The sequence below is a fragment of the Rattus rattus genome, chromosome 15, assembly GCF_011064425.1.
Source record: "Rattus rattus isolate New Zealand chromosome 15, Rrattus_CSIRO_v1, whole genome shotgun sequence".
Classification (NCBI taxonomy): Eukaryota; Metazoa; Chordata; class Mammalia; order Rodentia; family Muridae; genus Rattus; species Rattus rattus.
Genome location: NC_046168.1, coordinates 56,656,463 through 57,146,462, shown reverse-complemented (window position 1 = coordinate 57,146,462; position 490,000 = coordinate 56,656,463). Strand labels below are relative to the sequence as shown.

The following is a 490,000-nucleotide window of genomic DNA, read 5'->3' as shown; positions in this document are numbered from 1 at the left end:
TCCTCAGGTTGTGGCGACCCCCACCACAAATTACTTGGCTGCTACTTCACAACTGTAATTTTTGCTACTGTTATGAGTTGTAATGTAAATATCTGATATGTGACACACACCCCCCACAAGGGTTCGTGATCCACAGGTTGAGGATCTCTGCCCTGAGCAGGACTTTTGCCCACTTCCCTCAACACCCAGGGGTCCAGATTCCAGAGGGACCGTCCTTGTCCATGTTGTTAAATTTTTGAAAATGACAACAAACCTTTGAGTTTCAGGTTTACTTTTGGCAGGACGTGACAGGTTTTATCTCTGACCACAGCTAAGTCTATTATTATTATTATTATTATTATTATTATTATTATTATTATCATCATCATCATCATCATCATCATCATCGTCGTCGTCGTCGTCATCGTTGTCGTTGTTGTTGTTACAAAAATATTCTGAAAAATGTCTTCTGTCACTGAGCTGAAGAAACCATGGCAACAAGGGGGACTATTAGGGAATTTAAAAGCAAAAGATCCATGCTGAAGTTCTCAATGCCCCGGATGATGAACCCTGAGGCGGCTGCTGGCTCATGAGAACCTTCTGAGAAGTGAATTAACCTGGGGAGTATTGGGAATTTGAAAAGTATAAAAGCACATGGCCTCTCTCCTCATAGCGGAATCTGGTCAACCATTGGGCAAACAGTTTCTCATCCATGAACTAAATGCCTTTGATTCTTCAAAGGATAGCTCACTTTCTTTTCGTATGGAATTGTAGTTCACTTCTTGCACAGTCCTCTGGACGGCGTCCAGAATGTGCTTCTGACTGGCATGACTCCACCCTCCAAGACAGACCTCAGCTGGCAACCTGGCTGAAGAAAGCCAAATGGATAGCCACCTGGGGAAGGAGATGGGGTGACCAGATGTGAGCCGGTCTCTAGTCAGGAAATAGTTGGTAACCATTAACTAAGTTAAATTTTTAAAATTATGTTTGTTTATAAAGAAATGTGCATATATATATATATATAGCCATGTATTTATTTAGTGTGAGTTGCGTGTGTAAGCCAGTGGTTCTATTATTATTATTATTATTATTATTATTAATTTTATTTGTTTACATTTCAAATGTTATCCCCCTTTCCGGTCTCCCCTCCACTCACCCCCTACCCCATCTCCAAGCCAGCGGTTCTTAACCAGTAGATCATGATCCCCTTGTGGGGTCAAATGACCCTTTCACGGGGTTCACATGCCAGATAACTTGCACACCAAATATTTATATTACGACCCATTACAGTGACACAATGACAGTTATGAAGTAGCAACAAAAATAATTTTATAGCTGGGGGTCACCACAGCACAAGGAACTGTATTAAAGGGTCGCACGCAGCATTAGTAGGAAGTTGAGAACCGCTAGAGTGACCAAATGTCGCAGCTGGAGTGTAGAGGTCAAAGGACAACTTTCAGGAGCTGGTTCTCTCTTCACCCTGTGGATTCCAGGAATCCAACTGAAGAAGCCGGGCTTGCCAGGGGCACCTTCCACCACTGAGGCATCGCACTGGCCCTAAGTCTTCATTTGTTTGTTTGTTTTTTCTTTTAATTCTGTGTAGGTGTTTTGCCCACGTGTATATCTGTATACCATTTGTATGCCTAGTGTTAACAGTTGTGAGCCACCATGTGGATTCTGAGAACCCAATTCCCATTCTCTGGAAAAATCAGCCAGTACTCTCAGCCACAGAGCCATGTCTCTAGCCCGTTTAGCAAAATAATAAAATGGGCTGAGGACTATCTGCTTGACCAGCCTGTTGGTATCAATTCTGTTCCAAGTATTACTTCCCCACCATCTCCTTGCTCAGATATATATATATATATATATTAAGGTGAACATCATAAGCCCCTGTGTCGAGGTAATACTGTGGCTCAGTCACCTAACTAATGATGGTCACAGCCCAGCCACTGTGGGTGCTAGCTCAGGAAATCTGAGCCAGTCTCAGATTACCCACTCGGCAGATGGTCTGTTCTGTGAGACAGTCTCAACCGAGAGGCACATCGATGCCTCTCGAAAAACCTGACCAAGTCAGTAGCCTAGGATCTGACTCTGCTGGCTGGCTCACGGAGGTTCCCCTGCATGGACCTTGGAGAGTCTGACACACGCTCACACCGCTGGGACATGAACGGTTGGCGAGACTGCAGCCAGCAAGGGGCACTCTGCTGTGCTTGACTTTGGATTTCAGGGGGCGATTCTTCTTTGGCCCCAGAGAATGACGCACACAGCTCGGTCAAGTTCAAGGCCAGCTGTAGAGAGGTCACCTGATGTAGAAGTTTAGCCTTGGCTGTCCCTTCTCTTTCCATCTGGAGGCCCTGGGTGGCAGTGCTTTCTCCTCACAATTTAAGCAAGCAAGAAAGCCGTGGGGTGGGGGTGGGGGGGGGGGGGTGGGGGGGGGTGGGGGAGGAGGGGACTGACTGCTCTTCCAGAGGTCCCAAGTTCAATTCCCAGCCACCACATGGTGGCTCACAACCATCTGTTATGAGATCTGATGCCCTCTTCTGATGTGTCTGAAGAGAGCTACGGTGGACTTGTATAAATAAATCTTTAAAAGGAAAAAAAAGAAGAAGGGCAGAGAGATGATTGAGTCATCCCAAACCCTCCTCCACTGAAACCCTGGGAAGGCCTTACCCCCACTGAAGCTAGTTAGCTAGTAAGGAGGTAACAAGCTGGAGTCGATAGCACCCACGTTTCACCCTGGCTCATGCAGAGTGTCACTGTAACTCAATGCTCTGGGGGCATCCCTCTTGACACATGCAGGAATGCAAGTGAGACGCACCCCAAGTCCACCCACTGACCTACTCTCACCTCGGGCACTAACCTTCTCTTCTTAGTAATGACATCTCTTATGTTAAATACGACCAGTCACCGGAAAACCTCAGGAAACGACTCTCTGGAGGTTCCCTAAGGGCTCTGAGAAATAGGAAGTAAACGGGACTTCCCCTGAGCTGAAGCAAATACCAGGACTGAAGAAATTCCTAGCCCCACACTCAAATCCCTTCCATCCCCAAAGGCCATGGTATCTCTGTGGAGACGACATCCGAGGCCTAGTAGGTCCCCAGATCTGCAGGGCAGTTAAGGCCTATGCTCTCTGTTTGGAGGAATGTGGTACGAATGCCTGTGGGCTCCTGCTTGATGTAGACAAGGACCTCCATACTGGGATGGAGCGGTCATGAGTGAGTGTACAGCATCTGCAGTGATTGAACAGACAGAAGGACAGTTTCAGAAAATGGAACCCACCCTTCCCCTCACCGCACCCACCCCAGAATTCACGCCCATCACTCTCCTTTGTAATTCTAACACTGACATCACTTCTTCATTCCTCAGCTCGGGGGCAGCATGGTGCCTCTCTGTGCCTGTGGAGTCTTTGCAGTTCCTATTTCACCATGGCTCAGTCCCACCAAATGCACCTTGACTGTCTACCATGGCTGCCCTTGACCAGATGTTCCCCGTCCCTCAGTCTCATCTTCTGTCTCATGGTCCCTCCTTCACTCCTGGGCTTTTTTTTTTTTTTCTATTCTTTTTTTCGGAGCTGGGACTGAACCCAGGGTCTTGCGCTTGCTAGGCAAGCGCTCTACCACTGAGCCAAATCCCCAACCCCACTCCTGGGCTTTTTTAAGAGAGCACTGGCCTTTGATGACCAACCTACCCAGCACCCTCTGCTGCTATCTGCAGACAACCAATCCTAGCCTAGGCTGGTCCAGCTCAGTCAGTGCCTTCTCTCCCCTCTGCCCAGGAGCCTTGGTTGCTGACTACTTTTCCTGGGTAGTTTTAACAAACAGTACATGCGCTTGGGAGAGCTAAAGGAAAGAATGAACTGGCATTTCTGGGGTTCACAAGGAGTGGACTTTCGGAAAAGGGTTGTTCAGAGTAGGTTACAAGAAACAATTGACCCAACGAAGTCAGATCCTACTTCCTCTAGACCTCAAAGGTCTAGAAGAAAGGAATGGCAGTTGTCCACACTGATCCCCTGAACTCCATTCCTGTTATACCTTAGTTATCATAGCCCTGAGCACCGGCTGAGATACTGACATTCCAACAGGAATTAAGGCAGTAAAAGTCTGTGCTGGGCCCATAGGACAAAGAGTCAAAGGGCTCTGAGGCAAGACAGCAGGAGCCTCTGGTGCCCCTGACCCCTGTGGCGCAGTGGCCGAAGGGCCCACAATGTCCCTGTCAACTTGCGGGCGACTTCACTGTGGCTTTATGCTAACAGGGCTGGGTTAGGACATTTTGGTTCTGATTAGAACTTACTGGTCATAGAATGTGGGGATGTAGTCCTTCTGCTTTTGCTCCCACTAGTTTGCCTGGGGCAGAACTGTAAAGTGAGTGGTTTAGAGTAGAGTAGAGTCCTGGGGACTAGAAGTCCAACATTGTGGTGTTAGTAAGGCTGAGGGAGAGAGAGCCTCTCCCATGCTCTCTCGGGAGCTCCTCGTATTTTGTGGGCAATCTTTGGACTTCCTTGGCTGGTAGGGAGTCAACTGCCTCTGTGTCTCTGCCTTTCACATGGTGTCCTCACTGGGCACGTCCCTTTTCAGCTCGAGTGTAGCTCAGCGGTAGAGCAACTTGCCTAGCATGTGTGTACACGCACACACACACTCACACTCCCCTCTTTATAAGGACATAGGTTGCTATGAAGGCTTAATCTTTTCTAATGACTTAATCCGACTTTAACTGTACCTGCAGTGATATTTGTCTCCAAATAAGGTCACACTGTGTGTGTTTGGACTTTGACGTGTGAAATTCCGGAATGATACAATTCAACCCATCACTGTGCGACTGATCTGGTCCTCCTTAGGAGCTCGCTCATATTGTGTGGTATGTATAATGGGAGGGGCTTGGATATACTTGGTACAGCCCAGCACGGCAGGTAATCTTTTTATTTTGTCAATTATTTTTAATGTACGGAGCATCTACGAGTATGTGTGCACCATATGCATGCAGTACCTATGGAGAGCAGAAGGGGGCGTCATATCTCCTTGAACTGGAGTTACTAACCATTGTGAGCTGCCATGTGGGTACTGGAGGGTCAAACCTGGGTCTTGTGGAAGAGCAGACAGAGCTCTTAAGTGTTGAGCCATCTCTCAGCCCTCTGACTGCACTTACCAGCCAAGTGAGCCAGGGGACCCTCAGATTAAACATTGTTCTGCAGGTACCGTGAGGATGTTTCAGAATAAGGCCTTCCTGAGACTCAGAACAACCGACCAGTCTCTGAGTGTGAGTGGCTATTGTCCAAGCCACACAAAAAACGAGAGACCTTGTCCTGCTTCACTATTTGAACCGGGTCACCTCATCTCATCCTTCTCTCTCCTGGGGTTGGAACTGACTTTATAACTCCCCGAGCCGCAGTTTTCAAATCATTCCAAACTATAGTGCTGGCAGATGTGGGTCTTCAGTTTACAGATTGCTAGTGAGGGGCTTCTCAGCCACCATACTCGTGCAAGCCAAGTGTGTGTGTGCACGCGTGCGTACCTGCATGCGTGCGTACACACATGCTTAACATTTATGCCTAAACTTTATATATTGGCCCTGTTTCTCTAGAACTCTGACTAATGTACTGAGTTTTAAAAAGAGATGTTTCTGCACAAACTATTCACTTCTCTGGGAAAAAGAAAATCTGATCTCCCTGCTTCCACGTCTGGATAAAGTGAGTTTACGGTGGAAGAGATGACGTAAGTAAGCTACTTATGGCTTCAGGAAGCTCCTGATCCTTAGGCACGATGCCCCAGGCTAGCTCCCTTCCAGGAAATGCCCCTTCTCTTCCTGGTTGCTACTTGGCCTGCTGGCATTGATGCTTTGGTGGGAGAGCTCAAGCTATTGTCTTTGTTTCTGGGCTCAGGATTGTACTTGCCTTCTCTGCTCTTTGAGGTAACTCATGGTGCTGTTCCTCATGGGGTCCTGGCCCCTGAGAGTCCACCCAGTAGCACAAAGGAGCAGGACTAATGGCTACCCTGTCCCTTCTCCACCTGAACTGGTTTCTCAACGCTCAGAAATGAAAGTCTTCATAATCAGCTTCCACCCAAGCGGTCTAGCCCAGGATTGATCGGGCTGAGGCTGGAGTGGAGGAATGGGGTGGGGTGGGGTGGAGGGGTGGTTTCAATATACCAAGAAAGATGCAGCCCTCTGGCTGAATCCTTAGGGACTCAGAGAAAACCTACCAAGAGCTACAACAGGCACATGCTTTGCTCGAGGGAACAGATAGAAGCCCTCCTCCTCCCCACTTGTGCCCCACCTCCTGCCCTGCTCCCCCCCCCCCACCCCCTCCTCCTCAGGAGAGGGAGGGAACAGGAAGAGGGGGAGGAGGGGAAGCAGGATGGGGGAGGGCAGGAGGGGGAGAGCAGGAGGAGAGAGTGCAGGAGGGAGAGGTAGGAGGGGGAGAGCAGGAGGGGGAGGTAGGAGGGGGAGAGCAGGAGGGGGAGAGCAGGAGGAGAGAGCAGGAGGGGGGGGAGAGCAGGAGGGGGAGAGCAGGAGGGGGAGAGCAGGAGGAGAGAGCAGGAGGGGGAGGGCGGGAGGGGGAGGCAGGGAGGGGAGGGGAGGAAGGGGAGAGCAGGAGGGGGGAGAGCAGGAGGAGAGGGGCAGGAGGGGGAGGAGGGGAGAGCAGGGGGGGGAGGCAGGGGGGGGGGAGGGGGGGAGAGCAGGAGGAGAGAGCAGGAGGGGAGGGCAGGAGGGGGAGAGCAGGAGGGGGGAGGCCGGGAGGGGAGAGAGGGAGGGGGAGGGCAGGAGGGGAGAGCAGGAGGGGAGGTAGGGAGGGGAGAGCAGGAGGGGGGGGAGAGCAGGAGGGAGAGGTGGGAGGGGGAGAGCAGGAGGGGGAGAGCAGGGGGAGAGCAGGAGGGGAGGGCAGGAGGGGGGAGGAGGGGGGGGAGAGCAGGAGGGGAGAGCAGGGAGGGGAGGAGGGGAGGAGAGCAGGAGGGGGAGAGCAGGAGAAGAGAGCAGGAGGGGGAGAGCAGGATGGGGAGGGCAGGAGAAGAGAGCAGGAGGGGGAGAGCAGGAGGAGAGAGCAGGAGGGGGAGAGCAAGATGGGGGAGGGCAGGAGGGGGAGAGCAGGAGGGGAGGTAGGAGGGGGGAGAGCAGGAGGGGGAGAGCAAGAGGGGGGAAGAACAGACAGGGGAGGAGAGCAGAGGTGGGAGAGCAGCTTCTTTTGGGTGCCCTAGAAACAGCCAAGGAGGCAACAAAAGAGACCTGATGACATTTCTGGTTCTCGAGAGTCCCTGAATCTGCCGATGCCTCTAGCAAGGAAGCAGCTTTGAAGGCCTGATCCCACTGAACCAGGAATCCTGCAGAATCAAGAAGAAAACCAAACCCTCGTCTCCACACTCACCCCAAGGCACCACCATCCACACTTCAAAAGAAGACTTTTGAGACACAAGCAACGTGAAGAGAAACAGAAGCTGGAAAGAATTCGGAATGTTTACTCCCAAGTCCTACTCTGGCTCTCGAGCCCTTTGGATCACCAGCCTCTGTGACCGTGGCCTTTCGTGAGCTGCAGCAGGACAGTCCCACAGCCACATCCCCAGTGTCTCCTGAGACTCTGCAATGTGAACACTCAGTCACAGCAACTCTTAGCCAGCACACACTGTGTGCACAGCCCTGCCACACAGCCAGCTAAGGCCTCCCTGCCTCCGTTTCTCATAGGAGAAAACTCTATGGGGAAGACACTTTTGACCCGGTTTTGGAGGAGGAAATGGAGGTACAGAGAGCTGGGATGACTTGCCCAAGGACACATGGAAAGCTGAGACTTTCTGTTGAGCATCCATGGCTTGACTTCTCCTTGCCCTGGTGATACGTCTTAGAAAGAAGAATGAGTGTTTAAGTCTTTGATGAGGACTTTGAAGGATAAGTCAGTAGAGATGACTGGCTTTTGGTCATAAGGAACGCTGGGGCTTTGTTAGTGTACATTCCGATCGTAATTGAGTATTACACACATTTGTGGGCTTCACTAAGATGATTTCATGTATGCCCACAATGCATTTCAATCTCTGTTATCCTCTCTCCCCCTCTAACTCCTTCCTCTCTAACTCCCCTTTTCTGTTTTCTTCATGTCCCCACTCCCACCACCACCCCATCCAGTGAGTTTCATTAGGAATGTTTGCAAGAAGCTGGGTGGCAGTGGTGTCACACGCCTTGCATCCCAGTACTCAGGAGGCAGAGGCAGGCCGATCTCTGAGTTCAAGGCCACCCTGATCTACAGGACAGACAGCCAGGGCTACACCGAGAAACTGTCTTGAAAAAAAAAGGGGGGGGATGTTTACGAGAACATAGGAGAGGGTCCATTTGCTGGGACATGGGCACTTAACCCCTGGAGATGTTAGTCCCTCCAACAACCATTGACCATTAGAGAAATACTCAGGGGACAGCCATGAGTCCCCCCTCCTTCTATAACAAGGTATTAGCAGTCCCAGCCTTGTGTAAGTAACCACAGCTGCTGACGCTTCACGAGTGTAGTGACCAAGTCATGCTTGGAAGTCAGCGGTCTACCCAGCGTCCTCTGCTTCCTCCAGCTCCTACATTCACTCATCCTTTCTTCAGCAGCCTTCCCTCAGCCTTGGAGAAGGTAATACAGATGTCTCATTTCTGACTGGGCATTCGGTCATTTATTTATTCTCACTCTGACCAGTCACGGGTCTCTGCTGTCACCACGGAGCACCTCGCAAAGCGACTTCTCTCACCAAAGCCAGCAGCAGCACTAAATGTGTGGGCACAAACCCAGCTATTTAGAGGGCCATTTGATAGTAGCACCATTTGCTCTCAGTAAAACAACAATAGTAGCTTCCTCACTAGGGCTTACGTCCTCTCTAGCCACGGGTCTCTGATGGGGTTCACAGTACCAACACCGAATTCCTCGCAACGGGAAGAGCATGAACTCCAGTCCGTGACAGACTAGCCACGATTGCCTCAGTGTGCCTGTCTTGTCTACCTGGTCGGCATTGTCCCATGAAGGTCCACAGCTGAGTTGATAACAGTCCCACTGCCACCCCCCAGTCTGTAGAATGTGTCCCCGCACTTGTTCCACCAGCGAGGCATGTAGCATCTTCAGTAATATGGCTTCACCACCTAGCTCCGGTGGCACTCGGCAACAGCGCCTGTGTTGTTTGGGGGACCTTACTGACCAATAGTTCAGAGGGAGGAGTTTTCATTTAATAACCTCTGGCTTCTAGGAGCAGCTTTATCTGTTTAAATTATTTACTTTTTTTTCTGATCAGGTTATTAAGTGTCGGATTTCTTTATAGCTCTCTCATACGTCATTAATTTTGCCTGACCCCTCCCCCATCTCCCCATCTCTCTCCCCACGTAAACTTTCCACACACCAGTATTTCCCTCCTTCACGGATATTTTATCCCTTCTCGTGGGACTGTTTCTACTTTCCCGAGGTCCACACACACTCACTCCCACATAAATAGCACTTGCGTCGAAGCTAGAAGCCAGGATACACACACGAGAGAGAACATGAGATGTGTTCCTTAGCCTGAGTTACTTAGTGTAATATATTATCTTCTGGTTATACCCCTTCTCCTAAAAAGTATATAATTTCACTTTTACAGCTGAAAAAAATCCATTGTCTATACATATCATATTCTAGCTCCCCATTCATCAGTTAATAGATGTCTTGTTTTATAAATACGAAGAAGCCAGGGATGTGTTTGGTAGAAGCTCGGTATGGTGCAGGCCCATGCTGAGACATCCCTTCCCCCTAAGGGACCAGCCACACAAAGGCAAAGTATAGAATAGAGTTTACTTAGGGGATGGGGAGGGGAGTTGAGGGGAGGGGGAGGGGAGGAGAGAGAGAGAGAGAGAGAGAGAGAGAGAGAGAGAAGAGGAATAGAAGAGTAGAGGCCAGCCATGAGCACATGGAGAGAGGGGGTAGGGGAATGGGGAGAGAAAGGGCAGAGGGGGAAGAGGGTAAGAGAGCAAGGGAACAAGAGAGAGAGGAGAGGACAAGCAGCCCATTTTATAGTGAGTACCTGTGGGGCGGGGCCCAGAAGGAAGGCCAACAAGGGACAAGTAAGCTGTTCCCATCTCCTTGATGCTGAGGGTGTAACAGCAATACGTACAGATGTGCCCGCATCCCTGTATCGGGAAAGTGAGTCCTTTCGGCCTATCCCCAGGGGTGAGACATCTGGGTTTATGGGCGTGCGATCTTTAGGCTTCTGAAACCTGCACACTGGTCTCCATGGTGGCTGTACCAGTCTGTGCTCACACTAACAGGAGTGAGCTCCCTGTAGGTTCACCGACATTCGCTATCTACTTTTACAGTAATCCGATCCGGGTACAATGGGACCTCAGTAGTTTTGGTTTTCATCTGCCTGGTGGCTACGTTTGTTGAATACTCATTTACTGGCCACTGAATCCTTTCTTCTGAGACATCTCGGTTTGGTTACTCAGCCCAGATTTTTATTAGGTTTGGGGGTTTTGTTTGTTTGTTTTTATCTCCTTGTTTTGATTGTTTCCCCATTTGTGTGTGTGTGTGTGTGTGTGTGTGTGTGTGTGTGTGTGTGTGTTACTAAATACCAATCCCCCATTAGATATATCTGGCAGGGATTCTCTGCAGCTCCATTGGGCCGTGTCTTTGCTCCATTAACTGTTTTTCTTTGCTGTAAAAAAGCCTTTTAATCGCGCACGGTTCCATGTCAACCCTCTCCTGAGCGAAGGCAGTCCTGTGCGGAAACTCCTCATCTACATCAGCATCCCAGGAAGAACGCTCTCCTCATTTCTCTCCAGTTCTGTCAGGGTTTCAAGTCCGAGGTCTTTGATCCATTTGACACGGACTTTTGTGCAGCCCGAGAGATAAGGATCCATCATTCTTTCTACATTTGCCGAGGGGACCGTCTTTTCTCCAGTTCCTATCTCTGGCTTCTTTGTCAAAAATCCCATGGCTGCAGCTGTGGGCTTGGGTCTTGACCTTCTGCTATTATCCTTGATCTGTGCGTTTGTTTCTGTGCCAGACCTCGCTGTTTTCCTTGTGGCTCTGCAGTAAAACTTGAAACCAAGTGATCCCTCCACCAGCATTCTTTTTGCTTGGGGTGGCTTAAACTTTCAGGGTCCTTTCTGTTTCCGTGTGGATTCTAAGTTGTGTTGTTATTGTTTTGTTTTGTCGTGTTGTGTTGTTTTTGGGTTTTTGTTTGTTTGTTTGTTTGTTTTCTATTTCTGTGAAGAATAGTTTTGGAGCTTAGATGAGCTCTGCACTGACTCCCTAGGCTGATTTTGGTAGGATGGCCAGTATAATTCTCACGATCCATGAGCGTGGGGTCTTTCCGTCTCCTAGTGGCTTCGTCAATTTCCATCTCTGCTGTTTCGTTCTATTGAGCGTAAAGATATTTTACTTCCTTGGTGAGGTGGGTTGAGGGAGGATGTTTCTGGTTTTTGTTTTGTTTTGCTATTTTGAACGAGATTGTTGTCCTGGTTTCTCCCCCTTAGTGTGTTTGTCATATTAGTTTTGCATCCCACCATGTTACTGAAAGTGTTCAGCAGCTCTAAGAATTGGGTGGGAACTTCGAGTCTTTTAAGTTTACAGTCATATAGTTTACATACTTTTCCATTTCCTGTTTACAACCCTTTCATTTGCTTCTCCTGTCTTTGGCTCCCACCATATTCTCAAACTTCTCAACACTGCGTCTCTTTACTGAGGGGTCCCCAGGAGCCGCAGTTGCTGACCTACCCCAGCACCAGGAATCTTTTAAAAATGGCATCTTGCTTGTGCTCGCTTGCTTCCTTCTCTCTCTCTCTCTCTCTCTCTCTCTCTCTCTCTCTCTCTCTCTCTCTCTCTCTCTCTGTGTCTCTCTCTCTCTCCCCCTCTACCCTCTCAACTCCCTCCCCATGCCCTGAATAAACTCTACTCTAGACTATACAGTTGTATGGCTGGTCCTGCAGGGGAAGAGAAGCCTCATCATGGGCCCTCAGAGACACTCCCTATTTTTATACAACACAACACTTACCAGTGTAGAGCACCCAGTGTGACAAGGGAGGAGCTTTTTTGGGTCATTCTTCTGCCCTCACTATTTTCTGAAAGCTTTTTCCAGCTTTCCTCACATTATTCCACTGAGTCCCTGACGGACCATGCTCAACAGTTGTCTGATGTACCACATTCACCTTTGTTTGCTGACCTGTGTAGGCTGACCTGGAACTCCCGATCCTCCTTCTTATGCCCATGTGCTGAGGTCCTTCTGTCTTGGTTTCTCTAATGAGCACCACTGTGTCCAGTTCTACTGTCTCTTTAAAAAGAGGCTGTTGCTGTATTATATAGTTCACAAGGTGTGTTGGTTTGTATATGCTTGGCCCAGGGAGTGGCACTATTAGAAAGTGTGGCCTTGTTGGAGTAGGTGTGTCACTGTGGGTGTAGGCTATAAGACCATTATCCTAGCTGCCTGGAAGTCAGTATTCTGTTAGCAGCCTTCAGATGAAGATGTAGAACTCTCAGCTCCTCTTGCACCATGCCTCCCTGGATGCTGCCATGTTCCTGCCTTGATGATAATAGACTGAACCTCTGAACCTGTAAGCCAGCCCCAGTTAAGTGTTGTCCTTATCAGAGTTGCTTTGGTCATGGTGTCTGTTCACAGCAGTAAAACCCTAACAAGACACATGGCCAGGTCTTTTTACATTGCTGGACAGCCATCTTTGTCATTTAGCTCCAGAACTCATCTCACAAAACTGAAACTCGGGTCCCACTAGACACTAACCCCGCCACCCCCCTTCGCCTCCCTTCTAGCCCCTCCCTAACACCCCCCCCTCCTTTTAACACCCCCACCCTTATTTTTAACCCTGCCCCCCACCCTTCCTTTTAACCCCCGCCCCCACGCCCCTCCCTTCTAGCCCCCCCCCACAGTCTCTCCCTTCTAACCCTTCAGCAACATTGCTGATTCTTCTGACCACTGAGAGATCTTCTGAAAGTGGTATCACATTGGTTTATTGGTTTATTTCACTCAATATTGAAGGTCTGTCCATGCTGCAGCCAGGCAAACTTTATGTTTTCCGTGTTTGAAGAGGAGGCAGGAAAAAGGCGCTTTTGTTGTAAAGCATGGCGATCTTTTGGTAATTAAACTAACCCTGAGGGACTGAGGAGACGGTTCAGTGGGGAAAGTTCTCGTCATCATGCAAGATGAGAACTTGAGTTTGGACTCCCAGTACCCATGAGAAAGCTGTGTGTGGCAGTGTCTGCCTAAACCCCAGGACTGGAGAAACAGAGGCAGGAGAAGCTCAGAAACTTGCTAGTCAGACAGCAAGAGACGAGCCTCCGGTTCAGTGAGAGACCTGCCTCCAAAAAGCAAGGGGCAGGGCTGGCGAGATGGCCAGGTAAAGGTGTTTGCCGCCAGACCTGACTACGTGAGTTTGATCCCTGAGACCCATGTAGCTGAAGGAACTAATTTAATTGTCTCTCTCAGGTGGTCTTCAGACATCCATACTCACAGGAGGGCAGGCAGGTACATGCACATGCACACACACTTAAAATCAACAATAAATAAACGCCACTTCTAACAAATGTTTGAGTTAAGCAGAGAGGTTAAGGAGGACGCCCCCTATTTCAACTTCTGGCTTCCCCGGGTGTCTACACAGAAGAGCACACCTGTATGTACACACATAGAAATTCAGATCCTGTTTGCCCATTGTCAGCCTCTAGCCTGCGCACCGTTTGTATATAAATCTTCACATGGGCTTAGTGTAATTATTGATTGTCTTTACTAGTGGGGAAACTAAGTAGCCACATGGGTGGGGGCAGGCTTTGAGTTCTTTGCTAGTCCACGTTTGCTCAGCCGATGGATAAACAGAAATAGATATTGTAACTTCATCATCACAGGACAAACTCCAGAGAGGCAATGGGCTTGTTTTTTTAGACCAGGTCTTGTGGGTGGCTAGCAGTCGTTCTGTAGAGCAGGCTAACCTCAAACTCCCCGTGAGCTCTCCATTTCAGCCTCAGAATGCTGGCTGTGTGAGTATGCCTGACTTGTTTTCTCAATAAATTAGTATTTATTGTAAGTAAAATAGACTTGCAAGAGAGTTGCCAAGACTGTAGAGTGAGTTTACAGGTGTCCTCACCCAGCTCTGGCTTCCTTAACGTCCCACCTTCTGCTGAGAGCTTTGTCAAAGCTCGGACACCAATGTTAGTCCATTGCCACAAGCTAAACTCCAGGTGTTGTTTGGACCCCAGCAGTTTCCCATTTGTAGTCATTATGTCCTGTGTCAGGACTCCGCCATATTGCATCTAGATACCGCATCTCTGTCTCTGCTGGTCTGACGCTTTCTCAGACCGTTCGTCTTACACCACTTTGACGGTTTAAGAAGTCCTAGTCAGGGCTGGAGAGATGGCTCAGCAGTTAAAAGCACTGGCTGCTCTTGCAGAGGTCCTGAGTTCAATTCCCAGCAACCACATAGTGGCTCACAGCCATCTGTAATGAGATCCAGGGCCCTCTTCTGGTGTCTGAAGACAGCGACAGTGTACTCACATAAATAAAAATTGAAAAAAAAAATTAAAAAAAAGAAACTAAAAAAAAAAGTTCTAGTCAGATATCCTGTAGAGCTTGTGATGACTTGATTATTTCTTTAGAGTTAATTTTCATAACTAAACTGAGGTTACAGTTGGGGCTTTTTGTTTTGTTTCGTTGTTCTTTTGTTTTGTAATAAGGAGTATCACAGGGGTAAAATGCCCTCACTGTACCAGGTTGTGACAACCACATGGTGAGTGCGCAATGTCAACCCTTGGCTGCCTGCTGAGGTGCTACTTGCCAGTGTCTGAGTTGTTTTTCTCTTCAGTGAAACAAGGGACGGAGCCTGCGGGAGGCACCATAGCACCTGGCTGGCTGTTCCATGTACGAAGCAGATTGCGCCATTCTGATTCCACACTGGAGGACTCCTTCATTTCCAGGCGAGCAGAGGCTTTGGTTTCTGGTCACGGGCATTAAACGATACCAAGTCTCGTTTCTCTGAGCCTGATGTCAGCATCTACTCATCTTCCTGCCATGGTCTTTCTTACTTAGCCAGTTCCTTCACCTCTGAAATGGGACACGGTCACATTGGTCATGTTGGTTTGCGCTAGACTTTACTGCTCTAGTCCTCATCCCTACAGACAGAGTTCTTTTTCTTATCGGGTGCGTCTTGCCTCATCCTTTCATCTTTCGAGACTTTACAGCGTAGTCTGAGATGGGTATTTAATTGCTGCACAAATGGTAGGGCCGGCCTGTTTCTGGGGATCCCCCTGACGTGGAACTCAGGCAGTGACGTTACAGATTCTGTGTCATGGTCCTAATGCTATGTCCCTTACAATTTGTGAGGCAGCATACGGGGGTGCTGGTCCCCACAGTAACAAGGCAGTGACACTGTCTCGAAGGTGAAGGGATCATGAATGAGATTAGTGCCTTTGTAAACTAGAACCCAGGGACATCCAGTGTCCCTTCAGCCATGTGACATTACAGTAAAAACACCTTCAGTTGTCTATACATCAGGGGCTGGACTCCCTCGCCAGACACTGGCATGGCCAGCCCTCTGTCAGAACAGAGAGGAATAAATTCATTTTGTTTGAGCTGCTTGTTATAGTGGCTTGAACACACGAAGATAGTATGGAAGTCAATCTGGGAATCAAAGAAGCCCAAATTACTAATAATCAAGATTCACTTCCCCTAACATAAGCAAGGTCTCATGGGCCACAGCAGGACTGACATCACAGCAGTGGAAAGTCGTGGGCCTATTTTCCCAGACAGCCTCAAGTTATAGCCCAGGCTAGCCTGGAACTTACTATGTAGCACAGGCTGGCCACAAACTCATGATTTTCCTGCCTTCGTTATCCACGTGCTGGGATTACAGGTGTGCATCATCTCACCTAGGTAGAAGCTGCACTTTTTTTAACAGGAAAAGCTAAACCGGGTAGTAAGAATAAGTGTGGCCAGGAGTATTGGTATCTGATATACGCTGTCCTCTGACCTGTACAAGCAAGACATGGCTTGACATGAGCAGACGAAGACACTTATATACACACCCTAAACAAGGAGCATTTTAAAATAAAGTGTTTAAAATAAAGGGCCGATAGGTCAGAGAATAGTCACTTCTGTAAAGACAGTCCATTCTCACTGAAGGAACCTCTTCGTATAAAAGTGCCACTCTCTACCTATGCTATGAGGTAAAATAACAGGTAGGGAAGGTATTAATGTTTACAATTTGCCACTGAGAAAACCAATGACGTCACAACCTTGTTTATGAAGATCGCTATATTTTCCAGAATACGGGGGAAAGAAAATATAGATTTCAAGTGCAATGGTTAATTTGACTAACTCAAGTCACTGAGAGGGACACAGTAAGGTGGCAGGTCTGGTTCTTCCAGTGATTTAAAAAAAAAAAGTGAGGTCCAGGCATGCTGGTACATGCCATTAATCCCAGTACTAGGGAGGCAGAGGCAGGTGGGTCTATGTGAGTTCAAGGCTAAGCTGGTCTATAAAGCAAGTCTGGGACAGCCAGGGCTTTGCTACATACAGAAACTCTGTCTTGAAAAACAAAAGAAGGGAAGAAAGAAAGAAACAAAGAAAGAGGAAAGAAAGGAGGAGGAAAGAAAGAAAAGAGGAGGAGAGAGAGAGAAGAAGAAGAAGAAGAAGAAGGAGGAGGAGGAGAAGGGAAGGAAGGAAGGAAGGAAGGAAGGAAACAGTGACTTGGAAACAGCAGGTGAAGCTAAATCTTTTAAACACTCAGCAAATTTCCATCTGAAAACCGTTTGGTGCAGCATTCTGTCTAATAATGACTGGGACACAGAACACATAATGATCCCTTCCTGCATCCGTTTGGCAAACCCTACCATTCTATGCTGAGTCTGTCATAGAATGCAAACCCCAGCTGTTGCTACAGAAGCAGCCTTTTAGATCTTCATGCAGGTGACCCGGGCAAACATCCAAGCTTGTCATCTAGTCAAAACCTGCCTTCTCTCCATTCTGATACCTAGCAGACACTTGAGGTTTAGATCACACTGAAGAGGGACCAGTCTTCCCAACTCATCCCCTAAGGCAGACGTGAGAGGCAAGAGAAGGAAACGGGATGGGATGGAGTGGGGTTTCCATCTGTCTTAGGGTTTACTGCTGTGAACAGACACCATGAACAAGGCAGCTCTTATAAGGACAACATTTAATGGGGGCTGGCTTACAGGTTCAGAGGTTCAGTCCATTATCATCAAGGCAGGAGCATAGCAGCATCCAGGCAGGCATGGTACAGGAGGAGCTGAGAGTTCTACATCTTCATCTGAAGACTGCTAGGAGAAGACTGTCTCCCATGTGGCTAGGATGAGGGTCTTATAGCCCACATCCACACTGACACACTTCCTCCAACAAAGCCACACCTACTCCAAAAAGGCCATGCCTCCTAATAGTGCCCCTCCCTGGGCCAAGCATATTCAAACTACCACACCAACCATGACCTCAGTCCAGAAGCCAAGAGCTGAGACTTTCCCAGCATACCTTTGGTTCTCCAACCTCTTAGAGAGAGCAGCCGATCCAGTTGATAAGGCTCATTAGGGTTCTCCCACTTCCCCTTCTAGTCTGTTATAAATTTTGACATGGGTAGAATGTGCTTGAGTGCACAAGTTCTTAAGGAAAAGCCCAGAGTATTGAGTTTGCACCTTTTCACAGGAGCCTGGGGCCAAGCATCCAGTAGACTCCAAAACACAATAGGGTCAGCCCTTCCTCCCCAGAAGTTGCTGAACATTAGATCCCCCAGAATGACCTTGGATGGAAACCACTGGTTTCTGTGGCTCTGGCCAAGATAAGACCAGCAGGAAAGCAAGGGTAACAACCAAGCAGAATCCAGGCAGCCCAGAAAGGTATCCTAAGGTTCAATCTGAGCTGGAGTTTGCAATCCTCCTCCTGCCCTCCATCTCTGTCAGGAAGGGCAGCAGGGCAGGAGGGGTGGGGCAGCTGGCCATTTGGGGAACACAGCCAGCTTCTTTAGGGAAGGTGAAAAAGTCCCCGAAGTTCCCACGGTCGAGGGAGAGAAAGGAGAAGCGAAAGTTTTCTTCAGGATTTCTGAGAGAAAGATTTCTGAGGATTTCTGAGACTATCAGCTGATGTCTGGGAAGCTGTGTACTGAGCCCTTCCTTCCCAGCCCAGACAGTACCATCCCTCAGGACTGGGGTGGACTCGGGGCTGGTTGTGTAGAATTATTTTGCCACAGGTGCCTGAGACTGACAAGAACAGGGCACACTCGCTGGTATGACCAACACACACACACACACATATCACACTCACATGAACTAACGCACACATTCACACACAAATGCACACACACTTACATTCACACTCACATATACACTCACATGAACACACACACACACACACACACACACACACACACACACACACTCCAGGACCTCAGACTTCTCAAACCTTTTCCTTGGGACCCCCAAGTTCTGAGGAGGAATTCCACTTCCGGTTTAACAGTTTCCAGCTCAGGGCTCTTTCACCTCCCAGGTCCCCTCAAAGGTACATTTGTCAATTGCCACTACTATTTTCATTTCTCAGACAAGGCCTCCCTCACTCGGGTTGTCCTAGTACCCATCACGTAGCCCAGGGTCATCTGGAATTTACAGTGCTCCTTTGACTCAGCTCCCAAATGCTGGGGTCATCTCGGGAGACACCACACCTGACTCAGGGAACATTTCACAGAAGGACGGCATCCTCTAAGCATTCAGTGGGCACGGTTCACTAGATGGTCTATTTTGCCCAGGACATACCTCACAGCAAAGTGCTACCAGATCAAAATGAGAAGCCTGCACTTAGCCCAGTGTACCTACCGTCTTATAGAAAAGCTAAGACGTATGCCTAAGGTTGAGTCCAGTTATTATCAATGCTAGGAGCGCCGAGCGCTTGGGGGAGGGAATGGTGAGGGCTCATCTATTAGGTGCTTGCTGTGTACTAAGTACTGCACCTACGTGGATATGCTTCTCCCTCAAAGCCACGCTCTGAGATGGGGAGTGAGGATGTCCTGATGTCAGATAAGAGAACGGAGGCAAAAAGGAGCCCGAGTTTCCCATGAAGGTCCATGGTTAACCGGTGCTGAGGCTGGGGCGTGACGAGGGTGGTCCAGTGCGCAATCAGCAGTCTAAGTCCCAGGGCCTCAGCCAAGAGCACCTTCTAGGACCTTCCCTTCATTCACCCCCCGCTTTGCTTCTAAGCTCTGTGGCGGTGTTGGTTTTCAGCACTCCTGACTGGATCTTATATCCCCCATGGTTATTTATAATTTCAAAATACTTATTTTACTGTGCCCAATTTTGTCTGATTTTAAGACAGCCCTAAGGAAAGCAAACAAGGTGCAAGGCAAAAAGAATGAGGCCACAGGGCGGGTGCCCACCAGCACGGGCGGCCCTGGAGTCGTGTGATCCAAGCTTAGTCTTCTTCCTGGGTACGGCCGACTCCTGCTCCACTCGCTCTTACTCAAACCTCAGAGTGGCCGAGGAAGCCAGGTCCTTACCTGTTGTGGAGTGCCCTGGTGCTGTTTGTATTGTGGTCTTAATTCTGTTTCCTCAAGAGGGGCTGCTCAACGAGGAGTGGGTCACATACTCAGGTGAACTCTTGTGAACCTCCTCCCCCCACTTTAACTGATTGAATAAAGGCTAGGGCTGGCGATTGGGCCGTGGTAGGGAAAGGTGGGGCTTGGAGGTTTTAGAGAGGGAGAAGAGAGGAAGGAGGAGGAAGAGGAGGTGGGAGGAAGATGGCCCATAGAAGCCGCCAAGTAGCAAGGGATCTCATAGTTGGGGAATGGAGTAGTGTAGTGGTAAATCTGCCCGATCTAGGCCCGCAGCTTATACGACTGTAACTGGGTTCTATGGTTTTTGCATGGGCTTATTGGGGTTGGAGATTTACTGTAACACTTACCCTCCAGTACGAGCAGTCCCCTGACCGTCTCCGATGTGGGACTCCTTACTCAAATGCTCGTTTCATTAGGCATTTACAAAAGCATACGTTTGCGTATGTGTTTGTTTAATCTTAGATAGCAGGGTGAGGCAATCCGAAATTTCCCAGCGTCATTCCAGCTCCTGAATTGCTTCATCTGTCTTCCCTCCAGCTTCCCGTTCCATTTTCTTGATGAAGATTATGTTCCGTTGTGGTTTTCATTTAGATTTAAAAAAAAAAAAAATGGGCTGAGCTACCAGCACCTGGTGCTTCTGTCCCATCAATAACCATTTACCTCTCAGTAGCCTCAGACGCCATAGTCATTTGGCCCAATCTACAATTCCCAGCCCAGCTCATCTTGGTGGAAATCTCTCCTGCCTGATATGCTGGGGACATATGGGGGACATACTTGATGACAGATTTATTCGGTCTCTATGGTTGCTCAACAATCACCCCCTCATAGAAATCTCTGAACTGCTGATTAAACTCTTCGGGACCAGACACAAGTTTCCTTTGAGGAATGGAATGGGTATGTGGGTGGAGGAACATTAAAGGCAGAAGAACATTTGGAGAGCCCAGGAAAAGCAGGAAGTCAAAAACAAAGGGCATATGAAACATACGGTATGTTGGGGTGTCTTGCTGAGGGAGCTGGGATTCCAGAAAGTCAATGGCCACTAATGCCACCCTAGCTAGTGGGTTTTGAGTTCTTGATTCATGAACCTGAAGGATGATATTCACAGGCTATGAGGGTGAGCTTTAGAGAGAAATTTAGTATAGATTCATAGATAAGAGTGAGGGAGGAAGGGAGAGAGGGAGATAGCATAGGGGGAGCACACTGCTCCTACAGAGTTGAAGGGGCCCCAGAGGATGCCGATGAGCTGTGACTCTGGGCAGAAACTAGGGTGAGAGATGGGGAGCGCATGGATTGGCTGTCCAGTTGGCCACACTAGATGTCCAAGGGTCTCCTCTTGAGTTCAATTTTGCAGATGCCCATGACCTTCTGGCAGAGGTGCTCACTTAGGAGACAATGAAGATGTAAGAAACATTGTAAGGCATACCTGGTCTACAGCAAAGACATTCTAGGAACTGCTGCTTAAGGGTCTGTGATGGTTTGTATATGCTCAGGCCAGGGAGTAGCACTATCAGAAGGTGTGGTCCTGTTAGAGTAGGTGTGTCACTATGGGTGTGGGCTTTAAGACCCTCATCCTAGCCACATAGGGGACAGTCTTCTCCTAGCAGCCTTCAGATGAAGATGTAGAACTCTCAGCTCCTCCTGTACCATGCCTGCCTGGATGCTGCCATGTCCCTGCCTTGATGATATTAGATTGAGCCTCTGAATCTCTAAGCCAGCCCCAATTAAGTGTTGTCATTTGTAAGACTTGCCTTGGTCCTGGTGTCTGTTCACAGCAGGAAAACCCTAAGACAGGGTCCCTGCCCCACTGGACCAGTTTCTGTTTCCTGTTCTTAACACAATACCCAGAGATTCCCAGAAATGGTGGGAAGGAAACTGGATAATCCAAAATGTGTGGTGCTACAGTATCAAATCTTGTCTAAGAATGGAGAGCTCTGCTCAGCAGAGCGCTACACACCCTGACAGCCTCAGTTCTCTCTGACCACAGCCCCAGTACCAAGCCTGAGCCCATGTTTGGGCCTTAGATCCTTGTCATGGTGAGGTGAGGATGAGAAGCAGAAACGGAAATGGGGAACCCCTTCCTGGGGTGGGGGAGGGGTTGTGGACATTGCTGGGGAAGCAGCAAAGGGCCAGGCTGTCTTCACACAAAAAGTTAAAAGTAACCAGAAAAGGTAAAGGGGGAGGAAGATGCTTTATACTACTCAAAGGAGTCAAACTTTATCCTGAGAAGAATGGTCAACATGCTCAGATTTACGTTTAGATTGGTACCTCCAGCTGCCGTAGGGAGAACTGATCAGAGAATGGTTACCAGGGACACAGAGGCAGGACAGAAATTGGGCAGTCAGATGTATACAAGGGACATGGAGGTAGGACAGTACAGTGGACAGCACAGGCTCTCAGGAAGAGGTGATGAGCTGCAGGGGCAGTTCCTGAGGGCTCGTGAGAAGTGGGAGAATTAGAAGCACATTGATAGATGTTGGTGATGGACTAGGGCTCCAGTGTTCCTTAGAGACACTAGGACTGGGATAAAATGGCGCTGAAGTATCTTGCAATGACAGAGAGCAATGCGGTGCTCAGCGTGTACACACACCAGGGCCAAGCACCCTCGATGGTTGAAACTAGACTAATCTGAGGGCAAAATAAAGTAGGTTTGGATTATAAGCCAAAGTCTAAAGTAACACCCAGGAGCTCACACTGATACAGACACTTAGGTCAAAGAGAGGAGATAGATTTCTTGTGCAGGAGAATTCTAGACAAATGGTTTGAGTGGTCCAGCCTCAAGAAGGCAGAGCAAGTTCCCCATTCCTTTGAGAGGCAACGCACAGTGATTTTCATCCATTTTGACAAGCAACAGCTCAACATCACAATCACAGTCAACCTTGGCGCTGATCAACTGTCTTGACACTCCGAGCTCTTGCTGGGCTGGATGACGCATGCCCAAGGAGGTACCATGCATCCATTTAGTGAGTTTTTGATGAACCTGAGTTAGGCATCACTTAGAAAATGCCAGATCATCTTCTGTGCATCAGGCACGTGCCCAGATGCTGGGAATTTACTCTCCTGGAAGGAGACAGAAAAATAAACAATGAAATACTTGATAACCCAGGTGTATACGGGCTATGAAGAAAAGTGCAGCCAGGTATGAATGAATGCCTTGAGGACAGGGCTATTTTATCAGAGGCAGGCATTGTGGTAAGGAGCACAAAAGCAGAACTATGAGAGAAATGTAAGCGTAACTTATTGTCTGTGCAGAAAGAGCATCCCAGGAGAGGTGGGTGTAGGTACTACCCCGACAGAGCCCCAGAAATCCCTGTCTCCTGCTGTTTGCTTATACTTATACTTGCTGGGGTTGCATTATTAAATGGGTCAAAGATGGCTCATTTAACAATGTGTTTACCAAACAAGCATGAAGACCTGAGCGCGGATTCCTGGCACCCATGCAGAGCCAGGCACTGGGGTGAGGGCCTTACTACCCTAGTGCTGGAGAAGTAGAGATAGGAGGTTCCCTGGAGCTCACTGGCCAGTCAAGTTAGCCAAAACGAGGTTCAGTGAGATACTCTGTCATCTGAGAGAGGTGGAAAATGACTGAAGCAGACACCCAACATCAACTTCTAATCTGCACACACAGGATAGCATCTTCCATCTGGCTCTCTTGGGTCTTTTGATCAGAAGGAATCCAACCTTCACGTCCTCAAGACACCCTACTATATGCCCATGAAGACAGGATTCCAGTGTCTATGAGATGAAGCTCCCAAGAGTAGCTTTAACTTGCTATATTAGTCAGGCTTGTCCTCCCTGTGACCAAAAAAAAATCAAGTTACAGGAGGCAAGATTCATTTGGCTTCCTGGTTTCAAAAGGTTCAGTCCATGGTCACTTGGGCCCATGCACTTGACAGAGCTCTGTGGTGGTGGGAGAGCATGGCAGGAACTGTTCACATCATAACAGACACGAGAGGGATAGCACAACGGAAAAGGGCCAGGGGTAATATGTCCCGAGGACCTGCCCCCAGTAATCAACTTTCTTTATCTAAGCCTCACCTCCTAACGTTTTTATAACTCCCCTCTAAATAGGGTAATCATCTGAGGATTAAGTATTCAAACCATAAGTTCGCAGTGGACATTTCATATTCAAACAAACACTCAGCAGGCCCATGGGTGGTGTGTGTCTTTGAAGTAGACCCCCCATCTCAGTGAAGCCTCAGATGACTCCGCCCTACCAGCATCTTGATGCCGCCTCATGAAGACCGTGAGGCCAGAAACATCTGCTAAGCTGCCTCGGGGTTCCCATTCCGCAGAAGCACAGATTAAAGCACGTTCTTAAGTGAGTAGGTTTGGGGGTGATCCGTTTTGTAGCCTCGGATAATAGAAACTCTCGCGTGGTGATTCACGTGTATTCGAGATCATCGGGGTGTGATGGGGTAGTGTACTGCAGAATGAAGACAAAGCATTGAGTGGAGACCACACGGAGAGACCTGTGAGCTGCAGAGGGTTTGGAGAGAAACTGCCTGGCTGTATGTATACCCCTTGACACAGGGAAAGACACATCCAGGGCAGTGTTCAAAGTAGGGCAGCAGTGCTAAGCAAGAGCTGCTGGCGGCCGGCTACAGAAGGTTGAAATGGACTGGTTCAGGCTATTTCTAAGACACAATCAAAGCTTGCCGAGGTGAGGTAGAAAAAGCAAGACCCACTTCTCGGTGCTGGCCCAGATAACAGTTACGGTGGGGCTGCTGTATACTGGGAAAAGTCAACCTAATCTTTGCCATATAATGACATAATTCATGAAACACAAAATTAGCCTACAGGGAACGTAGGTCCCGTGACACAATCACAGTTTTGGATCACAAGCTCGAGGGTCCTTCTTCTGGGTCCTCCTTTTACCTCACCTATAGCATGGGCTTTCCTGAATAACTGTCCCCATTAAACGGTAGAAAGAACAGTGACAGCAGAAGGGACCAATCAAGACAATGTCAACCGATAGGGGAGAGCAGTCGCTTAAGGCCATGGTAGTTACTGTTCCTCAAATTCATGTTCCCAGTTCTTCAAAAACATAGGACAAGCACTGATCCCCGAGGTTTATCACAGCCATTCCCCTTTTCTACTAGAAACTTCGACATCACAAGCAAGAGAAAAATCAGGAAGCCAGGGCCTCGTTTCGAGGGAGGACCCTTAGAGAGTACCAGGGTGTCGCAACCACCATCCTGTTAAATGGAGCTAAATACCCAGTGTTTAAATATCTTCACTCAACCTAGTTCTCACAAGATAATTATACAGACCAGAAACCACAAAAATAGCCCGAGGGTTCTCGCTCTTGGATCACACACCTATCAGTCCTTCCTGTGAATCCATTACGATCCTTTCGATTCTTTCCCGTAACACAGACTTCCCTGAGTGTTTCCTCCGCTTTCTTAACTAAACAGATGGTAGATGGAAGGAGAAGGTCACAGGAATGACAAGGTGGTGCCACTTCTGTGGGTGTCACTACTGCCCCTTCAGCTGCCACATCCGGAATACAGCAACCCTCATTAACCTCTGTTGAGCCACAAAAGGCGGAGGGAGTAACTCACTATTCTCCTTAGTTATGCAGTTATTTCCCACAGCACCTAACCATGCCTGACTCAGAAGAGGCGGTGTAAATGCTTTCTGCTGTAGGTGATGTTAATAATTTACCCACTCATTAATTCCACCAGGAGTCTTTTAGTATTATTATGTGTGCCTCGTGGCTCTAGGCACTAGGAAAATACCTAGCCTCAATGTTGGCCAGAATGTATGTGTGGACTTGAGACCCCCTGAGAGCCCTGTGGAAAGAGGCCTGGAAGCTAAAGGTGGCCCCAGGGAGCAGGGGAGGGAGGAAGGCATTCAGAGGAGAGAGAGGGCTGAGGCAACTTCTACTTACATGAGATCCAGACTGGAGAGGAGGGGAGGCAGCTGGACCAGACATCTGGATCGCTCATGACTGAGCAATTCCCTCAGGATGCGGGATTTTAGATGCTAGAAGGATTGGTGGTCAGCCTAGAGTAGGATAGCAGTAATTCCGTGCACACTAGGTTGACAGTCTCAGCAAGCCACTTAGCCTATCGGAGCCTTAGGGACAGGACTAGAAGAAAATACTCCAGGTGACCACTAAATAAATGGCAACCTTCAACACCAGCACAATCTCCAGTTGGGGGAAAAAACACTTTTCTCTGACCTTCCCAACACACAGTACCTGTGTCATTGTGGCTAAACTTGAAAACAAGGCCACTGTTTCAACTGTCATAAATACAGCATAGGCATTTTCCTCTAGGAAGGATGACTCTCTGCTTTGTGACACTTGATACAGTACAAAGGTGGTCCGGGACCATCATCAGCCAATTAAAAAGCAGCAGGAGGAAGTCACACACACACACCACACAGTGACCTAGCTGCTAGCAAGATCCACACACAGACAGTATTCTGTCTGTACAAGCTGCAGGGTCCCACCTGCTGCCTGCATGTTCCAAGTAAATTAGTCACCATATAGACTCATCCTAAACTAAAAGCCAAGAGAATATCAAGCAGACAAGAACATCTAGAATGTTCTACATACTGCAATGGTTTTGCCCTGTCAGTTCTCAATGGCTCTTGGGTTGTCCTGGCTCTCATTCCTCAAGGCTGCCCTTGCCACACCTGGCCTGGCTCCCACCACACCTGGCCTGACTCCCACCACAGCTGGCCTGACTCCCACCACAGCTGGCCTGGCCTGGCTCCCACCACACCTGGCCTGACTACCGCTACACCTGGTCTGGTTCCCACTTCCTGCTATCTCATACCTGTAGCCTTTCCTGAACAACTGTTCCTTTTTAATTTATTTTTTTCCTAGAGACACAATTCAGCTTTGCCGAAATTAAACTTAGAACTCCAAGTGTACATAATGTATACAAAAATAAAAGTCACTTTACCAATTCTACCAACTAGGAATGACCACCAGTGGAGCCTGGTATCTGTCCTTCCTATAAGTAATCAGTTGACTGGATAGACAGACGGATAGAGTCCATGGTATTTATTTGCCCTGTTTTATGTACAACGTCTTGTTTTGTACCCCCAAATTCCTTGTAACTAGGAACAGCCAGGCATAGTGCTCTGACCTCCAGATTCCACTATTCATTTTCTGAAGAATTCTCGTCTGTTATTTCTCAAGTTAATACTACTTCCTCCTTCATCTTCCCACCACCCCTGCTCAAAATAACTCAGCTGGTCCATAACTTAAGGAAATGCCACACACACCCTGGCTGCTGAAACTTTGCTCATGCCCATGGTGGTTTGAGATGAAAATTCCAGAGAACAAAAGACATGCAAAAAAAAATTTCACACCTTCGATTGTAAAATTCCCTTAGGAATGGACTCACCAGCTGGATTCCCATCAGCAACACAGAAGAATCCTTCCCTCCCCTCTCATGGACCCCTTACTACACGTCACAGAGCGAACTCTCATTTTCCAGAGATGGGCAGTTCGTGTAGTACGGCAGACCCAAAACTCAGATACCTCCCAGAAGCGCCTGAGCTAATAGGCTAAAAATGATGAGTGTCGGGGTTGGGGATTTAGCTCAGTGGTTAGAGCGCTTGCCTAGCTAGCACAAGGCCCTGGGTTCGGTCCCCAGGTCCAAAAAAAAGAAAAATGAAAAAGAAAAAGAAAAAAAATGATGAGTGTCATTGACTGCTTACTAAAGAGAGAAAACCCTACAGGCAAGAAGAAGACTGGAACCAAAGAGCTGGGGCTGAAATAGAGCTGGGCGGGGTGAGAGGGCTGCAGACATATTGGTCAGGGAAGGAAAGGAAGAGTGGGCCGAGGTCAAGCATGCATTGGGACAGTCATTCTTACACAGACCCAAGACTTTCCACTCTAGACAGGAAAGTAAGGAGTGGGTGACACGGGTGGTAAGACGAAGGTTTAGTGAGTGAAGGCAGCTGCCACCAATCCTGACAACTGGCATTTGTTTCCCAGAGACCACAGGATGGGAGGAGAGAAGGGAACTCTGCAAGCTGTCCTCTGGCCCCCATGTGTGCGCCTCAGTACCCACATGAGCACAGAAAGAGAGCCAGAGACTGACTGGAAGAGAGAAAGACAGACAGGCAGACAGACAGACAGACAGACAGACAGAGACAGACAGACATATGCAAGAGAGAGAGAGAGAGATGGAGAGACAGATAGAGGGAAAGAGAGACAGAGATAAAGAGAAAGAGAGACAGACAGAGACAGAGGGAAAACACAGATTTACAGTAAAATTTCAAGATCTACTAGGAAATAGGCTAGAGTCATGAGAAAGAATCAGGAGAAACTACCAAGACAAACAGATTCCTTGGGATTTCTTTTTTTTTTTTAATCTTTTTTTAAAAAAGATTTATTTGTTTGTTTATTTATTTATTTATTTATTTATTTATTATAAGTACACTGTAGCTGTCTGCAGACACACCAGAAGAGGACATCAGATCTCATTACAGATGCTTGTGGGCCACCGTTTGGTTCCTGGGATTTGAACTCAGGACCTCTGGAAGAACAGTCAGTGCTCTTAACCGCTGAGCCATCTCTCCAGCCCCCCACCCCCACTCTTTTAAAGATTTATTTATTTCCTTGGGGTTTCATAGAGCACAACTGCTCTCCTAGTGGTGGCCAGGAAGCAGAGAAAGAAAGAGAAAACCAGAGAGAAGGAAAGGTCTGGGACAGGCCAGGTCTGAAGGCCTTGCCCCACCTCCAAACGTTTCTACCACCTCTTGACAAATCCATGACATCATGAATCGATCATCAGACTAATCAATTGATTAGGTCAGAGTCCTTGTGAGCCGATCACCCTCAGGGGTTGAAGATTAAGCCTTGGACAGGTGAACACTTCAGGTGATAGATTATCAAAGGCGCATCATGAGATTGTTTGAAATGTTTAGCCAGCGTCTCTGATATTGTCAAATTAACGAATGCTATGTAACCACAAGACCACAAGTCTTCTGAGTGTTGATAGCGCCTGGTCAGTGATACTGAAGAGACTAGAGATGAACTAAAACAGTTGGTAGAGTGCTTGCCTTGCAGTCCCAAATCCTAGACTCTACCCCCAGTCTCACAGATGCCGGTGTGATGGTGCACACCTGTGGTCCCAGGACTCAGAAGATGGTGAGAGGATCAGAAGTTCAAGGCCAGCCTGGAATACATAAGGTCCAGTCTAAAGAAGAAAGATAAAGGAAAGGAAAATTAAAAGGAACTAAAATAACAGATCAAGAGTAACAGGGATAAAATTAGTGTGTTCTATATTAAAAATAACTGTAAAGTACAGAATGGAGACACTTGGCTTACAGTAACTCAGAAGGAAGGAAACAGAGGGCAGCATAGAGAAACATAGCAGGTACACACAGAGAAATGTCACTAGTAGCTATTTTTTATTGAGATATTTTGCCTACCATTAATGCAAGTTGAATTTTTAGGTAGTCACATGACTGTACTCCACCCTTTCCCTAGTCTCAGGATATTTTCAACAGCCCCAAAAGAAGCCCTTTACTCCATAGCAGCCACTTCCTCTTCCTCCTCCCTTAGTTTCCCGCAAAATTTCTGACTTGTGAACTTGCTTATTTTAGGCACAGAGAACCATTCAACGTGCAGCCCTGACATCTGGAGAGATGATGGCTCAGTAGTTTCAGACAATGTCGAGAATCTGAGATCATCCCTCAGTGCCCGTGTCAGGGGGCCAGCAACTGCCGGTAACTCCAACTCCGAGGGCATCTGATGCCCCCCTACGCCCTCCCAGACCTCTGAGGGCACTCACATACGCAGACCCGCACACAGACACACAAGTAAAGACAAAATAAGACTTAAAAACAAAGTAAAGTCCTTTATGCCAGGGGTGTTGGCGGGCTTGTAAGACGAGAGCCTCACAGATACTGGATGTGGGGTGCACACCTGTGATCCCTAGCTCCAGGTTAACTCTGGAGAGGAAAAGACAAGAGGATCCTTGGGGCTCACTGGCCAGCCAGTCCAGCCTAATTTCTGAGCTCTGGGCCTATGAGAGACTCTCAGACATGTTCACACAGGTACACACACATACACACACACACACACTCACACACACTCAAACACACTCACACACACTCACACAAACTCATTCACACACACTCACACTCATACACTCAGTCTCACACACATGCACTCAAACACACACACTCACACTCACACACATTCATACACTCACACACACACTCACACAGACTCATTCACACACTCACACACATGCTCACACATACTCACACACACTCATTCACTCACACTCATATACTCAGTCTCACACACATGCACTCAAACACACACACTCACACTCACACACATTCATACACTCACACACACTCATTCACACACACTCACACACACTCTCACACACACATGCTCACACATACACACACATACTCATTCACTCACACTCATATACTCACACACATGCACTCAAACACGCTCACACACACTCTCACACACACACTCACACATTCACACTCAGTCTCACATACCTGCATATACATATATATATATGTATATGCACACATGAAGACATGTAGCCTTTATGTTTGGTTCTTATGTTCAACATTATCTTTAGGGGAATAGCCATGCTGTACTCTATACCAATAGTTTATCCATTTCTACAGGCTAATAGTACTCCAGTGTATAAATATATCACATTCTTATCCATTTATCAGTTGATAGGCATTTGATTATTTCCACTTTTTGCCTGTGATAAATAAGGCTCTTATTGTGAATGCTTGTGTACAAGTTTGTATGCGCAAATAGTTTTTCTCACTCTGTATATTTATAAAACATTTACAGAGCCATTGTTTCTAACCCCTCTACGGAGGAGAACATGGATGGCTTTTGCAGAGGACCCAGACTTGACTTGCCAGCACCCACTTTGGGCAGTGAGGCAGGTCACAGACCCTGTAACCTCTCTAGATCTCTAGAAGGATCTCACACCTTTGACCTCAGAAGTACCCTCACTGCCATACATACGCACACGGAAGTAATGAAGAAATGATAAAGATAAGTGTTTGAAATATTTATGTATCATGTATAGCCAGGAATCAGATGCTGGGCAGCCCAGAGACCTAGAATATAACCAAATACAACTGAGGGAATGGTTCCTAATGATAGTCTGCTATTCTCTTTTCTTTTCCTTTTTTTTCTTTTTCTTTTTTTTTTTTTTTTTTTTTTTTGGAGCTGGGGACTGAACCCAGGGCCTTGAGGGCCTTGCGCTTGCTAGACAAGCACTCTACCACTGAGCTAAATCTCCAACCCGTCTGCTATTCTCATAGATCGGTCCCTAGCCCAATGGTCAACCTATGGAACCAGAAGCAGAAACCCACAGCCAAACACTAGGTGAAGCCAGGGAAGAGAGGGAGGAAGGATTCTGGGTCTCAGAGGAGTAGAGGACACTATGAGGACACGACCCATAGAATCAACTACACAGGGCTCAAAGGGGCTCACAGAGCCTGGAGAGACAATCACGGACCCTGTATGGGCCTGGGCTAGGTCCTCTGCACATGTATTATGGTGGTATAGCTTGGTGTTTCTATGGGATCCTAACAGTGGGAGTGTGGGGTATACGACACTTTTGCCTGTGCTTAGGACCCCTTTCCTCCTACTGGGTTGTGTCATCTGGACTTAATACGAGGGTTTGTGCCCTGTAATACTGTAATTTGTTATGCCGTGTTTGGTTGACATCACTGGGAAGTCTGCTCTTTTTTTTTTTTTTTTTTTTTTTTAAAGGGAAGTTCTGAGGAGATGTGGACCTGGGGAGGGTGCCATGGGACTGGGAGGTGTGGAGGTAGGGGGAGACTGTGGTCAGGATGTAACATACATAAATAATAAAAAATAAAAATTATTACAGTGTATTTATTGGTGTGTTGAGGCCGAGTATCTCTCCATTCACTACTGTGCTGTGTGCTCCAGGCTAGCTGGCTCACGGGTTTCTGGGCTATTTTCTTATCTCGGTCTCCTAGCTTGCTGCAGGAGTTCCGGCATACACGTGCGTACAACCACTTCTGGCTTCTTAGGGTTGTGGGGAGGTACAGTGGGCCTCAGGCGTGCACAACCGGTGAGCTAGTGTTTTTCTTCGCTGAGTCTTCTCCTTCCATGGTCGGTCTTGTCATTTCTTGATGGTGCCCTTTTAACACAATTTACCTTTCGGGAACAGGGGTCATTTGTGCTTCTAGTGTCATACTTAAGAAATCACTGGTTATACAGGTCATACATATACATACCTACCCTCTGGAACAGTTGCTTATCTTCCTGCCTTCCCTCTGGTGCTCTAAATAACCGGGATTGTGTAGAAGGAAGGGTTTTGTTGAAACAATTAAATGCAAGAGATTCCGAAACCTATTTTCAACCACAAAACGACCGCCTTCCTTCCCTTAAAGCAGGCATGTCCTGTCTGCAGGGCTCAGCAGAACCTGGGCCCAGAGCACATCAAGAAGAAAGGACACTGGACCTGGGATGGAACTGAACCACCAATCCCTTTTTCATACAACACAGCACCCTACACATAATGTAGCAGATGTGCAGGTCCGTCCAGGCCCGCAACAACACAGGGTACCTGACTCTGTTGGCGATCCTGTTTCTATATGGATGTCTGTTCAGTGGGAGAGGTTCCCCAACCTGCTTTGCCCTTGGTAATTAATCTCTTTGGGTTCCCCAGAGGTGAAAGGAGGGGTTTATGGTGTGTGTGTGAGCTGGTGATGGACTGAATAACCAAATTAAATGGAAAAAATAGCCATTGAATGGGTTGAGAGTTTATCAAATGCCAGGAGGTTTTCTCCTGAGCACTTCTCATTCTATGGTGAGGTACTGTGTCTATGGCCATTGGGTAGGTGAGGGAAAGCCTAGATAGCTTTGGAAAGATCACACAGTGTCTGGAGAGACAGACGGTTAGAAGCACAGGCTACTCTTACCGAGGACAGAGTTCTGTTCCCAGGAGCCTCACCTCCTATAACTCCAGCTCCAGGGGATCCAACTCCCTCTTCCGACCTTAGGCACATGTATATATATGTATATGTATATGTACATGTACATATATGTATATGTATATGCATATGTGTGTATATGTATGTATATGTATATGTTGTGTATGTATGTATATGTGTGTGTATGTGTATGTATATGTATGTATATGTATGTGTATATATGTGTATGTATGTATGCATATGATATGTATGTATGTGTATATGTATATATATATGTAGTATATGTATGTGTATGCATATGTGTGTATATGTATGTGTATGTGTATGTGTGTATATGTATGTGTATGTGTATGTGTGTATGTATGTATGTATGTGTGTATGTGTATATGTATATGTATGTATATGTGTGTATGTATGTGTATATGTATATGTGTATGTGTATGTATGTGTGTGTGTGTGTATGTGTATATATGTGTATGTGTGTGTGAGTGTGTGTGTGTGAGTGTATGTGTATGTGTGTATATGTATGTATATGTGTGTATGTGTATATTATGTGTATATGTGTATATGTATATGTATATGTATGTATGTGTATGTGTATGTATGTATATGATGTGTATATGTATGTATATATGTATATGTAATATATGTATGTGCATGTATGTATATGATGTGTATGTGTATATGTATGTATGTATATGTATATGTATGTATGTGTATGTGTGTATGTATGTGTATATGTGAACACACAGACACCCAGAGATAGATAAAAAGAAATAAACCTTTTTTAATTAAAAAAGGAAATCACAAGGATTTCATAAAATCATAAGGACACAGACTTCTGAAATCTGGCCCCCCAAAATACAGTTTACAAGCTGAGACTGAGTTCATGGGGGACCCCATTTGCTAGCCCCCCGGAACACTTCCCACGCATGACCGTGAAAGCTTTTCAAGAAGTGAGGGTTTAACCGGAACCACAGGCAGTAGGAAGCAGACTTAGAAGTTGAGCCAGAAAGGAGACACAGAAGAGTGAGGACAAGAGGGTCAAGAGAGGTGGCTTAGCCAGACAAAGCCTTTGCCACCAAGCCTGACAAACCTAGGCTTAAACCCTGGACCTTCTTGACCAGTTTCAAAGGTAGCTGGGGACAAGGAGCTAGAATTTTTGAAATCTGGTTTTTTTATGAAGACTATAAAAGTCTCCATAAATTGCTAAGCCAAGAGTTTGATTTAACGCAGCTCCCATGAAAAGAATAGTAGTCCCAGTGCACTGGCCCTGCCGTGGAGTTCCTGCCTCCTGGTCAGCAGGCCCCAGCGGGTCGTTGGTTTTGTGCCACCTTCAGAGGACACCTGCAGCTAAAAGACGGCTGACTCTGCTCATGGATTGACCGGCAAATGCGAGTTTCAAGTACAACCCGCTTGCGCGAAGGCCTTAAAACCATTTCATAGCAAAGTGGGTCCCATTATATCCCAGCCACGTATACAGTCTGCCCCTGCTTCCTCACTCTGAACTTGATCTCTAACTCTAATTATAATGCAAGCCACTCGTTTAGATTCTGAAAGCATGGCACGTGATAAGAAAGGATTTAACTATCTGCCTGGTGGATCAGAGGGTCCCAGCGGGTGCCGACCTTGTGCCCCCACCCCTGCCATCACCTGAGTACATCTGACAATGGCTACAGACACATTGGATTGCAGCTGTAGGGTGGGGAGCAGAGCTACTGCATTCTATGAATGGAGACCAGAAACCCCTGGGACAAGAAGCTCTGAAACCTCGAGCGTCACTTATGTGGGGCTTCCAGATTGCAGAGTTTGGGAGAGGAATAGGTGGAGGGAAACTGTCTAGATTAATCTAGCAGGGACAGCAGTCTGGCTGCTGCCTGTGGTCCAGGCTGGGGAGACTCTCACCCGGCTCTGAGTGACTTGAGTACTTGAGTACAGGGGAGCATTTATTATATATATTATATATTAATATTATATATATAATCCTGCACCAGGTGTTAGCACATGCCTCTAACTCTATCACTGGGAACGCTAAAGCAGGAGAATGATGAATTCAGAGCCAGCCTGAGCTATAGAGAGAGACCCTCCTGTGTAATTTACACTGCAGAAGTCTGTCTGCTGTTGCTGGGGTCAGTCAGCCTGAGCAATCACATCCATCGATTTCTTCCCAGCCCCACATGACTAACAATTCATCCACGGTGAAAATCCCACATGGTTCAGATAAAGGACGCCCACACCTTCAGGATCCTCTGTCTCTCTTCATTAAGATTGGGACCAGGCGCCATCTCTGGCTGCATAGGGACCTGGCCCACCATCTGTCCTCAAGCCTCTTTACCAGAAGGAGAAGGGTGGCTGGACATAGCAATTCCTAAGGGTGACGTTCTCCATCGAAGGGATTCTTACTCTTCTCCGGTCTCCTCCCAGCCAAAGCCTCACATCCAGAGCTCCAGACCTAATTTCCCCACATTCGAGCCACCTCCTGGCACGTAGAGACATGAAGAGAGACGAGAGATGTCTCCCGGTGGGGATAAACCACAGAGAGGCATTTTCGTGCCTAATCTGTTGGGCAAGTCTATAACAAGGAAGACGGTCAGCTAACTAATAAATCAGGGTCCTTTATGTTTTACAGCCAACTCTGACTTTCTGGTGCTGGGTACTGAACCCAGCACCCTGCATGTTTGAGGCAAGCCTTCTCACTGAGTGTGTGCCTAGCCTCGGTCAACTTTTTTCTTGGTGTCTAGAGCTGATCAGCTGGGCCTCTTTGGGACTTGGTCTCTACCAACATTTGGAGAAGCAGTCTAATCTGCTTGGATGCGTTCAAGGCTGGCATCGCTGTCACTTCCAGGCAGAAGCTTGGATCAGGGCTGGCGTCGTCTTACGTCACCATGCTCCGTGCTTGAGTGCTGCAGGCGAGGGTTCTTGCTCGTTCCAGTTCTCAAGAAAAGACTAGAAGTGCTTTTTCCCACAGTCATTCCCCATCATTCAGTCAGCTTAATGGAGTGCGGGTGAGAAAGAGAGCAGGGCTCTGAGGTAGGGGAGAGGCCCAGCTGTTACACTGCATGGGGCCCTCGGGAACAGCATGTAAGTGGCCTCTGGGAGCTACAGCAGTTGAGCTTTTCTGCAGGTAGGAGTGAGCGGGGAACCAGGGCCACTGCCCAGAGACAGCTGAGCCAGACCACGCCCAAGCAGCAGCAGACCATGTGTGCCCGAATCCCTGGGATGTTGTAGTCGACCTCTGACTTCACGGCAGCCACGGCTGAAAGGAGATGAGAGCCCAGTTCCAGGGCTACTAGAAGTCAGGCAAAGGGAAGAGAGGGCCTTGGCAAAGCAAGTTTGCAAGTAATTAAAGATGTCCGGGAACAAGAGGGCCAGCAGGAATAGAGACATCGGGGCCTTCTTCCCTGACAAGAGGTGGGAGGAGCTGGGGAGAGAGCTCCTTGGGGAAAATGTTTCTAATGCAAGCATGAGATTCCCAGAACCCAGGCTGGTTGTGGCAGCATGCACCTGAGTACGGGGAAAATGGAGAAAGGGGGATCCAGGAGACTGACTGGCTGGCCGGCCCAACCAACCAGTGAACTCCAAGTCCCCTGAGAGAATCCATCTCAAATAATAAAGTAGAGAGTGACAGATGAGGATGTCAGCTTTTGATATAGGAATGGACATGTACACACACACACACACACACACACACACAGAGCATATAACATGCACATATATTACACACATAGTATATAACACACACATACACATTGCACACACATGCATACAGCATATAACAAGCACATGCATACACACATGCATACAGCAGATAGCATTCATGCATACACACATATTACACACACACAAGGTGGAAGGGCCTACGAGTCTTTCTTCCTTGCAAAAAGTCATGGGAAGAACATATTTATGAAAACTGGGTAAGTCAGTCCAGGCCATGATTAACTTAAAATTCCAGTGGACAGGAAGGACACCGTAAGCAGACACTGGATCTGAGTTCCTCCCAGATTCCTCTCTTAAGCCCAGGCTGTGGCCAGAGGGTTAGCGAAAGCAATAGACTCACAGATTGGACTGTCAGCCTCGAAGCCCTGCAGCCCTGCCCTGCAGACCACCGGTCCCCATGCTGTGCCACCCTTCTGGGTCTCATGTTCCTGATTATCTGAAAGGACAGTGACACCAGAACCTAGCAACCAGGGTGGCTGTAAGAATTAGAGGACAATGTGGATTGGTGCCTGTGTAGGGCACAGACAGCCCAGGGCATCGCACCCGGAACACTAGTGGGAAGCCCTGAACTAAGAGGTCTTAGAAACGTGTGTGAGAGAAGCAGGGTTGCTCAAATGTAATTTAAAATCAACCGTAGGGGGTTGGGGATTTGGCTCAGTGGTAGAGCGCTTGCCTAGCAAGTGCAAGGCCCTGGGTTCGGTCCCCAGCTCTGAAAAAAAGAATAGAAAAAAAAAAAATCAACCATAAAAGGAGATGACCCAAAATAGTGGTTCTGGGATATGAGTTCCCTAGCGAAAGTTACAGCTGTAGCGAAAGTTACAGCTGTAGGAAGCAGGGGTTGCCAGGACCAGGGGGGGAGGGTGGGGCATGCGATGAGGGCAGAGTGGCAGTTTCACAAGATGAAGGAAGGCATCCTGGAAAGAGAAGCAGTGGTTAGGCGGTATGTAAATGAACTTGATACAAGCAGGTTACCAACGTCTGGGGAAGAGGGATGGTATGCTAGTTTCAATTTCAAAAGGTGAAAGTATCCTGGAAAGAGAAGTGGGGTGCTTAAGCAGCATGGAGATGTACTTAATGCCCCTGAACTGGATGCTCAGAATAACTAAGGCAGTAATGTTTATGTGATATCTTCCAAGAAGGAAGAGAGTTGACACCCATGGAAGGAGGGGGAAGGACTGATAGGCTCCACTCACCTGCTCACCTCAGCCACACCACCTGCTCACCTCAGCCACACCAGCTGTTCACCTCAGCCACGCCACCTGCTCACCTCAGCCTCGCTCACATGCTCACCCCTCAGTAGCATTCAGTCCTCCTTCAAATCTTTACTTCTTCTCAATCTTCTCTCTCTGTTCTCCACAGCTTCCAATCAGTACACTCCCCACTCCCCATACCCTACACCCCAAAAGGGCTACAGTCCTGGGCTATTATTATGGAAAGAAGCCCAGAACACCCAGGAACACCCAGGAACACCCAGGAGCCTCTCTCCACCTCTGTGGCCTGGGACTGAGTTCTGAATGAGAGAGGCTACTGGGAGGCCCTCACCCAAGCTGAAGCAACCTCCTTTCAGCCGGTGGGCTGCAAGGAGAGGACAGAGGTAACTGACATTGGTTGGTAGGTAGTGTGTGTGTGGGGGGGGTGACAGCAGGGCATGCAAGTGTGTGTGTGTGTGTGTGTGTGTGTGTGTGTGTGTGTTTGAGACAGGATTTTAGTGGCCCAAGCCTTGAACTTGCCACACATTTGAGGATAACCCTAAATTCTTATTCCTCCTGCCCTTACCTTCCAAGGGCAGGTGTACCACCCAGCCCACATCATTCTTTTATATGCTGAGTAGAATACGAGGAAGGGTTAAGAGACACTACACACAAGATCAATGGCTTCTGCAGCGCTAACCCGGAGCTGAGGAACCAGTGTGAACTATCCAGCAAAGGCGTCCCACAATTCCTCAGCTCTTTACCTGTGGCTCAGGAAGCCAGGCCAGGGCGATCGTGGTTTGGTTACCCTGCATATTCTCATCAGGGTCTACAGGAAGGGTTGCAGCAGCAAGTCTGGCTTCCTCCAGCCAGCCTCCGCAGAGATCTTTTACACAATGAGATGCTCTGATGGACTGTCACCTATGTGGCCTTGGTCCAGGCCAAGCAGAACCACGGAAGGTTCCTGCCTCTTCCGTTTCTCTCCAGAGAGCTCTCGAGCTCGTTATCCTGCTCCTCCTCCATCCTCAGGCCTGTGGCTCTTCTTCACCTTCGCCTCTGCCCTTAAAATTGCACTCTTATAAAAAAAAGAAAAGGAAACAAAAACATGATGTTCCAGACCACAAGGGCAGCTGCAGTGTCAGCACGGACCGGACTGCGAAGGAAAAGACAGAGCATAAGGCACAAGTGTGAATGTCACGTGCAAAAGCACAGGAGAAAGACCCAGCCTGGTGCCTTTGCCAGCAAACAATTCCTGCACAGAAAACCCCGTCTGCCCTCACCTGAGGGCCTAAACGGCATCACAGCCCCAGGCATCCTGCACCCCTATATGCTCCCAAGAGGCCACCCTAAAGAAAGCAGAGGACTCCGGGACGACTGGGGCCAGCTGTCAATCAACCTTGGGTGGTCTATAACACGCCTCCCCCTTCTCATTCTGCAAAATGAAACAGATACAAACCCATGGATTTATTGCAGCAAGAGAAAAATGAAACTCCCTGATCTTGGTAATACTGATGGCGATGATTACCCAATCACTTGGTTAATTAGCACGAACTATTGATCACGTACTGTATGCCAGAGACCGTATACAACAGCTCTCCAGGCACAATGGCATCATCCCCATGCTGAGGGTGAGGAGGTTTTGCTTAATCACTTGCTCGAGGTCCCATTGCTGCAATGGTGATTTACATGACATTTAGGTGCATATGGTGGGAGCAATTAGAATCCCCAGAATAGAACCTACTCCCACAGGGACAGTTCAGCCTCAGAGAAGCAGGAGGTGAGACCTCCTCTGGCCTCTCCTGGGCTGGCAGAGGCAGATGCCAGGAGACAGAAGCCTCCTGGGGCCCAGGGGAGACCTGAGTGCAGTTAGGGGATGGGAAGAGGAAACTGGAGAGGTGGGGACAGTGGGATATGGCAGGTTGCAGACTTGCAAGTCTCTAAAAATGGTTTCCTTTCTAGAAACTGATACCCCGCAAGCTCCCACTCAAGGCACCGTCCAGCTGGACCTGGTTCACCTCGATCTTCCCCCACTCACCCCCTGGTCCCTTGCCAGGTCTCCGTCCTATGTCAGCCCCCAGAACTTCTAGATTCCCCACCTCTCAGTCTTCACCATTTGTAAGCCTCTCCTTGCTTGCTCTTAAGGAGACTAGGAGTTCAAAATCAAGGTTTTAGAGACTGGGCTCTCCCTGAAGCTCTTAGGGGAGAATCCTTCCTGGTGGCACCAACAATTCCTAGTGTCCTTTCTTGCTTCATGTTTTTCTTTTCTTTTCTTTTTCCAATTGAGATCAGGTCGCAGCATGTAACTCCCGCCAACCTTGAATTTGCTATGCAGCCTAGACTGTCCTCAAACTCAGGATACTCCTCCCTGAGCCCCTTGAATGCTGGGATTACAGCCAATCTGTTCTTTAGTGCTCTTAGCCTTATAATGCCCTCATCCCAACCTCTCCTCTATTCATATCCTCTTTCTCTCTCTCTTCCCTTCTTTCTAAGACAAGCCCTCACTCTGCATCCAAGACTAGCCTCAAACCCATGGAATAGCTCAGACGACTTCAAACCTGTAGCCATCTTGCCTCCGAATGCTGGGATTACAGACCCTAAGGTTATATTCTGAGACTAGTAGTAGACATGAATCGGGAGCGGGGCACCATTCCACCCAGGATGGCTTAGGGTGAAATCAGAGAGCGAAGAGGCATCAGCAGTCGTAGGGACACATCTGGCCTCTGGCCTTTGTCCAAGGATAGCAATGGAATCCAGAAGTATTGGAGACAGAAAGTTACAGGATAGAATCTGAGCCTTAGAAGGCTCTCCTGGTTGCAGAATAGAGCAGATATGGAGTCCCCACTCCTGCTGCTTGCTGCAAACTAGGGACAAACTAGGAAGCAGATCAACCTAGGCTGTCGTCATGGCGACATAGGTTGGAGACGGTTAGGACATAGAATTGGCAGGCTTTGGCGTTAATCTGGAAGTGAGAAGGCAGGAACAAGATCTCATTTTGCTCAAGTTTCTGACTCGAGCAATGACAAACAAACCCCAAGAAGGCGGGTAAGTATGAGGAGGAAGAAAGTGGGGACCCAAGTGCAGACTCGAGAAGGCTCTGCACTGGATACATTAGGCCTGAGTCCAAGGAGGGGGGAGTCTTGGAGGGGAAGAGTGAGCCCGTGGAAGGGTCTGGTTCCAGTAAAATATCAGAAGATGATTAGTCCCAGCACTCAGGAGGCAGAGGCAGGCAAGTCTCTGTGAGTTCAAAGTCAGCCTGGTCTATATAGCGAGTTCTAGGCCAGTCATATGTGAGGCTATAGGTTCAAACCCCAGCACTATTTCCATAGACAGAGGACAGTCTTCACTTCTGAGTCCTACGGTCTCTAGGCTTTGGAAGGGGCGACAAAAGCTCACCCCTCTTCCTGTGTTTTCATTTTATTTCCAGTAAAGCCTCCCGGCCTTTGTTCTCTCCCAAACGCTGGCAGTTTTTCAAGTATTAAAAACCAGAGATAAAAATTTTAACATGTGTGTGTATTCAAGTCCAAAGCCTAGAATTCTCCCAACATATGACATCAACAAGTCCAGTGGCCTTCAGTATCTCTCTCAGAAGACAATCTCATAACATTTACATTTCCTGTCGACTCCAAAGAAAACCTCTCTCCACTCACATTCCTTAAATTAGAACTTTGTTAATTTGTTTAAGTGTATGGTATCTAGTTTACATACAAGGCAGAAAACTGAAGGGTGCAAAGGATGAGAAAGAGGAAGAAATTGTGTCACCCCAACTCTCACCCCAGCCCAGGCTACTTGTCCCTCATGTCCTCTCAGGGAAAGCAGAGACACAGGTATGGTCATACATGTGTGAGGTTCAAAGCCTTAAAAAAAAGAAATCAAATAGGAACAGACTAGTCCACATTCCACATTCCTAACAGTCTGTCTAGGGGACCCTTCCGTGTCAGTACCTGAAGGCGTGCCTTTAAACTGGCATGAGTAATGTGTAAATAAAAATCATCTTATGAATTCTGTAGTTACGTCCATGAGAAACAGAGCTCAGAAAAGTCTGTTTCTTGCTTCACCAATGCAAGGACAGGAAGAAAGCCACCTGACATCTTTCTCTGTTACCGTCCCAGTAGCCCTCACATACAAAGCAGGAGAAATAATCCTACCGTCCCGGAATTGGTCATGGAGACTGAGCAATCTATTAAAACCGCATTGTATGATGAGCTCAGATAAGTCACAATGGCATCACTACCACTAAAACTTTTGCTCTGAACCTCGTCTAAAATTTGGAGCATCTCCAGCTCAGGATGCCTGAGGGGAAAAGGAAACAAAAAAAAAGCAACTTGAGGCACCCTCATTGTGGTCTTGCAAGAAGGAAAACCCCATTCTAGCTGCCTGGAAGCGCTTCTGAAATTACATCGGAAGAGCCTGGGGAAGGGCATATGAACTTAGGCACGGCACTTTCCCCCAGCTGAACCCTACCACAGGGGAGTAGCCCACTGAGCACACACCATTGCCTCTCCCAGACTGCTCTGGCCCCGAAGCCTCCCCTCTGCTCCGTCTCCTCTTGTGGGAATCAGGTAAGCACAGACCTAGAGCCCCCAAGGACAGGCTCCCCAGGAAGGAGACTCGGCTTGCGGTGCTGAGGCACAAGCGTAGACACTACCTCTGGAAACCTGGACTAAGGTGTGTGGAAACCATTCAGTCTGCAGCAGGGCTTTCTCCAGGTTCTGGGCCAGCAGAGCCGAGGGACGATGGCCACACTGACTCTGTGCTAACCAGAAGCAGGAAGAGACATGAATGACAGACGTGGTGAAATGAGGTTTGACTGGTGTTCTCCACACAGGTGACCTGGTAGTTCAAAGCTCCCTGGTCACAGAATGCTCCGGTCCTCAGCCTTGGCGTCCCCAGATTCTCTTCTCAGGGGTTTCCGTAGCCTCCCCTGACTCAGAGTCTTGTGAAGAAAGAAAGGAGAAAAAAAAATCTTCAGGTAAGAAAATTCAGCCAGGCTGGATCCGGACCACTGGCCACCACCTGGCCAGGTCCAAGGTGATTTTCTGGCTTCTTCAAGATGGTCCTGTAGTTGACAAACAGATAAAACTTCTTAAGCTGTGTCTATACAAAGGTGAGGTTCTCCCAGGTGTTTCCTGAAGTCTGTGAGAGGAGCCATGAGGCCTAGAGCTTCAGAAGGTACCCCATTAGCTTTGGCTCCTCAGCTGGCCAAGCCCTGGGTTGCCTTCAGCTAGTGAGACAGAAGATGGACCACCCACCCTGCTTATAGAAAAGGTGTGAAGAGAGACAGAAGGCAGCTTCTTTATCCTGTCATTCTCCAGCTCAGGGTGCCTGGGAAAAAAGGAAACCAGAAAAAGCAGCTTGAGGCACCCTGATTGTGGCCTTGCAAGAAGGAAAACCCCATTCTAGCTGCCTGGAAGCGCTTCTGAAATTATATCCGAAGAGCATGGGGAAGGAATGGGCTGGGCAGTGCGTTTGGCAACCCACCTGTGGCAGTGGCTTTGTGTAGCAAGAGTAGGGCAGGACATTGATTGGAAGTTAGACTTTGGGCTGGAGAGATGGCTCAGTGGTTAAGAGCACTGAACTGCTCTTCCGAGGTCGTGAGTTCAAATCCCAGCAACCACATGGTGGCTCACAACCATCTGTAATGGGATCTGATGCCCTCCTCTGGTATGTCTGAAGACACACACACACACACATATATATATATAATGAATAAAATAAATCTTTAAAAAAAGGAAGTTAGACGTTTATGTTATAAATTCCAGATAATAATTAACATAACCAGGAAAAGACTGTGCTAGGGTTGCATCTTGTCTGTATGGATGAGGAACCAGTGGAAGCATGAAGTACAAGGCCAGAAGGTTCAGAAGACACAAAGATGGCGGCCACCCGCCTGCCTCATACGTCCCCTGAAACTTAGCAAACTTTGTGACCTCATTCTGTGGCATTTTAAATGCTTCCTTGGGTGTTTTTAAAAATATATCCTTACCATAAAAAAAATGGTGATCCTACTTCTAGAAGGAGTTGCTACCCTCAGCAGAGGAGTTAGTACATGAACAGCCAATGGCCTGTCAGTACCAACACACTGAGCAGACTGTATCGTTCAGCCATGGAGAGGAACCAAGAGATGGTGCCAAGCTGAAGCTTGTGCTAAATGAGAGACGTCAGATTCAAGACATGAATGGCTTCATTTCTAGACAATTAAGGAAAAAACAAATCTGTTAAACACATGGGTTGTAAGGATGGGACTGAAGACGACTCCAAAAAATGTAAGAGGGGACTGGGCATGGTGGTGCCCACCATTAAACCTAGCACACGAGAGGCAGGGATAGGCTGATAGCTAAGAATTGGAGGCCAGCCTGGTCTACAAAGCAAATTCCAGGCCAGCCACAGGTGTGTAGGCAGACTCTGTCTAAAAATAAATGAGTAAATAAAATTAAAAATAACAACTCTGAGTCACCACATGCATTAGCGACAAGGACATGTCCTGAGACAGAGTCCTCCACTGTTTTCAGCCATTGTACAAAGGTCTCCATCCCTCCTACTGAAGATTCATTTCAGCAAAGCATTTTCCTACGCCGTCATTTTATTTTTCCTGGAGTTTTCCGAGCCCCGCTGCCCTGACATCAGCCCTGTCAGGCTTACTGCTCACCTCTGTGTCTCAAAAGAACAGAGATGGAAGGAAGTTCAACAGTTCAGTCAAACTGAGGGAGACTTTTTAAAAGAAATAATTGTATTTATTTGGTGGGAAAGGCATGCATGTGATGGCAGTCACATGGAGGTCAGAGAACCAGTCACAGTTTCCTCAGACCCACCATGTGAGTCCCAGGCATCAGGCTCAGGCCATCAGGCCTACCTACAGTGTCTGTATCCACTGGGACATCTTACTGGCCCCCAGCCTTTCTGTGTCAACACCACAAAGTTTCCGTCATAACCTCACTAACCCTGGTGCTGGGGTAGGCATTAGTGTTTGGTCTCCAATGCAGGTCACCTAACACAGACCCTTCTAAATGTGGGCTCAAAGAAGCAGGCCCTTGGATACCTTCAGTCACTTTGGCCTGCTCTTCCCGAGGCCGGCTATGGCAGAGGCGTGCGTGCTCCCCCTCCCCACCGCCTTAGCAATGACCTTCACTGATTAGCCACCTTTAGTCATTTTTTTATGTCACTTCTGGATGAGTTGCTCAATGTGAATTCTCAATAACAACGTGAGCAGTGGGTTTTGTATACTCAAGGACCACAATGACCAAAACAAAAGACAAAGCCGATCGAGCATCAAAGCATTAGGTGAGCAAGACATGCGGAACCAAGATGCAGGAGGCCATGTTGCTGTGGAAGGGAAGACTTTTTACAGGAAACTGGTTTGTTTTTTTTTAAATAAGTAAAAGGAAAAAATTCTAAAAGGACAATGGAAACTACAGTATAGTAAGTACATTCTTGGTAATACCATCCTTTAGTATCATGATTTATTCTGAGTTGTACAGGCTGTTACACTGTTACACAACAGATTCATTTGTATCAACATTAGTTGTGGATGGCGCTACACTGGTAAGACTGTAACATCACTTTGAGATATGAATTTTTTGACAGGATTGCAGTTTTGTGAGTCACTATCTGTATGTACCTGGTCACTAAATAGAACCTTGCTGGTCCCCTGTGAACAGCAGTGAGGCTGGAGCCCTAGGTCTATCCCATCTGGGTGTACCAGGTCCTGGCTCCTGAGGACCCTCGAGTGCTTACACGGATATTGTTACAGTTTCCTGCTGATCTGGGGAGGGAATGCATGGTTCACTCCCCAACCCCTGTTTCATTTATCTATTTATTTTCCTGAGAGGATCTCACCAAGGAAGCTGTGGTTCCTGGGTGTATTGGTGCACTCTTTAATTCCAGCCCTGGAGAGGCAGTGACAGGCAGATCTCTGTGAGTTTGAAGCCAGCCTGGTCTACACAGTGAGTTTCAGGCCATCCAGAGATGAGAGAAAGAGAGAGAGAGAGAGAGAGAGACAGAGAGAGAGAGAGAGAGGAGAGGAGAGGAGAGAAAGAGAGAGATAGGGGAGAGGAGAGAGGGAGGGGGGAGAGAGAGAGAGAGAGAGGGTTATTAACTATGGAAGGTCATATGAGTCTGTTACCATAGAAACACAAATGGAGGCCCAGGGACAGGAAAACTTGAGGTAAGTTAGAAATGAGGAGTTTGATGGAGAGGGAAGGAGAAAGGAAATGAAAGAAGGACAAAGAACAAGGAGCAAGGACCTCCCAGCACAAGAGCCCCGGATGAGCTATGGCTATGACACTATTCTCTCCTCCTTGCAGCTGGGCCTCCTCATACATGTCAGTTCATCCATGAGAGGAAGAGAAGGGGGACTTCTACATTACCCAGAAGCCTCTTCAATCTCCCTCACATGGGGGCCAGGACCAGATTGCTCCCTTCTGCTCTAGCCAGTTCCCAGGCGGGGGTGGAAAAGTGGCTTGCCCTTTGCTGTGGGCTGTCTTCCTGGTTCGAGGCCAAGGCAAGCAGCATGTGGGCCAGAGAGAAGAAGCAGGCTGTGAGTAGAGCTGCTGTCTTCTTGGGCACGGAAAACAGCAAAGCTGCCAAGGCAAAAAGACCAGTTTTCCAAGAAGCTGGAGGAGAGCCAGCATCCTTCTCTGATGGACTAACTTGGAAACCAAAGAATTAGTCAACAAGCCTGGAGTCTCGCCTACAGAACGCTTAGCCAGGCGCAAGCTGCTCAAGAGGAATGAGGAGGACGGGCACATTATACAAAGCAGGAAACGGACCTCACATGGTTATGATCCCACAAGTAAAACAGGTGTGTTGTACCCACAAAGAGCACTTAAATAATGTTTAAATAACACAAAAGGGGCTCAGAGAAGAAGGGTCAGCGGGCTGTAGGCACAGACCCTTGCCTTGCATGGGAGACGCATTGGATTTGATCTACGGCTTGACAGAGAGGAGAGAGGTAGCAGGAGAATACGGAAATGGTGGTTTCCAGGACCCTTCCCCCTGCCCTCTGCCATACCCAGTTCTTGTGAGTGACAGGCTGTGATCAGTGCTGAGAAATATCTGTGTAATGCTTGCTGGCTTTCCAAGGTCGAAGAGCAATTGAAGACGAGAAGAGTTAAGGAGAGAGGCTTTTCTAAACTAAAATTAGAGGTCAAGCCAACTGTGGTGGTACATACCCGTAATCCTAACACTCCGGAAGTAAAGGGTTACTTAGAGTTTGAGACCAAACTTGAGTTCCTTGGTGAGGTCCTCTCAGAAAAATTAATTAATTAATAATAAATAAATAAATAAATAAATAAATAAATAAAATAGAACAGGAGTTGGGGAGTGAACCATGCATCCCCTCCCCAGATCAGCAGGAAATTGTAACACGAACCCTGTAAGCACCCAAGGGACCTCAGGAGCCATGACCTTGTACACCCAGTTGGGCTCCAGTCTCATTACTGTTACAGGGGGCCAGCAAGGTGCAGGGCATCAAAGCTGTAAAGACCACACCTGCTAGGTAGGGATCACTTTACGGGGACCCATGTGAGTCAGTGATACAAGGCAAGGGAGGCTTTACCCAGCCATGCTGAGGGAGAAGGAAAGCTGTTGGCTTCATTTCTGAAGCTCTGAGATCGACACTGAGCTCTTTGATAGCATCAGAGAATGATATTTCTTAAGAAACAAGATAATAAGTTAAGACGCATCTTCTAGTCCTGAGCGTTGGTCTAGACCAGAGTGTGACTGACAAGCGGAGTTCAGTCTTGCCTTGACAAAAACAGACAGCGCCGGGTGGGACAAAGGAAGGAACAGAGCAGAATGTGTGATTGTGGCCATCCCAGAAAGCAGGGAACGGCTAAAAAATCGGGGTTGCTGAAGCAGAAAGAAACTTTCAAGTCTCTCCTCATTACCAAAACATGTCTGTCATGTCACTGAACACCTACATGGACATGTTCCTGGGCCGCCTGTGACTGGTAAAGAGAAAAGACATGTGCCAGATGCTCCTTCTGATGAGCTCATGAGCTTGTGATAGACCACATCTCAGCTGAGGCACGGATTTAGCAAGTTCTAGTCTAGCCTGGGCTACATAGTGAGAACCTGTCTCAAGTCATACATAATACATCCATCCATACATACATAGTGAGAACCTGTCTCAAGTCATACACATATACATAATACATTCATACATACATATATGTATGTATGTACATAGTTACACTCCCATGTACAGGAAAAGGGCCCATCCAAAGCACAGAGACCCATTTACGAAGGAGAACGTCAGCAAACATCTTCCCAATCTCCCTCTTCGTGACAGCACAACACCCGGGAAGCAGACGAATCGCTGATTTATACTCTCTCACGCCATAGCACAAGCTAACACTGAACTCTATCCGTTACCCAGACTTGGCCCTGAGCTTTTGATCCTCCTGCCTCAGCCTCTAGAGCGCTGGGCTTACAGGCCTATACTGCTACACCTGGCTCTTGAATTTTCTCTTTCAAGAGCCACCTGGAAGGATGCGGAGAGGTCCCTTTCAGATGGAAAAGTTCTCTAGGAATTGAATCCAGGAGGGATGGTAGCATTTGATTGGTACCTAGGAAGCAGGCATTGCACACATTGGAGGGAACACGGGACCCACGGCCTGTGAAACATCCAGATGATATGAAATGGCGGCGGGGGGTGGTGGTGGTGGTGGGTGGACGAGACTGTTAGAAAGACAATACGCCGCCATTAATGGCATTAATGGCAACTGGTGGCTTTTCTCCATGGTCCTGAGCCTTTGGAGCAACTAGGATTCCTGTTTGGAAAAGAGCGCCCTGAATGTGCTCCAGCAGAGCTCCCAATACTTCCAAATGAAATGGCAAGCAGGCCTGAGGAGGGCTGGGTTTTCCCAAGCAGGAGGTGCCCTCACAGAAGAGTTTGAGCCCAGTCATCTAACGTCTCTCTCTAAGTAACCGTTCTTCTTCCGGACCACCTGGCAGCAGCAGACACTAAGAAAAACCCCGGAGGGAAATGATGCATCTTTGAGGACGCTCACAGGGTGTCTTTTTGCCATTCTCAGTTTGGGGCATTTCTTATTTCCTCACAGATGAGAAGAGACAAGGCCACAGCTTCCCCTCTGCCACTTCACCAGCAGAGCTGCTGAGGTCACAGTGAAACTCAAGTGAGCGCCTTGCATCACAGGAGGGGTGGAGGGGGCTCAGGCCGGCCAAGCCAGATGGACTTTTGAGTTAGATGCAGGATGCAGGGAAGGCATCTCCAGGTGCCCTAAGGAGAAAAGAGAGAAGGAAGAGGAAGGGGAGGGGGAGAGAGAGGCAGAGAGGGAAGAGAGAGGCCCAGAGGGAAGAGAATATTCCTTCAGGGCTCCTGGGCAAAAAGTGTTAGTTAACCCAGTCCTGATGTCCCCACCCACCCAACAGGCAGGGGATTGCAACAGGCCTTACCTTTGAGGGTACCAGTGAGCCAGTCTCGGGAGGAAGGTCATTAACCCCATGACCCCTGGCGCTGTATGTAAATGGCAGCTCCCTCTTCTCACAGACCAGCCAGTGCAACTAACCAGACACCGGAAAGCACTTAGGCTTGAAGGCCATCTTTGCATCAATGAGTAAAGGTGTAAACGGAGTCAGAACAGAGCCACACAAGGGACTCCGGGGTGTGTGGCAGTGAGAGGAGCTTTTCCTCCTCACCTTTACCTCGACCTGGTGTAACAGAGATGCTGGTATTGATGGGAAATGAAGGGCTCCCCTCTTTCTACCAAGACTCCTGAGTCTCCAGGGATCGGGTAACAAGAACCCGCTTTGAAACTGAATCACACACCTGCAATTAGTCGAGCAGATTCATAGAATCCACCCTCCGGACCCCCCGGGTTACCTCAGAAATCAGCCTTCTCTGTTGTTGCATTGTACACTATCACACCCCCAGATACCAGCCGGGCTCCTGGAAATGTCCTGCCCACCTTCCACCACGTGACTGCCTTCCTCTTGATATTTTCCTCCGGGGCCCCAGATTTGAAAAAAATAAAGCACACAGCAGGGCTTGCCGATAGTGCCCACCTTTAATCCCAGCACTCAGAAAGCAAAGGCAGCCTGATCTCCGTGAGTTCTAGGCCAGCTAGAGCTGCAGAGTAAAGCCCCATCTCGAAAATAAATAATAAACAAACAAACAGGCACAGCACTGGGCACTTTCTAGAACCCTCCACCCGCCACCTGCATGCCCTGGATACTTCTGGATCCTCCCCTAGACTGAAAGCAGCAGAAAGCTTTTGTTCCTGACTTCCCCATCCCCAAGCAAACAAGGAGCCGGTTGCAGCCCAAACAGCACTTTCTGCCTTTGCTGCCAAGGTGTGCAGCCCAGGCAGTGGGCAGACCACAGCCCCGTCAGGGTGCTCAGCGCCTTTAGTCTTGAAATGCAAATTTCCCTGTGGCCCTCCTGGCCTCTTCTGCGGGGGTCGGGGGTGGGGGGTGGGGCGGCAGACCCTCTGGGAGAAAAGATGAGATTTAAATTGGAAATAAAGCACTGTACCAAATTGGACTCTGACCTTGCTCAGAATTCCGCTGGCCCGTGTTCGCTGACCCGCCACCCCTGAGTCTCCCCGATTGTTCCCCGGAGAGGCTGCCTGCTATCTAATGCCGGGCCGGCCGTCACCAGCTGCTGCCTCCCTGGCCGCCTTCCACCTGGCCTGCCCAGTAAGTCCCCAAAATCAAACAGTTTTCTTTGCCTTTCTAGCTTCTCTTGCCACCTCTGGGCCTGGAACAAGACGAGAACGGTTTGGTTGGGGCTTGGGGCCCAGTGGGGTGGGCCTGCTTGTAAGGCATGGGAAGAGGCAAGCAGGCCCCAGCAGGCCTCTGAGTGCTTTCTTGGTTACCAAAGCAATTCCCAGACAAGGTCTGGAATGGCCAGCGTTGGCCTGGAAGCCCTGATGCACCATGGAGCCAACATTTACATGGGCCAGCCCCTTGTCCTGCCGCCCAAGAACATGACTCTGCTCACTCTGGAGACTAAAGCTTGCTCAGTTTTTCAGTGTGGAAGCTCTTCCGTGTTTCTAAATTCCGCCCTTCCTTCAAGGACCGGGAACATGCACTTTCTGTAGAACCCCACACACTTCCACAATCCTTCCTCTGCCTCGTCAGTTTAGGGTTCAGACCAAGTTCAGAGCCATACAATTACGCCCTGATGTAGCTCATGGTCTCACTGCTTCGTGTCTCACCTCTCCGGCAAGCTGGCAGGCTCCCAAGGACCATGTTTTACTACACTGGCACTCGGTGGGTTTGCCAGGAAGGAAAAGCTGACTGGACAAAAGAATGAGTACATGGGTCATATTGGTCCGGGAATTATTTTCTTTACATAGCCACCAGCGGCGACCTTCCTTGCATTGGCCTTCGTGGATGTTCCCTCTAGCGTCTCATAATCATAGAGAAGCCTGGAGCTACCAGGGAGTCCCAGGAAGCTAGCCTGCACCAGTGTGGGGGTACTACTGAGTGCCCAGGGCCCTTCCCTTGTCCTCTTTGACCCAACGGGGATGACAGACTCTGCCCGCATGGAACGTTAGTTTCCCAACATTGTGCAAAGTAGTAGATAAACGTTGGGAGAAATGGGGTTCAGGAGGGACCAGAGGAAGGTTGCCTTCATCACAGAGCTACTAAATTAAGATGAAGAAGGCTGGATGTGCCTAGGGGAAATTGAGAGTGGAGCACCTTACCACTAGGCGCCATCCCAACCCCAGTTAAAAAAGAGGGAAGACGGGGTGGCGGAGGAATGAATTATCTGTAGATGGTCCATGAAGGGTTTAATAGGAAAGGTCTTAAGACTGACCAAAGGGGAGGGAGAAGTTAAGAAGACTCAAAAGACCAAGAAGATTCACAGAAGACCAGGCAGGCAAGATAGAAAATTTGAAAAGCAAGGTGAACTGTGAGGTTTTTCTCGCAGGAAGTCAGGGGCTGGTGTAAGAATCTATAAATAATCCTGTCCATGAGCTCCATGTCCAAGTCTCAGGAACAAGTCAGGACCCAGGTCCAGGCAGGGAGCTGCCTGTGCACCGTGTGGTAAGCTCCAAAAAGCCCCTTTGTCCCATCTTGCACCCCACACTCCTGCTGTGAGGACAGAAAGCTTCAGACTACAAGAATCCAAAGTGATGCTTCTCTTTCGGGGCAAGGAGAAGGACCCTAGACAGCCAAGATGCAAGGGGTATAGCAACACCTGGCCTGCAGGTGAGTGGGTTAAATGGCGTGAGGGAACCCAAGGGTGTTGGGAAAGTTGGGAGTCACCACCCCGGGACTCCCTGAGAAGTGTCCACACTCGGCTTGCCAGCAGTAGCCTTTCTGTAAGAACAGCCCAAGCACAGTGTCAGCCCCTGAAGTCTGGCTTGGAGCCCTCAGCGGCCTATGCCAGCATCAGCGGGCGCACTGAACAGTTGGCCAATTCTGTGCCTTTCATTACAGGCCGGTTTCCCAGGGGAAGCCAGGACCCAAAACAGAAGGCAGCTACAGTGCCAGCCCTTGTGGGCATTCCTCACAGCTAATTCAGCTGCTTTCCTTCCAGAGGGATTTTATACAAACCCCTAGAGAGCCACCTACAGTTCCACAGGGCAGGTGTATAAGCCAAAGAAGACTGACCCTACTGCCCAGCGGGGCATGCTTCCTCTCTCTGCTCCACACCCTGGGGTCCTGGGAGGGCTTCTCTACTCAGCTTCCTCAGTGAGGGAGGGAGGCAAACAGGGACCAGAGTCCAAAGACAAAGCACCTGTGAGCCATCCCTTCCAAACCGGCCAGTGATGGAAGAATTAGATCCGCTAAGAGTTTCTTCTTTCTCTCCAATTCCACCCATTCCACTCCGTGTCAGAGATTTCTGCCCTGATTTTTATTATTTCCTGCAGTCTACTGCTCCGGGGTCGGGCTTGTTTGTATTTTTCTAAGGTCTCGGGGTACATCATAAAGTTATTTATTTGAGTTCGATCAGAGTTTTCTTTAGTGTACACACTTAGAGCTACAAAGTTTCCTCCTATCCCCCTGACTTCTCTGTATAGTGAAAGTTATGGTGACCATTGCTTTCAGTTTCATTTGAGTATAGCAATTTCAAAACTTCCTGTTTTCTCCCACAACTAGTATAATATACTAATGGTTGAGTGACTGTTGTTAAAACTGTAATTGCAAATTGCAACACTCAGAAGGCTGAGGAAGATGGCTATCAAAAGCTAAGGGCCAGCCTGGGCTACACAATGAATGTCAAGCAAGCCTGGGATTCATAAGTGATAGAATGTATTTGTATATTTGCTCTTGCTACTTTGTTTTCCTTGTATTTAGTTATGATCTGGCAGGATACAAGACATTACTATAGTTCATTTGTATGTCTTAATATTTGCACTGTGTCCTAAAATACGGCTGTATCTTTTGAAAAGGTCCCCGGACTGCTGAGAAGAAACTATTCCGCAGCTATTGGATACTGGACAGAGCGTTTGTTAAATGTCTCTTAAGTTCATGGTATAGTTGAATGACAATGTTTCTTGGTTGAGTTTTACTTCCTGTGACCTACCCATTGATGATCGTGGGGTACTAAAGTGGCCCGTTTTGATTCCACTAGAACCCATCTGCCCCTTTATGCCCATTAGTATTGTTTTATGAAACTGAGAGCATCTACATTTGGTGCACAGACATTTACACTTGTTAGATCTTCTTGGCAAAGCGTTCCTTTTATTGAGATGAGAAACTAGAAAGGTTTTCAAAACTGAGTAGGGAGAATATGTGAGAAAGGCATCCGTTGTGAGCGTCTGAAAAATCACATACACATTTTTATTTTTTCTTTATTTTTGAAATTTCGATACATGAATACAATGAAATGTGATTATATAGCTATTCCCCATTTCCCGCTCCAAAACTTATCCCATATCTTTCCTAATACACTCCCTCCCTCCCAACTCACTTTTTGGGGGCGGGTAACCCACTATGTCCGTACAACGCTACTCATATGGACATGGGCGTGGGAAAACATCTGACAATCACATCCTCAATAAAAAAAATGAGTCTCAGGCCTGACGACTGTTCCTTGCCGATAGCTCCTCGGTGTGTGACTGGGTCTGAGGTCATCTGCGTCAGCTATGCTGGAATCACACACACTTGACCGTGTGCTGAGTGTAATGTTTAGGCCCAGTATTAGCCCTAAGGTGTTCATTTCACAACATGCCGTGCTGGGTTGACGCTGCATCTCCCGTCTCCCTTGCCTAGGTGGCCAGAATCATGTGGTTCGCCCAAGAAACATGAATCTTTTTCTTGGGCCTTACTGCAATCCCTCCAAGTCAGAAGCACAAAGGCAGGAGAGAGACACAGAGAGACAGAGACACAGAGACAGAGGAGACACTTACTTGAGATTTTGATGGCAGGTTCCCCTACTCTGAACAAGGGATTAATAGCTACAAGTTGGTTCTAGGAAAATGAATGATTCCTACTGGAGACCATGAGCAGTCCCAACCCTGGGCTCCAGACATGGATGGACTGAGCAAACCAGAACTACTCGCAGAGAAGTATGACCCAACCAGCACTTTCTGCTCACTCTTGTGGCTCACTTTGGCCCCCCCAGCTGACCAACCTTAGCCCAAACTGACAACTGTCACTCCACAGGGCCTCTTTAGTAGCATTTCGTTATTTATTTCAAAAAAAAAAAAAAAATCAAACAAGTATTCAAAATATTTGATGATGGAGCCTGAATTCCCTTCTCCTTTCTGTTGAATGTTTGTTCCCATCAAGTTCACTTACCATAGATAATGTGAAAAATAGTCACCCATGGCTCGTCCTAGAGAGGCCTGGGCCTCTCAGAAGCACGGCCTTGCTTTTATTAAGCCCGCCGTTTGCCAAAACTGCCCTATGTCCCGCTGTGATGTGATCTGTAATAAGTCTTAGAGCACAATAGCTGGGTGAAGCAAACGAATGTGTCGCCTGTTCTGATTTATTCTGAAGATAGGCATGTGGCCACAGGAGAAAGGGCACAGTAGATGTGTGGGCTCGGCCTAAGCCTTGCAGTTCTTAATCAGGAGCCATCCGGGGCCTCAGCCGCACATGGGAGAGAAATGAAGGCGCCAACACAGAAGCACTAAGCCCCGCCCACACCGACAGGACTGACAGGGAGTGGAAGCAGGACGGGAGGGCGGGAGGTTGTAAAACCCGAGAATAGGAAATAAAATCAAAGGTCACCCCCATTGAGAGAAGTCAGATAGGGCACCGTATGCTTGAGTCTGGCCAATGAGCCAAACGCAAATAAAAAGGAGACACAGAAAAACGACGCCTTGAAGCAGGACAGATGACTTGTTGAGAACTTGGCCCTGAGAATGTGTGGGGCGGCAGAAAGGAACCCAGGGAGCCAGTACCTTCCCGAGTCCCTTACTCAACCTCTCCTTTAGGACAGGCGCTGTCAGCCCTCGATCCCGTTTAATCCCACTGACTATCCCCGGTTTTACAGAAGAGGAACTGCGGATAAGGAAGTTGAAAGTTATGACACGAGATTATAAATCCTGCCGTCTCCTGAGGGCCCCACCTTCAGCAGAGGCGCTACTGGCAGTTAATGGCCGCTGAGAAAGGGCAAGTTATATTTCTTCTGGGGTGTGGCCTTGGTACGTTCCCCATGCTCCAGTGGGTGGCCCTACACCCATGCACACGCACAGACAGCACTAATGGGAAGACACAGTATGGGGAGTCTGGGAGGGGCTGCAGGGGAAGGGGTGGATATGATCAAATATAATAATATATATATATATATTCCTCAACTAAAATATATTTATCTAAAAATGTATTTTAAAAGGAGAGTGGAGGGGTTGGGGATTTAGCTCATTGGTAGAGCGCTTGCCTAGGAAGCGCAAGGCCCTGGGTTCGGTCCCCAGCTCTGGAAAAAAAAAAAAAAAAAAAAAAAAAAAGGAGAGTGGAAATGGCACATTAGGGGGAAGAAAAGGTGGGAAATTAGAATCTGTATTTTCAACAAGTCTCTTGAATATCTGAGAAAGGGGAGAGGGTTACTTTTCCATCCATCAAATTAAATATAATTTGCTTTACTTCTGATGTTCACACCATTTCATTTTTAAGAATTTCACTTGTCACGTCAGCAAAAACTCATACTCATTTCTCTTTGTTATTGGAATGAACACGAAGAGGTCCCCATGCACCATTCTTACAGTTAATGCTTTATTTTTAGCACCCTGAAAGTGGTTTAATTCACGTTATGTTTGTAACGCGCTCTGCAAAGCACCAAGGAAAAAGTAAACAAGTAGATGGGTGAATAGGAAGTCCCATGGTCCCCGGTGCCATCTTGGACTTTGGTATGAGGCTCGGGAATGAATTTCTGACCGGCCTTCACCGGTCTTTCAGAATGATGCCTTCCTTCCACTCCTCTGAGGCACAATCTGTACTCGGTGAGAAGATATTGGCAGATCAGTCCTCTGGGTCAAGAACAGACAATAACCAGGCCATGGGGGATAATTTCACTGAAGAAGGTGATCAGATTGTAATGGTTTCTTTTCTGCCAACTTGGCTAGGCGACAGATAGTTTGGTCTCATGCGACTCTACATGCTTCAAAAGAAAAAGAGGCCTCCTGCAGACGCACAGAGCAGACGGGCCTCTACTGCTGTCATCATAAGGTCCTGCACGGATCGCTGACGGCCTATCTGATCCCGATCTCCCCTCTAAATATATTAGCATATTATTTTGGGATTAAATTGCCAACACATAGACTTATTCAAATTGTTACAATGGCATTAACTGAAAAAAGTGGGGGGGGGCTGCTGGTACTGGACCAATAATCTCAGCTACTCTGGAGGCTGAGGCAGGAGGGATTTTTATTTTATTTTATCTTATTATTTATTTATTTATTATTTATTTATAGACAGAGTTTCTCTGTATAACAGCTCTGGCTGTCCTGGAACCTGCTTTGTAGACTAGGCTAGCCTTGAACTCAAAGAGATCCTCCTGCCTCTGCAAAGATTAAAGGACTGCACCACCACACCCAGCAAGGGGGATTTTTTAAAAGATGGTAGAGGAAGAGGAGGGGAAGGAAAAAAACACAAAAGAATGATTGAGAAAAAAAGAAGGGGTTGGGGATTTAGCTCAGTGGTAGAGCGCTTGCCTAGCAAGCACAAGGCCCTGGGTTCGGTCCCTAGCTCTGAAAAAAAGAAAAAAAAAAAAGAAGAGGATACACGGAGATCACACACACACACACACACACACACACACACACACACACACACACACACACACAAGAGACAGCCACCGCCCCCGAAGTGCTTTCTCAACTGCTGAGAAAATATCTTCGAGTTGGCCCACACCAGCCCACCCTGCCTCCTCAATTAGGTGAGCTACTTCCTTATTAAAATAAACCTCTCTTCATACACATCCTGTTGGTTCTGTTTCTCTGGAGAACCCTGGCTAGTGCACAGTCCAAGAGACGGGGCCTAGGAACAAAGTTAGAAGGTCTCAGTGCTGGGCAGGACCCTGGTGAAGTGCGTGTAGTCCAATCTGTCTGTTGTAAGATGGGACGAGAAACTCTGAGAGGAAAGGCTGAGACTGAGAGTGCACCGGTCAGAGTCAGGACTAGAACCCACAGCACAAAAACCATACAAAAAGAGTAAGCGTGAGAATATGATACACACACACACACACACACACACACACACACACACACCCCTTCTAAGGGGATAGGCTGGAACAGGAGGCATATCTGCAGGCAAGGTGGGTAGGGCGGTGCCTGTTCAGGTGAGAAGTTAGAATGGATACTCCCAATGCAAACGCCTTTGACCTGGAGACAGTCCTTACAAGAATACTGCTGTTTGAGCCATGCATACTGTGAAAGAGAAATAGAGCAAGGAAATCCCCTAAAGTGAATCTGTTGAGCAGATGTCTGTCTCTGGAAACAGGAAGCAGGAAGCATGACCCAGGATAGAGCCGGAGGACTTACCATGATCTACCAGAAGCAGCGTTGAGTAGGAGGAAGAAGGATGCCGGAGGACTTACCATGATCTACCAGAAGCAGCGTTGAGTAGGAGGAAGAAGGGTGCCAAAAGGGAAATGGGAGAGGGGGTGTGCTAGAGGAGAGCAGCCTCCAGCTGACCTTCCAAGGAATTAACCCAGCTGCTCAAAAGCCTGGAGCAGCAGGCAGATGGACTCTGTGCTCGGAGTGTGGGAGGAGAGTAAGAAACGTCTCCACAGGCCCTGGTCATGCTTTGCCAATCTAAGTCACTCGGCAACTCTGTCCCCCCAGTGAGAACTATTTAGACCACACAGTCCCCGATGAGTCCTTGCCCTCTCTCCCACCACTCCACACGCTTCATGGTCTACTTGTGGAATAGTTCCTGGGACCAAGTGAGCTTGACTTCTTCTCTTCAGAAAACTGGGGCTAACACAGGAAGCTGTGGTTGGTCCATTTGTTCCTACAACTCCTCTTGGGGTGCCTCCCTCTCTGCCCAGCCTCTCCTTGGCCATCACTTCTTGTCAAGACCATCTCTGACCTTTTGATCGATGCTCTGCTACAGGGGGTCTCACCTCGGCCAGATCTCGTGCAAACATCAAGATGAGTTCCTAAATTGAGTTTTCTTTCAGGGCATCCTTGAGAGGAGCTAGCCTTAACCCAACCCCAACAGCACGTCCTTATGAAAGCAAGACAAATCAGGACAAAGTGCATACTCAATGCTTATTCTCTGAGGCGGGGAGGGGCGCAATTCTAATCACAGGACTCTTTCTCCCTTCTTCCTTTCCCTCCCCACCTCCCCTGGCCCCCTCTCGCTCTCCTTTCCAGTGACACTCAGGATGACGTAACATGGACACCAGCGAAACCCTCATGCTATAGCCATCCCACAGAAACATCCCACAGGCAGTCAAAAACCCAAGCCATTGACGGGAACGTGTACCTCTTGCTGAAGCTTAAGCAAGGGAGAAACAGAGTGTGCAAACCTGTAATCTCACCACTTGGGAGGCCAAGGCAAGAGGAGCATAAATTTGAGGACAGCCTGATCTACGCAGTAAGCCCCGTACCTCAAAACTGGGAGGGGAGGGGCTGGGGATTTGGCTCAGTGGTAGAGCGCTTGCCTAGGAAGCGCAAGGCCCTGAGTTCGGGTCCCCAGCTCCGGAATTTAAAAAAAAAAAAAAAAAAAAAAAAAAAAAAAAAAAAAAAAAAAAAAAAAAAAAAAAAATTTAAAAAAAAAAAAAAAAAACTGGGAGGGGATGGGAGAAGAGGACAGGAGTTTTTAATCTGTTTGCCTGGGGCATCTGGAAATAACAGCACCAGCTCGAGAAGGCCGTCTACTGAGAAGCAGAGCTGGTGGTGGTTTGTATGTTGTGTAGTGAAGAACGACTGGGCAGTCCCCATGCTCTAAATGTGCAAAAAGGCTGGAGAAGGAGAAAGATCAATGGAGAAAAGTTACTCATTAGGACCTGTGGATGGTGAAATCCAGGACTAGGGTGTCGGGAGGGACGTAACTTACATTGTGACGCAGAGACGGAACTGAGAGTGACACCTCCAGAGGTCAGTGACCAGGAAGATTAGAGGAGCTTCTGCTGTTTTCTTGGTCTTTGTTTTTATTTAAGTCCTTCCTCCCTTCCTCCCGACAGGGAGATTTTTGCCGCTGGCTATAGGCTGTTCTGAAACAGTAGCTGCTTTATTTCAAAAGGGATTGGCATCGACTCTAAGAAGAAAAATTCTTGTCACGACCCGAGCCAAGGCTGAGGACATTATGTCCTAGGGCTACAAATTACTTGGCTAGATTTATTTTATAGGGTGGCTCTAGAAGACCTCAGGGCCTTTGGTCTCCATTGCAGACTCCTGGGACTCACCCAGAAATCTCCTAAACCCATCACACCAGAGTGGGTCCTAAACAGTAGTTATCGGAGCCACCAGGCCTCACGTGTGGCTCTGCTCAGTGTCCTTTTGTGTGGCTTCCTTAAAAGTGAGAATCCTGAACTATTTTTCCCCCCCTTGGAGTGTCTGGGGGAAGTGTGACGTAATGTGAGCCCAGGCTGGCTCCAAATTCAGAATCTTCCTGCCTCAGCGTCCGTGCTGCTGCCACCAGCCTGTCTTACTACACCTGGTCAAGAACTATGATTTTCTTTTCCCCTCTTCCGAATTGTTCTCTGTCTGAAACTGATAGTATTTTACTAAATGTTGCCATCTGTACTCCAACCTTTTGACTCAGCCACCCCTCAGAGATGTTCTCAGAAAGCCATTGCCTCTCCTTTACCTGCTGTAAGTGTTTTAAGAACATAATGGCTTCGGTTTATAACCTACCCAGAAAGGAGAATTGCAGCCCTCAGCTCTTCGCAGAGGGTTTTGGGGGATTTGTAAGCCTCCTGGTTGACTTTTCATTGGCCTACATGGGTTGTTATGCTCCCCGCTTCAAGGAGAAGGTGCAGAGAGATGAACCACATTCCAGCCATGTCATCGCTGGGGAAAGAATACACTACAATAGAGAGAAAGGCAGCCTGACCCTTCTCCAGCAATGGTTTTCCATTGCTGTCCCAAAGGACATCCTGGGAGACTTCGATTGCTCACGGAGCAGAAACTCTGGCAAGGCTTGCAAAGGCTTGGAAGCACAAACTGGCTCTCTCATGGGACTGTGTAGGAAAGACACATGGACAGCAGCCCGTGACGTTGGCTAGAGGATCCCAAAACTGATAGGAGAGACCTTTACATTCAGCAGACCCATGGGGTCTGATACACCTGAGATTGGGAAGACAAAACGGAGATGATTTGTAATCAAACCCATGGCATTTTATCTCATCTGATCCTAAAGCAAGCTATACGGTGACCGCATTGTAGAAAACAAATTCTTAATACTTTCAAGGGTCAATGTGTGTTGTGGGTCTAGGGATGCTCAAAGATTCACCATGACCCGTGAATGAATTTTAACAAGTAAGAGATTTTATTAAACACTGGTCAGGACTATCTTAGCCATGGAAGAGACATATTTTAAGTACAAAGTTTAGAAAGGAAAAGCCACAAAGTTACATAGTTACAAAGTTAACTGCTTTTGGAGGTGACATTAGTTCACATCCTGCAGTGCCTAGCTTTTACAACAGACATCCTGTAGAAGCCTCAGTTTTCTCCAGCAAGCAGGTTTTACAGAAGCAGGACCGGCGGTTAGTTCCCGAGACCCACTGTCTTGCAAGAACAACAGAGGCAGGAAAATCGACAACAATCGGCAGTTTCTTAAGATTACCTCAACTATTCTGAGAAAGTCCTCTATCTCGGGCAATTTCGCTGGAAGAGTACATTTCATAAACTAGCAATTGACAAGAACTAAAGCAATTTTCTCATGGTTTCCTTAAGTCCAGCAGTGTTCAAATGTTACACATGCTATTCCCTATCACACACGAATGGAGAACTGTGGAAAAGGCTTTTACAGATTGCAGTCAGTCATCGAGTGTTTCAGGCCTGCATCAGGCAGAGAAAGATGCAAAACGGCAAAGAAACCCAGGCCTTTGGCAGTACCCTGAGATCCATCTTCCTTTTTGGCTTTCCTGCCTGAAACTGTTAATCCCTAAGACGGGAGGGGGAAAAACCCGCTGACCCAAATCATCATTGCCAAATTAATTAAGGCAAGCAATTAATTAAAGTGAGCCTTCTTATTCATGTACACGCACTGCCCACTACCCCCAGGGTGGGGTTTGAGAGGTCAGCATTGGATGTGAGGAAAACAAGACTTTTATAGCTCATAGGTAGGGGGTTCCAAATGGGGAGTCAGCCGGCAATATAGGCAGAGGTGTGGGAGCAGAACCTCATCAGGATCTCTGCAAACAATGACTGCAAGGTGGGCATAACAAGGTAGCTGTGGGTGGCCATACAACCTTTTGAAACCAGGAGAAGCTTGCAAGCTGGTGATGAACAATGTTTTTGTTTTGTTTTGTTTTGTTTTGTTTTGTTTTGTTTTTTGGAGCTGAGGAACGACCCCAGGGCCTTGCGCTTGCTAGGAAAGCTCTCTACCACTGAGCTAAATCCCCAACCCCGAACAAGGTTTTAAAACAAAGGCATGGTCACCTCTCCTGGCACGGGCAGTCCAGAAGGGTTTGTGGTTGAGGTTGCAGGCAGAGCATAGCCCAGTCCTTGAGATACAGGAACGAAAAGAGTTTATCTTCTCCAAGATGGCCTTTGAGTCTAACGTAAGAGGCAGGCTGGCTCTTCAAGATTTCAAGGCCAGATAAAGTTATGATATGATATGATATGACAAAGCTCTCTTCCAGTCTCTGCTTGACCAAACCTGAGACTTAGCAGTTCAGCATCCCGACCGTGTCCTGGAGCCGATAGAAGGTCCTTCAATGTTCCCAATGCAGGACAGAGCCTGCTCTGTCCCTGGAGGATCTGAGCCGTCAGTATCCGTTACAACTAGAGAATTTTGAATCTCCAGGTGACTGGGCAAAGACTTTTGCGGCCGTGGCGGCACGTCTTCTCCTACCACGACTCACTTGGAAAGCACTAGAACCTTTCTGGCCTTGATGAGGATTTGGGAGTTGGTCAGCGGCACCCAGTTAGGAAATCAACCAGCGACCTGTGCTTCCTCTTTAAGACATAGCCCACTGGGACAAGGCTTAGCATGTATGTGCTACCCACCATTCAGTTTCCCCAGAAACCAACTAGGACAAGGAACTGAGATACATATTTTACATATCAAAGCAGACCTGGCCTCCAGGTTCTTCCTGTGTCTCTCAATCCCTATATGGTATACCCTGATTAAAACCCTGAACTCTTCTGCCCAGGGGCTGAGTTGACTTCTACCCGAGGCTCGCCCTATATAATCTGGACATTATGAGCTCGCTCTCTCTCTCTCTCTCTCTCTCTCTCTCTCTCTCTCTCTCTCTCTCTCTCTCCTTCTTCCCCTCCCTCTCCTCCTCCCTCTCCTACTCTCTCTCCTTCCCTCTGTCTCTCTCTCCTCCTCTTCTTCCTCTTCCTCCTCCTCCCCTCCTCCTCCCCTCCCCTCCTCCTCCCCTCCTCCTCCCATTCCTCCTCCCCTCTTCCTCCTCCTTCTCCTCCTCCTCCTCCCCTCCCCTCACTCCCCAGGCCTCAATCCTTGAGGCCAGTGAACTCTCCCAAGAGCAGCTTCCCAATAAACCTGCCTTTAATGTAATCTAATCTGGCTTGAATTGGCTCATTTCACCAGCGGAGAAATGACTTATCACCCGCGCCAGTTCCAGGAACAAATGACCCAGCTGTTCTGGACAAGTCTATTCCGGAGGCCTTGGGGATCGGCGCACCCTCGGTCACTGTGCTGGGCACTTGACAAAGGATACTGGCTGATTTTATGTCAGCTTGACACAAGCGAGAGTTGACGGAGAGGAAGGCGCCTCAACCGAGAAAACGCCTCCACAAGATCCAGCTGTAGGCAAGCATGTAGGACGTTTTCTTAATTATTGGCCAATAGGAGAGGGCCCAGCCCACTGTGGGTGGGGCCACCCCTGGGCTGGTGGCCATGGACTCTATAATAGGGGCTGAAGCCATGAAGAGCAAGCCAGTAGTAAACTCCGTGGCCTCTGCATCAGCTCCTTCCCCGGTGTGAGTTCCTGTCCTGACTTCCTTTGGTGATGAGCAGCAATGTGGAAGTGGAAGCTGAATAAACCCTTTCCTCCCCATCTTGCGTTTGGGTCATGTTTTGGTCACAGCGATAGCAACCCAGAGTAAGACACAAAGCTTGTCTTCTTTACTCCTCAGAAATCTGATAAGACAGGATTTTTTATAAAGAAGCACGCAGATTTTGTCTTCCTTCAGTTTGCATAACTGATAAAAAGCAAATGTTCAAATGTAGCTCCGACCCGGAAACATCCTAAGGCACCATTTTACCTGCTCCCACAGCCTTTGGTTCTGCTCCTTCTCTCCACACACAAGTCCTCTCACAGGTACCTCACACTAACAAACCAGGAGACACCTCCTCAGCCACAGACCGGTACTGTTACCCCCTTACCCTCCTCCGCCCTGCCCCACCCCCACCCGTCCACCCACCCGTCTCTCCTCCCAGCCACGCAGGGACTAGGCTCCTACTCCAGGCCTTGGGCTGCCGTCACCCCCAGCTCTGCTCTCCTTCAGGGCTTCCCTTCTCTGCCTGGTCTCCTTCAGCTTCAACCTCTTGGTCTCCCCACTCCCAGCTCCCCCCTCCAGCCCATTCTCCATGCTTTGGCCCATTTCCAAACCAGCTCTGGCTTTCCTACCCTCTGAAGTCCTTGCATGTAAGGCATGGGGCTAGGGAGTCGTTTCAGTGGTGAAGAGCGTCTGTTGCTCTTGGTGGGTTTCCGTCCCAGCACCCATTGGTGGTGGTTTAAAACGCCTGCAACTTCACCTGTGGGAGATCGGGGACAGTCTGTGTCCTTCTCAGATTGCTCGTGTGTGTGTGTGTGTGTGTGTGTGTGTGTGTGTGTGCTTGTGTGTGTGTGTGCCTGCCTGTGTGTGCATGTGTGTGAGTGTGTGTGTGTGTGTGTGTGTGTGCCTGTGCCTGCCTGTGCATGTGTGTGTGTGTGTATGCCTGCCTACCTGTGCATATGTGTGCATGTGTGTGTGTATGCCTGCCTGTGCATGTGTGTGTGTGTGTATGTGTGTGTGTATGTGCCTGCCTGTGCATGTGTGTGTGTGCATGTGTGTGTGTATGCCTGCCTGCCTGTGCATGTGTGTGTGTATGCCTGCCTGCCTGTGTGTGTGTGTGTGTATGCCTGCCTGTGCATGTGTGTGTATGTGTGTGTGTGTATGCCTGCCTGTGCATGTGTGTGTGTGTGCGTGCGCATGTGTGTGTATGTGCACTCTCTCTCTGTGTCTCTCTCTCTGTCTCTCTCTGTCTCTCTGACTCTCTCTCTCTCTCTCTCTCTCTCTCTCACTCTTTTTCTCTCTCTCACACACACACACACACACACACACAAATCTTTTTTAAAACTCATTACTTTTTGCCCAGGGCCCTCAGGTCAACCCGCAAACGTTTTAGTTTGAGAGATAAAGCCTTTTGAAAGCGCGCTGCTCTCTGCTTTGTCCATCTCAAAGGCAGTTGTTCTGACCACACCGGCTCAGCCACACACAATCCCAGGGAAGCCCTAGACTCCTCCTGCCCCAGTTGTGTTACTCGGTTCAGGCCTCTCCAACTCTGCCTGTGACCTCTGTGGGCCATGCCACTTTTCAGGCTCAACACTGCTCAGACCTCACCTCCCGGAAGCCTTCCAAGCTCCTCCCTTCCTCCCTCACTGCTTCCCCAGCACACCTCATACTCTTCTGGGGAGAGCAAACTGCTCTATTCCTCCCCCCCATAGGTAGAAATTTGTTCCCTGAGTGGTAGTCTTGCAGCCTAAAATCTCCATGTCCTTCATCCTAGTTGATGCCTGCTAAATATTTGTGTCTCTGTGGCCAGGTACAGTGCCTGAAAGATAGCTGTAGAACGGTTAAGTAAAACACACAACTTCTGCAGGACCGTTGGTCCCGGTGGGAAAGAACTAATCCCAAACGAAATGATAAAGGATACTCAGTTGCAAGACCAAGCATGCTGCCGTAGCTATGAAGAGTGGTGGGCGTTTGGAGGAGGAAGCCATGGGAGGCATGCTAGAGAGAATGCTGGTGGTTGGACGGCCAGAGCTCCACCTACACAAGTTTTATCCACGGAGGCAGGCTCACCCTTTGGGGAAGGATCCCTGTTGACAGGCACTGAGGATTCTGTCCACCTAATTAGCATGTCTCTGGGTCAGGGAGGCCCAAATCCTACGTCTGGAACGGAGACAAAGAGAGTCTGCTCCAATTATGTTAATTGCTGCCTGTCTTGCGGAGGATGGGGCGGGAGGGACTCCAGGGGCGCATGGGAAATTCCTCCACTTCACCTACCAGCTCTACAGCCCGGTCCTGCCCAAGGAAGGAGCAGCCAGACCTTAGCACAGACAGCTGGAGGCAGAGCTGGAGACTGTTACAGAGCCTGAGAAGGAGGTTCTGAGGACTGGTCAGCCTCCTACCTGGGACAGTCCCCTCCCCCAGCTTAAAATTCCACTTTAGGAACAGTGCTCCCCCCCCATGCTGCCTTTGTTTGTTTGTTTGTTTGTTTTTGTTTAATGTAAAACGACCCAAGAGAAATGTCCTGGAAGCTGCTGTGAGCTCAGACAGGTTGGTCTGAGCAGCCTTCCCTCCCGGGAAAAGCAGGTGCTCTGACTTGCAGAGGACACACAGACAAAAAGCACTTAGGTCAGCTCCTGTCCCCAGGGTGCTTCATCTATTGTGCCCAGCAACCCACGGCAGAGCTGGCCCCTATCCTCTGCCACATCCCACTCCAAATCCTCTTCCCTCAAGGACTTCCTCCGCCCGGGATCATGATCTGTGGGTGCACAGTCGTCTGCTGCTCTGGTGAGGTGCAGATCCACGCTTGGGAAGCAATTGGTACCCATCTGCAATGCTCCCCAGATTCCAGAGCGCATCAGATTCTTCCTGGAGAGCTTTTCAGAATAGATGGCTGGGCTGCTGGGGACACAGCAGCTGGAAAATGGGGAAATGTTGATGGTGACCAAAGATAACAAAGTTTCACTTGGGAGGACTATATTCTAGAAGTCTGTTTATAGCACGCTGACTATTGCTAATGCCATATCCTTGGACCCTTGGGAAGCCCTTTAGAGAAAGCTATTTCTCTGGCCTAGGTGGGAACCCATGACCTAAGCAACCCAGAACATAAAAGAGTTAATCCAGTCATGTGATGTGGTGGGTATATTAAATGCTTGGCTATAATAAACATTTCAGGATATATATTATATATATGTAATATATATATGTGTGTGTGTGTGTGTGTGCGTGTGTGTGTGTGTGTGTGTGTGTGTGTGTGTGTGTGTGTGTATAGGATGATGTCATTATGTAGCAAGACGTGTCCAGGATAAGGCGTAGCCTATCACTGGATGAGAAGGAAGAGTAGCCAGGGAAAAGTCTAGGAAGCAGGGAGGAGGAAGAGGAGTGAGAGAGATCTAGATGGCGTCTATGGAGGAGAATGGTTCAGACTTAGGTGAACTAGGTCTGTTTTTATCTTGTCCAGATGGGCGGTTTATACCTTTATCAATTGGCACTGGATTTATTGTGTCAATGAATTGCGGATTGAGAATTTAGCATGTAAATCTAATGGCTAAATTACAAGTTTCTGGAACTTTGATTTACTGAGCTAAAGAGGACAGGGTGTGAAAGAAGTGGCTGAGAAGCAGTTGGAGTGTGGGCCCATAGAACAAGGTGTGTGTGTGTGTGTGTGTGTGTGTGTGTGTGTGTGTGTGTGTGTGTGTGTGTGTGTGTGTGTGTGTGTGTGTGTGTGTGTGTGTGTGTGTGTGTGTGTGTGTGTGTGTGTGTGTGTGTGTGTGTGTGTGTGTGTGTGTGTGTGTGTGTGTGTGTGTGTGTGTGTGTGTGTGTGTGTGTGTGTGTGTGTGTGTGTGTGTGTATGTTTGTGTGTGTGTGTGTGTGTGTGTGTGTGTGTGTGTGTGTGTGTGTGTGTGTGTCTGTGTGTGTGTGTGGGTGTGTGTGTGTGTGTGTGTGTGTGTGTGTGTGTGTGTGTGTTGTGTGTGTGTGTGTGTGTGTGTGTGTGTGTGTGTGTGTGTGTGTGTGTGTGTGTGTGTGTGTGTGTGTGTGTGTGTGTGTGTGTGTGTGTGTGTGTGTGTGTGTGTGTGTGTGTGTGTGTGTGTGTGTGTGTGTGTGTGTGTGTGTGTGTGTCTGTGTGTGTGTGTGTGGTAACTACCACCTAGGGGAACGCACTGAGAGGGCAGCTAAAAGGGAGACAGCCAGGAGAGGGTGGCTTGCAACCGAGTGGCAGAGTAGAAGCTGGAGGGAGTGGATCTGGCTCAAGGGAACTGATAGCAAATGATCCTTTTTTAATTTTTAATATATATTGCATATATATATATATATTACTATGAGTAATTTAATTATTTTTTAAAAATTCCTAGGCTCTTCCCCAAGTGTCTTATCCAGTAGGTCTGAGCTAGGGCCTGAGGCTTTACATCCTAAGAGCACCCATGTGTTGCTGGTGCCCAAGGCCTCCACTTTGAGGACAGCAGCTGTACGGCTTTGCCATTCAAACCCTGCTTTGTGGAGCAGTTGTCCTTTGTAAGCTCCCCTCAAAAGGCTCCACTCTTCTCAAAGACACCCCAAAATTCCATATCAGAACCAGGGCCGTGGGTGTAGCTCAGTTAACAGAATGCCTGTCTAGCACGCGTAGACAGGGATCCTTGGGTTTGATCCCCAGTAGCACATAAAATTGGGCACACCTGGCAGCACACGCCTGAAGTCCCAGCACTTGAGCAGCAGATGTGGGAGGACCAGAGTTCAAGCTCATCGTCAGCTACCTGGATTGTTTAACCTCTCCATGCCTGGAGAGCCTGGAGTACACAAGACCAAGCACAGAAACAGAATCCTCTGACACATGGAGGATACTGTAGTTAACCTCTTTCCCTCATTATGTGTTTCAGGCACATAAACATTATCAATTCTTCCTTTCTTTCATTGCTGAATAATATTCTACCCTATGTATATAACACCTTTTATTTCTGTATCCATCAGGCGATGGACATCTGGGCCGTTTCTATCTTTTGGCTATTACAAGTAGTGCTCCCACGAACATGTATGACTTTGTATGGTGTATGGTTTAATTTTTGAGGGTGTACACTAGGAATGGAACTATTGTGTAGTTTGAAAGCTCCAACTTTTTGAGGAGATATGACAGAGTGATGAAGGTATTCCGAGAAATAGTAACTCACCCTAGAACACCTGTGTTGCCAACAGCAGGCCACAGGTCGTTCAGACCCTCCACACTAAGGGTAGCCCCTTGAAGCGTTAGCGCCCCATGGGAGCTTGCTGGAAATACAGGATTTCAGGCCACCCCAAATCTACTGACTCTGAAGCAAGTTTGACAAGATCCTTGGGTTACTCATCCGCACATTAATGCTCAAGACACAGCAGTGTCGAGTGATGTCAGCTAAGAAGCATCCAAATTATCTGCCCACCTAAACAAAATCTTACCGTAGTGAGATATGGGCTCATTAAATCGTACATTTAGATAATAGACTTCTCTTCAAATGCAACACTATGTAACTCTCAGCCATGCATATCTTAGCATAAATTTGATCGTCAGAAGGGCTTAAACTACACCATCCCTTTTTTTTTCTGCCAGCCAAGTTATGGAGAAACAGAGTTGAGGCTAGATTAGATCTCATTGTATTACGGCTTGTGTCGGAATTGTCCCCTACGGACTTGAGTTTTGGATGCTTGTTCCCCAGCTGGTGGCAGCACTGTTTTTGAGGACTTTGGGGCCTTTGAAGGGTGGTGCCTAGTTGGCAGGAGTAAGAACAGACCTACTTCACACAGGGTGGGCCTGTGAAGGTGAGAGCTCAGATTCAGGTTCTGCTTGCTTTCTGCTTCCTGGTCGGCCGTGAAGTGGACACGCTACAACACGCTACGACATGCTACGACACGTTACAACACGCTTCCACTGCCATGAACAGAGCCCTTCTCCACACCATGAATGCTGGGATGGATGGGAGGTCTCGGACACTATGATCTAAAATAAATCTTTTTTAATCTTTCCTAAGTTGTCTAAGACAAAGAGCTAATGGACATTGGTGCTTGGCACTAAGACTGAAGTCAGGGCAGCATGGAGAATTAGAAGAGGCTTCCCAAACTCTCAGTGTCTGTCCTCCTCACAGTCTTTATACATTTTCTACTGTATGGATGTGCTGCAATCTATCCATTCACCCATCAACGGACCTGTGGCTGTTCCCACACCTTGGCTATTACACAGAGTGCTCTAATGAACATTTATATACACGTGTCTGTCGGAGGATCTGCTTTTAATTCATTGAGCGTATACCTAGAAATGGACTTGCTGGGTCTTGTGATAGCTCTGAGCTTCACCAAACTGTCTCTGGCAGTGCCTGTACCATTTTTTTTTTTTCATCCCAACCATTGTATGAGGACCCTTACTTTCTCCATTACCTGTTTTCTTTGAGACAGGTCTCGTAGATCCAAAGTAGCTATGTGGCTGGGGCACCTCCTCACCCAGACTAATTTCTTGCCATCCAAATTTAAATCAAGTACCATCAACACTTTCTATTTCCCTTCTGTGTGGTTCCTGGCATCCTGGTAGATGTGTTGTTACATCTCACTGTGGTTCTGACTCACGTTTCCCCGGTGACTAATGGCTGATGCTAAGTACCTCCTCATGGTACTCTCTGACCATCTGTGTACCTTCTTGGAGAAATTGCCTGCAGGCCAAAAGAGGGCATCAGATCACATAATAGATGGTTGTGAGCCAACATGTGGTTGTTGGGATTTGAACTCGGGACGTCTGGAAGAGTAGTCAGTGCTCTTAACCACTGAGCCATCCCTCCAGCCCCTGAAGACTTTTTATATTTAGTTCTTCCTTGTGTATTTTTACAGGTCCCTTTTCAAACACATGATCTTATAAATATTTTTATTCCATTCTGTAGGGTTTTTATTCCACTGTCTCGATTTATCTTCCGTGTACAGAAACTTTGATTTTGATTAAGTTTATCCACTTCTTGCTCTTGGGACTCACCCCTTTGTCGTTTTTGCCTAAGGACCGCTGCCAAACTCGTGGTCGAGAACATTTGGTTGTATTTCTTCTAAGACTCTTACGGTCTCTGCACGATTTTTTTTTTTACTTTTGAGACAGGGTCTCATATGTCCCAGGCTGGCCCTGGCCTTGCTATGTAGCAGAAGATGACCTTGACCTCCTGATTCTCTTGCCTTTAGCTCCCAAATACTGTGCCACATTGTACGGTTTATGTGGTGCTGGAACTAGAACACAGCAGGACCTTAGAGATGCTGTACAAGGCAAGCACGCTGCCACCTGAGCCGGGTCCTGTACTCAACTCTTAGTTTCGCCTCTTACATTTAGATTGTTGACTCGTTTTTCAGTTGATTTGTGTGTGTGTATTGCAAAGTGGCGCCCAACTTTATTCTACTTCTTGAAAATGTCCAGTTTTCCATCACCACTTAGTAGAGAGACCAGTACGCTCCCTCTGAAGTTAAATAGTTTTGGGAACTGTAGTAATGCGTTATGATATAAATACCTCTTATATTCTAAGAGACAGGAAGGAACTTTTGCTGGCCCTCACAGTCAGAGTTAAAAATACGCCTTGAGGTCTCTTAAAAATTAGGACTTGTTTTTTTTCTAAAAAGAGAAAAGAGGTGAGGTTGGGTGGGTGGGGAGGTGGGGAGGATCTGGGAAGAGTTAGAAGAGGGGAAACCATGATCAGAATATATCGTATAAAAATATGTTTTAATAAATTATGTAAAATAGGATCTTGAGTGTCCACGTCAGTCATCCTCACCCCAAGCTTCTGTATATGAACATTTCTGCTGAGTTTAAAAAAATGTTTTACGTAAACATGTAAATATTTATTTAGAAATAAAATTAAAGACTGTTATTCTGCTGTGTGTTCAGCCTCTTTGTTCAACCCGAGAACGATGTTACAATTCTCATTTGCCTTGGATTTCTCATGTAATCAGCTTTTACACCCTAAATCCCCAACCCCTAATCAGCTTTTACAGCCTAAATTAATGTGTGTCTGTGACCTTGATTTATGTGCTTCCCCATGTCCCTGACCTAAGAGTAGTGTGTGTTTGTATGTGCGTTAGGATAATCATTTGATTAAAACAGCAAATACAGATCAAAATCATCTTATAGAATGAATACCCATCATAAATGTTAAAAGCAATATTCAGATATTGCTCGTTAGTGTTTGTTTTCTGGGTCAGTTGGAGTCCTCTGTAGAGCTTACAGATTTCTGTAAAATATCTTTCATTCCTACTCCAGGTGAGAAAACAAAGCCCTCTGTTAGAGACAGACACATAGAAACAAAGACAGACAGAAAGACTCACAAGACAGCTTTCAGGTAGGCGTAAGTTCAGACTCATAACAGACATCGGAAGAGACACGGACACGAAGAATGCGGATCTGGGTTTGTTCTTGACTAAATGACACCCAGGGAAAGTGTGTTCATTTCTTTCCTTACTGGGACATTGGAGGATTATGGGTGATTCTGAGTTTATTACTAATGCATTCAAATGGATTGCAGCGATCGTTGTTGAATCTGTTGGCCACGCATGCATTGTGTGTATTCATGCGCATATGCATTTGTGTGTGTGTGTGTATGTGCATGTGTGTGTAATGCATGCAATGTGTGTGCATATGGAGGACAGAGGTTAACCATAGGTGTTATTCTTTGGGTTCCATACACTTTGTCTTTTTGGGCCATGGTCTCCCCCACTACCTTGAACTTGTCTGACTGGGTGAGGCTGGCTGTCCAGTGAGTCTGAGAGATCTACGGCCTCCACCTCCCCAGAACTAGGATCCCAAGCAAACATCACCCATGCCTAGCTTTCTCACATGGGTTCTGGGGACTTAACTCAAGGTCTAGTGCGTGCAAAGGAGTCCTTCAGCTTCCTTCTCCTCAGGGTTTGGCTATGTGCGGCAAAGCAGGAAACACGCAAAGAAATCCCATGTAATATGGAATTCGTCTTCGTCAAGTCTTACATAGCCAACGGGCTTCTGACTAAGTTTGCATTGAATCTGTAGAGCAGCCTAGGGAGGGTGACAGCTTAATAGCATGGGTGTATTTTTTCAGCTCCAGAACTTCTGCTTAGTCATTTTTCATGAGTTCAGTCTCTTTGTTGATATTCCCTACTTGTTCATGCTTCATTCCCGTTGAGCGTATTTAATACAGACAGTTTACAACCTTTTTCTAGTAAATCCAATGTTTGTACTTCTTCAGGAATACTTAAGTGGTTTCTTCTACAAACAAAGCAGGCTGTTCTATTTTTCTCTCTGTGTGCTTCACGGTTGTTTGATGAGACTAGATATTTGGATTATTCTGTGATAACCCTTGGGACCTATTTTTATCGCTTGCTTAGTGACTTTCTCTTTTTCTTTGATCACTCTTTACATGGGAACTGTGGAAGCAGAACTGGAGTAGCCACTTCTGTCACCGTCTACGATGACACCACACTTGTATCATGTAACAGTGTATCGACATATTCAGCAGAAACCAAGGTGCATTACAAACATTGCTTAGTTGAGCATCAACTGCCTTAGAATTGTGAAGTCACTTTGGAACGTTTTAGATTTTCTGACACAATTTTTATATTTAGGTTGCCTTCGTATGTGTGTACAATACAGGATACTTCTACTGTGTTAGGTTTCCATACAACCCCTCAAATAGCTCTAGTTTTAGCTCTCCCTCCCCATATTCCCTCCCTTTCCCCTACTCTCCCCCTCCCCATTTGATCTTCCTGCTCCAGTTCCCACCCTGTCTATCCATAACTGCCTATTCTATTTCCCCTTCTCAAGGAGATCTACCCCTCCCTGCTAGTCCCTCGCTCTCTCCCTAACTTCCGTGCTTATGTGGATAGGAGTTTACTTATCAAGGACTTAACAGCTAACATCTGCTTATGAGCAAAGGCATATCATATTTCTTTTTCTGTGTCTGAGTTACCTCACTCAGGATGATTTTTTTAATAGTTCTACCCATATACCTACAAGTTGTATAATTTCATTTTTAACAGCTGAGTAATACTCCATTGTATAAACATACCACATTCTCCTTATCGATTAATCCGTTTATGGACATCTAGGTTGTTTCCAGTTTCTGGCTATTATGAATACAGCAGCAATGAAGGATCAAGTACTCCTGTAGTGGAATGAAGTGTCCTTTGGGTATATGCAAAGGCATGGTGGTCCAAATAAGAACGATCGTCATAGGCTTATCTTTGAATGCTTAGGGAGTAGCACTAGATGATGTGTCCTTTTTGGCGTAGGGGTGGCCTTGTTGGAGGAAGCATGTCACTGGGGGTTGGGGGTGGGGTTTGAAATGTTCAAGCCAGGTCCTCTCTCTTCCTGCTGCCTGCTCGTCCAGATATAGAACTCTACTCCTTCTCCCCCTCCATGTCTGCCTGCACTCTGCCGTGCTTCCTCCCATGATAATAACGGACAAAACCTCTGAACCTGTAAGCCAGCCCCCGTTAACCATTTTTCTTTATAAGCATTGCTGTGGTAATGGTATCTCGTCACCGTATCATAAACTCTAAGACAAGTGGTGTCGCTAGGTCTTGAAACAGATCAAGACCTGTCTTTCCGAGGAACCAGCATACTGATGTCCATAGCGGGTGTGGAAGTTTCCCAGTACCACCAGCAATAAATGAGTACTTATCTCCTTCTACATCCTCACTGACATGAGCTGACATTTGTTATTGATCTTGGCCATTCTGAATGGCATAAGGTGATGTGGAGGACACGAGGTCTTTGTGTTCCAGATAAACATGAGAGAAACCAGGCACGCTACACATAGTGGTTTTTCTCTTCAGTGGAAGGGATGTATGTCTGTTTTCCTCAAAGAAGGCTGGGAGTAGATGTTGTTAATAGCTTGGTGACCTGTGCTGTCTGTAGGGCCAAGCTTCACCTGAATCCCCCAGACAATTATGTTTACCCCAGACTCGTCCTTCTTAGTCTTTTATCTTGAGCATTGTTTCTCGGTCAACAGAACCCATCCTTAGGGGAGATGCCACATGTGCTTTGGAGCTTGGTGACCTCTACTCTGTCAGTTCGACCGAGACCACACCAGATCCTCCCCTGTACCTTAAGTTATGGACTCCACCTTCATGGTCGAGGTCATATGTACTTTACAGGAGTTTCAGTGTAGCAAGTAAACAATACTGTACATATGGGATTGAGATGACTGTTGACAGGAAACTTTCTTCCAAAACTGTACCATACTTAAACATGCTGTACTGGCTGGTTGTGTGTGTCAACTTGACACAAGCTGGAGTTATCACAGAGAAAGGAGCCTCCCTTGAGGAAATGCCTCCATGAGATCCAGCTGTAAGGCATTTTCTCAATTAGTGATCAAGGAGGGAGGGCCCAGCCCATTGTGGGTGATGCCATCCCTGGGCTGGTGGTCCTGGGTTCTATAAGAGAGCAAGCTTAGCAAGCCAGGGGAAACAAGCCAATAAGCAGCATTCCTCCATGGCTTCTGCATCCACTCCTGCCTCAGAGTTCCTGCCCTGTGAGAGTTTCTGTCCTGACTTCCTTTGGTGATGAATAGCAGTGTGGAAATGTAAGCTGAATAAAGCCTTCCCCCTCCCCCTACTTGCTTCTTGGTCATGATGTTTTGTGCAGGAATAGAAACCCTGACTAAGACACATGCCTAACATAAACTGCCTGGTGTCAGATTCTAGAAGTCTGAACAAGCGCCTGGCTAACTAGGTCGTGTGGAACTAAATTTCCTCCTTGCCACGTGCGGATTGTTTCCATGCAGGCTGCAGTGGGGACCACCCCAACCCCTCCCCCATCCCCAAGATTTAATCTCAAAGTAGCTTTGATTTGCATTTCTCCAATGACTAACAATGTCAAACATTTGAGTTTCCTCTGTTGAGAATTCTCTGTCTGGATCTGTATCCCAATTTTTAATTAAGTTATTCTTTTCTTGATGCCCAGGTTTTTCCATTCTGTGTCTTAGCCTGCTATAGCATGTGTAGTTGATAAAAATCTTTTCCCATTCTCTATACTCACTCTTTGTCCAAATGATGGTGTCCCTTGCCATACAGAAGCCTTTTCAGTTTCATGAGTCTCATTGATTGATTGTTGGTCTTAGTATCTGTGCTCATGGGGATCTATTCAGAAAGATGTTCCCAGTACATGGTCAATTTTGGAGAAGGTTCCATGAGGTGCTGAGAAGAAGGTATATTCTTCTGTGGTTAGGTGAAATATTCTATAAATATCTGCTAGGTTCATTCGGTTTATGACATCAATTAGCATTTCTGTTTATTCTGGATGACCTGTATATTAATGAGAGAGGTGGACTGAAGTCACCCACTATCAGTGTATGAGGGTGGATGTGTGATTTAAACTGTAGTAGCCTTTCTTTTATGAACTTGGGTGCCCTTGTGTTTGTGCATAGATGGGAAGAATTGCGATATTCTCCGCATGGAATTTTCCTTTGATGAGCATGTAGTCTCCTCCCCATCTCTTCTGATTACCTTGGTCTGGTCTCTTTTGTCAACTATTGAAATGACTACTCCAGCTTGCATCTTAGGTCCATTTCCTTGAAATATCTTTCTCCATTTTTCTTTTTGTCCTGAGGTGATGTCTATCCTTGATGGTAAGATGTGTTTCTTGAATGTAGCAGAAGATCCTATTTTCTAATCCAATCTATTAATCTGTTTTCTTTCTTTGTTTTTTGTTTTTGTTTTTGTTTTTAGGGACCATACTGAGTGTTACCAGTGAGCAGTGTTTGTTGTTTTGATTCCCATTATTTTGTTGTGCTAATGTGGGTTTTTCCCCACTCCTCTTGATTTGTTAGTATGATATTACTTATTCCTTGTTTGTTCCCCACCACCACCCTTGGTTATGTCCATCCTCTTCAGGTTCAAGTTTTCCCTCTAGCACCTTCTGTAGAACTATCAGCTTAAATTTGGTTTAATCATATGTCTTTTTCTTTTCTTTTCTATTGTGATTAAAAGTTTTTCTGGGTATGGTAGTCTTGGCTGTTATTTGTGGTCTAGTACAAAAGTAATTGAGGGATTTTTTTTTCTTTTCTTTTCTATGGTGATTAAAAGTTTTTCTGGGTATAGTAGTCTTGGCTGTTATTTGTGGTCTAGTACAAAAGTAATTGGGGGATTTTTTTTTCATCCTGTTTGCTCTCAAATGACAAAGTGTTTCTATGCCCATTCTAGCCCATTTTAGCTCCAGAATAAGTGACACAGAGACCTAGGAAATTTATTAAAAGGCTGCATGCCCTATAACTCATCTATTCTAACCCTCTAAGGCTGTCTACCTCATGATCCATTACCTGCAATCTGAGTTTTGCCCTGGCTCTCTCTGTTCCGTGTGTGTACTCATGGTGACTCCTCCTGGTCCTTCAACATGGTCTTCTTCCACTTTGTCCAACTTCTTTCCCCCTCTACTCCCTCAGGTCTCTCTGGAACTTCTTGACTGGGATCTGCCTTCTCTCTCTCCTCTGCTCAGCTATTGGTCCAATCTGCTCTTTATTAACAAATCCAAGATGATGGAAAACAATTTTCATACAATACTGAGACTGGGGTGCTTGGCAATGCCAGTGTCCGGACCACAACCAGATCTCTGGGCACAGAAACCAGCATCTGAACACACAGGGCATGAAGCAATCCTCAGCGTCTTAGACTTTGTAAAATGTCTGTCCAGGCTCTTCTGGCTTTTAGAGTTTCCATGGAGAAGTCAGGTTTTAGTCTCAAAGGTCTGCCTTTGTATGTTACTTGGTTTTTTCCCCTTGCAGCTTTTCATAACTTTTCTTTGTTCTGTAAAGTTAGTGTTTTGACTATTATGTGCTGTGAGGAATTTCTTTTCTGATTCAGTCTATTTGATGTTCTGTGTGCTTCTTATATCTTGATAGGTACCTCCTTCTTTAGCTTAGGGAAATTTTCTTCTATGATTTTGTTAAAAATATTTTCTGTGCCTTTGACCTAGGTTCTAGGTTTCTTCTCCTTCCTTTATTCTTATTGTTCTTAGATTTGGTCTTTGCATAGTGTCTTGGATTTCTTGGATTTTTTTTTTTAAGATTTAACACTTTTTTCTTTTTTTGGATCAAGGTATCCATTTCTTCTATCTTGTCAATGCCTGAGATTTCCTCTTCTGCTGTTATGTATGGTTGCTGAGACTTGACTTTGGGTTTCCTGTTTGAGTTCCTAAACTTTCGTTTCCAGTTCTCCCTCAGTTTAAGTTTCCTTTATTGATACTATTCCACTTGCAGACATTAAACTGTTTCTCTTCATTTCATCGTTGGTGTTTTCATGGATTTCTTTAATGGATGTATTTGTTTCCTCTTTAAGGACCCCTAACATCCATAGAGGGTTATTTTGTGGTCCTTTTCTCCAGCTTCAGCTACATTGTATTTCTCAGGGCCTGCTGAGGTAGAGTTGCTGGGCTCCAGTGAAGACACTACCCTGGCTGTTACTGTGGTTTTTTGCTGGTGTCTAGGCATTTGTTGTAGGAAGATTGCAGCCAGCTGTTGGTATCTGAGCTTGTCTTTGTTGGGTGGGTGTTTTGTTCCTTGGTTTTCATTGTCCTCTTTGATTCTCAGTAGAGTGTGGTAGCTGTGGATTGCCTGGTAGGGAATACTTCTGAGATCCTGCCAAGTGTGGCCTCTGGGGTTACAGACAGAACTCGTTTGTTGGTATTGGAAGCTGACCTTTAAGAATGGAGATGGGCACGAAGGGGGTCGGGGGACAGTTAAGGGAGTCTATAGAAGGGACAAAACCAGATATTGCACCAGGGTCTGCTTAGTCCCCTGGGAATTAGGGGTAAAGAGGAAGGAGAACCCTCAGCAGGAGGTATGGGACAGGGTTGAGGATATGACTAGTGGATTGGATGTGGAGGAGAGGAGGGAGTATGAAGGTCTGAGGATCATCACCTGTCTCCCTGGCCTGCAGGTTCCCAGGGAGTCGGACATGGCACAGTCTTTGACTCAGGCAGTAGAGGGCCTTTATTTGACCAACATTGTTTTTCAGGGTTGTTCTTGGGCATTCTTACTCTGAGTGTGTACTGAGTTAGGCAAAACCAACAGACAAACACACTTCTTTGAGAGAAAGAAATTGATCTTTTCTTTCTGGAACTAGGAACCAGGGTCTGGAGGAGGAATGCAAGTCTCTCTCTCCTCCTTTTCTCTCCTCTCCTCCCCCTCCCTCCTCAACCCCCTCCCCCCCCCTTTCCCCCCCTTTCCCCCCCTTTCTCTCTCATGTATTGATTATTGTGCCCAAAGTCTCACACATGCTTGGCAAACACTTCCACCCGGCCATATTTATTTATTCAGAGACAATTTTGCTGCCCAGGTTGGCCTTGGTTTTATGATCCTCCTGCCCCTGCCTGGTAAGCACCCAGACAGCAAGCCAGGCCAACAAACTTATCATTGGCTGCCTGAGGAAGATTGTGAGTTCAAGGCCTGCCTTGTGTACAGAGTGAATTCAAAGCCAGCAGAAGTAACTGAACAAGATTCTACCTCAGCACTAAAAACCTGAAAGTTCTGGGGCTACAGCTCACTGTGGGGCACTTGCCTAGCATGAGGCCCTGAGTCTGATCCTGATCCTGAAGAGACATAGTTAAAGAATGCTGCCTAGTGGCAAAGGCAAGTAAAAATATGGCAAAGATCTTAAGTTAGGAAGTTTCCTGGGTCTATTTCTTGCTTGCTGAAAACCACCGATTGTTTCATAGTTCCATGAAAGTTGATTCTGAAATTTTTCACATAATTATTTCATGTTTGATGGAGAAACATCATGGGAACTACTGCGCGCGCGCAAACACACACACACACACACACACACACACATTTATTTTTGCTTTGGAAGCAAAAATTTAATTTAGGTACGAGAGATCTGGCTTGGTGATAAAAATACTTGTCTGCTCTTCCGGAGTACCCAAGGTCAGTTCCCAGTACCCATGCTGGGTGGCTCACAACCTCCTGTAACTTCAGCTCCAGAAGATCTGATCCCCTCATCTGCTCTCTGTGGCCACTGCAGTCACATGTATAAGTCTACACACAAACACACGCATACACACATAAATAAAATATCTCTATGTTTCCCATTACGTCATTTCTTACCAAATCACTACACACATTTTTAAAAACTTCCTTGGTTAGGGCCTGAGGGATCTGAGAACCTCAACTTTCCTTTCAGTACATCTGTGCCAACAATGATACTTTGTTTCCTATTTTGTATCATTCATTTCTACTCTCAAATAAGTCTCACCGCGGTTTTGCTGTTGTTGACACATCATTCAATTAGGCTTAAGGTTTGTTGCCTGTGTTCCTTCACGCAGCCTACTACAGAGCGTTCCTAGTTACCTCACCCATGTTCCTCCCTCTTCATCTCTTTCCCATCCTCTGCTCCTTTTACCTCTAATTATAACGTCCCATGGCTGTAACAAACCACGGACTCTCACGGGATCCCAACTTTCCCTTCTATCGACTTCTCTACCACCATTCTGTTCTTTTCAAAATCAGCCCAATTCTTATCACCCACTCTACTCCAAATCCCAATCTCGTTAACTGAAATCTCAGCGCCCACACTGACTATTCTAGCTACTTTTCTGTTGATTAGATAAAACCGTGACCAGTTATGCTAGTTACTTTTGGTCAACTTGACACAAACCAGAGTCACCTGGGAAGAGGGAACCTCGACTGAGGCACTGTCTCCATCAGACGACTCTTTGGTACACCTGTGGGGCATTTTCTTGATTGTTCTCTGATGAAAGTCCCAGCCCACAGTGGGAATCGCCATCCCTGGACAGAGGGGTCTGGGCTGCAAAGGAGAAGCAGCTGAGCGAGCCAGGAGGAGGAGCCCAGTAGGCTCGCTGTGACCTCTCCTTGAGTTCTTACCTCTAGGTTCCTGCCCTGCTTCAAGTCCCTCCCTTGGCTTCCCTCAATGGCAGGCTCTGATCAGGGTGAGTAAGCCCAAATGAACTATTCTTTCTCCAAGTTGATTTTGGCCGTCGTGTCTTATGACAGGAACGGAATAACCTATCTAGCACGCCAAGGCGATTCTTAGAAAAAAGGGTTTTATTGGGGTTTACTATTCCAGAGGGATGGGAGTGCCTCATGGCAAGGAGGCACGGCAGCAAGACACAGGAAGTTGGGTGCTTACCTCTCAACCAGGAGCACGAAGCAGAGGAAATAAAGTGTGAATGACATGAAACTGTTCATCCTGAATCCTGCCCTCAATGACCTGCTTTCTCCAGCAAGGCTGTACAACCTAAACCTCCCCAAACAGTGCCGTTAACTAGTGACCAAGTGTAGTGGGCATCTCATTCCGGCCACTAGACTGTCCGCGGTGGTTCAGTAGTTACTTGGACGTGACTGTCATTGACGTCAAAGGAGGCACCGTTGATCATTGGCTAATACATTTACAATGGTAACATCCAGACGCTGCGGTTGCTCTTGTAGTTAATATTTCCGCTGGGGGACTAATACAGGATCTGCACCAGACCCGCTGAGCTCCTGGTCTGAGGATCTACTTTCTGATGTATGCACCTCAACTCTACCACATGCAAGTCCCATTTGGACATTGCAAATACTTCAGCTGAAAGGATAGAACTAATACTAACGACAGGGATTGCCAAATAACCCCAAGTGTATAGAGCCCAGTGCGGTGACTAAAACACAAAAAACCAAGGAAGGCAGCACAACCACTCCAGAAACTGTTAATCCCACAGTGAGGTTATGGGAGAGTGAGCTACATGACATCCTGGACAGAGACCTCAAAAGCATGAACACAAGTGTGTATGAAGAGAAAGGGGACAAACTTCTGAATGAGAAAAGAAAAAGCAGCTGAATAGATTATGAAAATGTGGTGTATATGCACTACGGAATTCTATCCAGTCATAAAAAAATGCTAAAGTCATGATGTTTTCAGATAAATAAATGGAACTGAAAATATTATACTGAGTGAGGCAACCCAGACTCAGAAAGACAAACGCCGTGTGTTCTCTCATATGTGCGGATCCTGACTCCGAATCCTTGGATTTGAATATGAACCCTGGACTAACTGCAGAAGCCAGCAAAGCAGAAAGGGAACGTGTGTGTGTGTGTGTGTGTGTGTGTGTGTGTGTGTGTGTGTGAGAGAGAGAGAGAGAGAGAGAGAGAGAGAGAGAGAGAGAGAGGTGAGGCTATTAAAGTGGGCAAGAGGGGAAAGGGAATGTAGTTTAGCTGCAAATAAGGACGAGGGAGAGGGAAGGAAAGACAAGGACGTCTGAAGAAGCTTCAGAGGACATGGTATCCTGTGAGCTTATGTTAAAAACGCATACATATGTGTGTGTGAATGTCTAGACTTTTAATGTAATTATTTCACGTGGAGTGATAATGGTCCCCGTATATACTCTGAACACAGGTACCCAGATACTATTAGATATAAAGTCAAATTAACCCCAACACAGAAATAATGGGTGATGTCAACAAACCACTCATGCCACTATATGGTTACCCTGACATACATACATACATACATACATACATACATACATACATACAAACATACATACAAACAAACATACATACATACATACATACATACATCATACATACAGCATCAGTTAAATGACAACCTAGAACTCGTGGACATGACAAACACCCACAGAACATTCCATCCAAACAGTATAGATTCTCCTTGGTGTTTATGGGACTTTCTCCAAAATGAGTCACATATGAGGACACAAAGAAGCAAGTCTCAACAGATCCAAGATATTTTAATAATTTCTTGAATTCTTCTCGATCACTGTGGAGTTAGGCTACAAGTCAACAGCAGGGGAAACCCTAGAGTGCCACACACAGACTCACAGAGACCAAACAACACACTGCACATAGCCAATGGGTCCTTGAAGAAAGCAAAAGGAACAACTGTCTGATTCCTAAAATCAAATAAAAATGAAAACACCGTGCTAGAACCTAAGGGATACAAGGAAGGCAATCATCTGAGAGATGTTCGTAACTTCGGTAAGAAATCAGAGAGGTCTCTGATTTCTGATTAATAACTTAATAAACCGTAGGCCCTGGAAAACAACAGCAAGCAAAAGTCCAAGACAACAAGAATCCGGTAACTTCAGTTTCTGCCCAAACGCAGAACTGTTCCTGCAATGTGCTCTCGCGCCCCTCCCTGGTGTGATGGGCAGGCGTGAGTTGCTTCAGATGACTCTTACTGCTGGCTGCTGTTGCTTGTTTCTGTCACGTGTGCTTGTCCTTGTGACTGCTCACTTTAACCCTCAGAGGATAAAGCTGTCTGATGCTCTCAAGTAGTTGGCTGTTGCATGAGACTTTAGCCTACCTCATTTTTCCACTTCATTCTCCCAGATTACCAAAACAGTGAAATTCAGAAAATCTCTGGGCCTTCCCTTTAAAGCACCAAATTGGAAAATATAATAAAAGGAATCGATGGATTTTTATTCACATATAAATAGCCAAGATGAAACAAATTAGACAAGCAATTTGAACAGATTTGTAAAAATCAGTAATATTGGGGTTGGGGATTTAGCTCAGTGGTAGAGCGCTTGCCTAGCAAGCGCAAGGCCCTGGGTTCAGTCCCCAGCTCCGAAAAAAAAGAAAAAAGAAAAAAAATCAGTAATATTGAAGCAGTAATTTAAAATTTCCCAATTGAAATTAGTCCAGGCCCAGATGGTCACACAGGTGAATCCCATCAGGCCTTTAAAGAAGACCTAACCCCAATGTTTCTCAAACTATTCCATAAAATAGAAAGAGAAGAAACAAACAAACAAAACAAAACAAAACTGGCAGTGGCTGTGAACACTTTAACCCCAGCACTCAAGAGGCAGAAGCTTTGGGATCTCTGAGTTCAAGGACAAACTGGTCTACAGAGGGAGTTCCAAAACAACCAGGGCTACAAAGAGAAACCCTGTCTCAAAAACCTGAGGGGAAGGGGAGGGGAGGGGAGAGAGAGGGGAGGGACAGAGGAGGAAGGGAGAAGAAACATTAGGAAGCTCTCGTTACAAAGTTAATATCACTCAGACACCAAAAGCAGGTGGAAACAGAATGAAACAAATTGTAGATCAATTTTTCTGATGAACATACATGTAAAAACTCTCAACGGAATATTTGCAAACCGAATTTTAGAAACTCCAAAATGAGCATTCATACACAATTACATTGGCTTCATTCCTCAGATGCAGGAATTAGTCAATGGTGCAAATGGACTCAAGGGCAGAAATCACATGACTGCGTCAGAGGCAGAAAAATTCAACACCCCTCTGTAATTAAAACTTCAAAGAAACTAGGCATAAGGGAAACATTTTAATTGTAAAGGCTATGTATGACAAACCTACAGTAAATGTCATGCTAAGTGGAGAAAACGTCAAAGTATTTCCACCAGATCAGGACCAAGACAAGGGCATCCACTCTCCACATTCCTATTCCCTATGGTGCTTGAAGTCCTAGTTACAACAGTAAGGGAAGAAAACAGGAGAAATATAGTCAAGAAAGGCGGAAGTCAAAGTATCTATATTTGCAGATATTTTAATACAATTCTATACAAAAAGACCATCAAGACTCTACCAGAAAACTCCTAGTGTTGATAAATACTTTTAGCAGATGGCAGGATACGTAGCTTACAAAATCAGTAGGCTTCCTGTATACCAATGACAAATCTACTGAGAAAGAAATTGGGGAAACAATTCCACTTTCCATAGCTAAAACCGTGTCTCAGAATAAGCAGAGAGAGTTTGAAACATGGAAGAAAGAAATCGAGGAAGACGCTAAAGATGGGTCATGCTCATGGATCGTGCCTGTGGATTAGAAAAATCAGTATTATAAAAATGGACATTTTATAAATAAAACAATCTAAAATTTAATGCAGTCTCAATCAAAATCCCGGTGACATTCCTCATAGAAGTAGGAAAACAGCTGTTTTAAAGTTCATATGGAGGTACAAATGGTTCTAAGTAGCCAAAGAAATTCTGAGCAAAAGCGGTACTGTTGACCCTTATTTCAAGTCACACTACAGAGTCGTAGCAATAAAACCCATGTGGTGCTGCCACAAAAAACGCCTGAAGTGCAGCGTTAACTCAAGGCTAGCGTGGGCAACGTCACCAGATTCTGTCTGGAAACAAAAAGTAAAGAAAGAGCTGGAGATAAGGTCGGGCATTGTGTGACACCTGTAATCCCAGCAGTCGGGAGGTAGAGGTAAGAAAACCATCCTTGGATAGCAAGTTCAAGGCTCGCCTTGGCTACATCAATCTCCAAAAAGAAAAGACAAAGATTGGAAATACAGCTCAGAGGTAGAGCTTGTCTGGCATTCAGGAGGCCCAAGGCTCAAGCCCAGTATGGGGGGACAGGGGGGATGGCTAAAAACACATAGACACACATGTATACCTGTATATATACGTACACACACACACACACACACACCCCTATGTATGGACATACATATACACACACAAATATTCACAATGACGGGCAGCAGAGAAAAGGAAAGAGACGGCCGCCAGTTATCCGAGTCCATAAGTATGTAGCTGTAAATACCTTCTGCTTTCCCGGGTTGCTGGCATTCTGTAGGAAATCTGCAGAGCCTGTGGTCTGGGAGGAAGCCATGTGGAACAGGTAGCAATTAACCGGGAAAAAGTGAATCCCTAACCATCCGGAAAGGTGGTGCTTACAGAGGGAAGCTCAGGCAGGTGGAGCCTTTTAACCTAGCGTGTCCAACCAGGCCCCATTTCCCTGGACAAAGCAGGCCGTGGGGAAGAGGCTAGGAGATGAGAACTTCAGCTCCGGCCCTTGTTAATACCCACGGTCACGAAGAACGCTGCCAGCACAGCTACCTCTGACGCAGTCTCAGAGTCTGAACTGCTGTTCCTCCAGGGACTCCAATGGGCTGGTTACACTGGGGAGGAAGGGGTGTCAATCTCAGGGAAGCACATAGCAGCCCTCACAACACACACCACCACAAATTACACACACACACCTTCCAATCACGGACGCAAGTCCCAGTAACTGAAGTTTTGTCTCCTAGTGCTCCTTCCCCTCCTCCTTATTTCCCACTGTCAGCCTTTTAGCTCTCATCCAATGACTTGAAGAAACTATTTTAAAAGCACAGATCTGAAGGATGGGGCAGTGTGTCATTGTAATCAAGATTGCATATTCAATACAGCACAGCGATTAAAATAGAAGACCTGTACTCTGAAAGAACTGGCTGGATGCGGGCAGCCGCTTCTCAGGTGAGTCTGCTACCCCACACCTCTGTTTCCACACTTGAAGCAAAGGCAGAGACATCTCACCTACCAGTACAGTGAGACCTGCGTGTGACCCGGCTGCGAAGGGCCTAGCTTCACAGTTCACTCCTTCTAGAACCTTCGGGGCCTGTGGAACTGATAGCCGGATTATGTCCGGGCCTCACCTCTTCCTTTCTTTCTCCTAGTACATCTCCTCGGTTAACTCATCCTCCCGTAACATAAAGTGGTTCTGCTGGTAAACCCTCCCTAGGCCGTCCTCAGGAACGTGTGAGAATCCGGGCATCCCACAGCAAGCCTGTTGGGCAAGTCTGGAAACCTCAATGACTGCCAGTTTCCCATTCACCTGATGCAACAGAAAGATCATGTCCTCTTCACACTGTCTCAGAAAGTCTTGAAACCGGTGTTTCCCAGAGACGAGAGGTGGCCTGCACATCATAGACAAACTTCCAGTTTATCCGGAAGAATCACTCTCATTACCTCTAGAAGGTAAACCCGTCTGTATTCCACGAAATAACGGGCTCCGTGTGCTCACGGCTCAGACAGGCCTGATCTCTCTATGCAACCCAGGCTGGCTTCAAATTTGAAGTGATCCTTCTGCCTCAGTATCTTGAGTGCTGAGCCACATGAAAGGCAAGCTCTGATTATTATAAGGAAACTCTGTGTGTGTGTGTGTGTGTGTGTGTGTGTGTGTGTATGTGTGTGTGTGTGTGTGTGTGTGTGTGAGAGAGAGAGAGAGATTTATGCCTGCTTTAGTATACATGAACCCAAGCATAAATCCAAGTAATACTGAAAGCCTTACCCCAGTCCATTACGTATGAGGATGAGGCCGAGAGCTACAAAGTCACTTGCTTCTCTGGACTGAGGTACTCTCTTCTGCTGAAGAGAGAAACCTTCTGCATAAATTATTATAAAGGCCAAATGACTTCGTATTATAATTACCACATCAGTCACTATTTTACAAATTATGTAAGTTTGTCCTCATATAAAGTGAAGTTTACACGGGCAATCTAATATTACTTTTAAAAATCCTATTCTAGCCAATCACAGTAGAAACCCCAGCACCTGATAGGCAGAGGCGGGAGGTCATACATTTAAGGTGCACGTGATCTTCATAGTGAGTTCTGTGATGGCCAGCTAGGACTATTTAATGAAATCATGTTTCAATAGTAGCAGTAGTAGTAGTAGTAGTAGTAGTAGTAGTAGTAGTAGTAGTAGCAGCAGCAGCAGCAGCAGCAGCAGCAGCAGCAGCAGCAGCAGCAGCAGCAGTAGTAGTAAGTGTTTGTGTTGGGAGAATTTGTGAGGCCCATGTTTTACAGACACAGTAAGGCAGGATTCATGTCAAGACTGAACATTAGCTAATGTTTGTAGAAAGACCAGTTAGAAAATTCACTCCTGAGATCACACTGGCCTATCTGTACATTCTGACCACTCAGATTTGTTCGGCATCCATGGGTGTGTAAACGTACTTGATGATTTGGGTAGCTATTTGGGTCCAATTTGCTCTTCCTTCCCAGCTCAGGTCCCACCACACTAGTTGGGAGTTGAGAACAGGTAGTTAGTTTCTCCATCTCGCACCAGGGCAGCCCTGGAACACCCTGATTCACTCCGCCCTTTCCCTCTCCCGACTGTCTGATCTTGTCCCCGCCACACGGAAGAAGAAGCTTGCCAGGCAGGACCTTCCTACTCCACCCAAGGTGAGAGTGCTTTCGGATTTCACCGGTGGCGGTGGCGGAACTCACCTCAGTGAGATCACCTACTTTGACTGTTAGCAACAGAGTCATCTGTCTGCTCTCCTGCTTCTTATCCTGGGGCCTCCCGTGTTGACCTTGGGTTCCCCAGTCATGGAGCTTGAAGCCCTTCCGTTATTCACAAGCTCAGGAGGAGTCAAACATCCATCTCAGGCTTGAGTCTTAGCAAGTGTCCTTGGGCTAACTCTCCGAGCCACACCTGCCAGACCAATCTCAGCAGGGATGAGATAGGAGACGGCCGGACTGTACAACGGAGGCCTCATGGATGCCGCTAGGAAGGAGCTCTGTAGCCATTTGGCCCTAAACAGATCTCAAGGCAAAGTGCATATCAATATTCGAGGATAACCATAGTTTTTATTTTTTAAAATAACACACCGATCGTAAATAAATAATTGTGTATTTGTTTAAAGTATTTGTACTAATCAGTAGTGCTGGCTGCTCTTCCAGAAGACCCAGGTTCAATTCCCAGCACCCACATGGCAGCTCACAACCGTCCATACATAACTCCAGTGTCAGGGAATCCAACGCTTTTTTCTGGCCTCCTGGACACTGCACAAACATGATGTACAGCCATGCAGGCAAGCAAAATGCCTGTACACATAAAATTAGAAAAACAAACTTAAATGAGTCTAAAACCTCTTTTAAAAAACTTAAATAAGTAAATATACTTGCAACTGAAACACTACTGATCAATACAAGGTCCTAAATATTATCATAAAGCTATAAAAGTCAAGACAGAGTAGCCAGCATTAAAGTAGACACATAAAACAACCAAATGCAGTCTGTATATACTCATACATATATATATATGATCACACATATTGGATTTTAGGGAAGAGGAGGGGCTGGGGACTGAACACATGCCCTCACAAATCATACATCTGACACCATCAACCGGCTTTGAAATATTACCAAAGTATATCGAGTGAAAGAAAGCAGACAAAAGAGAAAGAAATTACACCATATCTTGTATATAAGATATTCATATTACAATTCATAACAGTAGCAAACTTAAGTTGTGAAGTAGCAACGAAATAATGTTATGATTGAGGGTCACCACACCATGAGGAACTGTAGTAAAGGGTCCCAGCAGTAGGAGGTCTGAGGGCCACTGTACCGTATACATGTTTCCATTATATAAAACCTCACTGCTGAATCGGGTGACTCACGCCTGTAATCTTAGCACTTGGCAGGCTGGCGTAGGAGGATCAAGAGTTAGAAGCCAAACTCAACCTCATAGGGAAAAAAAAAAGACTGTGTCTCAAAACCATAAAAAAATAATCTAGAAAACAGCGAGACGGAAATTGGAGTTGTCTGAGAGGGCAGTAGAAAGAGCTTCAACGGGGAGGGAGCAAACTCCTGGAGGTGTTGGCAGTCTTGATTGCCGTGAGGGTTTCCTAGCTGCATGATGAAGTCATCTACCAAAGTGTCAGACTACACGATTGGCATACATAGTTTATGGTTATGCCGTTACGCCTCAATAAAACTGTTAGGTGAAGGAACCAGGCGTGGTGGCTCACACCTATAAACATAGCACCCTGGAGTCGGAGGATGAGCGATCTGAGGCTCGCTTGGGCTGCTAGCAAGTGCTTAGTTCAAGAAAGGAAAAGAAAAGAGAAGGGAGAAAGGGAAGGAAAAGAGAGATGGGAAAGGAAAAGAGAGAAGCGAGGGGAAGGGAAGGGGGTAGGGAGAGGGAGGGGACGGAGAGAAGAGAGGAGAAGGGAAGCAGAGAAGGGACTGGAGAGGAACGGAAGGGGGAAGGGAGGGGAAGGGAGGAGAAGGGAAGGGAAAGGAAGAGGAGAGAAGAGTGGGAGAGCACTGGATTGAGGACTTCGTAGATCAGAATGTGTGCTCTCACAATCCATAGTTGAGGCTAAACTTCAAAATAGCCCCAGTCAAGTTCCCTTGAGCTAGTAACAAAGCAGAAGGTAACGTAGCTTTTAAAATATTAGGCGAGTAGCACTTAGCTGAACCAGAAGAATGGCCTCAATTATAAGGACAACCTGGGCTCCTTGCTTGGCGAGCACAGTGCAGTACGGCACGGCTCGATGCAGATAATGTAATGTGTTCTCAGCCTCTCCGTCTTCAGGAGACAGTCCCAGCCTCCTTCTGCAATTTTCAACATTTTTTTTCTTTTTTCTTTTTTTTTTTTTTTTTTTGGTTCTTTTTTTTCGAGCAGGGGACCGAACCCAGGGCCTCCTCCGCTTCCTAGGCAAGCTCCTACCACTGAGCTAAATCCCCCCCTCATTTCAACATTTTCAAGATGCACTTGGAGCCTCTGCCTGCTGCTTTGTGTCCCCCAACAGATTCCTGGGAGACAAGTTTGTTCTGGCTGAACGCATTAACATTGATCTGATACCTGTCTTCGCTGCAGACCTAACTCCTAGACTCTTCTGCCAGCCCCCTTTCCACGGAGCGCACTCGTGCAGGGCTATGGCATAGGAAAACCGAGGCCAAATAAATGGTACAGAAATCCTTAGAGCGTTAGGAAAACAGGTGGCTTGAGCCCCTGTTTGTAATTCTATCCGTCTTTGTTTACTTGTTAAACTGTTTTAAGAAACCATCCCCAATTTCTAGACAACTCATGGTCACAAAGGACAGCGGTAACCCCTCCCTCCGTCTCTCCATGGCAACAGTAGCTGCCGTGGAAACCGCAGAGGAAGAAAAGGGAGAGAGAGACAAATGCTAACACTAACTTAAAGGATCCTTCGGTTCCAGAGTGGAGGGACAAAACCCGACTGTGAAAATCAGGAATATTTTAGAAGGCTGCGGGAGGCCCTGCTCAGTCTCCCCCAGGGAGAGACTCCTTCTGATTTTTTTCCTGCTGTCTTGCTGCAAATCGAAGGTTATTTGGGGTCACTCGATGGGTTGGTTAGGTTTTTTTGTTTTTGCCACCTTGAGAAAGGAGAACTCCCGTTGAGAAAAATGCCTCTATCAGATTGGCTGTAGGCAGCTCTCCAGAGCATTTTCCTGACTGATGATTCGGTGAGGGAGGGCCCATGCCGCTGTCTGTCGCCAGTGTTACCCCTGGGCAGGTGGTCCTAGTGATGTAATGGATAAGCCACGAGGAGCAAGCCAGTAAGCAATGTTCCTCTGTCATCCATCGGTTCCTGCCTCCAGGGTCCTGCCTTGGGTTCCTACCCTGACCTCCCCTGGTGATGAAAGAGAAGCCAAAATAAACCCCTTCTTCCCTAAATTGCTTTGGCTCTGGCTCTTTATCACAGCAATAGAAACTTAACGAGGACATCCAGGTTTCTTCTTTCAACATCAAAAACAATTCTGGGGCTCAATGGGTAAAACTGCTTCCAATGCAAACCTGAAAACTTGGGTTTCGAGCACCAGAATTTATGTAAAGATGGGAGGCGAGAACTGACCCCATAAAGCTGTCTTCTGACCTTCACACACGTGCCGTGGGGCACACAGACACACACATACACACATACACACCTATACACACACATATACATGGTGTACATATACATATCGTGCACATGCACACAATAATATTAATTCTGGGTCAGTATGAGTATACAAACCACTGACACGTTAGCAGGACTAAGTTCAGTTAAAAAGCTTCCAAAACATTCACTGTAGAAATGGCTCCAGAAAGAAAGAGAGCTTGGACAGGTGTGTTAGGAAAGTGGATTGATTGAGGATTCTGGGGGGAACATTTGAGGGGCAGAAAAGGAGGCAGCAGAGGAAAGAGGGACCAGAAACAGAATGAACCCCTGTGCAGAGAAGAGCTGTCCACCCATTGCAAGAAGATTCTGCCGCCACTCAAACCCCCGGGACAGTTCACTAGTCACGTAGTTAAATATAGAAATAAGCGGGGTTGGGGATTTAACTCAGTGGTAGAGCACTTGCCTAGCAAGCACAAGGCCCTGGGTTCGGTCCCCAGCTCTGAAAAAAAGAAAAGAAAAGAAAAAAAAAAGAAATAAGCAAGAGACATTCAAAAATATGACAGCTGTGGACATACATAAACTTCACCTAAATGAAAAAAACCTGAGTGGTTTTATATTGCATGTGCATGCGTGCCCACATGTGTGTGTGTGTGTGTGTGTGTGTGTGTGTGTGTGTGTGTGTGTGTTCACATGGAAGTTAGAAGACAGCTTTCAAGAGCCAGTTCTCTCCTTCCACCATGTGAGATCTGGGGATGGCGCTCCGGTTGTCAACCTTGATAGCAAGAGCCTCTCCATGCTCAACTGCCTCATTAACCCCTAATTAGATGTCTTAACTGAGATTGCCTTGAAGTCTTTACTTTCTCCTCCTTTCTTAGAACCTGACCCCTAGACAGAACTCACGTGAGGTCCATCCCTATACTTCATAGCAGATCTAGCAGACTATTACCCTGCTAAAAAGTGTTTTGCCTCCACAAGTATGGAGGGAGACTGGTTGGTGGGTCCTAGGGTGAGCTGGAGAGAGATTGTGGGGGTTTAATAAGATCAAAACACATTTGATTTGTACGCGACGGGTCTGGGTGTACCTGGAAGAGAATGGGGGACAAGGGATGTGAAGAAGGACACCAAGACAAGAGTCTGATCAAGGCGACAATTTTATTTTCCTCCAAGGCTGAATTAATACCATAACAGAGGTAACAGAGGGAGTGGGAAGTAAGAAACATTTACGCAGGCCAAGGACACAATATTCGTGTGGTCAGGGAATCAGCTGATGTTGACAGGATGTCAGGATGTCAGGAAAGTCACAGGGTTGTCATATCTATTAGTCAGCAGGATATTGGTTTTTCAGAAAGGTTACAGGTCATCACATTGGGTATCTTGACGCATCTTATTTGTACTAGTCTTCTACAGGTGCCTGGGGATTTTCCATGAACCCAGTCATACTTAATTCTAACCATAATAATAACATCAACAACGGAGGGCTTCAAGGGCATCGCTCCCAACACATCTGCATGGCCTTTGGGGGAGGCCTGGGACATCAACATCGATCCTGGTTGCCATAGAACCACAGACCCAGACTGCCCTCAGCAACAACCTGGGCCGGATGTCCCCTTGGCCTCAGGCACAGCTCAGGACACTCAGACCAGCATGTCCCACCATGACAGCATGGCCCTTAAATATCTACATGGTCTTTGGTAGCAACCCCAACATCCACTTGGCCTTTGGGGGTAACTAGGGCCACAGACATTGACACAGAACCCAGCTGCAGTAAGACCATGGACCTAGATCTGGCCCTTGGTGGCAGCCCAGAATCTCACTATGGCCTCCTCATATCTATGTGTTTCTCACAGCCTTCGAGTCTTCAGTCCCACCTTTCTCCACAGTGTACAGACCCCTCGGCTTCCCCTTCTCTTTCCAACGCAAACTCCATCTGTATCATCTTTCTATCACACATTTATCCGTCGTAGTGGTGCTGGCAGCAGGTGCTTGGGTGCCTTTCTTCCGGCCTGCCCTGGTCTACTAGTGGGACAAATTCAGCAAGGGAGAGACATGCCCTCTAGCCCTTGCCTCCTGCGGCAGGCAGGTGAGCTGACCCAAGGTCATGAAGAGTGGAAGAGAGCGGAAGAGATGCCCCTGCCCCTCAATGGCTGCAGTGCTCGGGAGAGCAGACCGTGGGTAACACAGTAGAGCTGACCATAGGGTGGCAGGGATGTGAGCTGGACCCAGGGTCATAGGAGCAGGAGAGTTCTGTCAGCTGCAGCACTGGGGCATCTAGCCGAGGCAGTACTGGAGAGCTCACCCTGGAGGTGTGGATGCAGGAGAATTGACAGATTGACCAACTCAGCTACCACCAAACTCATATCCAGGGGATTGAGTCGGCCAACCATAGCATCTACCTCTACTGTGATCTACTGAAGTCCAGGAAAGGGCTGGTCCTGCAGATCAGAAGCTGCAGGGCCTCCATGACACGAGGCCATAATAGGATATCTGAGAGGAGTCCCCTTGAGGATCTAGAATAGATAGGGTAGGAGAAGCCAGAGGCCTCAAAATGGACCAATGACGCATTGCAATGAACGTTTGCAAGTAGAGGTATGAACCAAAAGGGTATGCTGTATATGACACACTACAGCTTCCATGATGAGATACTACTATTATTGTTGTTGTTGTTGTTGTTGTTGTTGTTGTTGTTATCTTATTTTCTTTTGTAGGGGAGGTGGCGAGGGCAGGGGGCAGATATAAAGGAATGAGGAGTGGAGTGAAGTCATGGAGCATGATGGGTTCACAAAGAATCAATAACAAGGACGATGAATAAGTCTGATAGTATAAAGTAGCATCTTGTTGCTGTAATTTATATATCTCTTTGATCTCTGAGTTTGAATTTTGTGCCTATGCCGGGACACTTCCCATATATCTACCCTGCTTTGTGGCTGGAGTCTCGTCTGTTTCTTGTTAGCTTATGGAGTGGCTGTAACACTAGAGACTCGTCTCACCAGCCTCGCCTGCCACAAACATCTTCTCAGAGTCTTCCCTCGGTCAGTTTTGTCTGAATCAGGGGGAGCAGATTTATGAACACAGAATTGGGAGCACAGCACGGGTCTAACGTTGGCCTTGTCACTAAGCAGCTTTGAAAATTTGGGCAGGTATCTAACGGCTCTGAGCCTTCGTACAAGAGGATTTAATAATTCATTACCGATCTTAGTCAAAAGGCAAAGAAACGATGGATTTATTATTTATTATTTATTATTCTAACCCTTAGCCATATAAGACTGTTATAAAATGTAAAATGTACATGAACCTCCAAAGCAGCAACTGGTACATGGTAAGTTTAGTAAATACTAGGTTTTTTTATGAATATTATAATTATTATTGAGTAAAATATATATAATTTCTACATATAAACCAAAAGGTGCTTATTTGTTTTTAGCTTTAACATTGCCTTTCTCCCAATTCAAATACTTGTAAAATACTAAAAATTAATTTTACCACATATATTTACTATTCACATCTCTGGTGGTGTTCTTCATTTTGGGTTGGGTCGGTTAAGACAGGCTCTTGCTCTATAGCCCAAGCTGGCTTTGAACTCACGATCCCAATTCAGACTTTTGTATCTGTTTCTTAAAAGACCAGGCAGAGACTTGAAAAGGTTACATGTAAAGGAATGGTCATATGATTCCGAACAGCACGCCCGGACTTCTGACACCATACTCCGCACTTGCCCTTAACCCTTCTATTGCCTAAGCAGCTGGTATCCTTGTAGGCTTCTATTTTTCAAAACCTACTTTTAATAGGGGTTCTCAAATGCTTTAACCTCCCTTCAAGCCCACCACCCACCAGAGGCAGTGGAAAGGGAAGGTTAACAGGGCAAAGGAGGATGTGGACCTGCTTAGAAAATAGTTCTGTGGAGTGAATCCAATCGGCGGCGGCAGCATATCAGCCATTCAGCTCACAGGAATCAGCAACAGCAGCCCTATCTGGAAGAAACCACGAGCGAGGCTCTGCCAATCAGCAGAATTGGAGCAAGGGGCGAGAAGCCTGCCAGTACCGCACCAGAAGACCTTTGATGCATTTCTCTCTATGAAGTCACGACGAATGGTGACCAGCAAAGAGTGGCAAGGCGAACCAATACCACAGAGCATTGTCAGGGAAGCCCAGCTTCAGCAAAGCCCAGTGATGACCAGCAAAGAATGATAAGGTGTAGTGAGCACACAGCCATGTCCACTCTACCAAAACATCACATGTCCTTTTCCCAGGCTGCTTCCAGAAAAACACCATGTGTCTGTTCTCAGCAAAACATCCTCCCATGTGTCCGCTTCAACAACAAACCCTCTAAGACAGTTTCCAGAAAAACATCACGTGACACAACTGAGTCTCCAAAGGAACCAGAACTCTGTTTCATATCCTTGTACCTGATTTCATTACATAGTAACTGGTCATTTAACACCTGCTCTGTTCTAGATATTGTCTTAGGCTCCATATTTAGAGAATCCCAGAGAGACCCATGGAGATTATTCTAACTCTAATGAGAGTGGATCAGATGGCCAAGTCAAACAAGACACTCTGGACTCACCCAGGCTGCACCTCCGCCTTTTAGCAATTTCAACTTTTTCCTCTATTCTGCCAAAAAACAGTGTCTACCCTTTTCTCTGCCATGTGGCAACCTGGATTGACCCTTGAACTAAGTTAACAATGTACCCACTACTGTCTAATTTAAATCCTGACTGCAATAAGAAACCTGGTTTCAGGATGTCCTTTATGGAGACGGAGGGTGGTGTATTCCATCACTGAAGCTTTTTACAAAGAGCTTCAACTCATCTTAAATGTTTTAAGGGCTTCTCAGCCCTGTTTCAGGGTACAAACCCCATTATAAGAGGGTTTCTCACTCTCTGAATCACAACATTGTCAAATTTCCTAAAGATTAAAAGCACTCATCTTTGATATCTGAGATTTTCGATGGTGGTTGATAAGAAATGAAAGATTTTTCTGGAATTGTGCCAACATCTGGACTTGACAGGCAGGCTGAAATCACTGGGAAAGGGGGTGGGGGGCCGGATAAGGGATTCCTTTTGCTTTTGGGACTTAATTGATATGGGATTGTCTTCTTCCAAAAGAAAGTGGGATCGTTGGGATCAGAGAATCTCTTGAAGCATGGCCGTGAGTGTACCAAGAGGCTCTCATGTAGGCCACTCGACAAAGCTTTCCATCCAAATCAGACAATAGACAAGCTCACGGCTTCTCCCACCATCTTGGCCACAGGGGAGCAGTCCCCTGCTGACAGCCTTGGTTTTCTGATCCAATGGTTGCTAATACTGCAGTTGGCCTGGGCCTAGGTCTTCCCGAAGCTGCTCTGATGTCTCAGACCAAAGGCAGTAAGAAGATCAACCTATTCCCTGGTCATAAGTTTGTGATCAGTGTGGCAGTGAGGGAGATGAGCATTCAGGACAAGTCAGGATCTGCAGCTTGTACCGTCTGCACCACATGCTGTCGGAGGGTCAGATTTATGACCCAAGATGACGCTGATACAGTAGTGGCTGGATTTCAGAATTTTGCATTTGCCGTTCATCACTTATGAGATTTTCCAGCCTGGGCTCTGAGCATACTAGGATCACAATTGGCTCTTTAGCCATTTCCTCTAAAGACGATTTGATAATGAAAAAAAAAATTACTGCTATGCTAGCCGCTGGGAACATGATTGTGCAGTTCAAAGGAAGGACTGGATCAATGGAAGCTTGTGGCTATGGACTCTCAGTTGGTGCTGGTCACATGACTGCCCCTAATTCTGAAGGTCAAGGTACCTTGACATGCTAGCACGCTACTGTAGAAGATACAGTAGTACAATGTGAAGAGCTATCCTAAACCAGCACACACACTATACCCATGTCCCTGGGAGACGCTGCAGCAAAGGCACCATCAAGCATCTCTTGGGGGAACCATCATATATGCTCTTGAAGTTTCTTCAAGGAAGAAGCCTCAAGACATCGGCTAGGAGCTTATAGGGGTGCTCATGGTTGCTTTTACTGTGCAGACTTGACTTTGAAAACTACTAACGACTTTAAACCCAGATGGCGCAGATCCAAGATTAGATATCAATTATATTGCCAGGGCTGAGTATGCTAATATATTCCTCTAGCTGCAGCACTTGGAGGCTGAGGCCGGAGGAGATCAGTCTATATCACAGAGTGAACATTGGGTCAGCTTGGGCCAGAAAGCAAGACTGTCTCACATAAACAAAAACCAACTGCAGACACTGGAATGTAAAACGGAGGAAAGACCTGTGGGGCCCACCAATCAGCTTGGGTTTGGTGGTATTAATGCAACACTGTATTGCTGTCATGTAGGACAAATCATTTGTAACCATGCACTAGCCTGTTACTGTTTTTAAAAATATTTAAAATGTGTCTTAACACTTAACACCAGAAATAACATCCAATTTATATAGTGTGCCTCAATTTAAAGTGCTACAGCAATTTAAGATCACTGAAGATTGATGGGCATGATGGCACCCATCTGGCATCCAAGCCGGGGATTATGAGTTCCGGTTCAACCTGGAATACACACTGAGCAGTGTGTTAAGGGATATACTAAGACTCTATTTTTAATTTTTAAAATATCATAAAAGTAAATGAATACTATATGACCTAAAGTCTGACTACAATGTCTACTATGTCTACTAAATTTTTACTACAAGACACCTCAGTTAAACAGTACTTTGGTTTATTCCTGCCTCCAGGGAAGAATAATTTCTGACAAACAGATGGTGAGATCCAATTTCCCCTTTCACATCCAACAACTGGGCTATCGGCTCGGCCCATGGGAATCCTGAACAGAAGCAGAATTCCCTAGGCTCTCCTATTGAGCTGTAATTGACTTCTGACAACTGTCAGTCAGCCCTTAGAGCCTAGGCTCCTCTTTCTTTTCTCACCTTCTCATTGGTGGAAGAGGACCTGAAGGGAGACACCTTGAACTCTGGGGACGCTATGGCTAGCTCAGTGAAAAACCAAGCACTTGATCTCTGTCTGTCCCAACAGGGACTTCAGCACAATAGAGAAATCAGCCTCCACCCAGTTAAAGACACAGTCACCTGAGCTCATCCAACCACACCCATGTTCTCCAATGTCCTCTGATGTCCCGCCACCCTCCCTGTTCTTACAAACGTTAACCGTCAGGTCTTCTTGCTGCAATTCAGATACCCTTTGTCCCCATCTATTAATAAAGTAGTTGTCCACCTCCTGCCAACAGTAACTGTCATTCAGAGACTACACTAAAGTAATTATGTACCAAGTCCAAGACCTAGGCAGCCATACCGTTTCCAATTTTAAGAAATGAGTTACCAGACAGTTAAGAGCCGTACACTTTTTTTTTATTATTTTACTATTAAACTTTCTGTAAATCTTGAAATTGGTTAATCTTAAAGAAAAAACTAACCATATATTTGTCTTTATACATTATATACACTCAAGAAATAAATAGTGGTCTGAGCATTTTTTTTTAAAAAGCAACAGATATACAAAAAAGGCTTCAAGCCAAATGGATAAATACACGACCCACAGAGGATTCAGCTCTCGAACCTTCCATTACTAAACACAAGCTGGACATCACAGGATGCATGGCCAATAACAAGCTTCACTTTGGCTAGAAGGCAGTCGCAGAAGCACACCCGGGGCTCGAGAGGGCACTTTGTGTGAAGGGTCAACTGGCTATGTCTTCAGGACTTTGGCATGAAGCAGTGATAGAAAATTGGGACAGTACAGATACGAAGAAAGCCCATTACGAACCTAAACACAGCGATCGCTCTCCCACCCCCAAGCCGAGAGCACACTCACAAAGCCTCACCCCTTCTCCCATGTGCTCTCCTGCTTGGATCTTAAAGGAAAGGGTTTGGATTTTAGAATAGCTCTGAAGCTTATCACGCATCGGGAACATATTGGCGGGAAGTGGCTGCAGACATCTCCATGGAGTTACTGAAAGGATTTCATGAACTTGGCCTCCAGGAAACCTTGCCGGGTCCTTAGCTTGCCCCCCCTCCCACCACCACCTTGATACGTCGTCTAGGCAGGTGGCTGGACTTCCCTAAGCCTTGATTTCGTAGAACAAGAATAATGGCTGCCTTGCTCCCTGTACTCTAATTAGGTTGCATACATGCAAGCTGTCTAAAAGCTACAAAAGGGTGTCTCGGGCATCACGTGTATCAGTTCACATGAAGCGCTAGACTAGGGGGGCTTCCCTCCAGGAGTTTAATAGATAAGGCACTGATATAAACAGAAACTATGTTGCGGAAGGAAGAGCACTGTAGCAAACGCCAAGCCAGCTCTGTCCAGCAGGTATGCAGAACTCATGCCATACTGTGTAACTCCCTAACCAGCGAAGACTTTGCTCCACCACTGCAGCCAGCAGGCCGGATTTTCTGCTTGCCATTCTGCTAGAGATCAAGGGCGGCCCTCAGAGGAAACGGTACAGAAAAGCCTCAGAGCCCAAGTTCACTCAGCCTGTAGCCCTCGCCTTGATCCCATCTTTCTTTAACTAACACAGGCACACCCACGGGCCGGTGAACTTGAGAGATTCCAGGGATCTTGATCTCATTGGCTCCAAATGCCAAAGTTGAGTCATGTGTCTGCTGCCTGGTGCTAATTAGGTGAAGTGCCCAATAAATGTTGGTTCAGCCGAAGTATGAATAAAAGGAAAAGGAAATGCCAACGATGTGAACTTCAGAAGGTGTGATGAAATAAGCAGGACCCATCAGTACCTCATGGGGGAGGGCAGCAGTCCCAGCCTGATCTACGGTCCCCTCTCTAGGGAACAGGTATGCCACAATGGCATGAGACAGCTCCTGAGGCAAAGACTTGTCACTAAGGTTCAGCAAGGCCAAGCAGCTGCCAACCTTCCACACAGAACCTGTCTTCCCTGATGCTGGACCAAGCCAGCACCCACCTAGCAACAGGGAGAGCAGCCCAGAGGGTACGGGGGCTGTGGGCATTCCAGTGCTCACACAGCAACCCGGACTCGGCTTCCTGAGGTGACAACAGAGGTTTGCAGTTAGAATCCTCAGCAGGAGCTTCGGCAGTGCACAGGCCTCTCTGGGAGAAGTCCCGGATGTTAGGGGAGACAGGAGAAGCCCAGCGAGCAAGCTCCTCCTGGGGCTCAAGGCTGAGGTCTTCCATCCAGTGGGTCTTCAGCAGTAACGTTCCTCCATGTGCATGGACAGTAGGGTGTGGGTGTGGACATCAGGACTTCTTGGGCCCTCAGGCCAGCTCCGCAAAGGGACTAGAAGGAACCGTGTGAACCCAATGTTAGGTCACTCACCAGCAAGTGGACAAACCAAGGTACATCTACCAAGATTTGAACAAGACCTAGTGTTCTGCTATGGACAGGCTAATTTACTGACTTGGCCTTAGGAAGATAAAAAAGATCCCCCTCCCCCTCCATGAGAAACACCCATAGGCTGTCCGTGCTGCTAGGTGCATATGGTATAGAGTTGATCCATTTATGTGCTTTGGACAACACACACACACACACACACACACACACACACACACACACACACACACACACACATCACAAGATTCCACACAGGAAGGGAATTGAATCAAATCTGGATTCTCTGGGATCTACAAGATTCCACTGTGGTCCCCAGGAAAAAAAAGAACCAAAAAAAAAAAAAAAAAAAAAAGAGATCTGGATTCTATTCTCATCTACAGGAAGTCTCTGAACTTTAGTCTCCTTATTGGTGAACAAGTTCATGTCAGGAGAGAGAAATCTGATGGCAATGCATGTGACCAAAGACACCAGGACTTCCTAGTGCTCCTTCACTGCTTGGGTTCCTGTTGTTTTCTGGGCCTTGGAGAGGAAAGAAAGGGCTGACTTGTTTCCCAAAAAGAAAAAAGCCTGAGCCAACTTGTGCATAAGCTGGAGCATTCTAGAACAGAAACGGTAAGGGATCGAACCTTATCCCTTATATAAATCCTTGTACGGTTTACTGTCTATCAATTAAATTAATGTATACAGAAGCACTTTGAAAGAGAAAAAATTAAATACAAACAAAAAAAGGATTGAGGTAAAGGAAGGAGCCAGCACCAGACTGCACCCCTTAATGGGGGATGGGGTCAGTCTTCAGACCCCACAAGTCTATAATTGCTAAGTGCAGGGTCTGCTGATAACCCTTTACAGAAGTGTGGCTTCCTATACAGAAGCCACATCAGCTGGGGGTGCGGTCAGGCCCACTGGGTTGGCAGATGGCCAATCACAGGGGATCCCTGAGCATGGCTTAACTAAGAATTGGTACCTAAACAGAGGCCGGTGCTTCATCCGAGCAGGTGAAAGCCCTCTACCGAAATGAGCAGGCTTTAAGTATAAAAGACCCATCACACACCGGGCAATCTTGTGGGGAGATACTGCCTCTCCCCATGCCTCGGTTGTCCACAGAGACATGAACACCTGCCTCCTGAGGTAGTCAATAAAATTAAACCATTCCGTAAGTCATTGGAGGCCACATGCTGTGTGTCCAACATTCCACTGCAGGATTAGCATCCAGTGCTCTGCCGAAGGCAAGGGGCAGGAAGCTCGAGTGGCTAGAGAGAGAGCCTCCCTCCTCTTCAGAGGGTGTTCTGACTTAGATGGCATAAGACAGGGTCCATGGAAGATCCCATTACCATACACTACGACATGGGCTTTCCTCCCCCTGAAGTCATGTGGTTCCACGCCAAGCAACGTGATACTATGCAGGAGAGGCTCTCCATGTCGCTTGACTCTACACGCAAGCATTTGTATAACTCAAATTGGGCGAGAATTAGGACACTGACATGAGCTCATACCAACCTGGGTTCCAGGAAATCTTATAAATGGGGTTATATCTTGCCTTCTCACCCTACCACCTACTCCAGCCTAGTGGCAGAGAGGCTAGGAAACCAGACTTCTCCCCAGCCCTGCTCGCCACAGAAAGTACCACCCTACAAGGAGGGATACGGACACTGGTGCTGGGGCGGGGGGGTTAAATACATGTACAGTGAGCACCGAGAGAATTAGACAGAGGGAGGGGCAAAGAGACAGCCACACTCCCCTGAGGCCTCATGGTTTGGCTTCGGTGTTTGTGTTTGTCTCTCACCCTCCACCACGTGGAGGTTTTTTTTTGTTTTTTTTTTTTTGTTTGTTTGTTTGTTTGGTTTTTTAAAGAGAGTCCATCGGTGGCCATGGGCAAGTGGAGCATAGGAAGTACTAGTTACCTGGTTTAGTTTTTCACTCTACAGTCATTCTGACACTTGTAAAACCACAGCTCCTGGCCAGGGGAGATGCTATTCTTCATAGGGTCTTGAATGCAAAATGCCATTCTAAGAGAAAAGAGAAGCGACTGTTGTTAGACAGAACTCTAGACAGTGCTTTCCGGATTCAGCATATACGGGAAAGAGACTTTCAGTGTGCTGCGTCCACTCCAGAGTCCCTGCTCCAGGACCACCCATCGCCCCTGCAGGACTGCCCACCCATTACACAGGACTGCCCAACAGTGCTGCAGGACTGAAACTGCAATAGGGTTTTGAAATGAACGGTCAGTCTTCCCACCATACTTGAGGTCCCTCCGGGACAGTGCCATGAACTATCCACTGACGGGAGCCTTTGGAACTCAACTCCACACCAAAAGCAAAGGTCTGGACTGGAGAGATTACTCAACAGTTAAGAGCACACGCTGCTCCGTGAAGACAAGTTTCTGTCTTTGGCACCCAGGTCAAGGGGCTCACAGCTACCTGTCACTCCAGCCCCAGAGAATCCAATGTCGTCTTGTGAACTTTGTGAGTACCCACGCTCATGTGCACACACCTACACACACATGCATACAATTTAAAATTTAAACTTTAACTCTTAGAAAACGTGTTCAGCACACGGACAGCCCGAAGCATGAGGAGGAATCAAAAGCCTAATAATCCTCGTTTCACAATAGTCTGTGGCTGCACCACAACAGTAGCCTTGGCAGTGTGATTACCACACTGATGACCAGCACGATTGGTCATTTCATCCTGGTGCTGAGACAGGGGGAAAAAAAGACATACTCTAGACCTTTCCTGGGGAGTTTAAGCACCTCTGAGCCTACATGTTTATAAACTTATAAAAGAGGATAGCTTATCTCACACAGGATCAGAGAATGTGAGTTAATACAATGCCCAAAAGACCCGTTCCCATCTCACAGAATGGCAACAGTGTCCCACTGTGGGCAAGGAAGCAAAAGAGGGAAGTTGTGACTAGAGACAAGATGGAAAACGGGTCCAACCGCTCTGGAGAGCTAAGTATCGATAGACTACATCTAAGGTTACTGGATAAATTCCACCGACATCTGAATGCTTAAGAGCAACGTATAAAATAGTAGGTCCAATCCTGGAAAACTTAGGTGCCTCTGAAACAACTCTACATGCTGCTAATGGGTAGAAGCAGAAGTAGTAATGGGCGTAAAAATATAAAGGGAGGAAACACCTTACTGTTAGTTAACGTAAAATTTCCCTTTCCCTCTGGTTTAAAAGAAGGGAGGACGTGAGCAGAGGAAGGATACAGAATTGACTCCAGTGTTTCTGTGACAGATACCTGAACCTAATTTGGGAAATTGCTTGCATTTATTAAGTCTCAATAGTGAGTGTTTACTATGTCTGAAACGTTTTATTATAATAGTTGTGTTTCTGCTATGGCGCCCGTCAGCACAGGCTGCACGTAAGAGTGTGGGGGAGTAGAACAGGTACAGATATGCAGGATACAGGCTGGGTACTCATCACTCCCCCACTCAAAACATCGCCAATCCAGGTCCCTACTCTAGACACGCTAAGGAAAGTCTCACTCCCCTTGCTGTCAGCATGACCAAGGACAATAGACACAGGAAGAATTGTGGAGACAGTGTCAGAGGAAAGACAAAAAAGAGACAGGCAGCTTCCTCCAACCCGAACAGGTGGTCACTGATGCTAAGGGAAGAAAACGGCCCTCTCTGCTTCCTCTACTGAGGAAGCTCTCCGGGGCTTCACTGCCTTCGAGCCCTCCTTGGCAGAGTTAGGGCGCAGTGACAAGAGTTGACATATAAAGATCTGGTATGGTGTTCACAGAAGTGAGATGTGGTCGGCCAACACAGCATAGAGAGCTCTCCGCTAGTGGAAACTACAACCCCAACTGGGACTTGGAGGCTCTTAAGGAGACACAACAATGTTCTGAAAAGTGAGGTCTGGATCGGAAGGCTCCATAGGCGATGTCATATGTGGACCCAGATGCTCCAATCTGCCCCTCAATGCAGCACACCCAGAGAGCCCTGTCCAGGGAAAGTCCACCTCCTCGAGGCTGGCGCAGGACTTGGCATACAGAACAAGTCCTGAACTCCTGGGCCCTTGCCCATCCCCCTCCCTCCTGAGGGCTGTGATCAGGACATAAGACGTATAACAGTTTGTTTCCAGAAGCCCTTATCTGGGAGTCATAGTCCTTGCACAGTTAGCTGAGGTTTCTCTGGCAAAGAGAGCCCAAGTGCTCTCCTCACCCACAGACCAACAAGGGCAGGAACACTTACTTTCGCTGGGTTTCCCCAGACTTGACACGGATGCGTCGGATGTGCAGCTCCCTCGAGGGGCTGCTGGGTTGGGACAGGTAGCTGCGAAACTCATTCCACAGGTTGTACCAGGAACTGGATACTCCCTCCCAGGTAAGTCTGATCTTGAAGAGATCACCCAAGCACTCCTCAGTGTAGACCAGGAAGGTGTTTGTGGCATTCAGCTCAATCTTCTCCACGCTGCAAGGTGAGGGCGAGGCTTATCTCACTCCCCTCCCCCCGTGGGAAACTGCCCACCTCACACCCTCCATGTCCCCACTCCACAGGACCATGCACCGTGACATGACCATGAAGCTGAGTTGTGCTCCACGTGACAGATAACTGCCCAAAGAGCCCGACTTCTCATCAAAACCATTCCTGAGCAGCTCTCTCCCTTTGTGCCACTAACTCCTAAGAGACAGTACCAAGGAAGGGCAGAAAAGAGAAAATGCTAAGTCACCTCCCTGAGGCGAGCATGCTGTCCCTCAGCTCAGAGGCTATAGTCTCACTTTCTCCCTCCCTTCCAACGCCTCCTCCTCTCCCAGTTTGCATGGGCTGCCTTGCCACATCAAGCTAGCAATTGTAGATGGTCTAACCTTGTCTTCCAGCAGGGCTGGAACTTACAAGTATGACCCTAGTGGCCTTCCTTCCTTTCTTATTCCTTACGCTCGCTGACCAGGTCCCACTGTAGTTTCAGGCTGCCCGGGAACTCCCAAGTTTCCTGCCACAGCCTTGCTGGGATTACGGGCTGCACGGCCACCCCTGGCTCTGAGAGTCCTTCACAATGCCAACACCCCTTGGCAGGAGGACGCTTTGCACGTGGTGGGAATTGAACCAATCTCTACAGACGTCTACGCAGCCCTCCCACAGATGATCACCACAGAAGACCCAGGGATGACATTACAGAGTTCAAACCCCTAAAGCCTCCGCTCGGATGTCAGGCGTGGCCTCAGATGAAGCAGCAGTTTCTGGGCAGCCCATCCGGCAGTTTCTCACACAGCTGAATCATCTCAGGAGCTCCCCTCCCTGAAGCCCTCTGAGTCAAGGACTTGAAGGAGAACGCATAGTAGAAGAGAGGAAAGAGAAGACACAGATGCCAGATAGAACCGCCCCCACTCCTCCCCCAGGCAAGCTGGCTTGACTCTCCTGCCCGTCTCAACCTCAGGCTAAGTCGTGAATCAGCGTTGCCCGGAACGCTCACACTTACATTTCCAAGGGCAGGTTCTGGGAGTCTGCGTTGCTACCATACAGGGTAATGTAGAGGTCGGGCTGGATGTCCCCGCTGTTCTTGTGAGAAAACATGTGAATTTTCAGCTGATAATGGTAAACTGCAGAGACAAGAACGGAGGCCTCTGTGAGCCTTGCTTGCATCACAAGAGTCAGACGGCACACTGAATTTTGGAGACAAACATCCTGCTGGCCCAGGCTAGCCTCAGCCTGGCTCCGGTCTCGCTCTATCTAAAAGCATAAGAAATCACTGAAGAAGTAACCTGACCTTGGCGGGCAGCTGGGCAAAGACTCGGAGCGATGTCTTTTCTACTGTGTGACACTGGACCAAGGACGGAAGTATAAGCCTCTCTGAGTCTCAAGGTCTTCCTGTATTAAGGGCTGTTTCGCAAACCATTGTAAAGAGGTTTATAAAAGTAGAAAACATTGCTTCAACCATCTGTGTGCGTTGCTTCACAGCTACGGAACGTGAACGTGCTTTAAAAAACTAAACGCAGGGTAGAACTTCAAGATATTGATACAGATGATTATGGGGTAGTGGTGTCACGAAAGGGTCCTAGCCCTGGGTTTCCAAGGCATGCATAACGTGATCTGATTTGCAATAACTGGCTACAGCTAAGTAGACCACAGCCTCCCTGGGCTGCAACTACACGTTCTGCTTTGCGGGAAAATATAAAGGAAGAGAAAGGCTAAGGGGCACTTGGGAGCCGGAAGGTGAGTTACCTCTGAAAGGCATGCCCGCCCGGGTTTTTAAATACATCTTGCTATTCCTCTTCTTTCTCATTTTCTTAGCATTGTAGCCAATGTTGTTACAACGGTTCTTCCTGCAGCTGAGACAGATGCCCTTTTTGAAGCGGTTGGGGTCCGTACACTGGAAAGCGAAGCTCGGCTTGTCCTGATTCACCAGAGAATCGACAAAGAGGTGTACGGCTCGCTCGTGCTCACATTTCACCATCTCTGAGATTGCTGAGGAAACACAGGACGGAGGACACAGGGGATGAGCCATTTCTGGGTGATCCCACGGCTCAGTAATCAATACACACACACTCAGCGGTCTGTGACTCTCAGCACAGGCTCAATGGTATTCCAAGCTCCTAGTAAGATGCAGAGGGATTGAAGACCACTCCAACCGTGTAACTGTCCACTCCGTGAGAGAAGGCCACAGCACTGACTCCAAGAAATAGAGAGAAAGAGAGTTCACACACTGAGAGTGATCTGGATCCCACAGGACCCATATTTTGAAGGGATGGACATCAGCAGGAGGCTGTCCACCAGGAGCGGTGGCACGTGCCTTTATTCCCAACACTCCAAGGCGGAAACAGGAAAGCCTCTGTGAGTTCGAAGCCAGCCTGTTCTACATAGCAAGCTCCAGTACAACAGAGACTACATAGAGACCCTGTCTCAAAAAAACAAAACATTAAAACAGAAAAGAGGGGGACGAGGAGAGGGGGGAGGGGAAGAAAAGGAGGAGGAAAATCGAGTGTCAAAGGGCAACTGAGTGGTAAACACAGCTGTCCGAATAGAAATACCAGACATAAATGCTGGGCATGGTGGCACATATCTTTAACTCAGAAGGCAGTGGGAGGCAGATCTCTGTAAGTTTGGATCCAGCCTGGTCTACATATCAAGTTCCAGGCCAGCCAGGGCTACATAGTAAAACCCTGTCTCAAGCAAAAAAAGAAAATTAATCAGTATCGACTGTGATTTGGAAGCGGGTGAATGTTGTTAACGGGCAAGCGGTGTGCCTCACCACTGTGGAAAGAGACAGGAGTGATCAATTGAACTCCGATAGCTCCACTCACAGCTCGGGCTGACTCACACGATGGACAGAGCGGATCAAACACGAGACAGATGCGTACAAACTCACTTCCATACGCGAAAGATCCCATGACATCGTTGAATCCGCAGCCCGGCTGGAAGTCACCACCATTGGGATAGATGTCAATGTGACCCACGGGCATCCGAATCCCAATGCTCAAGCCAAAAGACAGCGTGTAGGTATGCAGGACATCCACAAAGTCCGCATCGTCCGGGGACAGCCTCCTGTCGATGTCCACCCCTTCAAACATGGGTCCGGCGGGATCCAATCCTGCAGCAGAGAAAGCCAAAGTGAACTTGGTCAGAAGCATCAAGGCGTTGAGCCTTGACGTAGAGCCCGAGGATGCTTGAGTGGAGATGCTCTCTAAGCCCAGTAGCCAAATCCTAATGTAGCTGGCCTGGAACAAAAAATAGAAGCCCTTATGTGGTTGATGGAGATGCTAGCACCAGAATTAAGTCCTAGAATCATAGAACCAGCTTTTTTCCCTGAAGCCCCCACATGTCCCAGTGCCTCAGTCAACCTGCTACACTAACCACAAGGTTTACTTCAGCTCTGGAGGAGCACAGGGAGTAAAAACTAGCACCGGTCTAGAACACGCTCAGCTCCTGGCCCAAGCCATCCATCCATCCCAGTCATCTGGCTCTAGGCACCTCCCACAGCAGAACTCTCTCTGCCCCAGATTGGTTCGCTCCTACTTGGACTCATTTCTCCCCCTTCCTTTATGGTAGGCCAGGTCAGGGCCCAGGCCCAGGTATGGATGGTCAGAACAAAAGCATCTCTAAAACTCACCACAGTGAGAGACTAAAAGCCAGGGCCTCGGTATGCCTCTCATTTTGCAGCCACAGTAAAAACAAGACTTTTCACCTCCCCACCTTCCATGTTGAGCATGAAAGATGCTCTACTCGGGAAGCCGTTTCTCCCACTCTGGGCTGCTCAGATCATATGAGGAAACTTGCTGAAAAGATTCTACCATGTAGCTCTCAAACAAACAAACAACACTAGAAAGCACTATCCAAGCAAACGGTCATCAGCACAAAGGTGCATCAGAAGGGAACTGGTCAAGTGCACACAACAGGGTGAGACTTGAAACTGGCTTCTCATTCTGAGCTATACAAACACAGCAGCATTGTTTAAAAGAAAGGGAGAGGGGTTGGGGATTTAGCTCAGTGGTAGAGCGCTTGCCTAGCAAGCGCAAGGCCCTGAGTTCGGTCCCCAGTTCCGAAAAAAAAAGAAAAGGAAAAAAAAAAAAAGAAAGAAAGGGAGAACGGGAACCCCCTCCCCAAAGCATAAATGTAGAATTTCTGGGTTCCTGGTCCCAGAGAGTTCAATGGGGAGGGTTAGCATAGATTGGTTCCCCAGATGACCCTGAAGTCATGGCTTGTGGTCCAGACACTGAGAATTTTCCCTATTCTTCAGGACCATACATGAAGTGGGACCTCGGGCCTCAATTTATATATAGCCCGTGTAGAAAATTTAAGAGCTTAAGAACGTGTCTGTGTTCTTTATTATCAGGCTGTGATCATATACGAGCTGGATTTGCCCCCAACCAGAAAGCTGGTTGCTCCATGAATGAAAGGAAAGTGTGGAGACAGTTAAGCAGTGAGATACATAGGTCCTATTTCATCCTGAACCATGTTGGACCCCAGGAAGTGCTTCTGTCACCGAGAAAACATTTTGTTGATTTCAGAAGAAACTTTTGATTATGGCGCTTGTGGGTAGGAGAACTAGCAGCATCTATTGAGGACAAGCCAGAGGTACAGATAAACATCCTACTGTGTGCTGCATGGCCCTGACACACACACACACACACACACACACACACATACACACACACACACACACACACAATCTCCAGGAGCCCCACAGAAAAGCACTTCCCACACTGAGAGACCCCTAGTCTAGAGATACCAAGGCCTGGAGGTGATAAGGCCAAAATCTGTGTCATTTGTTTTGTGTTGTTTATTTAGACAAGAGCCTTGGGAGCTGGCAGAATGCTAATCAGTGCCACATGCAGCAGCCCCCGTGCCTGAAAGCAGGCCCTTCCCTCTACCCTCTCTGCAGCGGGGAACTGGCCTCTGTCCAGTTGCACGCCCCACACGCTTGTAGAACTCACTATGTAAACCTCACTGGTCCTGAACTCTCGGAGATCTACCTGTTTCTGCTGGGATTAGAGCGAGCGTCACAGCACCCAGCAAACCCATGTCTTAGAGAGAGGCAATAGGCAATGGAACCACGTTCCCCAGATCCAGTACAAGGAAATGGCGAGTTCACAGGGATGCACGTGAGAGGGTAACTTTAGGACAAGGACTCCTTGCTCACAGAAACATGTGGAGGCTAAAACCAGAAAGTTAGAGACATTTGGATGATTTTATGGGCTCAACCCTAGCCCAGGACCAAAAGAAAGATGGTGTGAAAGTGTGTCCTTTCCAGGGTAGTCCACAATGTCCTGTTTGATAGGCTGCAAGGCCACAGAATGACATAGAAGCTTCTCCCTGCCTCTCACCATGTGCACCGAAGGGGAAAGGAAAGAAGAAGAGGAACATTATGCTTTGCAACCAATACAAGAGAGGGGCTCTTTGCTTGGTGCAAACAAAGGTCCCCACCAGACAGGCAACTCCATAGAAACGAAGCTGGGCTGGAGGAATGCCGACAGCTGAGGGGGCCTCACAGGCCAGTGTGGGGCCTTCACCTACCCAGACTGAGGCAGCTCCCTGCTCGGACTGTGTGACACACATCTCTGGCCCACAAGCCAAGGCGGAAAGTGACATGATCTATTTTTTATTATACGTTTTAATCTATACTTTTAGATAGTCGCTAAGGGCAGGCCCTGCAACCTAGTAACCTGGCCTGAATCCCAGATCGACTACTTAATATTGTGCAAGATATCGGGCTCATTGTTTAATCATCCGGTCTTCATGGAAGCTGCAAGGTTACGGTGTGGCTTGGAGATAGCATGGAGGAAGTACCATACACTTGAGGATCGGATGTTAAACATCGACTATCCTATAGCCTTCCCAGGAGGCATACATACCTCAGTCGTACTCTTAAAGGAATCTACCTGCTTGGTTCTTGCTGATTCAATTAGGAATGCATGACCTCTCCCCTCCCCACCACAGACTGCTGTCTGAAGCTAGGGAAGGTTAAACTCCTGCAAAACCACACCCTCAAGCCAGGCAAGCCTGGGACTCAAATCTCTTATAGGCCCTGAGCTACCTGTGGTCTCTGCACGGTGGTATCACTGCCCCGAGAACCACACACAAGCTGTGGTCGTCTCCAACCTCTTAGCACTTGGGACTATATGAGAAGAGACAAGACAGGCTAACCCCATCAGACACCTACACCAGTATGTGGCACTCGACTGGACAGAGGCCAGGTCCCTGCTCCACAGAGAGGTTGGAGGGAAGGGCCTGCTCCGGGGACACGAGGGCTGCTGCATGTGGCACTGATGAACACCCTGCCAGCTCCCCAGCTGGTCCCAGACAGGAGGCCCTCTCCTCAGCAGCCACCACCCAAACAAGCAAAAAGCTGAACGTAAAAGCTCTCTTGCGGGGGCTGGAGAGATGGCTCAGTGGTTAAGAGCACTGACTGCTCTTCCAGAGGTCCTGAGTTCAAATCCCAGCAACCACATGGTGGCTCACAACCATCTGTAATGGAATCTGATGCCCTCTTCTGGTGTGTCTGAAGACAGCAATGGTATACTCAGATAAATAAAATAAATTATTTAAAAAAAAAAAAAAAAAAGCTCTCTTGCTGGCCCTATCTCTCCTCAGACTAGGAACCTGGAAAAACAAAAGCCTTGGTTTGTCCTTGCTACCAAGGACACACTGGGCCTTGATCCTGGTAGAGACTACATGTGTGCACAGTTTGTCCCCGGCTGGAACACTGGAGAATGGCCACACAATCACAGCCTCTTTGGACAGTTCAAGCCCCAATACACTACAAGTCAGGAAGAAGGGCTCTCGAGCTAACTGGATGGAATCATTGGCTCTAAAGGAGTTTGTAAGCATGTCTATGTATGTACCCATTAGATGCTGTGTGTGCCCCTACTAGACTGTGCGTGTATCTATTAATCGGTATGTGTGCACACCCGCTAGACTCTGTATCTATTAGACTCTGTGTGTGCAACTATTAGACTCTGTGTGTACCTATTAGTCTGTGTGTGCACACCTGTTAGATCCTGTGTGCACCTACTAATCTCTGTGTGCACCTGTTAGACTCCTTTCCACTTGCGTACTGTCTTAAACTGAAAGAACTACAGGGAAAGCTGGTCATACCTTTTCTTCTAGGTGCCCTCTGTGACTTAAATGTATTCTCCCCACAAAATTCACAGACAGAAAAAGTAATCCCAAATCCATGGTAATTTGGGGGTGAGATGTTTGAGAGCCAATTAGCATCAGAAAAAAAGTCATCAGGGTAAGGTTCCCAACCTGATTCTTTCAGGACTTCTAAAAATAACTTATTTTAATTTTATTTTATGTGCATTGGTGGGAGGATGTCAGATCCCTTGGAACTGGAGTTACGGTTCTGGAGACAGTCGTGAGCTACATGTGGGTTGCTAGGAATTGAATCTGGGTCCTTTGGAAGAATAGACAGTACTCTTAACTGCTGAGCCATCTCCCCAACCCCGATTCTCATGGTCTTATAAGAGAAAGAATGACCTATATAAGCACAAGTGTTCTGGTTAATCATGAGATACCGTCCGCCATGTAATCATGCAGCAAACAGATGGCAGGGAGCAAAAAAAAAAAACCCCTCCTATTATAAGTCATCTAGTCTGTGCCATTCAGTTATAGCAACAGAAAGCAATCTAAGGGGGTTGGGGATTGGGTAGAGCGCTTGCCTAGCAAGTGCAAGGCCCTGGGTTCGGTCCCCAGCTCCGAAAAAAAGAAAAAAGAAAAAAAAAAAAAAAGAAAGCAATCTAAGACTTCATCCTTAGTATATTAGAGATGAGAAGGGAGCTAGGAATAAATACCTGTACATGAATGCTGGAAGGAGAAAGAGGGTCAGGGCAACAAATTCACCAACATTTGTGTGGAGGAAGCTCTCTTGTGTACCTGACAGATGGCCCTCCAAAAACTGCATAAAGGATCTTTGACATTCCCCCTAATCGGCAAATAATTTAGTCCAAATTCAAGCATTAAAAGTTCAATTTTCAATACAGGAAAAAAAAATTTTTTCTATTGAGTACCTGGATACCAGTATCAGAAAAGTCTCTTTAATTACCAAATTCAAGCACTCGTACTGCACAGGTCACTGTCACCGATAAAGAAACGACCTTAACCCTGGAAAGGAGGTGTCAGAGGCAGGACGCAGAGTAGACTCTGCCACTCGCCCCTTTCTCAACTCTCTGGAATCTCAAGGGTGGAAACCAAACCCAACACTCAGAAGCCTGGAAGCCAGGGAGGGCCCTTTGGCTCCTGCTCTAGAGTTCTTAGCTATTTGGCCCTGAGCAAGTTGTCTCACCTCTGCCTGTCTCCTCTCCTCCTGGACTAGACCAGTGGTTTCCAAACTATGTTCCCTATTATCAGAGACCTCGGTATTTCCCCACCTTGAATTTCTCCCAGGAAGGAGAAAGTCAGAAAGGCATGGCTAATACAGCCCATATATACATGTGGAAGGGCACAGCTAACACAACTCATATATATATATGTATATATATATACTTACATACTTATATACACATATATGCATACATATATACATATATTCATATATATACACATATATAATTTATACACATAAACATTCTTATACATATGCATACATATACACATAAACAAATATACACATATATACATACATATATACACATAAACATACTTATGCATATACATACATATACACATATACATATACATACATATACACACACACATATATATACCTATACATACACACACATATATACATATATGCACACATACACACACACATATATATACATACACACATATATATGGTGGAAGCAGATCTTACCAGTGATCCTGCCCACTGTTCCCTTCACAAAGTTGCCGGCGTATCCAGCCACGTGTGCTCCCAGGCTGTAGCCAATCAAGTGAACATCCCCAAGAGAAAACTCTCCCTTCTCCTGCAGAAGATCATCAAAGAGTATGAGCTAAAGAGGGAGGGTAATCCTGAGGCTCCAGGATCACCAACAATTAAACAAGCCCATCGTGATAAAAGAAGGGCTGTAGGGGTCATAGGTGTAGGACTCCCTGCATCACCAGTGTTGCAGCATGCAATGTGGATGGTCCACCAGGGAGGGGCAGAGGGTTCTAAAGGACTCAGTGTGGCTCTTGAAATGCCAAGGGGGTGGGATGGAAGATGTGACTACGGACAACACGCCTGACCTTTCCTCTGCAAGCAAAGAACGGTTTCCTTCCTTTGGGGCAGAATTTGGAGGACACATCATCAGCGTAGAGGTAAAAGACACCATACCTACTGCTGACCAAAGTGCCAGCCATGACTGCAGTGAACTGCGTCCTGCCTGTATCCTCGGGATTTGACCGCTACTCTACCTCCAAGAGCTTTTGATTCCTCATCTTAAGCTACCTGAGGGACAACATATTGGAGCTCAGTTATCCATCTCTGACCTGTGGCTCAGAAAACACTCTCAAAAGTTTGTAGAGCAAAGAAATACTGCTTGAAAATCTTATCCAGGATGCTGCCAGGACTCATAAGATTCCCAGGTGAGAGGAGAGCCAGGCAGGAAATGCTCAACCCCTGTTAAGTCTACCAGTCTCAGGCAAGCAGTTAGCTTATAAAAAGTAAGTCAAGACCTCAAGATCTGTTTGCACATGCTATTTCAAACAATACAGTGGCTGCTCTATTTGAAGCGGCCTCCTTGCCATCCCACAGCAGTCACCCTCTAAAGGGAAGAGCATCTTTCTTTGGCTCCTTCAGATTGAGAGCCAGCCCCAGGCTCCTGGCCACTCTCAACCACCCTAAGATCAGGAGCTCATCTCCCGCAAGGCAATTTTTTTCAAATAGCAAATAACGTAACAGAAGAATCCAGAGATCTATCAATAATTAAAAGTCCCCGATGTGGGCTTTGAAGCAGTTCAGGAGGTGCTTTCGTTTAGCAAACTGTAATGCCAGAGACTTCGATCTCCCTCGAAGTTCACAGTAACAGCACGGGCTCTGCGTTTCCTAAGGAAAAGCGTTGTGGGAGGTGCCTCCCTTTCATTTCCGCTTACCTGCAGCCAGTTTAGCATCCCAGCCACTCTCCGTCCCACCACTCTGGTGTTACTGACGGCATCTATATACAGCTGGTGAGCCAGGGGCAGCCAGTCCACCACCACTATGTTCGCATCTTTCTCTCTCGTCTGCAGGGCTGACACGAGTTTATGCAGCCAGCTTTCAAACATGCCACTCATCTGCCAAGAGAACAGAACGATTATCTTCCTTTTAACTCTTCCTTCTGGACCTCATTAACCCCATGATCCTCTCCCCATCTGACTGATCCTCCACATAGGCTGCTGAGGAAATGAGGATTCGAACATGTGCAAGTCAGCCGGAGGCAGAAAGGCTTGAAGCTTCTCCCCACCCCCACCCCTGCTCCCCACCAATGCCCTTCATGGCTCCAGTTTCCCACCCAAATGCTCACAGCCCCTGTGCTGTGCTCTACTGTCTTGCTCTCTCTTACACGGGTATTGGTAGTGAGTGAATAATGGTGTGGCGTTAGTCTGAATCCCTCTGTCTGTCAGGCAAGTGGCCTGGTCCATCCTTCAAGGAGCTGGAGAAGGTTGCCTTGGAGAATGAGCTCCCCCTCCCCCTCCCACCCCGAGATGCAGGGAGGCACTGTCACTTATGCAAACAGCAAGTTAACAAATGATCCCTTCCCATAACCCATCTCTGCCATCCTCTTGACCCCAGAGTAAGGAAAACCCACCCCTGGAATCCCAAATTAGAACTCAGAACACATTTTCCCACAGAAGCAGCGCTATACAGGGTGACTAGAAGCACACGTACATTATCAAATAAATAGATTTTTTTTTTCCCTGTGCTTAGCCTGGGAACCCAAACACTATTTACAACTTCCTTGTATGGGGAACTACCATTCCTGGTTCCAAACACATTACAAAAGAACTTTCTGGAATGCTCTCCCTCCGTAAGCTCCAGGCAGTTAGTATTTGCATTTTTGACAGGAGGACCTTAGAGAAATTCAGATGTGAGATTCCACCCGTGTCCCGAGGGATGAAGACGGACAGACAGACAGACCCTCAGTCTTCTCTTCATTCACTTTAGGAAGGAAGACTCCTAGCATCCCAACTCCCAAGCCAACTGCTGACGGTGGATCTAAAGACCCAGCAAGAATGTAACGGATATGAATTTCTCATGATTAAGCGGAAGAACGTCCCCTCCCAATTAGTCCAGGCAGAAACCTGTTCACTTAATAGCACCATTTTCCTACAGACTGTCATTATATGAATGAACAAATCCCTCGCTGGCCAAGAGTTTCTGAAGCGGAGTGTTAAAGCCCTTTTTTGTGGAAGTTTGTCATGGGCCTTTCAATGGGAATTGCTCAGCTAGGGCACATAAAGAGACCAGTGCCTTTAAACTGGGCCTTCTCTATGCAGGAGGGCAGCATGCCAACAGAAGCCAGCCAACCAGGCCAGCTGGGCCCTCCAATTCTCTGAGCCAGTTACTTGCTTCAGTTCGGCTCTGCTCTTGGAGTAGGAAGGGCCCCCTCCAGGCGGTGGTTGGCCAACGTAATTAAGCATAATTAGAGCCCCTTCATAGCTAGAGGAGTTGGGCTGCTGGCCTCAAGAGAACCGCTTTCTGAAAGCCCACTGCAGGCCTGCCCTAAATGCCACCCTGCCGAGCCCAGATCACCCCCTCTGAGAAGTACCCATTACATTCTTCACAGCTGTCTGAAATACAAGCAGCCCACAAGGAAAGGGGGGAGAGGATTTGGGATCTGTGAGCAGCACTATTCTTTTTAATTGACCAAAACAAAAGGAATCAAATCTTTTAGAAATCTGCAGGGCCCCCTCCTGTGCTCACCGTCCATCCATGAATGATGAAGAAGGTTTTGGCTGTCATGTTGAAGCCACAGTTTTCTAAGAGTTTGCTGTCACCAAGGGAGAGATTACACCCTTCGTGCTCTGGGTCCTTAGAAGTGCGGATGTTAAAAGTCACCGAGGGTTTGGTGGTTACAGTAACTGGTACTCCGGTGGGTTTATGGTGCTCATCTGGGGAGAAAGAACAGGGTAAATGCTTCTGGTGATTGGAGTAGTGAGATCCAGTTCAATCCTGAGCAAATTCCTTTTCATTTGGGTTTTACTTTTCTTTTTTTTTTTTTTTTTTTTCGGAGCTGGGGACCGAACCCAGGGCCTTGCGCTTGCTAGGCAAGCGCCAACCACTGAGCTAAATCTCCAACCCCTTGGGTTTTACTTTTTACACCTATTGAGTGTTTCCTCCTCGCTTCCTAAGGGACTCTGAAATTATCATAAATCTGACATCCCGACTATTTTCAGTGAGTATTAATTAGTCATTTGAACTAAATCCTATGGCTCAGAAGTAGCTATCTTTCTTACTTTTCTTTATTTTTTTCCCTACCAAACTGATTTTCCCTCCCTCAAATTCCTACCTGTGGAGTGTGGGTTCTTTTCCTGAAACCCTTAGGGCTAGTTGAGTCAAGAATTTAGAAATTTTCAGATTAAAAAAAATGTTTATGGCCAAGCACGATGGTGTGAGTCTGTAATACCAGCACTCCAGAGGCAGGACTGGCTGGGGGCAGGATGATTGTGTATTCTAGGCTAGCAGGAGCTAGAGAGAGAGTTCCAGGTCCCTTGGAATCTGTCCTCATCCATGTTCATTCTCTCTCTCTCTCTCTCTCTCTCTCTCTCTCTCTCTCTCTCTCTCTCCCTCTCTCTCTGGCCTGCTGGCTCACACCTGTTCAAATTACTTCATAATGACTAATCTCAGTACTTGGGAGGCTAAAGCAAAAGGATTACTAGTTTGAAACCAACATGAGCAGCCCAGTGAAATCCAGTCAGCCAGGGATTTATATGGCAAAACTGGGGGAGGGAGAGGGGTTGGCAAGGAGTGACAGCGACATCAAGGGAGGAGGCAAGCATTGAGCAACATACCACATATTGCAGGGCAGCCCCAGTAGAGTCTGAGGTATCCCTCATGGATCAAATGTACTAACACTTTTCTGCAGAGAAACATAGGACAACTCACACTCTAGAGAGAAAAAAAAATACAAAGACCACAAGTAGCTCTCTCTCTCGGGGTTTGCTGCCACAGGAGCTGAGAGCATATAAGGTCAGTTTCTTGCCATACAAGTTCCCAGGTTCCAAGTTTTGTGAGGTTTGGGATTTTGCAACTGGGTGTGAAAGGGTATTGATCCACTGTACAAAGGGCCTTCCCTGACATTCCCATTGCGATCTAACGCTTACTTCAAAGACCTTACACATTCTCAGGGCTCTCTGCAAAGGCAACAGGCACCAGTTTGTTAACTCCAATAGCAGAAGCCACGGGAAAATGCCTCAGAGCAGCAAAGCTGCCCCTTCCAGCTCTCTGTCACATACACTGCTGTCCTTTCCTGCTCCCAGGACGTGGCACCGACGGCCACGTGACACTGTCACTTAAGACAGTCACTAACTGGCCTACACTGTGGCTCCTCCATCCACCCTAGTAAACCTCTCTTGATAGTGGATTAGGAAAGAAGAGTGTACTCAGCTGTTACCCAGAAATCGCGGGGAAATATCAAATGAGCATCCGGGAGCCTAATTACGCCAAGAGTTAAGAAACGGAAGGATGAGCCAGTTCTTATACGTAGCACAAGACTGTCGTCCCAGCTACTTTGAGGCTGAGGGCAGGATGACAGCAAGACCGGAGACCTGCCTGAGGTACAGAGTGAACGGAAGGCAAATCTGAGCGATTTAGCCAGTCCTGGTTTCCAATTCTTAAAAAATAACAAGCACTCATAGTTCGTTGTAAGGGACCAGGGGTGCAGCTCTGTAGCACAGGGTGTTTGGTACACGCAAGGCCACGGATTTAATCTCCAGAATCTAAATGATACACAAGGGAAACAGTAATGAAACTCAAGACAGTCGACAGCCTGCCTGGCGTGCCCAAGACACTGAGTTTGAGCCTCAGCACCACACAAACCAGGTGTGGTGGCACATGCTCGTGAGTTTGAGGCCAGCCAGGGCTACATGAGACATTGTCCCCTCCCCGCCCCCATCCCTAAGGGAAAAACAAAACAGGGAAGAGGGCAGAGAAATGACAGCCATGGAGACACAGGCGCTGGGGACATATGCCAGACATAAGAGGGACGAAATCCAAGAAAGCACAGCTAAAGACACATGACCCAAACACGGGCTCACCGTCATGAAATTAAAGCCCCAACTGGCAGAAATTTGAGCTACCAATTCTGTCCTCCAACCTGGATAACCATTCTCACAGAGAGCAGATGGGGTAGCTTAGGGAAAAGGGGGAGCTGTTGGCCTCCCAAGAGAGCTGAAGCTAACCCCAAACATAGACAAGGAGGACCACCCTGATTCCTGGCTTGCTCTGACCTCACCCCACTGCAATCCAGCTCGGTTCCTACAACTTAAGGACTGGTCACTTTGGCTTCTGGGCCTTCGTGGAGGTTCTTCACCCAGATGACCCTCTCTCTCGGTTTCTTGCTCAGGGGTCAGGTTCTAGATAAGGCTCTCCCTGACCGCACATGGTAAAAGGTACCCCCCCACCTGCTAACCCCCAACCTGATGGCAGCACTTTAAACCTCCCTCGGCTTCACTTCCCTCCCTCACTCCTGAATAGCTTTTGCCTACGTTAGTTTGAAAGGCTGAGATTAGATCCCACGAGGATAGGGACTGCCATCTATTCTGTTCCTTGCTGTCTTCCTCCCACCATCAACAGTCTCTGGTACTGGGATGCAGGGATAACTTTTCAAAGGAATGGCACCGGGGTTGGGGGTTTAGCTCAGTGGTAGAGCGCTTGCCTAGCAAGCGCAAGGCCCTGGGTTCAGTCCCCAGCTCCGAGAAAAAAAAAAAAGAAAGAAAGAAAAAAGAAAAGTCAAAGGAATGGCACCATCCCCCTAAATAGTCAGAACCACCGAACACAGAAAGTTGAAAAAACTTCAGATGCCACCTACCTCAAGTCACCCTTCATGCTAACACTAGCTAGGAGAAGGGAGGTTCGCTTCCCCCCCTCATCCCCCGTCCCCCAGCCCCTTCCAAATTAAGCTCCCAGGTACCGATAAACTAACGTGGACTTCTTGCTCCTGGCGCTATATCTGCAGACTACCTGAAATGATAGGTCTTGGCTTGGGTGCTCTGGGGCCCTGCACTGACACTGGCTCTGGATGACCCCGCCCTCACTCCGCCGGCCCGCCCGCCCGCCCGTGCAGGTTGCCTCCGGTCCAAGAGTTCTATACCGAACCAAAGAAGCCAAGAGCAAGACGCTAGAAGAATGGGGGAGAGGGGAGAGGAAGGACGATTTGTTCCGGGAGGATGTCACAGACCAGGTGTTCTCTACAAGCCATTATTCATCTGAGACTCTCCACGCCACCACCACCGTAATTTCCAAAACACCTAAGCGCTGATGAAGCGGGGCAGGGGGGAGAGGCACCGGAAGTTAGAGCGCTTTCTAAGAATCCTCTAGCCTCACCAACCTCCAAAGACAAGCCACGGTTTAAAACATGATATAATTTAAGCGCGGCTAGAAGGCAGCTCAGCTAGCCGGACTGCGCTGATCAATGGGATGGGAAGGAAGCAAAGAGAGGGCTCCAGCCCACGCACTCTGCTCGCCCGCAACCTCCAGCACGGCTTGCTAACGGATGCTCTTCTCCGAAAGGCCAGGGCAAGTGGCCTCCGAGACCGAGGAGGAGAACACAGACAATGCAGTGGGGGAAGGATTTCGTTGGGATGTAGACGCACTGACGAAGGGTCCGCAGGACAGTAAGGGCCCAGCGCAGAAAAGAAGTGAGAAGAATAATAATAAAATTAAATGCACATTACCTCGCAGCGACCCCTGGGGACGTAAGGTTGTGAGACTTCCCGCCGGGAAGCAACAATAGAGGCTCCAGAAGCCGAGCAGGAAAACGGGGTCTCGCATCCTTCCCCGCCACGCCCCCTCCTCTCAAGCAGGTTTTTTTTTTGGTTTGGGGTTTTGTTTTGTTTTGAAGCCACTAAAACCTCCTGAGCCTAGAAGTGGACAGGCCGGGTCCCGGCCAGAAGGTGATGGGGTGGGCAGGGGGAGCAGAAGTTACAACCTGGAAGGTTGGTAGCGCTGCGAGCGGCGAGGGGGAAAGGGAGCGGGTGGAGGGACACGCTGCCCAGCTCGACCTGTCCTCGCCCGGACCTGCAGCGAAGCCGGGACTCGCCGCTGTCACACCGCGAACTCCAGGAGAGGTACTTTTTAAAAGTATTCTAGTCATCTGACCCATCGCCAGATGGATATTTGCATAATTTATTCCCGTCTCGGGACTCTGATTGGTCACACCTTCACTGACGCCCAAACCGAGAACTCCCCAAAGTTTGAATGAAAGTGCCACACACCCCACCACGTGGACGCCCGCAGGGATAAACTAGCGACACCGCGGTCCCGCTGCACGGGCTGCTGAGTCGCTAGCCTCCCCGGCTTCCCTTCCTATCCGTGAACCCTCAGATCCTCCACTTGCTCCTTGGATCCCGCAAAGGGATAGTTCTCCAAAATGGTACTCCCACTGGAGAAGAGATCCCCGGAGACAACCTGGGGGAGCCAGCAGTGCTGGGGTGGTCCCTCCGCACCCAGAACTGAGGGTGGGGATGGGGGAAAGCCACCTAGTCGTTCGCTCCATCTTTCTCTAGAACAGCTTTGGCCCAAGTGCTAGCAGCATGATGGCAGATCCAGGAGCTGTGGACTGGGGTCTGCATTTTAGGGTCACACATACCCCACCTCAAAGACCTCGTTTCATTACTAGCTGCGACACTCGGGACAAACGTCCCGACGTGTACATGGCCATCCCCTCACCCCTTAATGTAAGGGGATAATGTAGGGATCGTGAGGAAATTGGCTCGCTCGCCTAGGAGAGCGCTTAAGGCGGGTAGGCGCTCTGTTGTCACTGAGGAGTACCACAAGCAGGTGAACCCAGAAAGGGTCTAAGACGTGTGTTCCAACCTCTGCCACGCGCCCAGCTTCCCGGTGTGTGAAAGGAAGCATCCTCCTGTCAAGTTTCCATCCTTTCCTCCCTCTTTAATCTGGATCCTGTATCTGGGGGCCACAAACGGACGAAACTGTAATCCGGAGTCTGTACAGAGTTCCTGAGTCTGGGGCGGTGACCGAGGCAATGCACCTCCCAGCCAGTGGAGACCCTGAGCGCCGGGCCAACTGGAACCCGCGCCGCCTCGGGGCTGCGCGTCACCATCCACTCTTTCAGCTAGGGAAAACTGCTCCACTGGCCACACCCTGGACGGAGAACCCCTCCAGCAGTCCCGCATCCCTTCCTCCCTAGAGTGAGCGTTCCAGCTGGAGGGACCCGTGTGAAAAAAAAAAACAAAAAACAAAAAAACCCGGCCCTAGCGAGTAAGTCCTGTTCCGTGACTCTGGCTGCCAGACAGCACACTTCGTGGCTCATGTGAGCTGTCACCGATTAACAAGAAGTAGATTGACTTTATCTTTTGAGAGTAAGATTCAGTGCGATCGATCTGTGGGAAGGTTGATATCACCTCCAGCGTCCCTCCCACTGGCCCTTTCCCTTGGCAAACTACGAACACAGGCCAGGTGTCACCTGCACTTAACAGATAGAAACCGGCACCAGACTGGCTGCTTCTTTGGAGGAAGTCGCCGTCTGTCTCTACTGCCCTAGGTTGGCCTTGGCCAACTGTCCTCTAGATAGGAGCCTTTGGCAAGCTTTACTAGCTGAATCTTTATAGCCAAAATCAAGGGCTAGCCTGTGGTTGGTTGATTAATTAATTAATTAATTAATAGTTTTTGTCTTCATTGGTTGGGGACAACCACGGGGAAAGGATAGCAGGAGCGCAGAAATCCCCCAGCAGCCTTCTCCAAGCCCCCTTTCTCTTTCTGCATTTTGTCACAGCCATTGTCTAGAGCAGTATGCAGGGTGTGTCTTGGAGACCTTTGTCACAGGAGAGTCCACTAGGGAGGAGTAGGTATCCCTGCTTATTCTGCCCGGTGAAACAAACAAACAACAAAAAGGTTCAGCAAAATCAACCTTGATTTTTTTTTTTTTAATTGAAAAGGCTATGAAACCTTTTAACGTTTCGTCGCTAGTTGTTTAGAGCGCCCCCCGGTGTCCGCATGTTAAAAACACAATGTGAGACGTTTCAAAGCACCTACTGAGGTTACAACCACGGCATTAGAGTGCACAGTTATCAGTTGTCGTTCGTCATACATTCCAGGGGAGTTTTCAGCTGAACTATTCTCATTAGGAACTTCCGTTGGGCTCCAGCCACGATTACAAGAGCTACCATGGTAAAGGATTCTAGACATTTACTTGGGGCAGCCAGCGTCTGAAGACCTTTCTTGTGGTAAAGAAATGAATCCCCTCGTATTCTAAGACCCACCTTCCAAAGCAGGCACTAACGCCAGCCTCCCTTACATGGGTACCCAAGTGCACTTAATGAACAGACTAAACCAGTGAGGCTCGCATCATTCCATCGTGCCGGTTGGTTAGAGCGCCCTCCTGTGTCTCCACATTAAAACAACGGGAGACGTTTCAAAGCACCTTTGGTGGTTACAATCAAGGTATCCATAAAGATACCTTACCTGGTGCAGCACGGAGAGTCGCCAGTAGATGAGTGTGCAGAGAACTTTGGGCTTGCCACCTTCTTCACTGAGCCCTTCAAGCTGGGTTGCTCTGCTCTGAGGGTTCCAAATGCTACTCAGTGCCCCAGGAGTATCCAGAGCTGTTTACATTACTTACAACGAAGAAAATGACTCAACTGTTGTTTGCGGAGCAGCTACTTAGAGACAGAGGGACTCAGAGTGGTCCAGACGCCATCCTTGCCGCCTATAGCTACAATTTTGATCTATAGGTGTTCCCAGAAATTTCGATTGCAGCCGTATTAGTTAACTCCGGTATTAGCCCCGAAAACAGCTTGATTTTTTTTGCTGTTCTGCAAGTCCAGGATGAGTAAAGCAACATTTTCCAGTTCTACTGAAAGCCCTTTACAGCCCTCAGTGTGTACTTACATGGCATAGAGAGCCCTAGTGTCTCTTCTACCAACCATCCTAATCCCACAATAGATCCTACCCTAGAGATCTCAACAAAACAGCCACCTCCCAAAGGCCCTATCCCCTAAAACCGTCACACCGGGGGCTTCAACATATGAATGGGGGGGAGCATGATTTAGTACAAAGAGTCGTGCATATAATCTTACATTTATTTTCTAGTAGCCATATTATAAAAGTAAAAAAGAGACACACGAAATTTGTTTTAGCAATATATTTTATCCCAGTACACTCAAAATATTATTTCAAAATTGTTTCAAGGGCTGGAGAGAGCACTCAGTCAGTCACTGCCTGCCTTGGAAGTATGAGAACGCAGGTTCAATCGCTAACACCTCCCTAAAAGTTAGATTGTGCAGTGTGAACATGCGATCCCAGTAGTGGGGAGGCGGGCACAGGAGAATCTCTGGGGCTCTCACTCTCTGGTCAAATCAGCAAGCTCTGAGTTCAGTGAGAAACTCCTGTCTCAGAATATAAAGAACAATAGAGGAGAGCACCTGACGTTGACATCTGACGTTCCCATCATGCATACATACACACATGTGTGCACACATATGCACACACACACTATTTCAACATGGTGCCAATATGAAAATCATTAATGAAACATTAAAAACTCTTCTTTTGAAATACAGGCTAGCCACGCTTCAAGCGCTCAACAGTTAATGTCTCCCGTGTTAGATAGTACAGTTCTATGCTATCAAAACTAAACCCAATCTTAGAGATTCACCAAGTATGCCATCCCCCTTTACAGATAGAGAGTGGAATAGACAGCAAGCCAGAATTGCTAGCTGAAGAGGCAGAGATGGACCCAGGCATGGTAATCCCTGTACTTAGAAAGCTGAGGCAAGAGGAGCCTTCGTTCAAGGCTAGCCTGGGATACATAGTAAATTTCAAGGCAGCCTGAGCTCCATAGGGAGGCACCGTCTTATAAAGAAAGAGAAGAGAGAAAGGAGGAAAAGGTGGTAGTGAGCCAGGACAAGCAGACTTTGCAGAAAAACTCACGCACAAGGAGCTGGTAGGAAAGACCATGGGTGAAGCCAAGGCTGCAGAGACCTTGATAGATGGGCTTATTCCCCACCTCCTGGCTGGGCTCTTCCTACATTATTTATTGCCTGCAGAATTTGGAATGTGAGCGCTAAAGCTAGGTCGGGAGACTGGCATCCGAGCGATAAACAGCTTGGCACTCCCCCTCCACAAAGTAAGGCCACAAGCTTCCAACCACTGAGGTTCCCATCAGCAACAACACTTTGTAAAGAGACGAACTGGTAAACTGGCTCGAGAAGATCCAGTGCCCGACCCCAGGGTGTTTACATGGACTAAATGTGGAAAAACTGAGTAAAGCAAGCTGAGTCCGGGTCTGGCTTTTTTTTTTTTTTTTTTTTTAACAGCGTTTTTTCTCAGGGGCTTTCGTTTACTTGCAGCCATCGTATGATTTCAGCTTCAAGGTCAGGAACCTTAATGTGGCCGACAACCCCTGTACGAAAGACCTCATCCCATCTCACGTCACGTCGCGCCACATACGTCACGTCACACGTCACGTTGCGTCACGACCCTCCTTTCTCTGCTTCTTTTCGCTCGGTCTTTTCCGTTTCTCTGTACCCAGCTCAGTGCTAGTACTTTGGTCCGCAAAATTCACTTCTGTTTGTAACTCTGCATCATTTGTCTGGCTACTTGCGTAATGCCCATCCCCCTCCTGGGAGAAGTTGCATGAAAGCAGCAGTTGGGTTTGGTTCTGCTTCTGATTTCCACAGATTCCCAACACAAAGCCTGACACACGAAGAGAGCTCATTTAATATTCGCTGAATGATTCTGCAAATGAAATATATTGTGAGTCTCCAAGACAGGAAGAGATTATTCAGCCTCGGCTAAACTGATTTGAGCGCTCGCCCCATGAAGGATTTATTGAGGGGTCAGAATTCTCCAGGAACAGAGTCTGAAAAGCATTGTGTCAGGGACTGCACGGAAATGAAATCCCAATCCTATTTGCTGGATGATCCCAGAGGGCTACGCTGAGGCAGCTGTGGGTGGGTCTGCTGTGATATCTTTCTTATTCCTGTCCCCTCTTTTACACATAAAGACCTCCATCCAGTTCTCTGAATTCTTTTATTCAGATGACACTAAAACCCTTACATGGTGGCGCATGCCTGAATTAAGGGTGCTGAAGCAGTAGGACCAAGACTTCAGGCCAGCTGGGCTACAGAGTGACTTCCAGGCCGGCCTGAGCTATATAAGGATACGTTGTTTCAAACACATCAAAAGGACCTCAAAGTCATTCTTCTTGTAAAGACATCTTAGTAAGAATACATTTGTGCACTTTGTGCATAGTTTTAGTTTTTCTCTTGACTATGTATCCCAAAAAAAGCATATGAAACTCAGTTTTAACTATCTTAACCCAAAGGAATCTTCTAGAAACCAACCCATGCTTTCCTGTCTCTCTGGGGAGAGGCCATATCTGGTTACAGATCAACTCTGAATGTGAGATGAGTGGATAAGAAGCTCTACTCACATTTAACTTCCCATATCATAAAGCACGGTGATGGCTTTAATCTGATGGGTAGTGATCACCTAGCCCCTACACAATACTAAATGAACCCTGATAAGAGATAAGATTAGCGAGACTTTCAGGATCAGAGGAGCCTGGCTTCTGCAGGGCAAAGACTGCAGCCAGATGTGTTCCTGTGCGAAGGAGCCCAGCTGAGGGAGAATACCATGTTAGCCAGCCTGCCCAGACCCTCCCACATACTCTCTTCATCCTAGGGAATGGAGGAGACGACTGCACAGAGGGTGGGGCCAGATGACAAGTGGGAGGACCAGGCCACCAAGATAAGTCCCTCGGAAAGGGTTATGGGTACTCCTGAAACTGTAGGGGAATAGTTAAGCTGGAGCCAAAAACGTTCCATTTCCTCGCAATAACTGGCCCCATCAAGTTCAAAAGCGCTAAAAGAACAGACCCTGTCTTAGGTTTACTGTTGCCGTGATGAAACACCACAACCAAAAGCAAGTTGGGGAGGAAAGGATTTGTTTGGCTTATACGTCCACATCTGTTCATCGTCAAAGGAAGTCAGGACAGGAACTCAAACGACAGGAACTCAAATGGCAGGAACCTGGAGGCAGAGGCTGATGCAGAGGTCAGAGAGGAGCGCTGCTTACTGGCTTGCTCTTCATGGCTTGCTCAGCCTGATTTCTTACAGAATCCAGGACCTCCAGCCCAGGAGTAACACCACCCACCATGGGCTGCCCCCCCCATGGACCACCCCCATTAAGAAGATGCTTTAGAGCAGGATCTTAGGGAGGCATTTTCTCAACTGAGGTTTCCTCATCCTAGATGACTATACGTGTGTCAGGTTGACATAAAAGTAGCTGGCACTGACCCATAACCACAGGAAAAGATATTAAAATAACAGCTGTCGGGGGTTGGGGATTTAGCTCAGTGGTAGAGCGCTTGCCTAGCAAGCGCAAGGCCCTGGGTTCGGTCCCCAGTTCCTAAAAAAAAAGAAAAGAAAAAAGAAAAAAAAATAACAGCTGTCCTATCCAGTCGCTAACCCCAAAGCATCAAAAATATATGAATATATTTATCCTTGGATAAATTTCTTTACACTACCAAACTCTTAGCTAAAATCAGCTCTCTCTCTCTCTTTTTTTTTTTCTTTCACTCTGCTACTTACACAGCAGAACACAGCTAATGGGGGAAAAAAAAATGTGTTCTACTCAATTAAATCTACGACCTCCACATCAGCTGGCTAAAACAGTATCTCCCTACACTGTTTGCCCCTCTTTGCCTTCTCATAAGCCACTCCTAGTCACCCTCTCCTCAGACTTCCACCACCTCGCCATCCTCATTCCCAACTGTTATCCCTCTTCTGGAAAAACAGAAAGCAGGAAAGAGTGTCCATCCATAAAGTTACATTCCAGATCTGCACCCATGTTCTCAGCCTGCTTTCTTGTTACCTAGGAAGACTGTATCTCTGTCTAAATAACACACACACAAAGACACACACACACACACACACACACACACACACATACACACACCCCAGATTCATTACATAAGGGCATTACTACAACTGCTTTTCTGTCTCTGGTCTTTACCACCAACACACAAATTGTGCTGACTCTGTTGTATATAATGAAAGACAACAGAAGTTAACAGAGAGGAGGCCGAGATGAATTACACTTTAGAAGACTGTGGCGTTGTAGCCAAGGTTATGCCGCAAAGGGAGAAAGCAAAAGAAACAAACAAAAACCAACAACAACAACAACAACAAAGTTTCAGAAGAGACAAATGTCAAGAACAGCATGATGGGAAAGGGAAAGAGACCTACCCTTCAGTTCCAAACAAGGGAGTTTCTGATGCTTACAGGTTCTTTCTTGGGGAGCATGGTGGGAGGGGCGGGTGGTCCAAATCACATGACCTAGGCTAAATGCCAGAATTCAGAAGGCAGACCCACACTAGATGAAGTTAATCAAGGTTGTCCTGGGCCTGCTTCCAGCTGTAATGGGGAAGGAGACTGCAAGGACACAGCAGGCTTCCCTTATCTGTCTGGGGAGAGGCTGTGCTGAGAGGCCTGGTGTCTAGGAAGTGGGGAGATGGGAACCTATGACGTAATGTACTCACTTCATGGAGGAAAATAATGTTTCTTGACTCCACTTCCCATTCTACACTCACATGTTTCCCTGCTGTCCTTTAAAGATGTACCTATGACACCAGGTGTGGTGCCTGTGATCTGGAGATGGGGACTGTGAGTTCGAAGTCAGCATGTGCTATCTCCTGATGGGGGTGAGGGTGGGGTTACAAAGGCCCCCTCGGTTCCGGTTCCTCTCTTTCCCATCATCCCTTGTGCTCCCCTCTGACTTGGCCACCACCACCCAACACAACTGTTAGCATCAGGTCAACAGGTCACCAATGGCCTCTACCAAGCCATGTCAACCCCCAGCACTCACCTTAGCTCAACCTGGGCCACTCTTAAGTTCCCTCTCCTCTCTCTAGTCAGCTCTGCTAACTGACAATTGGTGGGGCTCCGCAAGGATCAATCCTTCCAACTTCTTTTTCGTTTACCTAAAATCACATCATTGATAATCTGTCTCCTCTCAGATTGAAAAGTCATTGATAATGTCCTTCCCATCCCATAGCTCCAGCCTGAACTCCCTGCCTGGACTCTGGAATTATTTGCAACTATTTCCTCCTAATTGAAACATCCCCTCTTGGAAGGAAGAGGGAGGCATAAGGCTCAGGAAGTTCATGAAACTTAAGAAGTTCAGAAAGTTACAAGATTCATGAGGTCCCTCCCAAGGTTGTAAACACAGCCCAAAGTTGCTTGGAACAAGAGACTATCCCAGTCAGCCATCTGCTACTAGTCAGGAAGGAAAACCCAAGGATGCAACTTTTGTGAGTATGCACCCATGCTAGGGTGGCTTTTTTGATCCTGCAGCTCTTTTCCTGTTTCTTTACATGAAAATTAGTCATTGGTGATTCTATAAATAACTCCAATAAATCACGGGTTCACTAAACTAGGCTTGAGTAGAATTGTTTATTTGGTCTGTTGTAGAGTGTCTCTGGAGTTGATAGACATTTTTTTTTTGTCTTCCCTAGGAAAAGTCACACAACGCTAACCAGCCAAAGGACATCTGAAACACATTGTGTCCAAAACTGGAACTCTGATTGTCTCCCCAAATTCACTCCTGCCTCCCTCTTTTTAAACCTAGTAAATGACCAACTATCTTTCCAGTCACTGACTTAACAATTAGAATCAACTTGACTTCTTTTGCTTATCCCATATCTAATAAACCCCAGAAACTCAACGCGATGGTTACTTTTGGCTGTCAACTTGACAAAACCTAGACTCAGCTGGGAAGAGTTCTTACAGCTCTCCCTCCTTCGGCATGGCCTTTCACATCCTGGGCATGTTCCCCCATTGGGTCTCTGATCTCGGAGATGATGCTAATAGGGTTCACTCTCTCAGGACTATGCTCGGTACGTCTTTGTGTAGGTCTGTCTTTCTGAGGCTTCCTGGCCACCAGCCTTAAAGTGAAACCCCCTACCTTGCCGTTACCTCGCTTTCCACTCTCCCCTTGCTCTCATAACGCTTACCATCAGCTGACACATTCTGCATCTTGACCGTGTATTTGTTCACAACCTGCTTCTCCCACTAAGGACTTCTGTTTATTTTGATCACTGCCATATCCCTAAAGCCAAGGTGTATCTATTAAATGAACACACGGTAAACTCCTAAAGTACCTAATTTTTTTTTCGGAGTCAGGTAAGAAAGAAAATCACCCAAATTCTTCTCGCCGAGCCAGAATCACACCGATATCAAATCTGACAAAGACTGAAAAACAAAAGAGAAAAAGAAGAAAACTACAAACCGACCTGATTTTAAATAAGTTACATAAAATATTAGCAAACAAAGCTTAATAGCACGTGAAAGGGAGAAAAACATTATCAAGTAATTCCTAGATTCAGTCTAGAAGTGAAATGAGCATAGATCAATACGAGGAAACCTATGAATATCACATTTGTACGTCGACAGAAGACAAACTTTTTTTTTTCAGTAAGTCATTGAGAAGAATCAGAAATAAGACGTTGAATGAGTTAGCAGCAGAGCCCCAGCATGCATAAGGGGCTGCTTTGAATTCCAGTTACTGCCCCTCCTCATCCAAAATCAGCAGGGTGGTGCGTGGTGATGCGTGCCTATAATCTCAGCCTCCAGAAACAGGGAGAAAAGGACGCCAAGCTAAAGCCAGTCTGGGGCTAGAGAGAGCGCTCAATGGCTAAGAACCTGGCTACTCTTGCAAACGTTCAATGTCCAGCACCTGCATGCGTTTCAGGACCCCCTGGGACCCCAGTTCCAAGGAGGCGGATGTCTACTGGGTTCCTCAGGCACCAAGAATGCATATGGTCCATGGCCATCCATAACACACAAGACAACCATACACATAAAATAAAAGGGTTTTTTTTTTTTGATGTTTAAAGAAAATCAGTAATAAGAATGATTGCTAATCTCAACACGTGGGAGGCAAAGAGGCAAATGGGTCTCTGTGAGATCGAGACCAGGTTGGTCTATGTGATGAGTTCCAGGACAGCTACGGCTCCATGGAGAGACCCCATTTCTGCAAACAACACAATAAAAACAAATGATTGCATAGTTAATATATAAAAGGTCTACCACAGTCTCACCAGCAAACCATTAGCAAAGGCTGGCCTAGAAATCCCAGCTATGGTTTCTCCTCCTCTTCCATCTCTTGCGCAGGAAGTGACTCAGAAGGGAGAGCTCCTGAAAGTCACGGCACTTTTTTTTGCTGGAGGGTACTCGCTGTCCAAATATTTCACTGTATCACATAAACTATGAACTCACACAAAAGCACTTGTTTAGCTGAAGCATCGCTCTACATAAATTCACACACCATAAAACACAACGTAAAAGAAAAAATTACAAACGTAGATGATAAAACAGTCGTCCACGCACGACTGGCTAAGATTCGCTTTTTCCATTACCGTTTCTTTGTTAATTGTTTATGTGTCTTTTTATATATATATACTCTTCTGCGAGCCAGCCAATGGCAGAAATCTCAAAAGCTCGAAGAAAAAAATAAAGGCTTTTCTGTGAGCCGAAATCGGTTCAGAGAGTGATAGAATTCAAGCCTGCGGTTCAGCGAGGAGTAGAGTAGCAGTGCTGAGCCTGTTTCCGGTGGTGTTACAGCCTCGTACCTTTGGAGGAGCTGATGAGGGATATACGGAGCTCACTACATAAACAGAACACGAACAGCTTTCGTAACTTCGCTGTGAGGCAGAAATCAGAAACTTAGCACGGTGGAACACACTAATCTCAGCACTCTGGAGGCAGAAGCCAGGAACCAAAAACTCAGCCTTTAACACGGGCGTTCTCTCACAAATCAGAAGTACACAGAGGCCGGGGGACGTACCTCGTTGGCAGAATACTTGCCTAGTATGTGTGAGGCCTGGCTTCAGTTCCCAGCCTCACAACCAAAAGAAAGGCTTTGTTCCTGCTTGAAGCTCACCAAAGGCAACGGTGTGAACTCAGCAGAGACCTGAGACGAACCGAGTGAGCCCATACAACCAAGTAAGGTATCCTCCTGCCCCTGCAGCCCACCCCCACTCCAGGCCCCCTTGGAACCTGGCCTGTGTGAATTCAGAGTTTTTCACCCATTCACTCCCCTAGGAAGAGACCCCATGGAAGACACATTTGAAAGCCAGTTGCCCACCCCATTGTCTTGACGAATGTGGCAAAACCCCATTCACGTATGTCACCTCCTCTTTGAATCCCAACTTCCAGGAACAGATTGACGAGAATTCTGCATATCTGTTAGAAGCAGGATAGAAAGACAAGGGACGCTAGAGGGACACATAAAGGGAAACCATCCCCCCCACCCCCAGGATCTAATCTGTGCCTGGCTGATTCAAAGTCAAGAAACGTTAACCCAATTGATAAAGCCATAATTGTCCACAGAGATAAGGCTTGTTTTTAAAAGAAACTAGAGTCAGGCTTGGTGGAGCATGCCTTTGATATCAGGACTTGGGAGGCACAGACGGAGAAGAAGCTAGAAGCGTCTCCTAGCTGCCTGGAAGACACTCTTTCTGGCTGCCTGTGGTCTGTGGTTTATGAAACAGGTTCCAGGCCAGACAAGGCTACATAGGGAAGCTGTGTATTATTGAAGGAGGAGGAGGAAGAGAAGGAGGAGGAGGAGGAGGAGGAGGAAAGAGGAGGAGGAGGAGGAGGAGAAGGAGGACAAGGAAGGAGGAGAAAGGAGGAGAAGGGAGGAGGAGGAAGAGGAGGAGGAGGGGGAGGAGGAGGAGGGGGGGGAGAGGGGGAGGAGGAGGAGGAGGAGGAGGAAGAAGGAGGTGGGGGGGGAGGAAGGGGGAGGAGGTGGAGGAGGAGGAAGGGGGAGGAGGAGGAGGAGGAGGAGGAGGAGGAGGAAGAGGAGAAAGAGGAGGAGGAAGAGGAGAAAAAGGAGGAGGAGGAGGAGGAAGAGAAGAAGGAAAAGAAGAAGGAGGAGAAAGAGGAAGAAGAAAGGAGGAGAAAGAAGAAGAAAGGAGAGGAGGAGGAAGATGAAGAGGAGGAAAGGAGGAGGAGGATAGGAGGAATAGAAGGAATAGGAGGAGGAGAAAAAGGAGGAAGAGGAGGAAGAAAGGAGGAGGAGAAGCAGAAGGAGAAGGAGGAGGAGGAGGAGGAAAAAGAGGAGGAGGAGGAGGAGAAAGGAGGAAGAAGCAGACTGTACTTACTTGGCCTGGAGTTTTACTGAGTTCACACTCCTCTCTCATCCTCAAATCTAAAGAGCACACCTCATACAACCACCTAACAGGGCTGGAGTGGAGAGATGGCTTAGGTTCAGAGCTCTGGCTGCTCTTCCAGAGGCCCAAGTTTGATTCCCAGCAACCACATGGCACTCAACGATTATCTGCCACTCCAGACCCAGGATGTACGAGGCCCTCTTCTGGTCTCCACCAGACAAGTGATGCACAGACAGACACGCAGGCGAAAACTCATACACATACAATTTTTAAAATGTAAGAATCCTTTTAATTGGGGTTGGGGATTTAGCTCAGTGGTAGAGCGCTTGCCTAGGAAGCGCAAGGCCCTGGGTTCGGTCCCCAGCTCCGAAAAAAAGAACCAAAAAAAAAAAAAAAAAGAATCCTTTTAATTGCAAAAAAAAGTATTAATTTTCACTTATAAAAGGAAATTCCTTCAGATTAGGAAAGTTAGTAAAACAAGTCATATGGTTTGTTTTTTTTTTTTAAACTCAGTTTTTATTTATTTACGTATCATTGTTGTTAGAGACAGAGTCTCTCAAAGTAATCCTGTCTGTCTGGGAACTCTCTATATAGACCAGGCTAGCCTAGAACCCCCGGAGAGCTTCCTGTATCTGTGTCCTGAGCACTGAGGTTAAAGGTGACACCACACCTGGCTTTTTCACTCGATTTTTAAACCTTACTTGATTTTTTAAAAGATTTATCTAACCCTTAAACCTTGGTATAAAGGACACACTTTGAACAATGGAACTTTAAGAAAAAATAATCTATCATAATCATTATAAAGACACCTAAGGACAACTGCCCCCTGACACCCCTGCACACACGCTTAGATGGTTGAGGTGGTGGAGGAAGCAAAGGAGAAGGAAATGGCGGGGGTGATCCAGGTGGAGGTGGTGGTGAAGGAGGCAGAGGTGTGGAGGGGGTGATGGACACGCTGGCGGTGGGTTGATAATAGAGATGGTGGAGGTGGCGGAGACCATGGTAGCGATGGTGGTAGAGGTAGAGGTGAATGGAATAGCGGAGGCGGAGGCAGCGGAGGTAGAGGTAGGGATGGCGGAGGCGGAGGTAGGGATGGCGGAGGTAGGGATGGCGGAAGTGGAGGCAGCAGAGGTAGGGATGGCGGAAGTGGAGGCAGCAGAGGTAGGGATGGCGGAGGCAGAGGCAGCAGAGGTAGGGGCGGAGGCGGAGGTAAGGATGGCGGAGGCGATGTTGCTGAGCTGCATCTTCTGCTTCTCTCCTTCCCCCTTTTCTTCTTCTTTGAAACAGGGTTTCCATACAGCCCCTGCTAGTCTAGAACTCACATCTGGCTAGCGCTGGCCTTTTTCTGGGTGTGCCTCTTTCTCCAGACTTCTGTTCTTAAAGCTACTGGATGTCTGCTTCTTTGTATTCAATAAGCCTACTGATCTAACATCACCCTGACTCATGTGAGGATCCACTTCACCAGAGGGGAGGTCCCTAATTTGGGAGACTCTCCAGGTGACAGGGCTGGGCTGGCTCTACCTGCACACTGACACCCCCATATAGAGTGAAGACACTTGATAATTCAAAGGAGCCCACTCACTCAAAGCTTGTGGTGGTTTGAATATCCTTAGCCCAGGGAGTGGCACTACTGGAGGTGTGGGTTTGTTGGAGTACAGAGTGGCCTTGTTGGAGGAAGTGAGTCACTTTGGGGATGGGCTTTGAAACCCTTCTCCTAGCTGCCCGGAAGTCACTCTTCCTGCTGCCTTCAGATGAAGATGTAGAACTCTCAGCTCCTTCTCCAGCACGGTGTCTGCCTGGAGGCTGCCAGGCTTCCTGCCATGATGATAATGGACTGAACTTCTGAAACTATAAGCCGGCCCCAATTAAACATTTGCCTTTTAAAGAGTTGCCTTGGTCACAGTGTCTCTTCCCAACAACGGAAACCCTAAGACAGAAGTGGACTGTGAGTATCAGGGAGCACGGCCCAACAGTTCTCTGCAAGACCAACGCGCTGACTTTTCCAGTTGTTGAAAGTGTTACTCCTAACGGCTCAGAGCAAGCCTGGAGTTGCTCTTCGCTTAAAAGAATAAAACACTCACTCAGTTACACACATCTGTACACTTATGTATACACACAAGCACATGTATAGGCTCTATCACAGGATGTCTGCAATGGCACATAGACCACTCAGCCGTTGGGAGCTGGAAGTCACAGCATTCCAGACATAGTGAGGGACAAGTATTGCATGGTAAAACAAAATAATGGGGAGTAGCATAGAGACTAGGCAGGCCAACCATGGAGACAGGCACCTGTAATCAATCCCAGCACTTGAGCGGCAGAGGATGACAGACTGCAGCAACTCAGATGCCCTCCTGGTCTCCACAGTATGTTCCAGGCTAGCCAGAGCTCAGGACATTGCTTTGTCTCCAAACACAAATAAATAATAAATAAATAAATAAATAAATAAATAAATAAATAATCTATCAGGTATGTCTTAAACGTGCAAGTTACAGATGAGTATATATGATGTTTAAATTTGTGTCTAGATAACAAAGAAAAGGGCTAGAGGGATGGCTCAGCAGTCAAGAGCACCAACGAGGGGCTGGAGAGATGACTCAGTGGTTGTGCTTCCATAGGATCCTGGTTCAATTCCCAGCACCCACACAGCAGCTCACAACTATCTCTAACTCCAGTTTCAGGGGATCTGATGCCCTCTTCTGTACTGCATGCACACCCTTCACAGACATACATGAAGACAAAACACCCATACACATAAAATAAAATTAATCAATTAATCCAAAGAAAAAGAGCACCAACTGCTCTTCCATAGGACAACCCCGCCCCCCCCCAATTAATTCCCAGCACCCACACGACAGCTAACGACCGTCTATAACTCCAGCTTCTGGGCCTCTGTGAGCAGCACACACACATACAGTCAGACATGCATGCAAAACACATGAAATAAAAAATAATCTTAAAGAAAAAGCAAAGACTGAGAGAGATGGCTCAGTGGTTAAGAGAACTGGCTGCTCTTCCAGAGGTCCTGAGTTCAATCCCAGCAACCACATGGTGGCTCACAACAGTCTATAAAGGGATCCGATGCCCTCTTCTGGCCTACGTGTGTACATGCAGCAGAGCACTCGTACATTATTAAATGAATAAAGTAAATTTTTAAAAATGTCTTAAAAAAGAAAGAAAATACATATCCGCCTTTGTAAACTTATGGGACATTTTTTAGCAGCTTAGAGGAAGCTGGAAACAATGGCACCTCTAAGGGAAGGCATTTGGGTGACTAGGAAAAGAATGGAAATAGATCTTGTTTTAGCTTTTATGATTTCATTGGTTTTTTAAAACTTCTGAAATAATGAAGGTATATCCTCGTTCAAAAGTAGATGAAAGGAAAATACAATAAAATAAATGTTGTGAGAGCTTTTGGTTCGGAGACCACAGCAGTGGATGGTGCTCATGAAAGCACTTTGCTATAAAAATAGAGCCTACTGCTCTTCCAAAGGTCCTGAGTTCAAATCCCAGTAACCACATGGTGGCTCACAACCATCTGTAATGAGATCGGATGCCCGAGATCAGATGCCCTCTTCTGGTGTGTCTGAAGACAGCTTATATATATATTTGAGCCTTCTAGATGTGACAAGGCAAGTGAGGGACAGGGAAAATGACAAGAGGGTCAGCATAGGCAGAGAAGTCTTCACTGAACTGATCCAGCCTCACAAGCAGACATCTGATCCAAGCCCAATGCTGACAGAGGCCTGTGGGAAGCCCAGAATTCCCAACACTGCCATCAGGAATTAACCTGGCTGATCAGACTCTCAACTCAGCCTTTGACCCAGTGAAACGACCTTGTAGTCACCAGTGAGAAGCACAGGAGTGGGTATCAGGCAGAAGTCTAGACCATGAGTCTAAAACAGCAAGCTGTGAGCCTAAAAGAAAAAAAAAGAAGAGGTCTGGGGATGCTGGGCACCTAGCAGCCCAAGCAGGAGGCCATGATTCTCTCCATTGGAGAAGCAAATCATCAGAGAAAGTAGCATCAGAAAATGGCGGCCAAGAGCCATGACTTTCTGGCTTAAGTTTCCTCTCCTACCTTAAGCCCAGGTTCTGTGAGGCCTAGCCCCAGCAGGATTTCTCATGTGGATACCTGGCTAAGTGTCTGAAGCAACCCCTTACCTTAGCATGGCTTTCAGCAAATTAGCCTTCTTGAGCCATGTGACTGATCCACCCAACTGGAGGGACTCACTCATGACAGATTTGCACAGGGTCTCACTGTGTAGCCTTCACTGTCCCGGACCTCCATATGTAGACCAGCTGGATGGGAATTCACAGAGATCCTCCTGCCTCTGCCTTTACTGGGCGTCAACTATACCACCACACCTTGTTCAACTGGATTAACTCTTAACAAAGGAGACAATGGCGTGTCCACCCAGAGGTGGCTCCCATTCTTTTGGCCAGGAGGGAAATCGCTTTCCTTCAGGGGGCCTCTGCTGCAACTGCAACACTGACAGAAAGCCTGATCTCTCTAGCATGAGACAGTTTCCTGCCTCAGAGAAACCAACAGCCTCTCCCCACTGGTCCAGGTGCCTCACAGGCTTACTTCCAGCTGCCCTTCAAAGGCCACCCCTTCAGTGATGCCCTTCCTGCAAATTACACCCAACTTGTGATCCCGCGGTCACCTCTCATCTCTGACACAACACTTGCATCCTGTCATAGAATTAGCATTCAGTTCACATGATTCGGCCTGATGGAGTGCGAGTATGATGTCTCTGTGTCACCGCGCTGCTCATTTAATATCAGCTATTGGAGCGTTGGTGGGAATTGCATTTAGAGTGAGAGGGAGGATAGAAGGAATGACTTCTTATTATTGTACACAAATCATGGCGACTTCATTAAATGATGTCTACCTCCTCCTTGTGGAGCTCCCAGCAAGGCTAGCCTGCTGAGTCAAGTGCAGCTTGGGAACACTGTGACTAGCAGACGTTCCTTGGTAGCTGTAGGCTAGTCACATGGTGAACTTGAGCTGCAGGGACAGTTTTCTCTGCTGTGGGCAGAAACTCCTTGTAAGCCTTTCCCCCTGAGGAGCTCCAGGCCCCCAGACTTCCCTAATGGTCCTAACCCAGCACCTGTGGTAGAGTGGCCAAGCCCCACCCCACAGAATAAAATCACCAATCCCGGAGCTTGCCACTAATTTCTCCAATCCAAGGCCACTCTGGAAAGCTCCTGCCTCAAATTTAAAAAAAAAAAAATCCTTTATGAACCCCGTGTTCTGCCCAGGTCTCCACTGCCTCTCTCCCAAGTAGAGGCAGCTGCCCTTCTAGGTTTTCCCCTCCGGATAAATCTCTTTTGCGAGGCTTGTTGAGCCATGTGACTTTGTGGCATTTCTTGGCTATTCCCAACTACCAGAATAGCTTTCCCCTCAGAGCTGTTCCATGTACAGTGGAAATAGATAACGACTAGGAAAGGTTAGTGCTAGATACCTGTAATCTCAGCACTTCGGAAGTTGAGGCAGGAGGATCATGAGTTCCAGACCAGCCTGGGCTATGTAAACCTTTCTACAAAATGAGGAGGACAGGAGGAGGACAGGAGGAGAAAGAGGAGAAAGAGGAGAAAGAGGAGGAGGAGGAGGAGGAGGAGGAGGAGGAGGAGGAGGAGGAGGGGAGGAGGGGAGCAGGGAGGATGGAGAGCAGGAGAGGGAGGGGAGGAGGAGGAGGAGGAGGGGAGGAGGAGGAGGAAGAAGAAGAAGAAGAAGAAGAAGAAGAAGAAGAAGAAGAAGAAGAAGAGGAAGAAGAAGAAGAAGAAGAAGAAGAAGAAGAAGAAGAAGAAGAAGAAGAAGAAGAAGAAGAAGAAGAAGAGTCAAGAGGAGAAGGAAGAAGAACAGAAAACAGACTGGAAAAAGAAAGAACTCCTAAGTCCCAAACATATTCTTCCTTGTTCTCACTCGTCAGCAACCAGCCTTCTCTCTGTGACAGGATCGATCGCACCAGCTGCAGTCCGTGCCAAATGGCACTTTCATCCTCAATCCAATGAAACTGTATTGCTTCCCACAGACTTCCTATCTTGGAAACCAAGACTTCCAAGCCAACAGAGCCCAAAGTTGCCGGAACTGCAGGCCAAAATTCTGTGAACAAGTTAGGTGCCGTGATTCATGGGGCCTCTTCTACATCCGCCCCTTGGTTCTGAGGCAGGTTAGACACTGCTTGGGAAAAGCACCACCAAATTTTTTGATCGCTGGCTCAAAGCTTGTACCATACCCTGCAAACAGAGGCCTCAGTGTTTCAGGCGGCTGTTCTCAGTTGGCACCAGATCTGAGTCTTTATTTTCCCCCACCCGGGGTTCACAATAGGAACAGTGAGTTATGGGGATCCTTTTCTGTTGCCACTTTTTCCCACTGGGAAATCATTCCGTGGGCAGAAATCATCTTATACAGGTGACATTACAGTGTATAAAGTGTTTCCTCAAGCCACAGGTGCTGGTGGTGTCCACAGTGGGAAAGGAAAATTTATACGGGTACACACCTGAGCCTCCAGCACTCAGGAAGCAGAGGCAGATGGATTAAAAATTTGAGGCTATCCTGGACTATATAGGTAGATCCTGCCCCTCACTAAAATGAAGGAAGGAAAAAGGAAGAGAGGAAAAGAGAGAGGAAGGTTGGTAGATAGGAAGGAAAGAAGGAAAGGAGGGAGGGAGGGAGGGAGAGAGGGAGGGAGGGAGGGAGGGAGGGAGGAAGGAAGGAAGGAAGGAAGGAAGGAAGGAAGGGGGAAGTCAGTCCACATTCAGAGTACTCTCTATCTCTATTGAAACAAATGTGGTCCCTTCATAATAATGGGATCCAATGTCATCAACCTCCACCATCTGGCCAGCTGGCCCCCCACTCCACACTAGGAAAACTGCTAAGGAGGACTCTGCAGTGGTCTCTGCAACCGCCAGGCTGGGTTCTCAATAAAGTAGCACCTACTCTCACCTTGTTGATCAAAAGACTGCCGAGACCTTCCCAGAAGCCTGAACACCCACTTGAAAGGGCTGGACCTCCCACTGTGAGACCTGAGGAGCAGGAAGTCCGGCCTACTCATTCTGAGCTCCAGGTAGCCCCTCTGCTGATACATCATAGCGAGGCCCCTAACCTCCTCTCGTCCTACCGCTCCCAGCTGGAAACTACCCACTGTGGTCTGCATCTCTGGATTCTTTTTTTTTTTTTTTTTTTTTTTTTTTTTTTCGAGCTGGGGACCGAACCCAGGGCCTCGCCCTCGCTAGGGCAAGCGCCTACCGCTGAGCTAAATCCCCAACCCTGCATCTCTGGATTCTTTAAATGGTTTATTTAATCCATTATTTATTCTCTTGTTTGTAATTTGTTGAATGATTTAGTAAATCGTTTATCATTTATGTTAATGCGTGCTTTCATTCGTTCAGCCAATTGGAATCGAGAAGCGGTAGGGAGGAAGAAGGAGTCCACCTATGAGATGCCTTCATTTCTCTTCCAGGCAGCTTCCCCACGGAGGCAAAGGCTCCACCATAGGGTCGCTTGCTGTCATCTTCCCTCATTTACCTCTGACCTGAGCCCGTTAAGGGCTCCCCTCAATAGCTCGTCCCTAAGTTACCTGGTCAGCTCCTGCACCCACCATTGAGTACCTTGGCCCATCCATCACCTGCCTAGCCAAGCCCGAGCGCTCAATTCCCTCTCTCTCACACACAGTGGTTTCCCTTGTGCTGGCTAATCATTGACTATGACACATCCCTTTATTGATGTTTGCCTTTTGAAGGCATGTCTGCAAATCTTCACTGCACCCCTACTGTGACCCGGAAAAAAATCCTATTTCACACTCATACTTCAAGTCTCAGCTGGCTGTACCTTAGTGCTACCACTAGCATTTGCCTGGTGTGACAAGCCCCTGGGTTCAGTCCCCCACACAGGAAAAAATCCTCTTCCTTTTAAAGACTTAAGGAGACAAGAGGTAGTTCACTGTAGGTAGTTAAGGACTGGATGCATAGGAACCCACAAGCTACTAATGCAGTAAGCGTGACTCCCTCCCCAAAATATGTCAGTAACCCTTCTTGCATGCCAAGGGGGTGTGCATAAAGAATGTGTACTCCTTACCCTAGGTGCACTCAAAAGCAACCAATCCCGATAAAGACTACCCCTGTCTCCATCCAACTCCCACCTTTAGACCCATAAAAGCCCATGAGAGAGGACAAAGCTGCATTGTTCCTCCTTTGGAGCCCCTCCCACTCTGGAGGTTTGGTTTTATTGTTGTTAACAAATCGATAATTCCCTCTGCTTGCTTTATCCCTTAGTGTGTGAGACAAGGAATACAGAAACCATTGGCTCACAATGGCTTTAGTGGCCATTGATTTCTGGTGCCCTAGCACCCCAAGTTAAGCTCATCGAGGTCAAGAAGGCTCTGTTGCTCTCAAAGAACCTGTCATTATCCGGGGCCAGGTGGTGGAGGTGATTACATCGGACGCCTTCATTGTGAAGGGACCACATTTGTCTCAATAGAGATAGTGCTCTGAATGGGGCCTGACTTTCTCCTCTGAATGTTATCTCCCATCTATCTGGCCTCACCTCCTCCCTGCCTTCAATCCACAGAACTGCCTCCAGCTGCCCTGACATTTAATTCTGTCATCTAGTCAACAGAGGTTTGTTTTTTGTTTTGTTTTGTTTTTTTTCCTGTGCCTGTCATGACTTGGACTTTGTGGATGGCGAGAAGTAAATTGGGGGCAGAGGAAATGACTCAAGTAAAACTTCTTAACCACACAAGCCTGACGACCTGAAATCAACCCTAGAACCCAGGTTTCCACACCTAATACAGTGGCCTGGATATGTAATCCCAGAATTCCTATGGAGAGATGGAAGGCAGAGACAGGACCATCAGTGCAAAGTGTGTGGTCAGCTCTCCTGGAGGATGCAGTGGGAGGGAGGGAGGAGGAAGAGGGAGGGAGGGAGAGGGAGAGAGAGAGAGAGAGAGAGAGAGAGAGAGAGAGAGAGAGAGAGAGAGAGAGACCCTGCTTTAGAAACAAGGTAGGGGGCTGGAGACATGGCTCAGAGGTTAAGAGCACTGACTGCTCTTCCAGAGGACCTGAGTTCAATTCCCAGCAACCACATGGTGGCTCACAACCATCTGTAATGGGATCCGATGCCCTCTTCTGGTGTGTCTGAAGACAGCATGTGTACTCAAATAAATAAAAATAATAATAAAAATAAACCATTAAAAAAAAAAGAAACAAGGTAGAGGGAGGGAACCAACTCCAGACCTCTGCTTTGACCTCTACACACAAGTACACTGTGGCACAAGTGCCAAGGGACACACACACACACACACACACATATAATTTAAAAAACAAACAAACAAACAAACACACACACACACACAATAAAAAAAAAAAAAAACTAAACTGCTAGGTGTGTCAGTGCACATCTTTAACCCCAGCACTGGGGAGATAGAAACAGCTAGATCTCTGTGAGTTCCCTGGGAGTCAGAGCTACACAGTGAGACCCTGTCCTAAAATTAATTAATTCTGTATTAATTAATTAAAAAACTAAACTTTATTTGTGCATTTCCATGTGTATGCATCTGACACATGATAGATACTCAGTGAATATTGTAGAATGGATTGCATAATATTGATCTTCTCTACATCGAGCCAAGCCAGGGGAGCTTTAAGTGGAGCCTCATCATCTCATGGATGCAGAGTTAAAACTGGGAAAGATGGACGTTCCTGGACATGGGCAGTGGAGATGGGCGGTGGAGACGGCCACATAACAGTATGAGTGTGCCTAATAGCACTGAACGGAACTCTGAGGACTGTCAAGGCCAGACACAAATCTCAACACTAAAGAGGCTGAAGGTGCCTGAGAGTTTGTGCCCAGCCTGGGAGACAAGACGAGTTCCAAGCTACAGAGTGAGATCTGGTTAAAGATGTCTCAGCAGGCAAAAGTGCTTGCAGCTCAAGACTGAAGGCTGAGTTCACTCCCCAGAACTCCCACGGTGGAGAGAAGCAACTCCCCAAAGTTGCGCTCTAACTTCCACATATGTCTCACACACACAATAACAATACATTCAAAAACTTTAATAGTTACAGAAACATACTGACAAGTCATCTTATTCTCAACTATGAAACCAAGTCCTCATTGCGCACCTTCAGTCGTGCTTTGAGATCACACCTGTAGGTTTTCACCGTTGCCTTGTTTACAATAGTAACAAAAGGCATGAGAGGGCCTGGATTGGGTAGCTCAGTGGGGTAGAGATCTCAAGGCCTCCCCAGCCCATGTGGGGCCTGGAAGAGAACAGACTCGGCGGGCTGCATGTTGATCCTCAAATCTCCACAGCCCATGTGGTGGGAAGAGACCAGACACATGTTGTCACACACACACACACAACACACACACACACACACACACACACACACACACACACACACACACACACACACACAGGAGACAAAAACAACTTAAGATGCTTAACATAGGGTTAGGAGGAGAGACAATGTAAACGTCTAGTTAGGAAACTACTAAATTGCACATTTCCTAATATGAAATCCAGTATACCATTGCTGCAGGGCATGGGGACAGAGAATCAATGAGTGATATAGCAACAATGAACAGCATAGCTGAGCATATAAATCTCAGAAATGCTCATGCAAAGCTAAGGCTGCACACCATAGCTATGGCAGGATACCACTTAGCAGGTCATTAACAAAACAAAACAAAAAAAGCACCTATTGCTACATTGTATATCTAGCAAAGTATAAAAACAGGAAACTTTAGATGAGGGGTTAGACTTAAGGAGGGGGAGGTAGGGGAGTTGAATCTCTGGCTTCAGTTGTAATTTTAAGAGTTCCCAAGAAAATGTCATGCATTTGTCATATGAAGTAAAGCACTTGTATAGTTAGTCAGTTAGATTTTTCAGTATTATTTCTTATTGGTTTTGTTATTTGTTTGTCTTCTTGAGATAGGACAGCCCGGGTAACTCTTAAAAACTGTATGTAGTCAAGGTTGACCTTGAACTTGTGATCCTTCTGTGACACTGCTCAAATGCTGAGATTATAGTTGTGCTCTCCCAGACCCAGCTTTTATGTTGATGGGGTTCTAACCCCCAGTTCCGTGTCTGGACTACATCCTAGCCACATTTTTCTGTCATCTTGAAATATTTTATAATGTAAAATCATAAAATTACACTGATGAAACAAGCATGTATACTGTGATACACTATATTCTCTCTGCCTCACCACCTGAAAGCCCAGGCCTTTGTCCGCTTCCTAAAGCATTAACCAGAGATGGGAGATGTGAATAAAAAAACTATTTTAACAGAATGATTTGGGCAACAAGACCTGTTCAGACATGTGGACGTGTGTACAACAACCAAACAGCTAGCTATAGAATACTAAATTTAAAGATCCAAAGTGCTAGATCACTGAGAAGGCTCAGTGGCTAAGAGCACTGACTGTTTTCCCAGAGGTCCTGAGTTCAAATCTCAGCAACTACATGGTGGCTCACAATCATCTGTAATGAGATCCAATACCCTCTTCTGGTGTGTCTGAAGACAGCTACAGTGTACTTTTATATAATAAATAAATCTTTTTAAAAAAATATCCAAAGTGCCTGTAGGAGGAAGGCCTTAGGATAGAAATAGAATTTTTTAAAAAAAGAAGCAAGTAGGTCATTCATGACTTAAATGTAAAATAGCCCCACTGATGACAGCCATCAAAAGCAAGATGCCTGTCCCAAGCAGTAACTCTGTGAGAAGAGTGGAGAGGAACACTGTTTTTTCTTAGCCCAGCTGGAGTTGGGGGTTTGGGGAGTAGTTAAAAGGGGAAACCAAGGTCACTGTGCAGCTGACAGAGGCCAAGAAGAAACAGGGAGGGAGGAGGCAGGAAGTCCCCTGCCCAAAAGTACCTGCAACACACAGTCCTGAAACTCCACCATGGCCTCTAGTGTGTGGAATTCCTAACAGCTAGAGCCTCACAACCTTCCCCCTGCAGAACCCTCTTCCACAGCCACCCCACCCCTGCCCACATCAAGCCTCACTCAAACACTGTAATGCCAGAAAGCCCTCTCACAGTCTTCGTGGCAGCTGACCACATTGCAGGACCACTGCAGTTTTAAGAACATGGGTTCCGGGAGCCATTTGTAATGGGCTCTGATGCCCTCTTCTGGTGTGTCTGAAAACAGTCACAGTGTGCTCACATACATAAAATAAAAAATTTTTTTTTAAAAAGTTGCTAAAAAAAAAAGAGCGCTCTGTGTGTGTGTGTGTGTGTGTGTGTGTGTGTGTGTGTGTGTGTTATGTGTTATATACCAAAGTATTAACATTCTGAAGGTTGGAATTTTGTATTTACTTATATTTGTTGGTTGGTTGGTTGGTTGATAGTTTTGAGGTTTCATCTTGTAACTCTGACCTGACTCTTGCTGCATAGACCAGGCTAGCCTCAAACCTGGCATCAAATCTCTCTGCCTTCTGCCTCTCTGCCTCTCTGCCTCTCTACCTCTCTGCCTCTCTCTCTCTCTCTCTCTGCCTCACCCTCTACCTCACTGCCTCTGCCTCTGCCTCCTCTCTCTCTCTGTCTCTCTCCGCCTCTCTGCCCTGTCCTCTCTCTGCCTTCTCTGCCTCTCTCCCTCTCTCCCCCTCTGCCCCTCTGCCTCTGCCAACGCTAAGATAGCAGGTGTGAGGCACCAGGTCAGCCTCTCTTCCTCTTTTGCCTCTCTGTATTTTCTATAATAAAAAGGCTTTCTTGTGGCAAATTGGGAAGAAATAGAATCACACACTGCTGACACTCTAGGGAGGGAGCTCAGGGTGTAGCTCAGTGGAGGGGCAGCTCTGCAAGGCCCTAAGCTCAATTCCAGAAGTAAACAACAAAAGGTGAGCTGAGAGATAACGTTCTTTGTCATGGTGGTAAAATAGTCCGTCTCCTAGCTTTTTGATTTCTTCCTTCCTTCCTTCCTTCCTTCCTTCCTTCCTTCCTTCCTTCCTTCCTTCCTTCCTTTCTTTTGACAGACTCTCTCTATGCAGCAGCCTTAGTCTGGAACACTGTGCGTCCTTGATCTTTCCAATGCTGATATTAAAGGTGTGCACCAGCGTGCACTAGTCTTTGTCCTGTTGCATCTAGCTTCAAGAGAGAAGTAGGTTCAGGAAGACAAAGTACTCCTGCCTTCCCATGTGCTCCGTACTATACACAAATGTAACAGCTGAATGACACCTGTTATGTCAACACCATGCACAGATGTAACAGTTGAATAACACTTGTTATGTCAGCACCATGCACAGATGTAACAGCTGAATAACACCTGTTTTGTCAGCATTATACACAGATGTAACAGCTGAATGACACCTGTTATGTGCTCAGCACCATGCACAGCTGTAAGGAGCTGAAGCCTGTTCTCAGTTCAGATCCTAAGCAGAGAAACCAGTTTCCTCTTAGGAAAGAGGCACTCGGCTGTCACATTGTAACCAGCCCTAGGCAGAGATACAATGATTTCAGTGCCAGTTCAGCCAGTTCGGGTGAGTAGAGGGATATTCTAAGCTGAGCCCTGCAGGAGAGAAAAATAATCGTAGCACCTAATATTTAGGAAGCTCTTTGAGAAACCCTTTCCTAAGGGCTAGAAATGTATCCTTTGATTAGTGGAATGCATGAAGGTCCTGAATTTGTTCCTCAATATTCCCTAGACACAGAAACAGCTTCCCCAAGGACCATCTTACTTAACTCTTAGCCTAGAATGTTTTCTACCTTGCCCTAACCAAACACATCATGCATTCAAAATATTGCACCTGCCTCTCCAGGGAGGAAGCCAGGAATATTAGGACCACAGGCAGCAAAACAGGGTTAGGCCACAGAATCTCCACTGCTTCTTCCAGTGCCTGCTACCATGTCCTTTGTCACAGTGCCCAGGCACTTGGACTCCAGAGCTCATTTCCCGGGCCTGAAGATGGCCCCACCGTCGCCATCTATCACAGCCTCCTACAGGACCTGCCACAGAGCGATGCAGATGTCAGCTTGCTGGCTGACAGGATTTGCAGCCTAAAAATCCCTCTGCTGAGCATGGGGATTGTGAGGCCTGTCTGCCTACAATTTATTCTCGGTGGCCACTTTGACGGCAGCCAAGTGCCAGGAGAAATTTGAATCTGAATGCTGCACCATCTGAAGTTCCACTAGGAAAGTGGATGGGCTCTCTTCAACAAAGAGCCCGCCTCCCTGGATTTGAACAACCACATTTGGGGTAGAATAAAGACACTCAGGCAGACACTGGCCAATTCAATGGAGCCTCAGGAAACCAGAGGGAGATTAACTTCTTACAGGGAGTTTAAGGCTGCAGAGAGGCAGACAATCCCCACAGAAGGGTCAGATGAAGGCGGAGTGACAAGAAGGGTTAGAGAGAGCTTAAAAGAGGACAGAGTACATCTCTCGGGGTGCATTTGGTGAGTTAGGGTGTATGTGATAAAAGAGTTATTTCAATATTTTGTTTTGTTTTTGAGACAGGATCTCACTGTGTAGCTCTGGCTGGTCTGGAATTCCTTATGTAGACCAGGCTGGCCTCGAATTCACAGAGATCCATGTTTCTGCCTCCTAAGTGCTGGGGTTAAAGGTGTATGCCACCATCCCCTGATCGGTGACAAGCACATAAGCGTATCTGCCAAAGTTACGTTTGCAATAACATCACATAGGCAACAACTTCCAGGTGCCCCACTGCCCAGCTACCTACATACCAACCACATGGCTACAGAAAAGAACCAGGTGGGTCGATATGGGCCAGGAAGTTGAAAGTCACCTTCAGCTGCATTGGTAGTTCAAGGCCATCCTGTGCTATATGAAATATGTCTTTAAAAAAATAAAGCATAGGGGGGCTGAAGAGATGGCTCAGTGATTAAGAACAGAGACCCAGACTGGCTTCCGAGCATCCATATAATAGCTCAACTGTAACTCCAGTTCCAGGGGATGTGATACCCTCTGCCCATTTATTATATCCACCAGAGAGAGATAACATAGAGAGAATGATGTAATGTATGTGTAAATGTATTTTCTATTCATATAAAATGCATGCTCTGTAATGTGCGAACTCTTCACACACATTCTGCCTGCCCTGTTTCTGTGGAGAACCCCATGGAGTATGCCAGAGCCTGAGAACATTTCTGACCTGAGATTTGGGCAAATACAGAAAGAAGAAGGCTTTTGCTCTCTTCTGAGAGATGTGTGGTTCCTGAGAGCCACTGACCTGGGGGATGAACACCAAAACCTCATTCCAGAGGGAATACTCATCAGGGAAGAAGGGAGGTCCAAGCTCAGCACTAGCACAAGTCTACCCTCATTTCCTCGGATGCTTGAAAACTCCGACAGCTGGTAGGTGCATTCTGATGCCCTGGGCCTTCCTGTCGAACTTTCTCTTCTCTCCCCTCTCCTGTTCCAAGTCTTTTCTCTTCCACATCTTCTTCGTGAACAAAGAAACACTAAAAATGAAAGCCCGTGGACAGTCCTGCTCCACACTGGGTTGGATCCTACTTGCCGAGATCAGTGATTATTGGTGGTAACACGCAGGCCAGCAAATTCAGCTGAGCTAAAAACAGGTATCCAATTACTTTGTTTCAAAGACACAACTAAAAAGTCCTACCATTTTCCTCAGCTTTCCTAGTTTGGCTGTGCGATGGCTGTTCTCAGTTGTCAACTTGACTACATCTGGAACGAATTACAACCCAGAAATGGAGGGCCCACCTGTGATGCAGATCCTGAGGTTGGAAGACAACACAGGCTTTTGACCCAGATCTTGAGGCATAGTGGCCATGAGAAGCTTAGGCTCAGGCAAGATAGTACATGCCTTTCACCCCAGGAGATTGAGGCAAGCAGATCTCTAAGTTCAAGGCCAGCCTGGGACACAACAAGTTCCAGATCCAGGTGTGGTGGTATGCACCTTGAATCTGGGCCACTCCTTCTGCTGAAGGCCTACATAAGGACAATGGGGAAAGGAAGGGTTCGTTCTTCTTTGCCTGCTAGCACTTACTTGCCAACACATCTGTTGGAGCCTGCTCCCTCAGGACTCCAGCTTATTCAGAAGTCCAGAAGAGACACCTATCCTCATGGGACTGAGAAACTACTGGATTCTTGGACTTCCCATCCACAGCTGCCATTGTTGAGTTAGGTGGACTGCAGCCTGTAAGTCATTCCAACACGTTCCCTTAATACATAGAGACATTCCATAAGTTCTGTGACTCTAGAGAACCCTGACTAATACAGGCTGTGTAACCCCAGGCAGGACACCGTTGCACATGCCTGTGATTCCAGCACTTGAGAGGCAAAGGCAGGAACATCTGTCAGTTCAGGGCCAGCCTAATAGAGCTCTACAGCTGAAAGGAGTGAACTGGACTGAGACAGGCTGACTCCATGACTGGCTGCTAACTAGCAGTTAGCCAAGCTTGAGGCCAAGAGGTTAAGAGCTACCCTCCTTGGCATGAGCAAGAACAGTTAGTCTGAATCATAGCATCACCAAGTCCCCCAGGGATAGAACCCACCAATCAAGATACAGACCCCCTCCCCCTCCCTACTGTTCCTCTTTCTGGCTTTAAAACTGAATCAGCAAATTCAGTCGGGGTCCTTCCATCCCAGTGGAATTGGACCTCTGCCTGCAGAAATAAGCACTCCTTGCTTTTGCATACTATATGAGTCTGGGTCTATTCTTCAGAGACCCTAACACAGTAAGACTCAGTCTCCAAAAGGCAAAAACGACAAAACCAGGTGGTTCCAGTCAAGACAGAAAACGACACGCATTTTCTTTCCTTTCCCTTCCGGTTTCATGATACACTGAATTATTCGCATCAATTCTGTTATTCATTCTTCTTTCCACTGCGAAAGAAATAAAACGGCCCCACACCTAAGGTTCATGCATTGGGTGACTCCTTTAAATAAGTCTCCTCAGCCATCCACGTCGGTAGGGCTCTTACCTTGAAACCCAGAAAACCCAAAGTCAACCCCTGGAAGTCATGTAGAGGTGAAAGGAGAGAACTGGCTCCCTTGTGTGCACTATGGCACACACGCGCCCAGACACGTGCATATGTAACGTAATGTACGGTGTACATACTACTGCTTGTAACAAACACTTTCTTTGTGGATGGGTGCATGCCCTGCGTGTGTGTACCACATGGTGCCTGGTGCCCTGGAGGCCAGAAGAGAAATCACATCCCTTAGAATGGAGTAGACAGCCATGAGCTGCCATATCAGTATTGGAAACGAAACCTGGGTCCTCTGGAAAAGCACTCAGTGCTCTTCCTAACTGCTGAGCCATCTCTCCATCCCCAATAAAAATAAATAAATAAGATAAAATCTCTTTTCATGAATCCCAGCTGCAATTAAGTGGTCATTCCAGGGCTGGAGAGATGGCTCAGCGGTTAAGAGCATTGACTGCTCTTCCAGAGGTCCTGAGTTCTATTCCCAGCAACCACATGGTGGCTCACAACCATCTGTAATGGGATCTGATGCCCTCTTCTGGTGTGTCTGAAGACGGTGACAGTGTACTCATATACATAAAATAAATGAATAAATCTTTAGAGAGAGAGAGAGAGAGAAAAGAAAAACATTTTTTAAAAAAGTGGTCATTCCATCAAGATAAACTGAGTCCAGCTATGGTTAAGGTATTAGCCTACTTTCTGAAAGGATTCAAAAGAGCTGAAGGAGGCAAGGCCAAGAAAAGAGGCTAAGACACAGCACACAGAGATTAGAAGCAGGCAAAGCAGAGTAGGCTCGGGTGTGGGGTCTGAGGAGAGCAGCTCTGTCAGGCACTGACATAGCTCAGAAGGCTGTGGGCTGGACAAGAGTGAGAGAAAGGTGTTGAAAAGGACTTCTGCTTTAATTCTGTGATGTGCTTTAATCCTTCCGGTTCAGTTTGAGAGACTACTCAGCATGCCTGTGCCAGAATGGTGAGGTAGAGGGGGCTTCCCAAGCCTGTTTGCTACCTGAGTGACACGGGCAAGAATGTCTAGCAAAAAAAACCTCCGAAACATAGAGGAAGGGTCAACAAACCAAGCCGGCTGAAATAACGGAAGGAAAGCCGTGAGAACTGGAGCCCATTCCTGCTTCCCTGGGGTTGAGCTCTCTCTCTTGTTTTCTTCACATCCCACCTCTGCCTGAGAAGTATAACCAAGCATCAGCTGAACCAGGCTTCAAAGGGGTCAGCGAGGGGTTGGGGATTTAGCTCAGTGGTAGAGCGCTTACCTAGCAAGCGCAAGGCCCTGGGTTCGGTCCCCAGCTCCGGAAAAAAAAAAAAGGGGGTCAGCGTTGACCTTCACACCCTTAGCCCCTGTCAGAACTCAGCAGCAAACCCAGTTGGCAGGAGAGAGGGGCTGCTACCTACAGCTGAGGTTCAGGCTGTAATGCTAAACTCCGCACCTGAAGGTCTAGTGTTGTGCAAACCTTGTTCCTTGATTTAAAACTATCGGATAAATAAAATTGGCTCCCAGACAGTTACTGGAGGGATTAGAGGTAGGTGGGCTTGGAGTTTGGAGTTACCTGTTTGGGGGGTGGAGAAGAGAGGAGAGAGGAGCTGAGGAGGAGAAGGAGGAAGAATGAGAGGTGAAGAGAAAGCTGCCATGGGGGGAGATGGACCATGAGCACATGGCCAGGAGAAACAGCAAGTGTCTTGGGTACACCGCTGGGGAGGTAGCCAAGCCTGCGGTTAGAAGAGTAGATTTGGGGTCCCCCTTCTCAGTAATCGTCAAAGCCCAATGGAAGAGCCACACTGAGTCCCGTTTATTTGAAAGCCAGTTGTGGACAAGCTTAGATCGGTTCTACTACAAGCTACTTCTTTCTGACTGACTTCACATCAGAAACTTTAGACTGAAGCAGCATAGCAATGCCGGCCAGCCAAATACATAGAGAGCCTTGTCTTGTAAACAAAGTTATGCCTGGCGCCCCAGAATGTGGTTTGACACAAACTGAGCAACAGATAAAAGAATTGCCAGCAAGACAAGGAGTTTGTTCTGAGGCCATAAGCGGTGGGGCGAGGTATCCACTCAGTTCATTGGTCTGAAGCTTCCAGATGAATGTGGCCCGATCGTGGGGTGACCAGCTGGATACATTGTGCCCGGAGGGGTTGCAACCCCAGCTGAAGGGAGCAGAAGAAAAGCGAGTGTGCCCTGCCAAAAGATATGACTCGGCGGCCTCTACTTTCCCTCCCTGATAAAATCGTGGGCCTTCACAAGGCACTTGGACAGCTCTGCTGGCACTGAGAACTTTACCTCAGTAGATGCTCAGTCGAGGAGGGGCGGGTCTGCGGAGCCTCTCTAGAGAAGCCATGGCCCTTCATAGGTTCTGTGTGAATTGTTTGTCCAGCCCAAGCCGGAAGCAGGGAGGGATGGGAGCCCCTCTGCAGCTTCCTTTGACGTTTTTTACTCAGGCCAGGAACCCAGCCATGAAATGGTACGACCCACATTTATGGTGAGTCTTCTCGTCACGACTAAACTAATCCAGAAAGCCACAGACGGGTTGGGGATTTAGCTCAGTGGTAGAGCGCTTGCCTAGGGAAGCGCAAGGCCCCTGTTGGTCCCCAGCTCCGGAAAAAAAAAAAAAAAAAAGAACAGAAAGCCACAGACATGTTCAGAGGTGAAATCCAAACCCATATTCATTCAGTGTAACGGGACAGTGAATGCCCGATGGGCCTTGCCCAGATCCCTTCGGTGTGCTCGCTTTGGCGAGTCACTAAGCCCTGGCCTTCATGTCACTCACACCACAAGGCTGGGACAGCCGACCACAGAGGCACCGTGGCTGACAGACTAAGATGCCCCTCTGATAGCCGCTGGCTGGTACTCATTCTCACATAATCCCCTCTTGTTGAGTACCAGCATGTGTAGAAGAAAACATCAGCTCTCCTCTCTCTCTTCTCCAACACCACTCCTTACTCATTTCTAAAACCAGGTGTTTGAAGGTCTTGTCCCTGCATGGAGCTGTTCTCCATGGACCCATGGAGTGTCCTGTAAGTTGATTCGGTCCTAACCCCACTAACCTGGCCTAGACTCTGACCCTTACTTCCAGGGTTTGCTCCACGAGACCAATCCCTTCCGTCTCAGACATCAACCACAAATACTTAGGTTGTCAGCTAGACTTCTGACCCCTGGCTACAAGCCGGGGTTCTATGGCCCCCTCCTCAGATCCAGTTATTCACTGTGATAGACCCCCAAACTCAGGAAACACTTTTTTATTATGTTGGGGGTGTCGTGTGTGTGTGTGGGTTTGTGTATGTGTGACAGGGTCTCACAACGATGGAAGGAAGGAAGGAAGGAAGGAAGGAAGGAAGGAAGGAGAAAGAAATGAAAATCTCCCTTAGAAACAAAAGGAAAGAAGCAAAATTTGTACCTTCTTATAGTTGTCTTTTTTTTTCCCCCCGGAGCTGAGGACCGAACCCAGGGCCTTGCACTTGCTAGGCAAGTGCTCTACCACTGAGCTAAATCCCCAACCCCTATAGTTGTCTTTTAAAAGGCCTCAGTTACTCGGTCCCCAGCTCAAAAAAAAAAAGAAAAAAAAAAAAAAAAAAAAAGGCCTCAGTTACTAGGGAGGCCATAAGGCATGTCCCGCCCTTATTTTTATTCAAACAATTGGCTATATTTGGGGAGAAAGTCTTTGCACAGAGAGAAATTGAGGAATAGTTCTTAATCTGCATAATAAGAGGGTTGGGCCAGAGGACCTCTTCAGACCTCCCAGCCCTAATGCTGCCAGGCACTTGAGTGGCAAATTTCCCTGGTGTGGGAATAGGGGTTCATTACTGTGTCATCCTCCCCTGCCCCCCGACAGGCTCAGTTCCCTAGGTCCCTGAGTCCGCCTTCTCAACTCCAGCCGCATTCACAATCTCAGCACTGCAAGGCTTCAAAGCCCACTTTCGAAGAAGCACCTAGTTCATCGGAACAAAGTCGTCAGGTTTGCAAGTTCGGAAAAAATCTGCTGAATGTTTTTCGTATAAATGAAGGCGAAAGCGGTCCAGACGCCGAGCTGGCGCCATCTAGTGGTTCAGATGCTGCTCGGCCACCTGCAACAGGAATTTGGTCGCCACTTAAAAACAATCCCAGGGGCTGGAGAGATGGCTCAGTGGTTAAGAGCACTGACTGCTCTTCCTGAGGTCCTGAGTTCAAATCCCACATGGTGGCTCACAACCATCTGTAATGGGATCTGATGCCCTCTTCTGGTGTGTCTGAAGACAGCTACAGTGTACTTAAAAGAAAACAATCCCAGAGTTTCTAGGCTAGCCCTTTACAAAACCCAAGGCTCTCCTCTCTTGAACTCCAAGTGAACGCATCCTCAGCCACCTATCGGAGTTAATAGCCAGTTTACAAAGCCGTTGTGAGACTGTGGGGGAACACGCAGCAGCTCGTTCCATTCTCACCTCGGCCTCGCTCTGCTACGGGTCTGTGCTATCTTCTCCTCGTGCTCTAGAATTTCTTTCCTGTCACCCAAAATACTCATTTGACATACAAAGGATTCGCGCTAGAGACTAGCCTTCAGTCCTCCATCTACTCTGTAGTTTACAAGGTTCAATAGGCTTTCTTTGTATCATTGGGGTGTAGGGATGATTTGGTGTAACAGGTACAAACAGCTTCCAGTAATTACAAAGATACAGTCAGGAAGTGGTGGGGTGGCGGGGAGTCAAAGAAATTCTAAGCCTTAGATTTAGGGTATGGAAGAGAGTAGGCAGATATCCAGGCGCGAAGTCAACTATGATATGCACATGTTGACCCCAGTCTTAGAGTTATCTTGGAGGGTTTAAAAAGGCATTTATCAAGGTGTGTTACAGGACATTAATCACACTGTGAACCCTGAGTTGTTTACTGGAAAAGCCTTGTTTGTAGTTCTGCTGTGGCTGAGCCTTAGTACACACCTTTAATCCCTCTGGCTGGAATTCAGACGCGCCCTTAATCCCTTTAGTCCCAATGAAGGTAAAGTTAGTTTGTAGAAGGAAGCACCCATGTTTGAAAGTGACACCTAATTGAGTAGCAGACAGAGTGATGAATCAGAGAAATACTTGACAGAATAGGACAGGCCCAACTCTCAGGAGAACGGAGAGGGAAGACAGGAGACTTAAGAGAGAACAGTGCAGCGGAGAGAGGGCAGATTTACTGAGACAGTTGTTCACAGAACAAGCTGGACGCAGGTGAAGACAAAATGAGTCGGAGAATGAGAAGGAGCCAGGAGGTAAGAAGATATGGCCAAGTCAGTATGAGGCCAAGCAGAGGAGTACCCAGAGCCTGTCTGAGACGGAAACTTCTTTATTGTTGAAACCCTGCATATATGTCCAAAGAGATCTATAGCCTGAGAGACAGTTTAAGGTCTTTTCCTGATAACAGGGAGGGGAGAGATTTGTGTGAAGCTGAGGGAGCGTCCAGAAAACTGCTGAAGTCACAAGGACATCCCACATCCACCTGCTGTGAAGTTACATAAGGATCCTACCAGGAAAATCTCACAAATGCACACACACACACACACACACACACACACACACACACACACACACAAGATGTCAGCTTATAACAAAATGAAAAGGAAATAGAACATATCTTTCTGCTGTGCTGTTGTTGTGGTTGTTGGTGTTTTTAGGTGGGATCTCACAATGTAGCTTCAAGCTCCACCCCCTGAACCTCCTAAGTGATAGGATTAAAGTCATGTGTCACCATACCCAGCTAAGAAAATGTACTTTTCTGTATGTGGTCGTGTGTGTGAGGGTACACATGTATGTAGGTGTATGTCGAGGCCAGAGGACACCTTCGGGTGTTATTGCTAAAGCACTTTCCACCTCTGTCTGTCCTTAGACAGAGCCTGGAAGTGGCCAAGTAGTCTAGAACAGCTGGCTTATTTAACTTCTATCTCTGTCTCCTGGGCACTGGACATGGGCTCTAGGGATGAAACGTAAGACCTTCTGTTTACAAGGAGAGAGCGTTTTACTGACTGCGCTACCCCCAACCCTGGAAATGTACTTTTATGGCTCTCCCAGAGCCACGTGTGGTGGCATATAACTATAATCTCAGAACTTGAGAGGCAGAAGCAAGGAGGCGCTCATGTTCAGTGTCAACCTTAACAACAAGGAACTCTTAGCAACATGTTTCCAAAGGTTGAATAATAATAATATTAAAGGTATTATTAAAGATAATAATAATATTAGTATAGTAATGCTATAACATGTTATTAATATCACAATACTATAATATTATCAATATCAATATACCAATATTATCAATATCATATTATTGATATTATAAAACTGTAATTATAGTAATATTATTATTAAAGTTAATAATAATATTATTGTAGTAATACTATAACATGCTATTAATATCACAATAATATATTATCAATATCAATATACCAATATTATCAATATCATATCAATTATCAATATCATATTATTGATATTATAAAACTGTAACTATAGTGTATATTATTATTAAAGTTAATAATAATATTATTGTAGTAATACTATAACATGCTATCAATATCACAATAATATAATATTATCAATATCAATATATCATTATCAATATACCAATATTATCAATATCATATCAATTATCAATATCATATTATTGATATTATAAAACTGTAATTATAGTAATATTATTATTAAAGGTAATAATAATAAATAAATAAAAACTTTAAATGTGTACTTTAAAATCTTTGCACTTCCTAAAACCTCTGCAGAAATGGAGTTATGGTAAAGAATACACTGTAGTGTTGGGAATTAAAGTGTCAGGAAAACAAGAGAGTAGGATCCCTCAAGAAAGCCTAGCTAGGATCCCCCAAGAAAGCCTAGCTAGGATCCCCCAAGAAAGCCTGGCTAAGAAATGTAATTCCAAACACCATCCTAGCTCTGGGCGATGAGGGAAAAACAGACCTGTCCCCAGAAGAATATGAAAGGATCTGACCCCCTGAGGAAAAGATTACATCCCCTCTTGCTGTCAGAAAGGAACCCCCCTTTCCTGGCTAATCAGACTGCAGAGCAGAGCAGATCTCCACCAGGGATTGAGTCTTTTCTCCCTGCTCTCCTGGAGGCCCGGAGACCAAGCTGCTTTACTCTGAAGAACGTTGTTCCAGAAGCAAGGGAGGCCGGTGGTCACTCCACACGACCTAAATATGGAATGTCCACTCTGAAAATCCCCAAAGACAGCCCTTCTGTGAAGATGGGCAGGCTAACCGTCTTGGTCAGTTGGCTTAACGAGGCAGCTGATTCTTCTAGGATCCATTAGCAATAAGAATCAGTTGTTTGGACAGACTGTCACACCTCAGCAGGGTCCACTTGATGTCTGTCTTTGCAGGTCCGTGAGTAGATTCAATGGCTGCTGCTGGGGAAAGGCTGAGGGTCATTGTTTTCTGCTGCTCTGGGGGGAGATCTTAAGGGTAAAGGAGTCCCCAGTAGTCAGTCACTGTGAAGGAAAGCCAAAGGCAGGGAGTGCTTTACTCCTCTCAGACAAGCCCCAGGGCATTTGCTTGCAGCCCATTACTGTTTGCTTTGACCTTGCCATCTCCTGTTGCCTGGGTTTCTCTACAGCTCTCCTGATACTAGAATCCAGACCCCTGTGCACCCCCAGCACTGGACAGAGGTGCTTCTTTTTGGGACCAACTTGAGGACAGCAAGCAGTCGTGGTCGCACAACTGGAGATTGTGCATCAGACCCTGGGGAGCAGAGTGAGCAGCCTAAGGCAAGGGAGGGAACAAAGCCAGCAGCTTGTGACACAGGGTCACCACCAGCCACTTGGAGCAATTTGGAAAGGATGGGTAGGCAGTGAAGACTGTGGGAAGAGCCCAGGCTTCAAAGGTAGATTGACGTTCACATCCTGTTCTTTCTCCTTCTGGCCCCTGTTACGTTCCTTTCCTCCTCCCTCTCTCCCACAGGTTTCTTGTGCAGCCCTGGCTATCCTGAAACTTGCCAAATAGACCAGGTTGGTTTCAAACTCAGAGATCCACCTGCTTCTGCCTCCCAAGTGCTGGGATTAAAGGCCTGTGCCACCACTGCCCTACAGACCCCAGTTTCTGATCCATAGAATGATCTATTAATATCTACTATGGGGCTGGAGAGATGGCTGAGAGGTTAAGAGCGCTGACTGCTCTTCCAGAGGTCATGAGTTCAATTCCCAGCAACCACATGGTGGCTCACAACCATCTGTAATGAGATCTGGTGCCCTCTTCTGACCTGCAGTCACATATGCAGGCAGAATGCTGTACATAAAATAAATAAAATAAATCTTTAAAAAAAAAATCTTTAAAAAAATATATCTACTATGATGAGTTGTCTGGTGTTGGTGCACACCATTGATCTCTGCACCCAGGAGGCAGAGGCAAGTGGATCTCTGAGTTCGAGGGCAGCCTGGCCTAGAGAGCAAGTTTCAGGACAGCCAGGGCTGCACCAAGAAACCCTGTCTCAGAAAACAAAACAAACAAACAAATATCGACTACGGTGGATGCTGACTGTGCTTCCCACCCCACCTTGCTCCTAGTGTCCACTTGCTAGAGTATTTGATAACTGGCTGCAGACAGCTGCCTCACAAGCAGGGGGGGTGGCCCTCCCCTGTAATCTTAGAACTAGGAAGGCTGAGGAAGACTGTGACTTTGAGGTCAGTCTGAGCTACATAGTGAGACCTCAAACTGGAAGACCAAGAAAACTAATCTGATTACACGTCGGCGTGTATCTCCAGGAATTCAAAGGCTATAATAATATGTTTAAAGACACAGTAAAGATGCAACAGGCCAAATCCTGACGTATGGAGACTTTCCACGCCAGTCATTCCGATCTCTTCCACAAATGAGCGAGGGATGAGGGAAAGGGGTGGGACCTGGAAGATGAGAAGGAGAAGCCATCATAGATCAGATAGGGATCTGCCTCTCAAATGCAATATTAGGATTTTGCCTTGATTATGATTTGAACAATCTGTAAAGATTTGGGGGGGGGCAAAAGCTTTCAAACTAAGATATGAGCTATATTAAGGTATTGTTGTTCATGATAGTGGTTTGATATATATAAATGGTATCATGGTTATATTAAAAATACAAAGTAGGGGTTGGGGATTTGGCTCAGTGGTAGGGCGCTTGCCTAGCAACCGCAAGGCCCTGGGTTCGGTCCCCAGCTCCGAACAAAAGAAAAAAAAGAAAAAAAAAAACAAAGTAAAAAGGAGGAGGATGCTTGGAGAAGGTTACCTGGAAGAAAAAGATGGGTGAGCTAATTCAACAGCAAGTCTCAGAGGCCGAAACACTCTAGGGCTAGATTAGATTGTACAGAGCCTAGAAGCTTCCAGGACTGGGCCTGGGTTGGCAGACGGAGGCAGTAAGACTCCCAGACAACAATTACATCGGGGAAATAAAAGTTATTTTTACAGGCCAGGAATCGTGATCCTCCTGCTTCCTCTTCTTCTATTATGTTTGTTGGGGTCCTGGAATTACCTCACAAACCACATGAACAAAAGGAAGCATAAAAATAAAAAATAAAAAAAAAACAAAACACTGTTAAGACCTAGGTAAAATATTAAGGGCTAAATGGATGTTAAGGACTAGGTAACTGTTATGGGCTAGCTTGCCATTATAAGAAAACTTTCTCATATGTTTCTGCTGTTATTAGAAAACTTTCTAGATGCTCCAACATCTAACAAGGACACATGATCCACTATGTTCATAGCAGCCTTATTTATATTAGCCAGATGCCCTTCAACAGAGAAATGGATACAGAAAATGTGGTACATCCACACAATGGACTACTACTCAGCTATCAAAAACAATGACTTCATGAAATTCAAATGGATGGAACTGGAAAATATCATCCTGAGTGATGTAACCAAGTCATAAAAGAACACACATGGTATGAACTCACTGATAAGTGGATATTAGCCCAAAAGCTTGAATTACCCAAGACACAATCCACAGACCACATGAAGCTCATGAAGAAGGACGACCAAAGTGCAGATGCTTCTGTCCTTCTTATCCAATTAAAAAAAAGAAAATTTTCTAATGCCAAGTCTATTATATATTCTGTTATGTTCTGTGCCCTTGGAAACCAACCACGATAGAAGTCAATAGAACTCTTTTGTATAATTATCCACAATAAGTTTGTGGTACAAATCATTTAAAATAAGCCCTCCATTTTGAGTAGTGTATGAGTAAAGTTTCAGTTCCAAAGACCTCCCTGGGAACTGACATCCTGATTGGTGAGTTAAAACGTGAATGTTAGACAAGTCCCACTCTGGTAGACAAGTTAGGACATGAATATTAGACAAGGCAAGTCCCCTGCCACAGTTGAATACCTCAACCAATGGGATAAATGTACAATAAAAACATGTTCCTGGGGCTGGAGAGATGGCTCAGAGGTTAAGAGCACTGACTGCTCTTCCAGAGGTCCTGAGTTCAATTCCCAGCAACCACATGGTGGCTCACAACCATCTGTAATGAAATCTGATGCCCTCTTCTGGTGTGTCTGAAGACAGCTACAGTGTATATACATATAATAAATAAATAAATCTTTAAAAAAAAATGTTCCTAAGGAAATCTTCCTGTTCCTAAATCCTGATTGGTGGGTTAACTTGGCACACATGTTTGTAGAGCTCAGGCTTAAAAAAAGCCCTCTAGAACCTTAACTGGGGGTCACAGTTCAGTTCCTGAATCTGGACCATGGCCCTGGTAGAGCAGTCCTGGGGCGTCTGCTCAATAAACTATCACTGTCTGATGAGATTGGTGTTCGTGTGGTTTGTGAGGTAACTCCAGGACCCCAACAAACATAATAGAAGAAGAGGAAGCAGGAGGATCAGGGGTTCCTGGCCTAACTTTATTCCCCTGTTGTAACTGTTGTCTGGGAGGCTCACTGCTTCTGTCTGCTAACCCAGGTCTAATCCTGGAAGCTTCCAGCCTCTGTATAATCTAATCTAGCTCTAGAATGGTTTCAGCCTCTGGGACTTGCTGCTGAATAAGCTCACCCTTTCTAGATCTTTCTGAATTCTAACTCGCTGGTTTAATCAGCTCAAACTCCTCTTCTAGCTGATTTACTCAAACTGGCTTCTCTTTCACCCTCTAAATTGTTCTTCCCAGCCTTAAACAATCCCTACTGATCTGTTCCAATCTTCTGGCTCCTTCTCATTCTCTGGCTCCTTCTGTCCTCACCTGTATCTTGCTTGTTTGCTCTTCAATCTGTCTCTGCACAACTGTCCCGGTAACACTGCTTCCTCCTTCCACTCTGTGCTTGACTCTCCCTCTCAACTCTACTGCACTGTTCTCCATGAACTCTGCCGTATTCCTCCACTGTACTCTTCCTCCTGTGCTGTCTGTCTCTCCCTTAAGTAGCTTCCCTTTCCTCTCTCTTCTCATGAGAGTTGGGCATATCCTATTCTGTCAAATCTGATTTTCACTTTGCCTGTCACTCGATTAGACTTCACTTTCAAATACAGGTGCTTCTTTCTACAAACTAACTATGCCTTCATTGTTTGAGATTAAAGGTATTTCTACCCTCGAGTAGAAACAGGTTCAAATATCCTATAACACTGGCCAGATAAGAGAGGAAGGAAAAAGACAAAACCCAGACTGCTTGGAAAGTTCAGTAAAGCACCTGTATATTTCTTTGTGCATGTGTTTAAATTTCCCTAAGCTAAAATCTGAAAACAAAACTTTCAGAGAGTAGTCTCCATATATAGTCCAGGCTGGTCTCTAACTCACTGAGTAACACAAGCTGGCCTAGAACTCATGATCCTCCTGCCTCATCTTCCTGACTACTGAGTGGTGTGTGGCCGCACATCTGGTAAGACAAAAGCTTGAATCAGGCCCTACAGACTATTGATTTTATTGCTTCTGTTCCTCCCCTAGGTTCAGTGTATCGTGCCAATCGGTATTCGATTGGGAAATGTGGAGGGCGTCTTTTGGAGGGCATCTTCGTTGTCTTTACACACCTCCAATACCCAGTCTGTTAGCCCCAGCTCCAGGAAAGTCCTGTGATTGGACTCCTTTTGACGACTAGGACCAGCCTAGCATATGTGACCCTCAGAGTTTGCAAAATCGTCCACATCCTTTTCCTTATGTCTGCTCCCAGCCCTCAAGTTTGTTCTCTACAGGGAAGTCAGGGTCATTTTTCTAAAGTATGAATTGCATTATTTCTTCCTTGTCTAGAGTAGTTCAACAGTCCTCCACACACCCTTCCCCCAGTGGTAGGGATCAAAGCCAAGTCTTGAGAAAGTCTAGGGAAGTATTCTACCAGCAAACTACATTCCAAGCCAGAAGTTCTATTTAAGGGTGAGTTATATATTCTCTCAGAGATCCCCAGGAAAAATTCTGAGAAGGTGGTCTATCTCTCTAGGTCTATCTAACTTAAGAGAATAATGTGTTTGGAAGTTTACAGCCTGTAGTAAAAGCTTGTGAAGAAAGAGAAGCACTAAGAAAAACTCTAATATCCAGCATTTGGTACAAAAGGCAGAAGACAGGAGGATCTTTAACATTATCAAGTCAAGTGAGCCCAAGGCATTGTAAGTCAAACTCAGTCTCTGGGAGATTGAGCTGCCTGGACATGGGGCCACAGAAGAACCTAAAGCCAGACTGTAACAGAATCAGACACAAGAAAGCAAGGGAAAGAAAATGCCAACATTTTCTGCCTCCAGTGAAGATCTGGAACTGGCGCTGGGGACAGTAATCTTGAACCAGAGTCCTCAGTTAGCCTAATCTTCACAGTAGACATACACCTGACTGACTAACTCCCCACCTCACCTCACCCCTGTCGTTTCTCCCCCACTCCCCAAAACCAGCCTTCCAAGGACTTTTGTAAACCAGTTTTTCATCTGTTTGTGAAGACAGGGTTTCATGTACTGCTGGCTGGCCTCGAATTTTTTTATTTTATTAAATTAATTAATTTAAAAATTAGATTTTATGTGTATGCATATTTTGCCTGCCAAGCGTGTGCAGAAGAAGACATTTCATTGCCTGGAACTGGAGTTACATATCTGAGCTACCTTGTGGATGCTGGGAACCGAACTTGGTCTTACTCAAGAGCAACAAATGCTATTCACTGCCGAGCCATCTCTCCGGCCCTGGTCTCCATTCTAACTAACAACACTAACATTTCAGGTATGAGGCACCAGGACATATGTCCTTAGGCTGTTTATTTAAGAGAGGATCTCACTATATAGCCCTGGCTGGCTTCAAACTTGGTGAGGTCCACTGCCTCTACCTGCCGAGTGCTGGAACTTAAAGGCTAGCACAGCCATTCCTGGCTCTGGCCTTTCATCTTTTTTTTTTTTTTTTCGGAGCTGGGGACCGAACCCAGGGCCTTGCGCTTGCTAGGCAAGCGCTCTACCACTGAGCTAAATCCTCAACCCCTCTGGCCTTTCATCTCATCCGTCCATTTACAGACCACTTTCAGAGGGTACATGTTGACAATAATCAAATCTAACAACGACCATGGCTAAATTTCTCGTTCACTTCTAATAATTCGTGTCCTATGCTTCAAGATTCTATTTATTTACTGACACCTGAACCCATACACTTTAATTTCGGAGTTAAAGAGAAAGTCCCTAAAGACTCGCTCCTTTTGAAACTTTCTAAAAACTTCCCACACTTCCTTCCTTCTCCGCCCTCCCACTCCTCGGATCTCGTTCCTTGGGCAGGAAGTCTCGCGAGAGGTCGAGGTCTCATGAATTCTCCCAGTAGCCCTCGCGTTTCCTCTTCCTGTAAGCGGCCAGAGGTGAGTGTTACTCGGCGTCGGGCTCTCGGGGCGAATCCTCCGCCATCTCGGCCTTGGGAGCGCTGGCGTCGCAGTCCCGGCATCTGAGCTCGAAGGGCCATGGGTCCTCATCACAAGCGGCCGTGCTCTGTGTGGAGGAGTGGGGGCGCGTCCGACTTGGTGCCCCGGGTCGCGCAGGCCTCTGCAGGCCTCGGAACAGCGTGAGGGGAGGGCATGGGTGACGGGGCCGGCGGAGATGCTCGGATCAGACCGGGACGCCCGAGGCTTGGCTTCTGCGGGGAGGGGCAGCCTAGGCCCGGGTGAGAGTTCTGAGATGAGCGCCGGGTGGAGGCTCAGTGCTGTCCCTTGGGCTGCTCGGGACGTGGGTATGTGGGGAGGCTGCGAGGTCGGGGGGAAGGAGGGGTCTGAAGAGCGCTGTGGCTCCACTGTGCCACGCTGCTGCTAAGTCCCAGTCAGGAGAGGCATGGGGTTGAGAACAGTCTTAGTCCCGAGGGCAAGGCGACATCCTCGTGCTCCCACCTTCATGAAGAAAGAGGAGGTGGGCATTAAGAAAATACTCCGTGCAGGGCCTTGGTGGTGCACGCCCTTAATGCCAGCATTGAGGAGGCAGAAGCAGGCGGGTCTGCGAGTTCCAGGAATTCCAGTAAAACCAGGCACTTAACACAGAGACCATGTCCTGTCCGTCCCCCCCCCCCCCAAAGAAAAAGATGGCTGCGATGATGTCATTTCTTAGGACACCTTTGGATTAATCATGAAAATAGCTCTTCTCTGAGCAGCTGTCGGTAGTTTAAACCTCTTGGGTTACTAGCTGATTTGTGTTAGTTACTAGCCGTTGCGTTCACAGGTGACCTGTGAAGATGGTTCGCTACTCCCTGGACCCAGAAAACCCCACGAAATGTAAGTGACTGAAAAGGGCATGCTTCTGTTTTGACTTGTGGGTTTTTATTGTTTGCTTGGCCTGTTCGTAAATAAAAAAAAGATGTTTTTCCTCTTTGCAGCATGCAAGTCAAGAGGCTCAAACCTTCGTGTTCACTTTAAGGTAAGGAAAATGTTGATGTTAAAGGATCCTAATTTGCTCCTGAGTATCTTTGAAAGGTAGCTGCAGTGATGACTTTCTTAGGACACCTTTGGATTTACCGTGAAAATAAGTAAAATCTGAGCAGCCACCTTTTATATGAGTAGGGCATCAGGTGGGGGTGCTTGAGTAAAACCTGCCACTCTAGTGTGGAGCACAGGTGTAACAATACAAGGTAGAGAGTAACTAAATTCCTCTCAGAAAATTTAATGCTGTTAACCAGACCTTTCTGGCTTCTCTTAGAACACCCGGGAAACTGCCCAGGCCATCAAGGGTATGCATATCCGCAAAGCCACCAAGTATCTGAAGGATGTCACTTTAAAGAAGCAGTGTGTGCCATTCCGGCGATATAATGGTGGAGTTGGTAGGTGCGCCCAGGTGAGAAATCTTTGAAGATGTTGTTGCGAATTGTAAAGGAGTGGGAGAGTGGGGTAAAGTCTTTATAGTCCGTTTGGTTGCTGTGATGACTATCTTAGGACACCTTTGGATTAACCGTGAAATAAAACATGTTCTGAGCAACCTTGGTGTTGGCATGGTTCTCAATTGGGTCTCATTTGATTCATCAAAGAAAGTAACAAACTGCTTACCTGCTTTTCTTTCAGGCCAAACAGTGGGGCTGGACACAGGGACGGTGGCCAAAAAAGAGTGCTGAATTTTTGCTGCACATGCTTAAAAATGCAGAGAGTAATGCTGAACTTAAGGTACCTGGGCCATTGCTGTTCTTTCAGTCTATCCTGAGGTCAGTCTGGTCTACTAGTAAGAAACTCTTAGAAAAAGGAGCCAAGATGACTGCCTTTATGTCTTGTGCCTCTATCTAGTGTCACAGAATTCTGCTTAAAGAGGTTTAGGGTCATGGTGTGCTTATGTCCTAATAGTTCCTCCATCCCCGGATCTATAGAAGAAGCATTTCCTTTGGTCTAGGGGTTTATAGCTTATTGAGTGTAAATCAGAGTGTGGCACCCCAAAAGAAAATTTTTCATTTACTTCATGCTGTTGACCTTGTAATTGCTAGCATTAGCAATGGTGTAGCTGTTGATAGCTGTGTCTAGTAGTAGGATAATACTTTCTCATTTAAAACATCTTTTTCCAATGAGGTTGAGCCTTTTTTACAAAAGGAAAATTTCGTACTGTAAGGGCAATGTGACAACCCCAATGGCTACTGACAGCATGTGTTAAACTACATTTTATGGTAGCTGAATGTCTTAATAATGCCTTAGAAATAAGAGTTGCCTTTCATAAATGATTTCGCTTGAAAATCACTACCTAAAGTGCAAAGTAACATTGTACTCAGGAAGTTGAAGCAGGATAAGCAAGAAGTTAAGGACATCCAAGTTAGAGGCTGGCCGTGGGGTGCTGAAGTTTTATTGACAAACATGTTTTTTGTCTGATTTTTCTTTCCCCCCTTTTCAGGGTTTGGATGTAGATTCTCTGGTCATTGAACACATCCAGGTGAACAAGGCTCCTAAGATGCGCAGACGAACCTACAGAGCTCACGGCCGGATTAACCCATACATGAGCTCCCCCTGCCACATCGAGATGATCCTCACTGAGAAGGAACAGATTGTTCCAAAGCCAGAAGAGGAGGTTGCACAGAAGAAAAAGGTAAGTTGCTCAGTTTGCTGGTGTATACTGCTAGTGAGAGATGGGTGGTGACTATCAGACACAGACCTTAGTAATAACTGAAGGGGAAGCTGTACTAGCAGCCCTTACCACTTTAGTGTGACATAGCACTGCAGATCCTGTGCCCTATGGGACTAGTCAGTCATTGCATTTGGTGTCTCTACAGCTAAATAATTTAACCTTGGCACATGGCCATTTGTCCTTGATCTTATGTAGTCTTCAACAATTGAGCTTTTCCTGTTACCTTAGATGTGGATTTGAGTCATTCTAAGACTTAATGTTCTAGTCTGGAAACTTAAATGGTTCCTTTGTTTGTCTTCTCAGATATCCCAGAAGAAACTGAAGAAACAAAAGCTCATGGCGCGGGAATAAATTCAGCATAAATAAATGCGGATAAAGTAAAGGTCTTCTGGTGGTCTTTATAAGCCGATCGTCTTAGATTGCCTGTTAATAAGCCCCGTTATGAGAGATGCGCTTTAGCATGCAGAAGAACTTTTTACTAATTAAGCAGTGAAATAGACATCTCAACCACAGGACTGTGTAAATATGACTGTCTAGCTTTATTGAATTAGCATTTACTGAGGAGTTCTTATGCAGACTATAGGTATAAAGTAAAAATGGGCAGTATTTTTATGTTTCATTTGTTTTATGTAGTGTAGCCTTGGCTGTCCTTGACCTTAACTCTGGCTTTAGATTATGTCCACCTGCCTTTACCTCCCAGTTTCACAGCATCACCACTAGGTATCTTAGTCTGTTATTTTTAAGGTAGTCTGCAAGTGCTCCCTTAAACATGAGACCATCTTATTGATTTGGAGGGGGAGGCACCCACACATGAAAAAGTTTTCTATACTCTCAGACTTGGAGATTGGCTGGGGGTTTTTTTTTGTTGTTGTTGTTTTTTCAGAGCTGGGGACCGAACCCAGGGCCTTGTGCTTGCTAGGCAAGTGCTCTACCACTGAGCTAAATCCCCAACCCGGAGATTAGCTGTTTTAAGTGCCATATCTTTGCCTGTTAGGGAGACACCCAAACAGATGTGCATACTCTTGAATAGGTTTATAAAGGCTGCAGAGAAGGGTCAACTGCAGACTACATACATACATGCAGTGAACCCATTAAATTCCAGGGACTGATAACCATTCTCTGACTGCCTCAGCCATACAGTACAAGAAACATTCCCAGGCAGTTTATAGTACCTTTCATTACTTCCACATAGCTTACAGCTTGATTTTACACCTGTTAATGCAGATTTTCAAGCCATGCATCCCACTTACTGAAAACATTCAAGTAGTTGCCTATCAGTACTGCACCCCTGAACTATTTTCTGTATTTGCACTCAGAATTCCAGTTAGTATGTAGACCTTTACCACTGTCTTTGAAAACTTTTTAGGTTTTGTGCTTTCCCCATAGTGTTTAGATGACTGGAGGAGTGGCCCAGGGTGAAGGGTCCAAACCTAGATTCCAGGACACATGGTGAAGGAAGGGAAACGAGCCTCCCAAGTTCTGTAATCACTAAAATATGATTACATCTTTTTGAACATAAAACCTTTAGTGTACAAGGCTCTGTAGGAGAGTGGTTTCTTTAGGGATGTTCCAAGGTAGAAAAGTAAGATTGTAAGACATTGCCAAAGAAGCTTTGCGTTTCAACCAGTAGTGTGTAAGGGTTCCAGATTCACAGCTTTATCACCAGACAAGTCTGGTGTAGTGCTCTAGTGAGTGAAATGGGCAGCAGCTCAGGGTTTGAGTGCTAGAAACAACCCAGACCCTAGTTTTTACTCACTCTGCCATAGGGACACAACTATAATTCCAGCTTCCAGGGAAGCCATACCTTGAGAATCCTGACTTCGAGCCTAGTCTGCACATACAGTGAAAACCCAGATTGATTGAGCAAATCTGGGCCTGAAAATGCCCTATTATGTGCCAGCGCCATTCCTATGGCTGGTGAGGAGGACCAGGCAGGACTTATCCCCACTCTCCTGTTTCAAACCTTGAACAGGACAGCCCTGGTTTTTCAGAATCAACCCAGTCAGGTGCTTTGGAAATTGGTTTTCAGCACACCCAGGTACCCTTTGCTTTCCCGGGTTATCAGGCGCTGACTACAGCGCAGCTCCGGAAGTGTCATGAGCTCTGTGAACGTCATCATTACGTTCTGTGCGCCCCTTGGCTGACGTGTATGGCTTTGTCAGTGTCTTGACCTGCAATTGGCTGCTGGCAGCCCGGCCTCCCGGAAGTGCGGACATTGCCCTGGGCGTCTTGGTGGTGGCCAGTGACTCTCGCAGCGGTTGTCAGCGGCTTGACGTCCCCAGACGCTGTGCGGTGCGCCGGTGTACCCCAGGAATTAGGTAGCCTGCATACCTTGCATTTCTGCACTGATCCCCGTCTGTGGACCTCGGTGTCCCCTCCTTGCTTCCCTCGTGGTTTTCCTCTCTTTGGACCCGCACGGTGGGTGCCCCTCCTCTCTGTGCCACTGGACCCCTGCAGCTTCGCTACTTTTTGTCTTTGACTTGCTCAGTCCCTCCTGGCTCTTTCAAGGGAGGCGACTATGGCTCTATTGGGCAGTTCTGGTGGATCCCTCGCTCTTTCCGCTTTCTTCCACTGTCCTCTTGGGCCAAGTTGAATGAAACATTCCATTTTGCTCTCTTTGATAGATTGGATAGTAGTTAAAATAGTAGTCTACCTTATCTTCTAGATTTCCCACCGCAGTTTTCACAGTATAAAATATCTATCAAAAATTACTAGGATTGAGAGACAATACCATAGGCTTACTAGTTAAAAGATCCAAAAAAGTTTTATAAAAACCATGCTGTGGAAGTTGGGAGTGGTGGTGCACTCTTTTTGTCCCAACACAAAGGAGGCAGAGGCAAGTGGGTCTCTTAAGTTCAAGGCCAGCCAAGGCTACGTAGTCAGACTTTGTCAACTAAATATGGTGTCGTTACTGGCACAGGTTCTTGGGATCTTACTTAGAGCATAATATGTACGAATTTCTAGAATGCTAACTACACGTAGAATTTTAAAAAACAGCGTGGTGACAGACAGTTGGATGGATAGGAAAAAGGCCTGAAAGGGAGTTGTAAAATTCTAAAAGAAGTAAAAGTTAAAAAACAAAAAAAAACTTTTAGAGACAAGATCACACTGTGTAGTCCTCGTTTTTTGTTTTTCCATTTTGAGATATGATCTTACATTGTTGATGCAGCCTTGGGCTTGATGTATAGGCTAGGCCGATTTATGTCTTTTTTTCCCTTAGCCTCCCAAACAGTTGAGGTCACAGGCCTGGCCGGTTTGTTTTGTTACATTTCGGTTTTGTACTACATTACACTATTGAGTGCACGCTGCATCCTTGTAAGGTGGGGGCTCCCTTTGTCTGCATTTTCTCATGAGGGAATTAAGGCACAGTCCTGTTTCCAAGAAGCACCTTCAGAAAGTGAAGCAGGTCTCAGCCTCCCTATGAAATCTGTAAAGTGTGCCGTGGTTGGTACTATTAAAGGGGTACAAGACCTAGAGCCTTGTACATTTCCAGCTCATGTTTGCTGAAGAGAATCTCTGCTAATTAACTTTTTTTAATATTTATTTTATGTTCACTGGTGTTTTGTCTGCATGCATGAGGGAGCCAGAGCCCTTGGAACAGGAGTTAAGAGACACTGAGCTGCCATGTGAATGCTGGGAATCGAACCCAGGTCCTCTGGAAGAGCAGCCAGTGCTTTTAACCACTGAGCCATCCCTCTAGTTCTGCTAACTGACTTTTAAGTGCTGCTGATTAAACATGCTCAGCACAGCGGATCTCAGCCTTCCTACTGCTGTGACACATTAATACAGTTCTTCATGTTGCAGTGGCCCCCAACCACAAAGTTATTTCTGTTGCTACTTTGTAACTGTAAATATCTGTGTTTATCTATAGTCTTAGGCGACCCCTGTGTCCTTCTACTCCGAAGGAGTTACAACTCATATGTTGGGAACCAAGGAGTTACAACCCATATGTTGAGAACCGCTGGTCTGGCAGGATGTAGACAAGCCCTACCATTGAGATAACACCCCCCAGCTTCATTGACTGATTTGTCTGTTAGTTTTTTAAGACAGAGTTTCTCCGTATAACTCTGCTGCCCTGGAATTCATTCTGTAGACTAAGCTGGCCTCAAACTCAGAGATCTGCCTTCCTCTGCCTCCTGTGTACCATTTCTGCCCAGTACCTGATTTTTTCTTTTAAATCAAAGGTACGTTTTTAAAAGTTTTGGAGCTTAATCTGGAAAATTCTTAAATTGTTTTAACTAGAACTAATTGCATCCTTTATAAAATATCTAGTCCTTCCTTGATGTAAACTTATACGTGCTTATAGTTTTTGCTTGTAATTCATTTCAGAATTGCATTCAGAACGAATCATAACACTGGAGCCAAGGGGCAGTGGTGCATGCCTTTAATCCCAGCACTCAGGAGGCAGGGACACATAGATCTCCGTGAGTTCGAAGGCATCCAGGGCTACACAGAGAAACCCAAATTAAAAAAAAAAGAATCATGGGGCTGGAGAGATGGCTCAGTGGTTAAGAGCACTGACTGCTCTTCCTAAGGTTCTGAGTTCAAATCCCAGCAACCACATGGTGGCTCACAACCATCTGTAATGGGATCCAATGCCCTCTTCTGGTGTGTCTGAAGACAGCTACAGTGTACTTATATACAGTGAATAAATAAATCTTTAAAAAAAATAATAAAAAAATTAAAAAAAATTAAAAAAAAAAGAATCATAACACTTTCACCTGCATTATGAATAGGTTAAGTTATTTTCGGTGCCGATTCATTCAATAATCAGTGCTATTTAACTTATAGTATTCTGAAAATTAGGATAATTGAAATCTTTGTGTACTGTTCTGAAACTTCCTCTTAAGGTCTTGGGCTGGTTAGTCTTAATTGTTAACTTGGTACACCCTAGCATTCCCCGGGAAGAGAGTTTTAATAAGGGATAATCGAGATCATTTGGCCTTGAGCATGTCTGTAAGGGATAGTCTGATTGATCGCTAAAGGATGTAGGAAAACCTAGCCCTTGTGGGCATCACAATCCCTTAGGCAGGAGGTGAACAGCATAGGAGGAGGAGGCTGCTGAGAGCCAGCAAGCAGGGATCTTTGTGTTTTTTCTTTCTGCTCCTGATTGTTGATGTAATTTTTCAAGTTTCTACCTCAACTTCTCGTCACAACCGTGGGCTATACCCTGGAACTGAAATCCTAGTCCTAAGAGATTAATTTATTTTGTAAATTTAAGAACTCTTTGGTTTAACAGAGAAGGGTCCCTTTCTAAGAGATAGCTGACTTTCAGAACCAGATTTGCCAGTATGACTTTTAATTATCAAGAACATTAAGAAGGCCTGTCTTAGGGTTCTACTGCTGTGCACAGACACCATGACCACAGCAAGTCTTACAAGGACAGCATTTAATTGGAGCTGGCTTACAGGTCACAGGTTCAGTCCATTATCATCAACATGGCAGCATCCAGGCAGGCATGGTGCAGGAGGAGCAGAGAGCTCTACATCTTCACCTGAAGGCTGCTAGTGCCTGACTTCCAGGCAGCTAGGATGAGGGTCTTAAGGCCCACACCCACAGTGACACACCTACTCCAACAGGGCCACACCTCCTAGTAGTGCCACTCCCTGAGCAGAGCATATACAAGCCATCACAATGGCTTTAACCCCAGAACAGGAGGGGTAGAGGAAGAGCTGGTCCACATAGAGAGTTCCAGCCAGGTAAGGGTATGTGGTGAAAGTTCTGTCTAAAAAAGAAAAAATATTAGAAGTATTAACTTAGATATGGATAATTTACTTACATGATAATTCTTAAGTTTGCTATTTCAGTGATGAAATACCGTGGCCAAAGCAAGTTGGAAAGGAAAGGGTTTATGTGGTTTATACTTTCACATCACTGTTCTTCATTGACGGAAGTCAGGACAGGAATGTCAGTGAAGCAGGCACCTGGAGGCAGGAGCTGTGCGGAGGCCATGGAGGGTGCTGCTTACTGGCTTGCTCCTCATGGCTTGCACAGCCTGCTTTCTTACAGAATCCAGGACCACCAGCCCAGGGGTAACACCACCCACAATGGGCTTGGCCCTTACCCCCATCAATTGGTAATTAAGAAAGTGCCCTACAGCCTGGTATGAAAGAGGCCTTTTTAAAATAAGTAAATTAATTTTTGAGACCGTGTCTTCACTATGTAATTCTGGCTGTGCTGGAACTCACTATGTAGACCAGGCTGGCCTTATGCTCACTGAGGTCTGCCTGCCTGTATCTCCCCAAGGGATTAAAGGCAGATACCAGGCTTGGCTATAGGCATTTTCTTTCTTTCTTTTTATTTATTTTTATGTATGAGTACACTGTTGCTGTCTTCAGACACATCAGAAGAGAGCACTGGATCCCATCACAGATGGTTATGAGCCACCATGTGGTTGCTGGGAATTGAACTCAGAACCTCTGGAAGAATAGTCAGTGCTCTTTTTTTTTTTAAATTTATTTATTTTATTTTTGTATATGAGTACACTGTAGCTGTCTTCAGACACACCAGAAGAGGGCATTGGATCCCATTACAGATGGTTGTGAGCCACCATGTGGTTGCTGGGGTTTGAACTCAGGACCTCTGGAAGAGCAGTCGGTGCTCTTAATCACTGAGCCATCTCTCCAGCCCCAGGCATTTTCTTTTTTTTTTTTTTTTTTTGTTCTTTTTTTTGGAGCTGGGGACTGAACCCAGGGCCTTGCGTTTGCTAGGCAAGCGCTCTACCACTGAGCTAAATCCCCAACCCCCCAGGCATTTTCTTAAGAGAAGTTCCCTTCGCTTAGGTGATCGTTAGCTTGTGTCAAGTCGATATAAAGCTATCCAGCATAGCATTGGGTAAAATCTTATACCCAGCACACTTTCAGTTAGTTATATCCTTAAAAGGAATACAAGGGAGTGATGCTCACTGGTTAAGAGCAGGAGCTGCTCTTCCAGAAGCCCCAGGTTCATATCCCAGCTCCCACATGACTTGCTTCTGGACCCCACGGGTGCTGTATGCTTATGGCGCACAGACATATGCAAGCAAACATCAAGACACAAAAAAGTAAATCTTTTTTTTTTTTTTGGTTCTTTTTTTCCGGAGCTGGGGACCGAACCCAGGGCCTTGCGCTTCCTAGGCAAGCGCTCTACCACTGAGCTAAATCCCCAACCCCAAAAAGTAAATCTTAAAGGAACAAAATAAGTTAAGTATGAAATAAAGTTGATCTATGTAGTGGCACCTGTAATTCAGCACTTGAGGGATTTGGGCAAGAAGAGTCCTGGTTCCAAGACAGCCTGGACCAAACTCAGAGGAAGGGGAGCGGGAGGAGAGAGAGGGGGAGGGGGAGAAGGAGGGAGGTAGGGGGAGAAAGAGAGGAGAGGGAGAGGCAGGCAGGGAGGGAGGAAAGAGAGAGAGAGAGAGAGAACGAGAAAGCGAGAACAGTTTTAAGGTTTAAGTTGATGACAGCATTCTTTCTGTCAAGCACAAGGCCCTCAGTCCCCACCCTCCCAATCCCCCCAAAAAATGTAAAGGGAGACTTGGAAAAGACTGATTTGCAAGCCTAGAGTGTGAGTTTTGTATTACAGAGTTTGCCTTAAGCATTATTCCATTGGCAAATTGTGTGTGTGGGGGGGGGCTTTGTTGTTTTGTTTGTTTGTTTAAAGTGAGAATATTCTTCCAGCTGGTAGCGTTAAGGGTTTTTTTGTTTGTTTTTTAAGATTTATTTTATTTATGTGAAGAGCAGTCAGCACTCTTAACCAGCCATCTCTCCAGTCCTGGGTTTTTTTGTTTGTTTGTTTGTATATTTGTTTTTGTTTTTTTCAAGACAGGGTTTCTCTGTGTAGCCCTGTCTGTCATGGAACTCAGTTCTGTAGACTGGGTTGTCCTTACACTCACAGAGATCTCTCCCTCTGCTTCCCAAGTGCTAGGATTAAAGGCGTGTGCCACCACTGTCTGGCCCATTGTTAATTGTCAGTTCCTTATTGTCTTAGTTAGGGTTTTACTGCTGTGCACATATACCATGACCAAGGCAACTCTTATAAGGACAGCATTTAATTGGGGCTGGCTTACAGGTTCAGAGGTTCAGTCCATTACCATCAAGGTGGGAGCATGGCAGCTTCCAGGCAGGCATGGTGCAGGAGGAGCTGAGAGTTCTACATCTTCATCTTAGAGGCTGCTAGTGGAAGACTGACTTCCAGGCAGCTAGGGTGAAGTCTTATGCCCATTCCCACAGTGCTACACCTATTCTGACAGGACCACACCTTCTAATAGTGCTAGTCCCTGGGCTGAGCATATACCAACTATCACACTTATATAATTAACACTAAGGACTGGAGAGATGGCTCAGTGGTTAAGAGCACTGACTGCTCTTCCAGAGGTCCTGAGTTCAAATCCCAGTACCCCCACATGGTGGCTCACAATCATCGGTAATGGGATCCGATGCTCTCTTCTGGTGTGTCTGAAGACAGCTGCAGTGTACTTATATACAATAAATAAATAAATCTTTAAAAAAAAAACACTAAGGGCATACTATATTTTGTTTATAAGTAATATTGTTTTCCTTTTAAACTATTTTACCATTATTGCTATTTAGAACAAAACAAAACAAACAAAAAATCCTCGCCGTGTAGCCCTGTTGACTATCCCGGAACTCCCTAGGTAGACCAGGCTGGGCTCAGACTACTACACATCAAATACTGGAATTACAGTCAGGTACTGACATGCCTGGCTATAATTTATTTCTTTTTAAATCTGTAGAACATCTAGTTTCTCTGATGGTTTCCTCCTCCTCCTCCTCCTCCTCCTCCTACTCCTCCTCCTACTCCTCCTCCTCCTCCTCCTCCTCTTCTCATTATTACTGTGTATCTATTTGGCGCATGTGTACATGGGAGAGGGAGAACTCCACTGTGCTGTATGGAGGCTAGAAGACAACTTACAGGCGTTTCCTCTCCCATCTGGGTTTCAGTGGCAGGCACCTTTACCCACTAAACCATCTTACTGGCCCCCTTCCTGGTTCTGTTAGAAGTAAATGAGCGGGTAAACTATGTAAAGTACCTAACACATATTGTTTTGACCCTGAATGTTCTTTTATTGCATTTTTATTTGTCGTGTGGGCATGTATACCTCTGACATGGTGTCAGGTCTAAGTGATGACTTGATTCTGTCTTTTCACCGGGTTGGTCCTGGGTATTCGACTTAGGTTGTCAGGCGTGGAGGCAGGAACCTCTGTGCACGAAGCGTCTTTTATCCCAGAATCCCCGAGAAAGCCGCGGTTACTGGAAAGGATTGGATGCTGGCATCTCAGCGTTCCTGTCTCCTCACTTGTTCCACTACCTTGCAGAGAGAGCATTTTGGTTTAGAAACCTTTGCTTTCGGCAAATATTTTCCTAGATAGCTTCCACGCCCCGTAGATACAGTCCTATTCCTGAAGCGTCTCTTACTGTCTGTGACGAGCTGACTTCTTCCCCTGTGGTGTCGGCAGTTTCGGAAACTCCAGCGTGGGACGATGGTGTGCATTCCTTGTATCGTCATTCCAGTGCTGCTCTGGATCTTCAAAAAGTTCCTGGAGCCATACATATACCCCGTGGTCAGTCGCATATGGCCGAGAAAAGCTGTACAGCAATTGGACAATAAGAATACGGGCAAGGTAGACTGCAAGGTAAAGCCTCCGAGTTCGCGGGAGACGGGTGCGGGGCAGCGCTGGGGAACCGCAAGCTTCTGGAAGGGCGAGCCTCTGGAATTGGAAGCTTTGTCTCAGTTTTAGTTACTGACATTCGGTCGGAAGATTTGAAACTAGGCTTCTGATTAATGTGTTGTCTTTTTGCCTCCCTTTCCCCACCTGACATGGGGATTGAACCCTGGGCCAGGAGCCGGCCAGGAAAGCCCTGTACCTCGGAGCTGCATCCCTAGGCCCAATGTAAAGGTGGTTTTGTACGGGAATGAATGTTTGGAACACCCCTGTCTTCACTGGTCCCTGCAATATTGACTCTGCAGCTCTCTGAATTAATTAACCTGCATAATTCTGGAAGTTAATGCTAAAGTTTATTGTCTGCTTCTACAAAGATTGTTTCCTAAAGTCAGTACCTTTTTGTTATCATAATTCTGGATTCTTTTTTTCATTCTAGGGTGCAGATACAAATGGATTCTCCACAAAAGGACCAACAGAGGTCTCCGATAAAAAGAAAGACTAGTGTGGTTCTCTTGAAGGCCCTGGGCTGTTTCCAAATGGACCTGATAACATGAAGCACCTTCTCTGTCTCTGACCTTTTTTCTCTGAGACCAGGATTCTAGATAATAGTTTAGCTTCTGCCTGATACTAATCAGGGAGTACAGGTATTTATATTTAAAATTCCAGTAGTTATATTTAATGACCATACCGAAGTTCCCTTTTCATTAAAGTAGCTTTCATTTCTATTATTCCGTTTTACTGCTAGGAACAAATAGGAGGTCTGTGTGAGCAGACACTCAGAGCCCAGTCCTTAGGCCTTTGCCTTCTTTCTCATGAGTTTGCCGTTTTCACTTCCCGTGGGCTCTTGTACCTTGAGTGGGAGGAGTCTTAGCGTGACACAGGGCGGTCTGCGGTGGGATGCGACGTGATTACTGATCACTACCAAGCACAATGGCCAGCAGATGGCCGAGAATAGTCACTGCTCCAAGGAACCTGGGAAAGGAACTAGGGAAGCTTCTTTGAAAGCTCTAACATCGACATCATCGTCAGTCACACAACTTCTAATTCTCTGTACTTCTAGTCCTGACAATGTATTAAACACCCATTTAACTTGTGGTTCTTTCTTTTTGTCTCTTCATATTTGAAAGGGTTTTTTTTGTTGTTGTTGTTGCTGTTGGTTTTTAGTTTCTTTGTTTTTTTTTTTCTTTTTTCTTTGGTTTTGTTTGTTTGTTTGTTTGTTTTGAGACAAGGTTTCTATGTGCAGCCCTGGCTGTCCGAGTTTGTTCTGTAGACCAGGTTGGCCTCGAACTCACAAAGATCTTCCTGCCTATGCCTTCCTGCTGCTGGGATTAAAGGCACACAGCACTGCTGCCCAACAGAAAGATATATCTTAATATATTAATACAATAACATTATAATATAATTATATACATAATATATATTATATATGTATTAAGGTTAACAAGTAAAATCTCAGAACCGTGATGCATGAAGACAGTGGGTGAGCGGAAGTCAGCACCACAGTGAGTGACTTCCACAGCAGCGCCTTGCCTGATTTTGTCTAAAGCAGCTGGGGGATCTGATCTTGGGAAACGTCAATCCTGTCCCTGAAGCCTGTGACCCCAGCTGAGGCAAGAGGATTCCAAGTTCACACCTGGCTTTCACTGCAGAACGAGTTTGAATCTAACTTAGGCACATTTCGTGTCAAAATTTAAAGATGCAAAAAGGGTTGGAGATGTAGCCCAGTGACAAACTGTTTGCTTAACCTGAAGCCCTGGGTCCAGCCCACGCCCTGTGCATCCGTCAGTGTAGCAGAGGATGGTCTTGAACTTCTGCTCCTCCTGCCAGTACCTCCTAAGTGATCCGGTCACAGGTGTGTACTATCATACCTGTGCTTCTGCCCCCACGTCCACACCCCACACCCACACCCCACACACTTTTGTTCTTTTGAAATAGGGTCTCATCACTTAGCGCCGATTGGTCTAGAATTCATGACACCAGTAGCCTCCCAAGTGCTTCCGTTAGAGGCATGAGCCACTATTCCTCGTTTAAAATAGATGTTTGTGTCGAATACACACATGATTGGTTTTATTACACAGCAGGGTTTTTTTGTTGGTTTCTCAGGGACGGGTGGGAAGATTGTGTTTTGAAGCAAGGTCTCTATGTGGTTCTGGCCGCCCTGGGGCTCAGTTCCATTAGCTGGCTTCTGACAGCAGTGCCAACAGGGCTCAGGACACTTGCTGCTTCTGTTAAAGATCTAAGTTTGGTTCCCAGCACCCACATGGTGCCTCACAACCATCAGTAAGTCCAGTTCCAGTGGATCTGATGCCCCCTTGAGAGCTCCTTTGGCACCAGAGATGTGTGTGGTGTGTATGCAAACATGTAGGCAAAACACTCCTATAGGTATATAAATCTGAAAAAAGGAAAACCAGCACCATCTATCACATCATGTGCCATCAATTTATCTTCTTATTTATCATTGCTTATGATCATCTGTCATCTGTCTTTGCACCATCTAGATACTTAACAATCATGTGGTATCCAGAGTATACTTAGGAACACTGTGGCTCTGAATTACATGGTTTCCACCTATCAATGCCCATTCGCTGAACTGATTATAAAATCAATCTAGCTTTCAGTTCTGAAATATAAGGAGTTTAGGGGTGTTAGTCCATGCCTGTAATCTTAGCACTTGGGATCTTGTGGCAACAGCATACGGAGAGTTCAAAGTCATCCTGGGTTACAGAGTGGAATCCTGCTGCAAACAAAACTGAAGAAAAGGACTGGAGAGATGGCTCAGCGGTTAAGAGCACTGACTGCTGCTCTTCCAGAGGTCCTGAGTTCAATTCCCAGCACCCACATGGTGGCTCACAACCATCTGTAATGGGATCCGATGCCCTCTTCCGGTGTGTCTGAAGACAGCGACAGTGTACTCACATACATTAAATAAATAAATAAATAAATAAATAAATCTTTAAAAAAAAAAAAATAAAGAAAAAGAGCGGGGTTGGGGATTTAGCTCAGTGGTAGAGCGCTTGCCTAGGAAGCACAAGGCCCTGGGTTCGGTCCCCAGCTCCGAAAAAAAAAGAACCAAAAAAAAAAAAGAAAAAGAGCCACTCAGCGCGGTAATTTCATAGCCTTGAGCCAAATAGTGTGAGAAAGGCCGTTACAGAAATAGCATACACTTCATGAAGAGAATGGGCCCACAGATATTCATGGCATATTTATCAGGAAAATGCTAATTAGAACCACAGTGAGAACCTACCAGGACAGTTAAAATTTAAGATCAAGTGTTGAGAGTATAGAGTTTCTTGTTTTTTTAACATGTGGAGGTTTTGCCCGCATTTATGTCTCTGCACCATTTGCATGCCTGGTGCCTGAGAAGGCCTGAAAAGGGCATCAGGTCCCCTGGAACTGGAGTGACATACATTAGTGAGCCACCATGTGGGTGCTTGGAATTGAATCCCAGTACTCTGGGAGAGCATTCAGTGCTCTTAACTGCTTGCTGGTCCATCCCTGCAGACCTCCATAGTCCAGATTTATAAGGTACCAGTGGGTTTCAGTTGGGCCCACATGGCCCTAATTGGCTGAACTTGAGCGTGCAAATAGGCCTGACTAATCAGGAAAGGTTGGTCAGGTCTGGTGGAGGAGTAGGGAGGAACAGAAGGCTGACCAAAAGTTGCTAGAGGGTCAATCAAACTTGTTAAAATGTTTCCGTTCAGGCGGTGGCTGCAGACTGCTTGTGGTGTGGCTGCTTCCTTGGGTAGGTTCTTGTTTCTCTGCTGACTTCAGCTGCTGTAGAACTGTCACTATATCGATGCCCCCACTGTATCTGTGCCCCATGTCCTGTTCATAGTAATCCCTTCAATAGTAATCCCTTACTCCCTTCTCTGCAGAGCCTTCCTTTGTCTGGGTGCTTTGGGAGGTCCTCCCAGGGTTTCTGATCCAGGTGACCTTGGCCTAGCTCCTTTGGTGTTAACTGTCTGTCACAGGCTGGTGTCTGTCACCGTCCTGCTAATGATGTGGGGGTAGAAACAATTATAATGCAATGAGAAATGACCAGACGGTCACTCACCAAACTACAGGCATTTCTTCCTGTGACATTTTACTGGTTCTCGGAAAGGCAGTTTCAGCAACCTTGTTGAACACCTCGTGACTCTGGGGTAAAGTGTCCTCCAGGAAGCCACAACTGACTGCACCACACACAAAAAGTACAAAAAACCACAGGACATACAGATATACCATTAGGCCAGCAGTCCATGCTGCTGGCTCCTGGGAAACTCGTTTCTGCCTAATGAGTCTTGCAGCATCATTAAATAATTAAATCCCATTAAAAAATGTGACTGGAGAGGTACCTCAGCACTGAAGGGCACTGGCTACTCTTCCAGAGACCTAGGTTTAATTCCTAGCATCTGCGTGGTGGCTCGGAGCCATCTGTAACTCCAGTTCCAGGGGATCCGATGCCTTTTTCTGGTCTTCTCAGGCACCAGACATGCAAGCAGTGCACAGACATACATGCAGGCAAAATACCTATACACAAAATAGAAATAAAGTCAAACTTTAAAGTAAAGCATGCTCAAGAGCTGGGAAGCTGGCTCTGCCCCTTCCCGGCTGCAGCACTCAGGAGGATGGGCCCTGCACCTTGCCTGGGCAGCACGGTAGAGTTGGCCCTGTTTGCTGGGTTTATGGGGGAGCTGCCCCTGCCTCTGGCACTGGGGAAGCTAGCTGGGGCAGTGCTGGAGATCTCACCCTGGTGGTGTGAGTGTGGAGAGCTGCAGGCTGACCAGCTCAGCTATTGCGCAGGCCCAGATCCAGGGCCCACTCCAACACCTACTCCATTGATGAACTTCTGGAGCACATGGAGGGGCCAGTCCTGCAGATCCAAAGCTGCAGGATCTCGACCACGCAGAGCAACAACAGGATGTCTAAGACTTTCAGTGAGGATTTCTAGTGTAGCACGGTTGATCGTGTAGCAGAGGATTGATAGTGTAGCAGAAGTCAGAACCAGACCAACGGCTCACCGCAATGAACATTTGCAGGTAAAGAAGTGTGGACAAAAGGGTGTACCTGAGACACACTGTGACACACTGCAGCTTCCACAGTGACTTTTTTTTCTTTTGAAAAGGTTCAAGGGTGGAGGTCAGGTATGAAGGGATGGGGAGATGAGTGAGATTGGGGTGGAAGATGTGAAATTCACAAAGAATCAAAAACAGTTAAGTAAAAAAAAAAGCATGATCTAGTGAATAGATTTTTACCTACTTTAGCTCAAAGTCACAAATAACTAAATCTGATTTCAGTCCACACCACATACAGTTCTAGTTCTTCAAATCTTACTAGATAATTTATTTGTATCCAGTGTTAGAGGTCCGCCCTGTCGTGCCTGGAAGGCATCCACCCTAAATACCATCACCCTGGGCTTTAAGGTCTAATAGACAAGTTTTGGAGGGATACATACATGGAAACCATAACATGCCTATTCGAAATATCCTTGGGACCATTATATGAGTCAATTCAGCTGGACATACTAAAGTCATGCCCAGCTTTTAATCATTGAGTTTGTTTGACTGATTGCTTGTTTGTTTTGCTTTTGCAGGCTTCAGGATTGAATCCAGAGTACTGCACATTCACATAAGCAAGCTAGGGTTGTAGATGTGCCCCACCAGATGCAGATGCTGCCCCCTTTGAGCACTCCAAGTGTTCTCTAAGTTGTTGTCAGAGTATTATGACATGGCAATAGGGAAGAAAAGGATAGCTGGGTGTTGCTTGCACAATAAAAATATAGAATGCGCTTATTTATGAGCAAGCTACAGGGCTGCAAGGCACAGGAGGAGAAGCAAAAGCCTTTGCTTTTTGGTCTTGTGGTTGGTTTCTGTTTCTGTTTGTTTTCTTTCGTTGAGTCGGGGTCTTAAGCAGCCTAACCTGGCTTTGTAGCTAGCTGAGAATTTCCACTTTGAACTCCCAATTCTTCCTCCAACTCCCAAATGCTGGCCTTACAATGTTTTTGCCACTAACCACAGTTGGCTTTGAACTCTCAATTCTGCTACCTCTGCCTCCAAAAGAAAGCATTTATTATGAAGATCAGCGGATATTACAAGAAAATTACTTTGATCATATCTAATCATAGACCATCAATGTATCTGAAGCAAATACTGACAGAACCAGAGAACAGATCAATGTCCTGCCATTAGAGCTAGAGGCACTGGACCCCATCACCCAGGTGCTGGGGACACAGCTCAGTGCTGCAGCGTTTGCCCAGCATGTACTGAATTCGATCTTCAGTACCACAAACCAACAAAACCCATCCTTTACCATGGACAGAACAACCAGACAGGACATGGGAGACTTGAGCTACCTGAAAGACTGCCATGGTATTCAGTATTGCTTTTGGAATAGCTTTGTGTGGGTTTGAATGAGTTCTGTTTTAATACCAGAGGGAATGTATCCTTATATCTGCAGATGCAAATTCCACTCTGAAGACGCTGGTGAATCTGCAAATTTCAACATGTTAATTTTCAAAATGAATTTGTTCAAAAGCCATTCCTCTGGGGCTGGACCTAAGCTACGCCAGTCATTCTTTTCCTTCCTGTAATTGAGCACTTTGGTTGTGTGTGTGTGTGTGTGAAGCCTGCAGCTCCACTAGTCCTTGAGTGTCACAAGGTCCGGACTAAGTCTATTGTTTATTATCTCTGCCTATTTGGCTTGACTTAGAATGACCTGGAAGATTGAGAGATTGAGGCATGCCCTTGTGTGTGTTCGTTCAGGTGTTTCTGGAGAGGATTAACTGAGGATTTGGTGTGAATATGAGTGGCACCATTCCAAAGGTCGAAGAGCACACAGTGTTTTCATTTCTCTTCCTTTCTTCTTCTTCTTCTTCTTCTTCTTCTTCTTCTTCTTCTTCTTCTTCTTCTTCTTCTTCTTCTTCTTCTTCTTCTTCTTCTTCTTCTTCTTCTTCTTCTTCTCCTTCTTCTTCCTCCTCTTCTTCCTCCTCCTCCTCTTCTTCCTCTTCCTCCTTCTTCCTCTCTCTCTCTCTCTCTCTCTCTCTCTCTCTCTCTCTTTCTTTCTTTTTCTTTTCTATTTTTTTTTTTTAGACAGAGTTTCTCTGTATAGCCCTGGCTGTTCTGGAACTCACTCTGTAGATCAGGCTGGCCTCAAACTCAGAGATCTTTCTGCCTCTGCCTCCTGTGTGCTGGGGATTATGAAGCACCACCACCCAGCTGGACACATAGTTGGCATAGTTGGCATCTCTTTGCATCCTGACTGGATAGGGAAACAGGTAGGAGCCACCATCTCCTGCTTCCCTCACCCCTTGTTTCCCTTTGAATTCTCTCCTCCTTCTACCCCTCCTCCTCCTCCTCCTCTTCCTCCTCCTCTTCCTCTTCCTCCTCCTCCTTCTTCTCCTTCTCTTCCCTCTCCTCTCTCTCCCCCCCTCATTTCTGTGATTCTTGTGTTGAGTGTATGGTGTGTGAGCATGTGTTTGAGTGTACGGTGTGTGAGCATGTGTTTGAGTGTACGGTGTGTGAGCACGTGTTTGTGTGTACGGTGTGTGAGCACGTGTTTGTATGGTGTGTGAGCACGTGTTTGTGTGTATGATTTCAGGTACGTGCATGGTGTGGTGTGCAGAGGTCAGAGGGCCACCTTGGATGCCTTTGCCTTCCATCTTGTTTGAGACAGGGTCTCTAGTTTGCTATTGTTCCCTGTTAGCTAGTGAAAGTGCTTTTGGGAATTCTGTATCTCCACCCCCAACTCCACCTCACCCGATGCAGACTGTGATTACAGACCAGTGCTGCTGCACGATTGGAGTTCTGGGATTCCAGCCCAGGTCTTCACATACACTAGCACTTCATCACGGAGACCTCATCCCACCCCTAGTGTTTTGGTATTTTAAGATGTCATGTTCTTGTGTGTCTGAAGATAATAGACAGAGTAAATAAAAGACATCATGTAGTGCAGGCTGGCCTTGAACTTGCTACATAGCCAAGGATGACCCTGAATTCTTTGTTCTTCTTTTCTTTGTTTTTTTTTTTTTTTTTTTAAAGACTTGTTTATTTATTCTGAATATAGTGTTCCGACTGCATGTATGCCTGCAGGTCAGAAGAAGGAACCAGATCCTATTGTAGATGGTTGTGTGCCTCCATGTGGTTGCTAGGAATTGAACTGAGAACCCCTGGAAGAGCAGCCGACACTCTTAACCTCTGAGCCATCTCTCCAGCCCAATGGGGAATTCTTTTTTTTTTTTTTTTTAGATTTTATTTTTTATTTAAGTACACTGTTGCTGCTGTCTTCAGACACACCAGAAGAGGGCATCAGATCTCATTACAGATGGTTGTGAGCCACCGTGTGGTTGCTGGGAATTGAACTCAGGACCTAAGGAAGAGCAGTCAGTGCTCTTTACCGCTGAGCCATCTCTCCAGTCCCCAATGGAGAATTCTTGATCCCTCTGACACCACTTCCCAAATGTTAGGATTACAGGTGTGGATAACGGCGTCTACCTTCACAAACACGTTTTTACATAAGCAGGCATCTGTACCATCCTGTGCAATGGCTGGCCCTTGTCAGGCGCCTTCCTATTTTTAGCTAGCTCCCCAGGCGCCTTGTGTTTTAGTTTGCTTTGTTGTTCTGCTGCAAGCTCAGGGAATTTACTGGCAATTGATATTGGAAAGAGAAATGTCTAGGCTGGCAAAATGGCTGAGTGGGAAACGGCGTTTGCTATCAATCCCGGTGAACTGCGTCCATTACAGGATCCGTATGAGTAGGAGGAGGAAAACCTCTTCTACTCTTCTACAAGTTGTCCTTCATTCTCTACACACGTGCTGCGGCATGCGCTATTCCCTCCAATACATGTAAAAGTAAAGTCTAGCATTTGTACAGCACTTTGCAGAGAACACCGGCACAGGGAGGTTGTACAATAAAGCGATCGCTGTTTCATAGGGTTGTTTGGAAAAATAAACACAATATCATACAGCACATAGGAAATAGTCTATAACACGAATGGTTATTGCCATAATGGCCGCTATTTGTAAGAATTTTAGCTGAGGAGTGGTAAATACTCAAGGGTATTAATTTGGTGACCTCAGGTCACTTGACTTCAAATTCCGTATTTCTCTCTAAGACAGTGTTTCATGTAGCCAGGCTAGCTTCTGTATGTAGCAGAATGGCCTTTGCCATTTAAGTACTCATTATGGGTTCAAATTCCATAGGTTTTTTTTTTTTTTTTTTTTTTTTTTTGAGACAGGGTCTTGCTATGCGGCTGTGGCTGGCTTGCTATTCGTTATGCAGCCCATACTGATCTTGAACTCTGAACAATCCTCCTTTAGGCTCTCAGGTAAATCCCATACTTTTGACGCTATACAATATTGATTCTTATTCCGGTGGGACTAATCCTGATTTTATTGCCGAAGAGTCTAGTAGATTTTTCTGTTAAAAATATTTTATTTTTTAATTCTACAAAGCCCACAAAAGATTTGCCATTGGTGTGATTATCCAGCGGGAATTAACAGGCAACTTAATCTCAATTAAGTTAACAGTACAGGCGCGCTCAGCCAGTCCCTGGAGCCTAGAGTTTTTGGTTTCTGCACTTTGCCACGTGGCTATGTGGTTGCCCAGGAGACGCTAGGAGGATGGAACGCCGGAAGGACTACATTTCCCAGAAGCACGCGCGCTCGGCGTGCCCCGGGACCGCCCGCTGCTGGCGCGCGCTTAGCCGTTCGGTCCCCAGCCGCGTCCTCCGTCGCTTCCCTCTTCTCACTTCAGCTCTTGCGTCTCCGCACCGACAGCCGCTGGGGCCGCTGGGGCCGCCGGAGCGCGGTCGGAGCAGGAGCCGCTGAGCTACGGAACCATGGAGGCCTAAGCCAGCGTGCACACCCGGCCCCCTGTGCGCCCGCGCTCTCGCTCCCTTGCTGCCTGCCCGCCGCGGCTGGAAGCGGAGTCCGCGCCGCTGACACAGGTGGGCTTCCCCCGGTGCGGCACCGCCCCGCGGGGTCTGTGCCGGGGCGACCGGCCGCGCGCCGGAGGGCTGCGGTTCGGGAAGGTTGGGCCGCCCGGAGCGGTGCAGAGATCGGCGGGCCTCGTCTGTCCGCCCCCTCGGCGCCCGGGTGTGCAGAACCAAGTGAATTGGACCCTTGGCCATCCCGCCCGGACCTAGGGGTTGCCGGAATGGCTGGAGCTTCCGGACACTCGGGACAGCCGAGGTTGGCTGGACAAATGGGCGTGTGGTGGGCAGGTCCGTAGTGTGTTGCGTGTCTGACATACACGTTTTTATTGCGATTTCATTCTATACCGTAAAAGACATGCTTTGGAACTATCCCTAAAGTACAGCTCACTAGCTTTTAGTCTGTTCACATGATCGTGCCTCCTTACAGCAATCCCTCAACATTTTTATCTCCTCGAAAGAGGTCTGTACCCATTTGCAATCGCTCCTACTCCCTCCTTCACGCCCTGCAACCATTGGTCTATTTTTTGCCTCGGTGGATTTGCTTGAGTCATTGGGTGTTAGCTGAAGGATGAAAAGGGCCACACTGGGTGTGAGGGAAGTGGGGTGATAAAGCAGGTGGAAGAAAGTACTGGACAACAGTGAAGGGATGGCTGTAATAGGGCTAGCAAAGCCCTACCCTGACTGGGGATAGAGGAAGTGGAATCCTTGGAAGTCTAGAGAGGAGGTTCTGGGCAGGAAGATGAGGAAATGGGAGTGGAGTTGATGGGGAGCAGTGTAACCTTCCCAGAACCAGGTGCTTGTGCCTGAGTTGAGGACTCAGTTTGTAGAAATAGGTGAATGGTTGCTGCAGAGGATGAAGCTCATGGGTTTCTAGAACGACTGTCCTGCTCTGGGGTTTTTATTTTAGATAATATTCTTGGCAACTCAGAGAAACTGTACAAGGGTGAATATCCCCATCTAGAAAATGGGGTACTTGGCTAAGCTCCCAAAGTAGCTGAGAGTTCAAGATCAGCCTGGTCTACGGCGTGAGTGAGTTTCGGTACAGCCAGAGCTACATAGAGAAACCTTGTCTCAATAATAAAACAAAACAAAACAAAAATCTGTGTCAGACTATGTTAAGCAGTCTGTACTTGGTTTGGTAAGGTCTTACTGCTTTGTGGAAAGGTTTAGACAGGCTGGTGCAGTGGTTCTCAACTTTCCTAATGCTGCAACCCTTTTAATACAGTTTCTCATGTTGTAGAGACCCCCCCACACACCATAAAATTATTTTTATTGCTACTTCACTGTTACGAATCGCAAAGTAAATACCTGTGTTGTTTGATGGTCTTAGGTGACCCTTGTGAAAGGGTCATTTGACCCTAAAGGGGTTCTGACCCACAGGTTGAGAACCACTGGAGGTATTAGTAGTAGAATTAGAATCCCTGCCTGGCATGCACAGGGCCCTGGGTTTGATCCTCAGTGTCATGAGGAAGAAAAAACAAACAAACAAAAAAGAAAACAAATATTGAACTAAGATAGTGTAGTTTCACGTACCATTCTGAGCTCCAGTGATGCCAGTTTAGTTCTCTCTACCTTCCCACTCATGCCCATTCTCTCATAATCAGCTTTTCAGTAACACCTGTAGGAGGTTGGTGTCCATCCCTCTTCTTTTAATATCTGTACAATACCATCGGCAAACTTACAAGGCTTACTTCTCAGTGTCATCAATGTCTAGAAGGACTTTGTTTTTAAAAGTTGTTATCCTTTGAAGTTTTATTATCTTTGTGGAAGAATAGAGTGCACGACAAGGGAGTGCTGGGCTGGGCAGGAACTGGGTACTGCTCTCCTTAAAATCTGTTTGATAGAAGGGGACTGAGCAGTCCCCAAAACGCATCCGTGTCTCACTCGATGAAGTAGAGTTTCCTCCCACACTGGAACATGGAATTCGGGGTAACCTGAATCTGTGTTCCCAGGTCTTGGTCACTCAGAATGGCTCCAGAATAAGGTATCAAATTTTATTTCCTTGAAAAACAAGCATTCGGTGTCTGCAGGGTCCCAGGAGCTCCTGCTGTCCTTCGATTCCACTTTTACAGAAGAGTATGGCTCATTCTGTGCAAAACAACACAAGGTCGCCACAATTGACCGTCTTTTGTTGTTCTTGTTTCCTCCTCCTTTTCTTCCTCCTCCTTCTTTTCTTCCTCCTCCTCCTTTTTGGATTTTTGAGACAGGGTTTCTCTTTGTAGCCCTGGCTGTCCAGGAACTCACTCTGTAGACCAACCTGGCCTCAAACTCAGAGATCCTTCTGCCTCTGCCTACGGAGTGCTGGTTAATTAAAGGCATCTCCTGCTCCTAAGAATCCATGTGATTGGGTCAGTTCCATACAGGTTATCCAGGTAAATCTCATATAGTATTGCTTGTTTTTAAAAATAGTAATAATAATATTAATATTAATATTATTATTGCTATCGATTTTTACTTGGGTGCTGGGGATCTGAGGTCAGTTCCTATTTGTGTGGCAAATACTTTTCCTGGCGGAGCATCTCCCCAGCCCCCACTTTCTTTGTCCTTAATTCAGTCACATCTTTGAAGTCTCTCCACTTCCCTTTAACTTCCCTAAAACCTTTTTATGCCACAGCCTCCAAAGTACGGGCTCAAGCCACCGTGCCTAGCTTTTATGGCAGCAACATAAACTTGAGTTACACAGATGAAATGTGCTCCCTCTGGAGCCTGTTATTCTGCCTCTCACAAACATGCTTTGGAATATTTTGCTCTGCTACAGATGTAACGAGAGTTCAGTATTTAAGTCAGGGATGCAGCTGATGGGCTAGTCAGAGAATGCTGGCCTTTGACTTTTCAGAGACTGTAAACAAACACTGAGAAGTACCTGTGGCACTTGCAGTGCCACTGTGGTAAATGAGCTCTTTAAGTGAGTAAGCATAAAGCAGTCCAACACCATGTGACATTCCTCCCCTCCTTCCCTCCTTCCCTTCCCCTCCCTTCCCCTCCCCCACCCCTTCCTCTCCACCCCTTTCTTTAACAGGGTCTGACTACATAGTCCATACAGGCTATTCATCATAGTTTTAAAATGTTAGATGCTTATAACCAGAATACACACCTGCACACACAGACTCACATGTACATACTCATACACACTTGCATACACACAATCTCTCTCTCGGGCAGTGCTTGTTCTCATGTACAAGGTGAGAAGACTAGGATTCTCCAAGACACCCCAATTCAGCAGGAAAAGAAGGTGCTCGAAGAGTGGGACTATTTGCAGTCGGGCTGAGTGGCGGGGTATTTGGACTTGAAGTTCCTTCTCAAGTACTATGACTCAGCCCTACACGGGTGAGTGCATGTGTCAGAAAGCAGAATGACAGGGTGGCAGCTGCTCCTCTCCTCCCTGGGACAGAGGTGGAAAGGATTTGTGGAAGTCCTCTGGTGTGCTGCCCTGCTCCACATTGCTAAAGAGCTGTAGAAATCACCCTGTCCCAGGCGTGAGGCACTGGCTCCTGATGATGACGCCTCTGAGAGGCTTTTAGCATCGAGGCAATGGCAATTATGAAGAGCTGCTCCTGTCTTCAAGCTTAATGTCCTCAGTATAAAGCAGAGCTTAGCTTTCTGAACTTGATGTTGTACTGGTGAATAGTTTACAGGTTATCTTTATATTATTTAAATACTTATATATCTAAATTAGAACTGATCAAGAGGATCGGGAATAAGCCTAAATATGTATATGTGTGTGTGTATATATATGTCTTTATGTGTGTGTATGTCTTTATGTGTGTGTATGTGTGTATATATATGTGAGTGTGTGTATGACTGTATGTGTGTATGTGTGTATATGTATGTATATATGTGTGTATGTGTGTATATATGTGTATGTGTGTATGTGTGTGTCTTTACCAAAAGGCCTATTCTTTCTCTTACTTTTGTATTTTGAAGTCTTTGGGAGAAAAATGTTTTTTGAGACAGAGTCTTATTGAGTAGCCCTGCCTGGCCTGGGTTTGGCTTTGTAGACCAGGCTGGCCTTCAACTCGAAGCGATTCTCCTGCATCTGCCTCCCAAATGCTGGAACTAAAATTGTGTGTCACCACACCCTGCCAATTTTATCCCAGTCTTTCAAAATTGTGCTCTAGAAGTGGCAGTCCCTCCTTGGGGCAGGTCATCACTGAAAAACCTTTTCTTCGTCCTATGATAGTATATTTCTTTTAAAAAATTATTGTAGATTTTATTTATTCTTACGTGTTGTATGTGGAGTTTTGTCTGCACGTATATCTGTGCACCGTGTACAAACAGTGCCTGCAGAGGTCAGAAGGGTGTGGCATCGGATCCATAGGGGGTTGTGAACTGCCATGTGGGTGCTGAGAACAGAACCCTGGGCCCCGGAAGAAGTCGGTGTCCTTATCCTCTGAGCGTCTCTCTGGCATCCCTGGCAGTGCACTTCTTTTCCGGTTGAGTTTGTCATTACATTTTATTTTATTTTTTTTCTAGGCAGGTTTTCACTGTGTAGTTTAACCTTGCCTTGATTTTGGAGCAGCTGCCCCAGCCTTCCCAGGGCTGGGATTACCATCCTGAAAAACTTGTCTTGGCCGGAACACTAAACCAGTAGTTCTAACCTGCGTGTTGGGCCCTTTTGGCGGGAATCAAATGACCCTTTTATAGGGGTCACTTAAGACTATCAGACGACACAGATATTTACATTCGATATGATTCATAACAGTAGCAAAATTACAGTTATGAAGTAGCAGTAAAAAATTTTATGGTTAGGGGGTCACCACATCGTGAGGAACCATATAAAAGGTCACAGTGTTAGGAAGGTTGAGAGCCACTGCTCTAAATGCACCCAACCTTGCTAATCTCAGAAGCTCTGCAAGGTTGGGTCTGGTTAGTACTTGGATAATCTTGACAACTCTTCTTCAACATATCTCAGGCAATCAGTTCTCACTTTTTTTCTTATACTTTCAAAGCCATCTGCTTACCTTTGGTTTTTCGAGACAGGGTTTCTCTGTGTATCAGTCCTGGTTATCCTAGAACTCAATTTGTAGACAAGGCTGGCCTCGAACTCACAGAGATCTGCCTGCCTCTGCCTCCCAAGTGCTAGAAAGAAAGGAGTGGACCACCCCGGCCAGCTGCCTTCTGTATCTTTTAGGATTGGGACTTAGTTACAGTAGAGGCTTCCACATGACACTGCAGTGCCTCTCCCACGATCTAAGTTCAGAGGCACACAGTAGCGGGTATGACAGTTTATGGTCTTGGGGCTGAGTGGCTTTTTTCTGTCATCTCTAGGGATAGACCTTGATCTTTAGGTCCTGGAGGACTTCCAGAGTTGGAGTAAAATATCCAGTAGCAGGGGATGGAGGTACCAAGAAGTGGCTGTCTACTTACTAGGAGACACTATTATAGAGATGCTATGTCTAGTTAAGGCAGTTTCTCGTACCAAACAGAAGAAGGGCTGGGGCAGCCTTGGGCAAGTAGTACTTTCTGCCTTGCTTAGTGAGCCTCCAGGCTAATCTCCACACTCACTGCAACCCCAGTCCTGCCATTTGTTTGCTTTGGTGTGTTATTAACAACTTAGTCCTCCAGACAGGGTCTTAATTAATAGCCTTAGCTGCTCTTGAACTCTTGATGCAGTCTTGAAGATTGATATCAAACTCTAGGAGATCCTTCTACCTCAGCCTCCTGAGGTTGCAGGTGTGAGCCAACCACAATTAGATATTCAACCCTTTTGACTTTAAATTTTCTTATCTGCAAAATGGGACTGATGTTCACTTTAGCTGCCCAGAGAGTAGATACTTTTTAAAAAAATATTTATTTTATGTATGTGAACACACTGTCACTGTCTTCAGACACACCAGAAAAAGGCATCGGATCCCATTACAGATAGTTGTGAGCCACTATGTGGTTGCTGGGAATTAAACTCAGGACCTCTGGAAGAGCAGTCAGTGTTCTTAACTGCTGAGCCATCTCTCCAGCCCAAGGGAGATACTTTTAACATCAATCAACCAATCTATAATCAATTACTTCTATATCTGTTTAATCATTCATGTGTCTGAACATGGAAACCTGACTAGGTGGTGTTGAATATATCTCTTCATTTCAGAATTGGGGTGTTGAGTTTGAGGTGTTTTGGGGACACCAGTGAACAATCAGATAATGTACCTGGCACTCACTAGAGAGTTCTGGACTGGGTTCATCAATATTTAAGAGTAGAGTTCACTGATGTAGAACTGGCAGGGATACATGAGTGATATGGTTATATTGTTTGGAGTAAGAATGCATGATCACTTTGGGTGTAGAGGCAAATGCCTTAATTCCCCCACAAGTAGAGGCGGGCAGATCTCTGTGTGAGGCCAGCCTAGCTTATGAAGTGAGTTCCATTCCAGGCCCTGCCTCAGTACTACTGTTGCTGCTGCTGCTGCTGCTTGCTGTGTAGTAAGTCTCTCTGTAGAGCACCAGGATCAGCTGATGGCCTTTTCTTTTCCCTTTAAGACAGAGGAGTCTTTCTTTGTAGCTCTGTCTGTCCTGGAATTCGAGGTGTAGATTAGGCTGGCTTTGAACTCACAGAGATCCATCAGCCTCTGCTTCCAGAGTGCTGGGATTAAAGGTGTACACCACTTGCTTTGGCTTCTTTAGAGTTCCACTTTGATTCCCACTAGCTTCTCTGAACTCTTTTTGGTCCTAGGATGTCTCACCTATTTTTCTATTCCTTCCTTCCCTGCTTTCCTGAGACAGGGTTTCTCTCTGTAGCCCTGGCTGTCCTAGAACTCTCTGAGATCTATCTGCCTTTGCCTCCCAGAGTGCTAGAATCAAAGCGTATGCCACCATGCCTGGTTCTACCTACTTTTCCTACTTCGGACTTGCCCGACACTTCTTTTCTGGTTTGGAGGTTTCTGGACTTGCTTGGGTTTTCTGGCCTGACCTTGGGGCAGTTTTCCCCAAGGTCAGCTATGGTTGGATCTTGAGTATCTCCCCCTCCATAGGTTAGAGGCTTTGTCTTCAGGGTGGTATTATTGGGAGGTTGTGGAACCACTGAGATCTGGAGCCTTGTGGGAGACCCATAGGTCAGTGGGGTATGCTTGTGAGGGTGATTATGGGACCTGGACCCCCACTTTGTCCCTGTGCTGTGACAGGAGCAACTTTGCTCTGCCATGGGCTCCTGCCATGATGTGCGGTCTCGACAGAGGCAGACATCAGAGGGTCTCTGAACTGGAACCTCTAAACCTGAGCCGAAATAGACTTTTCTTTTTAAGCGAATTATCACAGGTATTTTGTTACAGTGATACAAAACAGACGAACACTGTTTCAAATTGTTTCCACACTGTAACTTGTTTTCTTTTGAGAAAGGATTTGGAAGTGCTAATCCTCCTGCCTCAGGCTCTGGCTTGCCGGGATGGCAGTTAGCATGTACCAGAGTGATAGTCTTTATAATTAGTTTCTTGTGATTTATCTGATTGTTTTCCAGGTCAAATATCTTCCATTTTTATCAAACCAGTTTCTTTGAAAAAATACCTATTTTTGTATGTATGAGTGTTTTCCTGCATAAACCTGTGTCCACCATGTGTGTATCCAGTGCTCAGGAAGGCCAGAGGAGGGAGTCAGATCCCCTGGTACTGGAGTTACAGGGAGTTGCAAGCTGCCACATGAGTACAGGGAACTGGACGCAGGTCCTCTGCACAAGCAGCAATGTTCTTCTCTGCTGAGCCACCCCTCCATAATACTGTATTCTTGACAGTTTTAATCGTGGTCCTTGGTATATGGCTAGCCACACAGTGGGCACGCAGATATTTGTTGAACATTGGCAGATTGCTTTGTGTTTACACAAGTGTCTTGTGATGGATCTTGGGTACTTTGTTTGGTTTTCTAGCTCTGTACTGTTAATGGTTTATTTGAACTGTTTATTTGGATCTGTGATTCTGAAATAGTGAACATATTTTTCTCCAATTTATTTAAAAGTTAATTTTTTCTAATTAAACTAATACTTAGGTCTCGCTAGAAAATAATACTAAACTGAGCTGGTGAGATGGCTCAGCAGGTAACAACGCTTACTGCCAGAAAGGAGCCCACAGTGGAAGGAAAGACAGACCCTGAAAGGTGTGCTGACCCCCATGTGCATGTTTATACATGTGCTTCCCCTTTCTCTCTTCACACACACAGCACACACTGTACACATGGTGTGATGGTTTGTATATGTTCAGCCCAGGGAGTGGCACTATTAGAAGGTGTGGCCCTGTTGGAGTAGGTGTGTCACTGTGGGTGTAGGACCCTCATCCTAGCTGCCTGGAAGTCAGTATTCTGCTAGCAGCCTTCAGATGAAGATGTAGGACTCTCAGCTCTGCCTGCACCATGCCTGCCCAGACACTGTCATGTCTGGACCTGTGAGCCAGCCCCAATTAAATGTTGTTCTTTATAAGAGTTGCCTTGGTCATGGTGTCTGCTCACAGCAGTAAAACCCTAACAAGACACACAGTAATAATAATTAGAAAACATTTAAAAAGGAAATAATACTAACTAGAAGATAAATTATTAAAAACTGTATTCCTCTGATTTGTTGACTTTTGAGCACACCTGTGACCTGGCGGTAAGGTCAGAGGAGACTCTTCTGGTCTTCCTCGATTAATTTAGTGTTTACATTATCATCAGACAATGTACATGGGCGAATAGTTCCCTTCAGTCACAGTACCCCAGTTTGCTTAGTTTTCCATAAACTTACTCACTGAGGAATCCTTGGAAAGACCTGTGAGATCAGGCCCAGGAACGCTGTCACATGGTATGCAAGCTGCTGCTGCTTCTGTTCTATTGCAAAAGGTAACAGTCTAGAGCTTCCTGTCAACACTGATGGTCTTATAACAATTACTTAGAAGGTAAAAGCCTGGGGTTGGGGATTTAGCTCAGTGGTAGAGCACTTGCCTAGGAAGCTCAAGGCTCTGGGTTCGGGTCCCCAGCTCTGAAAAAAAAGAACCAAAAAAAAAAAAAAAAAAAAAAAGAAGGTAAAAACCTCGAGTGTCTTCTAACCTTCCACGTTGTTTGTGTTTATTATTTGCCTTCTGTTTTCCATTGCTTTCTTTCTTGACTGTGGACTTTCACTGGCTTTATCTTTTCTCTTTACTGTTGAATTTTGTTTCTGTTTTGTTGTTTTTCCAGGTTTTCTCTGTGTAGTCCTGGCTATTCTGTTCTTTTCCAGAATTTTTTATTTTATGTATATGAGTATACTGTAGCTGTCTTCAGACACACCAGAAGAGGGCATCAGATCTCATTACAGATGGTTGTGAGCCACCATGTGGTTGCTGGGAATTGAACTCAGGACCTCTGGAAGAGCAGCCAGTGCTCTTAACCTCTGAGCCATCTCTCCAGCCCAGTCCTGGCTATTCTGGAATCTGCTTTGTAGACCAGACTGACCTTGAACTCACAGAGATCCCTGCCTCCCAATGCTGGGATTAAAGGGATGGTCCACCACTGTTTGACTACTATTGTTTTTTCTCCTCCTTTTTTTTTTTTTTTTTTTTTTTTTTTTTTTTTTTTTGTTATTTTGCTTTGATTTCTGAGACAATAACTTAGTATGTCTTCATGGCTGGTCTGCATTAAGTATCCCTGATGAGCCTCAAACTTTTAAAGATCCACCTGCCTCTGATCAAAGCTCAGCTTTTTATTCTGTTTTTAATGTTAGGGTCCTTTTTTATTTATTGGTTACTCCTCGGCCTGCATACGCCAGTGTTTGCCTGTGTGTACTGTGTACGTGGACCACCCGTCTGTCTCCGCAGCACTGGAGTTATAAAACATTCACCCGTGCCTCTGGCTTTTCACACAGGTGCTAGGAGTCTTAACTCGGGTCCTCACCTCCTTCGTGGCAAGCACTTTCCTGACTGAGCCGTCTTCCCTAGACTTGGATGTTCCCATTTTTGCTGATACCCTGTTCTTGGTTGATGGAACAGTGTGTTGTTCTGATGCACCGTGACTGTGGTGGTTGAGAGAGAAAGCTCTTTTGCACCTTTCCTGCTTGGGTCTGACATCTGCTTTGATACTTTATGGTTCTGTAATTTTAGGGAAATTAATTAAGCATTCATTGCTTTAATGTTTTTTAGGCTAAGGAGTGGTAGGTATTTTGAAGAAAGGACCAGGTTATAAATATTTTAGTGTTGTAAAGGTAAATTGGAAGTTACCATACTAAGAGAGAAGACATTTCTATAAGTTTTTATTGAAATTTAAAATGCAATATCAGGAGTCGGGGATGTAGTGTTGGCATAGTGCTTGCCTAGCATACGGATGGTGCTGGATTCTGTCACTAGTGCTTTATAGCTTATAGCACATGCCCCCATCCCAGCACTGGAGGGGTAGAGTCAGGAGGGTCAGAAGTTCAAGGCCACCCTTGGCTACATAGCGAGTTTACGGCCAGCCTGGGCTGTGTGAGACCCCGTCTTAAGGATAATTGTTTTTTAAAGCTGGGTGTGATGGTGTATGATAGTAATCCTAGCCCTCAGGAGACTGAGGCAGCCAGATTACTAAATATTCAATTAAATACTGAATTCAAGGTTAGTCTGGCACACTGAGGCTCTATCTTCAAAAAGGAAAAAAGAACTTTTATTACTTTATTATCATAATCTCTTTTTAGATTGATTCTGTATGTATATGAGTGTTTGCTTGCAGGTGTATCTGTATATCATGTGTATACCAAGTGCCTGCAAACAGCAGAAGAGGGTGTTCTGTCCCCTGAAACTGGAGTCATAGGGCTACCATGTTAGTGCTGAGAACTGAGCCATGTTCTTCTGCAAGAACAAGTGTTCATAACCACTGAGCAATCTCTCTAGCTTATCATCGTCGTCACCACCACCACCACCACCACCATCATCACCATCATCACCATCATCACCATCATCACCACCACCATCACCACCATCATCACCACCACCATCATCACCACCATCATCACCACCACCACCACCACTACCATCACCACCACCATCATCATCACCATCATCACCATCATCACCAATCATTGGCAGTAAAGACTGTCAGTGATACAGGCTGGAGTGATGGCAGTGCAGTGATTGGAGTGTCTGTAAAGCACTTTGGGCCATCTACTGCTAGGCTGAGTTCATGAAGACATAATACCAAGTCTGCAGACTTAGCACATCTTGCATTTCTTCGGGTTTGTAATTTTCTTCAGCTTTGCCTCTTTTTGCTCCCCCCATGTCTAACACGGTCCGTTGTTGCACATCTCTAGAGGTTCTATTTCAGGTCGTCTCTGCCTCTCCGTGGATTTAGTTTTTGATTTTTTGTGATGCGTGTGTGTGTGTGTGTGTGTGTGTGTGTGTGTGTGTGTGTGTGTGTGTGTGTGTGTGTGTGTGTGTGTGTGTGTGTGTGTGTGTGTGTGTGTGTGTGTGGTGTGTGGTATGGTGTGTGTATGTATGTGTGTGTGTATGTGTGTGTGTGTGTGTGTGTGTGTGTGTGTGTGTGTGGTGTGGTGTGTGTGTGTTGGTGTGTGTGTGTGTGGTGGTGTGTGTGTGTGTGTGTGTGTGTGTGTGGTGGTGTGGTGTGTGTGTGGGTGTGGTGGGGGGTGTTGGTGTGTGTGTGTGTGGGGGGTGGGTGTGTGTGTGTGTGGTGTGTGGGTGTGTGCGTTTTGGGTGTGTGTGTGGTGTTTATGTGTGTGTGGTGTGTGTGTGTGATGTGTGTGTGTGTGTGGTGTGTGTTGTGTGTGTGTGTGGTTGTGTGTGTGTGTGTTGTGTGTGTGTTGTGTGTGTGTGGTGTGTGTGTGTGTGTGTGTGGTGTATGTATGTGTGTTGTGTGTGTGTGTTGTGTGTGTGTTGTGTGTGTGTGCGTGTGTGTGTTGTGTGCATGTGCATGTGGCGGTCAGGACAGCTTGTAGGATTCAGTTCTCTCCTTCGACCATGTAGGTTCCAGGGATTAGGCCGTCAGACTTAGTGGCACGCATCTTTACCCACTGAGCCATCTCACCAACCCCTGAGTTAATGTTTTCCTATATTTTTTCGAAAATATTCATAGCTATTGTTTTCCACACAGAAATTTTTGAGTAACTTTTCACTTTAAAGAGTCAAATGTTAAATTTTTCTCTGGACACAGTTCTTAGCTCTTATAATCCAATATAGTTTAATTGACTCACCATTTATTAATGCCTTTTGGTGGCGGCCTCATTCTCCCTGGTTATTTTTGGGGAGACATTGTGCTGTTAGTTTTCTGGTCCCTACTGACCCTGCTGAGCGCTGTGCAGTGGTGCAGGTTGTGGTATTGCCACAGACGCTCAGTCTGGTTACACCTCCCAGACCGTGCTCTTCTGTCCCTCAGACCAGTCTGGTAACACCTCCTAGACTGCGTGCTTCTGTCCCTCAGACGCTCAGTCTGGTAACACCTCCCAGACCGTGTGCTTCTGTCCCTCAGACGCTCAGTCTGGTTACACCTCCCAGACCATGCTCTTCTGTCCCACAGACGCTCAGTCTGGTAACACCTCCCAGACTGTGCTTCTGCTCCAGCTATACTGTGATGGCAAACAGAATCCTGGCGTCGAGTGAGATAACAGATATGGAAGGATGGCTCAGCCTATGAGAGCTCTTCTAGCTCTTCTAGCTTTCTTTTGAGACAGGGTCTCACTGTGTAGCTCTGGCTGTCCTGGAACTCACTATGTAGACCAGGCTGGCCTTGAACTCACAGAGATCTGCCTGTCTCTGCCTCCAGAGTGCTGGGTTTAAAGGAGTGCACTACCACATCTGGCCACTTCTGTATCTTTTTGACCCAAGGTCAAGATCCCATTACCCATACTGGGCAGCTCACAACTGCCTGTAGGTTCAGTTCTGAGGGACCCTTGAGACCTCTGGCCTCTAAGGGCAGCTGCACACATGTGATACACAGTTCACACAGTACACATAAATAAAATTTACAAAGGGGTGGTGGTGGAGAGATGGCTCATTGGTTGAAAGCCTACACTGCTTTTGAGGACTTAGCTCAGTTCTCAGCACCCACACTGGGAGGCTCACAGTCACCCATAACTCCAGCTCCAGAGGTCCTCACACCTCTGGCCTCCACAGGCATTGCACACATGTGCACATACCCACACATGTGCAAGTACAGACGTGTACATAGTTAAAAATAACAAAAAAATGTTGGAAGAACTTTAAAAAGGGGTATGAACTTTAAAAAGTGGTGTCTGTTTTCTTTTCTGTGTTTGTGAGATAGCCTCATTCTGTAGCCAGACCAGGGGCTCACACCCGCAGCAGTCCCCCGCCTCAGTTTCTCTTTGTGCTGGGCTTATGGGTATGAGCCATCACATCTGGACCTGGAGTAGCTGCTGTTGCTGTGTGTGCTCCATGGCGGTTTGTGCTGTGCTGAGTAGCAGGAAAAAGGGACAGCAGTGTCGCAATAAGACTCCACCTGTGGACCCTGAAGTTGTGATTTCATGTCATAACCGTGTTCGCTAACTCTTGGTAGCCACTTACAGAGTGTAACGTTATTATTCAGGCAGCGGGCTAGACTCCACTCTCGCAGCAGTTTGTCCTGGAGAGCTGGGATGCAGTCAGTCCTGCTTCACTGAACACTGAAGAGTGCAAGTCAGTGTGAGTGCACAGAGGACCTAAGGCACATAGAAGGCGCCCTGAGGACTTTCCTGTCATTACTGTGACTGCTTAGCATCTTTATCTCTTGGAGCATCTTGATTTAGATACTAAAGTTTCTCTCAGAGCAGGGGGTGGTGTTGGTATCGGCACATACCTTTAAGCACTAGGGAGGGAGATGCAGGTGGATCTCTGAGTTCAAGGCCAAGTCTGGTCTATAAAATGCATTCTGGGACATCCAGAGGGACATCCAGAGGGACATCCAGGGATCCACAGAGAAACCCTGTCTTGGAAAACAAAGCAAAACAATTTTTTTTTTTTGGTTCTTTTTTTCCGGAGCTGGGGACCGAACCCAGGGCCTTGCGCTTCCTAGGCAAGCGCTCTACCACTGAGCTAAATCCCCAACCCCAAAACAAAACAATTTTTTTTCTTTCAGAACGATCTGCTTCCTATGATTGCTTTCTCTGGTGTGTGTTGGTATCTCTGTTTTAGGTTAGAGGTCTTAACAGAAGTCTAACATTTGGTTGTCTTTTCCTAGTTAAGACTGAGACACCCCTCACACCCCCCCACCCCGCCCCCAAAATGATCGGAAGCTTGTTGTGTGTGTGTGGTCTTGCTGAGAGTGGGCTTCGCTGTAGGGGTGAGCAGTGGTATTGTGTGCTGGAGGAAAGACTGCTGAAGACTCTTGGTCCTGGGTTGCCATTTAGAGTCTTGAGTTGGGCTGGAGAGATGGCTCAGCGGTTAAGAGCACCCGACTGCTCTTCCAGAGGTCCTGAGTTCAATTCCCAGCAACCACACGGTGGCTCACAACCATCTGTAATGGGATCTGATGCCCTCTTCTGGTGTGTCTGAAGACAGCTACAGTGTACTCATATATAATAAATGAATAACTATTTAAAAAAAAAATAGAGTCTTGAGTTGAATCGTCCAGTCCCCTGCCTTGGCGCCTGGGACGCCTGTCGTGTAACTGTGGAGCCGGCAGGCTTCATCCTCCTGCGTTTACCCTCTACTCCATTGCCCTCCCCACCTTTGGTCTTAGAGTGTTAGGTCCTTGCCGTCAGCCTTCTGTCCCCATGTGTAGGCCCTACACCTTGTTGGGACTGTGACGCCATGTCTGTACTTCTGGAGTCCTCCCAGGCTTCTGGGTGGTGGGTTGTCTCACTCACATCAGTGTCCCTTCTGGCAGACTCCTGGGGTGGGCTTCCTCGGCCATGCTGGGTAGGGCTCTCTCCCCACTCTCATCCGTGTTGGCCGATCTGTTGGTCGTCATTCTCTGTGGGAAGACTACCCTTTACTCTAATGTCGCACTTGGAGCAGTCTTCAGAGACTTCCCCATTACTCCATTTCCCTAGTCACCTGGGTCAGCTATGAGATTTCTCTTTAAAGTCTCTGGAGTACAGATGGTGGGTGTGCACGATGGGAACTGACTCACTCAGGTTGTCCTCTGACCTCCACGCATCTTCACAGCACGTGGCCTTTCCCCATGTGCACACACACAAATGTATTTACATTTAAAAAGCATGTGTTTCATGTGTACACATGTGCCCGAGTGCATGAATGTGTGTCGTATACAGACAGGTACTGACGGAGGAGGCTCCAACAGGGTGTCGGGTGCCCTGGGCGTTACGGGTGGTTGTACTGCTTGCTGGGCTTGCTGGAAACCAAGCCTGTGCTCCCTGCAAGAGCAGGAAGTGCTTTTAGCCACCGAGCTATCTCTTTGCCTCAAAGTAAATACATAAAGAATGTAATTAAGAAATTTGGTTAAGGGGTTGGGGATTTAGCTCAGCGGTAGGGGCCTTGCCAAGCGGGCGAAAGGCCCTGGGTTCGGTCCCCAGCCCCAAAAAAAAAAAAACCAAAAAAAAAAAAAAAAAATAGAACCAAGAAATTTGGTTAAATGAAAGTACCAATTCCTTTGACCTCAGATTCTTCCATATTCACAGCCTCTTGCGTAGAAGTAGCTCCAGGAGGGATTCACCCAAATCCCCCGACCGACCGTCATAATGCCTTTCACATTAGCGTTGCTTCCTTGGTGGCAGAGTCCTGGTCTTGTTCTTAGTCACCTTTGCCCCCAGCATTGGCTGTCCGTCTATAGTAAGCGTTGTGGAGTGAATGCTTGGCTCTGAACGTGACATAACATGAGCTTGGAATGTGGATAGCACTGACAGAGGTATGGATGTTTGGGTCCTCATTTTGGGGTGCAGTGATGAACTTAATATTTATAAGAGCCAGACATCAAATCAAATATCCACTAAGTAAAGGTTTATGAGGTTAATGATTGACTTTTGATGAGAAGTCATGACTATGTGTGTACCCTTGAGTTGCTCACTCAGAGACACCAGCACAAACTGAAGCACACTGGGCTCTCCCAGGAGAGCACAGAGAGAACAGTTGGCTTCCTTTTTAAAATAAAGTGGTAGCGCGTTTGCTGCTGGGGGAAAGCAGAGCAGTGTGGATGGACAGAGTAAGAAGGCTTTCCTCACCCAACAGATTGTCAATCATTTGTCCATCTGTCCGTCCTCCCTCCCTCCCTTCCTTCCTTTTCTTTGCAATAGGGTCTTATTATGTAGCCATGGATGACCCGGAACTCAGACCCACCTGCTTCTGTCTCCAGGTAAAAAAATTAAAACGCAATTTTATTTCTTTATTTCTGTATATTTATGTGTGTGGTATGCACATGGACCTGTGGGGGTCTGGATCTCAGAGGACAGCATGGGGAGAGCCAGTTCTCTCCTTGCACCATGTGGGTTCTGGGGATCAAACTCGGGTGGCTAGGCTTGGTGGCAATGCCTTTACTAGGTCCCATGTTGCTGGCCCCTAGTCCTGTTCTTTAAAAGTAACCACTTTGGGGCCTTTGCGTTTCTTACAGGCAAGTTCTAAGTATCCTGTAAGAACTGGCATGCTCATCTGTATTGTAGACTCCTACTCCTGCCTACCTTCCTCTTAAACAAAAGCTTAAGTTACTGAGGTATGTGTCTTAGTCACTGAGTCACTTAGTTGCTGTGAAGAGACCACGGCCAAGGCAATTCTTATAAATTGTGGGCTGGCTTACAGTTTCAGAGGTTCAGTCCATCGTCATCATGCTGGGAGCATGACAGCGTGCAGGCAGATAGATAGACACAGAGAGATAAGCAGTGACAGACAGACAGAGACTAGGCCTGGCATGAGATTTTAAAGCATCAGGCCCACTCCCAGTGATACACATCCTTCTACTTCTAATTCTTTCAAATAGTGCTCTCCAGTGACTCAGCATTCAAATGTACAGGCCTGTGGGGCCATTCTTCCCGTCTACCACAGAGTATCCTCATATCACTGCACACGTAAGATCTGTCTTCTTTCCGAGTGCTTACCACTGTTTGTTTATACGGTGTAAGTTATACCGTTTCACTAGGCTCCGCACATCCTGTACTCAAGGTGGGGAGAATTAAGCCCGCAGAGATCTACCCATGCCCACATGGGTTTAGGTGACGATGTCTGTTGTTTAGGTTACTGTTGTAAACATGGTGTGATGGATTCACAGAGCTTGTCAGTTTATCTGTGAAGCCGGTGTTGCAGAAGCAGATGGACGGACAGCTTCTCCTTTATGCAGCTGGCCTGGAAGGCAAGTGATAACACACAAACGAAACACTAGGTGTCAGATGGGGACATCCCTTCGTCCTTGTTCTGCCTCTCTCCATCTACACATACACAGATCTCCAGCATTGGGGTCCATGCCCTCCCTGCCCCCTGCCCCCTGCCCCCTCCAATCTTAGTTTGGTGCTTCCTGTTATGAGCAGGGCTGGGGGAGGTCTAGTTTCCTGTCTTCCTTTGGGCACTGGCGGTGATGGAGTATGCAGGTAGAACGGGAGGGCAAGTGGACCCTTTGTTAGATTTTCTGGAACCCATGTGGGCATGGGTAGATCTCTGCGGGCTTAATTCTCCCCACCTTGAGTACAGGATGTGCGGAGCCTAGTGAAACAGAAAGGCTGCCTCGAGTTGTCACATTGATTGGTGCTGAGATCCCAGGATTCCAGGTAGGAGAAGGCCCGTGTCATCGTGTGTGGCCGTGGGAGCCTGGCCACCTGCTGAGGATGAGAGAGACTGTCCAGCCACTGAGCCTCCTCCTCCTCGGTGCCTCATAGGAGTTCTGGGAGCTAATCTGCTGTTGCCTGGGTACTCGAGTGTGGCCCTCTGTGTCCAGGGACCAAGGGTCTCTGCAAGGATGCTCTGATTGTTACTTACCAGGTCCTCACGCTGTTAGCAGTTGGAAGCCTTTACTAGTCTGATGGATAAAAATGGTGCTTTGTGACATTTTATATTTTTATATTTGTTCTTTTAATTTTTACTTACAGATGTGTTTATGTGAATGTATGCTGCCCATGTGTGCCTTCAGAGGCCAGAACATGAGCACTGGGAACAGAACTCAGATCCTCCGGAAGAACTCTTAACTGCCGAGCCATCTCTCCAGCCCCACTTTGTTGTTTTAAATAGCAGATTTCACTCTAATTTGAAGGTTTTTCATGTGTTTATTAACATGGGCCATGTCTATTTCAGCAAGCGTCTTTCTCTTTAGCAGAGTGCTGCAGGTTAACAGGGAGAAGGAAAAAAAAAAAGAAAGGCGTGATTCTTGGCTCTCAGGAGAAATCCACCTAGGAGACACATTTATATAATGTAGGAAGATGCCATTTCAAGCCCTGTTTTACATAATGAGAGCCGGAGGGGAGGGGCGGGATGAGGAGGTGATAGGAAAGCTGTGTGGGGGAGATGGAGTCGTCTCTGTGTGCAAATGGCGTTCTGTCGCTCCTTTGACAGACCGAGTGCCGCAAGAGCTTCTCGTTACCATAGGCACAGTTGGCAGCCTTTCTGCTCATCCTATGTCATAATGGAGACCCTACCTTGGATTTAGAGCAGCTTAGGTTTCACTGGAGAGACGGCTTGGTGGTTCAGAGCACGTGTTGCTCTCGCAGAGGATCTGGGTTCACTTTTATATGGCAGCTCACATGTATCTGTGACCCAGGACAGCCCTGCGAGTACCAGGCATGCCGTGGTGCACATCACATAGGCAAAGCACTCAGACACATTTAAAAATCTTATGGAGGTTAAGGATATTGATAGAAGTGAACTGGTCAGAGTTTGGGGCTAGAAGGAGAAGTTGGAAAGTATGAACAGTGTGGAAATAATTGGTGACACAGAGGACAGAATCGACCACTGTTAAGGTTGTAGAAGGAAGAGCTGAACACTAAAGTCTGGGGCATAGAGAGGGGAAGGAGCCAGGCCTCTCCTCTGATTGAGTGGTGGCGCTTTTCAAGTTCCATCTCTGTCTGTTTCTCCCCGGTAAGGGTTTGGGGAGTCCAGTCATAATAGAAGCGAGTGGTTACATATATGTGTGCACGTGTGAGTGTGCACGTGTGCATGTGTTTGGAATTCTTGGCCTGAGTCGTGGCAGAAGAGATGCCAATGGAACTCAGTTTTCAACTTCGAGTTCATTGGGCTGGGAGTAGGTGGGCCCTTCTGCAAGGCAGAGCGTCTTGGTGACCAGTTCTCTTCACGGCTAGCCTTGATCCTCCTTAGCATTAATCTGCCGTGCCCATTGCCTCCGCTCTGGTGAAGCTGGCGTGGCAGGGACAGCTGGTGAGACTTGGCTTTCACCCTAGGGCAGGGGCAACTCTCCAAGGCTGCGCTACCCAAGCTTCTGATAGTGGGGCTCTGGCTTCACTGTCTCCAGCTTCTGTGGTGCCCTTGAAGCCGCAGATGCTCTGGAGTCCCATTTCTCTTTAGCCCTTCTCCAGTTTTCTGCTTTATGGAGAGTCTTTGAAGCCTCTTGTGTCCTACGAGTCTATTTTTACTTTTTATTTTTAGTGTGGCTATGTAATCACTGACCTCTTCCTTCTAGCCAGTGTGAAAACTTCATGCTGATAACCAAGCTGGTCTAAGCAGTTTTTTATACTTACCTTTGGCTGTTCTGAAAAGTGTTTTCCTTTAAGTCAAAATAAAACCACACACACACACACACACACACACACACACACACACACACACACACAGATTAATGGTCTCATGATAGGAGACATACAGATAAAACACACTCTGTAAAGTACTTTAAAAAATGTAGTAGTAAGCATCAAATGGTTTAAATGGTAGTGTTTAACAGTTCAACAGGCTGTGGAGTGAGAAGCTAGGCATTGCTGATGCTAAAAGTCGGTACAACTGTAAGATAAAAGTAATGATCAGAATATTTATAAAAAAAAAAAAAACCCAACCCTATAAACTCCTTAAGTGCTTGTCAGCATAAGGGCTACTTAGTTAGCATTGGCCTGCTGTACCACTTGAAAAGGAACGGAGAGCTTCATACATAGACAGAAAATGACTTCCAATGGTTTCTGTGCCAACAAAGTAGAGGGGTTTATAGCCCAGGCAATGTAAACAGGCCCGGTACACACTTCTCTGTATGTGGAACAGTCCAGGACCTCTACCCAAGAGGAAACTGATGCTCTCTGACTTGAGACACTAAATGGTCAGGGAGTGGATCGATGATACCCTGTATTGTATATCCCTGAGACTTTGTATTTGCACCGTGTGTGTGGAAGAAGGCCGGCTTTCACTAGCAGATTCCACAGTAGTCTGTCTTCCCTGTTGGCTTGTCTCACAGGGAAGAGGATAGGTCTCTCTGTGAAACCTTGTTCTTTTGAAGATGAAGTATTCACGTATCTGATAAACTCGCAAAGTGAACTGTTTTCTCTGATTACTCTCCTGAAGCAGAGCCTCTCACAGCCCAGGCTGACCTGACAGCTGCTCTGCGTCTTGAACGACTTATTCTCCTGCATCCGCCACTTACAGTGCTGGGGTTGGCTACAGATGTGAACCACCATGCTTGTTTTATACAGTGCTGGGGACTAGTGTGAGCCTTCTGGCTTGCCGTGCAAGCAGTTTGCCAGCCATGCTCGCTACTGCAGGGAAAGAGAACTAGCATTGTGTTTCGTGGGAAGCACACCGGCGTGCTTCTCATCTCTTTTGGCCTGACATTATCTTCATTAATTTAATAAACCAGGGGTTGGGGATTTAGCTCAGTGGTAGAGCGCTTGCCTAGCAAACGCAAGGCCCTGGGTTCGGTCCCCAGCTCTGAAAAATAGAAAAAAAAAAAAAAGGCTACAGCACTACTCTTGAGTGGGTAGAAGAGGACAAGAGCTGTTTTCCACAGCATTAATGGCTAATGGTTTGAGAGGAGAGTTCGAGTACATATTTTCGGAGACCCCAACACATATTTTGCTTTCTGGAGAGGATTGTTTATTTTATTTTATTTTTTTTTTTTTTGGTTTTTTTTTCAGAGCTGGGGACCAACTCAGGGCCTCTTCCTAGGTAAGCGCTCTACCACTGAGCTAAATCCCCAGCCCCTTATTTTATTTTTTTAAAGATTTTATTTATTTTATGTATGTGAGCACACTGCAGCTGTCTTCAGACACACCAGAAGAGGACATCGGATCCCATTACAGATGGTTGTGAGCCACCATGTGGTTGCTGGGATTTGAACTCAGGACCTCCAGAAGAGCAATCAGTGCTCTTAACTGCTGAGCCATCTCTCCAGCCCTGATTGTTTAGTTTTTAATTAGCAGTGATCATGTCTCAGATGAACTGAGCTGGTCAGTGGGCTGCCATTGTGCAGAGCCGTTGTCTACCATTGTCTCCTCCCTCCAGATCTGAGTGAGATTGGAGAGGGTTAATTCATCTGTGGCCACCTGTGAACTGACAGGACAAGGTGTCCATCCTCAGGTACTAAGTGAGTGGCATGTAAGATCCTAGTAGCTGATTATTCGATATTGTGGGCACTGTGAAATGAGCTCACTGGTGTGTAAGAAAGTACTGATCATGCGATAGTGATGGCACCGTGCAATGGACTTAACTGGTGTGAAGGAAATACTGATGAGTCTGATTTGTTGGTAGCTTTCTGGGAATTACAGATTAGATTTTTTTCCTCTAAAGATTTATTCATTTTTATAATATATGTAAATGTGTTTAGCCTACATGTAATGTATAGATCACTTGTATGCCTGCTGTCCACAGAACCAGAAGAGGGTATCAGACCTTGGGACTGTATGATTATGTCACCATGTAGGCGCTGGGAACCAAACCCAGAGCCACTGCAAGAACAGCAAGTACACCTATCAGCTGAGCTACCGTTCCAGCCCTTGCAGGTTAGATTTAGCCCTTTAGAAAAAAAGCCTTTACCTGGAAGTAATTATAGGCTAATAATACTTTTAAAACACAATAGAGAAAGTCCTGGGTACTTTTCACTTTTCATCAAGTTTATCCCTATGTTAATTAATATAACCGTAGGATTAGCATGGTGACATACATCTTTAGTCCCAGCACTCTGGAGGCAGAGGCAGGTAGATCTTTGAGTTCAGGGCCGGCCTGTTCTGCAGAGTGAGTTCCGGGGTCACGTTTTTTTTTTTTTTTTTTTTTTTTTTTTTTGCCGAGCTGGGGACAGAACCCAGGGCCTTGTGGTTGCTAGGCAAGTGCTCTACCACTGAGCCAAATCCCCAACCCCAGACAGTCACGTTTCAAGAAACCTGTCTTGAAAAATTGTGTGTGTGTGTGTGTGTGTGTGTGCGCATGCATACACACATACTGTTAGGAAGTATAATGCAGTGAGGGGTATTTGGTGGGTTCATGCTTAGGTGTGCCCAAGTAATTATGCCATGTAATAGATCTGGTGTAAAAGGAGTTAATTTGGGGTGAGGGGGTGAGGGTCTGGAGAAAGGGAGAGGCAGACGAGTAGACATACAGACAAGCAGACTATGGATAGGAGCAGAGCCATGAGGGCAGAGAAGAGGATAGGGTACAGAGAAGGATGGGCAGAAACGGGGGGGGGGGGAGACAGAAAGAGACAGAGAGACAGAGACAGAGAGCACACTAGGGTGGGGAGGGGTCCTTTTATCCAACTGCACACACCTGGTGGCAGTGGTGACCATCACTAGTTGCTAGGTCCCTGAGGGGCAGCCTAGTGGAATCACCTGTCAGCTAACACATACCAAGCACACATATGTACACATGTATATTTTTTCAAACATGGGACAAGTAGCTGAAGTGCCTATTTAACATATCAGAGCACACCTGGCCTCCCATGTTCTCCCAGCATCCCTAGTCCCTACTTGTTACAGGGTGTGCCTAGGATAGCCCTGTCCCCTATCCTGAACTTTCCAGCCCAGTCCCCTGGTCTTCCCTATATAATCCAAACATTTTGTTACCTTCTCTTCTCTCTGACCCTATCTCTCTCTCTTCTCCCTCTCTGTATCTCTGTCTGCATGTCGACCTCTTTGGCCTCATTTCCTGAGACCAGTGAGCTTGTCAGGGAGCTGTTCTTAAAGAAACCTGTTTTTATACTTTAAATTTGGCATGAATTGGCTCATTATGTTGGCAGAGAGACCTGTTGTGTATGTGTATGCATATGTGTATGTGTATAACTCTAGTATGTCTTTGCTGCTCATCAGCTGGTTGCAGGAATTGTGAGTGGTGCGAAGACGTTCTCCCAGTTTTGGCAATTCTGGGCCCTTTGGTGTCCTTAGGGGCTAGCCTCAGACCCAGAGGTTTTACAGCTGTAATCCTAACCTCTGAGGATTCAGTGTCCTTTGCTCCAGTTCAAGCCAGATGCTTAAATCTGCAGGCAATTAGGTGAGAGGTTGTTGCTGTGAGTTTTAAGCCTTGGTCCTTGGCAGCTGTTATGACCCTTGACCTCTAGCATCTATGAGTGGCAGCAGCCAGGAGCTGCAGTGGCCCTGGCTTGTTTTAGGGTTCCTGAGTAGGCCGCTGGCCCTGAGCTCTCCGCCCTGTGGCTGCAATTCTCACAGCTCTCGGGCTCCTCAGTCTATAAGAGGGTAATATAGCTTACAGGCCCAAGTAGCTCAGACCCTTGACCCTTCAGGTTTGACAGCTCCCAGAAACCTTTCCATGGGCGTATAACCTCCTGGCTTCAGCTCTCGAAAGCCTCTCTGCACCCTGGTTTGGCTGGCTTCTCTCTGAAGTCTAGGCTGCCTCTCCTTCTTGCTGCAGCAGCTGTCACCACTGCTCTGCTGCTGTTCCCCTCACTTTGTGTTCCCAGCTTAGCCATGTCACTAATTTGAAGGTAAAAAAGTAAGCAGAAATGGCTACTCGAAGGCTGGGCGAGGAGATGGACCCCTGAAATCCCAGAACTTGGGACACAGAAGTAGGAAGATCAGGAGTTGAAGGTCATCTTTGGTTACATAGCAAGTTTAAGGCCAGCCTGGGCTACATAATACCCTCTTTTTAAAATGCAGACAAGAGGCTGGAGAAATGGCTCAGCTTAAACCCCAGTTTCAGGGGATCCAACACCCTTCTCTGACTTCTTCAAGTGCTACATGCATGTGGAGCACAGACATACATGCAGACAAAACTCCTACACACATCAAATAAATAACATCTTTTAAAACACCACTAGAAACAACAAAAGCCCCAAACAAACCCCCCCCCATACAATCACACTCGCAAAAGCCCACTTGAATCCAGGCATGGTGTTGCATATCTGTTATCCCAGCATGTCTGAGGCTAAGGCGGGGATGTAGGCTGAAGCCAGCTTAAGCTACATAGCAACTTCTAGACCAGCCTCTTCACAGTGGGCTTAAAGACGTATTTTTATGTATGGGTGATTTTCATGTACCATGCATGTATGTGTGCCATTATGTATGTACCATGAGTGTATGGCCTGAGGAGGCCAGGGGCGGGATTGGGATCCCTTAGGACTGGACTTGGGTGTGATGGGATGCTGGGAGTTGAACCCCGGGCCATTTTAAGAACAGCAAGTAGTGTAAACAACTGAACTAGCTTGTACCACCTTGGAGAGCCTCCTATTGGATCTAATGCTTCAACACCGGGAGGCCACGCAGAAGAGCATCTCTTGGCTGGCCCAGAGTTGAGGTCAACAGCTGCTTCACCAGCCAGGAGAGGAGCTCAGGCCAAGGTGTTTGCACCAGTCACAGCGATGTTGACGAGAGTGAAGGACCACAGGGCAGTGGCTGGCCCTCTGCTGGCTCCCTCTAGTCCATCTCTTTACCAACACCAGGGAAGCACATTGGCACAGTACATAGACTTCAGACATAGTAAGATGTTTATGTCTTGTTCTCTCTCTGTGTCTCCACCTCTGCCCCCCAATCTCTCTCTCTCTCTCTCTCTCTCTCTCTCTCTCTCTCTCTCTCTGCATGTGTGTGTGTGTGTGTGTGTGTGTGTGTGTGTGTGTGTGTGTGTGTGTGTGTGTGTTTCAGACTTTAACATGGTACTAGCAAGTTTCCACCATGGATCTGCTGGCCCAGGCTTATTATTTTTTCAGTGTGGTATCTATGTTTGTATCTATTGTAGCTTTTTACTTATTTGATAAGATTTCTTGAGTTGTTTTTACTTGTTTATTAACATTATTTTTACTAAGTTTCAAATGCAGAACAGTAGAATGCCACAGTAACATTACCTGCTGTCTTCATCTGTGTTTTGTACTGGTTAAAATGCACCCCCATTTGACAGTTGCAGATGTAATGACTTTTTACCCCAGAAGGTGGAGCCACATACGAGAAGTCATTTTCCTGCTGAGTCAGCACACATACGTAGTCTAACCAAGTCCACATTTCCTTATTTGTGTAAAGTGTGTGTGTGTGTGTGTGTGTGTGTGTGTGTGTGTGTGTGTGTGTGTGTGTGTGTGTTTCTTCCATTTTTTCCTTTTTTTCCAAATCTGGTCTCAAAGTTCACACAAGGTATTTGATGCTTATAGCCCTTTGTCTCCTTTAGTTTAAAACAGCTCTCTTGTGTACATCTGTTTCTGTAATAATAGTGGGTAATCTTACGACCCTTGGCTTACATTGCTTATGCGCCCAGTATGTTCTCATGGGCTCTGCCTTGTTTTCTTGTTGATTTGAACACTTAAAAAGCATTTGTATCCATCCCCCTCTCCCAACACCGGGTTTCTCCGTGTAGCTTTGCTGTCTTGGAACTTGTTCTTTAGACCAGACTGGCCTCCAACTCACAGAGATCCTCCTGCCTTTCCCCCCTGAGTGCTGGGATTAAAGGCGTGGGCCACCACCACCCGGCTAGCATTTATATGACTTTAAATTTCTTAAAGTGGGTTTTATCCTGTATATTCTCTCTGCTGGTCAACAGCCCAGACCTTGAGAAGACCGTGTATTCTTGCGCGTTGAGTGACAGATGTCAGCAGCATGCAGTTGTTGGGGATGCTCCTGATTGAACCAGTCTTACCGATCTTGTGCACAACTGATCTGACCATTTCTGAGCATGATATTGTCTTAGTTATGGTTTTATTGCTGCAAAGAGACGCCGTGACCACAGCAACTCTTACAAAGGAAAACATTTAATTGGGGTTGGTTTACAGATTCAGAGGTTTAGTCCATTATTGTCCTGACAGGAAGCATGGCAGTGTGCAGGCAGATGGAGTGCTGGAGAAGGAGCTGCGAGTTCTACATACGGATAGACAGGAAGCAGGAGGGGGGGGAGGGAGGTAGATAGGAGATAGATGATAGAGATAGATAGATAGATACAGGCAGACAGACACTGGATCCGGTGTGAACATTTGAAACCCCACACATTTCCTCCAACAAGGCCACACCTACATCAATGGGCCTAAACCTCTCCTCTTAAGCATTCAAATATGTGAATGTGGGGGCATTCTTATTTAAACCATGTAGGCTCGGTCAAGTCTCCCTAGAGTATTGGATCAAGATCTCTCTCTGTCTCTGTCTCTCTGTCTCTCTGTCTCTCTCTCTCTCTGGTTCTGTTTTTTCCCTCCCTTATTTTGACAGTTTAGTACTCTTGTAAATTTAGTTTTCTCTGGTGCCAGCGACAGAATCCTGGGCTTTTCTTACGCTGCGTAAATGCTTGCCACTGAACTATGGGCTTTGCGCTCCTTTTGCTGTTTGCTTGTTCGTTTGTTTGTTTGTTGAGATAAGGTCTGGAGTTATTAGAGATCTGCCTGCCTCTGGCCTCCAAGTGCTGGGACTAAGGTGCTTTGCCACTCTGCATGACCCTGTTCTTTTTGTGCCTCTTGCTCTTTTCTTTGGTCGTCTTGACACAAGCTAGAGACATCTGGGAAGAGGAAGTCAGATCAAACTGCTGTAGGCAAGTGTAAAGGGTATTTCCGTGATGTGGGAGGGCCCAGCCCACTCAGAGGCGGTGCCACCCCGGCAGGTAATCCTGGGCTGTATGAGAAAGCAGGCCGAGCAGGCCGAGTGAGCCTGTAAGCAGCGCACCTCATGGCTTCTGTTTCTGCCCTGAGTCCTTGCCCTCATCTCCTTAGAGGTGGTCGGGCTGTGAGCTGTAAAGTGAAGTAACCCTTTCCTCTCCACCCTGTTTTATCAGTGCAGCACAAAGGTGAGCCTAACCAGGATGGCAGGTATCTCTGCTCACTTCAGTTTGCTGTCTTTGCAGTCAGCGTGCGTTGTCTGTAGAGCATGTCCAGTTGGTCTGGTTTTCAGTGCACTCTGAAGCCACTACTGTATTTAGACTGGCGCTCTTTAGGGTGATTACTGATGGATCGGATGAAGGGTGGCCGCACTACTTGCCGTTACCGTTTTCCATTCATTGCCCTTGTTCCTTTTCTTTTTTAAGATGTATTGATTTATTTTTATGTGTATGAGCACACTATCGCTGTCTTCAGACATAGCAGAGGGAGTTGGTTCTCTCCTTTCACTGAGGTCCCCGGACTTGAACTCAGGTTGTTAGGTTTGCCAGCAATGCTTTTACTCACAGCCGTTTTCCTGACTCCCTTTCTTTCCTCTCTCTCATAGGATCCCTTCTTCCCTTAATTCCCTCCCTGCTCATGACTCTACTTTCACAGCCTCCATCCCCGACAGTCTGATCTAGGTTCCGCTCCTCTACCATGGTTTCCAGATTCATGTTTGCCTGCAGACGTCATCATTTCCTTTCTTTGTAGCTGATTAAAATTGCCTTGTGTGGGCCCTCGTCTTTCTTATCCACTCTTGTGTTGGTGCATCTTGACTGGGTCGGCTTTCCTGGCTGTGGTACTTACATCGTCCATTGACATAACTAGACACACGTGGGGAGGGGGAGCCCCAGCTGAGGATTGCTCCCATCTGTTGGCCCGTAGGCATGTCTGTGGGGATTTCCTGATTATTAGTTGACGTAGGAGGGCCCTACCCCACCGTAGGCAGTGCCATCCGCAGGCAGGTGGTTTGGGTTGTGTAAGAAAGACAGTAAGCAGTTTGCTCTGTGGTAGTGGTTCTCAATCTTCCTAACGCTGTGGCCCTTGAATACAGTTCCTCATGTTGTGGTGACGGCTCAACCATAACATGATTTCATTCCTACTTCAGAAATGTCATTTTGCTGCTGTTATGAATTTTGATGTAAATATCTGACATGCAAGACATCTGATAGGAGCTCCCCAGGGGGTCGTGGACGCGCAGTTTGAGAACTACTACTCTATGGTCTCTGATCCCCGCCTTGACTTCCCTCAGTGATGGACTGCGATGGTCAGTGAAATACACCCGCACCTCCCCAAGGTTGTCTTTGGTTAATGTTTTTGTTTTCTTAATTTGTATTTAGTGTACTGGCTGGTTTTGTGTGTCAACTTGACACAAGCTGGAGTTATCACAGAAAAAGGAGCCTCGGTTGTGGAAATGCCTCCAGGAGACCCAGCTGTAAGGCATTTTTTCTATTAGTGATCAAGGCGGGAGGGCCCAGCTCATTGTGGGTGGTGCCGTCCCTGGGCTGGTGGTCTTGGGTTCTATAAGAGAGCAAGCTGAGCAGCCAGGGGAGCAAGCCAGTAAGTGACATCCCTCCATGGCCTCTGCATCAGCTCCTGCTTCCTGACCTGCTTGCGTTCCAGTCCTGACTTCCTTTGGTGATGAACAGCAATGTGGAAGTGTAAGCTGAATAAGCCCTTTCCTCCCCAACTTGCTTCTTGGTCATGACGTTTGTGCAGGGATAGAAACCTGACTGAGACACTTATTTATTTAGTTTTACAAATAGGATTTCTCTGTGTAGCCCTTGAGGTCCTGAAACTTACTCTGTAGACCAGGCTGGCCTCGAACTCACAAAGATCTGTCTGCCTCTGCTTCTCAAGTGCTGGAATTAAAGGCGTGTGCCATCACTGCTTGGCTGTGTTGTTTTGTTTGTTTGTTTGTTTTTTGTTTTCTGCTTATTTCTTTTCTCCATTCCTGGTCAGTGTTTGATCATAGCACAAAGTAAGTAAAACACTGGATAAGACAACTTGGTCATGGTGGATATTCTTTTTGATGTGTACTCGAGTTTGATTTGTCAGAATTTTATTGAGAATTTCTGTGTCTGCTTCTTAAAGAAATTGCCCTATAGTTTCTGTCTTTGTTGCGTATCTGTGTGGTATCAGGATAAAGCTAGCTTCATAGGCTGTATGTGGGCCTTCCCTCCCTTTCATGGAAGCTGCCACGGGCTGAAGAGCATGGGTGTCAGCATTCTGAAAGGCTTGGTGGAATTCAGCAGCGACCCTGTCTCATCTCGTGCTTTTCTTTTCTGGGACAGCTTTTGTTGCTGTTTCAAGCTTACTGATCGTATGTATCTGCATAGGTTGTTTATGTCTGTGTGTGAGTGTGCGTGCATGCGTGTGTGTGCATGTGTCTGTGTCTGTGTGTGCATCTGTGCGCGCTTGCGCGCATGTGCATGTGCAACCCAGAGGTTGAGGTTGATTTTGAGTGTCTTTCTCTGTTGTTCTCCAGCTTACTTTTATAAAGTCTGTGTATGTACCCATGCCATCATAGGGTTTTATTGCTGTGAAGAAACCTCATAACCACAGCAACTCTTATAAAGGAAAGCATTTCATCAGGACTGGCTTACAGTTTCAGAAGTTTATTAGTCCACTATCATCATGGCAGGAAGCATGGTGGGTGCAGGCAGACACGGTGCTGGAGGAGCCGAGAGTTCTACATCTTATCTGCAGGCAGCAGAAGGGAACTCAGACACTGGCCAGACTTGAGCTTCTGAGACCTGAGAACCCACTCGCGGTGAACCGTCTTCTAACAAGGCCGTACCTCCTAATAGCATCACTCCTTATTGTAAAAGACATTATTACAGTCTAGCTGGCCTGTACAAACGACACACAGTGCAGGTATTTTATTTACAAGCTGTAAACCTAGAGTGGGCAGGTTTTGAAGCTATTCCCACTTGCATCCCAGCCGTATGTCCCTTGTTACTTTTGGTTTCTTGTGGCTGTGTGCTCAGATCTATCTTCTCTCATGGCAGCTTCCTCCTCCTTTCTTCCATCTCTGTTCTCTCTCTGTCCCTGTGTGAGACCCCAGCCAGGCAACTGAAAACCCGCCCACCTCTATCTACTGCCCAATCACATGCTCTAGCTCTTGACCAATTCACTTGGCGAGCAGGGTTACACAGCATCACTTGGTGTATGTGGGGATCTCCTCACCAGGGATAACCAGACTGGGAGGCAAAATTTAGCATTTGAATATACAGCAGCACCAGACCAACCCTGTGACCACGCATTCGGACACATGAGTCTATGTAGGCCACTCCTATTCAAACTACCACATTCCTCTCCCTGTACTCAAAGCCTTGTAGCCATACCATAATGCAAAATGCATTTAATCCAACCTCAAAAGTCCCCACAGTCAATCACAGTCTTCTCAACAATGTTTAAAAGTCCAAAGTTCAAAGTCTCTTCTGAGATTCATGCGGTCTCTTAACTGTGATCCCCTGTTAAAATCAATTTTCACATATTTTCAACATATAATAGCCCAGCATGTACAAAAGGTAGGGAAAAGAGAGTAGTGTGGAAATATTGGACCAAAGTGAGACCACAAACCAGCTGGGCAAACTCCAGTCTTTGTCCACGTCTGATGTCAACGCGCTCTGCAGATCTCCAACTCCTCTCAGCTTGTTGACTGCAGCACTCTGCTCTCTCCTGGTCCCACTCTGTTGGCAGCTTTCCTGGCAGCCATCCCATGACTCCGGCATCTCCTGCTTCCTGGGGTCTTCAAAAAATCCAGGCGTCACCTTCATAACTTCATATAATAGCTTCTCTGGGCTGCCCTACAGGGGCACCCTGACACATGCCTGGCCTCAGTGGCTTTCCTTAGTCATAGAGGAGGTTCCACAGCCCTTTCTTCGATCCTTGACTCTAAAGCCAGAATGATAGAGCCAAAGCTACCAAGCTCTGCTGCTTGCTGGGGCTGGAACATGGCTTCCTTCAAATATATCTTCTCCAGCTTTCTGTTTTCATTGGTTTGCTTTCCTTCACTGCCTAGCCGTGGCTGTCCTGAAACTCGCTTTGTAGTCCAGGCTGGCCTCAAACTCTGAGATCCACCTGCCTCCTCCTCCTCCTCCCTCTTCTTCCTCTTCTTCCTCCTCCTTCTCCCTCTTCTTCCTCTTCCTCTTTTTCCTCTTTTACCTTTCCTTCCTCCTCTTTTCTTCTTCCTCCTTCTTCTTTCCTTCCTCCTCCTTCTCCTCTTTTTTTTAGTGTATTATGTATAAAATCATATCATCTTCAAATAGAGACACGTTGACCCATTCTTTCCTATTTGTTCCCCTTGATCTTCAGTTGTCTTATTAATCTAGCTAAGACTTCCAGCACTCTATTGAAGAAGTATGGAGAGAGTGAACAGCCTTTTCTTGTTCCTGATGTTAGTGAAAACGCCTGAGCTTCTCATCACTTCAGTTGATGTTGGTTTGGGTCTTGCTGTATATCATCTTTATTATGTTGAAGTATATTCCTTATATGTATATTCTCTTCAGGATTTTTATCGTGAAGGGATGTTGGATTTTGTCAAAGGCCTTTCTCCATCTAATGAGATGATCATGTGGTTTTTGTCTTTTAGTCTGTTTATGTTATGTTGAACAATTCTTGCATTTCTGGGATGAAGCCTATTTGATATCTATCTATCTATCATCTATCTATCTATCATCTATCTATCTATCATCTATCTATCTATCATCTATCATCTATCTATCTATCTATCTATCTATCTATCTATCTATCTATCTATCTATCTATCTATCTATCTATGATGTGTTCCTGGGTTCGGTTTGCAAGTATTAAATTGAGAGTGTTTACATCTATGTTCAAAAGGGATATTGGTCTGTAATGTTATATCTTTATTGGTTGTGTGCTTTCGGTAGGGTAATCGTGGACTTGTAAAGGAATTAGGCAGTGTTTTTTTAGTTCTAGTTTGTGAAATAATTTGAGTATTGGTGTTAATTCTTTGAAAATCTGGTAGAAATCCATGCTGAATGCATTTGGCCCTGGGCTTTTTTGGTTGAGAGAATTTTACCTCCTCGTTAGAGCTATGGGTCTGTTTCATTTGCTCGGTTTATCTTCAGTAAGCGCTGTGTAGTCTCATCCATTGTGATTTGGTAACTTTTTAAATGTATCTTCTGCTTTTTTTTTCTTTTTTTCTTAAAATTTTTTCTATTATATATTTCTTTACTTACATTTCAAAGGTTATTCCCCTTCTCGGTTTGGTTTCCTGTCCATAAGCCCTCATTCCCCTCCCCCTCCCCATACGGTATTCCCCCTATATATCCCCCTTATTGCCCCCCCATATTCCCCTGCACTGGGGGGTCCAACCTTGGCAAGACTAGTGGCCCAGCAAGGCTATTCTCTGCTATGTATGCAGCCCTGGGTCAGTCCCAGTCTTTGGGAAGTGGTTTAGCCCCTGGAAGCTCTGGTTGGTTGGCATTGTTGTTTTTATGGGGTTACAAGCTCCTTCAACTCTTTCAATACTTCCTCTAATTCCCCCTAAGGGGGTCCTATTTTCAGTTCAGTGGTTTGCTGCTAGCACTGACCTCTGTATTGGACATGCTCTGGATGTGTCTTTCAGGAGAGATCTATATCCAGTCCCTTTCCGCATGCATTTTTTAACTTCATCAATCTTATCTAGTTTTGGTGGCTGTATATATGGGCCACATGTGTGTCAGGCTCTGAATAACCACTCCTTGAGTCACTGCTCTAAACTTTGCTTCCATATCCCCTCCTATGAATATTTTCCCCCCTTTTAAGAAGGAGTGGGAGCATCTGCATTTTGGTCATCCTTCTTCTTGAGCTTCCTGTGGTTTGTAGATTGCATCTTGGGTAATTTGAGCTTTTTGGCTAATATCCACTTATCAATGAGTACATACCAAGTGTGTTTTTCTATGATTGAGTAACCTCACTCAGGATGATATTTTCTAGTTCATTCCATTTGCCTATGAATTTCATAAAGTCATTGTTTTTGATAGCTGAGTAGTACTTCATTGTGTAGATGTACCACATTTTTGAATCCATTCCTCTGTTGAAGGGCATCTGGGTTCTTTCCAGCTTCTGGCTATTATAAATAAGGCTGCTATGAACATAGTGGAGCATGTGTCTTTGTTGTATGTTGGAGCATCTTTTGGGTATATGCCCAAGAGAGGTATAGCTGGGTCCTCAGGTAGTTCAATGTCCAATTTTCTGAGGAACCTCCAGACTGATTTCCAAAATGGTTGTACCAGTCTGCAATCTCACCAACAATAGAGGGGTGTTCCTCTTTCTCCACATCCTCGCCAGTATCTGCTGTCACCTGAGTTTTTTTATCTTAGTCATTCTGACTGGTGTGAGGTGGAATCTCAGGGTTGTTTTGATTTTCATTTCCCTGATGACTAAGGATGTTGAACATTTCTTTAGGTGCTTTTTGGCCATTCGATAATCCTCAGCTAAGAATGTTTTGTTTAGCTCTGTACCCCATTTTCTAATAGGGTCATTTGGCTCTCTGGAGTCTTAACTTCTTGAGTTCTTTGTATATTTTGGACATTAGCCCTCTATCAGATGTAGGATTGGTAAAGATCTTTTCCTAATTTGTTGGTTTCCATTTTGTCCTAATGACAGTGTCTTTTGCTTTACAAAAGCTTTGCAATTTTATGAGGTCCCATTTGTCAGTTCTTGATCTTAGAGCATAAGCCATTGGTGTTTTGTTCAGGGAATTTTCCCCAGTGCCCATGTGTTCGAGACTCTTCCCCACTTTTTCTTCTATTAGTTTGAATGTATCTGGTTTAATATGGAGGTCCTTGATCCACTTGGACTTAAGCTTTGTACCTGGATCGATTTGCATTCTTCTACATGCTGACCTCCAGTTGAACCAGCACCATTTGTTGAAAATGCTATCTTTCTTCCATTGGATGGTTTTAGCTCCTTTGTCAAAGATCAAGTGGCTATAGGTGTGTGGGTTCATTTCTGGGTCTTCAGTTCTGTTCCACTGATCTATCTGCCTGTCCCTGTACCAATACCATAGTTTTTATGACTATTGCTCTGTAATACTGCTTGAAGTCAGGAATGGTGATTCCTACAGAAGTTCTTTTATTGTTGAGTATAGTTTTCACTATCCTGGGTTTTTTGTTATTCCAAATGAATTTGCAAATTGCTCTTTCTATCTCTATAAAGAATTGAGGAGGAATTTTGATGGTAATTGCATTGAATCTGTAGATTGCTTTTTGCAAAATGGCCATTTTTACTATATTAATCCTGCCATGAACATGGAAGATCTTTCCATCTTCTGAGATCTTCCTCAATTTCTTTCTTCAGAGATTTGAAGTTCTTGTCATACAGATATTTCAGTTGCTTGGTTAAAGTCACACCGAGATATTTTATGTTTTTTGCGACTATTGTGAAGGGTGTCATTTCCGTAATTTCTTTCTCAGCCTGTTTATCCTTTGAGTAGAGGAAGGCAACTGATTTGTTTGAGTTAATTTTATACCGGGCACTTTGCTGAAGGTGTTTATCAGGTTTAGTAGTTCTCTGGTGGAAGTTTTGGGGTTGTTTAAGTACATTATCATATCATCTGCAAATAGGATATTTTGATTTCTTCCCTTCCAATTTGCATTCCTTTGACCTCCTTTTGCTGTCTGATTGCTCTGGCTAGGACTTCGAGTACTATATTGAATAAGTAGGGAGAGAGTGGGCAGCCTTGTGTACTCCCTGATTTTAGTGGGATTGCTTCAAGTTTCTCTCCATTTAGTTTGATGTTAGCTACTGGTTTGCTGTATATGGCTTTTACTATGTTTAGGTATGGGCATTGAATTCCTGATCTTTTCAGGACTTTTATCATGAAGGGGTGTTGAATTTTGTCAAATGCTTTCTCAGCATCTGGTGAAATGATCATGTGGTTCTTATCTTTGAGTTTGTTTATATAGTGGATTACATTGATGGATTTTCATATATTAAACCATCCCTGCATCCCTGGGATGAAGCCTACTTGATCATGATGGATGATCGTTTTGATGTGTTCTTGGATTTGGTTTGCAAGAATTTTATTGAGTATTTTTGCGTCAGTATTCATAAGGGAAATTGGTCTGAAGTTCTTTTTCTTTGTTGGGTCTTTGTGTGGTTTTGGTATAAGAGTAATTGAGGCTTTATAGAAGGAATTTGGTAGTGCTCCATCTGTTTCAATTTTGTGGAATAGTTTGGACAGTATTGGTATGAGGTCTTCTATGAAGGTCTTATAGAATTCTACACTGAACCCATCTGGACCTGGGCTCTTTTTGGTTGGGAGACCTTTAATGACTGCTTCTATTTCTTTAGGAGTTATGGGGTTGTTTAGATGATTTATTTGTTCCTGATTTAACTTTGGTACCTGGTATCTGTCTAGAAAAATTGTCCATTTCCTCCAGATTTTCCAGTTTTGTTGAATATAGGCTTTTGTAGTAGGATCTGATTATTCTTTTTTAATTTCTTCAGATTCTGTTGTTATGTCTCCCTTTTCATTTCTGATTTTCTTAATTTGTACACACTCTCTGTGATCTCTGGTTAGTCTGGCTAAGGGTTTATCTATCTTGTTGATTTTCTCAAAGAACCAGTTCTTGCTTTTGTTGATTCTTTGTATAGTTCTTTTCATTTTTACTTGGTTGATTTCAGCTCTGAGTTTGATTATTTCCTGCCTTCTACTCCTCTTGGGTTTATTTATTTCTTCTTGTTCTAGAGCTTTAAGGTGTGCTGTCAAGCTGCTGATATATGCTCTCTCCTGTTTCTTTCTGCAGGCACTCAGAGCTATGAGTTTTCCTCTTAGCACAGCTTTCATTGTGTCCCATAAGTTTGGGTATGTTGTTTCTTCATTTTCATTAAATTCTAAGAAGTCTTTAATTTCTTTCTTTATTTCTTCCTTGACCAGGTTATCTTTGAGTAGAGCATTGTTCAACTTCCATGTATATGTGGGCTTTCTGTCATTATTGTTGTTATTGAAGACTAGACAGGGCATGGTGATCTGATAGAATGCATGGGATTATTTCTATCCTCTTGTATCTGTTGAGACCTGTTTTGTGACTGATTATATGGTCAATTTTGGAGAAGGTTACATGAGGTGCTAAGAAGAAGGTATATCCTTTTGTTTTAGGATGAAATGTTCTGTAAATATCTGTTAAATCCAATTGGTTCATAACTTCTGTTAGTTTCTCTACGTCTCTGTTTAATTTCTGTTTCCATGATCTGTCCAGTGATGAGAGTGGGGTGTTGAACTATCCTACTATTATCGTGTGAGGTGCAATGTGTGCTTTGAGCTTTAGTAAGGTTTCTTTTATGAATGTAGGTGCCTTTGCATTTGGAGCATAGATATTTAGGATTGAGAGTTCATCTGGGTGGATTTTTCCCTTGATGAATATGAAGTGTCCTTCCTTATCTTTTTTAATGACTCTTGTTTGAAAGTCAACTTTATTTGACATTAGAATGGCAACTCCAGCTTGTTTCTTCGGGCCATTTGCTTGGAAAATTGTTTTCCAGCCATTTACTCTGAGGTAGTGTCTGTCTTTGTCTCTGAGGTGTGTTTCCTGCATGCAGCAAAATGCTGGGTCCTCTTTACATATCCAGTCTTCGCCTATGTCTTTTTATTGGGGAGTTGAGTTCGTTGATGTTGAGAGATATTAAGGAATAATGATTGTCACTTCATGTTATTTTCGTTGTTAGAGGTGGAATTATGTTTGTTTGTCTCTCTTTTGGTTTCATTGCAAGGAGATTATATTCTTGCTTTTTGTTCGGTGTAGTTTCTCTCCTTGTGTTGGAGTTTTCCATCTATTACCCTTTGTAGGGCTGGATTTGTAGAAAGACATTGTGTAAATTTGGTTTTGTCATGATATATTTTGGTTCCTCCATCTATGTTAATTGAAAGTTTTGCTGGATATAGTAGCCTAGGCTGGCATTTGTGTTCTCTTAGGGTCTGTATGACATCTGTCCAGGATCTTCTGGCTTTCATAGTTTCTGGGGAGAAGTCTGGTGTAATTCTAAAGGTCTGCCTTTATATGCTACTTGAACTTTTCCCCTTACTGCTTTTAATATTCTTTCTTTGTTTTGTGCATTTGCTGTTTTAACTATTACGTGACGGGAGGAATTTCTCTTCTGGTCCAATCTATTTAGAGTTCTGTAGGCTTCTTGTGTGCCCATAAACTGGGCTTCTCTTTCTTTAGGTTAGGGATGTTTTCTTCTATAATTTTGTTGAATGTATTTCCTGGCCCCTTAAGTTGGGAGTCTTCATTCTCTTCTATACCTATTATCCAAAAATATGGAACGCTTCACAAATTTGTGTGTCATCCTTGCACAGGGACCATATTAATCTTCTCTGTATCATTCCAATGTTAGTACATGTGCTGCCGAAGCAAGCACATCTTCTGCCTTTCTTAGTGACTCAGTTACTCATTGGTGTGTCGTGGAATCTCCACAAGCTTGTGTATTTCCTGTTGTTTGTTGTTCACTTCCAGTTTGATTCGGTTGTGATCAGACAGACGTAAGCAGTTACTGCAGTTCTTCTGTGTAGACCTGTTTTGGGGACCAGCATGTGTGGTGGATGCCGGAGATGTTCCGTGTGCTGCTGAGAAGGATGTGCATTCTGTATCTGTTGGACATGATCCTCTGAGGATGCCTCACAGTCCAGCTGATCTGTGGTGTGGTTTAATGCAGAGGGGTTTGGGTTCTTTTTATTTTCAATGACCTAAAGATGAGGGCAGGGTATTGAAACTTCCCACTATTAGTCAAACAAGACTTACCTGAATTTATTTGTTCATTAGTGGTTTGGGGTGTGTGTGTGTGTGTGTGTGTGTGTGTGTGTGTGTGTGTGTGTGTGTGTGTGTGTGTGCGCGTGCGCACGCGCGCTGTTCTTAGTAACTAGAAAGTTAGGGTTATTGGCAGTTTGCTTCGAGGCATTTTCTTGGGCAGTTACACTTACCTTTTTCTTTTTCTTTTTTTTTTTTTGGTTCTTTTTTTCGGAGCTGGGGACCGAACCCAGGGCCTTGCGCTTCCTAGGCAAGCGCTCTAAACACTGAGCTAAATCCCCAACCCCTTACCTTTTTCTTTTTAAAGGTTTATTATGTTTTAACTCACATGAATGTGTGCTTCCTTGTAAGTGTGTGCACACATGTGTGGGCAGATGAACACAGAAGCCAAAAGAGGACGACAGTTCCCATGGAGCTGGAGTCACTGGCATCTGTGAGCTGCCTTACTTGGGTGCTGGGATCAAATCCTGGCACTTAGGCTGGAGCAGCAAGTGCTCGAAAGCTCAGTGTCTCTCCAGCCGCAGGTGTGCTGTGTACAGTGATTGACATTGGCTGTAGACTTTATGGACTATAATCCCGTTTCCTCCCTTGGGAGTTTGTACCTGAGTTCCAGTGTATTTGTAAGTACGCCTTTATATATCTGTCTAGCTCAGTGCTACAGACAGTGTGATGTTCATGTGAACAATTTGAATAGTCTTTCCATTTTTTAATAGGTTGTCCTGTGGAAATGCCCATGTGAAGACAAGCTGCCTACCACAGAGAAGATGGGATCGAACAGCAGCAAGATCAGTGATCTACCTAAGAATGAGTACTTACAGAGGCTGTCAGGCCCCGAGGCTGTCTCTGAAAACGACCCCTTCTGGAATCAGCTCTTCTCTTTTTCTTTCTCTGCACCAACCAGCAGGTAAGATACTTCCTGGAGCCCGAGAACTCTGATAGAAGGTCACGGGAGCCTGCACTTACAGTATGCTTCTTCCCACTGGTTTTCTACTCTGGTTGCCAAGTGCATTAGTAGAAAATCTAGAAGGTAGGAAGTGGGGTTTTACCTGGTGGCTCTATCTCCTTTATCCAGCGACATTCGCCAGCAGCAGTTCTCCTGTATCTTCAGAGGTGTGTGAAGTTATTTCCACATATCCTGTTTGGTCTTACAAGTTTGTTTAAATATAAACGATAGCATTACACTCCCCTGCTTCTCAGGAGAAGTAAACTATGTCTTGCATATGTAACCACAGGGCACACAGCCTTATCTCTAACGCTGACAGAACAGCTTTAAACCTGCTCATCAGTTTCTACTTGTGGGCATTTAGACGTCCTAATGCTTTGTAAGCTCACAGCGGAGTCTAATACTCACGTGCATCCACATGTATCCCTAGTGAGTGTTTGAAGTGGGATGCTGAACCTTGAGATGGGAGCACCTTCTGGGAGCTGCAGGAGTGGGGAAAGGGCTCCTCTCCTCACGTGTCTGACTTTGTTACTTGCTGACTGTCTGCTTGGGGAACTGTTGTTAGCATCCACCCTGCGCAACTGCAGCACGATACAGCATGGTTGTTTTACACCTCTCTCGTGGCAGCTTCATAGCCGTGGCTGAAACTGATTTCTTTTCACTTTGAGTCACGTATCATTCCCTGTTGTAATTTTGTGTACACTCTCTGAGCCACAGAGCTCTGGGAGTTTCGGATGGCCATCTGGAGGGACTCCATCCTGTACCCACTCAGAGTCACGTCACTTCCTGTGTCCTCCCCACCCCTGGCATTAGCAAGCGTGAGAGCTCTAGCTATTTCTCAGTGGAGTCCTCCTTCCTTTACAGGTGGTCTAAGTGAGGACCACGTGCTTCTCCTGCCTTTCTGTCTGTTGCTCAGCCTCTGCCGTGTGAGTGCATTTTTCTCTGTTCATTCATCAGATAAGGGGCATTTCTGTTATTTCTGTATCGGTGGAGCTTTTAATATTTTGAGACAGGGTCTCGTCATGAAGCCTTGACTGTTTTAAGTCAGGGTCTCATGCAGTACAGGCTGGCTCCAAATTCTCCATGTAGCACAATGGCCTTAGACCCCTGATCTTCCCGACTCTGCGTCCCAGGTGTTGGGCTCACAGGTGTGCGTCACCGTGCCTGATTTCTCTGCCTTTTGTTTTTTAAAGCATGTTAAAGTAAATCACTGAAAGAGGTAGGATGTTGTTAGGGTCTGTACAGCCTGGGTTATACAGTGAGACCTTGTCTCAGAAGAAAAGTCCACAGCACCATGGGTCTGGAGAGACGCTCATGGTTGAGAATGCCTACTGCTGTTGTGGAGGGCCTGGTAAAGTGCCTTCCCCGTGCGTGTGAGGAGTTAAGTCTCCAGCACCCATGTTTATACAAAGAACAAAAACCTGGGTGTGGTGGTGCACACCTTTAATCCCAGCACCTGGGTAACTCACACAGTAAGTAGTGGACCTCTGTGAATTCGAAGCCAGACTGGTTACATAGTGAGTTTCAGGCCAGCCAGGATTACATAGTAGGACTCTGTCTCAGAAAACCAAAACGTGGCTGTGACCATTGTACCTGTGCTCTACTGTGAGACAGGATGGAGACAGATGACCCCAGAGCTGGCTGGTCAGCCATCTAGCCTTGATGGGAACTAGGTCTTGAGTGTGTGTGTTGTACGTGTGTGCTCATGAGTGTAGAGGTCAGAGGTCAGCCTTTGGCGTCATTCTTCAGGGGCCATCCCTCTTGTTTGTTTTGGTCTGTTGTGTAGCTTGAACTTGCCGATTACCTGAGGCTGGCTGACTGGTGAGCCTCAGGGCTCCATCCGACTCCCCCTCCCCAGTGCTGGGACTGAGGGAGCGGCCACAACTCCTGGATTTTTAGATTTCTGTGTGGGCGCACATCCTCAAGCCTTTATTTAGCTCCCTTTTTATTTTTCTTAACAACATCTTTAAAAACTGTTTACGTGGTTGATTTTATACAGGTTTCTAAAGCATGTAACGGTGGTAAAAAGCACAATAAATTAGTATTTATCATATTTTGATTTGTAGGTATCTGAGTATGCTCATATGGAAGTATGTGTGTGAGCATGTTCATAACGTGTGTGTGTGGTTATCATTTAGAGCTGCAGGACCAGAGCTCTCGCGGTCTTGCTCTACCATTTGTTTCTCAGGCCTTTATGGTGAGCTAGGAAGGTGGTACCATGTTCTCTCAAAGGTTTATAGTAGAGAGTGGAGCATGATAGAGGTAGTTATGGATGTGCAGGGGAGCGTGAACATCCAGAAACATCGCACCCAAGCTCTTCATCTTGCTTGATATTTTAAGTGTATCATCTTATGGTACTGTCATTCTGTAAACATTACTTGTTGTCAAGAAAGTCTTTATCTTTCTGAAACACAATTCAAATAAATAAAGAATGAAAGTCAGTTTAGATGTAAAGCCAGACACACCGTGCTGCAGACAAGTAGGAAAGTGGGCAGCGTGGAGGCGCTGGGTGGACAGTGATGGTTCTGGAAGATTCTACAAGATTCTGGAAACTGGAAGGAACCAGATAAGAACAGCCCCAAAGAAGGTGGATGGTGCAGGTAGTCTGATCTAGGGCCTGAGGGCTGCATGTGTTGGAGATGATTATAAATGTGGCCAAGTTACAAGCTTAGCTGAGCACGAGAGCTTCCCTTTTGATTTTGTTTTACCTTTATTTCAGATGGCTGTCTTGTAAAGGTTGGACATTCCTAACAGGAGTAAAGACAAGGGCCTTCCCAGTGTTGACCATGATGTCTGTAGTTGGAAGTAAAAAGTTATCATTTTACTTCCCTTTTTTCCTAAAATAAGCATTTTTGTGGTTTAGACTCTAAAGATCATGAAAGTTATGAAAATGTGTTTGTCTTCCTCTGTTTCTTCTTTGTGCCTGATTCTCTTCCCCAGATTCTGTTCCCCAGAGGTAACCATTACCAGTTTGCTCCAGTATCTTCTGAATGATATTTTATGCATCTGTGATAAATATGCACACACATCGTCCTAATTTTTGACCAAAATATCGTGCATCCTACATACTTTTCCCTCCTTTAGTTTTGGAGAGAGGGTTTCTCTGTGTAGCCTTGGCAGTCCTGGAATTTGCTCTGTAGACCAGGCTAGCCTCTAGCTCATAGAGATCCTCCTGCCTCTGCCTCTGCCTCCCGAGTTCTGCAATTAAAGGCCGTGCGACCACGGGTTGAATTGGTTATACCTTGAAGAGCCTTCCGTAGATTATTAAGCCTCATCATTCCTTTTGGTGGGGGCAGAGCATACAGTGGTGGACATCCTAAGTCAGTGTGGACATTGGGTTGTTTTCAGTGTCTTGTTTTTACGTTTAGTATGGCAGCGAGTGATGTCATTCAGGAGGGCAGGAGTGGGTTCTTGTAATATGAGGCCATTTTAACAAAACCTTGTCTTAACTTGTCAGTTGTGTTGAGAGGAGTGAGAGGCAAGTGTGGCAGGCTTGGCTGTTGTCAGGGAATTGCTAAAAGTGCTTTCCAGTGACCTTCTGGTCTTTCACAGTGACCTGAGTAGGCTGCTCAGGTAGGAAGTGGTCTGTAGGGAGACTCGGTCCTGACTGGGGAAGTACAGCTATGGCTGTCACCTATTGCTTACTTTTTTTTTGGCTGAGGGAGTGGGATCCATGTGGGCTCTTGTAGGATGGATTAGGTGAAACACGTTCCCTTAGGGTGGTGGTTTTCAACCTTCCTGAGGTTGTGACCCTTTGATACAGCTCCTCATGCTGTGGTGACCCCAACCATAAAGTTATTTTCATTGCTACTTTATAACTGTGATTTTGCTACTGTTGTGAATTGTAATGCAAATAACTGATATGTGACCCCTGTGAAAGGGCCTTTGGGCCCCCAGCCGGGTCTTGACCCACAACATGAGAACACTACTGTGGGGTTTGACAGGTCCACACTTCTTTTCTTTAAGGACGTTAATGTTAGGTCAGAATAGCAAGGATTGCCTTAAGAGTGGAAACTGAGGAATGAACATAAATCGAACCACTTTTCCCATACACACTTCTTTTCAGTTGGAAGCCATAAGATTGACTGGCTTCCTCCCTCCCTCCCTCCCTCCCTCCCTCCCTCCCTCTCCTCCCTCGCTCCTCCTCTCCCCTCTCCTTCTTTCTTCTCTTTTTTTTCCCCCTCCCCATCCTCTCCCCATTACCAACCTCCCCCCAACAATCACGTTCACTGGGGGTTCAGTCTTGGCAGGACCAAGGGCTTCCCCTTCCACTGGTGCTCTTAGTAGGATATTCATTGCTACCTATGAGGTTGGAGTCCAGGGTCAGTCCATGTATAGTCTTTGGGTAGTGGCTTAGTCCCTGGAAGCCCTGGTTGGTTGGCATTCTTTCTTCTCTTAAACAAAGGGTCTTGCTATGTAGTCCAGGCTGTCCTGAGACTCTCGAACCTCCCACCCCTGCTTTAGCTTGGGGTCACAGGCATGAGCCTTCACACTGCTGGTCACATGATTGTCGGGAAGTAGTTGTTGAGCTGTGTAGAACCTGAGTGCAGTCCCTGCCAGACTGTGGTGCTTGTGTCTGCCGCCCGGTGCCTTTCTGACAGCCCTGTCCTGAAGGCAGCCCTCTGCGTCCTGAGAACTATTCTACACACTGGGCACTAGATGGTGCTGAGAGAAGGCAGAACGGCAGCACTTGTCTAATGACAGAGGACGGCATGCTCAGGTCCAAACCCTCAGGTGCAGTTGGGCGAAACCTAAGAAGGGCATGTTTAATAGCAGTCAAGACAAACCAGGTCCATAGGCTGTGTGTGCTTTTAGTGTCCATTAAAATGCTTTTGTCATAGCCTTTACACTGCCCCCTTACAGTCTTTCCCTTCTCAGGGGGTTGGTCTGCCTAATGAAAAGCCTTAAATTATTTAATGTCGACCACATCACTGTTGTCTCATTTTTCATTCATAAAAATAGAAGTGTGATAAATTTCCTTATAGCCAGGTTGTGTAAGTAGATGACTTCTTTAAGACTTTTTTTTTAACCAATAAAATAATTTTAAAATATTTAAGTAATTTTTGGTTCTTTTTTTTTTTTTTTTCCGGGGTGGGGGCCCAAACCCGGGGCCTTTTGTTTCCTGGCGAGGGGCTTTTCCCCTGACTTAAACCCCCAACCCCCCTTGGTGGGCTTTCTTAAGGAGGGTTTTTTTTTTTTTTTTGTTCTTTTTTTTGGGAGCTGGGACCAAACCCAGGGCCTTAAGCTTAGTAATTTTTTAATTATAGAAAAGTTATAAAATACAGACACAAAAGTTAAAGCACTCGTGTCTGTTTACAAACACCACTTTCAATTTTTTTTTTACAAAAATCTGATGATGTATTATTGTTATATAATTTATTTAAATCATTGTGTTTGTGTAACTCTCCTCAGTCTATTTCCTGGACCTTTCTTTCATATGAAACAGAAGTGCCTCGCCCAGTAAATAGTACAGACTTCCCTCACCGCTCCTCCCTGGTAACCTCTGCTACAATATGTACCGTGAATTACGGAGTCATGTGATAGATGCCATTCATGACTGGCTCAAAGCTCATTTGTTAGACACAAAGAGGCTTCCTTTCTCCTTAGCACTGCTGGGTTCCGATTAACCACTTCAGTTCTTCTTTCAGGGATTGTCCTTGTATTATGGCAAATGAGAACATTCTGCCAAGAGGCCTTGCATTGTATTAGTTACTTATGAAGTCTTTCACATTTTCATGTGCTAGCCTGATTGTCCTCTCTTTCCAGTTACTTTTCACATCTGTACTGTTCTCGTGTCTGTTAGCACTGAGCCCTGGGACGTTGTACATATACAGTGAGTGGCTGGTAAGGTCCAAGTGTAACCCAGGTAAATTACCTTGATGGCCATGTGCCACTGTCTCCTCTTGGATGCTAAGGGCCAAATGTAACATACATACATACATACATACATACATACATACATACATACATCCTTCCTTAGAGATGAATTACTTCAATGGCCACATGTCTCCTCTTGGATGTGTGGATTTATCAAACTGAGCTTCAAATGACAACAGAGAGCTGCACTGTAATGAGCCAGTGCCTTCAAGAAAAGGCCCGTGAGGTTGCCCATCACAGTTTACACTTGTCCACGCTGTGCTTCACACGTCACCCACAGACACACTGCGCTTGGGTGTTACTGTGGGCAAGCTTGCTTGCAAGGAAAAGGTGGCTTGTCCAGTATTTTCACCTTGCTGGAGGGGAGTGTGTCTTCTCTGGCTAGGGTTAGTTGGTTGTGTGATCTTAAATTTTAAATGTGTTTCCTCTGGGCTGGAGAGACGGCTCAGTGGTTAAGAGCACCGACTGCTTTTCCAGAGGTCCTGAGTTCAAATCCCAGCAACCACATGGTGACTCACAACCATCTGTAATGGGATCCGATGCCCTCTTCTGGTGTGTCTGAAAACAGTGACAGTGTACTTATATATAATAAATAAATAAATCTAAAAAAAAATGTGTTTCCTCACTTGAGAAACAGAAAAGAGACTTGGCCTACATTAGCTCAGGAGTGTCTGGCTGAAAGGATCAAGTGAGATGCTTAAATGGGGGACAAGCAGCATTGTCACTGTGCTGAAGTCAGGGGCCAAGAATATCATTGATCCTTTGATTGCTTTCTCAGCAGCGTTCAGATCTGGATTTTAAAGCATTAATTTCTTCCATTTTCCTGGGAAAATAAATGCAGTCTTACCCACTGTGGGGGTTGCTGTAGTTTTGACAGAGTGATAGTTCCAGGCCTTTGATTTTGGTGGTTGAGTGGCAGCATATAGATTGTGAGTCTCACGAATACAAACACCTTTTTGGTTCTGCCTGATGTATTAAAATTTTCTGCAATAAATTTATATGCAGTTTTATCCTTAAAATTTTCCTGTGAATAGGTTCTTTTAAAGCATTAACCTTCCTGCAGTCTAACCACTGAATGGGCCGATTCTTGGTGGTTTTGTGAATGATTTCTGTTCTTCCGTCTTTGCTGACGTGGGGAGAGTCTTCAGAAACGCCTCTGTGGTTTTCTGAATGGCCACTTGCTGGTGTACCTGGGCCTTGTCCTACACCGACAAAGATCGCTTGTTTGCTAGAATAGGTGCTTCGCAGGCCACAAACGACATCAGTGTAAAGTGTCAACTGTGAAGACATTCTGTGACAGTTTTCAGTGAGCGGGACTAAGACATTTTTAGTATTTGCTTTATAAACCTCCTAATTGTGGTTTGTTTAACAAATCTGTGTGCAGAAGTCTCTTGGCATTTCCTGCAGCAGCTTTTTGCTCGTCTGTTTTCTCTAAGAGGTTTGAACTGTGAAATCTTCCTCTTTCACCGTTTGCGTATGGGACGTGTATACCTAAAAAGTAAATTACAGCCAGTCTGGATTGCTGCAAGCATCCAGAAAGCATGTGCAAGCTTGTGAAAGCTGCAAGCATGAAAGAGCATGTGTGCGTTAGAGGTTTGCTTCTGAGTACGCTGGGGTTGATGGTTCCATAGCAGGCAGCCACGAGTCAGCCCGCCATTTTCCTCATCATATTCGAATTGGTCTCAGATCCTAGTCACTCACATTGTTTTGTGCAATTGTAATTATGACGTAGATATATTTTGTTTTTGTTTTTCGAGACAGGGTTTCACTGAGTAGCCTTGGCTATCCCGAAACTCACTCTGTAGACCAGGCTGGCCTACAATTCAGAGATCTGCCTGCCTCTGGCTCTGGAGTGCTGGGGTGCACCCCCACTGCCCAGCTTGATAGAATTTTTATAACATGTTATGTGCATGATACACTTTTCTTGTTTTAAAAGGTACTTTCAAATGTATTTTCTTTTATGGGTATGAGTGCTTTGCATGCATGTACATGTATTGTGTATCACATGTATGTATGTGCACCTCACGTGTGCCTGTGCCTGTGCCTGTGGAGGCCAGAGCATGTCAGAACCCTGTAAGGAGAGTTGTGTGTGGGCCCAGGGAGCTCTTTCTATCGTCTTCCAGTCTCTTCAGTTGTGCTGTGTGTTGGGATGGCACCGGAAATAGCAAGATTGTCTCCTTTGTGACTGTTCCTTTCTGTAACTTGCTGTCTGAGACTGACAGAGTGGCTGTGATCCAAGAAGGTTCCTGAGGTGGCATCAGAGGACGATTGCTTCAGAACCCTGACGGTGTTTAGTAGAGGTTAGTTTGGGAGCAAGGGTTTGACGATGTGATTATGAATTTTAACTACTTTTAATGTCCTACAGATATGGAGTTGCTGTAGTGAGCGAGTCTGAAGTATTCTGTGTGGCATCCTTTGATCTGAATTAGTATTTGCTGCCTCTTGTCCCTTTTGGCATATTTCCAGTGCCCCAGGTCTGTCTTAGGAAACATTTGGTTTCTGACTGTAATTGTCTTGGAAACGTTGGCATGTTTTTGCAGTACCGTTTTACTCGTATTTACTTCACAGGATTTGTTTGTTGTCTCTTGCCAGAACATCTGAGCTCATCTGTTTAAAGTGCTGGGTGCCCATGACTGCTGCCAGTGACCAGCCAGCTTAGCTGCTCCCTACCTCACTGGCGCTCCAAACCAAGCAGCTGGCAAAGCACATTATTCTTAAATGCCCGAGAAGTGTAGGACGCTGGGAAGTGGGTGGGCAAGAGGCAGGACTCTATCGTGGCAGCCAGTGTGCCTGGCTGAGTTCCTGTGCTGCAGCGGCTCCCAGCCTTCCTGGAGCTGCCACCCTTCACAGTTCCTCATGTTGTGGCCACCCCCAACCCCAAAATATTTTGTTGCACTTGTCCTGCTCTTACGGGACATAAATGTGGGGGCCGAGGATGCTTTGGCGGAAGTGATTGCTGAGGTGGGGTTGAGGTAGCTGTGGGTAAGGAGAGCAAGGCTTCCTGGGCCTCACCACAGAAAGGCTGGTGCTAGTTGCCTGGAGAGCCACAAAGAGCAGCTTTCCAAGGAGGTGAGATCATTCTGAGATGGAAATTAAACTACTTCAAAGGATACATGCGTGGCTGGAGAGATGGCTCAGCCATTAAGAGCACTTCCTGTTGCTCTGGAGAACCAGAGATTGATTCTCAGCACCCACATCAGGCAGTTCACAACAACTTGTAACAGTAGCTCCAGGAGTGTGGCCACCGTGGTCTTCTGCCGTCGTGTGACCTGGTGGCCAGAGAGATGGTTAAGATCACTAATTTACAGCTTGTACAGATGACCCGTGTCCCAAACATGGCGGGCTCTCTGTGCCTGCCATGTTTCTGAATTCCCATCTCTAACATGATTAAGGTCTCATTCACCACGGCATCTTGGTTGTCCAGGGACTATAGACAAGCTGTCCTTGAACTCACAGAGACCTGCCAGTCTCCCAAGGGCTAGGATTAAAGGCACGTGTATCACCACATCTAGCCACTGCCTTCCCATTAAGGAATAAAAAGCTGGCATAGTTGTGCTCACTTTTAATCCCAGCACCAGGGAGGGAGGCAGAGACCTGCTGATCTCTGAAGATTGTGTGTGTGTTGGGGGGGGGGGAAGACCGAGACCCCGAGAGAGAAACCCTGTTTCAAAACAAATGAGTAAGCAAAGGATTTATTATCAGTATGATAGTGCTTTGCCCACATGGATATATTTATGTCTGTGTGGTGTGTCTGGTGCCTGTGGATGTCAGAGGGGGCATCAGATACCCTGGACCTGGAGTTGGGCATGGCTGTGAAGCCTACATGTGGGTGCTGGGAACCAAACCCAAGTCTTTTGTAAGAGCAGCTGGTGCTCTTAACCTTGGACCCATTTCTCTTTCTCTGCCTCCAACCTCTGGTTTTTTGAGCTGTTTCTACATAGTCCTGGCTGTCCCGGAACTCTGTGAAGACCAGATTGGCCTCAAATTTGCAGAGCTCCCAGAATTTACAGAGCTGTCATCACTGCCCGGCCTCTTCCTTTGCTCACTTTTAAAATAGATGTTTTGGGGTTCTTTTTACTTTTGAGTTACAGAGTTTACAAACAAACAACCTTCTCACTACTGTGTTTTGTTTTTTTTTTAATTTTGTTTTGTTTTGGTTTTTTGGGGGAAGGGCATGAGGTCTTACTGTATAGCTCTGGCTGGCCTGGTGCTTGTTTTGTAGGCCAGGCTGGCCTCAAACTCCTAGAGATCCTCCTGCTTCTGCCTCCCAGACCTTTGGTAAATAAGGTGTGTATTACCATGCTTTTGTGTTTTTCTGTGTCTCTGAACCACTGAGGCTTGTATGTGTATTCTTTAGTTTCTTGCCTGCTTCCCTTTTTTTGTTCATTTGTTTTAATTTTGTTGTTATTGTTTGAAACAGGGTCTACAGTGTAGCCCAGGCTGTTCTGAAATTTACTGTTCAGCTCATGTAGTCCAGGTTGGCCTTGAACTCATGACACTCTTCCAGCCTGAATGCTGGTAATGACAGGTACACAACACCATTCCTGCCCTTTGCTCAATTATTTGACCATATTGAATTCATACGTCACGTGTTTCCTAAGCATAGCATCACGTCTCTAAGTGACCGTAAGGGCATGATCAGTCTGTGCTTTGTTCTGTTTTGGATTATATATCCCAGGTCCTGAAAGATAGGGCTCCCCCAGCTCTTCTCTTACTCTCTTGTGAATTAGAGTATTTTCTAACTGCACTGAAAATTGAATTGAGACAAGGTCTGCACTGTAGCCCAGGCTGTGCAGCTTTGTTTTATATTGCTAATTTTATTGTCTTCCTTGTTAACCCTATTCTTGTTCTGATTTACGTTTCCAGTGGATACGTTCTGTTAGTGTGTACATATTTAGTATTGCATTCTAAATTGTTTCTCATTCTTTTGTCTTTACAGTACTGAGTTGAAGCTGTTGGAAGAGGCAACCATTTCAGTTTGCAAGTCTTTGGGTAAGGTGGGGAGGGAGAGAAAGACAGTTTTTAAATTTCTCTGTTAAAATTTTAATAGTATAGTATGAGTTGATTTAATATAGCATTTATTTATTTTATGTATGTGAGCACACTGTAGCTGTCTTCAGATACACCAGAAGAGGGCATTGCATCCCATTACAGATGGTTGTGAGCCACCATGTGGTTGCTGGGATTTGAACTCGGGACCTCTGGAAGAGCAGTCAGTGCTCGTAACCGCTGAGCCATCTCTCCAGCCCTGTAGTAGCATTCTTGATTATGATGGTGATGGTAGTAATTATTTGTTTCATGGACTCATGGTGCTTTGTACAACTTTGTCCGTGTGACTTGTCTCTGTTTGTAGTGTTATAGTGGACCCTCCTGGGATTTCAGGCATGGGGCCTCCACCTGGCTTCCTTTGTATATTCCCTTACAGTTTGTGTTTGCAGATGTCTTAGGGTTTTACTGCTGTGATCAGACAGCATGACCAAGGCAACTCTTATAAGAACAACATTTAATTTGGGCTGGCTTACAGTTTCAGAGGTTCAGTCCATTATCTTCAAGGCAGGAGCATGGCAGCATCCAGGCAGGCATGGTGCAGGAGGAGCTGAGAGTCCTACATATTGATCCACAGGCAGTAAGAGGAGGTGGTCCTCACTGGCAGCCAGGAGGAGGCTCTGAGTCCATACTGGGTGGAGCTTGTCCATAGGAGACCTCAGTGACCGCTTATGCTGACTTACTTCCTCCAACAAACCACACCTATTCCAACAGCGCCACTCCCTCTGGCTAAGCATTCAGACACATGAATCTATGGGGCCAAACCCTTTCAAACCACCACAGCAGACTTGCATTAATTTTTACAAGTATATTCTGAAGAACTCCATCTTTGACACTCTTCAACACATGTTGAGAAGCTCACACAATTCTCAGTTCTGCTGAAAATGAGTTCTGACAGCTCAGGCCAGTGTTCCTCAGGGTTTGCATTTCTGGATCAGCAAGGCCATGAGTCTCTGTTTACATTGGAAATCCTTGGCCAAGAAAGTGGCTGTGCACGTGTTGCTGCGGTGGCTTGAACTTTGCACCCATCATGTAAACCTTGTGAACTTTCTTCAGCAGTAAAAGTAAATTTTGGATCAAACAGTCTCTTTCTTCGGTCAGATTCTTAGCTTTTGTGCTGCAGAGACTTGCCATGATGTTTTTATGGATAATTTCTTAGTCCAGTTTGTTACGCCCAATAATTTCCTTATAGCTAAGAATTTGAGCCAGTAGATATGGATCTGTCCTTGGGAAGGTAACAACCTATAGATAAAAATATATAAAATGAAACTGGAGGGATGGCTCAGTGGTTAGAGTACTAGCTGATCCTCTGGAGGACCCGGGCTGAATTCCCAGCACCCACATGTCAGCTTACAACGGTCTGTAATTTCAGTTACAGAGGATCCTACGTCTTCTTCTCTTCTTCTCAGGTATGCACATGTCACAAAGATATATGTGCAGGCTAAACATTCATACATAAAATAAAGCAATACATTGTAAAATTTAAAAATATGAAAAATTATAGTAACTTATATGCTTAACTCACTTGAGGTTACCCTTCCTTCTGCTGTTTACTTTGTAAATAAAAATTGGATATTTGTAGTTATGACTCTCTCTTAGTTACTATTCTTTTGCTGTGCTGAAACACCATGACCAAAAGCAAGTAGGGGAGGGAAGGGTTTATTCAGCTTATGCCTGCATTTCAGTGTTCATCAAAGAAAATCAGGGCAGGAACTCAAGCAGGGCAGGATCCTGGAGGCAGGAGCTGATGCAGAGACCATGGAGGGTGCTGCTTACTGGCTTGCTCCTCATGGCTTGCTCAGCCTGCTTTCTTATAGAACCTAGGACCACCAGCCAGCCCTGGGATGAAATCATCCACAATGAGCTGGGCTTTCCCCAGTCAATCACTAAAAAACGTCCTACAGGCCTGCATAAGACCCATCTCATGGAGGCATTTTCTTGAGGTTCCTTCCTCTCAGATGCCTCTGGCTTGTGTCAAGTTGACATCAAATTGTCTAGCAGAGACCGAGAGTAGCATTTTCTCTTTTGCTTATTTTCTGAATTGGACGTGAAATTGTCTCACGAGTGACCAGTCAACAGTTTCAGGGTGATGTTTTATAAATGGTCTGATGTGCTCTGTATTAACCATGTAAACGCCTTTCTTGTCTCTTGCAGTTGAAAACAACCCTCGAACAGGGAACCTCGCTGCGCTAACTAAGGTCTTCCTTTCTAGAACCAGAGAGCTCAGGCTTTCGGCCGAGTGTCAGAAGTAAGTCGCTGTTTAATGCTGTGGCGTGCATGGCACTGTGAGGGATAGTTTTTATTTGGTGCAGGGAATAGGCTAGGGTCTTTTTTTTTTTTTTTTTTTTTAAAGATTTATTTATTTACACCAGAAGAGGGCATCAGATCCCATTACAGATGGTTGTGAGCCACCATGTGGTTGCTGGGATTTGAACTCAGGACCTCTGGAAGAGCAGTCAGTGCGCTTAACCGCTGAGCCATCTCTCCAGCCCAGCTAGGGTCTTTTGAAAGCCTCTGTGGAGAAAAAAAGTAAAAGAGAAGTTTTTATTTTAGGGTCTTAAATTGTTGGTGTGAGATTCAGTAATTTGATTCTAGCACTTTGGTTAGTTATTAAAATTATATTCTTAAAATGATTGGTAATTATGTAATTATTTTTAATTCAGTTTTAAAATTAATCATTCATTTTGTTTTGGGTAGCACATAAAGTGGGTTTTATGGTGACATTTCTTTGCTTATGTTCCTCCTGCCATTACCCTCCGTTGTCATGGTGAGCTTGTTATCATAAAAGGTGTTTCCTCCCATTACCACTCCTTCTTATTACTAATCTAGTTTAAATATCAACTTAGATTGATGTTATCTTATTCTGCATTTATAGCTCCTATGTCCTCAATATTGGATCTGGGGATGTCTGATTGTTTGTGACTAGAGCATTGAATTTGTTTGTAGACCAGGCTAGACCAGGCACTCTGGTGTTTTAAGCTTCCAAGTGCTGTGGGATAACAGGTGGGAGCCTCTGTGCCTGGCTCTTATAAAATTGTTTTAGATAGATAGTATCTTTAAGATTGTTTAATTGCTCTGCTTATAAAGAAATCTATCAAACCCAGTTAAACATTTCCTGCCATTAATACAAATAGCAGGTACTGTGCTGTGTTACATTGTATATTTGTATATATTCTCTTTATGCTCCCAGAGTTTTAGCTTTCTTTGCTCTCAGTTGCTTTCATGTGAGACAGATATAAAGCTAAGGACAAAACAGTTCTGCCTACAAGTGCCAGTAGCTGTTTTAACCCAGTAGATTTCACTACGCAGACTGTGATCTGATAGAAAATACAGTAGCCACCACCAGCTCAGTGTAACTGTAAGATACAGACACTGTCATACACTCTATACAGACACTCATACAAGCAGGCAGTCTATACAGACACTGTCATACAAGCAGGCTGTCTATACAGACACTGTCATACAAGCAGGCTGTCTATACAGACACTGTCGTACAAGCAGTCTATACAGACACTGTCATACAAGCAGGCAGTCTATACAGACACTGTCTGTCATACAAGCAGGCTGTCTATATAGACACTGTCATACAAGCAGGCTGTCTATACAGACACTGTCATACAAAGCAGGCTGTCTATACAGACACTGTCGTACAACAGTCTATACAGACACTGTCATACAAGCAGTCTATACAGACACTGTCATACAAGCAGGCTGTCTATACAGACACTGTCGTACAAGCAGTCTATACAGACACTGTCATACAAGCAGGCAGTCTATACAGACACTGTCATACAAGCAGTCTGTCTATACAGACACTGTCATACAAGCAGTCTATACAGACACTGTCATACAAGCAGTCTATACAGACACTGTCATACAAGCAGGCTGTCTATACAGACACTGTCATACAAGCAGTCAGTCTATACAGACACTGTCATACAAGCAGGCAGTCTATACAGACACTGTCATACAAGCAGGCAGTCTATACAGACACTGTCATACAAGCAGGCTGTCTATACAGACACTGTCATACAAGCAGGCAGTCTATACAGACACTGTCATACAAGCAGGCAGTCTATACAGACACTGTCATACAAGCAGGCAGTCTATACAGACACTGTCATACAAGCAGGCTGTCTATACAGACACTGTCATACAAGCAGGCAGTCTATACAGACACTGTCATACAAGCAGGCAGTCTATACAGACACTGTCATACAAGCAGGCTATCTATACAGACACTGTCATACAAGCAGTCTATACAGACACTGTCATACAAGCAGGCAGTCTATACAGACACTGTCATACAAGCAGGCAGTCTATACAGACACTGTCATACAAGCTGTCTATACAGACACTGTCATACAAGCAGACAGTCTATACAGACACTGTCATACAAGCAGTCTATACAGACACTGTCATACAAGCAGGCAGTCTATACAGACACTGTCATACAAGCAGGCAGTCTATACAGAGACTGTCATACAAGCAGGCAGTCTATACAGAGACTGTCATACAAGCAGGCAGTCTATACAGACACTGTCATACAAGCAGGCTGTCTATACAGACACTGTCATACAAGCAGGCAGTCTATACAGACACTGTCATACAAGCAGGCAGTCTATACAGACACTGTCATACAAGCAGGCAGTCCATACAGACACTGTCATACAAGCAGGCAGTCTATACAGACACTGTCATACAAGCAGGCATACAGACACTGTCATACAAGCAGGCTATCTATACAGACACTGTCATACAAGCAGTCTATACAGACACTGTCATACAAGCAGGCAGTCTATACAGACACTGTCATACAAGCAGGCAGTCTATACAGACACTGTCATACAAGCAGTCTATACAGACACTGTCATACAAGCAGGCTGTCTATACAGACACTGTCATACAAGCAGGCTGTCTATACAGACACTGTCATACAAGCAGTCTATACAGACACTGTCATACAAGCAGTCTATACATACACTGTCATACAAGCAGGCAGTCTATACAGACACTGTCATACAAGCAGGCAGTCTATACAGAGACTGTCATACAAGCAGGCAGTCTATACAGAGACTGTCATACAAGCAGGCAGTCTATACAGACACTGTCATACAAGCAGGCTGTCTATACAGACACTGTCATACAAGCAGGCAGTCTATACAGACACTGTCATACAAGCAGGCAGTCTATACAGACACTGTCATACAAGCAGGCAGTCTATACAGACACTGTCATACAAGCAGGCAGTCTTTACAGACACTGTCATACAAGCAGGCTGTCTATACAGACACTGTCATACAAGCAGGCAGTCTATACAGACACTGTCATACAAGCAGGCAGTCTATACAGACACTGTCATACAAGCAGGCTGTCTATACAGACACTGTCATACAAGCAGGCAGTCTATACAGACACTGTCATACAAGCAGGCAGTCTATACAGACACTGTCATACAAGCAGGCAGTCTATACAGACACTGTCATACAAGCAGGCAGTCTATACAGACACTGTCATACAAGCAGGCTGTCTATACAGACACTGTCATACAAGCAGGCAGTCTATACAGACACTGTCATACAAGCAGGCAGTCTATACAGACACTGTCATACAAGCAGGCTGTCTATACAGACACTGTCATACAAGCAGGCAGTCTATACAGACACTGTCATACAAGCAGTCTATACAGACACTGTCATACAAGCAGGCTGTCTATACAGACACTGTCATACAAGCAGGCTGTCTATACAGACACTGTCATACAAGCAGCCTATACAGACACTGTCATACAAGCAGGCTGTCTATACAGACACTGTCATACAAGCAGGCAGTCTATACAGACACTGTCATACAAGCAGGCAGTCTATACAGACACTGTCATACAAGCAGGCAGTCTATACAGACACTGTCATACAAGCAGGCTGTCTATACAGACACTGTCATACAAGCAGGCAGTCTATACAGACACTGTCATACAAGCAGCAGTCTATACAGACACTGTCATACAAGCAGGCAGTCTTTACAGACACTGTCATACAAGCAGGCAGTCTATACAGACACTGTCATACAAGCAGGCAGTCTTTACAGACACTGTCATACAAGCAGGCTGTCTATACAGACACTGTCATACAAGCAGGCTGTCTATACAGACACTGTCATACAAGCAGGCAGTCTTTACAGACACTGTCATACAAGCAGGCTGTCTAGAGCCTTTCTCAAATTCTGAAGGCACAGTGCACTAGACAGAAGCCGACCTTGTTTATGATTAAATACCGAGTTTTAGGTGCTTCTGATCTTTCCTTCCCAGCCACATCTTCATCTGGCAGACACACAATGCCTTGTTTATCATCTGCTGCCTGCTGAAGGTGTTCATCTGTGAGATGTCTGAGGAAGAGCTGCAGCTTCACTTCACGTATGAAGAAAAGTCCCCCGGCACCTACAGTAAGTAGCAGGTCAATGGCAGTTAGTTTTCTCACCCATGTGAAGGTGGCAGGAAAGAGCCCGTCACAGCGAGTCCTCTTGTGACCTGCACATGTGCGCTGTGGCTCATGTGCTCACACCCGCTCTTCATGCACACAGAGCATTTAGAAAGCGCGGACTTTGAAAACTCCAGGTTTCCTGCAGTCACACCTATTATCTTTCTTAAAACAGCCAGCAGGAAAAGACCTTCCTCCTTTGATGTCACTTATCAATTACTTACCAAACAGCCGACAGAACAGGGAAGGAAGGGTTTGTTTTGCCTGGAGTTTAAGGATGCACTGTTTTGAGATGGCTCAGCAGCTAAGAGCACTGACTGCTTTTCCAGAGTTCAGTTCCCAGCAGCCATAGCGTGGGGCTCACACCATCTGTAATACCCTCGTCTGGTGTGTCTGAAGAGAGTAGCTACAGTGCACTCCTATTGAGGATGCATTGTGTCACGGTGGGGCCTGGTGGCAGCAGGAGTGTGAGGCAGCCGAGAGAGTCAAATGCTGGTGCTCGGCTGCCTTTCGCCTTTTATTTAGTTTGGTACCTCAGTCTGTGGGATGGCGCCGCCCACTCCCTAAACCTAATCTGGCAGCTGTGTCACAGGCGTGCCCAGAGGTGTCTCCTGGGTGATTCTAGATCTGGTCACTGGTTACACTGGTTGGTGTAAGCATCACAAAGTCTACTCCTTGTCAGCCTGACAAGCATATCACCTGGCGTCTTTATTATCGTTGTATTTTTAGATTTATTTATTTTATGTGTATGACTGTTTTGCCTCTGTGTATGTACGTGCACCATGTGTGCACCTGGTGCCTGAGAAGGACAGAAGAAAGCATTGAATGCCCTGGAGCTGGAGTTAGGGATGGTTGTGAGCCATAATGTTTGTCTAGGTCCTCTCTGCAAGGGTAACAAGTATTTATCATCATCATCATCATCATCATCATCACCACCACCATCATCATCACCATCATCAATTCACTTTACACCCCAATCATGACCCCCTCACCCCAGTCCTGCTCTTACATAGCCTTCCCCCCATTGCTTCCTCTCCTTCTCTTTATAGAAGGGGATCCCCGCCCTGCCCCCGGGTGTCATCCCACCCTGGGATATCTAATTCCAGTGGGTCTCCCACTGAAGCTCAGAGACAGCCCCTGCTCTAGTTGTTAGGGGATCCACATGAAGACCAAACTGCGTATCTGCTACAGATGTGTAGGGGCCTAGGTTTAGCTCCTCTGTGCTCCCTTCAGTGATCTTAACCGCTGAGACTTCTCTCCAGTGCCTGTTCTTGTGTGTGTATGTATGGTGTGCATGAGTGAGTGGCTGTGTGCATGCTGCATGGCATGCAGGTGGACGTCAGGGAACAGTGGTTAGGAGTCCGTTTCTCCCTCCACTGTGGATCATCATATTTTAGTAGCAAGTGCTATTACCTGTAAAACAATCTGGCCTGCCCTCATATAATACCTTTCTAGGTATTCTACCTCTTATCTCCATAGGTGTAAAGCCATTTCATATTGCAAAGTGCATTCATTCCATCCTCGAAACTTCCTGTGGTCTTTAATAGTTTCAGCACTGTCTAAGAGTCCAAGCTTCTTTTGAGACTGAATGGGGACCTTATGTGTCAGCTCCTAGGAAATCAGAACAAGTTACTTAGTTCAGTACATATTGGTGCACATTAAACTTCCCAGTCCAACAGCAAGGAATGGTGACATAACAAAGAAAGATTGAACCAAAGTTGTACAGAAATCAAGCAAGGCAAACACCAAATCCTATGGCCCTGCATTTAGCATCTACGGTCTAAGAGATTTCCCTGCCTGGGCTCCTGTATGCTGAGATTCGAGGTGTGTCAGCACATACATTCCTTTAAATTACATTTATTTATTGGAGTATGTATGTAGGCTTGCCAGCACGCCATGGTGTGCAGATGAAGGCCAGAGGACAAATTGCTGGAGTAGTTTTCTTTCTGCCATTTTGTAGGTCCTAAGGAACTAAATTCCAGTCATCATGCTTGGCACCAGGTGCTCTTACCTGCAGAGCCATCTCACCAGGTCTCCCTGTGCCCATCTCTGAATTTATCCCTAATCATGTTCATAGGACACAGGCAAAATGAAGCTAAGATTCTTTGCCAGAATGTGACTTGAATGCCCGTGACCTACTTCCTGAATCAGTTGTTGTTTCTATCTGAAACCTCATAAACTTGTTCTGTGGTCCATTGGCAACTCCAGAATAATAACCATTGAATTTGGCTTACAGTAATCAAGGACTTGTTTTGCCCACAATTCCCTTCCTGAAGACCAGTGCTGAGAGCATAGACTGTGTGGTTGAGCTTATCCCAGCAGCAGCCCCACTCCTGGTACCATTTCTCTGCATTAGTGCCTTTTCTTGTTGCCATTAAATACCCAACAAAGCAGCGTAAGGATGGAAGGCCTGGTTCAGGAGAACTGTTCAGTGCAGGAGGGCATGGTGGCTGGGGCACATTCAATGGGCACAAGCTATGAGTACTGCTCCTGCATGCAGGGATAGAACTCCCTCCCTCCACCCCTCAGTTAACACAGTCTAGAATCTTACAAACATGCTAGGGTCTGTTTTTTAAATATTTTCTGAGATATGAATAGGGCTTTTACTCAGGAACTAATCTTTACTGTCATCTTTTGACATCAGTAGTACTCAAAACACAGTTCTACTTGTTAAGAAAAAGACCACGCACATCCTCCAATAGGGGCTGGAGAAATGGCTCAGTGGTTAAGAGTAGGTACTGCCACCCAGGGCCAGCAGTGGCAGTTCTGTGGGTGATAAGATGGGAGTTTGAGCCTAGGCTAGACCAGATCCTTGAAAAGCATGAAATAGTTCAACATAGATATATTTGAAGATGATTATTTTCTTTGAATTATTTCTATGAGAGTTGCTCTCACACAGCAGGTCACACATGTGTCCATATCTGGCACGGAGAATTTAAACCATACATGTGCTGGGCACAGCAGTGGTGTGGAGCTGCAGCCCTAGCACTGGGGAAACATGTCGACATTTCAGAGCTGTTAGAAAGCCAAGTACTGAAGACCTTAGCTGACGCCAAGTGCTTTGTGTTTGGAGAGCACCAGAAGAAAGCCTCGTGCCCCAGACTCTTGGGAGGCTTGGGGACTGGAAGGGACAGGTGTCTTAGAGGCAGGCCCTCAGGGGGTGCTAGGAAAGTGCTCAGGCCAGCTCTCCTCTGCCTCAGTTGTGAGGCTGCCCCTCCCCTCCCAGTGTAATTTTGTGAGTTTATTTTCTATGCAATCCACCTGCTAGGAGCTTCTTGGGAGCCTGCTAAAGAGCACAGGCTGCAAGCTCAAGACTGAGGTGCCCTGACTCAGCTGGTAGACTGCAGGTGCTGGGACTTCTCTCCAGCAGGAGATTAGTGGGCCCCAAACCAAATGAACCAACACAAAAGAAATGTGTTTAGTGCCCTCCATGCAGCAGCTAGGAGCCCTGCTGGGGAGACCAGGCTCCACCTGTGCACCTCAAGCTCAAGCCTCTGAGCCAGGCAAATGCTACCAAGAAGAGCAAGTAACACGTAAGAGAGCAGTGTGAACTAAGGAAAAGATAGTGCAAGATACTTCAAAATCCTAACTGTTCTCACACCTTGCCCACTTTCCTTTCTGTTCTTGGCCTCAATGTGATCCGAGCTCTTAGGTATTGCCCTTGAAGCTCTCACTCCTTCTCCAGCTCTAAGTCTGCCTGTGACAACATGCTGATAATGGACTAAACTTCGGAAACTGTAAGCCAGCCTCAGTCAAATAATTCCTCTTCTTTCTTTTTTAATTCTTCTTTCAGATATTACATCACGACTGCAGTTTCCCTTCCCCCGGTCTTTCTCCCCACCTCCCTTCTCCCCACGATTCACTAACCTTTCAGCTCCCCCCAGAAAAGAGCAGGCCTCCCAGGGATATCAAACACTGCATATCAAGCTATGATAAGACCAGGCAAATACCATCATCTTGAGAATGAGGAAGATTTACTTCTGTCTTAGTTAAGGTTCTGTTGTTGTGGAGAGACACTAGGAGGTGACAGCTCTTAGACTCTTGGCTGTGAGACCTTCCTCCTCCTCCTCCTGTATTGCAGTCTTCCCTTATGGAATTAGCTCTGGTTTGTTTCTAGCCAAGGATCCCTGGCTGCCTTGGCAGCGAGGTCCCACCTCTCCTGTTCTCTGCTTTAACTCTAAGACTGGCACGGCTGACCCTGACATCGGACACCAAGGATTGATGTTTTAAGAATTTAACATAAAGTTTGACGATGGACATGATTTGATCACAGTAATTGCAGACAACCAGAAGCATTGATATGATTGGAATTTAGGAGCACTGATGACAGCTCTTAGAAAAGAATGGATTTGTTTGTTTTTCGTGACTTATTTATAACAGCATTTTAGAATGCTGCTAGTTAAAAATATTTAACACTTTAGAGTAATTCCAGCAAACATAGGCAAAAACATCGACTCCACTAAGATTTTCTGACTATAGGTGTATAGTAAACCTGGTTGTGTGTTGCTGTGCACTTCATTGGAACTGACTTTGTAGCCCTGGCTGGCCTTGAACTCAGCCTTCCTTCCACGTGCTAGGCTTGCTGCCGCGCACCTCCAGGAACCACCACAAACTGCCACGCACCACCACACACCACCGTGCCTGTGGCGTGTTCTGTTTGAAGAGACCAGTTTGTTCTGGCTTTCAGGCACTGCAGACTGTTTTCGAGGTGTGCGACTGCACTTGATTAAGGATTTGCATTCACCATTGGCACAGTGCACTCTGGGCAGCACTGAGAACCTGGCACTGTCCAGTGCCGAGGAGCAGTGGAGGTTAAGTCTCTCTTCTTACCAGTGCTCTTACTTTGTTTTTGTAAAGATTTATTTTATTCCGTGAGTTCGAGTGTTTTGTGTCCCGTATGTGTGCACCGTGTGCATGCATGGTGTCTGGAGAGGTGAGAGAGCGTGATGGACAGTGTGAGCGTCCTTGTGGACACTGAAAACCCCTCCTGGTCCTCTGCGAGAACGGCCAGAGGTTAGGGCTGCAGAACATCTCCCAGCCCCAGCTACGTCTTTTAATGAGTGGTCCACAGGTCTTTGGTTGTTTCATTCCTGCTTTGCTTTTGGTGATCAGTAAGGATCTCCGCTTTTTTTGATACATAGTCATTAGCTTAAATGATAAAAATTATCTAAGTCAAGAAAGTGAAAGAAAGGCTTAAGTGACCTACTTTTTTTTTTTTTTTTCCTTTTCTTTTTTTCGGAGCTGGGGACCGAACCCAGGGCTTTGCGCTTGCTAGGCAAGCGCTCTACCACTGAGCTAAATCCCCAACCCCTAAGTGACCTACTTTTAAAAATGACCTGGAGATCAGGCAGAAGTTGGAGAGTAAGCTCCAAGTGGAGAGAGAGCTGAGGTGTGTAAGAGTGAGTTTGAATGCGTTAAACTTGCTTAACTGAATAGAGATTATGAAGTCATGAATAAAAACATGAAGAGAGTGCTTCTGGGTCAGGTGGTGTGCCTCTGTAGCCAGCCTGAGGTTCGAGGGACTCCAGGTCAGGGTTATCCCAGGGTACATAGTGTGCTCCTTTCTCAACAAGCAAAAACAAGGCTGTATTGGAGAGGCAGACCGCATAGTCAAGAGGACTCCGAGAGTGAGTACTTGGTTAAGAAGGGTGACTAAGTTTGGGTTTTAGCATTGGGCTACTGATGCAGTCATTAACAACGAATAAGAAAGCAACATGTTGGGTTAGAGAGACGTCTCAGTAGTGAGAGCACTGGCTGCTCTTCCAGAGGACCCTGGTTTGCATCCCAGCACTCACATGGCAGTTTACAACTTTCAGGGGATCAAGCTCCCTCTTCTGGGATCTCTGTGCTGCCCGTATACATGTAGGCAGAACATTCATGCACATAAATTAAAAAGAGACACTCATTTTGTGAACACACTGAGTTTGAGATAATGGCCACTCATCTTGGACACACCCGTAGACAGTTGGTGAGAGTCTGCAGCTGTGGCAGTCTGACCAGCATGTAAGTTGTGATGGATGAGAGAGAGAGAGAGAGAGAGAGAGAGAGAGAGAGAGAGAGACAGAGAGAGACAGAGAGAGACAGAGAGAGAGAGAGAGAGAGAGAGAGACAGACAGAGAGAGAGAGAGAGAGACAGACAGAGAGACAGACAGACAGACACAGAGAGAGAGACAGACAGAGAGACAGACAGAGAGACAGAGACACTATGCAGAGTGAATGGAACGTGTTCTGAAGGAGTGCTGGCAAGAGAGCGAAGGCCACTGAGTAGATGTGAGACTGTACACGACCCAAGGAAATCATTTCATGAAGGAGTTGATGTCATGACAGACCAGAAGTCACAAGACTATCCTCTGGCTTAAGCAATTTGGAGGTCCCTTAGCTGTGGGAGCTTGGGACAGAGGTGCTTGTGTTGGGACGATAGGTCACGTCCTGCCCTTGCCACTCACTGATTCTCTGACCAGGAAAGCCATCTTGTCTTTGGCTTTTGTTGTAAGGAGTGATTGCCTCCTTGTTGGGATTCATTCTGTCGTCTGTGGATTGCACAGAGGCCATGGGGTTCATCAGGATCATGGGCAAGGTCACATGATCTTGGGGTGGGTTAGGGATGCACGTCTGCACATCTCTGCCTCAGGTGAAGCAGCTAAAGCTGCTTTTTAAACGATTGTATTTTGACTTTAATATAAAATTCTATCAAAAGAAGCAGTGTGAAGTATGAGAAATTTGAAAATTACTAGCCTGTAGGAGCTTCAAGGTCATTGTTTTCTTTTTTAATTTTTGTTGGTTCTTTATGAATTTCACATTATGTAACCTAGTTCCATTTATTCCTCCCTCCCCTCATACCTGCCCTCCACCCTTACAACACTCCTACCCCCGCTCCCTTAACCCCATTCCCCTTCCCTAAGAAAAAAACATTGTTGTGGAAGCTGTAGTATGTCACAGTGTGTTAATGGTATTCTCATGGTCCACATTTCTTTGCTTGCAAATATTCATTGCAATGACTCATTGTTCTGCTATATGGCCTCTGGTTTCTACTTCCCTATCAATACTGAAGACTCGCTGGGACTCGTCTTGGATATCCTTTTGTTGCCCTGTGTCATGGAGCTCCTATAGTTTTGAATCTATAGGGTCAGCCCCTTATGTGCTCCAGCAGTTCATCAGTAGGGTAGATGTTGGGGTGGATCAATTGAAAGACTTGATCTGGGCCTGAGAGTTATCTGAGCTGGTCTGTCCTCTAGCTCTCCTGGTCTCACCCCTGCAACCAGGAGGGGAGTGGAGGAGGGCATTCTCCCTCATCCATCCACACCACCACACAGCAGACAAGAGATAGGGTCAGCTCCTCAGCGCTCATGCTCTTGGGGCAGGCTCACCCGCATCCCCCATGTTCAGGGCCAGCTCTACCCTGCTGTCCAGGCGAGGTACAGGGCCTGCTCTCCCAAGTGCTGTAGCAGGTGAGTGCCAGGCCCAGCTCTCCTGCCTGTAGTACATACCTGTAGTCTCAGAATTTGGGGGAGACTAAGGTAGGAAGGAGGCTTGCCAGTTGAGGACTGCACAGTGAGACCCAATCTTAAAGGAGAGCAAAAACAGAGCCAGTGAGATAGTTATGTCATGCACGTCCGACGAGCTGTTTTGTAACTCTGACACTCACGTAAAGGTGGGAGGAGAAAACCAACTCCAAGGAATTGTCTTCCGCCTTTCACACGTGTGCTATGGCACTTAACTAATACAGAAGGAAAGTCTCGTAGAGTTGTTATTAAGGTTATGTTAGTTGCTGACTTGCTTATGATCTGCATTTTATTCAGAGGTCAAAATAGTGTTTGAATATATGTAATAATAATGTTTTTCTTATTAGAAATGAAAACTGAACATCTGAGTAATTTCATCCATTGTCTATACTGTCAAAACAAAGCTTTGTGTGTCTCACTAGGTTCTGACTCTGAAGATCTTTTGGAAGAATTGCTCTGCAGCTTGATACAGTTAATCACTGACACTCCACTCCTGTAAGTTTTGCCTGAGCTGGGCTTGGTCTTCATTCTGTAATGAAAGTGACTGTGCTGAAGTGTGTGTGTGTGTGTGTGTGTGTGTGTGTGTGTGTGTGTGTGTGAGAGAGAGAGAGAGAGAGAGAGAGAGAGAGAGAGAGAGAGAGAGAGAGAGAGAGAGAGAGAGAGAGAGAGAGAGAGAGAGAGAGAGAGAGAGAGAGAGAGAGAGAGAGAGAATGGTTGTGTGTGTGGGGGGGATGACAGACGTGTAAAAGGTCATTAGTCAGGGTTGGGTATATCATTCTCCTCTTGCCTTTTTCTTTTGTTTTCTCTCTTCCCTCCCTCCCTCCCTCCCTCCTTTCCTCCCTCCCTTTCTTTTTGAGATAGGGTCTCACCATGTAACTCTGGTTACCCTTGAATGCCCTATGTAGACCAGGCTGACCTTGAACTCATAGGGATCCCCCTGCCTCTGCCTCCTGAGTGCTGGAATTAGAGGCGTGTACCACCATGACCGGCTCCTCTTATTTTCTGAGGCAGGGTCTTTTATGCAACCTGGACTTATTTGGCGAGGCTGTACTGCCAGGCCAGTAGGCTTCAGGGTCGGCCTCGGGGTCTTCCTCAGCACTGTGGCTGCAGGCATTGCCACCACGCTGGGATTTGCTGTGGTGCTGAGGGTCCTAATGCAGGATCTACGAAGCTATCTGCCCAAGCCCTGTGTTGATGAGCATGTGGGTTCTGATGATGTGTTTAAGGACTACACACTCATGTCACTCTTACCCTTTTGCCTGGTATATGTAGACCGTGTCCACTTGTCTTACTTGCTTTTCTGTCGGCTGTGACAAAACACCATGAGCAAGGCAACTTAAACAAAACAAAGCACTTAATTTGGAGGTCATGGTCTCAGAGTCTGTGGCTGCAGGCAGGCAGGCAGGCAGGCAGGCAGGCAGGCAGGCAGGCAGGCAGGCAGGCATGGTTTTTGGAGCAGGAGGTGAAAGCTCGCATTGAGACAACCACCACAAAGTAGAGAGAGTTATCTGGACATGGTGTGGGGTTTTGAAACCTCAAAGCTCACTCCCAGCAGCACACCTCCTCCAACAAAGTCAGACCTCCTGTCCTTCCCAAACAGTTCCAGCAACTGCAGACAAAGCACTCAGATGTATTTGAGGTTTGGGGCCCATTTTTATTCAAACTACACCACTATCAAACAAGAATTTCATGGTAAGGGAGAATGATTAAGTCCTTCAGTAATATCAACATGGTTGGCAGAGGATTACAGTAACTTTGGTAAGAAGAGCTCTTACAGGTCTGTAAAGGATTTGAGAAAGGCAAGTTGAATTTAGTCTGTGGCAGAAGAGCAAACTGAGCAGCGTGTTCTCTTTTCTCCCTGGCTTCTTGGTTTTCAGACTGCTTTAGAGATCGCAGATGTCTTTCCAGTGTTCTTTGAAGCTAGCTGTGTTCCTTGAGATGTAGCTGGGGAGGTCCTCAGTGAGACTTGTTAGCGGAGTTCTTCACGGGAGCTTACTCAGTGAAGAAGTGTGTGGCTCTCCTCCTGACAGCCGTTTTCCTGTCCTGGGACATAGATGAGGTCTTCTGGGTCGCACACCCATCCTGGCTCCACGGCCCAGCAGTCTCCTACAAGTTTTGCTTTGATGTCACTGAGTTCTGAACCAAGGTCAACAACTGCTGTTCTCTCTCCCTCACTGGATGTCTCATGTGACAAACCAAACCCTTAGTTGTTTGTGCTGCTGGAACCAGGCTTCCATTGCTACAGCTCAGTGCAGTTCTTATGTGTGTAAAAATGTCTACTCGTTAAGAGCTGCTGCTTATCACCCCTCTCAAAACGGAATCTCCTCTGCAATCCCCCCTTTATTTAATGTCTGTGAGTCCACTGTCCCTGTCCTAGACACACCAGAAAAGGGCATTACGGATGGTTGTGAGCCACCATGTGGTTGCTGGGAATTGACCTGTGGAAGAGCAGTCAGTGCTCCTAACCATTGAGCCATCTGTCCAGCCTCTCTGCAACCCTTGTCAGCTGTTTCTGTCATCATTGCCTTCCTTTGTACACTGGCTGTGCATTCATGTCTCATGGCCCTTTGGAAGGCCACGAACCTTTGTAACATCTGTGACCTTCTTCCATCACCAAAGAGACACTTTATTACTTTGGAGAATTTACAAAATTGACTGATTTTTGAGGCAGAACCTTCTATGTCAGCCTTGCTGGTGTCATGTCCCAGTCTCCCAGCATCAGCTGTCTGAGTAGCTAGGATGAGAACACACACATCTTCTTGCTTATTGTGTGGGCATGTATGTACATACATATGTGGAGGTCAGAGGATAACCGTAAGGGTGAGTTCTCTCCCCGTGTGGGTCCTGAGGGCTGAACTCGGGTTGTCAGGCTTGGTGGTAGGCACCTTCACCTGCCCTATCTTCCTGGTTCTGGAGATAGTTATTTTAAAGCACTCACACTTAGTTATCAGATAGGGTCCCACGTATCCCAGGCTGCTCTTGGGCTTAGTGTGTAGCTGAAAATAACTTTGAACTTGATAAAAAAAATCATTTTATATGTATCAGTGTCTTGCCTGCATGTGTGTCTGTGTACCATGAATGTTCATTGCCTGAGGAGGCCAAAAGAGGACGTTGGCCCCCCTGGAACTGGAGTTGTAGAAGGTTGAGAGCCACCAAGGTGGGTGCTAGGTGTTAAACCTGAGTTCTCTGGAAGAATCGCCGGTGCTCTTAGCCCCTGAGCCGTCTTTCTAGCCCAACCTTGAATTTCCTCCTGTTTTTATCTCTGAGTGTGGAGACCACAGGTCAGTTCCACCACATCCACCGTATGGAGGCTGCACCTAGGCACTCTGCCAACTGACCTGCACCTCCAGCCATGTAAAGGCAGTAGTTTTTAGATAAAGCAGTTCTTCAGGTTTATCATAAACACAGAGATTTTACCAGAAATGGGCTATTTGACTCTGGCCCAGAAACGAAAGTCAAGCATTTGTGAGCAAATAGCTCTTGGGGATATTGTACATAAATCACACTTCTCCAGAGCTGGAGAGATACGCCATGCCCTGTCCTGCACTGACGTACCGGGATCTGAGATGAGTAGACTTGCCTGCTTGGGAAGGACGTGGGGTAGTGTCCCACAGTGTCTTGGGATACACAGAATTCTTCACACGCCTGCCACATTTTCTCTTGCTTTGTAGAATTGTAGTATTGCCGGGGGTGACTCTGTAAGTGTAGCTTGCAGTCTCCTCCTTGTACACATCACCTGGTTTGTGCTGTTGCAGACATACATAATACGCCATCAGGTGTCACCTTACAGAGCACATGCATTTCAAGTCATTTGTCGCTTACCCTGTCCTTTTCCTACTTGGAATATGGAGTTAAGGCAGTGCTCAGATCATATTGGACTATGGGTGAGAGTGTCACTCGCAAAGGGCAGGTCCTGGAGCATGGGCTATTGGTAATGTTGTTAGTAAGATGGCTGTGAGTTCCCAGTCTTACCTGTACTCCTATGGGAAAAACAGTTCCCGTCTTGGTTAAGTCACCGGGTCAGGTTTCGGATCTTTCTTTTTCAGATGGTTGAGGAGAACTTGTGTATTCCCTGCTCTTTCCTAATCATGTTAAGCTAGGTGTTTTATATGTTTTTGATCTACTTTTAAAATTAAATTGATATAATTTTAAAATTGGCCAGGTCAGGTTAGAAATGCCCATCACCCTAGCTCTCGGGAGACTGAGGCCAGAAGATGGTGCGTTAATGGACGGATCCGTAATGAGTCGGCTACATAATGAGTTCCAGACCAGCCTGGGCTACACGTGAGACTCAGTCCAAAACAAATGCAAAACCAGGCTCTTAATAACGTTTGTTTTCATTGCTAAATACCAACAATTGAACGCACACAGTCTTCTGCCTTTATTGATGATGTTTTGCTGAAGTTAGGGAGTTGGAGGCAGTAAATCTGTTTAGACAGTGTAGGCTGTGAGTACAGCGAGTGGCCGGCTGTGTAGGGAAGCAGGCGGTGTTGCAGTATGCATCTCACATTCAGTGCTCTAATGTGTTTATACTTTGTCAATGAACTGAAAATGCACAGGCAGCCAGATGTCTTGTGTTCTGTATGCTCTGCTCGAAGCAGCTGCTGAAACGATTTCTTATGATTTAATGCCCTTGGAAGTCATCTCACAAGAAGGTTTGTCTTGGTTACCGTTTCCATGCGAGAGCAACTGCTCTGTAAGTCCATCTGCCCCGAGTGCCCACAGCCTTCCAGCGCAGCCTGTGACTGAAGGTGGCATTAGCATGAAAACGGGAAGCACGCTCAACTCCACACACCGTCAGCCTAGCTGCTCTCCGCTTCCCTGTGTGGATTCAGCAGGAGAATTATTAGAAATCTAATTTCAGTAGTCATGTAGAGTAATTTCAAACTAACGTAAATCTTTCTTATGAGGCTATATTAAATAGTCTATTAAAATTGAAAGCAAAGTGAGTACTAAGAATAGCGTACTTACACACATTTTGTACGTATGTACCTATATTGCATATGTATATTAATTTTATATATATAAATAAAATTAACCCTCCCACACAGCTCTTGTTTACCTTAGGCTAACTTGAACTTGCTGTGTGGCTAAGGATAACCTTAAACTTGTGCATCTCTTGCCCTCACCTCTAGTGATAGGGTTACAGGTATACACTGTAGTGCCTGTTTGTAGAAACAGGGTCAGGCTAGGCCCAGGTCCAGTCGCTAATCCCAATTATTCAGGGGGCTGAAGCAAGAGGATCTCAGGTTCAAGACTTGCCTAGGGAATCAATCCTCACTTTGGGGCCTTTGAGGAAGACAGAAGGATCTAAAGAGGGGCCTCTCAGGACCGAATATATCTTTGTGGAATCAAGGGTGTATTCGATTGATTTTCCTGGAAAATCAATTTCGATTTTCCTGGAAAATCAATTAATTTCGATTAATTTTTCTGGGAAATTAAGACCGGAAAAGTGTGTTGTCTGGAAGACTAAACTTGAGCTGTGTTTCAGATTCTGGACCAGGATGCAGCAGTAGGAGGTGTGAGCTTCTCTCAGGTCACTGTGGAGGAATTAAGGAGGGTGGAAACTGACTGAATTGTCAAACTCTTTACGTCAACACCATTTCTGAAGTACAATAGTTGTAAGTGCCCATTTGTTGAGACCATAGTCTTTCAATAGTATGTTGTGAAAAATCTGAGCATTGAAGATGTTTGTTCGCTGCTGATGGTGAAAGTCATAGCTTCTTTGTTTTTGAGACAGGGTCTTACAGTGTAGCCCTGGCTGGCCTGGAACTGTTGTGTAGACCAGGCTAGTCCTAAACTCAGAGAGCTCCACCTGCTTCTGCCTTTCTTTGCTGGGATTAAAGGCATGCGCTACCGTACTTGGCTTGTACATGGTCCCCGAGAAGGTACCAAGATGCCCACCGGGTTGGGGAATGAAGGGCTTTCACAACTCTGGGAAAATGTCTGTCTTCAGCCCTGCATGTTGTTTCACAAACGCTTCTCCAAAGCCAATTTCAGTGGATGGCAGGAGCCAGCTACAGCAAATGAGCATTCAGATCTTAAGTGCTGCAAATTAAATGCTAGCACAGCTTTCTGGATGAATTAGGAATTTAAGACATTATAAGTATTAACTAAATGTTATAGAACTTTCATATACCAAGATAGTATTATTTATTAAAAAGTTACAATAGGTTTTTGTTTTGTTTTAATTTTTTTTTCTTTTTTCTTTTTTTCGGAGCTGGGGACCGAACCCAGGGCCTACCACTGAGCTAAATCCTCAGCCCCTTGTTTTAATTTTTATTACAGGTTTATTTTTACAGTTGGAGAGATGGCTCAGTGCTTAAGAGCACTGACTGCTCTTCCAGAGGACCCGGGTTTGATTCCCAGCACCTCCAAATATCTAGTTTCAGAGGATGCACTGCCTTCCAGCCTCTCTGGGCACTAGGCATACTCATGGTGCAGAGACATAAATTCAGACAACTCACTCATACAGACAAGAATAAATTAATAGAACATAGAGAGATACATCACTTTGAGTTGTGTGTGGGATACAGGTTCCATGAAGTCCAGAAGAAAGTGTTCAAAGGGCGTGAGCAGTACTCCATGCATTCCAAGTTGTAGGTAGCAGTGAACCGCTCATCATGGGGGCTGGGAACTGAACTCCGTTCTACTGTAAGAGCAGCACTTAGCTGTTGAGCCGTCTCTTTAGCTCTCACAATAGGTTTTTGTTTGTTTGTTTCTTAGAAAAATTTATGATGAGTTGCGGAATCCCATTTAACATTTTTATTATGTAATACTTAAGACCTGTGTTATTGAAAACAAATCTGACTAAAGTACAGAGTTGATTTTGCAAGATAGATGTTTAGATTCTTTTCCCCACAAGTGCTTAAATGATTATCGTTAAGAACTATGGGACATACTTTATAGCGGAAAAGAGATCTCTAACCCTGGACCCTGGGAATCTGTCAGATCAGTTCTGTTACTGCTGCTGACTGCGACTCCGGGCCCAGTAGCAGTGAGTGGAGTTGGTGGTCCTTTGTGTGCTGAGACTCCCACATAGGGTCTGGAGGCGCCACTCAGTGGGAAAGCACACACTTAATAAGAGAGGTGACCCTGAGGTCAGTCCCTGGCACAGTGTGTTACAGCCACACCTCTAATTTCAGTTTTAAAACTAGCCATCACTCCTATGACAACATCTGAAATATGTAATATCATTCTCTCCTTTTAGAATATCCCTCTTGGCTCAAATAGCTGTCCCTAAATTTTCATCTTAATCGTTTGAACTTGTCAGTTGTTTTTATTAAACTTATGTTCCATTTATGGTGCCATCAGGTTTCTGTCCAGGAGTAAATCACAGGAGCATGGTTTTTCCTTCTGTGTTCATTAGCTTTGTCGTTAGCCAACACTAACACCCACTTCACGATGGCTTTTGTCCTTGTCCAAGTGTCCCCCTCTGCCCCAGCAGCACAGTACAAGGTCATGGCTTGTCATTTATTCACATGAAGTAGTAACTTGCTCCAACAGTGTAGTCTGTTCTAGGACATTTCCAGACCAGATGCTGGAAAGTTCTTGGGTTACCACGGGAGCCAAAGCAATGCTTCAGCTGAAGTTGACTTCGGTTTAGCAACTGTGTAATGAAAATTTTCTGAAGATTATACAAGGGCTTCAAAACAAGAAAGATCTGCTGGCTTAAAACACTGTTCATTTTTGAAAAATCACTCCTCTGAGCACCATAGAATTTTGGTTTCTCTCAAGTATTGGCCTCTTCGGACTCCTTTCCCTGATGACTTGGCATTTAAGATAGTTCAATTAATGTTTTAAATTTGGTTATCATAGAAATTAACATTTCCTCAAGTTTCTCTTTTCCTTCTTTGCATTATCAGAAGTTAGAGAAGGAAATGACATCAGAGATCACCTACTGTCCAGGGCCTGTAGGCTTCCTGTGTTGAAGTGAGCAGAGCTGATAAAGGCTGAGGAAGAGAGCCAGCTTTTCCAGTGTGGGGGAGCGTTCGCACAGTATGCAGTAACACACGGCGGGCGCGGGTGCACGAGTCACTTCATCTGTGCTCAGATCCCAATGGCTGAAGTTGACCTGTGGTCAGTCTGGGGTAATCTGTTTCCACATAGGTTGATACTTTGGTGTGACCAGAGCCTCATCCATGAGAGTGGATCGATACCATCCTCCCTCTTCTTTCCAACCATCCTCTTGGCTTCCATAACTGACTCTCGACTTTTAGTTTGTACCTTCTTGGAAATTTAGTGTATATGAGCAGTTAGGAGTACAGAGTCACATTTCACCCTGTTTATACACCAGGGTGGGAACATTCTACATATTGTTTTGAATCTTGCTCTGTTTTTCAGTCTAACCAGGGGTCTTTGTATCCCAGTACTTCGAGGTCTTTCTGTTTCCATTTCCGAATAAAAACAAACAAAGTCAATACCTACGACCTCCTATTTTCAAAGGAGTGGAATTGCTAGAGCACGTGAGACTCGGGGCTTGCCACTCCACACTTCATAATCTGTGTATGAAGGTTGCAGTTAGGCATTTCTGATGTGAATTTATAGTATTTTTCCTGGTTTGCCTATTATCTTTTTGTTATTATTTTAATTTTACTAATAGCATAACTTTGTTTTGGTAATGTTGAATTTTTTTGCCCCTGGCTGTCCTGGAACCTGCTCTGTAGACCAGGTTGTTCTTGAATTCACAGAGTTCCGTCTACCTCTGCCTTCGATCTTATGTTTGTTTTATAAAATGGGCCTGAGTTTCAGAATTTTGCTTCTCATAATAGAACAGAATTCCTAGGTATTAGATTTATTAACAATAAACACGCACACACACGCACACACACACGCACACACACACACACACCCACACACACACACACACCCTGCTGACTCCACTTAGTGTTGCTGTGTGTATATGATTCAGGGCTGAGCACTTGGTGTTAGGTGACCCACTAGTGGTTCATCTTGGGGACAGTGAGTTCTGCCTCTCCGTGCAGTCCTTAGTTGCCTGCAGTTCTCGTCTGCGCCGAGGTCCCTGAGATCGTGTCCTTCCTTGTTAGCATGCTGGGATGTGCTGCTTCAGACCTTGTCTAGGTGGCCACATTGCTGAAGGATCATGGATGTTGCCTCCCTGTCACATCACACAGCAGATGTCCTTGTCCTCTGCCTCTTACAGTCTTCCCGCCACCTTCTGGGATGTGTTATGAGCCTTAGGGACAGGAATTATGTTATATCTATTGTGGCGGGCTTCCACATGAGTTGCTCTCTGTATTTTGAGCAGTTGTGGCTTTCTGTTATGGTGTCTGTCTGCTGCAGAGAGAAGCTTTGGTGAGGGTGAGAGCTAGGATTATCTACGGCTATAAGGGTAAGCGTTAGAGCACGGTTAGGATTACGCTGGTGTAGAAAAGTGGTGGTTCATGACTTCACTAGTCGGGGCAGTTGGCTGTGTTTCCAGGCATCGTTTCCCTGCTGTTGAGTGCGCCTTAAACCCAAGTAGTTTGTTACCCCCAGGTCTGAGTTCCGCTTACACAGCCTTTGTGCTGGTCATTGTCATGGCTCATGTGTATCGCAGCTCAGTAACACGTTAACTGCCCCAAAGGACATGGCATTTCAAACCTCCAGCACCAGTGGTGTGCAGCTTTGATCCTTTACAATGATGTGACAGAATATTAACCTAGAACACTCGTGTCTGAAATGATTAGACACACCGCTTAAACTGTCTCTCATGCTGTATTGATGTTTCGTTACGGTTTTAAAATGATTCATTTGTTTTTATAAAACTTTAAAAATTTCTCGGTCCCCAGCTCCGAAAAAAAGAACCAAAAAAAAAAAAACTTTAAAAATTTCAAATTATGCATATGTGCACATGATTGGAGGTGCCCGAAGGGTCATCTTGACCTTGGAATGCTCAGGCCCTGGAATTGTTAAGAAGGAATGTTTATTTATGGTAACTTGTTTGAGAAGTTCATACTCTCAAAGACAAAGTCATTACACTGAAATCATATACTAGCAGCTATCAAATGATAAATAAAACTGAAAATGCCATTAAAAGTAAAACATAAAACACATTGGATTAAACTTAACAAATATGTACACAACTTAAGTATTAGTAACTAAAGAACATGATTAGTAAAATTAATGTGAGTGTATATATAGATGTTATATAGGGTATATATATGTATATATATAATATACACACATATACATACACATACACACACACATATATATATATATGTATATGGATGAGGTGGCAGGTCAGACTCAGTTAATCACATTTGTATCAGGATTAATAGTAATTCTTTTAAAGACATGATCTTGATATGGAGTATAGGCTGGCTTTGAACTCACTGCGTAGCTCAGGCTTAGACTGAGTTCACAGTTCCCCTCCCTCTTCTCTCCTAGTGGGTTTGCAGGCCTGTGCCACCATGCCAGACTTGTCTTAGGATGTGTGTGTGCATGTGTGTGTGTGTGCACGTGTGTGTGTGTGCACGTGTGTGCGCACGTGTGTGTTATTATGTACTATATGTATCATGTATACTGTGTACTATGTAATAATATAGTGTCAGGAATTGGGGCCTCTAGGAGGTCAGCTTACACTATAAGAGTCACAGTTATGTTCTCCTCACTGAGAAGAAAAATGGACAGTATGATCCTAAACTGTAAATGCAAAGTCAAAGAACCTAGACTGTGTGTGTGTGTGTGTGTGTGTGTGTGTGTGTGTGTGTGTGTGTGAGAGAGAGAGAGAGAGAGAGAGAGAGAGAGAGAGAGAGAGAGAGAGATTGATTGATTCCCTCTTCACTGCTAGGAAGACTCAGCTGGCTAGGGCAGGTTTTTTGTTTGTTTGTTTGTTTTCCAATCAGAGGACAGTGGAAAGTGTAAATAAATACAGTATTTTCATCCACCCTCGGACTGTCAACTTATGGTTGTTAGAACTGACAGCGTATTCTTCCATGGAGTGTCGCCCTTCCCCATTAGCAGGCGGTGTCAGTGGCCCGTTAGGTCATGCCCCTGAGTAGTTTTCATTATCTCTGTTCGGACATAGCTGGAGTACCTGTGAGTTTAAGTTGGCTCAGTACTAATAACCCTTGCTGTCTTGTGCAGAGCAGTATCCTGTTTTATGTTTAACTTCCCAGTGAAGGAACCGGGAAAGAAAAGGAAGAAATCTTAAACTTGCTCATGTCCAGATAGGCTACAGCTTTTAAGACATTGTAGCTTAGATCTGTGATTCCCCATAGCCAACGTGTGGTCAGCTTACTTGTGAGTGGTTGCAAACTTATATGTTGGGGCCATCGGCGAGCTTTTGTTCAGTAATGAACCTGGAGGACCCTCACAGCTTTGGGAGGTATGGGGACATGGCACCTAGGAAGCATCATTGGCAGCTAGCTGCATTTTGGCTGTGTGTATCCTCAAACCCTGTCTTTAATGTCCGTTCCAAGAATTTTCCGAATATGGTTTCATCATTTCCCCAGGTGGGCACACCTCGAGTTGGGGCCCACTTATTTTGAAGCAGAGTGTTAAAAACTCTGTACTGAGAGTCATTTTCAGTTCTGCTTGTGGCAGAAATTGGATTAAATGAGGGCACGGGCTGCCTGGCCTTGCCTTGCTTCATGGAATAATTATTTTTGCTGTTGATCCTAGTTCTATTACTGTGTCCTCTGGAGTCTCATGAGTTTTTATACAGAATGCTGGATTATAAACTAGCATTTGGAAGCTAAGAGTTTGAGATTGTTGTTATTACTTTTTTTGGTCCACCAGTGGAATTTTGTTTTGGTAACACACACTGATTTTAATTTTGTTTTGGTAGTACACACTAATTTTTCTCTGTAACTGAGAGTAGACTAGGGATGACAATAAATCCATGATTGCTTCTTGTCATCTCATATTGTATGTAGGGTACAATGGTACCCGGGACATAGGCTCTCGCTGCAGGGCGGGACTGAGGATAAGGGTGGGTATGTGATGAGTCAGGATCTAAGTGTCGGTGCAGAAAGTGACGTGGGTGTGTAGGAGCCCAGAGTGTGAGGCCGTGTTTCTTAGACGCCACATTCTATTTAAATGGAAACCTAAGTGGACTTGGGTGCTCTGCTGCTCTCCTCCTGATGGGAGAGCCTGGTAAGTGGGAACTGCAGATGCAAAGCCCTGAGCCAGGCAAATGCTTGGGCTTGAGTAGGCCTGTCAGACTGGAGGTGAAGGGCAAGGGCAGGGAGGCCGGAGGAAGGAAGTTAGGATGCTCTGTTACAGGGCCTGGAGTCTCGAGGGTGAGGTAGGGACTCTTCTAAATGAGGTGAGTAGCCACTGGACGTCATAATCCCTGAGTAAATATTTTCCAGCTGGGAGTGGTGGCAAACCTCTAATTCCTACATAGTGAGGTGGGCGGAGGCCTGAGGCAGGATTATGAGCTGGAGGCTTGGGTTGCGTAGAGAATTCAGGGGCTATAGATTTCACCGTAGGCTTTAATTTTTTTCTTTTGCTCGGTACCAATCCATGTGCTTGGAAATAAGTCTGTCTTATTTATTTATTTATTTTCTACTTTCTTGCTTTTTTTAAAGAGTGTCTTGCTATAGCCCTGTCTAGCCTGGAACTTTCTGTGTAGACCAAGCTGGCATCAAATCCAGATGAGTACTTTTCCTCATGAGTGCTGAGCTGCCTACCCAGATGGGGTAGTGGGCAGCCAAGCTTTTCAGATGCTGGTCTCCAGCACCCCATTCCTTCCCTTCCCCATTTGAGAGCCGCATGTGGTGGTAACAGGTTGATGGAAGCAGCAGCAGGTGCGCCCTCTAGTGTTACAGCCCCATGCCAGCCTTGTGTCTATAGCCTTAGCCTCACGAATACAGTCCTGTGCTGGCCATGGTGTCAGGGCCGTGGCTTCTGGCAGAAACGAGTATTAAAGCTGTTATGCTCCTACCCGAGGCCCTGTGCCCTGATACTTGACAGCTTTGTGGAATGCCTGTGGTGAGTAGGGCCCTCAGATTCTCTTCCCCCCTCTGCTCTCTTGTCTCCGAGCCCACCTCCCTGCTCGCCCTGGCTGCATCGGAAGTGTTCAGTGCAGCTTCTGTTGACGATTTGTCTTTGGTTGGGATGGCATTCAGTGAGGAACGGGGCCCATTAAGGGCCGTTCAGGGTCTGGGCATGGCCTATGCAGGGACGGCTCAGACACAAGCACCTCTGCTTCACATGGGGGCATTGGTTGGGGTTTGCAGGTAGATCAGGCTGGGGTCGCCCAGTGTCTTTAGTCTTAGAGCAGCTGCCGCGCGGCCTCACAGCTTCTTCTCCAGCTGGCTGGGGCCTGTGCTCTGTGTGCTGGGGAGCTGGGGCTAGGGACCTGGGTGGGTTGTTGAGAGAGCAGTGCTGGCTATGGGTGACGAGGCGTCAGCTGTGGGGCACTCCTGAGACTACTCAGCTTCTTCCACTGCCGAGCTGCTAGTGGATGCTTTTGCCTTGGAAGCTCGGGGGTTAGCAGGACTGCCTTGGGCAGTATTGGCTCCTGGTGCCAGGCCTGTTGGGATTCCACTCACCCGTGTGCTGTTTAGCTGTCAAGTCTGGTGCCAGGCTTCCGGTCTAACTTTCCAGTGGTGAGGCTGCTGCTGCTGTCTGCAGTGATGCCCCTGTCCTGTGTCATCCCTGCTGCTACTAGGGCAGCCTGCTCTACAGAAGTGGTGAGGAAAGACCACTCCAGAGGATTAATGGTCCTGATGTAACGACAAGGGGGATGGCATGGGAAGTGGCTCTAAGCCTTTTCTCTAGGTGATCCTCAGCGCCGTGCTGTGTAGCTGCAGCAGGGTGCTGGGGCCAGTCGCAGCCTTGTCTCTGGCACTGCAGTCATCCAAGCCTGGGTCTTGTCTCCTCTCAGCCTCGCAGCACTACAGTAGTCCCTCCATCAGGGAAGCGCTTCTCCACTGGGAGAAATGGTCAGGCTTGGGATTGCACATCTACTACAGACTGAAGTAGCCCCGACTGGAAGGGCGTCCAGCACCCAGTGCACTCGGCTGCAGTCTTGGACATAGCTGTCTCAAGGCATCTGTGGCCCGGTGAAGGCAGCTGGTGCTGGTGCTGGGGTGGTCTTTCTAGTTGCCAGAGCAGCACCCTTTTCTCATGGCCGCTCCAGCAGCAAGGGAAGGCCTAGTAGCTGTCAGCGCAGAGCCAGCTTGCCCTATCTAAATAAAACCATGTCCTTGCTTATGTGCGGGACATGAGAATGATGTTTTCTGTTTGTTTTTGATTTTTCCCCTCACCCCTTTCCTTTCGGAAGAGCACTGTGACTTACTAGTGCTGTGAGATGAGCATCTAATCTGCGGCTTTAGCCACCGCTCCGCGTATCTATGTACCTGCTGCTTCTATTAAACCAGTTTCCCAGCAGTCCACATCCAGACTGTCTACAACTTACCTTCCCATGTCTGTGTATTATGCCTCCGTTATGTGTAAGAATGACCCTACCTGGGCAGTGTGCATGCCTGTAATCTCAGCACTTGAGGGATTGAGGCAGGAGGATTACTGTGAATTTGAGAACAGCCTGGGATACATAGGATTTGGGATCTGGGATTGACCTAGGTTACATAATGAACCCTAGTCTTAAAAAAAGAAAGCCCGGGATTGGGGATTTAGCTCAGTGGTAGAGCGCTTGCCTAGGAAGCGCAAGGTCCTGGGTTCGGTCCCCAGCCCCGAAAAAAAAAGAACCAAAAAAAGAAAGCCCAACAGCTTTTTTTTTTTTTAAATGATCCAAACGTCAGCTGTTTAACAATATTACTTGATAATTTTTATTTTGTCAGATGTCCAAGTAGAGCTTGACCTATTACTTCTGACTTAAGATATTGTGGTCAGGTCAGGGCTGGGATATCTGAGGCTTCAGGTAGGGAAGGGCTTGCTTTCTAAATCCCTCATTTGGGGTGTTGACAGGCTATACCTTCCCCCAGGGTTATTGGACTGGGGGCCTTCCTTCCTTGCTCAGTGTTGACGGAGACCTCACTTAGCTTTTAGCCTTTGGGCTCACAAGACTGACTAGAGAATATGCGTCCCAGACAGGCCTGCACATTTTAATTAGTGATTATTGTGAGTAGAATTCTCTCTGGTCACCCGTGCAGTCATTACTGAGTTGTAAGTGTCCAGTTTACTCTTCATTCACTTCAGGGAATGAGAAATAGCTGGGCAGTGGTGGCACACACCTGTAGTCCCAGCACTTGGGAGGCAGAGGCAGGCAGATCTCTGAGTTCAAGGTCAGCCTGGTCTGCAGAGAGAGTTCTAGGACAGCCAGGGCTACCCAGGGAAACCCTTGAAAAGGAAGGAAGAAAAGAAGGAAGGAGTGAGAAATACAGTTATAGCAATAATTAAGGAAATGTCATGTCCTTATAATACAAGTACTGTATCACTGAACTGTACCCACAGAGTGTGTGTGTGTGTGTGTGTGTGTGTGTGTGTGTGAGTGATACATGGATGTGTACGTGTGTTTGTTGCATGCATGGGTGTGTACATGTGTGTGGGATGCACATCCATGAAGAGAGAGGACACTGATATCTTTTTATGCGTATTGATTTGGGTAGGCTGGCTTGCCAGAGCTGCCTGCCGGGATCCTCTTGTCCCTAGCCCACAGCCCTTGGGTCACATGATTACTGTTGATGTCCTGCTGAACATGCACAGTTGGCCTGAGGTGTCACACATTAGAGATGAAATGCATACACCGTTCTGATTCAGAGAGCATGGCCTTCCCTCTGCCTTCCCTGCTGTGTATCTGTTGCTGCTGTTTAGTGACCAGGGGCAAGCTCAGCGCTTAGAGCGGATCTGAGAGCAGAACGCTGCTGCTCTTCCTCCCGTGCATACACCAGTGGACTAATTGACACGGGAACTGCAAAGTGGGAAAGCAGTGGGGTGCCAGGTCCAAGTATAAGAGCCAATGATGGGAAAGGGGTTTAGTATTTTGGTTTGACTTAATTTTTATCTAAAGCATTTTGTAAATAACCCAAAGTATTTGGATATGTAGATTTGACTGTTTAGATGTACAGTCTATATGGTGTTTAGTCTTCCAGACTGACCATGACTCTGTTTCCCCCGTGTTTCCAGGGATATCACATATGAGATATCAGTGGAGGCCATCTCAGCAATGGTTGTCTTCCTTTCCTGTCAGCTCTTCCACAAGGAGGTTCTGCGGCAGAGCATCAGTCACAAGTACCTGATGCAAGGTCCATGGTATGCTGTGTTTAAAGTTGTCCCTTAAGGAACGGCCGCTGTGATGTTTAATCTTTGTTTCTAACGTCATCATCTCGTGCGTGCTGTGGGTTCACCTGTTGTCATCTCTTCCTGTTCTGTGGTTACTTCATATCCAACCCAAGGGGAGGCTCCATCCTGGTCCCTGTTCCCTCTGTGCTCTGCCTCGTCCCCTAGTCCATTGGTGCCTGTAATGTTTGCTTTGTGGGATAGCCTGCTGTCTTCTCCTCCTCCTTCCTCCTCTGTCAAGTGCCCTGCATACTCCAACAGCGCCTGAGTCTTCCTCCTTCTCCAGCTCCTTGGAATCCGGTTGTCCCTTGGTATCAGCTGGGAACTGGCTGGGATACCAGAGTCCCTAAAACATCCTGTGTGTAACCCAGGCACATCCTCCTGTGCTTTAAACCCTGTCTAGATGACGCATAGTTCCTAACACAATGGGAATGCTTTAAATAACTGGTACACTGAATTGTTTGGAAAATAATGAGGAGTAAAGTTCAGTAAAGATAAGATTTTTTTTTTCTGAGTATTTTCAGCTTCTGATTGGTTGAAATAGTAGATGCAGAATCTGAGAATGTGGTCCTTCTGAATTTGAAGGACTGACTTCCGTGATCTGTGTCTGGTCACCTTTTGCTGAGACTATGCCAGTGGCCCCTCCACTGTTCTAATTTAATGAACATCTCCATATTTACTGTATGCTAAATACATGTTAGGCTTCCTCTGTAACAGACACTTATGGGAATGTGGATAAAAATACTTTCAGTAAGCACAGCACCCTACCTTCTGTTGACATAATTTTCAAAAAGCTTTAAATCAGTCAAGTCTTTAGAATAAGTTTTTGTTAAAGTTACCTGTAAGTTCTGGGCTGTGGATAGAGTACGTTGATTGTGAAGGGCGATGTCCATAGCACTGTCTCCACTGTGCTTGCCTTGTTGCCATGGTTACACTATATCACGTTCACAGGCTCCTGTAGAGCCCTTTGGGTAAGTCACACAGGAAAGAGGCCCCAGGGCTCAAGGTCGGGACTGCATCTGGTGACCTTCTTACTGGGCCTTGTGCAGCAAGAGGCAAGCCAGTCTGTGACTCTCTTACTGAAAAGCTATTGGGAGTCTCATATGAGCTCCAGACTTAACCTCTGACTTAACTGACAGGCTCCACTGCCCGTCAGTTACCATAGTGAATTATTACTTCCACCATCTTCCTGCCTCATATGACGATGGACTCTGGTGTGGAGTGCAAAGGTGACAAACTGTCCTGGAGCCTGAGCAGACGACGTCTGAAAGTCACTGACAAGAAGAGGAGGGCCAGGCTTTGGAGCCTCCTCTCTCAACTCTAGGAGTGGTGGACTAACTTGGTCTGCAGGCGATGGCTGGCATGTTGAGAGTTTTGACTAGAAATGTATTTCTTACAGTGCTAGAAATAGGAAGGTTGTATTTTTCATATATGGGGAGGACATTAGTAGTCTTACTCTGTTAGTCTTTGGTTTTTATAATATTATAAAGTCAAATACTTAAGCAGAATATTCTTTTACTGGTTCTTGTGGTTATCATAGAAGCCATAGCCATCAATAACACATGCAAAAGTCTACGAGTGGACCAGAGAGTATAGAAATTACCTGGTCACCAATAATCTGATAACTGGAGCTTTGTGCTTGAAACATAGCCTCATTGTCATTTAGTTCTCTGCTTCTCTGCTGATTCTGTGTAACCGCCTTCCTTCAGTTGACAGCTGTGCTGCGTTAGCCACCAAATTTATAATTGCTTACAATTGTGTGTAAATCACAGAAAGGTAACATATGCTTACGCTTAATGGTTCGATTCGTGCCTTCCCGTGTGGTAGGAGTCAACGCCAAGGTCAAGGCTTGAGTCTAGTGTGAGAGGCTTTCCCTGAGGTAGTACTAGTGTCAGACGTATTCTGTGTTGTTATGCAGAATTGGGTGATTCCATGAACAGGAGTTTGATTTTTCTTTCTTTTACCCTTTCTATGCAGTCTTCCCTACACCAGCAAACTTGTGAAAACCTTATTATATAACTTTATCAGACAAGAGAAGCCACCTCCGCCCGGAACCCATGTCTTCCCTCAGCAGTCGGATGGGGGAGGACTGCTGTATGGACTGGCGTCAGGAGTAGCAAGTAAGTCCTTCCAGACTTGACATCCTCTGTCTTGGAAATCTCTTCTAATTATCCACAAGCAGTTCTCTTCACTTGGCTGCTGCCATTAGCCATTCTAGTGGGTCTGTGCAGCTGGCCAACTGTAACTACGCAAAGTAATTAAAATATTAATCCTTCCATTCTCTGTGGTGATTCATGTCAAATGTGTGCAAAAGTGAATAGATTATTTAGCTATAGAACATAAGTTTTCAAGATGAATGTTTGTATGTAAATATGGCTATCATGCAGGGTCTGGTTATGAAGAGAAAGTAAAATCGAGCCGTTGGATGCTTTTTCACTCCATGCATCGTAAGAAACATCTTTCTGTTTAGAGACTCTGTTGGTTGGGGTTTCATTGCATAATCTCAGCTTTGTTCAGTGACAAATTGAGAGATTTGGAAGAGTTTGTAACAAATTCTGCAGAAGCACAGGATGGAGTTGCTGAGGAAAAGCCCTTTCCCCCCTCACAGCAGGCATCATTTCTGCTGTAGAGTTCAGAGCTGGAGGTGAGCCCCCTTCTGAGAGTGAGGGCTGGGCCTGTGAACTGACGCAGCTGAGAACGGGCTTCATTCTGAAGGAGAAGTAACATAGCGTGGGACGCTCTCCGCCTGCGTCTGAGCCCTTACGAGGCACATTAAATTAGCAGTTGCGATGCAGGATCACAGCGTGCTGGGCCCAAAGGAGTGTCCCCAGGGGAGTATGGCTGTGGCCTGTGCTCCGAGCACGCAGGAGCGTGGGATAGGAGTGGGCAGCACGGGCAACGGTTCGCTTTGCCATGAGGCTTGCCAGCTTCTCACTGAAAAGTCAGGCTATTCTGTGATTTACGCAAGATCAGTGAGCAGCGGCCTTTGTAGATTGGCCTGCCTTTGCCCCCCACCCAACTCAGCAGTCTTAGGTGAGGCCTCTGAAGGCAGAGCGGCAGTGACTTTCTTGTCTCTCAGGAAGACATAACTGGTCTGTTGGTGTCTTGTTTTCCTTCCTTCCTTCCTTCCTTCCTTCCTTCCTTCCTTCCTTCCTTCCTTCCTTCTTTCCTCCCTGCCCCCTTCCTCCCCCACCCCCTTCCTCCTTCCCTCCCTCCCTCCCTCCCTCTTTTCTCTCCCTCTCCCCCCCCCCTTCTCTCTCTCTTTCGTTATCCTCTGCTGTGAGAACTTGGCTCCTGAGTTTTCCTAGTATTCTAATGTAATTAGAGACAAGTTCATTAGTTACTTTCTTCAAAACAGTGGTCATACTTGGCAGATTTTTTTTGTCATTGTCTTAAACAAGTAAATTTGTATATAGTTTTAAATTTTTAGATACATGTTGTTATGAGGTATCTTTGGTGTTAGTTTACTAAGTACTGAAACCCAGGCATTTACAGTTTAGGTGGCGTCCACACCGCAGGTACTCCGTCTACTACACTGTTTCCCAGCCCAGCTTTTGGACATCTCATTGTGGTTGGACTTTTCCTGGATGTAGAAAGCATTTGCTTTGTACCATTGTGTGCATTGTATGCTTTTAAAAATTACTCCCTTCAAAACAAGAGTATATTGTTTTAAAAACCCAGCCTAGGATAGTGGTGGTGGGCTTGGTCTTGTGGGCTGTGTGTTCAGAGGCTGAGTTCCGGACCCCAAGATCAGGTTGTAATATGGACGTGGGCATTGTATCGACCAATGTGCTGTAAAGAATGCTCCCCAGTAATCTCTGATTGGGCAGGAAAAGGTGAGAGCTGGAGAGACAGACAGACAGATGGGGGGATGGGACCTGAGATGGAATAGAGGGTCTCAGGGACCATGAGAAGGAGAGTGGATGGAGGTAGACAAAGGAGGTCTCCATGAGGCAGGACAGGCCATGAGCATGGGGCCATGAGCAGATCACCCTGAGGCACACATGGAGCAGAGCAAACCAAGCGAGACTCAGCTGGCAACTAACTCGGATCCTCTGACTGTGGTGTAGGCTAGAATAGCTCAGAACCCGCCCTGTTTAGGATTGGCTAATGAAAATACCAGGCCTCTGTGTCTTTTATTCTAGAATGGGGCAGAACCCCCCTTCCATAAAATTACTGTTATATCGTGCTTTTTCTTAAGGCTGGCAGGGAAGAGGTGGGTCCTCACACTGGACCTGGGTGCCCGTATGCCATGAGCTTCTGCCCGGGAACCTCCTGAGTCACTAGTTCTTCCAGGTCTTCTCACTGAAAACTTGATTGTCAGTTCCTCTTCAACCTCAAGAGTGTCACACACAGTGAAACACGGTCCTCCCCAACCCCTCCTTATCCTCCCCAGCATGGCCTCCACACTCGCTGTCTTTGTCTTCTTTTCGTAAGTCTGGCTGGTGCTGGCGGACTTAGATGCCTCTGCTTCTCGGGTACAGGTAGACTGCTGACTGCTGCCTTAGGATCTGAGGGGAAGGAGGTGAGCTTGCCTGTGCCTGAGCCTGTTAGACTCCGCAGCCTGTGCTGTTTCCCTGCTGTTGTCCTTCCCTCCCATAACTTACTCATGTGTTATGAGGGAGAAGGCTGCTTGATTTACCAGCTTTCTGGGCTTTTGTTTTTTTGAGGCAGGGCCTTGCTGACTATCCCAGGCTGACTTCTAACCCACAATCCTGCCTTTGCTTTCGGATGAGTGCTAGGACCACAGGCAAGCACCAGCACACCTGGCTCTTGACATCTTGACCATCAGTGGATTGTCAGTAAATACTTGGATAAAATGAAATGCTAAAAGCTAATATGCACCTGGGAATGGTGGCCATTTTGTCTTTCGTTCCAGAAGTCAAGAGGCTGAGGCAGGAGGATTACCGGTAGTTTGAGCCCAGCCTGGGACACAAAGAGCAGCAGCCATGACAGCCAAAAGCTAGTTCGTGTCTGTGCTGAGACGTGGACTTCGTCATCGTAGTTTTCTCTCCCTATCTGACTCCTGCCTGTGTCCTCTGCAGCTGCTTCACCTGCACGATCCTACCCACTTGAGTTTTCTTTTCTCGTGTTTTATGCTGTGCAATTCCAAGGACGTACAGAGGTAGAGAGTGGTGGGATGAATCTCCATCTATCTATAATTCGTCTTTAGGGACGATCAACATTTGCTGTTTTAAATTTTACCTCTCTCCCCATTGAGGAAACCTTTTATTTGGAAGTCAGTTTGCACCTACAGAAACCTTCCAAGAGTAGAACAGTACAAACCACCACTTTCCGTCTCCCACTCTCGGTCTGCCCTTGCATTCTCTGTCATACACTCTGTACCGCACTTATCTTTAAGCCACTTGAAGGTAGGTTACCTACAGCACAGCCTTACTCCTTCAGGAGCCTCTCATGTAACCACAGTGTAGCTGTGGTAGGTTTGACCAGTGAGGAGGAGGGGATCATGGTCCGCTCAATCAGGGGAAGAGATGAGAGAAGTCTCCTTTACGAAGTGTCGTTTTATTTAAGTGCATCTTTAAGCTTTGTTCTGATGATGATCTTATGCTAGCCCGCTGTGCTGGCCAGCACTCACTCTGTAATCCTCCGTGAGTTCATTGTTCCATCTGCCCCAGCCTCTCAAGTGTGGGTGACCGTGTGAGCTACCGCCTTGATTCACAGTTAGGTTTTCTTGTAATTGTGTTGCCCTCTGTGTGTGTCTCTCCTCCGACTCAGTCCCAGGATGTAGTGCTTGCTCTTCTTCTTTCTAGAACAACCAGCCGCCCTCCTGACCCTCGGGTGCCAGGGCGGTGTTGGCTCGGAGGAGGAAACACACTGTAGGAATTGCTCACTCTGCAAAGATACAGTTAGAGTTTTTGTTTGTTTCTGTTACTGAGAGTAATGACAATTCACATATAGTTTTTTAAAAAAAAACTTTTTCAGATGAATTGAGAAGTATGATTTCAAAAACTGGTTAGAATGAATTGTGAATTAATATAGTGCTTTATTATAATACATGCAGTTAAACCTATATTCACAGTTTTATAGTACAAGAAGTTACAGCACTATGCTGTCACTGTAGACAAAGACTCAGTTGATGTATCACTGTTTTGGAATGAGTGCTTCTGTTTTTCAAAGTTAATTTATTATGTTAAATTAGCAGCTGATTTATCTTTTAAGATGATCACAGAGTTCTAGAATCATCTGCATACTTTAAAAACATCTATTCATCTGTCTGCCTGTCAGCACTGTAGTTAGATCTTGGCATTCCTAATCTGTAGATACGGAGTGGGGTCTGGTGCTAGCACTGGACATTTAGGGCGCTCCCCATCCAGTTTCAGCATCACTGATGCGCTTCCCAAAACCATCCTCAGGGTCCCTGGTGCCTGCCACAGGGGCGGAGCCAGTACTGGTAATCATTGAGAAAGAACAGTGTTTCGAGGTAGCATTAGAGGGCTTAGCTGAACTCATGCTGATGCATTTTCTCTGTGATGAGGCCTTGTTTATCAGTATCAACCTGTTTTCTTAGATTTACTTTTAATTGTGTGTGTGTGTGTGTGTGTGTGTGTGTGTGTGTGTGTGTCTTTTTTGTGTGTACATGCAGAAGCAAGAGGAAGTGTTGGATTTCCTGGAGCTACAGTTAATAGGAGTTGTGGCCACCAGATGTGGGTGCTGGAAACTAAACTCTGGTTCTCTGGAAGAGCAGCAGGGGCTGCTAACCGCCGAGCCATCTCTTCAGCTCAGTCCTTGCCGCTAAATCTCACTGACTGGTTTATAACACTGATAAATAGGAGACCTTTTGTCCTGGCCTTGTGAGGAAGAGATAAAGTGTATAAAAATCTCATCTAAAACCATATGACGTCTGTCCTCATGCAGTGACTTTGCTGTCAGTCCTGACGTGCTGCTTGAATGGTATAAAATAGAATTAGAATGGAAGTTAAGTTAGAAACAACCAGTGATCGGAGAACTCTAGGGACGTTTCTGTTATGACAGTGTTAGAATTCAGAGCGTCTGTTTCTGGTCTGCTTAAACTTTAAATCATGTAAAAAAAAGTTTTAAAAGACTGATTAATGAATATGCTTGCCACATTCTTGCTTTGAGTCCAGCTGGCTTTTAGTTTTATGTGGTGCAAGGTTTTGTCAATGACAGAAAGGAAAATTTGATTATTAAATAGATATTTGTTCCTTCCTAAATGAACTTACCTGGCAACAGTTGCCATGGTACCATTTCAACTTATCTGAGGACTTTTATGTTTGCTTCTTTTACATACGTGTGTGGAGGCTGGAGGGAAGCCTTGGGTGTCCTCCTCAGGAGCAGCTTAGGCTGGCTGGGTGGTGTGTCCCAGGGAACCCCAGGTTCTGGGCCTGCAAGGGCGAATCACCATGCCAGTGGTTTATGTGGGTATTGTGGATGGAATTCAGGTTCTTGTGCTCACAAGGAAAGCACTCTGCCGGCTGAATCTTCCTCCCAGCCCCTGTGTGCGCTGTTGACTATTTATATAATTAGCTCAAGACTTTAATAGAGAAAATTTGATGCTGACTTTATTCAAATTATGATAAATACTTCAAACATTCATTTAAGCCACGATATCAGTGGTCTTGGTGATAACCAGGGAAGCCATCGATGACTCTTAATCTCTAAACACACCGCCCTGTGCGGTTAAACATGTTTTATATACAAATGGCCAGTGAGCCCCACGCCCACACTTTGTTATGTGTGCAGCCTAATGTGTGTTTTTAAGTCTGTCCTGGTCGAGGGCAGCATCCTTGACAGCTGCCATTTTTTCACATGGTTCTAGAATCCACAGGTCTAACATCAAGATGCCAGCATGCTTGTTCCTTGATGTGGGTCCTCTTCCTGGCTTGCTGTGTCCTCTCATGGGGACCAGGGAGCTTTGTGTCACTTCCTACAAAGTCACTATCTACTGTGGGGGATCTGCCCTGCTGACTTCTTATAAACACATTACTATCCAAAGATCCACTTTCTGATACTGTCCCTTTAAGAGAACGGTAGCATATGCTTTTGGAGGTAACTCAGATCCATCCCTAGCCAGGCGTAGTCGTCATTTTTGTTACTGCAGTGAAATCCGGGGTAGACTGCTATATAAGGAAAGGAGGTTTATTTTGGCTCACGATTGTGGAGATTCACTTATCACCCCTGTTCATCCCTTCCTCCAGTGTGTCCTCTGTCTGCTAACCCCCACTTGTCACCCCCGTTCATCCCTTCCTCCAGTGTGTCCTCTGTCTGCTAACCCCCACTTGTCACCTGTGTCCTCTGTCTGCTAACCCCCACTTGTCACCCCCGTTCATCCCTTCCTCCAGTGTGTCCTCTGTCTGCTAACCCCCACTTGTCACCCCCGTTCATCCCTTCCTCCAGTGTGTCCTCTGTCTGCTAACCCCCACTTGTCACCCCCGTTCATCCCTTCCTCCAGTGTGTCCTCTGTCTGCTAACCCCCACTTGTCACCCCCGTTCATCCCTTCCTCCAGTGTGTCCTCTGTCTGCTAACCCCCATTTGTCACTGAGTTTTGCTACTTTGTGGGTTCCTCCGTCTTCACCCTTCTTCTTGCCCCCTTTCATCCCCTAATACTGGATAGAAGAGAAAAGGGGTAGAGAGGAAAGGAAAGAGATCCCTGAATCAGGGGTCGGAAAGGGGTGATGTTATCTTTAGACTGCTTCCCTCCTGCTGAATAGGGCGTTGAGTTCCTTGGGGGCAAGTTTGATCGGCACCATCAGGATATCTAATTTCTTGTTGTTATTTCTTTGCACATGACGACTTAACAAACCATGACCAACAACAACCAACCACCTCTCTCAGGGCCCTAGTGTTTATACCCTCTGAAAAGACCCCAGAATTCCAAATGTCACAGAGGCTACCTACAGGTGGCAAAATCACACCCCTGCTAGAGCACGAGGCAAATCATAGTCAGCTGCTGCGGACGGTCAGAAGCAGCCCCCATCCCATACCTGGGCTTAAAAATGAAAACATTCTTCTAAAAGAACCCAAATTCCAGAATTCTCACTACACCCATAACTCAGTAGCCATTTTAGGATCAGACGGACTAGCATAATCCCACATTCAGAGAACTGTTACTTAACGTAATGATGTCCCTCAGTCCTGATGGACAGTTGCAATTTGGGTGTGTTAAGCAGAGACCATAGTTTGCTTTCTTCACATAAAAACTTTAGGCCTAATAGGGAAAGAAAAGGTTGCTAAGAGCTATGGTGAAATGAGTGTTTTTATAAAGAGAAAGGAAGAGCTGCAGAGATGGTTCAGCTGCTAAGTGCTCTCACCGTGAGGTATGAGGATGTCAGTCCATGTTCCCAGCATCCATGTACAGCCTGGCATGGCTGTGACATGTATACCTGCAACTCCAGCAGTGTGTGTGTGTGTGTGTGTGTGTGTGTGTGTGTGTGTGTGTGTGTGTCTGTGTCTGTGTGTGTGTGTGTGAGTCTGTGTGTGTCTGTGTGTGTGTCTGTGTGTGTGTGTCTGTGTGATTGTGTGTGTCTGTGTGTGTGTGTTTATCTGTGTCTCTGTGTGTGTGTGAGTGTGTGTGTCTGTGTGTGTATGTGTGTGTGTTTATCTGTGTCTGTTTGTGTGTGTCTGTGTGTTTGTGTTTGTACACACCCATTTCATATAAAAAATCTTAGTAATGTAAGTTTGGTAGGCTCTCTTGCCTCGGGCATCTTTCTAGGGGCCTTAGCATGTATCCCTGCTGATACTGGGGAATGATATATCTTCCTCCGCAGACAACTAAGATCAGGTGAGTACATGCATGGGGAAGAGACACTTACCCCATAGCTTTACAATGAATGACCACTAATTATAACAAAAAACACTTACTAATATGTAATATATATCATTTAAAATTTTTACTGGGTGTGGTACCATAATCTCAGCATTTGGGAAGCAGAGGCAGGTGCATTTCTGTGAGTTCAAACCAGCTTGTAGCTGGTTCCAGGATACCCAAATCTATGTAGTGAGACCATGTCTCAAAACCAAAACCAAACCAAACCAAAAACAACAACAAAAAGCAATATATAACACACAAGCAAAAACCAACAAAAGTATGTTAAAATTGGGACTGGAGAGATGGCTCAGCAGTAGAGGGCACTGGCTGCTCTTCCAGAGGACCCAGGTTTGATTCCCAGTACCCACATGATGCAGCACAACTGTTTGAAAGTTTAGTTCCAGGGATTTAATGCCCTCTTCTGGCCTTCTTAGGTACTGCATACACGTTGTACACAGACAGACATAAACCCATATGTATAAAATGAAGGAAAAAAAGTAAAAATAGAGCAAAGTATGACCTTATAATGATTTACAAGTGTGATTTGATTTTTTTTCTATGTGATTAACTTAAGAACTATCACATGTTTGGCATATATACTATATATTTTATGTAAATACTGTATATAGTATATACAATCATGCATTGCTTAATAGCAGACCATATTGTAAGAAATATTCCATATTTTACCATACAAACATCAAATTGTACTTATACAGACATATATTGTAGGCTTTGATTTTTCAAAATCTAGTTTAATAAGGGTTCTTAAACGCTTCAACCTCCCTTCTAGCCCACCACCCACCAGAGGTAGTGGAAAAGACAGGTTAATAGGGCAAAAGAGGATGTGGGCCTGTTTAGAAATATTCCTTTGGGGCTATTCCCATCTTCATTGTCAGCCGTCTAGTCCTCTGTCAAAACACCAACCCGAATCAGCAGCGCAGTCCAGTTCACTCAGCAATCGCCACTCACGAGTCAGCAAAGGCAGTTCCATCCTGAAGAAGCCGTGAGGCTCTGCCAATTAGCCTAAGTCCCTAGAAGCATCAGGAAGCCTCTGGATTATCACGAGTTCTTTGGGGAGTTGCCCTCGATGAAGTCATGGCAGGTGAAGATCAGCAAGGAGGTGCAAGGCAGACCAGTCCATGAGCATAGTCAGAAAGACCAGTGAGGCAGAGCAAGGGGGACAATGCCACAGCCCTCCTCCCACATGTGTGGGGTCATTTTTATATTCTCTCTAAACATCACGTGTCCTCTCACGTGTCTGCTTCAGCAGAACATCCTATGACATAACAGAGTTTCCAAAGAAAGAAGTTTCTACTTCAGTATGTGGTATGGTTTACCACACACCTAGTCTATACTGTATATGCATATAACATGGAACATACATACATGCGTATGCATGATTGTGTTCTTAGTACTGTGACCAACAAAATTAAATGAAGTCCAAGAGAAAACGGTTTCTTCAAGGGACACAGTAGCATCACATACAGAGGTATTCTGTTTAGCATAAGCTTTAAGTGGAGGGAGTGTAATGTAAAACGATGACACAGTGCATGTCTAGCAAATGTGTAAGCCAGTAGTTGAGCTGCCATTAGCTTGCTCCAAGCACGAGAGTGGCTGTGTGACTGTTACAGCAGTAGGATTGCTTCAGAAAATATCACCACAAACATAAAGACGGCATTTGCTCAGGTTACAATGGCAGCAACGTAATTAGGTACTAGGAATTTTCATCTTTGCTCTTACACGGCCGCCACTGTGCATCTGATTTGTCATTGTGCAGAGCCTCGAGGTTGCCACTGAAGTACACTGAGAAGAAATGGACAGTAGGCGTTTAGTTGCTCTGTGTCTGAAAAACATTACTGGGGACACTGGCTCTGCCGTTTGTGTGCTCTGCTATGACAGAGCTGTACTGTAATTATGGTTGGGTGTCTAAGCCCACCTACGTGTACTCTACCACACTGCTTCCAGTCCAGTCACAGGTTTTATACAGTGGCTTCCCACTTGACTGAACCATCAAGAATGTTTTTTTCATTTGTTTGTAGTGGCCAGTGTCCACAGCAAATTTTAAGGCCAAGTTTAGGAAAATGCAGTAACAAAGAAATTAATAAAGTAAAACTCAAAGATTACCACTTCTGTTTCCCATAGCTGGGTATGGGGCACGCTCCTTTGATTGCAGCACTTGGGAAGCAGAGGCAGGCAGGTCTTTGTAGTTTAAGGCCATCTGGTCTACAGAGCAAGTTCCAGAACAGCTGGAACTACGGAGAAACCCTGTCTTGAAAAACAAAGAAAAGAGGTAATAGCAAAAACCAACTTTTATTCCCTCAGTTGCTGTTGTGAGAAAGTTACTAAATGAACTATGCCAAATGTGGTGCCCAGTAGCTGGAACCTATTTTATGTGATGCTTCTTTTCTCCCAGTGTTGGCTCCTTCTGGGTTGGCTCTGAGAGAAAGCGTGTGTCACTGAGAAACATGCCTCACCACACAACTGACAGACTTTGAATTGAAACAGCTCTCATGTTACAAGAGAGGCCTGGATAATGATACTCTTTAATTTTTATTTGGAATGCTCTGATACACTTTATTCAAAGAATAACTTTTTTTTCAGAATTAAATTCATTTATTTATAAAGTGCAGTTAATTTCAGGTTACTGTTTGGAATAGTTCAGGAATGAGTAGGGAACTTATTAAAGTTAGCTTGTAATTCTAGTAGTTTAGATGTCTTGGTAGATGTTATTAAATGGTTTTTTACTTGTAATTTGGAATCAACACCCAGAGTCCACCTTAGTTTTGTACCTTCCTTGAGAGGATTACAGCTTGTCCCCGAGGGTATTCCAGGGCTTGCCGTAATGTTCAGCTAAAATGCGAGGTGTTTTTTTGTTTTATTAGCACAAGTTAAAATCTGTACATTGTTAATAAGGAACATACTAATTTTTATATTGAAATGAGGTAGGGTTTATGTTTCATGATCTGACAACATAGACTTTAAAGTCTTACAAATTTAACAGTGTCCACGGATGTACTTCATTGCACATGGTACTGGGTTATGTGAAGACATTCTGTACATGTGTAAAATGTTAAGTGTATCCACGTACCTCTTTCCTTTATCACCCTTCCTTCTCCCACTAATCCCCTTTGATCCCTGAGACAGTTTGGTCTTGACTTTCATGCCACGTGTATGGTTTTATGGGTCCGTATGAAATCTTGGCACCACAAGAGAGAAGAGGCAAGCATTTGAGACGAGTTTATGTGCCCTGCTTATGTCTAGCTGCGTCATTACCACTCTCTCCTCTCCCCACTTCTCACCACTACCACCCTTTCTTCTGAGGCAAGGTCTCTGTAGACAAGTCTGGCCTTGAACTCCTGAACCAGGCCTAGCTAGTTTTGTTTTTTATGGCTGAAAAGAAAATTCAGTTGTGCATATATGACACCCAGTCCTTTGTTGATGGCCACCTAGGTGGCTTTGTCATTTGGCTGCTTTGAAGGAGGGAGACAGTGATGACGGTATCTCTCTGACATGTCTTGGGGATGTTTTGATTTTCCTGTTTTGTGGTCTGTTGAGTACTTGGTACTGTCAGTAATAACAGCACCCTCTCTGTTCAGTCTCGCAAAGATTTGCAAGGGAGATTGATGGCCCCTTTCCTGTCATAAGTAGTTGGGGACTAAAGCCATTTGCACTCACCATGAAGAGTGTAAAGGGTTTCCAATTGCTTGTAGCCGGAAGCCGGGACCTTAGTTCTCTGTACTGTCCTGAAAGATGTGGATAGAAAAGGTGAGAAGCCTGACACAAAGGAGAGGCACCAGCTGCTGTCATGGCTGCTGGTGCTGCCGTTGTTGGTGCAACCATAAAAGGTGACCTTTAGTTTAACAGCCAAAGAAGAGGAAACCCTATGACAGTAGAAACTCTGGCCTGGTTAGAGACACTGTCAGGTGCTTCCTGGTCTGCTCTGCATTCTAGAGAGGTCCAGAGAGAAGACAGCACTCAGATACAAAGTCCAGTTTAGAAAGTAAGAGAGGAGACCTTGCTACTGTCACTCAGCCAGCTGGTGGCAGTAAGAATGACATTACCCAGGATTAAGCTTCACAGAATGCCTAGGACCTGGGTACGTCCTACTGAGGGTGTGCGTCTAGGACCTGGGGACATCCCTATGGAAGATGTGTCTTGGAAACTGGTGAAATAATGGTAAAACTGAAAATCCTGGAGAAAAGCCCTTCAGCTTGTGTGTGAGAAGGCTGTGTGCCCACATTACTCCTGGGGACATTTCTGATCACCCTCTCCTGGCACCACAGGGGCAAAAGAGTGGCTTTCCTGAAGCAGCAGAGCAGTGGCCGCTACTTGTGACGGGACCACTCGTCTTTAGCTACATCAGACTCACTGAAATTTGTCATTGTCACCACTACAAATACCAGCAAGGTTAGTTAAAGACGTTTAAAGGCAGCTGTGTTCCTAGTATTTCAGCCAGTTCTTGGCTTGTTGCTACAGCTTGTTCTTGATGCACCGATGGAGAGAAATGACAGGTTCTGAAAGGCACCCAGATGTCTTGTCATCTGGGGCCTACTACAAAGGTTCCAGTGAATGCTGTGAAGTGGCTAGCTGCACACTCCCATGTTGTAGCTGGAGACACGAGCTTAGGAAGCGTAAGCCAGTCTCTCTCGGAAGCAAGTGCAGCCTGTACTTTGGCCAAAGGGATATGCGTAGAAGAAGCGCGGGCAGAGGGGCAGGAGGCATTTCTAAAGGGCTCATGCGCTCTTCCCTCTTGCTGACTTGAGTGCAAATGAGATTCCTGGTGCTTGCTTTGGCCATCATGGACCACAAGGAACCCCAAGAGTGGCAGCCATATACAGAGAAGCCAAAAGAGGAAAGGAGCCCAGTGTTCACAAGTTGTGAAGGAGCACGCACACTGCTCTGCACCTTCTTACAGCTGCCTCAGTCCCCGACAGGTAATAAAGACAGGCCGATGAGACAGTGTGGCGTGGCGTGTAAGTCCCTCTCTCAGGTGGCTGGTGTGTGGGTCCTCGTTAGAACCTGTTGCACGTGGAGAGGAGAGTGCAGTGGATTACTCATCTTCTTCACTGTCCACAGTGAGTTCTGAGCATCGTAATTCACACGCTCTCAAGGAAGCCATGAGAGCCATTCACAGTGAACAGTGAGTCAGAATCACACATGGAACCTTGAACACATCTGAGCTTTTTATGTTCATGTGCTTTTGAAGCTCTGCTTTGGCAAACATGTCTCTCTCCCTTTTCCCAAAAGATAATTATGTGCAAATTTAATTACTCTTTTAGTTTCACTTCCTTTTGTTTTTGTTTTCTGAAGCAGTGTCCCACTGTGTAGCCCTGGCTGGTCTGGAACTCACAGAGATCCACCTGCCTCTGCCTCCTGAGTGCTGGGATTAAAGGTGTGCGCCACCTTGCCTGGCTCCATTAACTACATGAAAGTCGTTGTATAAGATTAATGGTGCAACAAATGTACCAGGTTGGTTGTGTGGCTTTGCTTATTCCTGTCTGAGTAAGAACTCACACTTCTCATTTGAAGTAAAGTGATACATGTGGTTGGAATCTAATGGAGGGGTGTGTGTGTGTGTGTGTGTGTGTGTGTGTGTGTGTGTGTGTCTGTCTGTCTGTCTGTCTGTCTGTCTGTCTGTCTTCAAACCTCATTGGTATAGCCCTTCGCTGTCCTGGAACACACTGTGGGCTAAGATGTAATATTTCTTAAAACCAGTGTTGTACTTAAGTTTCCTTGTTCTGTGACCTTACAAGGGAAAGTGTCCCCAAATCTGCTTTCTGCTAACTTCTGTGGCCTGAAGTTTTAGTCTCATGTCTTCTCCTCAGTATTTTGCTGTGCTCCATCTCAGATACACCATGCATCAGATCCTAGTCTCGTGTTTTTTAAGGTTTATTGATTTCTATTTTGTATGTGTGAGTATTTGCTGTGGGTGTGTGTCCTACGTGTGTTCCTGGTTCCTGCTGTGGTCAGGGGAGAGTATTGGATTCCCTGGACCTGAGGTTTCAGAGTCAGCTGCCATGGACACCAAACCCAAGTCCTCAGCCCCAGAGCAGCCAGTGCTCTTAAGCGTCGAGCCATCTCCCCAGCCCTTTTCATGTTTCTTAGTCTCTATTGGAATCCATACTTACGTCTCTTCTGTACGCTGGGCGACTTCCTCAGATTCATACTCCAGTTCAGTTCTGTGATATCTCTTCAGCTGTATCTGATACGCTAGAATTCTGCTTGGGGTTTCTGACATTGAAATGTACACACAACAGGCAGAAGTTTCTGACAGATAGTAATGTGTAATGAAATGCAAACCCTACTGCACAACTTGGTACAGATTATGTGAGATACCGAGTAAGGTAAGGATTTAAAATTGTCTGTTGGATGAAGCGAGGTGAAGGTTGGCTAGTTTGTCACGGGTCCTTTGTTGGAGTGGTGTTCTGGAAGATCACTAGGGTAGACTGATGGAAATGGTGTCAGAGCGCCATGCTAAGCTTGGTTGTCAGCTTGGTCGGAAGACACCTGGATGTGGTGTTGAGGCAGCTCCAGAAGGGACTAACCAAGTGGCAGACCTGTCCTGACCATGGATGGCACCATCCCCTGGGGACCTGGATGGAATGAGGGGAAGGAGGAAGTGCACAGCCACGGGCACCCTCCTCCTGTGCCCTCTGCAGCTTGAGGAGTCTTTTCTTATTTAAACTTTCTCTCTCAGGTGTGTGTCACAGAAAACTGGCCGTCTCACAGGGAAGGCAGAGAAGACAGGAGAGAGTCAGGTTAGCTGGAAGTATTTATGAAACAGTTGCCTTCCGTAGGCCTTAGAGTTACTGATAAAGAAACGATGCTCCCAAGGAGAAGGAGACATGTTCTGTCTCCTTTATGATAGGGGTAAGGGCAGGGCGCATGTGGATTTACGAGACGGGAGTTCTCTTTGAGCTCAAGTTTTCAGTTAAGGCAGGTAAGCACCGCCTCTGAGCCTGGAGGTTGAAATTACTTTGGAAATTGGAAGACAGATGCAGGAGAGACAGTGGCCCAGAGCGGGGATCCACCATCACACACTTAGATCAGAGCAAGCAGAGCGACCGCCAGCTTGTTCTTCGGTTGTGGTGCTTGCTGTAGGACCGGCCGTGAGTGGAGTATTGTGTTTAGTCAGGGTCTGGTGAGGGCTTGGAAAGGAACACATGAGGGGGACCCTAGTGCCAAGCCCGAGCGTCTGAGATGACTGAGGGGCGTGCACAGAAGGCTGCTGAAGGGGAGGGGAACCAACAGGGATGAATCGTTCACCCCAAAGTTATCTGAGTCAGGAACTAGAGGAACGACCTGGCTATGGGTGGTCAACAGAGAGAGGAAGACGAGCACTGAAGTGCAACACTTAGAAGGCGCGTGTGCGGCAGCCTGTGCCCGCGGCCTGTTGAAATGGGTGGACGAAATGCCAGCAGGCAGGGACTAGAGCCACACTTTGGTGTGAATTTTTCAAGGATATGTTGAAATGTTTTAATCGAGGATGGTTGTGTGAAGGAATGGACAGTGAGGTAGGTGCCGACATTACAAATGTGCAGGAGTGCTGCTGTCCGTCTGTCTGTCAGGGACTGCGCAGGGAGGTGTGAGGGACGGTGGTCTGCTGAAATGTGACGTTTGAGGAATGAAGCTTTGCAGACACTCATGTGAGTTCCGCCTGTAGGAGAGAATGCACATCACTACCTGAGAGGATTCCTGAGAAAGTCAAAGAAACAGACTGAAAATACAAGGTTTTCTGATGAAAGATGTGCGTTTCAGAAGGGCTGGTCTGCGAGACGTGGGGGCGTGCATGCCTGTGACTCTGAGCCCAGCGTGATGCAGCCCACACCTCCGTTGGTCTAAGTAAATGGGGGATAGGGCATCGTGGATGGTCTTGCTCTTTCAGCTAGAGTAAGTAATAAATTCTAGTCGTAGCTCATGGCAGTTTGTCTGGATGAGGTTGGCCATCCCTTGGCCAGGGAAATATTCAGACCTCTGAGAGCCTAACTCACCGTGTGGTCAGATATGGCTGGTGTCAGGAGGCATGGCTTTACCAGTTATGAATCGCTATACCTTGTAGGTTAGCCAGAAACCACACCACATTCATTTGTCATTTTTAGCTCACTTAATTATTTTATACATTAATAAAAAGGCAGAGCTGCTGTGGGCCTGTGTTTGCCCTGATGAATGTGGACATGTCAGGCAGATTTCACTCTGAGCTGCCATTGTGGGAGCTGGGCTCAAGGAGGTGGGAAAACTGCAGTCTAACATGGGAGGCCGAAGCTGGGGCTCCCAAGCTCCCAGGTATTCAGTCACTGCTGGAAAACTGCACAGAGGAGTCGGGAACGAAGGATTGGGGGACCACGGGCCTGCAGTGAGGCTGGGACCAGGGGCTTCCAAACTCCTGGCCGTCCAGGCGCTGCTGGTTCACGGGAGTTGGCAATGGAGTGGGGGCCCATGGCTGAGGGTGAGCCCAGGGCTGGGAGGATGGGAACTCTGGCTGAGCTCATTTGCAGTTGTCCTTAGCTTAATGGCTGATTGTCCGGGAGTGCAGAGGACCTTCTTCTGGAGACTTAGGCTGGGCTCTATAGATGAAGGCTTCCTCTGTGCTCTCTACTGTGGTTCTTAATGAGACAGTCCTTGGTTCCAAACTGTTTGTTGACTGTTCATTGTAGAAAATGGGTGCATACCACCTTCTCGGGGTGGGCCAGAGAGTAAATACCTTTTTCTGGAAAGGATGTTGGAGAAGGGAAGCTTACTGGCTAAACCCTCAGGGCCCATCTAGATACCTCTGTTCTGGGCTATGTGACCTATGTGGGGAGTATAGGAAAGGACGAAAGGACTTGAATTGTGGCCTGTTTGCTGTCCTTCCGGTTGTTCAGGCTGTGTAACCTGGCCTTACTTTCTTCCTTTCTGGAATTCACAGCTACAGCTGAAAGTGCAGGTCTATGCATGGGGGCGGCTTGCAGACCCCATCCCCCACCTAGATTATAAGCAGCTTTCCGGTGAAGGCTCCCTACAGAAACGTACTGTATCGCACCATAATGATACCACTCTCTGTATTTTTCTCTCAGAGCTCTAGGCTTGAGAGATGGATCAGTGGTTAGGAGCATTTGCAGTTTTTCTGAAGGGCCCAGGTTAGAGTCTCACCATCCACATGGTGGCTCACGAGCATCTGTATCTCCTGTGTTAGGGCATAGGCCTACATACATGAGTAATAAATCTTTATAAAAATTATAGGCATCTTGAATATAGGGACAGCAACTTATTACACAATGGGACAATCTGAGCAAGACCTCCAGGAGGTAACGTAGTGTTTGCTGAAGGAATGAAGCACAAGGGGCCAGTGCCTAGTAAGGGCCATCCATTAGGTGAAGTCCAGAAAAGTAAATGCAGTGCCAGGGCAGGCAGAGCCGGCACAGCCAAACAAGCAGAAGCACTTGCAGCTGTGCGAAGTTGCCCTTTGCTCCGGTGTGGGTCTGTGGAGCAGGAAGCACAGAGGAACGGCCATGGTTGAGAGCCTGCACTATGCACTAGCATGTGAATCAGCGTGTGAGAGGGATCGAACCCCTGCGGGTTGGAGGGCTTCCCTGGAAAGCTGGCTGAATGCTGGCCCTTAGGGAGCTTTCTCTGATAATGTGTGTGTCGTTAGCTGCGAGGATGCTGCTGTCTTCACCTTAACTTTCCTTCTTTCTGCTCACCCCACCCCACCCCTGGCCCCTTGAGTGAGGCGCTCTTTACGTTTTATTGTCTATCCCGTCAGTGGAATCTGTTAAAGCACACCTCTGATTTAAGTGATGGTTTATAAATGTAATTTTATGATGCATTGTTATTCTGATATCATAAGACCTACATGTTGACATTTTTCAGTAGATGAGATTAATAAAAATTTAAAGTATTTAAAATTATGCTAGTAATACAAAGACCGTCTTTTGATAAAAAAAATATTAATAAAACTTTTAAGTGTTTGCTAAATATGGTGACTTGATAGCTTCATTTGTACCTTGAGAAGCCCTGTCATGCAGGACTGTGTTTCTTATTAACAAAGGTGGGTAAATCTGTTTCAGGGTCTTGGAAATGGATGGGAAACAGAGACTTGGTAATGTTTTCTTGTTTTTACCCTATAACAAAGATGGCAAACAAGCCCACGCTGGTACCCAGGGTCAGCTCTGCTGGTTCTTATGCCCTTGTGTTTGCTTGTACATAGATGGTTAACCTTTTTCAATCTTTGATTTCAGCGCACAACATTTTTAGAAAAATTCTGTGGTTTAAGTAGATTTAGTAGATTTTTTTTTTCTTTCTGAGAGCTAATTAAGCCTGGGCAGTGTTACAAACTCCCCAAACCAGAGTGGGTTTCGTTATGCCGAAGGGAAGGAGGGAGTGGGGGCCCTGTCCTCACGTGTCTGGCGGGCTCCCAGTCTTCTCTCAGGAAACATGGGGTGCTGTGCAGCGATGACTGTCTGACAGATGGACTGGGGGCGGGTGCCAGTGTCAGCCTGGTGATGCTTTCTGCTCTTGTGATCCTCAATAAAGAAACAAGCCTCCTCTCTGGCCTGTTTGTGTCTGCTGGTAAGCCTGCTTGTTCATTCAGTGCTGTCAGGATGGGCACAACCTTAAACCCTGCATTCACTCTCCTCCATGTTACATAGTTACTACACGTTGTTTTCATTCGCTGATCGTTCATGTCCTGGTAACTCTGAATTCAGTACTTATAAATCTTCTTTTTACAACATCTATCTGTGTCTTCCCATTCAAAGCCTCTCGCTCACAGCTCTAGTCCTCGTCCTGCCTTATGTAGAGATGGTGCTGTAGTTGCCTGTGTTAAGGCCTGGCTCAGCACGCTTCAGAGGCTGTCTTCCTGCCATTACCGGCATAACCGGCATGCTTTGGAGAAAGCTCCAGCCTTCTTTCTCCCTCGCCATCCGTCAGGGAGCAGTGGTTCCGGGGGTCCTTCTACCTTTGCCCTTAGTGATCTCACATGGAACCCGTCCTGGCCTTTCTTTACATCTGGAGGCAATGCAGAGAGACCTAACAGTAGAAGTGCTTTGTCACGTCTGGAGGCCTTTCTTAGTGTGCACTCTTCCTAAGTAATATGTGAATGCCAACATAAGCAGGTCGTTTAAGATTTGAGACTGGAAAACTTTTATTTGTAGATTCTAAATTGATTCTTTCTGTGTATGGGTATTACTAAAGTTAATTATTCTTTACATCTCTTAGTATATAAAATTAGTATGTTAATTGTTTGTAGCAAAATTATAAATAATTCAGACTTTAATCTTGATTTTTATTTGGCAAAAATAAAGAATTTCACATGCATATTTTTACATACCACAAAAATTAAGCTGTAAAACTTGAAAATTGAAAGCCTTGCTATTTTCCTATTCACTATAATAAAAACAGTGATGGATTATTTTGATGCATAGTAACTAAACCACAGTGAAGAAGGGAAGTCCACTCTGAGGGGACCACGTCTGGACGGTTTTGCATGCCACAGGTCTGTAGTACGACAGCTGGGGACAGAAGAGGTGTGTAGGAGAACCAGGAGTCTAGACATAGCCGGGCAGGGGTGGTGCTCTGCACTGTGCATTGAATGCATACTTTTAAGTGCGGGTGCTTAAGGAGCCGTTTCAAGACAAGGTTTCCTGTGTAGTCCTGGCTGTCGTGGAACTCACTCTGTACTGCGTGTTAGGCTGGCTGTGAACTCAGACATGATCTGCTTCTGCCTCCTAAGTGCTGGGGTTAAATACATGGGCCACCACACCTGACTGGGAAAAGACATTTGCAAGTGTAACATGAACAAGAGTACAGATTATTAGCATTTAGCTCAATTATCATGAAATCAACATGCAGAGTTAAGTTAAATGGTTCTAGTGTAACCAGAATCTTTTCTTACCCACTTTCTAGGGATTTTTCTTTCCACCAGCAAAGAAACCACAATCCCTACTGATAAAACTATAGACTGTTTTCAGTGTGCACACCAAGTATGGGCTTCATCATGACGTCTGCTAAGGCTTCCTCTTTGTCCATCCTCTTCTCCCCACCAGTAATGGCTTTTGCAGATTTGCTTTGTCTGTGTTTGAGCTCCAGTCACAGAATCCCATGGAATGGATTTTGTATTTGTGTTTTTATTTGTTTTATATTATTTATTTTTATTATCAATATTTTATGTGGATCATAGTTCACTTTTTTTTATTTATTACAGTGTATTATCACAGTTTAAAACCATCCAACTTTTTGCTTATTCCTTGTGTTTTGATGTGTATTGGTTTATGTCTGAATGTGGGCTACAAACATGGTCTTTACATTTCCATGCTGGTCTTACCTCCATGTTTCTTTCAGTGCCAGCCTTGGCTGCTGCATTGAGGTTCCTGGTACTGTTTTTCCCCCTGAAGTTATGTTTGTTGTCCTTTCTGCCCAGCTCTCCCCTTTTCATTGTAGACCTGCATGAGAGTGATTACTATAATCATGTTAGTTTGGGCTGTTTTAAAATCTCCTCTGCTAAAGGAGTTAGGTGTTATTTACAATTTAGCATTAGACAAGTTCTTGGGACAAGGTCAGAAAGCAGCCACAGTCTTTGTCAAAATATCACAAGAATGATCATTAGCCCACTTGCTAATATAGTTCTCCCCTGAAAACTGGTGAGCTGGGCCTCCACAGTCATATTGCTTTCAGCCCACTCTCTCAAGAGCCCACTAGGGTGGCCCATCAAGTTCCTCTTAGTGTTCAACTGCTTTTACTAGCTCAGAGTCCCAAAGCCTTCCACATTCCTCAGCAGACATGGTGAGGCCTGTCAGCAGGAGGCCTCTGCCAGCCCCTCCCTTAGTTTTCCTTAGCTACTTTTCTGTTGTCATATTAAAGCACCGTGACCAAGACACCTTATAGATAAGAATTCATCACGACAGTGGGAAGTGTGGCAGCAGGCAGGCATAGTGACAAAAGCTGGAAACCGAGAGCTGAGGCTTCACATCTCGACCCCCAAACAGGAAGCAGAGAGAGCAAACTGGATTGACTGTCAAAGTCTGCCCCCAGTGAGTGACATTCTTCCTCTGATAAGGCCACATCACCTCCTAATCCTAGTTTGTCTGGGGCCTGCCTAAGAGTTCAAATGCCCAAACTCTGAGGGACATCTCATCCAGACCACCACAGAACCTTTGTGGGTAATGTTGTGGTTGGGGACGTTTCCCAAGTCTGCTAGGAGTGAGGGAGGCAGTGACAGCACGGAAACCCATGCAGGCAGATTTCCGTGCTGTTCAGACTTTCTCAGCCTCGTATGCACTGATAACCTTTCTGGAGGTGTGAGCCTCTGGAAGTCAGTAGTCTGCGGGAGCTTCCGAGTCTCAGACCCTGCTGCAGTCAGACCCCGGCAGATGGTGAGCTTGATCCACCTAGGCCCTGAGTGCAGGACTGCCTTCCCTGCACACTTTGTTGTGACTGGCCTGCCATGTGCACCTCTTGCATGTCAGGGTCTGCTTCCGCATTGCTTCCCAGGCCTCATTCCACCCTGAGGCTGTCTCCCACCCACCCCGACCCCTAACTCAGTTGTAAGGTATAGGTGTCCTGTCAAGGTGGTACCGAGCTGCAGCTCACTGATTCAGGGAGCACCTCCCCTCTGCTCACCCATCTCTCCTCACCTCCAAAAGATCCAGGTTCAGCTATGCCTGAAACTGGCTTTGAGCTCCGTGAGAGCCATAGGCTTGTCCTGTGGGTAGGACTCTTAGTGGTTTTGCACTCAGGTTTTACCTTACCCTGTCTGTGACATTCCAGCACGTCGTCACCTTCTCTCTGTGACGCTGCCGTCATCCACAGCAGTGGCTTCTCATCTGCCTCTCACCCAGAAGCTGATAAGCCAGCCTTTTTCTTCCTTGATGTATGTGGGGTTCTTAGTGTTCCCATCTGTCAGACCTGGGCCCTTGAGAATAAATATATTTAACTTGGAACTCAAGGGTAGAGGCCTTTTTTCTGTTTTTAAGACTTTTTTTCTTTGTTCATGTGTCTGTGGGCACCCACAGCGGCCAGAAGAGTGTCAAGTCTGGAACTGTGAGCTGCGGGGTTCGGAAGTGATCTCCGACTTCCTAGAACAGCACTAAGAGCTCTTACCGCTGAGCTCTCTCCAGCCAGAGATTTATTTATTTATTTTAGTTAACTTGAATTTTTTACTTTTTGCTAGCTTAATTTTACTTTCAGAGCTTATTTGGAAGACCCAAGGACTATAATTTAAAAAAACACTGGGAACCTTCCTTAATTTGGCCCTAGGAACAGAAGGAAACACTCTGTAGCTTTCCTTTATTTTTCTGGTAAAGAGAATTTTCTCTTTTTCTTTTTGCCAACAGGAAAATGCAATTCCATTAAGGTTCTTGGTCATAGATCAGAGGCTTGGGTCTACAAGAAGTGAGCTTTTGGAAGAAGTACGGTCCAATATCATGGGCCAGTTCAAATACAATGTAGGCAGTGGTAAGCTCCCTCCTCCCCTCTGAGGAAAGGCAGCTGTGGGCGCAAGTCACCAGAGAGAGACAGGAGAGTGTGTGAATGTGAGAGTGTGTGTGTGTGTGTGTGTGTGTGTGTGTGTGTGTGTGCATGTGTGCGTGCGCGCGTGCGTGTATGTGAGAGGGCATGTGTACATGTGTGTTCATACGAGGTGAATGCGTGTGTGAGTGCATATGTGAATGTGTGTGTGCATGTGAGTGTGTTTGAGAATGTAGTGTATATATGTTTGGGAGTGTGCTTGTGTATGTAGTGTGTATATGTGGGGTGTGTGTGTGTGTGTGTGTGTGTGTGTGTGTGTGTGTGTGTGTGTGTGTATCCCTCTATTAGAAGCTCCCAGATTCCTGGAAACAGTTTGAAAGGGTGAGAGGGGACTGAAGAGGCCATCCTGAAAAAGAATCTGTTTTCTCTGTCCAGTTCACCCAGGGAAGTCTGCTCCTGTGTCTCCTGGTAAGGAAGAGGAGCAGCAGTGAGGGAAATCCAACCCCAGCTTAGGCTGTATCTTCAAGAGGCTTTGGGGGTTCTCTGCTGTGGGTTGAATTTTCTAATTGTTTTCTCTGCCTGCGGTCCTGGTACGTGATGAGCACACTTGTGAACGGTCTTGGGCAGACTCTGGGTGGACGAGAGCGACCTAAACTCCACAGATATGTCATCGATAAGCAACCAGTTCCAAAGGGGAAATTTGCTTCTGACTTTTTAAAAAAATTTTTTTTACTATTAAAGTTTTTTTTTTTTTAATACACCAACTACTTCAACTTGATCAAAAGCTCGTGTGAAACAGCAGGATAAGTTTCAATTTTTTCTTTTTTTTTTTTTCCAGCAGACTGTTTTTATTGAATCTTTGGGAATTTCCCAGCATGCATCCTGCTCACACTCATTTCCCAGTCCTTCCATATCCATCCCTACCGTTGTGACCGCCTTCTTTCCCCTCAAAATGTAACAAACATTAAAAATAAAAAAACAGATCCAATTTTTGTTATCTGTCTACTCCCTGAGCATGGCCAGACTCTCAATGGCCCGTCCCCTCAGCAGAAGTGTGTGGCTCTCCTCGTGCACTCCTGCCGAAGCCATCAACTGTGGGGAGCTAGCGTCAGCACCCTATCACACTCTTAAAGGTTCTCTCCAATGGCTTCCTGTTCAGGCTGCTACTTTTGGGGAGAGGCAGGAACTATTAAAGCCTTGTAAATCACATGTACCTGACTGTCAGGCTTCTTGGCAGTAAGCACAGGCAGCAGCCCTCGGAGCTGCCGCACAGCCCTGTACTTCCTACACAGGTTTAGTTTTCTCATCTGTGCCATGAATTACACCAGGGAAGCTTCGAATGCATTAAACTTACGATCTGTAGTTGTCGCTTAGTTGGTACCCAAATTGTCCTAATGAGAGATGATCCTCTACAAATGCTCCCTGCAGTAAACACAGGTAGCGCTGTTAGCTGAGCCTCAGCTTTCACTGTACCGACACCAGAGATGAAAACAAAGACTCCCTTCACACCCTTTGGGGACTTCTGAACTTGGGGGAGGGTGTGTACTCCCTTCATAATAATACTCAAAAGTCAATAGCTAAAACCATTGAAGTGAGTGAGAGAACTAGTTAGAGAGACTGCAGAGATGACTAACTAGTTAAGCCCAGTTTGGTCCCAAGCACCCATGTCAGCTGACTCACAAACACCTGTAACACTTGCTCTATATGACCCAACACCTGACCCCAGGGGCACCTGCACACACATGCACACAGTCATACGCTTGTACACAGTTGTGAACATACTTTAAATCTTTTAAAGATTAAAGATTTGTGATGTTTGTGTTTACAATTTGGTGAGAAATTACATATGTATCATAATGTTTATATCAATATAAAAATTTAGATTTATGTATGTGAGTATTTTGCCTGCATGTATGTATGTACACCACATACATGTTGGTTGCCTGTGGAGGTCAGAAGACAGTATCTGATCCCATGGAATTGGAGTTACAGTTATGAGCTGCCGAGTGGGTGTTGGGAGTCAAACCTCTGGGTCCTCTGAGAGAACAAACATTCCATCTAGTTCTTGACCTGCACTCTGTGAAATAGTTTATATTGTATATTCCATAAAATGTAAAATGTTACAATGTAACAGATTTCTCCATTGAGCTGTTTATAGTGTAAAGGATTAAAATGGCTTGCCATAGTGAGTTGAGAGAAGTACAATTGCTTATTTTGCTGTATAGTATTTTTCATTTCTGTACAGAAGCATTTGTTAATGATGATGTTTCTTAAAAGGTAATGTCTGCCCATTGTAATAACTAAAATGGCAGATGTGTACATAGATAAAAATATATAGTTACCCTGTCAAAAAGATATAGTCAATAACATGTTAATGATTTTAAAAAGACTGTTTTATGTCATATGGATTAATTTTTTGCCTGCATATAAATATCCACACCGTGTGTGTGTGTGTGTGTGGCCAAAAGATGATGTCAGATCCTTTGGAACGTGAATTATGGACAGTTGGGAGTCTTCAAATAGATGAGGAGAACTGAACCTGGATCCTCAGAAAGAAGAGAAAGAGTTCTTAACCTCTGAGCTATCTTCTCTTGCTGATTTTTACCTCCAAAATGATTGCCAGATTCCTTGCCTTTTCCTGTGTTAGTCAGGTTTTCTGTTGCTGTGGTGAAGCCCTTGGGGAGGAAAGGGTTTATTATTCACAGCACTGTTCATCCCTGAAGGAAGTCAGGGCAGGAGCTCACACAGGGCAGGAACCTGGACACAGGAGCTGATGCAGAGGCCATGGAGGAGCGCTGCTTACTTGCTTGCTCAGCCTGCTTTCTTAGAGAACCCAGGACCACCAGCCCGGGGATGGCACTACCCACAGTGGGCTGGGCCTTCCCCATCAAACATTAATTAAGAAAATGCCTCACAGGCTTGCCCACATCCTCATCTCATGGAGGAATTTGCTCAGTTGAGGCTCCCACTTTCAGGTAACTTTAGCTTGTATGTCAAGTTGGCATACACCTAGCCGCCACACCCTCCCTGACTATCCCTCTCTTCCCAGTATCTGCCAAGTCTTCCTCTCCTCCTTTCCCTGCCTCTCTTCCTCCTTTTTAAAAGTTGTTTAAATAAAAATTATAGGGCTGTGTTCACAGTTCCACTGTACATTGCATCACATTTTCTGGGTGGGTGAGCAAGAGTTTCCATCCTCTTCCTGCCGTCCTTGCTGGTTTGTAATTGCTGCAGTTCTGTTAGAATGCGTCTGTGCTATGAGTGATGCTCTAGCCAGCCAGTGCGTGGAAACTGCCTTCATTTGCCCTCTTCTCCATGACCTGGCATCACCAGTTAGCACACTACAAGTGTTCTGTAACAAGTGCGACATGTTATTGTTTACAAGTCTTGTTTTTGAGATTTTCCCTTTTACTCAGTAATATTTGAATGAGGGTTTCTATGTTCCACATGGTATACCAAAGGGTCTAAATTCTATTGTTTTCATTTTTTTCTAATGTAAAAATTTTAGACACATTTTCTCTCTCCCTAATTCTTTCCAAATCTTCCCTGTCTCTGTACCCACCCAACTTCATGTTAGCTCTCTATTCCTTCACAAAAGCAAACAAACAAATAAACCCAAAACATCCCCCACAAATAACAATCAAAATAAAGGAACAACAAAACCAATAAGGAAAAAAATAGCAAAACAAAACAAAAAGTCCTCAAATAAGCCACTGAGTTAGTTTTGTGTTGGACAACTGCTCCTGGATGTGGGGTTTACCCTGGAGTGTGGTCCATACGCAAGTGACACTCCACTGGAGAAAGCTGATCTTCCCTTTGCCCGTAGGTATCAATTGCAGATAGCCTCTTGGTTAGAGTTCATAGCCGATAGTTGACTTTCCCTCTCAGTGCTGGGACCCTGTGTGGCTTGACTCTGTGCAGATCTGTGTGCTGCACAGGCTGTGAGTTCATATGTGCATCAGTCCTACTGTGTGGAAGACACTTTCCTTGGACTTATCTCCACCTCTGGATCTTTGCATCTTCCACCTTTTCTTCTGCATGGCTCCTTGAACCTTGAGGGGAAGATCTTCGAAGATGTCTCATTTAAGACTGAGTGTTCTAAAGTCTGTCACACTCTGCACGTTGTCCTGTTGTGAGTCTCACGAGAAGCCCGTCTAGTGTGTGTTGAGCGAGGCTCTGATCTACAGTGTATCGTTAGGAGGAGTTGCGTTGTTACGTTCCTTTATCGTAATAGACTATCATAATAGTTAGGTTCCCCCAGGCCCAGGCCTTACCCCGCTCTGGTTCTTTTCACTTCAGCAGTGCCAAGCATGGTTTCCATCTTATGCAGAGGCCCTTGGATCCAGTCAGAGAGAGGCTGGATACTGCCACACTGGCTGCATCAGTCCAGCCTGGAGGAAGGCCACTGTTTGTAGGTCACAGGGTTGTAGTAGGGCGGTCTTCATGACTACTTTTCTCCTGAAGCATCTAGAGAATCTTCAGCACTGTTAACACTCGTCAGTAGGCGTGAAGCTGCTACAGCTAGGTACCAGCTGAGATCCCTGTACTTGATGGCGTAAGTCAGTTAGTCTTCAGCAATGGGCTTTACCATCAGGTTGTGGGGAGCAGAAATAGCCTTGGCAATTGCCTGTGAAGTTGGGAGATCCCACAGTCCTCTGGTCATTGTGTTTCAGGCAGTGGAGAGTTTATTTGGTAGCACTTGGTGTCTGGAAGGCATTGTTTTCCTATCATCGGAGAACTTTATTTAGGTCACTTTCATGTATGTTTACATTTTAGAGAGCTTCTACAGTAGTCAGACATTTTTGTCTACAGCGAAATCTATCCTTTTTAAATGATTGAGGCTTCCCAGAAATGCAGCTTTGTGAGTGGGAGATCGTCCTGAGATGAGTGAGTGTTTCCTTTCCCTCACTTCTATGTGTTAATATCGTGTTAGTATTTTTTATAGGCGATGTGCTGAAGTTTAGATTCTCTTAGTGACAGACTTTACACTTCTGCAATATTGTATCTTTTTTATTTATTAATGTTTCTACTGTAATTCAGATTTTCTGTAGCATTCAGTCAAGTTCAATATATGTCGGCCCTAACATCTTACATGTTTTAGGCTCATTGTTGGGCATTTTTTACATTTATTTATTTGTATGTATGCATCTGAATGTGGAGTTCAGAGGAAACTTGTGGAAGTCAATTCTGTCTACTGTGTGGGCCCTAGTAATTAAACTCATTTAAAAAGTTTTAAAGAGGCAGTAACAAGTTACAGCTCACACTCACCATATGTTAAACAACAGTGGCCAAAACAACTGTATAACTGCAAAGGATTGGAGAGTTTGATGACAGCCATCCTAGAGCTTGGCTTGCTTATTCAGTACACTCTTAATCCCAGGGTTGTGGGTTCAAGCCCACAATTGGGTCCAATTGTAAAATTATATGAATCATGCTTGTCCCCCCTCCAGCTTCAAATGAATGAGTCTTAAACCATGATTTCTTTAGTAGGCTGCACAGTTCCTCTTAACCCTAGACTGGCTACTTCCCCAACTGTGTTCCCCAAATAGTTGCTGTTTGCATCTTCCCGGGTTATTTCTGCTCCCACAGACTAGTGTCCTCAGGAGCCATTTTACTCAGGCACGTGCCACTGGTCCATCACGACCACTGGAGACGTCCTGTTCTTCTCCTCCTCTGTTCTTTCTTTCTCTCCTCTACCTGCTGAGCCATCACACTGGCTAAGTGTTCCTAAACATTGTGTTTGTTACTGATATAACTGGAATTATGGGGGCTCAAGAGATGGCTCAGCAGTTAAGAGCACTGACTGTTCTTCCAAAGGTCCTGAGTTCAATTCCCAGCAACCACATGGTGGCTCACAACCATCTGTAATGGGATCTTATACCCTCTTCTGGTGTGTCTGAAGACAGCTACAGTATACTTATACATAATAAATAAATAAATCTTTAAAAGCTTATTAAAAAATAACTGGACTTACATCTACTTTTCATTGTTTATCACTTGTGTCTAGGAGGGCTTTGATGTAAGTGAATATTTGCTGGTGTATGTTATTGTGCACAGTGATGCAGTTCATAGACATTTCCATATACAGATATTTCATGAACTTTAACATCTGTCCTTACTCCCTGTCATCCCCCTTTCGTCATTCTTACCCATCCCCCGAAACAATCTCACTTCGACTTCCACATTCCGTACACATATGTGATTTTAATGTACCTTACAAAACCTTTCTAAGTCCAACTTACTATGATGATCTGCACTTGGATCTGTTTCCCTGCTGGTGATACTGTTTTATTGCGCATGACGGAGTAATACCACATTTTCTTTAGTGATTTTTCTGTTGATTCTGTGTCTTGACCCTGACTGTTGCTGTAAACAGATGTGTGAGTGTTTCTGGCTTGTTGAGTTCAGTTCTTTGGTGTACACTCGGGGGTGATGCAGCTTGGCGATGCAGTAGGTCAGATCCCTGCCGATTTTCACAGTGCTGGACTAATTCCCATTCCCACCAGCAGTGCGTCACTGCTCCGTGAGGCCCTGTGCCTCGCCATTCCTTCCTCCGTTCGCTGCTACTTGTTTTCTTAGTGGCAGCCATGCTGACTGGCGCGAGGTGGGGCAGGGCTTCTGATTCTCTGCGGCAGAGCTGGTGCAGCACCCATTAGCCAGAGAGGGGCCCGGTAATGCGGTGGTTGCCACAGAAACTTTTCCACTGGGGATATAATTAACATGGAGTTTTACAATGTCTACAGTTAAACATGAAAAGAAACTGGTGAAAATAATTATAATGATGCTTCAAGCTTATATGTCCAAAATATCTCATTTTAGCATAGAAACAATGTGAAAACACACGAGACATTTTATTCTTTGGTGATTTGTGCTGTGTGTGTGTTTTCATGTGCATACACGTGCATGTGTGTACGTGTGTCTCTGTTGGTCAGAATTCCAACTCAGGCATCATTCCTCATCTGTGAGCCACCTTTTTTCCCCCCTAAGTTAACATTTTTGAGGTAGGGCCGGTCACTGGCCTGGAAATCACCAAGTGAAGTGGTCCAAGCTGCTGCACAGTGAGCCCCAGAGCCTCTCCTGTCCCCTCTACCCAGGGTAAGATAAGTTCTGAACACCAAGCAGGAGTCCTCATGTCTTCCAAGCAAACACATTACCAAATAACTGTTTATTGTTTACACCGGAGTTTAGTGTTCTCTTTCCAATCTACTGTGTATCTTACATCTGCGGTGATGCGATCTCGACTGTACAGTGCTCGTTCCCTGTGACCGCCTGGCGGCTGCAGTGCTGTGCTGTGTGTGTGTTCAGTCAGATTGCCTACCAATAGTGAGCCCTCCACAATTCTGAAAACATGGCTTCCCTCCTTTGATGTTTCTGGAGGGAGCACAGTGCTCAGTGAAGGAAGGGGGTCCATGCAGAGTTTGCGTCCTCTCACTCTCGGTTTGGGGGAGCATGGGATTTGGATTTTTCCTTCAGTCATGTTCATCTCCTCTTTAGGACATTTGCCCTAGAGCAGCTTTGTCCACTAGGAATATAAGTAACAGAATTTTACAGCGTCTAGAGCTATATTTTAAAAGTCAAAAGAAACTGGTGAAAATAATTGTGGTTGATACCGTAACCTCATCTATAAAAATATACCTCATTTCAACATGGAAACAGTGTGAAATCACATTCGTAAGGCACTATGTATTCTTTGGTGGTCATGGTGTGTGTGCGTGTGCGTGTGTGTGTGTGTGTGTGTGTGTGTGTGTGTGTGTGTACACAATCATTAGAATCCTCAAATAATGAACTTGTTTTTCATTAAAAACATACTTCAGAGTGTTAAGCATAAATGTATAGGACACTTACGTTGTTGGCGGCATAGTCCTAACTGTATGTTCTCTTTCCAAGCTGGTCTCTGGACTGTCTTCACGCTAGGCGGGGCGGGCAGCAAAGCGGCCGCCTCTCCCGAACTTACTTCCCCTCTGGCCAACCAGAGTCTCCTGCTGCTGTTGGTGCTGGTGAACCTGACGGATGCCCCAGACATCCCCAACCCCTACAGACAAGCCGTCACGTCGTTCAAGAACACGCAAGGTTCGTGGTGGTTTCCCTCGAATGACTCTTAGTAAGCGGAGGCTTGTGGTCTCCATTCTGTTTATCGGCGCATAGTTCCTGTGACGAGTGTCACTTAGACTTGGAATGTGTTTTCTCAGGCAGGTCAAATAAGTCTTAGAGGAATTCTGTGGTCCTTTACATCTATTGGCTTTACGTGTCTTTCAGAGACAATCAGAGTAGTCTGAGTTTCAATGTTAGGGATCAGAATCAGCCCGTGAAACCTATATGATAAGCTGTTTTAAAATTCCGAAGTCTGTTATTTAGTTAAAGTTTTCTAGGACTAAATACTGTAACAGAAATAAACAAACTTTTTGTTGTCAGGGGCTTTTTGGGTTGTGTGTCTTGCAGTCTCCTTGCCCTGCCTATGACGTAGGGAAGCGGTGTGGTTGACAGGAGGAGGAAGTCGACGACTCTGCCCCAGTAACTGTTTCTTAGAGCAAGGAGGAGGGGTGTGTGCTGGGGCTGTAACTCCCACCCCTAAAGCAGGCTGTCACCCCATGCTGGCATCGTAGCTGGGAACTAGGAATCAGCAGTTTGTGCTCTGAAAGGAAGGGTCCTGGGATAGGTGCTTGAGTGGCCAGGGTAGGTCCTGCACTCGTGAGTATGAGCAGGAAGTGACGTTCTTGGCAGGATTGTGATGGTGTCTGAGGCTTGGTGCCACTGCTCTCCTGGCCTGTGCTAACTGCTCCCAGTCAGAGGATTGGGGTGACCAGGATGCCTGCCTTTCTCACTTCTGAAAAAATGTGTCGTCCTCATCCATTTGTGCTGCTGTAAAAAAGAACTGCGAGCTCCAGACAGTTGGTAGAGAACACAGACTTATTTCTTGCTGTGCTAGAGACTAGGATGCAGATGATCGAGCCCAGGGAGCTCAGCATTGCTGAGGTGAGGCCCATCTCTACTCCCAAGGCGACGTCATGAGTGCTGGGTTCTTGCATGGGAGGAGGGATGGATGGCTGAAGTGTGACTGCTGCACGGAGCCTACCTTATCAAGGCCTAATCCCCCTCACGATGGAGGAACGCTCATGCCTGAATCAGTTCCTAGAAGTCCTGCTACTGCGCTGGCAGCTAAGATTTTACATCATTCAAGCCACAGTGCAAGTGGGAGTCAGTTCAGCTCAGTGGATGGAAATGGCAACTCTGGGAACTCGCGTGTGGTTTTTTGCTCTGTTACTGTACTCAGTTTCTTAGTGACAGTGTTAACTTAATGGCTAAGAAAATTCGTTTTGGAGCTGAGCTGACCTGGGTTCATACCACAGCCTTGTCATTTTAGGGTGAGATCTTTAGCAGTTTGTGTACTCTCAGGAGCCCTCAGTGGTGGTATCTGCAGTATGGATACACTATCACACGGTACTTTACATAAGGGCCAAGCAGGAGCAGAGTGGAAACCACGGCGAGGACTCGTCATGTGGTGTTTGCCGATCTTGCTTTTGCCACTTAGGCCAGAGGCTCATTTGGGGTTAGGGCTGGCCCCACTCGACACTTCAGAATGGAACCATGACTGTCCCCTTTCTGGGAGACCGATAAGTAGCACAGCAACTCTAGGCCCTGCCGCCAGAGTCAGGTAGACTATAATCTCTGTCTCAGGGGGTTTTTAAGAAGTTAAAGAGCTTTTGCTGTAGTCTAGATTCACCAGCCATGGCTGTTACCAGGAGAAGCAATGTAACGTAGAGGTCAGTCTGAGTTTGCTCAGGGTACTTGGGAAATGTACTTAAATCCCTCTGAGCTTCTCTTTCATTATTTCCAAAGCTGGGCAGAATAATGGCTCAGTGTGGCACAGAGTGAATGAGGGACAATAAAACCATCCGTACAGCGGCTCCTTCCTGCCACTTGGTGGCTCGGCCTGTGGAGGTATTGTGGATACACAGAGAACACTGCTACGTCAGTGAACTCAAGTACAGCAGGGGCTAGGGAGCACTCTACTCTGCTCTCACTGTTAAGAACTGCTGTGTCCAGACTCTTCTCCTGCGAGTCCTGTAAAATTAGGTAATGATCGCTGTATTACTTACTTATCTCTTCTCTGTGACAGACAGATAGCAAGTTCTGACAGGAGGGTTTAGTCTCGCTCATGGGTGGCTCCATTCTGCAGGAACTGGGGCAGCAGCAGCAGCTTGAGGCCGGTTGCATTGGATCTGCAGTCTCCTAGCAGAGGGTGCTGGGCCTATGCTCGCCTTGCTGTCTCCTGCCTAGCGTTAATGTGCTTTTATTTACTCTGGGACCCTGGCCCAAGAAACAGGACTGCCAGTGTGTACAGTTGCTCTTCCTGCCTCAGCTAACCTGATCTAGATACCCCTCACAGACACGGTCAGCTCTGTCCCCATGGTATTCTTAATCTCATCAAGACTGACCATTACAGTTTCACCCTCTCAGCTTGACAGCCAAACACGTGCATTCCCAGCTGTAGCCTTCCACCTTCCCCATTGGCTCACGGCCTCCTTGTAATCACAATGCATTGAGTCCCACAGTTTCTAACAATTCCAGCACTGCTAACAACTCTACAGTTCAAATTCAAAACTCAAGACAGTCTCGCAGCTGTGAGCTCCTGTAAACTCAAAACCAGGTTGCAGACTTGGACGACAACACAGACCCTTTCGTCACGGTTCCTGGCACCTGTGCTCTTTGTGACACAGCTGGGGCGTTTGGATGGCTCCGGCCCTGCCACCTGGAGCAAGTACTGCCTGTCCTCTGGGCCAACTGCACGCTGTTCTTGGGACTTCCCTTACCAGACATCCTATAGTCCTTGTCTGCCCACCATGCTGTGATGTTCTAGTTTAATTCTGTTGCTGCAATAAAACACTGTGACCAAAGCCAACTTGGAGAGGCTCTTCCCGGTCACAACTCATCACTAGAACAGCCAGGGCAGGACCTGCAGGCAGGAGCCGCGAAGCCTGCGTTGCATGCCAGCTTGTTCTCTGGCTCGCTCTAGCTCACGCCTTCCTAGTGTTCCTACACTTCCCAGGACCACCGCCTCCAGTGTGTGCCGCCCACAGTGGTGGGGCTTTTCCCGTACCAGTTAACGGTAACGGCAGTTCCTACAGACGCGCAGGGCTAACCTGATCTTCCTATACCAGTTAACAGTAACGACAGTTCCTACAGATTCGCAGGGCTAACCTGATCTAGGCACTTCCTCGCTCTCTGGGTACTTTACGCTCAGGTGACCATGAGCGGCATCAAGTTGATAATTTAAGCTCGTTAGGACATGGGGTCTCTTACTGCAACTTAGACTTTACTGCAGCTTCATGCAGTAGCCTCTCAGTCACTCCCAGTCACTCTTGGCCTGGACTCTGGAACTGTGAGTACGGCACTCGCTGACCCTGTCAGTGTGGCATTCATGTTTACAAACCCAGTACGGTGTGGTGAACGTCTCCTGCCAGGCCAGGCGAGAGCCTAGGGCTCCTGGACCACGTTTCATCAGCCTTTGTGCGGATGCTAGGGAAGCACTTCCCTGCCTGGTGTTTCTGAGCAGAGGGCTCCTTCAGCAGTGTTCTAAGTTTAAGCTCCCCCTTTCTAGTGAATTTGCATGTTCACAAGTCGGAGGCTTTGTCGGTCTTGCCCTCAGGACAGCCTTCCTGATGTCCAGGTGGAGAGCATACACTGAGGTCTTTAACAGTTACACATAATTAGTCCTCTGTGCTCTTGTCTGAAACTTCAAATGGACTTACACTTTCCTCCTGAAACTTTACATTTTCCTTACCTTTCCCGACATCTTTTGCTCTCACTGTGGACCTAGGTAAGAGCAGGGAGCAATAATGTCGCATGGCCTGGATGCTGATGCCTTGAGATTATCTCTGTGGACAAATGAATCCGCTGTCTTCCCAGTCAGCCTCGCTCAGACACAAGGCGCAGCTGTGTGCCTGCAGCCCCAGCAGCACAGGGTAGGAGGCAGAGCCAGGGCCCAGAAGCTGCTCTGCTGAGGTAATTAGCCTCACGCTGCCTCAGAGGGTAAAGTGGGGAGCGATGGAGGAAGACACCCAAAGCCTTGTGACTTCCACACGTGTGTGCACACACTGTACATTCCTACACACACGTACGTGCTCACGCACACATGCACACACAACTAAAATAATCACTCAATTAGTTAAATTTAACTTCTCTCAGGTTTTCAAGGTGACTGAGCTATGATTTATAATTTTTAGCATTTAGAAACTTCACTAAGTTTCTTAACAGTTGTAGAACTATTTTTAAATTTTTAGTTTTTTTTTTTTTTTTTTTTTTTTTTGGTTCTTTTTTTCGGAGCTGGGGACCGAACCCAGGGCCTTGCGCTTCCTAGGCAAGCGCTCTACCACTGAGCTAAATCCCCAACCCCAAATTTTTAGTTTTTAAAAGATTGAGTTTATTTATTTTTAAATACATGTATGTGTATTTGTCTTAGTGTGTGTATGGGCTTGTGTGCGTGCAGTGCTCATGGGAGCCAGAAGGTATCTGGGAGCCGGACTTACCCGTGGCCGTGAGCCGCCTGAACTCAGTATAGGGCAGCAAACTCGTCCTCTGGCAGAGTCGTTTGCATTTTAAGCACTAAGCCTTCTCTCCAACCCCTTAAACTTTCTTTTAAATAAAAGAGTTATAGAAGTTTTACAGCCGTTGCCTTAGCTTGTGTTTCATATATGGATTTTTATTTTATTTTAAAACCAGCTAAGTTATATGTTGATATTTTAGCTATTTTTCTTAAAAATGGATTAATAGTATTAGTGAGTGCTTCAGCCGTGGTTTACCATTTGAAGTGCCTTAACTATTTATGTGTAAATACACAACTCAGAAAGTCCTCACATGCTCTGTTCTACATTTTCCTGCTGATTTTCTGTATTTCAGACAGCAGTCCGTTCCCATCATCCGTCCCGCACACCTTCCAGATTAACTTTAACAGTTTGTACACAACCCTGTGTGAACAGCAGACGTCTGACCAGGCAACGCTCCTCCTGTACACTCTGCTGCACCAGAACGCCAATGTCAGGACGTACATGCTGGCCCGGACAGATATGGAAAACCTTGTAAGTATCGAGAGAAACCTGTCATGCGTGTCGGCGACATCACGGAGTGACTTACTTTCTTTCCCAGGAGGGTCAGGGTGCACCGCTGGTGACCGTTCAGGTGGTGCTGGAGAGCCTGAGGGGAGGTAGGACTGAGTGAGCAGCCCAGGCTCTCCAAGCAGCATCCTCTGCACCCCAAGGACATTTTTATTTCTTCTTGTTCCTTCCAGCTAATGAGGGCTGTCCATGTGTCCATTGGTGGTGATTGCCACCCAGCCCCGCTGACAGTGTTGAGCGTCAGGGTGACTGTCCCAGCTTAGCTCCCGGGGGTCCACGCTCCTCACAGCCTCCAAGCTGGTGTCTGAGTGCAGCACCGCACCCTTAAGTCACTTCAAGGCCCCTGGGCAGACACCTCTTAGAGGTCCACTCAGAACAGAATCAGTTCCACTGCTTGTCTTGGAGGACAGAGCTCCTTTAGGCAACCGTGGCTTTCCACTGAAGCTTATACCATGGGTGTTTCCATAAGGGAAAAGGAAGGGACCGTGCCGGTGTGCCTGAGACACCGTGCCCTCTCTCCACGCTCACCGATACATGCTCACTTCTAAAGGAGCCAGCAGCTGGCCGACAGCAACAGAGTGGCCCTTAGCTTTACAGATCGAGCAAAGCAGGCTTCTTTATTGGTTTTAAATACTGCGTAAATGCTCAGGAAACATAAAATATTAGCTTTTTTTTTTTTATCATAATGGCATTGAGAACAAAAGGTGTGATGAACCGGAAGGGAGTAGAAACCACGGTAAAGTCATCATCGAGGAGAGCTGTGATTCCTGGTGGGCACGGGAATCACAGAGACAGTTGTGCGTGTGATGAATTCTGGGGGGATTTTGGCAATGAGCAGGAAGCCAGCGGTGTGACTTCTAGGCTTCTGTGGTGCAGATGTGGCCTTGTGAGACGAGGGAACAGCTGTCTCCAGTTTGAGAACACACACTAGTAGAAGTCTTCAACAATGGTCCTCAACCTGTGGGTCACAGCCCTTTTGGGGGTTGAGCGACTCTTTCACAGGGGTCACATATCAGAGATCCTGCACATCAGATATTTACATTACAACTCATAACAGTAGAAAAATTACAGTTGTGAAGTAGCAACAAAGTAATTTTATGGTTGGGCGTCATGACAGTAAAAGGAGCTGTATTAGAGGGTCGCCGCAGTAGGAAGGTTGAGATCCACTGTCTACAAGGTTGCATTTGGGGGTTTTAGGAGCATAAAGAAAGGTTTTGATCATTTCCTAGCTTGCGTCCTTATCTTCCCAGTTCTCTCTTCTGAGGTAAATATTGGTGGAGGCTGTTTCCTATACATATTGCTGCAAGTAGGAATTTATCCTGCCGATCTCATTTTCAAATAGTTCACAGCTCCTTTATTCTATGGCCTCTAATATTCAGAAGGTGACATTTCATCTCCACATATTTCTCAGATAAGTTGTGTATAGATTTTTTTGCGAAGATGAGGCTAGATCTGCCACTCTTCAGTGTAGGCACCTTCTGTGACTCCATTCATATTAAATTCTAAATGACAGTCATAGAGACAGTCGTGACTTTGATCACCAGGTGAGTATTACAGTCTGTCTTAGGGTGACCAAGGCTGTGATGAAACACAGTGGCAAAGCAACTGGGGAGGAAGGGTTCATTCGACTTACACTTCCATATCATGGTTCATCATTAAAGGAAGTCAGGACAGGAACTCAAGCAGGGCAGGCGCCTGGGGCCAGGAGCTGACGCAGAGGCCATGGCGGGGTGCTGGCTTGCTCCTCATGGGTTGCCTTCCCCAGATGGACAGGCCCTCCCCCATCAATCACTGATTAAGAAGCTGCCCTGTAGGCTTGCCTGCAGCTTCATCCTATGGAGGGGGGCGTTTTCTCAGTGGCGGCTCCCCCATCTCCGGTGACTCTAGCTTGTGTCAAGTTGACTTTAAATTAGCCAGGTCCAAGTCTGAAACGCCCTCCGAGGGCACAGCTTAAACACGCAGCGGCTTCTCCCGGGTACTTTGTACTCCTGTAGCCATTGGGGGCGGAGCCTGGCTGGCAGAAAGCAATGGGTCCCAAGGCATGAGCTCCTGAGGCCTCTGCCCAGCCCTGCTTGAGGTCAGAGGTCTCTGTTTTCTGGTTGCACCTTGTGCTGTCGCTGCTATGGTCTCCACCACATCATCCTCACTGTGACCTGTGAGATTCCCCTGAAGCCGTGAGCCAAACAAGCCTTCCCTCCAGTAAGTGACTCTTCCAGGCGTTGTCATTGTGGTCACAGTGACAGGAAAAGAGCTGAAGAGAGGGAAGGAGCAAGAGTGATGAGGGGCTTCGAGCTCAAGGGCCTGAGGTGATGGAAGGATTGAAAGCAGTCCAAGGTAGCTGCTAACAGTTGCTCAGATTTGTAAATCTAAAACCGATTTAATGATACCTTTTTTAATTGAAAAGGATTATGCAGTATGTAAGTTTACTATCGATACAGATGCTTCAGAGGAAGAATTGATGTCACGTTGGCACAGTCCTGTTGGACCCATCATTTAAACTTCTCGTTTATTTTTGGTGGCACACAGGGGAGGATGGTTTGAGACAGAATTTCACTGTATAGCCTAGGGTGAACTCATTGGTGTACCAGGCTGACCTCAGATTCAGAGATCCTTCTGCCTCTCTGCCTCTCTGCCTCGCCTTGCTGGGATTAAAGGCTGTGTACCACCACTCTTTTAATTTTTAAAAGATTTTTTAAAAACACTTTTTCTGCTTGTGCATGTTCATGCGCACGCACGCTTGTGTGTGTGTGTGTGTGCGCGTGCGTGCACAAACACGACCTTGCAGGCTGCAAGAGGTCCTCTTGGATCCCTGCAGGGCGGTGTAGCTTGTAGCATACTGTCCAGGGAAGTCAGGGTAGGAACTTGGGGCAGGAGCTGAGGTAGAAGTTTTGGAAGAACCTACTCACTAGCCTTCTTTCCATTACTTTCTTAGCCTGCCTTCTTAACACACTGGGGAGCACCAGCCAGAGGTTGGCACTTCCCACGCTCAGCCGAGCCTCTTCATCCATCGTCAGTCAAGAGAATGCACCACAGGCTTGCCCGCAGGCCTGTTGGGGTGGAGGAGGGGGAAGGAATTTTCTCAACCAAGGCTTCCTTTTCTAAAAGCTCTCTAGCGTGTGTCCAGTTGACATAAGACTAGCCAGCACGGTCTGTATGATAGTTTCATGCAAATTAACTATGTGCCCATATGCTCTTAGCGATGTTTATTCTCGTTAGCGAAGGATGGACAAGTAACTGTGTGGAAGGAATGATTTGAAATGGACGTGTGCATCTGGGAACAGGATCGTAAGATGAGGTACTTGGCATGAGTCATTGGCGACTAAGTCTCAGGACACACGCTGAGAAAATGCTCTGTGGGCTACAATAGTCCCTTAGTTACTTACATGAAGCACAGTTCTGGATTATTACCATTAAAGCACAAGTGGTATGAAGCACACACATTAAAACACATTAAAATTTATTAGCAGCTAAGCTTTTCTGAGCAGCTCGATTCTTTTCTTCTTCTTTTAATTAGAGGGAGTTGATGCGACCTCTTAAAATCTCCAAACTGGGTCTGAGTGGTTGCTGGAAACTAAGTGTTCTTTAGCAGGACCTTTGCAGAGTTAGTGGTGTCCTGGGACCTTAGCTATGTGTACTGAGTACGTGCAGCCAGGTGGTGTCTGCCCTTTTTATTTATGGAAACTAAACGGCCTTAATGCAAAGCCTGTATAATAACAGTGTAAGGTCTCGAGGTACTGAAATAGTATAACAATTTATTTCCTAGGTTTTACCAATTCTGGAGATTCTATATCATGTTGAGGAAAGAAACTCGCACCATGTCTATATGGCCCTTATAATCCTGTTGATCCTTACAGAAGACGACGGCTTCAATCGGTCCATTCATGAGGTGGTAAGTGGCCATGGCCGATGACAGGGACAGAGCAGAGGGCCTTCTCCACCCGCTCTCCTCCCGCTACAGTTTCTGGGAGGACTTGGAACAGAAATGGTGTTTTCTTCTGGTTCATAAACCAACATGGTGTTCTTTCCCCCCATTCTCTTCTGAGCAACTGTTAGCTACTATCCCATCAGGTGCGCTCAGTATCTATTACTAAGATGCGCTCTTGGTACCACTAGGCGTGTGGTTCTTTTCACACATCGGTCACTCTCGTTAGCATGTGTTTCTTGTACCGTGCTGGGTTACATAGGGATCCTTTCTGATGACAACACAGTGTATCCCGGGCATTTCCCTCTCTGTTCCCCTAGGACAGTTTTACTGCCGCTGTAATGTCATATGTAGGGACACGATTGTGTTTTTGAAGACATGCTGTTTGTCTGAGACTTACTTCACTTAATACAATCATCTTCAGTCACACCCACTTTCCTAAGACGACGTCATTTTGTTGTTTTTAATGTTATTTTGGGACGGGGACTCATGTAACCCACGTTGGTATTGATCTCTGTGTTGCTAAGGCTGGTCTTCCAGCGTTGCCTCCCTAGTCTTGGGGACTCACGGGTGTGTATCAGCACACCTCATTACCTTTGCTCCTGGTGGCCAAAAGGAAATCTGCATTTTTTTTACTCATGTTTCTGATGGACGTTTAGGTCAGGTCATTGACTTAGCACCTGTGCACAGTGCTGCTGTGAGCCTGGTAGGCAAGTATCTTTATGACGTGTTGGAGTCCTTTGGGTAAATGACTGGAACAGCCACATGTCACACTCAGTTTTAGGTTTTGAGGAATTGCCACATTGATTTCCGTAGTAGGTGGGCTTAATTTACATTCCCATGAGAAGTGTTTGAGAGGTCTCTTCTTCCCAAAAAAAGTGTGGGTGAACTTGGAGGAGGGGGTTGGGCGTCCATGACAGACAGCTGTACCCACTGAGCCGTCTCCTCTGCCCCGCGCTCCCTTTGCACAGCTTCAGCTCGTGTTACTGTGTTGTAAACGCTGCCATTCTGACCGGGACAAGGCGTGGTCTCTCTGTTGTTTTGGGTTGCATTTCTCTGATGGCCAGTGAGGCTGGGCGTTTTGTGTGTGTTAGATTTTCTTAGAATTTCTATCTATCCATGGCCTCAGTCCATTTACTGATTGTGCTGTTCGATTCCTTGTCAGTTAGTAGTTTGAGTTCTTCATAGGTTCTCAGAATCGGTCTTCTGTGAGGCGTCTAGATAGCAAAGACTTTCTCTCCTGCAGCCTGTCTCTTCACTAGACTGTTGACTTTCCTACACTGAAGGTTTTAGCCTCCTGAGACGGCGACCTTGGTAGCTGTGATTATTTCCTGTTCAGGGGGTTCTCACCTATTCTTGAAGTTTTCCCTCTGTCTGTTTTAGAGTTTTACATCTAATCTGTTTGGACCTGACTTTCATTCAGGGTGAAAAGTTGGGATCTAGTTTTATTTTTCTACATATGGATACCCAATTTTCACAGCCCCATTTATTGAAGAAGCCATCTTTTCTCCAATGTCTATTTTGATATCTTTATGAGATATGTAAATACCTATGTCTCATACCCTGCAAAAGCTGGCTTATATATATATTATTAGTGGGTTGGAAGAATTCTGTATATACTTTTGACCTTGTGCTTTTTTTATATTGCAATCTGTTAATATAGTAAAATATACCAGTGAACCTCTTCATGAATATCAAAGCCGTCTTGCCATGCCTGGGATGGCACCGTGGTTGGTCATGATGTATTCATGTGTAGCATGTGTTCATATACTGTTTGGCTAGTCTTTGAGTTTTGTTAGCTGTCTCCTCAGGACTTCGTCTACTTTTCTAAGCCTTTATTACCTTGGTGCTTGCCAGCAGCTCTGAACAGCAGCAGGGCTTGGCTGTCTCTTGTTAACGTGCTAGACTCTCCGTGCTTCTGCCTCTCCTGGTTGTTTGCAGAGGTTTTGACCTCTGTAGGGAAAGTTTCTTGATTTCTAGACCTAGTCTCCTTCATCTATTTAAGAAAAGAGAAGTAAACTGATGTGCGCCATTTGCTTAGGAGAAATGAAGCTCTCAGCTCACCTTTTTACTGCCTAACTTAACTTCAGAGCAAAATGAACTTAGAGAAAATGGTAGACACACCCTTTCCCTAAGGGAGTCGTTTTTTACTCAAACTTTTCTTCTTTATTACAGATATTAAAAAACATTACTTGGTATTCAGAAAGAGTCTTAACTGAAATTTCCCTGGGGAGCCTCCTAATTCTGGTGGTAATAAGAACCATCCAGTACAATATGACCAGGACTAGAGTAAGTATCCCATAGCTGTTTCTCTACCTTTGTGTAGTTACGACCATGTCGTAAAGCTTTATCTCACGGAATGTGATTATGACCTGTGCCAGAAAATTTCAAATCTAATCTTATAGAATGTTCTCGAAAGTCTGGATCAGCACTTAGCATATTATATGGTTATATTACAATGTCTATCTTAATACTTAATGGTTGTTCGATGCAATATACTTTGTATGAAATGGAAAGCAAGCACTGAGATTGGAGCTGCTGCATGTGCTTGCCGGACCGAGGACTCACTCTGGTTTGCTCTTTTAAAGTAACAACAAAATATCTAGAGGTGTGAACAAGAGAAAGTACAGGTTTAGATCAGGAAGAAGGTACAGGGGCTGAGGCTGTTGCTCCACTGGCAGTGCTAGCTGGCATGCCCAGAGCGTGGCCTTTAGCCATACCACCCCGTAAACTAGGTCATCACGGGAGGCAAGGCCGTCCTCAGCCGTAGAACAGTTCCGTTTGGTTTGGTTGTGGCAGGATCTTACAGTGTAGCTCTGGCTGGCCTGTGACTGGCTCTGTAGGCCAAGCTGGCCCTGACTCAGATCCAACTGCCTCTGCTTCCCCAGTGCTGGGACTAAAGGCTTGTGCCATCATGCTTAGCATATATAGCAGATCTAAGACCAGTCCAAACTACACGAGAGTCTGTCCTCAAAGAAAAACAAACCCCTTCCCCAAAGTTCAAGAGAGCAAACGCTTTGAAAAACGCTTTGGGGAAAAAAGAAGGCAAGCACTTCTGCTGACGTCTGTAGAATTTTAGACTTAGCCAATGGAAGTGTGTTTCCAAGGACAGCAGTGTGCAGAACTCAGAGCTAAGGGGTTGTTTACTTAATGTTTTTAGGTGTTTCTGTCTATGGGGTTCCTGTAGATATATGTCCCAATGCTTTTTGTTTTGTTTTGTTTTGTTTTTTCCTCTGAGATTGTTTTTCATACGAGGCGGTTTTCAGAAGGGAGAGGCTTGTGTTTAGAAAGACGGCAGCATGCACTCCATTGCTGTGTATGGTGGGAGGGTCTGCAACTGTAAGGACACTGTAGAAGCATTGCTGCGCCTGCTGTAGACGGCTTCCGCCTCACACTGTGGGAATGGTCCTGCATGGGCGGATTGCCTGTCCAAATTCATTTGGAAACAATTTGACTTCTTAGGCCTTGTAGATGGTAACTAGGACTAGAGATCCTCCTGGGCACTCTCTGGCATTAGGACGGTTGGGTGTGTGTTGCTTTGAAGTGTGGAGAAGATGTGCTGTGTGTTTTAATCTTGCTCTCCCCCACAGGACAAGTACCTGCACACCAATTGCCTGGCGGCGTTAGCAAACATGTCAGCACAGTTTCGCTCCCTCCACCAGTATGCTGCCCAGAGGATCATCAGGTAAACACAGACAGAAGCAGACACCGCGCTCTGCCTTCGGGGTGGCTTTTAAGATGGGTGCTATGTCAGTGTCCTTTTGAAACATGTGCAAACCCGGCAGATTTTCCTCAGTTTCCCACTGCCTTCCATGTGGTTGAGAAAACCCTGTTCTGTTTTGTTTCCTACATACTTGTTGGTCAGAGTTGATGACATTCATTCATTCATTCATTCATTCATTTATTTATTTTAAGGTGGAAAAAAGTGTGTATTTAGAATTAGCCACCTGGACTCACTTCAGATGATCCCAGTCTTGTTGGCCACATCTAGAGCGTCACGGTCAGGAGCCAAGAGAACATACGCCTTCTGCTCTCCGTCAGGCCTTATCAGGGTACTGACTTTGCCACATCAGTGTCAGAGTTTCTTCACGGCCTGTTTGATCCAGTGCTTGTCAGCCTTGACAACCACAGTGTACACAAGTGTGGTGTTGTCCCCTGTCTTCTTCATGGCTGACTCGGTGGTCAGTGGGAATGCGATGACAGCATGGTGGTCGAGCTTGCTTCTCCTGGGCGCACTCTTTCCAGGATATTTTGGCTGCCTCTGGAGTTGCAGGGTCTTGGGCTGCCGGAAGGTGGGTGGCCTTCAGATCTTCTTTTTGTGGCTGTGGACGCCTTTCAGCTCTGCCTTCTTAGTTTTCAAGGCCTTCGCTTTGGCTTCATTTTGGGGAGGAGCAGGAGCTTCCGTCTAAGCTTTGGAGCCATCTTGTCGATCAGGCATGGATGGCGTTTACGTTTGCTCCTTTTATGAACTAGACCGTTAGGTCTCAGGTTGTGCATCAGCTTTCCAGGGCGTACGTGCGTTGTTAGGAACTCAAACGAAACCTTAACCACTGTGCTAAATGCTCCACACAGCAGCACGCTCCAGCCTCATAGTTTTCTGTGTTCGTCTTATCTTTGAGGACGTTCACTTTTCTTTTCATACACGTGCTGTACACTTTGTGCAAGTGCGGCACCACTGAACCACCCGCTCTGACCAGGGATCCCTCCCTGGTTGTTCAGCTGCACTGTGATCTTCTCTGCCGCAGCTGTTACTCCTACTCTTGACATAAGTTAGTTCTGTTGCAGTTTTGTAGGCTAAACTCACAGCCCCGCAGAGGTGCACGCTCCCGAGGCTCAGTGGGGGAGTCTGCTTCCCAGCTGCCAGGAGCACCTCGTCCCTTGCTCGTGGTCTCGGTCCCTGCCTGGTCTCGTCACTCCGTACTCCTTTTTGTAGTACTCTCTTCCTCTCTGATGGTGCCTAGGCCCTACCTCATACTCCACCATCCCCTTCCAGTCTAATGACCTCACAGAACCGTAACTGCTTGCTCCCCTTGGCCAAGTATAGTACCATACTCACATTTCCTGAGGAGCTGTGGTTTGGCCTGCCCCAGAGTCGGCCGCAGGATCTTCAAAGATAGGACAATTAATTCTGCAATCACAACTGTCACCTGCAGGCTTTTCTCATACATACGGGTCCTGTTATTCTCCTGTAGGTAGCTCAATGTTGTCTTAGCAGCTTTCGAGTAAATCATGTATCATGGAAGTTGTAGTTCTTCTTTGTTTCTTACACTTAGGACAATGCAGACTTTTTCTTCTCTGACACTGGTGATTGGACCTCAGGCTTTGCTCAGCTCATGCACTGGTTCCACTGCTGTCTTCGGCCCTTGGGTTTTTTTTTTTTTTTTTTTTTTTGGTTTGTTTGTTTTTTTTTTCCGGAGCTGGGATGAACCTCAGGCCTTGGTTCCAGGCTGCTGTGAGCTTTACCCCCCTTGGGTTTTTTTTGACATAGGGTCCCACGGTGATCTTCGCACTCAGCTCCTGGAGTCCTGACATTGCAGGCCCGCCCATCATGCCCAGCAGCAGTTAGATTGGTGTTTCCCACCGATGCCGGTCCCAATTCCATGTGCCTTTTAAGTGCCCGTCTCACACTCCACCCATTGTCCGTTTGCTGACCTGGGCTTCTGCTTTTTAATAATATTTCTTATCCATTCCTCCAGATATTCATAGTGTATTTTGACCATCTTAATCTCTCTCCCAGCTCTTGCCAGTTCATCCCCTACCGCCCTACCCAGTCAACTTCATGTTCTTCCCTCCCTCTGTAAACACCTCCTTGAGTGCAGTGTATGCTGGCCATGACGCCTGGACGTGGGCCTGCCTTGGAATGTGGTCGATACACCAGGTGTCACACTGTTACAGAGGAGTGGCTTTACCTCTCCCGGCAGCGGTCACATGCCAGAGTTCCCCATGGGACAAGGTTTTGGGGACATCGTGGCCACCTTTATTCCTTCCGTGCTGGGGTTTATCTGGCTTGAGCTTGCATGGGTCTTGCATGTTTTCATAATCATCTTGAGTTGATACATGGATCTGCCTGGATGGATCCAGAAGAAATTGGTGTTTTTTTTTTTTTTAAGTCATTCACCTCTGAATCTTAAAATCCTTCTGCCCCCTCTTCTGTCAGATTCCTGAGCTGCTAGTGTGTGTGTGTGATACAGACATCCACTTAGGGCAGAGTCCTCCAAAGCCTCTACACATTGATCAGTTGTGGGTCTCTGGGCTGACTGCTATCTATAGCAAGGAGCAGCTTCTCTGGTGAAGCTGAGCAGTGATCTATAGATGCAGCGTGAGTCACTGGGAGTCGCTCTAAGGCTGGGTCTTTCAGGAGAATGGTCACAGTAGCTTTTCCTCGAAGGCCATCTATCTCGTCAGTGGTATTAGGTATGCTGACCTGGCCTCAGTTTTGGTAGCCACTCAGAATTAACTGTCTTTATCTGTCTTGAGAATTTAGTAGAGACCATTTTACATTGACTCACAATAGAATCCTCACCTAGTCTTTGTATATGTTACTTCCTTAAGATGGGAAGTAATAGGAGATTGTCAAATTAGCCTACTTTGTACCGACACAAGCTTTATTTCTTACCACAAATACAGCAGTGTCCTCATACCCTGGCGCTTCCTGCTATCCTGAGGAGCCTTTAGCTTCCGAGAGTGAAGGTGTCCCCGGGCTTATTTCAGCGACTGTGATGGCTCCTGCTGCTTTGTGATCCTTTGCTGTCTGCATACACGGAGTTTTACACTGGCTTCAGATTGGTTTTCTTATAATGAATATTTTCTAAGGCCTGTTCCACATGCAAATTCCAAATGAATTCGTTCATAGCTTAAGTTCTGGTAATATGTTTTAGTTGGTTAAGCAAAATTTCCTAGATGTGAGAGAAAAAAAAATCACCAGGAAGGCAATATGCCCAGTTTTTTGTAGTCCTGAAATAGAAAACAAACCAAGATAAGGAGCATAGTTTGGATGTGATGTGGGAGTGTTTCGATACTGATGAATGGTGCTTACTTTACGTACTGGATTTCATTTAGCATTCTGTGAATGGGGAATTAGGTTTAGTAACATAAGGTATATCAGAACTAGTGATAAGGACCTGGCTCTCAAATAACATAAGTCAGCGCAGACGGAAGGCTCTGTCCTTGTATATATAAGGGATAAAGAGCTTACATAGATACGAATGCTGTAATGTAATAAAGTAGAGTTCTTAGAGTAGGGAGAGGTGGTTGGTCATAGAATGGTGAGAAGACATTGCATGAAGATATGAGGCTGTCCTGTTAGATATTGCAGCCCAGGGAAATGCAGCCACCAGGGTGAGGTCACAGTGAGAAGGGATCCATGTGAGAGTCTGCAGTCCAGGAGAGAAAGAAGACAGGTAAGTGATGAGGTAAATGATAGGAGAGAGAATTGTTCAAAAACAATACAGACTTGTATGAAAATGACCTTATACAGCCCAGCACAGTGAATAGATACCAGAGAAAATAAAAACTAGGTCATTGTACACAGTTGGTTCAGTTGGCATGCTGTGGACCTATGCAGGGGGCTGTGGACCTATACAGAGGTCTGTAGACCTATACAGAGGTCTGTGGACTATACAGGGTGCTTTGGACCTATACAGGGGGCTGTGGACCTATACAGGGGGCTGTGGTCAATACAGAGGGCTGCGGACATATACAGGGGTTAAAAGCAAGAAGTAAAATGAATGGGGGACTTGGGGAGGGCCTTGAATGTTAGACATACAGTTTCACGGAAGGAAGAGAGAGAAAGGTCTGTTTTTTAAATGACATAACAGTGAATGAATGAGTTGCAAATGGGATTTAGACAAAGACTGTGGATTTATAGAGTGACATTCATTCAGTGGTATATTCTGCAGATCACATTGAACAGGTAAATCGTAGCTGGTCCCAGGTGCTTGCTGCTGGTGCTTCCTGTGTGAGCTCTATATTTGAATGAATGGCTGCTCTGGACAGAGCATCCTTGTGGTCCAGGAAGAAGCTCAGTCTGCCGACCTCTCTCAGCACCATCTTCAAATGTTTTGTCTGCACACTGAAGTCTGGGTCTGGAAACCAAGATTTATTCTCTAGGAAAATAATTGTCTTGAATTTGATATGGAGAGCAGCGTTCTGTACTTGAGAAGGCTCCTTTTCTACGAAATGTTTGTATCCAGGATTAGACCACAGAGCATGGGAAGGAATGTGAAGCCATAGCTGGGCAGAGCCTGGGGAGTTGGGGAGCCACCCTGCTCTGGCTTCACCTGTGCTCGGTGAAGAGAAACTCTGTGACTATGTTCTGAGTTCTCTTAGGAAGAGTCTGTACACCTTTATATATGTCAGCTGTAACACTCGGAACCTTCAACAAGATGCAGAGTCACGTGTGGCTAGGAGAGGACTTTAATGAAACAGAGTCTCTTAGTGGGACACAAACATAAGGAACAATTTCTTGTGCCTAAGTTGTCCATATTTAATAATAGTACACCCCCCCCACACACACACACAAACTCTTAATACCCTAGAGAAATCACAAGCAGATGTGAGCTATGTTTTGATTAAATTTATAAATTCTTTAGAATGTCTGAGAGGAACTCATCGTTTGAGGCAAGTGATTGGTTTGTATAGGAGTAGGTTATGTGTAAGGCACAACATGGAAAAACAAAAAGAGACTGCATGGATTCTAGTTACTTATTCCTGACTTTAAGATTTTCCTTTCCTGGCATGGTGCTGCACCCATTCGATCCTAGTACTCAAGAGACAGAGGTAGGTAGATCTCTGTGAGTTCAAAGCCAGCCTGGACTACAAGTGCCCAGGACAGACAAGGATATGTAGAGAGACCCTGTCCTAGAAAACCAAAACCCAACCAACCAAAACTAAAAATAAACAGACAAAAGTTTCCTTTGTGTCTGGCACCCACCAGTTCCTGCTTCTGCTTCTGTACCCGTGGATTACCAGGCATTTCCTCCCCTTCAACGTCTCATCCCGCTTTGCTCTTCCTTCTGTCTTCGCCATTGCACCAGGAAGTCACCTGCTGTATGCTCTTAGGTGGGAAACACTTACTGATTTATTTATAATCAAGATCTCTCCTCACTGTGCTGTCAGACAGTGCAGCGGAGTGTAGCACCCACACTGGAGCCATCCGCCAAGGGTTGGGAGATCGGCTCCAAAACTTACTGGCTGTGCTATCTTGGAAAAGATATTTAGCTTCTCTCTGCAGCGTGTCCCCCAACCGTAAGATGCTGTGACAATAGTGACCTTTAGAGCCGGAATCCTAGGCAGGTATCTGACTCCAGCGGCTGCCATATTGTCAGGTCTTTGCACTCTCCCAGCCCCCCAAAGCAAGCAAAAGTAAAAGTGAAAACCAAAGCGAGGCAGGTGCGGGTAATGAAAATGGCCTTCTGGGAAGAGAGTGGGCATGGCCGCCTACCTCCGGGATACTGCCAAGGGTGTTATGTTTTGATGGAGGAGGTGTTGGGACAGGGTGAAGTCTGCAGTCATTAAACAGCTAAGTGTCATCTGGTTGATCTTTTTCTCAGTTGTGAATTCTGCGGGTGGCTCATCACTTGAGGGGACAGTCCATTTCCCATGAGGTCCCCCTGGTTGAGGATGCTCTCATTAGGAACAGCCTCTGCTGTTTGGAAATCCAAGCTGACTTGCAGGTTTAGCACAATGAGTAGACTTTCCGGCCCTCTTTAGGTCTGGAGGAGATTGTTGTAAAAACTGACAATAAGAGTGCCTTAGTTGGGGTTGGGGGATTTAGCTCAAGAGTGCCTAGGGCAAGGCCCTGGGTTTAAGCTCGAAAAAAAAAAAAAAAAAAAAAAAAAAAAAAAAAAGAGTGCCTTTAGTTAAGCTGGGCATGGTGGCCCAGCATCTTTAACCCCAGCACTCAGGAGGCAGAGGCAGGCAAATCTCTAGGAATTCGAGGCCAGTCTGGTCTACAGAGCGAGTTCCAGGACAGCCAGAGCTACACACAAAGAAACAACAACAACAAACAATACCCTGGTTACCCTTTCTCCCCATCTTCACCCTAAAGAGGTAGGAGCTAGGGAGGAGCGCTGCCCCTCAGACCTATTCCGCTTGGATGATTAATGTTGTGTATAGAGTAAAGCTGGGCCTGGCCCCAGAGCTTTCAGACGAAGAAGCAGTAGCAAAGCAAGATGTGGATATGAAATGTTTATCTTGCTGTTAGTTGTCCTGTAGACCCCCAAGAAGGGATTGGTGCCGTTTCTAATTCCCCTTCTGTTCGAGAGCTTTCTGTCTGAGGGAAGTGGTTGTCGGCCGTGTGGCCATTGGCTGTGTGGCCGTGGGATAGAGCAGTAATTGGAGCAGGTCGAAGTGCTTGAAACAGGCAAGGGAGGCAGCCAGCCTCTGAAACCTGAGACAGAGCTTGAATGCAGTCAGAGACCTACGGCAGTAGCGTGCAGTTAACTGCTGTGTGGGATCCTTCGTCTGTAGAGTATGGACAATTGAAAAAACAGTTGGGAATTAGTGAGAGTCACTTTCTCGTGTCTCCCACGCATGTCTAACCTTCTGACATTGCAGTGTGACACTGCCATGCATGGCGTTCACTCTTGACAGATGTGTAGTCAACAGTTTTGTGCTGGGCCATCTTCATAACTCTTCATCTGTAGTTACTCTCAGCTGCATGTGGCCCCTGGGCCATAGGTCGGACATGTCTCAGAGGTCTTGTCCAGGGTGCCTGGTGAAAGGGCTTTGCTCTCAGCTAGCTGTAGGCAAGGGCTCTTTCCTTGTACCCTTTTGGCATCAGGGACCTTTGCAAGAGATCCATTTCCTGTTGGTCATTTTAAGATTGGATCTCACTTTGTACCACAGGCTACCCTTGAACTTACTGCATGGCCTGGGGAACTTGAACCTAAGTTCATCCTGTTTCAGCCTCCCAGGTGCCCCGGTATCTTCCGATAGCCAGTATTTCCAGAAATGATGAAAAGGGAGATGTCATTGGATGGAGGTAGAGGTTTGTGACAATAGCGGTTTATTTTAGTGGGTAGATCTCAGTGACCTCCTGTGAGGGACTCTAAGCACTAGCCGTTGTGAGAGTGCGGCATTTACCAAATTCCAACAGTGCACGCGATCTCACGTTTCAATAGAGAATTAACTTGTTCTTCCCCAGTGCCTGGGCACAGACTCCACATTCTGCCTTGCTGTGGTCTGCGCTGAGCCTCGTTTGATCTTGGCAGAGCATTAGCCAAGGAAGGAAGGAGAAATGTCTGTCTTAGAAACCTGGCTTCCTGTGCTTCCTGTGCAGTACTACTTTGAAGGCGGAGAAGTTTTTCGGGAAACTGGCACGGTTTGCCCTTCAGTTTAGTCTTTTCTTAAGAAGTTACATTAGGAGCATTTACAGTTCCCATTGGGAATTTCTAAGCTTTTAATGGAACTGTGTGACTGGGTAGAGAGTTGCTCTATCATACAGCAGTGTCCTGGCAGGCTTGATGGACACGCGAAAACGTCATAATTGATTAAATTCCAGTTTAGACGGCTGCCACAACCAGAATGTCTGCCTTTAAAGCAGGACAGTGGACGTTTTCCTGAATTTGCTTTCTTGTAAGTAGAGACCTTTGTGGACAACCTTGCCACATGAGAAATGAACCATTAAAATACCGTACTTAGAGCTCCCTAGACTGTGACACTGCACGGTAGGGGTGCGTGGGGACACTTGACAGTATGGTCTGTACTGCCTCCCCTTAGCCATGCTTATCAAGCACCCAACCTGTCTCCTACTATAAGGATCCGGGATTTTATTTTTACTCCACTTTGAAACCAAAAAGATGACCTTCTTTTCAGCGTCTTAAGACTTCTGGGTCCAGGACAAAGCAGTGTGATTGGTTATCACTAAAGGAGGGAGTGTCCTCACGCCGTCTTGCTCTCCGTGCCCCTGGGTAACAACAGCACGTGCAGTGTTCTGTAATCCAGGACTGGAACCCAGAGTGTGAGACTCCATGAAGAAATGACAGCCCTGCTTCACTTCTGTAGCTGGGACAAGGACACCCGGACAAAAGCAGCCTAGGCATAGGCTTCAAGCAAAACACCCACCTTGGCTTGTGAGGGAGGCACCCTTGCTTTGTGTGACAGCGAACTGCCCACTGCCACAGGGAGAGATAAGCATCCGTGACAAGGCCATTCACGACAGAAGGCTGCTCATGTCTCTGCTTTTAGGCGATATTTCCCAGAAATCTTTGCTTCACTGTGCATTTCTGATGCTGGTAGAAAAGGCTGTCAATATTTGATGGGCAACTTGTCATGTCCTCTATACCGTGGGTTCCTTGGGGAGCCACTGAAGGAAACAGTGGCCCTCTGGCTGCCATTACTGTCGAGAGTAGTCATTTGGTTGGTACTGCTCCGGAGTCTCTGTCACCTGCTTGTCCGTTGGATTTATATGTATGGGAAACTGTGAGTGGCCACATTAGTTCCTTGATTCCCACATGGGGCCTACTAAATTTCAAGCTCACTGTTGGTGTTTAACCTTGGAAGCCTTAATCTAAGTGCCCTTGACAGATCCAGTATATTTTGGGTGAAATATTATATTTGGTAAAAATTGTATTGCATCATAAAATTATAGATTTGAAAAGGCCTTTAAAAATCCTCTCTGACGACAACTTGTCATACTTGGTGTGAGGCAGTATGGAGACCTACAGTGAGTTATGATTAATCACGTGGGCATTGTTGCAGCTGCGGGTGTAGACGTCAGTGTGTTCAGCTCATGGACCAGCATTCGTACAAACAAAGGATCAGCTAGGCCTTGTTCATGCTCGTTCTTATTCATTTTCTCTTCCCCTTGCCCCTCCTCCTTCCTCCCTCTCCTTCCCTCCCCATCAATGTTTTAATATGTTATTTGACATGAAACAAACTAGGTTTGTTTTTGTTTTTTGTCTTTTGTTTTTTGAGGCAGAGTTTCTCTGTGTAGCCTTGACTGTCCTCGAACTCACTCTTTAGACCAGGCTAGCCTCAAACTCATAGAGATCCACTTGCCTCTCCTACGTGCTGGGATTAAAGGCATGGGCTACCACCATTGAGCTACAAACTAAGAAATTGTTGTTGTTGTTGTTGTTGTTGTTGTTGTTGTTGTTGTTGTTCTTCTTCTTCTTCTTCTTCTTCTTCTGCTGCTGCTGCTGCTGCTGCTGCTGCTGCTGCTGCTTCTTCTTCTTCTTCTTCTTCTTCTTCTTCTTCTTGTTCTTCTTCTTCTTCTTCTTCTTCTTCTTCTTCTTCTTCTTCTTCTTCTTCTTCTTCTTCAATATTTAGTTATTTTATTTATATAAATACACTGTAGCTGTCTTCAGACACACCAGAAGAGGGCACCGGATCCCATTACAGATGGTTGTGAGCCACCATGTGGTTGCTGGGATTTGAACTCTCTAGCAGTCAGTGCTCTTAAGTGCTGAGCCATCTCTCTAAATTAAGTTCTTAATAAAGCATTTTCTCACTGTATTGTACATATTTCATGGACTTTACCAGGAGTACACTTTCCAAAACAAACATGTTAACTGAAGTGGGAAAGAACAGAAAGGTAAAGAGAATTAAATTGATTATCTATCTAGTGTATGGACATCCTGAATCAAGAGCCCCCAGACAGGCAGAGCAAACAGTGAGAGGTGGCTCCCTTAGAAGACCCAAGAGCATGGCTGGAGACAGGAAACTAAAGAGGCCTAGATGTATCCTGAGCACCATTGACACTGTAACACCAGTGATGCTGGTAATAAATGCGGGGTTTGGAGCACACCGTGGAGTAAGGGTGTCAGCCTTTAGGAGCTGTTTCGTAAACGCATTGAAGCAATATTCATAGGCATTTTCACATGACTAGAGAGTTATTCTTTATTAACTAATATTTATGTCCACATAAAAAGTTTTCATTCTTAATTTAAATGAACTAATGCATATTCTAGGTTAATCATTTTAAAGTCTGTCTGTGTTCATTGATAAAAGCATGGTGTGGGGTCCTCAGAGATCTTGAAGAGCCCAAGGGCCGTGCAGTGAGTGAGATGCTGTGCTTCAGCGCCCTTTCAGAAGGCAGCACGAGGGGAGTGCGTGCGAGTGTGTGAGCTGCAGGCCGCTGCAGGCTCTAAACGTCTGCTGCCTCTGAATTAGTTATGTCCTTACTTCCTCCCGTCAATATAATCAATACTTAGCTATACATGCATTATTCATTTTTCCACTTAATAAATATTTATTGAGAAAATAGTTATCAGGGAGTTAATAGAATAGAGAGGGGCTATATATAGTCCATTTTTATTCTCTGGGGAACTCGTGGGCTCTTACAGAGCCATGGATGGCAAACGTTCTTAAGTTTACTGTCCATCTTGCCCTGGTCTGGCCAGACATGTGTTGTCTGTTACTGAGTCCCGGACCCCCTGCCTACACAGTGGCCTAAAGCATGGGTTTGTCGTGATCCCTCTCGGTGCAGGGGATTGATTGCTCGGCTGGATGGCATTGCACTTGAAGTCTCTTGCTCGATGCCAGCTCTCTGCCAGGGGCCCGTTGCGGGGTTGACTGGAACACCTCCGTTCTCTGGGTGACCTCGCCATTGGAGCGTGAGTCTCATAGTACTGCAGCCGGGTTCCCAAGCGGCGCCGTCCCGGGAATGGCAGGAGCTCTTTGCTTTCCTGCAGCTTCCCCAGTATCTGAGAGCATTGTTTCTACCTCGCTTTACCAGGCAAAGGCAGGTCACAGGACTATGAGGCACACAAATGCAAGGGGACACGGCTCATTTGTGACTACCTTATTAACTTTTCATAAATTGTTCCCCAGTGTACCTGGGATAATTAATGACTTTATTCTTAAGCCCTGGGTTTAAAATAAAATTCTACATTTCTGTTCAAACGTAAAAAGTGCACGCAGATTTGAATTTAAACTGTAGTCTTTGCATTTTTCTCCCCTTGATTCATATTTGCCATAAACTTTTGCCTGTGTTTGTTTCCTCTCAGAAGGAAAGGCTCACTGCACCAAGGTGCCTTGATTTACAGCCAGTGCAGTAACCCCATACCTGAGGAGGCCAGGCCGGGGCTGGCTGGATGCTCATTCCGCTGGCTCAGCTCATGGAGAATGCTTGGAAGCCTAGTATAGCCGTTCACTGTGCCGGGTTAATTCCCTGTCCGCCCACAGCCTGGTGTCCTCTCGGGAAGAAGTTGGATAAGGTGCTGCAGCAGAGCTCCCCTTGGTGGTGCTGTCGCACCACGGCTGCCAAGGAAAAGAGCTTTGGGATCTCACTCTTTCCAGCAAGCATTTCCTTTGATGCAGCGGTGCACCAGGCCGTGGGTTAGACTTCAGAGAACTGGTCACGCTCAGTACTGTCTCAGAAGTCAAAAAGCAAATACCTGATTAGCCAAGTCCAGCCCAGTTCCACAGCTGCCTGTGAGTACCCAGAACCTGGGTACGGCCTGGCTTGCCTAGAGGCTGTGTGCTGGTGTGCTGAGAAGATTTTTAAAGACACAGTTTCCTCTACATAGAAAAAAAAAATGCAATTTCCCATCACATTAGGCAGACCTGTTGCTGGGTTCTCCAGCTGTGGTGGTGGCGGTGTGCTCATCTGTCTTCAGGAGCATGGGCTTCAGGCTTTGCAGCTCTCTCAGTGCACGTTTGCTCAGGGCAGTGTACTGAGAGGTGGAGTGCCATTGGGGAGAAGAGGGTTGGGGACTGAAGGGGACGGGATCATTATGTGGAAACGGTGAGACATGGGTGGCTGGGGACATGGCTCAGCGGGTGCTGAGGACTGGAGTTCAGACCCCCACAGTGTCCACATAAATGCCACTAGATGTGGAGCTCACTGTAATTCCAGCACTTAGATGGCAGAATTCTCCAGAGCTAAAGGCCAGCTGGGCTGCTTGAAATAATGAAGTCCAGGTTCAGTTGGAAGATCCTGTCACAGTGAGTAAGGAGAGAAATGGAAAAGACTGTCAGCCCCAGGCCTCCACAAACAAAACACCAAGGTAGAGAACAGTGTGTGTGTGTGTGTGTGTGTGTGTGTGTGTGTGTGTGTGTGTGTCTGTCTGTCTGTCTGTCTGTCTGTCTGTCTGTGTCTGTTTAGTGTATATATGGGGAGAAATATAGTCGTTTGTCTGTACATGCAGAAACTTTGGAAGGATATACAAGAAGCCAAAACAAATAGTTATGGGGTGGGTAGAGTGCCAGACTTCACACTGGCTATTTCTCATGGCCTCTTCCCAGGTAGACTCCAGGAGGTCATTGGTTGTCACTTTGCTCTCTGTATTCCAAGTACCCACAACAATGCAAGTCATAAAATGATAATTTTAGAGTAAATGTTTGCTCCAAACCAGCAGTTCATAGACAGCAGAACCATATACCCATATTGTAGAAAATACAGACCAGCGGGAAGCTCGATAAGCCAGCTCCCAGCAGGTCCTCACTAGTTCAGGCCCCTTGACTCTTGTGCGGGGGATGAAGTCCAGCGTCCAGCTCCTCTACATGCCAGGCAAGTGCTTTGCGCTGAACAATGCTCCCAGCTCCCACGAGTATCTCTTAAGCTAATATCATGGTATATGTTACTCTAGATAATTTTCTGTTCAATTAATCATGGTTTTAAGTAAAAGCTAGTCTATATTAGATGAAGAGTTTTATAGGCAAGTTCCACAGGATATGACTCATTCATGCTCCGTGTGTAAACGTGGTGGTCCCAAGTTTAACTGAAGGTTTTATTAAGAGAAAAATGCCAGAAGAGAGGCTCTAAGACAGTTCCTTTTTGTAAGGAGGAAGAGCTCGGTGCCCTGCTCTCAGGGCGGAGGGGTATAAATGCTTCAGCCAGGAGCAGGAGAGAGGGGGAGGGGCACAGTCCGAGAGAAGAGCAAGCTGAGGGTGAGTGACCACTAATCCTTCAGGTTGCTGGGCTGAGTGAGGCATATTCACAGAGAGAATGCCTGCCTCGTCTAACCGTCCCACGTACTGTCGTGCATGCTGTATCGATCTCCTACCTTGGGGTTGGGGCTCTCATGCCCAGGACAGCAGGCGCCTCTGGGGACAGTCACTCCATGGTCTACTATCCACCTCCACTGATGGGTTAAAAGGCTTGCATTTAGCATATACCCCGGCCTCTCTTTCTCTCTGAGTTGTTGTTTATACAGAGTTTCTTCTTCCACATACTGGTTTACTTAGGCTGGGACGCAATCGATGAAACTTAGTGCTTCTGAATACCAGTAGTGTGACTGAAAATGGCTGTCCATGTGCTTTGTCACATATGTTCAGTGTATTCACAGACCACCCTGGCAGGAAAGCAACCACTGCAAGTCCTTCCTAGTGGGTTTTGAAGTCTCATTTGCTCTCCTCCTCAGACCCTGTCCTCCTCCCCCTTGGGAGTTCTAGCGTGCTGGCCTTCAGCAGGCCTAGCCGGGGCTCTCCATGGGCCACATCCCCAGCCTCCAAAGGGTTTAAATTACAGTTTTACTTTCTAGACAATTCAGAGTGATCCTTGAGATGTCAATAAGACATAAAGGAAAATACGATTAAATATTATGGTATTTATGACTTTTTAACACATTTAATTGTGTGACCACAGCACATGACACAACACACATGTGACAACTGGGGGTGACTTCTCTCCTCCTACAGTGTGAGACTTAGGGATTGAACTAAAAATTGCAGGCTTGGCAGCAGCATATTTGCATACTGAGTGATGTTTCAGATACATTCTCTTAACAGTGTAACTCAGGCTGCTCCCAAGCTCACTGGGCAGAGGAGGGTGGCTGAACTATGGTATTCCTGCCTCCATCCCCTGAGCGCTGCAATTACAAATGTGTAGAACCCACAGGGACATGCATGTGGTTCCATGCAAACACTGCCAACCAGACTACATTCCCAGCCCCACAGGTAGTGTTTTATATAAGTTTTATGTTCCTGATACACTTAGAAGTTGAAGATTGGGTTTCTTTAAACAGTTGTTGCTTGGTGATTATAAGAAGTAATGATTCTAGTCTGCTGCTCCACACGCTACACGCCGCTCTACGCTGCACACCGCTTTACACGGACTGTCAGCTTCATAGCGCACTTACGGAGAGATGAGCGTGCGATGATTCCAATGTTTCGGTGTCTTCCCAGCAACAAGTACGTTTTTCTTTCCTTACTTGAAACTGTCTCTCTTCCCTTCTTCACCACTGCTTCTGTTTTGAAGCTGTCTGCTAATTGGCCTTGTGGTATCCCATAAGTAACTTCTGACCCTGACTGGTCCAAACATGGGTGGCAGCATGATCACATGTCGTTAAAAAGAAGTTCTTAAAATTGGGCCTTAGACTAAATACTCTTTGAAGTATTATGCACCTGTCTTTACTGTAAGTGAAAATAGACTTTCCGGAAGGCTTTCTAAGTGCTCGCACTAAATCTTTATTAAAAAAATTTTCCCATCTAGAAAGGATATTTTCTTTAGCTCTGTTTGTGTGTGCGTGCGCATGGTTTTTTAGGTTTTTTGTCTCTTTTTTGTTGTTGTTTTTTGTTTTTTTGTTTTTTTAAAGGCAGATCTCTCTATTACATAGCTGCAGCTAGAACTTGCTGTATAGACTCTGCTGGCCTTGAACTCACAGAGCTAGATCCACCTGCCTCTGCCTCCACAAGTGCTGGGATTAAAGGGGTGTGTCCCCATGCCCAGGTCCAGTTCTATTGTTTTTAGCTGGTGGTGATGACGCTATTACATGCTGAAAGGACTTCGGCTAGCATCATCAGGGTTAGAGCCATCTGTCCATGAAGAAAAGCGCAGTACCTTAAATAAGGAAGAATGCCATTTCTTTCCAGGTAGAAGTTCCTTGAGGAGGAGGTTCTGCCCTGGAGAGCCTGTGCTGACTGGTTTCCATTTGCAGCTACATCTGGATACTCAGCCCCATCAGCTTGGTTAGAACAGACTTCTATCTCTGTTCTGAGGACAGAATGGAGTTTAGCTCAGTTGTCTTCTCTGTCCCAGACTTTACGAGGCCGAGGTCCAAATGTTCTCTGGGTTCTTACTGGGAGGCTCTGAGAAGAAGCTGTTTCAAGCTCGTTCAGGTTGTTGAGAGAATGTAGGGCTGAGGCCATCCTTGCCTTAAGTGTCAACCTGGCAGGTGAGGGGCTTTGAGGGCTGTCCCTCTCAGAGCGGACCACCAGTCGCCCCCTGTGGCCGCGGAAAGGTGGGTCTAGGTGGCTCACAGGTCTGGACCACTTGAGCCGTTGAAGGTAGCCTCCCAGGTGTGTCATAAGACATCAGATGGTCAGGCTCTGTGGCTCTGTTCCCCAAGCACTGAAGTTTCCAAACTGGGCGCCAGGCCCGAAAGAACCGCTCAGCCTTCCGAACCTCAGGGTTTCCTTTCCGTCCTTCCACACTTGAGCAAAGCCCTCTTGGAGGCTTGATCTCAAGAGGTGGAACGGAGGTGCCACCTGCCTTGTCCGCGTGTTTTTAAGGCCTCCACGGTCTCTGCGCTCTGCCGCACCCCTGCCACATCGTTACTACGCTGTAGCTGTGCTTCAAGCACGCCGGGAAGGGGTGTTGCTTTTGTCTTTGTACTGGCACCTCTGTAGAGGGAAGTGCACCAGACTCCTGCAGACAACCATCTTGCTTCAGCCTGTTCTGCAATCTGAATTACATTTGCTATCCCCTACCTCTCTTTTTTGTTTGTTTGTTTTGTTTTGAAGTGCTGGGAATGGAATCTTAGGTGTTATGCAGGCCAGGCAAGTACTTTGCCACTAAACGACACTCCAGTCCCTGTTAACTCCAGTTGATTTGCAGCATATCCTCATGTTTTTGTTTTCGGTTTTTTTGTTTGTTTGTTTTGTTTTGTCTTTGACATTAGGACACAACCCTGATTGGATAGGGAACATCCTGCCTATCACAGTTTCCTCATACTCAAACTCTTTGTAGTGAATAACTAAATGAGACCGTCATCTGAGGCCTCGTCTTCCTTCTTAAGATTCCAATGGCATTTCAGATCAAGGCACCGGGAAGAGAGGAGAGACAAAGACTGAAAGGTGAAACGAGGCACTGGGTAAGCTGTAGCCGCTTCAAAGAGCTCCCGTAAGCATGTGGCCGTCCCTGCAGCAGTGGCCATTGAGCCATAGTCTTGGACCAGCCGTGCATCGTCAGAGGACAATAAATAGCCTGTGCCCCGCCGAGTGCATTCATCTCACTAGAAACCCAGAGACCAGGGCCTCAGTGTCTTCATGAGCAATTCAAGGCCCGTAGGGTCACATTGGAGTAAAATCCATAAGTAAGCAGTGTGTGTGACCTGACAGACGAGCACAGTGACCCTAAAACAGCGTCCGTCCTGATTGGTTCTCCCTACTCCTGTATATGCACAGAGCTTCTACAGAATCGCTCTGAGTGAGTACTTTTTGAGTGAATCAAAATGTTATTCCCGGTGGTTTCTGAGTGAGGTAAGGCTGCAGAGTTTTCATCCCCGGGGTTGTGCTGAGTCTGAGATAAGCCACAGGCTGTAACCAGTCCGTGCATTTTGCCATATTTGGATCTTCAATTCATATAATGTCTTAAGATTTTATCTTTTGCAAGAAGATTTTGTAGAAAATTAGTAGCTTTCATGCTAAACAATGTGGGATAGTATTCACTATGACCACCATCATGTGCATGCGCGCGCGCGCACACACACACACACACACACACACACACACACACACACGCGCGCGCGCGCACACAATTGCCTCCTATTCTGCCAATTCTGTGAAAGAACTAGGAGGACTTGGGCCCCAGGAAAAGTGGGTAAAAGTAAAGAGGGGCCCCTCCTGACCTGAGGGTCACAGAGCTGGCCTGGTGCATGTTTATCTGGTGTGCTTATTCAGAAACAGTGGTTTTAAAGCTTGGGTTTGTCCTCTCTTCTGCAAACCTCGGATTTTCTTTATTGGTGACTGACTATGGGGATAGTTAGGGCTCTCCCAGGCAACTCTGTTGGGCCTTTCTTCTGTTGTCCAGATTGCTGTTTCACTCCAATTTCATTTGAAGTAAGGGTTCGGTGTGTCTCTCTCTCTGTGTGTGTGTGTGTGTCTCTCTCTCTCTCTCTCTCTCTTTTTGTGTGTGTGTGTGTGTGTGTGTGTGTTTTTGTGTGTGTGTGTGTGTGTTTTTGTGTGTATGTCTGTGCATGTCTGCATGTGTGTTTTCTCAGACAGATGGACAGACAAGTGGAAAATAGAACACTTCTTGTAAGATGTCTCACTAAGGTCAGTCTTAGGATTCACTGAGTTTCTCTGTGGATATCATTCTTAGAAAAACAGTGTTCTTTAGTATATTTGTGATGTCTGTGTTTTTTTAAAGATAGTGTTCATTTGATTAAACTCTACATTCGTTTTAAAATATATTTGTGAGATACAAACTTTGGTCTCTTGTTTCCATGTAGATTATTGGGCTTTTCTGCCTGGTTTTGTTATTTAGTCTTGTATCTGTCTGCAGAATATTATCTATTAGGGGGTAGAGTATGGATTCTTCTGGAGAAAATCTTTATTAATTATAAGTCATCTATTTCAGACTGCCAAACGAAGTATAGTGAGTGTTTGGATTAAATATTTAGTGCCTCACTGACTGTTTCCTGTGACTTCCATTAAGACCCTGAGAGACAATTCTTGTCTACTAAGCCTCTTGTTTGTTTGGCTGTAGATGCTGTGAATGAACCGCTGTACTCGCCAGGGTGTGCATGCTTTCCCTGCTCCTTACGTCAGCGTCGTTCCCTTTGGTGGGAAGCTGGGGAAGTTCTGTAGTTACAGCACACAGCTCTGTTTGAGACCAGTGAGAATGATCCGGGAGGAAGGAAGTCCGAGATGTGAGAAGTCTGGTGACATTAGACGGCCTGGTACTAAAGGTTTTCTTTAAAGGTAAATGGACGAGCATACGCTCTGCGTCCTGAGTTTCTCCCTGCCCAGACACAGTAGTGTGCTCAGCTAGCAGAGGATAGCCCTGCCACAGACAACCGTTCTATCGAATTCCTTTTTAATATTTTAACTACTTATTTTTAATCACACGTACATTTGTGAGTGCAGGTACCACAAGGGCCAAGGTCTCTTGAAGCTAGAATTAGCAGTTTGCTCTAAGCCACCTGATGTGGGTGCTGGGAATGCGACTCAGGTCCTCTGTAAGAACAATACATGGTCCTAACCACAAGATGTCTCCATTCCTGTTTCTAATTATTTTTTTTCTTTTTTTCGGAGCTGAGAACCGAACCCAGGGCCTTGCGCTTACTAGGCAAGTGCTCTACCACTGAGCTAAATCCCCAACCCCCCTGTTTCTAATTCTTAAGGATGATTACAATTTATTTTATCTATAAGAAAACATTTTCCTCTTCGGTGTATAACTGAGCAGTAGATAAAATCATGAACTAATGTTTGCCACCACCATCAAAATAAGGACAAATCTCTAGGTAGCCCTTGTGTACTTTGTCTTAGACCTTTCTGCCATCTCATGCCACTTTCTGCCTGGGCCTCCCTCTGCCAGTGTTGTAAATGGAACTGTATAGAGAGAGTCTGAGAAGTCAGTGCTAGCCCGTCCCTGCGTGTAGCCCTCCTTTATTACCGAGCAGTATTCTGTTATATGGCCCTGTTGTTTATGCATTCACCCACTGAAGGACAGTTGGGTTGTTTCCATGTGTGAGCAATTGTGTATGGAGTTGCCATAAATATTTGTGTAGAGATTTCTGTGGGAACCTAAGTTCCCATCTCTCTTGAGTAAATACTAGGAGTGGTGTGTGTCAGTTGAGTGGCAATTGCTATAACTTTGTATGAAACCGCTTGATGCATTTGCAAAGTGGCTGCAGCATTTCGATTCCCGTTTGCATCCATGAGCGTTCCAGTTACTCCACAGACTCACCCACACTCAGCCTTGTCTTTTTGTGGACGCCATTTTAGGGGTCTGGGCTTGCAACTTGATTCAGCAGTGACCAATGCTGTTGAGCACCTGCTAAGGGGTCCTTTATGCTGAAGGTCAGTTCCGGTCCCCACGCTCAGACAGCAGCTTCTCTGAGCCTTCTCTGTGAGACTTGCAGACATTCTTTATATGTTTTACTTTCCAATCATTTTGCTGTGTATCTTGCAAGTGTATTTCTACCGATATGTGACATACTTCTAGTATCTTTTAAACAGTTAAAACTAGCATACACTTTGATTTTTCTCCTGATTCTCAACTCCTCATGACCTGCAGTTTTCCCTGATCTCTTGATGCAGCTTGTATCGTCCCAGATTCACCATCCCTTTGACAAATAATAGAGGCAGAAGTTGTCTTGTCATTTGTGTTTAGGATGTTTATATTTTGAATCTTCGCCTACTTCTTAACTACTGGGTAACTATTGGTTAATTGTTCTCATGGATCATGGGAACATGAGGATGAGAAGGAAGAAGCTGAAAGCTGGTAACTCCATCACAGTGGGAGATGGTGACTTGAGCTTCCTCTGTCTGACCTAGGTCTTCCTTAGACTCTCTTTCTCCTCTATGATAGGTCCCCAGCAAACGCCTGGCCTTGCATTCCTGTCTACACTCAGTCTCCCTCCCCTCAGGACCTCTTTCCCACCATCTTGCCCATTTTCTAGAACTACACTTAGAACTTTCATATTTAAAGGGTGTGTGGACTATTATAATGCACCTCAGTTTTACATTTGTGGGAAATACCGCAAATTTTATGCCAGAGAGTCCAAAATAAGTCACAGAATGGGCCTAGTCCCAGCCAGCAGTTAGTTGGTGTTGGCCAGCTGTGAGATTCACTGACCATGTCTCCTCGCCAGGAGGAAATGGCCAGCTTCGCTGTGTGCCAGGGGTGGCTAAAATGAGCAAACCCTCTGCACTGCTGCAAAGCGTAGATATCATGTGTTTGGTGTTGTGTTTTGTTTTAAAAAGAAGTTAAGACCTTAGAGAGAAATCACTGCGTGGGTTTCTATTGTCACTGATTTATGGGCCTTCGCTCGGTGCTGAGGAAGGAGGTAATTTTATGTTTATGGTTATGACTCCAAATCATAATCCACCTTGTGCAGTGCTTGTCAGGATAATATAAAGGCAATCGTGATACGTGAAACTCCCATAAGCAAGCTAACTAACTCGGGGATGACGGAGTGCGGAGTGCTGGGCTTTGCCAGTTGTTTCCTGTAAATCAATGAACAGCATGCTCTCATTGCCAAGCACTGGGCCAGGTACTGGGGCAACAAAAATTAAAAGTTGAGTCTGTCCTCAAAGAGCTTATGCTTGACTGTGGTAGAAAGGCACAGCAGTACAGCACCTAAGGGGAGAGCTCAGAGCTGTGCCTGAGGTCATCAGGGGCCATACAGGGCAGGGTGGAGCAGGCCACTCCAGGGAATCTTACAAACTCATCGTAATGTACCGGGATGTCACTGCAGCAGTAGGGTTCCCGCAACCATTAACCAGACCAAGATGTTGACCTGGGGAGAACCAGTCAGTCAGTCAGTCAGTCAGTCAGTCAGTCTGTCTGTCTGTCTGTCTCTCCCTCCCTCTCTCCCTTTCTCTCTCCCCCTCCCCCTTCCCTCCCTCCCCCACCCCCACCCCAGTGAGCTTTGTTTCCATGATGACCTTGTTCTTGTAACTGGCAGGGCCCATAATCCTTGCCTGCTCATTAACACACTCGGGTGAGTGTGTGTCACAGTACCCGTATGGGCCACAGGGTCAGGGATGTGAATACTTGGGTGTACATCCATGACCACAGTTTTAACATGACTCTGACATGGTCTTCCACTGATAAGTCGTTAGTGTCGTTTCTCTCTCTCTTTTTTTTTTTTTCCTCTCTCTCCCTCTGATTTTTAGTGACCCTAGTAGATTTTCAGCTCCTAATGAGACAATATTTTATTTTGAATAGATTTTCTAGCCCGTCAGAAGGATGTGACACAAGTACCTAAGGAGGCTCAGTGAGCTGCTCTTGTTTCGTGGCGCCCTGTTATCACGTCACTGAGCTAATACTTGTAGCACATATGGTGAAGAATCAAAACTTAAGTTTTGGAAAGAATTTTACAGTAGCTATAAATCCTTTTGCCAAGAGGGAGTTTGTAAAATGCAATAACTTTAAAAGCGAGTGAGCTTTTTGATAGCCATAAAGTGCTTTGCATCCGGGTTGTGCCACTTTCCTTGTAAGCACAGTCTTTCCGTTGCGTTCAGAGTGTTTCTACCCCAGACATGCAGTGTAGATAGATAAGTGTGGTCTGTAGTGTGACTTCTGAACCAAGTCCACAGTCAGTGCTAATGTTTCTCAGTGAGCAGAGTTTATTAAGATGTGTCTGATTCCTCCAGATGATTCGAAAAGGTAAATGCTTTCAAATGTCAGCCAGAGCTGTTTGCTGGATAACTACTTCAGTACGGAGCATGGGTGTCGTCTTGTTTCCCTCCCACCCCAGCCCTACTGAATCCAGTTTGGCTTCTATGGGAGTCCACACCTCCTCTGATACAAGGAGGATCACAGTGACATTGAAACGACTTTTTAAAAGTTAAATTGTAAACAAAGAATCAAGAAATATGCTTTAGTCAGTTTCTCTCTGTGAAGTTCCCTTCATCTGAACCAAGTGTTGGAAGGGAGTGTGCGGTGAATGAATGCTTTGGTACAGGTTTAGACTTACATAGAAGACCATGAGAAGAGCACACAGTAACATGCTATGACCACATTGAAGCGCGGCCTCAAGACACACAGCAAACTCCATTGCTGGGAACCCAGCCAGCTTCACGTGCTGTAAGGCCATATTGGCAGTTGCAGAGCAAACGTCTGTAATGGAGTTGTGGCATTTCTTTTAAAATAGTTTGTCTAAAGTCACAAGACCTTTTTGCACACACATGGTGTGGAAAGAAGTGCTGGCAATAAACTGATGTCATCATTCACACCTGTCAATACAGATCGGAGTATCTTGAAAACAACAGACAATGGTGTGTTTAGTGAGGTTCCTCCTGCTTAGTCAATATTTTTAGGCACCTGGCATATGACACTTATGGACTATACATTTTTTAAATTTATTTCCAAATGTCTGATCTGCATTGGTAGTATGAGAAAATTTCTCTCCTCTCTCTCTCTCTCTCTCTCTCTCTCTCTCTCTCTCTCTCTCTCTCTCTCTCTCTCTGTGTGTGTATGTGAATGTGTATATTTGTGTGTGTGTGTGTGTGTGTGTATGTGTGTGTGTGTAGTTTTGTAAGTGAAACTGATCTTAAATACAAGTTGAAATTTTCACATTCTTAGAAATAAATGTAAGACATCCCATGGCTAATTCCTCATCTACTCCCAGGTTTGTGTCTAATGTAACAAGTTTTCACATCAGTAAGCTAGTAACTTGACAAAAATCACTGTCTAAATTTTTCTATTTTTTTTTTTTTAGTTTATACAAATGTTGGTTTAAGCTTTTTATTGCTGTGTTTACTTCTGAAATAAGTGGCTTAAAATAGGATAAAAGTACTTAGTGGAAATCTTCTATTTTTTTATTTTTTTTAAAGCTTTATTTATTTAATGTATATAAGTACACTGTAGCTGTCTTCAGACACACCAGAAGAGGGGATCAGATCCCATTACAGATGGTTGGGAGCCACCATGTGGTTGCTGGGAATTGAACTCATGACCTCTGGAAGAGCAGACAGTGCTCTTAACCGCTGAGCCATCTCTCCAGCCCAATGGAAATCTTTTAATTAACACAGAATGTTATTAAATAAATCAGTAATAGTCAGGTTTAGTTAACAACACGATACTATAAACTTAGGGCTGGCTTGCTTTGAGTTTCTTTAGCAATTGAGATGAAGTTTGCACAAGCAGTGTTAGTATTGCTGACAGTTTGGGGGATACTCTTTATTCTGAGGATTTCTTACTTGCTGGGGCCAGCAGGCGGGTATGGGGTTACCTCATCCCTTGAGCTGGCTCCTGATTGGTGCATCAGGACATGGCCTGTTCTTGGGCCAGTCCTCCATACTGAACAGTCTCAGAATGGTTCATGCTAGCAGGAGTTCAGCTCCAGGAAAAATGGCCTGTACTGCCAAGGACTTACATGATTCAAGGTGCTCTTCCTCTGCTGTGGACACTTGACCTTCATCCCAGATTTTCTGGGTTTTGTTTGCTTGACTATGAACTGTGTAAAGTAGTATAAAGTGTGTGTTTGGGCTATTTTATAAGTTTTTTGGTTTGCGGAAATCTCTCGTGAAAATCTAACAATGTATTTTAACTCATATACGTGAGCAAATCAGTGGGGCTAAACATCTCAGTGACTGACATTCAAGTTGTATTTTAATGAACACTACTTCATTATTAGCAAGAATACAGTTAGTCACTAGGGACTTCCATGTGGTAGGTTTCCCTTCTTACTATCTTAGTTATGTTTGATAAACTTTCCCCAGAACAACCAATCCTCCCTCTCTCCTTCCTTCCTCACCCCGCATCCCCAAACCTTTATGAGAAAGGTGTCATTTTAGCTAGCAGTTTTCAGAGGATAAAGGCCTTAGTCAGACAGTTTCGCTGGGCTAGCCTCTGGAAAGTACTTGACAACAGCACCTAGCTGAATGCAAGCAGGAGCGAGGCATCACTTCTCCAAGCATGAAGTTAGAGCGCTCGCTGGCCAAGGTCCCGCTCACTCTTACTTGTGTGAAAACATTCATCATCTCTTGGAAGAGCGTCACCCTAAGTGAGCTACCCACCTCCTACTAGGCCCCGCCTCTTAACTCCACCCTCATTCCAGGAACAAGTCCTCAGCACGCGGGACCTATGTCCAGACTAACAGACCACAGATAGAGCTTAGTCCTGTCCTTGGAGAAGCTGTGCTTAACTGTTCTAAGGCAGACAGTAGGGCTTCCTTTAAGGATTTTATTAATTTGTAAGTATGTATTTAGGTGTGGAGGTGTTCAGATGGGTGCCGTTGCCTGCTGAGGACAGAAGCCTCTGAGTCCCTGACTCAGCATGACAGGCAGTCGGAACGACCTGACGTAGGTGCTGGGTGAACCTGGGGCCTTTACAGGAGCAGCACACTCTCCACTCCTGAGCCTGGGGCCTTTACAGGAGCAGCACACTCTCCACTCCTGAGCCTGGGGCCTTTACAGGAGCAGCACACACTCCACTCCTGAGCCACCTCCAGATCTGCTCCTTTGTTTAAAATGGTCTGGTTTTATTCCTTATCGTCCTTACCATCTTTGGCCACTCAAAATTCTGTAGTAGTTCATCCTCCTTTCTCTAAATTTAATGTGATTGGACTGGGGTATGATTTACTCTTAGTGCTTATGACAGGTTTTTAATCCCCAGTATTGAAACAAATAAATCTTAAAAGTAGATTTTTTAATTTTATTTTTATGCATGTGAGTGTTTTGGCTGCTCACCATGTACAGGTCTGGTGCCTGCGGAGGCCAGAAGATGGGGTCAGAGCCCCTGGAACTGAGTTATAGGTGGTTATGGGCCATGGTGTAAACCCTGGGCATCAAACCCCTGTCCTCAGGGAGAGCATCAATGTGCTCTGAAGGGTTGAGCCATCCCTCCAGCCCCTAAAAGCACATTTGAAGTAATATTACGGTGATAGCAAATATTAGTGTTCTGGTCACCCTGTCTTAATTTGAGTTGCTGTAACAAAATGCCATGGAGTGGATAAACGACAGAATGTGTTTCTCATACTTTTGAATTCTGGGAAGTCCAGGGCCAAGGGGAGAGTGGATTCACTGTCATGGGAACTACTTCCTGGGTTTTAGGTAGTGGTTTTTTCCTCTGTGCCCTTACATCCAAAGAAACCAGTTCTCGAGACTCTTACAGGGACATTAATCTTGTTTATGAGGCTGTCCCCTGATGACTTCATCTAATTCCAGTTACTTTCCAAAGATACAGCTTCTTAACACTGTTTCTGTGGCCGTTAGAATTTCACACACTTCAAGGGGGCCTGAGGAAATCAGAGCAGCCCCCATGCTCGTTATGGTTACCACTGTTGTGACGAACCATAACAAAAACAGTTCAGGGGAAAGGGTTTATTTGGTTCAGTCCAAATAACTACATCACAGTCCATCATTGGAGGAAGTCAGGACTGGAACTCACACAGGGCAGGAAGCTGGATGCAGGAGCTGATGCAGAGGCCATGGAGGGTGCTGCTTACTGGCTTGCTCCCCATGGCTTGCTCAGCTTGTTCTCTTATAGAACCAGGACCACCAGCCCAGCAATGGCCCCACCCACAGTGGGCTGGCCCTCCCCATCAATCATTAATTAAGAAAATGCCTACACCTGGATCTTATGGAGGCATTTTCTCAGTTGAGGATCCCTTCTTTCAGATGACTCTAGCTTGTTTCAAGATAACCAGCATATACCCCCAACCCGTCTTCTTTCCCTACTTTCTGGGGTGACCATAGCCACTCCCACCATCAGAACAGTAACTCAGGAACATACCTCTCTAGGGCTCTCTAGCATCTGTGGTCAGTCAGACACTGGATAATGTCTTGAGTTTTCTCAGGTTCGCTTCAAATTAAAAATGGAAACTTTACTCTTTCCTGGTCTTTTTTTTTTTTTTTTTTTTTTGGTTCTTTTTTTGGAGCTGGGGACCGAACCCAGGGCCTTGCGCTTCCTAGGCAAGCGCTCTACCACTGAGCTAAATCCCCAACCCTCCTCCTGGTCTTTCTTAACCATGCTTTCTCATTCCTGTCTCAGTAAAATAAATGACAATCCCTTTCATGTAGTCCAGAAACCCAGACTCGGTTCCGTTCCCTTGGACCGTGTCCACTTCATTTCTGAGCCTTGTCAATAAACATATCTCAGATCATCTCTTCTCTGCCGTCCACTGTCTCAGCCTTCCCCTTACCCCATAGACTTTCCTGTGAATTCTCCCTCTGCAGAAGCACACCACAAGCACACCAATCACTTCAAAGCTAGAGCTCTTCCCAAAACCCCTCCCCTGATGCACTCCGTGCTGAGATCCCACCTGCCCCCTCTCCTTCAGGGTTCGCTCCTGCAATGTCTCCTTCCCTGTGGGCTCTGTGTGTTCCCTCTGTGTGTTAGCTCCTTCCTAGGCTCTGTGTGTCCTTTACATTTTGTCTAAGTCCTTACTTTTACAGGGAAATGTTCGCTACCTATCTGATCAGATGAACACACCCATTCCAATTTTATTATTTAGTTCATTTGTCCTAAGAATACTGGCAATAGTTCATTAGTGCCATCTGATAGCAAATTCATGTCCACTTCATACTTGATTATCCAAACACTCTTAATTTTGGTTAGTCTAGAACAAGATCCTCATATGGTACTCCCGCCACATTTTGTGGCTTAGATATTATAAGATAGATGAACTACAGATGTTCACTGTCTAGCTGTTTTAAAAGGAGGCCATTGCTTTGTAATCTAGTACAGTGCCCCTTCCATTTCTTGCTTTCTGCCCTCTGCCTGTCCTTGCTTTTTTCCCTTCTTTTCCTCCTCTTTTGAGACAGGTTCTCTCACAGGGACTTCACAGGTCTCAGTGGTTACACAAGGCTGGCCGGCCAGTTGCCCGTGGATCCTCTGGTCTTACTGCTCCAGCACTGAGATGAAAGCCAGAGCTACCCCCTGTAAGAAGAGGTCACTGTGCTTGCAGAAGAAGCACTGCTTCCTAAGCTCAGCTGCCTGCTTTAACTTGCATCTCTTGAGTGGTTAGCAAACTGGCCATGTTACAGATTCCAGATTCTAGATTTGTGTGCTTGCTTCTTACGTCCCGTTTGCTCCTTCTCCTTAATCTCCAGTGAACTGACAGTTCACACGGGTATGCTACTCAGAAGACAGGTAATCAGACACAAGTTTTCGCAAAGAAGGTAGCAAGGGTTCCTGTTTTGTCATACTGGAAATACATATTGATTACATGGTGAGATTTATCAGTGTACACACGATGATAAAACACTTCATTTTAGATTTTACCTTCATTCTTTCATGTAACTGCCTCATCTGCTTAGTGACCTTTGAACTGGTTATTTCTGGCTGTCACGTGAGTTCCTTGGTTATAATATGGAACACTTAATTTCTAAGGTAGAATTCCCCAACAGCACTGCTTAATTGGATAGCTAAGATTGGTGCTTAATATTTTTCTTTTAATATTCAATATTTAATTTTCAGAAACAGATGCCAATTCCTTTCTTACCACTAAAAGAAACCAATATATTTTCATTTGGGATCTCCCACGTTTGTTTCTTCTTATTATGAATCCCAAGATTTTTATGTGTAGTAAATATATTTAAATTACTTGATTCATATTTTCATATTCATCTTTAACTGCTGAGAGATAGCCGTGTTGTCTCTTGTGGCGGTCTGGCAGAACCCCAGTCTCCCATGGCAGCTTCTTCCTTTGTTTTTACATTAGTAGGATGTCTCAGGCACACTTATGGTGTATGTCTGTTAACAGTCTTCCATGGAGTGTGATGGTGGTGGTGGTGGTGGTGGTGGTGGTGGTGGTGGTGGTGGTGGTGGTGGTGGTGGTGGTGGTTGAAGTGATAGTTAATGTCGAGAGCATTTATATGAAGAGAAACCACGGCATGCTTAGATGTGGTATATTTAGACACTAGAATAGAATAGAAATGTATCTATTATTTATTTTTGTCTCTTCCCGAGTTGCTTTGGCAAGGACTTCTAACACTCCGTTGAGTAGAGATGCTGAGATTGGGCGTCCTTCCTTTTGCTAGACTTGGGTTTTCCTCTGAGTGTATTGTTAGCAGAGGGGTCCCTTTATTGTGTTGGTGGACACGCCATTCCCTCTAAACTCCTGGCCTGCAAGAGTTCAGTCTTACGAGAATATTTTTGATACCTTGTCCACATGTAATCAGGCAACGAAACTGTATGTGTTTGTCCTTCTGCTCTTAGATGCAGTGTAGCTCGCTGTTGATTTGCATATCGAGCCATCCTTGCATTCCAGAGATTTTGTCATGATGGCTAGCACTTAGGATGCTTTAAATTCACTGCTGGTGTTTTATTGGGGATTCTTGCAGCTGTTCATCAAGAACATTGGCATGTTATTTTCTTTTCTCATAATGTCTTTGTCAAAATATTTTACATGTGTTAGTGGATGTGTTAAGCCTTCTCGGAGGAAGGGGGAGAAAAAAATACAGGAACGGAAGAAGAAGGGAAGAAAGGGAGGAAACTAAGGGAGAGGAGAGACAAAATGCTGTGAGTGTTCTAAGGTAATGTCATTTTCCTGTAATGTTCTTTAAACATGCAAGTAAGTAAGAAAATGACTGCAAAAAAAGTCCCTCCGAAAACACATTGCAGTTTTATTGTCAAAGTACAGTAAAATGTATCACGAGGAGACTTCACTGTGGAGTTCTCTTCAACCTTCCTTTTTTGCCTGCTTTTTGGCATGGTTTGCAGACTTGAGTGTTTGTTGTTCTAGGTCAGAACATTTTAGAAGTGCAGGATATCAAGTGACATGTCAGAACTGTGCACTGCATAACCCGGCCATGTTCATGTAAGAAGGCGTGAGGAGACCTCTTGTTATGAGAGGGCGTCCTGAGCAGCAGCAGGGCCTCATTTTTTTATGGCTGACTCCAGACTACGTTTGCTCATTTCCCACGCCATGGTTTTCTGGTTTCCCATCCTTACATAGCAGTCAGAATGACATGTCATGGCTCTAGATATAAACTCTATAATCTGGAACACCTGGCACTCAGCGAGTGATAGATGCTAGTTCTGTTTTCTTTTTTTAATTAAAAAAATACATTCATTTGATGTCTTAGTGTTCATTTTATTTTTTAAACGTTTTATCTTGAAATTGGACTCATAAAACATTGCAAAAATTATACAAATCATTTCCATTCACATTTTCCCAGATTTTACACACATTAAGATTTAATGACTGTTTTTCATTATTTTGTGTCTCTCTCATTTTGAAATGTTTGATGAAACATAAAGCCCACCCACAAAACTCGGAATCCATTCTGTATTGGCTGGCCTCTCCTGGGCATGCGGCCTGCCCTGCAGTGAGGTTGGTTTACTCAGTGACAAGCATTTGAGAAACCTCCCCTTTCCCAGCAGGTGTCACTTGCAAATATCTGCTTGGTGAGGGGTGGGACTTTGTCCCCATTTCCTGTTTTCCATGCAGGGATTTTGTCTGGTTGAGCCTGTGTGAGTCTTGGCGTGCTGTATATGTTTCTTAAAAATAACAACATTCTCAAAGTGAAAAATTTAACACTGCCAGCCATGGTGGCCCACACTAATCCCAGTGCTTGGGAGGCAGAGGCGGGCAGATCTCGAAAGCTAGAGAAGCCTGATCTATACAGTTAGTTCTGGGACAGCTAGGACGGTGTGGAGAGACTGTCTCAAAAAATGGAAGGAAGGGAGGGATGGAGGGAGGTAGGCAGGCAGGCAAAAAGAAATTTAACACTGATTTCAAAAATATATATTGTTCCATATGCATGTTTTTCCTTTGTCCACAATGTTTTTTCAAAACAACAACAAAAACCCCAAAGCTGTGTTTTGTTTTGTTTTGTTTTTGAGAAGAGCTAGAGAGATGACTCAGTGGTCCATAGCATTTACTCTTCTTGGAGAAGACCTGGGTTTGAGTCCAGCACATACTGGTAACTCACAACCATCGGTAACTCTAGTTCCAGGGGACCTAATACCCTCGTGTGACTTGCAGGAGCCCCAGGCACACATATGGGTGCACATACATACAGGCAGGCAAAACACTCATACAATATCCATGCATCCATGTTCATACAATGTATGTAAATAAATACATAATTCTAAATAAAAAAAAGAATTCTCCTTGCCCCACAGTATGGGGTCGAGCACCAGAGCCACGTGGAGTTACCAGACCTCTCTTTGGTTCTGTAATCAGAGCAGCCCTTGGTGTTTGCCTCTGATGGCTCCCAAATTTAGAGGATACTGAACCGTTTGGATTTGTGTCCCCTCAGGAGGAGATGTGGCTCTACTGTGGTCTCTGCAGAGACACATGAGGTTCCCCTGTCCTGTTCTTGGTGGTGATGTCAGCTGCCATCGCTTCCTTAAATGATAGCAAGTTATATTTATATTTTCTTGAGTTTTTAATTCTTTAATGCTTGAGTTTGGGGGTTTTTAATAAGATCTTATACTACTTTAGGTGACTTCTAAACTGCCTTACCTTGGATATATTAGCATGTTCCTGCTCATAGAGCTTTCTTGTTATCTAACATGTCCTTTCTTCTGGCAATGTAGCAGCAGGGCTCTATAATTTTGCCCCCACCCCCCATCCTCTCTTCATAGCCAGCTCAGTTACACATGTAGAAGGCTGGCGTACAGATAGCACAGTTACACACATGTAAAGGGCTGGCATACAGACAGCACAGTTACACACATGTAAAGGGCTGGCATACAGACAGCACAGTTATACACATGTAAAGGGCTGGCATACAGACAGCACAGTTATACACATGTAGAAGGGTGGCACATAATACCTCACACACAGTATTTGGCTGCCTAGTTGATGGTGGGTTCGTTGTTAAGGGAGGAGTGGTTTGTTCAAGTACTTAAGTTTGTTCTTTTCAAACCTTCTCTAGTTTATTAGTTTATTTGAGGTTTGACATACTTTAAAGTAATTTTATCTACTTTGGGGTGTAGTTCTTTAAGATGGTTCTCAGAGACTCAATCTAGGTGTGTTAAGTCATCATTTTGTCTGCGTTGTCAGATCTGTTTTGTCTGCATTGATCACGTGCATGCAATGCCTGCAGAGTCCAGAAGAGGGAGTCAGATCCCTTGGAACTGGAGTAACAGACAGTTGTGAGCTGTCGTGTGGGTGCTGGGAATTGAACCAAGAGCCTCTGGAAGAGCAATCAGTGATCTTAACCATTGAGCCATCTTTCCAGCCCCTAAACTTGTGTTTTAATGGCCTACAATGTGCCACCAGTAAAATTATTCTGACAATAATGGTTTTTATTATTCCTCCTATTTTGTTTTTTGTTATATTACCTCAAAAGATTGTAGAACTTTAAAAGGTTTTTTTCCCCTCTTTTGTTTTGTTTTGGGGTTTTGGGGGGGTGGATTTTTGGGGATGGGGATGGTCTATATTGTTTATGGAACCAAGTATTATAGAGACCAAATACCCAGCCTGTGGCCACACTAGACCTGGCATTCCCAGAGTCCTGAGTCTTAGTCCCTTGTCCCCTTCATCTGTCGTGATGTAATGTTGTCAGTCTCAGAACTGCACTTGTCACTGTGAAGAGGAGCTGTCTCCTGTCTCCTTACTCTACCAGGGTTGATCTGATATGGCTCACTAACGACCCTATAATATGTTGAGACTTGTCTCCCTCTCTTTATTTTTTAAAGAGAAATTTTAAGATTATAGAAAAATTAAACAGAATATAGAGAGGATTCTCATATACCCCCTGTCCTCCTCAGTCTTCCCTGATGTCTACATGCTTTTCCAGAGTGGAGCATTCGATCAACACATGACCTGTGCTGACACGCACCAAAGCTTGTACAGGGCTAAGACTATTTGGATTTGGGCACATGTGTAATGAACAGTATTCATGATGAATTCTTGCTGCTTTCCTTTTTCAACATCGCCTTCCCTATAGCCCCTCACAACTGTGATCTTTTTGTAGACTGCAGTTGCCCTTCCTAGAATTTTGTCTACCTGAAACCATAGCATATACTTACGAATTAGCTTTTCCCTAGTAACATGCACTTGAGTTCTCCTGTGACTTCACTGTGGCCCATTTCTGTCTGGTACCCAGTTGCCTGTGGAAAGATCCCTTATGAATAAAAGTGCCATAAGCATGCGTGTGCACGATCCCGTGTGCGGCTGTGTTCTCTGTGCCTTTGGGCACATTTCGAGGCCCACAATGGGTAGTGCTGTCAGAGACTGCTCCTCTGCCTTCTGTGGAGTTGTTCAAGCAGAGTGAGAGTTCCTGCTGCCTTCTGTCCTCACCCACGTGCCATGTCATTGTTGGATACGGTTATTCCACTATGTCTGTAGTACTCCCGGGTTTGAACTTGGCCCTCTAACACCATGCAGTGCAGAGAACTGTCTGGGTGCCCATTTGCCGTCCGTCTGTGTGTATCCTTGGTGAGGTGTTTGTTCAGATCGTAGCCCATTTTTACTCTAGTCGTTTGTTTCTTGTCCATGATTTTTTAACGACAGCCCCACCCTCCCTCCCATCCACCCCACAACCATGTAGTGAGATACAGAAAGCTTTGAGGATAGAGAGGATGACTTGTTTTTTCAAAGAAAAACATCTCTCTCCTGTTTCTCTCCTTTCGCCTTTGTCTTTCAGTTACACCTGCCGCCACTTGCGGAGATGTGTTTATTTGTCGGACAGATTGTATTTCCCCCGCTCTCCCCGTTCTACACGTCAGCGTTGCCTCTCGGCCCCCAGTGACAGTGGAGAGGAGCTCTTGTCTCTAACTTGCTCTCACATTCTCAGATCCTATGCCTCCAGGTCATTAACCTCTGCTGCCCATTTACTGCATGCTGCATGCCGTGTGCCCCTGGTGACTGCATGCTTTAATGGGACACACAGGGAATGATAAAGGTGACATGTCGTATTTAAGATACTACCAAGCAATCAATCCTGTAATGGCTTGCATTTGTTTTCTTTAAAATGTCTGTCTTCTTGAGAAGTTTCTGTTCCGGGAGAAGAGGCAGCTTTTCACCAGCACAGACACTGGTGTATACTCTGAATCCATTCCCTTCTGGATCGTTCTTTGACTGGCATGGAAAGGGGTCCTTTTCTTGGTGCAGCACACCCGAGAGCCCTCTGGGCTCCACCCTGTTCTTCCCCGTGGACTCCGTTGAGCAGTCTTGACTCTCTAGGGTGGTAGAAATGATTTGCTTAGACTCTATGGTCATTACTCTTTTACTGCAGACGAACTGGCTTTTACAAAGCCAGGTTGCACCGAGTTTTAAGCAAGCGCAAACAGCAATGGTAGGAGGGTAAAGAGACCGGTGGAGCATATCCCTGTCAGGGAGGATCAGCAGCTGCCGATGACTGCATCGTACAGAGGGCAGTACAGCATGGCTGCTTGTATGTCGTAGTACACATTTCCTGTAAGTCAGCAGTGACTCGTGCCTCTGTATACTGTAGCTGGAGAAGATGCTTTAAGGCAGTGTCTTCACTGCCAAGTGTTTTAAAGGAGAAGGAAAAACTCCATGACAACCTTAAACACAAAATGGAAAACATCTGAATGGCAGTTGACCCTCGCAGAGGAAGGAACACCAGAAACTGAACTGTACATGATGTCTAAGTGAAAGCACTTTGTGAGGAAAGGAAAACCATGTGGCTCTCGTTGGCTGACTTTTGTAGTAAAGGTCTTCCAGACTCGTGGCGATAGTATGCTGTAGATACTTTGGTGGGGGAGTAAAAGCAGAATAAAACTAAGCTTCAACTCCTAGCCTATGAGATTTCCCAAACAAGCCAGGTGTAGTTGCAGTGCTCAGGAGACTGTGGTCATAGAATCAGAAGTTCGGGACCAGACAGCTAGTGACACTGAGACCCAATCTCCAAAACAAAGACTTTACCCAGCCAAAAGCCACGGGCTTGGTAAGTGATGATACCTGGGGGCTCTGGAGACAGAGCTTGTCTAATTGTGCAGAGGAGGGAAAGCTGCTGTCGATCATTGAACCCCAAGTTGTCAGATAGTTGACCTGGCTCCTTACTAGTAAGTGTACCATTTGACAGGGCTCTCCCCAGCACTGAAGGGGGGCGGGGGGGAGAGGATATTAGGAAAGAGATGGCTGTAGTTGGTGGCTCTGTGATTGACAAAGCTGGGGTATTTGTAAGGCAGGCTAACAGGCTGGCATTCAGGTAGGCACTGACACTGCAGTCCTGTGTCCCAGATCCACAGGCAGGCGCTTCCTGTAGTCTGGAAGCAGAAGTCCTTCTTCCTTGGGAGACATAATGATTGGCTGGATGAACCTAGTTCACATTATAGACAAACTACTTTCTTGAAGTCAGCAGATCTTACATGTCCAGCATATCTACAGATACCTTTACAGCAACACCTAGTGTTTCGGCAGAGCGTTGCCCCTTAGCCAAGCTGAACTTAACAATAACCATCTCACTATATTCTGTTTCTCTTTGCATGCACTGAATCCATCCTACCACCCTGCAAGCGCCCTAAAGTGAATGCTTGATCTTATTCATTATTTATTATTATCATTGTCATTATTCATCCTACAGTTCATAGCCCCTCACAGATTGCTAACCCTCTCTAATATCATTGGCAGCAGTGCCCTACCCTCTGCCATTTGTGACAGCAATGCCAGTTGCCATTGGGTTACACGTCCTGCCCGCTGGAACAGACAGGAGAGAAATACCAGGTCCACTGAGAAGACAGACAAAAGAAGGGAAGGGAGGAACACCAAGGAGGGACTGTAGGAAGGATGAGAGAGAGGCAAGACCAAAGTGGGCGAGCGGACGAGCAGGCAGAGAGGGAGAGTCAGCACAGAGCAGAGCCGCTTCCTCAGCCTGAGCTCTGACAGCTAACCCTGTCTCCACGTCTAATCTGGAATGCGATTCTGCGTCTATTTCCACTTCCTTCACTGCACACCTTCACCTTGCCGACTGCTCTGTTCCTCAGACACTTGGCTTTCTTCTCAAGTAGTGTTTAGATGTCCAGCCTCTAAAGGGTATCTTGATTTCCACCTCCAAGCCTCCCCAAGGCTGATGCAGGCTTAACGTGTGTCTGTAATGAACTGGCAGGCCTGGCCGGCCCAGGTTGGTACTTGAGGAATTACTGTGGGGCCGGAATACTTTCTAGTTTTTCGAAACAGTTTTGACTGTTCTCCAAGAGTTGCCACGTCTTGTCTCATTCAGACTGGTTACCAGATGTACTGCCCTGGGCCTCTGGGCCTGCCAGGCCCTGCCAGTGGAGTTCAGGCCTCTCTTCTCTCCACCAGTTCTCAGCCCCAGCCCTGCAATGTAGAACAGTGCAGGTCTCCATTAGGGCAGACCTGAGGATGAGATGCTTGTGTAAGAGAAGGTCCTGGTCACCCTGTCATGCCATTGCAATGACACACGCTCAAGTGTAGCTTAACCCCAGTGGTAGAGGTGTTTGTTTGTTCGACAGAATGACACTGTACAAAAGGACAGATGGATCCGAAGTCTGAATAGAGCAGTCACAGACACGCACAGAACCCAGTGGCTCTGGGTTATGCAGAGCGCTTCCTGTATAGTTTAGTTCCTAGAGAGCATAAGAGCATGCGTTCAGGAGGAGGTCAACTCAGTCTGAAGAAAACGCTGCTGTGAGGACTGATGGCGCACAGACATGTCACTGACATTTATTCCCAGTGTCAGAGTTCTGCAGAACTCCGAGGGAGCATCTGGGCTGCTCCTCATCGGGGAGGATGGGTTCTGCTGCTGGGTTTAGAAAATGCTAAGCCTGCCTACCAGTGATTCCCACCAGTTCTAGCTCTGTGCTTGAGAGAAGCGCACAAATATGTGGACCCCTCTTCTTCCCGGATGCCTTGGGGATTCTGAAACCGCGCGTCTGGACTCAGTCTTCCTCCACTCACACAGTGGGTACTTTAAGCGTCTCCTACTAGAGGGGTTTGGTTGAGTCTTTTTGTCTTTCTGGGCAGTCTCTGTTTGATGGCACTCACAGAGCTTGCTATCCAAGACCGAATTCAGCATCTCAGTTGTGCTTCCCCGCTTGCCTTTACTCATGTACTTATACCTGCTCATCACAGTGAGAGGGCTGACTATAAGGATGATTTGGCTTATGTACAATTCTCAGATCCTTTCCATGAAAACATCTCTCTCGATAAGTGTATTTGTCTGATTGCGATCGCGGGGCCTTGTATTATACAAATGTTCTCACTTAATGTGAGGTGACAGCGTCTTTTTATGGGTGGACGCAATTCACCAAGCTTTGAGCCTCTCACATCTGGAAACTCCCCCACCTCCAACCTCGGAGCCTTTGGGTCACGTTTCAAGCTCTCAGCCTCAGATGTCACTTCTGTTGAAACCAGACTTAGAAGTTTTAGTAACTGAGAATTTGAATTCATTGCTAGTAACAACACAAAGTTAAGTTCTACTTAAGTTTTCTGATGGACTGACAGTTTATGAGACGTGTGAAGAAAAGACCTGTTTTCCTTTCGTTTAAATTGGCTTTAGGATATAATTGTTTAATACTGTTTCAGTCGAGTCAGAAACAATGAGTAATCAAGGGTGTTGTGCGTTGAGATACTTTGTTGTAAGGACAATTTATTTTGAGTTACTGTAAGTTTTACAGTGCTAGATTCTAGGGTGCTGAGAAAAAAACAGGAATATTAACTATAATTTCTTTTGTCACTTTGCCTTTTAAATATGGGGTTTCCATTAAGCATGTTAAGCAAGGGGCACTGAATTCTGTCTTCTGGTAGTGAGAACTTGGGCATGAGCAGTGACCATGACCTTCTGGGAGTCAGAGAACACTTCTATAGTCTAATCAGAAACTGTGGGTGTTATGCCATAAGTCAGGGAAAAATCACTTCTGAATGTAGTTTTTTCCTAAATGGAGCTGATGTAGTTCTAAGAACCTGTGTCTAGGTAGAAAACAGAGTCCCCACCCCAACAGTAGATCAGACAAGGCATTGGCAGCTTTCTTAGCACGGAAAGGCCTGAGCAGGTGTGGCAGCTGTGCCCCATAAACACTTCACTCACTGAGTCCTCCTGCGTTGTCCCCCTACGCCCAGAATCCCAGCCTCATCTAGAGTCTGGGATGGCTCACTGTCAAGTGTGCACGCCACACGGTAGGAGATGGAAGGAAATGGCACCAGATGGAGAGTGGTGTTTTAAGGTGATCTCACACTCATCTGAGCAGAAGTTAGTCACAAGTAGCCAACCTGCAACTTGAAACTGAGCCTTTGGTAGAGCGACCGTGCACTGGGGGTAAAAAGAAGAAGCCGTTGGGGGCTCCTGACCACTGCCTACTGCAGAGGAAAATGACAGGCGCCTCCCTGGCCGTCTATGTTTGCAGTCCAAGACAAACCCACAACAGCTTCGTTCCCAAGACAGATAAGACGGGGTTCTTGGTAAACAGCTCTCTGCTTTGCACTGTTTCTTAAATGGAAAACACTAAGTAAAAGGGAGACTCCTGAACGCTCTCAGGCACAGGGTTTGAAGTGAGAGTTGGTGGTCAGGCTTCAGTAGAACAGGTCGGGAGAACTCAGGTTCAGAGCCGCTTCCGGGAGAGCACAGGATGCAGTCTGGGGCAGGGAACAGCCTTCGTCAGAGCAGATTTACATAGGGATTGTTCAGGACTTCTGTTGTTTTTCTTGAGACAGGTCTCTCCTCTAACTGGTCATAGCTTCAATCCTCCTGCCTCAGCCTCCTTTATACCCTGTTCAGGGATGACTCTTTATTGTGTCCAGGTAAGCACAGCGTTATTTCAAGTATACCTCCGTCATGTTTAAAATGGTTGGTTTTGGTTTGTTTGCCCATTTGGTGTCTTTTTATACTATGGTTTAAAAAAAAGTCACATCTGGTGCCTTTTGTTTTTTCTTTCAATAATCTGCAACTTCATCCAGAATCTAAGAAAATCTCTAAAATGAGTTTCCTCAAATGAGCTTTTAAAGCTGCTAGACCAATCTTGTCATAGCATACCACTCACAACATCTGTAATGTATAAATATTTGAAGCCATAGCAATAATTTTTCATGCATCTGATCCTGTCTTAATAATTCTGTTGTGGCTGTATGCCTTATTGATTTCCGTGCCACTTCTGTGGTATGAAATGAAATGCATCGTCCCACTTAAACCATTATGGTTTCCTTTCGAATTACATCCTCGGTCCTTGATCTTGTCATCAGGCTGCTTCTGCGCTCTGAGATGTTGTGCTCAGTCCTACGGGTTTACCGCCTGTACTCTGTAACATAAATCAACACCAGACAAGTCAGTCCAGGTTAGACACGTCGGAAAGAAAATGCAGTTAAGCTGCTAATTGTTAGGAATCAGCTAACAATGGAGTGTTTTCTGCTTGAGTTTACTTGACTGACTGGTGTCCTGAAGACAGTGCAGATCCGGAGACACTGGGCCAGACAGATCTAGGTCCGTCCCACCCTCTTCTCTTGGCTCCTCCCTCTTGGCATCTCTTGGCTGCCATTTCTTTTTAAGGCTTTTTGTTGTAAATGTTAGAATTGCTTAAGATCTCTTTTAAGGTGTTCTTTCCTCTACTCCCCTCACTCTGGCTCCCAGTAGATGGCTGTGTCATGCTGTTTAAGATAGTGTCTGGTGTAGGCCGTGCTGACATCATGGAGCCTCAGTGTAGCCAACGATGAGCGCGAACTTCTGAGTCTGTCAGCTTCTGAGTGCTGGGCGTGGTTTGTGCAGCAGTGGACACTGAATCCAGGCTTCTCCAGTGTTAGTAAATGCTTTACCAACCAAGCTATGGCCCCAGTCTCAATAGACTGCTTTTCGAGGGCAAGAGGGTGTGTGTGTGTGCGTGTGTGTGTGTGTGTGTGCGCGTGTGTGTGCGCGTGTGTGCGTGCATGCATGTGTGTGTACATGCCCATTAGGTCATGGGGGTTGACTTGGGTCTTACGTATGCCAGGCAAGTGCTGTGTCACTGGTCAGCGTACTCAGACTGATCCTAAGCACTGGCTGTGATAGTTGGCTACTCGATGTTTTGTATTTGTTGAGAATGAACTATTTTAGGTTCCTGAAAGACTTGTTTAGTTTTCTAATCACTACTTCCTCAAAGATTATCTTGTCTAGTTATGAAAAGGTAGCAGTCCTATTACATCACTGTGACATCTTGAGGGGTGCCGCTCAGGATGATGGGAGAATCTCTGTTTCTCTCTCTGTCTTTGTCTCTGTCTATCTATCTGTCTCTCTCACTCACTCACAGACACACAGACACACACACGGAGAGAGAGAGAGGAGAGAGAGAGAGAGAGAGAGAGAGAGAGAGAGAGAGAGAGAGAGAGAGAGAGAGATTGATTTTAAAAGATGAGGAAAAGCTGCATGGCGAAGGGGGTCTTAAGTTCTTCTGGAATATATAAGTTATGTAAGTTGCAGAATTTTTCCCAGTAGAAGACTTTACAAATTTTCCACTTACTTAGTATCTGGTGAGCCATGGCTGTGGAGGCCATGTCAACACGCTTTGAAAGACTCCTTCTAAAACCATGTGCTCTGTGGCTCCAGGAAGCCAAAGACCACAGAGAGAAGGAGAATTACCCTAAATTAACTTTGTCTCACTAATTAACATGGCACTAAGAAATAACTTCCAAACAGGACCACCCTAACAAGCTTTATACCTTGCCCCACCAGAACACATCTGCTGTGGCATAGGTAAATCTGTGGAGGCAAACAGTTACAGCAGGGTAGCAAGATGTAACGTCGGTTGTATGGGCGTCTTGTTCTCTGCGGTGGCAAAACACTGTGACCAAAGTGACATAGGGAGGACGCGGTTTATTCGGCTCACACTTCACACCACTGCTCCTCATCTAAGGGAGTCGGGACAGGAACTCACACAGGGCAGGATCCTGGAGCAGGAGCTGATGCAGAGGCCGTGGAGAAGTGCTTACTGGCTTGCTTCCCTGGTTTACTCAGTCTGCCCTCCTCCACCAATCACTAGTTAAGAAGATGCCTCACAGGCTTTGTGTAGAGCCTGGTCTCATGGAAGCATTTTCTCAGCCGAGGCTCTGTCCTCTCAGATGACACCAGTTTGTGTCAAGTTGACAGTTACCAGTATAGTAAGGAATAAAATACATCAGTGTATGTGTTAAAAATGTTTTTATTAGTGTGTGTGCGTGTGCGTGTGCGTGCGTGCGTGCGTGCGTGCGTGTGTGCACATTCCTACATATACATGCAGAGACCTCAGGAAGACATTGGGTGCCTCCTGTCTGTCGCTTTCCATCCCCTCTAGACTGGGCCTCTCACTGAACCTGAAGCTCGTGTTTTGGCTGGGTGGCCGGGGAGATCCTGGAGCTGCCTTTCTCTGCCTCCAGTGTTGAGCCTTACGCCAAGCTCTCTTCATTTTTATTTTTAAATGTGATGGCTGGAGGTTCAAACCAGATCCAATGCTCGCACAGCAACCACTCTTACCCACTAAGCCACCTCTCCAGATCCATATGTTTAAGTCAGATTGCCTAATAGACAAACAAAGCTTGCACTATGCCCAGTCAGAAATGTTCAGAAACGTACCTTCCTTACAGGAAGGCCGGTAGATTCTATGAACACCAGAATTACAACGTGGCTCAATGTAAATGTTAAAGTGGCTGACCTTGGTATCATTTAAAAAAAAAAAAAACCCACCCAGCTTTACTATATACAGTTGGTCATCCAAAGGGGAAATTTTTGGATTTAAATTAATTGTTAAAATGTAGCAAAGGGTGACTATTGATGCTGTACATCTTTATACGGTGGAAAGAATGGATATCCTGAGCACTGCGACCCGAGGGAACCGAATTAAGGAAGGGGATGAGGCTTCCACTTGCTCTTTAAAAGCAGTAGTCCATCTTTTATCCAGCCTTTTCGGTGGTGTCTCCTTGGGCAAGGAGACACCACAGCCACAGTTGACATGGTCTGTGGGTGTGGCCGTAGTTCCTGAGCACTTCCTCATGTCATTTAGACTGTACATGCAGACGATTGGATGCACACAAAACTCCCCATGTTGGATGCTCTTCCCCACGGCTGCCATTTGCAGGGAATGTCATGTGCACATTCAGACACGCCGACTTGCACAACTGCTTATTAGAGAAATATTCTTGGTTACTGAATGTCTCACAGAGTTAAACATACAGGCTTTTCCATATATGGAAGAAAAGTAATTCCACCCACTTGCCATGCCTTGGCATGTCACGATGCCAGCCCTTCACATTTATTTGACTTCCCGAGCTTAAATAGACAGTGATGTAAATCAGCAGTTAAAGCTTCACCCTTGGTGACTTAGCCCTTGGTGACTAAGTCCTCGAACGGCTGAGGAGGAAGGGAGCTCCACTTCAGCTTGGCTGCACAGGGGAAGTCAGTCAGTCTAATCTCAGCCCTCTGAGTTACAGTGACAAGATTATTTATTTCTAGGCTACAGAAGATGAGGAGGCAGAGAGAATTCAGGGAGTTTAGGATGGCTGGGCAGAGATCAGAAAGCTGGCACTAGAATCGCAGCCTCCCTGGAGTCCCTGTTCTGATCAGACGTCCATCTTCCTGGCTGTCACGGTATAGTAAAGATGAGTGTGTCTCACCACACATGTACTCCATGGATTCTCAGCAGATAGCTTCCAGTGTCAGGGTTTTGAGCTGGGTGTGGTGCTGCTGACTTTAATCCCAGCACTCTGGAAGCAGAGGTACGTGGATCTCTATGAGTTCAAGGCCAGCCTGGTCCCAGCCAGCTAGGACTACATGGTGAAACCCTGTCTCAGAAAATAAAACCAAAAGAGATTTAAGGTTTTTCCCAGCTATACATTTGTCACTCTGTTTCCTGTTGGAACTGAGATAGGAACCAGAGAGTGATGTGTAGGCATGTTTCCATGTGTGTGCTTAGCCTGGCCTTAAACCGGAGGGCATCTGCTTGTCACACAAGAGCTGTTTATAAGAAATTTTAAAAAGCTCATTAAAAATTAATTTTAAATGAACCTTAGCTGCACAGTGTGGATTTTTAAGGGCGGCACGTGATACAGTGTATCCATGCGCAATGTCTTCATTGGTAATAGCTAGTAATTCCTGATCTCTAACAAACGCGATTCTAATTAATAATTATGGCTTTGGTCCTCAGCAAAGCTCTGTGAGATGTCACCTTATGTCCCTGTGTCATGGGTAAGGCACAGATGCACAGGTGGTAACAGGAAGCTCCACGAGTAGCCAAGTCACTTGGAGGGTTGGGCTCTCTGGCTCCGGAAGCTTTTCTGGCTTTGTCCTGCATTGTCCTGGCTTCTGCGCACTTCACAGGAGTCAGTTAAGTGATGCCCCTGTTTTCACTCAGCAGGCACTGAAGCCACCTTCAAACCCTGATTTCTACACACTTTAAGCTACATTGTATCTAAATATGAACTCGTAGTGTACCCACTTACAGTTACAGTCCGAGATACCTTCTAAAACTGGGGCTTTTGACTCTGGATTTAGACCGAGTAAACAGGAACCGCTGTTTTGTTCTTTAAACCTGTGTAGCATCCAAGAGCCGCTGCCCGGCCCAGATGCTCCTCTCCTGCTTTGCTCAGCTTCAGCTCCTAACACTGGACCGGAGACTTGGCCTGAGGGCGCGAAGTCAGCTTTTAACTGCGGTAGAGGCTTGAATTATTTTGGTTCTCGTAGTAGAGCGAGCAGTTGTGAGATACGTATGTTCTCTGTCTCCCCAACCTTTTACTTCCTGCTCCCCACCCCATAGTTGCTCTCCCTTCCAGCACTGGCCTTTTGTTTGGGGTTGATCCTCTCTGGTTCCCCACCCCACCCCTGCCCCTGTGCTGGGACTGAAACTAGAGCTTCACACATGTTAGGCCCTCTCAGATGTTTTAACCAGATTTTATAAAATAAGCATTTATATAGACTTCCAAGGTAGCCCAAAGGATAAGTCCTGCCTTTGCCTACTATTAGGAGGAAAGACCAGCAGTCAGCAACTGAACGTGATTAGAAATGGTGACTGACGGGTCTGGTTTCATTGTCATTCCCCGTTGGTGACTGAGTGACTTCAAGTAAACAGGCAGACGTGGCTTTCCTGGGGACTTGGTGGTGTCTTTGATGATCCCTGAAAGTCCATTCATACAGACAGCAACTGCATGGTCTTGAAGATGTCTCCTTACACTGATTCTTGATGCTCTTCCTGCTGATCATTTTCCTTGTCATGTGCATGTGTTTTCAAGTAGTGTATACTAAATCCAAAGGGAATTCAAACCTCACCCTCCCCTCCTGGCGCTCAAGGCGTGGTCTGCTTCCTAGCACTCAGTGGTCAGAGCAGGGGCAATCTGGGCACAGAGCAGTGTGTGCGTGCGTGCGCGCGCGTGTGTGTGAGTGTGTGTGTGAGTGTGTGTGCGTGTGTGTGTGCACGCGCGCATGCGTGCGTGTGTGGTACCATTAGGCCTCATGTAGTCTTCATTCTTCTCAGATCACGTTTAGAGGGCATTGCTGGAGCTACAATGATGCTTAGTGTCATTTAGTGCTTAGATAGTAAGAGAATGATTAGTAAATTCATCTAAAATCTGCATAAAAAGCTGCAGAAAAATATATTTCTACATATTCAATGTAAAAATAAAAAGCAGGCCTGAGGAGGACTTACTGTAGTTTAGCTAATTGTACCAGAGTTTCCGGAGTTTTTCCTTATGATCCATAAGTCATCTACTCAGAGGTCATCAGCGTGCAGCTCATGGCCACACTGCAGGGGCCTTCGTCTGTTCTGTGGTGCTTTCTGCTCGCCGTTTTTGCACTGTGGTCAGCACTGTGTTGCTGAGCACACAGGCTGTAGAAGCAGTGTGTTATGACTCTCTGAAGAGAAGTTCCATCTTCCTTAGCTTTAAAATAATCTTTCTGAAGAGTCGCTTCCGATCTCTGTGCTTGGCACCAAGCACCAAACATAGATCTCCCAGCTACCAAATTTTGTGTGACGCTTGTGTGGCCGTTGCAAGACTCGCTGGTGTTTCCCGCTGTCGTGGTTGTTTAGAGAGATCTTACTCCACTCTGCGAGCCTCAGTCGTCACTTCCTCTCATGACTGAACTCAGAGAAAGGTGAGCTGTCTGTGCATGAGGTCTGTGCCCGTGAAGAGCCTGTGCTCTCTCTGAACTGCTCCTCTCAAACTCTGCAGTCTCAGCCAAAGGCCTTGGCTGTCATTTTCCAGCAGGAACTCACTGGCCTGTGTCCTTGTGCTGTCCAGTCTTGGTCTCCGCTGCTCTGCCTGCCCCGTGCTGGTTAGGGATTGTGTCTAGGCTTAGCCCATTGTTTCACAGAAGTACACGCTACTTGGTTTAGTGTACTTTGGAGCAACATTGTGTGAACAGTCTTTAACTGAAGCTTTCTTGGTCTTCTCTACGTTACTTAGAAGTTTGCACAGAGTCTAAACAGACAAAGAGCAGGCATCTGTACCCATGATCTAAAAGTAGAAGACAAGGTCTTGCTATGTACTCCCAGTTGACCCGGAATTCACAGTGTAGACTAAGGTGGCCTTGATCATGAAGATCTGCCTGCCCGTGGGATTATGGTGCGAGCTGCCATGCCAAGCTCGTACCCATTCTCCTTGTGAGCAGACAGATCTTAAAGGCTCAGCCCATCCCTGTTGTTTGTGTGCCCTGGTTCCTCCAGACAGCCCATGCCTGCTCTACCCACCCTCTTACTTTGTTGGGCTAAAGGAGGCAGGGCTGACTGGACCATACAGGACTCACTCCTGGATGGGGGCCTTGTACATCCTGCCTCTTCTACTGCTGCTTCATGTGAGAGACGCTCCATGTGGCTTTCATCTTCGGTTCCTTCTACTGCGATGCTGCTCGCCTTGCTGTGGTAGTGCTGGTGCTGTCCCAGAGAGCACGACACACTCTTACCGTCATTGCTCATCTCTGTCTTGCTTTCATGTATTTGTGTTCCTGAAGGGAAATCTGTTGACATACAAAAATTATTGCTCTCCTTGTAGCAGTGCATGTGTTTACTGGAGTCGTGTGATTTGCCTTCAAGAATGAAAAGTGACCAGCGAGAAGCCTTTGCAGTCAGGTGGCCTTATTCCTTTAGAATACGTGGAAGTGTGTTGGTCCCCAGAACCACAGACATGAAATTTGCCTTCCCCACACACATGCATGATGGCATTGGTGTGGTTGTCATGCAGCCATTTGTAATGTTTATTTGGTTTGTTTTTTATTTTCCAAATTTTTGAAGAAAAATTACTTTTCATTCTTTTACATGTATTATTTCATTAAAAATACCTTTCTGAAGTTTTCCTGTTTCAGGAAGACAAGGCAGAAAGATTGACACAACGTTGAGGCCAGCCTGGCCTAGGTAGTGAGTTCTAGGCTCATGCTGCACAGCAAGGCCCTACCTCACCATGAAATAAAAATAGCTACCTTCCTCTGGAAATGCTGGGGCTTCCGTCCAGTAGACCAGGTGTGGCCCTTGATGCAAGGAGCTGGCTTCCTTCCTTCCTGGGGCCATCTTGCTCTCCCAGTGCTCCTCTGAAGAGCATCACCATCCAGACTGCCAGTTTGAGCAAGAGGCATGGTGGGGGCATTTAGAGTTGAACAGATGTTGTGACATGAGCAGAGTGACACCAGGACTCCACCAACGCCCATGACTCTCGGGTGACTCCCTCTGAGTGCCGTCAGTCAGTGTGATCTGTCCTGTGACAATCAGATGACCACCTATGTGGCTTTGCCTCTGTGTCCTCTCGGGCAGTGTTTGGATCTCTGACTTTTACAAGATCCCTCCACAGTGTGCATCAGGAACTGACATTCACTCTGACATGAGAGAGTATGGTGAGACACAGCTGGGAGGTCAAGTGTTTCAGATTCGAGCCTTAAAGAGTCTGTGTGACCGATTCAGTCGTCACCAGGACTTGTGCAGAGATAGGTGCTCTCGGGCAGGCCTCTGACGAGCGTGGCTTTTGAACAGTGCCTGGAAGACGGGCACCTGAGGACTAGTAAGTTTATTCCAAGCGTGGGGTGGTATGAAAGAAAATACAGGCAAGAGTGAGTGAGAGACACAAAGGATTCATTTAGGAGAAAAGAGCAGGGAACGGGACAGGATGTGGGGAGGTCTGAGATCAGACGTGGGGATAGAGGAGTGTGGAGCCGTTTGAAATCGAGAAAAGGGCCGTGATTCAAATATTGAGAGCCAAAGCAGGGAGGTGCGGTGGGTGCCCTGCCCCCCAGAGAGAATACGGACGGTTTAGTACATCTCACTGTTTATCAAGATAGGCAGGGGGGAAGGGTGTGCAAAGGGGGAAGTGGGTAATAAGGAGGTGATCATAAGAGTGAACTGGCAGATGGACACAGGACGATCTGTATGTGAGACTGTCCTGGCTCCGTCAGGACACATGGCTTCCCCACTTCCTAATTACTTGCATGCCATTAATAAAGCACCAAGATAAGGGACAATTAAAGTCTTAGTATCAGAAGTGATACATTGTGCTGAGGACACGGCTGCACACTGTTGGAGCAGGTGCTGGTGTGCACAGGAGCCTGGTCTAACCCCAAACCAATGCCAAGGCCAAAACGAAAATGAGACTGCAAATAGGTGAGTATCAGTGCTCCACCAGGACGTGCAGGATAGCCATTGGTGTTGAAGACAGAAGTCGGTGTTTCTGCGGTGCTGCACACCGGGATGTCAGGTTGGGTTACCAGCTGCCTGCTAGGTCTGCCACTGAAGCGCCTGTGGTACTTAGCTTAAGATGGTGTTCTAGTTTCATCCCTGTGGCTGTGATAAAAATATCCCAAACTAAAGCAAGTCAGGGGAGGAAAGGCTTTGGTTGGCTTACAACACCAGCTCCATTATACAGACAGGTCCAAATACAAGTCCATTTCTGCAAGGAAGGCAAAGCAAGGACACAAGAGCAACCACGTCACATCCAAGCTAAGAGCGAAGAGGAAAGGGTGCTTGCTTGCTGTGCCTGCCAGCTGCCTTTCTTTACAGGCCTGGGAGCAGCCTAGGGAATGCTGAAGCCCACAGTGGGCCGGGCCAGTTAACAAACAGGGCCGTCCTCACAGACATACCCATAGACCAATCAGATCTCAGTAACCGTCCATGGAGACTAATTCCTGTGATTCTGTGTTGATATTTAAAACTAAGGCCCACTTCCTGGGCATCAGGTCAGGTATAAATGAGGTAATTCATGCAAAACACGTAGCATAATACTGTTAAATGTCAAGCACTTAAATGCTAATATGGTTATTTTCTCGATTCCTCTAACACTGAATATTTACATATTGGTAGCTAATGTGCCTTATTTGACACCCAGTGCCATCCAGACCATTCTCACTTCTCAAAGGTAGACAGGTGTTCACAGTCAATGACAAATAATCCACTACAATAACTCTCGTGTTGCCTTCAAGTCATTCTTAAGGACGTCTTCATTAGCATTGCATTTTTCAAACCCAGTTTCTGTTCTGCCGCAGACAAATCCCATACTCGCTGTAAGAGACAGCTGAGTAAGTTAGCCATTTAATTTTATGTCCTAAACAAGAAGTGTAAAACTTTTGTTAGCTAGGAAGGGGTGTTCTTAGCATATATAAAAATGGAGATAAGTTCTAGTTCTTTTAAGATTTAAATACCGTTCAGAAGAGCTTTGTAATGTCACCAGTGGGTGAGTGAGTGTGTCTTGCTTTGGCCACTAACATCTCCTATTCCTTTTTCCTGCAATGCCTCGTCCCCTAGTCTCAGCATACCGCACACCTTCTTCTTTTGCTTGGATGGCACCTCCTCTGGGAGGCCGTCCCCATCTAGGACCAGGCCTTCTTTCTGGCACTGTCCCTCTCCGTAGCTTTGTTTTTATAACCTCCTGGACTGTGGTTGATTCAGAAGCACTCTGGTAATGGTCTACAACTCTAAACACCAGCCGATGGTAGAGTACAGATTTCTGCTTCTCTGCTGCTTCAGTAGCCCCTAGACGTGTGAGCTTTCCTTAGAATTGGTCTGCTCGTGAAAGGGTTTATTTAATGGTCTCAGTGTGGCAGGCGTTGTGGCTGCAACTGAAAGCATGGACTCCACTGTCTTACATCGAACCCTGGAGAAAGACGACCCTGCCCAGCAGACAAAACAGTGTGGGCAAAGAAAAGAAAAAAAACTTGGCTTTTGTTTTTCCACTGCTGGTCTTGGGGAACCAAGAACCCTGTGTTGACTTGGAGTGTAAGGGACAGTGTCTGCTCAACAGTGTGGCTCCATGTCCTAGTCCTCTCTAACTGCCTAACAAATACCACAGACCGAGTGACCAGCATGAGACAAAACTCCCCCACAGGTTGGCGTCCTGCCCGATGTCCCCTTGGGTTTTCAGTGAGTGCTGTCTTACAGTGTACTCCCATGGCAGGCCTGGAGAAAAGCACTCTGTTGTTTCTGCTAAGAACACTGTATTAGTTACCATTCCATTGCTGTGACAGAATACCATGACCAAGGCAACTCACCAAGCAGGTCATTATAATTTAAGGGTAGCATCCATAGTTGTCTTAGGGTTATGGTTGATGTGATGAAACACCATGACCGGAGTAACGTGGGGAGGAAAGGCTTTGTTCATTTATGCCTCCACCTCACAGTTCATCAGAGGAAGTCATGGCAGGGCGGCCATGGAGGGCGCTGCTTACTGGCTTGCTTCCCCTGGCTTGCTCAGCCTGCTCTCTTATAGAACCCAGGACCACCCATGGGCCGGGCCCTCCCCATCAATCACTAACTGAGAAAATGCCCTGTAGACTTGTGTATGACCTGGTCTTACTGACACAGTTTCCATCTGAGGCTCCCTCTTCTCCAGTGGCTCTAGCCTGTCACCAGTTGACATACAACTGCCAGCACAGTAATTACGGTGACGGTGACGGTGTGGCAGCCAGGGCAGAGGGCAGGGGCTGGAGTGGCAGGAGGCTTCTCACCGTCAAGGCCCATCCCTCAGTCCTTGAAAAGCTCACCAAAATTGGTACTCCTCCAAACAAGACCATACGTGTCCTTCTGAATCCTGGACATACGAATGACCATACGTGTCCTTCTGAATCCTGGACATACGAATGCTCGACTGTGGAGATTCTCTATTATAAGTCAGTTGGTCTGTCTTACAGAACTGAGGGAACCACAGCCAAATGAAGATAGACTTCTATCAAAATTAGATGTTTTTAAATTGACATGTAAATGTAGTAGTCAACACCAAAGCTGTAGTGTTCTTGGAAAATACTCTTTGCCTCAAGTTTCTCTTGTAAAATCATCTTAGCCTCTATCTTTGACTTTTCTGGCCAAAGTGCGTCCCCACCCCCCCTTATTTATTTATTTATTTATTTATTTATTTATTTATTTATTTATTAACAGACCATTGAAAATAAACACAAACTTGATTCTAGTCACCTTTTCCATGTATATTTCTAATTCTTCGAAACAGAAACTGTAAACCGATAGCCCACAGCCTGTGGAAGTGCTGTGTGTAGTTCGCACAGTATTGCTGACGTGTAAAAGGGCCACTAAGATGTCTTATTAGTCAAGGACACATGCCCACAACTTGAGCCTTGTCTCCAGGACCTATGTGGTGGAAAGGGAGAACCGATTCCCATAAGTGCCTCTGATATCCTGTGTACACTGCAACACACACCCACACACGTACACACAATGTGTTAACTTTTAAAACCTAATGAATGCTGCACAAGTGGGAGTAGCTGGTAACCCAGAGCCCACATCCCCTGCGCTCGGACTGAGCCCATGTGCAGCAGCCTTATCATGGCTCCGTGCTGAGGGTCTTCACCCCGGTCATTATAGCTGACACGGTGTCTCTTCACTCAGCATCTGTCACTAGTCACCATCATTGTCTGTAAGGACACTGAGTCTCGGAAAAGTGCCATGCCCCAGCCCTCAGGCCTCATTGATATAAGAGCCAGTGTATGGCTTCTAGTGTGCCCGGGTTACCCTTAACTTCTTTCCTTATAACATGAGTAATGAGCTTGTGTTTAGCTGTAATTTTAGTTTAAAATCATTAGTGTCCATAAGTATGTGCTTGCTATACAAGTGTGCGTGTGCATGCACACATGTAACACACACAAACACACAGTGTTATTTAATTGTACATAATTAAACTTCACGTTCATTTGTCAGTTCACCCTGAATGTCTGTCTGTCTGTCTCTATGTCTCATCCATCCATCCGTCATCTCCCTCCCTCCCTCCGTCTCTCTCACTCTCATTTTATTTTGCGTATGAGAGTTTTGCCTGTGTGTGCTTACTTGCAGCGCTTAAGTGCCTGGAGGTCAGAAGAAGGGTTCGGATCCCTTGGAACTGGAGCTACAGAAGATTGTGAGCCACCATGTGGGTGCTGGGTCTGAATCCAAGTTCTCAGCAAGAACAAGTGCTCTTAACTGCTAGCCCATGTCAAAGCCAGTGTACTTGTCTGTGCTTTTTTCAACCTCGCATTAAGTAGAGTCATCTGGGAAAGGGGAGCCTTAATTGAGGGATTGCCACATCAGATTTCCTGTAGACAAGTCTCTGGGCATTTTATTAATTAATGATTGATGCCAGAGAGCCCAGCCCATTATGGCTGGTGCCATGCCTGGTGAGGTGGCCCTGAGCAAGCCATGGAGAGTAAGCCGTTTCCTCCACAGCTCTTGTCTCTGCTCCTGCTTGAGTCCTGCCCTAACTCAGTGATGGGCTGGGATTGGAACATGTAAACCAAGCTAACCCTTTTCTCCCCAAGTTGCCTTTTGTCACAGTGTTTATCCCAGCGCTAGAAGGAAAACCGGAAGAGCCTGGTTTACTGTAGGCTACCCTTGCCTTCTGTAAGCTGACATCGCTGTTTACTGGGAAGTAACTGGGAAGGTTCTTCTTTCAACTCCGTTCTCTGATTTAAATGCTTTTCCAGAATTCCTTCCCCTGGAAGTAACAGCTTATCACCCCCAGATTCAAATGGACACAGAATTTAAACTTTGTGTTGAATAAAAATGGTGCATGATTGAGATAACAATTTATATCTTTCATTGAGAAACAAATGTTTCTTCCTCACAAAGATAGACTTGTATATTCTAGCTGAATAAATATTTACTTTTTGTCTGAACAGATTAGATTTTGTAATCCCAGACAGTTTGTGTCTATCTAGTCTTCTTATCAGACTAGCAGTAAGCTACCAATTTTCCAAAAACACAGTACTTGACAAATAATTAAGTATATTACATAAGAGCAACTTGGAATCAAATATTATGTAACCTATGCGATTGGCTGATGAAGCCTATGGTGTGGTGCTTGGTACTTACTTACTCTACTGAAACTGAAGATTAACCCTCTCCACTCTAGTCATGAACAAGGAATTAAAACAGCTTTATGCTTCATATCTTTTGCCCAAAGCTTTCATTTTTCTAGGAGGTGGGGTATTATACCGGGAGAGTGTAATTTGCTGTTAGTGTCTCTCTTGATTGAGAATGAACAGAACAACAAGCAGCTGTAGTCAGAGGATACAGTAGAGATGTTTCTTACCTTTTCTCTGAAACAGGGACAGGAATGTGTAAAATGTAGATTACTCGTTTTATATAAAATTATGTGTTTATTATGTACGGGGAGTGCACACATGCCCTGGCACATGTTTGGAAATCTGAAGATAACATGTGAGAGTCACTTCTGTCCTTCTACCATGTGGATTCTGAGGATCAAAGTCATAGACTTGGTGGTGATGCTTTCCCCACTGAGCCCTATAGACACTCTTGATGGTGAACTCTTGGAAGTCCCAGCCCTGTACTGGTCACTGTTTGGATGGCCACCTTATCGCCTGCCTTTCCTTCTCCTAATTGCCTTTGTTATTGACAAGAACAACAAAATGACCATGTTCTCCTTATTGACTTGAAGACATTATAGGATGACCATGGATCCAAGTCAAAACTGTGATTTGGGTTCTAAGTAAATAGCTGAAGCACATTAGGAGAAGTATTAGTGTTTGCTGTGTTGGAAAATCTCCAGTTGCCTCCTTAAACTGGGCACCATGCACTGTTGGTCTCATTCCCTTATCAGTCGTAGCTAGGACAGGAAGCAGTCTGTCTGGCAGATAGCGTGCCTCACGTTTTAGACAGCAGGTGACACAGCTCTTGCACTGTGTGGGGAGTCAGAGGCCGGGTGTTCGCCTCTGAGAATACTGTTAGTTTAATTTCATTATGTCACGTGTCTGTTCCTCAGACACGAAGGAGAGCTGGCTTACATGTTTAAGACCCCAAACAGAGCAAACTAGTTCCTTCCAGTGTGTTCCAATGGGATTGCATAGCAAATCTCCCATGACTGGGATCAGCCATAGCTACAGAGCCAGCAGAGGGAGCACAGAGCATGGGTTTATCTCCAAGTCTTGAATACAGAGGGACAGGGAGGCTCAAGGCTAAGTTCGCTTCTTTAAACAGGCAGTTGTCTTCTTGTCTACAGCATAAACTCAGCTTTGAGTTTGTCTTGAGATAATGACATTTTTTACGTCTATTGATAGACACCTACATAATTATTGGGAATTATGGTAATGAGCTGTATTTCAATCTGGCTGTTTTGGTTGGTTGGGTTGTTTGTTCTGTTTTGTTTTTGTTTGTTTTTTTGAGACAAGGTTTCTTTGTGTAGCCCTGGCTGTCCTGGAACTCATCCTGTAGACTGGGTTGTCACAGCCTCTGCCTCTGGGATTGAGGGCACGTGCCCCCACCGCCCAGCTGACCCTCGTTTTCTTGCATGGGTCACTATATCGCTAAGAGCATTTTATTGAAGACGTGTAGAAGCATTCAGTGCTTTGTCACCAGCTCTGCAGGTTGGGTACACCGTGCTGAAGGGCATTTTCAGTGAGAACTGCGGAGTACGCATCACTACAGCACTGCCCCAGCGGTGTTTGAAGGCATTTTGACCAGAGGCTGACTCTTACAGGCCTTGGGGGTAATGAGTGCAGGGCCTCACACTAGCGAGGTTGTTGATGGGAAGAGCAAATTCTGAGGTTGTTCTGGCTCTGTTCTCCCTTTGCCTTCCAGTCTCCCATCCCCACACATTCCCTTCCTGTCTTCCCCTCTGGGTTTTATTATTTAGAAAACTTGGCTGAAGACAGCACAGTTGTGAGCTTTGTTGGGAATTGAATGGAACTGAACTAGCAAGACGTTTGTTAAGGCCAGAGAAGTTAGACGTAGAGTTTTACTTGAGGCCTGGAGATCTTACTTGGTCTGTGTTTGGTTTGTAGGCTACGGGAAGGGGTTGCTCCTGTGTCTCACAGTGAGTCATAGTCAGGGTGGGTTTCCTGTGGACTTCCTGTGAATATACTTGGTTTGTGTTCTCTAGGAAGAGTATTTCTAAACTTTAACCCACAGGATATTATACACATGAATACAGTCAGAAGGGAAACAAGCACCAGGAGTGACTAACACTGTGGCCATCGGCAGGAGAGACATTGCAGGGTACTTGAGGCAGAGGAAAGGAAGACTGGGCCTATGCGCCCTTGAACATCTGTGCACAGAAGCAAACATGTATGTGCAGAGCAAGGTAAATTAGTGCCTGATCACATGCAGGGTCAAAGGAAGTAGACATAAATGTAACATGTATGTGCAGAGCAAGGTAAATTAGTGCCTGATCACATGCAGGGTCAAAGGAAGTAGACATAAATGTAACATGTAGATTCTTAACTCCTGTTCCAGGAGATCTGATGACCTCTTGTGACCCCTTCAGGCACAATACAGGAGCACGGTGCACAGACATGTGCAAGCAAAACACTCATACAATAAAATAAAATAAATCTTTAAAAAAATAAAAAGGCTCCCTTGTCTTCTGGCTTGTACTATTTAAATCAATAAATCAGTTGTAAAACTAGGTGTAGGATTGGGGATTTAACTCAGTGGTAGAGCGCTTGCCTAGCAAGCGCAAGGCCCTGGGTTCGGTCCCCAGCTCCAAAAAAAAAAAGAGAGAAGAAAAGAAAAAAAAAAAAAATAAATGTAACATGTATGTGCAGAGCAAGGTAAATTAGTGCCTGATTACATGCAGGGTCAAAGGAAGTAGACATAAATGTATAGAGTTTTTACGGATTGGAGATTTTTTTAGAAATAGTAATGCAGCTAGCAGAGATTGGAAAAGTGAGGATTTACGAGGGCCGGCAGTGCCTGAGTGACTGAAAACACTGACCTAGCAGGCCGGGGACCTATTCCCCAGACCCCACATAAAGGCAGGAAGAGAGAACCAAAACCAGTCCCACTAGGCTGTCCTCTGACCTTCACACAGACACAGTGGCAGATATGTACTGTTTACATACATTATGTGAGCAAACCACACACACTAATTACCAAGTTTTAAATTAAAAAAAAAAATTTACAAGTCCAAACCGCTAGTTCCAATTAAGACTTCCTTTTCCTGTGACTCTCACAAAGGTTAACCAAGTACCAGGCAAGGAGATCGCAGCGTTCTGGTTAGGATCCAGAACATCTAGTACATGGCTTTCCTGTAAGTTCTGTGCATGGCATAGGTGCCAGGCTCTGTGGTGGTGTTCCCTGCACTCTCCCTGCCGTTCTTCCTGTGACTGCCCTGGGAGCTCCCACAGGGTGAGCACTTTCTAGCGGTTCCCTGAGGAAACGTCTTCACCTTCTGACAGGCCAGAGTTACCCTCAGCTGCCACTCTGCCCACCCCTGCTTACTTCCAGGTAATTCCTCTTTTCGGGTGGATTTTCTCATAGATAGTATTTCGAATCTAAACACTGACATAAATTAGTGACACGTACTGTAGGAGTCTTTTTTTAAAACCGGATCGGTATAGGACCTGCTGCCTATATGGTTTTCTCCAGACACTAAGAAATGTGACAGAACAAAAGACAACCTCAATCCTGCCACATCACATAGTCTCTTTCTGTTCTTTGCAGAATATATTTTTCTGATAGAGAAGGGGAAATACTGTAATGATAAGAAATGTATGCTAATTGTAACCCATTTAAAGTCTTTCAATACAGTTAAATTTATATGAGATAGTTATCTTTAAAGTACCCATGAAGTAGGTATAAATGTAAGTTAAAATTGGGAATAAAGATCATCCTTGAATTAAATGTTGAGTTTAGTTATGTCTGCTAAATAGCACGTCGGTGAATTTAATCAAAATTGGGAAAATTTGCCTTTAGAAGTCTTTTCACGTTATATCTACTTAAATATTTTTCTCACCAAGTTACTCTAAAGTTAGAAACACGTGGAAGAAGTGTACAGGGATGCCTTCTGAGAGACAACCGTCCTGTCATGGAGTGTCTCTTAAAGTCACTCTCGGTTTTGGTAATGTAGTTCCGGATCATGTATTGACAGATCTTGAATTTTACCTATTTTTCTCAACAAGCTTTACCAGTAATAATTATAGTAATTATGTAACATTATTTTAAAAATTATTAGTCATTCTGCTTTGCTTCTGTCTTGTCTGTCTGAGTTTTCATTGCCTGTAACTTAGGGAAATTCAATTCCAGAGAGAGAATTTAGCGTTTCAAAACAAATATTGTTCAGTCATGGACTTGCCCTGGCCGTGCTGTGTGACGTGTGCCTTGCTGTGTCTAACTTCGGTTGTGTGTTACAGGATGGAAGTCATACTGAGCGCTCTAACTGCCCTGTGAGGTCCCTGCTAGATGTGTGTAGACCGCAGCGGATTGAGTTCTGCAGCTGTACTTCAGGGCATGCTGTTGGGTGGGGACGTCACCTACTGGGTATTAGTATCATGTCACCCTTTGACAGGAGTTTGAAAGAGATGAGTTACTGGGTCTTCCTGTGGGTTAGACTATGGAACGGCATATTCCATCCCAGTGGGTCAGATCCGGTCATGGCCGAGGTGGGCACGGCACGTCTGTTGTCCATGCACTGTGCTGTGCACGAACTGTGCTGTCCCTCCTGTTAGTGCAGAAACAATCGCACTTAAGCTCTTGAGTCACCTCCTAGCAGTGCTGAGGCTTTGCATTTTGTTTTCTGACCCCTGTGCCTTCATTGTGAACACCGTTTGAACACTTGTCTTAGAAATTAATTTTAAGGTGGTTGTTTTTCGTGTCACCAGTTTATGGTCACTGAGACAGTGAAATGAGTAGATGGGCAACCAGCTTTGCCTAGAGCCCCTGTTTATACTACGCCACCGTTCTTAGCAAAGATAGCTGCTTTGTTAACCATCACTTTACCTCAGCTTAAGGTCCTTAAAAATAAGATTCTATCCTGTGAGGCAGGAATAGCTTTGAAGTTTCTCTCTTTGGAGTATGAAGCTAGAAGAGAAGAGGACCAGTCAGCAAAGACAGTCTCAGCCGACGTGAAGGGCTCAGTGCTTACAACACAACACGACATGGGATGTCTGCCTTGCACTTACTAGGTCTGTAGTGGCTTAGGAAGAGCTGTGAGCAGAGCTTTAACGGAGGCCAATAGATGGAGAGAAGAGCTTAAGAAGAGTTCCTTCCCCTGAATGCCATGCCCATAAGAGGCGAGTGCCACCAACCAAATGTTTCCACCCTACAGACGTGATAATGTCTATTTTATCAAAGGTGCTTCAGTCCTCACCTCCTTCCCACGTTTACTGCAGTCACCCAACATGCACACGCACACACTCTCAACCCTCTCTCTCACTTTTGGTTTCATCTAACTGTCTTTGCAAACCCTGTCAGAACCTTGTCTTGTCAACTTTCCTGGAATGGACAGGAAAGTTTTCCTGAGAAGCAGCAGCAAATGCTTCTGGATAAAGGAGAATCCTTATTTATCTCTGATCAGAAGACTGAAATGCAGCATGGAGCAGCCCCTCTGGCACTCTGCATGCCCCATCCTCTTATCCCTGTCCCATCATCCTCACGGACATAAAGCAAGGTGGTGTTCACCTTCTTAAACAATTCATATAGAGCGTCTTTACCTCAACTTTATTCTGAAATAAAAAACTGCCTGCCAGTGCCTGAGCTTTGCTTGTAGTTTTTTACACTGTGTGTGTGTGTGTGTGTGTGTGTGTGTGTGTGTGTGTGTGCGCGCGCGCGCGCCCATCTGTTCGTCTGTCTGTCTGCCTGCCTGCCTGTATGTATGCAGGCTCTGCAGTTAATCTCAGTAGCCCTAGTGGCAGTTACCTGTACCCTGTGAGCCATCTTGCTGTCCAGCTATCTTATTTTTGAAAACATAAAACTCAACATAAGGACATAGAGGGATGCTTGACATCTCACATCCAGTTTTCCTTCCTAAAGCACGTTTCTGTGTGGATCCGTCAAGAATCCTAGACACATATAGACAGATTTCTCTTTTCCTTGAAAAAGGAGCCCAAGCTGGCCTGAACTTGCTTTGTATTTTGTGGGTATTCTATGGGAGATGGGCTGGGAGGAAGCCAGGGCCCTTCACTGAAACATGATGAGAAGGCAGAAGAAGTTGGGCTTGGTGTGGAGCACTCGGGAGGCAGAGGCAGGAGGATTGCTATAAATTTGAGGCCAACAAAGCTATGTAGTGAGACCTAGTCTCATAAAACAAAAGCCTGGCTGCCTCTTTGCCCCTCAGGTTTTAGTTTCTGGTGGCTTTGAAGTTATGGCCCTGTGCTATGATGGAGGTTTTATCTGTTTTGACTTCTTTTCTGGTTTGGGGGGGTTTGATTTTTTTTTTTTTTGGTTTTGTTTGTTTGTTTTTAATTAGAGTCTTTTATTGTAGAAATTATTGTTTTCTGTCCTGAGGACTTTGGATAAATAATTATTTAACAATGTCCATTTTTCTGTTCCTAAACACAAAAGCCGTATGTTAGCTAGCTTGTGTGGACCGGTTCTTAGGTGTTATTTTTCTGCTGCTTTTTCTGTGTCTTTATCTTTTTATTGTTGTTGTTCTCAAATTCCAACCGTATTATTAAACTCGTCATTTCTGCTCTCATCTTCCCGTCTTGTAAGAGATCGGTTTTGTTCTCGGTTGTCTGTCTGCCGCTCCTTACACATGTGTACGCTGCTGTGCTTTCCCTCACTGGCTGAGCAAGCGATTCGCAGCGTTTCTCCCTGTCATGTCAGTGGTGCTCTCTGGGGATCTTTGGCAAAGAGTTTCTATTTTAAAATGTAGCCCGAAAGGACCAGTTGGAAGTTCAGTGCACTGGGGGCAGTGACTGGCTGGGCTCTCGGAGGTCAGGCCTGTAGATCCATTCATCTTCATGCTGTTCCGTTCCCTGCTCCCTAAGCGGGATGATGGCGTTCTCTGAGTCAGAGACGCCCAAGCTGCTGTCTTTCAGTGACTCGTGCACACGCACACACACACACACACACACACACACACTAGTCTCTCAGGTCCCCCGTTTGTTAAGAGTAAAGCATCTCTTTGCTTCTGCCAAATACAGGAAGGCCGGTGTGGGAACGGAAGATCTGATGTTTAACGTATAGATGCTCAGTCAGGCTTGCATTTGGGATCTGAAACCTCGAGGTCCTAATTGCCTGAGTTCTAGAATACACAATCATCCACTTCCCTTACCGCCCTCCTATTTCTTGTCTCGGACTTTTGTCGTCTCTTGCCATGATGTTAAATTCAGGTGCTATATTTACAGTTCCCACATGTGTGCACCTGCCCTAAACCCAGACTCACCCGCTGTCTCCTTGAACTCTGCTTGTCTGATGGGTGGGCATCTCAAATTTGGCATACCCAAAGGTGATATGGTCTTCTAGAAACTTCTCCCCAACCACCTTCCTCGCCATGCTTTTTTCAGAGTACTTTCTAAACATATGGTCTAAGAGTGAATCATTCAGGAGAGAGAGCAGAAGCACAGTCACCGTAATCATAGAGTCTAGCAATAGAGTCACACTTAATCAATAAAGTTAGTTGTGGTGGTGTAGTCTAGTGTTAGGGAGCAGAGGTGGGCAGATATCTCAGAGATCCACATCAGCCTGATCTACAAAGTAAGTTCCAGGACAGCCAGAGTTGTGAGACCTGATCTCAGGGGGAGAAAGATTCTTAAGAAGATATACATATTATATATATGTGTACATATATATATTCATATACTACATGTCTGATAAAGGGCTTATACCCAAGGTATATAAAGAAGCAGGCCCATGGGGTTGGGGATTTGGCTCAGTGGTAGAGCACTTGCCTAGCAACTGCAAGGCCCTGGGTTCAGTCCCCAGCTCCGGGGGAAAAAAAAAAAAAGAAGCAAGCCCCTTACGGCTTAAGAAGAAAAGCAGCTCCGTTTTTAGGGGACAGAGGATTGCACAGCCGACTACAGGGAAAACGCCGAGCGAGGGGAGCTGGTGGTCAGCAGAGATAGACAAGGGCCAGGCAGGACTCTACTCAAGAGACAGGGCAATAGGCAACTGGGCCATTCTTGTTCAGCAGAAGAGTGGCCTGACCCTGGAAGCAGCTAGTGAATAGGAAGCTTGAGGTCTGCCATAGGCCACTGCTTGAGGGTTCAGCGGGATGGATTATGGATGCTCAGACCCTGGGCAGATTTGAAAAGTACTGTGCTGAGTGAGAAAGGCAGACTCAGGGCCAGCATTTGGTCTGGTGTTATTTGTGTGAGAGTCTAGAAGAGGCAACAGCATGTGTCCGAGGTTGCCTAGTCGGAAGCGGGCTGCATTACAGAAAGACCAGCTGCGAAAGGCCCAGTGGAGCTTTCTGGAGAAGTAGCACTGCTGCCCATCTTGATCATTCTGATGGGTTATGTGAATGGTTATGTTTTTCAAAACTCGTTGTGTCATGTGCAAAGGTTATTCGTAATAAAGCTGTTTGAACGTGAGGTAGGACGTAGGAGCAGACCTGAGCCCCCAGTGAGCAGGGATGTTCGTCAGAGGCAGGGAGGGAGGCTTCTCTTCCACAGGGGTAGGGAGACTGGCTGGAGCTGCACCTCAGGGTACACATAGACCTCTGCCGCCCAGCTCCTGCCTCTTGTCCCCTATACAACTGGGAAGGCCGCCATTGCTTTCTTCCTTAGAGCAAGTCCAGGGTCGTGGTTGCGTTTCTTACCCATTCGCTCCCCTGAGATGACTCTGCTGAGTCCTGGCCTCTGGCACCGGGTGACGTGGCCAGTAGCCGATGCTTGCCTGTGGTTTTAGTTGTTCCCTGTCCTGCGTGCCATTGCTCACACTGCTTGCACATTGTCATGTGGGTGATCGCCTTCACTTCTGGGATTGCTCCTAGTGTAGGTTGTCCCCACCTCTCCCCACACCTAGTCCCCTCGCTGTCTTTTGAACACTGCCGTCTGGTTGTTCAGTGGTCTTCCTGAGCAGCTTGCCCGAGGGACTTGGGGGGAAGGGTTGGGATGGGGAAAGGGGTCATTCCTGGCAGAACTGTTAGACATACAGATTCAGGAACCAAGGCGCCTGCGCTTGACTCCTGAGTCTTGCCCCTCAGTGCCATGTGCCTAGGGAGGTTACTTAACCTACCCTTGCTTCAGTGTGTCACCCCTTTAAAAATGGAGAGGGGACATGGGTTGCAGTCAGACCCACCTTCCCAACTATGCGATGGGTGGTGCTGGTGCAGGGCCTGCGCTGCAGATCCCACGGCTGCTGTCCTTGCTTTGTCCTCCCACGTCTCCCTGTTCATAGCTGTTCATCGGCCAGGGATTTCTGGAAAACCCCAATTACCTGGGGTCCTTTCTTTTGCCTTCCAAATGGCTCCTGTCAGCTCCCACTCAAGTCTCCCTCTTAAGAAGCGGAAAATGTTCCCTTAGGGCTGTCTATTTCTGCTTCTGTTCTCTTGTCTTTCCCCCCAGGGGAGAGGAATCTTTCTAAAGAGACAGTAGTTAATGATTCCTCCTCAGTCTGTGGCTTTAGATCTTCATCCGTGTCACAGGATTCCACGGAGGGGACACTGTGACCACCATTAAGGGAAGGAGACGTGTACCCACCCACTACCAGACACAGTCCTTCACTTCCGTCTCTTACTACAGTCTGCTGGCATGGACATCTCTGGGTCTCCGGGTGAGGTCGGAGCTCTGTGTTCAGTAATAAGAGGTTACACACATCCACGTGTGGTCTCTGCTGCCTCTGCCTCATTGCTGGCTTCTCTGCCTTCACCCAGCTTTGTCCGCCAGCCATCACGCTGCCTGGCTTGCGTGGCCAACTCTTGGTTGTTACTTAAGGCATCAGTCAGACATCACTCTTTCCTGTTCTCCATCAGGTGTGGGTGCAGGCCTCACTTGCATCCCATGCCACCTCTGTTGTCCAGGAAGGCGGGTGGTGGCTGCTGTTATCACTTGCTGCTGCCTTCGCTAGCTTCCTCTTTTGCCCGTCTCACCCATGTCTCTTTGTAAGCTGTATGGTCTCTTGGCTCACCTGTATACTGGTTCAGCCTTCAGATCACTCTTGGCTGCAGCCAAGCCTGATTTCCTCTATGGACTGCACCTAACCTTCCGCCGCTGCACCCCTGGAGCGTTCTGGCAGAGTATTCGCCCTTTTCAAAATTTACCCCGTTAGGCTTGACCTCCCTGGGCTGGGACCATGTCTCTTTGAGCATTTCACAGTAGCTCCTCAACTGTCTAGAACAAAGCCCAGGGTTTTGGATGTGCCGTGGGTGTCTCTTCACAGTCTGTATTCAGACTGTCTTCGTTCTGTCTCCTCTCCTGCCATCTGTGCACCTCAGCTGCAGCCATTCACGCCAGCTTGTGATCTTCTCGGCACGTCCCCGTCTGGACTGACCGCACAGTTTTTATTTACGTGCTGCCTATCCTGTGCGGTGCTGTCTCTTGGCAGGGGCTCTGGTCTCCTCGGGATAGCACGTTCTTTCTTATGAGACCTTTTTCTAAGTGTACAGTGTCGCACACATGCGCGCGTGTGTGTGCGTGTGTGTGTGTGTGTGTGTGTGTGGGGCGCGCGCACGTGATGAGAGAGAAGAGAGACCTGTTTTAGTCGGTTTCAGTTTCTCACTGAATGTCCAGTTTATAGTGGATATTATTGCACTTCAAGAAAAGCTCATCTTTCTCTGGCTTTAGACGGGTACTTTTGGTGTTAAGCCCCTCTGACTGAGTCCCAGTCACCCTAAGGATCAGCTCCCATCCCGTCTGTGGCCAGCCTTTCCTGTGGTGTAGCCATCCTGTATCTCCACTGCTTTAACCAGCACCAAACCAGGGCTGAGCATTTGGAATGCAGAGCTTAAGCAGAAGTTACTTTTCTCACTCTGCAATTTGCAAGTCATTCTCCTATAAATTTAGGTCATTTTGCCTTAAAAATGCTAAATGAAAGCCAAAATTAGAATGTTAAAAAAAGCGCACACAAGATTTTGCAAGCAGCAACTCTAGTGTGGGGGGAGCCTGTTAAGTCGCATGAGACTAACAACTTCGAGTGAGTGTGAATTCTGTGTCTCATTCATGGTAGAACTGGAGGAGACCTCACGTTGTCTGTTCTTGCACGAACTTTCTTAAAGCTGGAACCATAAGCACAGCGTCTTGGGGAAGTGTGCCTCAGGACTCGATACCCTTAATCAGCAGATCTTCCCGCGTGCTCAGCGGAAGCTCCTTATGCTGGGATTGCAGCTCATTCCCCTGTTTGGTCTCCCAACAAGGGAAGCAGATTGCTAGTATTCCCTGGTAAAGTAAACAAACAAACTGGCCTGTCTTTTCCAAAGGAAACCATTTCCAGTGATTTTTCCACAGAAAGAGGGAAAGGACGCAAACTCGGACATCCCCTGGTTTGTGAGCTGAGAGAACAGCCCAGCATCCCCGAGCTGCAACTTCAGCAAGAGGCCATGCTTTCTTCCTCTTGGCCCCTCCTCTTGCACCCAGCTCCTCGAAGGCCTCCCCACTCTTGTGCTCTTTGGGGTGTCCAGTTTATGTCTCTGAGTTGTGCCATGCTTGTCCTATGCTAGAATTGGCCACCAAACAGCTTGTAGTCTCAACGACCCTGGGCTGGGAAGATGGTTCAGTCAGCGATGTGGTTGCCTCGAACGGTATGAGACCTGAGTCTCCTACCCAGAACAGGTTGAGAAGCCAAGAATGTTAGTTAAACTTAAGGCTAGGAGTGCAGTCCTGTGGTAGAATGGTTACCTAACACGTATCCATCTCTGGGTTTAATGCCAAGCACTGACACTGTAGAGAGAGGGATGGGAGGAAAATCTAAAGTGAAAAGCAGTCTAAGACTAGCTTAGTAGTGGAGCCCGGGTCCCGTCTGTGTGGCCCCTTAGGTCAATCCCCAGTGTTGCCAAAACCAAAAGCCAAAAACAAATAGACAAAAGCCCTCTCATCTAGAACGAATGTTTACTGGTCTCAGCTTCGTGAGTTATCCCACTTGACCCATCGGAAATAGTGAGGGCCTTTCCAAAATTGACATTCAAGTCAGTGTTCTATTCACAAGATCATCAGTGAGGAATACTAGAGTCACAGAGTTAGCATTTAAAATAATACTACAGATCATACCTCAGGTTAAAGTGGAGAACCTCATACCTCAGAATCACACCTTGAGTTAATATATAGAATCAGAATTGACTTTATTTTTTAAGTTTTCATCAAACCCATAGAGTTTTTATTTATTAGATACATAGACTTACTGTTACTATGTGACTATGCACAGATACTGTTAGAGCGTGTGTGTGTGTGTGTGTGTGTGTGTGTGTGTGTGTGTGTTTGTGTGTGTGTGTGTGTGCATTAAATACATACTGTGGCCCTCATGCTAGACATACACATTTGAAATTATGTCTTCTTAATGAATCGGCTTTCACTAAGATAAAATCTTTCTCTTTATCTATGCTGCTGCTGCTGCTGCTGCTACTACTACTACTACTACTAATAATAATAATAATAATAATAATAACAACAACAACAATAATAATAATCCTATCCTTCAGTCTATGCTGTCTGCAGTTAACATGGTCACCTGGCTTTCTTAGAGTTACAAACTCCTATCCATTTTTAGATTTGTAAGTGCTTCTTTTAAATAGCACATGGTTAGGTTTTGACATTCATCCAGTCTGATGAAAAGACACATTCAATTGGAGCATTTAACCCACTTACCTTTAATGTAAATAACCTTTATTCTTTGAAACTTACTCACTTACAGCTTTGTTAAGATGCCTCTTAGGTCATATAATCCACGTTCTCAAACATTGCTAACGTGCGTGACCATTTGAGACCTGAGCTGCCACTCTCGGTTGGGACAGGGACTTTTGCCAGCTGGCTGTGGGAGCGTCTGTGTTCTCAGTCTGTTACCAGTCTCATTTATATAAACCAGTTCACTGTGTGGCCCCTCACCAGTTCCTGTGCGGGGATGGGTTCTTGCTGTCGTGGGTACAGCTCAGCACTTCTCCAGACACTCAGGTTGCTAGGCGTGTCCTGCAGTTCCTTCCTCTCTCGTGCAGAGCTCTGCAAGTTCAGGCGATGGCTTTCCCAGACTCTCCTCTCCTACTTTTCTGAACCGTAGTCCAGGTTAGACCGTTTCCTTAGAGAGAAACTTGCCATCGCTGGCTGCTCATGTTTGTCTCGCTTTAAGAATCACAATCTTACGTTTCAGATTTTCTGTGTCTCTGTGTCTCTTCTATGTTTTACTTGATTACTACAGGGAAGTTCATCTGTTACCAACTAACCTGTCATGAGCAGTTGTAGAAACATCATCAAATATATCCTTAAAGTCACCCTTCCTCCAAATAAATAAATTACTTAATTAATTAAAAAAATAGAATCACATTTCCTGAGAAATGTCCTCTTGCACACCTGTGTCCCGTAACAGTAGAGAGACAGACTGGGCCAACACCGACTTGAAGAGTAGACTGTGAAGGCCCACCTGCCGGAGCATCCTACAGTGGCGTGCACCGAGGCCGTCATCCATAGTCCAGTTCCTGTCCTGGATTTTCTTATCTCTGTCCTGTTTTTCCACTGTAGTGGTCTTTTAAGAATTTTCCCTGTGTCTAAGATATGGCTTTAGCCTGTGAAACTTTTTCAGCGAGACCCTTGTTATTTAAACAACCCCCTTACTCTATTTTCTATATAAACAGTGTTATCGATCCTGCTGTTAGCATAGGCATGGGAAGAGGTATTGCTGTGCCTCTGGAAGTACTCGGGGACGGCCTAGTCAGTTGCTTTTGCAGCAGCCTACCCAATAAACCTGTTTTGCCCCTGACATCACTGTCAGAGATTTCAGAATAATTACTGTGCTCTGGGACTATGTCAGTCCATGTCAGGCCTAGAGAAGGAGGGATGTGTTTCTTGGTGTAATTGGCTTTTCCTTGTGTTTTTCAGTTTGTTTTCTTTGCTGTCTAAAAAACACAACAAGGTTCTGGAGCAAGCCACGCAGTCCTTGAGAGGTTCCCTGAGCTCCAGCGATGTCCCTCTCCCAGATTATGTGAGTAGCTGCCTTGTCCTGGTCACTATTTCCTCTGTACTGTTAGATCCATGAATTACTGAACTTCTCCAAGTCTGACTGCCCCTTAGACATCTTCAGTGAAGTAGTTGAAGAAAATCAACGTCAAGTGGTCATTGTTAATAATCAGGAATCCTAGTACTTGAATCAAACAAACAAAAAACCCTCTCAAACCAATTCTACAAAAGCAGAAGAAGATATCCAGAGATGTGTGAAGAGGCCCTACCTTAAACCAGAGAGGTGGGAAAAGGTCTTACCTTAAAAGGCGCGGAGTGGGGGGGGAGGGGCCTTGAATTTGGTTCATCTGTACAAACTTTGTCCTTAGACAGTATTTTTGTTTGTTTGGGGTTTTTTTTGTTTTTTTTCCCGGAGCTGGGGACTAAACCCAGGGCCTTGCACTTACTAGGCAAGCACTCTACCACTGAGCTAAATCCCCAACCCAGACAATATTTTTGAATTTTGCATTAGTACTGTGCATTTATTTATTCCACAGAAACATGTTGAATTTACGTATCTTAAAGTCCCCCTAATAGTTTTTTTCCATTAATCAGAGTACCACATTAATGTTTCTTAGAGGAAGTGGTCATATTTAATGGTCCTTGCCAATCACAGGTATGATGGTAATGGCAGAACACATTTTGTGATACACATTTGAATTCTATATTGAACCTCACAGTTCTTACTGACTTAGCGGATTTCTTCGTCTATAAACTTTGCAGTAAGTCCTAAGCCCCTGCTCCCTAGGATCACAGGGGAACTCTGACTGTGACCTGTCCCCACAGCCCTCGACCTAACACTGGGCACATGAGGCTATGGCCCACATCTTCTCTGCTAGTCTTGCTGCCTTTGCCCAGAGCTAACAGAACAGGAATGACTGGAGCAGAATCACTACCTGTGCCAGAGATCCAAAAGGTGATTTGAGAGAACAGCAGTGGGCCTGAGTGTGGCTCAGCAGGTAAAGAGCTTGCTGCACAAGCCTAAGGACCTGAGTTCAATCCCCCAGAACCTAGTAAAAATGGAAGGAGAGACGCAGTTCCACAAAATTGTCCCCTGATCTCCATGCGCACAGTGTGGTGTGCTCACCCTACGAATGCATCACACACACGCTAACAATGAATGGGATAAAACTGTTAGCAAAGAAATGGGCAGGCTCCTCTTTTAACCTGTTAAGTATCCTTGGCAATAGCCACAAACTTCTGTGTCCTGGACTAGCCCAGACAGCTTGCTTGCAAAGCTGGAAGAGGAGGAGGAAAGGTTCTCCGCGGCTCTGGAGTCCCAGATGTGCTTTCTGCACCAGATCGGAGACCATATTAGCAGAATTTAATAAGTGCTTAAAAATAAGCCTGTGTTTTTCTTTTTGCCCTAACACATAGAACACTCAGGGTCTGCATAGAGGTTTCTGAGTTTATTAAGAAAATGTTTATACTCATTACACTGTATAATTCACAAGTCAGTTGAGTAACAACGTAAAAAGAACACGGCAAGTTACAAAAATATTAGTGTTAGTACTTTAGTCCAGCCATGTTTGTCTAAACACCTCACGGGAAGCCCTTCCTTCACATTTTAGATAATGAGGAAGCTGCCCTGGCAACTTATGGGAAAAATAATACAAAAACTGTACTCTGGTCCTCTGTCGAGTGCACCCTGGGGGCAGTGGAGGTGGTAGGGAGAGCGGCTAATGCTCCGTGGCGTGTGTGTGTGTGTGTGTGTGTGTGTGTGTGTGTGTGTGTGTGAGCATGTCTCTATGTAAGGCTTTCACATTTAACTCAGTGAGTGGAACAATGAATGGCTTTTACAAACACTATGGTCCCACTCAGACCACTCAATTATGTATAACAGCCTGGATAGAGAACGTGATAGCAAACACATTGACTGTGAGCATGGTTTTTAAAATTACTGATCCTGTCCCTGTGACAGAGGCGATGTCCTTGGCTCCGACAATCGCCTCAGCAGCTGTTGGACGTGAGACAACTGTAACTTGTGCTGGACAGAAGCACTGAAAGGACACTGTTACTGTTCTTTTTCAGAGGGCTTTTGGACCTTGTGTCTGGCCAAGTTCGTCATCTCACTCAGGTGCAAGTAGACACAGGTAGAGGGTAGAAGGACCCCAGCGCTGGGCCTCAGGAGAAGGGTCGGGGCGGGGCGGGGCAGTCAGCGGAGCAGATGCATAGCCAGCTGTCCTGCTCAGAGCTGAGCGGCCCATGCTGGTACGACCCTGCTCTATGGAGTCTTGTTTTACTTCCTCTCTCGTTACAGAACATGAATTCTGTCCAGAGGTTGTTTGATGGGTAACAGCTTACAGAATGAGTACTTCTATATTCCTGTGTCTTCAGTGTTCCTTGGTCTTAAGTTATATTTGGATAAATACCAATGTGTGTAATCTGCATGAAGACAGCTTTTCAGGGCATCTGACTGTGAAAATGTGTAAAGATGTCGCTGGAGACCGAAATCTTTGAGAACCATTTTAGTATGTAATGATCACACACGCGTACGCACACATGCACGCAATCAATCAATTAAATATACATTGCCTTTATGCTGTAGTTAGTCCTCTGGCCAGACAGTTGGATGTACTTTAAAGATCAGAAATTGCCATGTGGTAGAGGCACAGGCCTTTAACCCCAGCACTTGGACGGTAGAGGCAGGTGGATCTCTAGGAATTCCCGGCCAGCCTCGTCTAAGTGAGTTTCCGGACAGCCAAAGGCCACACAGAGAGACCTTGTCTTAAAAAATGAAACAAACAAACAAAAAAATGAGAGAAAGAGAGGTGGGTGGAATATTATCATTTTTCTAGGCTGGAAAAAAATCCATTTGGAGGTTAGGAGGAGACCAGATTTCTAGCCTAGTTACCGTCCAGCTCCCTGAATCCCCCTGCCTCTACTGCCCGAGCCTGAGTGCTGGGATTACAGGCACGATGCCCACACCTGCTCTGAGGCTCTGGGAGTAGAGCCCAGGGCTTCCTTCGAGATGAGCACCTCACCAGCTGAGCGGCGTGCCGAGCCTTACGCATGCGGGCTGATAACCCATCTGTAAACTGGAATCCACTAGAGATGCCCTGGGTTGGAAGTCTTACAGTTGTATCTGTGTGGTATGAAATGAGAATTGTTTGCCTTTGTCTAAAGATTTGCTTTTAGTCTGTGGTGGGCAGGGGTAACTTCTATGATTCCTTATTAAATTTCTTCACTGATTACTATATGATCTATGTGTTAGTTTGATTTTTTTGCAGCTAAAGAAGTTGTAGCATTTTTTCTTTTTAGTTCAAAACGGATAGAAAGTCGTTGAGCTTCTCCTTATCCGATTTTATTCCTGGCTCTCTTGGTTTTCAGTTTACTAAAGATCAAAGCTATGTTCCTGCAACTTGTTTTCATGAAGTCCTGCTTGCCTGTCAGCCCCGTTCTGCCTGGAACCCCAAGATGCTTCGCCATTGAGTACGTTGTCTCAGCCTTTCAGTGGATATCAATAAGGAATAGTCTTTCACATGTGTTATATAACTTACATCTGCTCTTAAACATCAGTGTTTTCCAAAGCATAGTAAGGGGCATTCTGATTCGATTCCTATACCTAGAAACTTTAGCTCCGGTTTCTCTGTGTTGTTCTATCGTTTACGCTTCTTGTGTTTGTTCTTCATCCTTGGCCAGGCAGAGAATGTGCTGTTCACATGCATGGAACAGTTGTCTGGTCATAGTGTATCCCATATATCCAGAAACATGGGGGTGTATTAGTCATTTTCAAAGCAGTTCCTTTTAGGATCTTCTCTTTTGAAGCATGCACGTGGCTACCAACCATGTTTGTAGACTATAACATCGCCAAGTCTGCTCTCTTGGAATTACCTCAGCTTGGCTGAAGTGAACAGTACATGCTACTTCACATAAAGAATCTCAAATTCACAAACAAAATTCAATAGATGGTGGATTGTATAAATCTATAACGAAACCTAATAGATGTCCAAAAAGACAGTCTTCCTTGAGGAAGCAGGGGAGAGGTGGTAGCAACCTCCTCTGAAGGAAGTTGATACTTGACCTGGGTCCTATTGCATCGTGTTTTGATTTGACTTTTGAAAAAGACTCTTCCCGGTGTGTGTTGGGTGCAACAGTGTCCAGCTTATGCAGGTGCTCGAGAACCACGCATCCGCAGTTCGACTCCGTACACAGCAGGTAACCGAGAATGTGCCACAGGCTTAACCATAGCAGCCAAACACCATGAGGTATTTAGACCAAATGAAAGTAAATCACCACGAGTTTGGATTAAGCAAAGACTTGGACATAGCAAAAGCACAAAGAACAAAAAACGTGGATAGTTTGGACTTCATCACAATTTAAAACTTTGGGTAGAGTGCTTACCTGGCATTCACAAGGCCCTGCGTTCAATCCCCACTACCATATAACCCAGCTGTGATGGTGTACTCTGGAAATCCCAGCACTTGGAAGGTAGAGGGAGGCAGGAGCACCCAAAGTTCAAGGTCATCCTCAGTGTATAGTGAATTGAGGGCCAACCTGGGCTATAACAGACCCTGCCTCCAGAAAATGTAAACTTCACTTTTATAGGATTCAAATAAGACATGGAGGAAGAGGAGGAGGAGGAGGAGGAGGAGGAGGAAGAGGAGGAGGAAGAAGAAGAAGAGGAAAAGGAGGAAGAGGAAGAAGAAGAGGAAGAGGAGGAAGAGGAGGAGAAGGAGGAAGAGGAGGAGGAGGAGAAGGAGGAGAAGGAGGAGAAGAAGAAGAAGAAGAAGAAGAAGAAGAAGAAGAAGAAGAAGAAGAAGAAGAAGAAGAAGAAGAAGAAGAAGAAGAAGAAGAAGAAGAAGAAGAAGAAGAAGAAGAAGACAACGACGACGACGACGACGACGACGACGACGACACAGCAGAAGCAGCAGCAGCAGCACTAGGGGGACAGACAGGCAGATCTCTAAGTCTGAGGTCAGCCTGGTCTTATATACTGAGTTCCAGCAGAGTGAAGTGTTAGCCCACAAGCTCACAGAATAGGAGAAAATAGTGTCAAATCATATATCCAGAATATATGTGCAAAGCGTACAGTTCACCAGTAAAGATGCAAACAGCACACTTAAAGACAGGACAGATACATTTTGTAGCAGTGTTCTGTGCATTTTGAGATACAGAAGGACTTGACGGCCTTTCTCGGTTTGGGAAGATCCTGGGCCTGTAGGTGTTAGGAGAAGCAGCCTCTACGCCTGACAGGAGTAGGAAGCACTGCTGGCCAGAGGAGCGTAGGTGTGGCATGGGGTGCGGTCTAACCCCAGGAGAGCCACCCTTCACCAGCCACAGGCAAGCAGCAAGACCGAGAGACTTGCCGTCTGTGCGGGACATCTGAGTGTACTTTACACCTCAGGTAGGACTCTTCTGTCTTCTCAGTTCTCCTCGACCTTGAGATGCTGACCAACTGCTCACTGTGTGCTGCAGCCCGAGATGAGCCAAGACAGAGTGACCCTCGAGAGCAAAGGCTGAGTCCTGTTGGCATCCGCCTGCCTTTCCTGGCTACTGTGGGTGATGCAGACTGGCAGAGGACTCACCAGGACCCATGTCCTCACTGCATCTCCACTGCCGTGAGATGACAAAGCAACATTTTCCAGCTCCCTTGCTTCCGGAGCTGAGCCGTGAGACCAGCTGTCCTGTGCAGGAGGAAGTGCTGTTTGTCTGTACAGTCCTCCTCCTCCTTCTCCCTAATCACCCGCAAGCTGGATAGGCTAAACCAGTGGGAAGGTCGTGTAATGTTCTTGTAGGTACGCCTTCAGGGCTGACCATTTGTGTCACATAACCAATTGGTGCGCTTTTCCCTGGAGAAGGCAGTTTCTCTGCCCTTGGCATTTCTCAGTTGCTGTAGTTCTCAGCTGCATAGGCTTTTGAGGCCTCATGCTCCCCTCTTCCACATCAACGTGCCTACTGGTGTCTTCCTTGTTCCGGTCGTATTTAAACAGCCATGCTGGTGAGACATCATGGGTGTAGCTTCTCGAACTGCTTTAGGAGACGCAACCTCACAGCAAAGAGCTGTACTTCTGACAATTAAGTAATCCCCTCCCTCCCTGCCTCCCTCCCCCCTTCCCTCCCTTCCTCCCTCCCTCCGCAGCCTCCCTGAGCCTGGGCTTTGGGAGTTGCGCTGCAGATACATCAGTTGGGACTGGCTCCAAAGCCCTGTGTTGTGAGGTTGTGGTGTTTTGTGATGTTCTCCATCTGTTGCAAATCAGAGTTTCCTTGATGAGGGCTGAGGACGAATATGCAGAGTGTATTTAGGGACAGTGATAGGCTCTCCTCCAAGAGTTCCCTAGCCCTGGGTAGCTGGCTAGGTTTCCACCACCAGGCATGGTTTCCCTCTTGTTGAGTGGGTGAAATCATTTTTAAAAGTAGCATTTGGAGGAGTGGGACCAAAGAATCAACACTTTCAAGGAAGTAAAATACGTTCTGTGAGCACCAGCGTGACCGTAGAAGGTGTTAGTGAGCCGCACAGTGTGCAGACTGTCGTAGAGGGTAAGGAAACAGGCAAAGTACAGAGCACTGAAGCACGGGTCAGGCCCAGCGAGGGGACTCCAGTGAGGTGGCCCAGTGGGGAAGGGCGCCTGCTGCCAGCGCTGGCTGCTTGAACTCCGTCCCCAGAACCTTCATGGTGGGACAACCAACTCCCACAGATTGTCCTCTGACCTCCTTGTGCATCACCTTCTCCCCCACCCCATCATAAAAGGAAAAGGGGAAAATGTCACTCATCAGAGTATAGCTATGCATTGCGTTCTTCTGAGGCTTTTTAAAGAGAGAGTTTACTCTTTATAGAGATTCCGTGGGAATAACCTTCGTTATCTAAGTCCTTTTTAAATTTAGATTGGCTTACACACGTGATTGACAATACACTTTAAAAATAAAATGGTTAGCACTGGGAGTCAGATGGAGGACAGAGGGTGGCATTCTTCTTTATAGGTAAGGTCCTGGGATGTTGCCAGCCCAGGTGACTCCCTTTTCCTGCCTCCCTGCCTCCTCTCCCGGCTCCCAGAGGCTTGGCTTCAAGGGTTTCAGTGGTGGTGGTGGTAGTGATGATGATCTTGTTTCTTTGTTTGTTTGTTTGCTTAAGAACTTCTTCTATTTCATTCCATTTCCCCTTGATGAACATGTTAAATTTCTTGAAACTAAGAAATGACTAAAACACTAATTCTAACATTAAGCCTTCATTCCTTCCCTGGGTCCACTGACTTGTTCATCATGCCTCCCTGATGTCTTCAAGGTATTTATTTCTTGTCCTTCTGTACTTGATACTGCTAAACTGCCAGTGAGCTATGTGGAGACCGTCCCTCGGTCTGCACTAATGCTGGCCCTTCTTGAGCAGAATGTTCTCCGGCATCGTGGGAGGGTGCAGGGCTGGTGCACACTGCTGCTGCTGTTTTCCTAGGCTGCTTTGCTGAGGCAGTGTCTGCCGAGGTCTGTTGTAAACTTGTTTTCCCTTTGTGATTACTCTGTACTTGAGGAGTTGCTTAAACTACGCCAAATCCTTTCCTGCCAGATACTGCCTATAGCACAGATCCCAGGTTTGCTCATTCAGTTTTTCTCATTCCTTCTACATCCATAAACAAGGAATAGTTAATATACACTGTAAAATGTTTGCCATAATAAGCAAATTAGCATATTCATTACCTCATGTGGTTGCCGCGCACGTGTGGTGTGTGTGTGTGTGTGTGTGTGTGTAGTGAACATCTTAGATCTCTTCACTCAGCAAATCTCAGGTACACTTAAGAATATTCCTAAGTACAGTCCACATCTGCACATTAAGTCCACAGGCCTCATTTGTCGGACGGTGGAAACCTCATGTCTTCCTCGGAACATCTGCTAGCTACTTCCTCTCTTCTTCTGTGAGTTCAGCTCGAGGTTCTATACAGAGGGGGCTCACACAGCATTCGTCTTTCTCACACAGCTCATGCCTATGCTGTTTCAAATGACAGACATTCCTTTTTATGCTGAACGACATCGAGTTATGGTACCCACAGCGCTTGCTGGCGAACCAGTCATCCGATGGCTTCCTGCCTCAGCTTTTGGGAATCATGCCACAGTGAATGAGGGTGCTGATAACTCTGAGGTACTGACTTCATTTCCTCTGGGTAGATACTCAGAAGGCTGATGGTTTAAATACTATAATGAAATATTTCCCTTTTAAAACGTCTACATTCTCATACCACCTGTATGGATACAGTTGTTTTTCAACGTCCGATAAAAAGTTATTTCCTAACTAAAAACTACCTAACTTAACATGAGACCGAGTCCTCCATAAGATTGTCCTATTGTGGCTGGGAATCGGGAGTTCCGGTTTTTCTGAGGATGATCCTGGCTGGGTCTGTTATTATTTGGAAACTTGAAGTTGGCAGGCTCCCATCTTGTGTGCTAGGAGCAGTCAGTCCCTCAGGCGGGTGAGGCAGGCTTGTGCTGAGAGGAAGGGCGTCGGGGAGAGGGGACTTTACCAGTGCTTCTGCAGGAATATGCTAGACGGCCCTTTTTAAGAATTTTAAAAGATCATTTAAAATACTTAAATAATTTTTATGTTCCTTCCTGTGGCTTCTAAAAAGAAATAAGCCATGTTTGCTGTAGCAATGATTAATTAATGTTCTAAGTGAAGTTTAAAGAGCACAGAAAAAATAAGTCATGAATATTAAATTCAGCACTAATGTGTGGGGTTTTTTTTTTTTTTTTTTTTTTAAAAAAAACCTAATCAATTTCTCTTTTCCCTTTCTTTCCATCCTAGTGAAAACAGTTCTCTTACCTATGACTGCTGTAGCAGCACCTTTCCGGGTCGCGGCTCCAAGTTTCCCCTTATTTGGTTAGGAAACCCCGTTTTGGATTTTCTGTTTGCGTGCATTCTCCCTTTCTGCCTCAGTTCGTTGTTCCTAATGGGGGAGGGGTCCACCATTTGGAGTTCTTTGATTCGCCCTTGATTTGCATGGCAAATAGAGAGCAGCTGCCCACTACAGCGGCTCACTCTTGAAGCCATGGTCCCTCCAGCGTCATCTGGAAACAATGTAGCTTGTAAAGCAAAGCTAAGAAGAAAAGGCAATGTTTGTTTTATGTGGGATGAATGATTTCTGTTGGGGTCCTTTAATTCGGCTATTATGAGGGTTATTAAAAAGCAGTATTACAAAAGAGGCTTAAATGAAAAGAATTTTTTTGAGCTGGTATCTTATTATTACAGTTGATTATAGTTGAAGCTACAAATGTTTTAGAAATGGCACTTTATTTTAGTTTCTCCAAATAAGACCCAAAAAAACAGTAATCTTACTCATTGTATGAGTGGAAATTCAATCTTTTCCTTGATTGATTTAATTTCTGAAAACAAATTGTGTTTGAGAATTCAGTTCGAGCTATTTTTTTTTCATGGATTTTTGAAAATTTCTTACAAGGATAGTAAATATCCTTGCAGGAATATTTGAGGATCACCATAATGGAGTGGAGCAGAACCCTGAAATGCATCCATCCATTAGACTCATGGCATTATTTAAAAGTCAGTGCATTCCAAGTAAAGTCTGGCAACTCACTGTAGTCATGCCTTCCTCGAGCTCTAAGCTTGAGTGCAGAGGAGTCAGTGATGGGAACTGGTTTGCCTTAGGAAGTAGGAAAGCGGGGCATTCTTGCTTTGATGGGTGTTAGAGTCCACTCTGTCTTTGGGTTCGGTCAGCTTTTCATGTGTCTGTTGGTACAACGGCTGCTTCCAGAGAGCTGCTGTTCAAGAGCTACACATCAGCACCTAAGTGAGGGCGCCTAGCATGTCTGTTCAACTCAGTACGGCAGGCAGGCAGACTCGGTTACTTTCGTGCGTTTGAGCGACCTGCAGTCTCCTGTGGTGTTTTCTGAGATCTTAAATTGATGTTTTCCCAGAGGACCTAAGAAGTGTGTGGTGTTCCTTTCGCACGCAGTACTGGCGAGCGTGCTGGGTCCGTGGTGACCCATCCTGTGTAAGGTCCTCTTCAGCCTCTGCGGTTGGCTCAGGGTGTCATAACCTCAACAGTAAACACTGACTTCTCACAGTTTGGAGGCTGGGGTGCAAGAGCAGGACGCTAGCACACTGAGTTTTCCGTGTGGTGTGCGTAGGGGCCTTTGATTAGCACCTGCACCCAGCTGACCCTTGTCTCTGCCACTCACTGGTCCTGACAGCCCTGCCTCCCCCGAGCTGTTCACCTCCCAGAGAGCCCCCCTCACTTTATTCTCTGAGGTATCCCTGTGAGTTTGGAAAAGAGTTGAAGGACATCTAGATTTGTGGGCAACAGTTGCCCACAAGTGAAGGAGTATACTCAAACTGACAGGAATGAAGCTAGGTTCTCTGAGTAACTCGTACCCTGTGAGGTGACTGATGAACTGCGCCTGACTCTGAAACAGCCTGACAACTAAATAAATGCAGTTGGTGAGCAACCAGACAGCTAAATGGCGCGGTCCCTAGTAAACCACATCAGAGTGACCCAGGTGAGAGGAGACCAGATGATGTCACTGGTGGCATGTGTGCAGAAGCTTTGGCTTTGTAATCTGAAGATGCAGGCTTGTGTTGCGTGAGAAAGGGCGAGCGATGGAGACGTATTATAATGTCGTTTCCCATTGTCCTTAGAACCCAAGCTTCCGAGGGAAGTCAGTATAGACAGAGGGAAAATAAAAGCAATTAAGTATAACCCTTTGATCTTGAATAGAAGTGATCGGGATGGGTTCTGTTTCTTCATATCTATTGCTGAGTCTAAGCCATTTTATTTCTGTTCTTTGAACTCATAAAAGCAGTGACCAACCCAACTAGCTTTGATCACCTCACAGCGACCCTTCCACTGGAAGCCCAGCCAGTCTGCCCCCTTGCAGGATGGTAGCACAGGTGAGAATGGATGCAGGGAACTCCCCTGTGGAGAAGCCTGAGAGCTAATAACCAATTGTGACTTTGCACTGCTGGCTTCCAGAAAGAAGCTGTCCCAGCTAGAACACACCCACCTACGAAGTGGTTTTACACAAAACTAAACAAAATACAAACAAAAACCCGATCTGTTTGAGCCTCTAGGCCTGCCACCAACTTAAATGTCAAGAAGTACTATATTGCATAGTACATGCAGGTCGATCAGTGATAAGAGTTATCCGCCATCCTCACTGGAAACTTGGCTGTGGATTCTGCTTCTAACAAGATGGCTTTAAAACTGTTCTTTGAACTAGGGAACAGGAGGGTGGCGACTACACAGGTGTCTCTTGTTGTTGTTGTTTGGTTTTGTTTCATTTGTTTGTCTGTTTGGTTAGGGTTTGGTTTTGTGTTTGGAGACAAGGTCTTACTGTGTAGCGACAGCTATTCTGGGCCCCACAGCAGTCTTCTGTTTCATTATTACACATTCCATTCTATTACATTGAGAGCTGTATAAAAGTCTTGAATTTGCAGTTTTACAAAGGGGAACTACAAAGATGAAAAATGGACTGTAGAAAATGCATAATCTCCGTATGTGAATAATGGGCTGTAGAAAATGCATATCCTCCATAGGTGAATAATGATAGAAATCTGCTCCCCAACTCCCAGAGGGGAAAACATTCTCATTCTCATTTTATAAATCACTAATAAATCACATTGTATGTCCACCCTACAAGAGTAGATTATGGATTTATTATGCCTCATAACAACTACATTAAAATAAAGAAATTCCTTAGTCTGTGTTTTGCTTACTATACCTGAAAATAAGCACAACAGTCCTATTAATACTTTGCATGGTGGCTTGCCCATGGTGGTGTCCCAGCACTGTAGAAGCTGAGGCAGGAGAATCTCCAGTACTTTAGGCCAGCCATAGCTTACATAGTGAGATCTTTCTCAAAAAAAAAAAAAACAAAAAAACCCTGTTACTTGCTTCTCTGTTGCTTTCAACCAGACTTGTAGTAGCTGAGCAGAGTAGACAGAACGTAATATCCATAAACATGCATCTGGAACATTCCTCTGTTAAAGAGCATTTTCCCCACAGCTCCGAGTGAACAGCCATCAGGGCACAGATGTTGGAATCCTGCCTCAAGGAGATAGCAGAGTACAAAGGAAAGAAAGAGTGTCTCATCTAGCAAGGCAATAAATGTGTAGTTATAATAGACCCAGGGAAAATAGGAGGAGCACAGTCCAACAGGAATTGGAGAGCCCTAATTTAAATTTAGGGACACAGATATATCATTGGGTACCGCTGATGTTTAAGGACCTGCTAGATGAGAACACAGACAACAGAGCCAGCCAGGGAAGAAGGCGGGCATTTAACCACATCCACAAAGGCCCCGAGATAGAAACGTCAGAGGGACAGCAGAGGGAAGGTAACTTAGAAAAGACTGGAGTGGTGCATCAGTGCAAGGTCTCCGACGTCCCGTGTCACTCACTGTAAGAAACTGGAATATCACCCGTGGTTCAACGGGAACTCACTGACAAATGCTGAGTAGTGGTCATTGTACCTTTGTCCAATACTGGAGGAAAACGGTTTTAAAGGGCGAGGGCTGAGGGCATAGCCACGTCAGGTAAAGCTAACTAACACGCACTGAGCTGGGGCAGTGGCGAGCGAGAAGGTGATGTCACAGGAAAGGGGGAATCCACCCAGACTGCATGTCCAGCCTTTTAAAGCTGGACAGAAAACTAAGTGCTGTCAAGGAACTGGGGATCCCAAGCCCCGGGTACATGGTGTCAGGTAGGCGTGTTGTGCTGCCTAGTTTTATGTCAACTTGACACAAGCTGCAGTCATTTTGGAATAGGAAACCTCAACTGAAAAAACTGTTCCCACTAGACTGGCTATGGGCAAGCCTGTGGTACATGTTGCTGCTTGATGATTATGGGGGTGCCCAGCTCACCGTGGGCAGTGTCATACTGGGCTAGTACTATAAGAAATCAGGCTGGGCAGGCCAGTGAGTAGCAGTTTTCTATGGCCTCTGCATTAGTTCCTGCCCTGACATCCCTTGTGATGGAATATGTCCTCAGAGCTGAAGATGAAATAAATCCTCCTCCCAGAGTTGACTGTGGTTGTGGTTTATCACCGCAGTAGAAACCTAGCAAGGACTGCGTGTCGTAAAGAATCAGTCGTGCATTGCAGATTGAGTGTGAGGATGAGAATGTTTCTATTGTGTTTAGGGAAACAGGCAGCACTTGGAGCTGGGGAGTGTTTGACTGGTGTTCACTGCTAAAAATGCTATGCTCATTGTAAGGAGTAGATTAAGTTGAAGTCTAAAAGAAAGGGGGGCAGGCATTAGCTTTCTCCTCACTTCTATTTAGCCTTCTTACTCTATACTTCTGTTGCTGCTGCTGCTGCTGTTGTTGTTGTTGTTGCTGCTGCTGCTGTTGTTGCTGTTGTTGCTGCTGTTGCTGCTGTTGTTGCTGTTGTTGCTGTGCTGCTGCTGTTGCTGCTGCTGCTGTGCTGTTGCTGCTGTTGCTGCTGCTGTTGTTGTTGTTGCTGTTGTTGTTGTTGTTGTTGTTGCTGTTGTTGTTGTTGCTGTTGTTGCTGCTGTTGTTGTTGCTGTTGTTGTTGTTCTTGTTACTGTTGTTGCTGTTGCTGCTGCTGTTGTTGCTGCTGTTGTTGCTGCTGCTGCTGCTGCTGTTGTTGCTGCTGTTGTTGCTGCTGTTGTTGCTGCTGCTGCTGCTGCTGCTGCTGCTGCTGCTGTTTTATCATGCTCTATGAAGTTCTCATCTGGGCACTAATCATAGTAAGTGAAATTGTCTAAAATACATTTAGAGGCAAGGGAAATGGCTAAACTAAAGAGCTTATCACAGAGCATGAGGACGAGTTCAGACTTCAGAACCTGAATAGAAGTCAGGACACAGTGGCTGGCATTTCTAATCCCAGTGTTGGAGGTGAAGAAAGAAAGATCCCTGGAGCCTGCTGGCCTGCTGTCTGGACGAACCAGCAACTCCAGGCTGGGCTCCAGGTTCAGGTGAGAGACCCTGTCTCAAAAAAATAAGGTGGAGGGTGATTAAAGAAGACACACCCACAGTGCCCAGCAACCTGCTCGTGGTTCAAGAAAAAAATACTCCTAAAAAGCGAGGATAAATGTGTTTTGGTTTGACGAATGTTTGTCATTTTACTATCAAAATATAGAAGAGGAAGAGACTTGAAACCCAAGCACCAGTGAAGGAAGTGCGTGCTGTCTAACAAAGGACGGCAGCGCCATGTGTGCGTGTGCGCGTGTGCCAACGCAGAAAGCTTTACACTGGGCTTTTTCCCTTATGCTTTTATCCCAGTGTCCTTACTGTTATATTACTTCTGTAGAGCCTTCTGTCCAATGAGTTCAAAGCACTTACCGTCATCAAGTCATTTATTTCTTGGATTTATTGAATGGGCACCCATTGTTCAAAAGCCTGTGGGCGTAAGTACAAAGTTATAAAAGCACACAAATTAAATGTAATAGCACAGGAATAAGAGAGAAAAGCCTGCAGGATTGCCGCTTTGCCTGTTAGGAATGCTGTACTCCTTATAAAAAAAAAAGGAAAAGGGAAAGAAAAGAATAAGAAAGGAAACAACAACAACAACCTGGACTTTATCCTGTCCTGAGAGCCACAAGAGACTCTGTCAGAGGACTGACCATGCTGTGCTGCTCAGAGAAGCCTCTTTGAACTTCGGGAGCACTCTGGAACATTCTGCTGCTCTCCCAGACCTAGATTTTTGCTCTAGCAACACATAAGAAATTCTTGTTCCCTCCCTCTGTCCGCTGTACACATTCAGACAAGGGGGAATTGGTTAACTGCCATCGTCTCAGCAATGTCACAGAATGTGAGGCATGCTTAGTCTCAGGCGCCCAGCTAAATCTTGGGTTCACATTCAACTTTTTAACGTATAGAGGTAAATGTCTCCTTAATGTCTCCTTTATTCAAGAGTTTAGGAAAAATGCTAATTTCAGCTTGGTAAATTTTTTTTTCTTTTCTTTTTTTCGGAGCTGGGAACCGAACCTAGGGCCTTGCGCTTGCTAGGCAAATGCTCTACCACTGAGCTAAGTCCCCAACCCCCAGCTTGGTAAATTAATAAAATCTTAAATCATTCTAAATAGTTACTTTAAGAGAAACAAAGCCTTGTTTCTCAAAAGTAAAATGTCAATTAAAGATTACAAAGTTACAGTATTTCAGAACCGGAAGGCACGTGCTGCAGGAGAGCCTAGCTGGCACGTGCTTGGCTGTGACACGGGTGCTGAGGCGGGAGCTAGTACAGAATTCCCAGAAGCCCTAATCAGACTCCCTATCAGCCAGCGTGACACTGAGCTCCCCCACAGCCAAATCACAGAACAGAGAGACTCCTGAGCATGTGCCCGCCCAGTCCCACACTGCTCGGGAGATTCTGTCAAAGGCAGATTCCACCTGTTGCACGTGGAGCTCGTGTACTGTGGCGTTCTCCCTCTGTGCCTTTGTCTGCCTTTTGGTTTTCTTGTGCTTTTTGCTCAACATGTCTGATTTCTCATACAATTTACTCAAATTTTAACAGACTTAAAGTTGAAGCCACTGAGAAGGTTATAATCATTCTTTAATTTGGCTTAACACGCCAGAGTTAGAGAAAGCTGTGACTTTTGGATAATAACCAACAAATTAGTCCAAATAATGTCACAACACATTTCTTACGTTATTAACCAAATGTGTGGGAAAACTCTGTTTCCCAAAATGCTTTCTTAGAGAGGCACTGTTCCTTAGTGCTGTATAATTACTGAAGTTGGGTTCTTACTGCCATCAACTAACTCCTAGTGTGATACCTCAGGAAACCCAAAGCGATTTCAGACTCACACCCAGAGCCTTGCTTGTGCTGGGCAAGTGTCAAGCCGCTGACTACATACTTAGGACTGTTTTAGCTGAGAGTGAGCCCCAGGAATGCTGGGATTACAAGCACACACCACCACACCCAGCTCTGGGGGGTGGAGGAGCACACACATGTGCCGTGGTGTGAGTCACTTCTCTCCTACCTTTAACATGTGCTCTAAGCATCACACCCAGGGCCACATGCCTATGTGGCAAGCACTTCACTGTTTTCAGACTCAAAGCCAGAGCCTTGCTGTCTTCCCAGCCCTCACTGGCTTTGTTAAAAGAACAGATTTTTCTGTAATTGTTCCTATACATATTTAGGTCCTTGCCAAAGTTAAATGAATGACAGTCATTGTGAAAAGGCTTTCTGTCACCCTGTCTCCTGTAGAGCAAGAACAGTTCAGTGTGTATGGCGTGCATTTAAGATAGGGCGTCATCTACCATCACTAACTCCAGGTCTCAGAGAAAGCATGGTCTGCCTGTAACTAAATCAAAAGCTGAAACTGCCTGTTTCTCATCTACAAACTCAGGACAACTGACCAGAGAACTCTACACTTCCTGCTACCTCATGCTCACCTCTTTTCTTTTTCCCAGTAGTCAAAGATCAGAATGTCAGGCTAGAGAAGCAAAATGGTGTCTTGTTTGTTTGTTTATGTTTTGTTTTGCTGAAATAAGGTCTCACTGTGTAGTCATTCAAAGTCATCCTCCCCCTGCCTCAGCCTCTTCAGTGTTGGAAGGACAAGCAGGTACTGCTACACCCATCAGAGAAGTCACATTTCATTGGCACACATTTCTGAACCCACAGTTAGTCATCTTCACATCGGACAGCCCTGTAGCTCTGCAGTACAGACAGGCATTGTGTTTGCGCTTAACAAGACAGTCCGTTCCCAAGGGGTTGAAGGAGTTGTTTACCTCAGAGCACTCCTTGGGCTCCTGGCCCAGCATTCGTCCCGTCCCACTAGGGCATGGCATGAACACACAGTGTTACTTTTACCAGAGGCCAGGCCTTCCCCAGGGCCTGCTTTACCCATTCAGCCACCAAGCGTAAGCACGAGGTAGGTCCAGGAAGAAGAGGTTTGATTGTCATGTTGCTCCCAGTAGAAGCCATGATGTGACGGTCAGTTCAGAGCATTCTAGTAATAAGTGACAGAAATAAACAATGTTTGAGAGCTTGACATGCTTTAGGAAACATCATTTTATTACTTCCTAGTGCGACCGCTGTGCTTTGGTGAGAAATGGCGCCAAGTAAACCCAGAGGTCATGGACACATAATCTTGGAAGGTTTTGCTTACAGCACACTCATTACTACAGTGTCTTCTGTGTGGTTATTCTCTTCCTCTGAAAAAACCTCTTCCTTAGCCTCAAAGCAATCCAAATAAGCTAAGAGTTTCCTTAGAGGGACCGGGGCAGTGGACTATTGGTCAAGTCATGCACATGTAAAGACCTGAGCTTGGATCCCCAGCACACACAGCGGGCTAGGCATGGTAACCCTTGCCTGTAGGATTACCGGAGAGGCAGACAGTAGGGTCCTGGAGTTCACTGGCCACTGGGCTCACTCAGCAGCCGAGTATGCTAGCGCCTGTTCTTCAAGAGACCCTGTGTCAACGAGAGAAAATGGACAGCAGTAGAGGACACCCAGCATTGCTCTCAGGCCCTCCTACGTATGCGTAGACTTACACACAGAAGAGTTGCTTATAGCAAGGAAGATGTCAGGGACCACATTCCTCTTTACAAGTCAGTTAGTACCATACCATTTCGAGAAGGGTGGTCTTCTATTTTAATTTTAATCTTTTATTCATTGATAATTTCTAAAACCTTTCTGGAAAATAAAAGCAAATCTCTCTCTCCCTCACTCACATACATACACATGTGCGCGTGCACACACACACACACACACAGTTGACACCAGTTAGCAGACAATGGTCACTCCTAACTCAGGATGTGATGACACTGGGTGTCACTCTGAGGTGAGCCCTCTGAAGTCCGGCCTTACTAAGGGAGCAGATCTTCAGTTCCACTACCCCCCACCCTCAATTGATTTCATAGCATGTGAGCATAAAGAATGAAAATTTTGAATTTTTAAGCATATAATCAGAAACAACAATAGTTGGACATGGATCATGTGCGTTCTTTTGGGTGCCTTTGAGGTTCAGAAAATATAAACCCACTCACATCTGTCCTGGGGAGATCTTGACACTTGCTGTGGCAAATGTCCTTTGTTAATATAAAGATTTTCAGACTGCTTTTAAATCAATCTCCACCATAAGAAATAAATTGCAAATTTAGTACAGGGCCACCTCCTAAAGTTTTTGAATGGTAATTGCTAGGCAATAGACAGTTCCCATGGCAACATCAGTGAGCCCTTGCTCTAATTGTAGGTACAGACTGAGTCACCCCCATTGCCATTGACCTTGGCTGAATTGTGAGCATTAGCAGTTATCTGGACAAAATGTGGGCATTGTCCCGTTCATTAGGCAACTGTAACCACGGTGTTTGATCATCAAAGTGCTGAATGGGTGTAGTGCAGCGGGGTTTAAGTCAGGCTGTCTTCAGTTAGGGTCACCTGCATCAGTTATGGTGACAGCATTACACTTAGAGTATTTTTAACATATTTCTAACAGATTAACTGGTTAGTGTAACAATAACATTTACGTTGTTAAAGTTCTCCAGAATTCAATTTTAATGTACATTTTTACTTCTCGAAAAGCTCAATATAGCGTAATATTTTGCTCTTAAATGTTTTCTTAGTATATATGTTCATTCTGCAGTCTTAAGATTGTATTATGCTAATTATGCATGTATGTATATGTGTGTGTGTGTGAGTGTGCCTGTGTGTGTTGGTGTGTATATGTGTGTGTGTGTGTATTGGGTGTGTGTGTGTGTGTGTGTGTGTGTGTGTGTGTGTGCTGTTTCTTCATGTCTGCATGTGCTAGAGGTCAAGAGATGCTAGATCCCTGCAACTGGAGTTCGAGACAGTTGTAACCTCCCAAAATGAGTGGTGGGATCAAAGCTCGGCTCCTCTGGAAGAGGACCACTGCCCTTAGCCACTGGGTCATTTCTCTGAACCCCAACTCTGGTTTTTTCCCCCACCATGTCAGCCCTTTCTTTCTCCCACTTCACATACCTCGTAACAGCAGCATTACTTCTGTGATTTCCTCTCTAAATCTAACAAGATGACCCTAACTCCCTCCCCTGCTGACTCACTGTGATCACATGAAGACTCACCACTGTAGCTTTTTATTTCACCATTGAGTCCGATCTGCATATGCCGTATTAAGTGTTTTGATGACACTGGTCTTTTACCTCTGAATGAACTTGATCAGATTTAGAAATCAGACTTATGTTTCTGATTTAAGAAGGAATGACATGAGGGTCAGTGAGGTGGCTCAGCAGGCTACGGTGCTGGTGGCCAAGTCTGGTGCCTGAGTTCAGGAACCGCATGGCAGAAGGAGAGAACTCACTCTCAGACATTGTCGTCTGAGCTACATGCTCACGCCATGGCACCTTCATGCCCCGCCCCCGTGTACACATTAAGTCAATAAATAACAACAGAAAGCTGTCCTTTGATCTAGAGAGAGGGTTCAGTGATTAAGAGCACTGGCCGCTCTTTGAGAGGACCTGGCTTCAATTCGGAAAACCCACATGATGGTTCACAACCGTCTGTAACTCCAGTTCCAGAGGATCCAGCTCCTTCTTCTGGCCTCCAAGGACACAAAGCACGCACGTGCTATACATCCATACATTCAGGTAAAACATAAAACACCCATGCACATAAACACAAGTAAACCATTTTAAATGCTTCTGTAGCCTTGTATATTCTCTATATAAACATTTACCCTTTTTTTTTTTTTTTTTTTTTTTGGCTAAAGTATTTTACAGTAAATCCTGGAATTTTATCTTTTCATACTTTGATATACATCTCCAAAAACAACATCATTTTCTTTTATAATATCACACCATTATCACATCTAACAAAAGCAGTCATATTCCCAAGGCATAATCTCATGGAGCGTAATCATATTTCTCCTGAATTCTCAGAAATGGCTCTTGGCAGTGTGTTAAATTAGAATTAAGATTCGCACATTTGGTTGTTATATCTCCTAAGACTTTAAATTAGAGCAATCCACTTCCCTTTTCTTTCCAGCCATTAACACATTGCAGGAGCCTAACCACTTGTACAGAATCTTTCTTTCCCATTCTAAGCATAGCTTTTGGGTTGGCTTGGGGTTGGGGGACGGTTATCTCCTGTTGGCCTCCTTTTAATCTGCTCTCCGCTCCTCATAAGTAGAGGAAGTGGGTATTGACACTAAAGGCTTGCACAGATGCAGACAGATGCGTCTTTCTTGGCAAGAGTTCTTCACAGGAGTCCAGCTTGCTTCCCACACTGGATTGGACAGTTCCCCTCAGTCCTGTTCTGTGGTGGAGACTGAGTAGATTGGTTTCCCCAAACTGCAGAAGCGGAAGCCTTCACCACCTTGGCTGTTTGAATGCTGGGCTTAATGAGGTGATTAGGATTCAGATACATCATAGGGGTGATGCCCTATCCAGTAGGTCTGGGGGCCTTACAGAAAGGGGAAGCACGCAGGTGTCCCGTGTGTGTGTGTGTGTGTGTCTGTCTGTCTGTCTGTCTGTCTGTCTGTCTGGTCTCCCAGGTGTCCTGTGTGTGTGTCTGTCTGGTCTCCCAGGTGTCCAGTGTGTGTGTGTGTCTGTGTCTGTGTCTGTGTCTGTGTCTGTGTCTGTGTGTCTGTCTGGTCTCCCCTGCTGCACATCAGTGCTTTGTCCTCTAGCATCAGCAATTTGCATTTGATAGAAACGAATGTGTGGCTTTCATGCTGGGATCGGACACGGGTTTCGCCATGATCCCATTATGGCCTGCTTCCTTGGGCCTTCCTCGGGCTTATGTTGTTTACTATCTAATTTTCCTGTTTAGGAATGATTGTATGATTTTGCATCTTTGTGGGGCTGAAGAGGGCTCAACTGTCAGAAGCACACCGTGCCCTTGCAGCAGACCTGCACTCACACATACATAGCCACACACAGACACACAACTAAAAAGTTGTGGGGTTTTTGTTTGCTTGCTTGTTTGTTTTTAAATCTTTGAGACGTGGTTTCACTGTGAGCCCTGGGTAGCCTGGAACCTGCTATACAGTCAGGCTGGCCTCAGACTCAGTCACCTGCCTGGCAACATTTTTTTAAAGAGACTAGATTTTTGTTTTTCATTATTGTCTCGTGTGTGTGTGTGTGTGTGTGTGTGTGTGTGTGTGTGTGTGTGTGTGTGTGTAAGCACACCACAGAGCATACTCGCAGGTCAGAGGACAACTCTTAGGAGTCCATTCTCACCTGCCACCTTGTAGAATCCATGATTCAAACTCAGGTCATGGGGCCTCATTCCGTTATGCCACCTTCCTGGCTGCGTCTTTAAATTCACCTCGGGCTGCAACTCCTTAATACCAGTTACACTGGCTCTGAGCGATTCGCATTTTCTGAGTGATTTCCAAGGTTTCCTCATCCGTCTTTCACTTTTTGTGTAGATTGCTAACACTTTTCTTGTCATCAATCTTCTCCTGTGTATGGAGTCCTTGCTTTAATTAAATTTCTCTTTCATTCAAAGTTGTTTTTTTTCCCTTTTAAGAGTTTTGAGCCCTCCCCCCCAACTCCTTCCTATCTCTCTATGAAGCTTATGAAGATAGGTTCCTCTTTTTTTCAGTTTTCTTTACATTCGGGTAGAATCGATGGCTCAGCTAGGCTGCCCTGCCAGAGGCTCCCCAGTTGAGCTCCCCTCGGCGCTTCTCAGCTGTCTGTAACCACGTCGAGCGCCCTCTTCTGCTCTCCTTAGGCACGGACACAGGTGTGGTGCCCAGCACTCAAGCAGACAAGTGCTCATTCGTGGAAATAAAATTTAAACGGCGGGGAGGACATTCCAGCTTCATTTTACATTCTAAGTCCTTATGTTCTAGAAATCTTTAGTTGGAAAAATGGATTAGAAACCCATCCTTTATGGTTCGTGGCAGTGGTTTTGTTTTTCGCTTGATTGCTTCTCAGAACAGGAAACTGAGTCATAGAGACTGCTAACTTCTCTCTCTCTTCTCGTGTATTGAGTTTTCCTGAGTCCTTGCCTGCCTTTCTCTTCTGTCTGTCTGCCCTAGAGTAGCTTTGCCCAGCGTGTTGCTGTGATAGAACGTCGTCCATGGCATCAGCCACAGTCCGAGCCCCTGCCGTCGCCTCCCCATCTTGCACTGCTCATACTGGACCTCATATAGCAGCCCCTGTGGGGTGTTGCTCTGTCTCTCTGCATAGGAAGGAGCCGGGCTCACCAAGCAGCTCGTTTTATCTCATTGACTTACAGAGTCATCCCTGACAGGTCCAGAACTCCGGAGGTGCACATTACCTGGCTTTCCTGACTGTAGAGGGAGAGAGGTATTCTTTGCCACATCCCACATCCTAAGCAGGAAGTCAAGGCTGTTTCCTGGTGTGTCATCTTCCACCACACCCCTTCACCTCCCACAGCCCATCAGAAGGAGCTGAGGCACAAGAAAGGGATTTGCCTAAGTCCACAGCAAGCCAGGAGCTAGAAGCCAGCCCCAGAATGCCCCGTGCTGACCGGCGACCAGCTCTCAGGTGCTGCTGTTCTCAGCACTGCGGACTCCAAGAGTGGTTGTCTGGTAGTTAAGGCAGTCACTGTCACAGATCCCCGTCCTCCTCCATGCTACCAGTGACCATTCAGCACTGTGACGGAATCAGAAGCAAAGTTTTAATTGTATTAGTTTGAGGTCACTGAGGATTTTTATGTTAATCATATTTTCGGTAGCTAATAAAATTTGCTTTCTGGGTTGAGTAATTTTCCTATTTTTTTTATGGAGATTTAGGCGTGAGTAGCTATTTTGTGAATGACTAACATAGTTGACTCGGCAGACATTGCTGAGCTGGGGAGACTGACACAGGCTCTGGACCTCACCAAACGGGAAGACAACACTCGGGGAGTCAAAGCAGAAAGAGTGGGTGGGAGCAGGCGGGGAAGGGGGGGGTTTGTTGTTTTCTTTGTGGGCAAGGCACGTCTCTCCCAGAGTGTTGTTTTACCGGGGTTTACTCAAGATTCTACTTTTTATAGAGTGTGGAACAGTATTTTTAAAGAACAATTCAAAAACGAATGCAGACTCTGAAGAAGAGCATTTAAATTGTCAGGCTCTGGCACAGGCACTGTTGTGGCTTCCAGCAGAACCTGGGGAAGGTGGCCGGCTCCGCTCTTGAATGGCACCCAGGGTTGCTGGAGCCCCAAGGGCAGAGAAGCCACTGCAGGCATCGTTGGAGGAAAGTGCCCCGGGCTGAGAGCAATCCCAGAGCAGCCCTCTCCAGCTCACCCTGCAGGGACCCAGTCAGCAGCACCGCTGGCCTTCTCTCAGAGCATTCCTTCTTTTGTGGATTGTCTGGCCATTTTCCAGTTGTGGGAAACTGTGACGCTAACCAATGTCCCCTAGTGGCCACAGTTATCTTACTCCGTGCCACCAGTGCCAGCACAACATCGTGATGCAGATCACTCGTCCCAGGTTCTAGCTAGGCCTGTGGGCGACATTCAGACTGTGTCCAGGGAAGGGAGAGGAAGACTACGGGCTACATTCCCACACACAGGAGGCCCGCAGAGCTCTGCTTCCCTGCCACCTGCCTCCCTCCCTCCCTCGATTAAAGTTACCTATTGTCTCCTTTGGTTCCAGGATTTACTCTTGGGCTGTGATCTGTGTGTAATATAAAGCCAGTTCTTTCTATCACAAGCTGGATGTTTTGGGAGAGATCCAGTTCTGGCTAGAAATAACATGGTCACAAAGCTTTTCAGTGTGCGTGCCAGTGAATTAACAACATAAAGATAAGAAGAGTCTATCACCAAAAGACGGCCTTTGAAGGCCCAGAGCCGGCCCGTGTGTTTCCTCCCCCTCCCCGCCTTTGGCAGAGTCCCATTAATTTTGTTGAAGGTTTTATTTTCTGCTGAAAATGCAGGAAATTTAGACAACTTTCTTGGAATCCCCCCAAAACTAATACAAACAAGATACATATGCTTCTCCTAAGGAAACTAAAAATAAATGATTTGAAACTGTATAAATTCCCTCTTAAGAGGAAAAAGAAGTTTTCAAAATGAGAGGCGGCCCTGAGTGTTGTTAACATGGTAAAATATTCCCACAACTGCCAACTGGGCCATCAATATTGAGTTACTCCTTAACACAGAGTTGTCGGACACTTGTCCCTACAAGTACAGACACCAGAGCATCTGAGCCTAGGACTATTCACGAACACACACACACACACACACACACACACACACACACACACACACACACACACACCCCTTGGCTTGGCTTGGCTTGCTGACTTGGTCTGGGCTCCATTCCTACCATGCAAACTGCACGGCATATCCTGAAAAGAGCAGGTTGTGGATTGAAAAGGCACAGGTTTTTGTTCTGAATGCGCAGTTGCTCTAGCCAGGAGCCATCACGTAGGCGTTGCTTTTGAAAGAGGGATTTCCCCTGTAGCTCAAACTGGCCTAGATGAGATCTTCCTACCTCTACCCTGAGTGTTTATATCATGTTGCTTGTTTTCCAGAGATCGGGTCTGAACATGGCTAGCCTGGAACTCACTATGCAATATGGAGACCAGGCTGGCCTGGAACTCACAGAGATCCTCCTGCCTCAGCCTCCCAGGTTCCAGGATTAAGAGCACGTACAAGCACACCTATCTTTCTTAGTTTTAAATGAACCAACGTATTCCTTCCATTATCTTATTGTAAGATTTTGTTTTAAATGTGTGTACCAGTTTGCCTGAATGCATGTCTGACACAAATCAGAACCGGATGTCTGATCCTTAGAACTGGAGTTACAGTTGATTGTGAGTGTCCATGTGGATGCTCAGAACTGAACCCAGGTCCTCTTCGAGAGCAGCAACTGCTCTTAACCACCGAGCCATCTCTGAACCCCATGCTTTCATTACATTTTAACTAGTCCTTCAGGGGCTACTGTACAAAAAAAATTGATTAACCCTGTATAGTAAAATAAGCTTTATAAAACTGATATTTTTTAAAATATAACCAGTTCCTTCAGTTCTCTCAGTTGGTTGTGCCATCTGGGGTGGCTTAGGGCTAGCAGTCAACAGACATCTAAATCCCAGCACTCTCTTGAGTTTGAGGCTTGGTCTGCAGAGAGTTCCAGGACAGCCAGAACAACACAGAGAAACCCAGTCTTGGAAAAAAAGACTAAGAAATAAGATTTCTGAGTTCTTTGGCTTTTTATTTTGGTCATTTATTAGTTGTCTTAGGGTTAAGGTTTTATTGCTGTGAACAGACACCATGACCAAGGCACATCTTATAAATGACAACATTTAACTGGGGCTGGCTGACAGGTTCAGAGGTTCAGTCCATTATCCTCAAGGCAGGAACATGACAGCATCCAGGCAGGCATGGTGCAGGAGAAGCTAAGAGTTCTACATCCTCATCTGAAGGCTGCTAGCAGAATACTGACTTCCAGGCAGCTAGGATGAGGGTCTTAACACCCACAGTGACACACCTACTCCAACAGGACCACACCTTCGTATAGGACCTCTCCCTGGGCCTAGCATATACAAATCATCATAGTAGTAATAGCTAAAGTAAAATGGGTGGTGGTGGTGGCGGTGGTGATGGTTGTGGTTTTTGCACACTTCAAAGTCTACAAGTTCCCACTTTGGAAAGCAGTGTACTTCTCTTGGAGTCCCCCTATTGCACCCTATGCTGCACAGTTTTAAGGGCTTTACAAACGCTACTGAAACCAAGAGGCTGAGGGGTTAGTGCAAGGCTAGCAGAACATACCTAGCACGCTCAAGGCCTGGAATTCAGCTCCCAGCACAGAATGACATGATTAAATAACCTTTTAGATCCAAAGTAAGTCCTGGGATTTGGACCTCATTAAAGGAGGTATGCCAATTAAGTTATGCTAGGTTTTTTTTTTTTTTATCATTTTCTAAGTAGTGATTATTGCCTAATAATGCTCTTTTAGAAATGAAACAAGGGGTTGGGGATTTAGCTCTGTGGTAGAGCGCTTGCCTAGCAAGTGCAAGGCCCTGGGTTCGGTCCCCAGCTCCTAAAAAAAGAAAAAAGAAAAAAGAAAAAAAAAAGAAATGAAACAAAATGATTATATTGATTTCTTGCCGTATATTATGGGTTACCTGCCTCAGAATCCAGTCGGAGTAGCAACTTGAGATTTGAATTAAATTGAAGATTGTATTTATCAGATAGTGTTTCTTGGAAATTAGAATTAAGCAAAAGTTTGATACCCTTGTTTTTAGCAAATCTGAATTCCCTTGGCACGTAATTTCCCCTGATTATTCCGTGATCTGCTTGGTGCCTGGAAGCTGCAGTTGATCCTACAGCGGGGATGCGCAGACCCACAGAGTAGTTTCTAGGAAACAACACAGTAGGGACGCTGGCTGTTTCTTAAAGGATAATTAAAGTGGTTAGCAAAGAACTGTTGCCACTTAAAATGGAAATGAACTAGTTGCCAGGACTGTGTGCTGTGTATTCAAGAATAGATGGTTGACACTGGGATGAACATGAGGGAAGGAGGGAGGAAGGGAGTCTGGCAGCACAGACGAGGCCAGCAGCCCTGCTTCCCAGCAGCATCCGAGCACACTTTCAGATCACACGATAGGTGATCTGCACCAACAGTTACCAAATTGAACAAAATGATGTATGTGAAAATTCTTGGAACAATTTTAGGGACATAGTTAAAAGCAATCCATGTAGGTGCCTGACTTGAAGGGGACCTCAGTCTCCCTCAGGAATTAGAGAGGACCCGCGTGGGAAGAACTGAAACTGGCATTCAGCTGGTACAGCCTTGGAGCTGCCCGATATGGGCACTCTGCATCCAACAGGACGGACTGAGGTGCACGCTAGTTACACATTTAGAGTTCACTCACGATGTGATCAAGAAAACAGTGGACCTTATCTCATGCGCTGTGGTTTTTAGAGTCAACTTTATATTAAAATGTTAATAGCATAAATTATTTACAATGTTAAATGGTAAAAGAGATATTGATAGGAAGTTATTATAGTCTGTGATTCATTCTAAGCTTGAACTTCTAAATTATATATAATTTCTCATTTTTGTTTCCTAATAAAATCACATTAAAATACCAAAACTGCCTTACATTGCAGTAAAATTTGACATCATGTAAAGTAGTCTTCCTTTGTTTCCCCAAACTGCATTTCTAGTTAATAATCTAAGTAATGATAGAAACTGGATTTTCTTGCCATTAAATTTCCGTGTCTGCAGCTAACCTGCAGTAATGTGGTAACACATTAAAGGATAGCATTAGGATTTATCAGTGACCCGGCATAGTGGTATATTCCTTTCATCCTAGCCCTTGGGAGGCAGATGTAAGTGGCTCTCTGGAAGTACCAGGTCAGAGGAGACTGTAATGGAGATACCCTGTCTCAAGAAAAAAGGGGGAGGGACTGCTCACCAGAGAAACAGTATAAGAACAGCTAAGTAGAATACCTAGTAACTCCTTTGAAGATGAGAAAGTTAGCATAACTCTGAAAAGTCCTTTTGCCAGATCGAGGCCCAGTAACCACTGATTCACTGATACATAGTGACGCATGCTTGCAGGCCCAGCATCTGAGAGGAGGAAGCAGAGAGGCAAAACCAGCCTCAGGACATAGTGAATTCAAGGCCAGCCTGGGCCACCTGAAACCCTGCCTTTACAAAAAGCCAATGTGGGGCATGCCTATTGATTCTGAAGTATTAAAGTTTCTACCGTATACTTCCTTGACTGGTGTTTTAGCTTGAGATTAAGTCAGCAAGTCCTGGTCGTTTGGGGAAATTACTTAACCCTGGGGATAAGCTAAGCTATCAGCACATAGTTAATCCTGGAAATGCGAATTTAATCTATCAGGACTCACATCTTGGCATGCTCCTGAAGTAGTTAACTATCAGGTTAGGTTTTTCTAAAATGACCTCAGAAAATCCTGAAACTCGTTCCTCCTTTAAGAAGGGAGGCAGGGCAGCCGAAAGGATTTTCTTACAAATGTTGGTGTGATTTACAAAGCTGGAAGCTGACTCCCGCTTTGCTCTGAAAACATAACTTACAGACGCTCATAACATGGAGGCATTAAAATACATAGCTGTGGCCAACACTGAGGTCAGTGTCTCCTGATGCGTCCCGAACAGAATGAGCAATCTGGGGACGGAACAGACTGACCAATCAGATGCTGGCGGTGGGGCCCGGGAGGTCAGCGGTTGGTGGTACAGCACAGGCGAGCCTCAGAGAAGGCAGCACAGGCACTGCCCAGACTCTGCTGGGAGAACCAGGCAGATGGCTCGGCAGAAGCCTCGCTGGTTGCCTACGTTGAGTTGCAGTCATTTCTCAGTCAGAGTCCAAAAGGCTGTTCTCTCGATCACTGTTCTCATCGCAGATTCCTGAGCAGCCTCCCACCCCCCAAAAAAGCAAAACTAAACTAAACAGTGTAAGGAGGGAAGAGTTTGGCTCACAGGTCAGAGGAGCACAGTCCTCCCGCGGGAAAGCAGGGTGGCAGAGCACAAGGTAGCCTGTCACGCTGGAGCCTCAGCTGGGAAGCAAAGAATGCTGGGACTCAACTCACCTTCCTCAGTTTCCCTTTTTACTTAGTCTCCGACCCCAGCCCACGGGATGCCACCACCCACCTTCAGGAGTAAACCTTAGTTAAACCTCTCTGGGAACTCCTTCAAAGGCGTATCCAGTCAAACTGACAGTGGGGATGAGCCTTTACAACTGTGAACTCTGAGGAGACAGTGACAAAAACACAGGCTACTGTATCTGAAAATACAACGTCGAGATGTCAGTGTAGAATACTAGGTCCGTGCCCTGACGTGGGCGCTTTTTTAAACTGGGTCAGACTTCAGGACTAGCTGTGTTGTGGCAGTCTAATGATTTAGGCAGAGAATACCAGTAAGGGGGTACTGAAAGGGGGGTGCCACGTGGGTTGCAGATTTTCCTCTGTACTGGCTCATAACTAATTTAGTATATGAAATTCCAGTTATCCCAGACTAAGCTAATACCATTTTAACTCCCATCCCTTAGTAACAGATAAACCTAACTCTAGTAAAATTCTTGACAAAATCTCAAAGGACATTCCTGTGTAACCTTTCCAGTGCTGTTGAAATTGTCACTGTCACTTGCATTTCAGTTACTTCTGTGGCAGGGAACAAAACTCTGACTGCTTGTTGTAATTTCCTTTCTTCACAAGGCCCAGGACCTCAGCGTCATTGAAGAAGTGATTCGGATGATGCTGGAGATCATCAACTCCTGCCTGACTAATTCTCTCCACCACAACCCGAACTTGGTGTATGCCCTGCTTTACAAACGGGACCTCTTTGAGCAATTCCGGACTCACCCCTCATTCCAAGACATAATGCAGAACATTGACCTGGTGAGTGTGCACAGAGGGAGGCCTGGGGTCTGCTCTCTCATTACTCATTCGTGACGTTAGAGCCACCGCATAGCCCACGTTCTCCTCAGACTCAAACTAGGCTCAGCATCCTCTTGCCGCCTCCTCTGAAGCCCTGGGATACGTAGGTATGGGCACTGCACACATCATGGTTCCGTTTTAAGTGCTAAAACTGAGAACATTCAGTTTAGCAGACTGGTAAGAGCCGTCTGCCAATGGTGAATCTCTTTGGGCATGAGCTGTATTTACGCTTGCTTTGCACTCGTGCTTGTGCTCTATCTGATCGTGTGCTTTGCTCAAACAGTCGTATTCTGCATGTGTGTGTGCGAGTGTGCGTGTGCACGTGTGTGCTAAATACCCAGACAATAACAAAGTTCCTGGCTTCTTTAATAGAATACTATATTCTGCCTCCCTGAACATTTATCTCATTAACATTTTCTATGATGCTATCAACTCTTTGAATTGCTTTGCTTTGCTTATTTTTTCTTTGTTTTTGGTTTTCGAGACAGGGTTTCTCTAGTTGTCCTGAACTAGCACTGTAGACCAAGCTGGCCATGGCCTTGAACTCACAGAGACCCTACTCCACCCCTTACCCCTGCCTCTTCCTCCCAAGTGCTGGGATTAAAGGTGTGCTCCACCACTACCCCGCAAATATCTCCAACTGCCATCTCTTTCTGGCCCATGTCAAGATGTGCGCATTATCATATGTGAGCATGTGTATGCATTGTCATGTGTGTACATTGTCATATGTGTGCATTGTCATGTGTGTGAATGGTCATGTGTGTGCATGGTCATGTGTGTCCACAGGTGGCCTATGGGACACGTAAGCATTTATCGATTTGAGGTTTAAAATGTAATATTTGTCTTCTTTATAGTACAGGTGTGGTATTTCTTCACTATTTCACTCTCTCTACCTTGCTTAAATGTTTCTATGTGTCTGAACTTCTACCTCCTGTCCTCTCCCAAAACAATTTTGCCAGGTTTTTTATTGCTGTGTTAATAATTTCCAACTCATTGGGGTCCATAAATATGCAAGTAGCTAGTGTGAATCACAGAGCCTCTTTAGGAAAACATGTAACAGTTAACTTCTCCTACAATCATGGGTAGGTAATTTCACTCAGGACGTGCATGTGTCTTACCTTCCTGTCACTATGACTAAGGTGCCTGAGAGAACGTAAAAGAAGATGTCTTTGAGCTCACACTCGGAGATTCCAGACCTTGGTCCTCAGCCTCACTGAGGAGCTAACAGTAGAGCCTGTGGAGGAGGAAGAGACAGCACTGAACAGGAAGCAGGAAGTCAGGAAACAGGAAGTCAGGAAAGGACCCAGGATCAGGCTCAGCCCTCAGAAGCCCAGCCCAGTCCTGAAGTTCACACACCTCCCAGGGCGGCACGACCGAGCGGCAGCTCCTGACCTGTGGGGTTGCCCAGGGATGTGTAGCACACCACAGGCTTTACCGTGGGTGCTGCCACTTCAAGTCTGTGGCTCTGCGTCTAGTTTGGCCCATCCTATACTGGTATGGCATTAAATTTTACCTTGTAATTCCTTGACTGCTAATGAACGTAGGCAAGTCTCAGATTTCACATTGGATTTCCTGTTTTCTGTAGCTCTGCTTAAGTCTTCTGCCAGATTGACTGTGATGGTGCCCAGCCCCAGGGAGGCAGAGACTGACGAGCTCTGTAAGTTTGGAGCCAGTGTGGTCCACAGTGAGTTCCAGAGCTACATAGAGAGCCAGGCCTACTCCAGACTCTTTCGTCAGTTTTTGTCTTGAGTTATTTGTTCCTTGACATACTGCAGTTATGCTGCAGATTTGAACCTTTCTCAGTGACTGTTGCAAATGTCTGGGCACTAGCAGCTCCAGACTTCTTGACAGAGCAGAAACTCCTCTCAGAATGTCAGAATGGTGGAGCAGCAAGCGCTCTGCTGCTCTCCCTACAGCCCCTGCTTCCCGCTGCTCCTGCCCGGAGCTGCTGCTCCTGAGCAACTGGTGTGGCCTTGTGGGAATCTCTTTTCTGTTCTCCTTTGATCCGGCTGCTTCCTGTGCGCTCCACCTGCTGCTCTCCGCTGTGAGGGGGCACATATGCCACAGTGGTGTTCTGGGGCAGCGGTGGTATGACGATCACTTTGCAAGTTGTACTTCAGAGTATAGCAGTGTTTCGGTGTGTGTGTTAGAGCGGTGGTGTTTCTGTGTGCTTTAGAGTGGTGGTGGTTCAGTGTGTGTGTTAGAGCAGTGTTTCAGAGTGTGTGTTAGAGCAGTGTTTCAGTGTGTGTGTTAGAGCGGTGTTTCAGAGTGTGTGTTAGAGCAGTGTTTCAGTGTGTGTGTTAGAGCGGTGTTTCAGAGTGTGCATTAAAACGGTGGTGTTTCTGTGTGTTTTAGAATGGTGGTGTTTCAGTGTGTATATGTGGGCTGAGGGTATGGCTCACTAGTTAAAGCATGTGCCATGCAAGAGTGACAACTGGCGCTTGGATCCCTAGGGCCCATATAAATGCCAGGTGGGCATAGCAGCCCATCTGTAACTCCAGTCTTGTGAATCAAAGAGAAGAGATTCCCTAAAGTAAGGTAACCAGAGAAATTAGACATATCGATGAGCTCTGGGTTTGATTCAGCTACCCTGCTTCAGCAAATAAGTGAAAATGAGGTGATTTGAATGAAAATGGCCTCTGAAGGATCAAATATTTGAACACTTGGTCCCCAGTTGGTAGGACTGTTGGGGAAGTACGAGGAGGTGTGGCCTTGATGAAGGCCACTGAGGACACTAGGGACAGGGTTTAAGGTTTCAAAAGACTTAACCTCCGTTTCCAGTAACAGTCTTTCCACCACCCCGCTTCCTCTGCACCTGTGGTTGTGTCTCAAAAGGTGAGCTGTCAGCCACTGCCCCCGTGCCCTCCCTGCCATGAAGGCCGTGGGCTCTAATCAGTGGAAACGGTAAGGCCAAGTGAAACACTTTAGCTTGGCTGAGGTGTCTTCTCACAGCCATAGAAAAGGAACTCAGGCAGCGCTCAAGGTTGATTTCCACAACCACCTAAGGCCCTCACATACATGTGTTCACATGTGTCCAAACGTGCAAACACAGACATACACATACAAAAATAAGGGGAGGAGTATATGTGTAGTGATCAGATATTCTCCAACATGAATCATTTCTTTATGCTGAGACCACTCATAGTTCCCATTTCTAGACATTTTGAGATACAACTTTTGAAATATTTTAGTTTCTGATGTATAAAAATATTTTTCTCTTTTATATGTGTATGTTTGCGTGCATGTGGTATGTGACAGCAGGTACGTGTGTGCCACAGTCAACATCTTGGGTGTTGGTTCTGCCTGATTTGAAGCAGCTTTCCTTTGTCACCACTGCATCACAGGCTACCCAACCCGCAGTGCTTCTGCCTCGCCTGCCATCCCACCCCAGGAACACGGCTTACTTTACACACTTGACTTCTGTGCCCTCTAAACTCAGACCCTCACCCACTGAACCACGTTTGTGGCCCCGAAAATGTTTTCTTCTGCTTCTCTCTAGTGTTGCTGGTCTTGTCATCCTTTACTTGTGAGATGTCAGGACTTCCTGCACTTGGTTGTCCTTGGTCACTTTTACACTCAGGATACATATTCCTCGGTGTCGAATCTGGGGGAAATCACGTCTCCCCTGCTGTTTCTCTATGAAGCCTTGTTCTTGAGAGCCTTCCCTCATCAGGACCTTTAAACCTTACTTCTCCGCCTAATCATTGTTCCCAGGTGAGAATGGCAGGCTTCCACCAGGCTCTGGAACCCTGTCTGCAGGCCAGGGGCTGAGTCAGACGTTGGTGAGCCCACTCGGGGTAGGAGTAGGGAGTGGCTTCTTTGCCTGTGAGTTATACCCGGTCAGCTTGGTCGGGCTTCTGATAATTAATGTCTATCCTTTAAAGGCACTTTACCAAGTTAGGCTCCTGTCCCCACACTCCTGTAGTGGGAGGTAGATTGGTGAGCACTGGACGGAAGTCAGCTTGGGGCCTTAACTCCCTCCATCCCAGACTCTTCCTGCTTGGGAGAGTCTGGGAAGGAGAGTCAGAGCTCCAGTGGAAACTGCTGCTGCAAACCAGCCATGGACCTGCTCTGCAAATGGCTGTTGACAAAGAGAAATAGACAGGAAGGAGGGAGGGAGGAGGGAGGGAGGGAGGGAGGGAGGAGGGAGGAGGGAGGGAGGAGGAGGGAGGAAGGAAAAGAAACACCATTTTGCTTCCTAATGTAGTGGTACAAACCTCTGATCCCAGCATTCAGGAGGCTGAAGCACAAGTGTCATGAGTTCAAGGCCAGCCTCAGAAACATTAGGAGACCCTAGAGGCAAGAGGAGAAGAGGAAAAAAAAACAACCTTATGCTGGCAGTTTAATAGTGCCTTCCTGTGCCCCTCAGGGTTGCGACTAGAGCAAAACATGGAGCTGCATCTCCTCTCCTCCTCGTCCTCCTCCTCCTCCTCTCCTCCTCCTCCTCCTCCTCCTCCTCCTTCCGTCCTCCCCCTCCTCCTCCCCTCCTCCTCCTTCCCCCCTCCTCCCCCTCCTCCTCTTCCTCCTCCTCTTCCTCCTCCTCTTCTTTCTTCCTCCCCCTCCTTCCCCCCCCTCCTCCTCCTTCTCCTCCTCCTCCTCCTCCTCCTCCTCCTTCCCCTCTCCTCCTCCCTTCTTCCTCCCTTCCCCCTCTCCTCCTCCTCCTCCTCCTCCCTCCCCCCCCCCTCCCCCCCTCCTCCTCCTCCTCCCCTCCTCCTCCTCCTCCTCCTCCTCCCCTCCTCACCCTCCTCCTCCTCCTCCTCCTCAACTCGTGTCTGCTTCATGTGGCTGTGCACTCCAGCAGCCGGCCATGATGCAGAAGCCCAATATCCATGAATATTTCTTCTACTAAGACTTGACATTTTAGGCACTTTATATCCTCACCATTATGAGCTAGTGTCCCACATAGACACTATTTGCATATTTGAGAACCTCCGAGTCACATCTTAAATATGCCTTTTCTAGAAAGCCGAGGGACAGCCCATTGTCAGGCAGCCTGTGTTTAACACGCAGGAAATTTTGGGTTTGATTTCAGCCCTCAGTTGGGAGCACAGAAGTATTTTTTCTCATTCTAAATCCTCCTTAACTATGGATTTAATTTTTATAAACTCCTGCTTTGATTTTTTTAATGTGTCTACATGTTTTGCCTACACGTGTCTATGCGTACCATAAGCATGCAGTGCCCAAGGGGGCCAGAAGAGCAGGCGATGTCCCTTGGGACTGGAGTTACAGTTGGTTGGGAGTCTCTATAAGCACTGAGCCATCTCTCTTCCTCATAAACTACTTTAAAAATTGATGGCTATTGGTATTATTGAATCCATGAAACAAATTATTACCCAAGGGATACTCCTCTCAGGTTGTCTCTGCCTTCTGTAATAAGGTGATTTTTGGAAAACTGTAGACTGTGGTTTAGAATCTAAGGTTTTATGGTGTGTGTGCTCTGGTGTAAGGAAAGAGTGCAAGCAGGGATGGGAGGTGCACCCCCAGCTCTGATCCTCACCCAGGCCCCAGGCACCCCTCCTCCTGCACAGGCTGCTCTAAGCCAAGGACTACACTGCTGGAGGTCGCTCTTGCCCAGAAAGCAGCTTTATCGAGCAGAATTCATTTGACAGATTCATTTCTGGTTCTTGTTTGTACCCTTTTTGGAAGCACGTGAGTTAAAGGGCTAACAAAACGCTTTCTCGATGTGCATTAGAAACTGTTAAACTGTTTCCAGCTCAGTTCCCTAGAAAGCTGATGAAGAGGGATGGATGTCAGCTGTGTCACCAAGCAACCCCACTCCGATACAAAGCTATGATAAGATGACATTTGACTGGCAAGCTGAGTCTGCTGTGGAAAGAACTATAAATACCTAGCGAGAAGCAATAGTTGGGGATGTTTAAAAGTTAGAGATCTCATGACCAAATGTGCCCTTTGCAGAGACCCAGAAGCTCAAAGTGTCAGAGAATGCTGGTGTCTCTCCGGCACGTATTTCCTAAGCTGGGATGACTACTGCGTCCACACACAGTGGTTTGATTCTCTTGCATTAAAGCTGTCACTGAGGGGACAACGATTATCTGTGAAGCTACTGCAAGGATTCTCAACTGGGTCTGGCTGTTACCACAGCATCTCGAGAAGCTTAGGCAGGTCCTGAGGCAGGAGGATGGCAAGTTCAAGGCATACCTGCACACACAGAGGGTGCCCGAGATAGTCCTCTGTGGCTGCACTGTTGTGTGCTGTGCTCTCTGCCCTTTTATACTGTTATGTCTAATGCAATCATGGCCTTTAACACTTGGGACACTTTGATGTATTGTCATGCCTACAAGCATCACCTCAGAGTGGACATTTTAGTGGTGAAGTAATCCTGTCTTCTGTTTGTTTGTAAGCGTATCAAGCTCCAAGGTAGAGAACAGTCTTTGTTTTCCAGGTTTATCCAGATCTTTGCATCTTAAAAGCGTTGAATGGTGATAATCCTTGCCAGCCTCCAGGTCTCTACTCTATATCATCGCATTCCATGCGTGTGCCCATGAGGCTGCCCTCTCCCGAGCCTAGCTTTTGCTTTCCTCCTGTTCCCTCCTTCACTGTCCTAATTAGGGTCACTGTTACTGCGATGAAATTCCATGACCAAAGCAAGTTGGGGGGGGGAAGGGCTTATTCAGCTTACACTTCCACATTGCTGTTCATCAGCAAAGGAAGTCAGGACTGGAACTCAAGCAGGGCAGGAAGCAGGAGCTGATGCAGAGGCCATGGAGGGTGCTGCTTACTGGCTTGTTCAGCCTCCTTTCTTATAGAACCTAGGACCACCAGCCCAGGGGTGGCACCACCCACAGTGGGCTGGGTCTTCCCCCATCAATTGTGATTAAGAAAATGCCCCACAGCTCGCATCCTCTCAGTCCAGATCCCTCACAACTCTAGTTTGTGTCAGGCGGACATCAAATTAGCCAGCACACCTACCTTCACATCCTCTGCCTCGCCTCTCTTTTCACCCCCCTCCCTTCTTGGGTGGTCTCTTCACACACAACGGACAGATGACTGTGTATACCTGCAGTCTCTTGGGGGACGTACCGTTTAATTCCCAGTACCCTCCACTGCGATGGCCAAGGTCTCTGTGTTTCTGACAGACAGCTTACCCACAGCCAAAAACCCCTTGTGGTCACAGATGTGCTGATGATTGGTCTTTGTGAGCTAACACGATTTCGGGTGATTTCGTTTTAAATTTCTGTTTAAGCTGTTTGCTTCTTTTCTCCTTGCACAGCATTTGTAAGTCTTAATCTTCGTTACAAAATAAACCTCTGAGGTGTGTTCAGTTTAATCCTCAGTTTACAGTAATGAAACAGGTTTAGAAAGATCATTGTGCTCACAGACATCCACTGAAGAAATGACAGGGCGGGAACTCGAGGTCAGATGCTCTAATAATAAGGCCGGGCCTGCACCCCAAGCCTCCCTCCTGACCCGGCCAGCAAAGATGTCTGTTTCTCTTTGATACGCCTCTTTATTCCCTAGAACCGTGTGATGTAACTACACACACAAGCCGGAGCTCTTACTGTTTCCTCTGCCTTCAGGCTCACCCTCCAAAGTCCCATGGGTCTGTGGCACAGTAGCGTAGAAATGAGAAATGCTCTGGTAACCAGGCTGCTGGTGGGCTCTAGAATGTCGAGCGAGTCTTGGTGGCTCGAGCCTGTGATCCCAGCCCTTAGGAGCCTGAGGGAGAGGATCAGAAGTTCCAAGCCAAGCTGGGCTATGTGCCAAAAAGGAAGAAGACAGAACCCTGAGGGGCTTTATCCTTTGTAAGGACACACACAAGCCATCTGCAGATTCACACTCTAACCATTCCCAACTCAGTGCATCTCAGAAAGGATGCAGAGCAGAGTGGAGGTGAGTAAGTGGCCTTGCAGCAGGATGCATGCATGGGAATAAGCAGGGTGAGCGTTTAGCCCACATGCAGTGCTTACTTGCCTGTTGTCAGAGTGAGCATTGCATGGCACTTAACCTACATGCAGCAAGCATGCAGTGACTAGATTTGGCAGCATACTGCTTTTCAGCTCACAAAATCAAACTACTATCTATGGAGAGCACTCTGAATACACCTGAACAGGCCTTCTTAATAATGTTCAATGCCGATCTCGCTGGCTCCTTCTCCAGCCCCTGGAGGGAGACAGCCCTTGAAGAGAGGGGACATGGCTGATGGGGAATCACTGTGCCACTTGAATCCAGCTCCTCTCATTCCAAATCCCACGTCCTCAACATTTCATCAGAGACCTAAGAGAGGCTCACAGTGAATACGGTTTCTGACGATCCAACAACTCTGATAGATGCTGTAGTCAAAATTAGTCCTGGGCCACTGGGAATCCGTCACACTCAAGGCTCTGTGGCACGCAGTGACGAGGACCCGTAGGATATGTCAGTGACTCTCTCCTCTTTGCTTGTTTGTACTTCGCCTCTCCTCCCTGAATGGGAGCCCAGGCTCAGCCGCCCTGGGCTGTTGCAAGGGGTTGGAGGAGATGGGGAATCTGCTGTTAGTTTTAGCCGATGGAGTTGAGAACTGGCTTTTTTCAGTAAGAGTCGGTGATGACTGAGTAGCTCGGGTGGGAATGGTTAATGTTGAGAACCTTTGATGTCTGCTAACGGAGGTGGATGTTTTTCAGACGCCCAGCTTTGTATCACCCTCTGAACATAGTCTTCTGTCCAGAACAGAAGACAGTGTCATCTGACTGAATTCAGGAGCAGAATCAAGCAGTTAGGACACCATTACAAGGCAGACTTGGGTAACTCCCTAAGTAGCCACGGCAGGGAAGCCGAAAGGCCATGCTAGTCTCTGGGTGACGAGTTTACATGCATTTCCAGTCCAGAAAGAATAGGTGCTCTCCCACGACTCTCTAAATCAAGGTGAGATGTCAGGGCTAGGTCCCCTGTGGCACAGCACAAAAGGACAAGACCACTCTCATACAAGTGAATGAGCAGAGGCCAAGTGTGGCTTCAGAGTTTTGCCTGAGGATAAGAATACCTTGAGATGGTGTGCAGAACACCTGTGCTCTTAGGACGCTTGGCTACCAGGAGAAAGGGAAGGAAAGACACCTATTTGGGAGGAAGTGTCAAGAAACCGCATTAGCCTCTAAGAATACCGTTAGACCTACCTGTCTATCACAAAACTCACCAGAGGGTTATTTGACTGTCACGAGAAGAGGAATGAACACTGGGGGAAATATCATACCAGACCCCAGCCATACAACCTCCTTAAACACATAGTCTTACAATAGCAGGGCCAGGGTAACTCAAATCCACTGCTTTCTGCCACCAGCCTAGCAAGCGCTAAGTCATAAGCGACAGCCATCACTGCTGAGAAAGGATCAACAGCACGGACACGCCATGTACACGGATAACCGAAAGCAGACAGGGAGCAAGTGCTACTGTAGAGAAGACAGCAGGGCCTGAGAGACGGCTCGGAACCATTAGTACCATTAGCAGTACGCTGAAAGGAGCCATAGCAACCAAAATCTTATAAGTTACATCCAGTTTATCTTCTGAATAGATCAGCTCGTTCTCAATCTAAACCATTGTCAAGGCCACCTCATTCTCTATAGCTCTCCACATAGTGTCCAGGACTCGACCGAATGCAGTGAGACAAAAAAAAAAAAAACCAAGTAATATCAATAGACTCAATGATGATTCAGATGTTAAAACTGTCAGCCAAGCACTTAAATTATCATTGATATGAATTAATTCTCATCATTAATAATTAGATTAAGATTATATTTTATATGTGATAAATGTTGTGTATAATAATGTTATGTTTATTATATATTTTCATTATTATATAATATAATTAATTATAACAATTATTGTTAATTATACAATTATTAAATATCATTAAATTAAAATGCCTAGACAACTATCAACAAAGCATGACTCCCCCAACCTAACTCAGACTGAGGTGTGGCTTGTACAGCCTCTGAATGGACATCATCATCTACAGTTTTACAAAGAAGAACGTAAGACAGACCGTGCACTGCGACTCACAGAGCTTGTCCTTTACAGAAAAAGCTTACCGACCCCTGACTTGGTGGAATAGGTGACATTGTGTATGAACCGCTAGTGACTCCTGGAGATGGACAAGGGAAATATCCAATAGGAATGCTGTGCCAGAGAACCACCCTGACGGCTCCTCAGTAGGCCTGGGAGTAGCCAGGGGGCTAGGGATGTGGCTCTTAAAGACAGATCGCATGAGAAAAATGTGGAAAATGAGAATGGACGATCCAAGAGCTGAGAGATGACATCAAACGAACGACATGCACGAGTTAGAGTCAGAAAGAAAAGAGAAAGAGCAGGCCTAAGGAACAAAGGGCATCAAAGCCACAGATCCAAGACTCGTGGAGAACTCAGGCAGGGTCGGTCTGTTGAACACGCACACGCTCTTTAAATGTCTCAAACATAAAGAAAAAAGAGAGAGCACAAGAACAGAGGAAGACAGTGGCAACAGAAGTCTCCTCGTCAGAAACGACATAAGGGGGCTGGGGGTTTAGCTCAGCGATAGAGCGCTTACCTAGGAAGCGCAAGGCCCTGGGTTCGGTCCCCAGCTCCGAAAAAGAAGAACCAAAAAAAAAAAAAGAAAGAAAGAAACGACATAAGACAGTGAGTGACGTCTTAATGCAATGGGGATGGCGTCTTGGTAGCCTGGAACCTGCTGCAGAGAGGATAGAACCTAGAAACGTGACAGAGAGGTGTGGCCAGGCAGAGGAAGCCTGCGCTGTTAGAGGCGCACTGCAAGCAGTCATACAGGAACCTCCCTGAACAAAGAGGCCATCTTGGCAAAAACTGGCTCTCCAGAAAGAAGCAAAGAGTTCCCAAATGGAGGGTGGGACTTTGATTCCCAACCACCCATGTAAAAGCCAGATGTGGTGGTACGCACCGAAGTCCCAGCACTGGGGAGTGGCAGAGGGCATAGGCCCTGCTGGCCGGTCAGTCCAGCTTGTAAACAGCAGCGTCCAGCTGCAGGGAGAGAGCCTGTCTTGAGAAGTAAGGTGGAGAACTATTGAGGAAGACCCTTGCCTCTACACACAAGCAGCACATATCTAGAAGAAAAGACTTCCCAAAGTGGTAAAGGTTAAAGAAGCCACAAAAGGCTTTCTGTTACATTGATCCACTGTATGATTGGCTTTTAGCCAAGCGTTGTACACACCTCCTTTACTCCTAACACTTGGGAGGCAGAGGCAGGCAGATGTCTCTGAGTTCCAGGCCAGCCAAGGCTGCATGGTGAAACCCTGCCTCAAAAACAAAACAAATATTGATGGGTTTTCTAAAGAAAATTACCAGATTGTTCTATAAGGAAGCAAATGGTAAACCCTTGAGGATTTAGGAGCTCCAGTCTTAGGCCAACTATTCAGCTCTGAGGTTGTAGTTCAGTGGCTGCCACAGGAAATACAGAAACCAATAGGCATGGCGGATTAGAACAAAACTTTATTGGTTAAAAACAGACAACAGGCCAAGATTCAGAAAGGGACATTTATTTAATTTTTAAATTTAATAACATTTTTATGATAAATAAATAACATTTATTTATGTAAATAAGTACTAAAGAAAACTGCCTGCATCTAGGACTAACATAACTTTCTGAAAACAGTGAAACTACTCTGTATTATGAAAGAAGAGCTTTTTATGTAAGCAGTGAATCAATCAAGCTCATGGTGATCAAGCTGGATTTAACGTGAAAACTGCCCTGGAATTTACTTCAAACTTAACACTGCGCTACTGCTCTAAATAAGGTGACTCTTACGAACCACACCTATGAGCAGTATAAAGTCAGGAGCTAGAACACCAAGGAAGGAAGCATGCTGATTGGCTAAGTGTACGGTGTCTTGTACATAGGTTTCACATAACAGACTTCTGTCCTGCTTTCTCATTATTGACGCCTATGCGGCAGGTGTGGGAGCTGTGTCGTGCTGTATATTAACCCACTAGAGTAGACAGTGACACCCTGGGTGCTCACAGTGTAGCCCACTTCTCACAGCAGACCGTCAGGCAGGACTGTGTTTTTAGGTCACTTACAGATCAGGACACTGAGCATAATAAAGGCGTGAGGTAACTTCAGGACTCTGTGCACAGCTAAGATTTAATGCCAGGCTGTCTGCCGGCAAGAGTGTTCTCTTCGCCACGACATGATACCACCTCTGAGAGCAGTTGAGTGTCCTACAAATCACACTGCTGGGACACATGCAAGCCAGGACCCATGTCTGCACCCTCATCTTGAGCAGTTCTAGTCTCTACTCCCATACTCTCATCTCTTATCTCCCCAGGGTATGCCATCTCTCCTCAAAGCAGAAAGCAAAATCTTACATTGGGTAGGTTGTCAGAGTGCATGTTGATTAAAACAAAAGCACACGCCTTGAGGCAGACAGGCTGGCTAGCCAAGGCTTCATGGTGAGCATAGTCAACATTCCGCCAGCCCTTCTAAAAAGAAAAACCTTGGGGAAAAACAAATAATGAAGAAACACTTTCTAAAACATGTTTACTAATGCCTTTAAAAAACAAAACAAGCTGGGTGCTCATTTCTTTAATCCCAGCATTCAGGAAGAAGAGCTGGCGATGTCTGTGACTTCTAGGCCAGCCTAGTCTGCATAGTGAGTTTCAGAACAGCCAGAGCTACAGATTTAGACCCTGACCCCATGGCTCAGTAACTAAACATACATACTGCTCTTCTAGAGGACCTAAGTTTTATTCCCAGCACTGGCGTCAGGAACCTTCCAGCTGCTCATAGAACAGCTCCAGGAGCTCTGGCCTCTTTCCTGTGCACATACAAAGTCCAGATAAGCTTAGTTTTTAACACAGGAAGCACTCAAGATGAAAGATGTAAATGCAGGCTGGAGAGATGGCTCAGTGGTTAAGAGCACTGATTGCTCTTCCAGAGGTTCTGAGTTCAATTCCCAGCAACCACATGGTGGCTCACAACCATCTGTAATGAGATCTGATGCCCTCTTCTGGTGTGTCTGAAGAGAGTGACAGTGTACTCATAAAACAAACAAATCTTAAAAGAAACAAATCTTGAGAGAGAGAGAGAGAGAGAGAGAGAGAGAGAGAGAGAGGGGAAAGAGAGAGAGAAAGAGAAGAAAGGAAAAGTAGGTTCTTGAGCCAGATATTTCAGATAAAATCCTAACTCAGTGCTAGCATGGTGTCTTAGTTAGGCTTTCTGTTGCTGTGAAGAGACACCATGACAACACCAACCCTTATAAAGGAGAACAGTTCACTATGGCTGGCTAAACCTTCTGAGGTTTAGTTTATCATCATGACAGGAAGCACGGTGGCATGTAGGCAGACGTGTGGAGGAGTGGGGAGTCCAACATCTGGATCTGCACACAGCAGACTGTCTGCCACACTAGGTCTCGCTTTAGCATATGTGAGACCTGAAAGCACACCTCTCCAGTGACACACTTTCTCCAACAAGGCCGCACCACCTAAGAGTGCCATTCGTGTGGAGCCAGCGTTTAAATGTGGTTACTCAAACCACCAGCCCAATATTGGTTTTTAAAAAAGGCTCTGGACTCTTTCATGTACTTACGTACAGACACACACATAATTAAAACTAATAAAAAAAAAACTTAGAAAAAACTGGCACCTCTCTTTTGATTCTGAGGAGAGTGGGAAGTTTGTAAGAAAGAATGTTTGCTTGCTAAAATGTCCCAGCTCTAAAATGTCCCTTTGCCCTTGCCTACCCTGAGAAAGCTGCTCATGTCTTATAAAATTGTGAGGGTTATGACCGTTCACTGATTTCACAAAGGTGGGTAGATAGGATTTTCAGTGGCGTGAGCTGACAGAAACCGTGCTAGCTGTTAGAGGTGTCATCACTGAAGTCACTAAAGCAACCAAAAGTCTGAACAGCTGGTAGAAAACAATTTCATATCTTCTGGATTATTTTCTTTACAATCTTTGCTAATATTGAATTCTGATTTTGACTGAAATGTTTGGCTTAACACCCTACGTTACATCTTTCATCTCAGCCATTTCCTTTTTAAAAAGTAAGCTTACCTGGCCTGCTTGTTCAAGTTCCCTACCTGTAATAGTACCCAATGTGCTTCCATGAGTTTCTGGAAACACAGAAAGGTTGTAAGTTGAAAAAAAAAAAAGTAAGCTTACCTGGGCACACTAACACGTAACTGTAATCTCAGCTCTCCAAAGCCGAGACAAGGACCCTCAAGGTGCCTTGGTAGGTAAAGACATTTGCCACATAGGTCTTGAGGCCTGGCTTTTGTTTCTAGAACCCACAAACTCTACAGAGCTGTCTCCAACTTCATACACACACACACACACACACACACACACACACACGTGTGTAGTGGGGATAGCGGGAACTTTTAATTTAGAGAGAGACTGAGACAAGGATTGCAAGTTCTAGGTCAGTTTAGAACAGAACGAGACCCTAATTTTTGGTTGGTTGGCTGGTTGAATTGTTTTGTTTTGAAAACATACTTGGTGGCAAAGCACTTGCCTAATAGATGTGTTTGGTCCCTAGCACGAGGGCAGGGGATTTGAGTCACCCAAGTCTGGGCTCCAATTGTCACCTGAGTATTGGTGGAGACTTAGTGACAGTAGAAGGAACGTCCAAGCTCCACTGCACCTGACACTCCATCCTCTCAACGCCACTCTCATCCATAGAAGGAGATTTTTTATCAGGCTCATAGAATCGCTGTGGGCATTAGATAAACAGTATAGAGACACTGCGGGCTTCATGGTAGGCCCGCAGCCATTTACTTCCTCCTTCCTGATGATGTGGAAATTATACTTTTTTTTTTTTTTTTTTTTTTTTTTTGGTTTTTTTTTTGGAGCTGGGGACCGAACCCAGGGCCTTGTGCTTGCTGAGCAAGCGCTCTACCACTGAGCTAAATCCCAACCCCGGAAATTATACTTTTAAACATACAAATGAGATGCAGTTTTTTACAATAAATTATAGATAAGTAAATGATAACTTGTTACTGGAGCTACGAGGCTACCCTGCCAGCTCCTGGTGGCATGAGAATTCTTCAGTGGCTTAGAGGCCAGCCAGTGTAGGCCACGAAAGGGACAAAGCAGACCTATCATCCATCTCTGTATTCTTTGGTTAAGTGACGCGTGAGAATGCATGCTTCAGTTGGCCTGCTGTCTCTAGTGTATGAGTGCCGTAGCCGCCACTTAGCTTTGATTGTTTGAGCATTTTGCTGTCTTGATCAGTGGTCCTCCCCAAGTTGCACCAGTGTTCCTTAAGATCATGGGAGGGCATATTAGAGCGTCATTTATTCATCTGAAAATGAAGACATTTCCGTTTACTGGTGGTACCTACAATGGGTGGCATGACTTGTTGGTAGAGCTCTTCCTTGATAGCTCTAACAGTGTGCCAAGGTGAATGCAAAACTCAGAGTAGTCTGAGGGAAGGAAGGAGATCCTCAGTACAGGGTTTGGCAGGGGTACCCTCCCTCCCCCATGGCTCCCATATGCTGTGTTATATTGTGGTCTAGAAGCTAGAGATGTCCCCAGTGAGTACCTCTTGATTAGACTATGCAAAACCTGGATTCCACCACAAAACAAAAAGAATAGGAGGAAGAGGAAAAGGAGGAGGAAGAAGAGAAGAAAGGGAGGGGGAAGGGAGGGGGAAAATAAACCAAGAAAGAAAGGGAAAAGAAAATAAAAATAGAAGGAAAGGAAGAAAAAATAATTGTGTTCCTATAGGATCTGGATTCAATTAAATCTTTGGAAGACATCATATTTATCCTCAAAGTTGGGAGAAATAACAATAAGATCAGCATATGTGACAAAGGTCAATGCCAAATCAGCATCTCCTTCTCCTAGAGCGGGTGCCACCTCGTGAAGTAGAAGTGAGACTCCGAGAAGTGGGGTCCATCAGTCTGACTGGGAAGGTTTCTGTTTGGTGCTCTGGGTTAAGCAATGAGTCCGCTGGCTGTGGAGGCACATACCTTAATCCCAGCACTCAAGAGAGCCAGGGCTAGAGAGCGAGACCCTGCCATGAATGAATGAATGAATGAATGAATGAATGTGTCAATCAACCAATCCAGGATAGCCAAGGCTATAGAGAAGAGACCCTGTCTCTAAATAAAAAGGGTACATGGATGGATGGATGGATGGATGGATGGATGGATGGATGGATGGATGGATGGATGGATGGACGGACGGACGGATGGACAGACAAATGGATGAATAGAATTAACATACTGTGTCTTTCTAGGAGTTCTAATTTGCTTGCAGTTGATGTGAAGTCTTTGTGATTAGCAAGATAACCAGTTACCCAGGTCTTTTCAGTAGTAGCTTAATGAGCACCAGAAAGTAATTCTTTAAAATCTAGTTCTTCTTGTTTTTACCCGCCTGTTAACTGCCTGTTGTATAAACTGAAGATATATATGGTGGGCACGCCTCAGTGCACACATGAAGACCGGAGGACAGCCCGTTGGAGCCAGCTCTCTCCTTCCGTAATACGGGTTTCCGAGTAGGCCACCAGGCTTAGCAGTGAGCACCTCTGCCCTCTGAGCCATCTCGACATCACATGCTGTCTTTTCATCCTCACCTGATGCTGTGCTGGACAGATTGCTCAGTAGTTAGAGCAGAGGGCCAGAGTTCAGTTCCCAGCACTGGCAGCTCAGAGCCATCTTGCAGCTGCAGCTCCAAGGAATCTGATACCTTTTTCTGTCCTCCTTGAGCATCAGGCGTGCACGTGGTGCCTATACATGCAGGCAAGCAAACATGCACGCAGAGTTTTTAGAAGAAATCTCTGCGTGTACTACGTTACATAATTTATAAATAAACAGAACATGTTGCAAATATATACTTTTTTTTTAGCTTGTTCTCAAATTTAGTCAGAAAAGTTTAAGAGCCTCTGGCCTAGCTTCTGGCTGACTGTCAGAAGCACGGGACATCAGTTAGAGGGTCTCTGACCAGGCCCAGGGTCGGTATTTCACGAGGCTTCATGGCTGCTTCTGATCTGTGTCGGTGAGCATCATCTGCCTTTAGTGAGTGTTCAAAAGCTGTAAGTGTCAGGTCTGAGTCTTAGTCAGAAACTAATTGATTGGGTTGTTTTTTGTTTTTTGTTTTTTTGGTTTTTTTTTTTTTTTTTCGTTTTTTAGAATGTTTTTAATACTTGGCCAAAGAAATTAATTTGAATTAATTTTTAATGAATTTGTGAGGCTAAATCATGAGAAATTGCCAATATTTATACATTTTTAACCACTTTGTATATCTTAGTTGCAAATTTTATTTATTTATAATTTATTATTGTTGTGTGTGTCAGGTATGTATGTGCATGCCTTTTAGATGGGTCCCAGAGATCAAACTCAGATCACCAAGCTTGGGGAGCAAGTTCCTTTACTAGCCCAGCCCTCTCACCAACCCTTTTTTTATATTTTAAAGTAAGATTCTAGCAGGCCTTTGGTAATGTGTTTTCTCTTTGAGATGTGCCTGTCTTCAGCTCTTAGCTCCCTAGATAATAAAATCCCTTCATATGCCTTGGACTCTGGGAACAGAACTTTAATCCCAGAGTCCCCAAAAAACCTGAAATTGTGCTGAACACATAGAAAAGCCAACCTGTTGTGGGCGAAGTAAGCAGTTTGTAAAGTAGCTGGCCGCCTCGTGGTCACCCCTTGCCTGAACTGAGAGGTGCACACGTGCTGATGGCCGCAGGGAAACTGTCTACTAAAACAGTTTAAAAAAAAAAAAGCCAGTACTCTTCAAGAATAAGTACTTATGGGAGATATTTCAAAGAAAACATGTAAGCGTTTTCAAATTTTTGTGTTATGTATTTTATATGTGAAATGGAAGCCAGGCAGGAAACAAAAAGAGAGAAGTTCAACATTTTAAAATCTTTTACATTTTGGGGGGGGGAGCACATCTATGGGGATCAGATGACAACGCAGGGAACTGGTTCTCTCCCTCCACCGTGTGGGTTCAGGGATCAGATTCAGGTCATCTGGCATGGTGGCAAGAGCCTCTACCGACTGAACTGTCTCACCAGCCGGAAGTTCAGCCGTTAGAAACAAATGTTTACATTTTTGCATGTCTGACTGAAAACTCTGTTCCCCTTTCCAGTGAAGAAGTCAGCAGTCTTGCTGATCTGTAACATCGTGGTTTTAATAGCACTTCCCTGGGAACCTCCTTTGGCATTCTTTGTGGTTTACTGGACTGCTTGGCTGGCCTGGATTCTGCAGAACTGGGGCTTGAACCCAGGACTTCATAAGCTGTCCAGCATCCTAACACGAAACTGTTTCTCCAGCTCCACCGTCAGTTGGCCTTGTGTTTGTTTTGGTGTGTATGGTGGTATGTTTGTGTTTCTGTCTGCACGTGCACCTGTGTGCAGACCCACAGTCACCTCTACACCATCCCTCGAGGACAACACGACACCTTCCCTCCTTCCTTTGTTCTTGTCTTGTTTTCTCTTCTGAGACTGAGTCTCTCGGTGATGTGGAATTCACCGAGTACAGCAGGCTGGCTCGTGGCAAACACCAGGAGCCCTCTTGCCTCCCCACTTTCTAGCCTTGGATTCTTTTTTTTTCCCCCCCGGAGCTGAGGACCGAACCTAGGGCCTTGCGCTTGCTAGGCAAGCGCTCTACTACTGAGCTAAATCCCCAACCCCTAGCCTTGGATTCCTTATGTGAGCCCCAGGAACTAAACTCTGGTCCTCACCCTCGCACGACAAACTTCACCCAGATGAGAGCCCTACCCCACTGCTCTCAATTTCCAGTTACATTTCCCAGTGACTGGACTGGGGCTATGGTAGCATTTTACTGCATAGTTCAGGCTATGTAGTGACACCAAACAGAAGCTTCCTGTTGATGTCCCTGGTGACTAGGGCTAAGAATGCTGCAGGTGAATTAAAACCATAGATAATTCCCAGATACCATGTTAGCCATTAAGATTCCTTTCCTGTGTGACTTTTCTGGGGTCTCTTATTATGCTCGGAAATTGGCACACTGCGGATTCTGCTTTCCTTTCTGCTCAGCACTGCTCTAGAACAAACAGAATGGAGATGGCCAGATAGACTCTCAACTCGCAGGATGATTAACTTCCCTGAAAGGCATGGCGGACTCGTGTTTGCCCCCAAATCCTATAGAGAGGTCAGATAAGTGAAATCCAGGTCCCTTTAAAAGTGGAAGTAGGAATGTTTGACTTTGGGTGAGAAGGACGTCACTGAAAAATCTATTTTTAGCAAGTTGGTGGTTCAGTGTATGCCTTGGGTATCACGCCTGTATTCCTGGCTACTTGAGAGGCTGAGGCAGGAGGACTATTAAACAATTATTGATAAGCAATAACTTCAGGGCTGGAGAGATGGCTCAGAGGTTAGTGCTGGCTATTCATGCACTGAGTTCAATTCCCAACACCCACATGCTGGCTAACAACCATGTGTAACTCCAGTTCCTGGACATCTGATGGCCTCTTCTGACTTCTGTGGACACCAGGAATACATGTAACACGCATACTCACATTCAGGCCAATCACATAAAATAAAATAAGTAAATCTTTGTTTTCATGGCTCTTTCTTTACAGGTGATTTCCTTCTTTAGCTCAAGACTGCTACAATCTGGAGCTGAGCTGTCAGTGGAACGGGTCTTGGAAATCATTAAACAAGGGGTTGTGGCGCTACCCAAAGACAGACTAAAGGTAAGCCACTAAAGAACTGTCCGTGCGCCTGGCTGTTGATCATCTGAAGCACATACATGTCAGCATGCATCAGGCATTACTCAGACTCCTATGTTAAAGAGGCCAAATATTCCCTCTGCTGTGTCCTGATACCAAAACCACGGTTCATAAGGGAAGAGCCCGATATGCGTTCACATCACTGCACGCCCAGCAAGTAAGCCCCGCATACCCCATGAGCACCTCAGACTGTTAACAGGTCAAACAAATTGAACATACAGACATCACAAAAGGCTCATGGGAAGGCAGTGATGATGGTGATGCCAATACCGTGGTGCCTGATGTCTGTGAGTGCCTCCCCGCGTCATGCCGGGACCTCAGTGTCTGAGTGTGCCACCTCCCTCAGTGCCCTTCTCAGGCAGCCGGTGTTGACAGGTGAAGAGACCAGTATGGACCAGTCTGGAAAGATTCATTCACCTGGGGCATTAGAGCCGGGAAGTGCTTGAGCTGAGTCCGCCCAGGCAGTCTGGCTCCAAAGCACTGCTCACTGCGTGCCTTCATGCAGTAATGGAAAGAAAAGTACTTCATGGAAAGGGGGAGATGCCGCATGTTAACAAAATACTTGGCATTTGTGTGGCGGAGGCACTCCTCCTGAAGTGGCTGTAAGTCCATGCTCCTCAGCCTTCCCCGTGCTGCATCTCTTTAATACAGTTCCCTATGCTGGGGTGACCCCAACCGTAAAATGATTTTTGTTGCTACTTCATAGCTGTAATCTTACTACCATTATGGATTATAATGTAAATTCTGTGCTTTCTCATGGTCTTAGCCGACCCTTGTTTGACACCACAAAGTGTCATGACCCACAGGTTGAGAACCACTGTCTCAAGGTCAAAGATAATCCACTTCTCCATTTATGGTAGCGAGAACACAGTGATGTCTGTAGGCTAGAAGCAAGGCATTTTCCTGCAAGTGTATGTAGTAATGAGGAAATCAAGGGTAGAAATTAAACTATTGCCCATCCAGTCATCAATGGTGTCTTGAAAACAAACCTGAGGAAGGCACTTTCAGCTTGCCTTCCCAGCCCCCTCTCTGGTCTGCTTCTACAGTCTCCTGGGCTACAGAGGAGAGCCAAGATCCTCGCATTTCCCAGAGTCCTCCTCTCCCCCATGAGTCTAGCATGGTTGCCAGAGAGTTGGAGGACAAAGGAGAGGACGCTATTCTCCACAGACAGACATGCAGGCAGGCAGGCAGCTTTCAGTCAGCTTTTTATTACTGTAACAAAATGCCTGAAGTAATCAGCTGACAAAAGGAGATTTGTTGTAGCGGTTTCCTTCTGTAGATCAGTTCAGTTGTCTGTTTCTCTGTGCTAGCCAAGAGACAGCATGTTATGACAGAAGCTCATGACAGAACTAAGTTTTGTGCCTCATTCAAAGCCAGGGGACAGACGAAGAAAGAACTAGGGCTACAGTGTCCCCCAGTAACCTGCAAACCTACCCAGTCCCTCTCAGTGCTTCTACTCGCTCAGCTGCCTCACAAGCAGGGCACCAAGTCCTTCGTATGGTGGCCTGTGGAGAACATTTCTGTATCCAAACTGTAGCTCCTTCCTGTCTTACAGTAGGTGGCTGAGGTTGTCAGTGGCAGCTAGAGATGCTGGTGTTTGCAGCCGCTCTCCAAGAGCTCTGGATTACTTCACTGCCTCTCAAGAAGCCCTACGTACTTAAGTAGCTTCTGTTTACCCTACCAAACCTGTCCAGAGACGTAAAACCCCCAATTTCAGTAGATACTGACTTAATATTAAAAACTCAAAATCTCAGCAAAGCCTGAGGGAGCACAGTGAGGATGGTGCAAAGCTGTCTCCACCAGTGAGTGACCCCGTTTGCCTGGAGTATCAAAGTGGGGATGCGGTAGCACCTGGCAGGGTTGACACTGGACCTGGGTTTCCTTTGCCCTTCAGGGTATACACTGTCATTGCCACAGCCTAGGGCTAAAGCCTGCAGGGCCCTGCTGGGAAACGCCACAGCAGGCTTTCAGTCACTGCCCGACTGCATAGACTGAAAGGGAGAGACACCACCCTCCCCAGACAGTGCCGCACAGGGTCTGTCTAAAGGCACTGTGACTCACCATGAGAAGGAGCCAGCCATTCCCTGCACTGTGTGTCAGACTCTGCTGGGAGCTATGTGAATCCAGGGAGGCAAGGAGCAAGCTGGGGTCTCTGGCCAGAGAGAGTACGCAGTTACAGTTCCGTACCCTCCTATCACCAGTAAGGCTTCCTCTTCATCGAGTTGGTTGATGTCTCCTTTAAACAAAATTAAAGTCCAAGGTAAGTAAATGAATAGCAAAAGATGTGCTGGCCCTTTTGATTTTTTTTTTACTGTATTGTTTTTTGATACGGTAAATGTACATATATTTTAGTGCAAGTGTTCATGTGTGGGGTCAGATCAGGGTAGTGACATATCTGTCACCTCAGACATTGCCCTTTGTTCTGGGAGCATTCACAAATTGTCTCTACAAGCCGTCATGAAGCATTCCCTTGATTAGTGCCAACCATAGTAGTTCTCCTCTGCTAAAAGTGGTTCACCCCATACTCTCATCACCCATCGTCCTCCCATACACCTCTGGGCTCTGCTGAGTCCTATTCTACGGTCTCTGCTTCTCTGAGATACATCAGTGCTGGACTTCCCATTAGTAAGAGCATCCGATGCTTGTCTTTGTGTGCCTGACTTACTTCTATCGTCCATCCACACTGCTGTGGAAGGCAGCATTGTGTACAGCTGAGTAATACTCCACCGTACCTGTGAACCACTCACCCACAGCCCTGGTTGGCTCTACTTCATGACTATCAAAGACTGAGGCAGGAAAGTGCAGGTGACTGTTGTAGATACATACCTGTGGTGGCTTGAATCAGAGTGGCCCCACAGACTCCTGTTTGAATGCTTGGCCCATGGGGAGTGGCATTCTTAGGAGGTGTGGCCTTGTTGGAGTAGGCATGTGACTGTGGGGACGGGCTTTCAGTGTCTCATGCTCAAGTTAGGCCTAGTGAGGCCGTCTCCTCCTGCTGCCTGTGGATCAAGTTGAAGAGCTCTCAGCTCCTCCTCAAGCACCGTGTTTGCCTGCGTGCTGCCAGGTTTCCATTATGACAGTAATGGACTGAACCTCTGAAACCGTAAACCAGCCCCAGCTAAGTGTTTTCCTCTATAAGATTTGCCGCGGTCATGGTGTCTCTTCACAGCAGTAGACACCCTAACTAAGACAGTACCCATTCTAAGATTGTCAGATGTTTCTGTGGCTGTGATAAATCACCATGACCAGAAGCACCTTGGAGAAAGGGTTTATCTCTTGTACAGCTTGTAGTCCATCATCCGGGGAAGTCTAGTCAGGAGCCTGCAGCCTGGAAGCAGGAGCGGATCCAGAAGCCCTGGAGGAGTGCTGCTTGCCCTTGCCACTCGTCCCTTGCTCCGCCTGCTTCCTTAATTACCCAGAACCACCAGTCTAGGAATGGCCCCACCCACAGTGAACTGGACCCTCCCACATCAGTCTTACCCAAGAGCCAGTCCTGTGGCGGCACTCTCTCAATTGAGTGCCCTCTTCTCAACTGACTCTAGCCTGTGTCAGGTTGACACAAAAGTGACCAGAACACTGAATCTATTTCTAGTTTTTCTAGTACAGTCTCTGTACTGATTTCTCCCACACTGTACCAGTCTTTTTAATCTTTTGACCCTGTTTCTCAATTCTGGCAAATGTAACTTGTCAGTAAATTTTAGAACTTAAGTTCTACAGTAATAGTAATGCTGTAAGTTACTTTTTCTAACTGTATTTATAGCAGTGAACTGTTCATCTTGTCACCACAGCTTTCTAGACGTCCAGACATTGAGTAATGTTCGAATGCAAAGCTGGGCCCAGCTACATGTTTCACCAAAGCACCCTCTCTCCAGGCAATGTTGTCACAGCGTGCTAGCCTGGGCACTGGGTCCTTATGGTTTTCCGACTCCTAAGTGCGGGTTAGTCTGAGATCGTATTTAGCCTTGTGTTAGTAAGCCCAGGGAGCCAGAGAAGCAGGTAAGGTTACAGTGAAGAACCCGTAAATCACATGAAGTGAGGGGGAAAGGGTGTGTAACCTAAGAGAGGATCCCGGGAGATAGAGTGAGCAGCCACTGCAAGGATCATGTCACAGAAGAATCAGTAATTTCTTCTTTGTGGTGGGAATTGGTCACTTTAAAAAGGTGTGTCTTCTCGGCCACTTCCTGAGACATACCTCACGCAGAGTCTGGGAGCAAACAAAAGCATCAAGTGACCCGAGGGCTCCAATCTGTGGCAGAGAAGAGCTCAATTAAAAGAAGTCCTGTGGGAGCTTGGCAGGGTGGCTTGCTGCACGCGTGTGAAGATCCACAGAACCCATGTAAAAGGCTGGGCTCAGAGACCTGCAACCCTGGTGCTGGGGTGTTGGAGACAAGTGGATCCCCAGAGCCCATTGGTTAGCTACTCTGACTGAGTTTGTGAACTCCAGATTCAACAAGAGACCGTGTCTGAAAATTAAAGTGGAACAGCTGGGGAAGGGCTGGGGAGATGGCTCGTTGGACAAAGCACTCGCCATCCCAGTGTGAGGATAGGAGTCCAATCCCCAAGACCTGTGTGAGTGTTAGGTGGGCATGTATGTAACTGTGGTCACAGAATTCACAGTGTCGGCACAGTAAGTACCCTTAGAGCAAGCCGGCTAGCTAAGCTATGTGCGAGCTCTGGTTCAGCAGAGAGACCCTGTTCATGAATAAGACGGAGGGCAAGACCCGTGATGCCAGCCTGGTACCACCCACGTGTGTACACAACACACACGCATGCACAGTCTTGTGATGGAAGGCTGCCCAGAATTATACCAAAGGTTTCTTATGGTTCTTAGAGTCCAGAATTCTGTCTTTTTTGCTTCTGTGCTGTTTTGTAGAGCAGTGCCCTATGCCCGCAGATAAAGTCTGAAGTTTCTCTGGGAGCCCCTAAGACTCCTTGCCCAACCACCTTCCTCCCACCCCCCTTGCTCCAAGCTATCCGTACCTGTGTCCTCCCTGGCCTCCCTTAGTGGGTTTGCTCCTGAGGCTCTCATCTGGAGGTAGCATCCGGTTTCTCCTCTTCTGTCATCCGAAGTGGCATCCCTGTTATTTGGCCTTTGAGTTATTCAGACCCTAAACTTTCCTTTGAGATCCTGCTGAATTTCAAAGGCCACAGGAAGACTTTCTTTTTTTCTTCTAAAGATGTATTTATTTATTATATATGAGTACACTGTCACTGTCTTCAGACACACCAGAAGAGGGCATCAGATCCCATTACAGATGGTTGTGAGCCACCAATTGGTTGCTGGGAATTGAACTCAGGACCTCTGGAGGAGCAGTCAGTGCTCCTAACCGCTGGGCCATCTCTCCAGCCCAAAGACTTTCTTTTTTACGCTTGCATCCATGTACGTCTCTCAGTAAAATGCCCAGAGTGCTTTATTCCCGTGCATCTTGCCCTCTTCTGCCATGTTTTTGATGTTTATCGTCTTTCTCCTCCACCAGTAGTTGACCTGAGCCCCAGCTGCCTAGCTCAGTTCATGAAATGGATGGAGGAGTGAGCTGTCCATGTTACCTGCTCTGTGCAGGAAGTGGGGGACTGCTCCCATCCAGGAGCTGAGGAGTCAAAACTTCTGTACCTTTAGTCGTTCCTTTCAACATTGTATTCTGCCGTCTTCTACTATCTTCATGCCTGAAACCGCTTCTGCCTGTTCTCACAGAACAAGCCCTGCTCACATAGGGCAGGCTGTGGGGAAGACACTAAGCTAAAATGGAAAACAAGTGCTGTCTTAGAAAGCAGTGCCTAGCAGAAAAGTCGAGGGCAGAAGAGGGTGGGCATGGAGGGACAGGGCATGGGCAGGTGGGGGTAGGTCGGGTGAGGGTGGGGTGTGGGCAGGGGGTGGGTGGGGGGTGGGCAGGGTGGGGGTGGGGCGTGGGCAGGGGTGGGGGTGGGGGTGGGCAGGGTGGGGGTGGAGCGGAGTCCATGTCGGAGTCTGTGCCGTTCTCATTGCTGCTATCACTGCGTTTTATTTTTACATAATTTTATATTTACAGAAAGGTAACATAAATAGTAAGAGTTCCAGCTCAGGGAGACAGTCCAGGCAAAATGTTTCCTGGATTGATAAGGGCACAGTGGCACAAGTCTATAACGAGGCTCTTTGGGGCTGCATAGCCCATTGGTGAGCTCCATGTGGAGCTGTTTTCCAACAAAGTGAGCGGCATCCTTGATGGTAGCACCAAGGTTATTCCGTGGCCTCCACATGAGTGCACACATGTGTGCCCCTAACACACACACACACACACACACACACACACACACACACACACACACAGAGTGGTACCAGTTGCGTTTGTATTCGTGTCTATCTCAAACCCTAACATTCACATTGGCGTCATACTGTTAAGGAAGCCAAGCCTCCCATGAACTTGCTGCTCTCTCCCTGTACCCTTTCCACTCTGCCCTGCGCTCCCGGGGCCGCGCTGTTACCTGTCTCATCCCCTCAGTCTCCTCTTTCATGGTGTTGGTTTGTTCGTGTATTTAAGTTTTTCTGGTATTTTGTCCTGGTTCTGTTGAAGCTGCTTGTATATGGCCAAAGCTTCAGAAGTGTCCACAGCACGGTCAGGAGTGTGGTCTCTTCAGGACTCTTCTGAGGTGTTATTGGCGTCTCTGGGCTTCTCCAGTGAAGCACGACCCTCTGATCTTACCGCCCATCAGCAGGTCTGGCTGATGACAGAGGAACTGACCACTGTGCTACCCTTGCCAAGGCTGACTGTGTAGTTCACTCTGTAGGTTTTAGTTCAGTGCTGACGTTTGTTTATTTTTGCCCAGATTTCTCTAGCTTTGGCCAGTGAACTCCTGGGGTTGATTTCCTTGTCCTTTGCCACACCCCACCTTGTTCTCAGTACTCCTTGGCTATGTGGAATGCTGCAAATCAGTCTTGTGTCTTCCGGGCCCCAGGCTCCAGATCTAGCTGGGTGCTCGGCCACCTTTTGCCAGACCCGTCCCTCCCTCTCTTCCATTAGCAACCAATGCACTGGGCTCGGCCTCCTTTCTTGTTTGTCTCTTCCTGGTGTACCTCAGCTCCTTTCTTTCACCTCACCCTTGCTAGCTGTGTCCTTGATCCCTTCTGACACCGGCTGCAATGCCCAATCTGTTTTCTAGTTCCCTTAATAGACACACTTTGCTCAAGAACCCTTCCATGGCCGTAGAAAATAGTGAAGCTTGACCTATAATATTGACCTTAAAGCAAAACGTATTACGGAGTGCAGGCCACAGTCCGAGGATGTATTGTCTTCTCATTGTACTGTACTGGAGAATAAATAAGACAGTCACATATACATGGACATGCAGCACTTTATGTTATAGCCAGTAGAGAAGTTAGTTGATCTCTGGGGGTTCCAGAGAAGCTAACCCTTGTTTAGAGTAATATACTAGTAAGGCCAAGGTCACAAGTAAATCCTTTAAGCCAGACAAGTGGTTTTGTTCTGGAACAGAGCAAAAAAAAATTGCACCCCTGGGCTCAGCTTGCCTTGCACTCTGTGGTTATGGAGGCTGGAAGATGGATGGATCCGTTTAAAAACAGAAAACAAAACAATCCATCACCCGCACTCGAGAAGAAGCCGAAGCTCCATTCACTCACAAGGAGTGAGTCATGCTCTGTTGGTCTGAAGAGAACCTGTCGTTACCACAGATGCTACTCAGAAAAGGGGCTGCTCAGCCTTAGAGCCAAGGCCGCCCTCCATTTTTACCCTCATTTTTAGGGGAGCTGAGTGCTTATAATAAAACAAATCACCTAAAGCCTTGAGAGTTTAACTCACAGGGCACTGCAGCATCTGAGGCTGATGGAAATTAGTAAACTCTATGGAAATGCAAATAATGTCTACATGTGCTTTATCACATACATGAAACGTGAAAGTAATAAAACAGTTCAGTCTTATTACTACTTCGGCTTAAGAGAACCTTAGAACTCATGAATTTTCAGTCAGGTAGATAAGCTTGACACTTATCTACCTGACATTTTCTCTTTTATTGAAGAATGAAAACTACATCTGTAGAAGTATTCTTCCAATTTGGGGCAAGTAGACACTGAGATGCCCGTGGTATAGTAACTGGCATTCAACCAAATAAGATAGTTTTCAGTCAAATATTATTTGACATAGTCTTTAAAATATTTGCATAATCGTGTGTGTGGGAATGTATACTTATTGGCTAAATCTGTCTATACAATCAAACAACTGGGCTATGCAGAGTAAATAGTATTAACGTCTTTCTAAACATTCTCTTCACTAGTGTTCCCTGAGAAAGGCATGCTGGCTCACTGTGCTCTCCGGACCTCCTGCATAAACAAGACACTAGACAGCAAACTCTGAAATCTAGTTTGCTTGTTTCTCTTCTAGGGTTTAGTAGGAATAAAGTTAGAATGTCCTTCCCCAGCCACATTAGCAGCCGTGGCTCAAAGCTCTTGCTCTCTGCACGGCTCAGCAGGGTCCTGGCTCCCATTTTGCTGGCTGGGACATTTTGAACAGACTGAAGGGAACAGAAGTCACCCAGCCCCGTTGTCCTCAGCCACAGCAGCTCGTACGTACATACGTAAGTGTATGAGGTTCCTGGCCGCCCCGTCGTGGACTCAGTTAATCATCTCTGCCATTGGAGGATTAAGAATGTTACCATGTGTAGCATTTGAAAATGAGATGATGTTGTCAAGGAAAATGTAATCAGAAGATAACTTTTCTTTTAGTGCAAATAGGAAATTGTGGAATAACTTGATAAATCATAATTAGAAGTGAGAGCCAGCTCACACTAGCTGAAGTCACTCTGTGGGTGGGGGGTGCTTCTGTGAGTGCGCCACAGCGTATGTGCGCCTCGGGTGTCAGACCTTGCTCTCTCCCTTGTTTGAGACAGGTTTTCTTCCTGTTTGCTGAGGTGCATACCAAGTGAGCTGGCCCCTTGAGCTTCTCATGATTTTCTAGTCTCTGCCTCCCTCCTCCCAGAAGATGAGGCACTTACATACCTGTCCAACCTTTTCCTGGTTCTGGAGCCCTGGCTCAGTTCACCGGGCTCGCAGAGCAAGCTGCTGGGCCAACTCCCTAGCCCGTCGATGAGTTTAAAAGCCTTCATTTTTAAATGTAATTTTTAGAATATTTTCATTGTTGTCATTAACTGCATAAGGAGTTTCTCACACGTATACACATACACACACACACACACACACACACACACACACACACACACATTAATTTGTCTGGAGGGTATCTTATTAAATTTATTCATCTAAGTATTTTGCTTGTATTTATGCATTTTATGCCTATGGGATATATTTTATAGATTTTTTTTAATATGGACTTTGGAAGTTCCTCTTCCTGTTGAGAGCCTCCTCCTTCTCCTCTCTTCTCCAAGTCGCTTCTGCGGGGCATCTGACCCCTGCAATGGACAGAGAGCACATTGTTCGCTGCTCATTCTGCCCAGCCTAGTTATTTTACACCGCGTGAGCACAGCACCGCTGGGAATCATTGAGGGGGGGAAGGTACCATTATGATATGAACACCAGACACACATCCATGCTGCCTTCTGTAAGAGCAAGCCCCGTGCTGCTGGTCTCCAGCCATGAGGATTTGGGGAGAATTCTACTTAATAATGAAGTCACCTGGAGGACCTCTGACCTCAGTTGCAGCTCCCTCTCAGAAATCCTGATGACATCTTACATTTGAGAGATCTCCTACCCCACGATCTCCGGTTCTCTGCCCTTACCAAAACTAGGGGCGTGAAAGCTGGACTGACAGACAGCCTTGATGGAATTAGAGGTGTTTCAGCTTCCTTCGCCCAGTAGACACCCATTGTGATTCTCCCTCCCTCTGGCCACGCCCATCTAGTCCGAAGCCTTCTGCTGTGAGCTTAGGCACTGTTAGAAACCTGTGCTCTTCAGGTTCTACTTCCTGTCCCCTTTGCCAGCACAGACAGAACACTCAGTCCCCAAGTCCTTCTTAATCATCTATGCTGATGGTATCCCACGAGAGATCATCTCTTCATCCCGGGTTCCTGGTGTGTTTTCTGTTTCTAACCCCATTCTGACTTCTCCGATTCACTGCCTTGTACAGAAGAGTCACTCACTAAATACTGCTATGGTCGAAAGTCAGCTTGAGAATTAAGTAGTCTGAGAATCAACCAATTAATAGCCCCCCAGAAAACTGCTACAGCATGTGGACAAACAACACAAGACGTCACCACTCAAAGGAACTGGTCAGTGGATGAAGTGGGCTCCTGGACTCTGAACTCGTTTAGAAGAAGGGAGATAGAGGCTTTACGTGTTTCCAGCTTTTATCCTGGAGCCAAGTATAATCCACGTAGTCACAGCAGGGTAAGGCAGTTGCTCTTAATGAGGAACTCACTCTGTCTGGCCTGGGAGACCACCGAGGTCAACCTGAAAAAGACAGATGCTGCAGAGAATAGTAGAACCCTGAAAGGCAGCCAGACGGGTCCCAGATTGTGTTCCTCCAAATGTCGGCCTGATTCCTGAGCAGTGTGTAAGACACTGACCTAAAGTGCAGCCCTGGAGATCTGGAAGAATGAATGTAGGCACAGATCTGGAAGGGCTGTCGCTCTGGAAGACGGGAAACAGCAATCTGTGTTTTTGTCTCTCTACCCTTTTGAAAGCTTGGTCTAACTATAGTCTGTGCCCACACAGCAGAATTGGGGAACACATGGGAAAGTGGCAGCCTCTCTGGCCTGGAGAATCAGTAAGGGAAGGAACATAGAGTCCTAAACCCTAAGAGTCGTGGAGGAACCACAGAAGAGAAAGAGGAGCCCCTGAGACCCTCGACCACGACTGGACCTTGATCCACACCTGCAAAATCAGCTCTTACGTCCCAGTGAAGGATGGGGGAGGGCTGCCCAGAAACCAGAGCCTGCTCAAAATACGGAGACTCCCAACAACTTAACATTCATTTTATTCAGGATACAGTCCAAATTTTTCCGACATCGAAGGAATCAAGAAAATGGAACACATTCTCTACATAAAAGAAAATCAATTAAGCTCAACCCCAAGATGAACCAGATGTTAGAACTTACAGACAAGGATTTTTGAAGTAACTACTAATAACGCTTCTCCATTTTTTCATAGATGACACATGTTTTCAATGCATGAAAATTTCAGTAGAGAGATGAGATGTCTCAGGCAAGCAATGGAAACTGTACACAAATCCCAAATGGGGGAAAGACAGAGCGAGGTCTAAGATCGAGATGTTAACAGCAAGCAGTTGGGTCAGCACAGGGACCTCATTCTGAGATGTGCTGCTGTCTAAACAGCTGACAAGCAGCAGTGCAGAGCCACCAAACAGAGCCCCGCAGTCCAGGCTGGCACAGATCTGTAGGAGCAAACAACTGGACGGTTACCATCCCTGCTCTCGTGGGTAACCACAGGGCCTCAGAGAGGCCGGACAGACTCTTTAAAGTGCTAAAAGAAAAAGCGTTAACCCAGAATTCCCTGTCAGGTGAGGAGACCTCTCGGGGACTCTGAGGGGAAGGAGAGTGGCTGGCAGCATGCCTGCCTGCTCTGTGATGCTAGAGGAAGCTCTTAGGGCTGAGCAGATACCAGATGGGAGCTCAGATTGTCCAAATGGGAGAGTGATAAATGCCCAGGTCACTGCAGGCTTTCTGTCCACATCCTCGTCCTTTGTCTTCCTTCTCTTCTCCTGATTTTACGTGTGTGCTCCGTGTAGGTTCCTAAAACAAAAGCACACCATGTCTTTCAAGGTGATAATGTTTGTAGATGAACCTGATGTAAAAACTACAGAACAAAGGAGGGGAGGGGAGGGATATGGACCTGTGTGGTTATGAGTTTGCATGGAGTTTATATATGAGTTTATATTTTACACCATCTATGTGAAGATGAAAAAGTTACAGATCTGTTTTGTAGTCACAGCAGCCGATATGAAATTATATAAAAATGAATAACCCAAGAGCCAACAAAAAAACAGTGAAATGGCTCAGCGGGTAAGGTGCCTCACTGTGGAAGCCATGTGACCAGCACTAAATCCCAGGAGCCATGTGAAGATGAAGGAGAGAGCTGCCTCCAGGGTCATCCTGAGTAAGCAGCAGAACCCCAAGCACTCATTCACAAGGAAGAGCTGTCAGGACGCATGAGAGAGGACACAGCAATAAGCCGTCTGCGAGGGCTGCACCTTAACCATAAGAACTGGGCTGAAAGTCGACGAGAGAGGGGCTGGAGAGATGGCTCAGCAGCCAAGATCGCTGGCTGCTTGCTCTTCCAGAGGACTGGGTTTCAAGTCCCAGCACACACATAGACTCAGCCATCTGTAACTCTAGTTCTAGGGAATATGAAACTGTCTTCCAGACATCGCAGGGACCATGCATACAAGTGGCGTGTGTATATACATGTGAACACAACAACCATACACATGAGATAAAGCTAAAAACAGAAGAGAAAGCAAATGGAAGGAAAGAGAGCATGTAAGCAAGTAGACAGGAAGCCAGTGTCCCTAGCACATCCCGTCAGAGCAAAGCAAGTTCCAAGAGATGTGCGGCTGCGGGAAGTATGCGTGTGCACATAACACTTCAGAATCCTGGGACAGGAGCGTTGACAGGTGGGTGGAACAGATCTGCCCACTGCCCTTATTGGAGATTTGCGTCCTTCCCACAGCAACCGATAAAGAACTAGACTGAAAAAGTCAGCAAAGACATGGGAGCTCTGAAACGCTGTCAGCCACCTCCCCCTGATTGGCATTTATAGAACATCCTACGGTGGCAGAATGCACTTGATTTTGAGTGTGTATGGCACATTTACCTAAGTGTACCCTATTTTGAGCTTTATGACTAATTTCTGTAAAATTAGAATCATCAAACTAAACTAGAATTAGATGATCAGAAATCGATAAAATGCCAGCAAAGGCAGTGAGTGACAGGAAGCAAATGTGCAGGGAGTCAGAGGGGGCCATTAGCACTGTGTGCCTGCTCTGTGCCTGCTGCCCATCACTTCGTGTGCAGATCAGAACACTTACCAATTCAACCCTTGAAATTAGTGGATGTTTGTCTGTTTTCTGAGACTGGTTTCTCTGTTGAGCAGTCATAGCTGTCATGGAACTCACTGTAGATCAGGCTGGCCTTGAAGTCACAGAGTTCTGCCTACCTCTGCCTCCCGAGTGCTGGGATTGAAGGGGTGCGCCACCACTGCCTGGCAGAATTAGTGGATTTTGTGTGATAACTTTGATAGGCAAAGATGGGGCCTCAGAATGTCTCATCTCGATTACCTAGCAAACCACAGTCTTAGCTCTAAAATTGGAGAGCAGGAAAGCATCACCCACAAGGAACATGGCTTTCTGCAGAGCCCCCATTCCACAAAGGGTGCCATGTGCCTGGCCACCCGGAGAAGTGAGTTCACGGGTCTTAACAGGGAAGCACATGAGGCAGACGTGTGACAGACTAGGAGTGTCCTTCCCTGGGTCCTTTCACACAGCCCAGCACTAGTTCCCGTAACAATAGAAGCTGAGGAAATGCCAGCCTCAGAAGGGAGCTGCTCCAGTCAAGCAGCAAGCTTCCCATCGAAGCTGCAGGCCTGTGAGGAGGTGCTCAGGGCTGGCGGCAGAAGTGCACACCTGGCATCTGCCACCTCTGATGTTCCGGGGACACCCCTGGCAGTAACTAGTGTCGTGGTTTCATAGTACCTTCCAGGGTTATCTTAAAAGCAAAATACACGATTCACAAATGTCTTCAGGAAATACGCACTCTGGGCTTCGTACCATTACTACATTTTTTATGTGGTAACTACGTAAAAGCCAGATGTCTCCAGAGAAGTCATCCTGCATTACTGCTGTCTCTAAACAAACAGCCCCGCAGTTACTGCTAGAGCAGAGCTGTGAATTACTTGAACATGTATGTTGAGCATGTTTCGACATACGTTCCCAGAGTTCACTTTGGGCATGATCTCTGCAACATGAAGCTTACACCAGAAGACGGAAGTGACTTGTGTGTCTAGAAGTAGAGCAGCACCGAGGTTTTCCTTAATATGTCTTCCAGACTCGAAGTTAAAACATAATATTTCTCATATGATTTCGACTGTGCTCATATTTATGTTTAGAAGCATGTACTCACATAAGAGGAAACACATCCCCCAGAATGCAAATGCTTGCTTGGAATAGAACGCTAAGGGCGGGTTGTTTGTGTGTTTGCCCGGCTTTGCTGTATTAAATGTTTCCTCAATGTCGTGGCGTCAGCAGTGTCCTCCTCACATAGAGGAGCGCCTGCCCACCACCAACACAGGAAGTTAAGTGCTGACAGGCTTTGAAGTGTGTGTGTTGGGGTGGAGGGGCTAGAGGTTAGATCAGATCTTTAGCCAGAATAGAGCAGAAAATAATCATCATATCTCCCCTGGAAAGCACTTCATAGATTATTTTCTCTCTAAAACAGAACAAACAGCCTCTGCTCCCTTCGGCCCCCCTCACTCGCAGCCTCAATGGGCATCTCTTCTTTCCAACTCACGGTGGTAAACGTCTTGAATTCTTAATTTGGAGAATCCTGTGGCGCATTACCCAGGTCCCCATCCCCCCCCCCCCACCGCAGCCCCAGCACAGGGTAGACCAGACACCTCTCTGTAGTCATGCCCTTCGTCGGTTTCATAAGAAAGGCTCCAGAGTGTGCGCTGTGCTCTGGACCTCATGGGCTCTGTAAGGGACACAAGCATGCACGTCTGTGTGACCCTAGTCCTTGAGTGAAGCCGGGAGAAGGAGCCATCGGGCTGGGTGCTCACTGTACGGTGAGAACCTGAGTCCCGTCTCCAGTACCCACAGTCATGGAGCATACACCTGTAACCCCAGTGCAGGCTGGGCTGAGAGGCGGGATGATCCCTTGGGTGTGGGTTACCACCCAGCCAGCATAACTGAGCCAGGAGCTCCAGGTTCAGTGAGAGAGCACCATCTCAGTGTCTCAAAAAGTGAGGGAGGACCAGCATGATGACTAGCACTAAGGGTGCTTACCGTCGAGCCAGACATCTGAATTTCATTCCCAAAACACACATAGTGGAAAGAGGTTGTCTTCTGACCTCTATATGCATACACATGTGCTGTGTTCATGTGTGGGTGTGTGTGGGTGTTATATATGTATATGTAAACTTTAAAACTAGTTTTAAATAACTAGGTAGAGAGTAATAGAGGAAGACATGTCCAACTATGGTATCTGAATGTACAGACACGGACACATGCACAAATCAATCTCTCTCTCTCTCTCTCTCTCTCTCTCTCTCTCTCTCTCTCTCCCTCCCTCCCTCCCTTCCCCCCTCCCCTCCTTCACCCCCCCTCACACACACATACACACACAGCCCTGGAGAGTGTGGGGAAGATGGTAGACATAGGGACAATCCCACACTGAGTCATGGGAAAACACCTTCTGCACTCCAGCTTGTTGGCAACCAGCATGACCCCCGCCCCCTTAGGACCCCATTCCTTGGCTCTCACAGGGGATGATACTGGACTTAACAGCAACACAAAGCCAGAAGGAAGGAAAAGATAGGGAGAGGGGCTTTCCCTTACTCTGTTGATAAGCGAGTGCCTCATGCTCTTGCGTGTCCAGATCTTGCAAACATGTCAGTCTTCCCCAGGAAGGAGACAGAACCCAAGCCAGGCTGCCGGCCTGATTGTTGCTAGTGAGTACCTGAAGGGCCTTGCCCTAGCTGCCTCCCCTGAGGCTCCTCACAGCCTCCTGTTCAGAGCCATGAGCCCAGCTTTGCTGAGGTAGCTCAGCATGGTCCCCTTGAGTGTCCCTCTCCTGTCTCCCTCACCACAGGCCCCATCTGCCTTCTGAATCCGAGACAGTCTGGAAGCAGATGCATTCAGAAGAAACAGAAAACGTTTTGAGTTCTCTGGAATTTATTATATAAGAAACTCATGTGTTTTGCAGAATATTTACAAGGAACAGGTCTGGACATTAATTAGAGGTCTCAGATTCGCTTTTGGCCATTAAACTCCGTAGCCATTCTGCAGGGCCGTGCTGACTGCCCTTCTCAGGTTAGGAGACTGGCGAGTCCTAGCACACAGAATCGGTCTTATTTTTAAATTGAGCCCTTCAGTTTTTTCAGTTTTGCTCATTTTATAAATTTTCAGCACCATGCACAATTAATATACGTGTTGGTTATTAAAGCTGGAGGTGGCTCCTAAGCAGAATAGATGTTTGTTTTCGCTCTTTCTACTACAATAGTGGGCATCCTCAGTTCACATGACTGGACAGCACTGCTCCTCGGATGAGTTTTAAATAACCCAGGAACTTCCTGGTTCTTTGGTCTTTCCTTTTCGTTATCAAATTACTTACCTTAATAAAGTAAATTTAATACTGACTCCCTAGGTCTGAGCTTGGAGTCTGCACCTCTCGGTGTCACCAAGAATAAAATAGAAATAAAGAATCCAGTTTGTGGTCCCAAAGCATGGAAGCGGATGATGTGGCTGGAGTGGAGGAGGCTTCAGGCTGCTGCGACTCCCTCCTCTGCTTTGTGATCGGCTCACTGCTGAACAGAGCGGCTCTGCCCTCCGTGGACTGCATCCCTGGTGCCGTGGGGAGACTAATGAGCTGCAGGCCGGCCTGCACCAGCAAGTCCTCGAGATCCAGACGCTTCCTTACTTTGGATAATTAAGGGCCTGAAGCCATTCTTTCAGAATTTGCCCTCCTCCCCCTAGTCCTGCTCACTGGCTGCTTTAAGGGCTACTTGTGCACACTTTTAAGCAAGCCCAGAGTGCATATGTAAAATCTGTCAGCTTAACCTTTGACAGAAAGTTATTCAGATGGTAAACACATTTTAAATGTGTGCTTTTACCAGTTCTAAATTAATATGAAGGTGTTCTAACTTTTTTTAGTGTAAGTACAGTGTGCAGAACCATATTTATGAAAATTGGGTTTTAGTTTGCTTAAACCCAGAGATGCTCATTTTCAGCTTCAAGTATAAAAGGTCTCATCCTTAAGGAGGGTGGGTGTTCATTCATGGTTCGGATAGATGTGTTTCAGCACTTTGAGGGACTTTGTGTTTCTCCTCTTACAGAGCTGGCTGTTTGTTGCCTTTCTCTCCTCTAAACCGGTGTGTCACGTTGTTTCATCTGGGGCTGGATGAGGGGATTAGGTTAAAATGGCGAAGACATTAAGCCTGTTCTTCTAATGTCATTTAACAGGCTGATGTTCGGAGCCCTGCAGGTTAAAAAGCATTGTCTAATGGTCAGGAGGCCCAGGTGGTGGCCTTTCTTAGAGGAGCCCTAACCCTCCTGCCTTGTCAGAGACTGCACGAGATTAGCTGCCTCCTGTTCACCGGGCCGCCCCACCCCTCAGTGATCAGCAGAGACACACTGGCTGCTCGAAGGAGACTTTTAGTGAAGTTCCCAAACTCACTGGCCAACTTTCTCCTGTGAACCATTTATTTGACAGGAAATGAAATTGGTTACAGGGTTTCTCACATTGCCAAACCTCACTGACAAAATCTGGTTTCTTCCAGAGTCCAGGAGAAGCATTAACTCTTTGTCGTTAGTAAACACTGCTGGCCTCTGTCCCCGAAGAGCCGCAGCAGTACAGGGTGGCGGAGGGTAGGGGTGCGAGACAGATGAAAGTGCACCCAGGGGGCTGGGCTCTCAGATGTCCAAAGATGACCTCTTGAGAATGGGATTTTACTTCATATTGGCACAGTCATCTCTCAGAATAAAGTGACATTTTCACAAGACTAATTTCTCACTTCCAAAAATGAAAGCTTTCAACCATGACACAAATTACTGTATTGTCAGCAGAGCCTGGTCACTTGGCCCAGCAAGCATTTTTTTTAAACTGCGAAACTAGACGAAGCAGAAATAGAGGCCCGTGTGGTTATAGGGCAGAAAAACTACTTGGGTGAGTGAAGGTTAAGTTACTACAAAGTGTATAATCTAGTTCATATGTTTAAGGAGGAACTAGGCTAAATTACCCAAAATATTCTGACGCACGGAATCATTTCATTTTGTGAGGCAGTGGTGGCTCATGCTTGCCGTTGTAGGCCTGCCTGTTCAGGGCCGTCTCCAGCTCCAGCCTCCTGTGCTTGGAATTAGCAGGCCCAGAGGTAACGCACAGCGTGCATGTGGCAATCATTAGGACTGTGGAAGTGGTTGCTGGCTAATTGATAGCAGTAGCAGCTAGAGACAGCCTTATTTAATTTTCAATAGTCGTATGACAGGACGCTATAAATGGGTCCCTTTGTAGTCTGACTCCCATTGTCCTCTGGGTGCCATTAAATATGAGAGAGTTAATATGTGCACTTGATAAAACTTAGGAAAGAGTTTCTCTGACCCTCTTCCCTCTTTTGGAGTCTTTCCATCCGCTGTTTGTCCTGATTACCTTGGACTCCAAGGTGAGTCGACAGTTGCTCTCAGTGTAACCTTGTCTGCCTTGGCTCCCGTCACAAACCCAACACTTAGCCTGTGCCAGCTGGTGGCTTTGCTCACATCTGAGCTCTGGAGAGGCTCACTGTCTCCATGAAGGGTGAATGAGTGACTCATCCCGCTTTTCATCACTGGGGGGTAAGCTTTTGTGAACTTGAATTTCATTAGATCATTGTGTCCACAGTTTCAATGGCTGCCTCAGAACGTTAGGCGGCTGAAGTGGGTGGTTACCCTTTCTGGAGGATGATCGTGTTTTTCTCCATTCCGTTTTATGTCTATAGCAGAAGGCCATATTTTTGGAAAGGAACGTGTAGTCTTTTATTAATAACGGGCATTAGAGGAAATGTTCAAAGAATGCGTCTACTTCCTTTTCTTGTTTCTCATAACCCCCTCCACCTCCACCTCTACCACCTGTGAACGTGAGATGTCTTAGCAAATGTGTGCGTCTCGCGTTCTTCTCCTGATACACATGTGAAAAATGATCGCGGCTGCGTGCTAAAGCCCTGCCTTGGTGGCTGTGGGCTGCGCCCCAGCCCTCTCCTGTACGGTCTCCGAGTGAAAACCCAGCAAGTGTTTTCGCCCCCACACACCCTCCGCGTCCCACATACAGGCTCAGGGTTAGCAGTGGTGTTGAAGAGAGAGCCCCAAACCCAGGACTAGGGGTTTCCAGATGCCAACAGTGTATACATGATGAACCACAGGGCTCCCGGTCCCCTGTTTATTTATGGTATTCCCACAGTTCTTCTCAGGCCTCGGGTAGCTCTCTCCAGCACCCAGGTGCTAATGCTCTTCTCTCACAAGGCCACTGTTTGCACTGGGGATTGTCTCGCCCTTCTATTGTTTGCTCAGCCAGTACTGACTGAGCAAGGAGGCCGCTCAGCTAGCTGTGTGTCGTAAAGGGCCCTCCTGCTCAGCAGGCTCTGGTTTCCAAAGGAGCATCAGAGAAGCCGCTTCCCTACCCCTGGTTCTTGTTCACAGGTGAGGAGTGGCAGGATCAGAGGCAAGGGAGGAAGCTGCCATGCTCAGGGTGCTTTGGGGACCCCTTGATTGCATGGAAGTCGAAGTACCTGTGGGGGCAATCCAGACCTAAAGCCACCTAACACCACCATAGGAAAGGGAGAAGAGGGAGGCGGGAGGGTGCTGAGGGCAAAAGCAGGAATCAGGGCCACCCTAGCTGTGTGGTCTGGATGAGCTGTGCACCCCTCATGTGTCTTCTCCCTGACTTCCTGATGCCCTTGCGGTGCCCTCTATCCCCAGTGCTGCAAGCTCTGTGACCAGGGCTCCTGCAGCCTCTGCCTCTTTGCCTCACTTTTCCAGAACAAAGGCAGGAGCTAGGGCCATAGATTCTAAGAGTCAAAACAGAGGCCATGAGCCTCTTACTGAAGCCTGACACTCCTCGCCTAATACATGGTTTTAACAAGCTTAGCCATCTGGTTCCCAAGTCCATAATAGATTAGAAGCCACAACTTAAAAGAACTGCTACAAGTTAGTACGTCAACAGCAGTGAAAATTGAGGGCCACTTGTCCTCATTAGCCAGGAAAGGGACAGAAAACAACACATCTGACTGCTGCTTTTCTGTGTCTCTTAAGAACTTTTACAAGTCTGCAGAGGTCATGACCCTGAGGAAAAGTTGGGGCCGTCCCAGGCCCCGTGGCTCTCTTGAGAAATGTGAAGGCCCTCGTTCAGGGCGACAAGGGAAGTACTAAACCCAGAGGTGGCTGAAGGCCCCTGTCTGACCTCCGAGACAGCGCGGCGGCTGCCGAGTGCTCTCCTTGGTGGCGAATTTGCTGTTTTATTTTAGAAAGGATCATAGCGAGATCAGCATGCTTGCTTTAAAATATGATTTCCTTTATAGTAGTTTGCAGTTTACTCAAATTCTCATGAGCGTGTTAATAACTGCCAGAACTCAGTTACCTCATCTGAACTACATGGCGCCCCTGCACACAGGTAAATATTTCACGAGTGTGGTTTAAAGAAGCGTGAGCCGGGGCTGTCTGATTTTGAAGATCATAACCAATTTATTGTATTTCCCCCCATGTTTCCTTACTATATATTCTTGTCCTTATCAATATTTTAATTGAAAACTTGTCTTTGTAGCCTTCCTCCTGATCCCAGGTTTTTAAAGGTTCTTTTGTTGCATATTTAATGAAAAGACATTTCGATTCTATGCAGATGTGTTCATGCCAAGTGTATAGAGTTGAGCTTGTGAAGACACAGAGATGGTTTGGAATGTATGTAATCCCTCCTAGAGAGGAAGCCGGGTTGCCCACTTCCTTGGTCTTGATGTCCGTTCTTGTCAGAATGCGAGGACTGCATGGGATTTTCAAATCTAGCAAAGCAGCTAAGTGTCAGCATGTTTGCATAGTTTTGGTTGCTTTGATTTGTCTTAACATCTCCCACCTCCAGCTGCCCAGAGAACAAAGGATGTTGAATCTGTTACTATTTCAAAGAAGCAGTATTGGATGGTGTCCTTTCTCCAGCCTCGGTGGTTTAAAGCAAGTCACCGAGGACTCAGGTCTCTGCATCCTTTGTTCTTAAAGAAGTAGATAAAAGGGCTGGAGAGGTGGCTCAATAGTTAAGAGCACTTGTTGCCCTCCTGGAGGCCCTGGGTTCAGTTCCCAGCCGTATGCTGTGGCCCTCAACCATCTGTGACTACTTCCGTAGGATCTGTCGCCCTCTTCTGGCCTCCACGGGCAGTGTGCGCATAATCCTCTGCTTGGCAGCGTTAGAGTGAATGGTAAGAAAAGACAAACACTTGAACCGTCCATTTCAATTCTTTTAAATATAGGAAAATGAGAACTGATTGACAGCAGTCACACAGGTCCAGCAGGAACCAGTGCAGGCCCCGACACAGGATTCTTCACCGTGTGTAGTGACACCCATGCTCTGTTGAACTTCATTGTCAGAGACACAATGACACTTCTCAGCCTAAAGTTCTTCCCAAAACTGCCTTCAAAAAGCTAGATAGCCCTTTATTGCTAATGACCTGCTCCTCGCTGATCTTACACAGAGAGCTGGCACTATGAGCTTTGATGACTGATACTTGTGATGTGTGTCCATTCATTCGGACTCTTCTCTGGACTACTCCCTCTCTGTCTGGCAGAATATCTTCCCAAGTGAAAGAGTGACCGGTGGCCTGTGGCATAGTCCCTCTGCTCTGTCTGGGCCTCAGAGGGGCTACACTCAGGTGTGTGGTCCTGGAAGCTCTGTGTCCTAGAATGACAAGTATTTCTGGAGCTGCAACTGCGCTTGCACGCGTGACTGTGGTAATGTTTAACTGCTGGCTGACGTTTTTATTATGTTACACTTCCTCCTTAACTGCAGGCTACTCCTTACCTGCCTGTTGGAGTATCAGCTCTGCCACTAAAAGGGGAGGGGGTGTTACAGGTCAGCGCACTCACTCCCACCAAAAGTTCTTTACCCACCGAGCCATTGCAAGCCTCGTTTCTGAGCGCTATACAAACGTGATTTGTCTGTGAACAGTTGAAATGGTTTTGTTTTTCAGTTACCATCCTGATCTAGCAATAAAGAGTAATTTCTAGGATATCTGAAACCATTCAGTATGTTCAGAATTGAGAACATGGGCCAGAAGTGGTACTTAATGCTTCCAGTCCCAGCACTACAAAGGCTGAGGCGGGGAATCATGAGTTTGAGGCCAGCCTGGGCTGTGTGGAAATAGGGGCTGAAAGAGAAGGAAACACTAGCAGTTCGTGTGAGAGGACACAGCTTGCTTAAATCACACAACTGAGTACAAGTTTGAGGAAATAATTTGTCTAGACAGTGTTCTACAAGGGCACTGCTTATGGGCAGTGTTTAAAGCTGCTGTGCCCTGACCAAGGGTTACTGTTACCTCGCCCTGTAACCCTCAGCAGAGGTGCAGCTCGCACAGCTGGGCTGGGAAGTGAGATAAGCTGCAGTCCTGGCTGGGCAGTGGACCTGTTTGCGAGGCAAACCCAGGAATCGGAAGGTCCCAGTGATTGTGCCTGCCTGTACACACAGCAGGACCCACCCTCTCAAGATCGTGTTCTCAAGTTGGTTTAATCAGATACTCACAGCTAGAGTGCGTGTTTCAGAATGACATGTCCTCCACAGAGGTCTGCGTGTTTCACAACATTTTCCTTCAGGGCTATGAGAGTGAAGGGGACCATTCAGGGTAACTGAGGTTCCACTTCTCATGGATGACTTCGTAAAACATCCTTTCGTTCCCCTTCCTTTCTAATGCTGGGCATTGAACCAGGATCTTGAACATGCTAGCAACCAGCTGTGCCCTGGTCACATTGTGCTCTGAAATCAGAAATGTATGTTTCCAATCTAGAATCTTTCTAGGAGACTACTTTTATAGGTATGGAAGTTGTTCTGATTAAATTTCATATAATTCGTATGAGCCTATATGGGCTTATAAATGAATTTGATTCTTAAGAAGTAAAATAATTAAAAACATAGTCTCTGAGAGTGGCTACTTAGTGTCTCCCTTTTATAAAGGTAGGTTGGTCTGGATATGGTTTCACAGCCTTTGATCCCAGGATTCAGGGCGCAGAGGCAAGTGGATCTCTGCCAGATTTGAGGCCAGCCTGGTCTACATGGCAAGTTCCAAGACAGCCAAAACTACACAATAGGAAGATTCTGTTTTGGGGGGTGGGGTAGGGGGAACAGAACATCTCACTAGCCCAGTCACGCAGCAATTGAGGGACTTTGAGATGAGAATAAGAAGTGTCCTGTGCCTCCTCCTAACCTGGCCTGCCCCTCCACATCCTGTGTCTAGTGTGGGCAATTGGACAGAAAGTCAGCCACTTCCATGGGGATTCCTTGGAGGAGAGTGTGTGACAGTGAGAGGTGGGGTGGAGCGGGTGGGTGGATGTGAGTGTGAGTGGGTAGGTAAGTGTGATTGGGTGGGTGTGAGTGAGTGTGAGTGGGTGGGCATGAGTGTGAGTGGATGGGTGGGTGATTATGAGGGGATATAGGTAGGTAGGTAGGTGTGTGGTGGGTGGGTAGATGGTATGAGGGGATGTAGGTAGGTGGTGTGAATGAATGTGGGGGTGAGTGGGTGGGGGTGAGTGGGTGTATGTGTGTGTGCAGTGTGCTGCATACCTGCCTGTCCTCTTTCTATCACCTTTGTTCTAACAATGGGGTGCTTCAGGGCAAGCCTCTTTACTAGGTTTCCACTTAGTCTAGCTGCACCCCAGAGGAAGGACCGGGAGGGTGGAGTTGATGGCAGTGGGCGGGCAGGGTCCACACAGGAGGCCCCTGAGTGAGTTCTGTTGCCTTCTTTCTCAGATGAAGGCATCTTGTCTAAATGGCTCTCCTGGCTCGTCATAAAGCCCCTACTATGGCTCCACCCTAGCTCTGGAAGTGGAGTCAGGTTTTCTAAGCTGGAGTCTGTCATCCCTCTGTGCCACAGGATTCCATTTCCTTCCAAATCACACAGGCATTGGAGCAGCTGGTGTGCTGTGCATGGGGCGCGGGCTTGGCTGTATGCTAAAACAACGCCCGATAGTTCTGGTGCGTTATGCCTCTGGTCCCCAACATTACCTGTGAGGTCTGTGAGTATGCTGGTTTCCCTTCAGACAGGAGAGAACAGAGCCCCAGAGCTCCTGGTCAAGGCCTGTGGACTGACAAGGATGTTAGTCAGCGGGTCCTGAGTGGGAGCGGGATAAATGTGCAGAGAGGTCATCTCCGTGACAAGGAGTCTGTGTTTGTTCCTAAGCCATTGTTCCTATTGTTACTGAGCCTCATGTTTGCAGAGCTGATAAACTGAGATTAAAGTGCAGAACTAAGAGCTGTATTAGAAGAGTAGAGGAGACTGTCTTCTCATGCTTAGAAATGGTGAGAACTGCAGTTTGACAAGCCTTCAGACAGCTTGCTCAGTCTGGGCTCCAGGCCATGGTCCCCTGGCACCTCATCAGGCCCCATGAAGTCAGCTGTGCAGGACCCTCTCCCAGAGGTGGCTGCAGAAACCACATCTGAGAGCTAGAGCACGTTAGTAGAACCTCAGTGGAAAGGGAATTCTGTTTGTCTTTGCTCCTGGAGAGAGAGAAAGTAACAAAGATAGACACCTGGTGTCTCGGTTTGCACCTGCGGCATCCCTGCTAGTCAGCTCTTCGCTCCCTCTGCGGTCTCCTAAGTCCTTCTCCTCTGTGGTCTGGGCACTCATCCCTCCTTGTTCTTCCACTAGGGACTCTTTCACCTCCAAACCCTGGGGACTTTTTTACTCCAGCCTTCCTGTCACAGTCCAGCTCACTTCACGGCACTGAGTGTCATCTAGGCTCCTTCATGCTGCGGTCCGTACTCCACATACCCGGAGCTCCTGGCTCTCAGCCCCCATGTGATCTGCCTCTGGTCGTGTCTGTTAGTCCTTCCCTCCCCCGCACATGTCCAGTCCTTATGTACATGCCACCACCCTTGTTTGCTTCCTCTCCTCAAAGCTTGTTTAATTTCTCCCTTCCTGGGCTTCCATGAGGCCTCATTGCCACCTCCTCATCTTTTGTTGTTGTGTGATTGTTCATTTGTGTATTTGTTTCAGCCTCAAACTTGCTCTGTAGTCTGAGACCAGCCTTGACTCCTGACACTCCACCTCCCAAGTGCTGGGAATACCCCTGGCTCCTGCCCCGTCTTGGAAAGGTTGTGGTGGCTGTCTTCTGACCAAACCTGGGTTATCTATGCCTTCATGGATAGGGAAGCAGTCATTCCCACCAGAGTGGTCTGTCCTTTGCAGATACAGAAGTTCCGTCAGTCGCATCACAGTGGTCTGTCCTTTGCAGATACAGAAGTTCCGTCAGTCCCGTCACAGTGGTCTGTCCCTTTGCAGATACAGAAGTTCCGTCAGTCCCATCACAGTGGTCTGTCCCTTTGCAGATATGGAGGTTCCGTCAGTCCCATCACAGTGGTCTGTCCCTTTGCAGATATGGAGGTTCCGTCAGTCCCATCACAGTGGTCTGTCCCTTTGCAGATACAGAAGTTCCGTCAGTCCCATCACAGTGGTCTGTCCCTTTGCAGATATGGAGGTTCTGTCAGTCCCATCACTGTGGTCTGTCCCTTTGCAGATATGGAGGTTCCGTCAGTCCCATCACAGTGGTCTGTCCCTTTGCAGGTATGGAGGTTCTGTCAGTCCCGTCACAGTGGTCTGTCCTTTGCAGATACAGAAGTTCCGTCAGTCCCATCACAGTGGTCTGTCCTTTGCAGATACAGAAGTTCCGTCAGTCCCATCACAGTGGTCTGTCCCTTTGCAGATACAGAAGTTCCGTCAGTCCCATCACAGTGGTCTGTCCCTTTGCAGATATGGAGGTTCTGTCAGTCCCATCACAGTGGTCTGTCCCTTTGCAGGTATGGAGGTTCTGTCAGTCCCGTCACAGTGGTCTGTCCCTTTGCAGGTATGGAGGTTCTGTCAGTCCCGTCACTGTGGTCTGTCAAGGGCTCCTACATTACCGTTGCGTTCCATTTTGAGCCTTTTTGCTCATACTTCCTCATTGCTCTGTGTGAGGAGTTTGAGCCTCTTTTTAGTTGGATGATCCTCTCTGCCCACAGAACCTCCCTAATGCCCTCCTCTCAGGACCATGTCAGAGTCACTGTGATGCGTGAATGCAGACATGAGTGACACAGAGGACCTGGGGACTCCTTCTATGAAGAGGCCAGTGGTCACTGTGAGGAAAGAGAGCAAGTAAACCTCTCATGGTCACGTGTAGCCAACCTGTAGAGAGCCTCAAGTGCATGGTCCGGAGTTGGCTATTACTGTGTGACACCTAAGAGATCACATGTCACATTGCAGAATGCTTTAACGACTTCTCCTGTAAATACTGTGTCTTTAATCTGATTTGGGTTTTGGGGTTTTGTTGATGTTGGTGGTAATGGTTTTGTTTGCTTGGTGATTTGTTTGAATTTGGATTTTGTTATTTTGGTTTTTGAGACAGTGTCGGCACCTGCACTGACACGGTACCAAGAATCGGGCGAAAGCCTGTGGGATTAAAGAAACACACACACACACACACACACACATACAGGTTATTGTGTCAAGCCAGGAGAGAGAGAGAGAGAGAGAGAGAGAGAGAGAGAGAGAGAGAGAGAGAGAGGGAGGGAGGAGGAAGAGCGGAAGAGAGTCAGAGAGAGAGAGGAAGGAGGAAGAGTCTCCTGTAGCTTTATTCACCACTTATATACCCAAGTTCTCCAGGTAGAAAATATCTGGGAAGCACAGTGGGAAACCCTGGCTCGTGACTACCTGGCTCGTGACTTCGGTAGCAATAGACCGACTACGAGATCTGAATTAGGGAGAAATCCGAGAAGACCAGCCTAAATCTCAAGGATAAAGGCTGAGGAAGCAAAAGGCAGAAGTAAATTGACCACCACCCAGGTGTGGTCCAGGTGTGTCGGTTCCACATGCATCAGCCGGGCTCAGCAGAGGTCATGCAGTGGAGACACCGGGTGTTTACTACTTGGTCTTTTCTTCCTGTGCCGTAAATACATGGGAGAGGCCTCTGTCCAACAATCCCATGACTTTATGGCAGTAATCTTAACTGTGGCCATACAGTTACAAAGCGGCCAGGCCCAAATCCAATACGGCTCCCTACAAGACAAGGTTTCTCTGTGTAGCCCTGACTATACTAGAACCTACTCTGTAGACCAGGCTGGCCTCGAACTCAGTAATCTGCCTGCCTCTGCCTCCCAAGTACTGAGATTAAAGGCGTGTGCTGCCACCACCAGGGTATGTCTCGTCTCACAGTTTTAACAGATGCTTTCGTGGTACAAAGGCTCACCCTGCGGTTTAATTTATTCCCACCTGTTGGATAATATTCAGATGAGATTTATATCTAGAATTCAGTTCACCCTATCAATTCAAAAGAAAGAAGTTGGGTAGATGAAAGGGAGAGTGGGCCAGTCAGTGACTAGAGCAGGCACTGGCTACACTGTCCACTGAGCTCTCCTCTCTGCTGTGTGCAGAGGAGTGTGCTCAGTGGGAATGTGGGGCCTGCGGTCATTCTGTAAGGTCCCCTCCCCCACAGCAGCAAAGGGCAGTCTGTATCCTCACCTCGCACTGCCACTGAGCTCTGACCGCCAGCACAGGCAACAAGACAGCCAAGGACTGGCCATTTGATTAGGATCACAGCATAATCATAAGTAAGTGATAAAAGCCCTTCAGCCAGATATATAGATATTATAACTAATAAAAAGAAGGAAAGGTCCACAGGTCATCTCTTGTTTGTTCAGGCTTCTAAACAAAATACTAGAAGCTGGATGACTGCTTATAAACACAGCTTAATTTCTCTCGGCACTGGGAGCTGAAGTGCAAGTTGAAGGCACTGCAGAGTCTGGCTCTGTCCCTCCTCGCTGTGGGAGGAAGGGTCTCCTTTACCAGTCACTGCTCCCACTCATGATCCTTCACCACCTCACCGACCCGCAGAGACCCCACTTTGAAATACCATCGCCCTGTGATGAACCATGACACAGAGGCTGGACACAGACTCCCAGACCCCGGCCCTGCAAGAGAAATCTCCTGGCTTTTATCCTGCGGCACCTTTCCTTATCAGAGCCGGCTTTACTGCCTGGGGACTCCCGGGACTGTAGATGTACCCGCAGGGTAAACTGCCTCCAGATAAGCCCAGGTCCCTCTCCTCTCCTCTGTCTTTTTTTTTTTTTTTCTTTTTTTTTTCTTTTTTTCGGAGCTGGGGACCAAACCCAGGGCCTTGTGCTTGCTAGGCAAACGCTCTACCACTGAGCTAAATCCACCCCCTCTCCTCTGTCTTTTGAGCAATGTTTTTGAGGCCTCAGCTCATGCTGGACCTCACTGCTGGGCAGATCCTGGTTCTCAGGGCCACCTAACGCTCGCACCTTGGTTTTCAGTTTTTGACGGGGGCGGGGGTTTGGTCGGTTAGTTTTCTTTCTTTTTTAAGTTTAAACAGAACAGAATTGATTCTTTTCAGTAAAGTGTATTCTGCATTTCTTACTCTAAATAAATCCAAATAAAAGAATCTTTTATAGTTTGCTTCCTAGATCCCATTCCTAAAATATAGTAAGTTAATTGTTTAAATTCAGAATTTCCTTTCTGAAAGGTCCTTTAAGATGTTTGGTGATTATTTTCAAGGTAAATTCCAATTTTGTTCATTTCCACGCTTGCAGTGTAGACGCAATTGAATTACCCACGGTGGTTCTGTGAGCACTGAGAAGGATCAGCAGTGCATCCGTCTGCATTGACAGATGTGGATTCAGAGTAGCCAGAGCCCACGCTGTAAACCGTGACTTGCCGCGCTTTGGAACTGAGTGCTGGCCTTTGCGTGCTCTGTCTGCAGGTGCTCCGCTTGCCTTCCCGGACACTGCTTTAAAATAAGTAATGGTAGCGCCCAAAACAGGAGAGTGCTGCTTTCTAGCTGTCCATCCTCCCAGGCAGAGCGTGGGCTCCCCGCCACCTTCTGCAGCATCGTGTAGCGAAGCAGGGCAAGGTCTGAGTCCAGCCAGCATGGTGTGCCTACAGGAACCACGTCAATGGCCTGGCCACTCTCCAACCTCGTTCTCTCCACGGCTTAGAGCGGCCTCAGCAACTGTAATCGTTTGCAGATGAGGTAACTCTGTCAAGGAGGTGACGCTGTGCGCCTGACCGTGTCTGTGCGCCTGCTAGAAAGCTCCCACAGCCTGGCCTCCTCCGTCCACAGCCCAGATGGCAGAGGGTGCTGCTCACGATAAAGATGGGGCTTCCCCAACAGTGCACCTACTTCAGCTCTAGATAACTGGTAAATAGGAGAGTTGCCATAGGGAGCACTCAGTGCCAACTACCCGTCCCTTGCCACCTCCAGTCCACCTCAGAGATGTGTGTCACAGAGATGTGTGTTACACTGGTTGGTGGATGGTGGCACGTCACAGTAGCTCGCAAGCCCCTGGCCCTGAGTTGATGTTTTGGGTTAACACGCTCACCTCCATGGCCTCATGCTGCAGCTACCACATAGAGACAGTGACAGCCCTGAGGATGGCAGCTCCTTGCCTGGTTCCTCCTGGCTCCTATCCTGCAGTTCTACCCCATGGTGCCCAGTGTGACCCTACAGCCAGTATCTGAGCAGTCAGTGGAAGGCTGGGCCCAGAGACCAGCCCTCCTCACAGCATGCAGCTGCCTCCTCTCTGCAACGGGTGCCAGCTGAGTGCCACCCAAGGCGTGTTCTGCCATGAAACTGCCTTCTGTAAGATGTGAAAATGCTTAATACCCTTGTCAACAATTAGAGGGTCTGTACAGTGCAGTCAAGTCTCTGATGGCTCAGACGCCAGTCCAGACCCCTGGTTTTAGATCTGAGGCCAGTCTTTACCCTGCTAGCCCACAGAGGGAAGATTGCCCACTCCTGGGAGAGCCAAGTGTGCGGGGCTGACACGGAATCCTAAACCTGAGCTGTTCACTTTTTCTAAAATTTGATGTGTAGTTCTCCACCCTGACAGCATCGTGTCACGGTATCAAAAAGGTTAGACGTGGCTGGCTCTGCCCCTTTGCCCAGGAATTGTAAATGGAAAGGAACCGACTTTATAGCTGGAGTCAGGCATTGTTTCCCCTTATGGACACTGCTGCTGCTTCTGCCTCTGGGCTTCTTCAAGGACAGTCCCTTGCTGGCAGCCCTCTGGTGTGTGGATCGCATTTGATCCGTGGTGACATCTCCTGCCCTGTTTATGATCCTGTCTCTAACTTTGTTTTGAAAGCAGGGTCAGCAATACTAACAATGTAACAATGCTAACAACTTCTTCGGGTGTCCTAAGTGCCTTTGCTGCTCCCTGATCCCTTGTGTGGCTGATTGCTTTGTTTCAGGGAGATAGGAGCAGAGGTGACAGCTGCTGAAGAAATGGATGTGACTTGCCAGTGTGTTTAGGGAACCCCCAGAGGGAATGTTATATCCACCCACGCAGCCTTGCTGTCTGCTTCCTAGGGCCAGCCCAGTCAGTGGTGCTCAACAACAACTTTTGAGGTTTGTTGGTCCTCATGGCTTTGAAAATGTAAACAAGTCACATGACGTGCTTTGACTTTAGAGAGATGACTTGTGTTGGATGATCATGGTCACCAGGCGGGGACCCACAGGTCAGGTTCAGCCTACATGGATCTCACTTGGGTCACTGGGAAATACATTCAGGGGACGCACAAAGGGGACGGTCCTCCCTCCTTTGAGCCATAAAATGTCAGAATTGTGGCTTTGGAACGATGAATGGTGGCTCATACATTTAATTCTAGTTCTAAGCAGGCTAAGACAGTAAGATGGCCACAAGTTCAAGGCTACCCTGAGCTACACACAGAGTTTCTGACCAGTCGAGGCTACAGAGTGAGACACATCTCAGAAGCCTATCCATGCCCCCCAAAAATTGTGGGTTAGTGACAGAGCTTGGCTGGCATTCATTGTGCTGCAGGCTCCATCCACAGCTCACACACATCCAAAAGTGGGGGTCGGCGTGATTGTCTCTTCACGTATTGAAGAGGCATCACTGGCTTAGCATCCAGGAAGCTTTCCACATTCTGCCAGAGCAGGCTGTTCCTCCTGTGAGCAGAGGACAGTCCCCTGCTGAGATGGACACTGAGGAATGCTTCACTTCTTCTTGCTAAAGAATAACCAAGACAGGATTGCTAGCAGTGAGGAGGCTCCTATGGGAACTTAGAGACCATCAGATTTCCTTACCACTTAAACCCAAAGACTGTTCAGAGAAGCTAACGCCTAAGAACGAGAGACAGCGTCTTATCTCAGACTGTCTTAGCAGGAATTCCCTTTCCAAATACCTCTGCGACATACACGGCAAAGGCTGGCTCCCCACCTGATAACAGTACCCAGCCTCCACCACAGCCTTCTGTCTGTCCTTGTCCCATCGTCCGCTGCACATCCCTTAACGAGTAGCTTCCTGTACACACGTCTCAAATATGGCAGAGTTCCTTATTTTTCATGAATTTATCTAAATATGAATCAGAGCCTGCTTCTAATTCTTCACTCCACAAATTAGTCTAGAAAAATAGCGTGCAGACAGATGACTGCAGATAAGCAGTGGGGGCGTACGTCTGAGCCCTGGGTCACCTGTTTTTACCCACACTGCAACCTGAGCGGGAATCCGAGAGGTCACTGAGAATGGGATCCCTCATTCCGCACGCCGTGCCTCACCCTGTCCCCTGAGCTTCGTAACTGGTGCGTCTGTAAGACAAGTGAGAGCCATGTGCAGTGTGGCATCGCCCTTCATACTGTGGCCATCGTCTGAGGGGAGGGTCTTCCAGTGGCACAGTCATGGCGGTGATTGGTGCCACAGCTTCATAAGGCTCACTTGGTCACAGATGGCTCCAGGCCACTGCCCACCAACTCTCCCAGTGTTCGGGACCCTTTCCAAGCCTGTATTTCATGGGTGTGAGTATTTTGCCCACACGTGTGTCTGAGCACTACGTGTATGCCTCGTGCCCGTGGAGGCTAGGGGAAGATATCAGATCCCTTAGAACTGGAGTTGCAGGTGACTGTGAACGGCCACATGGATGGTGGGAACCAAACCTAGGTCCTCTGTAAGAGCATTCAGTGCTCTTAACCACTGAGCCATCTCCAGCCCTTGTGAGTGACTCTGATTTGTTCACTAATAAGTCCCACTCCCGTGTTTGTCATTTGCTCACTGAGCCCCATGCTCTTAGGTACTAGGGGCGCATGTGTTGGGTGTGTGGTTACCTGGTGCACTTTCTGTCTTTCAGTCACACCACATCAACTTCCTGCAAGCCCCTCCCTCCCCACTTCCATCCAAGCATTGGGTTCCTTCCTGTGATAAGCACCCCTCAGAAGACAAGGCACACTGTGGTTGTTCCTGGGCTCCCTTTGGGCCAGCTTGTGACACGGGTGTTGCAGAAACTTCTGTCCTGTGTACCTCTAAAGTGTTCTCCCTGCAGCCTCTGAGCTGGAATACCCTGGCCATATCTCCCTCTCAGGAGCCAGTGAGCCAGTGAGGGGCCGCTTTAGCTACCCCTCCAAGTGCCCTGTGGTAAAGAACTGTCCTCTCCCTGCCGTGCACACCAGGCTCTCGGGGATGCATGTGCAGCTGCTTTTTTGCCTCGTCTCTAGCTGCTGGCCACCCGGTACCAGCCAGTTCCACTCTGCCCCAACAGTCACGGGGCCTACCCTCTTTCTGCTCCAGGCACCCACAGGCACTCAGAAATGAGACATTCAGAACCGAAGACAAAGAAAAGCCTCTCTCCTGCCCTTGGGCCTCTGCCTTTAGAGAAGGTCCCAGAGGGGATGCTTTCTCAGGCCTCACTCATTGAGCCTCAAGTTCTGGCTAGAAAGTACACTGTGTACATGTGTGAGAATGTCATAATTTAATGTAATATCAAAAACTAGGATAATAAATGCATTTCTAAAAATGAAAGTGTTATCAAACAATAACAACAACAACAACAGCAATTTTCTGGTCAGCGTGCGAGTGCCAGGAATAGATCCTTCGCTCTTCCTGAGAGCCAGAGACCGTGTGAGAACAGCTGACAGGCTCACTGGAGACCCTCAGGTGGTGAAGCCCTTTCTGAGCTTCGAGGGCTGTGCCTGCTGGCTTACTCCCAGAGGACTTAGTGTTTGTCCTCCTGCTGCTGGTGGCTGCATCTTGACACATGTGCAACTCATTCTTTCATTTGCTCGGCCAAGAATCTGGTGGGTTGATGGCATCACCGGTGCCTCCGAGTGTGTCGGTTCACTGCTCTCCCATCTGCCCAGCCCAGCTCGTCTGCCCCCCCCCCCCGTGTGAGGCAGGACCAACCAGAGTCCCCCAGGGTCTCCTCTTCCTTCTTGCCATGCCCCGCCAGCCCCCGTGACTGCTGCTGAAGTCCACAGGTCTGCACAGAGCATGACTCCCCTTCCTCTACAGCCCCAGATGCAGTGCCCAGGCGTGATCGTTGGGTAACAGTAGAGGAAGGGGAGAAGGCACAACCAGATGGTCTCACACAGGGCGTCACAGGAGGCTATAGAGCCCCCACATCCCGTAGTGCATCTGTGAACTTCACAGGTAACCGTTTCCTTTGCTGTCCTGTGGCAGGCTCATGAGGCCGCTTTTCCACTGAACAGGCACCATAAACCAGCCCCGTCAACAGCGACTCGCCCGGTCGGTCCAAGGCCACACAGCTGCCAGCCAGTTTTGGCTGCCTTGGGCCCAGCGGCCACCATCTACTGTCTAAGCCACTTACTATGTTCAGGAAACTCCGAAACTCGTTTCAGCGTGCTGAGTAGCCGTTTGATTGTAAACTGCATTAACTTCCTGGGGCCTTGCCAGGTGCTTGCTGGGTGTCTGATGCTATCAGTGTAGACTTGAGGTGGAAACTGGAAATCTCACCGAACGTCTGTGGTAATAAAATTATTACAGTTGTACCCTACGTCTGCTCACTGACTTCCTGTGGGTTTTCACCGGATCACATGACTGACAACAGAGACAGGCTGTAGGCTCTGGGTCTGCCAGCTATATCCAAGTCTCACTGCCACCTCAGACTTCTGCTTTGTCGCAGAGCTGAGGGTCCGGACGTCCCACTGTGGTAGGTTGATTTCACTGGAGCTGATAAAAAAAAGAGTTCCGGCCCACTTGAGAGTCTAACATTACCTCTGGCTCCAAAATTTAAAACAACAGGATTGTTGTAAGTGGTTTTGGACAAAGACCAAGCTTCAAGCTTCGGAGATGGGTTTTCTCTAGTTTCAGAACCAAGCCACAGGCCAAGGATCTTGAAGAGAGGTGTGAACGCCAGGGCTCTTACCTGGCAGTTCCCTTGTCCCTCTCCAGCACCCATCCCTTCTCAGAACACCGGTGATCCTCGGACACAGTAACCCAAAAGTCCCTGGCAGGAGCCACAGTGGGGGCCTGAGAAGGGCCAGAGAAGCAGAGTAAGTGAGGGGACCATGAAGCACCGGGCTGACATCCATCAGAGCTGGGACTAGCCCACAGCTGGCCCAAAGCTGCCATGTAGCTTTTTGTCAGGGATGGAGGCGCCCCTGGTGAGGAAGCTAGGCGTCCCTCAGCCCCACAGGATGGCATTATTGTTCGTCATAGGTTTGCACAGGGAAGGATGGCTCTCTCTGGGTTGTTATTACCTTCAGACTTGACATTTCTTGGACTGCATCCTGACAATGTATCCTGGTGTCCTTAGCTCTAAACAAAACCCTTTGTCTTTCTTTTCCTTGGCTCTTGAGATGTCTCATAGAAGCACGTGGTCTTGAGGATGTCTGTTCAAGGCTCTGTAGCTAACCAGACAGACAGGTTGTGGTGGTGGGGATGGAAAGTGTGGTGCAGGCCCAGCTCACGTAGCCGTTACACGTGCATCGCCTGCTGAGTGGCGTTTTGAAAACTCCACCGTTTGCCTGTTAACTGCTCTTTCAGAGTCCTCAGTCAGCTAGGCTTACAGATACCTCGCCCATAGACGGGACTTGGCCTCCTGCTTTCAGCTGTCCGCCTCACGCCACCAGTCTGGAAAACAGGCCTCCGTTTACCTTGCTATTTGTGCCACCGTCCTTTATGAACCATGTAAGTGACCTGCTGCGGAGGATTCCAGAAAGAACCCGGAAAATAACAGCTCACAGTTCAGTCACTCACTCAAGGAGGACAACAGACAGACAAACAGACACATACAGAGAGAGAGAGAGAGAGAGAGAGAGAGCACTATACTGTCTGTGTCTTGGAGCCATGTGTGTTGCGTCCAGCAGGCTTTTCCCGCAGTGGCAATGTGTTTACATTGTCATATTGTTCTGTCTCTGCCTTCTACTTCCCCGTGGTACACACCCAGTAGACTACAGCTTGCAAACACTGTCTGTAAAATGATCAAATAAATCTTCACCAGACAGCAGGCAGGGCCCAAACCCTGTAGGCCACTCACTTAGTTACTTAACAACAGCTCGATACCGTCTAGGACTCAGACAATTGGGAGAATTGCCCTTGAAGACCGACAGTTGAACACCCAGGACAGAGGTATCTGCCGAGAAGGCCAGCTGCATGAATCCTGCGCCTGCTTGACTTTAAAGTCGCATTGGGGTCAGCAAGCCTGGCCGGGAATGGAGTCATCTAACAGATGGTCAGAATTGAAAGGAACTCCTAAGTCCCACGTTGTACACAAGCCGAGAAACCGAAGTCCCAGAGAAACACCCTAAACGCCCAGCTTGCTTTCCTGGCCCCAACCTGGGCTGCCAGAGTGCAGCCCCTGCATGTCATAGTGAGACACCCAGGCACCAGGTTGAGTGAGACCATTGAAGAACATTTCCTGGAAGGCCTGGAAACCTTACATCCACCCTAGCTATAGATGTGTGGAGGATGGACACCCCAATCCTTGGTTTGAGAGGCTACACTGGAAGAGTCCCTCTGCTGTCTGTGGCCTCTGGGCAGGTTACCCAACTTCTTCACTTCTCTTTCTGTACAGTAGTTTAAGACCTGACACATGATTATTGTGTGGATATGAAGTCCTTTGTTCATCCAGTTCAGCAAATAAGTGTCCATAACAGGCCAGATGCTTGGTTACATATGAAATAATTCAAAAAAACAGGATCTGCACCAATGAGAGCTGAGAAGACTAAGTCTGCCAGCTGGGGCTGCCATGTCTGTCTTCAGTAAGGTGCTCATGGTAAAGGTGTGTGTGTGCATGTATGCATGTGTGTGTGCGTGTGTCTGTGTGTATGCATGTGTGTGCTTGTGTGTGTGTGCCTGTATGTGCATATGTGTACCTGCATGTGTATCATCTGTGTGTGTGCCTGTGTGTGTGTATAGTTATAGTGTCTATGTGTCTTGTGTGCACGTGAGCGTGTATGTGCATGTCAGTGTGTGTTTGTGTGTATGTGTCTGGCTGTGTCCTGTATGTGTATCCTGTGTTGTGGCTGTGGCTGTGTGCCTGTATTTGTGTGTGTCTGTATGTGTGTGCCTGTGTGCGTGAGTATATACATGTGCTAGTGTCATATATATATATATATATATATATGCCAGCCAATGTCACATCCCATCTCTTGGGCTGTCCCTGCAGGCTCCTCCCTTGATCCAGCCCCATCTGTCCAGTCCCGTGCAGCTCAGAGAACTTGTTCCTTCCCACCCCAGCTCCACCTTGAATGTTGCTGGAGGTGTCACATACTCATGAGTACCTGTGTCATGGCCCCCATTTCACATACATGGTAGGAACGACCTGTCACATTACTGTAACTGTAAACCTGCCTCAGGGTCACTCTTTCTTCCCACCTGCCTGCTTCTGAGGGAAGGCCGAGTCCATGTCCTCTCAGTGACTAGTCTTTGTTCCCTAGAAATGTCCGTGGCCTAAGCCTGTGTTTGGAGCTCAGCACTCCTTCCTAGCTTCTATGCAGGGAGGCCAGGTGCCCACCTCGGTAAGGAGCAGAGGAGAAACGGACTTGCATCCGTCCCAGTATTCCTGGTCTCTTATTTGTCATTGTACTGTCAGTGACAACTGCCAGCATTCTCTGATGGCCCCTTCCGTGTCAGACATTCTGCAAGGCCTCCCTGTCATCACATGGCTTACCCCATTTGAGCGCTCAGCTGGGAAGTCCAGACAGTTAAATGCAAAACCTCAGCGAATGGTGCTAGACTGTATCCTAAGAGCCCGAGGCTGAGTAGGGGACGAGACTTCCAGAGTCACAACTAACAAAGGCAGACTTCCTCATAAACTGAGTTGGGGCACTCTGTAGCCACAGCCGTGCCTTTAGTCCCGTGCTTATTACGCATTGGGAAATACCTATAAAAGAAGGGAGGAGGAGAGAAGTCAGAGAAGCAGGGAGAGGAGGGGAGGGGAGGGTTTAAATAATGTCTTCTGAATAGTTTTTCTCATTGCTTCAGAGATTACACGAGTACCTAAAAGACATTTTAATATGCCTGTTAATGAAACCAATCCTGTTAGCTAGAAACGGCCTTGCCTTAGTCTCAGAATTGCCGAAGTAGGTCGAGTCGCCTTTCCTTTGTAGCCTAGCTGGCCTGGGACTCACTATATAGACCAGGATGGTCTGAAATACACAGAGCTCTTCCTTCCTCTGCCTCTCTAGCGCTGGGAATAATTACTAAATTATCGTGGAGACCTTCTGCTGCGATAACCATTGTTCAACCTGAGTAATAACTTCATTATAAAATTACCCATATCTGCCATTGGCAGTTTGTCCTCATGAGCGCCATAGTGTTATATCCCCAGGGTGCACTGGACGCCCAGTGATAGTGAAGGCTGTACATGGTACGTGGGAGCCTTGGCTGTTCCTGGCTGAATCATTTTCTTCGGATGAGACGCACAGGCCCCACCTTGTACCTTTGTTGAGGGTGCGATGGGTTCCAGTTTGTAGCTGTTGATATGACAGACCACCCAGGGATGCCGGCCGCTCCTTCTCATTTCCACAGCCTCCAGACTTCAGCACTCTGTTTGCCTCACAGCCTTCAGGACAGTCACAAGGATTTCCCAGCGCTGTGAGGGTGGGTGCATTTGGTGACAGCCGATAGCTTAGTAACAGCTCTTGCCTTCCTTGAAGTGGGTCCTGTGTGAACAGTTCCAGCCTCCTCAGACACAGATAATGGGCTCACAGAGGTCGCCTCTGGTCCCATCAAGACCGTCTCAGAAACCTCTCCTGACATGGCACTGTGTGGAGAAAAAGCCCCACCCCCTTGAGTCGTTTGGTTGGTTTGTTTTGTTTTTAAACAGGGTCTCTCTTTGTAGCCCTGGCTGGCCTTAGAACCCACAGAGTTTTCTACCTGCCTCTACCTCCTCGGTGCTGGAATTAAAGGTGTGTGCCACCACGTCAGTTTTTTTAATTCTAACAACAAAGACCCATGCTCCTTAATGGCTTCATTGCCACACAGAAATGCAGGGCGTTTAAGGAGAGCAGTGTGCTGCCCAGAGCTCATCCTCAGTGGTGCCTCAGAGAACTGCAGCTGACCGCAGTAGTAGAGCGTCTAAACTCCAGTCGGTCAGATGGGGGCTCTTAGCCTCACTCCACCCAACAGGCTGTGTGTCCCTGAGGGAAGCACGGAGCCTGCTGACCCCGGGTGACCCTTCTTTTTTTTTTTTTTTATATATATAATTTTATTAATTATATAAGTACACTGAAGAGGGCATCAGATCCCATTACAGACGGTTGTGAGCCACCATGTGGTTGCTGGGAATTGAACTCAGGACCTCTGGAAGAGCAGTGCAGTGCTCTTAACCATTGAGCCATCTCTCCAGCCCCCGGGTGACCCTTCTGTTAGGGTTTCTCGGCAGACTGTTGTGCTCTCTGGTGCAAGGCTGTGCTGGGAGCAATCTTTGAAGGTTTCGTAGAGTGAGGACCACTTCTTGCTGTGCCCTCTGCTACAGATGCCTCTGCGATGGTTGGTCCTTGTCCACACTCACATGACAGACACTCTGGGGCCAAACAGTGAGAGCCGTCTGTACTGCAGCACAGCCTGTAGAACAACTGCCTGTGATGTGTGCTCGTGACTTCGAAGGCCAGGGACCTTCCTCTTTAAGAACATTCTGGATTTCCAAAATGTAACTCAGAACTTCCCCAGCCACAAGATAATTTAACTCTGTTTGACTCTGTCCCTCTTTGATCATTCTGAAACCCTGGGGATCTGACACATGGGTGTTTTCAGTCTGCATTATTCTGACTCATACACACACGCACACGCACACACACACATACATACACACACACGCACACACACGTTGTAGGAATTGTGTGTGTGAGTGTGTGTGTGTATGTGTGTGTATGTGTTTACGTGCACCTTGTCTACCCAAACCTTCCTTTCCTGAATCGTGGAATCTCCCAGTGAACGCCATTTAATTTCAGACCAAAGTTTGCACCTCACTGGAAACCACAAACTTTGTCTCCCACACTGGGATGGAGGGTAGTGATAAGGGCATTCTCTCTAGCCTGACTCTTCTTCAGATCCTCCAAGACTCCCAAGACCTTAGTTAGCCCACAGTCTGTATCTTTGGACACTGCTTACTAGTGCGGACACTCCCTGCTGCCTTGTAGACTCATCAACATAGTCCCTCGCCTTGGGACTCACACTCGCTGCCCACTAAGGGTTTGCTTCCCCTTCTGGACATGCCACCACGGCAGGCCCCGTAGCATCTCCCCCTTCCCACTCCTTGGGTGAAATGTTCATTGTTGTCCCCACTGCTGTTTGTCTCTCCTTCCATGAATGTGTACTTCCTGTGCCAACAGGAACTGCTACACTCCAGGCCTCAGCCCACACAGGCCTCCTGGCACCAAGCAGCAGACACCAGAGTAAACAAATGTGCTCTGTGATAAGATTCAGGGAGACGGTAGAGCTCTCCTATCTGTCTGTGAGACTAGGGCAAGCTTAGTGCTCAGTGCATGGAGATTAGCTCACTAATACAGTGAGCTTTGAACACCTCCTAGTACTCTGGGATGCAGCTACAGCAGGCACCAGCCTCTGAGCCTGAGCACAGGGCACACATGTGGCTATGGGTGCAAGCCGGTGCCTTGTTACCTCCTCTTTCAGACCTCTGCTTCAGCCTTCCGCCCTGGCTTGTCCTTGCTCTCCCAACGCTGCCTGTAACAGAGATTACCACATGGAACCTCCTTGGCTGGGGGAAAAGGCTAAAGGCTTTTAGTAGGCCCCAGCTGCTCCTCGGGCTGCAGGGAGAAGTTGCCTCTGTCCTAGGTAGATTAGGAGGTCAGGGATAACATTCGAGCTAGAAGCTGAGTCCTGATGCTGAGGTACAATGGTGAGTGCTACCTCAGGCCACTACCTGCCTGCTCACAGCCATGGAGAATGTGCCAAGGCCCTAGGGGATATACAGAGCCAGCCCTGAGCCTCCCACAGCCCTAAGAAGGACTTCAGCCTTTCAGTCTCCAGTAGGATGAAGCTGAGGCCAGACAGAGAGCCAGATACTTCCTAGTGATGGCAAACTTCCCTCTTTAGTTCATGGTTCAGGATTTTCAATAAATAAATAAATAAATAAATAAATACCACTTAATCGTTAGCAATTTATCACACAGCTGGAGTAACAGAGCCACTCACACAAGTACCTGCCCACACCGAAAGTCTGTATGTCTCAGAGAACTTTATACAACCTGAAGAAGGTTAAGAATGTTTGAGGGAAGAGTCTCACCTCCAAAATAACCCACTTCTCAAGACAGAATCTCTCAAGAGGAGCCGGGCTTTGGCCCTGAGCAGGAGAGAGGGTACAGCGTGTCGGCCACCCAGCAGAGACCTGTCTCTTTATCCCGCCTCCTTCAGGTCCCTCCTCAGCAAGCCAGCCATCATCTTAGTCAGGTCACTGTTGCTGCAATGAGACACCATGACCAAAGCAACCTGGGGAGGACAGGGTTTGTTTCACTCGCACTTCCGTACAACAGTTGAGGACAGGAACTCAAAAGACAGAGCAGGAACCTGGAAGCAGGAGCTGATGCAGAAGTCATGGAGGGTGCTGCTTACTGACTGGCTCCCCGTGGCTTGCCCAGCCTGCTTTCTTATAAAACCCAGGGATGGCCCCGCCCACAATGGGCAGGACCCTCCCCATCAATCACTGATTAGGAAACTGCCCTACAGGCTTGCCATAGCCTGGTCTTATGGAGACAGTTTTTCACTTGGGATTCCTCCTCTCAGATGACTTTAGCTTATGTCAGACTGACATAAACCTGGCCAACACAGCGGGAGAGTTACATTCTCCCAACCCAGAAGCCACTTGACAGTGGAAATTGTGAAAGGCCTGTATTCCTAGCTGTGAGCACTGAGGGGAGGGACTCGCTGGACACACACCACTGCTTTTGCTCCTACATGAAGCCATCTTGTTCTCATTGCAGAAATTTCCAGAACTGAAATTCAAATACGTGGAGGAAGAGCAGCCGGAGGAGTTCTTCATCCCGTACGTCTGGTCTCTGGTCTACAACTCGGCAGTCGGCCTGTACTGGAACCCACAGGACATCCAACTGTTTGCCATGGACTCGGACTGAAGCAGGACACGGCCATGCCTACCCCAGCCCAGCTGCTAGCTACTTCACGTCCAGGAGCAGAGCAGACGGACCGCACGCCCGGTGTGTCTTCTGCCACGGAGGGTCACACAGCCTGCTTCCCTCACACACTGTGACTGTCGAGAGACTTCTCAGTTAGCGTAGTCCACTGAGCTTTGATTGTACTGCAAGGGCGAGCACAGAAATAAACGGAAAACATGCTGTTCAACATGCGACTTACACTTAAACTTCTAAGCCCAAAATCTAGAGCTGCCCCAAGATACTGGCCTTAGGCACATAACAAACACGTCAACAGGAGAAAAGCATTCCCCCCTTTTAAAAATTACTATTCTTTTTAGATTTATCTTTATTTTTCTGTGTGTATGAGGTTTTGCGTGTGTGTGTGTGTGTGTGTGTGTGTGTGTGTGTGTGTGTGTGTACACATACCACATGCATGCGGAGTGCCCACAGAAGACAGAAGAGGGTGTCAGACAGGAACTGGAGTTACAGGCAGTTGTAAGCTGTCCTGTAGGTGCTGGGAATGGAGCCCAGGTCCTCTGTAAGAGCGGCAGGGGACGTAACCACTGAGCCAGCTCCGTGGCCCTGCTTTTGTTCTTGAGGCATGTCCTCACAGTGTAGCCCTTGCTGAACTGAAACTCACTAAGGAGCCTAGGCTGGCCTAGAACGCACAGCAGTCCTTCTGTCCCAACCTCCTCTGAGTGCAGGGATTACAGGTTTGAGCCACCACACCCAGCCTACACATTTTCTTTTTTCTACTTCTCAAATATTGAAAATGTTTGTTTTAGTCACTTGTGTAACTTCTCTTATGTGTCTATGTGCATGTATGTATGCATGTGCATGTATGTGCGTGCATGTATATACATGTTTGCAAACCTCTCATCAGCACAAAATTCCACAAACACTCTATGCCAACATGACACAGACCTTCCCCAAAGAGGTTAAATAATTCTTTTTTGAAGGGTTGATCTCTGAGCTGTAACAGGAATTCTGTCGGCATCAAGCCAAATTAAGTTTATCCACTCCATATTACTCATTAGGGAAAGCTTAATTTGAAAAGCAACCTTTTTCCTTCAACCAAGTCAATTATTAAGACAGTATTCCATGCCAGATGAAAAATGTGTTTTTCTCCTCGCTTCCGACTTTGAAAAATGTTTTGGGGCCATGAATTTGGTCCCACACCCCCAAGGCTGTGCTGAGCAGAGCTGCAGGGTCTGAGGTTCCACACTGTGCGTTCCAAGTTGCAGTGTATCCATCTCTGTTCACCCCCTTGGTCTCCTTGGCCCCTCCATCTGTCCCCATTCCCCCGGCTGAGGGCAGAGTCATCACAGTTTGCACCTCATGCATATCCCATGGGTGGTTCCCCCTGAGTGAGCCAAACTGAGCCTCTTTCCCCGGTTCTCAGGGGGTGGGGCAGCTCCCTGATCCTTCTGGAGTAGATGAAATTGGGGCCCTTCTCTGGGTAGGTAGGTACAGGAGCCAGGGCCCCCATCCACCTGCTGCCTCCAGATACCACTTCCCCAGGGATGGCTGGGACTCTCATGCTACAACTCCCTTGTGATCACCAGTACAGGGCTTTCCCCCTGGCGCTGACTTCTCAGTCCCGCCTTAAGAGCAAGGCATCTCGAGGTGGAGTGGCCTAGTCAGCCTTTCAGGCAATGATAATGGTGTCTCCTACCTAGGGAAATGATTGACAGCTTTCGTTTGTTTTCAGTGCGTTCTAATTTGCTTCTCTTTCCTGTAGCAAGACAAAACAAAACAAAAAGTGTATCATGTGAGACGTCTACTTCTTTGGTAGTCTAGGGACTAAGCGGGGACGTGAGGCATCAGTTACAGACTAATAGTTTCTGTAACAGGAATCACAATCCCCACAGCCCATCGATGTGATGGGGGCACACTACCTACAAAGACTCTGCCCTGGCCTCTTGGCTCCAAGTGCCCTGTGCCCCCCACCCCCAGGTGCTTGCCTCCTACTGACCCCCTCTTCTAGCTCAAGGGCTCGGTGGCCTAAGAGCTCACCACCCACCCGGTGCTCCACTAGACCGAGGTTCCCAGCTGTGTCATGGCCTGCCTCAGTTCTGCAGTCATTGGATCTCTTTCTAACCCCTGCCAAAGGACAGGTTGATCACAGGCGAGAGACTTGAGCAATAAGCTGGATTGTGCTTGAATTTAAATATCAATTTGTTCAGAATTGTCAAATGTTTAAAAGGTGTCAGGGACTGAGTAAATGTCTCAGCCATTAAAAGTACTTACTGCTCCTGCAGAGAATCAGGGTTCAGTTCCCGGCACCTACAACCATCTGCTACTGAGTTGCAGGATCCAACATCCTCTTCTGACTTATGTGGGTGCCAGACATGCTCATGATATATATACAGAAGACAGTCAGAGAGAGAGAGAGAGAGAGAGAATGAAACGGTAAGAACTGACCTCTGTTTTTACATAGGACAGAAATAAGCATCTGATTATTCCTGAGGTAAACAGTTGTTGCAGCAGGATGGTTGTGCACATCCTTAATCCCAGGAGACAAAGGCAAATGAGCATCTGTTAGTTCAAGACTGGGACAGGGCTACACAGTGAGATACTGACTCAGCTCAGAGCCGGGGCACGGAAGAACCATCATTGTGTGGTGGTGGCACTGCACACCACACAGAGAGTTCCAGGAAAGCCAGGAGCCAGGGCCACATGGAATGACCCTGCCTCAAAATAGCAAAAAAATAAAAAGACCCCCTCCCCCAAAGCAAGGAAGGAAGGTTCCCCAGAAGTTCATCTCCCAGCACCTGACCTGGTGTTATATCACCATGTAAGAACTCAGATACAAGAGCTAGTAAACAGCCCATCACAGTCTACTGAGTATGCTATCCTTGGTAAACAGCCCATCACAGTCTATTGAGTTCACTATCCTTGGGATACCCGACACTGGCCATGCGTAAAACAGGGACTGAGGCTGGAGAAATGGCTCGCTGTGAAGACTGGTGTTACTGACCCAGGTTCAGTCCCCATCACCTACATGATGGTTCACAAACCTCTGTAATTCTAGTACGTGGAGATCCAATACCCTCTTCTGAACACACGTGTCACATATACATACGTGAAGATAAAACTCACAAAGTATAATCTTTTAAAAAGGAAACAGAGTGTGAAGTCCCTGGGCACTTGGGATGTCACTATCCTGGTAGCCCTAAGATGCCTCCGGGAGCTTCTGTAACTATTTGGTAAGTTATAACTATATTGTAAGTTACTGGATACATGGCTTGGTTTACTGACTCTTCCAATGCCATCTCTAGACTAAACCTCCTGGATTAGCTGGGTTGCTAAATATCTGAGGCTGCATGAGGGCAGGAGAACGCAGGTCACCAATATCCCCTGCTACCAAGCCTATGAAAGAAACAAACATAACCCTAGACTTCAAGTTCTTCCCGCACGCTACAACCAAAAGGAACTCAGTCTCCAGGGACCAGACCAAATGATTCACTGGAATTAAAAGCCAAACATCCAGAAGAGATCCAAGTATGTCAGTCACAGATCACAGCTGTGATCACTGAGTCCGAAACGCAGAATCGCTTGGCCGGAGAGATGGCTGGGTGGTTATGGGTGGTTACTGCTCCTGCAGAGGGGTTCACATTCCCAGCACCACACACACACACACACACACACACACACACACACACACACGTCTCTCTCTCTCTCTCTCTCTCTCTCTCTCTCTCTCACACACACACACACACACACACACCCCTACATGTCTCTCTCTCTCTCACACACACACACACTCTCTCTCCCTCTCTGTCTCTGTCTCTCTCTGTCTCTCTCTCTCTCTCTCACACACACACACTCTCTCTCTCTCTCTCTCTCTCACACACACACACCCGTCTCTCTCTCTCTCTCTCTCTCTCTCTCTCTCTCTCTCACACACACACACACACACACACACACACACACACACCATAAATTTTTTAAAAACCATTGTTAAAACCAAGATGTATTGCCAAGCGTCTGAGCAGAACATTGCAGGTAGAAAAAGTTGGATATTGTAGAATTTTGAGAATAATTCATTAGATGTGTTTAAGAACAGATCAGGCATCGCTCAGGAACGAACCTGTAAAGCAAATTGGGAGGGCCGAGACAGGTAAAGCCACAAAAGAAACTGGAAACATTTTGAATGGAGCGATAATAAAAACTGTACAACCAACAGAAGGGGCTGGAGGAATGGATCCATGGTTAAAAGAACTGGCTGCTCTTCCAAGGGACCCGGGTTCAATTCCCAGCACTCATATGATGTGGTTCACGGTTGTCATAACTCCAGTTCCAGAGCACCCAATGCCCTCAGTCTTCTGAGCTACACGAAAGGCACTTACATACATGCAGCCACTCAGATGCCCTAACACTCTCTGTAACTCCAGTTCTAAGGGAGTCAATGTCCTCTTCTGACCTCTACTAGCACCAAGCACACATGTGGTGCAAATACATGCAGGCAGAACATTTGTACACAAAAGAAGCCTTCAATAAATAGATAGATAGATAGATAGATAGATAGATAGATAGATAGATAGATAGATAGATAGATAGATGAGATAGATAGATAGATAGATAGATAGATAGATAGATGAATGACTGTTAATAGAGGACAGGAGATAGTGATCACTAGCCTAGAGCTCATGAGAGGTGGTCACTACCACCATATAAAACCAGTTGTGGGGACAAGAGCCTGTAATTCTAGTATTCAGGATGTTAAGATCAGAGGAGCAGAAGTTCAAAGCCACCCTCAGGTAAATAGCAGATCTGAAGCCACCTTTCGTGAGACCCTGCCTCCCCAAATTTAAATTAAAAACAACAAAGCAAAAAACAAATGAAGAAAATCAGGTGGGGTGCAGCTAAAACTGTATTTGGAAATGTGTGTTGCTAAACGAGTATTAGAGAAGAGCAAAGGTTAAACATCACAGCTGCCTCTCTCACTGTGAGTTCAAGGCCAGCCTGGTCTCCATAGGAAATAAGTGCTAGGACACCCAAACTGCATAGTGAGACCCATTCTGGGGGACAAAAGGAAGGAAGAGAAAGGAAAGGAAAAGGAAAAAGGCTGACACTAGTGATACAGGACACAAAAGAAAAGATATGGGACCAAAGTGGAACGTTGTTTGAAAGGACGAGGCTTGGTGAATCCCATAACAAGATCCATCAAAGTAGAAAGGATGTGATGCAAGGAGAGCTGGCAACTGGGTGTCAGAAAGCAGGAGGGATACAAGTTCAAAGCCAGCCTGGGGTTCATAGTGAGACCTCATCTCAAAAAAGAAAATCGGATAGATTTCAGCATGTTTTAGAGGCCACACTTAAACCCCAGCGCTCTCATACACTCCAAAGGAGACAGATGGTCTTGATCACAGTGATGGGTGTAGGCATGAAACACAATCGTGTACGTGTTACACGTGTTACATATGTGTGCTGTTTATAGGTCACACCTGCATCAGGAGAGCTGTGTTTAGATTTGAACAAAATGAACAAACTCCTTATTTTAAAAAATGTTTAGGTACCCAAAACATCGCACATTGGTTCAAACATGGAGCAAGAAGGAATTCCTGTAGAGCGTGCAGGAATGGAGACCGGAAAACCTCAGCACTGTTGACTAGAGTCGAAGCTATTCAGAGACCGGGCACTTCCCGTACTCCATAGATGCCCCAGAAGGGCTCACAAGGGTGCAGAGAGAGAGGTTCACCAGTGCGGACAGTAGAATCTGCCGCTCAAGGCTGGAAACGTCCCAGTGGCGACCACAAGAAGAACACATAAATAGATGACAACCAGTGGTCCTGCAGCCGCCAGTTACCTCTGCCTGGGAACAGTCACAGAAAGTTCCAGAAGTAAACTATTTATAAGTTTTAAGTGTCCCAGTGTAGTCTGCTGCGTCTGGCTGTTTTCCGAATGCCCGCCCACCCAGGACCTGGAGTCGGCTCCTTTGTCTCCATTATCAGATGTTAGGCTGATTCACTTTCATTCTTTAGAGGCTTTGGTGACATTTTCCAGAAGCTGCATGGAGCGAGATACAGAAACAGACCAGACCCAAAAAAAAAAAAAAAACTGGCTAGAAAATCCAGACGTCTTCTAGTAAACCAGCCTGGATGTGAGAGATTTGCAAAGGCAAAGCGATGCGCCTTCCTTCCCATGAACACTTGCGAGGCCCCTTCCTTCCCATGAACGCTTGCGAAGCCCCTTCCTTCCCATGAACGCCTTCATTTGTCTTAAAATCATTCTTTGTGGAACGATTTCACCATCACACCAATGGGTTCCTTGCAGTTATAGTCTAATGAGTTAAACATTATGCCAGTTTAATTTATAAATAAATGTATTGATAGGTATAATCTACATGGGCAGATCTTTTGGGGGTGCTAAGTTTTTTATGGTACAAAAGTATGTTGGTCCCTGAAGCCTGGAACCTCTGAATTCCAGGCCAGTGTCTGGGCAGATGGCTCTGGTTTCTGGTCTCAGCCTCTGGGTATCAACGCTTACAATAAAGGCTTAGAAACAGGGTTCTGACCCAGCATGGAGCGAGCTAGAGAGCCTCCTGGGTACATTCCGAAAAGGGAGCAACCTGGCTTTGAATCATTACGAAGCTCAACCCTTTGAAAGTTTGAAATGAGTCCCCTTCGTTGACTCACGCAGGACAGTATTCAGATGTCCCACTTGTGACAGTAGCTGCAGTGGGTAGACATAGTGGTAGGACGGTTCCAACACTGACGACCAATCCATTTCTATTTTGTTTACATTTCTGTTGATGTTGTCGGTTGGTTGGTTTTTAGAGTTTGGGGTGTGTGTGTGTGTGTGTGTGTGTGTGTGTGTGTGTGTGTGAGAGAGAGAGAGAGAGAGAGAGAGAGAGAGAGAGAGAGAGAGAGAGAGTGTGTCTCTCTGTGTGTGTAACAGTGTCTCAGACTGGGTATAATGGGGAATATATTTAATCCCAATGTTTAGGAGCAGAGTTACGGGAATCTCTGCCCTTGAGGCTAGCCTGGTCTACACAGTGAATTCCAGGCCAGCCTGGGACTTAGTTGCACACAATTGTGAGCACCCATGTGGATGCTGGGAATTGAATTCATGTCCTCCGGAAGAACAGCCGGTGCTCCCTACCATCAAGCTATTTCTCTACTCACCTCACTGAGGCCTTGCCAGCCACTTTCAGTCACGCTGGCCTAACAGACACCTGTGTCTGGCAAGTCTGTTAAAACCATAACTGTGCAGCTCTGGGGTTCTGGGGTTCCATGGCTGGTCCAAGAGGGAAACAGAGGCTGCAGAGCAAGATGGGGTGCTTCCCACCTCTAGGAACTTAAGTACCACTCCATCTGCTCCCAGCTTCCAGACACCCCCATATGCCTGCCCCCCAAAAAGATGAACCCAAGGCCCAACCTGTTGCTACCTGAGTAGTGTGTGCTCGCCGGCCTTCCTTCCTAAATAAGAGGCAGCCATTTGACTGAATTCTTTGCCACTGCATAATGAGAGCCATCAATTGTCCCCCACAGTGGATGAACCCCCTCCCACCTGCCTTCGTTAAGCTGGTAGTGTCTCAGTAAGCATGTCTACCTGAGCAGGAAACTCTTCCTTTCTGGGTCAGTGTGGATGGTGGACAGGAAGAGGAGGCGCCCTGTGATCTGTCCCCTGCACTCAGCATCCATGACTGGAGGGCAGTCACCGATGAACCAAGGGCCTACTTTGCCATGAATACCTATGGGCCTACTTTGCCATGAATACCTATCTGCTGCTCGAGTGCTGTTTCCCACCTCAGCCAGGTGGCGCTGCTCGAGGAGAACCGGGTCTGTGTGGATTGGGTTGCAGGTCAGTAAAACCTTGGGCTTCCTAGTGCCTCCTGAGAGGAAAGCCCACTACATGGGGCCTCCTGAGCTCTGGGCTTCTGGGGCCTTAGGTCATTTGTAAGTGAGATGACACTGGCAGTGTAGAGCATGTAAGTTCTCTGAGAACAGGGATTCTGGTTTCTCCCTGAAGGAATCCTGAAAAAGTGTTTATTGGATGTGACCAGCAGTTCCCAGTTTCTAGAGGCGGGAAGCACCTAGTGGCTCACAGCCAGCATTTTCTGTTGTGATAAGAAACCCCAGGAAGGCTGATGCGGCTGCTCTGTCTAGCTATCGGTAGTTCTGTTCCTACGATGGCTCTGCTCATTCCCCTCAGTCACAAGAAGGCTGCTGCAGTTCCTCCTGTTGCGTCAAGGTCTGATCTCATCCAGAGCGCAGCTGAGGATGGGATCTTCTCCAGAGCCCTCCTCACCTTTCCATCCCCAGGCCTGCTCCTTCGCCATCCCTGGCCCAGAGTGGGATCCATCAGCACAGCAAGCAGGTCGTCATCCCGTGTCCCTGGAGGAGGGTGGGTACCAGGTCTGTTGTGAAGCTTTTATGGCAGGAAAGAGGGAAGGCAGGCAGGGTGGGCAGCAGGCATGCAGTGGTAGAAGCAGAGGCCGGGCCTGCTGGGAGGACTGTTCGGGGATGCTTAGGACACAGCCGTGGAGGCTGCTCAGCGCAAAGGAACAGATCCCAGGGCAGAGTCCGTATGTCTGGTCTGCAGAAAGGCAGGAAAGGAGCCCACTGTGGCCACAGCCCTTCCCAGCTCGTTCTCCTCCAGGTTATGCACACTGTGTACATGCACACAGGCTTCACGCTACACACACACGCGCGCGCGCACGCACACACACACACGAGCCGTATACTGTACACATACATGCAAGCTGCATGTTACATATATACATGTATATATATAAATATTCTATACATGCACACAAGCTACATGCTACACATATATACATGTATATATGCATACTGAATACATGCACACAAACTGCATGCTACATATATATACATGTATATATACATATGGTATACATGCACACAAGCTGCATGCTACGTATATACATGTATATATATATATATATGCTGTATACATGCACAGAAGTTGCATGCTACACATTTATACATGTATATATACACTGTACATGTGCACACAAGCTGCATGCTACATATATATATATACATTATATGAGACCTGCACACTGTACACATACACACAAGCTGCATCACACACACACACACACACACACACACACACACACACACACACACACGAACCTGCACACAGGAGCTACCCAGCTCACCTCACGGATGCTTCTCCATCTCCCAGAGTCAGCTTAATAGGAAACAGGGCTTGATGGGAACAAACAATTTATGACGACCCAAGCCCTAAAATGGAAACATCTGTCCCCACCATGGCTCGGCCCCTCCCCGTGCAGCCTGGCTCCTGAGGGGCCCACCAACCCTGAGGGGAACAGCAGAATAGAAGAGCCTCAGTCAGAGAGTTCCTCTAGGTTTCCTGCTGTGTACCCCACCACCTCATGGCCCCCTAAGGCTGGGACTAGCCAAGGAGGTTTCTCCTGGTAGAGATGGGCTCCAGTCCCCCAGGAGCCTCTTTACTCTCCAGCTGCCTCTGTGCAGGACCTGCCTGCCCAGCTCCCCACCCTCACTCCCACCCCAGCCCCAACCCTTCTCCCAGGTGATTGCTATCTCCTTCAAGGCCAGGTTCACAAGCTGCCCTTGCCAGGCAGCACAAACCAGGCTGGTGAGATACCAACGGCCAGGCCCCCTGGGATCCTTCTCACCATGCCGGCACATTCTAGAAGGCAGCAGCTGACCCTATGGCTGGTTCTTTCTAGGTAGCCAACACTGGGTAGACCTTGCTCAGAGCAGCTTACCTGCCTGGTCTGACCTCACAGTTGATAACCTGTGTGCCTGGGGCCTGTCTGTCCCTGTCTGAGGGCAGGGCTGCGGGGGTGGGGGTTGGGTCCACATGCACCATATAAAATGCCTATCAACAAGTGCTTCATAGATTAGAAGCGATTTACAGTGACAGGTGACTTAAGCTCACCTGACAGCCTCGTGGAGGGACTTGGGAAGAAGAGCCCAGTGCAGGGGTAGAAAAACAGCTGAGCCCAGCCCTGCCCAGAGCTCAAAGGATGAGGCCTCAGAAAAGCGCTGTCAGTCTCCAGGGTAAGGGCAAAGCGAACAGAAGAAACCCTCTCTGAGGCCGGGCAAAGCGTCCTGTTCACTCTGCATGGATTGGCCCTGCTGCCCCAGGTGAAATCCGGCCTTAGGCCTGCCAGATGGGTCAGGAACTAAAGGAGTTTGCTATGCACGCACAAGCTGAGTTCCATTCCCAAGACAAAAGGAGAAAACCAACTCCAAAAAGTTGTCTACTGACCTCCACATATGCACTGTGGTGTGGGCGTGCCCTACAGAGTCCTTTCCAGTCAGCCAACTACCCAGAGTAAGTGTCCTGGGTGAGGAAGCGACCCACCCAGACACCCCACCGGAGAACAGGAGCCCCAGTGCCACCACCATCCTTCCAGCCCACAGACTAGAAAACCAGATGTAACTGAGGTGGCCATTTCAGATTGTGCACAGCTTCAAAGCAGGTTATCTTCCACACCGTGGAGGCAATCTTAGAACAAGTTTGTAAAACTGGCACTCTAATGGCCAGCATACCTGTGAGCATGCGCTCTAATGGCCAGCATACCTGTGAGCATGCGCTCTAATGGCCAGCATATCTGTGTGCATGCGCTCTAATGGCCAGCATATCTGTGAGCATGCGACCTTGCTGGCTGCTGTGATAGCAACATCTCAGGAGGTGGGGGTGTCTCCTAAAGGATTGGGGTTCGTTGCTACCACAGAAGGGCTGTGTTGACGATGCCTATCTAGCTTGAATGGGACGCTCATCCTAAAATTGCTATAACTGGTCCCAACACTCAAGTACCCTTCTCCTGCCTTTGTCTGAAATGTGTGTTCGATCATCCTGAAAAAAAAAACTGACTTCCCCCATGGTCTTCCCTCTCCATTTGCTCTTATAAGGGCACCCACCACATTATATTAACATCCACAAGGTGACCACAACTTTACTCTAATCACCTCTGTAGGACTCATCTCCAGAGATTAGAGAGACGTCTCAACACTTAGGAAAACTTGCTCTAGCATAAGGGCCAGAGTTGGAATCCCAGCTCCATACTGGCTAGCCTGCAAATGCTGTAACCCCACCGCCCCCCAAGGACTCCAACCTCCAACACCCTCTTCTGGCCTCTGTGGGCACGTGCACCATATCTGCGTGCGCGCGCGCGCGCACACACACACACACACACACACACACACACACACACACACAACTAGACCTAAAGACTTGCCTCCAATGCAGTCTCATGCTGAAGTACTGAACAGAATTACGGGCGCTATCCTGAGCTTGACCAGGCCGCCTTTGCCTTCATTTATTAAGTACATTTCCTTGCTGTCCTTCTATCAGACAGGCCTCCATCACATATGCCAACATTCAAACTGGATACACCCTTCTCCTGGGCTCCAGTCTAGCAGTCCGGACACCGGCTCCGCCCCTCGAGTTCTCAGACAGTAGCAGCCACCCTGGCCTGCTCACGGCTTCTTCAGGCGGCTGAGGTCAGGCCCTGCACGGAGTCCTGTCAGGTCTGTTTTGTTACCAGCCACTGACTCCCTGTCCCTCAGGCCCTGAAAGGGGCTGTCTCAACCTGCTCTGACTAACAGGCTGTTGACTTGACTACATGTCACTTGCCTGTTTTCTTCCCTCTGTACTCTCCCTCACCACAAGTATGTCGCTCGGAAATCTGTAGCCTCTCACTGTTCCCTGGGATAGCTGCATGAAGGCAGTGCCTGACTGAGGACGCTCCTCCACCACAGAACAAATAGCAAAGACGCTCGGAGGGAAGCAGAACCAGTGAGAGGGGCATGAAGTCAGACTGCGGGATCCTCAAATAGGCTGGTGGGAGCAGCCAAAGCAGCAATGGAGACCCCCCCTCCCCGCAAAAAAAAAAAAAAAGCTGTAAAGTTACTGGTTGAGGTGGTGCCTGTCTTTAAGCCCAGCACTCAGGAGACAGAGGCAAGCATATCTCTGAGTTCAAGGCCAGCCTGGTCCATATAGTGAGTTCCAGGACAGCTGGGCTACACACACAAACCCGGCCTTGAAAAAAACGAAACAAACCAAAAAAACAAAAACAAACAAAAAACCCCATGAGGGTGATCACAGCCTCCAGCCCCTCGGCCCAGAGCTCTGTTCCCTGTGTCATACACTCACTCTAACAGTGACCTTCCCTGTAGACCACAGTGTTCGGGCCACGCCCTGTGTGTACCTCCCGGGGACACCACAGGGACAGAACAGCGCCACACCATGACCTGGGTTCTGAGACTTTGGCTGAACCCCGCCTCTCTTACCTGAGTCATGGAATTCTCCAGAGGTAGGCAGGGCCGCTGCCTGGAGCCAGGAGAGGTGAGCTCATGGTTCCTGTCCACCACTGGCCCTGCCATCAGGCAGAGGAGGGTGTGTCTCCTGCCTGGGCGTGGCGGCTGAGTTGTGGTTCTCAGTGCTCATTACCCTGACCTGGAGCCTCAGGAGCTTCCTCATAGACCAGGGACCTCCAGGAGCTTCCTCATAGACCTCCTGACCTCCTCTCTGCCTTTCTCACTCCTACAGTTGACAGACAGACATGAAGCCCAGTCGCCCAGGTTGTGGGGCTGAGTACCTTGTGGGGGGAGAGGGGTATGGAACCTGAGGTGAGCTTCCCCGAGCTCCAGATCCCAACCTAGACCATCGGTGCCCCTCAGGTTCAGTCTTACAAACACATGCACATGTGCATATACATGTCCATAAACACACAGGCGTGCATGCATCAATACATGCACACATATGTGCAAATATGCTCTCTCGTGCACACACGCATACACTTAGCCACATATGTACACCTCTGCCTGGGAACCCAGGGAAGACATTTATTAAGCATGTACTGCATGATAAAGCCAACTGCGATGACACTGCATGGGGTATTAGGGGCTTCGGGAGGGAGGTCCTTCCTGGGAGGTTACCTCCCGAGGAAGGACCGGACAGGACAGGCTATAGAGAGAAAAGGCACAGCTAGAGGCAAACAGGCTCTGCCAGGGAAATGGGTGGCTGCCACACGGGTGAGCAGGCCAGGTATGTCTGGCAAGCTATGGGCCTGGAGCCCAGTGTCCTGAGGAGCAGCTCCACAACTCACACTCTGCTGCCTCCTGTACCCCACGTGTTGGCAGCTCAGGGAGCAAGAGGAACAGATAGACAGTCCCTTCTTGTCCCCACGGCTCCCTATCCAAGCTGGTGACAGGAACACCCTAGGTGAATCCTGTGGTCTTCCCACGTTCCCTGCCAAAGGGAACCCCAATGGTGCCCTCCCTGTCTCTTATGCCACAGGGCAACCCCTCCCAGGTTCTGGGGGGTGGGGGTTCGCACGCATGCACGCAGGTATATGCACGCCCTGTAGAAGCCGAGGGGACAGACCCTACTCCCATACTGCAGGGCTCAGCTGTCAGTCGGGTGTTTGGTTTTGTTTCTCAGAGGGCGAGAGCATTTTTGGAGCCTTGTCCTGAGGCTTGAGTAGGACATCTAAGGTCCTCTGAAGACAGAGGACAAAGGGACTGACACTGAGTGTCTCCTGCAGGGCCAGAGTGGGAAGGGACCCTGGGCCTGTGCAGTGTCTTGACTAGTCTTGGTCTATGGTACACTGAAGTTTCTTATGAAGTTCTTCTACGAAAAGCCGGTCTCCAGCACTCTGTCTCTATAGCTGCTCCCCTAGGGGAGGCAGGAAAGATGTCCGCTGACCACCCCCGCTCTTCAGTGTCACACTGGAGGTACCACCCAGGAATGGAAAATGTCGGTGGGGAACAGAGCCAAGGCTGCCTCTGGTCACCGGGGTGTGATCTTATATGTTGAGTGTCCTAAAGAATCCATTTAAACACACCGGGGGCTGATGGCTCAGGGGCAAAGAGTGGCTGCTCTTCCAGAGGACCGGAGTCGGGTCCCCAAACATGGAATCTGTGACTCAAATCACCGATAAACCCAGCTCCAGGGGGTCTGACGCCCTCTGCCCTCTTCTGGCTCCTCTCAGGTACTGGCCCAGCAGGCACACGGCATAGACACACACAGCTGAAGGCCTACAAGGGGATTCCATGGATAAAGGCAGTTGACGCTAAGCTTCATGTACTGAGTCGATACCCTGGCCCTGCATGGTAGAAGGGGAGAAGGACTCCTACAGGTTGTCCTCTAACCTCCACATACACACTGTGGCACATGTACACACATATACCTATGAATGAATTAATGAATGAATGAATGAATGAATGAATGAATGACTTAAACACATTTTTAATGTTTAAAAGGATTAGGATAGAGCATGGAGCTAGTGGAGAGCACTTGCCCCCCGTACTTCTGTCTCCAGTGCCTCGGTAAATAAAGACCTAATTATTAGAACTTATAAACTAGGGCAGTGCACTCACAGAGTGAACTACAAATGCAGTGTGGGCTGGAGAGACAGCCCAGTGGTTAGAACACTTACCTCAGAGGTGTAAGGACTGGAGTTTTAAGATCCTAGAACCTACACAGATCCTGGGTGGGCGTGACAGACCCTCACCCGCCTGTAATTCCAGCCTTGAAAAATAGAGACTGGGGATCCCAGAGCAAGCCGGCTACAGACTAGCCATGTTGGTGAGCTCTGGGCTCGACTGAGACATCCTGCTTCAGGTCAAGTGGGAGAGCAACGAAGGATTTTTTTTTTTCTTTAAAGAGAGGGTTTCTCTGTGTAGTTCTAGCAGCCTTGGAACTCGCTCTGTAGACCAGGGTGGTCTCGAACTCACAGAGATCTGCCTGCCACCATGTCCAGCCCCAGAGAATGGTTCTTGATCTTGGGCTTCCGAATACACATACACATACACATATGCACAAGGACATACACACATGTACCCACAGACACATAAACATGCCTACACGCAGAGATGGAGAAAAAAAATCAATGTAATGTTTGCATAGTGCAAATGTGTAGCACACAAAATGAAGAGGACAGTTCCACGTACAATAATATGAAAAGGGCTACGATACTTACAATAAAGTAACCGACGAAAGGCAAGATCTTGTTCCCGAAAAGTCATCGAGCTCTGAAAGGAATTTTCGAGGATTAAAGTTCGTGCCAAGCTGGGCTGCGGGGAGGGCTCAGTGGTAAAAAGCACTCACTGCTCTTACAAAGGTCCTGGGTTCAGTTCCTAGCACACATGTGGTGGCTCACAAGAGTAACTCTGGTCCCCGGGGGATACAACATCTTCCCTCCTCCACAGACACCGAGTAAACACATACAGTCAAAACTCTTGTACACGTAACAAAAGTAATAGAAAGTAACTCCACCCTCATAAGCGTCCTGTTGTTAAAATGGCAACACAGTATCTCTGAAACGCTCGCTTCTGTGAAGCCAAAACACAGCCCCACAGTGGTCCTGTCCTCTGTGATATCCTAATTGGCCCCAGCAATTGCCCCAGCACCTGCCTCCACTGCTTCTGTCACCATAGCAACCCCCACAAGGGCTCCTCCTCCTCCTCCTTCTCCTCTGATCAAGGGAACCTCAGAGAACGGTAGTGGTGAGCTGGTGGTCCTCCCTCCCTACCTCTTCTACCCCAGATCAAGTCCCCCCAAGCTTCCTACAGAGGCTGGATCAGCAGATGCAAGGCCTTCCTCTAGGTCAGTAAGTTGCAAAACAAAACAAAACAAACAAACAAACAAACAAAAAAAAAAAACAGATTCCGAAGTCCGGCAGCCCTGGTTTGGATCCTAACGCTGGTCAACTTTGGATATTGTTTAACTTCTCTGAGCCTGTTTTCCACAGATGTAAGGTGACAACCGATTGCCTTACTGAGTAACGAAACGAATATGAAGTACCTCCTACTGGTCCGGCAGACACCACACAGGGCTCTCTACCAAAGTTCTGTAGTCATTCTCCTGGCCTCTTTACCCCACAGTGCTCCTGGGTCAGAGGAGTGCACCACGGATGGTCCCAGGCCTGAAGAAGGGCTGGAATGGAAGGGAGAGTTGCACAACGGCCTGGCCTCCCACACAGCCCGCAGCCTTCCTTGATGGCTGGTTTAGGACAACCACAATCTTCTGGGAGTGTGGAGATACGACAATGTCAAACGGGAGGTATAGAAGGAGCTTTGACAAAGTGGCCGGACCTGAAGTAGCACAAGTAGTCCTCAGGGCACAAGGAGGACTTCTTTCTGACAACCGCCCCTGCTGGCACCCAGGACTGCGAAGCGTTCATGACTCAGGGCCGGCTGGCCGTGGGCTGGGAAGAACTTCCAACCACAGCTTTATGCGGTCACTGTCTGTAACTGCAGCTTTACAGAGACCAACGCACAGAGGAGCTGACCCTGAGTGGTCCGGGCAGAGCACCACCCTGCCAGCGGAACCACGGAGCCCCAGGAAAGTGTGTGAGCCCTCGGCCCTGACAAGAGCTGCTGAGCTAACTTTAACCGGGGAATCGAGACAATGGGGTTCTGGCCCTGATCTGTGCGTAAAGGCACACAACAAACACCACAGCTTCTGGGCTCAGGGGGCTTCTGAGACAATACCCGAAACTCCCAACCCTCGTCCTGTCCCAAGTGTAGCCAAAGTGACTCTGGGATCTGCAATGTCCGTAGGTCCTTGCTGTCTGTACCTGTCCCACATGCTCCCTGACATCAGTCTCTGTGGACACAACTAACCTCAGGCTGGAGAGAGTGGAGCCTGGTTGATGCCTAGAGCTAGGTCTCCATCTGTGTCACTCACCTGTCCCCTAGCCTCTCCGAGTCTCCACCGCCCATCTGTAACGGAGGCCTGGATCCTACTCCTGCCTGATGGGCCACAGGAACAGCGTACAGAGTCCAGTAGCAACCACCCACAAGGGGCCTGGATTTTTGTTTTTAAAAAAGATTATATTTTGTATGAACATTTTTGCCTGCCTGTGTGTTTGTGCACCACGTGTGCGTCTGGTGCCTGCTGAGGTCAGAAGAGGGCACTGGCTCCCCTGGGGTTGGAGTTAACACACAATTGTGAGCCACTGTGTGGGGAAGACCAAGTGTGCTTAATCACTCTGCCAACTCTCCAACCCTATGTTTGCTTTTTAAACCAGAGCCTTGCTGTGGTGTTCAGGCTGGCCAGAAACTCGCTAGACCAGGCTAACCTCCGACTTACAGAAATCTGCCTCCCTTTTCTGGAATTAGAGGCATGGGCTGCCGTGTCTATGTGGCCTAGGTTTTTGAGAACCAAGACTGAAGGAAGGAAAAAAAATACTGACAGAACAAAGCTGGGACGAGCCACCCTGAGGGGTTAGGGCCTCCGGAGCGAGCCCTGTGTGAGGGGAGACCAGGTGTGCAGGTGCTGCACACAGCAGTGGCCTTAAGTCAGGGTGGGAGGGTGCGGACCTTGCGTGTTATTTACTAAATATTAGCCACTGGCCAGAGGCTGGCCTCCTCGGGGTAATCACCACTGCAGCTGGAGGCCTTTAGCAACCTGAGGCCAGGGCAGCAGCTGGAAGGGGAGGCCTTCTTCCCACCTGTGCCTGCAGCCCTGACATGGTCAGGCCATGGCTCGCAGCAGGAAGGTTGAGCCTTGCAGGGAGCGGAGGGGGCGGGCAGGGTGGGGAAGCAGGGCAAGGACACTGGTCAAGGCATGGTGGGGCACCATCAAGGCAAACAGAGCTCTCTGAGCTAAAAGGCAAAGAGGGGGAGATCCGAGGAGGAGAGACTTACCATTTCTCCGGGGTTTTTGTTTTGTTTTGTTGGTTTTGTTTTGTGTTGTTGTTGTTGCTGTTGAAGCATCCCTGCACATCGTGGGGTTTTGAGTTTCGGTTCTTTTTTTTTTTTTTTTTTTTTTTGGTTCTTTGTTTCGGAGCTGGGGGTCGAACACAGGGCCTTGCGCTTCCTAGGCAAGCGCTCTACCACTGAGCTAAATCCCCAACCCCTTGAGTTTCGGTTCTTACTGTAGAGTTTTGCGTGTTGTAGGCGGACTGTGAGCGCACTATGTAGCCCAGACTTAATGCACTTTTAATCTAGTCATGGTTTCAAGACAAGAAAAAGTTTTGGGGGGGGTTGTTTTTTTTTTTGTTTTTTTTTTTTTTTTTTTTTGTATGTTTTGTTTTGTTTTAAAAAGAGAGCTCATCTCGTGGCACATTCTCTGAATCCTAGCAGCTGAGGGGGCAGAGGCAGGCTGATGTCTGTGAAGACACTCAGGGCTAGAGAGACCCCACCTTAACAAGCCCGAGGAAGGGAACTTAGCCACATAGAACATGGCTGAATCAGAGAGCAGGAAATAGGGTTGCTGGGGGAGGGGTGCAAAACACAGAAAAAGCCCCCGTCCCTCCAGGCTTCTCTCCGTGTACCTCCTCCAGTCCCCACTTGCTTTACCAGAAGGTAGGATGAAGGCTGAGGATTTTGGAAGTTTTATCATTTTTTTCTTTGGAAGGGGGGAGAAGGAGTGAGGGGAGAGAAGAGAGGCTAAGGGAGAGAAAGACAGGTGGGTAAAGACAGGAATTCTGAACTTCAATAATAGGAAAAAGACAAATGTTTTTGGGAACGCGGGGCAGCCAGACGGCTGGGAGCAGGCTCGGCCGCTGACCCATTTTCCGGAGGCGTCCTCCAGAGACCCGAGATAAGGCTGGCGTCTGGAGGGACCGTGCAGCCCAGACAGTGCTCTGCGGCTCCCGCCAGAGCCCGCATTCTCACATATCTGGGCTCCTAGGACGCCAGGAGGTTGAGCGGAAGCCGCTGGCATCACTCACATCTCCACCCCACGCTGGGCTGTCCTATCTAGCAATGCTCTCTCAGCTGGTCTGCAGCAGGAGAGGGTCAAGCAGGCTAGCTCACTTCCCTTCCCGGTCCGCGAACCGCTGTTGGATCCTGAACTTGGAGCTGCAGGACTCGGATAAGCGCCGAGCCTTGGGCACACCTGGGCAGGTATCAGTGCCTCGGATGCTTAGGGCCAGGGTAAGCCCTGCTGGGTTTGGCTTCTGTGCCAACAGTGTCTGCCCTCAGTCCCGGAAGAAAGAAAAAAACGTATCCCTTTGCTACATAGAGACATGGATTTGAGGGAAACGATATAATTTTAAAATTCAGAGGCGCAGAGTTGCCCTTGTTACTTTATAAAGTGCTTATCCAGCGTGCATGAAACCTTGAGTACCACCTCTGAATAAAACCAAGCCTAATTGGGGGGTGTGTGTGGCTCCAATCCCAGCTCAGGGGAGGTGGGTGTGGGAGACTACAAAACGCAAGTTCGTCTTTGTCTACCTGGAGAGCTTGAGGCCAGCCTGGACTACGGGAGATTCTGTCTAAAAACAATAAAATTCAGTAAGGTGTGGTAGCGCGTGCCTGTAATTCCAACACCCAGGAAATGAACCACAGTAGGAGGTTTGTCAGTTCAAGGCTAGCCTAGGCTAAACAGAGGAAAGGGCATCCTGAGTAGAAAAATGTATTTGCATTACATGTAAAATATAAAAGACTAGAATCCTAAAGGCACGGGATAAACCAGGAAAACTGGCAAAACACTTCCGGGGCGGGGCGGGGCGGGGCGGGGCGGAAAGACTTCCCAAGAGAAAGCAAACGGTCTGTAAACTTCTATAAGATACTCACTTGCTGCAGGACAAAGAGTGCTGCTGACAGAGATCCCTTGAAGGTGCTTTGGTTGGATTCTCAGAAACAAGGTGCAGAGCAAGTCAGGTTGTTTGGAGGTCACAGACCACACAGGGCTTCAGGCTTCCCACCCCTCCCAGCAGCCCTAACTCTTTGTGGGGGGAGGGGAGGGTGCTCTTTGAAGCCTCGGAGTCCTCAGGGGCAGACTTTCTCCAAGTAGATCTTTCTGGAAAGCAAAGACTAAGGCAACCCCAGCATTACCAAGATGAAAGCCCTGAGTGTGGTCCCCGGTGTTCCTCGGCCCCTTCCCGGCCTGCTAAGATGACCCCCACTACTAGGTACACCCCAGCCTTCCAACAAGTCCATGTTCTCTTCCAGATGAAACGAACTCCCACCAAGGGTGCCCATTGCCTTTTGTCCTTGTCCTCTCTCTGACAAGGCTCTCGGTGCACTCTCCTGTCACGGCCGCAGAAAGCCACGCATTGGCCTCATTTATTAAAGGGGGGCGGGGAGGAGTGGTCTGCGTTTGAGAAGTCATGGGGCCTCTGCAGCCACACCGAGGGCCCCAACGTCAACAGTTGAGGGTATAGGAGGGTCTTCCCCCTTAGCTGTGGGCAAGCCAGTTGGGGTGGAGGACGGATGCCTTCCTCCTGGCTCCCCTCATGGATGCCTGTCTGTCCTCCCTGTAAAGCCTACAAGGAGGCTCTAGCCTGTTGTATATGCTGCCCTGCAGGGATGAAGAAAGAGGCCAGCAACAACCCAACCAGCCCCTGAGGCCCTAAGGACCTTTCAAGGTCACCTTTAGGCAGAAAGAGGAATGGCTACCAACCAGCCTCCCCTCAGAGTCACCTGAAGCTTGCATATTCTACTGTCCAATGACTCTTAAAACTTAGTGTCTGGAGTTAGGAGCACTTGTGTCTCTTGCTGAGGACCCAGGTTCAGCTCCTAGCACCCTCATGGCACCTTGTAACCATCTGTAACTCGAGTTTCTGGGAATCCAGTGCCCTCTCTCGACCTCTGCAGGCAACAGGTACGCACATGATGTACGCACAGGCATGAGAGCAAAAACTTCCGTGTACATAAAGTAAATCATTATCGATGTGTGAATGAAAAGATCACTTTAAAAATAATAAAATTCAAACAAGGGTCTAGGAAGAGAGCTTAGTTGGTAAAGTGTGTGCTGGACCTGAACTTGATGTCCAGCACCAACGTAAGTAGGGCAGTGACTGGGCTGGAGAGATGGCTCGGCGGTTAAGAGAGGGTTTGCTCTTCCAGAGGACCAGAGTTTGACTCCCAGCAACCGCATGGTGGCTCACAACCTTCTATAGTGGGATCTGGTGTGTCTGAAGACAGGGACAGTGTTCTTATATACATAAATAAGTAAATCTTGAAGAAGGAGGAGGAGGAGGAAAAGAGGGGGAGGGGGAGGAGGAGGAGAAGGGGAGGGGAGGGGGAGGAGAAGGGGAGGGGGAAGAGGAGTCGTTCCTGGGGTTTCCTGGCCAGCCGGTCTGGCCAAATCAGTGAGCTACAGGATTAGTGAGAGATATATAAAGTGGAGTCTCAAAATATAAGGTGGAGTACTCTGGCCACCACATGCGTAGCACGTGCACCACAACTCACAGGTACCCACGAGCATGAACTTGTACACATGCTCACACCAGTCAAACAAAAGGACGGTAGATATCTACAGCAGACGTTGATGGTCCTCTCTCTCCAGCTGCTCTTCAGCGAGCGCTCCTGTTTGGTTTAGAGTAAATCCTTCCAGACCTCTCCAGTTACTGGAGCGTGTATATATATACATCTGGTGTTGACACTGAAACTCACCCCCACCCCCAAACCCTCTGTTCTACTTCCAACCTCCCCTCCCCTTCCTGGGGTTTGGGATCGGGCTTGGTGTGTCTTATTTTAAAGACAAATATCAACTCACACCCTGAGGGTACACAAGGGTTTGACATTGGAGGTTGTTCTGCTGAGGGAGGCACAGGGCAACCGGACAAAGCAAGCTCTAAGGCTGTGAGGCTACTACTGCTAAGTGATAGATAGCCTCTCTCCACTGGAGGAGTCTAGAGCCTGGGTCTAGAACTGTGGTGTTCATCACAACTAGGTCATGTGGCTGTGTAGAAAAGAAATGAGTGAAGACTATTTAGGACCCCCCAATCCCCACCCCACCCCCAGCTTTGCCCAACACTTAAGAGCTGGAAGGCTGTTAGTAAGGAGAGGTGGGAGGGGAAAGGCTCTGGGGGAGGGGGTTCCTTGGCTCTCCCTGATGAATCCTCCAGGCATGTTTTGACACACCTCCTGCTGGAGGGTGCAATTATTTGCAGTGAGGGCTTTCTACCTGATCATTAATGCATTGCTCCTGCACTGCACAAGGCTGTTGCCTGGAGACTGGGTGAAGGGGCACATTCTCCGAACGTGCATGAGATTCTACGGGAAGCTGATGGTGGCCCACTCAGCCCAGCCCCACCCGCCCCGAGACCCACTCAGAGAGACATTATCTACCAACAGCCACCAACTCCCAGGAGCCGAGCAAGGACTCCCTGCTCAGCACAAGGGATGAGAGCTCAGGAGTCTGCCCTGTGTTCTCCCCTCCGTGGTGGCTAAGTCCTGACTCAGTGTCTGCACCATGGTGAGCTGCAGCACCTTAAGGCTGTGTCATCACTGACTGAGAGTTCCTGTAGCTCTCTGAGGCCCTGATGGAGGGCTGGGCATGACTGCCTCATGTCAGGCAACAAGAGAGACTTCCGTATCAAGAAAACTCCAAACTCCAGGGTCTGAGAGCTGATCAAGAGAGAATGCAGCACCTCTGGGTTACACAAAGCAATTCTCACCTACCACACCCTCACCAAAGGAATTTGGTTCCAATAAGGAAACTATGTCTCTTCCCCCAGTGCAATTAACCAACATTCAGAGACTCGTAGGCCTGCTTCATTCCCTCGGCCTGAAACTCAAATTGGTTTTCTTTCTTCTTTTTTTCCTTCCTTCCTTTTTTTATGTGCATTGGTGTTTGAGGGTGTCAGATTCCCTGAAAATGGGATTGCAGACAGTTTTGAGCTGCCATGGGGTTGCTGGGAATTGAACTCAGGACCTCTGGAAGAGCAGCCAGTGCCCTTAACCATCTCTCCAGCCCCCATGGTTGTTTCTTCTTTAGTGAGTACCTTCAAGTCTAATGAAGCAGTTGTCACATTAAAGAAGAGGAACCAAATAAAGGCCAAAACGCAAACACAAATCTCTTGGAGCTAGACACATCCGGTTAGGGTTTAACCTCTCTCAAGGCAGCGCTCATTTATGAGAACTAGAGATGTTGTCATTACAGAGAAAGGAGCTGGCGGGGAGAGAGGCTGGGAGGTGGCTCAGTCACTAAAAGTGCTTCTTGCCGAGAGGCCTGGAGGGATGGCTCAGTAGTTAGGAGGACTGGCTGCTCTTCCAGAGGACCTAGGTTAAAATTCCCAGCACCCATAGGGCAACTCACAGCTACCTGTTAACTTCAGTTCCAGGAAACTCCATGCCTTCCTCTGACTTCTACAGGTATCAGTCAATGCATGTGGTCCAGACGTGCATGCAGATTATTTTACAGACATAAAATAAAAATATAAATATTTAGCCATTCATGGTGGTGGCACACGTCTTTAAATTCAGTACTATCAGTTCAAGGTCAGTCTGATCTACAGAGTGAGTTCCAGAACAGCTACATAATAGATTCCCTTAAAAAAAGGGGGTGGGGGGGAGACAAAGAGAGATACTTAGAGAGGATTGGAGTTGAAGTGAAAGCTTTACGGTTCCAGGGATCTTCATTCATTCATTCATTCATTCATTCATTCATTCATTTGGTGGATGAATACTATGCCTCCCTTGGGCCTAGCTCTTCCATGGACCCTCAGCAAGTGGCAGAGTCCAGAGTCCCAGTGTGGCTGACATTCTAGCAGCGGAGCCAGCTCATAGCAGCAACCATCAGGAAAGGGTCTCAGGCAAAATTTTAGGTACTAATGTTATCACGAGATAAAAAGATGCCAGTCGTGACTAGGGTGAGAGGGGAGGGCCTTGCCGAGAGGTAGCATTTGTCCCAAGACTTGAAGGAAGTGACTTGAAGGAAGGAAGCTTACACGTGCAGACCTGAGCAGACCAGAAGGCTGAAAAGGCCAAGGGCTAGTGGTAAGGAGGCAGTCGAGTCGGGACAAAGTAGACCAAAGGGAGAAGGCAGAGAGGCCAGAGAGGTAGAAGACGAATCAGGTGTCCTTGAAGAGAGAAGCCACCACACCTGGACAGCCTTGGGCTGCAGGGAGAGTCGAGGAAGTGCAAAGGGCTACTACCTGCTGTACTGGCTGGTTTTATGTCAGCTTGACAAGAGCTGGAGTCACCTGAGAAGAGGGACCCTTGTTAATCCCACGAGGTAAGAATAAAGCCACTACCATAATTTTTGAGTCAAATTTGAAGGAAGCTTTGTTAAATACAGGCCAGTTCCATACCCAGCATTCCCAGGGTATGGTGCCAATTAGTCAGGGGCTTATAAAAGCAGAACTAGCAAGGCTATGTACTTCCTGTCTTCATCCAATCAGCAGCAAGCACACAGCCTGATGTGTTTCTTGCCTGTATACCCTCTGCTTACATGGGATCAAATACATGACCTGTGCAATCGGAGCAATGAAGCTTGTTTACAGAAGTAAACGCAGTTTGTTATCTCACATGAACAGCCCCCAGAATTCCAAAGAATTATCCCTCCTTGGGCAAGTGGGACTCACAGGTGAGAGGCAGTTTTATTTTATAGATCTCTTAAGGACAATAATTTGAACTTAAAACATGTTAGCTAGCCTTCCTAACCTCAGTTGAGTAAATGCCTCTGTAAGATCAGGCTATTCCCAAGCACATGGGATAATTTCTTAATTAGTGATGGATTGGGGAGAGCCTAGCCCATTATGGGTTCTTTTCCTGGGCTGCTGGTCCTGGGTTCTCTAAGAAAGCAGGCTAAGCAAGCCAGGAGAAGCAAGCCAGTAAATAACACGCCTCCATGGCCTCTGCATCAGCTCCTGCCTCTAGATTCCTGCCAAGTTTGAGCTTTTGTCATGGTTTTCCTCAGTTGCCTGTGATTCAAGCCAAATAAGCCCTTTCCTCCACAAGTTGCTTTGGTCATGGTGTTTCATCACAGCAATAATGACTGTGGTTGAAACCCCACCCTTCCCAGGCTCCCCTTCGGAGTCGCTGGGAAGGCCATCTCCAGAGCTTCATTCAGGCTGAGAACAGAAGATTGTAGCATTGATTTGTATTTTAAAATAGGGCGTGAGGGATGGGAGATGACTCCGTCTGCAGAGTCCACTGTGAAATGAAGACTTGTATTAGGGTCCCTAGGACCCAAATACAAAGCTAGCACAGTGGTTTTCAGAACGACTGTCACCACAGGAGAGGGGCTGAGGGATGGTGGAGACAAGCAGATGCTTGAAGCTTATTGGTTGACCAGCTAGCCCAACCTGATTCATGAGCTTCTGGTTCAGTGATGGAAAGAGGGTTAGGGAGAGGCGTTGTGCATACCTGTGAGCATACCACACTGACAAGGGCAAGCAGCACACGTAGCAGGGTAAAAAAAAGTTTATCAGCTTCAGCAGCCAATGGTTAGACATAGAACGTGAATGAATAACTGAAATTTGTAGATGGGATGACAGCCACAGCTGAGGTTGGTTGGTTGGTTGGTTGGTTGGTTGGTTGGTTGGTTAGTTGGTTGGTTGGTTGATTGGTTGGTTGGTTGGTTGGTTGGTTGCTTAGTTGATTGGTTGGTTGGTTGGTTAGTTGGTTGGTTGGTTAGTTGGTTGGTTGATTAGTTGGTTGGTTGGTTGATTGGTTGACTGGTTGGTTGGTTGGTTAGTTGGTTGGTTGGTTAGCTGGTTGGTTAGTTGGTTGATTGATTAGTTGGTTGGTTAGCTGGTTGATTAGTTGGTTGGTTGATTAGTTGATTGGTTGGTTAGTTG

General features: G+C 46.6%; 4 protein-coding genes and 4 non-coding genes across 11 annotated transcripts; 6 read left to right on the top strand and 2 right to left on the bottom strand.

Annotated features, from left to right (window-relative positions):
• Nucleotides 1-97,494: 97,494 nt before the first annotated feature.
• Nucleotides 97,495-120,090, bottom strand: Lipg (lipase G, endothelial type). Its single transcript, XM_032885985.1, has 10 exons — nucleotides 119,717-120,090; nucleotides 115,746-115,933; nucleotides 113,936-114,115; nucleotides 112,716-112,827; nucleotides 106,788-107,009; nucleotides 105,644-105,886; nucleotides 104,901-105,021; nucleotides 103,676-103,894; nucleotides 101,373-101,477; nucleotides 97,495-99,417 (listed from the first exon to the last, which is right to left on the bottom strand). The coding sequence occupies exons 1-9, from the start codon at nucleotides 119,811-119,813 to the stop codon at nucleotides 101,378-101,380; spliced, it is 1,482 nt and encodes a 493-aa protein (XP_032741876.1). The 5' UTR covers nucleotides 119,814-120,090; the 3' UTR covers nucleotides 97,495-99,417; nucleotides 101,373-101,377.
• Nucleotides 120,091-162,786: 42,696 nt separating this feature from the next.
• Nucleotides 162,787-165,909, top strand: Rpl17 (ribosomal protein L17). The gene is made up of 7 exons (XM_032885616.1): nucleotides 162,787-162,811; nucleotides 163,656-163,708; nucleotides 163,810-163,850; nucleotides 164,130-164,264; nucleotides 164,489-164,587; nucleotides 165,297-165,488; nucleotides 165,831-165,909. The coding sequence occupies exons 2-7, from the start codon at nucleotides 163,669-163,671 to the stop codon at nucleotides 165,876-165,878; spliced, it is 555 nt and encodes a 184-aa protein (XP_032741507.1). The 5' UTR covers nucleotides 162,787-162,811; nucleotides 163,656-163,668; the 3' UTR covers nucleotides 165,879-165,909.
• LOC116885108 lies at nucleotides 163,523-163,588 on the top strand. The gene has a single exon (XR_004385973.1). It is a non-coding gene; the product is annotated as a small nucleolar RNA SNORD58 (small nucleolar RNA).
• On the top strand, nucleotides 163,911-163,975 carry LOC116885107. Its single transcript, XR_004385972.1, has one exon. It is a non-coding gene; the product is annotated as a small nucleolar RNA SNORD58 (small nucleolar RNA).
• LOC116885106 lies at nucleotides 164,342-164,406 on the top strand. Its single transcript, XR_004385971.1, has one exon. It is a non-coding gene; the product is annotated as a small nucleolar RNA SNORD58 (small nucleolar RNA).
• Nucleotides 165,910-167,719: 1,810 nt separating the features above from the next.
• Nucleotides 167,720-176,287, top strand: C15H18orf32 (chromosome 15 C18orf32 homolog). 2 transcript variants are annotated; one of them, XM_032885617.1, is made up of 3 exons: nucleotides 167,720-167,845; nucleotides 174,986-175,162; nucleotides 175,629-176,287. In XM_032885617.1, the coding sequence occupies exons 2-3, from the start codon at nucleotides 175,010-175,012 to the stop codon at nucleotides 175,692-175,694; spliced, it is 219 nt and encodes a 72-aa protein (XP_032741508.1). In that variant the 5' UTR covers nucleotides 167,720-167,845; nucleotides 174,986-175,009; the 3' UTR covers nucleotides 175,695-176,287. The 2 variants fall into 2 exon arrangements, with proteins under 2 accessions (XP_032741508.1, XP_032741509.1); XM_032885618.1 differs by having other exon boundaries at nucleotides 167,841-167,945.
• Nucleotides 176,288-185,011: 8,724 nt separating this feature from the next.
• Dym (dymeclin) lies at nucleotides 185,012-464,752 on the top strand. Of its 3 annotated transcripts, XM_032886080.1 has the most exons (18): nucleotides 185,012-185,114; nucleotides 223,324-223,514; nucleotides 234,370-234,422; nucleotides 236,631-236,724; nucleotides 240,784-240,917; nucleotides 248,877-248,949; nucleotides 264,496-264,621; nucleotides 266,626-266,768; nucleotides 296,766-296,948; nucleotides 301,776-301,954; nucleotides 305,754-305,879; nucleotides 308,088-308,201; nucleotides 309,503-309,597; nucleotides 342,021-342,185; nucleotides 374,376-374,478; nucleotides 403,451-403,633; nucleotides 423,158-423,271; nucleotides 464,377-464,752. In XM_032886080.1, exons 2-18 carry the CDS (start codon nucleotides 223,375-223,377, stop codon nucleotides 464,524-464,526), a joined length of 2,175 nt encoding a protein of 724 aa, XP_032741971.1. In that variant the 5' UTR covers nucleotides 185,012-185,114; nucleotides 223,324-223,374; the 3' UTR covers nucleotides 464,527-464,752. The 3 variants fall into 3 exon arrangements, with proteins under 3 accessions (XP_032741971.1, XP_032741968.1, XP_032741970.1); XM_032886077.1 differs by lacking the exon at nucleotides 296,766-296,948; XM_032886079.1 differs by lacking the exons at nucleotides 296,766-296,948; nucleotides 342,021-342,185.
• On the bottom strand, nucleotides 222,118-222,224 carry LOC116885079. Its single transcript, XR_004385952.1, has one exon. It is a non-coding gene; the product is annotated as a U6 spliceosomal RNA (small nuclear RNA).
• Nucleotides 464,753-490,000: the final 25,248 nt, after the last annotated feature.

Coding starts and splice junctions, on each gene's coding strand:
- Lipg (XM_032885985.1), bottom strand. CDS start 119,813: ATGCGAGACCCCGTTTTCCTGCTCGGCTTCTGGAGCCTCTATTGTTGC. Junction 114,116..115,745: donor TCATCATTCATGGATGGACG/GTGAGCACAGGA, acceptor TTCTCTTGGCAG/ATGAGTGGCATGTTTGAAAG. Junction 103,895..104,900: donor CAGAACCTGCCCTTGGAAAT/GTAAGTGTGAGC, acceptor CTCACCTTGCAG/CGTGGAGAAGATTGAGCTGA.
- Rpl17 (XM_032885616.1), top strand. CDS start 163,669: ATGGTTCGCTACTCCCTGGACCCAGAAAACCCCACGAAAT. Junction 163,709..163,809: donor CCCAGAAAACCCCACGAAAT/GTAAGTGACTGA, acceptor TCCTCTTTGCAG/CATGCAAGTCAAGAGGCTCA. Junction 163,851..164,129: donor ACCTTCGTGTTCACTTTAAG/GTAAGGAAAATG, acceptor GGCTTCTCTTAG/AACACCCGGGAAACTGCCCA.
- C15H18orf32 (XM_032885617.1), top strand. CDS start 175,010: ATGGTGTGCATTCCTTGTATCGTCATTCCAGTGCTGCTCTGGATCTTC. Junction 175,163..175,628: donor CGGGCAAGGTAGACTGCAAG/GTAAAGCCTCCG, acceptor TTTTCATTCTAG/GGTGCAGATACAAATGGATT.
- Dym (XM_032886080.1), top strand. CDS start 223,375: ATGGGATCGAACAGCAGCAAGATCAGTGATCTACCTAAGAATGAGTAC. Junction 305,880..308,087: donor ATCGGTCCATTCATGAGGTG/GTAAGTGGCCAT, acceptor TCTTTATTACAG/ATATTAAAAAACATTACTTG. Junction 423,272..464,376: donor TACCCAAAGACAGACTAAAG/GTAAGCCACTAA, acceptor TTCTCATTGCAG/AAATTTCCAGAACTGAAATT.